General features: G+C 43.5%; 8 protein-coding genes across 11 annotated transcripts; 2 read left to right on the forward strand and 6 right to left on the reverse strand.

Moving 5' to 3' along the window:
- Window positions 1–70,316: 70,316 nt before the first annotated feature.
- FAXC (failed axon connections homolog, metaxin like GST domain containing) lies at window positions 70,317–101,261 on the reverse strand. The gene is made up of 6 exons (XM_056856294.1): window positions 101,020–101,261; window positions 86,418–86,553; window positions 84,471–84,667; window positions 75,094–75,311; window positions 73,626–73,742; window positions 70,317–70,631 (listed from the first exon to the last, which is right to left on the reverse strand). The coding sequence occupies exons 1-6, from the start codon at window positions 101,259–101,261 to the stop codon at window positions 70,345–70,347; spliced, it is 1,197 nt and encodes a 398-aa protein (XP_056712272.1). The 3' UTR covers window positions 70,317–70,344.
- Window positions 101,262–105,822: 4,561 nt separating this feature from the next.
- COQ3 (coenzyme Q3, methyltransferase) lies at window positions 105,823–115,124 on the reverse strand. Its single transcript, XM_056856194.1, has 7 exons — window positions 115,016–115,124; window positions 112,225–112,336; window positions 110,472–110,624; window positions 109,966–110,065; window positions 108,986–109,228; window positions 107,267–107,426; window positions 105,823–106,025 (listed from the first exon to the last, which is right to left on the reverse strand). Exons 1-7 carry the CDS (start codon window positions 115,122–115,124, stop codon window positions 105,823–105,825), a joined length of 1,080 nt encoding a protein of 359 aa, XP_056712172.1.
- Window positions 115,125–119,433: 4,309 nt separating this feature from the next.
- Window positions 119,434–133,781, reverse strand: PNISR (PNN interacting serine and arginine rich protein). Of its 2 annotated transcripts, XM_056856901.1 has the most exons (11): window positions 133,675–133,781; window positions 131,066–131,251; window positions 128,815–129,041; window positions 126,186–126,372; window positions 125,295–125,485; window positions 124,846–124,983; window positions 123,599–123,698; window positions 122,914–122,967; window positions 121,537–121,707; window positions 120,030–121,149; window positions 119,434–119,790 (listed from the first exon to the last, which is right to left on the reverse strand). In XM_056856901.1, exons 1-11 carry the CDS (start codon window positions 133,760–133,762, stop codon window positions 119,760–119,762), a joined length of 2,493 nt encoding a protein of 830 aa, XP_056712879.1. In that variant the 5' UTR covers window positions 133,763–133,781; the 3' UTR covers window positions 119,434–119,759. The 2 variants fall into 2 exon arrangements, 1 of the variants encoding a protein (XP_056712879.1); XR_008933673.1 differs by lacking the exons at window positions 119,434–119,790; window positions 120,030–121,149 and having other exon boundaries at window positions 122,914–123,065.
- A 16,611-nt stretch (window positions 133,782–150,392) lies between these two features.
- USP45 (ubiquitin specific peptidase 45) lies at window positions 150,393–208,039 on the reverse strand. Of its 3 annotated transcripts, XM_056856299.1 has the most exons (17): window positions 207,932–208,039; window positions 205,943–206,112; window positions 205,270–205,373; window positions 203,659–203,759; window positions 194,537–194,688; window positions 193,439–193,534; window positions 192,471–192,601; window positions 182,095–182,182; window positions 172,016–172,097; window positions 170,173–170,264; window positions 166,055–166,111; window positions 164,422–164,568; window positions 159,158–159,848; window positions 155,897–155,994; window positions 152,882–152,968; window positions 151,965–152,118; window positions 150,393–150,569 (listed from the first exon to the last, which is right to left on the reverse strand). In XM_056856299.1, exons 1-17 carry the CDS (start codon window positions 208,035–208,037, stop codon window positions 150,439–150,441), a joined length of 2,487 nt encoding a protein of 828 aa, XP_056712277.1. In that variant the 5' UTR covers window positions 208,038–208,039; the 3' UTR covers window positions 150,393–150,438. The 3 variants fall into 3 exon arrangements, with proteins under 3 accessions (XP_056712277.1, XP_056712278.1, XP_056712280.1); XM_056856300.1 differs by lacking the exons at window positions 150,393–150,569; window positions 151,965–152,118; window positions 152,882–152,968; ... (1 more) ...; window positions 164,422–164,568; window positions 170,173–170,264 and having other exon boundaries at window positions 159,726–159,848; XM_056856302.1 differs by lacking the exons at window positions 150,393–150,569; window positions 151,965–152,118; window positions 152,882–152,968; ... (1 more) ...; window positions 159,158–159,848; window positions 170,173–170,264 and having other exon boundaries at window positions 164,459–164,568.
- A 23,103-nt stretch (window positions 208,040–231,142) lies between these two features.
- TSTD3 (thiosulfate sulfurtransferase like domain containing 3) lies at window positions 231,143–234,554 on the forward strand. The gene is made up of 4 exons (XM_056856195.1): window positions 231,143–231,164; window positions 233,151–233,309; window positions 233,601–233,760; window positions 234,506–234,554. The coding sequence occupies exons 1-4, from the start codon at window positions 231,143–231,145 to the stop codon at window positions 234,552–234,554; spliced, it is 390 nt and encodes a 129-aa protein (XP_056712173.1).
- A 3,380-nt stretch (window positions 234,555–237,934) lies between these two features.
- On the reverse strand, window positions 237,935–474,395 carry CCNC (cyclin C). Its single transcript, XM_056856296.1, has 13 exons — window positions 474,390–474,395; window positions 258,208–258,260; window positions 255,167–255,273; window positions 249,685–249,769; window positions 249,436–249,505; window positions 247,974–248,025; window positions 247,249–247,304; window positions 245,355–245,390; window positions 243,004–243,095; window positions 242,053–242,120; window positions 241,579–241,658; window positions 238,976–239,094; window positions 237,935–238,115 (listed from the first exon to the last, which is right to left on the reverse strand). The coding sequence occupies exons 2-13, from the start codon at window positions 258,237–258,239 to the stop codon at window positions 238,061–238,063; spliced, it is 852 nt and encodes a 283-aa protein (XP_056712274.1). The 5' UTR covers window positions 258,240–258,260; window positions 474,390–474,395; the 3' UTR covers window positions 237,935–238,060.
- PRDM13 (PR/SET domain 13) lies at window positions 318,673–339,287 on the forward strand. The gene is made up of 4 exons (XM_056856295.1): window positions 318,673–318,816; window positions 322,221–322,352; window positions 322,461–322,581; window positions 337,759–339,287. The coding sequence occupies exons 1-4, from the start codon at window positions 318,673–318,675 to the stop codon at window positions 339,285–339,287; spliced, it is 1,926 nt and encodes a 641-aa protein (XP_056712273.1).
- A 20,227-nt stretch (window positions 474,396–494,622) lies between the features above and the next one.
- Window positions 494,623–504,075, reverse strand: MCHR2 (melanin concentrating hormone receptor 2). Its single transcript, XM_056856784.1, is given in 4 exon segments — window positions 494,623–495,070; window positions 497,755–497,958; window positions 498,707–498,919; window positions 503,894–504,075. Coding segments are annotated over 4 exon segments (1,047 nt in total).
- Window positions 504,076–576,716: the final 72,641 nt, after the last annotated feature.

The raw sequence follows: 576,716 nt of genomic DNA on the forward strand, positions 1-576,716 counted from the left end.
TGAGAAATGGGCTAACCTTCACAGAAAGTGAATTTAATCATGATGGGACTTGCATTTCTGTGGGTGAGTGGTTTATCTATGGCCTGCCTGACATCTGCCCCCATCCTCCCTTTGAGGCATGCTGCCTGGGACTGGAGATGTTAAACTTGCCCATTGGTTCTTTGAGCTTCAAGCTTTGGCAGCTCCTGTTTTTGCAAAGTACAGTGCACAGGGGCTCAACACCAAAGGGACTGGGTAGCATTTGGGATGATGATTATACATCTGTGAGCAAGCAGCCTCTCTCTGCTCCGAGAGAAAAGAAAACATATTCATCTCTGACCACGAAAAAACATTTTACTAAAATACAAAAACTGATGGAAACATCATTTTTATAGTAACACCACAGACACCCAGTATGAAAGGGGAAAATATTTTTGGGACCAATGCAATCGCTCTCCATCAACAGATAAAGCTGGATGTCATCAGCGTTCTGGTGACAACCCAGCCCAAAACTCCTGACAAGCTGGGCAAGGGGGCGCATAGAGATGTTAATCAACATGGGAGAGAAGATCACACCCTGTGGCATCCCGCACACCAGAGGGTGTCACTGCGATACCACCTCCCCAAGCTCCACCCTCTGTCCCTGATCCTGAAGGAAGGAGCACAGTCATTGACGGGCTGTGCCCCAAATCCCAATGTCAGCAAGACAGTGGTCTAAGAGATCATGACTGACCATGTCGAAGGCTGCTGATAAATCTAACAGTATCAGCAGCCCCGACCTGCCTCGATCCAGCTGTCGATGGAGATTGTCTGTGAGGGTGACCAGAGAAATCTCTGACCCATGGCCAGGGCAGAAACTTGTATGAAATAGGTCCAAAGCCGATGTGTCATCCAGGAAACCCTGCAAAATAATAATAATAATAACAACAATGCTTTTGAGCAATCAAACACTCATTCTGATGCCACCATCCAGATTTCCCCAAGTCTAAGGATTCATGGCTTTCTCAAATCTGGAAAGGTTGCTTACCACCTTAGCCTGTAGAGCGCCAACTCCTAATTCCACCTATAGATCTCTAGCTCCTCCAACCTCACCCTCCTGCCTAAAGATGGTAAAAAGAGAGACCAGGTCCCTGGGACTGGGAAATGAAAGGCTGCTTACCACCTTGGCCTGCAGATGACCAGCTTTTCTACATTTCTGTCTCCGTATTTTTGATCGTGTAATATTTTCCCCCCAAGTTCAATTACTGCCTGAGAGATTTTTTGCAGTTATGGAAAGAAACGTCTGAGGTGTGAGTGATGTAGGAGTGCCAACAACCTGGAGGGAAAAAAATGCTTTGCACCTTTAACAGAGGCTTCATATGTGGGAATATGCCACTGAAGCTTTTCATGGCACAGAGGTAAATAATATCTTCTGATCAGTAACATCCCATAAAGCCTCTGTTAAAGGGGCAGGGCCCTGACCTGGATGGCCCAGGCTAGCCTGATCTTGTCAGATCTCAGAAGCTAAGGAGTGTTGGCCCTGGTTAAGACTTGGATGGAGAACCACCAAGGAATACCAGCATTGCTATGCAGAGGAAGGCAATAGCACACCACCTCTGTCAGTCTCTTGCCTTGAAAACCCTATTGGGTTGCATAAATCAGCTGTGACTTGACAGTCCTTTACACACAAAGGGGCAGGACATTTCTCTCTCTCTCCAGGTTATTGGCAAACCTAAAGAGATGTAAGGAAGGGTCTGGGTGCCTGTTTGAGTTGCCTGATATAGGGATGTGATTAATGGATGTCTTGATGTCTTGGGATTTAGGGTGGTGATACTGTGATTTCAGATTGTTTATGGGTCTGGTGATCCAGGAGAAAGGCGGCATATAAATATTTGAAATAAAGGGCCAGGAATAATCCATGGTGGCAGGGCAGTTGTGGATTCTCAGCTGTTGACTAAAGATGCTGCCAAGTCTTTGAATATTTAGATGGCAATGAGCTGCTTCAGCATCCTGAATCACTCCAAGACAATCAAAAGGAACAACTGAAAGCAAAGTTCCACAGGCAGGTAAAATATTTAAGAGCTGCAGTGGTGGTGTGTGGAGGGGATGATCTGCAGACGTCGACAGCCCTGCAAAGCAAAACAGCTTCCTGTACACACACACACACACACACACACACACACAAAACCCACTCAAAATCACCTTTTACTCCTTCAATGCAGGAAAGAGGGTATAAAATAAGCAAGTGGAAATCTATATGGCGCTAAACAATGAAAACTCAGAGAATTCTTGCCGCTCTGTTTTGATTCTTTTCCTAACAATAATTACAATCTCAATCTTGATTAAAAACAGGCATAGACCAGCACAGCTCTTCACAATTTACCATTACAATAACCACACGTTGCATAGAATAGCCATGACAAAATTAGCCATTTTTAACTTCCTCAGTAACATCAAACAAGTTAGCCAGCAGTGGCATTCTGTAAAGAGAGAGGAGATGCCAAACCAAGAAGAAGAAGAAGAGGAGTTGGTTTTTACATGCCGACTTCCTCTACCACTTAAGGGAGACTCAAACCGGCTTACAATCACCTTCCCTTCCCCTCCCCACAACAGACATCCTGTGAGGTAGGTGGGGCTGAGAGAGCTCTAACAGAGTTGTAACTTGCCCAGGGTCACCAGGCAGGCTTCGTGTGTAGGAGTGGGAAAACAAATCCAGTTCACCAGATTAGCCTCCGCCGCTCATGTGGAGGAGTGGGGAATCAAACCTGGTTCTCTAGATCAGACTCCACCGCTCCAAACCGCCGCTCTTAACCACTACCCCATGCTGCATTGGGTGTCTTTGTTACAGCTGATGTCCCTTCACTTTCCCTCAGCACCCTGCCCAGCTGCTTGGGTCCCTTTTATTTTGCAAGGTGGCAGAAATTATGGATGCCACATTCTAAATGGAACACACAGCCGGGACTTTACCCTGTATCTCTTACAATAGCTATAGCCCAGTGAGAGGCAAAGACTGAAGGGTCACTTCACAACATTACAAAGCAACAAACATGGACTCTCAACAAGGAGGTCCACATTGTCTGGGAAGTACACCCTTTGATGCTCAGGTATTATTTATTAATTATATTTTGGACTGCTTTTTTCAGCGCAGGCTTCTGAGTTAATATTTATAAGAATATCAATGTGGCAAGAAAAGGAAATACTCTTAACGTTATACATCAGTGCTATTTGATGCCAGATAGATTAAGGAAAATGTCTCCTATTTCTGATAAATGCTGGAGATGTAAAAATATTCTGGTGCTTTCATTCTTGTTTGGTGGTATTGCCCAGTAATAAGAAAATTTGGGTGCAAGGTATTTATAGCAGTAAATAGGGTTATGCATATCAATAAATCTGAACCAAAAATAAACCCAAAATTGGCCATTTTGGCAATATTCAGGTTTGGTATTACCGAATACCAAAACCTGGGAATACAGCCAAAGCCAGACAGGCTTTTTTCGGCTTCGGCTTTCCCCAGGCTTTTCCCTATGGGAATTATTTAATGAGCTCTGGGGAAGGCATTTTTGGAGGCAGACTTCCCAAATGTTCAGGGTAGCTTCAAGGGACTCTCCTTGCATGAACCCCAAAGTTTGGTGAAGATTGAGTCAGGGGGTCTTATTTTAGGGGGTCTGGAAGGGGTCGCCCCCCTCTTCCATAGAGAAGCATTGTAAACTTTACCATACTTCTCTACGGAGAAGGGGGTGACTCTTCCAGACCCCATAAAATCAGACCACTTGTTCCAAACTTTACCAAACTTTGGGGTTATTGCAAGAAGAGTTCCTTGAAGCTATGCTGAGAATTTGGTGACTCTACCTCAAAAAATGCCCCCCCCCCCCGGGAGAATTTTAAAAAGACTTACTTTTCACAGTTTGTAATGGCCGCTTCCTCTCCGAAGAGTCGTGGGAAAACTCAGTTTCCCATGAATGCTTGCAATGGGCCTGTGCAAATGTTGCACACCTGGAAGATGTGCAACACTGAAAGGGTGCAATCCAGACCAAGAAAGAGAATGAGAGGAAAGGAGTACGCTCAGAGAGCAATAAAATTGTGGACTTCATTGCCAGTGGCTATAGAGACGGCCACTTGCATGGATGGCTTTAAAAAGAGATTAGAAACGTTTATGGAAGATAAGCCTGTCAATGGCAACTAGACAAGATGACTAGAGGGAAACCTCTAAATGCCAGTGCTAGGAGGCAACACCAAGGGGAGGATGTGGCCTTGGCCCTTGTTTCCAACTCCAGCTGGGAAAATATCTGGAGATTTGGGGGTGAAGACTGAGGGCAGGTGGAATTTGAGGAGAGGAGGAGCTCAGCAGGGATGAGACGCCATACAGCCCTTTCTCTGCAGCTGTCCTTTTCTCCAGGGGAACTGATCTCTGTAGTCTGGAGATCAGTTATAATTCTGGGAGAATTCCAGGCCAACTATTTTGTTGGCCCCCCAGGGCAACCAGTTGTCCACTGTGTGAAAGAGGATGTTAAACTAGATAGACCATTGGTCTAATCCGGCAGGGCTCCTCTTAGATGTTTATGAAATTTTCTTTTTCAAGCCCCTTTGAAACGAAATGACAGATTCACAAGATCCCCTTGGCTTCCATTTGTTTTAATGGTGCTTGCTCAGGAGCCCTTCCTGGTGGATTGTGCCCAAAATGTTTGCTTGTTACATGCTGTTAGCTAAAAAACTTTCTTCTACATTTATGCAGCCGTTGTCATTTCTCTAGAAGGTTATATACGATGAGCACTGAATGTCTTCTAGTTCTGCTTCTTTTCCTCTTTGTACCGGCTGCAGAGATTCATTCTGTCACAAGTGAAGCACATGCAGATGACAAACTACTGAATAAACACTTTAAAAAGCAGGTTCTGGGGCTTTAGTTCATACATATAAAATAGATGCTCGAAAGCAAGAATTCTCTATGATTCTTGCTGATGTCAGGAGATGGCAGAAATGACACTGATTCATATGAAACTGACCAAACTGGGTTAGCCAATGAAGAACACATGAAGCTGCCTTGCATTGAATCATACGAGGGTTGCCAGGTTCCCCATGTCTATTGGCATGGGGGGTAGGGTTGCCAGATCCAGGCTGAGAAACTCCTAGAAATTTGGGGATAGAGCCTGGGGAGGACAGAGACCTCAGTGGGGGACAATGCCATAGAGTCCACCCTCCAAAGCATCCATTTTCTCCAGAGGAACTGACCTCTGTAGTCTGGAGATGAGGAGGTGTAATTCCAGGGGATCCCCAGGTCCCACCTGGAGGCTGGCATTCCTAAATCAGACCCTTGGTCCATCATAGTCAGACTGGCAGTGAGGAGGTTGTGCACTGTGGTGTGTAACCTGGTGAGGCGAAGCTTCCTCTTTTCTGCTTTGGCCCTCTTCTCTTATCTTCTCCCCCACCCATCGCTTGTCTCCTCCCACCTGGCCTTTATACCTCAATGCTTTCTCTGACTTGCAGCCCAGCTCTTCCCAGGTGGCTTTCTTGAGGCTCTTAAAGCTTCCAGCACCCCCACAGCCATGCCCCCAGGATGGCCCTGAAGCAACAGCCCAAGCATGGGCAGCTCCCATGATGCTGAGGCCATGTCACAAATGCCTTCCCTCCCCCCAGCCACTGCTACTGGAACCAGCCACCTTCCACCCACACCTGTCAACCAGCTGATTGCCAGATCAGGCCAGGGTTGGCAGTCACTGATGGATTCCCATGGCCTCTCTGGTGTCTTGATGGCAATCAGCTCCCAGGTAAAGCCAGCCATTTGGTGCTGCCTCTGCAGGGATGCCACACGCAATCAATCCTTTCCTGCTTCACGCAAGATCTTTGGTCATTATGAACCCAATGTTCATAGCCAGAACATTATATATACTTCTGGACCCAACACTTTTGATTTCACTGGATTTCACTGGTACTGATTTCACTCTAGAGACAGTGAATATTTGTATCCCATCGTCTTACTTCAACTATCACACTTTTAGGTGCTTTCTCAGTGGATCAGGTGAGATACCCAAGTGTCACACCCATGTCCACAGAGCCTCAGACTCCCAGTATCTACTTCCATACTGGACTTGTGAGGACCCACATAGTCTCCTCACAGGCCCGTCCTCTAGTAGCTCTTCTTCCAGTTCCAACTCTCTCTGACCACCTTGTGGAGCCACATCCTCAGACAGGCGTGCCTCCCACCTTCATCATTCTCATGCCCCTGGTAAGTATTGGCGATTTCCCCAGCTTCCTCTTGCCTGGCTGCCTCTTCTTCCAGGGGCTTTCCTCTGCCTTCCACTTCCCTCATTGAGTTGGCATCCAGCTGTTGTTCCCCAATGTGGTGTAGTAGTTAAGAGTGGTGGTTTGGAGCTGTGGACACTAATCTGGAGAACTGGGTTTGATTCCCCACTCCTCCACATGAGCCGCGGAGGCTAATCTGGTGAACCGGGTTGGTTTCCCCACTCCTACACATGAACCTCTGCCATCCACTTCCCTCATTGAGTTGGCATCCATCTGTCCTTCCCCAACGTGGTGTAGTAGTTAAGAGTGGTGGTTTGGAGTGGTGGACTCTAATCTGGAGAACTGGGTTTGATTCCCCACTCCTCCACATAAGGGGCAGATGCTAATCTGGTGAACCAGGTTGGCTTCCCCACCCCTACACATGAAGCTAGCTGGGTGACCTTGGGCTAGTCACAGCTCTCTGAACTCTCTCAGCCCCACTTACCTCACAAGGTGTCTGTTGTGGGGAGGGGAAGGGAAGGTGATTGTAAGCCAGTTTGATTCTCCTTAAAAGGTAGAGGAAGTCGGCATATAAAAACCAACTCTTCTCCGTCTTCTCCTTCTCCCCCTTCCTGGATTGGAGCAAATCCTCCTTTTGAGTGCATGGGCCATGAGGGTATGCCCCGACCACCAGATGGTGTCATTGTGCCACTTGTTGCCAGGCCATGTTTGTATTTGGCCAAGCCAGTCAGAGCACCCCACCTCCTGGCTTCACACAAAGTAACAAATAATTTTGAATGACAGCATGTGGCTCTAATATACTGGTCCTACACCAAACATTCCAGGGATTTGATCCATTAGTCAAAATATCTTCATACCCTTGTGTGGGATGTGACTGATGCCAATCTGATTATACCACTTTTAGGTGGCTATGACAGATTCTCTCTGATTCTTCTTCCTTAATCATCTCTTACCTTGTCCTTTTTTTTCAATTAAAATGTATTTTTAACTAATTCCAAGTTTTCCTGCAGCTGTAGTTCACACTAGCTCTTCATGGAATGTTTCCATATTAACAATCTGTGGTAAACTGACCAGATGCCATCCCTTAATCCTTAATCCTCTCTGGTCTGTTCTGGGAACTGTGAAATCTTCCACTTTGGCTTGTTATGGAAGTATCTCTCTAGAATAATTTGGAACAAGACAATTCAAAAATATATATTTAGTAGTTACAAAATGAAAGGGAGGTCACTTCTTATATAGTAGTCTGTTTAAATTTAGTCTATTTACATTTCTTGTGCTATACATGGTTTGTGCGAAAATTTCCATATGTATATAAGTTGTTATTATCACCAAAGTCCCAAGTGGTCATTTTCTGCCTCTGCAAGGGCTGTTTTGTTGGTGCAGTGGGGAGCAATTTTTACTGATTCCTCCTGTCCCATATTAGATGCCACACTGTGCCCAGAGCTATTCCTGGGGTCCCCTGAACCCCAGTGGGAGCATGGTGGGGAGAATATTGTGAGGTGCAATGAGAAGGGAGAGGAGGGAAAGCATATTTCCACAAGCACGGTCTCTCTGTTGGAACCAATATCTCTGCCCCATGTTGATATCATATCAAACCAAGATTATCGTTTAAAATGGAAGGAAAACCCTACCCCAATAGTGATGTGTAAAGTTATGCCATGTTGCTTAAGGACTGTCTTCTCTCACACGAGCTTGCCCATCCACTCGGGTCATCTTCGGTGGCCCTGCTTCAGGTGCCCCCACCATCTGAGGCTAGCTGGGTGGCAACCCAAGAAAGGACTTTCCCAGCTGCGGCGCCAAAACTTTGGAACTAGGGGTGTGCATTCGGCTAAAGCTGAACCAAAAAAAACACAAAAAATACTTTTTTGGTTTTTGGGGGGAGAGTTTACGGGTAAAAAACGGTGGCAATAAAAGGGAGCTGAAAAAGGGGTTCCCGAATAATGCTGAATTTATTTGGCATTATTTGGGGTCATTCTGCCCAGTCGCCATTTTTTTTTTTTACCCCCTCCCTCACTAACCGGCTGACTTGGAGGGGATGAAAAACTGAAGGCTGGGCTCGCTGGGACCGAGTGCAGCCTTCAGTTCTTCCCTGCCCTGACCGAACTCCACGTGGAGATCAGCTGGGGGGTGCAGAACTGAGGACTGGGCTCACTCCGAGCCCGTCCTTCAGCTCTGCCCTCCATATTTTTCGGGTTTATTAACCTGAACATTTCGGATTTTTCAGGGAAAGCTAAAGTATTCGGCTTTTTTTTTTGATTTTTCAAAAAAGTCTGGGTCTATTAAACCCAAACCTAAAAAATACTGAAAAAAATAGTGTACACCCCTATTTGGAAATACCTCCCCATGAAGATTTGTCTTTCTCCCTCTATTGTTGTGTTCTGCCAAGAATTTTCAAGGGGGGGTTGGCATATCCCCAATCATTGTTATTGGCCCTCCTCCCTGATTTTTTGTTTTGTTTTCTTTTGTTATGTGTGCTTTATACCTTTGTATTTAATTATTTTATATATACTTTATTTTCAATGTTGTTTTAATGTTGAAATGTTTTGATTTTGTTTGATATTCACCACATTGGGGGTCCTATTTGGATAGAGTCTGAGCTCTCTTTCAGTGTTCAGTCTTCTGTTACATAAGAGGCACCTCTCCATGGGGATTTGTTACCAAGGAGGCCCCACACTTGTAGTCCTGTGCCCCAGGCACATTGGATGAGGAAAAATGGTCATCCCATTTTGAAGTACATACTCTACTATTAAAACATTTCAATATTTTCCATACACTTCAGGGGAAATACTATGACAACCCAGCCCTAGAGAGCCTCAGGGCACTGTGGTCAACTGCTTGTCTTGGATGCCTAGTAATTATTTTAACTCCACCTGGCTGATGCCTGTGAATTCTGGTCTCCCCTCCCAGAGACTGAAACTAATCTATTTCACCCCAAATGAAAGCAGGTATCCTGATTCACCTAGGAAAGAACGACATTAAGTCATTCCATTCCCAAACAAGTCCTTCATCTGCTTGTTTAAATTCAGTCAAGCTCCTCACGCCCAGCCAGCCTCTCAGCATCCCCCTTGTAGCTCTGTCAAAAACTGGATTTTTCCAGTCCCAATTTAAAACCACAACAGAAATTCTTAGAGTTTCAGGTTGCAGTTCCCCCATTGGCTTAATTTCAGAGGGAAAATGGGGACTTATCCTGGAGATTTGGGAGAGGAGGCTGAGGAGAGTGGGGTTTGGGGAGGGATCTCAGATGAGTATAATGCTATAGAATCCACCTTCCAAAGCAGCCATTTTCTCCAGGGAAACTGATTGATGTAGTCTGGAGATCAATTGTAATTCTGAAAGATCTCCAGACCCCTACCGGGGCAAACATAAAGTCAGGTGGTTTTTCACGGACAATTTAGAGGCTCATGCTATCTGGCAAACATTATTTTGTTTCACCAAACCTATGCTATTCTTTCTGGGTGTGCCACCCACTTTCCCACTGAGACTTCCTACACACTGGCAGCTTTCCGGGTTTGGCAATGCAGAAAAACCATTTTCTGTCTCCATGCATTTAAAAAAGAAGACAATTTTGTTATCAAGAGCTAAACCTGCTGTTGCTTGGGTACTTTTAAAGTGTTTCCAAAGCCTTAAAATACCTGTGTCTCATACTGCCCATGTGGTTTGAGCAGTTGAAGAGTTTTATAGCCTTTGGATTTGTAGTGCCCAAGGACAGAGCTGGGCCATAATCCAACAAATTTATCTCATTTTATCATAGGCTAGACTTCCTTCCAGTTTTAATAGAAAAATAGTGGCAGCCCACTCAGGCCTAAGACAGCCTCAATTTACTTATTCCAGCCCTTTTGTAAGTAATTAATCACGCCCACAGTCAAAAGTCTGAAGGAAGGAATGGAGTTACTTCCCAAGATTCCATGGACCTCATGAGAAATAGAACTGATGGAAGAGAAAGACTGTGATTATTTTTATGTCTCACTGTTTTTCCCCATTGTGGAAAGATATCACAAGATTTTAGATCACTAACACGGCTGTGTAATATGTGAGGTTTTTCTTAGTGTGTTAATTGATTCTATATTTATTCCAGCTTGACGTACAAAGAATACTTTGCCCTCCCTGGACTTAGAGCCCAACGTTATCCTAAAGGAGGCACTGGCTTAATAAACATATTTTGCTAAATGCCCTGTGTAGCAACAATGCAGGAATCTACAGCCACTGGAGATCTATAGAAAAATGGACGAATTAAACATAATGCAAATGAGTCTGCCCCGTAAATCATTGCATCTTTTGTATTGCTGTACATTTTCTTTTTCATATGGCTGTTATCCTTTTTTTGGACCAAAATGAGTTTTCATTTTGTGTGTGTGTGTGTGTGTGTGTGTGTGTACGCGCCTGCGCATGTGTATTTAAATTTGATCTTATTTAAATGAACCCCTTAGCAGGTTGGCTGAGTTTTCGAAAGCCAAGCCCAGCCTGCAGATGTCTGCCTGTTCAGCCACATGGCAGAACCAGGCTTTGGGAATCCCTGGAGTCTAACGCAGGACCAGGAACTTCTTGGTGCTGGTTCCAAAAAATCCATATCCCTTTCCAGTTCATTAGGAGCATCTATTGTCTGCCCTATTTATCTGCCATCACTGCTGTTTGTTAGCAAATGGAAAAAGAAATGCCAGGACTCCATTTCAAGCCTGCCCTCTGAATCCAGGAAAAGGGTTCCAGCCATTGAATGACAGATGGTCTTTGAATGATATACAGAACCTCTGCCCTTGGGCCTGCTTTGAAGGAGCTGTTTTGGATTGTTGCTCGTAAGAGTGGGAGGTTGTTGTGTGATGTGTGATTATTCCATAATAATTTTAATTATTTTGCCTGTTTTCAGACAATAGTCGCAGCCTTTTTTAATTTTTACACTCACTGACTTGTGACACAAGCATTTTTTTTTTTGTAAAGGCAGGGGGAGAGTGTTGTCTTTTATGTGAGAAAGGATTAAAAACCAAGTCCTGTATCCCTTCCCATTTTATAAATAATCCTTGTTCAAATAAATTGCTTCTGTCTGGGAAAGAGAGTTACAGGGCTTTCTCCTGGCATTTACAATGGAAAGTTAAAAATTAAAATTAAAAAGAACCTGGGAGGGGAGGTTATTGTGGGTCTTTTTTTATTTTGCATGTGCGTGTAAGATTGTCACAGTAGCAAGTCTCCGAAGAAGCTGCTCTTTAACTCTTCTTCCTCACTGCTGAGAATACGGCTCCGGGAGCCTCATTTACATGCATATGGGCATCTGATTGGATCTCTTCAAAGGTACAGTAGGAGTCAGTCAGATTGCATATGATGTGCATATAAATGAAGTTCCCCAAAGTGGAGCATGATGCTTCAGGAGACAGAGAAAATATGCTTGCTCTGGTTCATCCAAAGGTCCAACAGAAACTTGTGCTTATTTTTTTTTAACACACTTAGTGATAAGCAGAAAGGACATACTTAAAAAAAAATAAAGCCTGGCCTTCAGAATTTTAATTTTATATCTCATGCAAGTGATTGTCGAAAGCTCAGAACCTGAGTTAGTACCGCCTTGGCACTTCAAGACAAGACAACCTGATTTTCACATAGAGGTGTATTCTGCACACCCTGCCGCACGCATTGAGGATGCTAGCTTTAATTCCTTGACAGCACCATGCCATGTGCACGAGATAGCAATGCTGCTCTTTTGTGGGTAGCACCCAGATTCTGACAAACTGCGCAATCAGCACATATTATTTTATTGGTAGGATACGAGCGGCAATAAATCCTCGGCACAGAAGAAGCCATAAAGGCATTGCTATCTGGTTGCAGCTAACAAGAGCATGGGGCTTTTCATCGCTGCGCATTTTTTTAATTCCTGAAGTCCGAGGCAAGCTGGCAACTGGCATCTGGGAGCGGGCAAGGAAAACTGTCCGATCCAGCTCACTTCTGCCGCACCAGAAGCAGCAGGATTTGTACAATCACGTTCAGTCGCTTTCTGGAAGGCTGTTCGTTAGAGGTAGCGCATTGTTTTGCACTCAGAGAGTCTGTGTTCAGTCTCTCGCATCTCAGCTTACATGTATCTGAGGTAGCAGAGCTGGGGGGGAAAGATGTTGGAGAGCCTCTGTGAGAACAGAAAATAGTGGGCTAGGTGGAACAATAGTCGCAGTATGGGGTGAGTTTATCTGTTGTATTATTATGCGGTTCCACAGCTCCTACCACCATCTGCTTTATACTTAAGGCTCTACCCATATGTTATGTACTGATGAGCTCTCCATAGGCTTTTCCCCATTGTTTCGTATACCATAGTTTGTGGTTTTGAACTTTTCTCGGTATTGGGTGGGCAAGCACCCAGCTCCCAAAATATGGCAAGTTCTCGGATTCTTTTTTAATTTGGTGGCTATTTTTCCCATACATTGTACCAGGAAGCTAATGAGTTCAAGTGGAATTTTTCATTTATTATTTTACAAAACAAACAAACAAACCAAAATGCATCAGCTGTCTTGAAGGCTGATACCCCTTGGCTTTCCATGTCAGTTGAACACCATTTTCACCCATTGGTTGGGTTGAGACAAAGTCTTAAATTCCAAACTATCAACTAGAAGGGGAACACACTTACCCTGCAAGAAGCTGTCAGAGATTACAGAATATTTATAATTGCTTTGTCTGATCAACATATGTCATATAGACCTTAGGAACACAATAACCTGTGATCCCCAAAAAAGGTGGGTGGTACTTTGTTTCTACCATCCACACTAACTATAGATGGTTTTTTGATTGAACAGCCCAGAGAGGGGGCAACTAGCCTCCATGCAGAATCTTCAACAGAAGGGATGGGGGTTACAGTATGCGCACGTATGCGGCACCAGATTTTTCAAAGTCTAATGCTAAGAAGGAGGCGGCTCTAAATGTTAATTCCTTTATCCAGCACAGTCAGTGTTCAATGTTGCATATATATTTCTAAAATCTGCAGCTGCGTGGGGGAGAGAAGGGATTCCTATATTCAGCAGAACAGATAGATTAAAAGAAACTGCAGCAATTATGATGAGTATATTCTTAAAAACTGCAACTGTCTTGAAGCCGTTTCCAGTAGTTCAAAAAGCCTCTGACTATAGCGCAACTTCCCACCCCCCACAAAAAAAACTGAGCTTCCAACGTACCACATTTAAAATTAAACTTCAACATTTTCTACCTGCCAAGACCCGTATGTTTGGGTCTCCAGATCTTTCAGGAAACAACCAGCGATATTAACATTTAATGTCATTATTTATTTAAAGGCATAGAAAGGAGCACTCAGTGTGGCTGACAGCAGGATGCAGTGATATCTGACTTTTTGTTCTTGTTACACTAAAGAAATCAACTCAAAACAAGACAAACTGAGGTTTTTAATCTACTACATCCTCCCCCCCACACACATCTATCCTAGAACAGAAGTAAGGCATTTTTACTTCTCTTCTTTATGCTGTTGGTGAAGACATGACAACCCAACTGGCTCCTGTGCTAGATGAGGAAACTCCCAGCATGTTCTCAGTTGGTAGCAAGGACCTCCAGTGAGCCAGAAGAGCCCTCCACTTCAGTAGGCAAGTCAAAAGAGCAGGTGTCATAGCACCACCTAGGGACTGGGTGAGAACTAACGCTCTCAGTACTCCTTTGGAGATACTCTACTTTGGAACTCCAAAGTATACATAGGATTGCCAACCTCCAGGTACTAGCTGGAGATCTCCTGATCCAGCCTCCAGCCAAGAGAAATCAGTTCACCTGGAGAAAATAGCTGCTTTGGCAATTGGACTCTATGGCATTGAAGTCCCTCCCCTCCCCAAACCTCGCCCTCCTCAGGCTCCACCCCCAAAACCTCCCGCCGAAGGCGAAGAGGGACCCGGCAACCCTAGGTATACAGAATTCCTCTTAGCACGTCCCATTCACTCCCAAAAGCTAAAGAAACATGGTATCATTTGGGTTTTAATACTTCAGCCCTTATTTTCACCTTCTGAGAACACAAAGATAATTTCAGAAGAGTAGCCATGTCAGTCTGCTACAGCAAAAACAAACAAGAGTCTTGTGGCTCTCTTTAAAAAAAACCAACAAACTTTTATTCAAACATAAATTTTCATGCAGTAGATCTCACCTTTTCACATGCAGTGAGTGCAGACATTACTTACCATGCAGACATTTTATGTTTAAGGTATGAAAAACAAGTAACTGCCAGGATTAAGGGGACATGACATGCAAGAAACAAAGGGTGAAATTAGGGTTACCAATGTCCAGAGATCAGTTTTCCTGGAGGAAATGGCAGACTCAGAGGGAGGATCTTATGGCATCATATCCCTACTGAACTTTCTCCCCTCCTCATATTCCGCCCTCACCAGGGCACTGCCCCCAAATCTCCAGGAATTTCAAAAGATGGAGTTAGCAACCTTTGGTGAAATGCAATCATGTAAAATTCAAATCTAATCTCCACCCTTCCCATAAAGGTAAAGGTCCCCTGTGCAAGCACCTTATCATTACTGCCCCATGGGGTGAAGTCACATCCCAACGTTTACTAGGCAGACTTTTTTTATGGGGTGGTTTGCCAGTGCCTTCCCCAGTCATCTTCCCTTTACCCCCAGCAAGCTGGGTACTCATTTGACCAACCTTGGAAGGATGGAAGGCTGAGTCAACCTGGAGCCGGCTACCTGAAACCATCTTCCATTGGGATCGAACTCAGGTGGTGAGCAGAGCTTGGACTGCAGTACTGCAACTTACCACTCTGTGCCACGGGGCTCATCCCCCCTTCCCATACCTCCTATGTAAAATGTCTGCATGTAAACTGTAAGAACCCACTCACTGCATCTACTTAGGTTGCCAACTTCCAGGTACTAGCTGGAGATCTCCTGCTATTACAACTGATCTCCAGCTGATAGAGTTCAGTTCACCTGGAGAATCTGGCAGTTTGGCAGTATGACTCTATAGCATTGAAGTCCCTCCCCTCCCCAAACCCCGCCCTCCTCTGGCTCCACCCCAAAAACCTCCTGCTGGAGGCAAAGGGGGACCTGGCAACCCTAGCTCTACTACACAATACTTTATGCTGGGATAAATTTTTGTTGGTGTTTAAGCTGCCACAAGACCCCTTTTTATCAAGTACATGAAGGTCACACTGAGGGTAGCAGGAGCTTCAGGAAACAGGAAATAACATGACATCTTCATGATGAAGAGAAAAGTGGGAAGAAGTGTAACCACCTCTTTAAAAAGTCTCTTGCCTTGAAAACTCGATGGGATCACCTTACCTCGGCTGTGACTTGACAGCACTTTATGCACACACACATGTGACCAAATCATTGGTTGCAGGGCTTTTTTTAACCTATCAATTCAATTTGCCATGGCGTGTATGATTAAAGTATGTTGTCAAACCGCGCTCCTATCATGTAGGAACCAGCATGAAAAAGGGGTTCCACCTCCACAGCACAATCCCGTTAGGTCTTTAGCTAGCCTCTTTCATTTAGTGGGCTACCAAATTTCCAGGTGGAGCTCCAAAGAAATGAAAGGAAAATCAGTGATTTCTTGATAACGAACAGCAAATTCTATAATTCTGTCACCAAGTCCAATTTTCTAAGTGTGATTTACTGTCCGTATGGATTGTTGGCATCAGAAACATTCAAGTTGAATAAGAACAGTTATTTTTCGTCATTGTATTAATTCAGTTTTGTTATTGTTGTGCAGAAGGTTTTACCTGCTTCTAGTGAACACCCTTCTTAAATGAAAAACTTCCTTCTGACACACCTTCTCCCTTTCAAGCATCCTGCCATGATCACAGATTTATGCTAAGAGACAGAGGAAGGACTTCTCACTTAGTGGGAGTCATTCCCTGGGTTGGGAAAAACTGTATGCATTGGTTTGAATTATCAGGGACGAAACTGAGTGCTAATCGAGCCATGAATACAGAAAAGCAGTCTCCCAAGCTCAAATCAAGTCCCACCCCTTTAAATGCTGCTCTGTAATTGGCTTACTTCGCAGTGCTCCCCGTGAGAGAAGATTTCCTTCCCCCCCAAACCCAACTGCCACATAAAAAAGCATTTTAAGAACAAAAAACGGAGCTGCCTGAAAGAAGGGGGGGGTGAGAAATCCAAGCCTTGTTTTTAAAAAGCCTTTATTTTGCTCAGAAAGAGCTCCGAGGTAGCAGGAAGCACTTGAATCCCTGCCTCTTTACACACTGCTTTGTGATTGGCTGTGAGAGAAGCCAATCTTCTGTTTTCCCCTGTTTAACCATCAGCCTGATGCTTTGAGGAGGGGGTTGGAAAAGGGTGGGGCGTGATGGAGCGGGGAAGCTCAACCTGAGAACGGAGTATGCACGCTCTGTGACTCCAGAATGAGCCAGGATGAAAGGTTTAATTTGGGCCAGAAGAGGAATGGGAAAAGCTGGGTTTGTTTTGCATCGAAACAGAGTTGAGCTTCCAAGGAATGAGATGTCATGCATACTGAAAAATTTGATCCTTGCTGAAATGGAGAATAAAGGAGGTTAAAGCGACCATGCATAAAACACCAATGAGATTTTAATCAGAATTATATAGATCTGATAGTAATCTTCAAAAGTCTTGTATCACAGGCATTTGGATGAGCAGCGCTGGAAGGGTCAGATTTATGATTCTTAAGAACACAACCACTTCTGGAAGGGCATCAGCTGCCATTGATTTTTTAATCAAAAATGTTAATCTTCTAGAATCTAGACCACATCATCTAAATAAAAGCTGTAATGTCACAGATTAAAAGCCTACCTTTCAAAAACATTCTTAAGTGGAGAAAGTCAGTGCCCCAGGTATGTGCATACAGGATCTTACCTGGATTCAGCCCTGCATAACTTAGACCAGGATACTGGTGGAAAGTGCCTTCAAGTTGCAGCTGACTTATGGTGACCCCATAGGGTTTTTGAGATAAGAACACAGTTGAGTTGTCATTGCCTACTTCTGTATAGCAACTCTGGACTTCCTTGGTGGTCTCCCATCTATGTACGAACCATGGCCAACCCAGTTTAGCTTCTGAGATCTGAAGAGAGCAGGCAAGCCTGGGTAATCCAGGTCAGGACCTGATACCACATAATATATTAAGGTACAACATGATATACTGTGGCCTGAGACATTGTGGCAGATCTCGTAAGCTAAGCAGGGCCAGCACTTGGAAGGGGGACCACCAAGGAAGGCTCTGAAGAGGAAGGCACTGGCAAACCACCTCTGCTTCTCACCTGCCTAGAAAGCCCCTTGCTGGGGTCACCATAAGTCAGCTGTGACATAACGGCACTTAACACATGCACAAACAAAACATTGTGGGGTGAGCTGGTTTGTCTGAAGTTCCATCCTTTGGCCAGATCTGTGTGATGGTGCACAGAGTAAAATCCCTGCTTAATGTCCATCGGATTCCATTGAGGACTGTTGCCCTCATCTAGAACAAGAGTGCCCGAAAGAACTTTTTTTTACTGCAGTGCTAGCTAGCAATGTAATCTTAAACAGAGTTATATCCTTCTAAAACAATTGACTTCAATGGACTAAGGAGGAAATCTGCTTAGGGTTCAATCAAAATAAAAGACTTGAATGTACTGCGGGGTTAGCTTTTATGCGCATCTCAATTTATGTAACTGCTAATTAAATGTTTTGGCCCCAGTCAGTGAAGACAGCTGCTCAGTGATCCTACAGTCTCTCCCCTGAACCTAACACTCATGAAGCCAATCGTTTCTGAACAATCTGTTCAGTTCATCCACTCCACTATGATGGGGCTGTTGTTTTGGAGCCAATGACTGAAAGACAGCAAGAGGTGTGTCCGGAGGGTGTCTCGGAAGAACTTATAAAGCTGGAAGAAATTGTTCTGACAGGCTTTGGAGAAGCAAAGAAGACAGAACAGACAGCTCACTAGTTTAAAGAAAGGGCAGTGCGTTGGAAGCAGCATCAGGCAGGCAGGGTTTTAGTACAACTCTATCTCTGTGATTTTTTTAAAAAAATAGAAAAGTTGTTGGGTTCAATAAGAATTATATCATAGATCAATTTCAAGGTGGAAGGATTTCATAGAATCGTAGAGTTGGAAGGTACACCAAGGTCATCTACTCCAACCCCCTGCACAAGGAATTTCACAACTACCTCCCCCACACACACCCAGCAACCCCTACTCCATGCCCAGAAGATGGCCAAGATACCCCCCCTCCCATGAACTGCCTAAGGTCATAGAATCAGCATTGCTGACAGATGGCCATCTAGCCTCTGCTTAAAAATCTCCAGGGAAGGAGTACTTACCACCTCCCGAGGAAGCCTGTTCCACTGAGGAACCGCTCTAACTATTAGAAAATTCTTAGTAATGTCTAGATGGAAACTCTTTTGATTTAATTTTAACCCATTGGTTCCGGTCCGACCTTCTGGGGCAACAGAAAACAACTCGGCACCATCCTTTATATGACAGCCCTTCAAGTACTTGAAGATGATTATCATGTCCCCTCTCAGCCTTCTCCTCTTCAGGCTAAACATACCCAGCTACTTCAACCTTTCTTCCTAGGACTTGGTCTCCAGACCCGTCAGCATCTTTGTTGCCCTCCTCTGGGCCTGTTCCAGCTTGACTACATCTTTCAGATACAGAAAAATATGTTACACAAAGAGCGGCTGGTGTTTATGGAATTTGATACTGAAGAAGGAAAAAGAGTCTATTGCTTGTATAAAATTAGCAAACTGAAGCCCTGTAACTTCTCCAACATGTGGATGGTGGTCTCCCTTGGTTTATCTGCCACCTTTCCAGGTAAATCACAAGGACTGGCCAAGAGGAAGCTTCAACTGCTTCCAAGAAGTAGCTATAGTGGTACAATCACCATCAATCAGACAAGCATTTATAACTGTGGTTCTAGATAACATCTGTGACGTTCTACTGTTCTCCCATTCTTCCCTGTTACACTCCAGATCTGTTGTGTAGCAGCCCAATCTCTGTAGAATGTAGATGCTCTTGGCCCTGCGGCTTTGAAATCAGTACGTTTTACCTGCAAATTTTAGGCAGTGAGGCAAAAGCCTCCACAGTAACATTTAAAAGAATTGCTGGCACTATAATATAATTAAGAATTAGCACCGTTTTCAGCATCTGGTTTGAAAATTTAAGAGGGAAAGCTAGTGTTAGCTGAAACTTGGGTTCAGACAAGTTAATCCCTTGGTATTCGATGCAGAGTTAGCAGATTGGCTGCTTGGTGTATATGTTTGTTTGTTTATATCCTGCTTTTCTCCACACTGGTGATTCAAAGTGATACGTTTGATTCAGGGTGGCATTTCATTAGTTTTTGTTCTGATTTAAATTCAGGGTTTTTAATGTATTTTTATTGGCGGGGGGGGTTGTTCTGTTTGTGTTGTAAAATGCCTTGAGTTCTGGAAGGTAGAAAGGTGGCTAATAAATAATGAGTAAAAATAAACAGAAAGAACCTCAAAATATGATGTAAACAAACAAATATACAACAATTAAATACATCTCCAGCTCTTGGGCTCGTCTTGGATCCACTGGGCTGGCTCCCTCGGGGGAGAGGCTGTGGTCATGGGCTCTTGCCCCTTGGCTCCTGACAAAAGGCTCTCTCCTCTACCTACACCAAGGCTTAAACACCTGTAACAGAAAGGGGAGAAGAAGAAGAAGAAGAAGAAGAAGAAGAAGAAGAAGAAGAAGAAGAAGAAGAAGAAGAAGAAGAAGAAGAATTAAGAAACACAACAAATTTAAATAGGAGATTAAACCCGCACTTTTAGTAAATCAATGTATTATGATATTCTACAAGGGGGCAGTATCAGGCATATCAATGCGAAACAAATTGTAATTTTTTCTCCTGTTCCCTTTTCCTTTTTCTTTCTGTACCCTTATTTACTATCAAAATTAATAAAAAACATTTATTAAAAAAGAAGAAGAAGAAGAAGAGCTGGTTTTTATATTTCAATTTTCTCTACCTTTTAAGGAGTCTCAAACTGGCTTACAATCTCATTCCCTTCCTCTCCCCACAATAGACACCTTTTGGGGTAGGTGGGGCTGAGAGAGCTCTAAGAGAACTGTGACTAACCCAAGGTCACACAGCTGGCTTTATGTGTAGAGTGGGGAAACCAACTCGGTTCTCCAGATTAGAGTCCACCACTCTTAACCACTACACCATGCTCAGCAATTCAGCTAGCAATGACGTTGACAAGATTTCCCTCCTCTGCTTCATAGCAGTGTGGGGACAGAGGGATTGTTGACGTCGTACCCTGAAGAAAAAGCGCAGATTGATTTTGTATTTTTTTAAAAGCGCACAAAGGCATACCTCTGCTAGGGTTGGTGAATGGTGGGAGGTGATAGAGTCATAATCAAAACAGAATCACCTGTAGAACTGACATGAATTTCATTGGTCCCGCCTCCCTTCTGTGCCAAATTCACCTATCCTAAAACTGATGTACTGAACATGTCCTGTACTTTCCATAGCAGCCCTGTGATTTACTAGGAAAATGGAATTTGGCAGGTATGTATGCGTGAATTTCTTTTGACTCAATCAATCCCAGGTCAGAAATAAAATTACTGTCATTGAGTTGGAGATACACCTGTGTTTATTACTTGGCAGAATTAGCTTGCACAAGACTTCTTACCCTGTTTAATACTGATGCTAGTTCTAAAACACAGCATCAGTATAAAAAAAAAACCAAACCTATAGGATAAAATATTCAAAGGCACCTTAAGGTCTATTCTGATGAACCAGGCTAAGGGAACCTGAGTGGGTTTTTTTCTGATTCTGCCGCCTCTCAGGCATGATCCTGTGCCATTAATACAGACCAGAGGATATGTAAGGTTGGCAGTTTGAATGCTACAACTTGAAGTCTCTTCCACTGCCCATCTCTTATTTAGAGCCAGGAATATTTGGAAACTGGCTGAAATCCGATTTGCCCCCTCTTCATTTGGCACAGGCCTTGTTACACTTCCCCAGTCAATTCCTCAGAAATGTTCAATAACAGAGTAGCTTCAGGCTGCTGATTTCTAGAAACTATGCACAGAAAGATCCCTTTTTATCTAGGTGTATCAGGTGGGTAATGTCCCAGATGAAAGTGTGTTCAGACAAGCAGTGGATGCAAAGCATCTGAGCACATACTCGTGATGAACATATGGTTTGCAGAGAACAAAGACGCTTTCCAAGTTAGAGAGGTCTGAATGAATCGATGCATACTGTAACAGACAAAATACCATCGCCAAAATGTTACCAGCGCATCAAATGAATCACAGTGCTGTCCTAAACTGAGTTGTACCTTCTAAATCCATTGACTTCAATTCACTTACAATGTGTATCTCTGCTTAAGATGGCACTGCTAAACATGAAATCGCCAGCATGTATATAACAAAGCAATTGTTATGCTTTTATCATACATGTGTGCATTTGAAAAAATAACCCAAATCATGATGCATATTTGTATACACACAGCTTTTTTCCGAAACACAAATAGTAATGTCTACTAATCTCTAGTTAGTGTGTCTCTAGTTAAGCCCAGAAGATAAAGGTAATGATAACAGCATTTGTAGGGTTGCCAGATCCTTCTTTGAAACCGGCGGGAGGTTTTTGGGGCGGAGCCTGGGGAGGGCGGGGTTTGGGGAGGGGAGGGACTTCAATGTCATAAGAGTCCAATTGCCAAAGCTGCCATTTTATCCAGGTGAACTGATCTCTATTGGCTGGAGATCAGTTGTAATAGCAGAAGATCTCCAGCTAGTACCTGGAGTTGGCAACTTTAAGCATTTGAGAACTTGTGTTGTGTACTGGTTAACATACAGGCCTAGGGAAACTAGGATTCCAAACCCAGTAGTCTTAGGCTAGTCCTCAATCTTGAACCCTAACCTACCTCATATGCCCCAAAAACCTCCCACCGGTGGCAAATAGGGACCTGGCAACCCTAACTTTAGCCCTAATGCCAGATGCTGGAGGAGGTGGACAGTGACTTTTACAGGGTGTGAAAAGCATTCTGCAGATATTCCAACATCCAGGTCTTCATACAAACAGCAAGGTGGCTTGCAATGAAAATAGGTATCAAGCAAAGTAATTATGAGAGCTTGTCTTCCTACATGGCTTGCTTTTCTTACATGGATCTGCTAACATTAAGGGGCAGATGAAGCAACCAAGGAAGGAAGGAAGGAAGGAGTAAAGGATAAAAGGTAGGCTTTGCAACAGGGTTTATAAAGCTCAGCCAGTAAATGTTAACTGAGGACAGGAGGAAGCTCTAAGTAGGATTGCCAGGGGATGGGGGGAGGGTAGCCAGATCCAGGTTGGAAAACTCCTGGAGATTTGAGGGTAGAGCCAGAGGAGGACAGGGACCTCAGTAGGGTACAATGCCATAGAGTCCACTCTCCAAAACATCCATTTTCTCCAGGGCAACTAATCTCTGTAGTCTGGAGATGAGCTGTAATTCCAGGGGATCCCCAGGCCCTCCCTGGAGGCTGGCATCCTTAGCTCCAAGGCTGCCTTACCTCCTTCCCCAGCCATCATGCAGCTTTCTGATCCCCCTATATCTCAATAAGGAGCCCCGTGGCGCAGAGTGGTAAGCTGCAATACTGCAGTCCAAAGCTTTGCTCACGACCTGAGAGTTCGATCCCGACGGAAGTCGGGTCCAGGTAGCTGACTCAAGGTTGACTCAGCCTTCCATCCTTCCGAGGTTGGTCAAATGAGTACCCAGCTTGCTGGGGGTAAAGGGAAGATGACTGGGGAAGGCACTGGCAAACCACCCCGTAAACAAAGTCTGCCTAGAAAATGTCAGGATGTGACATCACCCCATGGGTCAAGAATGACCCGGTGCTTGCACAGGGGACCTTTACCTTTTATATATTTCAATAAGCCTTACCCTTCTCTTTTTTAAAAGCAGGAGAGGGCCTTGGTAAATGGCTATGCTTGCAGTAGCACTGAGCCCTGAACAGTACAGGAATCAGCCCGAAAGATGGACTGCCCTTGGCCATGCACCCGTGAGCTGGTTATTCCAGAAAGAGGTGGGGGTGTTTTTTTTAGTTAATTTTGTTTGGCATGCAACATGTTTAAATGATTATTCCGAAACCTGAAACCAAGTGTTCTGGCTTTCCTTGAACAGCCTCTGTTGCATTTTCCAAAAGCAAGGAACAGCCTCATTGTTTTATGCTTGGCTTCTAGTTTAATCCTAAGAACACTTTCCTGGAAGTAGAAGAAGAAGAAGAAGAAGAGTTGGTTTTTATATGCCGACTTTCTCTACCATTTAAGGAAGAATCAAACCAGCTTATATTCACCTTCCCTTCCCCTCCCCACAACAGACACCTTGTGAGGTAGGTGGGGCGGAGAGAGCTGTGACTAGCCCAAGGTCACCCAGCTGGCTTTGTGTGTAGGAGTGGGGAAACAAATCCAGTTCACCAGATTAGCCTCCGCCACTCACATGGAGGAGTGGGGGATCAAACCTGGTTCTCCAGATCAGGGTCCACCGCTCTTAACCACGACACCACATTAACTAGATCTGAGTAGACCTGCTTAGGATTGCTGTCTTACTATGCAGTCCTAAGAAGAGTTACACCCTTGTAAATCCACTGAAGCCTCTGCTTAGGACTGCATATTTAGTCACTTGCAGCAGGCAGTAGAACTGCTAACCACTCCTTTCAGATGTGTCCTTGTAGAGCAGGGGTGGGGAACCTTTTTTCCGCCAGGGGCCATTTGGATATTTATAACATCATTCGCCGCCCATACAAAATTATCAACTTAAAAATTAGCCAACCAAGCCCCAAGAAGGCAGCTGCCCAAGATCGATGACACACACACACCCCGGCATGGGCAAGCAGGCAGGCATCCAACCGGGAATACGTTTCTCCATGGCCTGGGTGGGAAAGGGTTAACACAGTTTCTTGGGCGGTCCTAGCAGCTCCATCGCTAATGACTCTTCTGCAAGGGGGGGGGAAGGTGCCTTTTCTCAGCAAAACAAACTCACATCCACCTTGAATAGAGGCTATTCCTGTCAGTGGGAGGAGGCGGATCGCCAGTCTTAGATCCTTCTGAGCTAGAGATCTGCCAGGACCCACGAAGGGCCAGACCAAATGGTTTCGTGGGCCTTAAACGGCCCCCGGGCCTGACGTTCCCCACTCGTGTTGTAGAGCACTAGGAACTAGAAGCAGACTAGCCCAAACCCACCTCACTTTCAGTTGAAAGAGAGGTGAACAGAGAGTACTGGCTTTGGAAGGATGACATCTAGCCCTGCTTCCCTTTCAAGGCACTGGATGCGAACGGTTGCCAGCTCTGGGCTGGACAATACCTGGAGATTTTGTGGGTGGAGCCTGAGGAAGGCAGGGTTTGTGGAGGGGAAGGACTTCAATGCAGTAAAATGCCATAGAGTTTATTTTCCAAAGCGGCCATTTCCCCCAGGTGAACTGATCTCTGCCACCTGGAGATCAGTTGTAATAAGAACATAAGAACATAAGAAAAGCCCTGCTGGCTCAGACCCAGGCCCATCAAGTCCAGCAGTCTGCTCACACAGTGGCCAACCAGGTGCCTCTAGGAAGCCCCCAAACAAGATGACTGCAGCAGCACCATCCTGCCTGTGTTCCACCGCACCCAAAATAATAGGCATGCTCCTCTAGTACTAGAGAGAATAGGTATGCAGCATGACCAGTATCCATTCTAACTAATAGAAATGAATACCCCTCTCCTCCATGAATATGTCCACTCCCCTCTTAAAGCCCTCCAAGCTGGCAGCCATCACCACATCCTGGGGCAGGGAGTTCCACAATTTATCTATGCGTTATGTGAAAAAATACTTCCTTTTATCTGTTTTGAATCTCTCGCCCTCCAGCTTTATTTATTTATTTTATAGCAGCAGCACTATCGCTCTCCCATGTAGATGATCAGACTTCCACTGGAATTTACATTGAATCATCACAGGAATTCAGGACAATGGTGGGTTAGAGCAGTTTCTCAGTGGAACAGGCTTCCTCGGGAGGTGGTCAGAGCTCCTTCCCTGGAGGTTTTTAAGAAGAGGTTAGATGGCCATCTGTCAGCAATGCTGATTCTATGACCTTAGGCAGATGATGAGAGGGAGGGCTTCTTGGCCATCTTCTGGGCATGAAGTATGGGTCACTGGAAGTGTTGTGGGGGGAGGCAGTTCGGAATTTCCTGCGTTGTGCAGGGGATTGGACTAGATGACCCTGGTGGTCCCTTCCAACTCTATGATTCTGTGATTCTAGGCTTTCCAGTAGCATTTGCAGTCCCAGATGTTATGTAGTGGCATACCTTTTATCATACCTTTACTTTAAAATAAAGCTGACAAACTTTTCCCCATTTTTATAGAGTGTCTGCTCCAAATGAACCAGAGAAGTGTTTGTGTGTGTAATCAAAGAGGTTCACACAACTGTAATTCTATTTAGATTGCTGTCAGTGACAGACAGAATATACTTAAAGATATTTTTTGTGCTTTCCGTTTGCTCATTCATGCAAATAAAGATAGCCCTTGAAGTACTGCCCTTGCAATCATCCAGCTTGCCTGGTGTAGTTATGGGGAGGAATGCAAAAGCAAAACCTGGCTGTCCTGGCAGAGGTAGGCCTTTACCTATAAAGTCTGAATAATTATTCAGATATATGATTACAATTGCACGGTTCTATTTCTAAAGACTTTTTGAAACAGACACCATGCAAGTGTAAAACACGGGTTTTACACAGCTATTGCTCCATTGTTCGGTAACGTTTACAGCTTTTTCTACCATTCCCCCACCCACACCCACACACGTATATGCACACAAAGGGCACTTTCACACAGCCCAAATAATGCACTTTCAATCCACTTTCACTGCACCTTAACGATCGTTTGCAAGTGGATTTTGCCAGTTCACACAGTAAAATCCACCTTCAAAGTGCATTGAAAGTGGGTTGAAAGTGCATTATTTGGGCTGTGTGAAAGTGCCCAAAGACACATCTGCTTCTGTTTAAGAAATATTTACACTTAGTTACTGTTGGGGAAGGGGTAATCAATCATATTAGGTCATTGTGTATTAGATGTGTTTGTATGGAGAAGATTAACATGTTATTTATAATCCAGCAAAGGGGTGGGCACTTTAAGGCCCACAGACTGTATCTGGCACTGGCCCACCCTGCAGAAAATCTGCTCTCCTTTTTCTTTATGCCAGTTGCTTAAGCGGACAGTGTAGCATAAGACTTTCTGCTGCTTTGTGGGTCAGAAAAGGAACATTAACGGTGCAGTCCTAAAGAATGTTGTGCATGTGTTAAGTGCCGTCAAGTCGCTTCCGACTCATGGCGACCCTATGAATCAGTGTCCTCCAAAACGTCCTAGCTTTAACAGCCTTGCTCAGGTCTTGCAAACTGAGGGCTGTGGCTTCCTTTATAGAGTCCATCCATCTCTTGTTGGGTTTTCCTCTTTTCCTGCTGCCTTCAACTTTTCCTAGCATGATTGTCTTTTCCAGTGACTCTTTGTCTTCTCGTACTGTGACCAAAGTACAACAGCCTCAGTTTAGTCGTTTTAGCTTCTAGGGTCATTTCAGGCTTGATTTGATCTATAACCCACTGATTTGCTTTTTTGGCAGTCCGCGGTATCCGTAACACGCTCCTCCAACACCACACTTCAGAGGAAAGAACGTTACTCCCTTCTAAACTAAACTCTGTTTAGGATTGCACAGATAGTTCCTTAAGGGAAGGTGCTGAGACTACCAGCAATGAGAGACAAGGTTTGGGTCAGAGTTTGGATGCAGAGTGTGAGATAGGGCTGCCAACCTCCAGGTGGTAGCTGGAGATCTCCTGGGATTACAACTGATCTCCAGATGACAGAGATGTTCACCTGGAGAAAATGGCCGCGTTGACAATATACCCCACTGAAGTCCCTTCCCTCGCCAGATCCCACCCTCCTCAGGCTCCACCCCTAATATCTCCAAGCATTTTCCAGCCGGGAGAGTGTGAGGAAGCATAGAGTACCACAGGGCCCTTTGCTTTTAGGGCTGCCAACCTCCAGATACTTAGTACTGCTGCACTGACTGTATCCTAAGTGGAACGTGGTGACTATCCTGTATTATTTACTGCAGTCAAAAATTATTTGAATCAAGTTTTCTTGACATTTGGGGACTGATGAAGAATTGAATTGAAGAAATTTGAAATGGCCGTATCCCCATGTCACCTTTAAAAGCAATGTTACTTCTGCTTTTTTATCTTCAAGATACATACATCAGTGACTATTGGACTTTGTAGACATAGGATCACGTTGTATAATTTGCTTCTGCAATGATGTGACTTACCACTTGTTGTGTCGCTCCTGTACTAATTTCCTAACTATTCAGTATCAGTACAGTGGTGTCTCTTTTTTCTAGTAACCTCCAGGTACTGTTATGTCTTCTGCCTTATTGTATCAATATTCAATCCCAATAAAACAGTTGGAAGTTGAAGGTTCAAAGCAGTTTGTTTTATTGGCCAATATGCAAAATGCTGGTGAAAATTGCCTAAAGCACAGAGCAATTTCCACGCACATCAAAGGATTGCAAGCATGTATATAGACTTTGATAATGGGTGGTCACAGAGACGTCATGCACAGTAAGATCCAACTGCCCAATGAATCCTTATAGACCACTGGTTCCCAACCAGGGGTCCGTGGACCCCCAGGGGTCCGCGAGAACTAAATTAAGGTCGGCGAAACAAAGTTATAAACCCATAATAAATTAATATTTTCAATTAAAAGTTCTCTATTATAAATATATATATTCAAATATTATTCTAAGCTTAATGTTTAACAGTTATGATTAAAGTTTATTTTCAAATTCTCAGAATTTTTATTTTGAACCTTGGGGTCCCTGCACCGAACAAAAAAGTCCTAGTGGTCCCTGGTCAAAAAAAGGTTGGGAACCACTGTTACAGACGTATAAGCAATTATTTGCATATCCAATAGAAAATGCTCTTCAAGGTGTTCCCTAATGGTTAATGAGGAAGCATAACTTTACATTTCAGGATGACACTTCTTGTCTTAAATCAAAGCTCCAGGCTTAATTAAGAAACCTGACTGTACCATCCAAACACACATCAGAAATAATGATCTCACCTGCAGCTGCCTTGCAAACTGTGTATTGGGTCAATTTGACCCAAGCCTTACACTAGTATGTCTCTTGACCAAAGAATACAGGTTACCCATAATGCAAAGTAATTCTAGACTTGTACATAAGAATATATATATATGTGGGTGTGTGTTATGCTATGTGAATATGCATATATGTGACAGCATATATGTTTTCTCCATAAACTAAGTTAATTAGGCACTACAGTACTAGCTGGAGATCTCCTGCTAATTCAACTGATCTCCAGCCGATAGAGATCAGTTCACCTGGAGATAAATGGCCGCTTGGGCAACTGAACTCTATGCCACTGAAGCCCCTCCCCTCCCCAAACCCCGCCCTCCTCAGGCTCCACCCCCAAAACCTCCCGTCGGTGGTGAAGAGGGACCCGGCAATCCTATTTGTTTTCCAGTGTGGTTTGCTTGGTCTGCATGCTGCGTCTGGCTCTGTTCCCAGGAGCAAAGAAAAATGTGGCCTAATATGGTGGGTGTGGCTGGTTGCAATTGGTATGGCACACTGTAAGCTTGGTAGTCCAAGGGCCCTGCTATGCATTATGGACACTATAGCTGCACTGCTCTCTTTGAATCATTGTTCCTTGGATGAGGATTCATGTGGTGCCTATGGAGCTGTATAGGCAGTTGGGAAAGACTAAGCCGATTAGATATAAACTGGATTCAGGAGGGTAGCCATGTTGGTCTGCAATAGAATAGCTAGATTCGAGTACTGTAGCTCTTTAGAGACCAACAAGATTTTCAGGAAAGAGAGCTTTGATTCTGGAAAGCTTATACGCCAATAATCTTATTGGTCTCTAAGGTGCTACAAGACTTGGATATAACCTGGAAGGTTGTGTTGCCTTACCCTGATCTTGTGTCTTCTGAGGACAAGCGAAGGCACTATTACCATGAAGCAAGGAAAGGCTACTCGATTATACATGAAATTAAGAAAAGTTCAGTGGCGGCCTACAAACTCAGTTTCAAGAAGCTGAATGTTAGCTTAAAGGACAACAAATGCAAATACGATTTGAGAAATGCCTTGCAAGAATTCACAGATCTGCTTGCATAATGGGTGGGGGAAATCCAGAGTTTAATTTTTGAACTGTGAAATTCCCCCGAAGCACTCAGAGTGTGTGTGTGTGTGGGGGGGGGGGAAATGAAGGGGGGAAAAAGAAATCATTTCGCTATTACTTCCTCCTCACAGCAGCGGGTAGCAATCCAGCATCCGGCACGGGGAAAGATTCGGTGCTCAGCACCGAACTCTTGAGCAGTGATGCATCTAAAGATATCATAATAATGAGTCGCAATGATGAGGCACTTGAAAGGCCTCCAAACATTGTCCCATTTTTCATTTAGTCACCCTTTAGCCTCCAATAATGACTGCTCTGAAAGAGACATGTCTGTAAGTATGGGCAAATTATTCACTTCCACTCAAGCGGCCGAAAGATAAGAGCAGTAAAAAGATTGGTACAGCGCTGGCTCTCTTAACGCAATGACAAGTAAACCTTCCAAGAAAATGAATGCGATAAGGACTGTAACGCAATTTGCCATTTCTGGAGCACGTTTACGATGCAAACTGTCATAATCGATAATTTTAAAAATCAGGTAGCACTGGAGGCTGTCAACATCTTACCCTCCCTGACATGGTAAAATGAAAGCAAAATCGGCATCGTTTCTAAATTGAGAGGTTTTGCAGCTGCAGCCTGTCCCGAAGTCATGTACTGCTTCCCAAAAGGGTAGACTGCATGTGGTTATACACTCTGCACATGCTCATGGGCTCTACTTGTGTTCCTTGCTAATCCCACTCCCACCCTCAAAGGACCTTAGGAAGGAGTAGCTGAGTTATCCCAGTTTATCCAGTAAGGCTAAGAGTACAGTAGGGTTGCCAGGTCCCTCTTCGCCACCGGCAGGAGGTTTTTGGGGTGGAGCCTGAGGAGGGCGGGATTTGGGGAGGGGAGGGACTTCAAAGCCATAGAGTCCAGTTGCCAAAGCAGCCAGTTTCTCCAGGTGAACTGATCTCTATCGGCTAGAGATCAGTTGTAATAGCAGGAGATCTCCAGCTAGTACCTGGAGGTTGGCAACCCTAGAGTACAGTGATGCACAAGCCCTCCCCCCCATAGCTTTGAGATCAGGAATCTGACTGCAGATGTCTCAAGACCAGTGCAATGATGTTAGCCACCCTGAGCCCAGCCTCAGCAGGGGATTGAGGGTGGGTTATAAATCCAAATAAATAAATAATCCACTTCACCATACTCATACTCTTTATATTCCATGGCAGAGTTGTGGCACTGAAAGCTAAAACTGAATTGCAAATTAATGTCTTTCCACCATAGAAGCCCTTAAGACAGTTTTACAAACACAGTATCACAAAACACTCAATAACAATAGAAAGAAGTTAAAGGAGAAGAAAGCGTAGTATAGTGATTGGACTGACAGATCTGGGAGTCCCAGGTTCAAATCCTACTCTGCCATGAAGCTTGCTGAATGATCTTGAGCCAGTCACACGCACTCAGCCAAACCAATCTCATAGTGTTTTTGGAAGGATAAAATGGCAGAAGGGGAGAACCATGTATATCCACCTAGAAACATACTATAATGAAATCAAAAATACATAAGAGGCGGTCAAAGCCAATAAAACCTGGTTGCTAACAAAAGCTGAGGCAAATAGGAAGGATTTAGCGGTATGTGTAAAGATAATAATGAAGGGGCCAGGTGAATTTGCCTGGAAAGGGAATTCCACAGTAGGGGCCCCTCCACAGAAAAGGCCAGCAGCTATCTGCCTAGGCTTGCCAACTTCCAGGTAGGGCCTGGAGATCTCTGTGACATTACATCCCACTGAGGTCCCTCCCCAAGCCCCACCCTCAAAATCTCCAGGAATTTCCCAACCCAGACTTGGCAACCATATATCTGTCTGACCTCCAAAGGCAGGGGCATCCAAAGAAAGCTCTCAGAAAAAGATCTTAACTGATGGGCAAGTTCATATGGGAAGGGAAAAGTCCTGTAGATATCTTGATACTAGACTATTTTGGGTTATAAAACTAGTACTTAAACTTGTATCAAGAAATAAACTAGAAACCAGTAGATTTTTTTAACACTGACCATTTTTATGTGTTTTTTATTGGGGATACTATCTTGGCTACCATCTATTGGAGCAGTTAACACTTTTTGGTAGGCAGCCCCAGGAAAATCACATTGTAGAATCAAAACTGGATATTACCAAATCATGGCTAGTATTGTGGAGTTAAAGAGCCCCGTGGCACAGAGTGGTAAGCTGCAATACCGCAGTCCAAAGCTCTGCTCACGACCTGAGTTCGGTCCCAACAGAAGTTGGTTTCAGGTAGCCGGCTCAAGGTCGACTCAGCCTTCCATCCTTCCGAGGTCGGTAAAATGAGTACCCAGCTTGCTGGGGGTAAAGGGAAGATGACTGGGGAAGGCACTGGCAAACCACCCTGTAAACAAAGTCTGCTTAGTAAACGTCGGGATGTGACGTCACCCCATGGGTCAGGAATGACCCGGTGCTTGCACAGGGGACCTTTACCTTTTATTGTGGAGTTAAGCACTGGTGAGCCCTGACTAAAATAAACTTTGAGGTTACAGATACCATTTGATTATCTCATCAGTCTTTAAATATTGGAAAGGCAGTCTTTGGCTTAGGGTTGCCAGTCCCTCTTCATAACTGATGTGAGGTTTTTGGGGCAGAGCCTGAGAAGGGCAGGGTTTGGGGAGGGGAGGGACTTCAATGCCATAGAGTCCAATTGCCAAAGCGGCCATTTTTCTCCTGGTGAACAGATCTCTATCGGCTGGAGATCAGTTGTAATAGCAGAAGATCTCCAGCTAGTACCTGGAGGTTGGCAACCCTACTTTGGCTCTTGGAACCTTTCTAGCCCTGTTCACATGTTACAGTGAACACATGTACATCCTGTCTGTATGTGTGAACATCTGTTTGTTAGAAGCAGCAATGATCATTCACTTTATGAATGAAACTGGGGACCAATACCTGGATAGATGGGGTTTGTGTCACATGCGGTGACTGTAACATGAGAATTACTCAACATATACCAACAACAAACAAGTGTGCACTGTACATGGATTGTATGTGTGTTCACTGTGACTAGTGAATAGGGCTTCTGTGTACAGCGTACACTTGATTTTCTTTATACATGCATTGTGCAATCCTCATGTAATGTTCAATGCATGTGATTTAAACCCCACTTTTATCCAGGTACTGGTCCCCTGTATTGGGTTGCCAGGTCCTACCTTGCCTCTGGCAGGAGCTTCTTTGGCACAGGGCTTAGGGGGAAGGATCCACACACCCATGTGAGCTTGCACATGTGCAGCGTGTTGACATCACTTCTGAGTTCACCCCGGAAGTGCCGGCATCATGTGGGACGCCCTAGCAATAGAGTTTTTGGAGGAAATTGCTAGAGCGTCCTGCACGATGCCGGCACTTCCAGGGTAAACCTGGAAGTGACATCACTAGAGTTGCCAGGTCCCTCTTCGCCACCGGCAGGAGGTTTTTGAGAAACATCTGAGGAGAGCAGGGTTTGGGGATGGGAGGGTCTTCAATGCCGTAGAGTCCAATGGCCAAAGCAGCCATTTTCTCCAGGTGAATAGATCTCTATCAGCTGGAGATCAGCTGTAATAGCAGGAGCTCTCCAGCTAGTAACTGGAGGTTGGTAACCCTAGTTATCGCACATGTGTGCACACTCACGCGCACGCACAGATCGGTCCCACACTTCCTGCTTCTACCCGCCAACCAGCTGAGTTGCGGCAGGCAGCCCACCATCACCGGGCATTTGGCAACCCTACCCCTGTGTCATTTGCAAAGTGAACACGTTGGCTCTTCCTTACAAACAGATGCATGCATATACAAGCTGGATGTGCATGCATTTATTGCAACACATGAACGGAGCGAGAGTTCCGGGGTAGTAGAATGGACTATACCACTTCTGACTGCAGGGGAAGGGTTACATTTTTCAAAATTCCTCTACTTCAATAATGCCCTGTCATTGGGAATCTAACAACGTATGCAAATGACTAGGCTAGAACCTGTCTCCCTGAGGTATGATATCTGTTTTATTTGCAGGGAGTTTTAGACATGGGGGAGCATTAAAACTCTGACCCTCCCCCCAACACATCTGCAGTCTGACCTGGTACAACCCATATCGCCTCTGGATACAATTCTGCTGCCCATGGAGACAAAGCCTGGGGGGGGGGGGGGACTGGATTGTGCCGACCTCTTTGTGAGCGGCCTCCCACCTTCCAGACTGCCTTTCTCGATGCGGTTTCCATGCATCCCCACGCTATTGCTCAGGTTGCTTTTCAGAATCTGAAAATCCAAGAAATATATTCACAGATGTTCCCTTGTTTATTTGTTGACTCTGTGTAATTTGTTTGCCCTAATTTGTTTTTGTCTGTCAAGGGACTTCCCTTTTTAATTTCCCTTTCTCTGTTTACCACTCTTTGTGGAGCAGCGGTCTGTTAAGCTGTGAGAGGCACATGCCAAATTAAAAAAAAAAAAGGCATTGCAGATTGTTTTAAGCATAGGCTGCCCCTTTGGGCCTAAAGGCCTTGCTTGAAGCCCGCACCTGCTCCTCCTCCAGAGACCCAGGGCTCCTGATCTTTATCCCCTGCCTTTAAGCTGCCTGATTCCTATTATCCAAAGTCAAACAGCGTTCTCTACATTCACGCCTCCAGCACTTGGCATGAAATTAATAAGCCTGGCTGATATATTTCCCTGGAAGCCTGCCACTCTTTAACAGTGGTGTTAGATTAAAAATTTTGGCATGGTTAATGAACAGGGAAAAGCCGGAGCCAAAAGTTTCATGCAGCAATGCAAAGATTTGGGAGGGGGGGTTATGAAAAGAATACCAACTTTGTTCGCATTTTCTGAATGCCATCCTAATTACAGAGCTAGACAACACACACAACAGAATAGACAGAGCTGGAAGAAAGGGCATGTTCTCATCCTGCCCTCGCATTTAGATTTTTATCGCCAGTTCTTTTCAATTGCGCACTATTCTGCTATATTATCTCAAAAAGCAATAATAGCTGTTTGTGCTCAGACAGGCCGGCACTCTCATAGTAGCAGCCGCAAAAAGGCGCGTGCCAGAAAACTTGGACTGGTGTTTGAATGGTAAGCAAGAACTTCCCCAAACTTTGTGAGCATTAAGATACTGGAGTCCACGAGCCAAAGGTGGAATTTGGCTGAGGTTGTGATCTGAAGCCCACACCAATGCATAGGGTTGCCAACCTCCAGGTAACAGCAGAAGATCTCCTGCTATTACAACTGATCTCCAGCCGATAGAGATCAGTTCACCTGGAGAAAATGGACGCTTTGGCCATTGGACTCTATGGCATTTAAGTCCCTCCCAAACCCCGCCCTCCTCAGGCTCCAAAGAGGGACCTGGCAACCCTATCAATGCAAGGATTTGCCACTGAAATCAAGAGAGCCTACTACCAACCCAATGCATATAGGCCTGGGAAACCATATTTGCATCCCAGTGAACTCAGAATGTAGGTTTTTTACAATAGCCTATTGATTCCCTATTTATTTAATGAATGAAGAAGCATTAAACTGAATATGTATCAAGGAAGATAAGGTTATATTTCTTTAAAGGAAGACAAATCCCATTAACCTTTGCTGGGAAGAGGTTGCCAACTTCCAGGTAGAAGAAGAAGAGTTGGTTTTTATATGCCGACTTTCTCTGCCACTTAAGGGAGAATCAAACCGGTTTACAATTACCTTCCCTTCCCCTCCCCACAACAGTCACCCTGTGAGGTAGGTGAGGCTGAGAGAGAATGACTTGCCCAAGGTCACCCAGCTGGCTTCGTGTGTAGGAGGGGGAAAACAAATCCAGCTGACCAGATTAGCCTCCCCAGCTCATGTGGAGGAGTGGGGAATCCCGGTTCTCCAGATCAGACTCCACCTCACCAAACCATCGTTCTTAACCACTACACCACACTCCAGGTAGTGCCTGGAGCTCTCCCAGAATTACAACCGCTCTCCATCAGCTCCTCTGTAGGAAATGGAGGGTGGACCTTGTGGCATTATAAACTGCTGAAGTCTCTCCCCTCCCCAGATTCTGCCTTCCCCAAATCTCCAGGCATTTCCCAGCATGGAGTTGGCAACCCTAGGGAAGAACCATGTTGCTGCCTCTGCTGCAAACACCCTTCCTCTTTCTTCAAGTCCAAAGGCTGGTTCATCTGCGCACTTCATGGCTGTAATCTCAGCTGATGACTGGCATGTATAAATAAGCCATTGTAGATCTAACTGAAAGCTAGAATGTGCATCTCACCACCAGATGTCACCTCCAAAACCTTTCATGGACAGTAGTTTACATGTACAACTGACTGTCCAGTCACTGAGTGATCTACATGCATATGTGAGCCTGCCCTCTGTTTAGCAGCTTCTTTTTCTCCTCAGCTGCCCTTCTCAAAACCCAGTTCTTTAGCAAAATTCAACGCTACTTGTTCTTTCATTGCCAGTCTTCTTATTCACAAGGCATATAGCTGTGTGTTCCTCCCCATTTTGTATTGTTCATCTGATGAGTCTCCTCAGAGTACTATGCAGGACTTAGCACTCTGTATACTATATACCAAGAGGGAAAGTTATATTTTTAATATGTTTAAAGTGTGTTTCTCTAAATTGTTTTGATTTTGTTTTTAAAACTTAATGCCTCCATCTGATCTTTTCCCAAGTCATGTCAGCAGTAGCAGCTAGTACTGATGGTACAGTTCATCTTGAATAGAGTTCCTGGGTTTGTCCATATCTAGCTAGGAAATTCACAAAGGAAAAATCAGGCGCTTCAGCGGCAAAAAGGTGGGGGAAAGTTAGCCCACTGTCAAGGTAACCAATAGAATATGCATGTGTGAACCTGCCCGTCATGCCCAGAAAGACAACGCGATTACCTTGAAGGCAACTGGGGATGCCATGAACTGCTGCATCCAGAAGGATATCTGCTTTACCAAAAACCTGGACCTGTTCCCTGAGCTACCTGTTGTAATAACATCTCCATACAAATAGAAAAGTCATTTGGGCTTATGGTAGCATGGCTTAAATCCAGTCAGAAACAGAGACGGGTTGATAGGTTTTAGATATAAGGAAAAAGAACATGATGATTCTCAGGGACATGAAACAAAAGCAAAAGCATTTATAGTTAAATCCTACCCGTTTAATAGTTATAATAAACAGATCTTTACTTTAGTGTTGGTTGGATGCTGGTTTTGTGGTCCAGACTTGCACACAGAAAAATCCATTCCGATTTCTGTCAGTTTTAGCCTGGACTGTTCACGGTCCAAGGTGAAACCCTCTTGTGTGAAACCAGGTCTTTTTTTCTTTTCATTTTTTGCCAGTAAGTCACAGCTGGCTTATAATGACCCTTGGTGGTGTTTTCAAGTCAAGAGCTGTTCAGAGGCCGTTTGCCATTGCCTGCCTCCATGTAGTGACCCTGGTGTTCCTTGGTGGTTTCCCATCCAAGTACTAACCAGGGCCAACCTTGCTTAGCTTCTGACATCTGACGAGACCAGGCCAGAGGCTACCCAGGTCAGGGTGGAGCCAGGTCTGCCTTTGTGGAAAATCTTATTTGCCACTGAGGATGATCAAAAATGAAGATAAAGAGTTATCCCACAGAATTTTTGTGGGGGCGGACGGAGCCTCATGTTTCCAGTGTAGTTGAGACACTTTCTTTTAAAGCTAGGAGGAATCTACAAGATTACTTACATTTATTTTGCTGGATCCCCAACTTTACTCAAGTCTTGGAGGAAGCAAGGACACGTTGTTTGTTTATAAATAAATAATAATTGCTGTTTCAACAAAAATCTCACATAAGTATTGTCTTCCTTGAAAGTCACATCTAGTATGCAAAATATAAAAACACAACAATCCCTCATGGCTATATCTATGTTAAAAAATAAACCTAGCATTTAGATCCACTAATGTCATTATAAAAATGAAGGCGCCTCTATCCCTTCTACAACAAATTGGAGCCAGTTTGGAAACTCTTTCGTCAACAAAAAAACCCATCAAACTGCTGTGTTGTGAAGGTACTAGCTCCTTCTGAAGAATTCCAGAATGCCTTTTTCGCCATTAAACATGTTTAAATCAATTACGTTTTGTAGCCTGTATATGTAGTTTAGGGGCATGAGGTTTTCTAGCAGCATTCCTCTCAATGCTTTGTAAGACCTTGTGAGGAACAATGTCTCTATCATACTTGCTGTCTGACGAAGCCAGGTGGCATGCCTCTGCTCTTAAAAGTAAACTGTTCTTATTTGTTCTTCATTGTCTTTTCTTGCCCCTCATTGTACCTCTTTACAAAGAGAGACAGGAAAAAAGAGAAAGGTACAGTTTAGCTCTAGGCCAGACACATAGAATCAAACTTTGGTTGTAGTAACCAAGAGACTGCTTCTAATATCATCAACATAACTAATTGTGAACGAGGTCATAGACTGTGGGTTAACAAATGTGCAAAACAGAGCTTAGGGACAGATGGGGGGGAATTTCTCTACAAACTTGAAGAAAGCCCCAGGTTTGCAGAAAAATCTAAAATCAAATAATTTTATTTAATTAATTAATTCAATTTTTATCCTGCCCATTCCCAACCGAAGTTCAGCTCAGGATGGCTATACATTGGGGTATTGCAACTCTCCCAAATAATATAAACACCACCAGTAGTTTTAAGAAAAGAATGCTAGGCAACCGCAACAATACTGTTGAGCCTGCCAAGCCTTGGTTTCTGTAAAGCAAACCCTAGAGGAGAGGGATCAGTTGTGGTCTTGGAGGCCAAAACAACCCTGGAAAAGATCGCATTCCCTTCCCCTGTCATGTCCCCTGATGGAGGAGGAATTGCTTGGAGCAGGCCTTGCAGAGACCACCAGAGACTCACTATCCCCAACACTGGGACTTGGCCATGCATACCTAGTGGCCATCACACAACTTGACCAGACTTTTCCTGGGGAGAAGCTGCCAGGGGGATGGAAGAAGAGAAAGCTGAAGACAGGGGGCAGATAAAGGGGAAAGAGGGAAGGAATCATTAAAATGGGAGATGCTATGAGAGATGCCAGGGAAGGGAAAGAGGAAATAGTGCAGGAGGGGGATATAAGAGAATATGTTATACCCCTTGCAAGTCCTTGGCTATTATAACTATGATATTATGTGTGGTTGAACACCTGAGGCTGAGTCTACCAATGTCAATAGTATCTACTCTGAATGGCAGAAGGTCTCAGGGCCAAGGTATACGATGTAATTTCTAATGAACTGGGCCCGGGTTCCCCAAACCTAACTCTTTTTCCTTACAGCTTCACAGCACCTGCAGGAAATGGCATTTTAAAAGTTTTCACAGGCTTGATTTGGCTTGGGTCTCTGGTGGGGAAGGCAGAAGCCTCCCCCATCAGAAGCCACATACACCTTTTGTAGCCCAAGTACGTGCAGCTGCAAAGCAGATGCTTTGCCACTGAGCCACCCCCCCCCCTCAATCCACTGGTAGCAGAACATATGTAGAAACAACTGTGTAGAAACAACCCACTGCTGCACACGGAAATCACTGTGCCTTTATCAATTTGTACTGTCCATTACATATTCAGTTTTGAAATGCCTGGAAAAGGTAGCAGCACTCCTCTGACAAAAAAAAAAAAAAAAAGGCACAGAAAAGGGGGTGGGGAGATACAGAAAACTGATTTTAAAAACTGAATCTTGAATACGTATTTAGAGGACATCTTTGCCTACAGCCAAGAGGATTTTTTTTCCCTGCCTTCAGGAAAAAATATCCTCCTTTACGTGGTTGTTCAGGAAATGTTTTCTCCCTTTCCTGCCCATTTATCTTCCCAAACCTTGAATGTGTTGCCTTCTACTTCCACCTCGACTTCCCTTTTCTCACCTTTTCCCCTGATCCCATTAAATGCAGATTTTTTTTGTCACTGTATTAAAGATACCTGAACGATCAAGCCAGAATTACCACAGCAGGCTATATTATTTGGAGATTCTGTTCTCTCATCTTTTCCCCCAATTTCCACTCACCATTGTTTAAAATTTATATTCTGTTTTTTGCCTTTTTTTACCAGATAAATGTATTGTATTATTTGAAGATGGGAATTATTAGATTTTATTTTTATTTTTTTTGGTTCTGCTTGTCATCGACTTCTTCAAATCTTACCCATTTTTTCAAGTTAACTTTGATAATTTGCAAGCTGATAGTAACAGCACAATGACAGTGAGGAAAACAGGAAAATATGAGCTCTATGCCATACGTGCAAATTCATGTATGCTTTAAAAAAACCATCTGAATCTTTCCCTTGACCACAGCCATACCTTCATCCACATCTCATGTGGGGAAATTTTAGCACCTATGGTGTGTCAATGGCAGGGAGGTAGAGAAAGTAACCCTCTTTAAATACCTAGATATTACCTTTAGCCACAATTTAACTTGGAAAACTCACATCTCTTTGGCTCAAAAAATTGCTAAAGTGGGTATAAACGCTTTCTATTCTAAAGGGGGATAGTATGTACCTGCTGTCGTTGAAGCCTTTAATGGTAAGATACTTCCACAAATCTTATTTGGTGCAGGAATTTGGATAAGGGAGTTTTCAGAATCCATTGATCACCTACTTTTAAGTTTCTCCGTCACATTGCTGATGTACCGTCCTGTGTCGCAGGAACGGCGCTGAGAATGGAATTCACCTAGCACTCATTAGAATCCAGGGCCTGGCTGCGTGCCTTTAATTTAAGGCTACAATCTCTTTTTCCAGCACCAAACATCCAAAGATGTCTTTTGCATTGGCTGAGGGTAGATACCAGCAAAAGTAACTGGAAGCTGAAGCTGGTGGACAGTCAGTTGGAATACCTGGGTCTCTCTCTTACCATAATTCAAGATAAGGATCATCATGAAGCACAGAGAGAAGTGAAGAGGAGGCTATTTCCGTTTGATAAAATTAGTACCAAACTTCGTACTCGGCATGTTTGTTCTATTTTGGCTCTTGAAATATCCCCTCCTGTTCACCTCCCATTATATCTAAAACACCTTATCGTCCTGAGCAGCCGTCATGCATTCATGTCGGGTAGATTGAATGCTCTACCTACAACAGAATTGACTGGGCACTATAGGGGAATTCCATTCTCTGATTACCTATGTAGCAGCTCTATTGGTAATGTTGGGACTATTGACCATGTGCTATTATTACGTATGCTTAGGGTTGCCAGCCTCCAGGTAGCTAAAAGAAGGGACCTGAATGCCCAAGCTGTCATAATTTTTTAAATCTTTTATTCACAGGCTGAAGAAGCCAATATTAATTGGTGAAAACGCCGCTCATCCAGAAGGCGTTCCCGTTTCATTCTGGCACCATTGCCACGTCTGAACGCCATGCATGCCTCGGCGTCAGTCATTGAACTGTTTTTTTTTTTACTTTGCACGCGAATAGTTGCCATTGGAGGCTAGTTAGCCCTGTGTGCTTGGACTGTTTTCTCCTCCCTTATTTTTTTGTTGGGAGTTCTTTGTATATAGACCTTGTCCCGTTTTGTTATTTGCACTACCCCACTTATTGCATATCTTATCACATTGTTTGCAAAGTATTCTTTGTTTGGTTGTTATAAATGCGGCATTGTTTGATTATCTTGGGATTATTGGCCGCGTACTGATTTTTCATAGCAATTCTGTTTGCAGCACTGGTGTTAATTTTTTAACCTCCAGGTAATAGCTGGAGATCTCCTGCTATTACAACTGATCTCCAGCCGATAAAGATCAGATCACCTGGAGAAAATGGCCCCTTTGGCCATTGGACTCTATGGCATTGACGTCCCTCCCCTCCCCAAATCCAGCCCTCCTCAGGCTCCACCCCCAAAACCTCCTGCCGGTGGCAAAGAGGGACCTGGCAACCCTATGTATGCATTGGGCCTCAGTAGGAGAACTGTAGATTGCCCCTATTCTGAGAAAGTATCAATTTTCTCCTGAGCCAAAGACAGTCTCTTTTCTGTTAGCTGATATTTGACAGGGAACTACAAGATCCGTATCTAATTTTTTGTCTGCAGTAATATCTTTAAAGCGCTGCATTGCTCAGAATTAAGAAATAATGATAACTTTTATTATTATGTTTGATGTCTATATTTTATATATTTTCTAATATGGTTGAACACTGTGTAACTAATTTTAACCTTACTGTACGGCTCAAGATCTCAGGTCAAGGGAGCTCTGTTAATAAAAGTATAGCACCTATAAGCCAAGCCAATTTAAAAAAATTAAGCAAAACATAATTACAGAGGAAACAAGAAAGAAAATTGCTTATAAACACCATATAACCATATAAAAACCAATTCTCAAACACATTGGCCACATAACCCAGCTGAATTTAAGCACTCTTAAGTCCCACTGATTCCAATGAGAGAATGAAACACATGCTTCATTTTCTCCCATTGGAATCAGCCGGGCTTAAAAGTACTTAACTTTGGCTTTGCCCTCAAGCCAGATACAGAGAAGCAGAGGAGCCAGCTTCATTCTGTCATACTCTGAGGATTTCTTCTCTGTTGGGCTGAACAATGACCCAGGGAAAATGGCGCCATCCCATGTACTGGTTCTGCTCCCTTTTATTGTTACATTGGGGAGAGGCTCCTGTTTTGTTCAACTGCTGAACATTGACCTTTTGGTAACAAAATGATTAATCTCCTTGGAGCCTACGAGTATTCAACATCTACCTTCAGTAAAAAAAAAAAAATAAACAAAACAAATCCACCACACGCACCTGATTCAAGCACACTCGCCTCTCCTTTGCTGCAACTTTGAGGGGCACACACACACGGAAGATGCCATGTGCCACCCCCTGGGCATCCCTGACACCCTGCCAGGATTCCAATTGGCTTCAGCTACAGGGGCAGATGCTTGGCAGCCTCTCTCGGCAGGGACTTTGATACTGAGTGGTGTCTGTCTATCAGCAAGAGGAGACAGGGCACGAGTCGTGCTGCGCCGCGAAAGCCAGGGTTATGATAGGTGTTCCAAACGCTTGGCTCTTAGCTCCTCAGCAGGAGCATTTCCAAGTAATTTAGCACCCATGCCCACAGCCTTTGAATCCACCACTCGCAAAATCTGCTGCTTTGGTTTTTAAACCATTCCCACAAAAAGGCTTTTTCTAACACAGAGTCGCTCCCCTGGCCTGTGCAAATCAAATAAGTTGCACGGCATTCAATCTGCACTCAAGATACATATATTACAAATGGACTTCAAATTAGCACTCTGTTGATTTAACTAGCAGCTGGCTTTGCAACATCTGTTCTGTAAACACACTGGAATGTCCAAATTCTTTTAATTTCGTAGCATTGATAGTCAGCGATTAATGCTATGTGTTGGGGGGGAGATATTAATTGTGGCGAAATGCTCTCTCTTTTTCTTTCTCCCCCCCCCCTCAAGCTACAAACATTTTCTAATTTAGGAAATGCAATAAAATAACTTTTTTTAAAAAACCTGCAGTGCTATATCTAGATCTGTATTTTATTCACATGACTATCTCCTTTCCAGAATGTAGATCTAGCATTTAGTCACTAGATAAATTCAGGTATGAACCCAGCCCAACTTTGAAGGGAGCAAATTGAGTTGGCAGTGTGGATAAGCCTGAAGCAAAGTACTTTACTATTGGTTACAGCTAGAATAAACTACTGTGGTTTGCAGAAGCACATGTAAGATGTTTCGTGTGCATTGGCAGTGCAGTCCTAAATACGACTACTCGGAAATAAATCCCACTGACTTAAGTAGTATTGGCTCCCTAGTAAGTGTGCTCAGGATTGCAGCTTAAATGATGTAAAGAAGTAATCACAGCAAGTAAGGCTGTTTTCAGTAGGTAATTTATGCATGAGCGGGCGGCGGCGGCGGCGGGTCCAGAGCGGCACCTGGGTGGGGCGGCGGCGCTGCTGCTGAGGCGGAGCGGGGCGGCGGGAGGCTTGCGGGAGGCTGGCGGCGGGCGGCTCTTTCGCTTGGACTTGCCACTGAGATGCACATTTCCCCCATCCAGATTCTCAAAACTGCATGGGGTGGGGGGTTTGTTGTCTATTTGTGAATGGGAGGTTTAGCCTTGGACTTGCCACTGAGATGCACATTTCCCCCATCCAGATTCTCAAAACTGCATGGGGGGGGGGGTTGTTGTCTATTTGTGAATGGAAGGTTTAGCCTTGGACTTGCCACTCAGATGCACATTTCCCCCATCCAGATTCTCAAAACTGCATGGGGGGGTTGTTTATTTGTGAATGGAAGGTTTAGCCTTGGACTTGCCACTCAGATGCACAACTCAACAATAAGCCCCCCTGCAGAGTTTTGAGAATGCAGATGGGGAAAATGGTGTTTGTCAGTCATTGCCATGATTTAATTTTATGGATGACAAAGGATAGCACAGTTAGTTCTGAAAATGAAATCCTTAATGTGTGGAATTCTCTGCCAAATAATTTTAAGTCAATGAAAGCACTTGGGATTGCTTTCCTTACTTTGTTTGGATCATCTTATGCTTGTGAGCATAAGATGGTAACGTATGAGTTGTTTTTTCTAAACTAAAACCTCAGTATTCAGGTTAAATTGCCGTGTTGGCACTTTACAATGAATAAGTGGGTTTTGGGTTGCAGTTTGGGCACTCGGTCTCTAAAAGGTTCGCCATCACTGCCCTATAGGATCTAAAGACATTTGGCGAGCATTGACCCTTAAATGTTAAATGTTTTGTCTTCCCTCAGCCATCTTTCTTTGGCGCTAAAGCACCGGATCCTTACCCTCAGATGGGTAAAAAAAATTTTTTTTTAATGTTGCCAGCTAAAACGGACCCCTCTGTTTAAGCTTTCTAGAGATGCCCTAGTGAAGCGATGTCATTGAAAACAGGAGGAGTTGTTTTCGTCGGAGTCCACTTTGCGTTTTTAGCCCCGAGCACTGCCTCCAGCCACTTGCACTTGCTTAAGAGGATCATTTGCTATCGATGTTTGCTTCGAGCATCAGCACAATGTGATGGTGTTGGAAAATAAACAAAGTTAATGGCCAGGCATGCGGCCAGCAGGGATTACTGGTAGCATTAATATTCCTTGTTTGTTCATGACTTTTCAGAATTCTGTCCTGAAACCTATTATTAGCAGGGATGATTTTCATATCCCAGACTTCTGAATCCACATAGGACCTCAGTGGTTAACAGGACCTCAGTCTGAAGGACAACATCAGATATTATATAAGGAGTCCCAGTAGAAGTCACGGCTGCCACTGGAAACTAAACTTCCCACTACTTCTGGTTGTCCACAAGCAAGGCATGCATTTTATTTTAAATTAAATTAGCAGCTTGTCTGAAACAATCTTTTCAGTTCTTGTTGCTTTAAGGACCTTGAGTCACATGCAGATAATAAACCCACACTAACGTGTAACCTGGCAAGCTGAACACATACAGGTTGGTGGTTCAGAAGTTTAGGATAAGGCAAAGCCATACATCATGCTTGAAAATGGGTGGTCACCGAAAATGGCAGCCCCATTTCACTGTCACCCTTTGTGCTTTTTCTCACAGAATACACTTTTTCCCCCTTCTCTGAAGACATTGGGGATACACACTTCCTGACTATTATAATGCACTAGATATATATGTTCCTCTCAGAGACTTGGTCTATGAGGTAACAGTACCATTTGCAATGGTTTCACCAAAACCTCATGTGCCCAGAATCAGTACAGTCGAATATAGGCACCAAGGGGTTTTATTGTCACATTTTACTTTTCTTGACACAAAGTAAGAGTGGTAAAAATGGCCTATCAGAGGTTATTAGCCAAAGTAACTAAAATGGAAGTTACCATCCTCTGATACAACTGGTGTCTCGTAACCAGATGATAGGACTAACAACAAGACTAGTGGATGGCTATTTTCATCATAGATAGATGATAGATAGATAGATAGATAGATAGATAGATAGATAGATAGATAGATAGATAGATAGATAGATAATTATTTGCGGCACTTAGCCAGTCAAAACATGATAAAGCGGAAAGATTGGACTAATAGATTCTTACAATCAAAGAATTACAGTCCGAGTCTTAAAACATTTTTAAAACATTTAAAAAAAGTATTACAGCTGGGACACATCGGTCAATTGCGCTGTTCTAAGGCGATTAATTTTCATTGCAGCTAAACAAAATTTCACAACCTGAAAAGTGGTTGAAGGATTACCCCCTTGTAGGAGCATCTCAAACCTTTCACCTGCCCTGTCAGGTCTCAATCTCGATAAGAGGAGCTCAATAAACTTCGAACAGGGTAATGAATAGAAATTGCAGTTCAGGAGGGCATGCTCAACAGTTTCTAAGTCCCCTGATTTGCAGGGGCAGAATCTCTCTTCCCAGGGTGTCTTCTTAGATCCCTTATCATCCCTTGTTTTTAGCTTCTAGGAAGTATTGGTCAGGCCACTGTTGGGGACAGATTGCTAGACTAGAAATACCTGGGGTCTGATTGACAATTCGGTCCTTGAGTTCTTATGGGAAATGCGCTACCACTGAGCCACAGCCCCTCTCTACAGTTTGCAGTCAATACAGGTTGCATATGAAACAGTTCATTATTGGGGCTCTTCCTGGAGTTCTCACCAATCACGCAAATAAATGTGATGCAACCATGCTGCTATTGCCTGAACAACTTCCAGCGTGTGTTTGTGTGTCAACCAGTATAGCTCCCTTTGTATTGTTGGTTGCAGAGCAGAAATCCTATCTGGATTCAAACCACCATAACACAGTGCCCCTCAGTTCCAGTGCTGAGAGGTGGCTCAGTAGGATACTATGGCTGATAGTATTGAAGGCCGCCGAGAGATTCAGCAGAACTAGCAGGACCACATTCCCCCATCTAGTTCTCGGTAGAGGTCATCAACCAAGGTGACCAGAGCAACCGCTGTTCCAAACTTCAGCCTGAAGCCAGATTGAAATGGGTCCAGAAAATCAGTCACTTCCAAGAGCCTCTGGAGCTAAGGAGCAGCCACCCACTCTAGCACCTTGTCTAAAAATGGAAGATTGGAGACTGGCCAGAAGTTCTCCAACATAGTAGGTCTTAGTATCAGCCAGGAGGGGCAAGAGTTAAGATCACAGGTGGTAGGTCTCACTAGGGGCTGTGCAAAAAAAATATATTTCTGGTAAATTTTGGGTTTGGGTTTATTGAAACCAATATTTTTCAAGAAACCTGAAATAAGCCGAATACCCATACCAGTAAATGGGTATGTTGTTATTCCAGGTTTCCTGAAAAAAATTCGGGTCCATTATAGAATGTATGGAATTGTTTTTTAGGAGCTGGGGGAGGGGTGTTTTTCAAGGTAGAGTCACCACATTTTCAGGGTTGCTGCAATGGACTCTCCTTGTATGAACCCCAAAGTCTGGTAAAGTTTGGGACAGAGGGTCCAATTTTATGGGGCTCCGAAGGGGTTGCCCCTCCTCCATAGAAAAGCATTGCAAACATTACAATGCTTTTCTATGGAGAATGGGGGCAACCCCTTTGGGGCCCCATAAAATTGGACCCCCTGTCCCATACTTTACCAAACTTTGGGGTTCATGCAAGGAGAGTCCCTTGCAGATACACTGTGAATTTAGTGACTCTACCTCAAAAAATGCTCCCCTGGGATAATTGTAAAAATATTTATTTTTCAATGTCTGAAATGGCCTCATCCACACCAAGAATCATGGGAAAACTAAATTTCCCATTAATGCTTGCAATGGGCCCACACAAAGAATGGTTTTGCATGGACCCATTGCATGCATTCATGGCAAACTGAGTTTTCCCTTAATTCTTGGGTGTGGATGTGGCCATTACAGACTATGCTAAAAGGTGTCCATATGTCAGACAAGCAGGTGCCAAAGATATATAATGGGAACTTGCATCCATGCCAGCCTCTAACCCAGAGCGGATCCGGGCAATTTTGTCTGCAAAGTAAGTAGCAAATTGGGAGACTTACTTTTCAGCAAGTTATGACCATCAAGAAGTAAGGTGCTCCAGATAAATCAGGAAAGTCTTCACCTGCTGGTGCAAGACAATGATTGAGTGGGACAGACAAATCTCCCTGGGGAAAGAATTTCATAATTCTGGTGCCACAGCTGGGAAGACCCTTTCTTGGGTGGCTACTGGAGGTCCAGACATGTCATTTGTCCCTACAAAGCAGTCAGGGAGGACACAGATTGGGATCATGGTACTGGCTCACCCCCTCAAGCTTTTCCCCAATTTGCACATGAGTGTGGATAGGCACACACCGCAGCTACTTTGTAGGATCACGTAATATGCCCAGAGTTCCAGTCATGGAACTCCAGCATAAATCTGTGGCTCAGCAAGAGGGGGGGTACAGGTAGATGGCACAAATGCCAAACCAGAGAGTCAGAGGGATATCTGAAAAAGAAATGCAGAAGCACTTCTTGAAGAAACAAGGCTGTGAGGGAGTAAAATAAGCATTTATCAGAGGAAAAGGTGAAAGTCAAGCAGTACAAATGACGAGAGAAAGTATCTGGACACAATGAACCGTTTTCTGTTACAGTGAAGGTGATACGATAGAGCCAGAAGTGCTTTGGGGATACACATTTGTGTATTTTTCCTTCACTATGGGAAACAGAGGAGATTTTGGAGCACTATAACAACCTTTTAAAAACCTGCTTCATTGGAGGTGACAGTGGAATCCAAAAGAAGTGCACATGTTGCCCTAATAACAGTATCATCCTCCTTGTAGCCCTTGGGGTGGGGTGGGGTGGGGTGGGATGGGGACGGTCTCTAGCCTGAAAGAAGGGGGGGAACAGATCGATTTGTGAAGATCATCTGTCCCAAAGACACCTCTCCTGTTGTGGTTTAGTGTCCAAGAGTTTCTGGGTTTGTCCAATAGCAGCTAGAACAGATAGTGGACACATTGACCCAGCCAATAGTCAGTAGAAATATAGAATCATAGAGTTGGAAGGGACCACCAGGGTCATCAAGTCCAACCCTCCGCACAATGCAGGAAATTCACAACTACCTCCCCCACCCCCCACCCCGCCACCCCTAGTGACCAGAAGATGGTCAAGATGCTTCTGTGTGGTTACCTTCTGTGTAAGGTAGAGTCAGTTAGTGGCTGGAGAACTAAATGTTGACCAGGGTTGAGACACCAATTTAGAATATCCCAAGAGAGTTAAAGGTGGGTTAAAGGCATTCAGGATGGAAAACCATGTTACACTGGGGAAATGAAAAAGGACAATTTAAAAGGGCTGCTTGCCACACAGCCCTAACTAAATCACTTGTTATTTTATTACAGCTATGCAGCCGCATTACTGATCTCTTTTCTATATTTTTCATGGGAAAACCCTTCCAACGGAGGGAGCACATATTCCCAAGGAACATGAAGGTTTTCCTAATGGGCCAAATAGCACACCCTCCCCCCCCCCCGCCCCTGACCATATCAGATCAGGAAAATCGTACTATGGTGATGAAGCCTGTTTTCTATATGTGCTGCAGCCCTGATCCAAATCAACACACATCAGAGTGTTATATGGGTTGGAGACCCCCGACACAACCTGTGTATTCCATAATGGAGCCTCAGCTGTACTCGTTCACGTAACCACTTGCTTTGCGGTAGTTAGAAAGAACTGGATGTAAGAGGATACAATAAGTGTGCTGGTGGGAAAATTAAATGCACTACAGGAATTTTTTAGCTCTTCATATCCTTTTGAGAGTGAGTCCTGACCTTGAACACTTCGTAGTAATTGTTTCTCTGCACGGGTTTCTGCTTTGGCCAGCAAACAGCACAAAGATGGGATTGGTAGCATTCATTTGCTTCTTACTGGCGATAAACGAAAGCAACAAAAATATGGGGGAAATGCACAAAATACCATACAGAGCTGAAAATCAGATCCCCTTTCTGCATCAGTGTCAATTTTTTTTCAACTCCTGACATGATAGAAGTTTAGTGGGAGAGTTGCCAACTGTTTAAAATACAGATACAATTCCACTGGAATTGTATAGCTAAACCAAATCTTCTACTGCCCTCCTGTGGTTCTATGTGTGACAGCACTTCTTTGGAGAGAGAGAAAGCAGCCTGTATTATTGTGTGATATGCATTATATATACCCTGTTCTAGATGGCCCGGGCTAGCCTGATCTTGTCCGATCTCAGAAGCTGAGCAGAGCTGGCCCTGGTTAGTTCTTATATGGGAGACCAGGGTCGCTACACAGAGGCAGGCAATGGAAAACCACCTCTGAATGCCTGTTCCCTTGAAACCGGGTAACCATACGTCAGCTATTACTTGACAGTAGTGTACACACACACACACTATATCCAGACAGTATTCTAAATTTACAGCCATAATATAAGGCATCTTCGTTTCCTCATGATCTCTGTCGCTAGTATTCACTAAGTAGTCCACACAGTAAATAATTTGATGGTTAGCTGTGGCTCATTTAACAGCACTGAAGGAAATTGTGGCATAAGGAGTGAATACAACTGTAAGTGAAAGAAAAGCCAAATGTGCATGCCTCCCACCCTCCATGGTAGAAATATAATAATAAATTCAGTAACTGTCTCTTTGCAAAAAAAAAAAAAAGAAAGAAAGAAAGAAGAAGAACCTGCTGCTGCTGAAGAAGAAAAAAGAGGAGAAGAAGAGTTGGTTTTTATACCCTGATTTTGTCTACCTTTGAGGAGTCTCAAACTGGCTTAGTCACCTTCCCTTCCTCTCCCCACAACTGACACCTTGTGAGGTAGGTGGCACTGAGAGAGTTCTGAGGGAACTGTGACTAGCCCAAAGTCACCCATCAGTAGGGTTGCCAACGTCCAGGTACTAGCTGGAGATCTCCTGCTATTACAACTGATCCAATAGAGATCCGTTCACTTGGAGAAAATGGCCACTTTGGCAATTTGGACTCTATGGCACTGAAGTCCCTCCCCTCCCCAAACCCCACCCTCCTAGGCTCTGCCCCAAAAACCTCCCGCAGGTGGCGAATAGGGACCTGGCAACCCTTCCTAGTAGGCGACATGTGGAGGAGTGGGGAATCAGCCCGGTTCACCGGATTAGAGTCCACCTCTCCTAACCACTACAGCATGCTGGTTCACACAATTTAAAGAACAACACTATCTTATGCAGGGCAGGCTGTGGCTGTTCACAGAGTTGAATACCTTCAGTCTCCTTGCTTTCCAGCTGGTGGGTAGCACCCAGACCTCCATGTTAGGTCTCTGTAAATTGTTCTAAGAAAAAGTAGAAAAGGAGGGAGAAGGAGGGAGAAGGAAGAAATAAAATGAAAAAGATGTACTGCTTATTTGGGTAAAACTTCCATTTCTGAAATACACTGGAGCTCTTGGATGCCCCTTGCCTTTCCACTCCCCCATGGGGGAAACCAAAGGAAATGGGCAGTACTGCATTTATTTGAATCTGGATCTCTCCCATTCATTCCATCTCCCAGAATTATATCTGATCTCAAAACTACAAAGATCCATTTCCATAGAGGAAATGGCTGCTTTGGAGAATGGACTCTATGGCATTATACTCTGCTGAGGACCCTCCCTGCCCCAAACCCCACCTTCGCCAGTCTCCACCCCCAAATTTCCATGAACATCCCAGTCGAGAGTTGGCCGATGGAGATAAGTTCACCTGGAGGAAATGGCCACTTTGTCAATTGGACTCTATGGCATTGAAGTCCCTCCCCTCCCCAAACCCTGCCCTCTTCAGGCTCCGCCCCAGAAACCTCCCACCAGTGGTGAAGATGGACCTGGCAACCCTACTCTGTAGGGATGATCTGACAGCAAAGATTTTTCTAACAAATCTGAAGCTCTCATATGTTTAACATATCACAGAAACTGCAACTCCTGCATCGTTTGCAGCTAGTGGATTGATCTCTGTCGGTCGTGAGCGGCATTGCCACAACACAGGGAAGGAAGTATGGGCTCCAGGCTGCTCTATTTCAACTCGAAGCAGTTCCAGTTGAGTGTAGTAGTCCAACAGTGTCCTCAAGTAGCTGAGGAGCTGTACAATAGCCCTGGTCTCTTAGTTCCCTTAAGCTTTAAATTGCATGATCACATACAGAGTTGAGCAAATCTGTAGCTTTAATACAGTCCCCTAGTTACTGACATTGCAGAGCTTAAAAGTGGATAATGAGGAAGGCTGCTGTAGCAGGGTGATAAACTGTCAACCGGGCAGTTCTTAAGCTGAAGTAGTTTATACTGGTCTGTATACTTCACAGCAAGGTTGACCTAAATATAGGGAAAGGCATCAACAGGCAGTAGCATTCTTCTGCAGCAGGCTGCAGTGCTATAGCAACTTCGGGCATGTTTTTAAAAGTATTTCACTTATTTTTTTAAAAAAAACAGACTTTTAAACATATGAGCTGCTTTATTGTGCATCATATTGTTAGTCCATGTAGGCTACTGCTATGTACTCATCGAGAGCCAGCGTTGTGTAGTGGTTAAGAGTGGTGGTTTGGAGTGGTGGACTCTGATCTGGAGAACCGGGTTTGATTCCCCACTCCTCCACATGAGTGGCGGAGGCTAATCTGGTGAACTGGATTGGTTTCCCCACTCCTACACATGAAGCCAGCTGGGTGACCTCGAGCAAGTCACTCTCTCCCAGCCCCACCTACTTCACAAGGTGTCTGTTGTGGGGAGGGGAAGGGAAGGTGAGTGTAAGCTGGTTTGAGTCTCCCTTAAGTGATAGAGAAAGTTGGCATATAAAAACCAACTCTTCTTCTTCATTGGTAGAGGATCTTCAATGTCTCAGACAAGGTCTACTCATTGGTAGAGGCTCTCCAAGGTCTCAGACAGAGGTGATATATAAAAGAAGTGGTGGGGGTAGAGGATCAGGGACAAGCAGAAGAGATCATTTCTTGGACCACACAGGATTTCGACCTACTAACCACTTGTCATGGGAAAGCTCCACACGTAAAGCAAAGGCATAGTACTTTCTAACAAGCATCCTAAGTATTTAAGGGGAGCTGAGATGGATCAGACCAGTCATCTAGCTAGTTCAGAACATGTTTCACACAGAAACCAATCTGGAGGGCTAACAAACAGGACTCAGAGGCCAAGTCTTCCCCTGATGTTGGCTCCTAGCATTGGAACTCAGAGGTTTGCTGCACCTGAAGATGGCGCTTTAGTTATCATGTCCAGTAGCCATTGATGGACCTATCCCCCCATGAATATGTCTTAATCTCCTTTTAAAGCTATCTACGCCCGTGGAGATACAGTCCATAATTTAATAACCCAATGGGTGAAGAAGTACTTCATTTGTCAGTCCTGAATTTATTGCCAAAGTCCACTGACACCTTATTTTATTGTCCACCAACTTCACTGGGTGTTCCCAAGTATTAGTGTTATAGGAAAGAGTGAAAAGGTTCATTTTATCCACATGCTCCACCCCACACATAATTTTATGTACCTCTATCATGCTGTCATCCCCCCCCCCCCAAGTTGTCTCTTTTCTAAACTGAAAAGTCCCAGCCTTTCCTCATTGGAATGGTGCTCCAACCCCTTAATCATCTTGGTTGCCCTCTTCTGGACGTTCTCCTGCTCTGTGGTACCTTTTTTAATGTACAGCAACCAGAACTGTGCACAATGTTCCAAATAGGGCCACATCATGGATCTATACAAGGGCTTTACGATATTGGCTGGTTTATTTTCAGTCTCTTTCCAAATAATCTCTGTCATGGAGTTTGCCTTTTCTTTCACTGTTGCCTCACACTGATTGACCCCACTTCCCAAACCCAATTAAACAACCTTGAGCCCTCTTCCATTATTCTTAGCTGGAGTATACAGGCAATCAGCCTACCTTAAGCAGTCTAGGTTTTTTTCAAAGTAAGTGCTTCAGACCCTGCAGGATACTCAGTTATAACAGCATGGAAGAAGCGCAGAGAGGGAGGGGCTGGGAGAAACAGTCGTTCAATTTGAAGCAGACTGGGGGTAACTAGGGTTGCCAACTGCCAGGTAGTGGCAGGAGATCTCCTGCTCATTCAACTGATCTCCAGCTGATAGAGATCAGTTCCCCTGGAGAAAAATGGCTGCTTTGGCAATTGGACTCTATGGCATTGAAGTCCCTCCCCTCCCCAAACCCCACCCTCCTCAGGCTCCACCCCCAAAACCTCCCACCGATGGCAGAGAGGGACCTGGCAACCCTAGTGGTAACTGAGATAGGCTGAGCAAAGCCAAATGAACCATACACACTATTGCCTATAATAATAAGAGCAGCAAATATGTCCTTAAAACCTTCCACATGGCAAATATGTCCTTAAAACCTTCCGTGTGGCACCACCCTCTCCCCTATACAAACTGTTTCTCAATGCAGGTAGCAAATTTCTTTTATTTCAGGTGGGGGGAGTTCTGTTTACCACTGATTTTCCTGACATACCTTTTCCAGCGTGGTGTAGTGGTTAACAGCGGTGGTTTGGAGTGGTGGACTCCGATCTGGAGAGCTGGGTTCGATTCCCCCCTCCTCCACATGAGCGGCAGACACTAATCTGGTGAACTGGATTTGGGTGACCTTGGGCTAGTCACACCTCTTCAAGCTCTCTCAGCCCCACCTACCTCACAGGTTGTCTGTTGTGGGGAGGGACGATTGTAAGCTGGTTTGGTAGAGGAAGTCGGCATATAGAAACCAACTCTTCTTCTTCTTATCTCAAGGGGAGAAGGGAGTTCAGGGGTAGTTCCCCACAGCAGGCCTGTTTCTGGGAAAGAATATGTTGGGTTTGGAAGTCATTTGGTGAGTAGCCTGAAAACTCTTTTCTGCTCTCTTTAAATCCACCGTCTCTCTGTAACCCATCTTGAGTCTCAACAAGAAAGATGGAAGATAAATGCAGTAGCTAAATGAGTAAGTAAATAAATACACTATATCACCTGTGCCCTATGGCTGAACATGTACAGAGGCTTCTTTGGAAGAAAGAGGTGAAACACTCGGTGTCTTCAGCCTTATTGTTGAAAAGCTGCTGGTGGCTTATGGTTTTTTAAGGTTTGTTAAACCGCTCTGTGTTGAGGTCAGCTGAAGTGGGAAGAATTTGGACGAGAAAGCACTCTGCATATTCCTAGAGGCCTGGGACCTCTGAGACAAATGTGCACAGTAATGTTGAGTCATTTTGTTGATTTTTTAAAAATATAACAGTTATATAAGAGGTTTAGAGGATTTCTCTCAATTCATTTCCTTTGATTTCAATAGGGAAGACATTTCTACCTGTAATTATTTGATTTTAGGGAGGTTTTTTTTTTAACTTTTATGCTCAAATTGTATCCCTTTTCCAAAATTTAGACAAATTCCAGGCCGATAGATTTGTGCACATTTTATAGGAAATACAGAGAGCAATTCTAAGTTGGTGTACTCAGAAGTAAGTCCTATTTTATTAAATAGGACTTGCTCCCGGGGAAGTGTTCTTAAGATTGTTGCCTAATATACTTACTGGCACTATAGACGGAGGGAGGAATGAATCGGCATATATGTGAGGTTTTCCTTCTTTCCTGGGATCCTCATATGGGGGGGTTGTTTTAAAATAAAACCAGGGTGTATAGGTAAGTGGAACTAGCCTCCACACCCTTCCATGCCTTACCTTTTAGCACCCTCTGGCTGGAAGTATTTTACCAGAAGCCAGTCTGGGAGAAAAACTCTTCAAGCCCCAGAGTGTCTCATGGGAAGAGGCTGTGATAGGGCTCCTCACCCCTTCTCTCCATTTTGTTTAAAAAATAACACCCCCTCCATGCGTGCCCTGCTTGCTTTACATGTGAACAGGAGTTTGCCTGTCTTTTTTTTTTCCTGGAAAAAAGCAACCAGCAGACATACCGAGAGATCCCAGTCCTCACTGCTGATCTTTCATGTTTCATTTCAGTTGGCTCATGCATATGTGTGCAAAAATGTATGACTTTTCCCCCCCCCCACCCCCACAGCCACCTGTAGTCTCCACAGGCTTGACTGCTTGCCAGCTAGGACAAGCAAAAGTGTTTGACACCCCCACACACACACACCATCCCGTGGTGCAGATATGCTTCCTATCAGCAAGGGGTGCAGAACCTGAGTCTGTTCCTCTGTTCCCCCTCATTCTGTGCCAGTGGGTACAAACAAACATTTGTCACAGCTTAGCCAGTGCAGCCCTGGAGAATGAAAAGGGGACCTGTGCATATACAGGGTGAAAATGCCCCCATAAAACCTATTGGGACCATGCAATGATTGGTGGCAAGTGGAAATGCTGCACCCAGAATTGCACGTTGGGAATTATCCTGTTCATGAAGAACATCAGCACACTCTTCTGGTCGGAGAATGTATCTATAAATTACATGTTTGCTGAGTTATTCTCTCTTGCTTGCCAAGGCTTGCACTGTTGAGGAAACTGATAGCTGATGCCAGAATAATGGTCAGATCTGAACATTTCCAATTAAAATGTATTTATATTTGTTATATTTACAAATAGATGTTAGTCAAGTGAGATCTCAATTTGTTCTCCAAATGCACGTCCCTAATAGGGACATGTAGGCAATAATCCAGGGGTTGTCCACTAACGGTATGACATTAAGCACTGGAAGGAGAGATGGGTGGCTTTTCTCCCTGTACATTTGTGGTAAAAGAAGGGACTGGCTTGCATTTTTGGTCCTTTTGTGTAATTGTTTCCAGCTCCCTTAACTGACACTTATAAGCATTTCTGGGTCCAAGTACATCTGCCGTAACAAAGTCATCACATTGTGCATTATTAATGAGGAATCATTTGTCTAAAATTATGTGGGGGAAACCAATTACTGCACATTGCATCATTAGCAATATTTTATACCAACTTTGGAAAATTCCATTTGACATCAGTTTCAACCAAATGCCTCTCCCCACATATAAAATCACTTTTTACCAAGCTTAAATCACTTTTTACCAACCTTAGAATGTCTTTATTTAATGCCCAGGCCTTACAAATCAAGACATAATTTGATATGGTACCTCCTCCTCCTCCTTCTGCCATCAAGTCACAGATGATTTATGGTGACCCCGTAGGGTTTTCAAGGCAAGATACCTCAGAGATGGTTTACTATTGCTTGCCTCTGCATCATGCCCCTGATATTCCTTAGAGGTTGCCCATCCAAAAACTAATCATGGCCAACCCTGCTAAGCTTCTGAGATCTGAAGAGATCCAGGTCAGGGCATTTTTTTTTACATCCTACATAAACTGTTTATTGTTGTTACAGCCAATGGCCAGCATAGAATTACAAATCCTACATAAACTATATTTCCCTTGCCTGAAAAAAAGTGCAACTATTTTTATACAGGCCATCTTTGGTAAGCCTTTGCTGTGGTGCATCCTGGTTCCCATTGTTATATATTCCTTTAATTTTCTTGTAGCATTTAGTCCAAAGTTTAAGATACATAGACAGGCATGTGAATGCACACACACACACCTTTAACATTCTGTTCATGGACAGCCTACCGTCCCCAGAAGTGTGTTTGCAGTTTTATCAGTCACATTTTGTGATTCCCAGTCCACAAAACATGAGTCTAGGAGGTGTTATATTGGGGAAACAAACACTCAATGGCTTAAACTTCAGCTGCCTCCTGGTGTAACTCACAAAACAGTGCGGAAAGATGACACCTAACTTTTGTAATATTGAGAATGAAAGAAGAGCAAATTAAAATTAATGGGCAGCTGTTATCTCAGAGTATTTATTGTTTCTTTTTTGACATAGTTTACTTCATTCACTTAGTCTGTCTACCCTCACTGAAGCTGTAAGTTGCTAATTCTGTGCTTCTGGGAACACTCCCATGTATTTATTGCCGTATGCACAGAATAAGAATTTTATATTTGTCCATCCAATAGTACATTAACAATTCCACCCTAAGCACAGTTACACTCTTCTACGCCCATTGTCTTCAATGGGCATAGAAGGGCATAAGTCTGCTTAGGGTGGCACTGTTTGCCATGTATGCTACCCCCAACCCATGGCCAAAACTAGATATGAGATAACTTTAAAACAAAATGAAATACACCAGGAGAACTATGCAACTCCAGTTGAAATTAAAGGGGGGAAGCCCTAGGCACAGCAGTATAGCACCTGCCTTGCATGCAGAAACCCCATGTTTAATCTCCTGCACCTCCAGCCAAAAGAATCCCAAGTGCTGGGAAACACCCTTTTCTGCTTGGGAAAGCCACTGCTTGGCAAAATATACAGTAGTGATCTGGATCATGGCCCAATGGTTTTTGTGTGTGTGTGTAAAGTGCTGTCGAGTCACAGCTAACTTATGGCAACCCAATAGCGTTTTCAAGGCAAGTGGTTTGCCATTGCCTTCCTCTGCATAATAACCCTGGTATACCTTGGTGGTCTCCAATCCAAGTACTAACCAGGGCCAACCCTGCGTAGCTTCTGAGATCTGACAAGATCAGGCTAGCCTAGGCCATCCAGGTCAGGGCTCCCAATGGTTACAGTCTGTTTAAAGGTACCTTAAGTGAATATATGAAATTATTCCAAAAGTGGAACAAGTATTGGACCCCTTCCCAAGAAAATACCATGAATCTTTTTGACCTGTATACACATCGACTATTATAGTCCTATTCCTGTTCACATTCAGCAGTTGTGAGTTCCAGGGGCTGTTATGTATTATTGTAGAGGATCTTTCTTTTATCTACATTGTGATGCATGAAGGGATTTTTGTAATTCTAGATGCTAGAGGTCAAAGAAAAAGGATTTACACACAAATATTTGATATCTGTTCATTATCATTTACACATCAATTACATACACCATTGAGACGAAATATACAGATTTCCACACATATATGTATATACATCGATCAACATAGTGCACAATTTAAATGTATGTCACACTCAAGTGCACAGGTTTAAATATGGCTTTATAAACTAGTCGTAATAACAGTGCTAAAAGAAACTGATGTCCCATGTAGGCTCACTGATTTAAAAAATGATTTTTTAAAAAAACCAACAGAATAGCACTGGTTTCCTTGTTAGCAATGTGCTGTTTCATTTAAACATTGCAAAGGAAGTAGTTAGGCAGTAGACGTCCATTCATCACCAACTAAACACGCTTTACCCACCCACCCCAATATTGTTGGGAGGGCAGGGTCCTTTGCGATTCCAAGTAATTTAAGAACACTAAAACCCTCATGTTGTCCTGAAAAAAACGTTTAGAGGCATGACAGCTGATTCTGAGGAGCGGGGGTAGAGAACACACTGTTTGGCGTGAAGATTGCAGGCCAGTGAAAAGTGCATCCTTTGGAAAGGGTTGTCGAGCACTAGCAGTCAAACAGCCACCAAACCCTGCTTACTTGAAATACAGCACTGGTACTGCTACAGCTGGTTTTACCAGTGAGTATGTGGTATGTCTCTGACCCACTAATTTGTAAAAAAAAATTGTTGAATTTGATATGGCAATAAATAATAAATTTGGTAATAATATGGTAATAAATAATAAATTTGATATGGTAATAAATTTGATATGGTAATAAATACGTCCTCTTAATAAACCCTTCTTCCATGGTTCCAAAGAGGTTGCCATGTTAGTATGTTAGGGCAAAAACGGACAGATATCTTGCGGCACCTTAAGGTATAATTTTATTCCAACGTAACCTTTCCTATACTAGAGCTCACTTCTTCAGCTGCACTGAGTGGATCTTCACTATATATGAATGACCTTTCCTTTTTTCTTGATTAGATTTTAATTTTACATAATTTCACTGTGTACTTCCTGCATTTCATGGCTCCTGGACCACGCTGCTTGTTTGTTTCGATACTACATAAAATGCTAACATAATGAAGATCCATTCATTGCATGGGCTCTACTCAAGGAACGAAGAAGAATTGGTTTTTATATGCCGACTTTCTCTACCACTTAAGGCAGAATCCAACCGGCTTACTATCACCTTCCCTTCCCCTCCCCACAGCAGACACCCTGTGAGGTGGGTGAGTCTGAGAGAGCATGACTTGCCCAAGAACATGTGTAGGAGTGGCTTCATGTGTAGGAGTGGGGAAACAAATCTAGTTCACTAGATTAGCCTCCGCTGCTCATGTGTATGAGTGGGGAGAATCAAACCCGGTTCTCCAGATCAGACTCTACCACTCCAAACCACCGCTCTTAACCACTACACCATGCTGGCTCTCCAGCTTTTGCTGGAATAAAATGATGTTGATTTTTAAGGTTTATCCCTTTTCCATAGAAACAAAGATTAGTGGATTGTCACAGTTCATGTCCTGTGTTGGCTTGATAAAGTGGACATTCACACAGGATGTTCTGCTGGGGCTACTTCAAGGGACTAGAAGAAGAAGAGTTGGTTTTTATACCCCAATTTTCTCTACCTTTAAGGATTCTCAACTGTCTTACAATCACCTTCCCTTCCTCTCCCCACAACTGACACCTTGTGAGGTAGTTGGGGCTGAGTTTGGAAAGAACTGTGACTAGTCCAAAGTCACCCAGCAGGTTTTATGTGGAGGAGTGGGGAATCAACCCCGGTTCTGATTAGAGCCCACCGCTCTTAACCACTACACCACACTGACTACCAGAATAGTACTGAGAACGTCTGAATATACCATGCCACAGCACCTCTACATTCCATATAATACCCTTCTAGTTCCTTACCATACCAAGATGGTAAACATTACCATACACTGGGCAGCAAGGATAGAGCCACCAGTTTCAAGTTGACTTTACACCATCATTTATAATTCAGAAAACAACACAAGGTGATATTTTTCTGTCATTCAATCATGATACAATGTCTCAGTGGCGCATTCATAATGTGCTAGATTTTATTTTTAACATGTCCTGAGAAACGCTGTGATCACTTTCTCTAGACTCTGCTTAAGTATAACTCCATCTCAGAACAAGTGAAGGGGCTGTGAGATTGTCAAGGAAGCTTCACTGCAGCACAATGGTAAAGTTGCTTTAAGGTGACATTTTCCTGCTAGAGATCCTATAAAACTCAACCTCCTTCTTTGTGTGTGGCAGAAAGAAAATGCGTAGTAGCAAATGGCAGGAGAAACAAACTACAGTCCATCCCATGTGCAGGTTTACTGCCTTTGGCCCTCTGATCTTGAAGGGATCTATGCGCAGAGGTAAGACAGTAAGCACTATATAGGTTGAGCAGTAAGGATATCTCACAGGAAATGCTTTCTGCATAGGAGAGTTCATGTTCTGGACACACATTCTGGACACACATCTTCCAGGCACCAAGTTGAAGAACACCAAGAAAGGCATATCACTGATGACAATACTAGCAAAGGAGCAAAGGAAAACCCTCCAGCATGAACAATAAACTAGAGCATTGCACACACTTCTACAGCTAAGACAACCACCAACACCCCACCCTCAAGTGTTAGCCGTTTCAAGTCTTCCTCCCTTACTACCCCAGTTTTGGATTTAATGCAACATGGTCGCTAACTTTTCTGGGCCTGAGAAAATAAGAGAAAAACCTGGCCTCCGGAAGGCAAAAAAAAAAAAAGGGGGGGGGGCAAAGAGCATAGATTTACCATTTAAAGCAAGGACTGAATGATTCTGTTTTTACAGAGGGTGGCTCACGGGCCAATCTTTGGAAAGTCTATTCCAGGACACCGCTACGTGTGATCCACCAGATTGAAGGCTGCTCACTAGCCTTGTGACGTGACCAGATAACTCCTCCGTGCTATATTCTCATTTCTGGAGTCCAAGCAAACTTAGAAACCAGCTAGCACCTCCGGATCAAAGTGGTGCCTCAACTGCTACCACATGGCCACTGTCGACACAAGTCCCCTTGATGACTGACTTCCATGTTGCCCAGGACAGCTTGTTCCCACTCACGTTAACCTTCCAGTGAAGGTGACAATATGGCCTTATTGAGAGCCAAATTATATGACCACTTGTGCTTATTTTCCATTTGTGGGAACACTAATGGCAACAGGGGCTCTGGTTGAATATTGAGGTGGTTGTGCTTATGGTGGAAAGCTAAACCGGCATATGTGGCGGCCTGTGATGACAGTCAGGCTGCTTTGGCAAAGGGGCACGAAAGAATGCCCCTGGTGTGGCAGCAGCATCAAGCAGCGTGGGAATGAGCAGGAACAGCATCTGCACAACCCTACATCACCTGGGTTGCCAACCTCCAGGTACTAGCTGGAGATCTCCTGCTATTACAACTGATCTTCTGCCAATCGAGATCAGTTCACTTGGGGGAAATGGCCACTTTGGCAATTGGACTCTATGGCATTGAAGTCCCTTCCCTCCCCAAACCCCGCCCTCCTCAGGCTCTGCCCCAAAAACCTGGTGGCAAAGAGGGACCTGGCAACCCCATGCATTGCTCATTTCGGCCACTACCACCCCTCCTTTGCAGCAGCAGACGCACAGTCAACAAAAAATGTGCAGAAGCCCAGCAACCCTTTTCTCCTACCTTGCCTCTGCTAGGAAAAAAGAAGCCCTTGAAAGGGTCAAAAGGGGAGGGGAGAAATGTAGAGCTTAGTTCCTCCCCCTATTTGCTATGGGGCGGAGCATCCATCTGGATGCTCTACCCACAGCCATCCTATAGTTCCTCTTTTGATCCAGCTCAAGGGGGAAAGCCCCAGGGAACTCACAAGCCATGCTTATTCTTTCATCTATGGGCATTCCCATTTAAATCAGGGGCTTGCTGAGTTATGTGAAGGGAAACCATCTGAGACCACCTCAACGTTCCTTCTGGGCCAACAAAAACAGGTAAAACAATTGGGGGGGGGGTCTGTAAGTGCAGGAGTACTGACTGACAAATTGACAAACAAAGTCTCTATTACATATAATATATATCCATGTTTTTTCCTCAAAAGGGAACTGCACCACACCTATATTTAGTCTGTTCTTTGAAAAGCTGTTTCCTCCCGATTGGGTTTACCAGATCGCCACCATTGCTGCCTTCTGAAGACAGCAACCCTGTTATGAGAAGCGAACTGCAGAAGAGCTGTAGTTTCCCCAGAGGAAGGCCGTGGATGTTTGTGATGCCTAGGGAAACCTGAAACTAGTTTGGCAGGAGACCTTCTTGCATCTGTTGAGCTGTGTTTGTTTCATTCTTCCGTGTGCAACGTTCTTTATCCTTTTTGCATTTCCTTTTTTTTTTTAATTGTAGCACAAGTGTTATAAAAGCCAACAGATCAGTTCTCATCACAAGTTACAATAAGACCTTAGTCTCTTATTTCAAGAGTCAGAGGAAAGCGGTATGGATTTCTACAAGTGAATAAATATATTTCGGCAGCATACTTCTGCAAAGTCTGGAAATAAATGTAAACTGTTCCCAGGTATACATGTGTACATGCATAACTCTCTCAATCTGCAATTGCTCTTCAGCTTAAACTCAAACAATTGAATAGATCTGACAGGAAAAGAGAAGGCGGTAACTTAACTTCTTCTTCCCAAATAACCTGAGTTGTTCCTAATAAACGAAAGGCATACTATGTAGTAAATACATTCACGCATTTCTTATGAAATAAACAGAAAAACCATGCAGCTTAAAAATACAATGGGCTACAGATATGCTGCTTTGGCATTTGCAGCCTCTTTGGATGCTTGCATTTGTTTTGATGAAGGTTGCTTTGCAGACAGACAGAAAGACAAGAAGCTGTGCTTGAAAGGTTCAAGTCAAGTTTCCAAGCAGCAATTTAAAAACAAACAACCAAAAAACCAAAGGGCTGTGTCTAAAGAACGATGAAGGGAGCACCCTTGTAAGATGTCTCAAGTGTGTTTTGACTCAGAAAAGCAACTCATTCATTCCTGATGATATATTAATGGCACTTTCACACATGCCAAAGAATGCACTTTCAGTCCACTTTCAAGATCCTTTGCAAGTGGATTTTGCCCTTTCACACAGTAAAATCCACCTTCAAAGTGCATTGAAAGTGGATTGAAAGTGCATTATTCGGCCTGAGTGAAAGTGCCCTAAGTGAATTGACTCTGTCCCTGCTACTGAAGCAGAGTGATTCCACGCAACAGTCCAAGAGGCTTGCTGAAAGGTATTTCAAAACACCATCCCTCCGGAGAGCCACCAGGAACAAAGCACAAGGCCAGGCCACCCCGAACTACTTCACACAAACTTTGTCTTCAGCCGGCTACCCTGTCCTTGGAAAGCCTCGTCACTTAGAGGGAAAAGATAAGAGGAACTAAGCCTTCCCGGCTCACTCATACTTAAGGCCTCTATCAGCATCAGTCCCCAGCTGGCAGGACAGCAGACCAGGCACCAAGGGCTTGAGCGAATCCTTGCGCAATGTGCAAATCACAAAACGGGGAGGGAGAGCAAACGCTTTCAAAAATAGAAATAACATTCACGGGGACCTTGATCAGCTGGAAAGCCGGACGAACAAAATGAAATTCAACAGAGACACGTGCAAAGTTCCTCATTTAGGACAAAAGAATAAAATGCACATCTGCAAGATGGGGAGGGCGCCTAGCCTGGAAGTGATACATGTGAAAAGGACCTTGGGACTGTAGTCAGTCAAAGCTAAGCAACATGCTGTGTTTGCAAAAAATGTTAACGTGGTTTTTGGATGCATAATGAAAGCATGCTGTCCAGGTCATGAGAAGTCATAGTTCCACTCTGTCTAGGGTGAAACAGACCTCGTCTGGAGCACTGAGTCTCATTCTGGGAATCAAACTAAGAGAAACAAAGACTAACTAGCAGAGGGGTCTGGTAAACACGACCTGGGAGAAAAGCTGGAAGGAACTGGGCATGTTTAGCCTAGAAAAAAAGAAGACCGGAGAGGACGGACATCATTGACTTCTTTTTCCTGCAGGTTTATTACATAGAAGAGGGCAAGAATAGATCTATCGAGCTTACGTTACGGGATGGCAGATCACAGGAGAAACTTCTTAATGGTGAGAGCAAAGAAGCAATGGAACCAACCACCCCAAGTGGAGAGGCTCTTTCCCTCAAGCAGAGAATGGACAGCCATCGATCAGGGATACTGTAGGGCTGGCCTATATAAGGATCTTGGGACTTTGTGGGCGTTTTCCCTGCTGCTCCTGCTTTCTTTTCGGGCCTGTTTGAAACCAGAAACACAAAAGCAGGGGCCTTGACAAACATTTAAGAGTGCTTGTAATTTCTGCTTGTAAATTATATCAGCTGAGTGTTGTGACCTGAAAGCCCATTGCCTGTGGTTTGGTTTTTATGACCTCAGGGGTTAAGTCCTCTTCTCATCCCACATTTCGAGTAAGATATGAGTTAGTTACTAGGAAATTCCAGGAGTGAAAAATCCCATAGACCGTCATTCTTCAGCACCTTGAACAGCACTGAACTCTGCAACATGAGTGCAAAGAAGACTATCAATCAGATCAACTGTACGGAGAGAAAGGCTACTCCAGGTGAGCTAGGGTGAAGCATAGTCTTTTCAGGCTGCAAGTATGTTGAAATGTACAGCCTCTCATAGGTGCTATTTACACAGCCCAAATAATGCACTTTCAATCCACTTTCACTGCACCTTAACGATAGTTTGCAAGTGGATTTTGCCAGTTCACACAGTAAAATCCACCTTCAAAGTGCATTGGAAGTGGATTGGAAGTGCATTATTTGGGCTGTGCAAATTCTAAAACAGATGGATGTCCTTTTAAATCTAATAGAAACACAATGCTGTGCGATGGCCAATTAGCAGAGGATAGGAGTCGCAATAATGGGTTTAAATTGCAGGCAGAAAGGTACCGGCTTGATATTAGGAGGGGGGGATTTACAGTAAGAGTTGTTCAACAGTGGAATCAGCTACCTAGGGAGGTGATGAGCTCCCCCTCACTGGCAGTCTTTAAGCAGAGGCTGGACAAGCACTTGCCAGGGATGCTCCAAGCTGATCCTGCATTAAGCAGGAGGTTGGACTAGATGGCCTGTATGGCCCCTTCCAACTCTGTGATTCTAAATCAAAATAACTAGGGATCATCAGATATCCTAGATGTAGCATCATTCATGGCTGTAGGTAGATTAGTTAAACTTAAACAACCTGGGACAGCACTGACATCCCAATAATCTTTCCATAGAAGCTTAAACAAAAAGAACAATGGTGGCTAAATGCATCTTCAATTGATAGATCTGGGTTCAAAAGTCCTGTCTCTGCCACAGGCTGCACGAATGGTTTAGAGTATTTACTGTTACTTAGCTTCCAACTTCCCATCTGTTCAAAGGAAACAACTGTAATTTCTTAGCTGCTTACTATGAAGAAAAATCAAGATTGCAAAATACTTCACAGGCAGAGTGCTATACAAATCGTTCAAGATACATGAAAAGGCTTAAGTTGCATTTTGCCAAGTAAAAAGAGTTTTGGCCAACTGCATCCCAAATTCACTTCAGGTGATGTGCATCTTCTGTTAGCAGGTACAAAGGAAATTTATGACCATTTCCAAATATGCTTTCAGTTCATATCATAATTACTATGGGCTTAGTTTGCCAACATGATCTTTGAAAGGCAGGGCGTTAGTCCCAACAATATTTGTGAGTTAATGGTATCATGAAAACCCTTTTCAAAATAATGCACGTCCCTAAAACCACCTGTAATCAGAAAGGTTTACATAATGCAACAGAACATCAGGGGATTTTTAAAAAAATCATACCCTGCCTTCTGATTCTAGATAGCATCCACTATTTTTGAGAAAACATGTGAACAGAAAAAATATGAACAGAATTTCAGAACTAGCTGTATATACAAAACCCTTACAGAAAATGTTGGGCCATCGAGAAGACACCAGGGCCTACAATTTATCCCCTCCAGTTCGGAAAGTCTTGTCTCCAGTTCTCAAAATATTCACATTCCTTTCCACAACCGTCACACTGTCTGTAGACATTCTTGAAATATTTAAATACTGTGCCTCAAAACTGAATTGGGACCTACAAACAAGAGTTTTACAATGGTGATCCTCTAAACGGCTTACTCCAGTTGACTACTAGAAACCAGTTAGTTACAGATCATGGCAGGCTGTTTTCATGGCAGCAGAACAAAGCAGCATGGGAGCAGGCAGGAATGGCGGCTACAGGTCCCCATTGCTGTGCCTCTTGCTGCTGCCTCCACTTCCCAATCCTCACTCCATCCCTTTTCACCGTCAAGTCTGCATAAAAGAGCAGATGCAATGGGGAGAGCACTGAGCCCCCCTAGGGTCTAGAAACTCTCCCCTTCCACTCAGTCTCCTTTTCACCTGAGCCGTGCTATAACACAACCAATTCCTGAGCCTTTGGCAGCTGGGGATGGCATGGCCGAGTTGCCACCACGACGCCTCCAAAACCGTTCCCCGGCCACAGAAAAGCTTTAAAAAGCCTTTTAACTGTGTTTTTTTTTAAATGGGGCATTTTGCCCCATTGAAAACAGCGAGGCTGGGCCAGTAAAAAGCTAGTGCAGCAACGCTGTTCTTGCCATTGACGTACCGGGGCGAAAGGGGACAGGAAGCTGCCTACTGGCAGCTCCGCCCATGGTATGCCCCTAGTACGCCCCCTGGGATGCCGGGGTGGGGCTTTGCACTGGTGGGACACTGGCTGAAGGCCCAGCTGGCATCACTGGGTGGCAGTGGCGCTGCTGCAGCAGAACTGGGAGAATGGCGTCTGGGTCCCCCCGCAGGTGTCCATGCCATCCTGGACGGCGTAAGTGGCATGGGCGCCGGTGCAGGGGGCACGAATGCCGGCGCAGCCCCTTCCTGGCCTCCTAAGGACTTTCACCCTGGAGGCTCAGAAATGGGCTGTAAAGGGGTAAAAGGGGGGAGAACGCTTATGCATTAGGTAGCTGGCCAGCACCCTTTTGAAAGTCATAAGCACTGCCCGCCCTGTGGTGGCTAAGCAGGGAGTATCCAGGCCCATGGAGGAAAATCACAGTCCTGTAAGGAAACTGGCAGAGGAGTTCAAATCACTAGCCATTCACAGAACAACTGGCAAAAAATTTTTACTAGTTCTGGCCAGGGTGAACACATAAACACATGAAGCTGCCTTATACTGAATCAGACCCTTGGTCCATCAAAGTCAATATTGTCTACTCAACTGGCAGCAGCTCTCCAGGGTCTCAGGCAGAGGTCTTTTGCATCACCTACTTGCCTAGTCCCTTTAACTGGAGATGCCGGGGATTGAGCCTGGGACCTTCTGCATGCCAAGCAGATGCTCTACCACTGAGCCACGGCCCCTCCCCAAAGGGTGGTCCAAAGGGATTTTAAAGCAATTAGTCAAAAGGGCCAGAATTCGTACTAGATAGAAGACGCCAGTTCCAGGTTCCCACTTAGGACACTCAAAACAAGTTAATTTTAACTAAATGCACATTCTTATGAATTTCATTAGGAAATCAGATGCTCTGTTACTACATCCCATTCCTTGGGGGGCTTTAGCTTGCAAAGGTCTGACAGGGATCAGCACAGGTTATGTGATCAGCACATGGATGTCCTAGGGAAAGGGACATTTCCTGTGCACTAAATTGGACACGAGTGCACCTGAGCAGAAACGCGGACAGTTACCATCTGGATACGCCTTTAGAACGGAAAGGTTTGGTTTGGTTTCTGGTTCAGCACAAACCCCCCGCCCCCCGAGCACTCTGCAAATGAAACCGTAAAAGACAAAATACTATCCCTCCACAACGACTCTTATCTGTGTAGAGTTGCAGCTGGGGAGGGGAGAGGAACAGCCTAATCATATTGGGTTGCTTGTGCGCACATCTGACATTGACGACTGATTGGTCAGTCAATGCTCAACCCGATGAAAATGTGATGTGAAGCAAACAAAAACAAAAGGTTAAAAAAAAAACCAAGTAAAAAGGCTTCCCCACCCATGCGCAATACAGCAACAGATATACTCTATAACAGGACTTAATGCCAAAGTCTGTCTTCAGAACCAGAGCATGTGCTCTGTATAATGTGAAATGAAAATGATTGTGCCTTTGAACATGTGCAGCATGCTTTCGCTCATCTCTGAGGTAATCCTGACAGGGCACAAATGTCCTTCCATTTAAAGATCAGAAGACCAGAAAGAGTTAACAGGTAAATGTGATATCTGGGACCTTTCCTTTTGCAAAGAAAAACCTTGCATTAGCCCACAGCTCGTTCATCCAAAAATTAACTTCATCAACATTTGCAGCAGCCAACCATGGTGTGGACTAGGAAATGAAACAAACATGCCAAGACTGCGGCTGTTTCCACACCAATAACTTGCTCTAGAGTAGCCTTGTGGTCATTCCACGAGGCTTGGAAACACGTTCCTTTTTTTTTTGTCCCCACATCTCCTCTTCACAAACGTTTCGTTCTGTCCGCACTTCCCCGATTTGTTTTCTTGGGGTGTGTGGAGTAAATTCTGACACACACCATTTTTAACTTTCACAAATAGCTTTTCCTCCACAGTGGAACTCCCACCCTCTTGTGAAGACTTCTGCCTCGGAGGGCCCCCGCCCACCCACTTCGCACCGCGAGGCCAGCCAGACGGCACTTCGGGGCTTTGAAGAGCTGCCCCACACAAGTCAATATGTAGGGTTATTCAAACGCTCCTTCGTTGCTTTGTTAGTCCCAATACATATTTTTTTTTAAATTGACGCTGAGAAACGGCTGCCAGGAGGAGAGGAGAGGAAAGGGATATGGGCTGCACAGTGGGCGGAGACATGAACCGTGTCTCCAGCATGTCCACACCTCAAGGGAAGTCTTCTTGGAAATGGAGAAAAGGAATACATCGACGTATAAGTGGTTGCACAAAACACAAAGATAAAACATTTGGAAACAGTATCCGATCCCAAACGGAGGGGAAATAGTGTGGACACAAAAAGAAAAAACGCTTCATTAAATGTTACAAATAATTAGTGTGGGAACAGCCTGTATCTACCTCTTACCCAAAAGACTTTGATGGAACACCCTACTAAGAGTTGGCCCAAACATCTTGTGTGGATTATTGTATTAGCCCATCATCCAGACAGGTAAGGTGTATGTGGGAGGACAATTTGTATATTGCAAGGATGCCAGGTTGCTGGAGGGGGGGAAAATCATTGTAGGATCCCTGTTAGTGAGGGCCACACCACACACTTTTACAGGCAACGAACATGTTTTGCTCTTATTCCCACATTGTTGCACTTTATTCGCCCTCAGAGGGCAACAAGGCAACCATTCATTTCTGCGAGACAAAGCAAAAGGTTGCATTCCATTGGGATGAGCTTAAGAGCCAAACTACACATTATGTTTAACATCTGGTCCCAACAGGGACTCCCAGCAGGATGCCAGCTGCCTCTGGCCAGGCAAATAATGCTTACTCCCCCCCCCCCCAGCTGTTTCAGGTCAGGAAAATGGCATGAGGGGGGAGCAGGAGCCCCTCCCCTCCCTGCACCATGGTCCCAATTCAAATCTGCCCCCTGTGGCATTTCTAAGTTGACTTGACGCAGAGAATTTATAGCGGCCACATGAATTTATAGCTGCCATATGGCCGCAAGTCCCCATGGAGATCATATGCAAAACATAGTATGTAGCATGGGCCTAAGCCTGCTCCCTGCACCCGGATCTCCCAGCAATCTGACCCGTGGAGAATCGAGTTTGAATCGATCCCCACTTCTTCATCTGCATATCCTAATTCTGGGTTCTTTTTCTTGGTCATACTATAATGGAATATTGGAGAAGACTTTTATGTAGAGAAAGAAGGTGAGGCTAAAAATGAAAGCTGGACACCGTCCCTTTTTTAAAACAGTACCGAAATAAATTAAATACTATCGAGTAAATATATCACAGGGAGAGACCAATCCTAGATTTTGAATGAAAACTCATTCTTTTCTTCTTCTTCTTGTATCTGTTGACTGTCTACAGGGCTATTTCTAGATGCTACTCCACACTTGGACACATGTCAAATGCCAGCACACCCAGCACACCAAAATGCAGGAAGCCATGGGGGAAATTTTATGATCTGAGTTCTAGCCCTCCATTGATCCATTCGAGCCAATCCTGTGATGTACGAGGGAGACAGAAACCGTAGCAACTCCCTTCCCTTTATTGTCTTCAGTCTGTTTCTGGGAAGAAGAGAGAATCAGCCCAAGCTAGCCCTCCTCAACATTGTGCTCCACTAGTACCTGTGATTCCAGAATGTCTTTTCTCTACATGAATCCCATCCCCACCCCCACCCATTACCTTCCTTGTCAACTTTTCACCATCTTGCTGAGCAGAATTAAGAACTGTTTATCTAGGATCCATCGGAATGCTTCAACAAAATGAAATGTTGCTGAAAGGGTCCAGATAACATATGGAAACTGCATCAAGCGCAATGGTCTCTTCCCAACCGACATGGGCCTCTTTGGAACATGGGGCAATTGGCATGATTCCCGGGAGGCGGTGGTATTTCCGAGACAAGGCAGAGAAGTGATTCTTCCGCACATCACTTGCATTGTTCGTGATCTGTGCAGTCATCCATGTCCACATCTGAATCAAAGAGGGAGTGTCCAGTGTAATCGGTGTCAGGCGTACGGGAAAAACTATTTTCGGTTCCTTCATCTTCAAATGTTCCTGTCCTTGAATAAAAACTGAAGTCCTGCAACGGGTGAGTCTTGCTTGCCTCGCTACTTTCTTCCGACTCATAAAGGGTGTTGTCATCGTCATGATGCCACTCCGGCCAGAATTTCCTCCTTATCCTCTCGCAGTACATAGCAAGGTTAATCAATTCTCCTGTGAAATACGCAAGGGGAAAGTGGTATTACGCAGCTACCCAATCACACCAACTGGAAAAGAAGAGCATGGAGACTTTTCATGGACCAAATGCAGTCTCTGTGATTTTTGCCAACCAGATGCTGGAGACAAAACAACATGCAATGCCTATCATCGCCATGTCCTACCTGAGAACTTTCCTGGAGCACCTGTTTGGAAACTGCATTGGTAGAAAGCTGAGTCAGATGGACTGTGGGTCTGATCCAGCAAAACAACTGGAAAATATTCTAACATTAAAGGGAAACAGCTGGCATACACTGGAGTAATTCTGCATGGGATTGCGCTGCAATCTGGGTATTCCCAACCTGCAGATGTTTGCCTGCTTATAAATAATGCACACTACTTGTGCAGCCCATATGTCACCAAGAACGCAGGCATCCGCCTTATACTAGCCCTGTACAGATGACTCCCCCACATGTTGACTCACTCTGTCTGCAGACCGCAACTGCATGAAGGAAGTGGTTGTATGTACACACCCCTCCCCGTGATCGGTGATGCTGCTTTGAGAATGTGGCTGATCATGGGGAGGGGGTGCGCACGAAGCCTCTGCCTCTGAGCCACTGCACTCTGAAGATGGCCAGGCAATTGTGCTGAGGCAGCGGGGGCGGGGGGGTGCCAACACACTCGCGCCTGCTCTCCTTCCCCACATGGTGATTCAACACACAGGGGGATCATCTGTACCGGGCTACTAAGTCAGGCCATGGTTTTATCAAGGTCAGTATTGTCTGACCATCCCACATGTTCTTTGTATACTTGCCAACAGCCAATACCAATGAAGCTGTACTGAACCGCTTGAATAAGCATCTTACTACCATTCATCACCCATGCCACTATTGCAGCTGCCCAATACAAAACCTTTTTCTTTTATTGAAAGGCCTGGTTTTACACGTAGTACCTATTCACCAACAGATACGCCGTCAATTTCTTCTGACAGGACAGTGTTGATATTTGCACTTTACAATTCTGTGGCTATATCAAAAGGCACCAATTTTTTATTGTACGGGTACAAGTACGGGTCACAGTTATGTATGTGCAAAATTATCATGGTGTTAATAAGAACATAAGAAAAGCCCTGCTGGATCAGACCAAGGCCCATCAAGTCCAGCAGTCTGCTCACACAGTGGCCAACCAGGTGCCTCTAGGAAGCCCCCAAACAAGACGACTGCAGCAGCATTATCCTGCCTGTGTTACACAGCACCCAAGATAATAGGCATGCTCCTCTGATCCTGGAGAGAATAGGTATGCATCATGACTAGTATCCATTTTAACTAGTAGCCATGAATACCCCTTTCCTCCACTTAACATGTCCACTCCCCTCTTAAAGCTTTCCCAGTTGGCAGCCACCACCACATTTTGGGGCAGGGAGTTCCACAATTTAACTCTGCGTTGCATGAAAAAATGGTTCCTTTTATCTGTTTTGAATCTCTCACCCTCCAGCTTCAGCAGATGACCCCACGTTCTAGTATTATGGGAGAGGGAGAAAAACTTCTCCCTGTCCACTCTCTCCAAACCATGCAGAATTTTATAGACCTCTATCATGTCTCCCCTCAGCCGCCTTCTGAGGGTTTTTAAAAAAACCTAACTGCTAAATAAACCAAGCGCACAGCTTAGAGGGAGAGAGGACCAAATTTGCCAGGGTCACATTTGAATGCATCGGACACAAAAACCTTGCAGAAGATATCTGAATTTAGTCAGCTACGTGATAAGAGAAATAAATGTAATAAAATACTCACTGCAAGAGCAAAAGAGGGACAACATGAGACAAAAACTTCAATAAAAGGTTATCAGGTACAAATATACCCTACATTTTGTTCAAACTTAAGATAGAGACATGGGACTGAGTTGTTTCAATTTGTACCACCAGGTGGCAGCATCGTTTGTAAGAAATTCATCACTCCCCTCCAGGACCCGTACAGGAAAATATTCCGAATAGGGATCATTTCTTTCTCACATCGTTAGCAAATTTCAGAAGGAGATGGCAAAAAGACCTCAGAGCAAAATACAGAAGAGGTCCCTCTCTCAAACCAGGGTCTGGCTGGTCACAAAACAAAGCAAGTCAATGGACTGGATCCAACAACTCTCTTTGGCTAAAGCGAAGAGTCTGCTGAGGGAAGCTTCCATCTAACAGAGGAAGGCTCTACATTTAGCAGAAGGGGGTTGGTGGATCTGACCATTAAGTTACATGGAGCCCATCTGCAACTTCACTCCTGTTCACAATGCAACTTCAAACTGCACCACCCCAAACCAGTACCTTAGCTGACTGCTGTGCTGAGTCCCGTGGATCCGCTGCAAATTGGATGAGCAGTCAGAATGTCTCTAGAACAGGACTAGGGTTGGGGTGAGGACACCGGGGCGGGGGCGTGCAATGTCAGTGATATTGCTGATGATGTTACATCACTTCTTGGGAAAACCCGGAAGTGACATAAGAATGTAAGAACCTAAGAAAAGCCATGCTGGATCAGACCAAGGTCCATAGAGTCCAGCAGTCTGTTCACACAGTGGCCAACCAGGTGCCTCTAGGAAGCCCCCAAACAAGATGACTGCAGCAGCACCATCCTGCCTGTGTTCCACAGCACCCAAGATAATAGGCATGCCCATCTGATCCTGGAGAGAATAGGTGTGCATCATGACTAGTAGCCATTTTAGTAGTAGCCATGGATAGCCCTCTCCTCCATGAACATGTCCACTCCCCTCTTAAAGCTCTAGGAATCGCCACCAATAACTTACCATAGATTTTCTTGCGATTCCTAGAACTCCCCAGAATTGGCATAGTGAGGTCAGCAACATTGCGCTTTTTCTCTCTCTTTCTCTCACCTCCACACAGAGCAGGGGCAGGAATAGAGGATGCCAGCAGGAGACCTCCCGTCATAGTGGGAGGCCTGGCAGCCCGAAGCAGAACCTGCCAACCCTTCTCCTCAGTGCCATTCACCAATGTGGGAAACAAGGTGTTCCTACCTTTAATGAGCCTTTCTGGCCTGGTTCCTGGTAACGTCCACATTGCCTGTGCCAGATGACCAAAGACTGTGGCATCTAAGGTAGAAAGCTTGGGTCCCATGATGTACTTTTTGTCACCTAAAAATAAAATGATGCCACAGACGTTTAGGTGCTTGCAAGTACTCCCCCCTTCCAGTCGCTCCTTGTATACAAGTTGACTGTTTTACCAGACTCATGTTGCTTAACACTATCAGAGTTATCTTCAAAACAAATCCTGCAGGCATCCCATTTGCCTTAGTGGGTAACAATGCCTCCAGGTAGCCTGGCATAGGCCCAGCCCAACAATGTCTTCCATCACCACCTCTTCACATTCCCCCAAGGAAGTGACTGCCTCTATGGGACCTAGTGGTACAGGTATGAACTGCTTCATATATGCGTATGGGAGGGGAAGGGGTTTCTTAGGGGAGGGCTTGTGTGTTCCCAGGACTCCTGGGAGATGCAATGTCTCACTGAGCCCTCTATGCACTGAGACACATTGTGACCACCCAGAGAAAAATAAAAGGGAAAATTGAAGGAAAATATGGAAGGGGGATTCCCATATTTTTCCAAAGATCTGGGCAGGGATTGTGAAATATTTTCTGTTTTGGAATGAGTGAAATGCTTTTTGAGCAAGGTATTACTCAAAATGTGTAATATGAAGATTAACTATACCTGTTTCTCTGATACCCTCGTGTGTTAGGGTTGCCAACCTTCAGGTGGTGGCTGGAGATCTCCCGCTATTACAACTCATCTCCAGACGACAGAGATCAGTTCCCCTGGAGAAAATGGCCGCTTTGGCAATTGGACTTTATGGCATTGAAGTCCCTTCCCTCTCCAACCCCCCCTCCTCAGGCTCCACCCCCAAAATCTCCAGGTGTTTCCCAACCCGGAGCTGGCAACCCTTGTGTGTGTGTTTTAAAGCATGATTGCCAGATTCCTCTTCACCACTGGTGGGAGGTTTTGGGGACAGAGTCTAAGGAGGGTGGGGAGGTTTGGGGAGGGACTTCAATGCCATAGAGTCCAATTGCCAAAGCGGCCATTTTCTCCAGGGGAACTGATCTCTATTGTCTGGAGTTCAGTTGTAACAGCAGGAGATCGCCAGTGACTACCTGGAGGTTGGCAACCCTATACCAGTCAGGTATGGTGGCCCACCAGGGGCTTAGTGCCCATCCCGTTTATGCTGCTCTTCATGGGACAGCAAAGGCAGAGGGTTTGTCAAGCACCTGACAAGCCAGCATATGTAACCCCAGATTGCCTTTAGTTTGGTGGATTGCAAATTATACGAGCCTGAGTTAAATCCGTGAACTCAAGCCAGCAGTAGGCTGTATAAGTGGACTGAAAGGGAAGAGATCATTTTGAAACAGCCTGACAGAATAATACCAGTCTATCAAAACCACGCAAAAAGTGATTGTACTTAATGTATAGCGTAATGAAATGCACTGTACATTACCCAGAAGACCTGCGAGGGAGCGCATGTCTTTCTCCATCAGCTTGTATATCTCTTCCTCGGAGAAGCGGCCAATGCCGTGGCCGTACATTTCCCGCTTCACAATCCCTCTTGTTATATGGCAGAGGATCCACTTCAGTAGGTCGCTGAAGGGACCGGTAAGAGACAGCATCTTCTGGGTCTCGTGGAGATTGTCCACCCATTGGCAGTATGCTAAGGTCCTAGAAACAGCAAGGAAACAGTTTGCAGCGGGCCAGAACAATACAAAATAATAACCACAGACAGAAATAATGGCCTGTTCAGACAACTGAGGTCCTCCTCCGGCCCAGCTGCTGATTTTACAACGACAAGCAAGTCCAAAAGGGAAAATGGTTCAAGGAAAGAAATGCTGTCTAGCTTGGGTGGGGACAACTGCGACAGATGTATTTTTCAGACTGTGCCACCTGTGTGAGACCAGCTAGTTTGTAGCAGGTCCTTTAGGCGAAGAATTCCCATATGGCTTGCAGATGTTAAGAGTCACTGGATCAGCATGTCTGGCATGCAGATCAAAACATTTCAACCCAAATGGAGAGCCAGCGTGGTGTAGTGGTTAAGAGTGGTGGTTTGGAGCGGTGGATTCTGATCTGGAGAACCGGGTTTGATTCCCCACTCCTCCACATGAGCGGCGGACGCTAATCTGGCGAACTGGATTGGTTTCCCCACTCCTACACACGAAGCCAGCTGGGTGACCTCGGGCTAGTCACACTCTCTCAGCCTCACCTACCTCACAGGGTGTCCGTTGAGGGGAGGGGAAGGTGATTGTAAGCTGGCTTGATTCTTCCTTAAGTGGTGGACAAAGTCGACATATAAAAACCAACTTTTCTTCTTCTTCAAAAGTCCCTTCACCTGGACTGCTAGATTTGAGTGCAGTGGCACCTTTTTTGGGATATACACTTTTCGAGAGCCAAAGCTCCCCTCATCTGTAGATGTCCCACTGTAGACCAACATGGCTCCCCTCTGAAACTAACTTCATCTGGACAAAAGACCAGTTCTATTGCTCTTTCTGGTACACTTTTATTCTGCCTGTCTTCCAAGGATCTCAGGGGGCATATTAGGCTCTCGCTTCCCCTATTTTATCCTCACAACAGCCCTGTGATGTAGATAAGGTTAAGAGAGAATGGCTGGCCCACGGTCACCCAGCAAGCTTCCACGGAAAGGTGCAGATTTAAATCTGGGCCTCCCAGATCCTAGCCTGACATTCTAACCACTGCGATACATTGCCTCTACACTCATTGCTCTGCTCTAACCTAGTTACTAATCTGAGAGCCATTTAAAAATGACAGAATTATTACATGATACAGTCCCTCCTGTAAAAAATAATCCCTGCATGCGGAAAACCAGCATGTCAGGAAGAGGAGTTTAGTTTAGACACATCTCTGACAGGCTACTTTCACCCCCTGCAGGAAAGCTGCAGTCTTGAGCCCTCTGTATGTTCAGTCACAATGTATAGATTATGAGAGCAGACACACATTATACTACTGTTTCAAAAATTCTGAACACAAAAAACAAAAGCAATACCTATTTTACCCTATTTTGTGGAAGAAAGTTGATTTACTTACACATTTATGAAATCAGTCACCACTGTAGCATGCACCTATCAGGATATGAACACAAGCCCAAAAGGCGATGCCAGATATAGTAGTTTTAATTAACAGTGTGGTTCGACTCCAATACCATTTTCGTTAAACAGTGGTGCCTCTCCCTCAAGCTCTGCTATGATTTACTGTCATTTGGGGAGCTAAGAAGACTAGACTGGCTAGTGATTCCTCAAGAGGGGTGTGTGAGAGAGAATTGCCTTCGTCTACACTGCCACAGCAACTTGATGAGTTACTGGAGTAATGTGGTGCTATCTGATGATGGCTTGTTGTGGTTCCAAAAGGCTGACTGGAGGAATGGTGCATGCATGGTCCTACCTTGCAGGAGAGGGTATGTCCTATATTGGTTACTAGGATCTGGGAGCCCCAGGTTTGAATCCCCACTCTGCCATGGAAGCTTCCTGGGTGACCTTGGGCCAGTCACACACTCTCAGCCTGACCTACCTCACAGGGTTGTCGTGAGGATTAAATGGGGGAAGAGGAGAATGATATAAGTCACTCTGGATCCCCATTGGGGAGAAAAGCAAGGTATAAGCAAATAAATAAATAGATGCCGTTTTGATCCCTTCCAACTCTCGCAGGATCATCACTATTACCTTCAGGATAGTGACTAGAGAAATTCTGAAGTCAGGGATCGCCTTGATGGTTAATATTAGAATACTGCCGGGTTTGAGCGTGAAAGTCTTGTTGAATAGGATTGTAACAGCACAATCCTATGCAGAGTTACTCCATCCTAAGCCCTTCCCTCCTAACAAGCCTACACTGGAGTTACCCTGCATAAGACGGCACTGTTAGTTACCTGACACAGCAACGCTCGAATAGTGCAAGAGGGTTGTATGCAGACGAAACCCGCGACGCTCTGGTCACCACAGTGTGCTAAAAACCACAGGTTTCCTTTCATGCTCCCACCCTTCACTGAGCTATTCAGGGAAGCAGAGTGAATTATAACTTCAAATGATACAAACACTCTCCTGTCTTGTTAGATCCAGTAGTTTTCCAGCAGCGCTGGGAATAAAATATTTATAATCCCAGGACATTTTCTAAGCGAGGTCAAGTCAGTTCATTCATCCCACAGACCCTCTCTGTCCACTCTTGTCTCTCTCCATCTCCTGCAAGTTTTTGAATTAAGTAGATTCAAAACATTTCCAATTTCTCCCCCAATGGCAGGGGGCCCAGAGTGGGTAAATAAAGCCTGCCATTCCTGTAACAGGAAGAAGCACAAACTGTTTCCCACAAATATGCTCAGTGCCTCTTTGCATGGCACCAAATGCACAAACTGCTCACTTTCAGCAGCTCGTCTGGTGATAGGGTTGCCAGGTCCCTCATCACCACCGGCAGGAGGTTTTGGGGGCAGAGCCTGAGGAGGGCGGGGTTTGGGGAGGGACCCTCAATGCCATAGAGTCCAATTGCCGAAGTGGTCATTTTCTCCAGGCGAACTGACCTCGATCCGTTGGAGATCAGTTGTAATAGCAGGGGGTCTCCAGCTAGTACCTGGAGGTTGCAGAAAATGGCGGCACGAAGGCTCAAAAATATCAAACCACACTGGAATTCAACAATAAATCATATAATAATGTCTAAGCATTCATTCATGCAATTCTCAAAGTATAAATCAGCATATAGTCAATCCCGACTATCATACAAATCAAAATATAAATCCAAAACAGCTCCGGAAAGGGGCGGGAGACTCCCGTCCCGAAATTGCAAATCAACAGTCTCAAAGTGATAATAGTCCAAACGTGTGGCACGTCCGGAGCTATTTTGGATTTATATTTTGATTTGTATGATAGTCGGGATTGACTGTATGCTGATTTATACTTTGAGAATTGCATGAATGAATGCTTAGACATTATTATATGATTTATTGTTGCATTCCAGCGTGGTTTGATATTTTTGAGCCTTCGTGCCGCCATTTTCTGCAACGCAGTTATTTCTGGCACAGGTGTTCCTCATTATTGTAGTGCCTGGAGGTTGGCAACCCCATCTGGCGAGGTGAGGGGCTGACCCAAGTTGCATGCTGAAGACAAATGCTCAGCAGCCCATTAGCCAAAGGCCTCCAACCTTTTTTAAGCCTGCAGACGCATCTGGAATCCTGACTTGGAGGGCGCAGCCACAAAATGGCGGCCAAAGGAAGTGGAACCAGACCCAACGTAAGTGCCACAGCTTGCCTTCATTCTTGTGCTGTGGTGGCAGCTGTTGCCAAAGCAATGTTCTTAAAAATTTGCACAGCGCATCAGATCTCCATTGGTCAGTCAGAAGCAAAATCCCCACCTGTCCACTTTCTAAAAATGGGGAGCCCTGGCCCTAAAGACTCAGTAAACAGAAGTCACTCAGTACCAGGCAAGAAATGGCCAACTTAAAAATAATAATAATAAAGAACGTGGCAAATATAGTTTGGGGGCGTCATCTGCAAAAGGCTGGTGCTGCCACCAATCTATGCAGGAAGCCTTGGTAACCCAGCATAGCAAACACAGGAGCCTCAGACCACAGCCGTGGAAACACAAGGGGCACCGCCAGTCCCTGGACTCGTGACAGGGCTTGTATGCTGCTGGAGAGAGAGAAGGAAAGAGGGTTGTGCCAGCATAGCACCCGATGCCTGTGGGCCAGGCCCTTCCTTACTAATAACCTACTCTTTAAATTGAACGAGAGACACATCAATAGAGGCACTTTGTGAGAGATGATGAGGAAGCAGCTGAAGGGAACGAGAAGAGGAGGAGGAGCCCGGCTGCCTCCTTCTCCCGTCCTTTAAATCTCTAAAAATATCACTTCTGGACACTGTTAGGGCTCGAGCAGCTGATTTGCACAGCACTGAAGCAAACGTCTTATTCATTTGTTTAGAATATTTCTATGCTGCCTCTTCAGAGTCCTGCTCGTGGCAGCTTACAACATCTTATTAATATGCAGCTTATTAACAAGCAGCTTATTAATATGGTCGACTGAACAATCACATGCCAATACATCAAAATTTCCAGGCACAATAGTTTTCCACCGCAGAATCACAGACTGCCCGTACATATAAAGGTGTAAGGTCAATAAAAGCAACCCCTGGTTAAAATTATCACATTAAAACTGATAAAATTGTAAAATATTCTAACAATCATTCTCTAATAAAGCTCTGCGTATTTTAATAGCAACAGCGCAGAACTTGGCAGTTTGGAGCGTAAGCTGAGGGTCTTCTTCTAATAGGGGCAGCTTACAACTAAAAACCACACAGTAAGAACAAGCCATTAAAAACAAATCCAAGGCATTAAAAAACAAGCCATGGGTATTTACACAGGTGAAGTATTTTTAGGAATAAGTCATCTCTTTATAGGATCTTGCGGTTTTCCATAATACTTAAGGTGACGTACACATGGGGCCTTGGATTTCTTACTCAGGCCCCTGATGATATTAAGATCCACTTAACTTCAGCAAGGTTGCTGTATCATCTGCCTTCAAACCACCTTCTGGAACCAAGAACAAAATAACTAAGGCATTTGCCCAAAACAGATACATTATAATTAATTAATTAATCTGTCCCAATCCCTTTCAATATGGGCTGGGTTTGAGGCAGAAATGGCTTCAGTGGTTCTTAAGGACAATCTCTCCAGATGGGCAAAGGGAACGCATCTCTATTGTTGTTTCTAGATATGTCCGCAGCTTTTGATACCACGAACCATGCAACACTACTGAGGCACCGGGAACGTGAGGTTGGTCTGGCGGGGAGAGGTGTTGAAATGGTTCTGGTCTTTTCCATCATACTTCTCACAAAAGGTTGAAGCGGGAGAAAACTGACACAGGTGGGGGGGGGGCAAAGCTCTGTGTGATCTCCCATGTTGTTTAATATCTATGTAGGGCCCCTTAATGAGATCATCTGAAGTTTTTGAGTAGGTAGTTATCAATATACTGAGGACACCCTGCTGTAGATTACTGCGAATAAAAGCAATGGGTGGTTGCTGTCTATGTCCTGGGCCAGTGTTTCAATGCGGTGAGCAAGTAGATGAGGGAGAACAAACAGAAGATGAATCCAGATAATAGAGACGTGATGCTGGATGGAAGGGCTACTGCTTGGTGCAGGTATCACTGAAAGACGGCAAAGAGTTTGGGAGTTTTTCTCGATTCTGGTCTCCTGTTGGAGAAACACTGTCACTGTGAAAAATACTTTCCCCCACCTACTTCTTGTTAGGAAGCTGGCTCCCTAACTGTAGGTGCCTGATTTATTCGTTGTTTTTTGCATATTTTATTGCATTATTCTCCCTGTTGAAGGCTCAAAACAGCTTACAAAAATACATTTTAAACCATATTTATTTTAAAAATATTTAAACCAGACAACAAGTAAATAGCCCTCGGTTGATGTCCACTAGACGTGATCCATCTGGCCAAGGCCATGGACTGTAATCCAAGAGATAAGAGCCCTTAGGCTCTTGACCTTCAGCTTGCACCCTTAGCCATTCCTAGGCTATACATACCTTCCGTCCAGACATTAGGAAGAATTTTCTAACAGTTAGAGTGGTTCCTCAGTGGAACAGGCTTCCTCAAGGGGGTGGTAAACTCTCCTTCCCAGGAGGTTTTTAAGAAGAGGTTAGATGGCCATCTGTCAGCAATGCTGATTCTTTGACCTTAAGAAGACGATGAGAGGGAGGGCATCTTGGTCATCTTCTGGGCATGAAGTAGGGGTCACTAGGGGTGTGGGGGGATGTAGTTGTGAATTTCCTGCATTGTATAGGGGGTTGGACTAAATGTCCCTGGTGGTCCCTTCCAACTCTATGATTCTATGATTCTAAGTAGGAGAGAGAGAAAATGGCACCATGTCACTTCAAGGAAATCACAGAAGTGATGTCACACCCATGCCAACACTCCACGATTCAGTGATTTCCAAAGGGGACTGACAGCACTTTGGGGTTTTCCCAGAAGTTGTGTCATGCTGATGGCAACCACCACCCATGTCCCTGGCTCCCTCCAGTCTCCAGCTGGTTGCCAGACTGGGCTTGGCAACCCTATACCTGCAGCAGGAGAGAGAGAAAAACATCCAGGCTAGGTGTTTCAAGCTGGCAGCCATCTTCCCTCAATTTCCCCTCCTGATCTAGCCACACTGGTCCATGCTTCAGTCACCTCGAGGCTAAATTCGTGTGACGAGTTCTGCATGAGGCTGCTCTCAAAAATTATTCAGAAACTGCAGCTGGTGCAAAATTTGCCAGCCTGTTGGTTATCTGCGACGAACAGATAGGACAATGTCACTCCTACTGTGAGATCCAGTTCAAGCTCCTCTGGAAGGGCGGGGGGGGGGCTGAGATGAGGGGCCATACTTCCCCAGCCTTCCTGGAGCCCATTTGGCTATTTCCTGCCCCTGAAACAATCGCCCACACATATTCATCGGGTAGCCTCCACCACTTCGCACTTTGAGATCTGAGGCACAGTCTGACAAGCCTACTTCTGCCTCTCTCTATCACACAGACATATGTCATTCAGTTAAACATGCAGCCTAGCTCACTAAAGAGATGGCCTACACAAAATCCCATTCTTTTTGCACCCAAATGATCTCGACATGACACAGCCTCTCTTAAAAATTAAATTCTAATTTTATTTGGGGACGACTGAATAAGAAGGGAAGGGGATGCAATTACTTGCAGGAGAAGAAAAACAACAGAAGGCTTTCATACACACAGGACAATGAAAAACAGATAAAATAATACAAAAAGCTAATGCAGCCAGAATCAACTGCTTCCGTAGTTTACAGGCTTACAGATCCTGAGCCATGTTGGCCTGACATGGGCCAGTCCATCAAGGAACCTCCCTCCCCCGCAACCTGCTTGCTCCTGGACAAGCAAATGTAACTCCCGCTTTGGGTTTTATTGTTTTTTGCTATAATTCTTACATGGATAGGTGCTCTTTCCCCATTCCAGATAGTACTAATCCAATCCAGTGATTCCTCTTGGAGCAGAAACCCTATCCCTTTCTGTGGGGCTTTGTTATTGGCTGGCCTGTTTCTGATCTTGCTAGAGAGGCTGCCCAAAGATACTACCTGGCTACTAATTAGTTTCCACGTCCAATTCAAAGTGTTGAGGCCCTCCTTTAAAACCCTTCTTGACCTGGAGCCCACATTCTTGAAAGACTGCCTTTCCTTCCATGTTCCCATGTGGCAGCGCCATTCTTCTTGACAAATAGGGTGGCCAGGCTGAACCTGGTAACCGGTGGAAGAGTTGGGAGTGGGACGTTGGGGACATGTGACATCAGTGACATTGCTGATGTCACTTTGTCACTACTGGGTACAACCCAGAAGTGACAAAGTATAGCTCTAGGAATCTGAGGAAACCCTATGGGTTACCTGGAAGTGACCTACTACAACAGATGCCAGTGCTGGTTTTTTTTTTTTTAATTGTCTCGCCACCACTCCAAGCAATGGCAGGCAGCAGTGATGAATGGCAGGAGGCATCCTGCCATAGCACGAGGCCTGGCAACACTATCAGCAAAGTCCACTGTCAGTACCCCCTTGTCTAAGGTACCTTTGTTAACAGTCCAGGCTTGAGTCTTTTCAGTGATTCCCACATGCCTCTGAAACAGCCTCCCAGAAGAGGCAAAGGGGACTCATACTCTCCTGGCTTTGCAGAATGGCTGAAAAACAGTTATTACAAAATAGGGAGAATATACTGCTGGTGGGAGGCATACGGTATTTTAAGATTGGTTTTTAATTATTCTATATCTGTTGTTTTTTTATTTGTTTCCAGATTTTCGTTACCCATCTTGTGTCCTGAGATGCTCAGGAGAAAACAGCATATAAATATTTTAAACAACTAACTATATTAATAGGTTTGATAGTATTCAGCAAGACCTAAACCGGAATTATACTTTCCCCACACCCACTGTGTGTAATGTGCTGTCAAGTCACACCTGATTTATGGCGATCCCAGCAAGGGGTTTTCAAGGCAAGTGAGAAGCAGAAGGGGTTTGCCATTCTGCTTCTCACTTGCCTTGAAAACCCCTTGCTGGGATCGCCATAAGTCGGGTGCGACTTGACATCGCCATAAGTCGGGTGTGACTTGACATTGCCATTGCCTTCCTCTGCAGAGTCTTCCTTGGTATTCTCCCTTCCAAGTACTGACCCTAACGTCTGAGATCTGACAAGATCAGGTTATACCATGGAGCCTTCCCTCCCCACCCACTACTGAAAACTACTTCAACATAACTAGAAATATTGTGCTATCACCAATTACATCTGTTGTGAACAGTTATGTTGTTTATAGTATACCTTTGAGTTTTGCTAAGAATGTTACAGATTATACCTTTTGAATTTCATGGCTAAAACCCAGTTTTCACATTTTTTTCTCCTCCTTTGTGTATGTATGATGGCTGAAGTTTCACCTCACGTGTCCAAGGGCACATCAAGGGCTTGCAAAAGCTATGGGTAAGCCATTTGGGTAAGTTCCACCCCCCAGTCTCCTGGGCTGGCTACCCTACACAATAATCAAAACATCTTTTTGTAGCAAGATAATACTAACCTCAAATTGTACTGCCCACAAGTATGGAAACAATGAATTCCAGGAAGGAAGGAAGGAAGGAAGGAAGGAAGGAAGGAAGGAAGGAAGGAAGGAAGGAAGGAAGGAAGGAAGGAAGGAAGGAAGGAAGGAAGGAAGGAAGGAAGGAAGGAAGGAAGGAAGGAAAGAAAGGGAGAGAGAGAGGGAGGGAGGGAGAGAGAGAGAGAGAGAGAGAGAGAGAGAGAGAGAGAGAGAGAGAGAGAGAGAGAGAGAGAGAACACTTTCCATGGCAACTTACCAGTAGAAGTGCTCCTCTACCATCTTCGTTACTGCTCTAGAAACTGCTCTTTCATGTGGGCCAAGGTGTTTGTTTAAATTCACTCCCAGCTTATCTTCCAAAAAATCAATAATGAACTCTGTGCCAGATACTTTTTTACGATTGTATTCAATCCACGGCATTTTTCCTTGAGGAGAAAGCTTTCCATCAAAATAGTTCTAAAAAAAAAAAAAAAAGAGGAAGGAAGGAAGGAAGGGAAAAAAATAAATAACTCACAAACCAAACCCACAATATAACTTGGGTTCAAATTCCTATTTGGCAACGTGTTGACTGATTGGCCTTGGTTTAAGGCCCACCCTCAGTTTGACCATTCTCTTCACTTTGGAATATAGCATTCCACCTCAAAGGATTGTTAGGGATGAAAGACAAAATGGTTGTCAAACACTTTTCAAGCTGCAAAGATCGTATGAGTAATTAACAACATGAAGTGTATAAGAAATGTTTCTGCGCATGCCCACTACACACAGAGACATACACATATGCTGGTACACTTCTTGGTACTCTTCCTGGAATCCTCTGATAGACTAGTCCAATTTACACACAGATTTGAAACTGCTGCTCAACTGCAAGAGGAGGCAGGCATACTTTCTCCTGCTCAGTTATTCACTCAGTCCTTTCATCAATTCCTTCCTTATCTGCAAAGGCTCTAGCTATGATGCACAGATAGTAATGGAGAGGGGCAGATGAAAAGACTGGGGCTGAAACAGCTGGGAAAAGCCATAGCCCCAAGCCTGTGTCCAGATCAGACCTTACAACTTAAGGGAAACGCAAACAATTCTCTTGGATAACCTTTCTCGGAGGAGTGCTATTTTGAAATGGAGGTAATTTCCAGTGAGCAATCATGTATGCACACATAATAAAATTGATTTTAGATAACTCTAAAGGCATTTGGGTTGGCTTTTAGACAACTCAAAAGACAAAATACTTTTGTCCACCACAAAATTAGTTCTGTGCTAAAGTTGCCAGGAACAGACCTCACAGACTGGGAGCTTTTGGGAACGGGGCATTGGAAAAGGGAGCATTGTGCAATGCGGCAACATCACTTGGGTGAAGATCCAGAAGTGATATCACCACATCAAGCAACACTCTAGAAATTCCCCAATCTGTATGGTAAAGACCACAGAGATTGGGGGAATTCCTAGACAGTCACGCAATATAGCAACATCACTACTGGTTCCCCAGCCTCCCACTCCCCCCCCCCCACATAACTCCATTGAGTGAGGGCAGGGGATGGGGAACACTGGAGGGGGTTGCTCACCACAAGCAAGCAAATGGCAACCCTATGGTCCACTAAAGTGGGTGGCAGCAGTTTGTAGGGTACTCAACTAGGAAAGCCAGCAATTTCCAGGAGCACGGGGGGGGGGAGGGGGCTTTTTGGAAGTGACATAACTCTAGACATTTTTTTAAAAATCTCTGTGGTAAAACCATAGAGATTTTTTAAAATCCTATAGTGTTATGATGTCACTAAATGTTCTGAAACAGAAAGTGACTTCCATGCCCTGTTTTCCACCTCCCATCCCCGCTCCTCCGCTGAGGGAGGATGGGGGACAGGGACCATCACCTGGAGGTCCTCTGCCATTACTGGGTAAGTGGCAACCCTATTCCCAACATGGCCTTAGCAAATGCTGGGAGATTTGGAGGGCGTTGTCTGGGGAGGTTAGAGTTTGGGGAGGAGGTGATGTCACTTCCAAGTAATGCTCTAGGCTGCTGCCCCTAGTCTCTATGGACTTTATCATAGAAGGGAAAATTCCTCGAACATCACTATTTGGAGGCCCATTCTCATGTTCCTCAGGGGAATAAATTGGCTGGAGGCTAGTAATTCTCTCCTCCCAGAGGGGAAATAGGAAGCCTATCAGTATGCCTCTAGGGAGTTCAAAGTACAACAGAATATAACATGCACCTTTTTACCTGGTAGGGTAAATCAGCCATCCTTAAATAAGTCTCCATTTTCAAACAGAAAGGAGATAAACTGGGAATGCCGTTGTTTGGCCTTGAAAATTGATGCAGTATGATAGCATCTTTCGAATCAACCTCTTGCTCTTTCCTATAAATAAACAAGCAAATGAGTTTCACAAAATGTGTTATATAGCATCAATACGTTAAAGGCACAGAGCGGGATGCAATTGCTGAGGCAGAATATTCAGCTGTTTGAAGAGGCTGCCTGCCATTTTTTTTTCATTAAGTCTGAAATCACTAAAAGCCCTTTGGACGGCAAGGACAAAAATACAGACAGGAAGCCAAGCTACTTGGGATATTAAAATATCTAAAAGGCTTCCACTATTAAATACACAGAGGCCATAGAGTTAAACTACTTTACATATTATACTACAGCATAACATGAAGAATTGTCATAGTGGCCAGAAATTGCTCAAGACAAAAGCTTTTATTCCTTTTTAGTCCGTGTCAAATGACAACAAATTCCCTGCAGCGCTCCAGATCGCATCAGAATACTATGGTTTTTTTAGATCAACCCAGTATGCATAAAGTGCAAGAGAAGATAATGTGTAGTTTCTCAAAAGATATGAGATGCTATGAGGCATAGATGGATTTACACACAAACTAAGCACATCACAGTTAAGGGCCTCAAAGCATGTAAAGGTAAAGGTCCCCTGTGCAAGCACCGGGTCATTCCTGACCCATGGGGTGACGTCACATCCCGACGTTTCCTAGGCAGACTTTTGTTTTATGGGGTGGTTTGCCAATGCCTTCCCCAGTCATCTTCCCTTTACCCCCGGCAAGCTGGGGGTAATTATGAGGGGCTGCTAAATAAAAATGATACTAAAAAGTAATAGAATAGTACACATTTTAGTAATGTTATGGGGTCTCGGGGTCTCTGCGTGTCTTAATCTGGCTCAGTCAGAAGATGAGAATGCTGAAAATCCCATGTTAATTTCTTTGAAGCAAGCTTCCAGTCCTTATGACAGCACAAACTGATTTCAGCATGAGGTTCTTCAGAGAGTATTTATTAATACTTTTGATACCTTGCTTTTCAAATGACAATAGTTTAGGTTTGCCATACCTCTGTCAGGGGAAGAGAATTCCCTGCCCCTGGCTCCCATTTTCCCCTGCTGCTATGAGCAGTGCAGGAGAAAAAAATTTTTAATGGCCATCAGGCTGACAGAGTGACATCCCTTCCAAGTAAAATCCGGAAGTGATGTCAGTCCACCATAGGTTTTATTACAGCGTTTTCAGAGATTCCTAGAGAGGTGTGACATTTCTCCTGGGGTTTCCGAGAAGCGATATCACGCCATTGTCGATGGCTGCTTCCCATGTCCCCATCCTCTTAGTCTCCTGCTGGTTGCTAGGCCCTGCTGGCAACCCTAGGATGATCTCCTAAAGCAGGGGTAGGGAACCTTTTTTCCGCCAAGGGCCATTTGGATATTTATAACATCATTCGCCGGCCATACAAAATTATCAACTTAAAAATTAGCCCCCAAGTAGGCAGCTGCCCGAGATGACCCCCTCCCTCGCGCGGGCAATCAGACAGGCATCCAACCGGTGGTGCACTTGCCCACCTGGTGGCACAGGATGGTCTGTTGCATCAGCCGGGCATAGCTGTCCAGCCACACGCCGGAGTTGCTCCTGCTCCGCATGGTCGGGTCTGGATTCTACAGCGGGCTCCTGTTACCTCCGCCTGCAGGGGTGAAATGAGGACACACTGGCTAAGAATCCACCCCCCCGGTGCATTTTGGCCCTGCCCCTTTTAACCTCTCCCAGCGTGGGCAAGCAGGCAGGCATCCAACCGGGAATACGTTTCTCCATGGCCTGGGTGGGAAAGGGTTAACACAGTTTCTTGGGCGGTCCTAGCACCTCCATAGCTAACGACTCTTCTGCAAGGGGGGGGGAAGGTGCCATTTCTCAGCAAAACAAACTCACATCCACCTTGAATAGAGGCTATTCCTGTCCGCGGGAGGTGGCGGCTCGCCAGTCTTAGATCCTTCTGAGCTAGAGATCTGCCAGGACCCACAAAGGGCCAGACCAAATGATTTCACGGGCCTTAAACAGCCCCCGGGCCTGACGTTCCCCACCCCTGTCCTAAAGAAACAAGAAGCATGAGCCTTGTCCTCAGGTTTACAAAGGTCATTTATGCATGGGTACTTTCATTGACGTTTGCCCTCAGTCTGTCTTGGTTGTTCCTTGGAGTTATGCATGAGTTTTTCATCCATTAGTGATGACCGCATCGCCAGTTCTCGCAAATCCCGAGACTTGCCGTTCCTCTAATAACCTGACTCATCGATCTCCCCAGAAATCAGCCCGGGTGAAATCACCATGCATAAGGCAAAGTGTGGGACATGGAAGCTTGGGGGAGTGGCATTTCTCTTACAGACAGCACTGCAGCCAATTACGAAGCAGAGTGTCAAGGGGCAGGGATTCAAATGCTTCCTGTTTCCTCAGAGTTCTTTCTGAGCAGAAGAAAGCTTTTTAGAAACGAAACTTGAATCCCCCCCCCGTTCCTTTTAGAGAGCTCCATTTTTTAAAATGCTTTTTTATGCGGCAATTGGGTTTGGGGGGGGGATTTTTCTCTCACAGTAAGCACTACAGCCAATTACAAAGCAGCATTTCAAGGGGCGGGGACTCAAATACTTTTTTATTTTAGCTTGGAGACTGCTGGTGTATATATTCCCAACAGGAAAGTGTGGGTCCAGCGAGCAATGAACCTTAGGTAAAATTTCCATGCATAAACGATAGGGTTGCCGAGCCCCTCTTCACCACCGGCAGGAGGTTTTTGGGATGAAGCCTGAGGAGGCCGGGGTTTGGGGAGGGACTTCAATGCTATACCGTCCAATAGCCAAAGCGGCCATTTTCCCCAGGTGAATTGATCTCTATTGGCTGGGGATCAGTTCTAATAGCAGGAGATCTCCAGCTAGTACCTGGAGGTTGGCAACCCTAATAAATGATCGAAATAAAAATTCAAGACACAAAAGGGAAAGGAAATGGCAGGGTTGGGAAACCTGTCTGACATTGGTTGTTTATGCATGGGAGTTGTACCTGAGGTTCGTTGCTTGCTGGACCCACCCTTTCTTATTGGGAATCTATGCACCAGCAGTCTCCAAGCTTGAATCAAGAAGCATTCGAGTCCCTGCCCCTTGAAATGCTGCTTTGTAATTGGCTGTAGTGCTTACTGTGCGAGAAAAGTCCCCGTCCCCCTGGAAACCCAATTGCCACATAAAAAAGCGTTTTAAAAAACGGAGCTCTTTAAAAGGAATTGGGGGGGGGCAAGCCTCATTTCTACAATCCTTTCTTTTGCTCAGAAAGAAGCAGGAAGTATTTTAATGCCCACCCCTTGACACACTGCTTTGTAATTGGCTGTAGTGCTCTCTGTGAGAGAAAGATCTCTCCCCCAGGCTTCTGTGTCCTGCACTTTGCCTTATGCATGGGGATTCACCCAGGCTGAGCTCGGGCTGGGTGGGTGGAAGAATCGAGTTAATAGAGGAATGGGAAGTCTTGGGATTTATGAGGGCTGGCAGCGGGGTCATCTCTAATGGACGAAAAACTCATGCATAACCCCAAGGAGCAACTGAAGCAGACCAGGGGCAAATGTGAGTGAAAGTACCCATGCATAAACAACCAGAGTCAGCATTTATATCATATTGGGCGACTAGTTGGTCTTCCCTTACCAGGGTAAGCTTCCTGGGAACGAGTGGGTACAGCCACACAGTGGCCCTTTGCCCTCTGACTGGTGGCACACTACAGAGAGTCCTTTCCCACACTTCAGCAGTATTAGAGCAACTGGAGTTGGAACAGAGTCCTTTCTGGCAAGAAGGGGGAACCTTATTCCTTTCATCTGCTTCTTCTCTCATTAGTGCCTGGAGTCCGGTTGGTATTCCCTTGCTGTGGTATTCCTCCAGGGAGAGATTTATTTTAGAATAAAGGTATGCAGAGTTGTATATATTTTACTATCCAAGTTCGGCAAGTAGGCAACGTTAGGCAAAAAATCCAGCATCTTCAGCATTTCAAAACGTTAAAAACGAAACAAAGCAGGATTCTGGCCTTTAGAGACGCAAAGATAGGTTTGAAAGTGTGTGCAAAATGCCTGGTAAGATCTTGGGAGTGCAAATATGGCTGCAGTGTTGCCTCTTCCTTACCCCCTCCCTGCCCCCGGCACGGGATCAGCTTCCTCCTTCTCCAGCAGCAGCAGAAGCACATCTAAGCTTCTAGCAGGCATTCACATTGTGAACAGGTTTCCTAGAGTGATTGTGCTAGAGAGGCAACATGTTGGACAAGATGACACCACCTTACAGCAACTGCTTTAGGAAACAAATAGACATGTGTCTACCCACTGCCAGCTGCTGCCCTTTGGCCTAAAGCTGCCACTTCATCCTACCTGAGAAGAGACACTAGGCAAGATTTCAGTAACCCCAGGATATCTTGACATTATTAACCAGTACAGCTCTTTGCCTCTAACCCATTTATACAAATATATGCAACTGGCTTAAATATGCAAAAATGATAAAGGTTGCGGAAAAATGGCTTTTGGCTTAGACATCTGGCTACCTTGGTTCAGAATTTTCTCTATGGAGGAGGGTCAGCCCCTTCAGGACCCCATAAAATTGGACCCCCTGACCCAATCTTCACCAAGCATCAGGGTTCATGCAAGGAGAGTCCCTTGAAGCTACCCTGAAATTTTGGGAACTATTCCTCCAAAAATGCCCCCACAGGAGCTTCGAAAAAATCCCCATAGATTATAATGGATCCGGAAATAAACCCGAAATACAGTAAACCTGGAAATAAAGCCGAAATACAAATTTAGCAATGTGGGTATTCGGCTTATTCTAGGAGGTTGATACAAGGAATCCTGAAAATCAGGAGTTTTACTTTTGGGGGATCTATTGTGATTCTCTGGGCCTCACAACTCAAAATGTCTTAGTCACAACAGTATTTATAGAGTGCTTTTCCTAACTGTTCAACATATGGTTTAGGGTTAGGGTTGCCAGCTCCAGGTTGGGAAATACCTGGAGATTTTGGGGGTGGAGTCTGAGGAGGACAGGGTTTGGAGAGGGGAGGGACTTCAATGCCATAGAGTCCAATTGCCAAAGTGGCCATTTTCTCCAGGGGAACTGATTTCTATCTCCTGGAGATCATTTGTAATAGCGGGAGATCTGCAGCTACCACCTGGAGGCTGGCAACCCTATTTAGGGTGTGCGGGTGTGGCTGAGTCCAAACAACAGAAGCTTTCTGAGGTCACACAATCGGTTCATAGCTAAAATGAGCTTCGAACCACAGCCTTAGTGGCTCACAGCTCGTACTCTTAACCACTTCACTCATACATACAATTCCTGTGTCATGCAAAGTGAAAGCACAGGTTGCCTTGTGGGGTAGAATGGCTACAGACTAATAAACATTACTCAGGTTGTGCAGGTTGTGCAAAGGGCAACACTGGAATGGAGGAGGTCCTCCAATTCTTTCACTTGTTTAGCACAAAGAAGAAAAATTCATGATCTAGAAGACCACAATTAGCCAGGAGTGTCAGTTCTCCTTCCACTTATTGCTTCGGCACCCACTTGCACCATCAACTTTGCACCAGGGGCTCTCCTACAAACATGCTTATTACCAGCTTGGATTGTGCACTTAACACATCTTCATCACCATATGTGGGGTTTAAATCACTGACACCCCCCTCAGCAGTCCCTGCATAAGGAACATTGCTTTCAAACTGGTTGAACTCATCATAACTTTCACTTCGCCATGGACTTGCTCAAAGGTATTTCCAGGATGCAAGGTCAAGATTCCAGAAAGCAACAATCCAGAAAGCAACAATGCCAGGGAACCGGGAGCAGAATTTGGCCTAAGGAATTGCTATCCATTCAAATAATTGCAGTTATGAAGTGTGAGAGTGAAACAATGATAGCCACTGACTACTTTTTCCTCCCAGGCACATTCCTCTTGACCAGAACTTGGCTTTATCTATCTGAACGACATGCTCTAAAGTCTCCTGTTTTGGTACCAGTTATCCGTTGAGTAAGTCCTGCTTGGTGAACAGCGATGCAGAGACCTAGGACACAATACATCGCCAAGTGCTGAACCCACTGAACTCTGAAAGTGAAGGCAAAGAAGAATCCTATCTCTACTACCCAAGAGGTCATGTGCCTCCATGTGGTGTCCAAGTACAAATTGAGCACATAAAGACCCAACACAGACCATGGCTGCAGTGCTCAATTTCCTATTAGTAACCACAGAAAGATAATTCCCTAGCTAATGATTTTCTAGATCATTGGCTAGCCACTGTTGTCACAAGAATCTTCTCCTATGATGACTCAGGTCAACCCCAAATAGTATTCTAGGAGCAATCCATCCTCTTTGGCTGGCACTCCATTTTGCATCAGCTACTACCCCACCTTGTTTTTTTACATTATGATTCTAGTGATTGATTTAGAAGATATTTTGTATGGATGCCCAAAGTTATCAGATATTATAGACAACAATCTGTTTACTCCTGCTTACCATAAATATAATTATTTAACTTTTCCAAATACCCTCTGGACATTCCTCTCATGCTGATGATTTAGATACATAACAGAAACTCTTTGCCTGGTGCCATCCCAAGAAAACTGGGAGTCTTCATTACCTAAGATGGGTTCATTAATGCTTACAAGCACACTGCAGCACCATATGCAATAGTTATTTTCAAATCCTGGCCTACAACAATCACCACCCTATAGTTTACCCAAACATGCATTGTCTTTCATATTCTTTTTCAGTTTCTTGTGGTATTCACAGCAAATCATACATACATCAGTGAAAGGCGACAAAGGGCTCTTTTTTTTTTTTTGGCTTGCCAAGATTTCCTGCCTATTTTATTTTAAAATATTCAATGTATTTATTTTGAAACTTAAACCAAAAAATAAAATAAAAATCAATGGCACACATTTTTATTTATGCATTTTCAGATGTGCAACCCTAACTCTAGTTTGAAATGCTGCCAGCAAGCAGCCTACCAAAACTTGGGGTGAGTCCATCCTGGATCCAAATTTGGCCATTGCTACTGCCAGCTTCATACCAGCCACTTCAGTTAGGACTTTACCAGTCTATCCTATCCAGGTTTATTTAAACAAGTCGCCACTGCTTAATACCGTATGAAGCAAGTGGGGAAAAAGACTCTCTCACAGCCAATAAGAGGCAGTCCCAAAAAATTCCTGCTTGGCCCTTGTGAGAGAGTTTGCTTGCACCTAAAGGGGGGGGGGGTCCTCTTCTGCCTCTTTTGCCCCAATATTGCAGCCTCCCACTGGCCTCAGAAATGGGGAACAAGAAGGCTGGACGGGCAGCATCCTTTGTAGGGTTGCCAGCTCTGGGTTGGGAAACACCTGGAGATTTTGGGGGCAGAGCCTGAGGAGGGCGGGGTTTGGGAAGGGAAGGGACTTCATTGCCATAGAGTCCCATTGCCAAAGTGCCATTTTCTCCAGGTGAACTGATCTCTATCGGCTGGAGATCAGTTGTAATAGCGGGAGATCTCCAGCTAGTACCTGGAGGTTTATTTAGAAATTGCGACTACTATGGCTCAAAATCAAAACTCATATCGCTTTGTGTGTACAATATTTTAAACTACGTGCATTTGCTGGATATATATAATAAAGCACTGTAGAATAAAACTACTGCCAATGAACTATTTCCTTTGTATTACTTTCATACAATGGTAGGAATATGATCAATGCAATACATCTTACATTGAGTCAAAAAGACAGATAAATCAGCAGCTTGTTACAAAATATATCATACAACATTAGCAAAAACGTGGTTAACATACACAAGGACACAAAAAGGTGGGACAAGTCTCCGGTAAAAGATCTTGTTCCTTCTTCAGCCACCTGTGTCCAATTCTGTGTCCTCTTCTTGAGTTGCAATGAATTACAATAATTTCATGAAAGTCATACAAAGGCAATAGTTCATTGGCAGTAGTTTTATTCTACAGTGCTTTATTATATATATCCAGCAAATGCACGTAGTTGAAAATATTGTACACACAAAGCGATATTAGTTTTGATTTTGAGCCACAGTGGTTGCAATTTCTAAATAAGCCCTTCCCTAAAGCAACTCTGTTATATATATTTTTTGCACAGTACCTGGAGGTTGGCAACCCTAATCCTTTGCTTTCTTCTCTCTCCCAAGTTCCCTGCCTCTCCCTCAACTGATTCCCCCTGTCCACTTTTATAGAACTTCCACTCCCCCCCCCACCCCGCTCTCCTGCAGCCAAAACAAAGGCTGGCCCTCCTATTTCTTTCCGGGCGTCACTCCTTCCTTCTTCCTCCCCCTCACCTCTTTCTCCCTGCTCTCGAACTCCCAGCCTGCAAGGCTCTGTCTGGCTGCACTGGGGGGGGGGGGGGTCAACGATGGCAGAGGTAGGTCCTTCCAGGTAGCAACTATCAGTCCAGAGGCAGGGCAGCTGGACCTCTGGACAGCTCTGAAGTGACCGGATAAATAAGGCTGCCGAGCCCCCAGTGGAGGCAGGGATATCCCTGACCCCAGTTCCCATTATCACCCCTGCTCCAATTGGCAGTGGGAGAAAAATAATTTTAAAAGCGGCATCATGTGCTTACCAGAGGTTCATGCAGGAAGTGACAAAGGGTAGCTCTAATAATCTCTAGAACGTCCAGGGTAGCTCTATGGTTTTTAACATGGAGTTTCTGGAGATTCCTAGATCTACCCTTTGTCACTTCATTATGAACTTCCAGTAAGCACACAAGGCTGCTTTTAAAAATTATTTTTTCTGCTGAAACACTGTGCTCCCCACAACCCTCCTGCCAGCTGCCAGACACTGCCTGGGAACCCTATAATCAAATACTGTATGCAACCTAATACACACATAGGTTGATGCCCAACTAAAATTGACAAATTGAGATCAAATGTCATGATATTTCGCATTTGTTTCTCGTCTATAAAAGACAGTTTTAGCTTTGACTTCAAGGTCTAACATTGTTTTAGGCCATATTTCAATTTTGGCATAACTACTGCTTCCCACTTTTGAAGTACGTATTTAGCTATTTCCAAGGATCATAACATCCAGAGCCTTTGTCCATTAGGGACATCAGGATCTTCTTGCAAATTGGTTGAGTTGTGTCATTGTGTAAGACACACATTCATATTGCCTTCTGTGTAGAAACACCTACTTCTCTTGTTTACAATGACTTTATTTAACAATAATGGGCAAATCATATGGCACAGGATCTCTGATTATGTGTCCCCTTCCATGGTTCGATCCATAAAGCAAACTATATCCCAATTTACATCCCAATCCCACTCATATCTTCATAGAAGCAAATCCCACTGAATTCAGTGCCACTTACTCTCAAGTAAGCACATGCAGGGTTGCAGCCACACAGTAAAGTCCTAAGCAGAGTTACACCCTTCTCAGTCCTTTGAAGTGTGCAAATTTGCTTAGGATTGCTCTATTATTCATTTAACATCTTCAAAACATACACGCTATGACTCAAATGGAAATAAAAAGAAGGATGATCACTTACAGAAACAATAGTTACAGGCTCAAAAACGGATTCTTACGACAACATTAAAATTCTGATACACTGTAAATAGACATAATGAACAAAGAGCTGTCACACTGTGTTAGATGAATATCCTAAATCTAAATCCAGGACCAACTCTATAATCAGCCAGTGTGGTGTAGTGCTCAAGAGCGGTGGTTTGGAGCGGTGGAGTCTGATCTGGAGAACCGGGTTTGATTCCCCACTCCTCCACATGAGCGGCGGAGGCTAATCTGGTGAACTGGATTTGTGTCCCCACTCCTACACATGAAGCCAGCTGGGCTAGTCACACTCTCAGCCTCACCTACCCCACAGGGTGTCTGTTGTGGGGAGGGGAAGGGAAGGTGATTGTAAGCCGGTTGGGTTCTGCCTTAAGTGGTAGAGAAAGTCGGCATATATAAACCACCTCCTCTTCTTCTTATCTAAGGCACGTTACTTGAGGCAACTTGAGTTTTGGGGAGGCAACCCCCTGCCCTGCCCTGTCTGCTGCTAGCCTCTTGGTGCCCAACAAGATGCCTACTTACTGCTACCAACTGTTGCCCACACCCAAGAACTGTAAGGAGATAATGAAATGTATACCTCCCCTTCCTCAGAATGCCTTTAAAAACAGCATGGCAAGCCACACGTTCCAGTTCCCGAACTCTTTGTGGGATTCTTTCTTTCTCCTCTCAACCCTCCAGCCACCATTTCTGTTGCCAGGGCAAGAGACGTAACAGTTCAGGAAGCTCTTCGGAGCATGCACAGCTTGCTGTGCTCTTCTTCAAAGAGGACTGGTGAAAATGAAAATTGGTCAACGTAATTCAATGGTGAGCAAGATGACAGCTGTTTGGTCTTACTCCAGACTGGTCATTCTTATCTAAGTTCGGTTGTTTATCCGTTGCTTTAGATCAGATGTTTCCGCATTTAGAATCTTAAACCACTAAGAAGTGTGTCTGATTCTCAGGACTACTGTGTGGTTAATCCATAATTTATACACAGAAAGGTTACAAGTTCCAAACAGCATCCTGATAATATCAATTCTTTGTCCATTTATGGCCCTGTTCTGGGCTTGACTTGCCTCTTGGAGTCGTGCCTGGTTTTTCTACGGGCATTAATGCACTCAGCCACAGTTACCTAAAGTGCTGCTGAAAGTGGTATAAGCTAGTGGGGGGGGGGGGAGAAACATATTTCCCATTTCAGCGGAGACAGATCTTTCTAAGCATGAGTCATCTTCTTTGTTCTCTATCCTAAGTCTGGGTCTATGGTTAAGCCAAGGACACAGAGTTGTGACACACCTTCCCCGAATGAGCGCAGCACTCTGGTAAGTGCTAGGGCTGCCAAACTCCAGGTGGTGGCTGGAGATCTCCTGCTATTACAACTGATCTCCAGCCGATAGAGATCGGTTCACTTTGGCAATTGGACTCTATGGCACTGAAGTCCCTCCCCAAACCCCACCCTCCTCAGGCTCCGCCCCAAAAACCTCCCACCGGTGGCGAAGAGGGACCTGGCAACCCTAGTAAGAGCACTTTGCTGGTAAGAGCAAACGAAGGTTCCCTGTTGTTGTTTTGTTTTTGCTTGTTCGTTTTCCTATTCCATTCAAGACCCTTTGGATTTTATCCCTAAGACTCAAGAAGCAATTTAGTGCCAGGAAACACACAGGCAGGCAGGGCTGGCATCAGCATACCTTGAGATAGGGCTTCTGCCAGGGCCGGGTTTCTGGCAGGGCTTGCTGACACTGATTTCTGCCTGCACACTAGGGTTGCCAGGTCCCTCTTCGCCACCGGTAGGTGGTTTGGGGGGCGGAGCCTGAGGAGGGCAGGGTTTGGGGAGGGGTGGGACTTCAATGCCATAGAGTCCAGTTGCCAACGCAACCATTTTGTCCAGGTGAATTCATCTCTATTGGCTGGAGATTAGTTGTAATAGCAGGAGATCTCCAGCTAGTATTCTCTCACACAAACATGTGAACAAGCTACGTAGCAGTCCATGTTATGTTCTGAAGAAGATTTATCAATCAAAACAGGAAGAATACCAGATCCCTGTATGACTGTAATGCCTTTGTCACAGATCAAGAGAACCAAAAACCAAGACTCAGAGCTAATTCACAATATATGGCTTAATATGAAGACCGACTTTACAAGAAATATATGGTCTCTAATCTTGGACTGTTTCATTTAGGAATCTTGTGATAGGGTCCTGGGTTGTTTATGCCAGTGTCTATATGTAATGTGTGTATTTGTACTTTCCAACAACAATGATTATTATTGCATATATGTGTTCTGGCTTTACTGCTGTTAATCTTCAGCTGTACTTTGTAGCAGCAGGCTAACTTGGATTTTGCTTAGTACGTGGAGGTTGGCAACCCTATGCACACCTCCTCTGCCACCTGCCCGTGCTCCCTTCCCTCACTCTCTTACCTGCAAGCATTCCACTCTTTGTGCTCCTGGCTACCTGGGCTGCCCCACACCACCAGGAGAAAATGTGTGGGTGGTACAAACAGTGGTCCTTATGATCACAGCAGGGGCACTCCCAAGCCACACGCCCATTGAGGAAAGGGCATGTAGGTGGCTGTGAGCATGGGAGGGGTTGTGAGCACAGGCAGATGTGGAAGGGGGCAGAAAGGGTGTGAATGGAGGTCCTGGTGGGGAAGGGACTGAGCACCGGGGCACTTCAAAAAGGCCAAAATGTCTGCTAGGGTCAGTCACCACGTTCACAGATGGAACATGCATGTCTGCTTTCCCTTTCCACGCTGCAAATGCAGAGCACTTAAAAAAATTAAATCTCACAATTCAGCTGTTTGGGAAGGACGATACTGCTGGATTCATTCTCTCCTGCCCCTTTTTCCCTACCACACAGGTGAGCAGTGGGATAATACAAATGGCTTGTAATCTTCGAATCTCCTTTAATGGTGAGAAAAGTAGAAGAGAAATGTTTTCATAAATTAAAAACTTTTTTTTAAATTAGCTTTTGAAAGCACTTTCTCATCTGTCCTGCACACGCCCATTGGATCATGGCAATTGTCTACCAAAGTTGGCACCCGAATTGCATTTCACATCAGGAATTAAGATGTATACCTTCGCTCCTTTTGACAATTTTAAAAACAAACTCAGGCCATGTATGCAAGTGAGGTTTTCCCCATCCAAATTCTCAAAACTCTGCACGGGGACTTATTGTTGAGTTTTGATCATTTTGATGGGGAAGATGTGCATCTAGGGGCCGAACCTCCCAAGCATAAATGGCCTCAGTGGATTTAGCCATGGGGATCCAGCTTGGACCTGGACCAGACAACTTCCAGGTTTAGCCAAGACACTGGATCAATAAATAAATGCATAAAAAGACATATGAGTGATTTGAAGGACAGCTTATTATATTCAATTCCCAAAGAATTGTGTTTGCTAACTGAGCATCTTTGGCCTTGCTTGTTGATTCATGACAACAGGAAGCAATTCCTCAGCTCTATCTCCCTTCTGGGTTTCTATCCCTTTGACGCTCCCATTACAGGGGTTCCTACAGACCAATTCTACAGGAACATCTACTTAACTTTTATTTAGTGTTGTGTATACCTGACACTGCACTGCAATAGCTTGGTGATGAACAACAAATGGCAAAAGGAACTCCTGGCTATAATCCCCAATAATGACTGGAACAGTACCGGACTGTAAGATATAAAGTACCAGATGTGCTGGCAGAGCTCTTCTATTCAGCTTTTGGCCTGCGACAACCATAAGTTGATCTTGCTCAGAACCAGAAAACTTGAAAACACTACTAGTTACATATTGTGAAGGGGCTGTGGCTCAGTGGTAGAGCATCTGCTTGGGATGCTGAAGGTCTCAGGTTCAATCCTCGGCATCTCCAGTTAAAGGGACAGAGGAAGTAGGTGATGTGAAAGACCTCAGCCTGAGACCCTGGAGAGCCGCTGCCGGTCTGAGTAGACAATACTGACTTTGATAGACCAAGGGTCTGATTCAGTAGAAGGCAGTTCCATGTGTTCATGCCATCAGAAAAGGCATATAATGAATGAAAATCAAACTGAGGAATTTTCAGTTTTGTTATTATACATATTTTATTTCCATTTTGAAGGCCAAGGAACGTCACTGCACATTCTCATTACTCTAAAAGCACATATTAGCATTTGTACAGCATAAATGCTTCTGTGTTTAGGGTCTAAGGGCCTATAACTCGTTAGCACTGCCGTTGGGCAACTCCCATTCATTCGATGGAACTTATACCAGAGAACTTCCCAGTGGTCTCTGCTCCAGCATTTTAGCATAATTTTCATATGCAGATTCAGAGTTATCCTGTCCACATTACCACCAAACCCCTGCAAGGCAGGCCACCGAAAGACTATGTCTGAAGAAAGACCCACCCATGTAGCAGTGGAAATGTTACACCAGAAAAGAACATCAATAACAGATGAGACCTTGCATTCATGGCTCATGACCAAGGCTGGTTTCTCCACCCCCATCTCTCCCCTGGACATCACAGACTCTTCTGCACACCACGCCTCATCCCATCACGCCTGCGATTCACATTTACGTACTGTTAACATTTACATACTAATGCTTGTCCGAATTCACTCTCCTCTACTTAAAGACAGCTGGATTCACATTCTAGCTGTATCTGAAGAAGTGAGCTGTGGCTCACGAAAGCTCAGACCCTGCCAGAAAATATTTGTGTTAGTCTTTAAGGTGCTGCTGGACTCTGGCCCTTTTCGACTAGATGAGTGTTGTGAATCTCAGGTTTACACTTCCACGGATAACCGAAGAGATGGTGAGGCTCCCTCCTGCCCAGTAAATCAGGCTTGCTGACCTGAAGGCCCTCACCCTTCATCCCTGGTTGGGTCTAAATCTCCCCCCCCCCCACCCGGGGATGAGACAAAAGCACTCTGCGTGTGATCAGAGGCATTCATCCCTGGCTCAGATCGAGGCCTGGGCTACGCCGGGGGGAATGAAGGCGAATCGGCCGGGCGGTCGCCACTCCATCGAGGCACGATGGCCGACCGCAACAAGGAGCGCACCCCCCCCCCAAAAAAAAACACAACCCCCCTCCCCGTTCCTCACCTGATGGCCAGGAGCTCGTGGAGCAGGTAGGCGGCGGCGGCCAGCAGGGCTCCCCCGGTCAGGTAGAGGGTCTTCTTCCACCACGAGTCCGAGCCCAGCCCGCTCATGGCCCCGCCGGAGTCCTGCAGCGGGAAGGCGACCACCTGCCCGGGCTCGTCGCCCCCCGCGCGCCACAGGCTCTGGTTGCGGCTCAGGTCCGCCACGCACGAGCGCGGAGAGGCGAAGCCCACCGCCCAGGGCATGCTGCGCGGCGCCCCCGGCCCGGCCCCGGCTCCCCGCACGCATGGGCGCGCGGGTGGATGGATGGATGGGGGAGAGCGGGCAGCTCAGCGGCGCAGGAGGAGGAGGAGGAGGAGGAGGAGACAAGGGAAGGGCAGACTCCTGGGCGAGCGCTGCAACATCCCCGCCTGCGTCCTGCGGCCGCCTCTCGCCTTTGCGCGGAGGGAGCCCGGGGGGGGGGTGATGTCATGGCTGCCCCTTTCCTGCCCCCATCCCCGCAAAAATCTGCCTTTCCTGACCCCCCCCCAAATATCTGCCTTTCCTGCCCCCCCCCCCAAAAAATATCTGCCTTTCCTGGCCCCCCAAAAGAAATCTGCCTTTCCTGGCCCCCCCAAAAAATCTGCCTTTCCTGGCCCCCCAAAAGAAATCTGCCTTTCCTGGCCCCCTCCAAAAATATCTGCCTTTCCTGCCCCCCCTCCAAAAATATCTGCCTTTCCTGCCCCCCCCAAAATATCTGCCTTTCCTGGCCCCCCAAAAGAAATCTGCCTTTCCTGCCCCCCTCCAAAAATATCTGCCTTTCCTGCCCCCCCCAAAAATATCTGCCTTTCCTGCCCCCCTCCAAAAAATATCTGCCTTTCCTGCCCCTCCCAAAAAATCTGCCTTTCCTGCCTCCCTCCAAAAATATCTGCCTTTCCTGGCCCCCCAAAAGAAATCTGCCTTTCCTGCCCCCCTCCAAAAATATCTGCCTTTCCTGCCCCCCCCCAAATATCTGCCTTTCCTGGCCCCCCAAAAGAAATCTGCCTTTCCTGCCCCCCTCCAAAAATATTTGGCTTTCCTGGCACCCCCCCCCCAAAAAAATATCTGCCTTTCCTGCCCCCCTCCAAAAAATATCTGCCTTTCCTGCCCCTCCCAAAAAATCTGCCTTTCCTGCCTCCCTCCAAAAATATCTGCCTTTCCTGGCCCCCCAAAAGAAATCTGCCTTTCCTGCCCCCCTCCAAAAATATCTGCCTTTCCTGCCCCCCCCCAAATATCTGCCTTTCCTGGCCCCCCAAAAGAAATCTGCCTTTCCTGCCCCCCTCCAGAAATATTTGGCTTTCCTGGCACCCCCCCAAAAAAAATATCTGCCTTTCCTGCCCCCCTCCAAAAAATATCTGCCTTTCCTGCCCCTCCCAAAAAATCTGCCTTTCCTGCCTCCCTCCAAAAATATCTGAGGTTTGATGAGGCCCTAAGGCCTTTGAAGGTCATGGGGCCCTTTATATGGCCGGCCGTCCTTTGTCAATGACAAATTGTCGCTGTTTTTTGTGTGTTGAATATATGCTATATGGTAATTTATGGACCTAAGAGGTATCTAAAGCCATTTGCACGTAACAAAAATATGTATTTTATCAAAGGGCAAGAGTCCAGTAGCACCTTAAAGACTAACAAAAATATTTTCTGGTAGGGTATGAGCTTTCGTGAGCCACAGCTCACTTCTTCAGATACAGCTAGAATGTGAATCCATCTGTCTTTAAGTAGAGGAAAGTGAATTCAGACAAGCATTAGTATGTAAATGTTAACAGTACGTAAATGTGAATCGCAGGCATGATGGGATTAGGAGTGGTATGCAGAAGAGTCTGTCATGTCCAGGGGAGAGATGGGTGTGGAGAAATCAACATTGGTAATGAGCCATGAATGCAAGCTCTTTATTCAGCCCAGGTAAATGCATTGACTTTATTTGAATATCAACTGTAATTCAGCAGTTTCTCTTTCCAATCTCCCTCGGAAATTCCTTTGTAAGAGAACTGCTACTACTGCAGACAGACTAACACGGCTACCCACTGTGAATTATTTTATCAAAGTAATTGTTGAACTGAAATACAATTAAGAAGTGTGTGTTCAGTGCCGTCAAGTTGCTTCCGACTCACGGCGACCCTATGAATGAAAGTCCTCCAAAATGTCCAAAAGATCTTTGACAGCCTTGCTCAGATCTTGCAAATTGAAGGCCATGGCTTCCTTTATTGAGTCTATATTAATAGTGAAATAATTATTAAGCTCTAACTTAAAATGATTTTTTATTCATAACAAACTTTAAAAATTTTTTGGGGGGGCCAAGAGAGTGGGGCCCTAAACTATAGCTTGTTTAGCTTATACGTAAATCCAGCACTGCCTGCAGCTTTCATTTTGAACCCTAGGCTGCGTCATGTGACTAGGCTTTGAGAGCCAGCATAATGGTTAAGAGTAGTGGTTCGGAGCGGTGGAGTCTGATCTGGAGAACCGGGTTTGATTTCCCACTCCTCCACATGAGCAGCGGAGGCTCATCTGGTGAACTGGATTTGTTTCCCGCTCCTACACACAAAGCCAGCTGGGTGACCTTGGGCTAATCACAGCTCTCTTAGAGCTCTCTCAGCCCCACCTACCTCACAGGGTGTCTGTTGTGGGGAGGGGAAGGTGATTGTAAGCCAGTTTGAGTCTCCCTTAAGTGGTAGAGAAAGTTGGCATATAAAAACCAACTCTTCTTCTTCTAGGTGAGGGACTGGACTTCACCACCAGGCTTTGGCTTTTCAAAATCGGTTTTCTCTCTCGTTAAAAAAAATCGTTACCGCCCACCGAATTTATATTGTCATCATGTGGTTTTGGAAGCAGAAGGGTAAGGAATACCATAGGAGTCCAGATCTTCCAGGGACCACTTTTGCAAAGGAGTGTGGCAGGCTGCCCAGCCTGGGAAAAGACCAAGGTTCAGGGATGGGGCATTGGCTTTGCATGCAAACAAAAGGATGTGAAAGATCTGAGATCTCGAAGTGGGGCAAAGTAGACCAGGGCTCACCAATGTTGTACCCATGAGCACCATGGTGCCTACCAACTAGGGCTGCCAACCTCCAGGTATTAGCTGGAGAGCTCCTGCTATTACAACTGATCTCCAACCGATAGAGATCAGTTCACCTGGAGAAAATGGCTGCTTTGGCAATTGGACTCTATGGCATCGAAGTCCCTCCCCTCCCCAAACCCTGCCCTCCTCAGGCTTCGCCCCCAAAACCTCCCGCCGGTGGTGAAGAGGGACTTGGCAACCCTACTACCAACACCTGTTCAGGCACCCAAGTGTTTTTAGGAAGTGGATGGGGCCAGGCAGGGCTTTTTCACCCAGTAAGGCTTCTGATTGGCTGTGCAGATTTTAAAAAATATTTGTTCGGCTGCACTAGCAGCTGCTGCCACCACAGCACAAGGAATTGCACTGTGTTACTGCCTAGGAAACGTCGGGATGTGACGTCACCCCATGGGTCAGGAATGACCCAGTGCTTGCACAGGGAACCTTTATCTTTTTTACTGAAATTGAGCTGTGGCAATCATTGTGCGGCTGGCCCCACCTCCTGTGGCAGCCATTTTGTTACTGCACCCACCATGCTATGTCAGAATTCCAAATGTGCCCACAGGCTCAAAAACGCTGAGGACCCCTGCAGTAGACACTATTGCCTTGATAAGACCAGTGGTGTGACAGTACAAGGCAGTACAAGGCAACGTCCTATGCTCAGTGGTGCAATGTACAGCCTAAATGCCATACCAAGGTCAACAGCCAGATTGGCAAGAGAAGGCTACAGTACCAACAACGTAGAGGCACGCATGTCTAGAATCTGTCTCAAAAATGTAAGGTAGGGAAATAATGTAATGAAGTAATGAAACATTACTGTTTCATCAGTCAAGGTTTTGCTCATGTCTCACCTCCCAGTTCAAATACCAGTACATTAAAGGAGGCAAATTCCAACTGTTTTTCAGTAGCCAAGATTTCTAAAGATACAACTTGTGTGTCACTAAGGCCCCAACTATACATTATGAGCAGCCCTTAGGACCAAGCAGGTAGGTGGACTCACTACCTCCCCCTGGCAGGGACAAGAGCAACTCCCAGAACGGCAGGCAGGCCATCTTAACGTCAGGGTAATCAGTTTTTGTGTCCAACCTTGTATTATTTTTGGGAAGAGGGATGTCATCGTATACTGGGGGAAAGCACACCCCTAGTACCTTATTTACATGACAATGGAAGGAGAATGTTAAAACAGCTCTGATTTCATCTGCACCACGAAGTATAATATGCAATTCTTACACTAACCCAAGCATCATTACCTATTAATGGTAAAGTGCAGAATTAACGCTACACAAGAAATAAAGATTTCTTCCCCGTCCAAGTTTAAAAAATAAAGAAGCTAGTGAATTTGGATCACGAGTGACACATGCTGATATAAATAATTGCATTTTATGCCAGAACTTCCAAAAAAGCTATTTCACAACATAAAGATTATTCTTTACAGACCTGGCAGCACACATTTTATTTAAAAGAACCAGTCCATGAACAGCCAGTCTCTTCTAATAACTTGCCCCAAATACCTGATCAGAAGGTACACAATTGACTTCTTATTCAAGATAAACCCAAATGAGCTTTGTTCATTTGTTACCGTAAAGAAAGAGCAATTCTTCTCCCACAAGATTGTTCTGTAACAGGCTGGCAGACACATTTTGACATCCAGCGCTATAAACACAAGGCTCTTCATTTCTTGATGGTTTATTATTACAGCTGTTTATGCAAATCTTCCTCTGACCCCCAACTTGCCACCAGTCTCATCTACCAGTTCCGATACCAGCTTCAGTTTGGAGCTGCCCTTTGTCTGTCTCCAGAGGTGGTTCGCTTGGACTTGACTGTTCCGGCGGGCTACATTTCACTGCATGGAGGGCATAGTTAACGCTAGTGCTTCCAGTCCAGCTCCAGGATCCAAGGAGAGGGTTGTACAACATTCCTTTCACTGTCTGGACTAAAAAACCATCTGCAAGAGGCGGGAGAGAAGCAACACTGACAAAGGGCTTAACTGTAATCATCTGCACCTGTGAAACTCCCTGCAACCTTGAATGGGCAGAATGGTCAGCTTGCCCCTTCCCAACTAGTAACTTGCTAGCACTACAGGTTGCTAGTCTGAAAGCCACCAAACCATTCAAGAACAGCACTTCCTGAGCAAAGCATATCATTCAAAACTGTCCACACTTTTAAGGTACAGAATCCTGTAGCCAGTATGTGGACCAGAGAGGGCTATAGGGACCATATCGCTCGTCTTGTTCTGTCTACACTGGCTCCCAATTTGTTTCCAGACCCAATTCAAAGTGCTGGTATTGACATTTAAAGCCCTAAACAGCTTGGGCAGCATGCCTTAAGGACCTCCTTCTCCCATATGAACCTACCCATCTACTCCAGTCACCTTTGAAGGCCTTGTTTCAGGTACCCCTGCCATCTGAGGCTAGATGAGCAGCAACCTGAGAAAGGGCCTTTTCAATTGTGGCACCAAAATGTTGGAACTCCCTCCCCAGCAAGATTAGTCTGTCTCCTTGTATTGCTGACTTCCACCAGCAGGTGATGATTTTGTTTGGCACCCCCCCCCCCCCGCCCCAGTAACTGTTATTGGCCTCCTCCCTAGTTTTAGGTGTTATGTTTATATGCTTTTATCCAGTGATTGTATATATACTTTATTTTCAATGCTGTTGTGGTGTTGCAATGTTTTGATGTTCACTGCCTTAGGTGGTATAGAAAAAAAAACTTACTAAATATAAAAGCTACTCAAAGATGCATTTCATGCTACAGAAATGTTTTAGCACAATATGTAGTATTGTTCCTAGGAAAGGCAGGAAGAGACAACGGTTCTGAAAGCAGCAAACAAAAGCAGAATCATGGGCATTAGAACACTCATGCCCTGCCACTCACTGGTAGCCAGACCAGAACATCTCTTTAGCTCACTAATTTCTTCACATTTCATATAAAGTCAAAATCTGGCAATAACTTGTTAAAGTTCTATTTTTTTTTCCTGGGAGAGGTTTACTGTATCCCTCCAGCAAACAATCGGCAATCCACTCAGGTCTTGTCCACACCATTCTGCTCTTTAAGGATCTCTCAAAATTTACCAGATAACTGTCAGCAAATGCATTTTCCTGACCACATCTCTATTATGTCAAGGTCATCGGCAGCCACACTTGATGGAGAGCTGTAGCTGCATTGCATCTCTTTGGATTTACTACTTACTTGATTCTAGGATCCGCTCCAGCTCTTCAGGAGCTATGAATTTCTCCCACTCATGTGTGCCTGCCGGAACAATGCTCAATACTTTCTCAGCAACCAAAATGGCCAAGATGTAAGACAACTGTGATTTGTTGATTGTAGTTATGAATATACTGCCTTCCGGCTAAATAAATAAAATACAATTTTGTCAGCAAGTCATTTATATAGAAAACAAAACTGGCAGTATTCTTTGTGAGAAAGCACTTTACATTTGCATGGATCTATGCAAAAATGTACCATTGTGAGAAACATAATGGCTTGAAAAACACTCTACAAAGAGCATTTCATACAACAAACTAAAACTGCTGTGCATTCAGGTTAACTGTTATGATTCTTCCAAACTGGTAGTCACAATCCTATAACAGTTCATTCCACTCTGACACTATTTTCATTTTGTGTTTATAATCCCTCAATATAACCTTATTACAAAGGCATACAAAGAAATGTTCTTGACAGCTGCCTAGCAACTCTGGAATTCCCTTTCCACGCTTTGTTTTGGGGGACATTTAGATCTTTTAATTTACATTGGTCCATGAACAAGGTGATGAAGGACAAAGTTTTTGCGGGTTCAAAATGTATCTAATTTGGTCTGTATGTAAGAGGGTTTATGATAATATACTGCTACCTGTCCTAAGCACTTGAGATTAAAAATATTTTTTGTATTTATCCATTTTATTTTCATTATATCATTAAACATTTGCTAGATCTATGTTTGGCATACCTCAGTTAACTTACCACCCAATATTTTACCACGATCAAATATTGTCAAATGTTTTATTAAGACAAGACTGCCACTGTATAAGAGGCAGTTTATCTTTTTATTTCATTATGATGAAAGGGCAGGGACAAGGACTGCTTGCCCCCTAGCAGGATAGGAAAGCTGCGGCCACTTATTTGCCATCTACTGCCATTGAAAGTCTCTCCAAACAGGAACATAAGCAATCATCAGCACTTTCCGTATCATTTTAAAAAGTCATTTCATTGCTGGAACAACAACAGTTAAATCACTTTATTTTTGTAAATAGCATAACCATCAAACCATTGATGATTACAATATTTTTGTTGTTCTAATGAAGTTCAACACTTTTAAAATAGTTTACTGTTCCTCAGTATTTGAACAGCCAATTGACAAACTTTTTTTGACTGTCAAATGCCCAACCCTAAACCTAGTCCTACCATTTATCCATTTCTGGACCAACAGTTCCTGCATTGAAAAGTGCACACATTTTTTAGTATGAAAATAACTATTCAGTCAATCAACAAGCTATGAAGAATTCATAAGAGTTTTTAAAATTTGGATAATTAGAACCTGAGGTAGATGATGACTCAACATTTCACCCGGTGTACACAGAAAGAATAAAACAGATAAATAGTACATGTTTCTTACAACTAGCAGCTTGATTCTCCAGTACATTTAAGTTTAGTGGCATATATCCAATCATCTATGGACTTTGCAGTGTGATTTTTCTGCTTCCCCTCCTGAAGTCTACCAAAGACTCTAAGGAAACAGCAGTGGGCAACTGGGGGGGAGGGGGCGTCTGCAATGGGAGCAGGGAATCTATGGGGATCATTAACTTTCCTTCCACAAATGGAAATGCCATTCTGTTGGAGAAACTGTGTAGATGGAAACAGGCCAGTACAATTGAACTATTTTGCTTTAAAGCTGTTTTCTTAGAAACTCACTTTTAACACTTCACCACAGCATCTGACAAACATTTCCACATCAGTCACATGTTCTACTACTTCAGAAGCTACAATGATGTCAAAGGGTTCCGAAGCTTCTTCCACAAGATCTTCTAGTGAACAGGATTTATACTGGATTCTCTTGGATAGGACCGGATCAAATGATTTATGCAGTTCTGCTGTTCTGATGTTGTCTTCCAAAGGATCAATGCCAGTAACTGAAGCTCCCAACCTACCTAGGGGCTAGTACCACAAACAAGTCATTTTAACCTCAACCAACTAAAAGTTTAGTTGAAGTGACCAAACAGCTCAAGACAAACTTCAGTATTTTTTCCCGACCCAAAAAGTCACCACGGATCGCCCAAATTTTATTGTCCAACTTCTCTTTTTAGATTGATCAAGTAGTTAAGACACAAAAACAATATTCGGCATATGGTGCTTAATACATTAGTTATCAGAAATTGTAGATCAGAAGTGTGATCTACAAAAAGTACGGTACGTCTGTCAACTGTAAAATTGTCACTTGGCAGCACAGGTCCTTAATTGTGAGACATCTTGCCTGAATGTTCTTTACTTAAAAAAAAAGAAAATTAAACCATGTGTTTTTAATTTTTACTTAAGATAGCTTACAATGTATGTTCATTTAAGATTCTTAATTTACCAATCAAATTTACCAATCAAAGCCCAGTAAAACCGGTGGAACAGAGACTTTCCATACAAAGTATGCCTTCAACCCAAATTTTAGCCTCTCACATAGTTTTTATTTTCAGTTGCAGTGGGTTAGTATCCTGAAAACAGTTATATAGTGTTCTCCCAGAGTAATTTTGGGGACTATTAAACACAATAATCTTGAAACTATAGATAAAATAATATTATTATGGAAAGGCATGAGAGAAGTAAATAAACATTATTCTTAATACCAGGGTCTAATTCAAATAAAGGTTAGAGACAGAATTCATCACCAAAATGGTAATCTTTACCTCAGTCAAGAGTCCACCACCACAGCCAACATCCAGGATCTTCATGCCGGACAGAGGGCTTCCCAGGGGATAATCATTTCTCATATTTAGAACAATGTCTCTTATACAAAATGCAAAAAAAGGCTTTCATTAAACCTAATTAGAGCTGTTAACTAATAATGGCTTTACCAAAACCTTTGCATATTGACTTTTCTTTTCAAAATATTGAATGAATTTCAAGAGCTTATGAAACACAAATGACTAATTGCTGTTAGGAAGGGGAAACAATTCTAATATTTCCTTTTTTACATTCCCTGTTGCACCAGAACCAATACAACCACACACACAAACAGTCTAACTTGCAATTCCACTGATCAAAACTGGTCTCCACTGGTGAACTCAAGCTGTACTTGTTTGTCAAAGTGTACGGCCCAGTAATGTTTGACTACATTTTTTTTTTTGGCTTCCTACTATTTTTAGATTTTTGGAAAGAGTAGGTAAAAACTGACAAGATTCTAAAAATTTACCGAATAAACGGAACTCTAATATCATTCATGGAATGAAGGGCTGAATATTCTCCATGCTCATCCCACCATTTGTGTGCCAAGAGCTGGAATTTCTTCATCTCCGTTGGATCCACTGTTGTGTGAGAAGTGCTGAATGGCTGGCCTGTGAAGGATCTAAACAACCAAAGCAGGTAGAAATACAATGGGAATCAACTAGCTGAGATTTCCAAGTACAAGGAGAATTTTTTTTTTTTCTGAAAAAGGGAAAACCAGCAAACCTAGTATTTCTTTGACACTATCACCATGCAGGGTAAGGTAGCTAAATTCAATGTACAGTGCTGTAACAGGGTCACACCCAAGACTACCTTACTCCATAGTCTGGGTATAACGTTAACTGATCGAGTTATAGGAGAAATGCTGCCATATTCAAAGCTTTTTTATATTAGGGAGAAAATAACACATTTCTAAAATTATTAATTTGGTAGATAAAATAAATAGGTTTCTTGATTTCCTTATAACACTAAACCTTGGGACACCCAATATACCGGACTGGCAGAAGTCACAGGACAAAAGAAATTACTTCTGTCTATAAGATACAACTAACTGAATTTTCTGATACAAAGAGTGACAGCAACCACTTAAAGCCGAACAGACAGAGGCATGGAGAATAGGTCTATTACTGGCTATTATGCACAATGACTAACCACACCATGTGTCAACAGTCAGTCCAAAACAATACCAATTAGTTGACAACAAACAGTAGAGTACCCTGCTCAAAGTTCTGCAGCAGGCTGATTGGACAACAGATCTATCTATACATATTAGTTACACTACATCCAATACGTGGATGTGACATATAGTCCACCACTGTGGCTAAACATCTTGCTGCCCTGTTGTATCTAAATTTTGCTTAATCTGCCTAATATTTATTTATTCATTATATTTGTAACTTGCCCTCCCCCTGTCGAAGCGGGGCTCAGGGCGGCTTCCAACATAATATATAAATGTGTTTTTTTTAATGAACACAAGAACTTGCAGCCCATTCTCAAGCCTTACTATGCCAATACACAAGATGCAAGCAAAAAAAGCATAACTGCTGCTACACCAATAGTTACACAGACACAGCACTGTACTTACATCACAGAGCCTTATAAGCACCAATATTAAAATCCTACAGGATATTAATCTGGCATCAGGGGTTGATATCATTGGATACTTGCCAAGGGCCCAAGAGGACCCACACTAATAGCCACTGCTGTCTAGGGTAGTGGTAAGATTAGTGCCTCAAGCCCCTACCCTCAGTGCGTGTAGCAGGAGCAGCCCCCCTCACCATACGGATGGAGGGCAGGCAGTGGTGCCTGGACTGCTAATTATTTGTTCACCTACCCAACCCAGGCAGCAACATTCGCCTTTTGCCTGATGAGGCTAGCAGGTGGCAGCAAGTGGCAAAATACCACCTGCCCTCCATTTGACAGATGAAGAGTACATCTAGTGTGTATGCGGGGGGGGGGGGGGGGAGTGGGCAAAGAAGGAATTTTGCCACGGACCTCCCACAATCTGAGACCATCCCCACTATAGTTTGTAGGTCACATGCTAAATAAGTAACAAGTTACATTGCTATGTTTCCCGCTTATTAGGAAATGTATGAGAGCTAAACCAGAACACCTATTTTGAGCTATGAATGCCCACAATATGGAAGCTGTGATGAACAAGACACATTTTTGTCATAAAAATATTGTTCAGTTACCAGTAATAACTTGTAAGCAGTACTTACATTTTGTTCCATACTTCAGCCAAGCTGGTATGCGTATTATATGTTAATTGAATTTTACGTTTCCTAAACAAGACTCCTTTATCTATTTGAAGAGGCAGAATACAGCGGTTACCTGAACAGAGATAGGTTAGAAGAGAAGAGGTGGATTTTAAGGAGTCTCAAACCGGCTTACAAGTGCCTTCCCTTCCTCTCTCTACAACAGACACTTTGTGAGGTAGGTGAGGCTGAGAGAGTTCGGAGAGAACTGTGACTACCTCAAGGTCACCCAGCAGGCTTTATGTGGAGGAGTAGGGAATCGAACCCAGTTCTCCAGATTGGAGTCCACTGCTCTTAACCACTATACCACGCTGGCTCCTGAATAAAAATACATTAAAACAATAAACTTTGTAACCAGCTTTTCAGACCACCAATTCCTGACGCTGTTATAGAACATCTCAGTTAACCATAGGTTAACACCAATCTTTGACAAAATGGGTGACGATAACCTCATCACCCCATCCACACTACTGGAATAGTCACAAAAATGTAACATACTGTAACAACAAACACAAAACTGTTTCCCTGGCGTGCTTTGCATATTTTTGTAATTTGGGCAATTTGACTTTGTTCTGGCTGCCCCACCCCCAAATTCAGGCCCATTTGTTGCAACAGGCTTTGGGCACCACTTCCATACTTGTAAAATGACCATGTCAGTGCACGACCATAGCCTCACACAAGCTCCAGTGGTATTTTTGAGATACATTGTCCATTCACTTTACATATATAATTGCAAAACCAAATTTGGTGCACGACAGCACAGGTATTACAAGCTTGGTCCCAATCCTGTCACAATAGTTTGTATGGGGGACGGGGGACGGCAGAGAAATATTAGTCTCCCTCCCCCCTAGTGAAAACGCTATCTGCAATAGGGGCCCAGACAACTTGTGTCAACTGTCAACACCTATCAAGAACAATTCATCAGCATTTTCAAGCATTACACTGCTTTATGTTTTTTTCTTCATCAACACAGCCATTTATTTATTTACATGATTTATACTCTGCCTTTCTCACTGGGACTCAAGGCAGATTACACAGAGTGAGTGAATACAATCCACAGGGTGGGACATTAAAAAACAATACAATAGGATTAGGGTTGTAGAACCAATCAAAAATCTAAAAACAGAGCTGAAACAAAAGTATTAACATGACATGCTAAATGATGCAAAAATTACATAGTTGCAGCAAGCTAAACAGTGATACAGACCACAGCCCCTAATAATTTATCCAAGTAACTTTGTAAATCATTTAGTACAGTGCAACTCTATTGCCTGTGTAGAAAAGCTCTTTTGAATAATTCAGTTTTGCACAGTTTGCAAAAAGCCAGGAGAGTGGGACCCTTCATGACCTCTTCAAGAAGGCCATTTCACAAGGTGAAATGGAGAAGGCATGAGTATATGCAGTTGTAAAACCAGCCCATTTGCAGGTCAGCACCTGCTGAAGGCCCTGCTGACATGAGCCAAGATGTCTTGGTGGTGTATGGGGGAGAGCAGGTCTTGCAGATTTGAGGGTCCAAAACCATGAAGGGCCTTGTATGTGCAACCAATACCTTAAATTGATGGGCAAGTGGCTGACCGGAGAATGGGAGTAATATACATGCACTGTCTAGCTCTCAATAATAGCTGAGCCACAGCATTCGGCACCATTTGGATGTTTCCAAATTGATTCTGAGGAGAGATCAATGTACAGTGCGTTACAGTAGCATAGTCTCAATGTTACTGCAGCATGGATCCAGGTGGCCAGATCAGCCTTATCTAGGTAAGGGGCCATCTCTCGGGCTAGGCTGCATTGGAAGACAGACTTTTTGGCAGCTGCATGAACTTGCTTCTTCTGCAATAACGCCGGGTCCCGCGAGTAATGCAACAGGTATAACTTTTTATGTCAGTTTAGAGCAGAACTTACTTGAACTTCGGCATGGCAGGCACTCTACTCACGCCAACAGTAGTGACCTACCACGTCGGCCCTTCCTTTCCTCTACAATCACTCTTTTGAATGGGCGAGGGAAAGGCCCATCCAGACCGACAGGAGAGCAGCGAGCAGCAATGTGGCATATGCAGGGCCGGTACCATAGAAAAAAAATACCTAACTATGTCCAAATCAATGGCAATGAACTCACATAGTATGGCTATTCAATACGCAATTTATTAACAAAATATGCAATTTATTAACAAACAAAATATGCAATTTATTAACAAACAAAATATGCAATTTATTAACAAATATGCAATGTATTAACAAACAATACTATTTGAAAACTAAAACACCCGTGAATCCCTGTGACTACTGTAACTACAATCATTAAAAATGCTGACATACAAAGGTATAGCAAAGTAGATGAAACAATATATCCAAAAATGCAGGGCCGGTGCCAGACATTTTTGCGCCCCAGGCAAGGCTAACTACTTGTGCACCCCCCATTGCTAACCGGTTTTCAAAAACAGACGTCTTGTAGAAAAAATAAAAGCACGCCACTTTTTATAAGGCGTTATAATTAATTATATTCCATAGCACTGTGGTGGTACTTATCTTACAACAAAAATATATATCAATAGTCAGTTGCGTTTTTCTCAAGAAACTAATCTGATAAAAACGGTGCCCCTGTGAGGTCTGTGCCCTAGGCGACCGCCTAGTTCGCCTCACGGTAGCACCGGCCCTGGGCATCCGCAACTCCCAACGGAGCTGAGAGCGGGAAGCCAGCAAGCAGCCAAAGACGAGCGGGCCGCAGCGCCACGGAGGACGCGCAAGGGCGACTCACCGCTCGCTCCCCACAGGCTCGAGGCGCGCCGACAGACCGCCCGGCTCGCCGCCATCCCATCGCGAGAAACCCAGAGCCGCCTGGCCCCGCTCAGCCAGCGGCCGCCCATCCCTCCTCCTCCTCACGGCCTACGGCGCGCAGTGTTGACGCGAGGCCCGCGACTCCTCCTGCCTCTCCTGATTGACCAATGAGACCCGACGTCTTCCGCCGCGCGCGGAGGCCAACCCCCCCACTTCCGGCCGTCAGCCTGTCGGTTGCCCATCCCTCCTCCTCCTCACGGCCTACGGCGCGCAGTGTTAACGCGAAGTCCGCGACGCCTCCTGCCTCTCCTGACTGACCAATGAGACCCGACGTCTTCCGCCGCGCGGGAAGACCAACCCCCCCACTTCCGGCAGTCAGCCTGTCGGTTGCCCATCCCCTCCTCCTCCTCACGGCCGACGGCGCGCAGTGTTGACGCGAGGTCCGCGACTCCTCCTGCCTCTCCTGACTGACCAATGAGACCCGACGTCTTCCGCCGCGTGCGGAGGCCAACCCCCCCACTTCCGGCAGTCAGCCTGTCGGTTGCCCTGCGAGGCTCGACGCTCGTGGCGCCACGCCTCTGGAGGACGGCCTGCCGGTTTTTCCTCGCGTCTTCCGTTCATCTCCGACTGCGCTGGTTGCCTGCCTGTTTGCTTGAGTTGGGAATTCGCCTCCTGAGCACAGTGACGCTCATTTCCCACGTTGGAGCTGGCTGTTGAAAGTGGCCCGAAACCTTCGCCCTGGGAGCGTCTCTGGTCCTTCAGTCCCACTCTTTCTTTCCTTCAGTCCCACTCTAGTTTTGTAATCCCAGACCTGTTGTGCTGTTCATGGGGTCACTAGTGTTATTTGGTCGCATTTTTTTTAAATGTATTTTGTAATGTTCCTTAGGTCCTCAATGAGAAAGCCAGCTGGCTATTCATCAACTAAATACTTTTTATATATATATATAATTTTTTAATTATTTTTATAACATAAAACAAAACAAATACAATAATAAAATTTAAAAAAGAAAATACAAGAGTATCTATATATACTTATTAATACATTCATGGTTACAAAATTATAAAGTTCAAAAATAAACCAAGATACTCCTTCGACCCTCCACCCACCTTAACAAGTGACCCATCACCCGACTTCCGAAGAAGCGTCTGAACAGTTTTAGAAATATCTATTAACAGTAAAATATAAAAATATTAAAACTAGTTTCTATAACTCACTAATTAAAATAGTAAAATCCATTTTTGCCAGTTTATCCCAATGTGTGGTGGCCTTTGCCCAAGTTTTTTTTTTTTAATTCCGTATGTTCTCCATGTAGGAACTCCATTAATTTTGCCATCCTCATATACATCCAGTTTCTCCAGTCACGAATTGAAGGTTTATTCCCTTGCTTCCAAACTTTAGCTAAATACTTTTAACACCCATCCTTTCGGCACACTTCCGTAAGTATTCTCTTCATCATGTGTGTGGAAACAAGAGCTCAGGCTTAGTCAAACTAGGGGGTTACCGCACTTTGTATTCCCAGCGATGTATTAAGAATTTGAAAACGTTATAAAAAACATCGCTTTAAAAGGGTTTTTGGATACCACGGCTTAAAAATGGTTGGAAGACGTCTTCACAGCTAAAGGGGCCAAACAAAGTGCGAACAGTATTTTTTATAACGTTTTCACTCTGAATACATCAGTGGGAATGCAAGTGTGGTAACCCCCAACCTTCATATAATAAGCACATTTTAATTTCCACCGCCACCCCCAGGTTTCAAACCAAGCCATGTCCTGTGCAATCCTATAGTCCAGTCTAAGCCCAAATGGCTCTATAGGATTGCATTGTTGACATGTGCAACCAGGAAACTGTGGCTAGACTAATAGCCACTTTTAAAACCTTTCTTCACAGCCAGTAATTTGTTTCAAATGCCTCTGCCCTCAAGCCTGGTGAGTAGTGCCTGTTGGTTACCATGTGTGTGTGTAAAGTACATCAAGTCACTGCCAACTCATGGCAACCCCGTAGGGTTTTCAAGGCCAGAGACATTCTGAGGTGGTTTGCCATTGCCTGCCTCTGCACAGCAACCTTGGACTTCCTTGGTGGTCTCCCAACCAAGTATAACCAGGGCCAACCCTGCTTGACTTCAGATATGAGATCAGGCTAACCTAGGCCATCCAGGGCAGGGCTCCTGGTTATTAGGAAACCTTTTATTCTTACATTCATTGATGCTGAGTTTTGTAAATAGCTTTGATGATATATTGATTCTTCACAATGAAGTTATAAAGGTTTACTGTTCTCAAACTTTCCTAATCCAAATACATGAAATATCTGTGAAAGTGTGTTGGGAAACAATATTCTCTTCTGTAGTTCTATGTTGCATTAGGAAGAAAAATCTTAACTCTGTATCTTGATTATCTGCTTTCTCTTGCTTGTCTTCTGCCAGTTTACTAAAACCACAGTCCTATGCACACTTATCTGGGAGCAGTCCCAGATCTGTTTCAAATTTCTGCAATTCCAGTCTTATGCATTGCTTATTAGATGTGCCATCCTAGTGATTTATATTGTGTACTAACTAGGTATTGAGTCTCAGTGAGAAACACAGACTATAAGTAATATAAACAAAAAATTGGGAAATAAGGGGGGAAATGGTTCTGGTGATACTCTTGGTCTGAGTAACAGACTAAATTATTTCCCCTCCCTCTGAAACATCTTTCAAGACCAGGAAAATGGTTCAGCAGGGGATGGCAACACACAAACACCTATGTATAACATACACAACCCTGAACTGGTTTCTGGAGGGAAATGTAACATTCCACCCCACCCTTTGAAGTTTGAATATGAGAATAAGGCAGTTTTCCACACTTAAAATTTTTACTTAAGAACTCATTCCTTTTAATAAATGGAGGCAGTGTCTCTTATAATATGTAATTATATAGTTACTAAATAATTGGAAGTTTGGTGTATTGACAAAGACATGACCAATTTAAGTGTGGGCAGCTTTGAGATGGTTCCCTTTTCTATTCAAAATACACGGAGAATGGGGACTCTAGCTTTGTAAAATAAATTTTTTAATGAATGCAAATGTCAACAGTTTAATTAGAATGGGTCCAATGTTCTCTTTGTGATATGAGTGCCAAATATACTACAAAGCAAAATCTATGAACCTGTTAAAGACCAAAAACGTATGCTCTGTTTATTGGCATACAGTTGTTACTCAGATCAGTGCACTTGTGTGAAAGTAAATGCAATGTCCACAGATACAGGAAGTGACAAAGCTGGCTGGCGAACTATATATACGGTATATATAAATTTTCATGCACAATCTTGTTTATTGAACAATTTTTTAAAATCCCAAATTTCGACTAATGCTGTAGATTATGGAAAGCTGTATTCCTCAGTAGTTAGTTTTAAAGAGAGTGAAAAAGTTCAAACACCTGAATCCAAGCATCTTCCTTTCTGAGGCCATTCTTCTAAGATCCATACTTCTCTAAAAACTCATGTATCAAGTTTATGCTCTTTAGAGTTCATTTTTTTCCTCCAATAGTAATTTAAGGGAAATCAAATTCTAGCGTATAGAATTCTGTTGTGGAGCTTGTTTCTATGCAGGTTTACTCAGAAGGAAGGCCATAAGGCTTACTTTCAAGTAAGCGTGCATAGGATTGCACAGCCTTAACTAGCATTTTTTAGCCCAAGGGAAAACACTGTTTAAATAACAAACCACCAAAAAGCCTTCCAACAGAATATCCCAATTGTCATTTTGAAGCTTCCTGCATAAGTCATAACATAAGTGCACACCTCTATTCGGAAGGGTCAAGTTGCCGTATCCTGTTTGGAATTCCTGGTTGTCATGAGCTCACTTTCTTTTTGTCTATCAGCCAGAAAGTCGTCTCTCTAAGCCAAGTTAATGTCAAAAAATCTTTTAAAAATGTAATTCAGTTCTAATAAGAGTTAGAAAACCTAGTTATATTTATTAAATTTGTGTATCACAAAGGTAATTTTAATGATGTCTAACGCAATAGGCATATCCCAAAAAAATGAAAGCCAAAATAAATTCTAGCTTTTCTAGCAGTATGAACCTTCCAGACTGTGATTCTGAAAATATTGAGGAATAGAGTTCCAAAGCTACAAACTCACATTACACATGTTTGGATACGTGCACTTCATTGCTATTTGTGCTTGGCTAGGTTTGCTCTACATTATGAATTATCCACATTTTATTCACACACAGTATATGATGTTTCAAGAGTTTAAAAATACCTACCAATTAATTCTCAACAATTCCTATGCCCAGGAACTGACCTTTACTTATCCAAGGATGAAACTTAAAACACTGCTAAAAGACACAAGTACTATAAATTATTTAACAAAACAAAAATGCCTTGCAAAAATTACGTAATTTAAAATAAATTAAAATGCAAGAATTTAAACAAAAATGAACTAAAGAATTTTATTGACATCACACAATACATTCAATAGCAATTAAGAACATTACAGCTGAAAGAGAATGGCATGTTTTATATTCTTAGTAAGCACTACCGTTTTTGAAAAATGTGTACAAAGAAATCCTAGCAAGTACTTAACTCTGAGCAGCATTTCCAGAAAATACAGCTATTTACAGATTTTTTTTTGTTTTTTTTAAAAAGAGGTTCCGCTTTCACCTACGTAGCCACATTTGTGCCTCTATAATGAGACAAGCCCTTAAAAACTCATGGAATTTTTTAATTTATCACTAGCGCCATATTATCCCTCAGCGCTTACGACGAGGAGGAGTCATTGACCTGAAAAATAAAGAGAAGGGGGGAAATTAAAGAGAAAAACAATAATCAAAATCATACACACACACACTTCAGTCTTAATCATTTTATTTTATTTTTTTTAAGAAAAATGCAATCCAAAATGCCCCCTCCCAAATAATTTAGAGGTTAGCTTAATTTGTAAAAATATATATGTTGCAGGCATGATGAATAGAAATATAAATAAATACATAAATCAAATAAGAAACTTAAAATAATACTACCTTGATCGTGATTTAGACTTGTGTTTGCGGCTTGCCTTCTTACCAGACCTTTGAGATTTCTCCACGGACCGTGACCGACTATGCTTCAATTTCTTAGGCTTCTTTGCTTTGATGCTGCCTGGCGACTCAGAACTGCTTCTTGTGCTAGATTCTGAACCTGAATGCTTTTTGCTATCTTTGGTAGAACTTCTCTTGGTCTCCTGCCTAGAATCATGCCTTACAATTTTTGCAGACACTGAATCGCTGTGGGAGAGAGTTCTTTCACTATCTCTTTTCCTTTTTAACCTTTCATCGTGGTTGCCCGCTTTACTGTCTTTTTCTTCTTTTCTCTGTTTTTCTTTACGTTTTTCCTGGTCCCTCTCCCTCTCCTTCTCCCTGTTCTTTTTCTTATCTTTTTCTATGCTTCTACTGCGCTCCTTTTTCCTCTCCTGAACTTTCATATCATGGCTGTGTTTGTGCCTGTTTCCACTGACACTTCTACTCTGGTCCTCACTTTTACGTCTATCTCTACTCCCACTGCGAGTGGAATGGCTAGCCGGTCTATCCTTTGAGTGACTATTGCTTCTACGCCTCTCCCAGTTTCTGTCATGGGAAGGACTACGATTCCGTCTCCTCTCTCCTCTCTCCACACTCCTATGCCTACTAGATCTTCGCCTTTCTCTTACCTTGCCCCTACTCCTGCTCCTCTCTCTCCTGTTTCGGTGTGAATAGCTCCTGCTTCTACTGCGCCTAACTTTATGTGAAAGTGATCTGCTGCGACTACGTCTCTTTTTTCTTTTGGGGGAGGAAGAATGTGAAGAGCTGCGGCTGCTGCCTGAGCTACTGCTATAGGATGAACTAGAGGCTGTGCTGCTACTGCTGCTGCTGCTGCTTCTGCTATTGGCGCTTGAGCTACCACTGCTTGAACTTTTGGACCTACTCCTGCCTGGTCTCTCTCTCTCTTTAACCTCTTTTTTGGGTTCAACATCTGGTGTTGTTTCTTTTGGAGACTTTTTCTTTTCACTGAACACCTCCTCGTCCTCCTCTTGCTTCACATCCTCTGGCGGCAAATTGCTGCTTTGCTCTTTACTAGCAAGTTCACTCATCTCTTTTGCCATCTTCTCATTCTGGAGTTTTTCTTCTGCAAATATACAAATAAGAAAAAAACACAAGTAGTAATTTTAAGTCAAGTGGATCTACAGATCCAAGGAATTGGTACTTAAACTAACAACATAAAACCTTATAACAATAAGGTCATTTTTTTTTTTTTACAATCTTTCCACAGGTTACTTGGAAGTCTGTGGGGCTTACTTCTGAGTAAACACTCATTACATCATGATGATGCTAATCTAGAAGATTTATTTCTACAGGGGGTAGAGGCAAGTATATTAGGAACGGAACCTAGTAAGGATTTTTAGTTTTAAAAAATCATGTATTCGTTTATGTAACCTTACCCCTCCCAAGCGTCCACAATTAAAGCAAACAATGTATTACACACATCTGCACCTGAAGCAAACATATGCCCTACCTTCTAACTGTTTTTCTAACAGTAGCTGCTGTTCTCTCTCTTTCCTCCAAAAAGCTTCCTGTTTTTGCCTGATTCTGTGTCGCAGTTCCTCATCATCAGTGTCGGATGACTCAGAGCCTCTGTCGCTTCTTTCATCGTCACTGTCTCCTGATCCATAACCACCCAGTCCACCTGCGTGCATAAAGCCTAGTCTATCACGAGGAAAGATTAATCCTGGTTCTTAACACTTCTGCAGGGCAAAGATGAAAGTATATTGCCCTTCTTTCACTTCTTCACTGAAGAAGCCATTTATTCTGGAGGAAGTGCCAATGCTGGTTGACTGGAGTGTTCAAGGCCCGCACATTTGAACTGTTGTTCAGTATCTGGTTTTACTTCTTCCGGAATAGCTTGCATGTTTTCCAGCAAGCAATTGCTACAATTACATATTTTCCTCTACATATATGGGTCAAAAAAGCTCCTTGCAGAGCCATTTCAAATGCTCACTATACATCCACGATAGCCTATACGCAGGAGCTCAGTGCCTAAGACCTGTCCCTGAGTAATCTACAAAGGTTTCAGCCGGCTTCAATATCTAGGATTTAAAAGTACCAAATGCCAATCAATTTTCTCTTGCTCAGAAAAGTCTGTACATTAAAACGTACAGATATGGAATAGGAATGGACTTCTCTTCCCCCAAAAGACAGATCTGAAAAAAGCAGACCAGTAGAAAGTAATCTTGAACATCTGATACAGAAGCATTTTTACTTTCTTTTCCAGGTCCTATTACTCTTTATATTTGTTTACAAAATACATTTAAACAAACAAGCTCATCACCAGTGGTCAAAATATTTATTTAGTATCACAAAATTAAACACAATTGTACCGTTGGTGTTACACTGACATGTTAACAATACTGTTTAAAATATTACATCTCCAAATCCAATTCTGAATTTCACATCCAGCATGCCACACTACTGTGGTTAAGTGCTGGCTATGAAAACTCAAAATGTTGGCATGTTTTTTTTGGTGATTTTTTAAAAAAGAAAACCAATACAAAATGGTAGATTGACAGAAAGTAACACAGCTGAATTCAAAACAGGAGAAATAATTCCTTAAAAGCCATCATATTTAGTTACCACATAACCTATCAGGCAAAAAAAAAAAAAGCAAGTTTACTTCAGAGGGCCAGCATACAATATGTTTACAGAAGGAAGAATGCTACTGCACAATTGCACAAGTTTCAGAAGGTGTGTTCTCCCTCTCTAAGAGACAAGGAAACTATGGGGCTTACCCAATGCATTGTGGGTGATTGTAATCTAGTTTCAATACAAATTAAGAAATACAAGTCAGAGCTATCTCCCCCTTAAAGCCCCTCTCAAAAATCAGCAACATACTTACCAAGACCAGTGAGGGAAGCCAACGCACTGGACTGTGCCAGCTGTTTTGCAGGAGCTTTGTATCACATCAACAACAGGAACAACATGTTAACACAAATAGCCACGATTTCATAGTCATGAGAGTCTATGGTATTGTTAAAGCTACTACTATTGCTGTTTTGTGGAGGAGAGAAAAAACATTAAAAGCGTATCATCCATTGAAAACCCCAGTCATTTTCTGGCCCTGAAGGTTTAGAAAATTAAACTGTGAATTAATAGTGGATAGCTTTAAAAAAAATAATTCTTTAGTTATAAATTTCTGCACTCAACAAATTACATAGCGCTATATGAAATAAAGTTACCTGCTTCTGTTAATACAATAGCTAACTAACAGTGAAAGCAAATTTATTTATTTAAGCTTGCCTTTTGCTCAACTATATTTGAACTAAAAGTGCTATCAGAAAACCATTTAACACAAAAATGTTACAATAATTTAAAATAAATGAATTTTATAGAGAAAATGGAATAATTGAAGTTAACTCACAATACACTGCACAGAACAACAGTATATGATTATTACATCTGAGTTGTTACAAATTCTCTCCCTTACATTCAGATCAATTTTAGATACAGAAACTATGGATTTAAAATGTTGTAAGACATGCAAAAAGGATATCTAATGAAATTAATAGAAATCATAAGCATACCTTTTATTGCTTTACGGTGGACGTCTTTAGCCACATAATAAATTTCTTCATTCGTGACATCTAGGAGAATTTCTGTCAGCAGCATTTTTGTCAGCAACATCTGGACAATTTTAAATATAAAACAGTTAAAATATTCCCAGCTAGTAGTTCTCTTTACTCCTTCAGGTAAGAAAAAAAAAAGGCAGAATGGCTCTGTTTTGCCCATATCTTTCATAACCTTACTGAAGCAAAGCATCACATTTATACTATATACCGTATTTTTCGCTCCATAACACACACTTTTTTCCTCCTCAAAAGTGAGGGAAAATGTCTGTGCATGTTATGGAGCGAATGTGCGCACAGAGCCGGCTGGGCACGCTGGAACAGCGAGCCGGCTTTCCCCCGCCCGCCTCCCAGCGCACAGAACCGGCTTGCGTCGTTCCAGCGCGAGCCGGCTTTCCCCGCCCCGACGGCCAGCTGGGGGTGGGGGCGTGTTATGGTCAGGTGCATGCTATGGAGCGAAAAATACGGTAATTTCTTATTTCACAAGAGTTCAACTGGCCTTACTAATTTAAACATCTGCATATTAGTCCATATATATAGCACAGAGTGGCAGCTATCAAAGCAGCTTGAGTTTCAGAAAAATAGGGGTAAAACACAGCCATTATGCTTTTTAACCTGAACAAGAAATGGGAACATACCAGACAACTTCCACTATCTGAGGTTTTTGTTTTGGCTGGCTACACATAAGACGTTGTTTTATTACAGAACGCATTAGATATCTGTTGTGTTTGTGTATTCTTAGGAACGGCTTGCTGCTAAACATAGTTGCTAACCTGAGCTATGTTCAGTATTTGCATCCCTCAGGCTTGTAATTTGTTGTTCGTCAGGGTGAATACCAAATGCCCCAAAGTGATCATCTGAGTGGCAAAATGCTCTAGAAGTCAAGATGCACATGTAGCCAAACCCTGGCTGTACATATATGTCAAAAGACTTGGGGCTGAATGCTGCAATGCGCAGCTCTCCATTTCCTTCTAGCCTTAAGAACTACTTCAAGCAGAATCAAGTCACAGAACCTCTTGCACAGCCTAACATAGTACCAAGCAATCCTTGCTACTATCTGCTTCAGGTTCTGAAATTCAAGGGGAACTTTAATTATCCCTCCCAAAAAAACCCCACACCCTCAAAAAAAAATTATGGAGAATGCAACCTGAAAATATCTTATACACAAATATAGCTAATAAATTTGTCCCAAAACTTATCCATACCAACTGATACTCTTTTTCTTCCTCTGTCATTTCTGGTTCACTTTGTTCCTCTTGTGGAGCTGGAGAGGGACTTCTACTAACTTTTCCGCTACTTGTAGCCTCTACATTATCAAGATCTTCATCTTCATCATCACTGTCCTATAAAAAAGGAAAGTTAAATACTTCCAAGATATCATATTCAGGTGTTCACATTTAAGCATTTTAGCAATTCAAACTGATATCAAAAACAGTGTATTTCTTCATTGTTTTCTATTAGTTTCTAATCCCTCCTTACCTGTCACTTCTTATGACCACGTTCAGAAAATTGCTAAGCAGACATGGTTAGCCTGCTACTTTCACAAATGACCCTGGCTGAAAGTAACTAATTTATCAGTGAACATACACCTATTATTAACTGGACACACTGATTTAATGTACTGTAACTATTTGGAAGAAATGTTTTTACTTACAAATTTACTTTTCTGGGGTAACTTTGGTCCACCCTCTTCTCCTGGCGCCACGTTTTCCTTCTTCTCTTTTTTAGACAGCTGAGAACGCTGCTGTTCCATTCTCTCTTTCTCTAGCTTCTTTTGCTTTTCCCGTTCCATCTTCTCTAGACCCTCACGAATCCACGCAGGTAGAGTTCGGCGTTTAACAGCATCTTAACCATCACAAAGAAAGGTGGTTAACAGATATCTACTTATGATAAGTATGGACACAGGTGACTCTAATCATGCACACTGGTTTATTTAGAGGATTTTTTTTAAAAAAAGAAGCCACTGTAGTTTTTTAATCCTACCTCTAGGCCAACATAGATGCTGTGGCAGCAAACATGAAGATCAGTCTGTAGTTGAATTCATATAAAATACCTGGATGGAATGGGGCAAGCAGAACACTTGCCCTGAAACTTCCATCCTGTCCCTCTTACTTTCCCCCCCTCAGGGGCTCCAAGCACAAGATGGTAGGGCAAAGCACAAAAAAATGACGAGTTCAACAACCTCCCATTTCCACTCTTGCACTTTAAATTCCCCACACTTTATATTTGACCAAATCCAGTTGCTAGTGTAAAAGTTAAGCAATTTCTTGAAACCTTGACATAGAATTTTGTATTAAACTGGCATATATGAGTGTGCAGCATGCACACTGCTAACCCTGTACAGCCCACAGATCAGCTGCAAGATCTGTAACATTTACCCAAGTCTACAGTCATATGCCCCTTTACACAGAAATCATAAATGGCTGCTCAAATCCAGGCAGAAGCCAGGATTTTAAACAGGACATATTTGCCCTTACTGTGCTGGACCTGGTTACAGGGACTGCTGCATCTCAAAGCACTACAAGTGAGCATGGTGAATACATACCAATTTGAGGAGGCTCCTGTTTCACAGGCAATGTGATAGGTGAACGCTGACGATCTCTGAATGCTGGCCTTTCCCTTCGGTTCTGAGGAGGTGCGGGAGGTGCTGGAGGTCCCGGAGGCCCTGGGGGTCCAGACTGCCAGTAAGGTGGATGAAACCCACCTTGGGGTGGACCAAAAGAAGCCCCATGCTGAAAGAGTAATGACGTTCATTTTCTTTCAAATTAGTGCTATCATTCCCTAACCCTAACAAACTGTCTGTCTGCAGAAAGTGCAGTAAAAGAACAGAAATCCAAGCACACAGAAAATCCATAACTTCTGGGCAGCGACTTGCATTTTGTACTGTGGAATTCAAAACCAAACTTTTTATCTGGAAGCACTAGCAACTCAAGAGCTACTTTAGGTATGCAAATGCCCAGGGGATTTCTTTACTTCCCTCTGAGCAGCAGAATCCTATGCCATACCGCTAACTGGTCCGTTGTGTTTGTAAAGCAGTACTGGGTCTGACTTTCAAGAACCACAAACTCAAACTATCCTTTGAAGTATGGGTCTGACAGCGTGATTTGTTGGATTCCAGCCTCTACTTTTAATCATTTCAAATAGTCAAGCCATATTAAACAACTTTGGTCTTTTTACTATGGTAATCTGGATGGGCAAAAGAGAGTATGAAAATAAGGTCTAGCAAACAGTCTTTTTGTAATATAAATGAACTGTCACCCTTCTAGTACAGAGTTGAGAGCAAGCCTAGGCAAATATATGAAAGTGAATTTTCACTCCCAAATGGTTTTCAAACAAATACATATTGAACACATTTGTATTAAAACAATGTGAGTGTAGCATATGGCCTCTGAAATCCAAATAAGCAGTCTGATAGCTTATTGCCAGCACTGAGTGTAAGAAAGGATGGAATAGAATAGCATCTCTTTTATTGACTGGGATAAGAATCACAGTATGTTAATACTTTCAAAGGATTAGATTGGTCAGCTGATTAATCATACAATTTTACTAAGCAGGCACTACCACAACCTCAATATAGGGGGCTTTTTGAAGATTTTTAAGTGGACTAGTTTTCTACAATTACATAAAAAGAAAAGGTACTAATCACTGTGAGAAATTAAGGATCATCTAATTCTTTTGTTTCAGTCCATTCTGGTGATCTAATATATATTAATTCCTGTTATTGTCACCATACCAGAACAGAAATGGCTTAAGAAGGAACAAGTTTGAGGTTCCACCAGTATGCTGGAATATCCAGATTTAAGAGATGTATTTTCAACTGGGTACTATACTATCAACTTGGTTCTTATTGTTAAAAAGAAAATCATTGCAGGTTCACTTTCAAGGCAGAACTAGTTTTAGTTAAAATTTAGAAGGGCAGGCCATCTTTTAAGTTTCTTTTTCATACTGTATGACATTTGGAAGAGGGCACTGCCATGTATGTGCAGCAGCATACGCAGCTATGTACCCATCCAACTCAGCCTGAATAATTCATAGGTATTTTTCCAGCTATGATTAAAGCTTCATTATCAACTACAAGGCTTGTATCCTTTTTAGAAAGTTAAAATTATACAAGGCCCAGAAAAGAGATAATTTACAGGTATAATAATTCTGTTGAGAGATTTAAAATTTAAAACAGGAAAGAAAAATAGAAAACCACATGAAGGCATCAGTCTTCTCCAGTGATGTTTATTGATCACTAACCAAAAGAAATTGTTCAAAAACCTGTACTATTTACATCTCTAACAAACATCAGACTCATTCCCTGAATAACAATAATATTCTGATATAAGTGATATTTCAGAAAAATTCAGGCATGTTTAAGTTCCTCTGAAATGAATGGACACAGAATTAACTGTTTGGATTGTACTTAACAGCTTCATAGAGAAGTTCATGTCTGCTCAGAAGCAAACATGGCTACTGTGTGTATTAGGGGTCCTCACTGGCTCTCTTCAACTGCAGACCCAAATGAAATGCAGACCCGTATCATCTCCTTCACTGAAGTAAAAGGGAATACTTTTCCAAACATGGAATCCTCCTGTCCAGCACAAATGGCTGAACTGGCATTACTGGCTAGAATTCTGCAGTTACTGATTTCACAAAGGCTCAAGCATGCATGTCTAGATGCAGGATTCTTGTAATACTTTATTCTCTATATACACTGTACATAACTTGTTTCTAAAAGTGAGATAGTGGGTATAAAGTCTTCTTTATTCACAGAAACAAACCATCTGGAGATGAAACAATCTACGGATCATCCAAGCTATCTTCCTCAATAGATATTTCCTTCTCACAGAGCATATTTGGTTGTGTGTTTAAGCATTTTGTCTTCAAGGTTTTAATGCTTTTGTCTGGTACATAAAGCTTATCATGCTGCATAATTAACTGATAACCAAGGGATGGTTTTAACTATTATACAAAAGTGTAATCAGTTGGAACAGCTAATTTTTTAAAAAAGGCTTGGTCTTACAATCCAACTATAAAGCATCTTCACGATGCATGTGCTTTGAAGAATGCAAACTGTATCTGAGCAAACAGACTTTGCTGTAGACTCTGCTGAAAATTGGCGTTCGAGGAACACCTCCACGAAAGGGACTCTGCCTGTTTACAACATTTAAGCAACAAATATGTTTCACCTGATAGTCAAACTGGTTCACAGGCCCCATTGCAAAGTTATCAGGTGGCGGTCCCCCAAAGTTGTGATTGTTCTGATTAAATATATGCCTATTGTCAGGAGCAAATTCCCCACTGTCCTGACTGTTGCTGTCTTCAGATGGAGGAACAATATCCATTGGGCCCGGAGCTGGAGGAATCCACGGTTGATCTGGAGGTGGATGAGGGGGCTGATGAGGCATGCTCCATTCTGTTGTGGATTCAAATACTGTGTTAATAAATCATTTTAGGAGTTTAAATTTTCTTCCTTGGTTAAAACTGCCAAAATCGAGTCTCTTTTTCAAACACAGGATATACAGAACCCGCATCAACATTTTTTCTGGATAGACTATCACTAGTATTCCTTCTCTGATCATCACATATTGTCTAAATAGACCAAAACATTCAGGAAGAGCCATTATTCTTTTGTACTGCATTATCTAAGGTTGTTCATTGTGGACTTGAAAAAGGGACATGACAAAACTAAGGTGGGGAAGAATGATGCTCCCAGTTAAAAAGGTAAAGGTCCCCTGTGCAAGCACCGGGTCATTCCTGACCCATGGAGTGACGTCACATCCCTACATTTTCTAGGCAGACTTTTTGTTTACGGGGTGGTTTGCCAGTGCCTTCCCCAGTTGTCTCCCCTTTACCCCCAGCAAGCTGGGTACTCATTTTACCGACCTCAGAAGGATGGAAGGCTGAGTCAACCTTGAGCCGGCTACCTGAAACCAACTTCCGTTGGGATTGAACTCAGGTCGTGAGCAGAGCTTTTTGACTGCAGTACTGCAGCTTTACCACTCTGCGCCACGGGGCTCCTGCTCCCAGTTACCCCGTACCTATATTCTTTTAAGGCCCTGTTTCCCCCTTATTAGCATGTCATGGCAACAAGAACTCAGGGAGGACTAATTGAAGAATTTCAGCTAAATTCTTTCCCTCTCATTAGCCCCAACCAGTCTAATTTGTGCCATGTCCTAACGTATCTAAGGTGGGAACCGGAAACATACTTCAAGGATATTTTGTCAGACGGCACTTTACACACACACACACACACACACACACACACACACACACACACACACACACACATATTGTGATATCACAATGCATGTGGTGTGAAACCTAAAAAGGTTTCCAGCAAAAGAAGGTAATTCCAGGCTAACAGTTTAGATCCCTTGGTAGAGATCAATGGCCCACCACCAAAAAAAGCAGTACTTATATCACTAGATTGGAGAAAGGAGGCTTAAAAAAAATAATAATAATAATTCTCACTCGAGAATGAACATTTTAGAACAGTGGAGCCATCCGGGATGCACGTTCACCTTATTCACTACAAAATTTCCCTCTCCTAGAGAAAGCTCTGAAAATCTGGTTTACAATTATGCTGCATGGGTCAACTTGCACTGGGGAAGAGCCAAATGTAGAGGGTGAAAATTTGCTAGCTCCCATAATGCTGCAACATAGGGAAAACAATCCCACAATGCAGTTTTGATACTATTTTTAAGATGTCTATAAGCTTGTTTTTCAGGATGAACATGGAAGCAAAGAAAAGTATATGTGCTGCTTTAAAAAAAAAGGCTGCACATTTGCTTCTTAAAGGCCGCTTGAGCTGGCATTAGTGTTGCTGGAAAGTGTGTGTGCGATGCATAAGAACATAAGAAAGGCCCTGCTGGATCAGACCAAGGCCCATCAAGTCCAGCAGTCTGTTCACACAGTGGCCAACCAGGTGCCTCTAGGAAGCCACTAACAAGACAACTGCAGCAGCACCATCCTGCCTGTGTTCCACCACACCCAAAATAATAGGCATGCTCCTCTGATACTAGAGAGAATGCAGGGTCCAAGGCCAGGCTCACTGCAGGCACACAACTCTAAATTCTACCTTTGTACTATAAATATTATTCACAGTTGGGCAATCAACACAATGCTATGAATTCAAGGCAACGTAATTCCCAGGAAAAAGCATTTCAATGGGGAAAAAAACTGTTGTTGACAGTGGACTCAAACCCAAGCAATGCTGGCTGATTATAATTATCCAGGGCAACATCGCAAAGATCCATAAGAGTCAAGAAGTAAACAGTGCTTGGATTCTATTCTGTACTTTATCAAAGAGAAACACTTTTGAAAGCCAACAGGACTGGAACCTTCTTGTCAGCACTCTTTTCAAAGGCTGTTCCTAGAATTACAAAGATATGGGCACGGAATTGTTAGATTCAAAAAGTGGAAGTATAAAGAACACACCTGGTTGCCACATTCTGTTGAAGTTCGGATCTCCCTGGAAATTACCGTGGTTGTTTGGACCAGGTTCCATTCCTGTCATCTCCTGGCCATTTGGCATAATTCCTTGCTGTTCCACTACACCTTGCTGCCCTGATGCTTCTCGCTGAGCAATCCATGCTTGAGCTAATGCAGCCCAGTCAATCTGGCCTAGAATTAAAATTAGATTTCAGCATACAGATTTTTATGGCAGAATTAGGAAGACACATCTGTTATGTCCATATAAATAGCTTCTTAATCATATGCAAGACAAACTAAAATGATTTTTAAGTTGTGTTCATGTCATTTAAATATTTTAACCAGGACATGATCTAATTCCTTATTTTCCTCTCTCATATAAATCAACTGCAATACTCATGGATCATATTCAGAAACACATTTACATAGCAGATATTATCCCACTAATAATTGTTAGAGTAGCACAATTACACAAAACATCCATTATTTAGAACACTTTTATGCTACCTCTCCAAGAACCTTCCCAAGGCAACTTCCAAAATAAAAATAATAAAAACATTAAAGATATGAATTGAAATAAAGATACTAGTTAAAATTATTCCATCACACTTCTTTTCAGTGTAACTCCATTTGTTATATATGGCAAGCTTTATCTGTCAGCTGTGTTTTGAAAGAATCTGACATATGCTGATGCTAATAGCAATGGCTTCAATTCTATACCACTTAAGAGTAAGACTCACTTAATTCAGTGGTACTTACTTCCAAGAAAAGAGTTATAGGATCAGGTTGTGTGTGTGTGTAAAGTGCCGTCAAGTCGCAGCCGACTTATGGCGACCCCTTTTGGGGTTTTCATGGCAAGAGACTAACAGAGGTGGTTTGCCAGTGCCTTCCTCTGCACAGCAACCCTGGTATTCCTTAGTGGTCTCCCATTCAAATACTAACCAGGGCCGACCCTGCTTAGCTTCTGAGATCTGACGAGATCAGGCTAGCCTGGGCCATCCAGGTCAGGGCATAGGATCAGGTTACACAGGTGTAATCCACTACCCAGGTTATTTGAAACCCTACTGAAGTTTATCAGATTTAAGCAACGTTATTTGTGAAAGATCTTAACCCAAAAAGCAATCTATGTCCCATGGTAATCCAATGCAACTCTCCTCACTGATTTTAATGTAACCAGATTGCATTCGAACCTTTCTCTTCCCCTTTCCTGAAATTCTATTTTTACAAGAGATGCTCACAATTAGGCTATCAAAATTAATAGGTCACAGAAGAATGACTACTCCAATGCTTTCTGTATTTACCTCTTCATGTTAATATTAACAAGTTTCTGTGTAGCACTTTTAGTGTGCGAAGGGCTGCGCATAAAGAAAAATAGCAGGTCTATTTATGATTTAAAATGTAGGTTGAGGATAAAGCAGGTCTGAAGGCACTTCAGCAGAGGGAAGATGTCTTTTAGCAGACACACTTCCCCCCCCCCCCAAGCTATCCACCACCTTTAATCTTCCCTTTTCACTCAATTGTATGTTATTAGCAAAGGAAGGCATTAATCATGTAAAACTTCTCATAATCAAGTATCAAAGAATGCCAAGATTTGCAAAAGCAGAGTATAAAGAACACTAAAATATATGGAAGTCAAGTTCTTTAGCTCAAACTGAGAACTCTGAACTGTACTACTCTACAACAGCATCATAGACTGCTATTCTAGTTCACTAATTCTTCGAGAATCACTAGATTTTTCCCCATGATGCCTGCTCATGTAGCAGGTTGCTTAAAAGGCTTCCTAATTAAAACAGTATTCCAATACTCCTAGGCTGCTTTATTGAACATACAGGGCTAAGGTAATGGGAAAGCACTGCTTGATTTGTGTATACTCCATGCCACCATGATTATTATTATTTCAGAGGGCAAATGGATGCCTGAGCCAGATGGAACAGACAAAAAGTTAGCCATTCCTACTTGCTAGTTTGCAGTGCTTTCCCTTTTTCTGCCCCATGTTTTCAGTATAGGTGTACTGGAATATGGATATATTTATTATTTATTAATTCAGCAGAAACATGGTTGGATACCAAAGAGCATTTCCACTGATGTAAGTATTTCTGTCAGTGCAGCATGACTTTCTCACCTATCCCTCACATGCTATAGCCCGAATTACCCCTTGAAACACTGTGGGAGGAGCACTTCAAGAGACATTTTGGGATGTAGCAGGAGGGAGGTGAGCAAGTCATGCTCTGCTGATGGAAATACTTTATCACCAGAAATGCTCTGTGAGATCCAAGCCTTTACTGCTTGCTCTGGAAAAGGCTCTTGGCCTTTTCTATTTTCTTTGCTATCTAAGGGACCACCTGAAAACACACTGTAGCAAAAGTATCATTACAATGGGGCATTTTAAATCATGATATAATGATCACAATGACAGATTTCCAACCTGCCTGTTGGTTTTTTAAAAAAGAGGGCCAAACACTGAGAGGAACATTTGTCTGATTTCTGACTATTCTTCTTTAATCCACGACACCCAGCCTTTTCATAGCTCATGACAGAACCTTTGTCCGATGTCTAAAATTCAGATAACTGTGCTAGCTTCCCTGCTGAATGAATTCTTGCAGCCATTTACTTACTTGGATCTTGCTGGTGCTGAAATGACTGCATCCACTGCTGCTGGTTCAAAGGCCACTGTTGCCATGGCTGCCCACCTTGATCCCACATCTTTAGTTCTTTATATATTCTGTATTTGATCAAAAATAACATTGCACAGCTGAGTCGAGGTTCATGTTTTGAGACATTCAACTGCACACAGTTGACATTTAGCCCCTTCAGAAGAGGCAAAGCAGAAAGAATTTCATAAAAATTATTTCAAAAAAAAGGTAGTGTTTCTGTTTTGCCCTCATTCCATGCAGAGTCCAGAAACACCAAGATGCCAGTAAGAGTTAAAATTACAGCTTTGCCATCAGATGTTACATGCCCCAAGTTTTTTTCTTTTCTCCCCCAGAAGTATACACTGTCAATGGCCTACTCAATTTTGAGTTTGAAGAACCATAGCTAGTATGCAGCCTCAATATCTACAATGACTCTCTGGGGAAAAAATACTAGAGAGAGGCAAAACATGAAGATATGCATTCACAGAATATATTTTGACTTATTATGTCTGAATATAGATAATGGTGCAAGCGGAACTTTTTTTAGTTTAAAGAACTCCTGGGCTGCCAGAGTACCCTAAAAACACAGAAGAAAAGTTCACAGAAGCATTAACGAGGATGGTGAGAACAAGATGCAATACCCACCATCCAGGCTCTCTCACTCATAAATCAAACAAAAATTTGCAACTAGTAACTCCCTACTTACCCTCAGTTTATAAATGCCTATTATTGGGTCTTGCATTACTTCTCAAAGATGCTCAAACTTTAATGAATCTCAATAAGAGCTGGGAGTAATATCACTCGTTACTGATGGACAGAAGGCACTATCAATTTATTGTATTTATTGATTTGATTTCTATCCCGCCCCTCTCCAGCCATAGATGGGCTCGGGCCAGCTCACAACATACTCAACAATTAAAACACAGTTTACAGTTAAAATTCTAGTACATAAAACACTATTGGCGCCCTTAAATGATTACAATAGTAGGAGGTTCCCCAACAGAGGGATGAGCAACAGAGTGGAAAGCATAGCCAATAAAATAAACCAGATCGATGGAAAAGGGGTGGGAGCCAGCTGGTTGGAAACCGTTGCTGCCCTCAACCATATGCCTGGCGGAACATCTCAGTCTTACAGGCCCTGCATTAGATCTCACAGAGTCCAGATCTCACTAGGGAGAGAGTTCCACCAGGACAGAGCCAAAAAGGCTCTGCCTTTGGTTGAGGACAGCCGGAGACTCTTTGGGCCAGGGATCACCAGTAAGTTGTCCCCAGCTGAACGTAGCACCCTTTGAGGGGTATATCAGGAGAGGTGGTCCCGCAGGTACAAGCCACTGGAGTATGACAACAGAGATTGTGATGAGACATGCAAAGTTATTACAAACAAGGTAGGTCCCAACACACACTAGAAACCGTTATCTCCAGCTAAAAGACAAGATTTAGCCAGGCCAGAGATGGACTAGTAAAAAACAACAACACCTGTTTCAAATCATCTGTTGTTCATGTCTGAATATGATAAAAAGTATCAAATGAATACTTTGACAGCTTTATCCGTTTCTGAGATGGCAGTTCTACTATTGTAAAATGAGTGTGGGCTCAACATGAAAAGCCTTGATTCAAAATGATAATCAAAAGTAAGATTCAAATAAGGCTTTAAAATGCATAAAACCCTCTCATGGAGAGAGAAACTAACAAACCACAAAATGCAACTTCCTTCCAATTCTATGCATAGCACTGTAAGAAACCGAGACTACTAAAGGAAATTAACATTTCCATATTCCAAGACAATGACTACAGATTGGATTTAAGAAACTGAGAGTATAAGAAATATAGTTGGCAGTGCTGCTCTGCAAACACTTCAGCAAGAGTTCTCAGTGCTATTACAGACAGGTACTGAAGCAACTCTTACACTTCCACTTGTGCAAGCAATTGAACAAACTTTACATTTAGTGCCACTTTCCTTATGCAATCCTCTAGCACAAAGTGTAAAACACTCCTTTCATGAGCAGAAAACACCTTCCACATGTGGAAGGACATCTTGGGATCCAATCTTATGCGATTTTATAGTTCATGTTTCAACTGAATGTATGGAACAGAACTGTGCACAAATGTGTTAGATGTGCCGACTTGTGTGACATAGCCCCAGCCTTAACGTGCTCCAAAAGCACTGCAAAACATTCCTGTTTAATTCTGGATGTCAAGGTCAGCCCAAACAAACAAGAGATAATTTTAGTTTCTAAACATTTTAACTGGATATTGTTTTCTAAAATTGCTGTTTTCTAATCTGAATGCTTGGGAAGGTGTGTGGCATACAACCTGAAAGCAAAGGAAGAACACAGATAATGGCTGGCACAAAGATGTCTGGATGGCTTTTAAAACAATACTACAATATGAATATTTTTCAAGGCTTCCAGTACATCCTGAAAAACTGATCAGATAGACAACAATAAAGCTGTCATGTAGTTCACAGAATGTCCAGCACGAAGACATCTCTGAGAGAGAACAAAATCTTGACAACAGGCAACTCAAGCCTTGTCACCAATGCCAAAAACAAAACAACCAAAAACCCTGGCAATTGAACTTAGTGTAAGGATGCACACAGTTTCAGACAGTGTTTACTAGGGGGAAATATTTATTTACATTGTAACACCAATGTGCATGTCTTTATAGAATTTCATAAGCAAAAAAAAGGGAGAGGAAAATAGGTCCCTGCCACTTAAGGAGTTTACAACTTAAAATATTCCATCTATTTCAGACTATTTCAATTGCTTTAAAAATTGCTTAGCGGCTTTAAAAAAATCATGCATTCTGTGCTTAAATATCATGTCTCATTTTGTGCATCAGCAAGTTTATATCAGCGAGCCACTTATATCTTCTCAACACCGCTGTAGTGAGCAAGTAAAAGACTGTATGATAAAATGGATGCAAAATCTTGGAGGAAGTATAAACATTTGTCAATGGGAGAATCTATGGACAAAAGAAATGAAGCATGACTTTGTGGATGGATTAATGGAATTCACTTACCAAAAAATGTAAACATTGTATCAATATACAGCCTCATGCTACATAATTAAAAACTAATCCTTTTTTCATGATGAATAACGTTTGGATTATAATGTATCTTAAATAGAAAACTAAATAGATTTTTTTCCTCAAAAAGCATTTTATTTTTAAAAATCCAATTTAAAAATCCAATTTAAAAAAAAAAATCAGTGATTTTTATTCACCCTGGCCCTTATACAAATCTACCATGAGACCACACATGGAATACTGTGTACAGTTCTGGTCACTGCACGTGAAAAAGGAAATTGTAGAGCTTGAAAAGGCGCAGAAAAGATCAAAATGATCAAGGGACTACAGCAGCTGCGCTATGAGTATCGGTTAAAATGCTCAGAAAAAAGGCGAGTAAGGGGAGACATTACAAAAGTCTGCCTGGCATGGAGAGGGTGGATAGGGAGATACTAGAACCCAAGGTCATCTGCCAAAGCTGAAGGGTAGGAGATTCAGGACAGACTAAAGGAAGTATTTCTTCACACAGTATAGTTAATTTGTGGAACTCACTGCCACAGGATGTGGTCACGGCTGCCAACTTGGAAGGCTTTAAAAGGGGAATAGACAAATTCATGAAAGACTGGGCTATCAATGGCTACTAATCCTGATGGCTATCTACTCCCTACCAGAGGTAGTATGGCTCTTTAAATCAGCTGCTGGAGAGCTCAGGCAGGATGCTGCTGCTGCAGCCTTCCTTTGTGTGGGCTTCCTAGAGGTAGCTGGTTGGCCATTCTATGAACAGAATGCTGGACCTTTAGTCCGATCTAGCATGGCTCTTTTTGTGTTCTTATTTTTTTTTCATGTAGTATTGTACTCAGCATATTGAGAATTAGCATAGAGCAGTGATGGTGAATCTTTTAGAGACCGAGTGCCCAAACTGCAACCCAAACCCCACTTATTTATTGCAAAGTGCCAACACAGCAATTTAACCTGAATACTGAGGTTTCCTCCCAGCTGGGTGGCGGGGAGTCCAGGGAAGGGGGGGGCGCTTTGGCAGCGCGGAGCGGCTGGGAGTCCAGGAAAGGGGGGTGCTTTGAACTGTTCCGCGCTGCCTGGAGTCCAGAAAAGGGGGGTGCTTTGAACTGCTCCGTGCTGCCTGCAGAGCGGAGGTTCAAAGCCCCCGCTGCCCAGCTGGGCGGCAGGAGTCCAGGGAAGGCAGACGCGACAGCTGCGCGTCCCCACTCGGCATGCCAAGTCCGGCACACGTGCCATAGGTTCGCCAACACGGCCACAGAGGCTAAAACGGTGAGCTGTGAACTTCCATGTTCAAATCACACAGCCATGAATTCATTAGGTTACCCTAGCAAGTGTTCTCTTTCCCTTTCAACTGTAACACAGAGATAATACCAATCTGTCTTTTAGTGCTGTTACTAAGGATTACTGAGAACATGTATGTAAAATCCTTTGGATTGAAATCTACCAACTTGAAATGCTGTTAATTCAGCCATGCCCTTTTCTTGCACACAAGCAAGTACTGATAAACTATGATGCCAAATGTAGACAGCTTCACTTTTTAGCAGCAAAGATATGTGACCTGGCCACCACTGCCCTGCCCTTTACTACCCTCACCTTCTAGACATTTGGAAATGTCTTGCTAAGCATCACTGTGCTTGCTAATGTAGCAACAAGTTCTAGCTATCAATTATGCTATTTTATTCTAGTATGGACATTTACACACATTCTATGGGCAAAAATCTCTGCGGATTGTTTTCAAATCTCTAATTACAAAACAGAAAATTAGCACTAAATCCTTAGATGTCAGCCAGCATGAAACTTTTAGACATTAGCTGCCCAAGAGTTTCTGCAGTTCTGCTTAACTGGAAAATGCATCCATTCCATCAAATCTAGGCTTCGTGCCTATACCTTCGCTCCACAGACCATTATGGAGCCTATCCTCTGATGTGGAGGGCACTTCCTACAGTGCTAAGCACTTCCCCCTGTGCAAGACCAATATTTTTTTAAGGAGCCCCGAGTGCCTAGCGCAAGAGGAATGTACTCTGCAGGACAGGACTGCCTTCACAACAGCCAAAGAGAACGGTACACAACATAAAGGTCTTAAGGATTTAAGCCCTTGTCTTTAATTTTATTGTTTATGCCTGAACACTCAACTAAAGTTTCAAGAAGCTCATTGGGAAGCCTTCAACACACTATTCCACTACACACTTGCTACGAACAGGATGAGGCGGGACTAATATAATAAATGGAATACCGGTTGCCTCAGAAAGAAACTCTTTAAATGCAGAGGTGAACTTTAGACACGCCAGCTAAAAGCAACATAAGAATAGCTGTGGAATACCAAGGGATGTCTTAAGGAGCAAACTTGTTAAACATCTGTTGTAAAAAATTATGAATCTAAGACAATTATCCAGGATCTTAATAGGTATGGTGCCTTGACATCCTTGGAAGAAGGGTGGGGCACAAATGTGATCATGCAAAATCTATACGCAATATCAGAAGCTACATGCACAACAGATTCCTCTACCCCAATATGGTGTAGTGGTTAAGAGTGTCGAACTAGTATCTGGAACACCCAGGTTCAAATCCCTACTTTGCCATGAAAGCTTGTTGGGCCAGTCATGCACTCTCAGACTAACCTACCTCACAGGGACACTGTAAGGATAAAATGGAGGAGAATGACATAAGCTGCTTTGGGTCCACACCAGGGAGAAAGGGGGGGTATAAATGAACAAAAATAATGAATAATAAAGCATAACCAACAAAGACTGATAGTTGCCCGACAAAATTCAATCATCTGCACCAGCTTAATCAGGCTAATCCGGGCGATTCAGGCTGCACCAGTTTATGAAAAGATCATTACTGAAAGAGCAATCCCCCTGACCTCAATGCATCTCTGCTAGTTATCCCAATACTGAAATATTTTTAAAGCAGGCTAGTGGCGCTGAAAGGCAAAGCGCCAACTTTCACAAACTAAAATCGAACTACTTCTCTTAGACCATGGTTGCATTCCTGTACATGCTTCCTGAGGAACAAAATCTAGTGCCCTCAGTTGGCACTAGTTTATATCAACTCTTTTACAACCTGGTTCAATGAACATTCATTGAACCAGGTTGTAAAAGAGTTGATATAAATTACTGGATGAGCCTGGCAACAAAGTTTTTGGGGGCATGGATGTATATAACAATATTAGAGAACTCCTGCCATACTTGAATACTGCTACTACTTCACGGAAATGCCGCGCTTTCAAACTCCAACGCACTGCATAAGCATTGCCTTTGTGGAATCCTGACAACCACCCCGTAAGGTAGATCAGTATTATCCCCACTTGCAAATGGGGGGGGGGGGCAGAAATAAAAGAAACGGAGGGACAGTGGCTTGCCGAGTTAAGTTCATGGCAAAGGCGAGAACTAAAGGCCCACACTCCGAGCTTTCACAACGAGACGGGATTCCGGGTTTACCCTGTCTCCAAGTAGTAGAAAGAGCAAGAGTCCAGTAGCACCTTAAAGACTAACAAAAATATTTTCTGGCAGGGTATGAGCTTTCGGGAGCCACAGCTCACTTCTTCAGATACAGCTAGAATGTGAATCCAGCTGTCTTTAAGTAGAGGAGAGTGAATTCAGACAAGCATTAGTATGTCAATGTGAACAGTATGTAAATGTGAATAGCAGGCGTGCTGGGATGAGGAGTGGTATGCAGAAGGGTCTGTGATGTCCAGGGGAGAGATGGGCGTGGAGAAATCAGCATTGGTCATGAGCCATGAATGCAAGGTCTTTATTCCGCCCAGGTAAATGCATTGACTTTAGTTTGAATATCAACTGCAATTCAGCAGTTTCTCTTTCCAATCTCCCTTTGAAATCTCCCTGTCGCCAAGGAACTACTAGCGGCCCGGCCTCAGGGTGCCCCCCCCCCCCAACATACCCTGGCTCCCAAAAAACAGCTACCCCCGGCGCGCATGAGCCTCCCAGACCCGGACGCATGCGCACGAGGGAGACCGTCACGGGCCCAATCTCAACCTGCTCCTCCGGTACCCGAAGCGAGGGCGATGGCGCATGCGCAAAGCGGGACTAGGGGCTCTCACGGGGGAAAGGGGGGGCCTCCTACCGCCTCGCGGATGCGCACGGCGAAGGCGCGTCCGTTGCCAGCCTGAGGGAGGCGGGAAAAGGAGCCGCCCCTCCTCGTCGTCTCCCCGGGAACGCAGCGGCCCCTCCCCCCACCCTCCTCGCGCTGCGGCGCGCGCCGGGTGCTCGAGCGACGGCGCGCCATAATGGGGCCTCCTGCGGAAAGGGGGGGAGAGCTCTGCCCCGCCATCAGCGGCCCTTCCCCCCCCCCCGCTCCTCCTGGGCCGAGGCCGCTGCGCCCTCCGTTACTCACCCCCGCCCGCACCTTCCCTCCGATCGGCGGCCCTTGCAGCGCTAGGGCTGCCTCCGTCTCCTCCTCCCCGCTTGGCTTTTCCGCGGACAAGACAAAATGGCGCTTGCTGGCGTTCACCCGGAACAGCAAGGTGCGTCACTCGGTTCGGGAGGAGGAGGCGGCTCCCGCCCGTCGTTACCCCGTCGGCCATTTTTGATCCTGGCAGAGGCTCTGAGGGAGAGATTTTTTTTGTTGTTGAAAGGGAGAGGGGTTCGTCGACATGGCGAGAGCCGGAACGGACAGGCCGCCTGAATATACCTGCTGCGGCGGCACGAAGATGCCCGCTCGCTGACCCCGAAACCTCCACGCGCCCGAGGTTGAGCGGCGCCATCTTTCGTTTGGGCTTTGGTGACGTTTCTGCCTCGGCGCCATTTTTAGGAAGGGCGCGGCGCCCTCGCCGACTCAGGCGCGTCAAAGAGAGCCCGTCACGTTCGGCGCATGCGCCGTTGCTGACCGTGCGAGGGATTCGTTCCTGGTGAACAAAGCCGTCGCAGGAGCCCATCCTAGGGGTGTTGAGCCAGAGCTCGGTCCCGCTGTGTTTAGCGGTGCTGATCAATAAAGGAGTGCGCTAATCCACAAGGAAGCGTGCATTGGATTGCAGCCTGGTGATCTTTTTTTTTTTTTAATAAATTTTTTTTATTAAGTTTTATAACATGCAAAAAAGAAAATTATAACAATAAAACAAAAAAAAAGAAAACTAAAATAACAATAAAAAAAACAGGAGTACCAATATATATTCGTTAATACAATTTTAAAGTATGGTTGTCAAATCTTATAAGATACCCCCTATCCCACCACCCATCACCCCATGTGACCCTTCGCCTGACTTCCGCAGAAGTGTCATATCAGTTTTAAACTTATTAATTGTTAATATAATGTATAGATATTAAAAAAGACTAATTTCTGTAGCTCACTAAGTAACTTAATAAAATCCGTTTTTGCCAGTTTATCCCAATATGTGGCGGCCTTTTTCCACATATTTTTAAATTTTTCCATATCCTTTCCATGAAGGAATTCTGTTAATTTGGCCATCCTCATATAAGTCCATAGTTTCTCTCTCCAATCATTTATTGAAGGTTTATTCTCAGCCTGGTGATCTTAGGCTGTCAGGTCCGCTGTGTTATTCAGGGCTTAAAATTAAACAGGAGTTCAGTGGCACCTTACCTTGTTTTTTTTTCTTCCCTTTTTCCTTTTATCCCTTAGAAGCTTCTTGATCAATGGATCTTGAGCAGCATAGATCTAGTGTTGGAGCACTGGTTCCCAACCGGGGGTCCATGGACCCCCAGGGGTCCGCGAGAACTAAATTAAGGTCCCCGAAATAAAGTTATAAACCCATAATAAATTAATATTTTCAATTAAAAGTTATTGATTATAAATATATATATTCAAATATTATTCTAAGTTTAATGTTTAACTAACAGTTATGATTAAAGTTTATTTTCAAATTCTCGGAATTTTTATCTTGAACCTTGGGGGCCTTGCACCGAACAAAAAAGTCCTAGTGGTCCCTGGTCAAAAAAAGGTTGGGAACCACTGTGTTGGAGGGATATAAGGATTGAAACAAATCTTGCCACTGACAAGGCAGCCTTGGGGTCCCTGTCGCTTAGTAAAAAAAGGCATTATGTCAGTCGCAGAGGCACTGGATTTGTATGTTAAAAGGGGGGAAATATAGTGCGATCGAAGCTCCTCGTGAAAGCGGCCTTCCAAAAGGGCATGGGCTAATGAGTCAATCGAGCCAGAAGAGCAAGGGCAGATCCTGTCTGAGTAGGGTATATTCAGAATTCTGCCCTGCATTACCATAGAAGGGTTAGCATTCAATCTAGCCAAGGAAAAAGCTCTACAGAGACGAGGGGTTGTCAGATAATATGTATAGGCAGGCAGACCACGCGGAGGGGGTATTCTGAAGAACTGGGATGAACAGACACGACGAGCACGAAAAGTAGTGCTGTTATAATTGAGCTCTTTAATGCGCTTTTTAATTTTGGTAAAAGCTTCAGTTTTCCCAAGATCTAATAACATATCCTGTGAGAAGCCCAACAACGACAGTTTCTCATCTAAGATTTTTTGTCATGAGGATTTAAAAAGTGGCACCTTACAGGCTAACACAATTCATTCCAAAATAAGCTTCTGTGGGCCCCTCGTTGGTATTCGGAAGGATGGTGATGGACCCCATGACAAACCCAGGATCCAGAACCAAGTCCCTGCAATGACCAAGTGCCAACTTTGCCTTCATAAACACTCCAAGCAATACGATCTCAGGTTCTAATAACAAGGACTCATGCCATCTTGAGTTCTTCTAGCTGATCATCCTCCATTGTCACTGACGTGGAAGCAGGCGGATTAACAGTTATCCAGGACACACCACCAGAACTCCTTGCTTTATAGAAAACAGTGTTGTTTAATTTACAGTGCACAGATAAAAGACAAACCGTCACGTACACTTCTCTCCACCAAGCTTCCCAACACAGAGTTATAATTACATAGGCTTGTCTACAAAACTCCACCTGAAACCAATAAGGCCACCTGCAGACCTGGCCACAGTATTACATCATCCTTACTGCTTCAAACCGGTTAGTTGCAGTTCACCCTAGAACCTGCAAGGCTATTGCTGCCTCTTGCATCATCCTAGATGCCTCTGATCTGACAGCTACCTGTCAGCTGTCTCTGTCAGATTATTATGGGCAACTTGTTACTCTGAGTGTCACATGTACCATCATTAGGGTTGCCAACCTCCAGGTACTAGCTGGACATCTCCTGCTATTACAACTGATCTCCAGCTGACAGAGTTCACCTGGAGAAAATGGCTGCTTTGGCAATTGGAGTCTGTGGCACTGAAGTCCCTCCCCTCCCCAAGCCCTGCCCTCCTCAGGCTCCACCCCAAAAACCTCCCGCTGGTGGCAAAGAGGGACCTGGCAACCCTAACCATCTTTCATCAACGAGGCCTTTCAGCTTTCTGCAGTGGACAAAGGAGTCAGTCCCTCCACAAAAGAATAAGTGGACACAAAACTGACATTAAAACTAAAATTATACAGAAACCAGTGCATGACCATTTTAATTATCCTGAATGTTCTATTGCTGATTGGAAGATCATCGTTTTAGAAAATAACTGCAGAGAGAGAATCCAAAGTACAGTGCTAGGACTCATTAAGAAGTTCACAACTCTCTCCCTGCACTCCATCTTTGAATTAAGAATTAAGATTTCTCACTCACCATCACTGCCTTTTATAGATATTTATGGCATGGATAGTTCCCTCGGCTGGAGGAGGCTTTATCTGTAATTCTAGGGTTGAATGCTATGAGGGAGACACCAAAGTAAACGTAATATTTCATTGCCAGATCCATAGTGCTCCTAGCTTCCCTGAATACTACTTCCCACTGCCTACAGCTCCTCTCTTCTAGCCAGCAGGGCTCCTTTATAATCTAATATCCTCTGTATTCCTTTTAAGAATCTCTCTCTAAATGACAGCAATCACCAGAAGTCTTCAAACTTCAGTTAGTAGAGATACATGCCAATATGTTCAGCTAACCTCTGTATGACTTCTTTAATGGGCTCAATTTATGTTTCACCATGTACTTTCCTAGATTAGATCTGATGTTAATTCTGTTCTACACATCTGTCAACAGGTGGGCACGGTCCTCTTAGGTAACCCAATCTCATCAGATCTTGGAAGTTTAAGCATAGGCTGAAAAGATCTTGATTACCCAACCTCTCACAAGGCTTAGTCTCCAATGCTAATTCCCCCAATCAAAATATCTAATTTGGGTAACCGGCTGGATTCAAGAACCATAGTTGGAATTGATTATGTGGTACAAGTTACCATCTTGGGGACATCAAGGAGCTGGAAAATATAGTGTAGCCTGTTTTGATATAGTAAAAGAATCATTGTGGTAAACTATGGAAGGCAGAAGATGATTCCCCCCTTTTATTAAAGTCAAAAACCACACACACCACAGTTCAAAGTCTAAGCCATTTTATGCTCCATGTACATAATTAAATTAGCCCATTTTCAGTTTCACCTTGCAATACCCCTTTCAAATAAAGGTAAACAGACACGTTTTCCTAAAATATGCACTAATACTTTATTTTGAAAATCAAAAATAGAAGATATTTTTATTTGAATCCATAATGGAAAATGGTTAAGCTTCATCTCTATTCTATTACATACATATTCCTATCGAAAATTATGCATACATTTTACACTACATGTAAAAACACAGTAATTAAATAGATTCATTGCATGTATTATTCTTCGCAACCCTTTTAAATAATTTAATCTGTCTACATATCAAATATAATCCAAGGTTACTAACACTGAAATAGAGTAGAAAACCTGTTATTCCAGTTCTTTTAGGATAATCTACCTCATGTTTGTATGTCATATGGAGGAAATAATGTTTGGTTTCCTTGCACCCAATTTTGAAATATATTTTTTTTAAAATTAATAAGAGCTCCCACTCACACTTGGAGGACATCCCTATGATAATCATGTAGAAATTAACAGGCTAATGTGTGTTCAAATTAACAGTTTGGGACAACATCATCTACTTTATGTGCAGATAATGTTTTGTTCAACCTTACTACCGTATGTAGCAGACACCCATCCTGGTCCTGCAAGGATGATCCACTGGACTAGGAAATTTCCCAATACTCCTGAATTCAAAAATCAGTGGTGTAGCTGTCGTTCCCTTTGATAGATTACAAGTATTCATGCAGCCCTGATACTTCGTTGTTAGGGGACAGAGACTACATCTAGGCTGCCTCTAACTTTTCCCACTACCAAGAGCGGACAACCAGGACAGTCCAAACTGACAATGCCATCTATCCATTGAGGGTCAATGGATACCTTAAGGACCACCTCTCCTGCTACAACTCCCCTGTGGTGCTTATGTTCTACTTCACAAGGACTTCTGGTGATGCCTGGCCCTTGGGTAGCTTGTTTAACTTCAACCAGAATAAGGGCTTCTTTGAGTGAGGCCCCTGTTGGAAAATCTGCCCTTCCTAATGGTGTCACTTGCCTACACATTAAGAGGGATGGGGGGTTTGACCACAGAGAGTCAGATAGATAGAAAGGACTCAGGAGGTATCTGTAGTCACACCTCACCCTCATTTCCTGCCCTTTGATGTTTAGAGCTATATTGTCAGGGACAATATCCTCTTCCCTCTCTCTTCCCTTTGGCCCATCATCGAAGCAAGACCTAGGAGCCGGGCGCTCTCTGCGCCCAGGCCTTCCCACCCCAAGATGGAGTGGAAGGCAGATGCCCCTTTACACCTAGAGAAATAGCAAGATAGATTAGGATAGAGAACCCTCGTTTGTCCTTTCCTATCCGAAGTGTATTTCAACCAATAAATGTACTTTAGTTTGATTAGAGCAAACGACTGCTCCTTTGTTTTCACACATACACGCACGTGTAGCTTCTGCTGCCGCTAAGCTTAAGGCATTCTGCTAAATGCAGGAATATCTTCACGCCAGACATTCCAGCATATGTTCTACTTCACAAGGACTTCTGGTGATGCCTGGCCCTTGGGTAGCTTGTTTAACTTCAACCAGAATAAGGGCTTCTTTGAGTGAGGCCCCAACCTGGTGGAATGCTCTGTCTGAATAGACTCATGCCCGATGGGACCTGTCTAAGTTCCTTAGGGACTGTAAGACGGAATTATTCATGCAGGCATTCCATTGAAGCACTCTTACTGGGCCTACTATCAGCTTCTTTGATGATCATGCCAAAGTGACAGCATATTAAAATTGTTTATAGAATATTTGTATTTTTATTTATGTTTTGTATTTATGTTGTTAACCGCCCCAAGCCTCTTATTACTGGGGAAGGAGTGGAATAAAAATCAAATGAAATAAATAAAGCTGAATTACTCAAGCTTAGAGCTTGGGAAGCCCTCATACCATGTTTGCCAAAACGTTAAAACTAGGAAGGAAAAACATGGATATTTCAGATAGCCATATTACACTGTAACCTGATTTTGGATGAAGCAAACTTTCAAGGATAGATGTGTCTTGATGGGGAGAGTGTCCTATGTATAAAACACTTAGCTACAGATGCTAACATCTTACTTTGCAGAGTACTGCTCCAGGCACATTTGTAGCCTCACCCCAATTAAATGAGATTTTAAGCTTTGCAATTCTCAAATCAAACCAGAAGTGGGGTGGTTCTGTTTCTCAGCTGCCAATGTAAATATCCTATTTGGCCTATTTAACGAGCCAGTGCTTTGCAGTGACAAGAATGGAAGAAAAGGTTGATTCACACTAACGTTTGTGAGCATGTAAAAAAAAAAGGTCAGGAGCCTGCCCGGTTCTGAAAGTCTCAATCTCCTTATGGTAAAGCTGGAAGCTGTGTCAGTTTGTTGTAGCAAAAGGGAGTCTGACATATTAAGATCAACACAATCATTCTAGCATAGACTTTCATGGGCCAGAGCCTGCCTGACCAAGGGTTCTACTTCATGCAAATAATGTTGCTAGCCCTAGACTACCTAGACTTTTCCTCTTTAGGGTGTCACAGGACTCTTTTTGTGTGTCTCTTGAAAAAAGCAAGGGTAAGAAAAAATATTGTCTTAAGAATACTTCTGCTGGGTCCAAATTTCAAGAAAGCTAAGAACTTAGGTTAGTACAGGGAATGAAAGGAAACAAGTATTCCTATTACAGGAAAAAGCAAAGCTTTGATAGATTAAGCTGATTAAACTTTAGCAACATGAGTTAAGCACTTTTAAATCCCACTACTTTTAATGGGAGAATTATGCACCTGCTTAACAGACTCACCTTAAAATGGATAAGACTCAGCTTTGGTGGATCAGAGTGTAACTGACAGGGTGGGTGTACACGATTGTGTAATTTTGAGACATCTGCATTTTGAGATGCTTGTGAGAACTCTGCCTTTACAATTTGACAAATAATCTCTTTGAATTACCCAGTCTACAGCTACTTCCGTGGCTGAATTAGCTTTACAATTTCACAAATAATCTCTTTGAATTACCCAGTCTTCAGCTACTTCTGTTTGCTGATGAGTGCATGCACACTGAACTCCTGAACTAATGGACGTCTAAGGTCAATTCAATAGACCACGCGGCTCTGTGTAACTCCCTTAACGTATCAGCTGCTCCCACTATTGGTACAGGGAAAAAAATCTGTGCACAGAAATCTAAGTGACACTCCCCACCCCCAAACTGGAATGTATGACTCACTGCATGTGAAGTGGGCCTGTAGTTCTTAAAAATTTAAGATACAATAAAATTTTGTTAGTCTTTAAGATGCCACAAGATTCCTCTTTATTTTTCCAGAATTATGAGCTTCTCAGATGGATACAATGTTTTAGAAGCTAAGAGGCGTGAGAATTTGTTTCTACCATGCAAGCAAGCCTTTTCTGCTGATGAGAAACAGGTCACTGATGTAAAGTTTGAATTAGTCTTAATTTTAAATTATCCAATTCAGTAGCATAAGAAATTAATTCAGCAAAACAATCAAAGGATTATTTTAAGTCACCACAAAGGTTAGCTGTTTTCTCAGGTGTTCATATGACAACACAATAATCTCTTACAGCACTTCAAACAGCACACACAATCCAACAGCAATCTCTCCTGTTGAAATTAACCCCACAGAAATGCATCGCTAATAGCACTGTTCCTCTTGCACATTTCCCATTTCTAACTCAGGAACATGATGTCAGGAGAGGTTCCTAGTGGATTGTATTCAGATTCCACCCTTGGATACATATGTACATGGAACATCTGCACACACCTCACCCCCTTTTAATGATTTCAAGGAAAATAAATCAGAGAGAGAGACAGAGAAGCCCATGATTTCATAAAAATTTACTTTTCCATTCCTTTGTAATGGTCACACAAAAAAACCCTCAAACTACATGTAAGGGTTTTCCGTCCCCCACCTTTACAATAAGCAGCACAGTTCCCTCTTAGAAACCTCCCCAAGATTTAACAGCAGCTTGTCATCTGTCACGGGATTTTTGTTGTTGTTGTTTTAAAGCGAAGCCAGTTCCATAGCCCTCTGTTTTGCAGAAAGTAAAGCAACAGAACTGATTCTTTATAAGAGGCAGTGGCTTGGCTCCAACAGAGAGGTTCCTTGACGGAGAGATCTCTGTCTGTAGAGTGCAACTTCCTCATCTCCCAGAATGCAGTTGCTGGGAGAGGAAATGGGCAGGTTGGGTTGCTGGCGAAGAGGGGAAGGTTAGAAAGTTACACTACACCGGAAGAAATCCTTCCATCCACAGAAACACTCCATTGGATTCAAACCACTGATTACAACTCCCATGCACACCTGATTTTTTTTTTACACTAAAGCAGTACATTGTTTAAAGCACAAGCCTGTATGCACTTTAGAGTACTTAGGAAAAAGAAGAATTATTTGAAGTCACCTAGCTTTCTGCAAAATTATTGAATGTTAAATAAACCAGCATCCTCGCCAATCTATTTCATAAATGACAGAGAATATTGTGCACAGGATTAGAAAGTTTGAATTGATTTGACGTATACTTTGAAGTCTTGCAGCTAAGTACAGTCCACCCAAGGCTAACACTTCAGGTTGTAGGTAGGGAAGTATTCCAACGTGCGATTCCCCAATATCAAAGACTCCCTGCACGTGGAAAGCTAACACATCAGGGGGAAAGGTTCTATTGTGGCTTTCTTTCTGATGTGCCAAGCCTTTCATATTCTGAAAACATTTGATGTGGTGGTATGTTCAAACATGAAGAATCCCACCTGCAGTCCTGAGAGGATTATGCCAAATGCTTTCTTTAAATGGATTATGGTAATACATCATAAAAGAAGATTGCAGCCATAACATTTTAGAAAACTCAAGTGCCAAATATGCAATGTAACTATGTTCATGATCTAACAAACAGTATTTTGTAGCAAGGAAAATCCAAGCTCTACTCAGTCTTTTTGAGATAATTTCTGCAACCGTGTTTCAATCAATTTTGGTTGTGCTGCCCTAAACTGAAATTTCACTGTTCTGTTTTCAGAGTACATTATTTCAAAGGAATTTTGACATGTAGGTACGGCTCCAAAGAAACGCTAGTTTGCTTTCCCTTGAATATAGGGACTTTTCAATTTATCCCTACTGGCAGCAGTCCCACACATTCTGTAAAAGCCCCTCTGAATGTCTGAGTCTTTACAGAGCAGCCCTGGATGAAACAAACAGTGGGTGCAAAGGCTGGCTGCCAGATAACATGGTGAGCCTGGCACGGGCATCTCTGGCCTGAAGCCACAGATGTTTTCAAATCATGATACATTTTATACTAGAGAGGAGGTAAATATGCAACATTTTAAGTAAGTCTAAAGGACAGTTATGTTTTCATTGTTGAACACAACTACAGTATTCTTTCATAAAAAAGCAAGTAAGCCTGTGAATGCAACACTCTTGATTCTGGGACCACTTGGACATGGGTATCACTGACATACACCCACTGTCCTACAGTTGCTCCTACAGATTCCTTTAAACCTGCAATGCAAAACAGACAATTGTGTTACTAATTAATTACAATCAACGGAAGAGAATACAATTCTTGCAAGCAAGAAGCTATACCAGGCCTATGAAATGAGTTTAGTTTTTTTTCTTGGCTCCACCCTGATGGAGAATTTACTGACAGGTGTGGAAACTGCCTTAGCATGACATTACAAAAAATCAAGTAAAGTGCTGATAGAAGTGATTTCCAAAGCTGCTTGTGGGCAAACTCATGTGCAACAGAAAGAGCAGAAGTTGCCCGGAAAAATGAAATCGCCATGTTTGAATACTTCTCATTCTATGCTCACAGCATAAAGACTAGAAGCCACCAAGGGTGAATGAAATATACTGTGTCAACTCTACATGTGAGTTTCCTGTACTTCTGAGATGTCACTAGGAACTTGCTCATGGCACGGTGGCATCTCTGCTAGAGGATGAGCTAGAACCTTCATACATACAGAAGGAGGGTGCATCTACACAGACATTTTCCCTCCATCTTGGCTTTGTGGGGGGGTGGGCATTCACTCAGCATTATCCTCTTGTTCACTTTCCAGATTTTGCCCATCCTGCTACATTCTCTCTCAAACCTGCTTTGGAACTATCTTTCTGGAGAGAATGCTGTCCAGTCATGTTAGTAAGCTGTCTGGACAGGAAGGGACACATTTTTGAAGGTCCTGCTCATGTGGGAACTATTTTCCTTCTATCACCCTCTTGCAACTGCAATTTCCCCCACCATACTAATGGAGGGCTTTAAAACAAACAAACTTGTAATTGGTATTACACAACCATGCAATAACATTCTAACTATCTATTGCCATAATGTACCGATTCCTCTTTAAAAAAAATAAAAGCTGGGAATTCAGAGGAGCTAGGACATCATGGCAAAAGATCATTTTAAATATTATAACACAATAGTGAAATAGCAATTTGAAAAAAGCCCTCAGAAAACCTCTCTGATGGTGCTGCCGGGGTGTGTGTGTGTGCAAAGAAAATAGTGCTTGTTTTAAAAACTGTGCACAAAACTCCCATGTGCCATGCATAATGCACACAGTTTTAAGGTATTGTACATACAATGAACACAACACATTTTTAGCACTTGCAACCATGGCTTGGGAAAATGGGAAATTATTGCAAATAGGAGAAAAAATGCCTTGATCCTGTGTAGTACTGGGAAAAGGTGGGTTAAGATACTGATACTGAAAACACACACAAAAAACCCTACAAATATCCATATGCAAGAGTTTACTGTATGAAGAGGTGCTAGAAATGAAGTGGAATCCTACACACAGAAGTAAATCCTGTTCTTTGAGTGCAATAGGATGAGAGAGCAAGTATGCTTAGAAATGCAGTCAGGTTTAACCTAGTAATATATACCTTTACTTTGGTACATACCTTGAACATTTTTATTGCTAGAAATGTGCTCCAAAAGCTTTTTGGATGGAGCTCTGACTTTCACGTATGCTGCATAGTGACCGCCTCGCATGGAACCGCTATGCTCCACTATTCCATAAAGAGCATAGACGACTTTCCCACTATCTGTTACGTTCTTATTAGAAAGTCAAAAACAACAAAAACAAAAATGGAGAAATAAACGGGGTGTTTTCACAATGAGTTCTACAAAGGTAATCATATTTAAAAACAGTGGCAGGTAAAACCATTGAGTTCTTTACTAACTTGATTCAATTAGATTGTTAGAAAAAGGAATTCTTTCTATCTCCAGTGATGTAGATTAGCAGCAGAGATACTATACTATTACAAAATCAATAGAATTTTCATGGTTTGGTGCAGTTATGCCCTTATGCATAATGCAGAAGTTTGCTGTGAAGCAAAACAAAAAAAAAAGTTTTAAGTCTGCACATTGAGCTTCTCACTTCAAGGCCATGGTGGCTATTAAAAGACTGTAAAAGGTCCAAATGACTGTAAAAGGTAACACCGTAAGCCCTCTTAAAAGCCCAGTCTTGCTGAGAGGTAAACAATGAATCTGAAAGAGGCTCCAAGGTTCTACCCATTTTGAGGACAGTGTGGTGTGGTGGTGACAGAACCTGGGAGGCCCAGGTTCAAATCCCCACTCTGCCATGGAAGTTTGCTGGGTGACCTTGGACAAGGCACATACTCTCAGCCTAACCTACATCACAGGGTTGTTGTAAGGATAAAAATGAAGGAGAGGAGAAGGATGCATGGGAAGGCCATTGAAGAGAGTGGAGTGTACAACTGAGAAAGAGCGGGACTCGTGTACACGGTGGAATCGACAGCAAATGTTGGTTAGAGGAGTGGAGAATGTAACTGAAGTTGAGTTCCAATATATGTACCTTGCAGGAAGCAGAAGAAAACGGTGCCAAGTCCAATATTAGTGGGAAATCCACATGCCGGTTAACTTTCCGTAGACTTACACCAGCCTTAAAAAGAGATTAAAGTTTCTTAGCAAGTGCCCTAAATATTTTATACAAAATTTCAAGGAAGCACATAGTCTCTGGAGTTCATGGGCTTATCAGAAAAAGTGCATTGCTGGATTCAGCTATGCATGAAGGAGAATGGCAGCACTGTGATGAGTAGGGTTGCCAACCTCCAGGGGGCTGCCAGAGATCTCCCACTACTACAACTGATCTCCAGGCGACAGATCAGTTCACCTAGAGAAAATGGCTGCTCTGGAAGGTGGACTCTATGGAATTATACCCAATTGAAATCCTTCCCATCCTCAGACCCTGCCTCCTCAGGCTCCTCCCCCAAAATCTCCAGGTATTTCCCAACCTGGAGCTGGCAACCCTAGTGGTGAGAGAAGCTGCACCCACTGGATTCTCTTTGGAACAATCATTAAAGGCATGATGGGTCCCTATTCTCTATTGTATTTGGCAGCATTACAATAGACTGAGGGGGAGAATTAACTGGATACTTTTTTTTAAATGCCACCATGATTGCAAAGCTTAAATACCCACCATCAAAAATGACTGAAGAATTGAAATACAAATGTGTGTTGCTGCTTATACATAATAAAACCAGGCTTCATGCTGTACTCTGAGAATTCTCCTCCTCGGTCAAAATGTGGCAGGATGGAGAACACATTTTCCTCAACAAGGTTGGATGTTTCAGTGAGGACAAATTCAACCTATGTCTAGCAACAGTTAAATAATGACAATTTCTAAAAGCTCAGATACTACTCTTTAACACGTATGGTATTCCCAATAAGTTGCTGGCAAGTTTTTTACCTCCATTTATGGTGTTCGTTGTTACATTTAAAACTTTCCAATGACCTGGAAGACATAACTTGCGGACTTTCCCCCTTCACATGAACCTGTGTACCAGCTGCACTTTTCTCAGCAGCTTCTACTTATGCTGCTGCTCCTTAGAGGAGCATTTGATATTTATCAGCCCATGCTTAGTTCCTCATGGCTCTATCTTTATGGAATGGCATGACAAAAGTGGGCCCCAGCTAAGGTTGCCAACTGCCAGGTAGTTCAATACAAATTACAACAATAGGCTCAATACTAATCAAACAGTATCAAGTGTATTCAAAGCAACAATCCACAGACAAGGACTATACACATAAACAATGGTGCTGAACAACAAAAGCGTACTATATACAATATTTACAACAAATAGTCACTACCAGATACATCCATCAAGCTATTCAGCTTACTGATAACTAATAGTGTCCGTAGGCTCAAAATAAAGCGCCTGGCTTCATCTGTTTCTTGAAATTCCCTTTAAAGGGTAATGCCAAATGTCTGGTGGGGACCACAACTGAATCCAAATTGTTCAGAACAGGAACAGGGGGAGGAACGCATATCCATGGTATTCATTGCGTTTCACCTAAGGCTTCATCAGCCTCAATTAGTTTCTCAAGTCGCCTAGTTTACATCAGTCAATTTTCAAAAGTACATACTCAGAAGAGCTAAGTTGGTTTTCCAAATGGCTGCTTTGGCAATTGAACTCTATGGCATTGAAGTCCCTCCCCTCCCCAAAGCCCGCCTGTATGGTTCTAGTCTCTCCTCAAGAGAGAGAGACCTAGACCTCCTTTATTTTGGGCCTGTAATTTCCCACTACTCAGGCTTTTCTCCTCCAGCCTGCAGGTTCGTTCCGGGCAGGGAAGAGCCACACCGGGACGAGCCTCACCCCTTTGTTTAAGAAATATAAACAAGTTTATTGGTTTCTGGGAGAGCAAAAAAGAAAATAAGCTCTTACACCGTTACAGGCAATTTAAAAGGAAAATAACAAACTCAAACCAACTAGCACTCTACTCTACTTACAACGCAGAGCTGGTCTTATTCCTTCTTACTATCAGTCACTGTAAAACAAACAGAATCCCGAACCAAGACCCCTCCCCCTGGAGCAACTTCCCTTTTTCAGTTAACTGCTATTCAGTTAATAGTTCTCAAAACTATCCCAGCTGTAATTCCTGGGGGGTGAAACTCTCAAGGCCGGATTGCTCAATGGCTTCTTCCTTACACTGCCCTCCTCAGGCTCCGCCCCCAAAACCTCCCGCTGGTTGAGAAGAGGGACCTGGCAACCCTAGCCCCAGCATTACTGGTTTCTAGACAGAGCACACATGAAGCTGCCTTATACTGAACCAGACCCTTGGTCTATCAAGGCCAGTACTGTCTACTCGGACTGGCAGTAGCTCTCCAGGGTCTCAGGCAGAGGGGCTTTCATATCACCTACTGCCTGCAAAAGCAGTTTTATCTGAGATCCCTTTCTGATGAACTGCATTGGTGTTTTTTCCTGCTGAATGAAATTACAGCTTTTATTTGTGGCTAGTCTATTATGGGTAGCTGCTACTGAAGCTATTATAATTTTTTAAAAGTTAACTTTTAAAAAAAAATGTAGTTGTGAATGTTACTGGCATATTTGCTTTAAGCCACTGAGAGAAAGGCAAAAAAGAAGAAGCCTATAAATAATTAATTAAATTGCACCAAAACATCCTCTCAGATTGCATTAAGTCATCTGAATACTTTTTCTACCTTCAGTTGTTCATAGGTCTTTTCAGAAAAATCTACAGACATCTATGCTAACACTACACCTTCTCTGCCACCATTTAGGGTATAGTACGTGCAACCAGGGGGGAGGGGGAGTAATTTGTCCTCACTAATGCTATCACACAGCCAAATCTATTCAGTTACACGGTGTCATGTTAAACAGGCCCTGAGATACTGCAATCATGTTATAATCTATTCACTTTTTTTTAAGTGGAAAAATGGGATGAGGGTTTTCCCTCCAACAGCCCTCCCCCACTCCAAAATGACAACTTTTGAAGGGGAAAATGAATCTTTACAAAAAAAAATTGCCACATCATCATTATTATCCAAAGCAACACTGTTATAAGAATTCACCTGGTGGAATCTTTTAAGATGGAGGACAAGAACGGCAGGAACTGAAGAAATAAGCAGCTGCTTCCGGGCATTTGTATACACGCCTTCCACCTTCTTCTCTAGAGAGAGTAAAATAGAACAGTTCAAACAAAACAGGAACGTAATTCCTACAGTACCCTTAGAGTGCAATCCTAAGCAAAGTTAAACTTTTCCAAGTCCATTGAAGTCAAAGGGCTTAGGCCAGTGATGGCGAACCTTTTAGAGACCGAGTGTCCAAACTGCAACCCAAAACCCACTTATTTATCGCAAAGTGCCAACACTGCAATTTAACCTGAATACGGTTGCTAACTCCAGGTCGGGAAATTCCTGGAGATCTGGGGGACAGTGGAGTTTGGGGAGGGATTTCAGCGGGGTATAATGCCATAGAGTCCACCCTCCAAACTGCCATTTTCTCCAGGGGAACTGATCTGTGTAGAGCGGCGGTCGGTTGTAATCCCGGGAGATTCCCAGGCCCCAACTGGAGGTTGGTAATTGTGTGTGTGTGTGTGTGTGTGTGTTAAGTGCCTATGAATCAAAGTCCTCCAAAAAGTCCTATCTTTGGCAATCGTACCAGCGGAGGAATCCCTGCAATGGCAGGAAAGCAAGGCGACGTCGCCGTGTTACCTCAAGATCGCCCACTTACTGCAGCCTCGGGGAAGTTGGCCAGGCCGCGCAAGCAGAAGCAGTTCTGGGTGAGAAGCGCGGGCGGAGGTTGCCCCGGCGGGACTCCTCCTCCGAGGGCAGGGCCGGGGGCGGTGCAGGCAGCTGGAGCCAGCTCCAGTCTCGCCACCGCTCGCACCGTGCGGGACAGACGCTGGCGGCACAAAGCAGGAGCGGTACGGCGGCTCCCACTCGAGGAGAGCCCGGACATGCCACCAGCCATCTCGGCCGGTCCTGGCGCCTGGGGGGCGGCCGCAGCAAGGTCGCCCTGCACCGCAGAGGGGGAGAGAGAGGGAAGCTCACAGGTGCCCCGGCGTTGGCGAGAGGACCCAGGCAACTCAATATTCTCCCCCCCACCCCTCCCCTCATGGCTCCCAAAAGAAGGAGAGGAGAGAGGCTGCCCAGTGCAACAGCCGGGGCTGTGGGCAGGGGTAGCCACCATGAGGCGGCAGGGGGAACCCTCCCGCCGCCTCTCCTGCTGCTGCTGCTGGGGCTGCTTTTCTGTGCTGGGGCAACGACGCGCGTGCCCAAAGAGAGTGCCCACTGAGTGCTGGGGCAATGGCACACATTCCATAGGTTCGCCACCACTGGCTTAGGCTGTTTCCACACAGATTATTTTCCCCAGGTTTAATGCTGTTGGGAAGTGGGGTTTGTTTTTCCTGCTTCCCTGCAGCATTGTAATACATTCATGCACCTCCCAGGCTTTCCCTAACTTTTCTCCAGCCTTTCTCAATCTGCTTTGCTGCAGTGTTTTGGGAAAGCCTGCAATGAAGCCTGGATGGCTGCTGTATGGGTAGGAAAGTTTGGATTTTTCTACCCACATACCAGCTATTTCCCCTAACCTGGTCCCTGGGGAGGCCATTTCCCCCCTGTAACACCGAGAAGTTTTTTTTAAATGTCAATTTCATATTATTATATTAATATATATTATATCAGTAAGTGCAACAGGTTCTGTGAATTCCAAGCTTTTTTAAAGTAAGTCTCTAGCTCTTTCCATTGTGGAGATAAAAGGGGAACTGCATATCTCTGCAACAGAAGGGGATACAGATGTACTTTAAAAAAAATGAAAGCCAGGAATTCACAGAACCTGTTAACACTTATTGTTGTAATGGTATATAATGATATGAAATCGATGATTTTAAAACAAAATCAGTGGCCCCAGAGAGGACCAATTAACATATTAACTGCTGGCTGCAGAATTGAATGGCCATAAGAACAGAGGGTGTGTTTTTTTATATATAAAGTACTGATTAATGGAAGAAAGGTCCATCAAAGGCTAGTCGGCCATGATCACCAAGCAGAACCTCTCTGAACACCAGATATTGAGGGCAAACAGTGCTTGGCTGGGAGTAGACAGATCTCAGTCTGATTCAGCAAGACAGCTCTTATGTACTAGATCCTACCATCATTTCTACTGGCACATGAAAGCGGAGGAGATGATCTCACTCAATTCCCCTCCTTACTGCAGCCCTGCATAGCTTTAAATCTATGCAGACCCACAACCCCAGGCACAGCATTTGAGGGGAGGGGTGATAGATGTCTTTCCTCCCTATTTTGTAGAAAATCTGGCAGGATTCAACCTTATTCTGGCAGGAATCAACCTTATTCTGTATTCTGGGTGGAAAATAATGACCCCACACACACTCTCAGCCTAAACTACTTCATATGGTTCTTGTGAAGAAAAAAATGAAAATTACAACAATGTCAGCCCCTTTGGATCCCCACCTGGGGGCGGGAGAGGCAGGTTATAAATAAAGTGAATAAAACATGTATTTTCATGAGATAACATGCAGCCAAAGGCAAATTGAATCACACAGCCACATTAGGATCACACCATTTCACTCTCTCTCTGCCTCTCTCACACACACAGTCAAACCAGTGCCACTGTCTTCCACAATGGGTTGATTTTGTTATATGAGAAAGAAGAACAAAACAGCAAATTAAAAATGTTAATCTGTTTTGGCCACCAGAGGGCATTCCTACAGTACAGATTGCTACAAAAGTCCCAAATATTGTATAATTTAGGAGCCCCCGAATACCTCAACCACAAAAAACAATTATGTGATCAGACTAAATTATATAACTGGGAATCTACGTGTGTTTCATTCATTGATAAGCTTTCTACTATGTCATACAGATCAATTTGTTTTAAAGATCTGGTCTTGTATTATTTGGAAAGCGTTTAGTGCATAAAATAGATGTGAAAGGCTAAAGAGAGTCAGAACTATGGAGAAATTGTAGGGAAGGCAAATGGCAGGTAGAAAGACAGAGGCATTGGGAGGTCCCTTGAAAAGTGATGAATAGTTCAGTTTGGTGGATGCCAAGTTATATGTCATTGTTAGTCATGGGTAGCTCAATCACACCGATTTTCAGACTCCCCTACTTGTATGGATTTGGGAGCAAATAATCTATTTTGGTCTGCTCAAGAATTCAGGCATCCCTAGAGAATTCAATTTCAAAAACAATTAGCCACGAAGTATGAAACACTGCTTTAAAACAAATAAAAATACAAATCACCCATGAGTGGATGAGAACCGTTCCATTTTAAGCCAAACATGCAATATTCAATCACCACTTTATTACCTGCGGAATTTGCTTTTTTCTGATGTTTCGGTCTCTGTTTTGTACAGTTTTCACATAGCAGTTTGTTGTTTCCCATCAACAGCTCCACAGATGTAAAGTGGTAGAGGCACGACTGAACCGAACATTCTTTAGAGCTTGTTATATAACTCTGAGAAAGAGTCTGGAAAGCGTTTTGAGGGCTTTGCAACAACGGGGAATTCTCCGCTGAAAAGGCCAAGTTGTTTGACAGATCGGATAGTTGATCTCTGTTGAGCAGCCCTTCGCCCTCATTGACAGTGTTGCCAAAGCTCAGTTTTGATAAGGAATTTATAAGTGCTTCTGTATAGTTTTCAGGTGATTTGGTGGGTTGCAACTTAACGCTTGCAGGCAAGTGTTTATGCCCACTGGTGTGCCAATTGGATGCACAACATGCTCTGGTGACAGTCGTTTGCTTAGGAGCGCTTTCGCTTTCAGAAGCCTCACTGTCTGCATCGATGCTACTTTCAGAACGGCTTGCTTCTCTTTCACTGCCTTCAGTCTGGCTTTCATTTGCTGTGTACTCCGTCACCATACTGCTATCTCCTGAGCATGGAACATTGGGGCCTCCTTCAGTTTTACTGCTTCTAGGTTTTTCATGCATAATAACAGGGCTTGTTTCTTCTTCACCAGAGGAGGATTTCTTGGCAAGTCTTCTTTCGTGGTTTACTTGGTTCTGTCAATTGCCGAATTAAAGATCCCAAAGTGGTATTAAAAGGAGAAAAAGAAACATCGTTTGAAGACCATACCTAGTCACTGCTATAAATACAGATATAGTCCCTACCATGAATACAGATGTGGTTAAAGCAAATATGCCCACATGTGCTCCTAACTGAAATCTTCAATCTTTTTGAGAATTTTCCTTCCCTCTACTAAGGACCAGTATGTTTAATTTTAAGATATAACAAGTGTCAATCCTGAATAATACATAAAACACTTTTAAAAATCAGAAGCATGGTTGTCAAAGAGAAAGCTTTTCACATATTCTTTCAGAACTGAGTTCTTCTCAGAAATTACAGCTTCCGTATGGCAGAGGATTGGGTTGGCACCACCGTTGGTGCAATATTCATGGGACTCATGATTGAAGAGGGGTTTATGAACACAGTAAATAATCTCCAGACTTTTAGTACTACAGGAGCATGTATCAAGAGCATGGATTAGAGAATGCCTGTTTAGGTCTCAAGTCTTCCAACAAACTACAACCAACTTCAAAATATCTAGGGCATCTCAAATACATACATTAATTTTGAGTTAGGATTCCAAAATATTTAGAATATTTGTTTGCATTAACAGCAATGCCAAAGGCTTAAAATTCCAACTAGCATTCCACATTCTAAATCTCCTATATTTTCAAAATACATAGATCACAGTGGCTTACAAACTGTCTCTACTTAAAAAATGTGCAGCAGCTGCTTCTTATCAAATTTCATTTTTCATGGATGGATTGTTTTTAAGGGAAGACAGCTCTGGCTAGTTTGGGTGTGGGTGATATGGGACTTTAAGGGACGATAAAAATTAAGACCTCTATAACCTAATTAGTTCTTGTTAGAACTCTACCAAACAGTTACAGTATTCCTTAATATCACAAAGTCTTATGTTGATTAACAAAACAATTAGTCCTGGCAACAAGACATTAAAAGCCTGCCTGCTTTCCAACAGAGTGTGAATTTTTTTCCCCAAATCCCTGTGGAAACATGAATCAGTGTGGCCAGATCAGTTGAGTCGAGGTAAGGAGAAAGTTGGCAAATCAGATGCAGCTGATAGAAGGCGCTCCTGGCCAACATGCTAACCAGCACCCCAAAGCTCTGAAAAAGTCATCGTCACTCCATCTATGACAAGTGTATTCAGTCCCCCTAGAATACCAGCCTTCCCAACCAGCATCACCTCACCTCTGGCATGTTTGGATTCAGCTTCAGTTTGTTCTGCTTTAGCCACCTGTCCACAGCCCCAAAACACTGGTTCAGAACCAAATGGGATTAATGAAATATAGAGCTCAGGATCCCAAAGCGCCAGACAATCTCAGGGCTATACCCTTAATACCAATTCTGTATTCAAGCCGGTTGATAAGAGTGGAGTGGCCAATGTGTCAAAGGCTGCTGAGAGATCCAACAGTACCAATAGGAAGATTGTCCCGTCGAACTTTAAACAAAGAATGCCCACCACAGCAACTAAAGCTGTCTCGGTACAATACCTGGGCCTGAAACAAGATAGAGGTCAAGGGCAGATGTGTCATCCAGGAACCCCTGGAGCTGCCCTGCCACCACATGCTCTATTAGCTTCCCTAGAAAAGGTAACTTGAAGACTGGCCTGTAATTGGCCACCTCATCCCTAACCAAAAAGGGTTTTTTAAGTGGAGATCTAATCACTGCCTCCTTCAAAGGGTTAGGGAGAGCCCACTCAGGAAGGAATTACCGATTTTCACTAATGTCTCCAGTACCTGTCACCGGCCAGATTTTAAAAGGCAGGGTAGGCATGGGATGGGTCCAGAGTATAGTGTGGCCCTCACACACTTCCAAGGACCCTATCAGCATCCATAGGTAGGATCAATATGAAACCAATCATAACAAAAGGACAAGCAGGCACTTCTGACACCTCAGGTACCAGATTTGCAGTCAACTTGGCCTCCAAGTAATGGATGAGATTTTGTCAGCAAAGAACATTGCAAAAACATGACGGCTGGAGGCCCGATTTTCATCACCAGGAGGGTCAGACTTAGCTGTTATCAACTATTTTAAACAACTGAGCTGGATGAGATTCTGCTGATGCAATAGCAGCAGAGAGGGGGGGGAACTTCCCTGCCATCACTGCCAACTCATGGGCCTGCAAATGATGTGCTGTGTCTGATTCATCCTGAGTTGCCTGCCAATGTCATCTTCCAGTCCGCCTCATATAGCTTAACTCCCTGGGAAACCAAGGAGCTGGATGGGGCCTCACAGAGTGTGGATGTGAAGGAGCAACTATTATGGCCCAGTCAATTCATCATTCCATGCAGCTCATCATTCCATGCAGCTACAAGGGCCTCTATAGTCACCAAGGAGGTTCTCAAAATCCCCCAGAGCCACCTGGAAACCAACAGGATCCATTAATCTCCAAAGGTGGACCATCTGAATCAGTAACGCCCTTGCCAGCAAGATTACAATGCCTTCAGAAGACAGTGATCTGACCAGCCCCCTAATCAGATCACCGGCAAGCTGCTCAATGCAGAAAAGTGGGTCCAGTGTATGTCCTTTTTCATGTGTTGGGCCCATTACAATCTGAGACAGACCCATGGTTGTCACGGCAGCCCTGAAGTCTTAAACTTGACCCAACAAGGCAGCCTCGGCATGGATGTTGAAATCCCCAAGGGCAATCAGCCTTGGGATCCTCAGCACCAAGTCCATTACCACCTCTGTCAGCTATCAGAGGCGCTGCTGGTAAGCTTGGCAGCCAGTACACTGACAGGATCCCTAATCTGTCCCTGGTGCCCAACACAAGGTATATACAAAGCCAGCCTCTACTCTCCTGTGTCCATTATTCACCGACTGGCTATCTTGCTCCTGCTTCTGACCTAGGACTTTCCCCACAGATGCTAAAATGGGATAGGGGGCTTTGAACTATTCATCCTACCATTTGCTCTTCCTGTGTCTACTTAACAACTTTAGTCACTATAGTAAATCTTTGCAGAACTGACAGTCACCAATTCAACCTCTGCCGTTTCTCTTTCTGGATTGCATTTTTAAAGCAACCAGACATCTACAGCCTTTCATTAATTCATGAACATAGGTGATTTTGGGCAACAGACATAAAGATTAGCCTGAAGAGGAGAAGACTGAGAGAGGACATGATAACCATCTTCAAGTACTTGAAGGGCTGTCATATAGAGGAGGGTGCCGAGTTGTTTTCTGTTGCCCCAGAAGGTCGGACCAGAACCAACGGGTTGAAATTAAATCAAAAGAGTTTCCATCTAGACAATAGGAAGAAATTTCTAAGTTAGAGTGGTTCCTCAGTGGAACAGGCTTCCTCGGGAGGTGGTAAGTGCTCCTTCCCTGGAGGTTTTTTAAAAGAGACTAGATGGCCATCTGTCAGCAATGCTGATTCTATGAACGTAGGCAGTTCATGAGAGGGAGGGAATCTTGGCCAACTTCTGGGCATGGAGCAGGGGTCACTGTGTGTGTGGGGGGAGGTAGTTGTGAAATTGCCGCATTGGGCAAAGGGTTGGACTAGATGACCCTGGTGGTCCCTTCCAACTCTATGATTCTAAGATTACAACATATATTAAAGGAAGTGACGGGGAGGGGGAAGAGAGAAAAACAGAACGATGGTGCAGAGGGGGAAATTACACTCCAATGGAAAGTCTAAATATTAATGCCATCTGAATGTGCTTTCTAGACTGCAAGCAGCACTATTTTTGAAGTTAATGGATTTATTTATTTTTTAAGTAGACAAGAAATGCTGCCAGACTCCCCCAGAGGCAGTACGTGTACTACTTAGCTGCTTAACAAGACATTCTTTCATCTTTAAGATGCTACGGGATATAGGTTATGACTTGAAATGTTACAAAAAGGCTTAAAGTACTAAAATTTCTTAGTAACGATCTAAACGCTTTATTATAAAATAATATACAGTACAAGCAAGAAGAGCCGCATCCCACGTGCTGTTAGCCTGGCCCTTTCTGCAGCATGCTGTGCCACCATCAGGAAGAACCATGTTAAGAGGCTGAACTGTGGTTCTCAAGCCCTTGGGCCACCGCAGGCTGAGCACATCTTGGAAGCCGTGTTCCAAGTCTCCAGGGAGACAGTATTGGCTGTATTTCTCCTGTAGCACACCCCTGCCAACTGATCCACCAAATGGCACTAATGCTGACTTGTCTGCTCTCTTGGCCAGCTCTGTGCTGCCTGCAATCGCAGCCAGAAGCAAACTTGGACAACAGGGAAGGAAAGGGAGAAGGAGGGCAGAGGGAAAGAAGCATAAATTAAAAGGGGGGGGGGGAAATCAGTATAATTTTTAAATCCATCTAATGAATTTATTCTTTCTCTACCCTAGCCCTTCACATGCAGCGTCAACTATTTTTAAAACCTAGCAATTTATCAAGAAAATATCACGAGCTCTGTAAAAACTATGTCCACATAAATCCCCCTCCAGTAACAGTGCCACAGAATAAAAGTCTCCAGATTACGTCTCCTAGCCAGTCCAGACTCCCACAAAGAAAAATGAATTTGTCTTAAGACAATTTGAAGAGACTAACCGGTTAGCTATGCAGCTATTCCTACCTTGTCTTTTGTTAATGTATGTTTCCTAGACTGTTTTAATTGCTGATTATTCAAAGTAGTAATAGTACAACAGCTGTACTGATCAACATCTGCTTCTTGTACAGGTTTACATTTACTTGTCCTTCCAAACGGAACAGGTTTTGAAATCTGGAAAATAAACATGGTTATTCAGAGTGCAACATACAAACATTTCCATTATAAATGGACCCCATATCAGGGCAATCTTGGTGTAAGTCTACTGGAGCATAGTATGGTTGGGGGTTTTTTTGGGTTTTTTTTAAAAACCTCTTCTAAAATAACCAGTCACCCATTAGTCATATACTCAAATTGTTGTCAAGCATTGTAACATTAATTTACAGTAACAGTAAAGAACAAAGAGAAATATGCCATTTTCAAAGACAACTATTTTCTGGAAACCGTTAGTGCTTCCCAGAAGCTTTAAAGAGCTACATACCAGTTCCTGTGGAGCCCCTCAAAGCAAAGGCAATGATCTCAGTGGTAGTCTTGACTCTGAACACTTGTGACCTCAAAAATTCCAGCACTTTGTATGTTATTTAAGCTCCTTACCAAAGGGAAATCAAGTTTTTCCAGGGGAAAAAGGCGGCACCTCAAAAGGCAAAGCGCCTTCCTTCGCCTATCAAGTCTACTGCCTCCATTTAACTCTTAGTCAGCCTAAAGGGGGACTGATATGCATGCAGGATGGCTGCAAAATTTCCCCTTGCAAAAACAGTACTCTTTTTACCCTCATTATGAAGGAACTGCGTGTAGCAGCACAGGATACTTATGTTTGCATTTATAACACTCACTGGGCACTCATGTGCACTATCCTCCGAATGTAGCTACCAACCCTATGTAAAATTCTACCAAACCAAAGACAACAAAAGACAAGACCCACTATGACGGCTGCCTGTGATTATTTGCATTTATGCTTCTTCCTGAATGCAATGTCTCTGCTCCTGTTATAGCACATTGCCAATAAGAGAAGGTATGCCTGGGGAAGGCAAAGGAGACATTTGGTCGTGGCTGTTCACCATTTATATCACACAAAATGAATTTGTGTATACATTGCCACACTTGCTTTATTCCAGGCAGGTGCAAAAATATCTTTCTACCAAATATGTATGTGGAAATATACGTTTCAACAGAAAGATCAATGCTTTGTTTGTAAACCAGACTCAGGGCACTTTCACACATGCTGAATAATGCACTTTCAATCCACTTTCAATGCACTTGGAAGCTGGATTTTACTGTGCAAACTGGCAAAATCCACTTGCAAACTATTGTTAAAGTGTATTGAAAATGGATTAAAAGTGCATTATTTGGCATGTATGAAAGTGCTCTCAGTCTAGTAAGATCAACCATACACTAACGCATGCTGCATAAGACTTAAAAAAACCATCATCCAGTACTCGATTGTATACTCCCTCAGACCAATGCAGATGATCAGAGCAAATTGCTAGCATTACCAAAGCTATCTATCAGAGGTGGAACTGGGGAGGGGCGGAGATTGACTGACAGTGTTATAGCTGACTACCTCAACCACCAGTCTGCTGAGAAGGCAAATGTCCTCAGACACAACATCATGCAATATAAGCAGAGGTTGTTGCTATTTATTAAGCAAGTTGTTTCTTACCCTCTCTTCTATTATAGGGAGTGAAAGATCAATAAAAGGTTCCTTCACTGTGGAAATCTTAAACAGAAAGAAAAACAAGTGTGTAAAAACTGTGTAAGCAGTTCTTTCCCCTCATTTATTGAAAGTTATTAATACTATCAAATTATAATTCAGAATACAGTTAATGTTTACTGCAATGAGAAATTTTACATCTTTTTTTGAGAAACTGTGCTATTTCATTTTGGATCAAAAACAACAACTTGTGGTGTAGTTGGTAGAGCGTCAGGCCAGGATCTGGGAGGCCCAGATCCAAATCCCTACTTTGCCAGAGAAACCTGCTGTGTGGCCTGGGGCCAGTCACATCCCCTTAGCTTAACCTGCCTCACAGGATTATTGCTGGGAGGATAAAATGGAAGAGGGGACAGCAATGTTGTAAGCTCCTGTGGATCCCCATGGGGGAGACAAGCAGGGTATAAACATCTAAATAAGTACGCCAAAAGTTAGAAGATGCTGATTTTCCTGACTTAGGAATATAATTGGTAGGCCCTGACAGTGCATTCCTGACCTTCGAGGGCGAAAGCTCTTAGGAGGCCAGGAAGTGGCCGCGCCGGCATTAGGGCACCCGCGGCAATGTCTGGGCTACTTACACCAGCGTTAGTGGCCCCAACACCAGCGGGGAGGCCCAGATGCTGGTCTCAGGGCTCTGCTATGGCAGCGCTGCCCTGGGATGCCTGCGGGGCATCCAGCACCAGCATTCCGGGGGGCATTCCAGCATCCCGGGGGGCTTCCCAGGGCGGGCCAGGGGAAGGAGCTGCCGTTAGGCAGCCTCCTGTCCCCTTTCGTCCTGGGTACGCCAGCAGCAAGAAGAGCGAGGCTGAGCCTGCTTTTTAGCCTCACTTTTCTCAGTAGGGCGAAAAGCCCCATTTTAAGAGAAAAAAGCCTTTCAAAGGCAATCTGCTGGTGGCCACAGTGGTGCCTCCTCCCCGCCGTCCCTGGCCGCTAGCAGCTCAGGAATGCTCTTCTCACAACCTGAGTTCGATCCCGACAAAAGTTGGTTTCAGGTAGCCGGCTCAAGGTTGACTCAGCCTTCCATCCTTCCGAGGTCGGTAAAATGAGTACCCAGCTTGATGGGTGAAAGGGAAGATGACTGGGGAAGGCCCTGGCAAACCACCCCGTAAACAAAAGTCTACCTACGAAACATCAGGATGTGACGTCACCCCATTCGTCAGGAATGACCCGGTGCTTGCACAGGGAACCTTTACCTTTTAATTTAAACATGGAGTTTCATTTAGGTTTTTGCTGTTTTGTATTGTATAATATACCCACCTGCCTGTGCACATTTGGCCCTCACTAATACAACATTTCAAGCTATGGGCCTTTGCTTGTTATAGAGAAAAGGCAATGTTTTGACCTAAACACACACACATATACAAACTGTAGATGGGCCTTGTTTCTTCTGAAATTAGCTGGGTTTGGGCAGATGATTATAAAATATTTCTAGATACTAAGGGGAGGGGGAGCAAAATCAAAAGTCCAACCATAGCCATGTAACTGTAGAGTTTGCCAGCAGGATTCCAGCCTTGCTTCTGTGGACCAGGGCTCTGCATGCCCAAAATACAAGCCAAATTTTGCAATTTTAGGCACTGGTTCCCAGTAGCTAGTTCCTGCCAATGCTGGCAAGGAATCTGACCTGGAAACTTGTTTACCAGGTCTGTAGCTGACAAATGCCTGACACCAGCATGGCCAGGACTGCAAGGATGAGGCCACAATGATATAGAACATCAATTGCTAATGTTTCTGGCACCCCCATACTAGCCATATGCATGGGTCTAACTGTGTGCCATGCTGCTGGCTCAATAACATGTTCTATGACATTTGGCCGACGTAACACTCAAGACACACCATGCTCATGAGGAAGTGTCTCCACTTGCCCCATCCCCACTGACACACACCCTGGATAGGCTTGGGGGACAAATGGCACAGTTCTCCAATTAGGTGTTATAGGAAAAACTGAGTCCTTCCTTAAAAGAGGAATTCATTCCAGGTGACAGAGACTGCAAGGAACATTGCCCACTTCCATTGGAGCAGATTTGCTGGCTGGGAAAGGCTCCAGTCTTTCATTCCATGTGGCAAGCTAGTACCATTCCCACGCCAACACATCTACCAATGAGTAAACATCCAAACATACCACCTGGCAAGCTGGGATGTTGATTCAGAAGTAATTCTTACAGTGTTCTTTGATGGTGCAAAATGTACATCCACAAAGAATGACGTAAGGATATTCCAGGAGGGGAAGGCATGGAAATGACAGACTGGCTCTCACTGGGCTAGAAAACAGAAAGGCAAAGTTTTTCACTGCTGCATATAAAACAAGCAACCTATTCCGAATTGTAGTTAAATGATTACTCTGGGAATAGACCATATAGCCAATATATGAAACAAGGCCCAGTGTGGTGGCTGGGAGAATCAAGAGGCCACTGCCCAGATGGCTACTATTTATTTTTCCAGTTTCTGGGATATGGCTTCAGGTATGTCTCTCCCCCTCCCCCACCCCCGATTAAGGGCCTCTGTTCCCTGCACTCTACTGCATGATTGCCGTTCAACTGATGGCCTGTGGCTCCAGGGACAGCTTAGATGCAAGTAACCAATATGTGCTACCAACTGTTCAATGGAAATTTGTTGCTCAGTATAACAGTGTTGCACTTACCTGTAACTGTTGTTCATCGAGTGGTCCTCTGTGCAGGCACACATAGGAACTGCGCATGCGCAGGCCAGCTGTGGACCTCCACTGGAAAGCTTCTCAAGTTAGCCCAGCAACAAGGAGTGCTCCCCTTCCCCTCTGCCACGCACCCAGAGCAAACGGCTCTCCCCGCCAAATCGTACACGTGCTTTCAGACAGGACTCCTCTTTATTCATTTGTTTTGCGGGTACCAATAAAGGAAAGGGGATGTCCACTCAGTCTTTATCCAGGTGGGTAGTTTCTGCCATCAAATTAGCTTATGCAGAGGCCAAGGTGCCTTGCCCACTCCCAATACATACTCACTCCACAAGGGCTCAAGCCTCTTCAGCAGCAGTTGCTTCCAAGATTGGCCTGCATGACATCTGCTGGGCAGTAATGAGGTCCACGCCATTGACATTTGTCCAGCACTACTCAATGGATATGGACAGAGGATCAGATACTGTGGTGGGGAAAGCAGTGCTTCAGTCAGTTCTACAATGACCAGCCTCACACCCACCTCCATGGTAAGTGAGCATGCTACTCTCCCGTGTGGGATTGCACAGAGGTCACGAAGATGAAAAACAGTGTTGCAACAATTGGAACTGTTGTTCATTGAGTGGCCCTCTGTGCAGGCACACATCCCTCCCTCCTTCCCCATTGTAGGCTGTGCCTGTTTCTCTTCTAGGTACCCCTCTGTGGCAGAGGAAGAGAACTGAGGGAAGAGTGCTCCCCTGCCCCTCTGTCACGTGCCCATTTGGCGGGGACAGCCTTTGGGCACACAGCAAATGGAGGGGGAGCACTCCTTGTTGCTGGGCTAACTTCAGAAGCTTTCCAGTAGAGATCTGCAGCTGGCCAGCACATGCTCAGTTCCTATGTGGGACTGTACAGAGGCTATGAAGATGAAATTAGTCTTTACCATAACCTGCTATTCTTTTGTTCTACTGTGCATCAAAGATAAGCAAGAAGCTAAGAAGAACACACAGACATGAAGACCCACAGACCTTTGATGATAACATGACAAGGCTGCAACAGCATTGAAGTAGTTTAATTTTTCACCAAGCAACAGAGACGAGCAACAGTGACAGCTAAGAGCAGATGCAGGGATGTACTATACTTACTCACACTTTGGGGAAATGATGTGTTAAGTTTATCATTGTTGTTTGAACAGTATTCAGATCTTCAGCCTACTCTTAGCCAGAGGAACTAGCAAGGAACTTTGGGGGGGAGGTATTTTAAAAACATTCATGACATTCTTCACTGAATGGAAGCAAAATTTAAGAATGAAATAAGCACTCAGAAACAATTAGTTTTCAGATATGTGAGAAATATGAATGAGACAGACAGTACAGATTTATCTCAAAACACAGTACATTCAAATCATTGATCTTTTCCATAACAAAATGAATTCCAGAATACCTACATTTTCACATTCTTCACACATGACAGTGCTAGTCAATTCACCAACAAAGATCCTATCTATGAAGTTCATCTTCACACCCTCTCTTCCATATGCTGAAAAAACATTGCCTTTTTTTAATGTGAACACATAAAAAATCCATTCTAAAAACAATACAGTTCATGCTAGGATTTCTTCTGAAAACATTCAATACATTGTAGGCAAATTGTAGTAGCTATAATACTGTCTCTATATAATGAAAGCATACTTTGCATTCATCGGTGATTGATAAAACTGAGCCATTCATGATTTGCCTTCTGTTTCCAGTAGACAGATAAAGATATACCTTTCAAATAAAAAGCATTAAAATGCATAATATTAATATATTCATCCATTTATTTTTATATAGTGCACATGTTACTGTGTAGACAGCATCAGCAGCTCTGCAGCATGATCCAATTTATTTTCCATAGGACTTATAGGGAGATTAGTCCAGACAAAAATCATTCTGGAGTATAATACATCTCTCACAGGGCTAATTTAAGGAATGGCCAGTGAAGTCAAGCTGGGAGGGCATGATCTCTCCCCCCGCCCCGCCCATCATGGTCTTGAAGGTCAAGGGACTCTCCAAGTGGAGGGGGTAAAAAATCACCCTCTCTTCCTCCACCAAGAGAACTGCTGTGTTGCCTCTGAAGTGGCAGCGTTGGATTCAACCCGACTTTTTTTTTTAGTAATTTGCAATAAAGCATCAAAGACAAATACCTGACTTTAAGGTTATGAAGCTATTGTTTGACTTCAGGAAGAACATTAATGCACAGATTTAAACATTTGAAACCAGCTCACGTATTAGTGTGTTTTCACACAGCAGGTTGTGAATACAACTGGTTTTACCTGAATTTACTTCCAAGTAATGTGTTTTAAGATTACAGCCTGATAGTGTGACTGAAGATTTCTCCTTTACAAATCTCCTGGGGGAAAAAACTTTTTAAAAACTTCAAAGTGCCATAATAGCTTGAGAAAAAGAGGAAGGAGGATAACTATAGACTGCAGCTATTGTTTAACTCTATGTCATTTCCATTCCTCTCCCCTACTTCATCTGGAGCAAAAACAAAAAAAGGCGTGCTTTTATTTTCTCATCTTCAGAAGTAGCTATAGGAGAGCCAGTTCCTTGTTCGCGCCTCCTGCCATCCCATTTTTGGTTGGTACCTTCAACACTCTGTGGTTAGCATGATTATCCCGCCCCCAACCGCCACACATATAAAGAGGGAGATCCTGAGGCTACCTAGCTGCATTGATGTACCTCTGACAGCAATCTTTGAATCAATGCAATTACAGAGTAGTTGGTACAATGATGCTTTGGCAATAAGTGCCTGAGGACTGAAACCAAAGATTACTCTTTTTTATTATAAAATTGAAAATAATGTTTTCAGATTTAGAAAACTTCCATTACAAAATGGTCCATTAAGGGTGCAATCCTAAACTAAAAAACCCACTGAATGCACTGAGTAAACAAACTATGGACGAATATGTACATTTTGCAAATCAGTATGGCACTGACAAGAAACAGCAAAAAATACATACCTGATGTATATTTTACTACATGTATAAATTTTACTACATGTATAAATTTTACTACATGTATAAATTAATCAGATTAATGGAGTATTTTGCATGTGCACTAGATGGCACTAGAAAATAGGCACGAGCCAGAGTATTCTAGCCCTTTGGAACTCAACTGTTACGCAGTTTTAGAGGAAATTAAAAATTCACAAATACACTATTTAATAATGGCAATTCACATGCAAACACAAACTTAAATCAGATTATACCCAAATAACTGTAAAAGCTTTGCTAAACAGCAACATACCTTTGACTTTTCTTTTTGTCTCCTCATCTGCTGTTTTAGTAGTTGGATTATTGAATGCTTTTAAAATTGCAGTTTGTATGCGCTGTAACAAATATTTAACAAGTATTTTACCTGATGAAGTACCCATAGTTACAAGCATCATTAAAAATTCAATCACACGTATAACAAGGAGAATAATCTGACAATCTCATTCAAATGCTGCTATCTCCTACAAATTTACAGCACTATACGAATTATAACCTTTAATTATTAACATTAGATGGCCCCTTCCACTACTCTCACCTTCAAAAAGACTGCCATCTGAGAAAACTGTATGTGTGTGTTAAGTGCCATCAAGTCGCTTCCAACTCATGGCAACTTTATGAATCATTGTCCTCCAAAACGTCCTATCATTAACAGCTTTGCTCAGATCTTGCAAACTGAGGGCTGTGGCTTCATTTATAGAGACAATCCATCTCATGTCAGGTCTTCCTCTTTTCCTGCTGCTTTCAACTTTTCCTAGCATGATTGTCTTTTCCAGTGACTCTTGTCTTCTCATAATGTGACTAAAGTATGATAGCCTTAGTTTAGTCATTTTAGTTTCAAGGGACAGTTCAGACTTGATTTGATCGAGAATTCACTGATTTGTCTTTTTGGTGGTCCACTAGTTATTACATTAAACAACTGTAGAATGATGACCTCCCTTTTCCCTAAAATACGGGGAATCCTCAAATGCCACCTAGATGAGAAGAACTCTGCTTTGAACTTTAGTGAGTGACTGGACTAATGGAAGCCTCTAGGTACCTGTGACAGAACTTCTGTTATAAGATACAGAATTATAAAGAGCTGACACAGTATAGGGTGTGATCTGTGAAATCCTAAACTCAAATCTAATCTCAACCATGACTTTGCTAGGTAGCCTAAGCAGAGCTACTCTCTCTATAAACCTCATCTCCCAATCTGCAGTGCTGGGAGAACACCACTGGACTTCCTTACAGGGTTATGGTTAGTGCGTTATGTCCAGGGCTTAGAACACTCTAAAACATGAGCATCAAACATGAATCCAGCCCCTTGAGGGATCTTATTCAGCCTGTGAGCCAGCCGAGGCTGCTGCCTCCCCCAGTCCGAGGGGTCAACGATCAAAGACTTCTGGACATGGAGTGGGGGTCACTGGGGATGTAGGGGGGAGGTAGTAGGGGGAAGTTAGTAGGGGGGTGTAGGGGGGAGGTAGTTGTGAGTTTCCTGCGTGCAAGGGGTTGGACTGGTGGGCCCTTCCAACTCTATGATTCTATGCTGGCCAATGGCTGTAACAATAAAAGTATGATTCTATGATTCTAACTAAAAGAAAATACTGTAAGAGTGTTATTGTTTTAAGCATGTTTGAATTTTAAGTAAAAATAATATTATTAATAGCTTTGCCTGTGTCTTCTATAAAGTTTGTATCTCCGGTATTAAATTTTATGGTGCGAATGGACCGGCCCGACCAAGTGACATTTATGTCATATCCGGCCCTCGTAACAAATGAGTTCGACACCCTTGCTCTAAAACCTAATTATAGGCTTATAATGGCAACTCAGAGCACTTTTTCTACCACTACAAAGGAACAGTGCCATCATGACTGGCTCTACAATGACGTGAGATGAGGAGAAATCCTCAGGCAGTGGATTTTTTTTTGGGGGGGGGGGAAGCACCACTGCTCCAGCCCCCAGGATCTAGAGCAGATAACACTCCTTACTGTCCCAAGCACAACAGGGCTTCCCAAGCTCTTGTCTCTCACCACAGAGCAGAAAGCCCTACTGGGCATGCGTGGTTTACTACCCCGCCTGGCAAATGTGCAGAGAAAGAGCGTCAGCTACTCCATCTCTCAGGCGGGGATGAAAAAGAGGTAGGAGTGGGGAGCTAGAGAGGTGGTAGCAAGGCTGCGGAAGCCTCAGACAGCACCCCTTGTCACCACCATCACTGTGTCAAGCTACGCTGCAGTGTATGTGCTTTGATGCATTTCATCCCATCTTTCCTAAATTGAGGTTTAACGTGGAAGCAAAGGTCTTGGCTAGAGGGATGCGTACATGGAGGCTGTTACAAAGGGCAGGGGAAGGAGAAAGGTAAGTAAAATCAAAGCTGATACGCAGGAGGAGGAAACAAAATTCAAGTCAGAAAAGAAAGAAAACTCCTTTTTAAAAGAAGAGGTGTGTATAGTACAGTTCTATGCAAAGTTACTCCAGTCTAAGCCCATTATTTTATGTATTTTATTTATTCTCCACTTTTTCCTGCAATGGGTCACCAAAGTGGCTCACAAAATCCTCCCCTTCTTCATTTTACCCTCACAACAAACCTGGGAAGTAGGTTATGCAGAGGGTAAGTGACTGGCCCAAGGTCATTCTGTAAGCTTCCACTGCAGTCAGAATTCGAACCAGGAGTCTCTCAGATCCTAGTCTGACACTCCAACCACTACATCACAGTGGCTCTCCCCTGGCTTAGACTGGAGTAGCTCTGCATAGGACTGCACTATTAGATGGCCATTTTACTTACAAAACCTAAGATGTAATTTATGAAAGATAAGAATGGTTGTCCTGACACTGCACATTGCCATTTCGATTTTAAAATTATAGTATTACCACCACCACCCCTGCTGTTTTCGGCTGGTCTTAATGGCAAGCTTTTTTAAAATAAGAATAAAAACTATGTGAAGGAAGCCAACAGTAGTTTGTGAACATAACTGAAGTTTTAGAGTTCTTGACATTTATCATATCACATTATTATAACATTATTTTCAGTAATTAAACTACACCACTGTAAAGTGCCAGTGCTAGAATCTATTATTCTATGATTCTATGAAATAAGTGGCAGAAAAGCCCATGTGTAGCAGGAGATTTACCGCTACTATCAATACAAGTCTGCATTGTTTTACTGCAAGATTTTATCATGGAAATGATGTATATACAAGTGAATTCCACGCACTGATCTCTATAAAGTTAGTTCTTGATCTCCTAACAAAATCTTTCAGTGTCACAGGGAAGATGCACTCATATTTATAGTGTAGAAACATTTACAAGAAGTCGTACTCTGCCCCTATGGTTTTATCTGGAAATGTCAACAGAGCAACAAGACTGAGCAGTAGTCTGTACTTCACAAGTATGTGGCCTGGCTAGTGAATTAACTCCCAATGCCTAAAGCCCCTCTTTATTCACCTTAAATCCAGCAACATAGTAAGAGGAGTAATCAATTGATCACTGAGCAAGTTGGATACCATAAATGGGTTTAAGGCCATAAACGGACTCCCTTTTTGTTGGGATTAGTGCACTGAACCATTTATTTAGGTCAAAGGAAGAGATGGTCTTTGAAGGGTCTGGGTGCGGCTAACAATGGCACAGACATTAATCAATTAGCAGCAGGGTTCGACTACTTCAAGCCCTGGTGTGAAGCATCTCCAGTGCACAATATTAGAAGGGGGACGACACAGCAGCCACTTTGACTGTCGCATCAACCATTTCCATTTTTAAAAAGGTTCACTTACACGCATTAATGTGACTTCGAATTGATGCAGTTATAATTAAATTCACCAAGGGTTAAAACAACTCCATTCCCGAACTTACAAGTGGACAATCAGAACAAGCAACAACTCAAAGGAGAGTTAGAGCACTCTTACAGAATGCAGATTTTGTAATTAAGCAGCACTACGCCCTCTTTGCCCTGACCTGGATGGCCCAGGCTAGCCTGATCTCGTCAGATCTCAGAAGCTAAGCAGGGTCAGCCCTGGTTAGTATTTGGATGGGAGACCACCAAGGAATACCAGGGTTGCTGTGCAGAGGAAGGCACTGGCAAACCACCAGTTAGTCTCTTGCCATGAAAACCCCAAAAAGGGGTCGCCATAAGTCAGCTGCAACTTGAAGGCACTTTACACTCACACACACACACACACACACACACACACACACTTTGGCCTTCAAAAAAACTTTAATTTATTATCATTATCACCATCATCATCTTTGGTTTATTATTTACATTTTAAAAGACCAGAGATCAAACATACTATCTCAGGATGGGGGGGTGTTATTTTATATTGTTACACAGAAAGCTTACTATATCAAGAGAGTCTGCGACAAAGGGGCTACTTTTAAACTTCGCAAAGCTGTGACCTTCACTCACAGCAAATATATTTAAAAGTCGCTTGAAAACGGCGAGGCCTCTAATCATATTTTAAAGGACTCTGGTGGCAGACACATCGCTGTAGGCCTCTTCCAATAATAATAATAAAAAAACCACATGGTGGTGACACTCCCAACAATAGCACGATTAACAGCTGTGGAGTTCCCATGACAATGTGGCTCCCGTTTGTTTCGGACCAGCACAACTGTCAGTCCTCACAAGATTGACCAGATCCACAGATCTGACATTCTCTGTTTGTCATACCGTTTATGGACCCGAAAAGAAAGAGACGCATGGGGGAGGGGGGGGGGACACAACAGCTTTTACTAGTAATGTCCCTTGCTGTGAAGCCTGAGGTGATAAATTCACAGTAATACACCATTACCACAAAACATGGATTTAATCATAGTCAAGGGTGGGATCAACCGTTGTTTCCCCATAGATGGAAATGGGACCATAGGAGGGGAGAGGGGGAAAAGACCACTCGATATATTCTCTTTTGCCACTTTATTAAGGGTGGAACACAGAATTATTGGCTTCAGATGAAACAACAAATATTAAAATAAACCTTCATCTGAGGGTAATTGCTTATGTTAATTTTAATGTATTAATTCATAAAATTCATTTGTTTTCTTATAAAACATTTTATAGTTTTCTTATTAAACTATCATTTTAATGTTATTCCCCCAAAAGGATTAATATACATTGCAATTAAAGTTACTTTATTTATAACCTGCCTTTTTCACTGAGACTCACTGAGACTCAAGACAGATTACAAAATATTTAAAAATGAAGACAGCATAAAACTGCAGATAAACAATGCTAATTGAACTAGGATTACTGAATTAGAAAACAGTGCAAACAAAAAACTGTCTAAAGCATGATATACTATAAAACAAAGCTTCTTAAACTGTGGGTTGCGACCCTATACGGGGTCGCGTAACTGAATGTGGGGGTTGTGAAAAATTTGGCAAAAGTATAAATTTCTTTATGATTTATTATCAGTAAATGTTTGATTGGTTTACCTATTTTATATACCTATATACTTGGGGTCGCATAAAAATTTCTTGGACGAAAAGGGGCTGCAAGTGGGAAAAGTTTAAGAAGCCCTGCTATAAAGAATGCATAAAGCAGATTACGAACATAGAAGACCATGCAGCAGAGGCACAATAATACATACATTAAAAATTAGAATAGACTACAATTCCATTCATTTATAAAGTGTCTCCTGAATTGTTCCATTATTCTAACCCCCTTCATAAAAAAGTCCTCCTGAGCATTTCTGTTTTGCACATTCTGTGGAATAATACAAGTACAGAAGCCTTCCTGACAAAGCGGAAGCCACAACCGAGAGGGCACACGTATGGGCAGTTGCCAATCTTACCCATTTACAGAGTGGCACTTTTAGAAGGCTTTGCTCAGATGAGTGAAGCTGTGGTAGTAGAGCACAGCAAATGAGGCAGTCCTGCAGGAATGTGAAGCCAAGGCCATTAAGGGCTTTGTAGGTGACACCCACTACCTTGAACTGAACCTGCTAACTGATTGGTAACTAATGGAACGGCTGCAGAATAGGTGTGATATACATGCTCCATCTAGCTCCTGATAGTAACTGAGTTGTGGTGTTCTGCCACCAACTGGAGCTCCTGAGCTGACTTTAAGCAGACCCATATCAGTATCATCTCAGTGGCAGTATAATGTAAAACACAGCAGGCATCATTCCTTTAAAAGAACTAACATCCACATTAATAAGAAAACATTCTAGGTAGTACAAATGGGGACCCACAGGACTCGCAGGGAGGGACAGGATCCCAGTGACCGCAGAGCCCCACTGCTGCACTATTCATTCACTCTCCCCCCTCTCTCCTACTCTGCCTGCCCACTATGCCAGCTCAAGCACTCGCCCCAGGAAAAGTCACAGGGTGGGGAATCTTGCTTGCCTGCCTGCTGTCTGCTGCTGCTCAACTCCCCCCCCCCCGCTCCATCTGCCTCTCCACAAACTTGAGCACGGACAATTTCCTCCTCCCTTTTTTTTTGCATTTTCTTTTTTTTTTAAGTTTTGTTTTTAAGTTTTCATATAATTCTGCAAACCTGGAGGGTCCCCATAAATTTCCCAAAATACCTCCTTTCTCTCTTCATGGCCCCAAGCTGTAGATTTAAGTACCAACAGATGGGACCACGCTGAGAATTAGATGTATTGATAGCTTTGTATCAGAGTCTAAGCATCTGTACTTTATGTATTTACTGATGGCCAAGACCCTTTGATGCAAGCAAAGCATATTGCATATGCGATATCTGAACAGGACTGTACATGTCCTGTTTCATTTGCATAGTTAATAGCTCAACAACTCTCAGAAGACAACCTAAGGAGGGAGCAGGGAACTTTCACACTGATTGATTTAAACATAGTATTTGCATTACTGATAATATGCCAGGGTGAGATAGAATCCCTCTGCACACAGAATGTGCACTGAAATTGACACACACACGGTAATACTGGTAGCAGTGCTCTGGCCCTGGCCACTATGATTTCTGCTTGCAAGCACAGAACTTACATATATAATATACATGCATTGGCTCCTTTCCTGTATTGGGAAACATTTGAAAAAGGAGAGTTCCCAATCACGTACACTTCTTATAAGCACAGATTCCACGCTCATGAGCAGGTGATTGCATTTAGGTAGGGGCACGGTGCCAATGAACTAGTGCGGGCTTTCTGCGGACGTTGATTTCAATGCATGTAATGGGATATGCAGAGAGCTATCATCCCTCTGCACTCCGGCATAGTTCTACAAGCCTTTAGTATTTGCATTCCACAATGACATTCAAGACTTTGTGACACTGACATTCCACAAAGTGTACAGAGAAAATAAGTGAACAGCCCAGCGAATAATCCAGCATTGTTGACGCTGAGCAAGTTCCTGCATAGAAAATCACTGAGAATTAAATCAGAAGAAGTCACCCAAGCGGAAGAATATTTTCTACTTTTACATGAACCCTCTGCTGTGAAGGATTCTCCCACGGAGAAAATCCTCTTCACCACGGACAATCCCCTCATCACCTCCATCTCCTCATTGAAACATGAACAGCAAGTTGCTTCTGCTAACTCAGGCCCCTACTGAAGCAGGGGGGCACAGCCAGAAGATGCTTTACAGCAGTGGTTCCCAAAGTGAGCAGTACCACCCCCTAGGGGGGGATTACCTAGGTGGGTGCTAAGAGGCAAGGAGCCAGCAGGAGGGTGCTAGAGGTGGGCCCCTTCAACTGTGTTGTTCACTAATTTACAACAGATCAAGCTATGGCACCATGCTGGCAAATTTGGTGAAAACTATCAGAATTTTTCCCAGACTTTGAAGAGCTGGTACCACTGGATCAAGCACATCAGTTTTGTTGAATAAATTTCAACTGAAAAGTTTTAATTTGATTTTGAATAGATGTGCAATTAATTGTTACTGTTTTGAAATTTTACTGTTATTATCTTCTTTTGTGCATCATGCAAACCCCTATTTGAATAACACTTTTTACAGAATAGGGTAGGGGCGCTGGGGTTGAGTTTGTGGAAACAAGGGGGTGGTGGCCTGAAAAGTTTGGGAACCATTGCTTTAGAGGGCACCTACTCACACTGTACCCATGACCTAATCAATCACAAGCAATGTGGGAAAGCAGACAGCTGAAACTTCCTTACCCATTGGGAAGAAAGATTAGGACCTGTCCTTTTGCTACTGTTGATCTCAACTTGTCATTTGATATAGCATAGTGTTTATGTGAACAGAGACACAAACTCCCTGGTGCAAACTGCTGTGCAGCCACAACCACATTACTGAACACATTAGACAAAGACAGAACACATTAGACAAAGACATTTCACCTTTTCAGCACTTCATCTGTACTATGGGGATAGCAATACTGGCCAACCATGCAGGGGTTATTGTAAGGAATATTATGGGCACAATTGTAACAGTTCACTAAGTAGGGCATCTATTATCGTGCTTAGCTCCAAAATGGACTCATACTCCCACTACTCAGGAGGTTTGATTTGGGGCAGATTTATACATTGAGGGATGGAGCCAAATATGCCCTTTGGTGAGCAGAAAGCAGTTCCACTTGTGCAAGGAGAAGTCCACAATTTCTGCACATTCCCCACTCAAAATGCCCTGGGACAGGATTGGATATTCCTCCCCGTGTATTCTAAGTGGGAAATCTGGGTTTATGGCAGTCTTTCAGAGAGTCATTACAGTGGTCCTATCATGTACCTTCAATAACCAATTGCAATGTATACGCTTGCAATGTATAAACTAAGAACAGCAGTTTAAGCATGCAAAAAGATCGGGATCTCTGGGTTGTTGTTCTGGGAGGAAGGAGGGAGGGGTTTTTCACTAGGTGAGAGCTGGGTTGTGTCAGTGTGTGTTTGTTTCTACTCAGGTCCAAGTGAGAGGTGGATCTGGATTGTGTATAGTGAGTATCAGCTGTGAGTGTGTCTTCACTTTGCAGTTTATTGGTTCCTTTGCCTGCTGGTGGGAAATGTGCTTGGAGGGACAGAATGGGGTGACAGATGGTGCCACGATTCATAGTGGGAGGAGCAGTGGGAGATGTGGTGGTGGGAGAAGAGCAGGCCAGGTAAAGGGCAACAGACATTTTCATACCACTGCCCTTTCTGGCTTTTCTTCCAGCCTAAGTGATGTTGGGTAACCATATCAACAACCTGCCATGCTATAAAATCCTGCTGCTTAATGCCAGGTCAATTACAGGAGAAACAGCAGCTATCCAGGATTAATCTTGAATGAAAGGGCTGACCTGGCATGTATCACTGAGACCAGGTTGGGAGAGGGTGGAGGTGTTAACCTCTCCCAAATGTGTCTCCTGGGGTATTCAATGTTATATCAGCATAGGTCTAACACAGGAGAGGTGGTATCGCAGTACTCTATAAGGACTCTATCCCACTAGCACAGTGCCCCACCCAGGACATTTCTGGGTTTGAGGTTGTGTACCTAATGTTGAGACTAAGTGACAGGATTGGGATTCTTTTAGCGTACCACCCACATCACTGCCTAACAGTCTCCCTGCCTGAGCTGACAGAGGTGGTCTCAAGGGTGGTGTTGTGGACCCCTAGGCTGGCTGCCTTGGGAGACTTCAACATTCATACCAAAGCTGTCTTGTCAGGAGCAGCTCAGGATTTCATGGCCTCCATAGCAACCAAGGCCCTGGCTCAGGTAATAACTGATCCTAGACATTGTGCAGGTCACACTTGATCTGAAATCTTGTTCTGGGGAGAATGAATGCTATATGAGTGTACAGTTCCTTTTTCATGGACAGATCACTATTTGCCCAGTTTTATACTTACGGGGATACCAACACTCTGCAGTGGTGGGGGATTAAAATGATCCACTCCAAAGCCAGATGGATCCAAGTGGTTTTATGATGGTTCTCGGGGATTTTCCTCTTGATGTGTTTGGTATTCCTGTTGTTGACCTCTGGAATGAGGCAATGACCCGGGCGGTTGACACAATTGCTCCCAGGGGCCTTCTCTCAAGTATTGGAGCCCAGACAGCTCAGTGGACACTGTGACTGTTTTGCTCAAAACTTTGCAGATAAAATCTCTCGCATCTGTTCCAACTTGGACTCTACATTAGCAAGTGACAGGGTCGGATGATACCAGGGTGCTGACCTGTCCAGTGGTGTGGGGTGCTTTTTAGTTTATTTAGTCTGAGGGTGTGGACAGGATCCTTGGACGTTTGAGGCCTAACACCTGTTGGTATGACCCTGGCCCTTCCTGGCTACTTAAATCTGCTGGTGGGGCTGGCTGGCTGGGTTGAAAGATGCTTAATGCCTCCTTGAGAGAGAGGGTGTGGTTGCCCCAGCCTTGAAACAGGTTACGGTGCATCCGCTTCAAACCTTGGACCCCAAAAATTAACTCTAAGAGGCTGCTGAAACAGCACATAACTGATATACAAACACCTCACCTTTGTTTCCTCTATTCTCACTGCATCCAGCAAATAATGAAGAACTTCTTGGCTGTCCTGTTGCTGAAATCCTTTAAATCGAGGCGCCCTACAGTGTCGGAGGAAAAAATGGTAAATCTCTGGAACAATAGTTTTCTGATCTAATAATCAAAATACAAATGTATGTATAATTGCTAAGAGATTCTGTCAAAACACCGGCAAAAAGAGGAATCACATCATGAAATAAGGATATGCAGGTGAAAGGGTGTGTCAATGCAGATAAGGCTGGTTTAGTTTTCAAAAAGGCTGCAATCTGAAATACAGCTGAGAGATGTAAAAAACGTAATCCTCAGGAGTGGTGGGCACCAGGGACAGGAAGCAGGCTTAAGCCCCATCACAATGGTGTCCTTGAGTACCACTGTATTTTCTCCCACATAAGGGTCTGGTTACCACTCTCTCCTATGGCACCAAATAGAGCAAAGTGCTTCTGGTCAATGGTGCAGGGGGACCATTGTTCATAAGATCATCTGTTCATAAGATCACTTTCAAGGTTTGAGATCCCTCTCTCTCCTCAGTAGGGTTGCCAGGTCCTACCTCTCCTCCGGCGGGAGACTTTTAAGGCACATCTCGGAATCGGGCGGCAATGCGTGGACACGCCGACGTGCATCACTTCCTGTTTACAACCGGAAGTCTCGCCTCTCGAGGGGCCTTATGCCACTCAAACTAAGAGTAAACCGGAAGTGACCTGAAGTGGCGTGTACGCGCGTGCACGTTTGCCCGCCGACCGTCAGCTGGTTGGCGGGCAAAGGGGCAAATTGCCGGGGCTTTGCCCGCCACCACCAGGCACCTGGCAACCCTACTCCTCAGTGATCTGATAAAGCACTGTTGTAGCTGCACCTGCTGCAATATTGGTGGTGAATCCAAAAGCAGCCGTAATACCGGGGTTCTCTATGCTCTCTACACCTTATCTGTATGCTGAAGTACACTGGCCTGTGGTGACTCCCGACCCAATTTCTAGCCCCGGAGCAGTAGTGACATCTAGTATTTTCCTCCTGATGCCAGAGGGAAGGGATACTATTCCTGGAAACTGTACTGGGAGGGGAACAGTATTTCCTACTGACCCTTAGGATGGGAGGTGAAGAATAACCCTTGGGACTCAGTAGTGGATGAAAGCAACACTAGACTACATACTGAGATGGAGTGGCTGTTTTTCTTCTCTACCATGACAGGATGTTAAGGAACAAGGCTGGCAATCTGGGCTAAGAAGCCCTTTTGCTAGTTACCTGGGCTTCCTGTATCATTAGAAGAATGGGAGGCAACAAGACTGAGGTCAACCACTTCTAGTGCCCTTGCTGACAATGTGAGAAGAAAGCTCATGCTGTTTTCTAACAGCAAGGACAGGCGGTTAGTGCAGCACCACTGGCAATAGAAGGGCCCACATGGTGGCCATTAAAACGTGCTTGTTTTGGCTCTTCCTGTCAGTCACAGCTAGGCAGGAAAGAGGCATTTTTTCCTGATCTGTTGGGGGTGAGGAGAGAGGTGTGACGGGAGTACTTAATCAACCATGTCCCATCTGCACTCTTCAGTGAACTGTAGCAGAAATTGGTCTAAGGCAGGGATGCCAAACATACAGCCCGTGGGCCGGATCTGTCCCCTTGAGGGATCTTATCTGGCCTGTGATCTGGACTCCCCCCCAGTCCCGATCTGGGCTGGCGAGCCTGCTGTGTGTTTGCCAGCCAAGGCAGCCACCACTGCCACCCCACTCGATCTGGACCGGCAAGAAATGGCCCGGCCTGACCAAGTGACATTTATGTCATATCCGGCCCTCGTAACAAATTAGTTCGACACCCCTGGTCTAAAGTGAAGATTTTTCATCCTCCGGTTTAATCTTAGAATCTGCCTCCTCCATGCTAACTGCCCTCTTTCTTTTGAGGAAAACCAATATATTAGGAACATATACATCACAAACCCAAATGAGATTAACGCTATGCAAGGGTAAAAAGACATTCTAAAATGTTTATAAAATTTTAACAATAGGTATGCCTCCCCATCCCTTAAACGCAATAGCTCCAAAGTGCAAAAGTATGATAGGTCAACCACCACACCAGCTAGCACGTCACAGTGGGAGATGCAGCAACTAAGCAGAGCCTTTAAACAGCCATGCAGAGACAGAGTGCTACATGTGCAAATCCATCTAGGAGACACTCCTTCAGATTCATAGCTGGCAGCGGTTACTACCCAGAGAGAAATTGGCACACCCCCATCAGTAAGGGAAAAGGAGTCACGTAGAAAACTGAGAAGGCTGAGGACTTCTGGAAGTCCCGGAACAAGAGGGTATGGGCTTGGAAGTCCACTTCCTTTACAAATGCATCAAGATTAAAAAACAACAACAACAATGGCAGCACACTGCATCTCTGTGTTTTATGCAAGACCACCCCCTGTAAAATGCACCCTGTATTGAATAAAATACCCACACATACACACCCTCCCCATCAACCCTCTCTCTCTCATTTTCAGACATGCCTAAATTCCAGGCTAAATGCTGGGTGCCAGTTATATTAGGAAAGTTTCTCAAATACAGATGATGGGCACTACATGATACTAATGCAATAAATAAACCATCTTTTATCTAATAGTCAAATGTGGCCTCATCTGAGGATACTTAAATCAGCAGGGGCCACACTGCCATAAAGCAGACACTTCTGCAAACTTGGGAGATACCTCAGGTTTGCAAAAAACTCAGAAAACATTAAAAATGCATTAAAGGTAAAGGTCTCCTGTGCAAGCACCGGGTCATTCCTGACCCATGGGGTGACGTCACATCCCAACGTTTCCAAGGCAGACTTTGTTTGCGGCGTGGTTTGCCAGTGCCTTCCCCAGTCATCTTCCCTTTACCCCCAGCAAGCTGGGTACTCATTTCACCGACCTCGGAAGGGTGGAAGGCTGAGTCAACCTTGAGCCGGCTACCTGAAATCGACTTCTGTCGGGATCGAACTCAGGTCGTGAGCAGAGCTTTTGACTGCAGTACTGCAGCTTAACACTCTGCGCCACGGGGCTCCTTAAAAATACATTAGGGTAGTTTAACCCCCCCCCGAAAAAAGAAGTGTGTTGCCTCTGCATGTGCAGACAAAGCACCTACCTCCTTTGTTACTGGCAGAAACTGGGAGCAGTGGTAACAATGGTGGGGGACCAGGCCCAGCAGCGGAGGTCAGGAGCCACTGTGAGCCCAGGGGTGGCTACTGCAGGGAAACCAGGGAGTCAGGCCAGAGCCAGTGATAGAGGCCATAAGGTGTGCCAGACCTGGCCATGGCAATGGTGGGGGAGGGAGCGGGAAGCCACACCTGGCCCAGATACAGAGGCCAGGAGCCGTGGTGGGCCCACAGGTGGAGACAATAGGAGAGCCAGGGAGCTAAACCAGGCACAGTGGCAGAGGCCAGGAACTGCGGCGGGCCTGGGGGAGGCAGTGGATGATCCTCAGACCCATGCTGGGCACAGACGCTGGGAGCCATGGCAGGCCCAGGTATAATGATTGGAGGGAGGGGGGAGGCTGGAATCCCGCACGAGTATCTTGGGTCATCACTTGTATATCCCAACAGCCAACTGAGCCAAATCTGAGGATACTTAAACCTAGAAAATGGACAGCGAACAGACAAGACAGACCTTTTCTACAAACCTGAAAAATGCCCTAGGTTTGCATAAAACTCTGAAATCTGAACAAAGGGGGGGTTAACCCCCACTCAAGATGATAAAAGAAGCACCTGATGCCCACCATGGTCATTGCTAGGCAACCACAGCATTCCAAGCTTGGTTTCTATCAGTAAACAGCAGGAGGAGGGGGCAGGGCTCTTCCCGGGGATGTTTTGGCCTTTGAGCGAGGCCTGGCAGTAACCACCGGGAGACCTGGCACCACCTAGATCTGGCTGCTTACTAATATTCAACATAGTAATGCAATGTTGCTATATTGCTATATTAAGCATAGGTAATTCACCAAGCACATGTGGTAAGTATATAGTCCATACAAAAACAAATACAAACAAACGTAGCAGTCCAATATTGTTGAAACCCTCGGTTGTTTCACAGGTGTTTAAAGGTAGAGTAGACAAAACAGTTCTTGTAGGTGTCTCACTTAATTGGCATATGAGTGTGGAGTAGTGGTTAGAGTTTCAGCCCAGGACCCTAAATCCCCATTCTGCTGTGGCAATTCACTGGGCGACCTTGGGCCAGTTACGCATCCTCAGCTTAATGTACCTCACGGGCAGGGGTGGATCGGCCATTGAGAAGCAGTGCCCAGCCAGTCCAAGGCAAAATGGGGGAGGCAGCACCTGGCTCAGCCCACCCAAGCCCTGTGTGAAACAAGGGAAGCAGTAGCCAGCCCGCCTGAGTGTGGGACGTCATATGGGCCCATCAAAGCCCCATGCAAGGCAAGGAAGCACCCAGCCAATTGGTTAAGCAGGCTGCCTCTTCCTTCCTTACTCTCTCCCTCCTCCCTTTGGGAGGGTGACTCTTCCTCTCTCCCTCCGTCCTTTGGGGGATGGGGCCAGGTCAAGCCGCGGGCGGGGGAGGCTGAAACATATTCAGTTTTGCCACTTGTAAAAGAGACAGTATCTTACAGTGGAAAATACCACGTTTTTCCAACCTGCCCTTAAAACCTGGAGTTACTACCCTATCTGAAGCTGAAAATGGAAGTTGCTTGTAAATACCAGCAAATGTCAAAGTCATAACTTCTCTGCACTGAGAAGACGAGTGGGGCATAGACACAACCGTTGTCAACCCTGCTCAGTACATGGAACTAAGTATAATTGACAGAACAGAGCTTAGGGAGAAAGTTAACAAAACCTACACAGTAAGGGAAAGAACTATTTCCTGCTTTGCTCAGTTCCATCCTTAAGAAAATCAGAAGAAAGGAGTCCAGTTTTCATGGGTAGCCTAAGGATGTTCTGACTGGTCAGTACAACAGAGGAGTTTTCAGTGTATGTCAGAAACTTGTCCTGCATTCAGTAATTTCATTTGTCATTTGTCCAGACAAGGCCTTTTCAGTCAAGACTAATGGCATTCATATTTACAGAAAACATTGTATGTAAGAAGAAAATATGAAGGACCTGAGAGAGGAAAAGAAAGAGGGAGAAGTATGGGTCAGTGAGTTCTAGAAACAAATTGTGTTCCATGCTATGGTCTCCCACATTGCCCGAAGTTCTCTGAAAGCCATACCTCCACCAGCCCACCACTGTTCACCAATAACTGTATTGCTTTCAGGGACTATTTTGACCAGTGGTTCATAACCTTTAGTCCACTGTTACCAATCATCATCATCGAATGCCACACTTTCCAAATTTGCTTATATAAATATTTATATTCTGCCTTCCCCACTGACTGAAGCAGCAGTTAACAGACAGTTTTTAAAAAGACAAGAAAACTTAGCCACACAACTTGCCTGCACAGTAATACTCTCCTTGTGAAATTAACTGCAAAATACCCACCTAGAGAATGGCATTAATTTCTTACGGAAGTTGGACAGCATGGGGTGCTGTCCACAGGTGGACATCAGAGGGGGGACAATTTAAATATATATGTGCTCACATGGGACAGTCCTTCCATTTTCTGTACTCGCTCAGAATTCTCAAGGGAAATTACTTTTGTGAAACCACCAGACCAAAAGCTTAAGCTTTGCGACCTAGTCTTCTAGTTTAGTTTTCTTCATGATACATAAACTTTCCAAATGGCACAATTGTAATATGAAGTTTGCTGTCATATGAACAACCCTACTGGAATTTACTGAGGTTGTATACACCCATGAGATGATTGTATCATCTCAGTTCCTACTGGTTTTAATCTGTCTATTTGACAACAAGCTAAATGGCTTTCTGTATTGGTATATCTAATTCTCAACATTGCCCCATCTGTGGATACTTAAATCTGTGGACTGGGGCCATATAGACACTAAAGAGATATTTCTGCAAAATTGTTCACCCATTGCAAGTGGTTGCAAGAGGAGGAGGAGAGGTTAGAGTGGAAGCTGCTGCTCTCCCCTCATCCACCGAGGGTTTAAAGCTGGAGGTGGACAGGGGAAGAAATGAGATCCATCACTGCCCCCCTACCACTCTCAGCCACTGATGCAGCAATACTGGAAGCTGGGTGGTGATTAGAAGCTGCAGTCAGGAGAAGTAGAAACGTAAGACCCTGCTGCCCCCCTCCACCTCTGAAGGGGTAACACTGCAGGCAGGCTGGCCAGGAAGGAGCTGCTCCTACCATGTGAGTTGGACAAGAGATAAGCCGGCATTACCCCACCACTTCTGTTAGTAGGGCAGTTGGAAGACCTGCTGCAGAATGGAGGGAGAGAGGCAGGGGCAATGGAGCAGGGTGGGCTGGTTAGCTGCGGATAAGCTCTCCCAAACAAGTGTTGCAGGCCCCCCACTTCTTCATTACAATCTGCCTAAATATTCTCATGGCCTGCTTTATGATAGAAACGCAATTGCTACATGCTGTAGAAATATAATTAAAACATTACTTAACATTTTAAAATGTACAGTGGCAAAAATAAGGTTCTTTCAAAAGATGTTCTTTAAAAAGCTGGCCATTTCAGTATGATCAACAGTCAATGTCATGTTTAAATAGTCATTAAAGGCCTTATGAACAATATACCCTAACAATGTTTGTTAACGCAAATAACAATAGTTAATTTATAAACTTTCAATGCAATTTGAAAAACTGTTAGGGAAGGGGGGTAATCCAAAGACAGTGTTACAAAAAAACCGCTGGCATTGGTGAGAGAGAGGAAGCTAGGGAAGACAGAAGCACAAATCCACATTGATATGGTCAGATTTGACAACTAAAAGATGTGCATTCTTGTATCCTTGAAAATATGCTTCAAGCAAGATCCATGGCAAAAGTGGAAGACTCTAAGATGGTTGGTTGAACTGACCGCTCACAGATGTGCTGACATATGGAAGCCAGTGCCAATGCGCTACAACCTGTTGTACAGTGTCAGCAGTATAAATGACAGAACAGGTTGAACTCCTGCTAATGGCCATAAGTAGTGAAGGACAACTGTGACAGCTATGTCAAAGCTATTCAAGTCTTTTATCTTAATGCTCATCTTAGTGGAAAATATTACAGTTTAAACAAGTATTTAATCATTGCGCAATTTTATTCATTGAAACCTAACTGATTTTAGTAACCTTGGCTTATTTTTGTTGTATAAACATAGTGATTAATCCCATCATGACATGGACAATAATTTATGCTTTGGAAAACATCAAATACAAGAAAAACTAAATATAAAAATAATTCCTAATTTATCTTCCTTGTGTAGTTTCAAGTCTTGTTGAACAATTAATCAATTAAGAAATCTTTAATCAAGGCCTCTGAAACTGCCAAATTGGCATACTACCAAAACATCACTGCGACTTTTTGAAGGAAATGTTAAATGGTAGTTTAACAAAAGGTACCTTTAAGAGTTAAAAGAAAAGGCCATCTTTTCATTTCCTATCACGCCAGAATCAAAACAGTCCAAAACATTATGCATATCCTTAGCTAAGACTCGTCAACTAAAATTCATCCACACTAGTTTTAAAAAGTTCTCCCCCATATAAACCTTTAGCAGATTATTCAGTTAATTAAAGCTTAGGCTGCACATATCTAGGCTTTGGTCCAGAAATGCACAGCCGTGAAGTGGGCCATGGCCTGCCCCCATGAGCTAAACCAAACCTTGCAATTTCACCTCTGCATGCCCAGGATTCTGGGCATGTTCTATTGTGAACACTCAGATCAAATACAAAACTGACTAGGTCTGCTACAGCTAACCATTATCCTGCACCAATGGAGCATGTGCCACCTGGCAGTTGTAGGGAACCTGTCTTTCACAGACGTCTGCATGCTATTATCAATATTGTCTTTGAAGAATCCCTAAAAAGACTCCAGGGTTCTTTGGAACATAGCTTTGACACAGGGTCCCTTTTATACTGATAAGGGATTGCTCTTCTGTAGTCATCTCGCAGGGGAATTATAGTCACATTTAGACTGCTATATCTCCATTAAAATCATAAAATGCCTCAACCACATACAGAAACACAGTTTTCTAAAAAGTAAGTTGGACTGAACTACCTTCCTCCTGGCACTCATTAGTACTGCAACTGATCTCTTCACCATTACCCAATCTCCTCTTCTCTTTCAATTCCATAATGTGTTCTTCATTTTGATGCAATATTTTTTAATCACCTTATTTTACTGTTGCGCACAAAAGAACTGAAAGCAATACGCCCACAGTACAACACACCCAGGTGCATAAACAGCGGTTTGCCAGTCCACACTGGACAGGCAAGCACAAAGATTCCATTCTAAGCCAAAAATAAATCACCACAAGTCAACTCTGAGAAAAAGACATAGGGACAAAATGCACTTGACTGACTCAGTTTGCCAGTTTAATATCTGGATTCTTTGTAAAACCATGTTGGCAAACGATGGCAATTCTAAACACACTATATGCTGCCTTGAGCCATCTGGAGGAAAGATAAAAATATGACAGATAATGTAGAAACTGCCACTGTGTATACTGTATTCCATATAACTGCAATGCCAATACCTTGCACTTGTTTCTTATTAAAACTGCTGACTGACAGAAATTAGATTATTTTTAAATTATGCAAAATTAATTTACCTTTTAGTAAAATTCCAGTGTCATTTTACTAGAGTAATGCTGCAGAGGATGAGTATCTTGCTGGATAGAAACTGAGTTCCAAGAATAAACCCTTCCCCATCTCCCCTGTGGGGCTTTCAACCATGGGCTTTTCCCCATTCTCATTTTCCTCACTTGCGTGTTCCTGTTGCTTTTGGGGGGGTGTTTCTGTTCTTCATGTGTTTTACTCCCTCTAGTGGACAATTTGATATTACATTGGTTTATATCCAGCATTTCTCCCTGCAGATTTAAACTGCAGGATTTTATTCCAAACATAATGCAATGTAATATTGAAAGCACACACATACCCTCCCGCCAAAACAATAGGAACACGCAAGTGAGGAAAATGAGAATGTGGGAAAGCCTTATGTGTGTGGAGGGGATTCAATATCTGAATTACTTTCATTTATGCAAAAGACTGAACAAGCATCAGTCTCCACTGTAAATGGCAGAGATAACCGCATACAGCTGCCTTATACAGTCAATCACACCAGTGTTGTCTATTCAGACTTGCAGCAGTTCTCTCAATTTGTAAGAAAGTATCATTCCAGTCCAACTACCCAAGAATATTTAATGAGAAATGCCAGGGATTAAACTGGGACTGTCTGCATGCCAGGCATTACCACTGGACGTTGACCCCTTCCCAAGGCAATGAATACTTTATACATTGAAGAAACTAGAGATCACCAACAAAATCTTGGCAGATGAATTCTGTGGTTTTTAAACTTAAATCACAAATATTTTTAGTGCTTCAAACTAAATAATCATCAGTGACTTTCTACTGTCCTATGAACCAGAAGTATGTTGGTAATTCAGTTCTGAATTGGACAACATATAGGTAACTGAAGTGCACAGTCTTATCTAATCCCAAATAATGATTAAGGTTTACTTGGAAAAATCATGAATATTAATTCCTTATCACTCAAACCACAGATGGTTATATTCTTTTATACAAAATATTTCTCCAGATGAATATTTTCATCAAATATATATCTCAATGGATCTTCTGTGATTATGAAAAGATTATTCTCTTTTCTTTCCTACATGAATTACCTACTCTTTTTGGAAGTCAATCCTTTTCTATGATAAAAACTCAAAGAAAGAGAGATACATCATCAACTACCACCATATTATTGCCTAAACTCTTACCCAGCAATATTAAAGAACAAGATTAAAAATATTTTTCCTATGATCATTACCAAGCAGAACAGAAGCGCCACTTTCCTAATTATCTGAAAATCTACTTAATGATAAGGACTACTGCCATAATACCTGGCTTCACAATTTCTTCCACTAATAAAATTACTCAGCCCTAACAGAGGAATTATTTATGACCTCTTAGTACATAAACATTGCGTGAGGTAGTAAGTCTCTAGATAAGTTAAAAGTCTGTATCCCTAACATTGAGAATAGTGGAAAACAAACAGAAGGGCCCTGTAGCTATGCATACAATCTGTCTTAGCAAAACGTCTGACAGCTGCAACACTAACAAAATTAACAGTGGATGAATTAGTACCAGACGCTAAACAGTTGCTACGGAAAGAATGATCAATTTCCCCCCTAATAACCAAACTATTAAGGAGAGGAAAACCCCTCAAAATCAAAATACTTAGCTCTTGCTACAGAATACTTCTCAGGAACATTTTATTTCACATGTATTATTTCATATTTCGTGTTTAAGACACCATCCATGGGAAACATGTTACTGACATAAAGTTACTCTTACTTTTGACAGAGCTGGCTGAAAAGAACTTTAGGAGAAAGAGGACCCTTTCCAGATTCTTTCATGCTGTGAAGGAACAGGAACATAGCTGAAGTCAATGATCCAGGGCTTGAGAGGCTGACTACCAAAGGGTCCTATGGAATCAAAAAAACATTTCAGAAACTTCAGAAGCAGAGAACAATACTTGCTCTTCATTTAAAATTTAAATAGTTGATGCAATTTCTAAAACAAACAAAAACCTTCATCCCATCAACCAAAACATTTAGGACTTTTTGCAGTTTTATCTGCAAAAGAGGGGGAATCACATTTTTATCTTTTAGAGAGTATATTCTGTACTCAAGCAGAAAATCAGGTGGCAAATGTTTTGTAAGTAGTTGGAATGATATTTAGCAATTTAACAGCACAAAAAAGACCAAAATGTAAAGAAAGAATATACAAAATATAAACAAAAAGTAATTAAAATTAAAGAAATAAGCAAGAGTTTAGCTATAGCTTTTAATTTAGCAGATCAGTCCAGGATCAGAATTTGTATTCAAGAGAATTGGGCTCTCTAAGCTTATCTATAAAAGGTTATTACTCCTCAAGTGAAAAGGTCTGACTTCTAAAACTTTTATAAACCCAGAGGTTTTATGGGGTACAGAAAGGACACATGTGGATCCAGTACCTTTGTGTACTGAAATTGGAAATGAGAGACAAAGACATTAATTTCTTCTACAGTAACAGAACTAAGGTCAGATTTCTATTTTAATTCAGCAGTCAAAGAACAGCCATATGGCCATTTGATCTTTGATTTTATAGAGCAGTATGCCTACAAACTTAGGGGCACTGATTCCTGTACACATTTTTTAAAAAGATATAGAAAATGTATATTCATTATGATTGCTTTTCAGTATATAGAAAAAAATTTACTCAAAGAAGATATCTTTGACTGAGTATTTCACACAAATTTGCAAGTTTCACTAAATGCTTACCAGTTGGGACAGTGGATTTTGACCTATTTTCAACTTTGTCCCCTTTTCCTTCATTTCACACATTAGCTCATTTAACATGTGTGTCTGTGCCAAGTTCTAGAGAAAACAGGAAAAAATGCAATTCATTGCATATAAATGAATATAATAATGAATTCTTATCAAAAGGGAATGTGTACTATAGAAAGCATAGTAGTCATCAACAAAGAGAAGACATGATTAAAATCTAGAGAGCGCCTTTAAACCTGCTATAAATGCTGCACATGTCCAAGCAAAACATTTGACTGATTCTCTCAATGCGGTTGTTCATGTCACATTACCAAGGGCTTCTGAAATTTCCTTTACTTTCTAAATAGCCAAGAACATTTTTAAAAAGGTAAAATCAACCTGTGCTCACAGAATTAACAGGTGTGTGAATCCTGCATGAAAGGGAGAGTTTTCTTTTCAGCATGAAGTAGGACTGAATAAAAGGAGGACGTGCAACTGTATGCACCTACGTCATCTGTGTTTTATCAATCACAGTTATATAACACTACTGTCCAATAAAACAGTATTTCTCCAAATAAATTCACATCACATAATTTTTCCAAAAGCACTAAGTAGTTCTTTCATTCCTAGTATTAATATGTGAATTGCATGGTATATTATAAAGACACAGGTGTTTCTTGGTTAAAACTTAAAATTCAGAATAATGTGACTTTCAAAGAAGTCTGCTATGACTAGTTATGAAGACTCCAGCTCTTGATGCTCCTGCAAAAAGCTTGAACACCCTAGTAAGGCAGGAAATGAACTGAACCCATGGGTGACTCCCACCCAGGAGACAGGAAGTTCTGGTCTTGTCTCCTTGATGGACATATGGCAATCACCCAGCACAAGATGTCCTCCCCCTCAGAACAAGAACCATCTCTAAGAATGAGGATACTGCTATACTTTAAATGCTACAAAATGCAGGAAAATGTGTGCACCTTATCAAGTAAAAAGCTTAGGAACAGCCAGAAGTACAAAGGAAGAACACAGCCCTGCTAAACGAATGAAGCCACGTGAGCTTTATTCTTTAGACAGTTATACTTGGGAACAGAGACTCAAGTTTTAATGTCTTACCTGTATAACAGCATTAAAGAAGCAAGTGTTTCCTAAGTTATTAATTCCTTTAACTGGAACTGACGCCCAACTGGAACTGATGCTTCTTCCCTTTAATTCATCATTTGTGTCATTGTTGTCTTCATTTAACCGTATAATTTTTGATGATGAACCTGTAATAACACACATATACATGCCTATCAGCAGCATCAACACAGTGGCTAAAAGGTTGATGCTTACGAGTACTTAAAATACAAAATTAATTACAGGTGCTAAACAATGAAACACAATTTAAAATGACAATGAGTTTGTATGATTTGTGTGACCATATACCCATCACATTTTTCTTTAGTGGGGCCATGGCTTTGCATGCAGATGGTCCCAGATTTAATCCACGCCCTCTCCAGTTAGGAAATAATCCGATAGTAGGTGATGTGACAGATGTGTACACAAAATCCCAGTGAACTGCTGCCAATCAGAGCAGATAATACTACAATTGATGGTATAGTATACATGGTTCTCCACTCCAATGTTTCCTTCACAACAATTCTTGAATTAGGTTGGACTGAGTGACGGGACTATTTCCAATCAATGAGTTTCATGGCTGAACAAGGTTTGAACTCAGGTCTGCCTAGTCCTAATCTAACTTTTTAGTTGCTATACCATACTGGCCATATTCCTTTGTGAATTTGCAAGCAGTTAGTATGATGATGAAAATTCCTAAATAATATCTCACTATTGTGAGCAGGACCTTCGGCAGGTGCCAATAACAGCAGTCTGCACACATGCCTTCTCCGTTGTGGCCCCCACCTTGTGGAATGGCCGCCTAAGGAGGTCTAAAAGGCTCCCACCCACCTGGCTTTCTGCAAATTACGCAAAACTGAATTATTCAAGAGGGCTTTTCTATGCAGGGTAGCACTGTATGAATGGCTTCACAAAGTCTTGGATAACTTATTGGGGATTGGGGTCTGTACTACTGTGTACAGACAGTTTGCTGTGGGTTGGATCCTGTTATGTAATTCTGCATCATTGAATGTGCCATGTTAACAGGCATGCTTTGCTTCAGTTCTGTTTTTAAGACTTCTGGTTGGTTCTATAACCCAATCCAATTTCATTGTTTACTGAATGTCCCATCTTGTTGATTGTATTGACTCAGTCTACGTAATTTGCCTTGAGTTCTAGCGAGAAAGGTGGACTATAAATAACAATAAATTAATAAAATCAATCGTGATCTAAGCATATTCATCCCTTACACTGTATATGACTATGTTCTCTCTTGTAAGGAAATTAAGTTTAGAGAATTCAGAAAACTGTGAGTTTAGGTTTGTTTGCTTTTCTTAGTCACGAGAACCCTATGCCTCACTACAAACGGCTATTTAAACTGAGGGAATTTTCAAAAGCAATTTGTGGTATGGCATGGGGTTCAGCACCCTGACCTGGATAGCCCAGGCTAGCTCGATCTCGTCAGATCTCGGAAGCTAAGCGAGGTCAGCCCTGGTTAGTATTTGGACGGAAGACCACCAAGAAGTCCAAGATTGCTACGCAGAGGAAGGCAATGGCAAATCACCCTTGAACATCTCTTGCCTTGAAAACCCTATGGGGCCGCCATAAGTCAGCTACACACATGCGGGGTTCAGAAAGCTACATGGCTTCAGCAGCGCTTTTATGAAACATGTAAATAAGACTATATCCCAAGCTTTTAGAAAGGCAGATTTATAACAAAAACATTCCACTGGTGGAAGCAATGAGATTTATAATCTTCTGCCCTCCTTTCAAGCAAAAGTACAAATTGGTCTGTAGCACATCTTCAACAGCTCAATGGAAACCATGTTTTCTTTGATGACATCCTTGTAGTGCTCTCTGCCTACGCTACACATTTTGCTATTGGGCAGAAAGTTGGTCTGCAACCAGATGCGAAGAAGCCTGTTTTAAACCTTCAAAATCCATATATGTTTAATAAATGGTCACACAATATGCTACCAGTACAGTGTCCTTGCAGTTTCCTATTTGACTTAGTGCTTAAATAGAAATGGGGCAGTGAAGTTAGACAGCCATTAACTTGTAGCCTAGAGGTAACAAAAAGACTTGAGACGCACTATTTAGCCTAGATTTCTACTAGCAACTTTCATATTGTTGTAACAGCTGCACTAAATATGAACATTACTGACATCTAGAGCATTTCAAGTATTGATTAACAATGCATGTCAATGTGAACAAGTTATGGACTTAATGGATGCCAAGAGCTGCATGTATTTGTCCTAATGAGTTACATACCGAAGACTCATTAAGTATTCCTAATAACTAAACAGACCTATTTACATTAACGGAACATTGATGCCAAAATATTTCCCTGTGCATTAGTCATTGAATCCTTTAGCCTCCAAGACTGAGGGGGAAGGGGGAAAGACTATACTTTAATTTTGAAAGAAAATTAATATTTTGAGGTACCCGTTACAACTGATTTCAAATTGTTGAAATAATTTTCCGACCTCCCAGACAAGGCTCATTTTTTAAAAAATTGCCTGGATTTGCAATTATATTTTCACGCACACAAGCCCTCCCCCCTTCAGGTTCCAAACTCTACAGTTCACAAAGAACAATCCCAAAGCCACTAACATGGGCCAGTGAAACCAAAAAGGACTTGCCAGGAAATTCAGGGTTTAAGGCACATTTTATTTATGTATTTCATATTGCACTAGTTTATGTATACATAAAAAGCCAAGTGCAACTGTCCAATTTATGTAGAAAGGTCATTTATGAAATGCAACCCAAGCTTTTTGTCAATATGTGTACTTTCCCTAATCAAAATTAATCTCTATGTAGGAAGAATGCCACAGCACAAAGTGTCCTTAACAATGAAGTCTGCCAAGCACCGCTGATACCTAACTTCCATTCTTTTAAAATAAATTTTATTAAGCCTTAACATACCCAAGTGTAATCACAGAAAAGATGATACACTATATCAATGCTGTAAGCAAATAAAGTCCTATCATCATAGTATTTCTTTAGGTGATTAGAATTTATATAGCATTAATTTACAAAGTACTGTTACATGTTACATTAACATCTTGGTGGAAGGCTCACTAAATTTCTTTCCGTCAGAACAGAACTTGGGAAGTGACAAATGAACACAGCTACCTGACACAAGTAATTTCCATACAGAGCACCTATAAAAATCCCCCTCGCTGACACCATTTCTAGCTTACAAGTCTCCAACATCTCTAACACATAAGACTTGGAGGTTACCTACAGAATTAAGCCAGCAAGGACAGAAGAAAGCTTAGAAACTAAATCACAGTTTTATTCCACCTGCATAAGATCAGATATACAGGTTATCCCCCTATTTTATATTCGTAACCACACCATGAAAGGGACACCCTCGCTGAAGCACTGGGGGGGTGTCCCTTTCTTGCTTACAGACAGCCGGCTAACCTAAAACAACTTCTCACCCATGATGATAAACTACTTAACAAGAACATGGACTCTGGCACCAAGGCCTGCAACAAACCAAGGTGCCAACTTTGCCCTCATATAGATTCTAGGAACACCATCTCTGGACCCACCAATGTCAGCCATACTATCTCAGGTTCATATTCCTTCTCATCTTCTAATGTGATTTATGCCATCACATGCCAGCAATGCCCTTCCACAATCTACATTGGACAAACAGGTCAGTCTCTTAGACAAAGATTAAATGGACATAAGTCTGACATCAGAAACCACAATATTCAAAAACCAGTGGGAGAACATTTCAACCTTCCAGGACATTCTGTTGCAGATTTAAGAGTAGCAGTTCTCTTACAAAGGAATTTTAAAGGGAGATTGGAAAGAGAAACTGCTGAATTACAGTTGATATTCAAACTAAAGTCAATGCATTTACCTGGGCTGAATAAAGACCTTGCATTCATGGCCCATTACCAATGCTGATTTCTCCACACCCATCTCTCCCCTGGACATCACAGACTCTTCTGCATATCACACCTAATCCCATCAAGCCTGCTATTCACATTTACATACTGTTCCTCTACTTAAAGACCGATGGATTCACATCCTAGCTGTATCTGAAGAAGTGAGCTGTGGCTCACGAAAGCTCATACCCTACCAGAAAATATTTTTGTTAGTCTTTAAGGTGCTACTGGACTCTTGCCCTTTTTGACTACTGCAAACAGACTAACACGGCTACCCACTGTGAATTATCTTCATGAAATAAGGTTAGGCTGAACAATAGTGACTGGCCTAGGTTACCCAACGAGTTGCATGGTTGAGCAGAGATTTGAACCTAGGTCTTGCTGGTCCAGGACCAGTATCTATCCTCTGCATCACACTGAAAAAGGTAAATTACAGTAGAGAGCATTTCCCCAAAAAATATTTATATGACATCTAAATGGAACACACATTGGTTACATTTTTTTAAAAAGCCAAAACGGTGTATTTAATTTACATATTGGTCTACGGCAGTTGTTGCATTTATCCATCGGCATTCAACAACATCTGGGGCAACATCTTAAAGTAAACAATGCTCACAAGGCCATCTGGACAAAACTGCAGGCAAAAATTAGAGCAGTAGCATATGGAAAAGCAGATTTTTCTCTCCCCTTCAGCAGTGAAGGATGACAAATGTCAAACCTAGATCTGTCCACGCTTCACTGTGCTACGCTTTGCAGCACCACCTGGCTCTCCTTGCACAGCCACCAAATATGGACAGCACTGCCACAGCGGACCATATCCGCAGGGCAAACTCAATAAAAGCATTTCATTTCATGGTTAAATGACAGCTTCACACAAGTAGCAAGGTTCTGTTTACTGAATCTCAAATGTGAATCATCCAGGGGAGAAAAAAAACAAAGGCAACAACCCCCCCACCCACTCCCACTCACACACAAAAACAATGAACAGAACGGCTTTGCTGCTAGACTTGAATGCTCATGAAATTATAAAACGCAGGAAGCCATAAAGAAACATCTGAATGTGACACTAGTTGAACAGTTATCAAGAGATTAGAAAATTAACAAAGCGTTTACTGCCAGTTCTTACTTTCTGATCCACAACAAAGAAGTGCTTGGAGGACAAACCATTAAAGCTGCAAGCCTTCGCGCATCACTACTTGGGAGTAAGCCCCACTGAATTCAGTAAGATTTATTTTCAAGTCATTTAAGGATCAGACATGTTAAGGTGATCTCCAAAATGAAAACTGAAGTGACTTGTTTGTGGACTGGAATGTTTTCAATAGACACAGTATTTATATATTCGCTAGGAACTAGATCTCTGAGGAACACTTAAAGCTAGTAGGCCCAAACTTAACAGCTCTCCACACGGACTTTTAAAATAAACATTCAATATTTTTTTTCATATGCTATTTTTAATTAACACACTGAAATTGAGGCCTTCCCAAATTACACTAGTATAACAAGTAAGTCCATCCCAGTGTTACTTCCTAAGAGAGGCAGTACAGCTATTGCTCGACAGCCTCTGCATATCTGCACTATACTGCCAACTGTGAGGTATCACAGGGATGTCCTCCCACTATGCAACTTTTCCTCCTTTCAAGAAGCAACATACTTCTTGTGCTGCTTCCACAGCTTGTTACATCAAAGAGGCAATAAAATGGAATCCTAACTATGTATCCCAACAGAAGGGTTTTTTATTATTCTATCCATTGCCTTTAGGGCTCTTTGCATTCGAGGTCAAGATTAAGCAAATAGAAAATATCTTCTAGAGAACTAGTTGAACTGTTTAAAAACTGGAGTTACAAAGGGGGTCTCATCCCAGCCACCTGAGATATATAGGTTGACTCCTTTGCAATGCTTTTTGCTGATAAAAACACTTGCATCCACTGCAACTTCGATGCCACAGCTTGTCTGGTTCAGTCTTAAAATGCTATTGGGAGTGCAGTCTGCTCCTAGCTGTATGGGTGATTTTCAATCAGTGAGGCCCAATGAAATGCAGACTTCGCTTAGAGGCGTATATCCCAGCATGCCCAGGCTCTACCTTACCCTTCCTGGCTGACAGTATCATGCCAGGCTGGGTTAGTCAAGCGGGTATGGGAGGTAAACAAACACTTCTCTGTGGGAGGGGGTAATTCTGACCACTTTGAAAGAGACAGCCATAGCACTTCCTGAAGAAGGTGCCTGAGACCCCACTGACCTAAATTACTATGGCCAACTAAGTTCTTGGGTAAGGTGTTTGAGCAGGCAGTAGCTACACAGTTCCAGGTGAACGAGATGGATTAGTGAGACCCATTTCAATCTGGATCTAGTCCTGTGTTTGAAATGGAAACAGCTTTGGTTGCCTTAACTGAGTCTTTGTCCGGAAAGAAAAAAGAGAAGTGCATCCCTAATGATTCTCCTGAACCTCTTGGCAGCTTTTATGCATCGAAATCTAACTTCAATATACTGTTTACAAATTATTGTGTTCAAAATTCCAAGTTAAGCTCAAGCTCTTGGCAGCTTTGACATTGACTATTGTTTCCTTCCAGAGAGACTGGCCTTGACATTGACTGTTGTTTCCTTCCAGAGAGAGGTTGGGAGGACTACTGCTAGACCATGTGACATTCATGCTATAGGATCCCACAGCGTTCCACTGTGTTTAACAGCTATATGAAATAGCTGGGAGAGATCATCTCTTCTGGATCCTAGCCTACAATTGAGGAGTCAGGTCTCTTCTGCAACATGTAGCACCTTTTATCCGTTTGGCTGATTCACCAGCTACAGTTGTTCCTTGAATAGTGTGATCTGGTCACATACAAACACTCTGTTCTGTTCTAGAAGGCATTTGGTAAAAGGTAAGCAGGTTTCAGCTGTTTTTAAACTTACATCTTTTGGTGTTTTGTTAGCTGCCTTGAGCTTGTGGAGATAAGGTAGAATCTAAGTATTTTAAATAAGTAAAAGATAAATAAATCCAAGTTAGCTTACTGTAATGTGCTCTATGTGGGGCTGCCTTTGAAAACTGATCGGAAACTTCTATTGGTTCAAAATCTGGTGCCAGGCCCAAGCATTCCTTTTCATCCGGGCTTTCAGCCTGAGAACTGTTTTAAAGACACCATTCCATGCTGCTAAATGTTTTATGACGTTTTTATGCTGTGGCTGGGGTTTTATGGGTCTTTTTTTTATTATTGTTTTTTATTATTCTATTCATTATACTTTGTGATCTGCCTCAAGCCGGTCTCTGGAGAGGCAGCATATACATTTTCCAAATCATTAAATAAATGTGTTCACTGTGTGTACTAGTGATTATGCCTGCAGTATTAATATGATGGTAGCCTGTTCATGTGGGCTACCAACATGCCAATGCCCACAAAAAATGTATTTAAGTACTTTTCTTGTTAGATCTTAATTGTAGAATTAGCTTCTTTGTATCACACACACACACACACACACACACACACACACACAGAGTAAAACCTGGGACCCTTGCGCTTTATGGACTGTTTTATTCCAAAAAGAAAAAGAAAGCAACTGCTATTCTCCACGCCATTATCTAAAAGAAAAATCAAGAGAGAATATAATCTTTGCATCCAGTGACCAATACACCGTCATCTCTAATTTCTTTGATGCCCATAACACCAACAGATACTCTTAACAGCAGCATCTCAGCACAGTTCATATGGACCACTAACTGTACTAGGTCTGTGTGAAACTCACAAGTGTACCATCATGACAATAACACACCTGCTTTCCAGGCAGGGACATCATCATAGCCTGCCTTAAAAACAAAAACAAAAAAAACCCCTCAGTTTCTGAGCAGTTATTCTCTACAAAATATTTTGATTTTGTACCAAACATCAACTACACAGACTGTACTTAAAAAGAAAAAGAAAAAATAAGTTGGGGGGGGGAAGCAGGAGGATGAAAAGAATGCATTGCTGGGCATGGTAAGGCACAGGATCAGATGTGAAATCCACACAGCTGCACACATTCTTTGGAATCTACATTTGGGCTCATTTCAGTCACTTAATTCCCCTGGTCAGTCATGTAGTAGTAATATAATTTGCACATTGTTGTAGCTGAAATTGAATGTTTTGAACTGCTGAATGAAAAAGCAGACATGCTTCTGCCATGCTGGACCTCCACCTTAGCACTGATGACAAGTATGTTATTTCATTTGTTCTTTTAAAATACATTAACTAGGTAACCTATGCTACCTTCCCCGACATATTTGCTTTCTCTTCATGTGAATGTTCGATTCAACTGAACTGGACAAACCATACCACAACTCTCATCTCATATTCTTCTTGGGCACACTGTATTTTTCAAAGATTTCCATGTAACATTTTGATTAGAAAGCCATTTTTTTAGAGGACACACAATTTTAAAGCAAGACTTAAATTACAATTTCTGTTATGCATCAGGGGAGGAAAAACCTATTCATAAACAACCCCTAGCATAATAAAGGGACAAAAGTACAATTGCTAAATCACAAGTTTATTTAGTCAACTATAGTAAAATGACAATAAATGTTGCTGGAAATCTATTTGTAAAGGACAGAATAAGTATTGTAAGACTGTCCAGTATAATCCTGTGTCCTTGGTGGAAAAAAGTGTGTACTCTCCCTAAACACACACCACAATCATAATTAGGAATTTAGATGCCACATGAAGTTTTCATTAAGTTGTCAATTTCCCCAGTTTTTATCATCAATTGTATTGGGTGGACTACAGAAGCTCTATGCATGCTGATCAAGTGTACTGCATATGTAAACCTATAATAGATCATATTACAGGTGGAAAAAACAATACTCATTCAGATAGTTCTTCCACATGCATTAAAGTACCTAAAGTACATACCCTTTACTACACAACAATCTCACTAAACCCTCACATACGTAGATTTAGAGGTCAGAAGATACAGCTTACATGAAGATTTGACATCTAGCCCTTTTTAAAACAAATTAACTCTTGAATAAGTTTACAGTCATTGTTGACCCAACCCCCAATTCCTTTACCAGCTAAAGGTATTTTCTTCCTAGTTCTGAAGATGGAAGATGGGTCAATAGTTTGTGTTGAGAGTTGTTCTTATGCCAGAAACACACTGAAAACCCCTAAAGGGCCTCGAAAACCACCCAAGGCTTATGTTGGACTGCACAGATTCAGAAACACAAAGGCAGAATATCAACTTCTGAGCCACATAAAATTTGTAGTATCTTACTTGTTTCATTTCTGGTACCGTGTCTTTGGAGGAAGTCAACTATTTGTGCCAAAGCCTTCTTGTTGCAGTGTGTCGACAGCTGTTCATTACATTCATAGCACCTTAAAAAAATTAAATACTGTAGCAACTAAACTCAAGATATTGATTAAAATAGTATGAATGTATCTCCTGTCCAAAGGCACTGAAATCTGTCACTCAGGAGGTTACACAAGTACTGTCTTTATATAAAGTGCATTTTACAACCACAAAATATAGCAAAATAAAATTCTTCTATTTCTATTTTGCCTCCCCTCTCTACCTAAAAGTAGGAGCCCCGTGGCGCAGAGAGGTAAGCTGCAGTACTGCAGTCCAAGCTCTGCTCACGACCTGAGTTCGATCCCAACAGAAGTCGGTTTCAGGTAGCCGGCTCAAGGTTGACTCAGCCTTCCATCCTTCCGCGGTCAGTCAAATGAGGACCCAGCTTGCTGGGGGTAAAGGGTAGATGACTGGGGAAGGCACTGGCAAACCACCCCTCAAACAAAGTCTGCCTAGTAAACGTCGGGATGTGACGTCATCCCATGGGTCAGGAATGACCCGGTGCTTGCACAGGGGACCTTTACCTTTTTTACTCTACCTAAAAAAAATTAAAATTAGTCCTCTAATGCTGATGGAACTTTGGCTTTCAAGCATGATATGGGCATATTTTTGGACAGTTGTCTGCTTAGCAAAAACACACGGAATATCGTAACACACGGAATGGCTGAGAGAATGCACTAGTGCAAATGAGGACCTGTACACCTGCAGCTGAATTGTGATCTACATCTGGAAACCTCTACCTCCCCTATTAGACACGAACAGTATAAACGAACAGCTTCTTTGAGCCATTAATGATCATAAAATGCCATACGAGGATATGGGGGAGAGGAGGACAGTGCCCTTTCCCACTTCCAGCCCTACCAGTGTCATACAACTGGTCGTGCAGGGGACAGGTGCCTTATGGCAGCCACTAGGGGATACGTCAGAAGTGGAGCCAAGGTTGGATCCCAGAGCCACTACGTGAGGGCTGATGCTAGACATTTTGTGTGAGAACCACTATGTTAAGGAAACAATGCCATGTATTTAATAAAGTTAATTGTTAGACATCACATCAGCAAATGTTACATTCATTCCAGGACTTCTAGGTTTATCAATGATGCAAGAAACAAGTTTCTTAATCCAATTCATATTTTATTTTTAATTACCCTTTTCAAATTCCAAGACGTATGGCCTCATATCATGACCTGGTTGGTCCAAGCTAGGCCAATCTAGTCAGATCTCAGAAGCTAAGCAGGATCAGCCCTAGTACTTGGATGGGGAACCACTTGGATGAAGAAATCCAGAGTTCCTACACAGAGGCAGGCAATGGCAAACCACCTCTGTTTGTCTCTTGCCTTGAAGACCCTATGAAGTCACCATAAGTCAGCTGCAACTTGAAGGCACTTTCCACCACCACCACCACCACCATTGTGTAAGCATACCAGAAAAGGTATAACATATATTTTCCGTGTAATATGCAAGGAATAAATTATATGTATAAATTTTACATGTATAGACATGACTTATGCAGCTCCCCCTCAACACACACAATCTTACCATACGATCCATGTACTGAGATTGATTACAATGCAATGAGGTTCTGTCCGGGTAGTCTGGAAATGTTTCAGAGAATGCTGAGCTTCTGAGTTTTGACTGCAGCCCTAAAGTTCATTAATTAAAAAAAAACATTAAATTATCACTGCTATCCTTCAATAAAATCGGTAAATTGTTTTATTCAGAAGTGCAAAATCAATTGTGTTTATAAAAGGATGCTTCAAGAGGAAAAAATGATGTTAACAAGCAATATTGGTCATTTGATTTACACTCTCATACAAATGTGGGGATCTCACCACCCTACAAAGGTACAAACGTGTTCTTTGAGCCATCCTATAAAGTCAACATAGCCCTCCCTAACTGGCCCATCCCTATGACAAGCCACAGCCCTACTTGATTTTCCTTGGTCAGGTTATTCAGTCCAAGGCACTACCCTTCAGTACTTCCCTAGAACTATTTAGCAGTTTATTGTTCCCCAGGTCCCCACTAACTAATTTATTCCCACTCTTCCTGGGAATAGCCAGAACGAAGATCCACATCCGACCCAGAAATGTAACCCCTAGGACATATTTGATTCCTACTTGTACATTCAGAAGCTCCAGCAAAGGGGATATGTTGTATGTAACCATAAGTGAAATATATTTGATCTGCAAACTCACATACTGAATATATTTACCTGAGCTCCACATTTGAGACAAAGCCATATGTCTGTAGGCATTACTGGCTCACCATCACATATTCTCCTTTCCTTTAGGCACTCTGAACATACAGACCAGACGTTCTGAGCTACCACTTTCTTCACATGATGCACATCAACTGCTTGGCTTACATGCTGGCATGTCAGACCTAAAGATAAGAAATAATAAGGGCAGAATACTCAACATTTTAATATTTTGTGATTTTGCTTGTTCTTTTAAGAGAGAAGGGCTCAAATATAGTTCATAGCTGGGATGCCTTCACCAATCCACCAGAAGGGCTATGCATCATTTTTATTAAATTTCTTAATTTGGCCTCTATCGAAGTTTGTAATAGTAAATTGGAATGTATTTCTGTCATCTGGGGGCTGAAGGGAAACACTGCAGTGCAACTCACACCACATCAAAGAGAGGACCTCCTTGCTTGAGTAAAGATAGATGGCAGTGCGCTCACCCCCCCTCACCCACACATACATTCAAAGGTAACAACAGTGTCTCAGTTCATTACATTCAGCATTCCACAAACACTAACCCGGAAGGATACATCAACCCATCAATCTCTGATTTTGATGTATTCATTTCACTATGTCCCCCCAATTAAACCCAAACAAATGGTGAAGCTCATTATTCCATTTGGGCCATAAACTTCATCAAAGAAGTAATCGATACCCCCAATTTCCACCTCTTTGTTATCTTTGTGTTCAACCAATGAGGTTTGAAACTTTTTACTCCATCCCAATCTGCTTTAAGAAGCATCTTATCTCTTCTGTCTTCACACATTTTTGGGTATAAAGTTAGCCCCAAGAATCTCAGATTTCAGGTGTTCCTGCTGTTTGGGTCCCATCTCTCTATAATGGGCTCCAGCTACTGGCTCCAAACTCCTGGGTGAGAAAGTGTCTTTGGGGAAGGTGTGTGTGTGTCTTTGCATCTGCTCTGCCATACGAATGCAAGTAAAGACTGCACCCCTCTTTCCACCCTGCTTTCACCAATGTGGCTTCCTCCTTTCACCAACATACCTCACTGGACTTAATCATGGGACCAGGCTAGTATATCTTTCTCTCTCTCCCCTTCTCCTCCCCCCTCCCACTTCTCTTTAGACTCTCTTTAAGTTCATACTCTTTGCTTAGGATTTAGCAGAAGTCAGAGCATCTCTTTAGTGTGTGCATGCATGCTTCAAACTGTGTTCAATTTACGAGTTCCCTTTGCTATTATTCTTTTTCTTAATAAATCCTTAACTTTAAATCAATATCCGTTTATTCTGAGAAGCTGCACACTGTTATGAGACATCAGATCAAGTAGCAATATGGTCTCAATAACATTTGCCCTAAGAACTGGTGTGTATAGGCGTCTGATCCCCCTTAGAGGGAGGATGCTCCTTTGGTCAAGGTAAATGGGCCATTTGGATAACACAATTGCCCTTTCTCTCTACCACCCATTTTTAAAGCATTGTCACTGCTATTCTAACTCCTTCCCTCCAGTTCTGCCAGTAATGAAATGCAGTTCTACTTCCCAAAACAAGAGAACTCTAATGACAAAATGACTTCATAAGTCATCAGGCCATAAACTAACTGCAATCTCTATTATTACATTTTCCAATTAAATTGGAAACTCCCATAGGTTTTTGCTTTCTTGGCTAATCAGAACCATATGGACTCTCCTTTCTTTTCCTTTCCTTGATGAATAATAGGTGACTCACTCCATCCTCAGGCATGTGGTACTGGCAGAAAATCTACCTGAAATCACTGCCAGCATCGGCTTTCTACCTGGGTACATACAAGAACAACCATGATCAGGCTTTTTGCAAACAACATTAATAGGAGTCACTCATAGCATACAAAAAGCCCTTCTTTGTGCATGGTGATGCCTCTACACCACCTGCTCATCACAAGCATACATATGCAGCTGCCACATATCCAGAGAGTTGTTGGTTGTCTCTGACCATGTCAGAATCTGCAACGTCACTTTATTACCTTTTCCTGCAATATCATCTGAGGAGTCTTCATCCTGAGGCTGATTTGACTTTTTGTGTCTCTTGGTTTTTTCAGTTATAGCCTTTGATGGATCTTTCACCCGCATCTGTTATTACTGGGAAAGAAAGAAACAGAAATATGTATTACTATACATCATAATAGAACATCAACAAAGGTTTAGCAGCAATAAACAACTCTTAAGTTTTTCACTAAATGGACACACAGATGACATACACAGCCCCATGCCAACCCAAATAAATCACTGTCCTGCTGACTGTTATTACAACTAGTTCTTTTAAGCCACTTTCATGCGGCAACAGACAGCCATCCCATGATGTAACATGAGTGACGCCTCCCACAACTAGTAGAAACAGTAGCTATACTAAAACAAAGCATGTTTTGAACATAACTCTTGCCACCAAAGCAATGCTTCAGTTAAGTCCCTCCCAGAATTCCTTACAACTAGCCAGTTGGTAATTATTATTCAGGTAAATGACAAGCCCCTCTGCCCACTGACTATTATTTCTTACATTTTCACAGGAGCTGCATACAGATGTGTTTTATAACTACCTGTGGCATTTTGGGAGTCCAGAACTAGATCAACTGTCACCCAATTAAAGGCAAGACTACAGTCGTCATCGTGACTAGCAACTGGACAAAGTCATCAATCAGTGCATCAGATGTTTCAGCACAAGGACAGTTCTGAAAGCCTTTCAAGCACACAGCCACTTAATACCTCCTAGAGCAGTAAATGAACCAGAACTGCAGACTGGTAGTGGCCTCCACGCTTCCTCCTTTGCAATCTGTCACTTGCAATTCTCAAAAATGTCACAGGCACTCTATTCTATTCCAGATGCATGTCGGACTCTTGATTGGGACCTCACATTAAATCTTATTGGGAGCTTCCAGAAGGCAGTGCTATGAACATTTGCTCTTTCCTATGGGAATTATCCCCCAGGGATCTATCAAGATCCCAATTGTTTCAGATAGACAAAAAGAAGTATTGGATAGGTCAAACTCACAAGATAATCCTCATAGGGTAATGCAATAGTCTCCCAGCACTACCTTTTGGAACCTCCCAAAAAATGCAGGTGCAGAATTACTGAAACTCAGTTTTCCCCAGTAGATGGCCCAGAAGGATATCATGGATAACAGTATTTAAAGCTGCTGAAAGCTATAGAAGAATTAACAGCATCATACCCCTCCTGTTCTTCTTTCACCAAAGGTTATCAACCAGAGCAAGTAAAGCAATCTGTTTTAATCCCTGGTTGGAAACAAGGTGGATTTTGAGCTGTAACAAGAGGAGGGAAGGAAGACACATCCTGCAGGCAGAAATCCTCCATCTATGGAAACGTCGATGAATCCAAGCTTGTAAATTGAGAGGACCTTAATATCACCTCTATGATCAGCTCAAGCAAGAACAATCTTAAGCAAAATGCCAACATTCAGTTCAGACTACATCCCAAAAAAGAAGAGCTGGTTTTTATACCCCACTTTTCTCTACCATAAGGAGTCTCAAAACGGCTTACAATCATCTTCCCTTTCTCTCCCCACAGCAGGCACCTTGTGAGAGAGGTGGGGCTGAGAGAGTTCTGAGGGAACTGTGACTTGCCCAAGGTCACCCGGGAGGCTTCCTGTGGAAGAGTGGGGAATCAAACTTGGCTCTCCAGATTAGAGTCCACTGCTCTTGACCACTACACCATGCTAGGGAGGATGGCAAAGGAGATCACTTCCTTATGGATCACAACGCCTCCATTTCCCCTTTTACTTATTTTGTTACAACGCAGATACAAAAGCAGCAAAGAACTCGGAAGCCTTAAATTTACTCTCACCTCAGCAGAGGCTTATTTTGAAACCTAATTATGACAAACAAGGGGTTAATCTTCAGCAGAAGCTGAGAGACCAAGGGCGAAAACGCATGGTTGCTTTATCCTCCTTTAATCCCTGTTTTAGCCAGGATCGAATGCACATTAGGTGAAACGCATGCGTTCAATCCTGGCTGAAACAGGTATTAAAGGAGGATAAAGCGACCATGCGTTTTCACCCCAAGAGTGAGCAGAGCCAAAAAGTTGACACTCTGAGCTCCGAGAGACCGAGGAGATTCAGAGGTTGGTAACTGGCGTTGAGAGGAAGCTGTGAACAACTCTGTGAATCTAAGGGTTCGGTGTGGCCAAAGCTAGTGGAAAACACAACCTGTGGAGTGACAGGCTTGAGATTGGGCCCTTTCTCAGGTCACAAAGGGGAATCAGTCTCTGGGACAGAGCTATTCCAGCTGCAGGGCGGCGTGAAGGATTACTGCCACTGGTGTGCAGTAGTTCAGTGAGAACTGGAAAATCCCCATACTTCTGCCGTTCTCTGGGAATAGAGATTGAAAGTCTCTTCCTCCCTGATAGCTAGGCTGGGGACAGAGTCTGTGAAAATGAATCTGTGTGAGTTCTGAGGAACAGAACTAAGCTTGTAACCTAAGAACTGAAGAAGCTTAACTTGAGAAACATCTAAGCTAAAGACATCCTGTGTAACATCTAAGCGTAGGCTGCTACCGCACTAGGTATTCCCAGCGATGTATTAAGAGCTAAAGGGGTCAAACAAAGTGCGAACAGTATTTTTTATAACAGTTTCAAACTCTTAATACATCGGTGGGAATACACAGAAAGTGCGAACAGTATTTTTTATAACATTTTCAAACTCTTAATACATCGCTGGGAATACCTAGTGCGGTAACAGCTAAATCTAAACTAAGCTCTCTCTCTCTGAAGCGAATCTTGTAGATAGATGATGGATATAGATGGATATGGTTTTGTGCTTTCCCTCCAATTCAGCCTTGCCTCACAATCCTTCTTGTGAATACTATTTAATAAATTTCCCTGTTTACTTTACCCTCTGGCAAAATAACAAGTAAGGCAATCCCTCTCTCTCTCCCTCAGCACCAAATACTGATTCCTGGGAGCTGGGAGATAATAAGAAGGAGTGGGGTCATCATATAAGTAGGGTTGCCAGGTCCCTCTTTGCCACCGGCGGGAGGTTTTGGGGAGGAGCCTGAGGAAGGAGGGGCTTGGGGAGGGGAGGGATTTCAGTGCCGTAGAGTCCAATTGCCAAAGCGCCCATTTTCTCCAGGTGAACTGATCTCTATCGGCTAGAGATCAGTTGTAATAGCAGAAGATCTTCTGGAGGTTGGCAACCCTACATATAAGTCATTGTTTTATTTTAATCAATACACCTACTGTCTTATGAACAGCAACATGCCAAACCGGGGAGAAAGGTTTTTCTCATCTGTAGTTTATAGAGTACAGAGAACAGATAGCTGTCTGCATGTCAGTTCCAGCGAATACGGGTGTTGTTGTTTTTTAAGGAAGGCAAATTAGTAAATTTAAAGAAGACATTAGAGGCAAGTTTGTATACAAACACTACTCATGTTAAACAGCCTCCTCATCTAAGAAGAATAAAACAGTTGCCACTCACTCATGCACGTTTACCTCCATGAATGTGAAAACATATGATTTCCCAAGTATACGTTAAGTGCTTTGCTTACATTAATCAATTCAACAGTGACTCTTACAACAGTGTCCCTTCCCTTTTTTTTTGCATCTCACAGCTTTTCAGACATCATGAGACATTTGCCCATAGAAAGAAGGGCTCTATTTTCATAACTGAAGCTACAGTATACCTTCTCAAACAAATTATGGTATTCAAAGGAAAGCCTAAATTCTGATCTCCAGAATATCAGTGCAAACAAAGGTAAACTGAAACATGAAAAACTATTGTTTAGCATTACACACATACCCCTTATAGTTGGCACTTGCTTGATGTCAAATTTTGTGGTGGAATAACTGGATGGAGCCCAGAACTTTATCACACACCCCAGTCCTCTTTGGCAGTTTCAACATGATGTGATAAATATGGGTTCCATTGCAAGCTCAGTGTTTGAGGAAGCAGTCCCCATAAAATCTGCATAATCATGGTGCTGCAGCCACAGGTAGGACCTTATATGCCGTTCCTTTTATGGCCTAAGGTCATTTATATTCTTTGCCAATGTTCAGATTCATCCTCCCTCCAAACATTCAACAATTAAAAGTTATGTTGAAAGGTTAAAAAAAAAAAACCTTGTTAGTTGGCTGCATTTTTAAGACCCAATTGAGACAGTCAGAGAGGAGATAATAGGTTAGGATATACAGCTCTGGTACAGCCTAAGGGGAAACATGCAGCAGTTGACAAGAAAGCAAGATGTCAGGCTGACTGAATGATTAGCACGGTTTGCCAGGAAGCCAGCGACTAACTGCTGGGAGTGCATGTAATATCATATCAATTTTAATTATTTATTTGGCTACACAGCAGTCTGTCCCAGATTGTTCTTCATGACACATGTCAATCCCAACTAAGGACAAGTTGCTCTACTCTGGACACTACCAGCAAAACCTCAAGAGACAGATGGTGCGCTGCTGGACAACTTAGGGGGAAACAAATCTACGGAATACCAGTTTCACAATATTTCCTGAAGAAATCTGACAAAATATTTACAAGTCAAGTACATTAGAGAACAACTTCTCAAGTCAACATACAGTGAGCTTTGTATACTCGTGAGCAGCAATGCTGCCTCCATTTGGAAGCTGGAAAGAACTTTGGAGAAGGAATAAGTTATAGCAGCTGCTAAATTATAGAAACCAGTGTCCTCGTTTTCATATATCTGCCAGTTACTTTGCACAGAAATAACTGAAATGTCATAGTAGGCAAATTACCTATTCAGTTTAAGCAAGACATACAAAAGGCATATAAGGTGAAGTGTATGGATTCTGGAAATTCTGACAAAAATTCAAATATTTGATTAATTTAAATAATTGCTAGGCAGAATAGTGATAATTATATTTCTAACGGCCAAGCAATGGGAGCGATGTCTCACTTTCAAGCCCTGCTTGGAGCATGCAACTGGTCAGCCACTACCAGATAAGATGGGCCTTGGTTTAAACTACTAAAGTGATTTATGTATTCTTAACATCAAATTATCTAGAAACAAATGAAAAGTGCTAATAACTCAAACAAATGCTCTATTAATCTGTTCCTTATCTTTTGGAGTGACAATTACCAAACACTCAGAGAAAATGTATTTAGGCTACCAAATGATATAACAGGAAACTTTATAGGGAATAGATACTAATAGAGGGAATAGATACTAACACTCCATCATCCTTTAACTACTGTTTATGTAAAGAATTTTTTTCCTGTCATGTTGCAGCCAACTAATGATGAGCCCATAGGGTTTTCAAGGCAAGAGATGTTCAGAGGTGGTTTTCCATTGTCTGCCTCTGCATAGCAACCCTGGTATTCCTTGGTGGCCTCCCACCCAAATACTGGCCAGGGCCAACCTTGCTTAGCTTCTGAGATCTGATGAGATCAGGCTAGCTTGGGCTATCCAGGTCAGCGCATGAAACCTACAAGGATTAGGAAAGATAACACAAGATTCCCACTTGTTGTTTTTAGCTGTCAATTTAACTTTTTCTTTAAATTGCCCTCTAGCTCTTGTACATTTAAATGCTATTTACCATAAGACTTAAATATTAATTTATAATCTTTCTTCAAGTGTATTTCTGAAATATTTCTCTCCAGAAGTTGCAGTAAAAATGAACAAAGGTGTAACTCTGCTTAGGATAGCTCTGTAATTATCCTGTATATTTAATGTGGCAAGTATACTGTGAGAGATTAGTAGGCAGAACATGTATTTTGAAATTGAAATAAACTTGAAGGTTAGAGACATGTAAAAAGCTAGACTTTCCCTCTCTTTTAATGAACATCTGCATACATATGAGCAGTATGATGTGCATGAATACAATTAATGAGTAATTATTCTAAATTACTTAATTTAAAGCATAATTCTAAATAAAAAGGTAAAGGTCCCCTGTGCAAGCACCGGGTCATTCTTGACCCACGGGGTGATGTCACATCCCGGCATTTTCTAGGCAGACTTTGTTTACGGGGTGGTTTGCCAGTGCCTTCCCCAGTCATCTTCCCTTTACCCCCAGCAAGCTGGGTACTCATTTTACCTACCTCGGAAGGATGGAAGGCTGAGTGAACCTTGAGCTGGCTGCCTGAAACCAACTTCCGTTGGGATCGAACTCATGTAGTGAGCAGAGCTTTGGACTGCAGTACTGCAGTTTACCACTCTGCGCCACGGGGCTCTTTTTCTAATTCTAAATAAACACTATTTAAAACAAACATTGTAAATAAAATATAACTGAAAAAGCAGAGATTATTGTGGGCTTATCCCCAAATCAGAATGCTTTGGAAATGTGTGTACAGTACAGGAAGTAACTGGTGGTCATGATAATTAAATATCATATATGTATCTCAGGGAACTGATCACTATTTACTAACAGCTGCAAGAATCACAACTGTAATGCTGAAAGCACAAATACCCCTAAAATCTCTCATTTGAAAAGATACAGGATATGTGGGAATAGAAATGTGAACAAAGCATGAAAGAGTTAAATGCTAGAGAATCAATGGAACTTTTTGCCATACAGTAAACATACACAGGATTAGACTGCAAAAGACAATTGTAGTGATGCTTTCTATTCTGTTTTGGCTATAGATGTTTTTGAACTAGGCCTAATGAAGAACAGCTAGGGCAAGAAGTTGCTCAGGAATGCAAAGCAAAGTAAACTGCACATTCAAAAATTACCAACTTTTATAATGTGAAATCACTGAACTGAAAATAGCTGAAAGACAAATAACAGTCTAGATTTGTTTGCAAAAGCAAGCTTTAAGTAGCAGATTTTAGGGTTCTTAAACCTAGCACCCAAATTGTGGGTGAAATGCTAAATTCGCCCATAAAATTCATTTTTCTTTCTGCAAAGTGTTGTCCTGCGCTACTGCTCCTGGCAATTTCAATTTTTTAAGATACATTTCATTCCTAATCAGATTCTGTCTGATAACTAGTGGTTTTATTTTATCTGACAGTTTACATAAACCTAAATCAACAGAAGGAAGTCCAAAGCAGCCCAATTTTACCAATTTCAACAGCAGCCACCCCAGAAAAGCCAGTGCTGTCTAGTATTTAACAGTTTCAGATTAGGGTCTGGGAGAGCCAGGTTCAAATCCCAACTCTACCATGGTGCTTACTGGGTGATTTTGGGCCAGTTACACACTGCTTTACTACTAAATTACTACTCTGCTGTATCAAAGCTGCTCTTTTTTCATTTCCTGGGACCCAGAGCTACTTTCTGCAACAAGCCCCAGATTTATCTGGGATTAAGTGCCACGGTGTTCATTCGGCCTTACTTTGGAGAGCATGCATACTCACTTGAGAGCCCAACCCAATTCAATTTTTCAATTTATTACAGTCATTGACCAGCAAAGCAAACACTGAGAGCGCAACTCAACACAGCGAGATGTCCCGTCAAGTAAATATGCATCAATCTGGTCGTCCTGAGAATGAAGGGTTTCCAGTTCCTTCCTTAGGGTTGCCCACCTCCAGGTACTAGCTGGAGAGCTCCTGCTATTACAACTGATCTCCAGCCGATAGAGATCAGTTCACATGGAGAAAATGGCTGCTTTGGCTGAAGCCCCTCCCCTCCTAGGGTTGCCAGGTCCCTCTTCACCACCGGCGGGAGATTTTTGGAGCAGAGCCTGAGGAGGGCAGGGTTTGGGTAGGGGAGGGACTTCAATGCCATAGAGTTCAATTGCCAAAGCGGCCATTTTTCTCCAGGTGATCTGATCTCTATCGGCTGGAGATCAGTTGAATTAGCAGACCTCCTGCTACTACCTGGCAGTTGGCAACCCTATCCCCTCCCCAAACCCCACTCTGCTTAGGCTCCGCCCCAAATCCTCCTGCCAGTGGCAAAGAGGGACCTGGCAAGCCTCTTGTTCGGGCGCTAATTATGTGCTCCCCGATTCCCATAGAATCTGATTCAAGAATGGGGGGGGGGGAGGTTGGTTTGAGCTTACAGCCAGTTTTATTGATCAATACACCATAACTGAGTGAAAGCAGGATCTGAAGCCAACGGAGCTAGGATCCAGTCTCACACCGAGGCGGGGCAACCGCAAAAGATTATATAGACTTTTCACATTCCAACAGAAGATACTTTTTCTTAACAGGCGATCCTACCTATACCAGAGCGCATGCGTGTATGCTCTTTGCAACATTTATGAATAGAGGCTACTCTATTGAGTTCAGAGCGTTCCCTTGAAAGCAAAAGCTTTATTGCAAAGGGGAGGGGGGAGGCACTCCCGGGTCGCTCCTTGCGCAAAGGGGGAGACTTTTCCAGCCCTTGGAATGTGTGTATTGCAAAGGGGAGGGGGGAGAAGCGGCTTCTGCCAGCTAACAGCTTTTGCATGCATGCTTGCCTGTATGTCTGAATGTGATGCAGGTATGATTGTGTGTGTGTTAAGTGCCGTCAAGTTGCTTCCGACTCATGGCGACCCTATGAATGAAAGTCCTCCGAAATGTCGTATCTTTGACAGCCTTGCTCAGATCTTGCAAATTGAAGGCCGTGGCTTCCTTTATTGAGTCCGTCCATCTTTTGTTGGTTCTTCCTCTTTTCCTGCTGCCCTCAACTTTTCCTAGCATGACTGTCTTTTCCAGTGACTCTTGTCATCTCATGGCGTGACCAAAATACGACGCGGCCAGGTCATCCCACGCCCCCCCCCCCCGCCCAGCAGCAGAACGGGAGGCAGCCTCACCTCCCAACGCCGCCCCCCCCCGCCAACTTCCGGCTTGGGCCTTGACGCGAGAAGGCCGCCTCAGGCCTCGTCGGCCAGCGCCTCAGCGGCCCCGGGAGGCGGGGCCTTCCGCAGGCCGCGGCTGAGGCGGCTCCGCAAGGCCCGCGCGAGGCCCTCCCCGTCCCCCCCCCACAAGAGCGACCGCAGGCTCCGCCAAAACAAGCAGGCCCAGACACCCCCCCCCCCAGGCGGAGGCCCGGCCCGGCCTCCCGCCTCCGCACTCACCGGGGGCCGCCGCGAGCCGGCAGGAGGAGGAGGAGGAGGAGGAGCGGGAAGCGGCGGAGGAAACCCGGCCGCGGCTCGCGGGGCCGCTCCCTGGGCCGGCCCGGCCCGCCTCCCTCGCCCCCCCCCCGCCCGCGCCGCCTGTTTGGAGGCCGGGAAGGGCCAGCGCCGGCCTCTGGGTCGACGCCGGCTGCAGAGGGAGCCCCGTGGCGACTTTTGGGGACGGGGGGGGGGCAGGGGTCGCGGCAGGGGTCGGCCTGGGAGCGCGGGACGCGGCCTCGAACGCGCCTTCCGGCCTGCCCGCTGCAAAGACAACGACTCCGCTGCGTGGTAGGAAAGGGCAGGAGTCCAGCAGCACCTTCAAGCCGTGTTAGTCTGTCTGCAGTAGTAGAAAAGGGCGAGAGTCCAGCAGCACCTTCGAGAGGAACAAAAATATTTTCTGGTAGGGTGTGAGCTTCCGGGAGGCAGCGCAGGCTCACGAAAGCTCCTACCCTGCCAGAAAATATTTGTGTTCGTCTTGAAGGTGCTCCTGGACTCTCGCCCTTTTCTACTACTGCAGACAGACTAACACGGCGACCCACTGGGAATTATCTCCATTGCATTGTGTGTGTGTTAAGTGCCGTCAAGTCGCTTCCGACTCATGGCGACCCTATGGAGGAAAGTCCTCCCAAATGTCCTGTCTTTGACAGCCTTGCTCGGGTCTTGCAGATTGAAGGCTGTGGCTTCCTTTATCGAGTCCGTCCATCTCTTGTTCGGTCTTCCTCTTTTCCTGCTTCCCTCCACTTTTCTTAGCATGACTGTCTTTTCCAGTGACTCCGGTCTTCTCATAATGTGACCAAAATAGGACAGCCTCAGTTTAGTCATTTTAGCTTCTAGGGTCAGTTCAGGCTTGATTTGATCTATAACCCACTGATTATTTTTTATTTTTGACAAGCCATGGTATCCGTAACTTTGTGTGTGTGAAGTGCCGTCAAGTCCCTTCTGACTCATGGCAACCCTATGAAGGAAAGTCCTCCCAAATGTCCTGTCTTTGACAGCCTTGCTCGGGTCTTGCAGATTGAAGGCCGTGGCTTCCTTTATCGAGTCCGTCCATCTCTTGTTAGGTCTTCCTCTTTTCCTGCTACCCTCAACTTTTCCGAACATGATTGTCTTTTCCAGTGACTCTTGTCTTCTCATGATGTGACCAAAATATGATAACCTCAGTTTAGTCATTTTAGCTTCTAGGGTCAGTTCAGGCTTGATTTGATCTATAACCCACTGATTTGTTTTTTTGGCAGTCCACGATATCCGTAACACTCTCCTCCAACACCACATTTCAAAGGAATCTATTTTCCATTGCATTGTAGCCTACTGTTTTCCTTCCCCCCCCCTTTGAACTGCGTGTGAGCGCCGAGCTAGGATTCATAGTCTCATAGAGTTGGAAGGGACCACCGGGGTCATCTAGTCCCACCCCTGCACCATGCAGGAAATTCACAACTACCTTCCCCTACATATACACACACACACACACCCAGTGACCCCCTACTCCATGCCCAGAAGATGGCCAAGACTGCATAATAGGCATTGGTGGTATAGCGACAATAGGGTTGTCAGCCGCCAGGTACTAGCTGGAGATCGCCTGCTATTACAACTGATCTCCAGCCGGTAGAGATCAGTTCACCTGGAGAAAATGGCCACTTTGGCAATTGGACTCTATGGCATTGAAGTCCCTCCCCTTCCAAAACCCCACCCTTCTCAGGCTCCGCCCCAAAAACCTCCTGCCGGTGGCAAAGAGGGACCTGGCAACCCTAAGCAACAAGCTGGTGGTAACGAGGACTGCTTAGACGATCAGTTTAAAATGCCCCCAATTAGTTGGGCAGTGGATTGTTAATGTTTTTTAAAAAATGTTTTAAATTAATACTGATATGTATAACGATGGTGTAACTTAGTGTATGATTGAACTGCGAATTAGGAATTTCTTAAACTCACTAGGTGGCCTCAGGTAAAGCCTCTTTCAGCCCAGATTGCAATATGGGGACACTAACTACAAAATTATTAAATTGACAACAAGGCAATGAGCCCCATGGCGCAGAGTGGTAAGCTGCAGTACTGCAAGCCACGCTCTGCTTACGACCTGAGTTCGATCCCAATGGAAGTTGGTTTCAGGTAGCCGGCTCGAGGTTGACTCAGCCTTCCATCCTTCCGAGGTCGGTCAAATGAGGACCCAGCTTGCTGGGGGTAAAGGGAAGATGACTGGGGAAGGCACTGGCAAACCACCCCACAAACAACGTCAGGATGTGATGTCACACCATGGGTCAGGAATGACCTGGTGCTTGCACAGGGGACCTTTCCCTTTTTAATATATGTGAAGAGCTCTGAACATCTGAAAGCTCTATAAAAATGCTTATTGTTTTAAAACTGCATATTACAATTGCCATCTTAGAAAAGACACTTCCTTCAGTTTTATGAAGAGTGGCATGCCTTTCCCCAAATAGTTCCTACAGTGGCACATGAGTACATCCTCTTTTTCAAAGGTTCTATGGAACTGTTTTCCAATATGCGTATTTAACTAGTGAATTAATCAATTAGGATGCATGTAACTAAGTTCCTCAGCTTTCTTTAATTGACTAAAAACATTTATTTCTATGCCATGTATATTTTGGGGGCTAGAAGTCTGGAACTCAGAGAGATACACCTGTCCTCTTCTGTGATCTTCTTCCACCAGCAGGTGAAGACTTGTTGTTGTTGGAGTTCCCTCAGTGATCCCTCCATCCTCAATGTTTTAATTGTTGTTTTTATGTTTTTGTATGTATATTTTAGCTCTGGTTTTAATTGTTTTCATGATGTGTTTTCGTTGGTTTTAACCACCTTGGTGCCTCTTATGTTGACAGAAAGACAGGGTATAAATTTTGTCAAATAAATAAAAAAGACTCTAGGATGTTTATTTTCTGGGTAGTTTACAGTCCGGGTTTCCCCTCATATGCTTGTTTTCCATGTGCAGAAAATGTTTTTTTGTGGGGAGTATTTGATCATGAGAGCCCAGATACAGGTTTACCATCTCAGTGGGAATGAGGCCCGTAGAACTGCACCCTGAAGAGATGTACCAACATTAATTTCACTATCTCGATGTTCCATCGATTTATCGCATTACAAACAAACTCATTAAAAGAATGCAAAACTGTCCAGTTTAACAACAACAAAAAATCACTGACCAGTTAATGGGATTTACTTCTGAATAAGCATGGTTAGGATTGGGCTGCAAAGATTAATGTAGATTAGAGAATGCTGAACTCTAAAAACTATTCTCTGTGCCATTCTTCAGACTTAGAACATGTATAATAACAATAACGTCATTATGACCGTGATTATGAGCATGTGCAGAGTGTCTTTCCTCATAACACTGAATAGTTGCACGTGCAGGACTGGAGATAAATGTCTTATAAATCTGATATATTGGTGGGTTAATGAGAATTTCACCCTAAGGCCTTTGGTAGGAACATGGTTTTGAACAGTGGTTTGCAGCTTCACAGAGCCCTTACAATACTGACTTGCATGATGAAGGACTTCTGTATGTCTGCCATGAAACCCTTGCAAACTGCAATCTGTGGAGGATGTTGGGAATTGGACGCACACTGAATTCAGGATGTCAGGCCGAGCACGTATTTCTTGTTGCTATATATTGCAGGGGAAGAAAAATGATATCACAGCTCCCTAGGTTGCCTACTCTAAATCTCCAGGGAAAAAATAATGTCTTCTCACTGTGATGTTTTAAAAGCTTGACACACAGTTGTGGCACTAGTTACATATCTTTATCCATGTTGCCATCATACTCTGTATGCCACATAAACAGATCACAAGGTGGTTACCTTGTTGAAGGTTACTCATATTGGCTAGTTCTATCTTCACATACAAGAAAAATGGGTACCATGCTAGTGAATCTATCAAATATCACCTTTCATGTTCATTGCTGGATTTTTATTTTTCATTATACTATCATCACAAGGCTATTTTGAAACTATCTGTTTGGATACCATATGGAAAGGCTGTCAGCCAGCAACTAGTGAACTAATTTGTGTGCCGACTTAAATTCATCACAGTTTTCTTTCCTAATTTTCATTCAAGCCAAAGGAAAAGCAGACTTCAAAATGTCCCTATGACAGTACTCCTCTTGTTTTAGTAATTGTTTTTATTTTGTTCTCATACACACCAACTCTCACTATCTCTGTAGAGACATAACTTGTTATGACACCGTCGCTACTAATTATGACGGATCCCTTGTTTTCTATAAAAGGTCAGAAATATACGGCTCGAGAGGCTCTTTGATGTATAACGTTAAAAAGGTTTTATTTGTCTCTTTTGGGGGATTTAAAAGTTAGGATAGCAACACTTCATAACGGATGTGGCTTTATAACAATAACAGAATTGAGGGACTTGAGGTGGTTATGTTCAGGTGACATCTTGTAATTCCAAATGAATCAAGGTGGTTCACATGTAAGCATTTAAACTTTTATTTTCTACTGAAAGTGATTTGGCAGTCACTGGTTTGTTGCTTAAGCTTTTTCTCCACAGTTGTTCTTTAATTGGAGGAGTTAGTAAGTAAAGTAAAAAATATGCTCCACGGAGCGGAGCTCAGTCACAATGCTGCTCTCAGTTCGACCGGAACCGGAAGTATCTGTGTTGGAGGAGTTAGAAACATTAACACACTTCCCCAGTTTCTTCTGTTAATAGACCTGGGATCACTCCTTTCAACAGAGCTATTTCCCATTAAACTCTTAGGGATCACTCTATCCTTCCTGATCCAAAACCCAAATGTGTTCTTTTTCATTCCAGAGGAGAATCTTCCACCAGACACTGCTATCTCCAAGCTCTGTCTGTTAAACTTCTCTGTTAGTCAACTGTCAGAACTCTCCAACTGCCATTCCCAGAATTCTGTTCAAACTCCTTCTCAAACACGGGGTTCTATGACGGGGAAAACTCTTTAGAATGCACATGTCCATCACAGTCCCCTTTACCTAAAGCCTTTAAAAGCTGTGGTAAATAAGAAAAGATGGGAGCAGGACGGTATTTCCCCCAAACTATGGAGCTATTGTCTCTGATTCAAATTTCTTTTTGCCCTCTGATACAAAGAATGCCTCTCTTCACTGAAGTGAATAGGAAGATCTTGCATACATGGGAACTCTATGTGCATACAGTGTCTATTATGCATACTATAATTGGCCCAGATGGATCAGGGCAATTATCTAAGAAAAATGAACGCATGGTCTGTTGTGGTCTAGTGAAATCAGTGTACAACAGCCTGTGCTACTGGAAGCAAATTAACCTAGTTTATGTTGGAGCTGGGGATGTGGAATGGTATACTATAGCCCGCTTGTCAGATCTCGAAAGCAAAATTGGGTTGGTATTGGAAGGAAGACCTCCAAGGAAGTCTCTGCAGAGGAAAGCAATGGCAAACTACTGCTTAATCACTTGCCTTGAAAACCCCACAAGGGGTTGCTATAAATCACCTGCGACTTGATGGCACCACACACGCATACACATTGGAGCTGAGTTCCAGTCACAATTAAAGATTGTAATCCCAATCCATGTGGTCCAGTGTTGTACTGTTCTCGTTCCATTTACCATCCTGGGGACTGTTCTGGAGATAAGTCAGTTTGCTTTAACCTTTAAATATATTACCTTCTGTTTCTTCAGCTAGTGCTCAGATAACAGTTTATGAAGTGCCATACTGCAGCTAGCTATCATATGACATGACTGGTTTGTACCAGTGATAGCTCTTGCATGTGGAAATGCAAAGCCACCATATGCTACTAGGCTGGCTGTTAAAGGCCTTTCACAATATTTTGATGCATTTATATTTAAGAGAATGCACATGCTATTATATATACAGGATGGGGACTTTGAAAAATGGCACTCAGGACTACTAGGTAGACAACCCGCTGATAATCATGATTGAACAAATAAAAAAAAGCCCTCCACTGTGTTGTTTTATATTAATGTGATCTGAAACATTTCTGTATAAGATATTTTGTCATACCGCTACTGGCTGAGTCACCAGTCTGTAGTTTCAGCTGGTAGCACAAGATTTGCCATGTGGGAGTCCAAGTATAGCAGTGATCTTTGTTCCCTGGGCTAGCCAAAGGGTAAATATAGAATCTTACTCTTGTTAGGATCAATCTGTTTAAAAACCACAGTAATATTTGAAATTCTTTTATAAAATGAAGGGGGGGATTTAAAGATGCAAAGATTATTATTTTTTAAAAAATTGATTTCCTAGGAACACCAGAACAGATTATAGTCATTCTCTATTTCTAGCATCCTCCAAAATTATCGGATTAATGACATTCCTACACAAAAGCATGTGACAGAGAGAATACAATGTTAAAACTGTAAAAGAAATGTTTTCATCTTCTTAATGTAGCAAGGTTTCTGGAATTAGTAAAATATATAACTGCGCTCTATGTAATTGCAGTTACAGATGAAAGAGGAGGAAGGGTCTATGGGTTTAATATGGGGTTTTTTGGCAGGTGCGGCTTTTCTCATCCTTTGAGCTCTGCCATGGCAAGAGACACCTGCTGAAATTCCTTTTTCTACACAATTAGCATGAGTTAAAAACCAGTATAATTTAGTTTGAATGCCCTTTGAGTAGCATGATCCCTGGGTTTTGATAACTTATGGTGTGCTGTTGCTCTTAGACATTTTATAGTTATGTTGTTTTGTCTGTTTTGTTTTAAACCAGCTTTTTTATAAATGTTTTTATAGTCAGGCAGCCTATAAATGTTCTTTACTGTTTTTGGATATTACCATAAGCAAGAGAACATCGGGTACTGTTCCTAAGCAGTAGGGCTACCAACTCTGGGTAGGGAAATTCCTTGAGATTTGGGGGCAAAGCCTGAGGAGGGTGGAGTTTGGGGAGAGGAAGGAGCTCAGCAGGATATGATTCCATAGAGTCCAAACTCCAAATCTGCCATTTTCTCCAGGGGAAATCTCTGTAGTCTGGAGATCAGTTGTAATTTCAGGAAAACTCCAGGCCCCACCTGGAGGTTGGAAACTCTACTAAGCAGTTACTTAACTGGTGTCTTACATTTTACCTACACAGCGTTTCTTTTTTTTTTATATATATATAAATTTTATTGGGTTTTATGATAGAAATTTTCCATTGCATTAAACAACATCTATAACAATATCGAATTTCAATTCTAACCTAAAGTTGTTATAATTCCATATCATATAATAAAAAAGAGAAAAGATAAAAGAAAAAAAAGAAATGGAAAATTTTTTGACTTCCCCATCACCTCTATCTGCCTCTTAATAAAAAGTTCCTCCCGTCATAGGTAATCTAATCTTGATAAAATATCAATACCATATATAAAAAACCGTAATCTGTTAGTAAATATAATTATGCTTATTCAATATAAAAAAAATCAAAAATAATCCTCTGGATCAGATTAGAAAATATTCTTCCATTCTTCCCAATTTTAACTCATATTCACAATAATGCATCCACGCCCCCCATTCCCCCAAAAACCGAACGTCATTTTCTTCATTTAGAATAGCTGTGAGTTTTGCCATTTCTGCCACTTCAAACATTTTAACAATCCAGTCTTTTTTCTCTGGAGTTTCTAGCCCTTTCCATTTCGCTGCATAAAGCAGTCTCGCAGCTGTTGTGGCATATATCAAAAAAGTTCTTTGTGTTGCTAAGTCGTCTGGAATCATACTCAATAACATCATTTCTGGTGTTTTGGATATATTCTTTTGTAGTATTAATCTCAGTTCGTTATAAATCATGTCCCAGAAGTCTTTGGCTTTGTCACAGGTCCACCACATGTGATAAAAGGAACCAATTTCTTTGTTACATTTCCAACAAGTAGGGGACATCGTTTTATAAATCTTTGCAATTTTCTTGGGTGTTAGATACCATCTATACATCATTTTATAGATGTTTTCTCGCACTGACTGTGCTTTTATTCCTTTTGAATCTTTAGACCATAATCTTTCCCATTTATTTAAATCAATATCATGTCCCACATTTTGAGCCCAATCGATCATAGTTGGTTTAATCGTGTCCTTCTCACAGTATATTGTTAAAAGGAGATTATACATTTTAGAAATCAGCTTTGTATTATTGTCTAGTAGAATCCTTTGAAAAGGAGATTTTTCTTTAGAGAAACCTTTTTTTGCATCTTGTACAAAAACTGATTTGATTTGGTAATATTGAAGCCATTGTAAATCATCCTTAAGCAGTTGAAAGTCTTTTAGTGAGCATTTCTTTCCTTCCCAATTAGTTAGATCTTGATAAGTAATAAATTTGTCTGGTCTAAGTGGGCGCAAAGTTAGCATTTCTTGGGGCGATATCCACATCGGTGTTTCTGGTTCCAAAATGTGTTTATATCTCATCCAAATACGAAGTAGAGAGGACCTGATTATATGATTACGGAATGTTGCTTGTAATTTAATTTTATCATACCACAAATAACCATGCCATCCACTTAAGTTATTATAACCTTCCAAGTCTAGCAAACGTACATTTGACAAATTCATCCAGTCTTTTAGCCATACTAAAGCTACCGCTTCAGCATAGAGTTGAAAGTTAGGCAGTGCTAAACCTCCTCTAGTTTTTAGATCCACCAAGTATTTATAAGCAGTCCTTGGTTTTTTTCCTTGCCAGATGAAGTTTGAAATGTCTTTCCTCCAAGTTTCAAAATATTTTGTTTGTGATATTATTGGTAAATTTTGGAATAAGAAGAGCATCCTCGGTAAGACATTCATTTGGATCGTTGAGATACGTCCCATTAATGACAATTTTTTGTTTGACCATATAATCATATCAGTTTTAATCTTACCCCATAACTTGAGGTAATTGTTGGTTAACAGATCTTTATTCTTTGCAGTGATCCAAATTCCCAGGTATTTAACTTTGTTAGCTTTCTCCCAGCCAGTATATGATATAAATTCCTGTTGTTGTATTTCCGATAAATTTTTAAATATTATCTTTGTTTTTTCTTGATTCACTTTAAAGCCTGATACTTTTCCAAAATCATCCAAAGTCTCCTGAAGTATATTCATTGACTGTGTTGGGTTTTCCAAAATTAGCAGTAGGTCATCCGCGAATGCTCTCAACTTAAATTCATGTTTTTTAATTCTTAGCCCGCGGATGTCCTCCATACTTCTTAGTTTCACACATAGCGGTTCCAACACCAACAAAAATAAAAGTGGAGACAAGGGACATCCCTGTCTAGTCCCTTTCGTGATTTGGCAGTTATCTGACATTGATTCATTAACCAAAATTTTAGCTTGTTGGGAGGTATAAATAGCCGATATACCTTTCTGAAAACGATCTCCAAAATTCAATTTATCCAAAATCCGTTTCAAAAAGTTCCAAGAGACCATATCAAAGGCTTTTTCTGCATCCAAAAATACAAAAGCCGCAGTTTGTTGAATATTATGGTCATAATATTCCAGTGAATCTAGTAAAATTCTTACATTGTCTTTTATTTGCCTTCCTGGTATAAAACCTGCTTGGTCCTCATGTATAAGATCCTTAATAAATTGCTTTATCCTACATGCCAAAACCGAAGCAAAAATTTTGTAATCCACATTTAAGAGCGATATAGGTCTGTAATTAGATGTTTTTTCTGGATCTCTTCCTTCTTTGGGTATCAGTGATATAAATGCGTGTGACCAAGTCTCCGGGGATGTTCCCTCGTCCAAAATTGCATTGTAAAGTGAACCAAAAAATCCAACTAAATTGTCACTAAAAGTTCTATAAAATAGTGCAGTAATTCCATCTGGTCCAGGTGTTTTATCCGTTTTTTGTCTCAGTATTGCTTCTTGTATTTCTTCCCTTGTTACTGGAGCTTCAATACATTCTCTCTGGGTCATTGACAAAGCTTTCATCTGTATTGAGTTTAGAAATTTGTCTATTTTCTGTTTTGAAGTATTTTCTTTCTGATATAACTTAGAGTAAAATGAAACAAATTCTTTCTGAATTTCTGAAGTTGAGTAAACTGGTCCTTTAGCAGTTTGGATTTTTGTTATAATCTTCTTTTGAAATGAGTCCTTCAGTTGTGTTGCTAAAAATTTTCCTGGTTTATTTGCATATTCAAAATACTTTTGTTTAGCAAGTTTCAGATTTTTATTCATTTCCTCCATTATTACCAAATTTAATTGGTGTTTAGATGCAGAAATCTGTATTTGAATTTCTCTTCTCTCCTCTTCCTGTGTTACCATTACCAATTTCTGCTCCAAATTTTGTAAATTCCAAAGTATGTTGTTTGTAAATTGCAATTGAGTCTTCTTCCAGGCCGAGTGTTTCTGTATCATAAAACCTCTCAGAACAGCTTTGAATGCGTCCCAAACTGTATTTAAAGAAGTTTCCCCATTAAGGTTAATTTCAAAAAAGTCTTTCATTAAAACCTGTAATTCCTTTTGTATCTTGTTGTCTTTTAAAAGTTTATCGTTCATTCGCCATCTAAATGCTTGTTTATTGTTCCAATCAAAGGTAACAGGATTGTGATCAGAAAAAGTTCTAGGTAAAATATGAATTTTACGTAGTTGCGTGAAAATTGATTTACTGGCCCATATCATATCAATTCTGGAGTGTGAATCGTGTCTTGCTGAATAAAAGGTGTATTCTTTAGCTGTTGTATTCATTGTTCTCCAAATGTCTTGTAATTCTAATTCTGAAGCCATGGCAAAGAAGGTTTTAGGCAAGCATCCATCATTGATATCTTTTGCTTTTGATTTTTTGTCCAGAGATGGGAGAATAATTCCATTGAAGTCGCCCATCAATAAAATTTGGTCTTGTGCGTACTGGGTTATCAGGTCATGTAATTTTTCATAGAAGGATTTTTTCCCTTCATTGGGTGCATAGATTCCAACCACTATTGTCCTTTGTCCCAATATTTTAGTTCTGATAATTACAATTCTTCCTTCATTGTCTTTATATACTAGTTCTGGACAGAGACTGGGGTGGGCATAGATTACCACTCCCTTTGTTTTAGTTTTAGCAGAAGCAATAAATGCTTGTCCAAGCATCTGTTTCTCCAAGTATTTTTTATGCTTTGAAGCTACATGGGTTTCTTGTAGGCAAATTAGGGAGTATTTATATTTCTGTAGATATTTGAAGATTCTGGCCCTTTTAGTTTTCTCATTCAGTCCATTTACATTCCAAGAAATTGCTTTTGCCATAATGTAGTATTTTTTAACAAAATAAAAAGTCTATAATTTAGTACCACCTTCTGCACCCTGTACCTCTTCTTCTTCCTCTTCTTCTTCCTCCTTCTCTCCAGGTAATTCTTTAAGGTCCATTTTATATTTTCTCAAAAATTTCCCCACATCTGCTTGGGATAGAATTGTCGTTTTCACTTCCTTATAGGTGAAAGCCAAACCTTGTGGCATAATCCAACGATATTTGATGCCATTAGCTTTCAGTATAGACACAAAGTCTTTGTAGTTATTCCTCTGTGAAAGTAGATGCCTTGGAATATCCTTCAGTAGTATAAGAGAGGAGTCTCCTGCTGACACTGGATTTTCATAATGAATCTTCATAATCTTGTCTTTAACTCTGGTGTCATAGAACACTATCATCAAATCTCTTGGCTTAGATCTTCTCATTCTAGCAGGTAGTGGTATCCTGTATATTCTATTAATGGCTTGTTTTAATTCTTGTTCATCTATCTGAAATAAGTAGGCCAAATTTGGTATTGCAGATTCTTTATTATCTCCCATCATATCTGGAAAATTGCGTATACGAAGGTTGGTCTCTTTCACTCTCATCTCCATCATTGCCATTTGATTTTTTGCCGCCATCTGATCCGCTTGTATTGTTTCAATCTGTTTTTCTTGGCTTGTTAATTTTTTTCTTTGTGTCCTTGTGCTCATCCATTACTTTCTTAATTGATACATCCATCGCTTGCATATCTGTCTTCATAACAATCATTTGAGTTTTTACTTCTTTCAAGTCTCCAGTGACCACATCCAACTTCTGATTAATAGCTTGGGTTGCTTGGCCAAGATTTGTCATCATAGAAGTCAACTGTGCCATCTGTGCAGACATCTGTTCAAACTGTTTATTTGTTGCCTCAGTTTGTTTAGTTAGCATATCCTGTAACTTTTTTTCCATGGTCGAGGTTTGTAAAGAGTCCCTTAGTTTAGTATAGGCAGGGCTATGTAGTGAGCCAGAGCGGGGTCGAGACATTTACATTCAAAAAAAGCTGGTAAAATACATGTCCACCGACAGGGCCTTTAAGGTGCTGGTTAAAAGATGATAGTTCAAAGATCAGCCTAGTAATTTTTTCGGGTTGAAAAGAGTCGAAATTGGCTTTAAAATTGCATTTTAAAGTTTTAAAATACCAGTGAGTTTTTTCGGTCGCTCTAGATCGGATTAATCAGGAAGTAAACAGGAAGTTACTAGTGCTGCAGACCTTCTATCGCCTCTTCTCGATGGTTATTCCTTCAGGAATGATTTGAAAGTAACTCGAGTGCGACGGATATTCAGTCCCGCGGCTACTTCCTGTTGTTTTAGTTCCAATGATAGAGAGGGTGTTATAGAGAGTCTTCCGTTCCAGGCACTCCCTTACTGCAAACGTGGCAGGAATTCGCCGGAAAATCAGGAAGAGAAATCACCCTCCCCTTCCTTCGGACCTCTCATTGGTGATTATTCTTGTCAGTCTAAAAGGTATCCTTCCGACTCTTTGTTATGGTTTAGGCTGATCGATCCGATAAGGCTCCTGTCGCTAATCCCGATGACTAACTCAGATCAAACTTTTTCAGTTCGGATTATGGAGGGGTGGGGGTCCCAGAAATATTCTTATCAGCCTCCTGTCTGTTCAAATTTCTAGTAAGTAGACGAAGAGTTCTTTTGTACTCACTTGGGTGTCAAGAGGTGAGGTTCTTTTCTTTATGTAGTCCTTATGTTGGTATTAAGGCGGTGGAGGGTAGAGCTTGCTGCCAAAGTTGCGTTTTGGCGATGTCCTTCCCTAGTGCCCTCGCAGGACCGGCGTCTAGGACTCCGAGGGGCTTAAAAAAGCCCCCTCAGAGTACCTAGGAGGTCAAACCGCGTTTGCGGGCTGCAGGGAGTTCCTGCTTTCCAACCCACTTGCAAGGGTCGGATTGGGGTATCTATGTACCCCAAAAATAACGCAAACTTGGATTTCTCCCAGGACAACCTGGGGAAATGGAGTGCTCTCTCCAACGGCACCACCGGAAGTCCCTACACAGCGTTTCTATGGAGGGAATAACATGCAGCCCACATCTAGATTGGATCATGTGGCTGTCATACATGAGTCTGTGTTTCACCAGTCTTTTTCTATGCTTTTATATTTTAAGAAACTCATATCTAATTCTTAACCTGGCCTCATCTATGGATGCTTAAATATTAGGGTTGCCAACCTCCAGGTAATAGCTGGAGATCTTCATTTCAATACATTAGGAAAGTTCTCGTGGTGTGATCTTAGCGAACAATAGACAAGCAATTCTGGATTGAACCAGCTCTGCAGCTGAGAGGAGCGAATGTCCCTTGCTTTGCAACATTAAGGCGGTTAGTGTGTGTATGTGCTTATGCTGACATTGCTTGAATAACAAGCAGGAAGAGAAAATGAAGGAAAGCAAAGCTTCCTGGGGTATCTGCCCTCTGTTCATATACACAGGGGCATTCCACAGTGCCATAGGTAAAATACCATTTAGGTGGTCACTTCATGACCTTTGTTACTGCCTGGACAGCTGTTGAGCCCTCACCTACTACTTTTATTGGATACAGTGATACTATAATAAACTGGGCAACGGTAGCCAACTTTTGCCTCTGCTCTAGTGGGATTCGTAAACGGCTAATTGAAAACCGTTCCCCATGGAAGATCTTTCCTCCTCTTCAAATCATCCTTCCCAGAATCATCAACTTTTATTATTTAAAACTCAACTTTGATTTTATTCAGAGCTGATATTGTATCGAAATAAAACTTGATTGATTGATTGATTGATTGATTGATTGATTGATTGATTGAACTGGGCAACTAACTCCCTGTCATGGTTTACCTGTCAGGGATGAGGCAAATCCCTTAGCAGGCACGCCTAAGAGACAGGCAGTAACCAAGACTATTATAGGTTGGGAAGCCTAAACTGGAGTGGGAGGAGAGACGCGATGCCTGCTTTGGGGAAGGAAACATGTGGCCTTCCCCTCGACTTCTGGGTTGCGCAGCCCTCCCTTTAATGATCGTGCGACCAGCAGGGACTGCCAGAATGGTAAATGGGTTGGCTTGGAGCAAAGGTAGTAGCTGCCTTTTACTGCAGTGACTGCCGGCCGGCAAGATGCCTCTTTGTAAATCAGGCTGTAAGTGCGCTGGGGAATGGAAAGTTCAGGGGGGGCGGGCGCTATGTTTTTGATCACACAATTTAGACTGAATCATTGGTCTGTCGAGATGACTGGTGTCTAATCTGAATGGCCACAGCTATCCTGGCTCTCAGGTAGAGGTACCAAGGTTGGGTAGAAAGAATATATATACAGATACTAAAAATTTAATTTATTATTGGGCTCTACTAGGTTGATACCAGCACACATAGTATATGAGAGACATATACTAACCAGTATTACAACTAGAACCAATCTGACCAGGTGTTTGAGTAACTGGTAATAGATTTTATAACCTATACACATGCCTGGTTGGGTTTGAACTGTTTGTGTGTGTGTGTATGTATGTATGTATGTATTTATTTCTATAAATGTGTGCAGGCTGAACATGTGTTTTAATTAACCACTGATGAAGGCCCAATAGGCCGAAACGCGTTTGGTGTGTGGTTACAGAGATCAACCCTAGGAAATGCCATTGTGCTATTTTAATGTTTTAGAATATTAACCTTTACTTAGCGCTTCTAATAAATTATATTTTTAGTATTTATCTACATTTCCCCCCCACCCATCCTTGGGTACCCAGCTTCTGTTTTCAGGTTGGGTTTTATTCCCCTCTTTTTTCTTCCTCTCAGGTAGAGGTAACCAAAGATGATGATGATTGAACCTGGGACCTTCAGCGTGCAAGCAGAAATTCTGTCATTCATTGATCTATATCACCTCTCCTTGGTGAAGAGGACTTCTAGTCTCCAGATCAAGCCTTTAATTTTGAGGAATTGGTTTGGGGAGGGGCTGTGGCAGAGTGGTAGAGCATCTGCTTCGCTGGGGAGGGGCTGTGGCTGAGTGGTAGAGCATCTGCGTTGCATGCAGACAATCCCAGCTTCAATCCCCGGTGTTGCCAGCTAGAAGGATCAGGTGGTAAGTGATGGGAAATACCTCTACCTAGGACCCAAGAGAGCCACTGCCAGACAGTACTGATTGTGATGGATGAATGGTCTGATTCAGTACCAGGCAGCTTCATGTGACTTGGTATATTTCAGTCCCAAACCTTACTAAAAGTGACCTCCATTTTTAAAATGGGATGACACCCAGGTTGGGGAGTTAGGATTAGGGTATTAAGGCAACTGGTTTTGCTTTGTAACCAATAGATAATATGTACCCAACCAAACTAAAAAGGAGTCCTGAGGTACATTAGACAGACTTTTCTATCCCAGTTTATCACCCTTCCATGGATCTGAAGGGTATGCATGGATCTGAAGGGTATCCCCTCCTCCATTGTATTCTCACAGCGATCCTGTGAGGTAGGTAAGGCTGAGAAAGAAAATGACTGGCCCAAGTGTGCTTCGTAGGCTTTTGAACTCATGTATCCCTGGTCCGCGTTGGGCATTCTAAACACTATACCACACTAGCTCTTATTTCTCATGAACTAGACAGAGGTCTCAAAAGCTGGAGCTACAATAAATATTTTGAGGGCAGCAGGAAAAGAGGAAGACCCAACAAGAGATGGATTGACTCAATAAAGGAAGCCACAGCCCTCAATTTGCAAGATCTGAGCACGGCTGTCAAAGTTAGGACATTTTGGAGGTCATTGATTCATAGGGTCACCATGAGTCAGAAACGACTTGACAGAACTTAACACACACGCACACACAATAAATCTTTAAGATACTAGTGTTCATTTTGGTCACCAGATGTAAAGAAAGACTGGGCTCATGTACACTGAATAAGTATGTGGAAAAGGATATTTTCATACATGAGAGACAGTGTATTCTGAACTCACATATACTTAGTTGCAGATGTGATTCTTAAACTTTAGTTGCTGTGACACCACCATGATAACTGCAGATTCAGTTATGTCCTCTACATTCCAGTGGCGCTAACTAGTACCCATATTTTTTTAAAAAAAACCCTAATGGCCACACTTGAGAAACTTTAATTTAGACGCAAATGCTACTTGTGCATATATTACAGGTGAAATTGTTTGCCACTTTTGCACTGCTGAGAACCATAATGTGTCATATGGAGAATTCAAAGACTTAGTGGAATCCAAGGCTATTCAGCTCATCGATATTACAGAGAAATGGGAAATTGGAGAACATGGAAAAATCCCAGGGTCCATCCACATTCCATGTAAGTTAACACTTGCTGTTCCAGAGTGAGGGAAACAGAAGACTAGTTAGTTCTGTGAAACAAGATTATACATAACAGGAGTAGATTAGCCAATATTGTCTGGATTTGTATTGCCATGTGTCTTTTCTGCTACAATACTAGCTAGTGCAGTGAGTACAAGAAAATAATGCCAATTACACACGTTGAATAGCAAAAGCATTATATAAATATTGTGATTATTCTCCTCTTATTTCATGATGTCTGACTTATCTCACAGTAAACAATAATGAGTTGAATCACTTGTTCTTGCAGTGGCCCAGGTTGTCGAAGCCCTGCAGATGAACCCGGAACATTTAAAAAAGATATACAATCAAGATATGCCTTCTAAATCAGACCATTTAATTTTTGTCTGTATGGCAGGTGTGAGAAGCAAGCAAGCTCTAGCTGCCACAAAGTCTTTAGGTTATGACAGGTAGGCAAAGACCAATGAGATTTTTGGGATATAGCTTTTGAGAGGCAAGCAAAGCTCCCGTCATCGGAATGGATATCCCTGAGTCCTTATATCCCAGTAAGAAGGTAGGAGGGGAAGGGACTCAGCATGCAAAGGTATAATGCACATTGTAATTATCTTGAGGATAAATGCTTAGGGGCAGAAAAATAGGAGCTGTAGTTAGTTAAGAATCCTATGTCTCTATTCAGCCCTGGGGACGACATTTTCTGAATTTATTTTATTATTTTATTCAATTTATACCACACTCTCATTTCCTGGTCAGGGCCAGGCTCAGAGTGGCTAACAACTTTAAAAGAACCAATACATAAGTTCCAACAATCAATAAAAATTATAAACATTTAAAAACAATTATTAAAAAGCCATTAAGTCTGATTGTACGATTCAGCGCTGGTGATAAAACACTAGGCCATAGAAAGTTGGGGGGGGGGCAATTAGGAAACCCCCCGATCATAATCAATGAGATGGAAACAAACAAAAAAAGGGGAAGGGAGGCCAGCCATGATATAAACCATTGCTACCTTCAACCATAGGCCTGGTGGAACATCTTTGATCTTACAAGCCCTGCGGAACTGCATCACGTCCCACTGGCCCTGGTCTCACTAGAGAGGGTTTCACCAGGCCAGGTCCAGGCTCAAAAAAGCCTTGGCCCTGGTTGGGGACAGCCGGACGCTCTTCAGAAATTAATTTGTGTACTTTTATTGCTCAGCACTATATTGGTGGCTTCAAAGAATGGGCAGAACGCAAGTCTTCAGTGAAAACACGACATCAGGAATAATCAACTGTACAGCAACCTGAAAAACTGCACAAGGCTAAGGCTTGTACTATCTAATATTTACAAATCTACAGAGATTTGGATTTGTTCTATGTAGCAGAATGTTGGTTTCATACTCAGTCTGACTTCCCAATATTATTAAAAGTTTCTTCAAAGAAAGTCAAAAGTTTGCATTTCATTAAACATCTCAACCAAGGGGGCCATTTGGCCCAGCCTCACATTCATGGAGGCCCTCAAACTTAGAATATTAATGTTTTCTGCAAATGAGGTTATACCTACAGTTGCTGAGATAGATTGACAGGAATGAAAGAAGACGGCATTAATCACATAACTTTAAACTTGTGTCCCATTACTAAGCCACACAGCCTGTAGTGCACACAATGAATTAATCTCCTCCGTTGACAGAATTTTTAATATAGGGGAGGGACTGTGGCTCAGTGATAGAGCATCTGCTTTGCATGCAGAAGGTCCCAGGTTCAATCCCCGGCATCTCCAGTTAAAGGGACTAGGCAAGTAGGTGATGTGAAAGACCTCTACCCGAGACCCTGGAGAGCTGCTGCCGGTCTGAGTAGACAATACTGACTTTGATGGACCAAGGGTCTGATTCAGTATAAGGCGTTTAATATACCAGGAGCTTCAAAAAACAGGAGTGGCCCGGGACTGTCTGGACCTCTGAAAGGCCCTGACCTCAACCATAACAGATTTGCAATGGATCATTAAGGAGGCTTATCAACATTATGAATTTCTGTAGTTTAGCTTATCCCTTAATCGCTAAATTTGATTTGAAATACAATCAAACCATCCAAAGGTAGCCTCTACGTTGATGAGTCATTTCCCCAACTATTCTTGAAATGGAACTCATTGTCAAAAGCCTATTCACATGTTACAGTTGAATGCAGACGCATCCTGCCTGTTCATTCATGCATCTGTAAGAAAGAGCCAACATGTGTTTACTTTTCAAATGAATCCAAGGACCAGTACCAGGAGGAAGCTTGCTGGATGACCATGGGCCAGTCACACACTTTCAGCCTAACATACCTCACAGGGTTGTTGTGAGGATACAATGGAAGAGAGGAGATGTAAACCACTTCAGGTCCCCAAGGGTGAGAAAGACAGGGTATAAATGAAGTAAAATTAAAAAGTAAATATAGGGCTTGTATCATACATTCCGCTGTGTGTTGATTGTAACATGAGAATTACACAAAGATCTAGTGTACACTGTACACAGATTGCTTGTGCAATTAGTGTAACTTGTGAAGATGTTTAAAGTGATAGAAGTAACCAGAGTTTTATGTTCTTTTCTCACCCTGTTGCCCTGCTTCTTTTTGTTGAATGGCAACTTTTCATGGCCTACGGTTCAATGAGTGCTACACCTTGGTAACATTCCAGCACAAGGATTGCGGATCTTCCCTATTTTACCCCTTCCTCCAGCAGCCATTAACAACTCCTGGACCCTCTGGATGGACTGCAGGGGTGTGCATGAAACTGCATCCGCTTCTGTCAGTGGAGCTGAAGGAAGCAGGAAGTTTTCCTCTTCCCACTGCAACTTCCTGATGTGGCTCCCTTGACTTAGGAAATAGTTTCCCAGGGTTAGAAATGAGTTCTAGGCAGAGACAGGGAGGGGGTGAGGATGATACCAGGAAAACGGGAAATCTACAACTGTTAGCATCTTCCACTGATGAGTTGCTGGATTCAAGCCGTAATCTGCACAAAGCCTACTTAAACTACAATCAGCCACACGTCTTGTCCACCGTGAGTCACACTCTAATCCTAGATGCGATCCATTTCTAAATAAACAACACCTGTTACCTGATGTGTAACATTTGTTATTTTTGCAATGAATGATTTAAGCTTTACATTATGCAATAAATGAACTAGACAACATTGTCAGTTTGCATTTGATTTTATTCCTACCCAACTAGTCATATTACAAATAAAGTTGAAATCCTCAGGGGAACAAAAGTAATTTCATATACTAAGAGGACAAGGTGTCTTCCAACTAATTATGTCCGCAAGGGTGTGGGACAAGATCATAGGAAACAGAATAAAGGGAAGTATGAAAAAAGCCAGAACACATCACTTCTTGGCAGAAGTCGTTCGTAACAGTCAGTATCCAAACGCACTTTATAAAAATAACTTCAACAGTTAAGTGCAAAGAATCCAAGCATTTGCATACAAAAAACACTTTGGTTACACTTAATTGAATGACAGGTCAAGTAGTGGCAGACATTACTGCCTTTTTAATCAAGTTTTAGAACAAGCACCATGTGACAAGGCTTTTCAAAACTACGTTCCTTTTTCATTCCAGTAAACCACATTTCATTACCTTCTGCGTAGAAAAAAGACTTCAGACAAATCTAGTAATTTATTTTTATTTGACCTTGTTTCAGGATAATATCAAACACACTTATTTCATTATGAACCGCACAGTCACTCAAATTCAAGGGCTTTGGACCAAATCCTGTTTTCAGTGGGATGTTTGCCTGAGTAAGGATCACAGGATATGGCCCTCTGCTTAAAAAGAAACTATCCAGTGACCCTATCAAGTTGGACTCTTCTTGCAGTAACTTTTAATAAATATTGTATTGTGGAGCTGGATCTAGAGTCTCATATGAATACCTGCTGCCTTCACAAGAAGCCTCTGATGTAACAGAATAACAATGAAGGCAGATCAACCTCTAGCACCTTACACAGCCACCAGCAAGATCTCAGGATTTCAGTCTTCTTGAATAACTTGATTGAATTGCAAGATCTGACTTAGTTTGTCCAAGGACTGAAGCATTAGAAAAAGGTTGAAATGTTTTTCCCTACACCAGCTACAATTTGTGTTAATACATATTGCACTTTTTTGGGTATGCCAGACTTCAAGTTCCACTAGCAAAGATTATAGGTACTAAGAGCACCTTCCTTTAAATTCAAAAGAGGAATGCACAATACCTTTCTTAGACTTTAAGAAGGTATTTTTCTAGGCATTTACTGAAGGAGATAATAGTGGGTGCCATCTCCTTAGAAAAAAATTGCATTCTCCCTCTGGTACAATATCCACTGGTATTTATATACCTATGACATTAAGATTTCACATACAACATTTCAGGCCACATCTTGTGTTTAAAGTAGCATTAGGGCAGTAAACACAGTTACACTTGCCCAGCTCCTCATTCACACGTTTTCTTCAATTCTTCATCTTTTATCCCCACAGAACAAGTACTGAACTCTGTCCATTCTAAAGTGAATTGAGTTATTTTTTTTCTAGCCTTTTTCAAAGCTTTTGAGTTGTTTGGAGACTGAGAATTTCGTTAAGTGTATTTGTGCCACAATTCCAATGGGTGTGTGTCTAAAGAAACATTTTCAATATGTTTTGACGGAAACATTCTTCACGTTCTTTCTGAAAACACACGACTGAAACCTTCTGTCCACAGCTTCCACATAGGAAAAGATCCCAGTGTGCCTTAATCCAAAGTGGTCCACAGTGAATATCTTTGGAATGTCTTAAGATTGGCTGTAGCTAGAATTCTGACTTCCATTTGGACCCTGGTCCCCTTCACTGTTTGGAGTAAAGCAGACATCCACACATGAGTTAACTTATTGTACTTGAAAACCCTTCTTCCTTTGGGAAGCAGAGGCCCTTACACAGGGCTCCTAGGGCAATCTCCCATCTAGGCAATGGCCAGGAAGTGGCTTGTGGAGCTTCAACAATGAACAGCATCAGTGGCCTCAGATCATGCTGCAGCATCAGTGACTCAGCTCTCAAAACAAGAACTAGAGTTCTGGGAGCATAGATCACAAAACCATATCTGAATGCAACAGGTGACTAGCCAGTCTTTTGCTGCGGAAATCTGGAAAACACAGTTTTCAGCCTCCCGCAAGATGACAGACGTTGCTGTGGCCCAAAAGATATCATCTTGCAGTTTCCAACTTGAAGTTTACTATGAACACTTGTTAAAGGCAGCTGAGAATGCCTCCACAAGCGAAACATGGATTAGGCAAGTGATTCGGGTGAACCAATTCAAACTGAAAATCAAGAGGTAATCCTTCCAATTCTGAAAGAGGCTTAAAAATCCTGATGAAAAGGAAATGAAAGCCCTCATTGTTTTTACTTCTATGCTTCTACCAACTTGCTGGTACCTGCTCTTTCTGCACCAAGGGGTGATTGCTTGCCCATTAATTTGTTCCTCTTATTGAAACTGAAAAGCACAGCCAGTTTCAATGTAGAATTTAACCCACACAATAGGAACATGCCAAATTTATAAACCGAGTTGTAAAGGACCATAATTCAGCTGGGATGATTGCATGCACAATTTCATACCAATTCACCCTTCATAGATAAACCCATGTAAACCACACTGCCATGTGCCACTAGCCTACACGAGAAAGTAGAGACAGGAACATTTTGGGGACACCTACCTGTTTGGAGGTGGTTTTGGTTTAGGCATCTTACTTAGAATAGTAGCCATTTCTTTCCTTTCATCAAAGTTTTTCCATTGTTCATACAGCTTCAAGATAACCCTGATTATTTCTAAAATCTAATCAAAAACATATGGCACTCAAGTGAATACACATGTTTCTTTCTGCATCTTCAATAGTCATATATTTCATACAGGTTGAGTTGACATGCAGCTATTCTGTGTCGAATGAGCTTACCCTTGAAATTATCTACTGTAGCACTATTTTGCTCCCTTTTAATAATAAAAAGAGTCAAACCTGAACTTGTGCTAAACCACCTCTAGTCAGTTTCTTGAGATTTTTAGGCACTTCAGGTTTTTTTCATTTGGCTATTCTATTCAGCATGAATGCAACAACCCATGACATGAACTGTAATCTTGAGGTGACACCCAAGGACACGGTAGGGAAAAAGGCAGCATATTGTCTCCCCCAGCAGAAATGGGCTTTTATGTATGTATTCCTAACTGTATGGGAGGGAAATGGTGTGAGATTTGCCAGCCCCATTCAGCACATGCTAAACTCTTTTTAAAAAAAAAAAAACTATGATACTACTGACTGGCTGTTTGGGAGGGAAGGAAGGGGGCTGGATTCAGTCTCGCTTAGAAAAAAATCTCTAAAGTGGTTAATTTACACTGAATTCCAGGGGAAATGTTCCATGCATATACATCTCCTTTCTAGTGACTACAGTGTGAATGGAGGAAGCCAAGTGAAACGACCAGGGTGTCGTCTTTGGCTTGTGACCTCCATCTTCAATTTCCAATCAGGATCGTTTCAACCAGTGTTTTTTTCATGCACATTGGATTTGTATTAGACCGATTATATACATGAAGAACTTATGGAGTATTCTATGTGGTTTTAAATGGCATCTGTAACGTTATCCTTAGTAGTATTTTTATAGAGTTGTGCATTGACATTTTGGGACTGCATTATAAAATTGTTCTTTAGGATACTTAGTGGCCTCGTGGTGCTGTTATTTCTTTTCTGTAAGTTTTGCAGCATCGGTTGTGTATTACCTGGCAGCTGCAAGCATGTGTATTATCAGATTCTTCTCTCAGATGAGACCCATTTCTTCTAGAAATGTCCCCAATACGACTAATAGTGGTGTTTTGTTGCTTCTTAAATACTACTGACTCCTTCCCCCACAATATACTGTCCCCAGGAGGAGTTTATATCTGGGCTCTTCCATGATATGTGGGGCAGTGTTCTCACTCTGGCAGCTCTTCCAATATCTGTTACTAAACGAAAAACTTTTCACTTTCAGAAGTACAATGTGCCAACTACACATAGCTTCAAACATTAGTGGGTTTAATTAGTCCTATTTGTGACATTTCTAACCCACCTGTCTCTCATACAAGACCCCAAATAGCTAACAAAGAAACAAAAATAGACCAACTAGTGATTATATTTGACATCTCTTCTGTTTTGATGTGCTTTTGGACATCTCTACCAACATGTAGATTCCATTGCTTTTCTGCTCAAATTGTCCCCTCATCCACACTTTTCCACATGTATTTTGTCCATTATTGGTGGAAAAATCGGAGTGTGGACTATGAAGAAGAAGAGTTGGTTTTTATATGCCAACTTTCTCTACCACTTAAGGAAGAATCAAACCGGCTTACAATCACCTTCCATTCCCCTCCCCAAAACAGACACCCTGTGAGGTAGGTGGGGCTGAGAGAGCTGTGACTAGCCCAAGGTCATCCAGCTGGCTTCATGTGTAGGAGTGGGGAAACCAACCCAGTTCACCAGATTAGAGTCCACCGCTCCAAACCACCACTCTTAACCACTACACCACGCTAGCTCTCAAGAGGAAGAAATGGATTAAACAGCTCTTCTCACTCTCCTAGACTTCCACTTGCAGCTTTCCATGGCAGCTTTTGGTTTGAAAAAATTGGGGGAAATGTGCACTACTGGGAAGAAACATCCATGTTACAGATATTTGAGAAGTTTTAGTTTAAACTAAAAGAACCCTGTTGAGAAAGAAAAGAAGAGATTGCTTCAGATCTCATTTCATTGTCTGCACATCTTGCATTACTGTATATTGTATTTCCTCAGGATGCTCCAATTCCAAACAGTTATAAACAGAAGGGACATTTGCAAGAACTCACAGGGGAAGAGAAATCCCATTCCCCCCATTGGTCCCCACTTGGTTCCCTGGATAATTATGGGTTTTCCTTCTCCAACTCTCTAAACTGCCTTTCTCCTAACTCTCCCCTAAGCCAATCACTTTTGAAAACGTTTGGCAGAAATGGGCATTATGACATCTGTGCATGTGTAGAAATTGCTAATTCCTGGGGGGAGGGGGGGCTAATCCCTTATATATGTTTTCTGCAAACCTGGGAATTGCCCAAGGTTCACAAAAAACATATAGCCCTTTCTAATTTCTAGCTAAAGGGTTTTGTATAAGCTTCTAGCTTCACATTCTCAACAAAAGATACCAGCTCACTTCAGCTTATGTATTGTTCCATGCCCTAGATCTGATATAATACCATTCTGTATGCAACTGTAAATTTTCAGCACCTTTCTAAATCTGTAGCCAATGTAGCAAATCAAATTTAAACTACCTTCTCCATATCAACAGAGAGCTCAGCGAACCACTGTCTAGCATCCTTCTGTTGAACAACACAAGCCACGTGTAAACAAGCTGCAAAATAAACAAATGTAGATTATACAGGATGTAACATTCACAGAATGTGAGGGTAATGCACCAGTGGTGGCAAAGGACATTTGCAGAACATGTTCTCTGTACTACTGTCTCCCTCTTAAGAACTGGATTTTTCCATTAAACCATTCTAGATATTCTCTTAACCTGTCAACCCCTTTTAAAAGATGTACATTTTGAGTTTCCCACTTCCTTAACAAAGATTTTTTTTGGACCGTATGTCTGCACTATCAAAAGCATATCGGTTTAAAACTGAGAATGAAATGACTGAGGTTGATATAGAAACATTGGAATTTCTACAAAGATGGTCACTGATGGAACTCTACATCAAACTGTTCCATTCAAAGAACAATATGCACCTGAATGTGTTACGTACCTAGAGCTATCATGAAAGGAGGGTACAGCAGACAAAGATCAGTTCTATATGTGTCATTCACTATCCTCCTGCACAAACAAAAGCAACAGATCAGCATGCTCTCATTCATGACTCCACATCACAGAGTCAGTAGTATGATAATGGAAACACAGTGTGGCGTATCTGAACAGAGGGGACTTTCTACCTCTGTATCATTTCTACATCTGTCTATTTAAAATGCTGCAAGGTCTTGTAAAATAAGTGGGTTGCATTCAGAAATGTTCCATGATCATCTTCCACACAGAGAGGAAAGGAATGGGGTCTCGGACTATATACTTAGCTTGGATATGGGGAAGAGAGGAGACCAATGTGATTTTAATAGCAAGGAACAACTTTAGCTTAATGCATTTCCCAGCAAGTACAAATCCCAAAATCAAAGTCTTTAGATTAATTTATGCTGCATGGGCAAACTGGGGAAAGTTTTATAGTTGCTTTGTCTGCAAAAATTAGTCTGGCATTCAAATGAATCACTCTTTCATAAGAACATAAGGCCCTGCTGGATCAGACCAAGGCCCATCAAGTCCAGCAGTCTGTTCACACAGTGGCCAACCAGGTGCCTCTAGGAAGCCACAAACAAGATTGCAGCAGCACCATCCTGCCTGTGTTCCACAACACCTAATAGAATAGGCATGCTCCTCTGATACTAGAGAGAATAGGTATGCAGCATGACTAGTATCCATTTTAACTAATAGCCATGAATACCCCTTTCCTCCATGAATATGTCCACTCCCCACTTAAAGCCTTCCAAGTTCGCAGCCATCACCACATCCTGGGGCAGGGAGTTCCACAATTTAACTATGTGTTGTGTGAAAAAATACTTCCTTTTATCTGTTTTGAATCTGTCACCCTCCAGCTTCAACAGATGACCTCGCGTCTTAGTATTATGGGAGAGGGTAATGTTCTCTTTATTACCATGCAAGGGGAAGCAGCACGTCTTCTTGGCCCATATCTTGCACATATTGGAGTAGAGGTCGGTAGGGATGATACACTATCAAACAGCAGTCCTAGAAAGATCATAATGCAAAGCCTACTGTAATTGATGTGCATCAGAAACATGTCACTTCAAACTGGTGAGTGGCTCTTCCCCTCCTTTTCACGTTTCTTTCAAAATATCAGCATCTCAGCACCTTTATTCTGTCAAAAAGAGGGCAGCGCTCTCCCTAGGATTCATAGACTGAAAGGCAATCTGTCAACATCTGTCCCTCTCACTCCAGAGACTCAAAGAGAGACATCTGCAACATGCAGAAACCTTTTTTGCCTACAAACCTTTAATTCCTCTCTGGGAATAAACACTGCCAGAGAACAGTCTTGCTATTAAACAACACCATACATAAGAAGTTTGCCAAAATAACTGACGCTAGTTGGAAATTCCAACAAGTTCTTTATTCTCCTCTTGACAAAAAAAAATACTAGATTATTCCCAGAAGGACCATAGGAGAGAGGTCCTCAGTGAGTTAGGAACAGGGTCACACAGCACAGAGGAGTACCGTAGTCTGTGTTGCAATCCATAGTGGCATGCATCTTATCATGAATGCCTTGTCAGCATTAACACGATTTCCCAAGGAAATATGACTTAGCTACACAAGCCAGGTGCTTGTTGACTTGATGCCAAGGTTGGCTTGATGCCAAGTCCTCCACAGCTTACAGCAGGGGTCCCTACATGGTACCTGTGGGTGCCGTGGCACCCGCCAACACCTTTTCTGGTGCCTGTCAAGTGTTGTTAAGAAAGTGGGTGAGACCGGGCGGGGGGGGGGGGGGCTCCTGACTAGCCAGTGAAGATGTTACTGGTTGTGCTAATTAAAATAACATTGTTTTGGCAGCAGCCGCTACCACAGTGTTGGTTTTACTCTCTCTTTCCCACTATATTTTCTAAAAATTACTTCTCTCATACCATGTTTGTATGCAGGGTTGCCAGGTCCCTCTTTGCCACCGGTAGGAGGTTTTTGGGGCAGAGCCTAAGGAGGGTGGGGTTTGGGGAGGGGAGGGACTTCAATGCCATAGAGTCCAATTGCCAAAGCGGCCATTTTCTCCAGGTGAACTGATTTCTATCGGCTGGATATCAGTTGCAATAGCAGGAGATCTCCAGCTAGTACCTGGAGATGGCAACAGTATGTGTATGTATGTGGCTCTACAGCAGCCATTTTGTAGTCAGGCCATTGCTGACTTGGTACTTGCATCTTGGTAAGCTGAGAACACAATACAACTTCATGCCAACATTTCTGGCTCTCGATTTAGTCTGTGTAGGGAACAGTGCCCAAGACAAATTGTGGCTGTGTCTCCTGCCACTGTTGCCTCCTAGAATATATCCCATGGCAGCCTGGAAATAGGCAGTGCTGTCCACATCTCATTGGAATGATATCTTAGATAAGGTCTACACTCTGGCTTTTGTTCTAGAGGTAGCTGGAACTTTTTTAGAGAGGTACTACCCATGTTGCAACGTTACTCACATAAACAGCATGCAGAGGAATACTGTCACCTGCAAGCTTGCCAATTAAAACAGCATGCTGGAACACATTTTTGCAACTAGATCTGTTGGCAGATGGGTACTCCAGTCTACCATTTTAAGCAGCAAGCAGATCCTGACAGAGAAGAGTCACAGCCAACCATTTGGCACTTTTCTCGTCAGTAGATCTACTTTGGTGTAAGTTTATCTATCTGCTGTTTCTCATCAGAGGCTGGTGATTCTCCACAATTAATTCTGGTGACATTTATTGCAGAAGCAATTTACATATGTAGGCTTCACATGCCAAGCAGCAGTACTGAAACTCTTCTCTCAGTCTTGGAAAGTCATTCACTTGTGTAGATACAGTCCCATTCCATGACTTTTGCATTCGCTTTAAAGATCTTTATGCAGGGTTTGACAACTCAGAACACACAGATTTATGCTTCAAGTGATTTGGTATTTCTCCCAGAGATTGCTCCTCATGCCAGGAGGTACTACAGAGATAATCATAGGGGCAGGTGGAGAGAAAGAATGAAACACCAAGACTACAGAAACATAGACAAGGATATGCAGAAGGCCCCAAGTTCTATCCCTGCATTGCCAATTAAATGACCTCAGGCAGAAAGAGCAGGGAATGACTTTCTTCATCTGAGACCACACAGCACCACTACTAGTCAGAGCAGACAGAACTGAACAAGAAGGAATGATGGTGAGACTTCATATATGCTTTGCAAGCTCATCATGTCCCATTTTGCATACACAGCAAGCAATGTATTTTGGCTACATAAAATCAAAACAATAAGGCGATCAGTGAACTTACCATTAATTCTAAAAGATAGAATTCACATTCTAGTATCTGCAAGAAAAATAAAACAATGAGAACTATCAGATTAATCTCAACAGGAAGAGGAAGGACACCCACACCCTAAGCACATTAATCTGGACGCAAGTTCTACTGAAACTCAGGGGACTTGACTTCTGACCAAGTATGCTTAACATCACTGTGCTTCAAGATGAAATAAGAATCATAAATAATCTATTTTAGACATTTACTATTAGATGATAACTGGGTATCCACACAGTGTGAGCAAACCCATTCCACAATGCTTTGGGTTAAGAAAATGCTGACGTTTATGAGCGATGAAAGTCGAGCAAGTCTCAGAAAACAAAAACCAGCTTTGCCGCTGATGTCCAAAGGCATCTTCCACTACTGCCCCATGACTATGCCTTTTGTTTGGGTTTGGTATGAGGAAGGATGTGGGTTTCTGTCTATCACTTCTTTGCTAACAATGAGGCAAAGTGTGGCTCTCAGTTTTATTTCCCATTTAGAATTCCATTTGGCTGTGACTTTGTTTATAGCAGGCGAGTGGAGCGACCATCCTACAGCTCAGAATTCCCACCACCCTCTGCTTCCTCCATATCCTTCTTCAAAGGGGTGAGGAAAACATTAAAAAAATAAATTGGCATGCTTTTGTCTGCCTTGAAAATTGAAATGCTGGAATGAAAGTTAGTGTGTACATTCAAGTATCTCAACTTGAACCCTGCAAGAGATCAAGACAGACTAATGGATCATTGAAAGGCCTCTCAAACACTGGTTCACTCCTATGGCCTCAGATCCTCTTAAAGACAGTATTAGGGCTGCAGTACTGGGAAATATTCTTCAGCACCTTGCAAGATGGAATACCAAAGGTAACATATCCAACCTGGAAGGCTACATGACATGTAACTATCAAGTTAGCCACACTGGACAACTGTGGCCAATCTGATATCTTTATGCAAATGGCATGCACATTCTCATTATGCATTGAAACTATCGTACTGCACTTATTCTATAACCATCTAATTCTGAAATTGTTATGCTAAAACTATACATGCCCAGCATTCAGTCTCAGAAATTGCAACAACCGAAGCCTGTGAGGGAAGGAACCCCTTTTCCAATTAAAAACCTGCAGATATGGGAACTTACTATTCACTCATATTTAGTGACAGGCTTCACCTTATTAACACTTTACATTAAAGTAATAAAATATACACGATACAAACCATCTGTTATAAGAGCAGCAGTTTTTCAAAGTGATTTAAATAAGAAACAGCTTGCATGTGTAAGTTATCAGAATACTTTGTCACTTCAAGTCAAATTTTATGCCATCTAGACATTTTTAGGGGCTTGGATAGTGGCCTGCTGAAAGAAAAAAGCACTACTGTGCAACTACTATGGTTAAAATAAGCAGACTGTTTCCTTCAGTCTAATAAAACAGTTCACAGTAATCTGCAAATTTAATAGTTTGTTTGAAACATATGCATAGCACCTAACACATAAACGTATTCTTATACATAAATGTGAACAGGATGCGGGATGGCTTAGTACAGATACTTAAAATACTCCAAAGATATAAATCTAGCATTTGGCTAGGAGTTATACTTTTATACTTCTCTCCAGAGAGTTCACATAACATTTCTTTCAGTAGAGTCCTAAGCAGAGTTACACCTAAGCCCATGGACTCCAACGGACTTACACAGGTGATTTAAATCCCATTTTGCAGGAATCAAGTTACACGGGGGGGGGGGGGAGAAGCAGAGCTTTCTTCTAAAAGAATGTTTGAGATGGCACTGCTAATTGACTAATTATGAGCAACCGTGTTAAGATAAGCCATATTTCTACAAACAGCCTGTCTATGTAGTTGAGAAGGTTTGTTTCCGTACAGCAAACTTACATGATTCATCCTATAAGGAAATTCCTTTGGAAAGGCATACGAAAACCTAGTTTTCACTGCAGTGAAGAAAAATCAAAAGATTTAAAATAAATGATAAAACAAAAAAAACATGCTTATTTCTGTCTCAATACACACCCCATACAAGAGCTTACCTAATCACTGGGGGACAGAAACAATACTTATCTATGTGGAGAGAGAAAACTCTTATGGGCAGATGTATGCAATGTTCTCTCTCTAATTCTGGATCAGATATTGTCAGTAGTGTTTTATATTTAAAAGTACAAGGTATAAAAGTACTTTTATATTTAAAAGTACAAGGTATCTTTTGTAGCATACAGATTAGACTAAAAATCCAACTGAAATAAGCATGCAGAAACATTAATGAATAGAATTACAATAGCCAAAACAAAAAAAATGCACTTCTCCCCCTCCTTCACTGAATTTTAAAGTAAATTTCAGAAGAATCTAGTACCGTGGAAACATTCATCAGCCTATGGAAATTAAGTGAACTTAAAAGTATCAGTTCTATTAAGAATAATACATTCATTGACATCTCTTCTGTGATTGAAAGCTAACTCCATTGGGGAAATGTACATTAAGGACACTTGCATTCCCTAAATTGACAATAAATAATAGCATTGCTAACAAGCATTATCTGATGACAGCTTCCGATGAAAGAAACAAACCATTTCAGCGGCGAAATTCCACACAGAATTTACACTTACATACAGAAGTAGCAGCAGATATCAACCTTGTGTTTGAGACCACACCAAATTCCTAAAGGAAGAAACAGAAGTCACAGGGGAAAGCACAAAGCACCACTGCCATACTGTGACAGTGATAGGTGAAAGTCTCCTGAAATAAATGTGGGCCAAAGGGTCCCATTTTCCATGCGAAGCTGCTAGCGCCATGGGAAAAGCCAAGCAAATCCATGTTCAGCTCCACTCCGGCCCAAGGTGAGTGGTATAAACAGGATCTTCCCCAATCCCTTGCTAGCCCATAGTTACTGATGCACTGCAGCTATAGTTTTCTCCCCAGGCAAGATTTCTATTTTTTCTTTCCTTCCAGCAGACTCCTTGTCACTTGCAATACTACTAGACAAAGGCCATTTTGATGGCAGACTGCTGTCACCAAAGGGCAAACCAAGCAACCTGCACTAGAAACTCTGCTTGCTCAAACGACAGAGGCCATCAACATACTTTTATATATGGCCAGCAAAATGACCATGCTTATAAAGGCTGGGGGAAGTGTACCCCTGGTGGAGGGACGTAACTGCACTTTGTAAAATCCCAACATCCATTGGGACTAAGAGACACTAGTAGTTTGGTCAACCTGATGACAGATTAAAATAAGAACAACAAAACGTCATTTCGGGGCCTCTTCTTTTTCCAGAAGAAAACCTTCCCCAAAGTTAAATTACTTTTCTTTAAGATCCTCATACAACGAATTCTGAACATGGTCCTAGAATGCGGATCAAGAAATCTACAAAAGGGGGCCATGTGCACAAAAGAGGAATTTTCCACAAACCTGTGGAAATACCCAGGTTTGCTGGAGAATCTTAAAAAAGGGGGTTTACAACAACTTCCAATCCAGGGAGAAGCACTGTCTGCGGTTGTGCAGAGAGCATACAGGAACCACATCTTGGGGTGCTACAGTGGCCAGGAGTGAAGGAGGCTGGTGGTAGAGGGGGGAGAAGCTAGGCAGGGAGAGAGGGCAGGCAAGCAAGGATGGGGGGGAGAGAGGGGAGAAAGACAGAAAGGTTGCTGCCAGTGTTGCCACTGCCAGGTAGCATAAATACTGGCAGGTAGCACACAGTAACTGGAAAAAAGCAGCAGCAGAGGAGCTTTCTTCATCCACCTGCAGGTGGGCAGGAGGAAGGGGAGCAGGAGAAGGCGACCCTGCTGCTTTCCCCTTTATTTCTCCAGTGCCTGTCCCCATACAGGAGATAAAGGGAGGAAGCAGCAGCAGCAGTAGCGCTTCTTCCTTCCCCACCTGCTGTACAATCCCTTGCCAGAGAGAAAGTGTGGGCAAGCCAGGGCAGCTTCAAAAGGGAGAAGGCAGCAGCAGCAACTCCGCCCCCCCCCCCCCAGCAACAACCAGACAAGTTTTTCACAGGTCCCATTTGATAAGGTTTATTTCCTCTTTCCACCTTAATAACAGACTTTATAACACAGGACCACTTCTTACCTCTACTTTGGATGCCAAAAACACACACGTGGGAGCCATCAATACTGGATCTATACTTTTTAGGGAGTATCTGAAAAGTTACAATATATAAATGTTACCCAAGTAGAAGAGTAAGGGATCAAGAGCACTACAGGCTTCTCCAACAAAGTTATAGTCATGAACCTAAAAGGTTTGTTTCTTGGAAATAAGGACATGGTTGTGGACTTAAAAACTTAGCAAGCCTCCTACTGGCATAGCACATGGTCTTACCTGGCATAGAACCTCTTGAAGTAGACAGTAGCTGTGGCAATAACTTGTTGTCTTAGTTTCAGATGTTCACCTAAGGCCTGGATAACTTACAAACAAGAAGAAAGAAACAACGTATTAAAACTTGAGTACAGTTTTGAAAGTCTTGAACTTTTATCAGAAGTACTGGTGGCTTTGCCCAAAAAATAAAAAATAAATAAAAAGAAACAATGACAGAATCCAGCAAGTAATAACAACATTCTCCTAGACCATGGCCTAGGGGTCTTCGGCAACCCCACTAGCAACCTGACTTCTTTAAAACTACTCTAGTTTTTACGTGCTAGCAGCTACACAGCTTATTTTCTAATGTTTGGAAATCAAACTGGAATTGAAGGACGCTAAATTGTGGCACCTGGACCTCAAAGAACAGTTGATTACTAAGGTTGCAATCTAAGAACACTTTCCTGGGAGTAAATCCCGTGAAATATGAGACTCATTACTGAGTAGACCAATTTAGGATTGATCCCTAAATATAGCTTATCAAGGAACAGCCTAAGCCATAATATTTGTATAAGATGTAGCACCTACTACTTAGATACTCCATGATAATTCAGCTCTCTCTCATCCTCCACAGTACCCACACTCCTTTAGGTTGGACACTATTACATTTTGAGTCTGCAGTAAAATATCAGCAATTCACATCACATTCTTTTTGGCTTTATTAATATTTATAGTGATTATTATTTAACTGATTCTTGGTGCTTGTTATACCTTACTTTGCAATCTTTCTATCAGCTTTATATTTTTCAATAGACTGAAACAAGTGCTGACCGAAAGTCTCACACCAAGTTCAATGAGACTTACTTCCAAGGAGATTTATGTCTACATACAGATGCAGATACATACAGATGCAGATACATACAGATGCAGAGGACTGCAGCCTTTATATGCAAAGCATTGTCCAGGTTTAGCTCATTTCTTCCCACAAGAACTCTGCAAAGTCAACAACACACCAGTTTTCCCAATGTGTGAAACTAAGACCAAGACATGGTGTTTCCCCCATGATAAACCAATGGTTTTGCTGATCCAAGTACAGCATAGTACTAGCTAGACCAAGTTAGTTTAAATTCAGTCATATAGTTCTCATGCCCAGCTCATAAACATAATTCCTTCAAGTCACTTAAATCTCAAAGCTCAGAACAAAGAAGCATCTGGTAGATGTGTGCGCAACACCTCAAAACCAGAAAGAGAAAGAAAACACTTCGGCTTCATGCATAACCTACGGGAAAATTGTATTCACCCTAGATAAGTCCCAGTAACTGCAATGGCACTATTCCAGAGTAAATGGTTTAAGAAATACAGTGAGCTTGACTGAATAAAATCCAGGCATCCCAATTTATGTCGAAACATAGCCTCCAATGTTATGTATCACAAAATGGATGTTATCTGTCCAATTAATTACACTGCCAGTATCAACATGGTCACTGGATTTGGCAGAGGCAGCAGGTGTTTGAAGAATGACATATTTAGTCTAGGGAAAGGGAGCAAGGCGAGAGAGACCAGAGGAAGTCGTCAGCTGCTTCATTACTAGCCTTGCCTGCCAGTTGGCCAAGAAACAACCCTGGTGTCAGCTGTGCAGGTAGCTCTTGTTTGGCCTTCCAGGCAAAGGAGAAGTGCCAAGCATGTCAGAAGCATCCGTCTGGGACACTGAGCAGAGGTGGAAGTACAGAATGAAACATAAGGTGATCACTTGGTATTTTTCCTGAATTCCCTCATCCATTTTTAATTTGAATATGGCACTGCTATGTTGCTACCCTGCCATTTTCAAACAGTGCTACAAGTTATGCCATTTTATTTTACACATCCATGCACATTTTTTTAAAATAAGGCTGGCAGCCAAACAAGGAATCTGCACACAGGATAAATGGCTAAAGACACAATTGTTACTATGTGATGAACCTGAGGCCACAATGTAATACCATCAGTGTATGATGAAACAAGTAGAGATCTCCTTTTCACCCCATCTTAATTTCACAAAGAGCTGCAGTAGTAGTGTAGATGATATGAATGTAAATGGAGAACCAGGACATCTCCACCACCTCCCCCCATACACATCTTGGGTAGCAGCCAGACAGGTCTTTGCACAAATCTGCCCCCTTATTATAGCCCCATCCCACATGGCTTTTGCCCATGACAGTCCCATGATCCCCAGGCCTAGGCTTTTGGGAGATCAAAGGTGTCCCTCTCTTCTCCTTTTTACCAGGGAACAGCTGGTTGGAGCCAACCCCTCATCTCAGCACAAACCCATTGCACAGCCTAATAGTCCAATCCCATGCAAAATTATAGAAGAGTTGGTTTATATATGCTGACTTTCTCTACCACTTAAGGAGGAATCAAACCAGCTTACAATCACCTTCCCTTCCCCTCCCCACAACAGACACCCGGTGAGGAAGGTGGGGCTGACTAGCCCAAGGTCACCCAGCTGACTTCATGTGTAGTAGTGGGGAAACAAATCCAGTTCACCAGATTAGTCTCTGCCACTCACGTGGAGGAGTGGGGAATCAAACCCGGTTCTCCAGATCAGAATCCACCGCTCCAAACCACCACTCTTAACCACTACACCATGCTGGCTCTCATACCCTTATACTCTTCTGAGCCTACTTATTTCAATGGACTTAGAAGGATGTAACTCTTAGGACTGTGTTGTAAGAGCCACAGCATATTCACTCTGTTACATAGGTCTGTTCATTGTCATGTGCTAAGGTTAATCTTACATGCATGCTTTTCCATGTATTATTGTTAGCAGTCATGGATCTCTCTTCTTCCTTAGCATAACCTCCCAGAGATGGGATATGAGAGAAGTATTAGATCCACATCATATATTATCATTTGTTCTTTGCTGACTGTTGTTTCTGCTAGGAGTGTGGAATTTGGTCTCCAACCACGATGTCCTAAAGACAGAGTATCTTACTGATGCTGCCCTCTGTTGTCGCAATATACTTCATAACAAAAGTAGAACAGAAATTAAACAGCTCACTTTCCTAAAGCTATGGAGTTACCCCCATCCAATTCAGAATTCATGCTATTGGCTGAGTCCCCCTCCACGACCACAATACTAAATCTATCAGTCCATAAAACATGAGGAAAGGGGAAAAAATCCAGAGCAAGAAAAATGGAAATAACTGAGGAAAAATCCATTAAAATTGGTGGTTGGCATGATGTGCATGCTTTTTTATTTATAATTTCATTTACATATACTGGTGTTTTCTGTATAATTATGATAATAATTATGGCATTACTTCCAACAGGCACATGAAACCTAACGTCTCTTTTACTGTTCTTTAATTCAGTGCATTAACCACTAAAACATGAGGCTGTGTAAAGAATTATCAGTCCCTTCAATTATCATTTGATACACGTACCAGTCTTCTAACTCAAGAGAAATCAGAAGTTTATTCCAGGTCTTGATGGAAACCTTGTACCCCAGCCCATAATCACTCAATGTTATCTTGTAAGAACTTTATTTAAAATTACTCTAGTTATCCCTGAACAGATTAAATAAGCAAGAATCACAATTATACAGAAAACATTAAAATCTGTAAATGAGATTATTACATTTAAGTGATCCCGTCTCCTATCTAACCTGCATTTAAATATGAAGTAAAATTTCTAAAATTCTTACCAAACCTTTTAAGAAAAGAAAATATTCTCCCTGCAACCCAGATTTGAGAGATGCGGGGGGTTAGGGTATGGCTATCTTATATAGACATAATTATGTCACCCTCACCTGACTTTATTAAACCACCTAATTTGTTTTCTCTAGAGGTGTGATGTTAGACACTTCGGAGCATTCAAAACAATAACTGTTGCAAACTCTGTTCCATTTGTGCTAGGATTTATTCTAGGCATAAAGCCATTGATTCATATGTTGTTCTTCTCAAGGATAAAATGTTTAAGTTAGCTAGAGCAGTGGGGGGAAATGAACGCTCGCAGCTTTACACAAATCCTAAAACCAAACTCTCAGGCATACTGTGTCCCAAACAATGGCTTAAGAGTTAAAATCCACAACACTACCACCAAAGCTTCAGTGTCAAAACTTAAGTGATCAGCATTTAGGATACCCCAACAAAAATGAAGTAGCAACAGCAGAGAAGGAACAATACATCCAACGAGGAAGAAGAGCCAAAACAAAACCATACAAACAACCAATCATGTCAGAAAGCTCCTAAGAGAATTGATACACAATGGATGAACATGTAAATAACTCTTAGGCAAGCCACTATACTACCTCACCATCTACAATATGGGGACAATAGTTTCAATCGACTTAAAATGTTGTTTTAAGAATCCACATCATACAATATGAATATTCAAAATGTGATATATGTCACTCATCATTATACAAGCAGTGGATTATGTGCTGTACAAAACAAGCCGAACATCACATACGCATTCATCACTTCGTGACTACAATATTGTTAAGTCATTCTGGTTAATAAACCAAAAAAGCAGCATTTTAGCCACTTTTACAACTGGTTCAAGCTGAGCAAAGCTAATTTATACCAAAAAAACCCTTTGTGATCAGATTTTGCAAAATGCTTGTATTTGTAAATACAAGCAAGAGATCTGAGAAAAGGACCTTGACTGCTGAAGCAAGAGCTGAGAATTCTGCTGACTTTTCCAAAAGCCTTGAAATAATAATAATATATGTTCTCCTCTGCTGCAAGAGATAACTTAAACCATTACACTCAATCTATTCACTTCAAATTCAGTTCAATTGATTCCAATGACATTTATGTCTATGTAAGGGGTCGTTCAGACTGCAGCCTTAATTTGATTTGAAAAGCTGGATCCTTTAGACCTTGAGACTCATCTATTTTTGCTCCTGAACAAATCCTACCTTTTCAACTTACTGCTCTTTGCTTATAGACTTATGCACCTGAATCAAAGTTTATAGGTCTAGCACCTAAAGATCAACATACAACAATGCACTGTTGCCAGTGGCAAAACCCATGTTTTGTATGAACACATGTGGCTGCCTTATACTGAATCAGACCCTCGGTCCATCAAAGTCAGTATTGTCTACTCAGACCGGCAGCGGCTCTCCAGGGTCTCAGGAGGAGGTCTTTCACATCACCTACCCGCCTAGTCCCTTTAACTGGAGATGCCGGGGACTGAACCTGGGACCTTCTGCATGCCAAGCAGATGCGCTACCACTGAGCCACAGCCCCTCCCCAAGAAGAATAAAAAAGCCCACCGTAAGGGTCTAGGACATATGCACAGATTAAGAGGTCCTATGATATCCCTAACAATGAGTATTTTTTCAAAGTTATTATTCTGTACTGGAAGGAATGTTAAGACTTCAAGGAAGGTTATGTTCAGGGGTTCCAGTACTGCAATGGTTCATTCATTAAGTGCCTAATAGTCATATGCCTTCTAAGAAATTAGCACAAATTTACATAACATTACAAATCAGAAAGGCAAGTTAAATTGTAAACTATTTTACCATTTGTAAAAAATATCTGAAGCTTCCAATATTCTTCTTCTGCTAAAAATTTTAAGTCCTTCTGGCGTTCCTTCAACAGATCTTGTTTATCCAAAATCCATTGTAAGCTATTTGGAGGGGGGTGGAGTGTAAGGAGACACAGAAAGAAGGCGAGAGAGGGGGAGAAAGAGAGAAACAGCTTTAAAAGATATTATACAATACATGAACTGTAATAAGGATGCTACAAGGAACAGCATTTTTTCACCTTCCATTATATACCCTATACAAGAACTACAGAACTATCCCAGATATTCTGAGATATGAAACACACAAGTCCTAATCAGACAAGTCCCAAACACCTGTACAAATACCAAGATTGTTTTATCAATACAGCATCATGGTTTCTAATGAGTATAGTTACTGGGTATTGCCCATTCTAAGCATTTGTTTCCTAGCACAGCAAATCTCAGCATCTGGGTATTAGGTATGTATTTAGGACACAAACATCACTGCTACAGAACACAGCAATAGTCATTAGATTAGCTGACTTTAGAAGGGGACCTGTCAGATTCAGGGAGGACAGGTCAAATAGGTAATAGCTACACCGATTAAATGGTACCTGCATGTTCAGAGCTTGCTACCCTCTGAATACACACTTGTAGACCTTCCAAAAGCATCTGGTTGGTCACTGTTGAGACAGGGTGTTTAACTAGATCACTGGTTCCCAACCGGGGGTCCGCGGACCCCCAGGGGTCTGCGAGAACTAAATTAAGGTCCACGAAACAAAGTTATAAACCCATAATAAAATAATATTTTCAATTTAAAGTTCTCTATTATAAAAAATATATTCAAATATTATTCTAAGTTTAATGTTTAACTAACAGTTATGATTAAAGTTTATTTTCAAATTCTTGGAATTTTTATTTTGAACCTTGGGGTCCCTGCACCGAACAAAAAAGTCCTAGTGGTCCCTGGTCAAAAAAAGGTTGAGAACCACTGAACTAGATGGACCATTAGTCTGATCCAGTACAGCTGTTTATTTGTACTTGTTTCCCAGATCTTTAAAATCAGTCAGCATAATACTCTTAACTCTGAAGTACACCGTATATTTTCTACACACAGAGCCAAGTTATTTTTTTGCTACAATCAGAAACAGGCCACCTTTCCCCTTCAGTGAAGTCATAATAAGCAGAATACATTTTGAGAGCTGTTCTGACCGGACCTGTTAAAGCCTCCAACCCCAACAGCCGTTCAACCCATGCTCCAAACACCCTCATTCACTCTATGGGCCATTTATTCATGGAAGGTTTTGCATTGGATTGGTCAGTCTCTAGATGCACACTTCCCCCATCTGAATTGTCAAAACTCTGCACGGGGGGCTGATTGTTGAGTTTTGAGAATCCAGATGGGGGAAAATGTGCATCTAGAGAGTGGCAAATCCAAGGCAAAACCTTCCGTGCATAAATGCCTATAATCTGCCCCGTGGCCTATAGGCCATTTATTCATGGAAGGTTTTGCCTTGGATTTGCCACTCTCTAGGTGCACATTTTCCCCCATCTGAATTGTCAAAACTCTGCACGGGGGGCTTATTGTTGAGTTTTGAGAATCCAGATGGGGGGAAATGTGCATCTAGAGAGTGGCAAATCCAAGGCAAAACCTCCCGTGCATAAATGCCTATAATCTGCCCCAGGGCCTGTGGCCATTTATTCATGGAAGGTTTTGCCACTCTACAGATGCACATTTTCCCCATCTGAATTCTCAAAACTCTGCATGGGGGCTGATTGTTGAGTTTTGAGAATCCAGATGGGGGGAAATGTGCATCTAGAGAGTGGCAAATCCAAGGCAAAACCTCCCATGCATAAATGCCTATAATCTGCCCCGTGGCCTATGGCCATTTATTCATGGAAGGTTTTGCATTGGATTGGCCGCTCTCTAGATGCACATTTTCCCCATCTGAAAAACTCATTTTCCCCATCTGAAAACCCCATCTCAAAACTCTGCATGGGGGCTGATTGTTGAGTTTTGAGAATCCAGATGGGGGAAAATGTGCATCTAGAGAGTGGCAAATCCAAGGCAAAACCTTCCGTGCATAAATGCCTATAATCTGCCCCGTGGCCTATAGGCCATTTATTCATGGAAGGTTTTGCCTTGGATTTGCCACTCTCTAGGTGCACATTTTCCCCCATCTGAATTGTCAAAACTCTGCACGGGGGGCTTATTGTTGAGTTTTGAGAATCCAGATGGGGGGAAATGTGCATCTAGAGAGTGGCAAATCCAAGGCAAAACCTCCCGTGCATAAATGCCTATAATCTGCCCCAGGGCCTGTGGCCATTTATTCATGGAAGGTTTTGCCACTCTACAGATGCACATTTTCCCCATCTGAATTCTCAAAACTCTGCATGGGGGCTGATTGTTGAGTTTTGAGAATCCAGATGGGGGGAAATGTGCATCTAGAGAGTGGCAAATCCAAGGCAAAACCTCCCATGCATAAATGCCTATAATCTGCCCCGTGGCCTATGGCCATTTATTCATGGAAGGTTTTGCATTGGATTGGCCGCTCTCTAGATGCACATTTTCCCCATCTGAAAAACTCATTTTCCCCATCTGAAAACCCCATCTCAAAACTCTGCATGGGGGCTGATTGTTGAGTTTTGAGAATCCAGATGGGGGAAAATGTGCATCTAGAGAGTGGCAAATCCAAGGCAAAACCTCCCGTGCATAAATGCCTATAATCTGCCCCGTGGCCTATAGGCCATTTATTCATGGAAGGTTTTGCCTTGGATTGGCCACTCTCTAGGTGCACATTTTCCCCCATCTGGATTCTCAAAACTCTGCATGGGGGCTTATGGTTGAGTTTTGAGAATATGGATGGGGGGAAAAGTGCATCTAAAGAGTGGCCAATCCAAGGCAAAACCTTCCATGAATAAATTAGGAAACAATCTGCACCTGCCCCCTTTACACCATCCCCCCCCTTGCCCCTACCGATTGAGCCACACCATCTCCTCTTCCCATACCCCCCCCCCCACCCGAGCCGGAGAGAAAGAGCCGGGAAAACCACTCACTAGTGCGAGCTCTGCCAAAAATTCCCGGCCATGTAGAGAAGTCGAGGAAGCCGCTCCTCCTTTCCTGCTCGCTCGGGCGGGATGCGGCAGCCCCAGTCCTCAACGCGGCGGCCTCCTCTTTCCGCCCTCCGGGAAACCGCTTGCGAAGCAGGAAGGGGGGGGGGTCTGCAAAAGCGGCGGCACTCCTCGCGGCAGCGACCTGCGCCGCGGTCTTGTGTGTGTCCCCCGTCAGACCGCCGGCTGGCCTCCACTGCCTCGCGAATCAGTTCCCGTGCACACAAGTTCCGCCTCCTTCCTGGCCCCCTAGGCTCAATGGCCTGATCATTTAATTCCCAGTGGGTGGCCGGGTTAGTCTGTCTGCAGTAGTAGGAAAGGGCAAGAGCCCAGGAGCACCTTCAAGACGAACAAAAACATTTTTCTGGCAGGGTATTGTGAGGTTCTTATATATATATATATATATATATATATATATATATATATATATATATATATATATATATATATATATATATATATATTTGCTTTTGTATAATTAAACCAAAAATAATCACAAATAAAACCATAATACAATACCCCCCCCAAAAAAACATAAAAAACACAAAATCACACAAAGAGCACTATTACATCCAGTACAAATACAATGTATATTATTGGTTCTTGTAGGTTATCCGGGCTGTGTAACCGTGGTCTTGGTATTTTCTTTCCTGACGTTTCGCCAGCAGCTGTGGCAGGCATCTTCAGAGGAGTAACACTGAAGGGCAGTGTCTCTCAGTGTCAAGTGTGTAGGAAGAGTAATATATAGTCAGAAAGGGGTTGGGTTTGAGCTGAGTATTGTCCTGCAAAAGTAATGTGCTAATCATTGTCCTGTAAGTATCACGATAATGTGCTAATGAGGGTGTGGTATGTTAATATGGAACCATTGTATCCTGAAGTGATCTGTTAATGTGTGTAATCCAAAGCTAATCTGCATGGCTATTGTTGAATGTTGTCTTTGTTAGTCTGGAGGTTTTCAGAACAGGAAGCCAAGCCTGTTTGTATATTATCCTTCGTAAAATATATAGTGCCCAAATCTCCACCACCCACCTTTGTGCCCTCCACCCTTGGACTTCCGGAGTGGTGTTATGACAGCATTTAAAAATCTATTATAATATTTGTTTATTAAAAACACATTAATCTATAATTCATTAATTATAACTGTAAAATCCATTTTTGCCTATTTATCCCAATATGCAGCGGCCTTTAGCCATATATCTTTAAATTCATCCATATCTTTACCATGTAAAGAATCTGTAAGTTTGGCCAGCCGCATATACATCCATAGCTTTTCTCTCCAATCTTTAATTGAAGGTTTATTTATTTGCTTCCAATTCTTAGCAATTATAATTCTAGCTGCAGCAAAACTATATTGGCATATGACTCTATCACCTTTATCTAAATTCTTTTTAGGAATACCCAATAGACAAAAGGCAGGGTCTTTTTTCATTTTTGAGTTAATCAAATTATTAGTTTCCTTTAAAACTAATCTCCAAAATCTCTTAATTTTTTTACAACTCCACCAAACATGCATAAATGTACCTGTATTGTGAGGTTCTTCAGCTACCCTCGGCAATCCCGATAAGTCACTTGCTCAGGCAGGTAAATCGGAAGCAGGTAAACATTTATTGAGGAGCACGTAGGAACACAGCATGAGCAATGCACGAGTTCAAAGCTGCTAATGGCGAACCAAGCTACAAAGCATAACTTTAAGCACAGAGTCATCCCAGGCGCAATAACACGCTGCCTGGGAATTTAGTGATAATGAAGCCTAGCAGGGAGGAGGGCGGGAGGAAGCCATAATACAGAAGGTGCCTACGAGAAGCTCAAGGCCAGAGCAGAGGAAGGGGGAAGGAGTGGGGCAGCTTGACCTGTTCAGAGAAACAAAACGAAAGGATACCATTTGCACAGGAATTGGCCTAACTAATGTCAAGAGCCTGTACACATGTACAGAAATAAGCATGACCCATGGCATGACACTTGACACTTGAACGAAACCCGGGAGGCTTTCAGACAGGACTCGGACAGGTATGAGCTTTCGAAGGTATCTGAAGAAGCGAGCTGTGGCTCACGAAAGCTCACACCCTGCCAGAAAATATTTTTGTTCGTCTTTAAGGTGCTACCGGACTCTTGCTCTTTTCTACTACTGATCATTTAAGGCCTTCCTGCAAAAACAAAAATATTTTGTTAGGAAACGTGCCTTCATTTCTCATTTGTTACTTAAAACCCAGATGTGTTCTGTTGCAGTAAAACAGGGGTTCGGGGGGGGGGAGAGAGAGACCCAAGATCGTTATCAAGAAAACAGTTTATTTGCAGATGCTGACTCAGAGGCCCTAATGGGCAGAAATCTGAGTCCCGATTATACTGGGGAAGAGATATTTATCCAAATTCAAGTTATGACGATCCATCAACAAGTTATGCATATCTGAGTGTATTGCAGACAGAAAGGCGACTCAGTACAGTTGACGTTTCATCCAGTTTCTCCTATCATTGTTCATCGTTCACTCTGACACTCCATGACTCTTAACCCACTTACTTAAAGCACACAGACAGCAAGCCTGTATCTAGGTAGACATTCCTTCCCCCAGCTTCCCTAGCAGTCGGATGCCAATTATTACCGGGAGATCTTTTGGGCCACTGTTACAGTATCAAAAAGCCAAACCACCTCCTTCCTGGCCCCCTAGACTCAATGGCCTGATCATTGAAGGCCTTCCTGCAAAAACAAAAATATTTTGTTAGGAAACGTGCCTTCATTTCTCATTTGTTGCTTAAAAGCCAGATGTGTTCCCTCCAGGATGAGCTTCTGTGTGGCAACTAGGGTTGCCAGGCGGGAGGCTTTTGGGGAGGGGCCTGAGGAGGGCAGGGTCTGAGGAGGGGAGGGGCTTCAATTAGGGTTGCCAACCTCCAGGTAGTCAGCACAGGAGCGAGAACAATTTAAACAAAGTGCAAAAATATTTATAAGCTACTGCATGAATATAAAGGCAACACAAGGCAGAATGTACGCAAAAGACCTACAAAAGCCATCCATAAATGTTCATATGTACAATGAGAGTAATAATGAGAGGATCCTTACCCTTCGTGGGACGTGCACTAGTTCTTTACCCGTTGAGGGATATACAATGTAACCTACAATTTGAAAATGAAATATGTAGAAATATATGAAGGATGCTCATTGAAGGACTGAAGAAGAATCACTAAATAGCTAAGAATTTGAAACAGACGTATCCTCCATAAACTGGTGGCTTCTATCTTACTACATGATATTTGCCTTCAAAAGAAGAATTTGTATTTTGTACTCATATCTGAGACAACTTTGAAAAATTACTCTCATTGTACATATGAACATTTATGGATGGCTTTTGTAGGTCTTTTGTGTACATTCTGTCTTGTGTTGCCTTTATATTCATGTAGTAGCTTATAAATATTTTTGCACTTTGTTTAAATTGTTCTCGCTCCTGTACTGATTTCCAGATCTCCAGATACTTGTGGTGTCTATTTTTTCTCCCAACCTCCAGGTAGTAGCTGGCAATCTCCTGCTGATTACAACTGATCTCCAGCCGATAAGAGTTCACCTGGAGAAAATGGCCGCTTCAGCAATTGGACTCTATGGCATTGAAGTCCCTCCCCTTCCCAAACCCCACCTTCCTCAGGCTCCACCCCCAAAACCTCCCGCCGGTGGCGAAGAGGGACCTGGCAACCCTAGCTTCAATGCCATAGAGTTCAATTGCCAAAGCAGCCATTTTCTCCAGGGGAACTGATCTCTATCAGCTGGAGATCAGTTGTAATAGCAGATCTCCAGCTAGTACCTGGAGGTTGGCAACCCTAGTGGCAACTATATCTCATTTCCCCAGCACTCCAGCTGCCAGATTGTATTTGCTTTGGACCTTGGAGTGTAGCGCCCCCTGAACGTGGGGATGTGTGATTTGTTGTGGTGCAAGCCTTCTTTTGGGGATCAGAGGTTTTCAATTGTCCTATTTGTCATTGGATTCACAAATAAGGAACTAGGAAGTGCAAATAAAGAACTGGGAACCAACTTTAGCCTCCTGTCTCACAGATGAGTTTTTTTTTTAAGGCGAGGTGTAAATATAGATATATCTTCTTCATTGCTCTTGCATTTGATTGAGGAAAATGTTGGCTACAAAGGTTTGTGTTACAATCAATGTACAATCAATGCTGTGATCGTTTCAAATGTTTTTTATGCAAGGGCTCCACACATGAGTGTTGCTTGAGATATCATCACTCACCCATGCTTGCACAATTGATGGGGGTGCAGAGCAAGAGTGCTGATCTATTGATGCGTCTGAGACTTTCCAGTAACAATTTGGGCACCATTCTTGTTTTTAATATTCTTTTGCAGCTGGGTGCTTCTCCCTTTCCTGTGCCCAACTAGCCATCTTTAAAGACAATGCATGAATCAACAGTGTGAGGACTGTTTTCCTCATAGGCAGATTAAGTTTTCCTGCCTTTATTTCTCATTGCATGTGAATGGAATTCCATGCAAATCTATCTAGATACCATATTCTTATCCTGTAGCTCTTCCCAAGGTGCTACTAGACTCAAATCTAACTGTTCTACAGCAGACCAACACAGCTACCTTCTGAAGGTTCATTCATGTCTTTGTCTTCATTCATTGGCACAAAATTCAAAAACCAGTGGTCTGTATTGCATTTATACCAGAGACAAGTTTGTTTTTTCTGCATCATTGAATTTCTTCTTCCCCTTCCTCAAAAGGTAGTAGCTTTTGAGGCAGTTATTAATGGTTACATGTTCTTTGGGGTGGTGGGGAAAGAGCATGGGAGGCGATTGGGGTTCTTTTAACAATTGTTTGCAAATGAGAACACTGAGAGTCTATTTGGCAGAGGTGTCCAACTCAGACCGTTACATGAGGCTTAATGGATATTGACTGGAGCTAAGTGGGCCACCCAGTGGTATCTCCTGGTTCTGTAATGGTCCATAACTGGTGACTGAAACACAAGCCTCTGCACGACGACAATTAAAACACAAGCCCCGGGGATGCTGTGGAGAAATTTCCCACATTGTTTTGCACCCACTCTCTCCTTTACAAATGGGTCTGCATGTTCTCCCTAGTTCCCATTTATTCTGAATGCAGGCCAAAGCCATTCATATCCAAAGAACTTACATGGGACGTGGGGCTGCAATCCTATGCACTCTTAGGTTGTTTAGGTCCATCCCTTTGATCTCCCCACACCAGTCCGGCATTAGATCATTCTTTCTGTGCAGTATATAACGTGGTTGTTATTGCCTCTCTTCTCACCCTCTTTGGGAACTTGGCCTCTGCTAGGGTTGTCAACTCCAGGCTGGGAAATTACTGGAGATTTGGGGGTGGATCCTGGGAGGGCAGATTTGGGTAGGGAAGGACCTCAGCCATGTATAATGTCAGAGTCCACCCTCCAAAGCAACCATTTTCTCCAGGGAAACGGATTTCTGTTGTTAGGTGATCAGTTGTAATTTCGGAAGATCTCCAGGCCCCACCTGGAAGTTGGCAATCCTATCTCTGACCGATGAGAAATGTTACCAGGTGGGGACGAGGTCTCTTTGATATTGGCAGGCTGATCCCGAGACGTCAGCTACATTCTGGGCTAAGCCAGCAACCAAAATCCAGCCACCCATCTATCCTCCTTTTCAATATAACTAATCAGACTAACTACATACTTCTTCCCCACCATTTCTGTGACTTTTCTAAAGTTCCTTCCTCCCTGAATCTATCCAGTTTAATCCTATGGGATTACTTGGAAGTAAGACACATTGCACTCAGTAGGGTGCCGTGGGTATGTGTGCATGGGATCGCAGCCACGCTGCCCAATCCAAAGCCCCTTCCTGCCTGAATCTATCCAGTCTAATCCTATGGGATTACTTGGAAGTAAGACCCATTATATTCAATAGGGTGCCGTGGGTAACTGTGCATGGGATCGCAGCTATGCAGCCCAATCCTAGACAGGTTCCTTCCAAATCCCCTTGACCTGAATGGGGTGTACTCCCACAGGGTTGCCAGGTCCCTCTTCTCCACCGGCGGGAGGTTTTGGGGGCGGGCCAAGGAGGGTGGGATTTGGGGAGGGGAGGGACTTCAATGCCATAGAGTCCAATGGCCCAAGCATCCATTTTCTCCAGGGGAACCGACCTCTTTTGGCTTGAGATCAGTTGCAACAGCAGATCTCCAGCTAATACCTGGAGGTAAAATAAATAACAACAAGCACTGATGGCACACAACTTATAGAATGAATAGGTAAAATCCCATACAATAAATTGCAAACTATTTTGTAATGCCCGAGATACTGTAAAGTGTACAGAAAGCGTGGTGTTACACTAAATGTAAATGTTTAGTGTAACTAAATGTAACATTTAGTGTAACTAAATGTAGGAGCCGCCTCGCCACTTAGCGTAACACCACGCTTTTTGTACACTTTACAGTATCTCGGGCATTACAAAATATTTTGCAATTTATTGTATGGGATTTTACCTCTTCATTCTATAAGTTGTGCGCCATCAGTGCTTGTTGTTATTTATTTCACTTCCTACTTTAGCACGAGGTTTGTTTTTGAATATTAATGCCTGGAGGTGGGCAGCCCTACCAAGCAAACGCGTGCAAGACAGCAGCCTGAACGCCTCCTTGGCCCATCGGGTTCCCTCCCCTCCCATGCCGACGCTGCTGAGAAGCCACACCGCTGGGAGCGGCGCTGGGAGCTGGCCACGCCCACAGGAAGAGGGAGGCGGAGGAGAGGCGTGAGGCGCCGCAAACGCACGGCGGCTTTGGGGGGAAGCGGAGATCGACGGGCGGGAGGACCGGCTCGGACACCCCACGGCTCCTGGCGGACCCGCAAAGCCGGCCTAGGGGCGGGGCTCAAGGAGCTCGACCATAGTTAAAAGGGCACCGACCAAAGCGGGTCTTCTCCCAGCGCCGGCGAGCAGCGCGAGGACGGGCGTTCCCTTTTAATTCAGGGCTGCTACTCCTGCAATGGGGACACACAAGCCAACCTCGACTGGCCCCCGGATCATAGAATCTTAGAGTTGGAAGGGACCACCAGGGTCATCTAGTCCAACCCGCTGCGCAATGCAGGAAATTCACAACTACCTCCCCCCCCACACACCCCCAGTGGCCCCTACTCCATGCCCAGAAGATGGCCAAGACGCCCTCCCTCTCATGAACTGCCTAAGGTCATAGAATCAGCATTGCTGACAGATGGCCATCTAGCCTCTGCTTAAAAACCTCCGGGGAAGGAGCACTCACCACCTCCTTTTTTATATATTTTTTATTGTTTTCTAATTTAATCACATATATTTCCATCATTCATTTAATATAATTATACAATACGTATGATATATATCGAATCAATATAAATGTTCTATCTAGATCAGTGGTTCCCAAAGTGGGCAGTACCACCCCCTGGGGGACGGTGGGATTACCTGGAGGGCACTAAGGGGCAAGAGGGCAGCAGGGGGACGCTAGAGGTGGACCCCTTCAACTGTTGTTGGATACGGTAGGGGGCACTGGGGTTGAGTTTGTGGAACCAAGGGGGCGGTGGCCCAAAAGGTTGGGAACCATTGAGATAGATAGATAGATAGATAGATAGATAGATAGATAGATAGATAGATAGATAGAGCACTTAGCACCTCCTGAGTAGTCGAATTGAAGCTCTAGGCTGCAGTTCTAAGGAACTTTCCTGAAGTAACCCCCATTTAATAAACCGGGGTTTACTTTCAAAGATACCTGCTTAGGATTGCTACCTACAGTCAGGGCCAGTCATTTTTGCGCCCCAGGCAAGGCTAACTAATTGTGCCCCCCATTGCTAACCAATATTCAAAAACAGATGTCTTGTAGAAAAAATAAAAGCACAGCACTTTTTTTTATAAGACGTTATAATTAATTATATTCCATAGCACTGTTGTGGTACTTATCTTAAAACAAAAAATATAAATTGCCAGTTGCATTTTTTTTTCAAGAAACTACTCTGTTTAAAACTGTGCCACTCAGGCCAGCTCTGTGCTCCTCTGAGGTCTGCACCCTAGGCGACCGCCTAGTCCTCCTAATGGTAGCACCGGACCTGCTTACAGAAAACGTTTGAAAGATTTTCTTCTGGCATTGCAGCTACTTTGAAGATGAACAAATACCACCACCACCCCAGTTCCATTAAAAGAAATTCCTGAAAACTGGGACATTTCCCTCAAATAATATACCTTCAGTTTTAATGTACCCCTGTAATCTTATTTTAAGATCTTAAGTATAGCCTTTGGAATGCGGTTTTCCTTTGAGTTAAATATAAGAGGAATCCTAAGCAGATCTAATCAGAATCCTACTGCAAGTCTGCAGTTAATTCCCAGGAAACTGTTTTTAGGATTACACAGTATATTTAGAATCCAAGTGTAAGAAATTACTGGAGCAATCCTAAACAGAAGCAAATCACATTGAGTTCAATAAGACTTACTCCTAGGAAAGTGTGCATAGCATTGCAGCCTGAGGGAGAGAGAAAAGCATACTTAAATACAGAATGTGTGTGCGTGCATGTAATACATGTGCCACATTAATTGATTATCTGTTACAAGAAGTTACAAATTATGTGTGTATTTTTCAAACAAGTATATACTACATGGACCTATATATGTATTTATTATACATTTTCTTTTATATGTGTGTGTGTATGCATTAGGACCACCGACATGTCATCTATTTCTCTCTATAAACATACAGACAACCCTTCTCCTCTCTGTCACAGTATCCTTCATTGTTTACTCTCTTTTCTTCACACGTCTTTATAACTAACCATTTGGCTCAGTTCTATCCTGAGACAGTGTATTTCAGATTCTTCTAACACAAGTAGACAGTGCTTACTTAGGTAGGTGAGGCTGAGAAAGCTCTAAGAGAGCTGTGACTAACCCAAGGTCACCCAACCGGCTTTATGTGCAGTGTGGGGAAACCAACCCAGTTCACCAGATTAGAATCCACTGCTCATGTGGAGGAGTGGGGAAACAAACCCGGTCCTCCAGATTAGAGTCCACTGCTCTTAACCACTACATCACGCTGGCTCTTGATCACCACTTGCCCACATCCAAGAAGCCCCTCTATTTGTTTGCTTCATGCAGAGAGAAGACAAGGGGACTGGCACCGGCTGTGAGTTGTTGTGGCACCTGCACCAACGGTCTCCCTCCAGCCAACACAAACAGAGAGGGCATGCTTGGTTAGAGAGGGCGTGCAGAAAAGTCCACCTCTGCTATACTATGTCCCTAGAAATTACTGGCAAAGCCCAGTAGGAACAAGAGTTGGGGCCCACCATGACCCTTTCCATGGTGATGGTCCACAAATGGCCTCTTGCAGCTTCTCAATGCTTTCATAGTATTTCCACTGTGCAAAGTTCTTCAAAGGCTATAGTGTTGGTCTTCACAACAGCTTGTTTGGATGGTTTATGCTGGGAAACAGAAGATGAGAGAATAATTTGCTCCCAGGCCTTTCCGGTGAAATATTCTTGAGGAAAACTAGAATTCGGGCCTCCTAGTTCTGAAATACCCTGACCTGGAAGGTCCAGGATAGCCCAGTCTCATCAGATCTAAGTAGGGTCAGCCTTGGAAGAGAGACCACCAAAGAATTCCAGGGTCGCTAGGCAGAGGCAGGCCACCTCTGAACATCTCTTGCCTTGAAAACATTATAAGGTTGCCCTAAATTAGCTGCGATTTGCCAGCACTCCACTTTTAAAGCAGGGAAACAACTGGGGGTAAACTGGTTATAATTCTGCAGTGATTTAGAGCAGTGGCAATGAAATTCTAGCCAAGTTTATTTGGAGGCAACACATTAATGACAGTGGGATTAATTCTAGAGGATGGTGCTGAGTTTTCTGTTGCCCCAGGTCGGACCAGAACTAAGGGTTGAAATTAAATCAAAAGAGTTTCCGTCTGGACATTAGGAAGAATTTTCTAACAGTTCGAGCGGCTCCTCAGTGGAACAGGCTTCCTCAGGAGGTGGTAAGCTCTCCTTCCCTGGAGGTTTTTTAAGCAGAGGCTAGATGGCCATCTGTCAGCAATGCTGATTCTATGACCTTAGGCAGATCGTGAGAGGGAGGGCATCTTGGCCATCTTCTGGGCATGCAGTAGGGGTCACTGGGGTGTGGGGGGGAGGTAGTTGTGAATTTCCTGCATTGTGCAGCGGGTTGGACTAGATGACCCTGGTGGTCCCTTCCAACTCAGTGATTCTGAGGAAACATCCTTAGAATTGGGCTACATCCTGATCAGGGAGGTGAGGGAACAGGCTGGACGTTTTAGGACATTCTAAACCCATGATTCTTTCATCTGCCACATTCGTGTGTAAATGCCATCCATTCGAAGTCATTGGCAACACTGCTATTTATTTAAAAGGAGCCACGGTGGTCGTACTTTAAACAGGAGATAGCACGAACAGACTCCCCCTGGAAAGTCCCCGCTGCATCCTGGAAGAACCTGGCAGTTCCGAGCCCAACTACTAGGCTAGGCAGCCTGGAGAGGGGGACTTTGACATAAGAAAATACGTTTTTTTTCCGACTCGTGCGCACGCAACTGGGCCTGTGGAACAAACAGCACAAGACGAGAAGAAGGTGAGCCTGGAAGGCAGATGTCAACCTCGGAGATTCTCCCTTTCAAAGAACTCACAACGCCTGACTGGAATGAAGACAGGCCGGCCCGGAGCACGTTTATTCAGCATAAGTCGCATTTATTTCAACTGCAAGGAAGCCTTCTTCGAAGCATTCAGACAAAAACACAATGGGGCTGCTTGTGCGTAGGGGTTCAAGGGGGGGGGATAAGCTCCGAGACGAGGGAGGGGTATATACAGGGATCCCACTAATATTACTAAATATGTGAAGTTGAAGGCAGCAGGAAAAGAGGAAGACCCAACAAGAGATGGAGTGACTCTATAAAGGAAGCCGCGGCCCTCAGTTTGCAAGACCTGAGCAAGGCTGTTAAAGACTGGATGTTTTGGAAAACGTTGGCCATTTATGCCTGGGAGGTTTTGCCTTGGATTTGCCGCTCTCTAGATGCACATTTTCCCCCATCTGAATTCTCAAAACTCTACATGGGGGCTTATTTTTTAGTTTTGAGAATTCGGATGGGGAAAAATGTGCATCTAGAGAGAGGCAAATCCAAGGCAAAATCTCCCAAGCATAAATGGCCATTGATTCATGGGGTCGCCATCGGAAGCGACTTGACAGCACTTAACACACATATGTGATGGATAGCATTGACTGATGAAAACTAAATCAAACAGTACATGCTTAGGGAGCTTAGACTGGGCTTAGTCTGGAGTAACTCTCTTTAGGAATGCACTGAAACCATCTAAAGGCAATCAGACGCCACTAGGCAGGAAATTCAGCTGGCTATTGGAAAAGGTGCCCAGGTGGCCCCCGCGTTGTGGCAAAAGCAACCGAGACCCCCTGTTGTCATCTGAACAACTACCAAGCCTTAATCTCCGGTGGGGCGTTAGACTCCGCTGCCTCCGAGGAAGATTCTGGCCATTTATGCATGGGAGGTTTTGCCTTGGACTTGCCACTCTTTAGGTGCATATTTTCCCCATCCAAATTCTCAGAACTCAACCATAAGGCCCCATGCAGAGTTTTGAGAATTCGGAAGGGCAAAATGTGCATCTTGGGAGGAGCAAATCCAAGGCAAAACCTCCCGTGCATAAATGGCCAGAGTCTTGCGCGGCACTGGGTGCAGGCATTGAAGAATACGCCGATGCTCTGCAGGTATTTGCCTGGCTCCGAGATAGGGGGAAACAGCCAGGAAACGGAGGCCATTTACGCACGGGAGGTTTTGCCTTGGATTCGCCTCTCTCTAAATGCACATTTCCCTCATCCGAATGCTCAAAACTCAACAATAAGCCCCCATGCAGAGTTTTGAGAATTCAGATGGGGAAAATGTGCATCTAGAGAGGGGCGGCCCTGACCTGGATGGCCCAGGCTAGCCTGACCTCGTCAGATCTCAGAAGCTAAGCAGGGTCAGCCCTGGTTAGTATTTGGATGGGAGACCACCAAGGAATACCAGGGTTGCTGTGCAGAGGAAGGCACTGGCAAACCACCTCTGTTAGTCTCTTGCCATGAAAACCCCAAAAGGGGTCGCCATAAGTCGGCTGCGACTTGAAGGCACTTTACACACACAGAGAGAGGGGCGAATCCAAGGCAAAACCTCCCAGGCACAAATGGCCCGGGAGCTGCCCTGCCACAATCGTGATGCTGTGTGTGTGTGTGTGTGGGGGGGGTTGATTTGGTGCCTCCCCAGTCCCGACCCCCCCCTCAGCGAGACCACCAGGGTCATCTAGTCCACCCCCCTGCACACTTCTGGGTGCGCGCAGCGACCGCGCCCGGCGATCCAGTCCCTGCGGTGCGCGAGCGCGCCTGCACGGCTGTCAAAACCAGGCAGGGCGAGCTTGGACGCGAGGGAGCCCCGTCGCTGGCTGCCTGGCGCCGACGGCTCCCGCTCCCGCCCGGACCTGGCCGCTGCTCGGAGCGACGCGCCGACAGACGACGAAGGCATCGCGGCCCAGAACCTGCAGGTGAAATTAGGCTCCCTCGGATCTCGAGCAGAAGGGCGCTGTCACGTCGGGCTGCTCCGAAGAGGACAAGCATGTTGAGTGGGATCACCAGCGCCTCCCTGGGAAGGACGCGCGGAGAGACGTGTCCACGGGCGCCCAGGCATCTGGGGACGGTCCGATGGCTCGCTGGAGAGGGGGGGGGGAAGCCGGGACCCTGTTAATCCGGAGCAGCCAAATAAAGCGGGAGCCCGAGGAGCCCTTGGACACGAACCCAACGCAGCTTTCGAATGCGTTTGGCTAGTCTGTAAAGTTTCATTCAGCTAGCTAGCTGGGGATGCAAGCAGAGGGCCATTGATGCCTGGGACGTTTTGGCTTGGATTTGCTGCTCTCCAGATGTGCATTTTCCCCATCCGAATTCTCAAAACTTAACAATAAGCCCCCGTGCAGATTTTTTGAGACTTCGGATGGGCATCTAGAGAGCAGCAAATCCAAGGCAAGGAGGAGATAGATTCGAATTAAACAGACATTAAATATCTTTCAATACCAGTGGCCATTTATGCATGGGAGGTTTTGCCCTGTATTTCCCCCTCTCTAGATGCACGTTTTCCCCACCCGAATTATCAAAACTCTGCATGGGGGCTTATTGCTGAGTTCTGAGAATTTAGATGGGGGAAATGTGCATCTAAAGAGCGGCAAATCCAAGGCCAGGAGGAGACAGATTCGAATTAAACAGACAAATATCTTTCAGTGCCAGTGGCCGTTTATGCATGGGAGGTTTTGCCCTGTATTTCCCCCTCTCTAGATGCACGTTTCCCCCACCCGAATTATCAAAACTCTGCATGGGGGCTTATGGTTGAGTTCTGAGAATTTAGATGGGGAAAATGTGCATCTAAAGAGCGGCAAATCCAAAGCAAAACCTCCCATGCATAAAGTGTATCTTTTGGCACAAAGGGTGCGTCTATTTCCCCGCTACTTTAAAATCCCCTGGTTGGGGTGACGTTTCTCGACTTTCTCACATGGTTTTATTCGAGCTGATTCCATTGTGTTGTGCTTATGCGTAGGTATGTCTCTCTCTCCGCCCCCCCCCCCCAGTCTTCTATACCTCGTCTCTTGCAGATGTGACAATAAAAATCAGCCTTTGCAGACATCCCATTTAATTCCCTTCCCCGGGAAACCGACGTGCAGTCCCAAATCCCTTGATTTTCGTCAAGCTCCCCGCCCGCCTCCCCCCCCCCCAAAAAAAACATGCAGCGAATGTGAGACATTTCAAGCAGGAGATCCGGGTCTGCAAAGAAGAAGCCTAAGTGGATCTGAAAAGCCCTCGCAGCTTCGGCTCTGTCACTTCTCATGGAGCCTTTTGTTCTGATCCCACTAAGTTAGGTAATGTGACAGACGTCTGAGATGTTTCCAGTAATGGTGGCCTTTTAGGCTATATTTTGCGAGCGGGCGGGGCGGCAGGGGGGAAGCGGATGGGGAGGGCGGCTGTTCCTGACCCTGTGTGTCAAACCAGCAGAGAACCTGAAAGAAAACGAGAGAGAGAGAGAGAGAGAGAGAGAGAGAGAGAGAGAGAGAGAGAGAGAGAGAGAGAGAGAGAGAGAGAGAGAGAGAGAGAGAGAGAGAGAGAACGTGCGCTGATGTCCCCAAGCAAGGCGCCCCCCTATTCAGAGCTCATTTTTTAAACCTGACCAGCATAAGCGCTGGGGCCCAGTGGATTTCCGTGGGATTTGTTTCATAGAATCATAGAGCTGGAAGGGACCACCAGGGCCATCAAGTCCAACCCCCTGCACAATGCAGGAAATTCACAACCACCTCCCCCCCCACACCCCCAGTGACCAGAAGATGGCCAAGATGCCCTCCCTCTCATCATCTGCCTAAGGTCAAAGAATCAGCATTGCTGACAGATGGCCATCTAACCTCTTCTTAAAAACCTCCAGGGAAGGAGAGCTTACCACCTCCCGAGGAAGCCTGTTCCACTGAGGAACCGCTCTAACTGTTAGAAAATTGTTTAAAAGGGCAGATTGCAGTCCTGGCCTCAGCATATTTACTCTGGGGCCATTTATGGATGGGAGGCTTTGCCTTGGATCGGCCACTATTTAGATGCGCATTTCCCCCATCCAAATTCTCAAAACTCAACAGTAAGCCCCCATGCAGAGTTTTGAGCATTTGGATGGGGGAAATGTGAACCTAGCAGCAAATCCAAGGCAAAACCTCCCATGCGTAAATGCCCTGGCCCTTATTCTCAACGAAAATGCCTAGGATGGCATCCTCAGCCTCTCCCAGCTGATCGTTCTCCCTTCGTTTGGGTGGCATCTCATTCTGGGCGACATCTCTTCGAAGTCTCATCGAAGCACCTGCTCCGGCAAGCATTCGGGATGGGGCGCTACACAAACGCTGAGTGGAAGCCTCTGTGTTTAACAGAGGGATCGGGAATTATTCCAGGGGTCTATGGAAAGGGTTAGGAATCGGGGAAGGGGAAGTCTCCTAATCTCTAATCTCATTAACCCTTCAGTGGCTCACGACCCCACTACCTGCTCCAACCTGAAGAGGAATAAAACCTGGAGAAGCTTAAAGAGCTCCAGGAAAAGAGGATAAGTAGTTAAGAAGTCATAAGACTTGATCCATAGATGCTGAGGGTATCTTCTGAAACAAGTAGAACTGATGAAGTCGCTGTTTGCCACTCTTCTTTCTATTCCACACACCCAAGTACTAACAATACAATATTTAAGAGTTATGCCCTTCTGAGAGGCAATATGGTGCGTGGTTAAGAGTGGCAGGCTCTAATCTGGAGAACTAGGTTTGATTCCCCACTCGTCCACATGAGCGGAGGAGGCTAATCTGGTAAACTGGATTGGTTCCCCCACTCCTACACGTGAAGCCAGCTGGGTGACCCTGGGTTAGTCACAGTTCTCTTAGAGCTCTCTCAGCCCCACCAGGTGTCTGTTGTGGGGAGGGGAAGGGAAGGTGATTGAAAGCTGATTTGATTCTTCCTTGAGTGGTAGAGAAAGTCGGCATATAAAAACCAACTCCTCCTCCTCCTCTTATTGACTTCAATGGACTTAGAGGAGCTGAAGTTCGATTCGAATGGCTGGAGAGTCCACATCCTGATGCCTGTTAAGCCCATTGGCTTCAACGGATTTAGGAGGTGTGATTGTGGTTAGGATTGTTCCTGTGTACTCTGGATCCATTCAAATCGATGGGAGCTTTGCTGCCTACAGGCAGATGTGACACCCAGTGGTCTTTTGTTTCCTAGTGCCTTCTGACTGGCAACCTCGTATAGCTGGCTTTTTAAAGGTGGCTCGTTGCTGGAATCCTCCACTGGACGCTGTGAACTTGCTAATAACTACATTCTGAACATACCGCTTTGGATTTGAAAGCGTTTTAAGAATCAGAGTCAGACTAGATACACTGAACTGCCAGGTGAAATCCTATTACTGTGATGGAAGAAGAAGAAGAGTTGGTTTTTATATGCCGTCTTCCTCTACCACTTAAAAGAGACTCAAACCGGCTTACAATCGCCTTCCCCTCCACACAACAGATACCCTGTGAGGTAGGTGGGGCTGAGAGAGCTCTAGGAGTTAGTGACTAGCCCAAGGTCACCCAGCTGGCTTTGTGTGTAGGAGTGGGGAAACAAATCCAGTTCACCAGGTTAGCCTCCGCGGCTCATGTGCAGGAGAGGGGAATCAAACCCGGTTGTCCAGATCAGACTCCACCGCTTCAAACCACCGCTCTTAACCACTACACCACACTGACTAACCTGCCTTACAAGGGCAGGGATATAATTTGCAACACTTTCCTAAGAGTAAGCCCTAGTGAATAACATTGGGATTACTTAGTGAATAAAATGGAACTTACTTAGGATTGACTCCGTCTTCTAGCAACATCCACACATCCCTTGGGGGCGTGAATTATAAATACCGAACACGACACCAAAACTGAACTTTCGGCTATGCGATCCCATGTAGAGTCCAGCCTGCTAAATCTATTGAAGTCAATGGCTTAGAAGGGTTTTAATTTCCTTAGGAACTAGCTGTACATCTCACTGATGGAGAAGATTGCTTCAAGCACTTGAAATAAAGTTGAGAAGTGCTGAACATTGGCTGGATTGTGTCAAATGTTTTTAAGAGCAGCCCCCCAGCCCCACAGGTTTCTTGGAAGTAATTCCCGAATATTTGTGAAGCCTTGATGGCTAATTATCCACAGCTGTTCACATTTCAAGACAGTATTTTAATAATCTTTCTGTGTGTGTGTGTGTGTGTGTGTGTGTGTGTGTGTGTTTAACATAGCCAACCTCCACCTCCCAGGTTCCTGGGCAGGTGGTAGATTATGCATTTAAATAAATGTGTGCATACCTGTATAAACCTAGGCATTTGACTGCTAAAAGGAGTGATTCAGGTACAGAGAAGTCAGTAATTCAAAGTTGGCCAGGGTATTGTCTCTTTAATCCAAATCCACCAGGGGACTCGGTTGTCACGGTTTCTTCTGTGCCTTCAACACACGACAGGTAGAAATTCAAGAGGCGAAAGGTTCCCCTTTTCTTTATTGTTGGGACCTCCAGGTCCTGGATCGCTGCACCTACTAAATGTCTGCCTGGCTTGCATCCCCAGTTGTTCTGCCAGAAAACAAGGTTGGTTGGAACCTGGAGCCGCCACCTGCTTTGTCTCCAGAAGGCCCCAAGTTCAGTCCCGGGCCTGGGCCAGAGAAGAGGTGATGCGAAAGACCTGGGTCCTGGAGAGCCACTCCGAACTGTTCCATGTGTTGGAATACAGCCTTTGCGGTGTCACTTAACACCAGATCCAGAGGGGCTCTTACCACAGACTTAAATAGATAGACAGGACAGGGGGCGGAAGGGACATCTGATACCTATATTTCCTGCTTCCTATGCTTTGATGTTGTAGACAGATATATCTCAGGACTTTCGCTCTCACTCTCACTCCACACTTCTCTTTGTTCTCACTCTCACCAGCATCCTTTGATGCTGGAAAAGCTAGAGGCCGCACTCTCCTGTGTGCAGAGCTTTCTACACCCACACAATGGCATGGAAAGCAGAGATACCTTTTCATACCTAGCAACCCAGAAAGTTAGAATAGCTTAGGGGACTTGTATTGTCTCTATCAAAAGTGTATTTCCATAATAAATGAGTTTAGTTTGATTAGAAAGAAGCCTGTTGCTTTCTTTTTGTTCTAACACATGGAATCCTCCGCTGTTTGCTAAGCCTAGCACACTTTGCTAATTAATCGGAAATATCAGGTCCAAGAGATGTTTCCAACACCATGAAGCTCAAATGACTAAACTGAGGCTATGGTACTTTGGTCACATTATTTGAAGACAAGAGTCACTGGAAAAGACAATCATGCTAGGAAAAGTTGAAGGCAGCAGGAAAAGAGGAAGACCCAACAAGAGATGGAGTGACTCTATAAAGGAAGCCACGGCCCTCAGCTTGCAAGACACGAGCAAGGCTGTTAACGATAGGACGTTTTGGAGCACGTTGATTCATAGGGTCCCCATGAGTTGAAGCGACTTGATGGCACTTCATACACACAACTGTACTGTTGGGGGAGGGGGATATAGATGAAACCAGACTGTTGCAATGAAAGTCTTGACAGGAGCCTTCCATTCTCTTCTGATCAGATATCAATGGGTGCAACCAAAGAGCAACCAAAATGATCAGTGGGGCTAGAGCAACTGCCCTATGAGGAGTGGTTAAAATGCTTAGGGCTGTTTATCTGGGAAAGAAGGCGGCTAAGGGGAGACATGATAGAAGTCTATAAAATTATGCATGGTATGGAGAGAGTGGACAGGAAAAACCTTTCTCCCGCTCTCATAATGCTAGAATGCGGGGTCATCTGCTGAAGCTGGAGGGTGAGAGATTCAAAACAGATAAAAGGAAGTATTTCTTCACACAACACAGGTAAATTGTGGAACTCCCTGCCCCAGGATGTGGTGATGGCTGCCAATTCGGAAGGCTTTAAGAGGGGAGGGGACATATTCATGGAGGAGAGGGGTATTCATGGTTATTAGTTAGAATGGCTACTAGTCATGCTGCATACCTATTCTCTCTAGTATCAGAGGAGCATGCCTAATATATTAGGTGCTGTGGAACACAGGCAGGATGGTGCTGCTGCAGTCGTCTTGTTTGGGGGCTTCCTAGAGGCACCTGGTTGGCCACTGTGTGAACAGACTGCTGGACTTGACTAACCTTGGTCTGATCCAGCCTGGCCTTTCTCATGTTCTTATAATGAAATTGCACTGAGCAGGTATACATCGGACGATGCATGCAGTTGGCGCCGCCCGACCCCACGAGCAGCCTTTCTCCCTCGGCGTGTTTCCCCTCATCAGCACCGCATCTGACGCCCTCCGTTTCTCTTTCCTTTAGGAGCGGCAAAGCCTAAATCTACAAAGACACTCGAAGGAAGGGGGATGCGGAAGCTGACTGGTGCTGAGGCTGGAAAGAGAGGGGGGCTTTCTTTGGGATGGGAGGGATGAGTCACCCTCGGAGTGCCTTGGGTCGGAGCTGCGTCTCCCGCTTGCCGAACCTGTTTGGTCACGTTTAGGGAATTAAGCGCATCTTCTAAGCGCATCTTCCCCACCTGAGCGGCTTCCTCTCGCTTCTGCTCTGCTTCCTGATTGCCCAGTGCACCTGGCATCTCGCGCTCTGTGCCCCCGTTTCCACCCAGGTACACCTGGCCAATCTTGAAAGGAGCCGACGTCTAGCCTTCCCCAAACAGTACTAGTAACTAGTACTGTAGACCCAAACAGGACACAGGGTCTTATTCCAAGACACTGAAAGACTGGACAATTCTACCAACTATTTTGTTAGATTGCACAGAGAAGCCATTGAAATTCATAAACATCAGCACAACTTTAACAGAAAAGAAGAGAGTTTAAGAATGAATAAGGCTTGGCTTCCTGTCCTGAAAACCTCCAGACTAACAAAGACTACAGTCTACAATAGCCATGCGGATTAGCTTTGGATCCCACATGTTAACAGATCACTTCAGGATACAATGGTTCCACATTAACATACCGCACCCTCATTAGCACATTATCTTGATACTTACAGGACAATGATTTGCACATTACCTTTAATACTTTGCAGGACAATGACTCAGCTCAAACCCAACCCCTTTCTGACTATATATTACTCTTCCTACACACTTGACACTGAGAGACACTGTCCTTCAGTGTTACTCCTCTGAAGATGCCGGCCACAGCTGCTGGCGAAACGTCAAGAAAGAAAATACCAAGACCACGGTCACACAGCCCGGATAACCTACAAGAACCGATGAACTCTGACCGTGAAAGCCTTTGACAGTACTAGTAACATTTATGCATGGGAGGTTTTGCCTTGGATTTGATGCTCTCTAGATGCACATTTTCCCCATCTGGATTCTCAAAACTCTGCATGGGGGCTTATGGTTGAGTTTGGGGAACTTGGATGGGGAAAATGTGCATCTAGAGAGGGGCAAATCCAAGGCAAAACCTCCCGTGCACAAGAGGTTCAGGAGAGGTTTCCGCCTCGGAGACGCTGCTTGAGAGAAAAGGAGGACCAGAAAATTGAAAAGAGGGTGAAGGTGGGGAGGAGGTGGGAGGGTGGAATTAGCTTGCAAAGAGCTCACGCTTGATGGACTCTTTCTACCAGCCGAGCTGACTTTAGGAGGCTGAAGTTGGTTTCCTATTCCCAGTTCGTTCCCTATTCCCAGTTCCTTATTCACATTTCCTAGTTCCTGAATGATTTTGAGGACAATTCAAAAGCTCTGCAGCCCAAAATATGGATTGGACCACCACATATCAGACACCCTCACATTCAGGGGACTGTGCCCTTCGAGGTGGTGCATTCTGGGTCCTGGTCCAAAGTCCGGTTCTTGTGCCAGTGGCTCCCAAGTGGGGTGCCCCCGCCACCAATACACATACAGACACAGCACCCACCCCAAAATGATCTTTGGACCACCCCAAGTGACACATCCCCACACTCCAGAGACCGTCCCCTCCCAGAAGACATACAGCGGTGTATAAGAGACAATACTCCGATTGATGCAGCCCAGAATTGCATTGGCCTTCTTAGCCGCCATATCACACTGTTGACTCATGTTCAGTTTGTGGTACACTAAGACTCCCAGATCTCTTTCATATGTACTGTTGCCAAGCCCACTTTAACAGACCCTTTATTTACTAGGTGGTGTTATTAGATGTAAATAAAAATGAAAGCTTCAGCTGCCCCTCTCCACACATAAAGCCCCCTTTTAAAGGGACAGGACATTATTCTCCAGGTCTGTTGGCAACCGTTCTTACTAGGGAGTAAGTCTAATGCAGATCAATAAAACTTAGTGTGCATTAGATCAGACTGCACGGTTGAGATTTAAGCGCAGTAAAACAAGCTACCAACGACTTGGATTTACAATAAAAGCAGCATAAGAACAAGTGCTCCCACATACCAAAGTTTTTGGATCACATGAAGAATGAGCTTTAGAGTGTGGGAGGCTTCCGAGTTGTAGAATAATTCATATGGATTGTGTGGACAGTCCTCATTTTCCAGAAAGTCTCTAGGATGCTAACAGGTGGTTACGTTCATTTTTTAATTTTTTTTATTTTTTGCTGTCAAATCACAGCTGACTTATGTCAACCCAGTAGGGTTTTCAAGGCAAGAGACATTCAGAGGTGGTTTGTCATTGCCTGCCTCCACGTCATGCCCCTGATATTCCTTGGAGGTCTCCCATCCTAATACTTATCAGGGTTGAGGCTGAGAGTGTGTGACTGGCCCAAGGTCACCCAGCAAGCTTCCATGGCGCGAGTGGGGATTTGAACCTGGGTTTTCCAGATCCTAGTCCAACACCTTAACCACTACACCACACTGTCTCTTGGTGACCTTCATAATGAATAAATAATTTCATGTGATGGTGTCGCTGATCTCTTTTTGTGCTAGCTCAGCTCCAAAGAAAGGTGAATGACATTGTCTTTTTGACTGATGCTAGGTAGGAGAAGCTCGATCTTTTTAAACTACCACTTTATAAATAAAAGCATAATGTGCTTTCAAGTTGAGATTCTTGGGATCAAAGTGCTACAAAATGTAATCCAGTTGTACAAACACAACGATGTGTAGGTGTGTACCTGCTGATTATAACTGACTTGATTTCATAGAAAGTCTCACAGATCATCAACCTTTCCTTTGTTCTGTGTACTCAAACTTAGGTATTTTTTACCCCCAAATAAGCTTTTTTTGTGTCCAATACTTAATCCCAAAGTAAAGGACTGAAGGACTGTACCCTACAAGATTTACAGTGCCATCCTAAACTGAGTTATGCTCTTTTAAATCCATTGAAGTTAATGAGCTTAAAAGAGTGTAACTCTGTTTAGGATACCACTGTTATTCTCCAGTGGTCATCAACAGATATCTAATCTTTAAAATAAAAAGCATCTAATGCTTAGGTCATTTATGTACCATTTAGAAAACTGCAATTGGGTATATGCCTCGTCCAAGACCGTGGCTATTACAAAATTCTGGAAATGGCACACATGTATGCATCACTTTCAAAGGATGAATTTTCCCCCAGTAATTACAATATTTCCAAATTCACTAGAAAGCTGAAAATTGAAACACACACAGTTGCAGACACAGGATTATAAACAAAATAAGAAAGGAGACCTTTTAGAAACATGTACCAGTCAAAGCAAGGAGTGTGAAGGATGCCACGTAAGTGAGGCCTGGACTTTAGTACAGATTGTACTAGTCCGCACTTGGCACTGGGATGGGGGAGGAAGCACCGTAAAGCCATTTGATTTGCAAGGGTTGTTAATGGTGTTTAAACCGCAGGCTTGGGGAATAGGAGTTGTAGGGCTTTGTGTGTTTTAATCTTGGAATTGTAAGCTGCCTTGAGCCATGGGGAATGATGGTGTATATGTGTGCATAGTCACTAACTGATCAAAATTGTTATGGGACTTCCCTAACGTACAGAAGATAAAACTGGTTCTTATCAAGGCCCACACATCCCATCTATCAAAAATGCCAGATGATATGTGATTGTATTGCTCTCCCTCAAAACCTGGGACATGCATTGTGCCAAGTTGCAACAGCTTCCAGCATCAACCAAGTCTGAACTACAAATGCCATGAACTTTGCAGTGAGCACGTTTGATAGGTAAGGATGTGTCCAACAGCCCAAACACCTATGAGCTAAACATGCAATCTGTTTGCCTTGAATGACAGCTGCACAGTAGCTGTGAGGGATGGAATTTGACTTCCTTGCTCTGCAAAGGCTTTTGCGTCTGTCTAGTAGGTAAGATGATTCCATCTAGCCTCATGGATGGTTCAGTCACGTAATCAGATGCTGTAAGGGGAGGAATTACATCTCCCATAGTCTGTAAAAATGCACATATGTGAAATAACATTGATAAGACAGACATTTAGTATAAAACCATTAAATCACAGTGCTGCTTGGTGATTGCATATTCCCTTACAATATTCAGTCTTTGCAGGGCGCAGCCCTAAGACTCCAAGACACTGAGATTTGTATATTCGTTTGTTCCAAGTTAAAAGTGAAATCCTGTATTTCCCAGCCAATAAACAATCACTGTATTAATTAAAACTTCAATTTAAAAAATAATCTGATCACTTCAGATCTGATTAAACATTAAGTAGATACACAGACCACTGTCATACCCCATAGATATCAATCCTATATAAACATACATATGTCATTCCTATTCTACCTAAGCTGTCTTTTAGGGTAAGGAGGTTAAATTTCCAAGCTTCTTACTCAGAACTTTGCCCCAAAAATGGGGAAACAAATTTCACTGAACTCCAAATCTGAGAAATTCAGAGGTTGTAAGGTGTTGCCATATTATATAGAAGCTATTACATAGGCCAACACATGACTTTACCATATCTTCTGATTCATTTTACCTCTCAAGGTATGATCTAAGACACTTGTGAGTATCCCAAAGAATAACTGCTGCAAACTCTGTTCTATTTGTTCTTGGATTTATTCTGGGCAGAAAGCCGTGCATTCATAAATTATTCTTCAGGGCTGAAAACTGTAAGTTACCCTGAACAGTGGGGAAAAAATGCATGTCTGCAGATTTGTACAAAAACCTAAAAGCAAACTCTCAGGCCTGCTGTGTCAAAACACTCTCTACAGTTATATCTGCAAAGGATTCAAATGGCCAGATTGGCCAAGTCAAAGTAGGGAGTCATCTTCAGGGCAAAATGAAGATGGAAGGATGTATTTTTTTTCTGCAGCTCCATTAACATGCTTCTTGAGTAATAATACCAGGTCCAGTCCCCATGGTTCTTAACTGAGACAGTGAGTGCCATCTAGACCCTGTCAAATGTGGGAAGCACAATGTCCTTCAAGACATCAGCATTCTCAACCAGCCTCACCTCCATTTTGTCAGGATTCAGGTGCAACTTGTTTAACCTTAGCCATTTAACCACAGCAGTCAGGAAGTGCCTCAGAACTTCTCTACAGCAGTGGTTTGTGACCTTTTAAATCCCCTTTTAACCTCCAATAATTTCACAGACCCCCCCACATGATAGTAGTCATACTATTAGGATCTATTGATTGAGCAAAAATACGTAATGACAAAAAGCTACTATGAATTCAATAATGTTTTAAAACGGATTTGTATTATATTAATCACAAAACCAACGGCATATATTTGAAAACTAGTAAGATGTATGTGCAAGACATATCTATTCAGTTGATAAAAGGTATGTTTACATATTTATTATACGGTGTCATTGAATGAGATGGCTGGTGCCGTTTTGCAGCTTTAAGAGACTGGAAGTCTGATTGAAGGGTCGACAGTACAGACCAATGACTTCACTCAGTATAATAAAGCCCCATCTGTTTGTTTGTATAGTATGGAGTTACTTGTGTAGCTGTCTTGAATGCCCTGTTTGCTAACAGATAGCAGCTAGTTTGTAGCCATGGGAATTCATTCGGATGTCCAATGAGATTTCAGTTCTTGACAGAACAATGGGGGTGATGGAAATAGGGCGATGCTTATTTATTTTGATTTCAAACCTACTTTTCAGTGGTAAGTTGGCTCCCAAAAGAGCTCATAAGTATGGGAATCGAACACAAATAATGATTAAAGTGCAATACAAAATATTCCTTGTGGAGAGAACTCTCAGTTGTCAAGGGATGCCTATCTGCTCCTTCTCCTCTCCCCCTGCTGCTGCCAAGGCCTTAGCAATGCTACTTGGGTTTGTTTATTTTGTTTACAAAATGTATACCCTGCCTTTCTGCTGTCTTCAGAGCCACCAAGGCAGCTAACAGATTAAAAAACATACGTAATAAAAACCAAACCAAAAACACAACATAAAAACAACTAAAAACCAATGCTAAAACAAGCATAGAAAAACATAAAAACAGCAATTAAAACATAGGGAATGAAGGAGGGGATCACTGAGGGAACCCCAGATGAAACAAAAAAGTCTGCAAAAGTTGGGGGAAGTGGGATTTCACCTCCAGAAGATGTTATCATATCTCTGGGCTCATTTGTCGAGCTGCAAAACAAATGAGAAGTCAAGTGGCTCCTTAACAAATAACACATTTTTGTTCAGCATATGCTTCCATTAGTCAGAGCTCACTTTCGATGCATGAACTGTCTGGGGGTGAACCTTCCTCTCCTGCACTCCTCAGAAGTTTATTTATTGCATGATCAATATGAATATCTTGCCTTCCCAGTCAATAATCACTCAATATTTTTGTTAAAAACTATTTATTAGTAATATCACTAATTGGAACATTAGATAAAAGAGGATTAAAGATACATAAATTATGCTGGCATAGATCATCACAGGAAATGAAAATGAGTGACATTCCTAATCTATCCAAATTGTGTTAACATTCCCAGATCTCCTAACAACAGTATTTGTGGAAAGGAGCAACTTCAAGGAATTCAAGATACAAGAATTTTGTAAGTGATAATGGGGTGAGATTGAGAACCATATCCATATATACCTTTGCACATGTGAAAAATACATGTTGTTCTAGTTCTCACTAAACTGAAGGATGATTTTCCTCTGGGCATACAATGGATACCGCTGCTAAGTAGAAGTTATTGTTTGCATTGTTCCTTTCTCAGATTTACACTGGCAGGTGACTAGATATTCATAAACCACTTCAACAAACAGTAGATCTGGTTCCTGCTGGATAAATAACTATTTCTCAAGTGACTATTTCTTTGTGTGTGCTGGAACTGTGAGAACGTTTTGTTGTTTTTACAAGCAGATATAAGCAGACTTCAAGCCTACTGATGCTAGGAGTAAATTTGAACCTATAAACACTATATACATTCTATTTAGCAGACTTTATTGACATTAAATTCCAATATACCATGGCAAACATGGTGACAGGCAAGAGGATGGAAGTCCCTAACCTCACTGTCCTATATAGCTGCCCACCTGCAGGGTCATCTTCTTTCTATCTTTGCATAGTAAACATTGGTGCTTTATGCATGGGTACTTTTCCTGTTAAAACCTGATTCTTCTATCTCTCCTGAGGTCATCCCGGGTGAAATAGTCCTCATCTCCATGAATAAGCCGATGCGCGTGACAGGGGAGCTAGGGGGGGTGGGTTTTGACGTTTTTCTCACAGTAAGCACTACAGCCATTTACAAAGCATTGTTTCAAGGGGCAGGGACACAAATGCTTCCTGATTTTTGTCTCCCACCCAAAGTTATTTCTGAGCAGACACGTGTCTCGCATAAGAAAGGGTTTTAAAACAACGCTTGGGTTTCTCCCCTTTCATTTCTTTTAAAGAGCTCCATTTTGAGGAATGGTTTTTAAAAGGACACTTGGGTTTCCACCAGGGGGTGGGGGAGAGGGGAACTGGACGTTTTCCTCACAGTAAGCTATACAGCCAATTACAAAGCAGCGTTTTCATGGGGCGGGGACTCAGACGCTTTCGGATTTGAGCTGATAATTTTGCTGGTGCATAGCAATTTTTGGATTTGCAACAGAAAAACGTGGGTCGAGTGAGCTTCAAACCCCAGGCAAAACTCCCATGCATAAAAAAAAACCATTGCCTATATTCCAACACAACCAACCCATTTATTTTCTGGGCCTTGCTCTGGGGAGATCTGGAAGCTAGGTGACTGCAGGTAGTGGTGACTCTACGAGTACCCATTCTTCAAAGATTATCCTTACAAAGGTCTTAGAGACCACCATGAGTAACCCTTGAGGATTCCCCATGGGTTTTCAGTCTGAGAAACACTATTCTGTTCTAAATGATTAAAAAATTGACAGAATTTCCAAGTTTGAAGAAGATCCTTGGATGGAGTTACAGCAGGTACATTCAATGACATTATAGGACACTATCAGTGCATTCCTAAGGATGGTTGCGCCAGTCTGAGCCCATTAATTTCAGTGAGCTTAGACTTGAGTAATTCTGCATAGGATTGCCCTGTGGTCTTTGCATGCGGTAAACTAGCTCAGCAGGGAGAAGTGTAAGCTTAAAATTTTACCCGATTCATGCAGAGAGATTTTTATTTGAGGAGTACTAGAAACAACTGTAATCCCTCCCCCTCCACCTGCCGTCTAAAGGGGCACAATCCAGAATTTCAGCACATTCTGCACAGTAAAATATAAGCAGCCCCTATGTATTCTGGGGTACAAGGTTATGCTTGTAAAATGGGCAAAGGCCTAAAACACCCTGCTGGGATTCAGTAACAGTGACTGTAGCCCGGATGTTGCAGATCTTGCCACTGTACTTCTGATTTAATCTTCGGTTCAAAAGGCAAGCATGCCAATTGAGGGGACATTTCTGTTTCTGCTGGAGTTTCTTGCGGGTTGAGGCTATTCCTGAGTGCCAGTAATTTTGATCTTTATGCGAAATGAGGGCCACGCAGCCCACAACTTGGTTTGTCCCCTCCCCCCGGCACAATGCAGCCAATGATGACAGCTTCAGGTGTTTCGTGATGAAAATGTTTCCACTGGCAAGTTCTCTCAGGAGACAGACGGGGTTCATTATGTCCAGAATATGCATAATCAATTCCACGGTTTCATGCGCAGAGGTAAAGACCCGAAGGAAATCTACTCTCTCATACAAAGCCGGCCTTCGCAGCTCGATCCTGTGGGTGTATACTTGGAAGGAAATCCCGCTGAGTTCAGTGAGACGCACTCCCAAATTCGTGTGTGTGGGATTGCACCTGCAGAGGCCACCCAATGAGTGTTTTCTAGTAAATCTCATTGAGTCCCCTAGGCTTTACTTCTTTAGGATTGTAGCCGTAGTGTTTTGGTGGGCACCCTTTGGGAATGAAATCACGATACCGTCTGGGTTCTTCCCTATCCAGGAAGAAGGAAAAATGTTTTTATCTGGGTGAATTACTGCCAAGGTAGAACACCCAACATTGCCATGTTAATCAATCCTCCAAATCCCATATCAGTGACTTTGTTGTATCACAAACAGAAAAGAGTAGAATGGGCATTTTAAAGAACAACAGCCTAAAAGCGGCATCTTAAACAGTCACACCCTTCTGAGCACATTGACTTCAGTGGATTTAGGAGTTGTTAACACTGTTTACAATCAAAGATTGCAGCAACTATTGGACCATAGCATTAATTTCTCATGCAAGTAAAGTGATGCTCAAAATCTTACAGCAAAGGCTGTTACCATATATGGAACGAGAAATGCCTGATGTTCAAGCTGGTTTCAGAAAAGGAAGAGGCACTAGAGATCATATTGCAAATATACGCTGGTTACTGGAGCATACGAGAGAATTTCCGAAGAAAATCAGCTTGTGTTTCATAGATTACAGCAAAGCTTTTGACTGTGTGGATCATGAAAAGCTATGGCTGGTTTTAAAGGAAATGGGTGTGCCACTACATCTGATCGTTTTAATGCGCAACCTGTACTCTGGACAGGAGGCCACAGTTAGAACAGAATATGGAGAAACGGAATGGTTTCCAATTGGCAAAGGTGTCAGACAAGGATGTATTTTATCTCCCTATCTCTTCAATCTATATGCAGAACATATAATTAGGAAAGCTGGATTAGATTTAGATGAAGGTGGAGTGAAAATTGGAGGGAGGAACATTAATAATCTGAGATATGCTGATGACATTACATTATTGGCAGAAAATAGTGAAGATTTGAAACGACTACTGCTGAAAGTTAAAAGAGAAAGTGCCAAAGCAGGACTACAGCTGAACATCAAGAAAACAAAAGTAATGACTACAGGAGAATTACACAACTTTAAGGTTGACAATGAGGAAATTGAAATTGTTCAAGACTTTCTATTCCTTGGCTCCACCATCAACCAAAAGGGAGACTGCAGCCAAGAAATCAGAAGGAGATTGAGACTGGGAAGGGCAGCCATGAAGGAGCTAGAAAAGATTTTGAAGTGTAAGGATGTGTCACTGGCCACCAAGACTAGATTGATTCATGCCATCGTATTCCCTATTACTATGTATGGGTGTGAAAGCTGGACAGTGGAGAAAGCTGATAGGAAGAAAATAGATTCCTTTGAAATGTGGTGTTGGAGGAGAGTGTTATGGATTCTGTGGACTGCCAAAAAAACAAATCAGTGGGTTATAGATCAAATCAAGTCTGAACTGACCCTAGAAGCTAAAATGACTAAACTGAGGCTATCATATTTTAGTCACGTCATGAGACGACAAGAGTCACTGGAAAAGACAGTCATGCTAGGAAAAGTTGAGGGCAGCAGGAAAAAAGGTGGATTGACTCAATAAAGGAAGCCAATAAAGGAGACCCAACAAGAGATGGATTGACTCAATAAAGGAAGCCACACCCTTCAATTTGCAAGATCTGGGCAAGGCTGTCAAAGATAGGACATTTTGGAGGACTTTCATTCATAGGATCGCCATGTGTGGGAAGCGACTTGACTGCACTTAACACACACACACAACACTGTTTAGGATTGCACTGTTATTGTGACTTATGCTTTCAGAGCCTGGTGCAGGTTTTATCCAGAGGACGCCGAAATAGTAGTCACAAGTGATCTGTGAGGCTGCTTATTTCGTCAGTTTCAAAAGGAGCGTTAGTCAATTTCAGAACTCGGCCGATCCCAACTTGTCCTGACCCTTCTCTGCTGTGGCTGTAAAATGGCCGCAGATGAAAGAATCCTGCTGTGGGACTGGTGGGGGCTGGTGACCTATTTCAAAAAAACACGCTATAGCCAATTACAAAGCAGCGTTTTCAGGGGGAGGAACTCCCACATGGTTCAAAAGCTCTGCATTTTCGCTGGGGGTGCATAATTGATCACAAGCCACTCCTGGAATTTCTTTGGGGGGAAAGCCCCCATGCATAGAGTTTTGAGAATTCACATGAGAAAACTGCATATAGAGAGCAGCAAACCCAACTGTGAGGGTCTCTGTTTATGTGTCTCTGCTTCCCATCACCTGCTATCAGTGAACTCGTAAAAGCAGTTCACACCTTCTGGTCTCAGGCGCCAGGCCTGATTGCCCCAAGTATCTTCCCCCCCGCTGTTCTTCCTGTCAGTACTCCCTCAGGCCGATGCGGCCTTGGAAGTGTGATAGCTTCACCAGACTTCCTGGGACTCGTCTGATGTTTTGTATTATGCCAAGCTTGTAACTTCCCATAACAATAAGTGTGAACCCCAGTGCCCCAGTGCCCTGGAGTCAATATATTCTGTAAACCCGATTAGCCCCTCACTTGCAACTTGCTACCTGTGCCTGTCTCATCTCCTGATGTCTTCAATAAATCCTTTGTTTCTTTATCAACGTCTGAACATTTGATTTGGAGAAGTAAACTCAGAGAGAGGGGATCTCTCACATTAAGTTGCAAGTCTTTGCCTCTCGAACTGCTGCTGTACCTTTTGGGACAGAATGTCAGGCGACGAGGAAAACACCCCTACTACCCCTGACGCACCGGACGGACCGGTGGTACCGGAGAAACCGGACCCCAAGGAGGAGGGTGCCAAGCCAAAGAAGCCTAGGGATCCCATCCCCGACCAAGGCCGGGACGGACGTCCCCGAGGACTTTTTAACAATTGGCTGGACTCCCCCAAGGGTTGGTCTCTCTCCCGAACCGCGGCGAAGGATCGCCGTTTGGCCTTCCCCAGCACGGGACTTGAGGGGGACCCGGCGCGCAAGGAGGCCCTGATGGAAGAGGAACGCAGGCAGTGGCTGGAGGATCGCCAAGCCATGCAGGAGCAGATGGAGTCCATGCGGCTTGTGATGGGTGAGATGGCAGCGGCCCTGGACGCGCTGAAAGTGCAACCGCCTGCCGGCAACCCCCCGGACGGAACACCGGCAGCCCCTCCCGCGCCTCCTAGCCTCCCGTCCCGTCGGGACCTGAAAGTCACGTATGACGGTTCAGGGGACCAGTTGACCTTCTTCATGGTCCAAGTGGACATTTTTATGCGGGAACAAGGCCGAACCTTCACTTCCGAGGAGTCCCGGGTGCAGTACGTGGCTTCCTTACTGCAAGGGGAGGCGGCCGCCTGGATGGTGTTGCAGTATGAACTCCGCTCACCGGTGCTGCGGACCCTGGACGAGTTTATGGTGGCACTCCGAAACCGCTTTGAGGACCCGACTCTGGGTGAGTGGGCTAAAGCCTCCCTGATGCAACTGCGCCAAGGGACCAAGTCGGTGGCGCAGTATGCAAGTGAGTTCCAGTCGCTGGCCAGCCGAATCCTGGACTGGAGTGAGGCCACTTTGGTACAGTGTTTCAGGGAGGGCCTCAACCCGGACCTCCAACATTGGGCTTTTATGCAAGGGAACCCCCCGGATGTGGAAGGTTGGGTTCGCCACGCTGCCGACATCGAGAATCGCAAACAACTCCTGACCTTGTCCAAACAACGCGTTGGACGAGACCCGAGACCCCGCAGTGACCGGGGCCGAGACTTCCGACCAGGAGGGAGCGGGGGTCCCTCGGCCGCTGAACGGCGCAAGCGTTTTGAGACTGGTGTCTGCCTGACCTGCGGGGGAAAGGGACACTTTGCGTCGCAATGCCCCTCTCGTTCCGGTCGTCCCAACCCCCCTCGCCAAGCCCCGACCGAACCGCAGAAGGCGACCGCTGAGGACCAGCCCCGCCGCAGGAGCGGACCATCGGGCCGGCGTTCCGGCGCACCCTCCGCCCTCCATGCGCGCCCCCAGGATGTGATCTCCACCTCTACAGGCCCAACGGGGTCCCGGATTACAAATACTACTTTTGATTCGGACGGGTCCCCGAACGCCACCACTCCGTCCCCCTCTTCCAGCGAGGAGGAAGAGTGGGAACGGCCGGCAAAAAACGCCGTCGGTCTGCTGTAGAGGGGGCTCCGCAGCAGACCGCCCCTGTCGTTGTGCAAGGAGCTCCACCGATGGTAAGCGCCCAAGAGGACAATGTGTATGTGCGTGTTCACCTGTCCCTACCCAAAGGGGGTCCCAGTTTAGAATTTCCCGCCTTGGTTGACTCGGGATGTGCCCGCACCATGATTAGTGAGGAAGCAGCCAAGAAACTGGGGGTCCGGCGCAAGCGGCTTCCGGGACCCCTCCGCTTTTCCCAGATGGACGGGAGCGATTTTAAACGGGGCCCAGTGACCCACCGAACTGTAGCCGTAATTATGTCTGTGGGAGAACATTGGGAACGCTTGTATTTTACCATCGCCCCTATTGTAACCCCAGTGGTGTTAGGGATGAACTGGCTACGGGGGCACAACCCCTCCATCGACTGGGTTAAACGGGTGCTCTCGTTTCCCGAAAGCCCCTGTGGGTTGCATGACAAGGAACGGGTACTCAGGACTCCGGCCGCCGCATTGGTAGGGTCCCCCACCCCAACCTCCGTTCCTCATCAACTACCCACAGAATACTCGCAGTTTGCGGATGTCTTTGATGTTAGAGAATGTGACGAACTACCTCCCCACAGAGAGACGGACTGTGCCATCGAAATTGTGGGGGAAGGCAAGCTGTCTAAAGGGAAGGTCTATCCCATGAGTCCTAGTGAGAAGGCGGTGTTACGGGACTATCTGGATGCCAACTTGGCGAGGGGTTTCATACGCCCTTCCAAAGCTCCTTATTCGGCCCCAGCCTTCTTTGTGAAGAAAAAAACGGGAGATCTAAGACTGTGTATTGACTTTCGTAGACTAAACGCGGTCACCCAGTCTAACGCTTACCCTCTTCCTCTTATTCCCGACCTTCTAGCACAATTGAAGGAGGGCCGAATCTTCACCAAACTGGACTTGGTGGAAGCATACCACCGCATTCGCATTAAAGAAGGAGACGAACCCAAAACGGCCTTTTCCAGCTGTTTTGGAATGTTTGAATACCTAGTCATGCCGTTCGGACTTTCGGGGGCTCCCAGTGTGTTTATGCAATTGATTAATGAGGTTTTACATGATTTGCTGTTTCGGGGGGTGGTGGTATTTCTCGATGACATCCTTATCTACTCTGAAACCATGGAAGAACATGTGCGCCTAGTGCGAGAAGTGCTCCAGCGGCTGCGGGAGCACAAACTATATGCTAAGGTATCCAAATGTGAATTCCACCAACCATCCATTACATTTCTTGGGTACGTGATTTCCCACCAAGGGTTAGAAATGGACCCCGCAAAGGTCCAGGCGGTGCGAGATTGGGAACCCCCCACTACCCGCCGCCAGCTTCAGCAGTTTTTGGGATTCGCTAACTTTTACCGAAACTTCATTCCCAACTTTGCCCAAGTTGCGCTTCCTCTCACTGCCCTGTTGCGTACCAAGGACAAGGGGGCTAGCGCCGTGCTTCCCTCAGCCCGTTTGCAATGGTCCCCCCAGTGCCAGCAGGCTTTTGAACGTTTAAAGCTACTTTTTTCATCCGAACCCGTTTTGGCTCACCCGGATTGCACCAAGCCTTTCGTGGTGCAGGTAGATGCCTCGGATGTGGCCATGGGCGGGGCCCTATTGCAGAGGGATGAAGGGGGGCGGTTGAGACCATGCGCCTACTTCTCCAAAAAGTTTTCCCAGTCCGAAATCAACTGGGCTATTTGGGAGAAGGAGGCGGCGGCGGTCAAACACGCCCTCACCATATGGAGACACTTCTTAGAAGGTGCCGAACTGCCGTTTGAAGTGTGTACCGATCACAAAAATCTCGAGGCTCTCAAGGGAGCTAGAAAGCTCAACGCCAAACAAATTCGGTGGGCCCAATTTTTCGCCAAATTCCGGTTCACTCTCAAACATGTCCCGGGCAAGGAAAATGCCCTAGCCGACGCTTTGTCACGACTTCCCCAGTATCGCAACGATTTCGATCGCCCTGTCGACTCCCTGTTCACTCCCGAGCAGCGTGGGGAGGTCCCCAGCTTAGCCGTCACTACCCGGTCCCAAGCCCATCGACCAGAGACCCCCCCTATGCTCAAAGGTATCCCGGAAGCCTTCCAACAGCGGCTCCGGGACGCTTCCTTACAGGAGGAGGAGCACCATCTCCTCCCTACTGGCCTGGAACGAACCAACACTTGGTGGATGCAAGGGGGAAAACTGTATGTCCCATCCTCCCTTCGCAAAGAGGTATTGGGACTTGTACATGGTGCCAGGTTGGCAGGTCATTTTGGGTTCATAAAAACACTTCACCTGGTACGGAGGCAGTTCTGGTGGCCCGGTATGAGAGCCGATGTGGAGCTGTATGTGCGCAGCTGCCCCACTTGCGCCACAGCTAAGAAACGGATGGGAAAACCCCCAGGGCTTCTCAAACCGCTGGAGAACCCCTCCCGCCCCTGGGAAGTCATAGCCATGGATTTTATCACCGACCTACCTCCTAGTCGGGGAAAAACGGTTCTCTGGGTAATCACGGACCTTTTTTCCAAACAGGTCCATTTTGTTCCATGTGCAGGTCTTCCTTCAGCCCAGGGTTTGGCTAAACTATTTGTTACACATGTCCTCAGGCTACACTCGGTCCCGAGGAAGGTCCTCTCCGACCGGGGGGTCCAGTTTGTTGCCAAATTCTGGCGAGCCTTCCTAAAGCTCATGGGGGTGGAGGAACAGGGTTTGTCTTCCGCCTATCACCCCCAGACGGATGGTCAAACGGAACGAGTAAACGCGGTGGTAGAATGTTATTTGCGTTGCTATGTAAATTTCCACCAGGATGACTGGGTCGACCTGCTGCCATTCGCCGAATATGCGTACAACAATGCGCCTCATTCCTCTACCGGCTTTAGTCCCTTCCAAGTAATATACGGGACGGAATTCGGTCCTTTCGGTTCCGCCCCCGTCACGCCAGAGCTCCAAACCACCCCTGATCTTCAGGAGTGGATTCAGGCAGTTAAATCTACCTGGCCATGGCTGCTCAAAAATCTTGAGAAGGCAAAAAGCAAGTACAAGGAACAGGCAGACAAACACCGGTCTCCGGGATGGGAGCTAAAGGTGGGGGAGCAAGTGTATCTGTCCACCAAAAACCTCCGCTCTCTTCGTCCCTGCAAAAAACTGAGCGACCGTTATGTGGGACCCTTCCCCATTACCAGAGTAATCAATGAGGTTACCGTGGAACTGAAACTCCCAAAGACCCTCAAGGGAGTCCATCCCGTGTTTCATATTAGTCTCCTCAAACCTTATGTGGCAGCTCCCCAGTTCCACCCCCCTCCCGACCATGAGATTCCTACTGTGGTAGGAGGGGATACCCATCTGGAAATATCCAAGGTCTTAGATTCCAAATGGAAGAAGGGGAAACTGTTTTACTTTGTTCGTTGGAAAAACCTTGGGTCCGCTCACGACGAGTGGGTGGCCGCACCCCACATGGCGGCCCCTCGCTTGGTCCGAGAATTCCACCTCGCTTATCCCGATAAGCCTCGCCCTCTCGAGGACCCCGGAGGGGGGCCTTAAGGGGGGCAGAATGTGAGGGTCTCTGTTTATGTGTCTCTGCTTCCCATCACCTGCTATCAGTGAACTCGTAAAAGCAGTTCACACCTTCTGGTCTCAGGCGCCAGGCCTGATTGCCCCAAGTATCTTCCCCCCCCGCTGTTCTTCCTGTCAGTACTCCCTCAGGCCGATGCGGCCTTGGAAGTGTGATAGCTTCACCAGACTTCCTGGGACTCGTCTGATGTTTTGTATTATGCCAAGCTTGTAACTTCCCATAACAATAAGTGTGAACCCCAGTGCCCCAGTGCCCTGGAGTCAATATATTCTGTAAACCCGATTAGCCCCTCACTTGCAACTTGCTACCTGTGCCTGTCTCATCTCCTGATGTCTTCAATAAATCCTTTGTTTCTTTATCAACGTCTGAACATTTGATTTGGAGAAGTAAACTCAGAGAGAGGGGATCTCTCACACCAACACAAAGTTCCCATACATAAAAAGCCTAGATCACATTTCCTCTGACTCTCTAATTTAGAAAGGTTTGTGCTACAGTGGATTGTCAGTCTTTAAAAGGAGCCCCCAGAGTCCTTGCTGTCACTCCTCCAGAATGCCCTATCAGTTCTCTTCTTGGTGCGGAAGCAATTTTAGCTTCTGCACCTGAAGTATGGCTGACTGGCAAGAAAGTTTCATCAGCCGTTGTCTCTCTCCCCCTGGCAATTTGTATAAGAGTACCATTCTGTGTGTGTGTAAAGTGCTGTCAAGTTGCAGCCGACTTATGGCGACCCCAGCAAGGGGCTTTCAAGGCAAGTGAGAAGCAGAGGTGGTTTGCCATTGTCCTTCTCTGCAGAGACTTCCATGGTGGTTGCCTTTCCAAGTACCAACACTGTTTAGCTTCCAAGATCTGACGAGATTGGGCTATACCATGCGTCCTACCCTCCCAAGAATACCATTCTAGATAAATATTATTTATAAATGTAAATAGTACTGTTTACTAAGAAGTTATGTATTTTCTTAGAAATAAATATATTTTTGTTGGATATTAAGCCCCATAGATCGTGTGATTATGGTCAGGTGGCAGTCATTCAGTGCACACAAATAAACAGACAGAGTCTTTCCTTCTTTTAGAATCAAAACTTTATCTAAAAGGAGAGGGTAACCTGGAATAAAACAAATACAATCCTTACTACCAAATCTAGTTTCCTATAAACTTGCTAGATTTCTCTAGCAGGAATCTAAAAGCTTAACGGCGACCCTCTCTGCTCCTGGGAGAGCAGAGATGATCCATACTGTTTCTGTAAAAATCCAAAGGTGTGTGACTGACTGCCTGGGGCAGCTTCTCTTCCTGTCTTAAACAAAGGAGAGCAATTAACACATTGAGCCTACATGACTTGGAATATGTAGTCAATGGTGAGCTACTGGCCATTTGCTTAAGGTCGCAATGAAATGACATCATATTCTTGAGTCTATCGAAACATCAACTTAAACAAAGTTAACTCTTAGCTTTCCTGACAGAGACGAAACTCGCTTCCTGTACCCAACAATTTTCATAGAAGAAAGCTTCATTGACCTGGGTGGCTCAAGCTAGCCTGATCTCATCAGATCTCAGAAGCTAAGCAGGGTCTGGCCTGGTTAGTACTTGGATGGGAGACCAGAAAAGAATACCAGGGTCACTATGCAGAGGCAGTCAATGGCAAACCACCTCTATTAGTCCCTTGCCTTGAAAACCCCACTGGGTTGCCAAAAGTCAGCTGTGACTTGATGGCACTTACATACACACGCCTCATTGATTTCAAGTAGGATTTACTTAGGAACCATACTTGAAGGATTGGAACGGAAGAGCGGGGAAAATGATGATGATGATGATGATGATGCAGTCATGATTCGAGCTAGCATGGTATAGTGGTTAACAGCGGTGGACTCTAATCTGGGTGACCTAGGGCCAGTCACAGTTCTCTCAGAACTCTCTCAGCCCACCCGTAGGCAGACAATGGGGGTTACCGCACTTTGTATTCCCAGCGATGTATTAAGAGTTTGAAAATGTTATAAAAACATCGCTTTAAAAGGGTTTTTGGATACCATGGCTTATAAATGGTTGGAAGACATCTTCACAGCTAAAGGGGCCAAACAAAGTGCGAACAGTATTTTTTATAACGTTTTCAAACTTTTAATACATCTCTGGGAATACAAGTGCATGACCCCCAATGGCAAACCACCTCTCTGAACCTCTCTTGCCTTGAAAATACTACAGGGCTGCCATACGTCAGCTGACGGCACATATACACACAGTCAGGATTTGCATCCTTCTCTGGGATGTGGTGTGCACCACGTGATTTGGGCAAGGGAGAATACAGGGGGGATTTATCTTAATTGACTTAAAAATGAGAAAAGCTGGGATCTCATAAGAATCACTAATGAAAAAATCTGGGCTGTAAACCCAGTTAAGAACAGATAACATGATAGAAGTTTATAAACTTATAGCTGATGTGGGGGGGGGGGAAATGAACAGAGAGAACTGTTTATCCTGAAATATTAGAACTCGGAGTCACCTAATGAAGTTAATGGAAATACAGTACTTCTTGAAATAAGTATTAATCAGCCTGCGGAACTCACTGTGACAGGATATACAGATGTTGTGGATCAGAGACATGGATGCCTCTTTGTTAGCAATCTGAATTCACGCAGCTGCGGAACCAGAAGCCAATAAATCAGAATGTCCCTCCACCCTGGCAGAGTTGAAGGGAAACCAGGGAAGGGACCTGACCCTGTCCTTAGGCCAGAGCAAGCAACCCTTCATCTAAGGTGTGTGCCATTACAGGGACTCTGGTTGTGCCAGTGGAGGAGCAATGTTGAAACAGAGACTAACAGTGCATTCCTATGGAGAGTTACTCCAGTCTTAGCCCATCACTGGAGTAACTCTCCTTAGGAATGCACTGTAAGTATAATTGACTGTCATATCATCCTCGAACAGTTTTCTTAATCTCTGTACTTATCAGGGTGGGAACCTTTTGGGTTTTTGTTGTTGTTGTTGTTCTTTGTTTGGGAGGGGATTGCTTTCTGAAAACAAGGCGATACTCAACAAAGGAGAACCAACATCTGTTTAACCAGCTTCAAACCCGGACTGTCCTGAACCTCGCAATCTGTCCCAGACTCCCCTGAACCTGGCCCCACTGCACCAGATCAAGTCTCTGGAAAGCAGGAGTGGTGCGAAGGAAGCTTTGACTTGTCAAAACCCATTCCTCTCCTGACAGAGCGGAGGGACGCGTAGCAGGAATAAAGCAAGGCAGGCGATTCTCCCGACCTGGCCTGTTTCACCATGAGCGAATTTTTGGCTGAGTGCCAGGAACAATTCACCTGGGATTGGGCCTGGCTGGTTGGTTTTGGGGTAGAATCCTAGAATCACAGAGTTGGAAGGGGCCATTCAGACCATCTAGTCCAACTCCCTGCTCAATGCAGGATCAGCCTAGAGCATCCCTGACAAGTGTTTGTTCAGCCTCTGATTAAAGACTGCCTGTGAGGCAGTCTTTAAGCAGTGAGGAATGAGTTCCTTATCCCTTTTCCTAGCAATGGTAGTTCTGGGTTGGGAAATTATTCATTTATTTAGTATATTCCACTTTTCTACCCAATTGGGATCCAAAGCAGCTAACAACACAGGGAAGGGGAAAATACAGCAACAACCAAGAACAGAAGGGGAAGTTTCTCATTGGTAAGAGGGTCTCCTCTGTCCACCAACTGATCTTCTCCCCTGCTCCAGCCCTGAGGCCAGGAGCCAAAGGCCCTTCAGCTCTTACCCAAGTGCTTGCACCTAGCGATATGCCCAGACCTGTGTGCAGAGAGGAAAGCAAACTCAGCCAGATGTTACTTGGCTGTAGTAACGAGTAAGGTCTTCGCCAGGTCCTCCTCTGCCAGGGGGTTGCTCGGCTTAGCTCCTCCTGTTTTGCCTGGTGGCTCATTCTTTGGAGGCAGTTTGTGAACAATAGGGTGTATTCGGAATGGCACTCCCTCCTTAGAACAGTGAAATAGTAGCGTGCACAACAACGCCTCAGGATTCCACTGCTTCATTCTAATATATGTCCAGACCAGGCTTAAACACATGGCGTCGCTTCATCACATCTATAAAATCTATAAAATGGAGTGGACATGTTCATGGAAGAGAGGGGTATTCATGGCTACTAGTCAAAATGGATACTAGTCATGATGCATACCTATTCTCTCCAGGATCAGAGGAGCATGCCTATCATATTAGGTGCTTTGGAACACAGGCAGGAGAATGCTGCTGCAGTTGTCTTGTTTGTGGGCTTCCTAGAGGCACCTGGTTGGCCCCTGTGTGAACAGACTGCTCGGCTTGATGGACCTTGGTCTGATCCAGCGTGGTCTTTCTTGTGTTCTTATGTAAGGGTTTACCTTGCTCTGTGCTGGCACTCAGGGCCACCTGGATGAAAATTGCTGCACAAAAGCCAGGATTTACATGCACAAAGTTGTTTTTAGTTTCTTCTGTCCTAATTAAACAGAGGCAGGCACAGATTCACAGCTGTGGGCTGAAAAACATTGGATGTTTGCATATACACATACCCACCAAACAATGCAGCAGCTTGTACGTTAACCCTAACAAGAAGTAGGTGATGCTGACTGCAGTCCTAGACCTGCTTAATAGGCAATGGATTAAGTGATAATGAAAATGCAGTCAGACCCTCCTTTGAGCAACTGTGCAGAAATACTATCGCAGGCTCTGATTTTTTTTGGGGTCGTAGAAGACCAGGAGTTCCAGATGTTTGGAGTGCTTCCTTCAAAAGCCTCTCTTAGCCCTTCTTGGTGATCTAGGCTGGCAAGGCAAAGACTTTGAAAAGGCTCAGAGTCCCTGGGCTACAACCCAGGCAAGGTGGCTAGACATGTTTAGTTTCCTTGCAAAAGGCCTGCAGCCCTTGTGGATACTGAGTTGGCACACAAGCTCAGCATTCATAGCTCCTTTGCATGGCTGATCCTGAGCCCCTCTTTGCCTCACAGCTGGCATGAATGAGGTGATCAAATGAGGCCAAGTGGGACTGTGATCACTATCAAGTTGGGTTGTCTGTGTGTGTGTGTGTGGGGGGGGAGGCATGCATTTTCAGATGCCCCTTAAAAAAAAGTATCATGATAAATTAAAAACAAATAGTACACCAGTGATTAATTTTCCTGCTCCCTGGCATGCTAGTTTTCTGTTTCTCAGTGGAGGGGAGAGAGAGCATTCAAAATATCACCCCCTTCCTGAAGCTGTATAGTTCATTCTACCACCTCAGCATCTTCATTTCCACTTCATTCTTCTGTGTTTATAAAGCAGGTATGAGTAACTTGATTAACACATGACATGGTACCACAAGTGACATTAAAACCTGGGATCTGTAATGAATCAGAAGGGCTTTCATTTAGACAGGGAAGACACCCATCTCCCACTTGTTAAGGGCATGACCCAACCAATATGGGACCTTTTGTCCCATCGATTACAGTGGGAGAGATTTAAGAATGCCTTTAATTCTTTATTTGAAATCATTGGTGTTTAAAAGTGCTTAATTTTGGCTAAACTTCTTCCCCCTTTACTTAAGCAATAATTTAAATGTAATCATATTGCATAATAATTTCTCTGCTGATACGACATAGTAATGGCAGGTATAATTTATTTTACTGACAGAGTGGAATCTCCATTTTGGCAAAGCTTTGACATACACCCCCCCACACACACACACACTATTACTGCCTTCCTATTTTGCCAGCCATTATTGAGCAGGGCAGGGTGATGGCTGAGGTTTGTTAGAAGTCAATGACTGGACAAATTTATGGAAAAAGACTAAGAGTGCCCTGAAGCATGGAAGGGGTTCAAGGAAGACTTTCCAGATAAAGACAGTCTCGTCAAAGTCTCCAAGAGGGCAATTAGACCAGCATCTTCAGCTAAGCTAATAGGGGAACAGAGTGTGAAAGTAAATAGAAAATGACAAGGGGGTGGGAAGCTGAACTGGAGACTCTGTAGATCTGGCCTTAAATAGGGAGGTTTCTTTCTCAACAACAAACCTGGCTTTGCACTGAGTGTCAATGAGCAGTGAGACTCTGGCCAACTTTTCACGGTAGATTTTGCTTCTCTCTTGCCGTGGAGCAAAAAAACCCATCGATTAAAAAAAAAATTCATGGCCGCGGATCATCCCCATCAATCCTGAAGCTGTTTCGGTTTTTTATGGGAACAAAGCAGGCAGTATTCTACAACGATTTGGTCTACCCCTTTGCTGGAGCCCTCCCCTTCTGATAAACTCATTGTTTAGGTCCGCCCCCAACTCCGCCCCAGCTCCAGCCAGCAGATTACCTTGTGTGGTTCACCTCTGTGGACACGGCCGCAGCGCAGAAAAACAAGCACCAGTCCCTCTTGTTTCCTTATATAATTTTTCTATTTACCATGCTCCGTTTCCCCCCAACCCCATACTTGGCAATGCTTCCCCCCTTTCCCAGACTTTGACAGACAGTCATCATTGTGCCCCCCACCCAGTACATCTCCGGCTGTCCAGTGCCAGGAACTTTCATCCAAGAGGGCAAATCTTGGTGGCGAGCGCTCAGGAGACCAAACAGCTCGAATCCACTTTCATGCAACCAAATGTATGGGGAGTTTTGCCTTGGATTTGCCACTCTCTGGATGCAAACTCTCCCTTCCCTTCCCTTTGCAGTATGCCGATCCGCACACTTTCCCAAGATTTCCATAGTTCCTTTGTTCTGTTCTTTTACCAGGTTGGTGATGCACAGGATGCATGTGGGGGGTGGTGGTGAGAGGAGGGAGACCCAGAGCAGACTGGCCGCCCCTCCTCAGAAGGGTGACAGGAGTTTTGCCTTGGATTTGACACTCTCAGGATGCACATTTTCCCCATCCGAATTCTCAAAACTCAACAATTAGCCCCCAAATGGCCAAACACTCTCCGTTCGCTTCGCAGCATGCTGATCCATCCTGCTTTGGAGGGAGGCTGTCCCCTGGGCACGATCCCCTAAACATACCCCCCCCACAAGCAAAGCCGCAGCACTCACTCTCTGAAGAACAAAGAGTGTGATCTGCAGCAGCTATGCACTGCCCGACAGTCCTATGAAGAGGAAACGCACACATCTCCGGCCGGAAGACTTCTGCGGATGCGGAATGGCGGCCTGCAATACTTGCCGGAGCACAAAACTCCCCTTGTCTAATCACTGTTCATGTGCCGGGGTAGGAGGAGAAATTTGGCTGCATGGGCGGGGAGAATACATCTGACCCCAGGGAGTTTTTCATGGAGATCTGCGCCAAAAACCACATAGCAAAAGGAAAGAACAGACCAAAACAGGTTTGACTTGATGCAGGGATGAAGCGGTTTTTTCCCACAAATTCAAAGCAGTCATGAAAAATAAAAAATTAGCAGCGTTGCAAAACAAAAGTGAAACCGTTTCAAACCTCCGTGAAAAAATGACCTCTGACAAGTGATTCTGCACATGTTTTCTACCTTCTGACTTTTGCATTCCAAATAAGGCTTGTGCTTACAGAAAAAAATATTTGGTGTGCCCCTAAAAAACACAGCGTGTGAAGGGTCAGGGTAAACAACCCCCAAATACAGGCAGCAAACCTGGACTGAGAACCCTTGATGTGCACAGAATTCACAGCGCCATCCTTAGCAGAGTTACACCCTTCTGAGCCCATTGAAGTCTAGGAGTTTGGAAGAGTATCACTGTGCTGAGGATTGCGCTGTCAGATGCCTTTATTGTAAGACTCAGTCTCTCTGCTTCTGGCCCAGAAACATGTGTGCCCCATCCTGGCCCCTTCTGGCAGCCTGTTTGGTTCAGTGACTACGCAGCTACTGGCTTCCCACCCACAGCTGCACCAGATCCCTCTCCAAGAGGGAGAAAAACCCACAGCACAGAAGCCAGCGCTCCGACAAGCAAAGTTCAGCGAAGAAGCAGTTTTGACACAGAATTTACTGGCATGCCATGGAAACTGGCTGCCACCAAACTCTGACCTCTTTTCTGCCAGTCTTTCCACCCACAAGCATGTCGAAAACGAAATCTCAGGGCTTGGGGCGAGCCCTGTGGGGAGACTGCGAGGTCTTTGAGCCTAGAACCAAAAGAATGCGCGCTACCTTTGTGGTCAGTGACAAGGATGACAACTGCCGTGATGAATGAGGAAGACCACCATAACAATAGGCAGGCAACACAGCGTGCTCAAACTGAGCTCATATGCACGGGAAGCATCTTGTTACCAGCAAAGGTTGTCTCTGCTACAGAAGCAATTACAAACAACCAGACCAAAAAAACTTTTCTTCAAGAGCCTTTCCTTTCACATCAGAGTTGTCGCTACACTTTTAGTAGAAACTACCTAGCGAGTGAATGAGGCTGTGGCTTCTGAGAAGTCTATGGGGTCACGTCACAGGTCTTGTCAGTTTAATTCATTTTTGGAGGGGGCACTGCAATGGGCGAGTTAGTATTTACATCCCCCCAAAATGTAACCCTTTTTTTGGCTGTAAAAGGGCCAGGTTAGGGACCACAGTATTTTAGGTGCCCCATTCAAACCCTGAAAGACTTGAACAAGTAACATTTTATTGAAAGGGGAGGGAAACAGTAAAGGCAGACTGGGAATTTGAAACAAAACAGTGTGAAAAGCAATTATATTAACCAGTCCCAAAGTCAGTGGGCCAAGGGAAAGGGGTCTCTTTAGTCTCCGGGTTCGGACTCACAAACTGCAGACAGGTTCCATTTATACGCATTTCACTCGGGGGGAATGTTAACGGCTTAAATTTCAAAACAGAAAATGAAAACACTTCTTCCCCCAGGCGTGTACAGGACAACCAGCGTAATTTTAAAAATACTTCAAAATGAGATAGTACAGGTACTAAAATGTGACAATAAAGTGTTTACTTATTGAGCTAAGTCCATACATGAAATTAAAAAAACTGGAAAAACTAGACTTTTCAACTGTGATTCTGTTCAGTTTCCTGTAAACATGTATTTTATTGTCCAACAAAGAACAATTGAGGTGACTGTTTTACCACTGTTATCATTCTAAGTTCTGGACACTATTGATGCTGTGGCTTGCTGAACTGTTCTTGTTGGAAGTCTTTTTAAAGGTGGGGTGCTGATGGAATTGCTGATTATGAACTCTGCACTGACACTTTTTCTGCTTAACAGGTTGATGACCGTGCTTTTACAACAATGTTGCTATTCGGCCTTCATAATACTTTCTCTCTTTTGATAGAAATTGGGGCGGTATAAATGCAAGATGTCTAGAAAATTATTAGTTTACATCAAGGGATACAAATGCTTTAAATAATAAGGAGCCAGGTGTTTGTTTGTTTTTAAATCCTTTTTCTGCACCTTGAGGTGCTGCCTGATTCTGTGCACATTATTTCAGACTCATTCCCTAGTAACTGTGCTTATGACCGCACCCTTAAAGCAAATGTACTGACCATTGGCATCGCTCTGTATTATATGATCTGCTCGTTGGTAATTTCGCTGGTCCCAATGTAACAGCAAACTAATATTTCATGACTATATATATCATATAATTCAGCAGCAAAAGCTGGAATTGTGGACTGAGTTTTATGCTAACTGACCAATCTAACTTGTATATGCAACACAATTCTACGTTCTTGCTAGGGCAGCTACTGCTTCATTCCTTCTTGTGCTACTCTGAAGGGCCAGTTGAAAGTATTTGGTTGCCCCAGGCAGGGCCCACTCTGCTACTCCAACTGCTGCTGGCTGGGTGTGAGTCCATGCGCATCTGGAGCTTGGATTGGAGCCATTCACCAATGGAACAGGTCCAGGAGGTCTAGCACACCTCACTTCCTTTGCTGTCAATGGCCAGGAGCAAGCCGAGCTCCTCCTCACTGCTGAGGTGGCTTGGGCGGGGAACCAGGCCTGCTCCTCAGGTGTTCTCCTCTGCTGAGTTACTGGAGTTTGTACTTGAGCCCCTTTGAATTGCCCCTGTTTGTGGTCCCGCACTCTTATTTGGAGTGGGAGCAGATGGCTGTTGACATTGAGGACAGCTTGTGCGAGCTAGCCTTGGAAGGAGGGCAACAAGGGAAGTGGGGGGAAGGTCAGGGGTTGTGAATGGGAGCATCTCAGGCAGTTGATATGTTTCCCCAGCATTCCAGCTGGGGCTCTGATCCTGATTTCACGCATAGGACACTGATGAATGCTGCTGTTCCCACTGCTAGGTGCTCCCAATTCCTGCTCACTTGGCATCTGTACATGGCCTTGTCTGTTTCAGCTAGTTCTAGACAGCCAGTGCGGTAGAGTTGTTTGGAGCGGTGGACTCTGATCTGGAGAACCAGGCTTGATTCCCCACTCCTCCACATGAGCGGCCGAGGCTAATCTGGTGAACTGGATTTGTTTCCCTACTCCTCCACATGAAGCCAGCTGGGTGACCTTGGACTAGTCACAGCTCTTAGAGCTGTCTCATCCCCACCTACCTCACAGGGTGTCTGTTGTGGGGAGGGGAGGGGAAGGTGATTGGTTTTTTTATTTTTTAATATATTTTTTATTGCATTGGAGGTCATTTTACATCTCCATACCTTTATAATTACACTTTACACTTTCCTTCTTCCAATACAAATTTCTCCCTTCCCCCCCCCCTTTCTCTCCCCCCACGGACCAATCCATAATATCATATTTTCATATTTTCAGCCATGAGCATAGCCTTTTTAGTTTTACTAAAGTCTCTTCGTTGGCTTCTCCTCTTTTCACCCAATTAATGTATGGGTTCCACTTAGTCTTCAGTTCCATTTCTTCTGTTTCTCCCATCGTCTGTTGTTTTAAGTATCCCAATACATCTGTTTGCACATATTCGAACACATAATTATTCCACCTGTCCATAGTCCACTTTGTTTTATCTTTCCATCCAAAAGCTATAATTGCGTGAGCTGCTAATATCATCGCTTTAAACATCTCTTGTTCACCCTTTTCTACCTTCTCACACCCCATTATTCCCATAAACATCAGGTCTACAGTTACTTGAAGTCTAATCTTAAACAATTCTTTAATTTTACTAAGTATTTTGTTCCAAAATTCTATTACCCTTGGGCACTCCCACCACAAATGTGAGAACCACCCCTCTTTTGCGTTACAATGCCAACAATTTTGTCTCATTCCTTTGATCATATGTGCTATTTTGGCCGGTGTTCTGTACCACTTCAGCATTATTTTCCTTTCCAACTCTTTATATCTATCCATCTTCAACATTTTAATACCCTTCATCATTTTATTCACCATTTGTGTTGATATTGTGGTTTCTTTTGCCCATTTTGCCTGTATTATTCTAATCATAAATTCTTTATCTCTTATCATCATTCTGTATATTTTCCCTGCTAATCCTTTTCTAATATATGCTTCACTCTTTATTAACTCTTCCAATTCATTGTCCTCTCTTTTCATACATTCTCCCCATCTTCCTTGTTTTACTGCTTCATATAGTCCCCTCAGTCCCAGCCAATGTCTTTGGCCCACTTCATCTAATACTCTCTGAAAAGGTTTCAAATTTCCTTGGTGATCTAATATGTCCTTCACTCTATAATAACCCTTATTTTTCATTTTTAGCCCTAAGTTACCATCTATGACACTTTCTTTCACGCAGACTATTGGGGTCCATCTTGATTGTTTGTTCATCCACTTCATTTTCCATTTCTTCCAAACACTCAATACTGCCCGTCTCGGGCCCTTGGTTAATCGTAAAGCTTTTTGAATTTTCTGTAAATATTCCATATTTCCCCATACCTTGATTTAATTCATTGTCTACTCTTATCCATTTCTTATTTTCAGCTCCCTCAATCTCCATCAATGCTTTTAAATGAAATGCTTCATAATACTGTTGTAATTGTGGGAGACCCCATCCCAATTCTTCCTGAGGCACATAAATAATTTTCTTCATTACTCTTGCCTTCTTTCCTCCATATACCCATTTCCTAATAGCTTCATCCCATGCACCCACTTGCCGTGAATCTAGTTCCACCGGGAGAGTCTGAAACAAGTGCATCATTTTTGATATTATAAACGTTTTGGCTGCCCTAATTTTATTTAATATACTCAAGCTTTTATTCTTCCATTCCTCCATCTTCTTACTCATCTTTTCCCATATCTCCTTATAATTAATATTTACTATTCTTTCTGTATTCTTTGGTAACTGTACTCCCAAATATTTAATTTTTTTAACGTCTGTTTTCATTCCTGTATATTTCCTAACTTCCTCTTTTTCCTTTTTCGTTCCATTGAACCACATAATTTCCGATTTTTTTATGTTTACTCCCAGCCCTGAAATATTCTTGAAATCTCGCAAAATAATAATTAGCTCTTTAAGACCTGCCAATGGTTGTTCCATTATCAATAATATATCATCAGCGAACAGATTAATTTTCACCTCCTCTTTTCCTATCTTATATCCCTGTATTCTTACACTGTTACGAATTCTATCAGCCAATGGTTCCATTGCCAATGCAAACAGCATAGGTGACAATGGACACCCTTGTTTGACCCCTCTTTGTATAGGGATCTCTGGGGAAGGTGATTGTAAGCCGGTTTGACTCTTCCTTAAGTGGTGGAGAAAGTCAGCATATAAAAACCAACTCTTCTTCTTCTTCTTTAATGGTCTATTTATACTAGTTCGTGCACTGGGTGACCCTTCTGACTGCAGAGGATGGCAGCACCGAGGTTATTTGCATGCTTATGTACTCAGTGATTCTTTTCCTGTAGTGAAGTATGCGCACAGGGGCAAAAGTCCCAGTGGGCCAATGGCCTGCCCTCCCTGCCAGAGCCACTACAGCCCCAATACATGGGTGGCCCCATCCAGGGATGGGGAAGAAGGAGCCTTCTCTTCTTTGGGGGCGGGGCTGGGGATGTGATGGGGATTAAGCCCTTTTCCTGTGCCATTTTTTCCTCCTAGTCCCCCCTGTATGCACACCATGCATTCCTCTGTCATGTACAACATATTGGGTGATTCTATGCAGACCCCGTTTTGTGATTTCAACCCCCCTTTCAAAATAGAGAAAAGCTTGAATGAATGTCCTCTGTGCATGAATGGATGTTTGAATAGAGCACTCTTATTACAAGTCCTACAAGGAAAGTTTGAAGGAGCTTGGTATGTTTAGCATGGAGAGGAGACAACTGAGAGGTGATATGATAACCATCTTCAAGTACTTGAAGGGCTGTCATATAGAGGATGGTGCAGAGTTATCTTCTGTTGCCCCAGAAGGTAGGACCAGAACCAACAGCTTGAAAATAAATCAAAAGAGTTTCCGGCTAAACATTAGGAAGAACTTCGGGACAATTAGAGCAGTTCTTCAGTGAAAAAGGCTTCCTCAGGAGGTGGTGGGCTCTCCTCCTTTGGAGTTTTTTAAGCAGAGGCTAGATGACCATCTGACAGCAATGCTGATTCTGTGAACTTAGGCAGATCATGAGAGGGAGGCCAGGAAGGTTTACATCAGTGTTTGATTCTTGTGGCCCTTTCTTACATGCCCAGGGAAATGCCAATCACCACTTTGGGGTCAGAAAGCAATTTTCCTCCAGGCCACATTGGCCAGGGATCCTGGAAGTTTTTTTTTTCCCCATTTTGTTTTTTGGCCCTCTTCTGGGCATGGAGTAGGCGTCACTGGGGTGTGGGGGAAAGGTAGTTGTGAATTTCCTGCATTGTGCAGGGGGTTGGACTAGATGACCCTGGTGGTCCCTTCCAACTCCATGATTCCTTGTTTATGTATGTGTATAATGAAAGCAGTTGTGTGGACCTGTTCTTTCCCCACCAAAAGCAGATAGTTGGCTGGGTAAGCATGAGACCTGCAATTGAGGTCATCATTCTAGACGTTTCTTGATAATGGAACAGACTAGGTTGTGGCCCAAGGAATATATTTCTGGCTCAGATTTTAATTTCACTCATTTTGCCTTTTTAGAAAGACTGTGCATTAATGCCTGTGCTTATAGTGCAATCCTAAGAGGAGGATTCTGAGGACATTTGCTTCTTACACTCCTAAATTAACAGTCCCACCCCTCCAGCAATATTGAACTCAATGTAAATATTGGGTTGACTGAGACCCACTTATTTGTAAATGTGAAATGTGAGCATCATTTTTTTCTCTTCTGTTAAGGCAAGAAGGAATTTAATGTTTCTGGAGAATGTCCCTGTATTGTTTTATACAGCACTGTCATCAACTTCTCTACACCAGGCATAATAATAATAAAAAAACTTCAAGGAAGTTTTAGGGGCTCTGGAAAGTTTGAGTTAAAATAGATGGGTTATACTTCAGGACTTTATTTCATATTCTGAATTGGCAAGCATCCCCTTACTTGCTCAGTAAAAATGTTCAGGATCGTGATGGTAATCACTGTTTTGAGCTGCCTTCATTTCCTTTGTTTTCTATATTTTTGATCATATTTGATTTTGCTTGGTGGGGGAGAAAAAGGAAAAGAAAATGAATTAGGGGCAAATTGATTCCCAAGGGAGAGCTAAGCCCTGGCTTGCTATCTTGCCTGCTGAAATCAGTGGGACAGGAAGTGCTTTGCTTTGACAGAATTATGCCCTTAGCTTAGGCTGGAAAAATAGTCTCTTGTGACAACTGATGAAAGAACAACTTCCTACAAACTAAGACAATGACTTTGTGTGTGTGTGTGTGTAAAGTGCAGTCAACTCGTAGCCAACTTGTGGTGACTCCTTATGGGGTTTTCAGGGCAAGAGACTAACAGAGGTGGTTTGCCAGTGCCTTCCTCTGCATAGCTACCCTGGTATTTTTGGGTAGTCTCCTTGGTGGCTGATCCTGCTTAGCTTCCAAGATCTGACTACATCAGGCTATACCATGCTGCCTTCTCTCTCTCTCTCTGTATGTGTGTGTGTGTGTGTGTGTGATAGCCAACCTTTTAAAAGAGTTCAATTGGATCAACGTGTCCATCTAATCTGGCATCCTCTTTCCAGCAGTGGTCAGCCAGAGGCTTCCTAGAAGCATGGCAGAAAAGCTCTAGCGCTGCCTCCCTGGCTGCTTGAGCCCAGCATCTGGTATTCAGTTATAAACCATTCATCTGGTTTATCTAGTATAACACCAGTAATCCCACATGTGGTATTCCAAGATACCGGGAGAGTCCACTTAACCCTATGACCAATAATGACCGATTAGCCTATCCTCCATAAATGTGGCCTCTCTTTTTACTCTGTGGTCTAAGCCTGTGACCACCAATGCTTCTACAGAGGAATTAAGTGTTGTTAGAGGAAGTTCTCATTTGCTTTCCTCAACTGTCCATCAGTTCCCTTAGAGTAGAGGTTCCCAAACCTTTTGAGTCATGGAGCACTTTTCAGAAGATAAATTCATCACGGAGCACTAATTTTCACCTAGCGATGAAGTCTGATCTGGAGAACCGGATTTGATTCCCCAAGGTGAACTGGATTTATTTCCCCACTCCTTCACATGAAGCCTGCTGGGTGACCTTGGGCAAGTCACACACTCTCAGTCTCACCCACCTCACCTCTGTTGTGGGGAGGGGAAGAGAAGGTGATTGTAAGCAGGTTTGAGTCTCCCTTAAGTGGCAGAGAAAGTCAGCAACTCAGCATATAAAAACCAATTCTTCTTCTTCTTCTTCTTCATCTTCTTCCTTTCTTCCTTCCTTCCTTCCTTCCTTCCTTCCTTCCTTTCACAATGACAGTAGTATTTTTCTTTTCAGTCTCTTCACGGAGCACTAAGAGATGTTTCATGGAGCACCAAGTGCTCCTTGGAGCAGGGGTTGGAAAGCTCTGCCTTAGATGAATTGCAGCAGGGGTGGAAAAGTCTTTTGATCTCTCCACCCCTCATGCCATTCATAACGGTCTAAGTGCCCATCACAATAACAACATCAAATAACAAGAAGTCTGCATGTCATAATAGTAATCTTGGCTGTTTCCCAACAGGAGTTTGATTAATTTAGCTTTGTCCATCAGGATCTAATTAGGTCAGGGAATTGCTTGTGCAGTTTTTAACCCCCCCCCCCCCCAATTCAGAAGCTGTCCTGAACATTTGTTGGCCTGGCAAGTCCCACAGCCGGGGAGAGAGAGAGAGAGGGAGCCGGCAAGCCAGAGAGAGACATTAACCTTCTCCTTTGGCAGGGTCCCCCCTCTTTTATGTTCTCCGTTTCTCCGGGCCAGCTTTGTAAATCTCCTCTCGAGGAGGTGTGTCCAGGCGGGTGGAAGGCTGGAGACAATGGGACCTGAGAATTTCTGTCACTCTCCGCATATGGTCCGAAGTGCTTTAATCCCAATTAGGGGCGGCTGACACACGGTCCCATTCATCCCCCTCGGCTCTTGAATACATTTGCCTAGAAATGAACTTCGCCCATAGAGACGCCGCTAAATGTGCCCAGCAGCAAGGAAAATCGAATTGAGGCCGGGGCTCCTCGCAAGGCGAGGGCGGCAGAAAAGGTATGAATTTATAAGGTACACCGAAACATCGCCATTCACCCCCAAGTCGGGTGACTTTTCTTTGCACCCTGTCAACCGAAAGAGCCAGGAGAGAGCCGCGGGCCAAGGGAGGGGCGGGAGGCGACCCTCGACAGCTTTTGAATACGCGATGTGGCAAGCGGCCCGTCCTCCCCTTTTGAAAGCCGCCGATTGTGCGCCTTGAAATGCGCTCGCCTCCCGTCCGCATTCCAGCGGGGCGGCCGTCTTGAGCGCGTCCGCGCAACGGGGCCGGCGGGGGGCGGGGGGGGGAAGGAGGGAAAGGAGGAGGAGGAGCAGGAGAAGAAGAAGAAGAAAAGGAGGAGGAGAAAAAGAAGAGGAGGAGGAGAAGAAGAAAAGGAGGAGGAGAAAAAGAAAAGGAGAAGGAGAAGGAGGAGGAGAAGAAGAAGAAGAGGAGGAGGAGGAGAAGAAGAAAAAAAAAGAAAAGGAAGAGGAGAAAAAGAAGAGGAGAAGGAGGAGGAAGAGAAGAGGAAGACGAAGAGGAGGAGGAGGAGGAGAAGAAGAAAAAAGAAAAGGAGGAGGAGAAGGAGGAGGAAGAGAAGAGGAAGACGAAGAAAAAAAGGAGGAGGAGAAAAAGAAGAGGAGGAAGAGAAGGAGGCGGAGAAAAGGAGGAGGAGAAAAAGAAGAGGAGAACGAGGAGGAGGAGGAGAAGAAGAAGAGGAGGAGAAGAAGAAGAAGAAGAAGAAAAGGAGGAGGAGGAGAAAAGGAGGAGGAGAAAAAGAAGAGGAGAAGGAGGAGGAAGAGAAGAGGAAGATGAAGAAGAAAAGGAGGAGGAGGAAGAGAAGAAGAAGAAAAGGAAGAGGAGGAGGAGAAGAAAATTTGATTTGAATGGATCGATTTGAATGGATCCAGAGCACACAGGAACAGCCGAACCCTGACCACAATCATACCTTCTAAATCCTTTAAAGTCAATGGGCTTAACAGGCATCAGGACTGCGCCTTCTAAATGTGGACTCTCCAGCCATTCGAATCGATGGGAACTTCAGCGCCTCTAAGTACATAGAAGTCAAGGAGGAGGAGGAGGAGAAAAGATGTTTTTTATATACCGACTCTCTCTACCAACTTAAAGACGATCACCTTCCCTTCTCCCCACAACAGACACCCTGTGAGGTTGGTGGGGCGGAGAGAGCTCTAAGAGAACTGTGACTAGCCCAAGGTCACCCAGCTGGCCTTATGTGTAGGAGAGGGGAAACTAATCCGGTCCACCAGATTAGCCTCCGCCATCGAGGAGTGGGGAATCAAACCGGGTTCTCCGGATCAGAGTCCACCGCTCCAAACCACCCCTCTTAACCTCGGCTCCTCGCTGGTGTTTTTGCGTGTTTTATTATTATTATTTTTTAAAGGTGGGCTTTCCCACTGGTGTTCCGCAAGCCCTCTTCCAGCAAGGAAGGCGGCGATGCAGCCCGCAGCCCGGCCGGTGTCATCTGCCGGGGTTCCCATCGGAGCCTCATTACTATTCAAAGGCTGCTCCGCTATCCCACCCGCATCTCGTCTGCCCCGCGCAGCTGGTCGGTCCGGGGCGCCTCGCCCAGCCCACCAAACCCGCTTCCCGCCTCGCGCTTTCTGCGCTTGGAAACCAAACACTTTGGGGCCGTTTTGCCTTGGATTTGCTGCTCTCTGGACCCACATTTCCCCCCTCCGAATTCTCAAACCTCTGCATGGGGGCTTATTGTAGAGTTTGGAGAATTCGGATGGGGGAAATGTGCATCTATTGAGCGGCAAATCCAAGGCTAAACCTCCCATGCATAAACGGCCAATGGGTCTTCTCGGGAACCGGCACGTAGCGCCCCCCCACCCCACTTGTTTGCCTGGCCAGGGTCATGTAATGTAAAAAGACGGGGGCATCTGACCAAGCGCCCCCCCCCCAGCCCCAGCGAAGGCTTACCCTGCGAGATTCTCTTTGGAATGGGAGAACTCCGCCCAACGGTCTGCCGGTGACCAAGAGTGCCTGTAAGCATATGCAGAGTGCACGTGCTTGCTCTCGGTTAGCCTGAGCCCTCCTCCCCTGAGAAAAGGAACGGAGCCATCCGATCCGGCGGCCTGCTTTGATAGGTGAACCACTGCTCTGGTTTTCCTCTTGGGAAGTGCCCGAAGTGGGCATGAGAGAGAATATGCCCCCCCAGCGTGTGCAGAGTGCCTTCCTTTGATCAGTTAGTAGCCCCGCCTGCTCCTGAGATGAAGGGCAAGATTTCTTGCTGAAGAATGCCTTGCCTTCGGGCCTGGCACCCAACCCCATCAAAGGGTCAGTCTATGACAATTTAGAAGTAAAATAGGTGTTTCATCCTCCTCACACCCCGGTGGAAACCAAAAGAGAGGGGTGTCTGGGGAGGGGAGAAACTGGCCTGCCCCAATTGCGCTGGGATAAGTCGGGCTCCTGAATGAACAGGCGGCATTTTAAGAACATAAGAACGCAATAAAGGCCCTGCTGGATCAGACCAAGGTCCATCAAGTCCAGCAGTCTGTTCACACAGTGGCCAACCAGGTACCTCTAGGAAGCCCACAAACAAGATGACTGCAGCAGCACCGTCCTGCCTGTGTTCCACCGCACCCAATATAATAGGCATGCTCCTCTGATACTAGAGAGAATAGGTATGCAGCATGACTAGTATCCATTCTAACTAATAGCCATGAATACCCCTTTCCTCCATGAATATGTCCACTCCCCTCTTAAAGCCCTCCAAGCTGGCAGCCATCACCACATCCTGGGGCAGGGAGTTCCACAATTTAACTATGCGTTGTGTGAAAAAATACTTCCTTTTATCTGTTTTGAATCTGTCACCCTCCAGCTTCAGCAGATGACCCCGCGTTCTAGTATTATGGGAGAGGGAGAAAAGCTTCTCACTATGCACTCTTTCCAAACCATGCATAATTTTATAGACCTCTATCATGTCTCCCCTTAGCCGCCTTCTTTCCTTTCTTTCCCCTTCTTTCTTCGGTTCCCCCCCTCCTTTTTGTCCGGGCAGCCACTGTGTTTCTCCCCCCCCCCCCCGCATAATGGAGCTGGCCCTGTCTACAGGCATTCATGCTGGTTTGAATGTAATGTTGAACCTTCCCGGGGCCCGAGCGGTTGGAGCGGCTGAATGGAGCTCCCTGGTGGGACATTGCTCGGCGCAACTGTGCCTCGGTGGACGCCTGTTGTTCCTGAACATTCATGCCTCATTACGGGGCAACTTGTTCGAGCCAAGAGAGCGCCAGCCCCGCAGCCAAAGCCTTCCCTCGGGGGCGCTGGCAGTTCAGCGCTGGCCAGAGACGGGGAGGGAGGGGAGAGAGGGAAGCTGGCTAGTAAAACACACACACACACACACACACACACACACACACACACACACACACACACACACACGAGAAAGCTCTTTTGCTTGCTGGGCAAAAGCGATCCCCCCCCCTTTGAAGGGCTCTTTCCAGCGACCCAGTTGAAGCCTCTCAAAAGAGGCTAGTGGGACGTTTTGAGCCCCAACATTGTCTCGGAATAAAGCTGGAAGCATGTAATTAATGTGTCCTTTTAAATAAGGGACAATAAAGACGTTCAAGCTATTTAATTTCATTTAATTTTCCATCCCATTTGCTTCCAAGGCGCCTTTTTCTTAACCCCCCCTTTCTTTTTTTCTTTCTTTCTTTCTTTTTTATATAAACACCCAGGCCTTTCATGGCGTGGTTTGCTCCAGTGGGCACGTTAGATCGGTTTCAGCCTTCCTTTTGAGGGGTGTGTGTGTGTGGGGGGGGGGGAGAGAATGAAAATCAAAGCCTCCGTGCCTCCTTCCCTTTTCGGCGGGCGAGGTCTTCCAAGCAACCGAGCCTCGGGGAGAGACCTCCAGCCCGAAAGCCGAGGCGGGAAAGGCGGCCTCCTGGCTGGTCTACATCTCTTCCCTCCTTCCGAGCTGATGAGATGGGAGGCTTTGCCTTGGATTTGCCGCTCTCTAAATGCACATTTTCCCCAGCCAAAATCTCAAAACTCAACAAGAAGCCCCCATGCAGAGTTTTGAGAATGCAGATGGGGAAAAATGTGCACCTAGAGAGGGGCAAACCCAAGGCAAAACCTCCCATGCGTTTTGCCTTGGATTTGCCGCCGGGGACCGAAAGGTTCGCGTGTCCTTCACGCTCCTTGACTGGATGGCCAGGCGCCCCGGAGGAGCGGCCGGGTACCTTTTGGCCTTCGACCAGGCGGGCCAGAGGTCAGACAGACTCGTCCTGGGCCGGGATTTATTGCCCTCTGCTCCTTGTTCAGCCCATTCAGGACACTGGTCGCAGGCTTTCGGAACCCCTGCGGCATGTTAGTGTGTGTGAGTAAGAAAGAGTGAAAACGCATGGGGGGGTTTGCCTTGGATTTGCCACTCTCTAGAGCACTGGTTCCCAACCAGGGGTCCGTGGACCCCCAGGGGTCCGTGAGAACTAAATTAAGATCCGCGAAACAAAGTTATAAAACCATAATAAAGTAATATTTTCAATTAAAAGTTCTCTATTATAAAAAATATATTCAAATATTATTCTAAGTTTAATGTTTAACTAACAGTTATGATTAAAGTTTATTTTCATATTCTCATAATTTTTATTTTGAACCTTGGGGTCCCTGCACCAAACAAAAAAGTCCTAGTGGTCCCTGGTCAAAAAAAGGTTGGGAACCACTGCTCTAGAGGCACATTTTCCCCCTCTGGATTCTCCAAACTCTGCATGGGGGCTTATTTTTAAATTCTGAGAATTTGGCTGGGGAAAATGTGAATTTAGAGAGCGGCAAATCCAAGGCAAAACCTCCCATGCGTTTTTGCCCTGAGTGATTTTACAGGAAATAATCCAAACTGATCCCATTCGGAGAGCGAAGCTAGTTGTCCCACGCAGATCCACAGGCTTTCTGGACCCCTGCAGCATGTTAGTGTGTGTGAGTAAGAGAGACTGAGTGATTTTACAGGAAATAGTCCAGACTGATCCCATTCGGAGAGTGAAGCTAGCTGTCTAGTCCCACGTAGATCCACTGGAGGGAGGGGCGATTTGTGATCTCGGAGCAGTCCGAAAGAAAAGAGGCGCTTGCTACACCTGCTTTCGTATTTCACTATGGCCATTTATTCATGGAAGGTTTTGCATTGGATTTGCCACTCTTTAGATGCACTTTCCCCCATCCATATTCTCAAAACTCAACAATAAGCCGCCATGCAGAGTTTTGAGAATTCAGATGGGGAAAATGTGCATCTAGAGAGTGACAAATCCAATGCAAAACCTTCCATGAATAAGGTTCATGGGCCCTAATAAGAGTGGGGCCCTAAGCTATAGCTTGTTTAGTTTATACGTAAATCCGCCACTGTCTAACCTACTGCACAAAGTTGTTATGAAGATCAAATGGAGGAGGGAGGAATGTTGAACGTCGCTCTGAGCTTCTTCGGAAAACGCGGAAAGAAAGTTGCAAGCGAAAAAGAAGCAACCGAGCAGATTTCTCGGGTGCCTTTCGCAGCACGTGCCTTTCCCGGTCCTCCACGCATCCGGCGAAGGAAGATCTAATGCTCGGGATTTAATGCCACAAGAAAGCTGTTCGTTGGTAAGGTGATCTCGGTTCGAAGCAATGAATGCACTAATACAAAAGGTCAGGAGGAGAAAAAACAAATCCTAACAGCCCGACCCGCCAGCCTCTCAAGACGGAACACACAAGCTGATTTAAAACACGCGCGCACCCCATCTATGCAATGTTAGTAGAGCTTATTGTGTTGAAGATCAGTGTGTCAAGATCCCAAACAAGGGCGTTTGGAGCTAATTTCCCATCGAAGCCAATTGCCTTTGCTTCCAGGCAAATGGAGCCCGGGTCGGTATTTCGGATTGCCTCGGAATCGCCGCATGAAAGCCAGCTCCAGCTTCCGAGCGCTGCCAGGGGCCGAGAGGGGTGAAACGGAGAGCGGGGGATAAAACCTGCCCCGATCGAGCTCCTTGTTAACATTCCCATTAACTGCAAAGAGTTACAACCAGGCTTAGCACCGGCCCAGCCAAAAATCGCTTAAGAAGACTGAACTTTACAATAGTCTTGCAGCTCAAGTCTGTACGAGTGCTTCCTAGGAGGCCGGGAGGGGTATCAATCCGTCTTGTGTTGCTTTTGGTTAGTATTAATACAAGGAAGCTTCATATTCGGCTTGAAAAGCGGCTTGAATTCGCTCCGGCTTTACCGCTAGATTAGTGGTAAGTATGACCCGAGTCACTGGAAAAGACAGTCATGCTAGGAAAAGTTGACGGCAGCAGGAAAAGAGGAAGACCCAACAAGAGATGGATGGACTCAATAAAGGAAGCCACAGCCCTCAGTTTGCCAGACCTGAGCAAGGCTGTCAAAGATAGGACATTTTGGAGGACTTTGATTCATAGGGTCGCCATGAGTCGGAAGCGACTTGACGGCTCTTAACACACACACACACACACACACACACACACACACACACACACACACACACACACACACACACACACACACACACACACACGAGAGACCGGGTGCTTGCACAGGGGACTACCTTTACCTTTATGGATAATATAAGAAAGCTTAGGGTTGCCAAGTGGCCTGGAGAGAAAATGTCCTTTCATGGGGCTTTAATGTGTGGAAATGGGCCGCTGAAACTTTTCGTCGCCGGCTGGGTGTGCGGATTTGCTTACGAGGCCAACAGGCGTCTCTCTCACTACCAGCTTGCCTGACTACCTCTTTGAAGGCGAAGAAGTTCTGCAGAAGTAGGGAACAGAAGAGTGTCTCCAGATACGCTTACTTGAGAGTAGGCAGAATTTAAGGGGCGGCCTACAGAGCCTTTGGTCCTCTCAAGACGAGATGGCCTCTTGCAAGCATCTGGTTCTTTCACCCTGAAGGCCAGAATGAAGCTTTGACTTCTGAAGCTTTGCACCTGGAACGCCAGAGAATCGCCTTCACAGATTCCTGGCACCTCTCACATTTGGGGGGGGGGCTGAGATTCTTAAACATGCTTAGATGTAGGTCAGTTCTGTTTGAAATCAGCGGTGCCCTTTATTTTTTCAGAGCAGCAGCGCACCAGAAGAATTAAAACAAACAAAATTCCATCTGGTCCTCAGCGCATGAGACTATATGCCACTATATGCCAGACTCCGGAGTGGGAAATCCAAAGCACAGCATCGCACAGCACAAGTTGTTCTTTAAAGCAAACCCACCCGCGCATTGCACGGGCAGGGGGAACCCGTTCCTAATTGGGGTGGGGGGGAAGTCCTTCAAAGGACCTGTGCTTTTTGACACCCTGGCTTCTTCTGTCCGTCCCATCCTAACCACGAAGCAAGCCCCATCCATTTCCATAGGATGTCAAGAAACGCGCCCACCCACCGTGGGGATATTTACCCCGAAGCCAATTCCCGAAAGAGGCTCGCTCAGAACTTCCAACTAAATTTGGAAGCAGGTCTGGTTTTTCCCTGGTCCTTTCTTTCAAATCAAAGCCTTCAGAATATGGTTCAGTCCTTGGTGTTGCCTCTGCCATGTTTTAGGACAGCCCAGGAATAAACCTGTCAAAATATTCAATATTATTTCTCCTAATTCCTCATCATTCCACCTCTTCGGTATCTTTAGTTTCATTTTTATAATAATTTATCTTAAATACAGTGCGACTCCATGAAATGCCCTTTGCTCGCTCGCTCGCTCGCTCGCTCTATCTATCTATCTATCTATCTATCTATCTATCTATCTATCTATCTATCTATCTATCTATCTATCTATCTATCAAAAAACCGGCATAACAGCCTGGATCAGAGAATGGATCATTACTTCTGAAAGTAGAAGGAATCCGGCCTGGGATCCCTGAGAATGAACTTCCTCCGCTCCCTCCAGTCAAAGTGATTTTTTTTCTTTTTTTTTTTTGCAATAAGCTAAATAAAACAATTTCCAAGTGCCCGGTTCGGTGTTTTCAAAGTATAGCGAGGTCCTCTGGTTTTGCGCCAAAAGAAGAAAGCCGGAGTGAAAGAACAAAGCCGGTGTCAACACATTTCTGGTCTCAAACCAGCCCACTGAATTGAGAATATGGCAGCGGTTTTTTTTTTTTAAAGAGTAGATATTTTCTGGTGTTTTCCCATCAAGTACCTGCCCAATTTCTGTATGGCACACGCCAGGAATCAATAGAAGTTAACAAGTCCTCCAAACATCCCTCCCCCATCTCTTTGTTGAATCGCCTTTACAATCGAGCCAAAGGGAAGAGAATTAAAAATCTTTGAAGTCTCCCGGAGTACAAAAGGCGCAGCCAAGGAGACTTAAAACACTCCCTTCTTTTCCAAAACGGGTTTGTCGAGGCACAATCGGAGGAAGTAAAATTTATGGAGAAATTATACAGTGGATTTGTCACTTAAAATATCGTAACTGTCTGGGGGACAATCCCCCATGCTGAGGATTAATGGTCCCTCCAGACCTTTGATTCACCAGGGCCTTTTCTTTGCCCTTGACAAATTGGATTTTTAGGAATGGGAAGGTCGCCTGGGCCATTGTTGGCCGCCCCATTCAAAAAAGCCCTCGATTATGCGCTGGGGGGGTGGGGGGAAGGGGGGGGCTCGGGAAAAGCTGCATGTGACCCTCTCGGACGGGCTCTCCGGCAGCTGCTGCGAGAGCCCCACTCTCTCACCGCCCCAGCCCGCAGCACCCGCGTGCCAAGGGGGAGCCCTTGAAAAAGGCGGCGCGCACCCCCCGGCCGCGTCACTGCGCGGGCGGAGATTGCGCCGGGGCGGCCCGGCCCTCCCTCTCCCGCTCCGCCACTCCGAGCCGGGGCGAGTCCGGGGCCGCCTGCCTCCCTCCCTCCCTCCCTCCTCCGCCCGGGCTCGACCCACAGGCGGCGATGCAACCCGGCCGGGCCCCGCCGGCCGTCGGCGTGGCGGCGGAGAGCTGCATCCCGGCCGGCCTGCGCCTGGGTCCGCTGCCGGGCGCCTGCAAACTGGGCAAGTACCTGTCCGATCGCAGGGAGCCGGGACCCAAGAAAAAGGTACTGCTCCCGCGCCGTGGGGGCAAGCATTTCTGGGGGAGGGGGACGGAGGAAATGCCGTCGGGGAAGGAACAGGGTGGTGGTGGGGATGGGGGAGAGACTCCGGTCAATTATGCACGGGAAGTTTGGCCTTGGATTTGCCCCTCTCTAGGTGCACTTTCCCCCCCATCCGGATCCTCAAAAGTCTGCCTGGGGGCTCGTTTTCGAGTCCTGAGAATTTCGACGGGGAAAACAGGCACCTACAGAGGGGCAAATCCGAGGCAAAGCTTCCCGTGCGCAAACGGTCTCCGAACCCTTGCCGGGGAGCACAGCTACTTTGGACCCCCCCCCCAACCCGTCCAATCGCTGTAGCGGGAGAGCGACGGGGGTTCAGGGGTGGCGTGTCCACACGAGACGAGAAAGAGGCTCTTCCGCAGCCTTCGGAAGGCTCGTTTGCTGAGAGCGGCGGTAGGGCTTTCGGTTGGAAGGAAAGGCGGGAGGAGAGCGGAGATCCGCCGGCTGCTGGCTCCTCCTTCTCCCAACCCAGAGCTGGGATCCGGGATGCAAGTTTGGGTTTCCAATCAATAGTCTCGTTCTCAGGCTAATTTCCACCCAAATTGCCACAATATCGGTGAATGCCGGATTTCAATCGATTCTGTGTATCTTTTTGCCAGGTCACTGAAATCAGTGCCTTCCTCTCTTCCATCCTGACGGTATTACGGATGCCCTATTTTGCATTCTTCTTGATTCATTTGTAGTCTTTTTTTGGGGGTGGGGGGTGGGTGGGAAATGAAGAAACCAAAGGGCAATGGAATCTAAAAGTTCCTAGCAATAGAAAGTGAACTTCACACATGCTGAATAATGCACTTTCAATCCACTTTCAATGCACTTTGAAGCACATGTGTGAACTGGCAAAATCCACGATTGTTAAAGTGTACTGAAAGCGGAATGAAAGTGCATTATTTGGCATGTGTGAAAGGGCCCCTAGATACAGGTGTTGTTGTTTTTTTCAAACGGCAAACCCTAATGCGACAGGAAAACTAGCCACCATCCATCCAAGCGAGCTTTCCAAGGAGGTAGGCTATTGCCCCAAATTAGGCTATTGCCCCAAAGCCAAGCAAGAGCTTTGTGATAGCAAAAAAGATTGGCCTTTAGTGGAACGGAGCACACTTCAGTCGATGCAGGAAATCGTCTCTCGGTGGGCAGGCACAGCAACACGGGCACTGAAGACCAACGTCTGAAACCCCTGGGGTCAAAAGGCCACGGACTACAAGGGAGATCTGTAACTCTGCCCTGTTTCTAAAAATAAGAGATTGGGGGGGGGGGGGCGACGAAAAATTCCGCCGGATTCGCAGGGTCTTCCTCGACACGTCTATTTACAACCCTGCTCAGGTCTATTGAGTCTTTGGCCATTGATGCATGGGAGGTTTTGCCTTGGATTTAGATGCACTCTTTAGATGCACATTTTCCCCATCTAAATTTTTAAAACTTAACAATAAGCCCCCAAGGCAGAATTTTGAGAACTCGGATGGGAAAAATGTGCATCTAGAGAGCGGCAAATCCAAGGCCAAACCTCCCAGGCGTAAATGGCCCGGGTGATCCTCCCGGGCGCTCCGCTTCTGGAACGACCCCCTCTCTAAACGATCTGCGCTATTTACGCAGAGAGGGTTGCTTCTCTCTCTCTCTCTCTCTCTCCCCCCCCCCTTTATCAAGAAGATTTCAGTTCAGACGAAAAATGTGCCAAACCAGCCTGGACCGGCATAATAACCCTTTGGCTCCTCCGCTGAGCGCTTCAATCGACGCAGAGGGAGAGGCCAACGGGTCTTGGGGTTCAGCGCCCAGCAACTGTTTCCCTCTTTTCTTCCTGAGCCCAGAGGCTCCTCCGGCGTTCCGCTCGGGCGCTGAATGCCCTTTAATTGCTTTTAAACGCTCTGCCAGCCCGTTCAAATTTATTTCTCATCTGCCTCCGTTGGGGACTCCCTTCAGGCTGCCTTTTGTTGCGACGCCTGCTACTGCCTGGGTCGTTCGGCGGAGTCGCCTCTCCCGGGCTCTTCCTGCGAGCGGCCCAGCCGGTTGCAAAGGACGAGAGGGAACTGAGCGGCTCGGCAGAAGTCTCCGGCTCCTTTCTTCGTCCTTTCCCCGACCTCCTTCCGAAAGGAGGCTGATCGGGGTCTCAGTGGCCCGGCAAGGGTTGGGAGAGAGGAAATGTGGAGGCTTCAGAGGGGGAAAGATCCTTCGACCCGATTCAAATGATCCATTTTAAGGGGGTATAATCGTAAAAGTTGCTTAAAGCAACAGCCCCAAGATACTGGGGAAGAACGGCCCAGGCAAAGGGAAAAGAAAGGGGCTTGGCGCAGGTGCTTGGCAGTCATTGGGACTGTTTTATTTCAACGGATCTGTGGCGTTTGTGTTTTATTGAGCTCGGGCTAATGCCTTTATCAGCACCCTTTTGGGGTGGGAAAAAGGACGGTGCATCTCAGGCTGTAATCCTATGCGCGCTTGCTTGGGAGTAAGGTGCACTGTGCTTAATTAGATGTACTCTGGAGTAAACAGAAACGGACTGCCGGTTATTCCACCGCCGCAATGTATAAAGCCATGAAGCCCGATCAGCCGCTCTGGTTTATACCCAGTGACAGCGAGGGCGATTCGGACTTGAATTGCGTTTTGATTGGGAAAAAATGAAGCGGGAGCGGGGGGGGGGACTTAGACGGGGCTGGGATCCGACTGCCAGCTAGGTCCGCTTCAACCCAAGCGTATGATCTGCGTGTGCTCAGAAGGACCAGGTTGGAAGAAAGCCATAGTCCGAAGAGTAATTATTTAGAAGGACGCTGAAATGAAATGAACTGGGGAGGGGGGCGGGAGAGTACGAATGTAGTTAGATCAGGGTGCCAACCGGTTTAAAAACCGAGAGCCTGGGCACGTTTACTTAGGAGCAAGGCTGGCTTCCGAGTAAACATGTCCATTATGAAACAAACCCACCCTCCAAGTTCTTTATAAACTATAATTTCGCATTGTGAATACCGCCCCCCCCCAAACTACCGTCTCAAGAGACGACCTAATCCGTTTGCTCTTTCCCAGAGAGCTGCGCGATCCGTTTCCTCCCGGGATGCCGACCTAACTCACGAGGAATCGAAGCTGGCTTTTCAAAAAAAGGGGTCCTTTTATCGGGACCATTTAAGCGAGACAAACCTGCGTCTCGTTGGCCATTGATGCCTGGGACGTTTTGCCTTGGGTTTGCCGCTCTCTAGATGCACATTTCCCCCCCATCCCCATTCTCCAAACTCTGCTCACTGTTGCGTGTTGAAATTTTGGAAGAGCAAAACGTGCATCCAGAGAGCGGCAAACCCCAAGCCAACCCTCCCGCGCATCCGTGGCCGTCGCGTTGCTCCGTCCAGGATGACAGCCGCCGCCCTCCTGTGTTGCAGGTCCGGATGGTGAGAGGGGAGCTGCTCGACGAAGCCGGGAGCCCTGCCGGGGAGTGGCTGGGGTTGGTCCGGGCGGCCAGGCACGCCCAAGAACAGACCCTGGAAGCCGTCGCCGACCTACCGGGCGGACAGGTAGGGAAAGCCTCTCCCGTCTCTCCGGCTGGCTCCGGGCGGCGCGTCCTCTTGGCTCGGCCCTCGGCTCGCCCGGCCTCCTAACGTGGCCTCTCCCCTCCGCCTTAGGTCTTCTACCGGACGCTGCGGGACGTGCAGCCGGGGGAGGAGCTGACGGTGTGGTACTCCAACGCCCTGGCCCAGTGGCTCGACATCCCCACGACGGCGACGCCGACCCACGACGAGAAAGGTGGGTGCAGCACCTTGGCCAGCGACGGGGGCAAAACGCCGCCTGGCCGCCTTCCCCCCACCCCAGTTATTAGGGCACTTTGGCCATTTGTGCCGGGGAGGTTTTGCTTTGGATTTGCCTCTCTCTAGACGCGCGTTTTCCCCATCGGAATTCTCCAAACTCTGCCTAGGGGCTTATTGTTGAGTTTTGAGAATTTGGATGGGGAAAACGTGCATCTAGAGCAATGGTTCCCAACCTTTTTTTGGGCCATGCCCCACCTAAGCATCTCTAAAATCCTGATGCCCCCCCCCTGACATTGTCACCAGCTGACTGCCGTGTAGATTTTGATTTTTAAAATGTGTATGTCACAATATATATTTATATACTGTATATGAGGCCCCTAAAACCATAAGAAATGCAAAAAAAAAAATCACTGTTAATAACTCATTCTCTAATTGCCCCCCCAAAAATCAAATTGCTCCCCGTGGGAGCCATGTTGGGAACCACTGATCTAGAGAGCAGAAAATCCAAGGCAAAACCTCCCATGCATAAATGGCTTTTCCCACAGCCCAAATAATGCGCTTTCAATCCACTTTCAGTGTGCCTTAAGGATCGTTTGCAAGTGGATTTTGCCAGTTCACACAGTAAAATCCACCTTCCAACCGCATTGAAAGTGGATTGAAAGTGCATTATTTGGGCTGTGTGAAAGTGCTTGACCGACCAGAGCCAGTCCGCTCTGTTCAGAACGACGGGAGTTTGCGATGCCAGTCGGAACAGGGTTGTGACCCTAGCTCAGCTCAGGAGTCAGTTCAGTTGGGTTCACTTGGAGTTCCTCACCGGTAAGTTGTGATAGCCATCGTGGGGATGTTTGATAGACATATAGGACTCAAGAGCGTTTACTGCTGTTGTTGTGGATTGCAACATCTGGTTCTTATAGCCTGGGATTGAAACGTAGGCCATTTACACATGGGAGGTTTTGCCTTGGATTTGCTGCTTTCTAGATGCACGTTTTCCCCATCTGAATTCTCAAAACTCTCCATGGGGGTTTTCGGATGGGGGAAATGTGCATCTACAGAACAGCAAATCCAAGGCAAAACCTCCCATGCATAAATGGCCACAGTAAAGGTGTCAGCAAGTCTGACAAAAGGACAACTTGGAAATCAGTTAAAATTAATAATGATGATGATGATGGGGGAGAAAATCTGCTTCGAATGGAGCGCTAGTCAATGAAACTTGCACCCTCTTCCCCCTTTAAACGTTTAAATGCTAAAGTGTTTAAGAGGCTCACCGTACATGCGTTACTTGAGAGTAAGCCCTACTGAACACGAGGCTTTCAGCAGTAACGATGCTCGATCGGTTTGTAGGTTTTATTGAAATTAGTGAGGAGCCCTTCGAAGGAGTTCCAGTGAGGTCAAAGGTGCCTACTCCCAAGTAAGGCGGGTAGAGTTTGGGTTGAAGTGAAAGAAGACCTAATCCCTTAGTCAAGCTCTGTGGAGGTACCATAACTGTCTTCAGTTCTTCGGTTAAAGAGGAAGGGAGAAGAGCGCAGCGACTCCAAGGCTTAAAACCGGATGGATGGAGCTGAAGCACACTGATAGCAGTTTACAAGAACATCAGTTTCAGTCAGCAAATGCAGTAATAAGGGTGTGAAATTGACCTATCCATTATACCTGTTGTTCTCCTTGTAGTGCATATGTGTTTCTAAAGCATCGATTGTCATGTGCCTTTACCATCGTGAGAGCTGATTCCCTTTGGATAGCCCTCCGCCCGCACATCCCCCCTACCCACGATTGTCTTTTTGAATCCATTGTTACTGTTAAGGCCGTTAACCCAAAGTAACTCGGAGTGCATGTGTATATATCTATATATGCAACAGATGCTTTATAATAGCAGATGTTCTTATTATTTCTTACTTTTTATTGTTGGAAGCGGCCACCTGTAATCTTTAAAGCAGGACAAAATAAATGGTGACCACTGTTTAAAGAAAAGGAGCCCAGCACAGCAAGAAAGTCTTTGGGGTTCCTGAATTAACAGTTCACTGGATCTTTCTTCCGGTTTCAAAGTGCTGGGAGCAGATCTCCCCTCCCTCTCCCTCACAAAAACACGGATAAATAATTTGTGTTAGAAATTGATTTCTTTCCCTTTGGGGGGGGGGAGAAACCTGGCAGGGCTTTCCTGCCCGTTTTATTCTCATCTTCTCTCTGGATCCGAACCTTTTGTTATTTCGTTCCCAAGTTACATGTTCCATTAAGTTCCGCTTGCTGGTGCTCACCTGCCTGCTGACCCGAAGGCTTTCAATGGCCATTTATGCCTGGGAGGTTTTGCCTTGGATTTGCCACTCTCTAGATGCATGTTTTCCCCATCTCTATTCTCAAAACTCTGCATGGGGGCTTACTGTTGAGTTCTGAGAATATGGATGGGAAAAAATATGCATCTAAAGAGTGGCAAATCCAAGGCAAAACCTCCCATGCATAAATGGCCACAGTTCGCAAGTGAAGAAAATGGAATGACAAATCCCTTCCATTCATTGCCTTCTGGACCTCCATATTTATCAGCGACGTCCTAAACAGAGTTACATCCTCCAAAGCCTCGACTTCCCTGGACTTGTAAGGGTGTAACTCTGCTGAAGATAGATCGCAATGGGTAGCTGTGTTCGTCTGTCACTAGCGGTAGAAAAGAGCTAGAGTCCCAGTAGCACCTTAAAGACTTAACAAAATTTCTGGCAGGGTATGAGCTTTCTGGGGAGGGGCCATGGCTCAGTGGTAGAGCCTCTGCTTGGCATGCAGACGGTCCCAGGTTCAACCCCGGCATTTCCAGTTAAAGGGACTAGGCAAGTAGGTGATGTGAAAGACCTCTATGAGACCCTGGAGAGCCGCTGCCCGTCTGAGTAGACAATACTGACTTTGATGGACCAAGGGTCTGGTTCGGTATAAGGCAGCTTCATGTGTGTTTATGTGGTCTGCTGAAGATAATGCTGTTAGTAACCACACTTGTGGCTTCCTATCAGTTAGGAGGTGGCCACTGAAGATAAACTGGCAAATGGGGAAAGTGAACATAAAGTGGAAAAATGGGGGAAAGAGCTAAGTCCCTCTTCCCCTAGGGGCAAGGTTAATCATCGTCCCTCAACAATATACACATTTACAGCCTTAGCTGAAATACACATGAACGCATAAATACTTCAGTTTAGGCTGTAAATATGTATGTTGTGCAGAACGACAATGAACCTTGCAGCTAGGGGAAGGGGGACTTAACTGCATCTTTTCCCCATCCTGAAGTGCCCTCCTCCGGGTTTACTTATACCTTGTTAGGGGGAAATGTACTGTATAGTGTGTGTGTGTGTGTGTGTGTGTGTGTGAAGTGCCCCAAGTGGCTTCCAACTCCTGGAGACCCTATGAATCAATGTCCTCCAAAATGTCCTATCCTTAGCTGCCTTGCTCAGGTCTTGCAAACTGAGGGCCGTGGCTTCCTTTATGGAGTCAACCCATCTCATTTACTGATTGTATTCCCATACAGTTCTTAACGTTGGAACCCACAATGCGGCTGATGATAATTGAGCTGCAGTGTTAGGGGCCAGCGGGCACGCAGTTAGAACCAAACACATGTACTCGGAAGTATTTTTCATTGAGTCCTTTGTTGTTGTTGTTTGTTTGCCGTCGTCCCAGTTGACAAATGGCCATTGCCTGCCTCTGTATAGAGGCCCTGGACTTTCTTGGTGTTTCCCATCCAAATGTCAACCAGAGCCGATCCTGCTTAGCTTTGGAGATCCGGCTGGCCTGGGCTATCCAGGTCAGGGCACTATTGATTCTAGAGAAGCATATTTCGAACCCTGGAAAGGGAGAGGATGCTCTCAGCAGTACCACCCCCTTGAGGGGCGGTGGGATTACCAAGGGGGGCACTAAGAGGCAAGGGGGCAGCAGCGGGGCACTAGAGGTGGGCCCCTTCAACTGTGTTGTTGGATAGGGTAGGGGCACTGGGGTTGAGTTTGTGGAACCAAGGGGGAGGAGGGCGGTGGCCCGAAAAGTTTGGGAACCACTGCGATGAGTCCATTTGTGGTGTAGTGGTTAAGAGTGAGTTTTGGAACAGTGGACTCAGATCTGGAGAACCGGGTTTGATTCCCAGCTCCTTCACATGAGCGGCAGAGGCTAATCTGGTGAACTGGATTTGTTCCCCACTCTTACACACGAAGCCAGCTGGGTGGCCTTGGGCTAGTCACACTCTCAGCCCCACCTACCTCACGGGGTTTCTGTTGTGGGGTAGGGAAAGTGATTGTAAGCCAGTTTGAGTCTCCCTTAAGTGGTAGAGAAAGTTGGCATATAAAAACCAGTTCTTCTTCCTCATTGCACTGGGCTAACAGATCTAAGATCTCTTAGTTGCCATGTGTGAGACCAAACTATGCCGGTTTAGCTAAATAATATGACGATAAAGATAGGTTTATAGGGACGTGTGGATTCACGTGGACTGTGGACCGGGATTCTCAGGTGTAATGGGGTTCCAACTTACTTGTTCCTGGAATCTGGTGTGTGAGTCTGGGGAGGTTGCGATGCTTTTCATCACAATCTCCTACTCCCTGCAGTAAAAGCTGGGTAGAATTCCTTTGAATCTTAGACCCGCCAGCTTCATGAAGTGCCTTTAATGTGAATGTGGACACAGGTGTGATGAATGCATGCACGGGGGAATCTGGCTCAGTAATTTCATTGATTTGACTCAAGAGTTCACAAGGTCTCTGAGATGTCAGGTGGCCAGCATTTTGTGCCATCTGTGGCTTAAAGACTGGCCTAGCGCCGGCTATTTCAAGCAGTATAGGAGAAGCAGTATAGGTTCTATTTGCATGAGGGGCAGCAGTAAGATTAAGGATTGAGATGAGCTTTTGACACGGGTTACCTTGCAGAGGTGTGAGGTTTATAGATCAGGGATAGAGACCACAACCACTTGAGCTGAAGTAAGTGGGCTTAAGGAGGTGTGTTCCGCTAAGGCTAAATCATCACAAGTACCCCTCTTTGAACTGATTTGTCTTCCTAGACCCCCAATATGTCGTGCCTTGATATGTAGAGACCCTGGCCTTGTTTGTGGGAGGCCCCCATGTGCGGCTTTCCTTGTCCACACAGGGAACAGCCAGTTTACCAGGAGACAGAGTATTTCTGTATTTGCTGTCCGCCTGCCACCATCATTCGAAACCGCCCGGATAACGCGCATTTCATCTGTCCCGTTAGACCTGTCTTCTTTTGGATGATTTCTCAAGATTAGGACCTGGGCTGTGGGTGAGACTGAAAGTCAATCTCTGCAGCCCACATCAGTTTGCGGGGCCTTTGAATCCAAAAACTGGGTGAGACGTTTGTGCTTGTTGCAGGGACGCCTCAGAATAAGGTTACAAGGAAGGCAGAGCATTGCAGCTGCTGTTTTTGGCTTTAGGTATTCCAAATGTCAGAGACGGTAAGCAAGGAAGGGTTCGGTCCAGCCCACGGAAGCTGGTTTAGCCGTCAGGGAAAAAGTTGGTTGAAACGTGTTGGTGCACCGATTCGTGGAGATTGCAAGTAATTTAAAGAATACTAGGGAGATGCGTGAATTCTTGCTTGCTTGCTTGCTTTTCCTGCTGTCATTTTGAGGAGGGCAGTGGCTCTGAAGGGAGGGGGAACCCAAACATTGTAGGTGTTCAGTCCCAGGTCTTCCTAGTTGGTATATATAGAAAGTAGTCTGGTGGCTGGCTGTGATGAGGAGGGGAGGCATAAGGGTGATGGGGGTGTCGGGAGAAAGAAGTTTCCTTTCTCCTTTCTAGCCCAAGTATTATAGTACACCAAATGCCAAGGTAGCCCAAACCCACTGAAATCAGAGTCACTTCCCAAACAATCTCATATAGTTCCGGGTTCCAAGAGTTCAATATTTCCCTAGAATACCACATTTTAACCTTTCCCCAGGAGGCTCAGGCATTTGGAAGCACGTTTTTTCCCCCTTCTGGTTCTTCACCCCCACCCAGTTGAGTGCTTAGATTCCAGCATGGATAATAAAATCCTTTAGATGTCCGAGGAGTGTAAGACACATGTCACAAAAACAGTGCTGGGACCGAGCCTAGTTCATGATCTGAATGAGTTATTTTTTCAGCATCTCATCCCCACATGGTTTCAGTTTCTATTAAACACCACAAGAAACTACAAGGCCATACCCGTTCTCAACGTGCTTCGACTAGGGCAACAGGAAGCTGGTTAAATCATTCCAGATTTTAAAGCGAAGGATTTCGACGCCTGTCAATCCAGCACTTCAGTTGCAGATTAAATATGCGCAAATCTCGAAGACCTCAGAGGGCCTTGCTGACATAGTGCGAACTGGAACGGGGGTTGCCAGCTTCTTTCCGCCGAAGAGGCTCCTGTAACCTCAACAGCTGTTTGGCCGGCAGACACCAGCCAGGTGAACTTTTTCCCAAGGCTACGTTTGCTTCGGGCGTTGTTTTGTTTTTGTTTTTTAATCGCAGCTGCTTCTGGTCACAGAAGCCCCTCTTGAAACAAAGAAGCCCACTTAAAACCGACAAGCAGCGACTTCTTCACGGGGAGCGGGCCTGGGAACCCGTGGGGGGGGGAATCTCCAGGGCGAATCGTCAGCTCTAACCGGCGCGCCACACTTCCTCCAGGTCACTTCGGTGGGACCGGCGCCCCATCCGACAAGGGTTTCCCCAGGGAAATTCGCCCGGCGCCCCATCCGACAAGGGTTTCCCCAGGGAAATTCGCCCCGTTGACCTAAACGGACCGAATACACGCTCCTCTGGGATGAGGATCGCCTTAAATCGGGTTGGGGAAAGGTTGCTGCTTTTGGTGCGAGGTGACAGAATGCTGATTCTGTGACCTTAGGCAGATGATGAGAGGGAGGGCATCTTGGCCATCTTCTGGTCACTAGGGGTGTGGAGGGGGGAGGTAGTTGTGAATTTCCTGCATTGTGCAGGGGATTGGACTAGATGATCCTGGTGGTCCCTTCCAACTCTATGATTCCACGATAGGTCATTTATGCAGGGAAGGGTTTGCCTTGGATTTGCCGTTCTCTAGATGCGCATCTTTGACATCCAAATTCTCTAAACTCTGCACGGGGACTTATTGTTGAGCTTTGAGAATTGTGTGTGTGTGTTAAGTGCCGTCAAGTCGCTTCAGACTCATGGCGACCCTATGAATGAAAGTCCTCCAAAATGTCCTGTCTTTGACAGCCTTGCTCAGATCTTGAAAATTGAGGGCTTTGGCTTCCTTTATTGAGTCCGTCCATCTCTTGTTGGGTCTTCCTCTTTTCCTGCTGCCCTCCACTTTTCCTAGCATGACTGTCTTTTCCAGTGACTCTTGTCGTCTCATGATGTGACCAAAATACGATAGACTCAGTTTAGTCATTTAGCTTCTAGGGTCAGGCTTGATTTGATCTGTAACCCACTGATTTTTTTTTTGGGGGGGGGGCAGTCCACGGTATCCGTAACACTCTCCTCCAACACCACATTTCAAAGGAGTCTATTTTCTTCCTGTCAGCTTTGAGAATTGGGATGGGGAAAATGTACATCTAAAGAGCGGCCAATCCAAGGCAAAACCTCCCCTGCATAAATGGTGTTAGGGAAGCCGGCTGAAAGTGAACAGTCGCACAAGGCTGAGACGCGCTCCCTCCTTTCTCTCCTTCTTTTCACCCTCCTGCAGCGATCCACCCCACCCCCTTCACCTCCCGGCACGGGGATTGAGTTATCACGCCAGAGGCCACCGACTTCAAGGCAAGCCAATCAGGACTACAAGCGAGAAACCCTCCAGTACTTAACAGGGCGAACCACACACACACACACACACACACACACACACACACACACACACACACACACACACACACACAGACAGACAGACAGTTGGGATGTGGGCTTTCATTATTCACGATGCACTAAAGTGCTCCGAAGGAAGGGAGGGGGGAGCGGACCAGGGACTGAAAGGGCTTATTTTGTCCGCTGAATGAATGAACGGGTTCACACTGGTTGATGCCTGCCCTCCGCCTCTTTCCAAAAGAGCGTTTGGCTCGCTGATTCGAGCAGAAGGAGCTCTCTCGGCTCTCCTCGGCTCTCAGCTTCCCCCGGCAGCTTTTCCTGCAGGTCAGCGTCACACTGCTGGCTGCCAAACCCAAAGCCGTCCCTTTCTGTTAAGCCTATAACTTCTGTTAAGCCACCGACGACAACAGAACCCTGTGCTGCTCAGTACAGCCTATATGCGCATAAAAGCAGGATGTCTGGAAATTGCTCCGCATCCCCCTGCTAGTTATGTACAGGGAAACGCAGCGTGGCTTCTGCATTTTGACACACTCGGTGGCGTGGAGTCTATATTTCGACAGCCCCGACCTCCCAGTATTGAAGATTTTGAAGAGTGCAGAACAGGGATTGTAGTAGCCTCTCTCTCCGCCCATCGCCTACGAAGATAACTTTCGGCTTCCAATTTGACTGGATCCTGTCTTCATATTTGACGTTCAGTGAACCCAGTTAGCGCCTCTCAGCCATTTGCAGCCGCTGTTTCACAACGCGACATCTTTGGAGACACTTCGGGGCGAAAACGCGCGGGAGGTTTTGCCTGGGATTCGCCCCTCTCTAGATGCGCATTTTCCCCATCGGAATCCTCAAAACTCTGCATGGGGGCTTATTTTGGAGTTTTGGGAATTTGGCTGGGGAAAATGTGCATTTAGAGAGCGGCAAACCCAAGGAAAAACCTCCCGTGCGTTTTGGCCCTTGGTGTGAAATGCCTTAACTGCCCGGCGCTGGTTTGTTCTCTAATACACCCCTCCCAACGTTGTTCTGTAAGGTCCCGACGAGTGTTTTCTTCTCGATAAAGGAGGGCAAGAAGGGAAAGTGCGCAGCGCCGTCGTTGGCTGCCAAATGGGAGGCCATTTCGGTTTGTTCCGCCTTAGGGGATGTTAAACGTTTAAGGGGCGAGAGGCACAAAGGGCATTGTCTTGTGAATGGCCCCATTACTTATGGCCCTATAGGTATAGGATATTGTCTGGCCTGGTAATGAGGGGCTCATGAGCATTCGATGGGCTTTTGTTCCGCCGGCTCAGCCCTGCGACATACGCGCCACCTATTCTGCAAACGTCAACAGATGGGCCGCCGGACACGGGACTTCAGGCAACAGCTGCTCGCCTTTGCCTCCTCCTGGAGCCTAGAGACGGGCCCGCTTCGGGCTTCGGCGCCTACTCCGCTTCCGTGGCCCTTATGCACACCGCTGTCCAAGTGCTTAGCAGGCAGGAGGGGCTTCAGACCCAAACGGACCCTTCAGGGGGCGAAAACGCACGGGAGGTTTTGCCTTGGATTGGCCCCTCTCTAGATGCACATTTCCCCCATCCGAATTCTGCAAACTCTGCCTGGGGGCTTATTGTTGGGTTTTGAGAATCTGGATGGGGAAAAGGTGCATTTAGAGAGAGGCAAATCCAAGGCCAAACCTCCCCTGCGTTTTCGCCCATAGCTTTTTCTTTTTTCGGTTTTAGATTTAACGGGCAGCCAAAAGCAGCTTTACAAACATAACCGTCAGTGGCAACAGAGATAGTTGTTGGGTGTGTGTGTGTGTCAAATGTCTTTTTCCCCAAAGGCCCATCTCATCAGGCACCCGGGAAACAGTTTAAGTAGGAAGCCAGGCTTAAATTATTGTCTGAGGCAGAAGCCAAGTCAAGAGGCCGAGTCAGGCAACTGTTTGAATGATCCTGTGAATTTGGCCGTCCCAGTTCACTCTCTTCATCGGGGTAGCCAGATTCAGACGAAGAGGGGGCCACTGTCCCCTGGAGAGCTGGGCTTCTATCAGCAATCTCAGCTGATGGAAGTAGCAACGAAAAGGATATGGATGATGGCTGAGATTACATTCATAGCCTTTTCGTTTCTACTTCATTAGTCCAAAAACTGCTGCTTAGGTCCTTCGTTCCCAAGCACATTGCTTGTTCGCACAGGGAAATGTGTAGCGGGGGAAGTCGTTTCTCGGTTTGCTTTATCTCTTTTCTTTATTACAAGTACAGGTGCGTGCTTATTTAAACCCGTTTTACTTTGCCGTAAGCTAGGTCTCCATCCAGAACTCATAAAAATCACCTCATTCTAATGCTGAAAAAATATATTCTGAGTCGTTATATGAAACAACAAAGCATGTTATGGCACTGTACTGACTAGCAAATGTGTGGCGATAAAGGTTTCCCAGAGCCCCAGCCCATGGCGCTAGGGATTTGCTTTGGGGCCACAATTTTTTGTTGTGCTGGCTGTCTCCACCTCACAGTGCAATCTTATGCAGAGTTCCTCCAGTCTAAATGCAGAAATGGATGTGTTTAGAAAAGGATTAACTGTCCATAGGATTGCCCCCCGACTCTACAACAACTTGCGCATTCGCAGGGGAGGTTTTGCCTTGGATTTGCCGCTCTCTAAATGCACGTTTCCCCCAGCCAAATTCTCAACACTCAAAAATAAACCCCCATGCAGAGTTTTGAGAGTGGGGAAAATGTGCATCTAGAGAGTGGCAAATCCAAGGCAAAATCTATCTTCTATATTCGCGCTTTCACTGATTTGAGTCAGAAGTTAGCACGACAACCGCCTTGAAAGGGGGGGGGGATCAGTTTGTTGATACCCTCACCCCAATTGTGAACAGCAACAATAAGGACAAAGGCTGAAACGCGCAGATCAGCTTTCAGTGATCTTGAGTGTTCTTTTCGAAGCAAAACCGAGAAGTTCTTCTCCCGGAAAACGTTTAACTGTTGGTTGCAAAAACGCATGGTCAATTTATCCTCCTTTCATCCCTGTTTCATCCAGCATTCAGCCAGGATCGAACGCATGCGTTTCGCTTAATTGCATTCGATCCTGGCTAAAACAGGGATTAAAGGAGGATAAAGCGACCATGCATTTTTGCCCAACGTTAGCGCGACTCGTTCCTCTGGCGCTGAACTGACTGGACGCGCCACTCACTCTGGTTTTGAGAGGCGGTCGATCGAATCGCGACCCTCCACACATTCACCGGGCGGACACTTTCGCGGCGGGGGCCAAAGACCTCTCTGCAGCCAAGCCAAGCCCTGCCAGACTTCACTGCTTTCAGCACAACGCCTTGGAAATCCAGGCAGAGGCTCCCCAGGTTTGGCCCGATGGCACGCAGCATCGCAAAACTCTCAGGCCATTTATGCATGGGAGGTTTTGCCTTGGGTTTGCCGCTCTCTAGCCACACATTTTCCCCACCCGAATTCTCAAAACATTAAAAAAATAAGCCCCCAATGCGAGTTTTGAGATTTTGGATGGGAGAAATATGCATCTAGAGCACTGGTTCCCAACCAGGGGTCCATGGACCCCCAGGGGTCCGCGAGAACTAAATTAAGGTCCGCGAAACAAAGTTATAAACCCATAATAAATTAATATTTTCAATTAAAAGTTCTCTATTATAAAATATATATATTCAAATATAATTCTAAGTTTAATGTTTAACTAACAGTTATGATTAAAGTTTATTTTCAAATTCCCGGAATTTTTATTTTGAACCTTGGGGTCCCTGCACCGAACAAAAAAGTCCTAGTGGTCCCTGGTCAAAAAAAGGTTGGGAACCACTGATCTAGAGAGCGGCAAATCCAAGGCAAACCTCCCATGCAAAACCTCCCTCTTTTCTTTCTTGCTATTATCTTGCAGCCATGTCTCGTTTTTAAAGTGGTTTCCGTTCATTCCTCCTCTCTGTCCTTTCGTCCGGCTGACTCCTGCTTGCCAAATGGGGAGGGGCTCCTGGGATGAGGGCCGAACGTTTCGCGGATGGTCGCCTCGGCCTGGGTGTTGTGACACCGGAAAAGAGGCCAGAAATTCTGGCCTCAAGAATGACTGCCTTGTAATCCAGTACGTTCCGGAGAATCTGCACAGGGGGCTGCGTCGGGCTCTGACTCAAGCCATAGCTTCAGGGGAAGGGAGGGCCACCATTTATTCTTCCTAATATTTCTCGGCTTCACTTCCTGCATTAGGGGATCGTTCAAGCAAAGCAGTTTCTGCCCCAGCTTCTTCAAGAGGCGGATGGAATTGCAGGGCGAGCGGTCGACTGCCACGCCTGCCACGAGCAGAGGAATCAGGGGAGGGCTACCCCTCAGATAGACTGCGTTGCATTTATATTGTTCAACTAAATTGGGCTTCAAGTCCCTACTGGAGCGATGACAAATATTGGGAAAGAACGCATGGGCGCTTTAGCCTCCTTTATTTCGTGTTTCAGCCAGGATTCAGCCAGGATCAAATGCACGTTCGGCGAAACGCATGCATTCGATCCATGCGTATTTATTTAAAAGATTTATATCCCGCTCCTCCCTGACTGAGGTCGAGCTCCCAGCGGCTTACATTCCACACAATCACAATCATATAGAAGTCATATAGATAGTTACAAGAATACGTTTAAAATTACCACTAAAACTCCAATAAAACCCACAATTTATACCTTATCAGATCCAGAGGTGATAGTGGAAGCCTATAAAAACCCTTAGTCAGGAGAAAACAAGGCAGGTGGGGAAGATTAGCCAGGCGTAGAACACAGAAAACAGGACCAGGGAGGCTAGTTTCGATGGCTACCCTCAACCACAGGCCTGGTGGAACATCTGTCTTGTGGGCCCTGCGGAACTGAGCTACACCCCACAGTGCCCTGGTCTCATTTGGCCGTTCCGCCACACAGGGGGATACTTTATCGGACAGCTGGATAATTTATCAGGCCAGGGACCGCCAGCAAGTCCTCATTTGATGAGTAGCGCCAGTGCTGGATTTACGTATAAGCTAAACAAGCTATAGCTTAGGGCCCCACTCTCTTGGGCCCCCCAATTTTTTTTAAAGGAAAACAAAAAAACGGGATGTACATTTCCAAAATGTAAGATAAAAAACAAATAAAATAAAACCTACATACAGCAACAGTGTTTTGTGTTGTGTAGGCTCCTATGATGTAAGTAATGGGCCCCGCCTGCTAGCCTGCTCCCTAAAATTACCATATAGCATATATTCAACACAAAAAGCAGCAACAATTTGTTGTTGACAAAGGACAGCTGGACATAAAGGGCCCCATTACCTTCAATATCTTAGGGCCTCATCAAACCTAAATCAGGCCCTGAGTAGCACTCTCTGAGAGGTGTAGCTGGAGAGGCAGTCCTGCAGACACGAAGGTCCAAAATATACTCTGCTCACGTTGGCACAACAAACCTCCAAGGTAGAGTTTCACAGAGACTGTTACTTGGCCAAAGAGGGGAGGTGGTTTCACTTTTGCATGATCTCATCAGGCAGTGGCTCCAACCAGGTCTTGAATCTCTCCCCGCCCCCCATCTTCTTCTATGCACTACATCATGGAGAAATTACAAGGGGCTACTTTGACTATCTGATAGGCCTGATAGAAACGTTCACTCTTATGCACGGGAGGTTTTGCCTTGGATTTGCTGCTCTCTAGATGCATATTTTCCCCATCCAAATGCTCAAAACTAAAAAAAAATAAGCCTCCATGCAGAGTTTTGAGAATTCAGATGGGGAAACTGTGCATCTAGAGGGAGGCAAATCCAAGGCAAAACCTCCCGTGCATTAGATTGTGGTTTATTATATTTCTGATTAAACTGATTCTCAAAACTCTGCACGGGGGGGGGCTTATTTTTGGAGTTTTGAGAATTTGGATGGGGGAAATGTGCATCTAGAGAGGGGCAAATCCAAGGCAAAACTTCCAGTGCATAAATGGCCCATGTGAGGGAAGGTGGGTGCAGGGAGCTGATGTGCGTGAAGCCACCGGTGGGACCTCTGGTCCTTCCTTCTCTGTTTTGGAAGAATATGCAAGTGTAATCAAAATTACTTTGATTGCCACGCCTGTCAGGGGCAGAGGGATCAGGGGAGGGCTACCCCTCAGACAGACTGCCTTGCATTGATATAGATTGTTCACCTAAATTGGTCTTCAGTTCCTACTGGACCAATGACAAATAGTATGTATGTATGTATGTATGTACGTACATACATACATACATACGCAGGAAGCTGATGTGTCTGAAGCCACTGGTGTGACCTCTGTTTTGGAAGAATATTGCAAGTGTAATCAAAATTACTTTATTCAGTTCAGTGACTCATGTTTAAATATTTGTTAATCTATATGTTTAAATATTTGTTTATATAGATGTTTAAATATTTGAAGGGATGTCATGTTGATGAGAGAACTAGCTTGTTCTCTGTTGCTCCAGAGACTAGGACACGGAGTAATGGATTTAAACTAAGAGAAAAGCGATTCCACCTAAACATGAGGAAGAACTTTCTGACGGTGAGGGCGGTTCCACGGTGGAATGCGCTGCCTCTGGGGTGGGGGTGGGTGGAGTCCCCGTCCTTGGAGGTCTTTAAGCAAAGGTTGGATGGCCATCTGTCGGGAGTGCTTTAATTGTGGGATCCTGCATGGCAGGGGGTTGGACTGGATGGCCCTTGTGGACTCTTCCAACCTTGTGATGTTGTGACTCAAAAACTATCCCAACCAGCTTTCCCTCCCTGCCTAAGGGTGACTTAAGCATTATCTACACTGTGTGTGTGTAAAGTGCCGTCAAGTCACAGCCGACTTATGGCGACCCCTTTTGGGGTTTTCATGGCAAGAGACTTAACAGAGGTGGTTTGCCAGTGCCTTCCTCTGCACAGCAACCCTGGTATTCCTTGGTGGTCTCCCATCCAAATACTAACCAGGGCTGACCCTGCTTAGCTTCTGAGATCTGACCAGATCAGGCTAGCCTGGGCCATCCAGGTGAGGGCATTATCTACATTAGCAGCTGTGAATTGGCAGAACTGAGAGATGGAGCTATCCTGCACATCTTGTAAACATGCAGCACTGATACAAATTGATAACGTTTACAGCTGTAAGGATGAGGAGGGGGCAGCGCCAAGAGCCACCGGGGGCGGTGAGTCCCGCCCCGTTGCCTCCGCCTTGGCTAGATGGCCAACAACCGTCTCAGGACCAGATCTGCGGTTTCAAACCTCCAGCCTGGGTGGGACGTCGGAGGCGGCTGGAGCTCAGGCCAGGTGGGTTGGCTTGGCAGCAGGTATACCTGGGTCTGGTAGCACAGATTTCTGGAGGTGAGGGGTAGGTTTAAAGGTGCCGGCCTAAGTCCTTAGGGACCAAGCTAATGTGAAACCTGTCTTTGGGTACCTGGTGGGGACTGAACTGAGGGGAAATGTGTGAACGGTTGCCTGCAACATGAGTGCTGAACCTGACCCTCTGTTGCTTTGCGTGTCTTTTGCAGGCGAGGAGCGCTACATCTGCTGGTACTGCTGGCGGACCTTCAAGTACCCCAACAGCCTGAAGGGCCACGTCCACTTCCACTGCGCGCTCAACCACGGCCGCTGCTTCCTGGGGGCCGAGCCCGTCCGCCCCTCCGAGCTGTTCAGCGCCTCCCCCAGGCCGGCCCCCTTCCGCCCCCCCTGCCCCGGAGGGGCCCGGGACAGCATCAAGCGGGAGTCGGCCGGCTCGCCCCCCCCGGCCCGGGCGGGCGGAGCCGGGCGCAAGGCGGCCAAGGAGGAGCCGGAGCGCGCCCTGGACATGAGCGTCCCGTCGGGGCGGGGGCTGCCGGCCTTCTACCCCGGGGCCAAGTCGGCCTTCAAGCCCGCCGTCCTGGAGGGCAAGGGGGGCGGCGGCTTCAGCAAGCTCCTGGGCGGCCTCAAGCCCGGCCGCCCGGGCGGCCAAGCCCCGCTGGGCGCCGCCTGCAGCCCCCAGCCCCCGACGGCGCCCCACCATCCCCATCCCCCCCACCCGCAGCCCCCCAAATGCGGAGGCCCCGCGGCCGCCGTCGGGGGGCTGGCCTACCCGGGCGGCCTGCGGGGCTTCCCGCTGCTCTCGCACGTCGAGGAGACGTCGGCCTTCAAGCACGTGGAGCGGGGCCTGCCCGCCGGCCTCTCGCCGCCCGCCGGCCGCTACCCGCCGCTGCCCCTGGAGCGCTTCGCCGCCCTGCCGCCGCCCTTCGACGGCCTGAAGCCCTACGCCGCCCCGGGCGAGGGCCCCCTGCCGCCCTTCCTGCCCTTCACCCTCTACAACGGCGAGCTGCTCTACAGCGCCCCCTACTACCCGCTCAAGCTCCACTTCGGCGGCCTCCTCAAGTACCCCGAGGCGGTGTCGTACTTCCACGGGGCGGCCGCCGCCCTCCACCCGGCCGAGCTGGGCTCGCTGGCCGGCCTCGACCGCGAGCTCGCCCTGCACACCCAGCAGCTGGCCGAGCTGGCGGCCGACAAGGGCCGCGCCCGCCTGGAGGGCCTGCCGCCCCCGCCGCCCCCCCCGACGGCCGGCCCGCCCCACGGCAAGCCCAAGAGCGGCCACCTGTGCCTCTACTGCGGCAAGCTCTACTCGCGCAAGTACGGCCTCAAGATCCACATGCGGACTCACACCGGCTACAAGCCGCTCAAGTGCAAGGTGTGCCTGCGCCCCTTCGGGGACCCCAGCAACCTCAACAAGCACATCCGCCTCCACGCCGAGGGCAACACCCCCTACCGCTGCGAGTTCTGCGGCAAGGTGCTGGTCCGCCGCCGCGACCTGGAGCGCCACGTCAAGTCCCGCCACCCCGGGCACAGCCTGCCCAAGGGCGAGGAGGGCGGCGGCGGCGGCGGCCAGGGGGGCCCCGACGCCGCCGCCGCCGCCCGCCCGCCCGCCCCGGAGCCAAAGACTGACAACGAGAGCGACGTGGACGTCTGCTTCACCGACGAGCAGAGCGACCAGGACACGGGCGGGGGCAGCAGCGGCAGCAGCAGCAGCGGCGGCGGAGGCGCCAAGGAGCAGCAGTGAGGGGGGCCAACGCCGAGAAGGACATGCCGCGCGCCTACGCGAAGATGCGCCCTTGCGACCTCCTTGGGGGTCGGTGGGCGTAGCTCCGCTTGGAAAGGCGAGGGGCCCGCAGGGACTGGGGGCGGGGGGGGCCCCCGGGAGAGCCTCCTTAAACACAGCGGGGGCCGCTTCTCCACAAAGGGGCTGTGGCTCAGCGGCAAAGCATCTGCTTGGCATGCGGAAGGTCCCAGGTTGGCATCTCCAGTGAAAAGGACTAAGCAAGTGGGCGATGTGAAAGACCTCCGCCTTTGACCCTGGATGCTGACTTGGATGGACCAAGGGGCTGGTTCAGGATAAGGCAGCTTCATGGGCGCTTAGGATTGCTTAGGGAGGCCCGGTTCAGGCGCCCCGACCCATTTGTTAAATTCCAAAGGCGCAGATTCCCTTTGGGTTCTAGCCAGAAAATGATGGAAGGAGGCGGGTCCCTCTAAGGTGGAGTTCAAGCAGAAATACTTCTCGGCGCATGACTTGGTAGTAAATTTCAGTGGGGCTTCTTTTGGCAGGTTGCCCATTGATGCGTAATCCTGAACGTGTTAGGTAGGCTGCAGTGCTAGGGACGCTTGCTGCAGAGCCTGCCCCAATAAAACAAGCGACGTTTACTTCCGAGTGTAGCCCAACATTGTCCGGCCTGTCCCATGAATGAAAAGGATGCCGACTGAGATGGCAGCCCTGCGTGGAAGCAGGGACGACTTGGCTTCCTAAGGCCATTTATGCATGGGAGGTTTTGCCCCGGATTTGCCACTCTCTAGATGCGCGCTTTCCCCATCCAAATTCTCTTGTTGGGTTTTGAGAATTTGGATGGGGAGAAATGTGCGTCTAGGGAGCGGCAAACCCAAGGCAAAACCTCCCAGGCATAAATGGCCCTTATGATCGAGGAGTCAAGTCAGCCGATTTCATTCCAAGCCGGCGCGCTCCGGCGAAAAGGCGGTGGGTCAACGCGCTTCTGGGGTCCCGCAGGGCTGTGCGCTTCGCTTCGGTTTCCAGCGCGCCCAGAGAAGCATGGGGGGGGGGGGGGTTTGAGCATTTTAGCAGCCAGTCCGTTTTTCTGTCTTTGCACCTTGCTACGGTGGCAACCGTGCCTTGCGGGTAGGTTGGGGGGTGGATAGGAAGTACTTTGTCTCCCTGGCCGCTCCCCCTCCAAGCTCTGGTTAAGAAAGACGAGCCTCGCTTTTTGCAGCCAGATGGAGATCGCAAGTGGCATCTCTGCGTTTCCAGCACACTTCAGTACGCAATCGGGTCTAAACATTCAAAAGCCTCTTGAACCACAAATCGGCCTCGATCCTCAACACATGTAGGTTGTAGATCCTCAACACAACACATGTAGATCCTCAACACATCCTCAACTCAGCAGGTCCCGCTGAGTTGAATGGGGTCTCTTTACATGGAAGGAGGAAGTAATCGCAGAAATGCAACCGACTTCCACATCGGGCTGCAAACCCTTCCTGTCCATACCGACAGGGGAGCAAACGTCGTCGAAGGCCATTTATGCACGGGAGGTTCTGCCTTGGATTTGCTGCTCTTTTGATGCACATTTTCCCCATCCGAATTCTCAAAGCTCAAAACTCAGCCCCCATGCAGAGTTTTGAGAATTCAGATGGGGAAAATGTACATCTAGAGAGGGGCAAATCCAAGGCAAAACCTCCCGTGCATAAATGGCCGGAGGTCAGTGGGATATATTTGCTAGTTGAGCAAGCCTAAGGCCCTGCAGCACCATGGAAGGGAAGCAGGGGATGCCGCGACAGAAACCCCCATTTGAAATTTATTTATAGCAGAATATTATTTGACCAACACATGTAAAATAAATATTGAAGCATGAATCATAAAAAGCACGCTCTATATCATTTTCAGAGATCCTTTTTTTTGTTTTGTAGGCTACATATGTGGTGTATGCTTGTTTTATAATGAATGATGTACAGTGGATACAGTCTTTTGATCTTGGTTGCAGTTTGTCGAGATTTTTTTTAAAAATAAAGTTACTGACAAACTGCCCTCTGTCTGGTTCTCTTAAGGGCTTTCAGGTCGCTTTCTTTGTGGCCCGGCCGCTTGGGATTCTCCGGTCCAAATCGCACCAACAGCAGTTCCGTTAGAGTGAGCCATTTGCTCGCCAAGGATGGTGACTAATTCGCTGCGACAGAGAAGTACGTGCAGTTGAATTAAACCGGATTTAAGGAGCCTAAGGGCACTTTCACACATGCTGAATAATGCACTTTCAATCCACTGTCAATGCTCTTTAGCGATTGTTTGCAAGTGGATTTTGCCCTTTCACACACTAAAATTCAGCTGCAAAGAGCATTGGAAGTGGATTGAAACTGCATTATTCAGCATGTGTGAAAGCACCCTAAATGTGCAGCGCGTACTTGCCCCTGCAGCCTTCCTGAGTCCCAGGGACTTTGACTGACCCCTGTCTACTCGAATTAGACAAGTCCCAGAGATTTCAACGGGTCTGCCCACAGAACCTCCCTTCCTACCACCCCGGGGTGGGTGTGTGGCAACTTTGAAACTACCCAAACCGGGAAACGTTAGTGGCCAGAAAAGTTAATTTTCTGGGGGTGATAGTGGTCGTGGTGTGGGGTAGCCAGGGGCAAAATCGCTTTTGACCAGCCTTTCGACCGCCCCTGACATGGAAAGTAGTACCATCCTAGTTCTATTGACATAGGGTTCTTTCACACATCCTGAATAATGCACTTTCAATCCACTTTCAATGCACTTTAACAATCATTTGCAAGTGGATTTTCCTGTTTCACACAGCAAAATCCAGCTGCAAAGTGCATTGAAAGTGGATTGAAAGTGCATTATTCAGGATGTGTTCAGAGCACCCTTGGAGACCAGCTACATTAATTTCAGTGGCGTTAATTGCTCATGTCTTTAGGATACCTGTTGTGTACACTGAACAATGTTTTTCTTTCTAACTGTGACTCTGGCCGCAAGCTACTACCGAGAAACTCCCCCTGCGCTAAGCACACTGAAATTCAGGGGAGGCTGAAAGGAATGGGGGGCTGTGCCTTTCTTCGTCCAGATTCGTTTTGAACCAGCATATATTTATCTCCCCCACCCCCATCTAAAAGAGGTCCGTCTAGTTAATCTCTAATAACAACAGCGCTTATGCCCACAGACTGTACAACGTACAATACACAATGGAGAGCCAGCGTGGTGCAGTGGTTAAGAGCGGTGGTTTGGAGTGGTGGACTCTGATCTGGAGAACCGGGTTTGATTCCCCACTCCTCCACTTGAGCAGCGGAGGCTAATCTGGAGAACTGGATTTGTTTCCCCACTCCTCTACATGAACCCAGCTGGGTGACCTTGGGCTAGTCGCACTCTCTCAGCACCACCTACCTCACCGGGTGTCTGTTGTGGGAAAGGGAAGGTGATTGTAAGCAGGTTTGAGTCTCCCTTAAGTGGTAGAGAAAGTCGGCATATAAAAACCAACTCTTCTTCTTCAAACCTCAGTATTACTCAGAAATAAATTCAGTTTTGTTTAATCAAATTTACTTCAAGGTACAATTTACTTCAAGATACAATTTACTTGCTTTGAGCCTCTCTTTTTTAAGCGGCTGCATAAGGAACCAAGGAATCATCTTCCTTTTTTTGTTTATTCCTTTGAATATTTATACACCGCTTTTCTCCCCAGCGGGGACCCTGAGTTCAACATAGTTCTCCCTCTTCCACTTTATCCTCTTGAAGTAGTTTAAACCCTGGCAGGTAGTTCAAACCCGAAGTCACCCAGAGAGCTTCCATGGCAGAGTTGGAGAGCAGGCTACGCACATTTACCCGGGAGTCAACTGACCCAGCGGGACATACTTCCTCGTAAAACTTGCATAGGCCTGCACCGGTTCGAGAAAACCCATTTGGACATATTGTGACTGGAAATCTCAACCTGTCTGTCATTATCAGGCATCTGTCCCTAGCATACCATAAGCAAACTCATCCAGGCAGGTAGCTCTGAAGCAGTAATACTTTATTAGGAGCAAAAAGACAGATCAAAGGACTGACTGCCTACAGGCAGGTGAGGCTAGTAATGGTGAACACAGGCAGGTTACATGCTTAAGACACTACGGACTGAAAAGGTAAACATTGCTAGGCAACCCCGAGATAAGCAGTTCCCAGGAAGACAGACTAAACATTATCGCAGCTGCAGAAAACAGGATGAGCAAAACTGTACACAGATGTTCATAGGCATGAGAACCAAGGACTTGACGTGTGGCCAGAACCTGGCCTAACTCATGTCAAGAGCCTTTGCTCCAGCTAAAAGGCAAAGGCCTGACACTGTCATTTCTCACTGGTCAGATTTCCATGGATTCCTGCAAGCCAAATAGTTCCACTGCCCCTGACAAGTAAATCTCACAACCTAAATATTGACAGGATTTCCAAGTGGTTCCCATGGATTTCAATGGTTTGTTCTTTCAGCTTTGAGTTTAATTGCTCTCCGACCCTGACCACACTCCCTTGGAATCTGGTCCAAGGCAAGATGCGGGAAAAGATCCACCCCTTTATCCCGCCTACCACAGTTCCCGAGAAATACACACCTTTGGAAATCACTCATCTAACATTTACCAGAAATTGTTTCGAAAAGAGTGGGCCAAGATTAAAGGGGAGGGCATGGTTAAATCCAGCTACTTCTCCTTAAGCAGGTTGAGGATCGGGACTTTGAGCCAGGGAAAAGTTGAAACAATCTAGGAACGTAGGGAGTTAAGGTTGCCCGTTCTCTCCAGCCAGCTCTTCTAACCACCCCTCACAGTTACCATTTCTGAAATCTCTGTGACTAGTTAGCCATCAGCAGGCCAAAACGGGATTTCACCTTCGGTGATCCCAAGCAATGGACCAGGGTCCGTCTGAGGCTTGCAGTATGATGAGAAAGGACATTGCCTGCTCCATTCAAACCTGAAGCCGTGTTTAAATTGATTCAAGCTTTTACTTGGAAATACCGGGCACCGAGTAACTTTCAGATTAAGCTGCAATGCTATGAATGGATATGCCTTTGAAATGAAGGGCCAGTGTGCAATTTACTATTGAGGAACTATGAATGGGACTGTAAACGTGTTTAAGATCCAGTCTGAAATGGGTTTATATTCCAGAATATTCTGTTTGCTCAACCCCCCTCCCCACCCGCAATGGAAGCACACACATCCACTCTGATACCATATTGCTTTCTAACAGATCCTTTGCCCTCGACGTTCCAGTTGGGATAATAGTCACGTTTTCGCTAACCCGATTTAAATAAAATGTGGATTTTCTAAAAGGCAAAACAATGAAAGGGGGAAAGAACATAATTTATCATCTTGATTATTTGCTTCAGCATTTCCCTGTGGTGAGATGCTTGTACTTGTGGCTTTCAGCTGGGAATGGAAACGTGCATGTCAATCTGACATTCTTTAACGTCTCGTGCCCCCCCCCATGCAAAATCCTTTTTTTTTTTTTTGGTGACACTTCTGATTTTAATTCATGTGAGGTTCTTTCTTTCTTTCTTTCTTTCTTTCTTTCTTTCTTTCTTTCTTTCTTTCTTTCTTTCTTTCTTTCTTTCTTTCTTTCTTTCTTTCTTTCTTTCTTTCTTTCTTTCTTTCTTTGCCTTGCCTTGCCTTGCCTTGCCTTGCCTTGCCTTGCCTTGCCTTCTCTTCTCTTCTCTTCTCTTCTCTTCTCTTCTCTTCTCTTCTCTTCTCTTCTCTTCTCTTCTCTTCTCTTCTCTTCTCTTCTCTTCCCTCCCCTCCCCTCCCCTCCCCTCCCCTCCCCTCCCATCTTATTCTCACTTTGGTGTTAGTCCTTGGCTTGATTACAGTGGGATAATCACTCAACTGATTTTAAACTCAGGTACCCCCAACCCACACGCTTAGGTTGTTGCCCAGTCTGTCTATGATATTCGTGATACAATAAATTCTGCAAGGAACCACAGTTAATCCACAAAGAGTTTTATATTGGGAAGGACTAAATCATCACATAACTTTATGTATTACCTATTACCTATTTTTGTCTGTGTGATGAGTATGCACATTATATATGCACATCGATACACATTAATAGTGTTTGCTTAAGACAGTGGAGGACTTCTCCTAGCTGTGGTTCAAGTCGAATGTTTTAATTTGAAGCTCTCTGGATGAAGCTAAAGATTCTATGGATAAATGGAGAAAGTAAATCCATTTGCTTCTGAGAGCCATGATTAAGATTGTGCCACCAGAGAAACAAACCAGCCAGGGTTCCCAAGAAAGCTTGACTGAGCTGGATGTTCTCTCTTCTCCACAAGCAAGCTCTTCTGCCAAGTGACCTTTCTATGAAAAACTGCTAGATTGAGAAATGAAACGGAGAGTCGTTCCCAGGACAAACCCAGTTGACTCAAATAAGAGAAACACACCAAGCAGCCTCATTGGACTATGAAAGTCAGTATCGCCCACTCTGACTGGCAGTGGCTCTCCAGTGTCTCACAACATGTACTACCAGACCTTAAAACGAGGGGGGGGGGTCACGACGACTGGAGACGGCTGAGAATAGGGACATCAGCAGCAATCCTAATGATATCTACTTGGAAGGCAAAGGCCATTTATGCATGGGAGGTTTTGCCTTGGATTCGCCGCTCTCTAGATGCACATTTCCCCCATCCAAATTCTCAGAACTCAAATATTAGCCCCCATGCAGAGTTCTGAGAATTCAGATGGGGAAAATGTACTTTTAGAGAGCGGCAAATCCAAGGCAAATAGGAAGAAAATAGGTGCCTTTGAAATGTGGTGTTGGAGGAGAGCGTCGGGTACTGTGGACTGCCAAAAAAAAAAAAAACAAATCAGTGGGTTATAGATCAAATCAAGCCTGAACTGACCCTAGAAGCTAAAATGACTAAACTGAGGCTACCATATTTTGGTCACATCATGAGACGACAAGCGTCACTGGAAAAGACAGTCATGCTAGGAAAAGTTGAGGGCAGCAGGAAAAGAGGAAGACCCAACAAGAGATGGATGGACTCAATAAAGCAAGCCACAGCCCTCAATTTGCAAGATCTGAGCAAGGCTGTCAAAGACAGGCCATTTTGGAGGACTTTGATTCATAGGGTCGCCATGAGTCGGAAGCAACTTGACGGCACTTAACACACACGCGCACACACACAGAGTGGCAAATCCAAGGCAAAACGTCCCATGCCAAAGTGGGGTTTAGGCGCCTACCATCATATTAAAAGGAAGGTGGGGAGAGGGGAAAACCTGGGAAACAACAGCACCCCTCCGCTGGGAGAAGCGCCCCTCGGTGAAGGGAAACAGTGGCCCAGGCAGGGATCCTTGCCCTGGGGCTGCTAGGGCCCCGGCTTCAGCCCCAACATGCCAGGATGAATCAGGCAGGCTGGAAGGAGGACAAAAGGTCCAATTTTTTGTTGCTGTCAAGTCACAGCTGACTTATGGTGACCCCTGGTTAGGGTTACCAGCCTCCAGGGTCTAACAAAAATAAACATCTCTGTACTGTTACCATAGGTTAGGAAATTAGTACAAGAATATGCTAGGATATCTGCAAAAACAGTTTTTATTGGAAAACCAAACAAACAACAACAGCAAGTGCTATAAACAGAAGTGACAATTCACTTCAGTGAAGTGCTATGTACATAAATTGCCATAAGCATATACAGCAATCTAGGCGTATATTTTTTTGTATCCTAAACGCAGGTAGATGTTCAATGGATGTTCATGTTGCTGAAGGACAAGGTGGAATGCTGGGATACGATCGTTTCGGAGTCTTCTTCAGTCCCACATCTACACAAAAGTACACAATACACAATGTTCTAAACTATCCATACAATAATCAATTACTAGTATACATTGTATTACAAAAAAAAGTTTTTTTTGTTACTCACATTTCACCATAAATGTATGTATTCACTTCAATGAAAATTAACAAGTTCCTCATACGGATACATGGTCTTGCCGTTGTAATAGCTCCCTGCTATTACAACTGATCTCCAGCCGATAGAGATCAGTTCTCCTGGAGAAAATGGCCGCTTTGGCAATTGGACTCTCATAGAATAGAATCATAGAATCATGGAGTTGGAAGGGACCACCAGGGTTATCTAGTCCAACCCCTTGCACAATGCAGGAAATTCACAACTACCTCCCCCACACACCCCCAGTGTCCAGAGGTTGGCCAAGATGCCCCCCTCCCATGAACTGCCCAAGTTCATAGAATCAGCATTGCTGACAGATGGCCATCTAGCCTCTGCTTAAAAACCTCCAGGGAAGGAGAGCTTACCACCTCCCGAGGACTCTATGGCATTGAAGTCCCTCCTCTTCCCAAATGCTGCCCTCCTCAGGCTCCACCCTCAAAACCTCTCGCTGGTGGCGAAGAGGGACCTGGCAACCCTACCCCTGGTGGGGTTTTCAAGGCAAGAGACGTTCAGAGGTGGTTTGCCATTGCCTGCCTCTGCTTCACGCCCTGGTATTTCTTGGAGGTCTCCCATCCAAATACTTGCTGGGGTTGAGGTGGAGAATGTGTGCCTGGCCCAAGGCCACCCAGCAAGTTTCCATGGCAGAGTGGGGATTCGAACCTAGGTTTTCCAGATCATAGTACGACACCTTAACCGCTACACCATGCTGGCTCTTGCAGAAGGTCTACGTCAGGGGTGGGGAACCTGTTTTCCGCCAAGGGCCATTTGGATATTTATAACATCATTCACTGGCTGTACAAAATTATCAACTTAAAAATTAGCCAACCAAGCCCCAAGCAGGCATCTGCCCCAGATGACACCCCCCCCCAGTGTGGGCAAGCAGGCAGGCATCCAACCAGTGGCACACTTGCCCACCTGGTGGCACAGGATGGTCTGGTGCACCAGCTGGGCATAGCCGTCCAACCACACGCCGCAGTTATTCCTGCTCTGCATGGTCAGGGTCAGATTCTACAGCCGGCTCCTGCTATCTCCACCTGCAGAGATGGAATGAGGACACACTGGCTAAGAACGCCCCCCCTGCACGTGCATTCTGGCCCTGCCCCCTTTAACCCCTCCATTGTTGCCACTTCTGCCCCCAGCCCACTTGTAGTACACAGGGAATACATTTCTCCATGGCCCAGCTGGGAAAGGGTTAACACAGTTTCTTGGGCGGTCCTAGCAGCTCCACAGCTAAGGACTCTTCTATGCCTGCTTGCCTGCCTGCTTGCGTGTGTGTGTGTGTATGGGGTCATCTGGGGCAGCTGCCTGCTTGGGGCTTGGTCGGCTAATTTTTAAGTTGATAATTTTGCATGGCCCGTGAATGATGTTATAAATATCCAAATGGACCTTGGCAGAAAAAAGGTCCCCCGCCCTTGGGTTAACAGGTCCCAGGAATCTAATTATTGCTGACCTCTTTTAAAACTGCTGGATTTTGCCTACTCTTCTTCAAGTCTCTGTGCTCTACACTTTTTGGGCCAAGGGTGGTGGCTGCTCTTCCTGGTTATGGCTTGCCACCGCCTTGCAACATGCTCCTTGTTCTTCCCAGAAATTTGTGTTGCAAAATTGGTAAGGGACTGTGCAGAGTGATTTTCTCCTTGACAGTTGATTAGGAATCTCTTTTGAGGTCTGTCATAGACTTATGAGTGACCTGGGGCAGGGGGTGGGTGGAGGCTCATAATTCTCAGACTGTGGGCTCAAGCCTACTTAAGCAAAGTGGGAATCATGTAGGCAGGAGTCTGTAACTTACTGATAAGCCTCAAATACAAAATTCACTTTGAGAAGTAGAAGAAGAAGAAAAAGAAGAAGAGTTGGTTTTTATATGCTGACTTTCTCTACCACTTAAGGAAGAATCAAACTGGCTTACAATCACCTTAACTCCCCCTCCTCACAACAGACACCCTGTGAGGTAGGTGGGGCTGAAGCTCTAAAGAGTTGTGACTAGCCCAAGGTCACCCAGCTGGCTTCATGTAGAGGGGAAACAAATCCAGTTCACCATATTAGCCTCATGTGGAGGAGTGGGGAATCAAACCCAGTTCTCCAAATCAGAGTCCACCGCTCCAAACCACCGTTCTTAACCACTACACCACGCTGGCTCTCATAAAATGAATGACTGCACACAACTGATCTAGGGCCATCTTTCATGGTAGAAGGATATTGATTCCATGGAGGAAATAGCAAGTGCTGAATGTGTAGAGGTGTTCGATACATCATTTGTATAGAACATATGCTTCTCTTTGCTTGGTGTGGTCCAGAGAATGGTTTGACGGCGCACAGCAATTTTACAGCTGAATCTTAGCAGGCCTGGCTCTGTGGGGCCTGGAACATCTGAGATGGAGCTCCTTGACTGGCCACTTTGTCAGACCAATGGTTTGACTCCATATAAAGCAGCTACATGTGAGCCAGCTGAGGCTTGCCAGGACATGGATCTCTGTGTGCGGTTCACACGTGATGATATACACATTGGTGATATTTGTGTAGGCAAAGCATCAGGTGTGAAGCTGTTCTGATCCTAAGCATAGTTACTTAGTTCCCAGCAGAAAAAGCTCCCAAATTAACATGCCTAGAAACAGGGCAATTTGAACTTCTGAATTCCACTGAGGAATCTGCTCCCTATTTCCACAAATGGTGGACAGTTGAAAAGCTTTTGCCGGAGCCAGAGATGGTTTTGGTGCACCTTTGCAAGCACATCAGTGAAGTGCGCAGCAAGCACTGGCGATGCTCCTATTATTCTTAAATAAAAAGATGGCTGCAATCTGTTCCATTAAACACAGATTAAACATTGCCTTTGGGCAAGATGCTAATTGCGGTGCTCAGCTGGCCAAAGTTGGATCTCCCCCCGCCCGCCCCCCGCCACTGCCCCATGGGGAAGCAGTTTCTTTTTAAACACAGTTTTGTTCAGACTTGTATTTTGAACTTGTAAAATAAGTAGCATGGAAATTTGCCAAAGTTAGTCATTAGATGCAATCATATTTTATTATTTTAAAGGATCTACTTGTAAAGATGTCATTTTATACTATGGAATTTCATTTAGACTGTCAGTTAAGAACAATCCATAAATACCAATGAGGAAAAAATAAAACAACAAGGTTAGGTTTATTTAATTAGTCAGGTTTACTTAATGTTACTGAAGTTAATTATAATTAAGTAGTGAATGCTGTTCTGTAGCCAATTTCCTACTTCATGTTGCCAATATTTACTATTTGTAGCAAAAGAAGGTAGTAATCTTTATTAACCTTACTTGGAATCAAGTCGCATTGAAGGCAATGGGACCTATTTTAGAATAGAAACGGTAAAAATCAGGCTGACTCTTGTTTTATTGACAAGCATTATTTTAATTTTAAGCAGTGCGACCAAGAAATATATCTGAAGGGTTTGCCAGAAAGCCCCAGGCCAAAACATCGTCAGTGACGATCTATCAGCTTTAGGTCAGAAAGCAGTGATGATGATGGATTAAATATATATATATTTCTGCTTCTTTCTTTTAAGATATATATATATAAATATACATTGAGGATGATGTCAAAGTTGAGCCAGAGCAGTTCCTGTGTTATCACCTTAAGGTAAAGAAGACCATATCAGGATCAGGTTCAGCTGTGCTTGACTTCACTGGACTGTAGCAGATAAAATCTGGGAGCAAGAAAACGCTTTCAGGTATGTTTAAAGTCAATCCAATATGATATGGTTTCTTATATCATGTCGGATTTTATTTTCTTGTTTGAGGTTTCAAAGGCACAGTAGGAAACAAATTCCTGGCATTGGGGAGACATAGGAAAGGAATCTTAGCAGCAGATTTATGGAGGCATATATGGGGCATCTATTTAAATGTAGTATTTTGAAATAAAGCAACAACACTCATTTTTTAAAAAAAGTATTATTTAAAACAAACAGAACGTCAATTCTGTGTATTGTTTGAAATAAATAGTGCAATGCTTCAAGATTATCTGGAACAGGTTAATTGAACATATTTGCTCCTTCAAAAGTGTTATTGTAAAGGGCTTTGTTTCCCTTCTCTTGTACTTCAAACAGAAAATCCAAGTCATTTGGTGTCTGAGGTAGAAAAATTTATATAGTAGTAAAGTACAATTTTAAAAAGCAACAGTTTGCTGTCCTTTAAGGACACCCCCAGATCGTCTCCTTGAGGCATGCCATCTCACCTACCTAAAGGTAGGAAGAGCTCTGGATTTGCAGTAATTGCTCCTGAGCACAGATTCATGACACTAATTAATCTGAATGCTTTGTTCTGCCAAATGTGAAAATAATTGGTTAAATGGAGCCTATCTTTACATTTTAGTGCCTATCATTAATCCATTTACAGTGTCATCCTAAAGAGAGTTGCCCCAGTCTAAGCCCATTCTGTACTGGCCATTTGATTTCTAGCAAGCCCTCTTGCAATATCAGGAGCAAGATACAAAAGGTTAGGGGGGAAAAGCCCTTCATGTGGCACCAAATAATTGGATGTAAGCTTGTGAAAGCATCCCCAGTTTTAATAGCGTTAGCAACGGATCCTATTGAAAACCTAGGAAGCTGTTCACAACCTCTTTAATAAAAAAGGATTTCACCAACAGAAGGTATGTAATGGTTGAGGAACATTGGTTTTGTTGCACATTTTTTATCCACCTGAGTTTCTCTGCAAATATATGTAGAGGACTCATCTCCGGATGTACCCCCCCCCCACAATGCCTCTTCTGCTGAAATGAACAAAGAAGCTCACAGCACTATAGCTCATGGCTATAGTGTAGTCATGGCGTGTTATGATTTAAAAAAAGGTAAAGGTACCCTGTGCAAGCACCTAGTCATTCCTGACCCATGGGGTGATGTCACAACCCGATGTTTACCAGGCAGACTTTGTTTACGGGGTGGTTTGCCAGTGCCTTCCCCAGTCATCTTCCCTTTACCCCCAGCAAGCTGGGTACTCATTTTACCGACCTTGGAAGGATGGAAGGCTGAGTCAACCTTGAGCCGGCTACCTGAAACCAACTTCTGTTGGGATCGAACTCAGGTCGTGAGCAGAGCTTGGACTGCAGTACTGCAGCTTACCACTCTGCACCACGGGGCTCTTACGTTATGACTAGAGATGTAAAAAAAATTTCCCCATCCCCCCGGAAAAAAACTGATATTGGGGGGAAATTGAAATATATGCAATACTTATTTATCCTATCAAACCTAAACAATTTTTACTGCTTTAATAACATAAAATACATTGTTCATAATTTACTTAGCATATAAAATCACATTTGACATATGTATGGAATTAAAAAGTTATAAATGCCTTAGTTCCTTATAAGGAAATTTGCCAATATACCCATTACTTGAGAGAAAACTGCAAGCTGATGCACCCTATGCTGTTTTAGCACATGGACGTTATTTTTTGCTGCCTGGTCAAAGAGAGCTCAGTTTTCAATGAAACTTCTAGAATGTTCCTCTGAAGCTTGGTGCAGTTTCTGCCCCACTTATTTCTGATCTCCCCCCCACCCAGCAAGGTAGGCCAATAAGCTACTTGTTACCCAGTCTGTGGGTATATGTGTCATAGTGGTTTGAGAGAGAGGTGAAAGGGTCAGCCACAAGATCAACCACAACTCAAATCAAAAGGACAACAGAAGGTATGCAACAGTTGGAAGGCAATGAAAGCCCTGCATGCTCCCCTCACGAAGATGAACTATCCTTCTAGGTATAGAAATGCATCTTGGATTTAAGAGCTGTGCGTGTCTACAGCAGCCTGCTTAGTCTCTAAAAGCCTTTCACTCATTCTAAAGGAGAAAATATTTCCAGGCCTTCACATCTCTACTCATGACCCATACATTACGTTATGACCCAGAACTCATCTTCTCGTAATCTCCTGTATCACATTGTTGCAACCCTTTTGGGTACTTTTTTGGGTAATTTATCAGCACATCCCCCAGGCTTCTACAGTCCACCAGCATAGTTCCTAATTATTTAAGAACTACTGGCCTAAAGCAGCTTCTTATATGAGAGCATCCTAGACCATTTGTACATCCACTTATTGAAATTTGGCTTTCTATGTACTATGGCTATGTTGTTTATCAGGCTATCTATGCTGTTTATCGGAGAATTTCGTAGAAAAGTGCTAGTCTTTTACATAGATGAGAAATTATACATCTTTAGAAAAGGGAAAATACAATTAGCTGAATGGAACAAGCATATCTTTTATCTGTAAAATGGCATCCTGTTTTCTGCAGCAGATGGTGCTCTATTGTGATTATATGTCAGTTTGATTTTTCTCTGTGCAGAAGGTTGTATGATGGGAAACAAGGCATATGCCATGTAAATATTGTATAGCAAAGCAATCCTTGGGAAGGGTGCCTATTTTGCTTTCTTTTGTGATCTACAGCTATTTTTTTTCTTGGACATTTCTTCTGCACTAGGACATCTCTTTTCAGTGCATTTAGAGTTCATTATAACATTTAATAGCCCTTCTAAAAATGCCAATGTTGGAATCAATCATAATGATCCCCTCCTGTCCTTAGCTACTATTAAGCTACAAAGTCTGTGAAAGGTAATATAAGTGTAGTCTTGTTAACTGATGTACTTTAATTTAAGGGGTGCATATGGTCCAGTCACTAGTATCCAGAGCATCTCAAATTCTTCTGCCAATGTGCTGATGAGATCTGAAGTTACTGTCTCTAGAGGTAAGGGAGTCACAAATCTTACCATGCTTATTTCTCTGGAACAGCTCAGGATGTAACCTTACTTCCTAATGCAATGCTATCACTGTCTCGCTCAGTTCAGAGCAAAGCAACAGAAACGCCTATTGACATCTATAGTCAAGTCATATAATGGGGGTTGACCAGGGTAAGACTCTTAGGCTGCTCAAGTGAGACACTTGCCAGTTCAAAGGAACAAACAGAAACAGACTTTGGTCCATAAAATGGAAGGAGGAGCCCAGTTTCATCCGCCACCATTGTCAGGGCTAGGAGGACAAAATTTCATGGTCTCAGGAAGTACCTTGTGGAACTCTTGGTGTACGTCACTGCTAGTGGTGTAATGCAGCCTCGCGCTGCTTTTCTCCTCCTCCTGTCTCCCATTCACATATGGGAAACTAGGGGCGAAAACGCATGGTCGTGTTAAGTGCCGTCAAGTCGCTTCCAACTCATGGCGACCCTATGAATCATTGTCTTCCAAAGTGTCCTATCCGTAACAGCCTTGCTCAGATCTTGCAAATTGAGGGCCATGGCTTCCTTTATAAAATCAATCCATCTCTTGTTGGGTCTTCCTCTTTTCCTGCTTCCTTCAACTTTTCCTAGCATGATTGTCTTTTCTAGTGACTCTTCTCTTCTCATAATATGTCCAAAGTACAACAGCCTCAGTTTAGTCATTTTATCTTCTAGGGTCAGTTCAGGCTTGATTTGATCTAAAACCCACTGATTTGTTTTTTGTTTTTTTTGGGTGGTCCAGGGTATCCATTACACTTTTCTCCAACACCACATTTCAAAGGAATCTACTTTCTTCCTATCAGCTTTCTTCATTGTCCAGCTCTCACACCCATACATAGTAATAGGGAATACGATGGCATGAATTAACCTGATCTTAGTTGCCAGTGACACATCCTTACACTTTTCTAGCTCCTTCATGGCTGCCCTTCCCAGTCTCAATCTCCTTCTGATTTCTTGGCTGCAGTCTCCCTTTTGGTTGATGATGGAACCAAGGAATAGAAAGTCTTCAACAATGGTCGCTTTAGCCTCCTTTATTCCCTGTTTCAGCCAGGATTCAACCAAGATCGAACGCATGCGTTTCACCGAATGTGCGTTCGATCCTGGCTGAATCCTGGCTGAAACAGGGAATAAAGGAGGCTAAAGCGACCATGTGTTTTCACCCTAGGAGAAGGAGCAGATAAGATATGATGCAACTACACCCTCTATAGGTGGGGAACCTTTTTTCCATCAAGGGCCATTTGGATATTTATAACATCATTCGTGGGCCATACAAAATTATCAACTTAAAAATTAGCCAACCAATACGTTTCTCCATGGCCCAGGTGGGAAAGGGTTAACACAGTTTCTTGGGTGGTCCTAGCAGCTCCATAGCTAACGACTCTTCTGTAAGGGGGAAAATGTTCCTTTTCTTGGCAAAACAAACACATCTGCCTTGAATAGAGGCTATTCCTGTCTGCGGGAGGGTGCGGATCACCAGTCTTAGATCCTTCTGAGCTAGAGATCTGCCAGGACCCATGAAGGGCCAGACCAAATGATTTTGCAGGCTTATTGTGACTGATACAATAATGGGGTCATTTGTGTCTTCTGGGCCCCTTTCAAACTGCCCTAATAATCCGTTTGAGCAGCCAGTTGCTAATGGATTTTTGTGTCGTTTCAGACACAACCGTTTTGGCTCCTGGCTGCTAACTGATTTTGAAAACCTTTTTAGACAAAGCCTCTTGCATCCGGTTGGCATTGCAGGGCTCTGCTATTTTTGATGAAAACTGCTTTCTCCTGTTTTTGGTTCTTCCTCGTGCTTCTGAATTGCTGCAGTGTGCTGTTTGAAGTGTCTGGAGTGCTTCCGAAAAGACCACTATGTTTTTTCCTGTCTTTTTCTGCGGTACATTCTTTTCCAACTTTTTTTTGACGCTCTAAGATCTGTGCTATAGTGCTATAGCACAAATCTTATAACGTCCCCCCCAAAAGCTAAAAAAGAACACACCGCAGAAAAAGATTGGGGGGGGGGGAATAGCGACACTGTTTGAAACAGCCAGAACACTTCAGAGTGCTTTAGAGATGGCTCATAGATAGATTGAAACAAGCAGTATAAAATACCCGTCCCGGTGTTGCTTTACTTAAATTCGGGACAATAACGGATGACATCTGGTTTAGAATGGTAATCTGAAAGGGGACAATGATACAACAAATATTTCTGAAGAGAAACCATCATTTCTGAGACCAAAGGTGGCTTAGCCTAAGACCCACATCACCCTAGAGTCAGTGCGCCTGCCCTTAAACCCGGTTCCTCCCATTGAGTTCAGTATTTGTTGCACTATATTTTCTTGTGGGGATTTTTTTTTTAAAAAGGACTTGCTCACTGAAGCCATACAGCTATTCAGTGAATACAAGGTTAAGAAAACTACTTGAAAACATAGCCACTTGAACAGTCCTCTCAACCACGCACAGAATACTCCATCAATATTTACCTGAAGGCGTCTGGGCATTGTTTTATCAGCAGAAACATTTAGAGACACGCCACCGGCATTTGAGCTCTTAAAGACTGTACACACTTCTTGTTGTCTTTCTCAAGGCCCAGCATAGATTGGTGCTCAACTGCCTTTTTGTTCTAGTATTCCTTCTGTCTCCTCTGACTATTTTAATTGCTATCTGCTATCCATTTCAGCTTGCTTCACTTCTATTTAACTTTTTTAATGTATTGTTGTATTGCCAGCTTCCTTGATTTCAAAAACAAAAGACTGGTGGAACCAAGGAAAATGATGAAATTATTCTTGCGCCACAAAGACAGAAGTGGGGCATAGATATGACCTCTGTTTGTGTGATGTTCTATGTCAATGTAATGCTTTGCTTTGCTATTTTGGGTTTTTGGGGCAGACTAACACATAGAGTAGTGTGGCACTAAATTATTTAGGGTGGCTGAAACAAAATCAGACTGTGAAGAGATCCAAAAGGATCTTTGGGGAAGGGCCATGGCTCAGTGGTAGAGCCTTTGCTTGGCATGCAGAAGGTCCCAGGTTCAATCCCCAGCATCTCCAGTTAAAGGGTCTAGGCAAGTAGGTGACATGAAAGACCTCAGCTTGAGACCATGGAGAGCTGCTGCAAGTCTGAGTAGACAATAGTTACTTTGATGGATCAAGGTCTGATTCAGTATAAGGCAGCTTCATGTGTGTTCATTTGTGATCTTTTCAAACTGGAGGAGTGGGCACTAAAATGGCTAATGAGATTCGATGTGAGCAAGTGTAAAGTGATACATATTGGGGGGAAAATCTCAACTTCACATCTACACTGATGGGATCTGTGCTGGCAGTGACAGACCAAGAAATGGATCTTGGGATGGTAGTGGATAGCTTGATGAAGAGTTTAACCTAGTTTGCGGCTGCTGTGAAAAAGGCAAATTCCATGCTGGCCATAATTAGATAAGGAATAGAGAATAAAACTGCTGGTATCATACTGCCCTTGTACAAATCTATGGTGAGACCACACTTGGAATATTGAGTATAGTTCTGGTCACCACACCTTAAAAAGGATATTGCAGGGCTTGAGAAGGTGCAGAAAAGATGATCAGTGGGGCTAGAGCAACTGCCTTATGAGGAGCAATTGAAATGCTTAGGGCTGTTTAGCTTAGAAAGGAGGCTGTTAAGGGGAGATATGATAGAGGTGTATAAAATTATAAAATTATGCATGGTATGCAGAGAGTGGACAGGGAGAACCTTCTCTCCCTCTTTCATAATACTAGAATGCCGGGTCATCTGCTGAAGCTGGAGGGCGAGAGATTCCAAACAGATAGAAGGAAGTATTTCTTCACACAACACATAGTTAAATTGTGGAACTCCCTGCTCTAAGATGTGGTGATGGCTGTCAACATGGAAGGATTTAAGAGGAGAGTGGACATGTTCATGGAGGATAGGGCTATCCATGGCTACTAGTCCAAATGGATACCTATCCTCTCCAGTATCAGAGCAGCATGCCTATCCTATTAGGTGCTGTGGAACACAAACAGAATAATGCTGCTGCAGTCATCTTGCTTGTGGGCTTCCTAGAAGCACCTGGTTGGCCACTGTGTAAACAGACTGCTGGCTTGATGGGCCTTGGTCTGATCCAGCATGGATCCAGCTTTTCTTATGTTCTTATGTGTGATGTATTCTAATGTCAGGATGATCCAACCAGAAGGCTTGGATTTAAATATGGCAGTAGCTTTCACTGAAATAAATCGGACTCCCCAGTTCAGGTTCTAATTCTCTAAGCTCTAAGGGGATTAACCAGATTGATTTCTCCCTCCCTTTATTTCACTAGCACTCACTGCTTTCAGCATTCCATGTTCCTGGAGCATATTTAGGGCTGAAGTCAAACAACATTTCTATAGGTCCAGAGGCTTCGGCCCATGGGGTCCCATTTTCCCACCTTCCACTGCAGCCCCAAATGTCTCCCCAAATCCTGTTCCTGGGAATCAGTAGTCAGAAACCAAGCCCAAGTCTTCACCACAGTGTTTCACTAGGGTCCCCACATTTTCCTTATTGCTCATTTACAAGGTCATATTTTCCCGCTGCGTCCATGGGATGTAGAAATCTCTTATCTATGCATGGCCTAGTTTTGCTGCTCTTTGCTATTCAATCAAGTAAGAGGCTGGGGTCCCACAAAGAATAATGGGGGTTTAAACAATTTGGACATTCCATTCCATTTCTCCAATCTCCCCCACCAAGATTCTCTAAGCTCTCAGGGGCTTGATCAGGCTGATTTCTCATTCCTGCTGTTTCATTTCACAGGCACTCAGCTACCCTCAACATCCCATACCTTCTGGCGCATTTTCAGCTCTCATCAGTTTAGGTTTCCCCCCTCTTTTGGTTAATTTACAGTGTCATATATTTTCTGTGTACCTGGAGACAACCTTTGGGAGACCCCCTGCTTGAATGTGGGTGGCCCCAATGTGTGCATCATCCAAAGAGGGGGATTTTACCATCCATGCACATATCACTATTAAATAGATTCAATGAAATTCATTTCAACCAAGCACATATTCCTTTTGCCTATGCCCAGATTTGACTGCTCTACTGACATCTAAGGTTATACTGACTGGAGTTAATGTATTTATGATGAGGAAGGTAGTAATATATTGGTCTGTACTCAGTGAAGATCTATGAGTGATGCTGAGATTACTTTCATGTGCTATGGTATTAGTCTAGGAATGATGCAATGTGGAGGTATTGTTTTGTGTATATAAGCAAAAAGGATTTCTTTCTTTCTGCTGTGGTTGCAACAAGTTGGGGCAGTTAATAGTATAGTTCTTAAAACAGGTTATATAAGTTAACAGTGAATGTACAAAAACAGTTTAATATTGATATTTGCTTGTAAATGCTGACAATTTTAGACAAATGTTGTATGTTCTAAATCTCTGAGTGAATGTTGAGTCACATACCCAAACAACTGTTATTCGTTCTCCTCCCTGGGTTTGTTGTTGTGGGTTTATGTGTTTATATGTTTTATTGAATTATTTTATATAATTTTAAATACTATTTTAAAGTTTAAATGCTTTAATGCTATCATGGTGTGGGTGGTATCCTGTGTGTGAGAGAGGATCCACCTAGCGGCAAGCCAGTAAAAGCCTGCTTGTACCTGAAGGCATTAAAGAAAATTCTAACCATACTCTGAAACCGTAACTTGCTTAAATTTACTTGCCACAGTCAGATTTCTCCTTTGACTACCTGGAAACCTTTGCTGCTGATCTGTTTTTTGAAACCAATCTGTAAATGAATAAATCTTCTTTGTTATCTATATATAACACCTGCCTCAGTGCTCTCTGTGTTCTACTTGCTCAACTCAAAACTTACCTCATGTATGTGGGTCCACTGAATTGTTAGAAAAGTCCTATCACACATGTACAATACAATAAAATACATAATTATTTTTGAGGAGGTTTTGTTAATTTTCTCCTTGCCTTAAACAGGATGACAGCATTTGAGAACCGCCGTTGTGAGGACTGGGAATAGAAGAGATGGGATACAACTATTGATTCGGGAAGTTCCTCATTATCTACAATAAAATTTCCATACAATAAGTGGCTGAGAAATGTAGCTATGATACAGTTCTTGCTTTAAACTCAAACCCAGTGTGGGTAATCCAATGTGCAAGCAACTTCTACATGTGGGTTTTCCACAGGATTAGGGGTCACTCATGTAAAAGAGTACTGCATTTATGATTTCTGTGGCTGGATCTCAACATTTAGCACCTAGGCTGTGTGGTCAGACCCCATTACGGGATTTGAGCCATATATACAGTGTTTAGGGGAACTAGATTCAGATACTCCTTTTTCTCTCAGTTGGACAGTACCAAGCATCTGCTGGACAGGTGTACCTGGACAGAGCTTCTTGCACATTACTGTATGTTGGATTTCAAACCAGGACATGCGTGGTGTAGTGGTATAGTGATTTCAGACCAGGACAGCATGGTGTAGTGGTTAAGAGTGGTGGTTTGGAGTGGTGGACTCTAATCTGGAGAACCAGGTTTGATTCCTTACTCCTCCACATGAGGGGCGGAGGCTAATCTGGCGAACTGGATTTGTTTCCCCACTCCTACACACGAAGCCAGCTGGGTGACCTTGGGCAAGTCACAGTTCTCTTAGAGCTCTCTCAGCCCCACTTACCTCACAGGGTGTCTGTTGTGGGGAGGGGAAGGGAAGGTGATTGTAAGCCGGTTTGAGTCTCCCTTAAGTGATAGAGAAGGTGGGCATATAAAAACCAATTCTTCTTCTTCTATATACACATAGGTTGTCCTTGCACAATCAACCAGCAAGTCAGTTATCATTTTAAAAAATATTGTTTCCTATGAAGTTTACTTGTTCAGTATCTGATTTTTGGAAAACCACTTTCCTTGAAAATATGCGTGCAAGATTGCATCTAGTTACATGACCTACCAGGTCTTGTGGCCAGTAGCAGGTCCTGAATACAGTTCATACCAGCTGTTGAAGACTAGTCTAGTACTCTCTCAGGGAAACAAAGACATGCAAATAAGGTGCACTTTGCGGCCTGGCAAAGATGAAACAATATTCACTTGTAAATGAGTTTCTGTGTTTGATCTATAGATAAAGACAAGTATTCTATTGAAGGAGCTCTGATACACATTTGCATTTCTAAATGCATCTTAGGAACTAAATATTCTGTAACATTTGATAATGCAAAGCTGAACTTTATTTGTTAAAACAACACTCATTATTATTCATAACTTTCTCAGTAATTGACTGAAAGTTGATAAAGGACTGCTTCTTGACATTATCAAATTTGTAACAATTATTAACAATTACAGCATTTCAAATAACACCCCACATTGTAGCAGTATTAAAAAGGGAAAGGTAGTCCCCTGTGCAAGCACCCGGTCATTACTGACCCATGGGGTGATGTCACATCACAACGTTTACTAGGCAGACTATATTTATGGGGTAAGGTTGCCAACCTCCAGGCAGTAGCTGGAGATCTCCTGCTATTACAACTGATCTCCAGCCGATAGAGATCAGTTCACCTGGAGAAAATGGTCACTTTGGCAATTGGACTCTGGCATTGAAGTCCCTCCCCTCCCCAAACCCCACCGTTCTCAGGCTCCACCCCAAAAACCTCCCACAGGTGGTGAAGAGGGACCAGGTAACCCTATTACGGGGTGGTTTGCCATTGCCTTCCTCAGTTATCTACACTTTACTTCCTGCAAGCTGGGAACTTATTTTGCAGACCTCAGAAGGATTGAAGGCTGAGTCAACCTTGAGCCGGCTACCTGAAACTGACTTCCATTGAGATCAAACTCAAGGCATGAGCAGAGCTTTGACTGCAGTACCACAGCTTACCACTTTATGCAAATAGAGGTGGGAGGGAGGAGGGATGGAAGTCTTTCTAAGGCCACCCATGTGAGTTTATAGGAGCAGTCTGTTTTGAAAAAAGGACTTCCCACCTCATTTGCTAAGCTATGCAAGTGTTGGAACATGCCTAACTGTAAAACAAGTTTGCCTTTTATTACATTCATTTGATTTAAAAATACATGTCATAGATTACCCTGATAACAACCAGAATCCATACAACATCGTTTGTGGGGTGACTGCCAACATTATCCTCATTTCACTGGGAAACTGCAGGGAAACAGAACACGTGGAAGCTGCTTCTCCGTCTGGGCAGCTGCAGGGCAACAGGGAAACTACAGGAAAACGTCCCTGTGTAGAACAGGTCAAAATATTTCATCTGAACTTCCTCCATGTGTTTTTCAGGTGATACTTTCCATTTAGCTTCAAAAAATACATGTTGCATGAGGTTATTATGCTCATGAGGTTATTATGCTAATTGTTTTAAAATATGTTTGGACATCCATGTTAGGTTACAACATGAATGTGGTAGCACCTTTCAGACTAACTTTTGATGCAGGCTACGTTTTTGTAAGGATGTAATCTGCTTCAGAAACAAAAGTTAATGAGCTTAACCTAGGCTAGATCCTGCCTAGGTTAAATGCTTTATAAAAGGCAGAACGAGAGAGTCTGTTCCAAAAGGAGCCAGCAGGAAACATCATGAGACAATTTACTTTCAGCATTTTAAAAGGACAGTGCCTTTACTACAAATTAGATGGGCAAGGAAGGGGTGCGTAATACCAAATAGGTCACTCCATCTGTACTTCTCAGTTTGCTAAGTTCAGCTTAGTCACGTCCCATTTCATGCACACTGTTTTTCACCAAGCCTTTGATATGGGGGAAGAAGTTGGAAACGACCAATTTTGAGTTTGTGAGAGCCAAGCAGTACATTAGAAAGAGCCTTCTAATGCTTAAGAGAAAGGAAAGCAATCTTGAAGCTTACCATCAGTTGGCTTATTAAAGGCTGGGAGTGTCTTTCAACTATGTGGAATGCCAAGAGTTCCCTTTTATTTCTTACAGGGAAAACAAAATCCTTGTTTATCAGTGTAGGTTACTGATAATTAAACCAACATCATCAATTAAAGCCTGGGCTAAGGAGGTGGTAGACTGCTAAGGTGGTAGAATGAATTGTCTCACTTCAGACTAAGGCGGGGGATGGCATACCTTAATAACTGTAATGGAGGGAAAAAACCCACAGCTTGCAATGATGCAACGTTAGAACATTTCTCATTGATGTGCTGGGGTCCCCCTCCCCTGATTTTTAGGGAACTTTTGATATAAGGGTACACTCAAACTGTGACCCCCTCACCTGCTGCCTGAAGTAGGACAGCCCGTTGCCCCACCTCAGAATTCTCCCACTGCATGTGTAGACCAGATCTATGTAACTGTTGAAGAGGGGGCGGAGAGCATTAGTAAAAACTAAAGTTCCTAGTTGTGATTAAAGGTGGGTCCTGAGTACTGATGCAAGTGAAGATTACACTGGTATATGATCCATCACCGGGGACAAATGTTTATGACATGATATCCATCACGTGAACTGAAATCATAAATCTACCCAAAGGGTTTGCTAGGGGCCTGAGCTTCAGTGGGATCAGGGTGTAGATTTTGGAGGCGGTAGATACAGATTCAGGAGGGAAGGTGGCGTGGTATAGCCCAATCTTGTCTGATCTCGGAAGCTAAGCAGGGTCAGTACTTGGAAGGGAGGCTGCCAATGAAAACGCTGCAGAGGAAGGTAGTGGCAAACCACCTCTGCTTGACCACTTGCCTTGAAAGCCCCTTGCTGGGGTCACCATAAGTCGGCTGCGACTTGATGACACTTTACACACACACACACAGATGGATCCACACGCCATTCTCCCATTTTGATTCTGCACCAGTTCATTACAGGCTAGGGCTACCAACCTGAAGATGGGGCATGGAGTTCTCCCAGAATCACAACTAATCTCCACACTACAAAGATCATTTTCCCTGGAGGAAATGGCAGCTTCAGGTACTAGATTAGGGTGTCACATACATGCCTTGCCAAGAGTTGTTTTTTGAACTTCTAAGAAAAGGTACTTGCTTTTCCAGGCAACCCACTTTGTTTCACTTTCTCTGTTTCTGGTTAGTCTGCCCGTACTGAATGGAGAGTGTGGGAAACAGCCGTCTGGGTGTGCCCTAGGGCTGCAATATAGAAACTGTTCTTCCATCTGTTCATCTGCTTTTTATTCCTAAATCTTTTTCCCCCCTATTTTACTGTTCATTGATTTCTCATGTTTGAAATCTTAATTATATTTCTAACTTTATACCATCTGAATATGTCATTATTTGCAGATTTTTGTTCCCTTGTTACCCTCTCTCTTTACCATCTTCTTTTTTCTCTTTGTTTTTAGATTGTAAGCTGCATTGGCAGAGGGATTTCCATACACCGTTTAAAAAGTGCTTTGTGGGTGCAGTATGCAGCCAATGCGAAGCATTTTAATTTCAGATAGGTTATATCCTAAATGCACAGGTGTTATACTAAGCAACCAGGGCCACAACTCAGAAGTAACTCAGAGCCAGGGGCAAAACATACGGAACAATCCTAAGCATGACAACTCTGAAGTAAGTTCCATTGCATTCAGTGGGTTTTACACCCAGGAAAATGTTCTTAAGACTGTGGCCATAATCCTGGGCCCCCACTCCTGCAGTAGGGTTGCCAGGTCTCTCTTCACAACCGGCAGGAGGTTTTTGGGGTGGAGCCTGAGGAGGATGGGGTTCGGGGAGGGGAGGGACTTCAATACCATAGAGTCCAATTGCCAAAGCTATCATTTTCTCCAGGTGAACTGATCTCTATCGGCTGGCGATCAGTTGTAATAGCAGGAGACCTCCAGCTAGTACCTGGAGGTTGGCAACCCTATCCTGCAGGTCCACAATGCGATCAATAGATAACATAGCATGTTTAAGGACATGGAATATCAACACAATAAATGTGTCATATTTATTTATTTAAATGTTTGTATCCGGATTTTCTCTCCAAAGGGGCCCAAAGTGACTCACAAGAGAAAAATTATAATAAAATATAATATACCATACAAAATTACTCCAGACTGTGTGTTAGGATGGTTCAGGGTTAAGGAGCTGGCTCATTTAAGGGTGCTGCTTTGAGCTAAGGGCCAAGAGCCAAACGTCTCAAACCTCTGCCCAAGTGCAAGCCTTAGAATACCTGAAACAGGAAAGGAAAAACAAATAATCAGCAAGATGTTAATGTAGCATGAGTATTTAATGATAATATATTCATCAGTAACTATGAATGCTGATTTACTAGATAGGTTTCCTATTTGACTAAGAGCGCATTCTTGAGTGGGGGGCAAAAGACGTTTGGAGGCAGCATGACCCCACGTGAGCGTAAGTGCCCACTTATGGCATAAGGGGCACTTACACTGGCACGGGAGGCATTCTCATCAGTGCCTGGGTTCTGCTGAGCTGCGCTGGGCTCCCTCACCAGCACAGCCTCTTCGAAACTAAATCCCGGAAGAGAATGGTGGTGCTGGCATGGGGGGGGGGGAATTCCCGGGTGTTCCCAGGGGCAGAGCTGACTTTAGTCAGCTTGCTAACCTCTTCCAGCCTGGGAAAACCCCTCGCTGCTGCGGCGGGTCTACGGCACCTTTTTTGGCGTCGCAGCCCTGCTGTTTTCAATGGGGGCATTCCCCCCCATTTTCACCTTTTTTATTTTAAAAAAGGTTTTTTAAAAATTTTCCACAGCAGCTGGGAAGCCTCTGAGGAGCCGGTGTGGCTGCACCTCTCCTGGCCACTGCAGATCCCACCCCCGGGAATGAGCTGTATATAAGTCACTGCCCTGGTGGGTATGATCCAAGCTTGTTTGTCCACTAAACTTATGCAACAGGAACCAATACATGGAGGGTCCTCAGCCTCAGAAACAGAAACACATTTCCTTCCTTCCTTCCTTCCTTCCTTCCTTCCTTCCTTCCTTCCTTCCTTCCTTCCTTCCTTCCTTCCTTCCTTCCTTCCTTCCTTCCTTCCTTCCTTCCTTCGTCCTCCCTCCCTCTTTCTTTCTTTCTTTCTTTCTTTCTTTCTTTCTTTCTTTCTTTCTTTCTTTCTTTCTTTCTTTCTTTCTTTCTTTCTTTCTTTCTTTCTTTCTTTCTTTCTTTCTCTAAGCTCCTTATTTACTTCCTTATTTATTGACAACTCAGTGCTATGAATCTGAATTCGTCATTAGTTGTCAAGAAATAGCAGCAATTTTCACTTATTGACGAGTGGTTTTCTTCTGGGAAAGAGCAACTGGGGTGGCTAACAGCAGTTCTTCCTATTTCAGGATTTGTGATTCAATATCTTTATGCCTGTTCTTCCAATCTGGCGTCACTGTAGGCTTTTTATCATAGATGGGACTTTGAGAAAGATTGATAGCATGATACAATGCATCAATGACAATAGGGCTAATTTTCCATGTTTTTTAAAATCCCAAAATATAGAAATTGATCCTATTTTTCTATTGAAAAAAAGTTCAGATTGCAGTTCAAAAACATATTCCATTCATTTTCCGTGAACTGAAAGACCAGCTCCTTAGGGAAACTTTCCACATTTGCATCTTTGGGATCATTTCAGAAACTGTAAGCCCATTTGTTTTTAAATAATGTTGCTGAAAAATACCAGGAATTATATAATGACTGCAGAAACCATATTTTAAATAAACGAAGAGAAAAAATTATTATTTTTCAAAAAAATTGTAAGTCTCCAATTTGTAGGTAATTACTAGCTATAAAAGAACCTTCCCGGTATGCATAATGACCACCTTTTGTCCTTGTATGAAAAGTCGAGGTGTTTTCATTCAAGGTTTTGTTCTCATCAGCTTATTCCTGGCTGGTTGGAAAAGACAGAGGCAGCTGTTTTTATGACACCTCTCCCCGTCCTTCTTCAACCGACCAAACATATTCACATGAAAACCAGCTGGGTGTCTTCCAAGTCTGTTAAACCCAGCCCTGGCAAAGAAGCATTGGGGTCAAGGTTATTATTTTTTTTTAAAGCTATTGGAGTACAAAAAAAAAGTTTAAACAAAATCAAATAAGATTCTGATGATCTGTGATTATAAGAATTTTAAAATTTAAAAGCCTGCATGCCCTGCTTTCCTACTCATGTTAGCTTTGTTGGAGATTCTATTAAATGGCTTGTCCTTTTATGCTGTACACTTAAAGGTGAAATATGGTTTTCAGCACATTACCCTGCTAACCTACGTGCTACATTTTAAAATATAGTCTGCCAAAACCCAGCCATTTGTCTTTCAGTCAGTCTTTCCCTAAACTATAATGCAAAGGAAGGTTATTCTTCTATTATAAAGTTATCCGTTCATGCTGCCTCGTCAGACTTGTGTTGACGGTATTAAAATCTTTCAAAATGTGTTTTTTTTTCTTGGCTCACAATAATTTCTGAATAGTATTTGTAGAATTTACATATTACTAGACCTCTCTAACATCTTACCTTTAATGTCACGTGTAACAGAAGTTTTCAGTTCTTCAAGCTTTCTTTGTGAATTGGTCATAGGCTGTTTAGATGGGAAGTTTGTTTTGTTTTCATATTAATTATCCAATTGTATAGTTATTGTAATTAATAATGAAAGGAACACGCAAAGCTTCTTCATAGTCAGTGCTGTCCCGCTCCAGGTCAGCCACTATCCTGGCCTTTCTTCCTCCCCCATTTCTTTCTTCCTTTGGCAACTTCCCCCACTCACACTTTCCCTTGCTAGTTCCCTTTCCCCATTAGAGCCTCCATGGTTTCCCTTCTCCCGTCTCACCAAAGGCTTCTGAGTAAACTGTACTGACAGTGATAAGAGGATGGGTTCCCTCATGAATAGAGTTGCCAACCTCCAGGTAGTAGATGGAGATCTCTTGCTATTACAACTGATCTCCAGTCGACAGAAATCAGTTCCCCTGGAGCAAATGGGTGCTTTGGCAATTGGACGCTATGGCATTGAAGTCCCTCCCCCAACCCCGCTCTCCTCAGGCTCCACCCCAAAAATCTCCAGGTATTTCTCAACCCAGAACTTGCAACCCTACTCATGAATGAGAAACTGATTAAGCAACAGGACACAGACAATAAACCTAAGTAAATGGACGATTCTTGTAATGGAGAGAAATTCAGTAGGGTGCAGTGATCAGAACTGGCAACATTGCTATTTAATTTGTTCATAAGTCATATAGAGTGAGGGTGGTAAGCAGTGAATTGGTCATGTTTACAAATGACATCAGAGTGATCAGGATGGTGAGAACCGCAGAGGACTGTGAAGAGCTCCAAAAGGATCTCACCAAACTGTGTGAGTGGACAACAGTGTGGGAGATGAGGTTTAAGTATAAAGTGATGGTCATTGGGTGTGAAATGGTACTGATTGAACAGGAAAGAGATCTTGGAGTCATGGAGGACAGCTTGAAGAAAATGTAGACTCAGTGTCTGGCAGTGGTGAAAAAGACATATGTTATGCTAGGGATTACTAGCAAAGGAACTGAAAACAAAATGTCCTGTGCTGTAATGCCCTTGTACATGATGCAGTCACATTTGGAATACTGGGTACAATTCTCATTGGTGTATCCAAAAAAGGAATTATGCGCTGGAAAGGGTGCAGACAATAGGGCAACCAAAACGAGCAAGGAGTTGAAGCACCTTCCCTACAAAGATAGGCTCAGGAGTTTGGGACTCAGGAGTTTAGTGAAAAAATGATTGGGGGTGCTGGTGATAGAAGTTTATAAATTATGCATGGAATGAATAAAGTGGATAGAAAGAACTTTATCTCCCTTTCCTACAACAACCACATCATGAAGATTGGCAGGAGAATCAGGACTGATAAAAGGAAGTACTTTTTCACTCAATGAATAATTAGCTTGCATAATTCACTGCCACAGGATACACTGAAGGACATTAGTTTTGAATACTTTTAATGGGAGATCAGCCAGATTCATGGAGAATAGGCCCATCAGTAGCTATAAGCTACATCAATTGAATAGAACCTCACCATTCAGAGGCACTAGTCCTGTAAATACCTGTGCTGGGAGGAAATAATGTGTGTGTGGGGGGGTGTTTGTGGACTCTGTGCTATGTTTAGGCTTTCCGTGGGCCCTTGATGGGCCATTTTGTTAGCTTTTTATGCTGTTATATCTAATCCCCCTCTCTTAATTATTTTCATTACCAAATATGGAGTTGGAATCAGGTCACTAATGTCTGATGATTATTATAGGCCCTTATTATCCTACACAGTAATTTCATTTGTCAGTGTGGGCTTGACAAACAAAACAACACTGTCTTATATTTCTATGAAACAATGTACCCCTTGTTAGTTCCTTTTGGGGGGGTGGCTGAGAAGAATACTTGCCTTTTCTTTGCTGCCTCTTGAAGTCTCATGTCCCCTCACACACCTATTTTTGAAATGGAACCTGATACACAATTCCCCCCTTGCGATAATATCTCCATAATATGTTTTCTGCTTCTAAAGTACACATCTTCTTAACAATTATAAAATAATGACTCATTAACATTACCAAAGGTTTAGTAGTGCTTTAAATGGAGAAATCTAGTAAACGCTAGACTGGTCCCAGTCTGAGACTGCAGAGTCAGTCTGTCCTGGAGGGGGTTGCACTCCCCTGAAGGAGAAAGTTCGTAGCTTTGGGGCACTAATGAATCCTGGTCTATGGGTTCATGCCACCTCTGTGGCATGTAGCACCTTTTATCAGCTCTGGCTGGTTCTCCAGCTATGGCTGTTCCTTGAAAAGCATGCTCTGGCCACAGTGATCCGTGCGCTGATCTTATCTAGAGTTGATTCCTGTAACGTGCTTTACTGTGGGTTGCCTTTGAAAATGCTTCAGAAACTTCAATTGGTCTAAAATGTGGTGGGCAGGCTACTGTGAGGGTCTGGTTACAGGGATCATATCACTCCTTTGCTGGAAGATCTTCACTGGTTATCCATCTGTTTCAGGGCACAGTTCAAAGTCCTGATATTTACCTTTAAGTCCCTAAATGGCTTGGGGCCAGGGTATATGAAAGACCATCTCCTTCCATACTATCCAGCTCACCATTTAAAATCTGCCTGTCAAGCCCTGATCTCTGTGTCCTCTTCTTCAGAGGTGAGGTGGGTGGCAACTAGAGACAGGGCATTTTATGTGGTGGTACTTCACCTTTGAAATACCCTCCCCCTTGAGGCTTGCCTGGTGTCTGGTATATTTTCTTTTAGGCTCCAGGCTAAAACACATCTTTTTACCCAGGCTTTAAAGTAGAGATTTTATCTAATCAGCATTTTAATGGTCTGCTTCTGTTTTATAGATGTTTTTTATGCTGTTTATGTCCAATGGCTTGTTCTTAATAGCTTGTTTTTTAATATTGTGACATGGTGTTAATTGTAAGCCGGCTTGAGCAGGATTCTGAAGATGTGGCACAGATATATCCTAAATAAATAAGTAAACGAGACATCTCATAAGTAATGCAGCAGAACTGGGATTGCAGAAATCTGAACAAATCATGTATTGCATATGACATGTTAAATAAGTAGTAAACAGTATGACAAAAGTGAAAATACAATGCATAGAGAACAAGACAATGCATATAGCAACAGATAACACATACCATACACATTAGTAAAGTCCACAGTCCCATTCCTTTCATTGAAACATGAATTTCCTGAACCACTGTGCTATAGCATAGCCTTATGGCCCTTATAAAAATGCCCTCCTGAACAATTCTGTTTTACATAGTTTGCAGACTGCCAGCAGCCTGACCTCCTCAGGCAGGGAATGCTACAAGGTAAGGGCCATGAAAGAGAATGGTAATCTTTGTATTTAAAAATGAACAGGCGGAGGAAGCATTAAGGAAGCACCCCATCAGCAACACAAGCGACTTAGAATGCCCCTAAATCATATTTCCTCCAAAAATCCTTATACAGGCTATGCAAACCAGTTCCATATTGCTGTCTGCAACTAGGGTTGTGCATATTGATAAACCCAAGCCAAAAATAAACCCAATGTTAGCCATTTCGGCAATATTCAGGTTTTGGTTTTACCGAATACCAAAACCTGCGAATAAAGCCAATCACCGAATCAGCTGAATAGGTATTCGGCTTTTTCCAGCTTCGGCTTTCCCCAGGCTTCTCCCTATGGGGATTTTTAAAATGAGCTCTGGGGGAGGCATTTATGGAGGTAGAGTTCCCAAATTTTCAGGGTAGTTTCAAGGGACTCTCCTTGCATGAACCCTGAAGTTTGGTGAAGATTGGGTAAGGAGGTCTGATTTTATGGGGTCCGGAAGGAGTTGCCACCCTCCTCTATAGAGAAGCACTGTAAACTTTACCATACTTTACCATGCAGGCCTATAGCAAGCATTCATGGGACTCTTTGGAGAGGAAGCGGCCATTACAGACTGTGAAAAGTAAATCTTTTAAATATTCTCCCGGGGGGGGGGGTATTTTTTGAGGTAATGTCACCAAATTTGCAGTGTAGCTTCAAGGCTTGCACAAAACCCAGTTTGGTAAAGTTTAAGACAGGGGGTCCAATTTTATGGGGTCCATGAAAGGTCACCCACTCCTCCATAGAGAAGTTTACAATGCTTCTCTATGGAGGAGGGGGATGACCCCTTCCAGACCCTATAAAATTGGACCCCCTGACCCAATCACCACCAAATGTTGGGGCTCATGCAAGGGGAGTCCCTTGAAGCTACCCTGACAATTTGGGAACTCTACCTCCAAAGATGCCCCTACAGGAGCTTTAAAAAAAATCCCCATAGACTATAATGGACCCAATTTTTTTTTTGGTAAACCCAGACATAAAGCCGAAATACAAATTTACTGGTATGGGTATTCGGCTTATTCTGGGTTTACTGAAAAAAATCGGGCCCAATAAACCTGAACCCGAAATTTACCAATATATTTTTTTTGCACAACCCTAGTGGACACTAGAGCAAGTTCATTCTAGTTTCCACTTGTAACGGACAGGAGGCTGGTCCCGCCCCTGACAGGAAAAACATCCATTCAGCTGAGCTTATAGGAGTGCTGCTGCAGCATCCAATCACCTTTGAGAAGGGAGATGGAATGATGGAGGAAAGAATAGCAGGAGTTTGTTCAGGTCTACCTTGGGGAGAGAGCAGGGATAGCCGGTGAGCAGGCGTGGCGTAGAGGTTAAGAGCAATGGTTTGGAGTGGTGGGCTCTGATCTGGGGAACCGGGTTTGATTCCCCACTCCTCCACATGAGCGGCAGAGGCTAATCTGGTGAACTGGATTGGTCTCTTCACTCCTATACATGAAGCCAGCTGGGTGACCCTGGGCTGGTCACAGCTCTTAGAGCTCTCTCAGCCCCACCTACTTCACAGGGTGTCTGTTGTGGGGAGGGGAAGGGAAGGTGATTGTGAGCCGGTTTGATTCTTCCTTAAGTGGTAGAGAAAGTCTGCATATAAAAACCAACTCTTCTTCTTCTTCTAGCTCAGGTCTGGCTCAGCAAAAAAGCAGACAGAGTGAAGGGTAGCTCTGCCTTGTAGTGTAGCAGAGTGGTTGGCCCTATCTCTGGGAGAGAATAGAATACCCAATTGACAGGCCTGTCTCTGGTAATGAGCAGAGTACCATTGTACCATTTACAGCGCATTCCTGACTGGAATGCCTGCGCCGGGCTTAGGAGGCAACGCAGCGGCCTGGCCGAAACCTCCGCCCGGAACACAAAAAATGTGCAACCCTCATAGGGGCGTTCCCGAGCCGAAACAGCTCAGGAGGCTGCCTAATGGCGGCCCCGCCCCTGGCCGGCACCATAACGCCCCGGGAACGCCTTCCGGGTCGCTGTCTCAGCCTTTGCTGACATCTGGACGCTGGTGGCAGGCTCTGCCGGCATTTGGGTATGGCGCTACTGCGCCAGCGGCCGGAGACTGGCATCCGGCTCGGCATGCCGGCGCTGGGGCCACAAACACTGGTGTGCGCCTCCCGCACACTGGTGCTGTGGGCTCTTTGGGTGCTGTTGCCGGCGCGGCTCAGGATTGGGCAGTTAGTCTGACTCTTGGGAAAGGGCAGGCTGGTGTGGGTAGAATCTTATCTGTGTGGGAGGATCCAACCTAGTGGCTAGTCAGGAAAAAGGCTGTTTGTTCCTGAAAGCATTAAAGAAAATTCTAAGCCAATTTTTTTTTTTACCATCAAGCTAACCTACAGTGACCCTGTAGCGATTTCAAGGCAAGAAATCATGACCCTGGTATTCCTTGGAGGTCTCTCACCCAAATACTAGCCAGGGTTAGAGCTGAGAGTGTGTGACTGGCCCAAAGTCACCCGCCAAGCTTGTGGCGCCAATGGGGATTGAACCTGGGTTTCCCAGGCCCTCATCCAACACCTTAATACCAAATTTAAATGTATGTGCCTCAGCCAGGTTTTTCCTTTGTCTACCTGGAGACCTGTGCTGCTGATCTTTTCCTTGAAACCAACCTATAAATAAATTAATCTTCTTTGTTTTTTATGTACTAATCCTGCCTCGGTGATCTCCATAATCTCCTTGCACACCACAAAACTTACCTCACAGCATTGAACCCATTCCTATACACCTGGTAATTGAAGGCAAGGTTTATAGTTTAAAACAAACCTGGTTCCAAAAATCATAGGAGATCGTGTGGGTCCCCTCTGTAGGTAGAAAAGGACTGTCACACCACCCAGGCAGGTAAAAGTGACTTGAACTATATTCCAAGGTAGTTGACCACTGAAAAAAAGGCTGGGTTGATCTGCTGCACTTATTGCCATTCATTAGGTTTCATTGTCCACAACCAAGCCTATTGAGAGCGAGGACTACTTTGCATAACAGGTCAGCCTGGCTGTGTCAGCATTATACATATGGGAAGAGTTTAAATCACTTGATGTCTTCCATTTATCCTATAGAAACAGCTCACTCTTGACTGTGAATCCAAGAGAAGGGTAAAGATAATAAACAGAATTTCAAGATAAAGCATACAGGTAAAAGGACTGACTACCTGGTTTGTAATAAGTGGTTTTCCATTTAACGTGTTGGCATTATTCCAAGGACATCTTTTCAAAGATGAAGCAGGGGCTGATGAAGTTTTGAAGAACTTGGGCTGTATGTTTTCAATTACACATTTAATTAACAAGCTTGAGCACAGTGAGGCACTTGAAATCATATTAAAACAATTGTTGCATATTAAGTCAGCTTGTCAATGCAGTTGTGTAGTGAAAAGCCTGAAAATATCATCAAATTGCTGAGCAATTAAAATAAGTTTTAATTTTCATTCAAGGTTTTCTTTTGCTTGAGGGAAATTCTAATCTTTAAAAGAACTTTCTAGTGACATGAAAGAAAAGAATTCATTTGCGGAGTATAAAAAAAACCTTATAATTCATCCCTAGCAGAGCAGCCAAAAAGTTTTGACCTACGTTCTTAAGTACTGCACTTGACTGTGACAGTTTTGCATGGAAAAAACCTCAGCTGCCACAATTATGCTGGCTGATGTGATTAGGATTTTGTCCTATCACTTTTAAAGAGACAAGCAAACCAAATATATGGAACAATATGCATGATGAGAGAGAGGGAGCTCGGGACACATCAAGAAAATCCTTCCACAAACTTCTCTAGGGCTTTATGTTTGGGGGTGAGGAAGATTTTATGCCTGTCTGATGCACTGAAGGAAACTGTGTTGGCGAAGCCAAGGGGCCTCTGTGCTGGGCTTGGATCTGGGTTCAAATTCCTGCTCAGGTCTTGCTTGGTGGTTGTAGAGATGCTGCTGCTGATCAGCAAGATAAAAGGAAAATAATAGGAAACCACTTTTTGAGGCTGTTGAAGGAATGGCTATGTATGCTGCCATTATGGCTATTCTGGAAAGCATACCCACACTGATAATGCTGCATAAATAAATAATACCATAACAGCTATTAAACAGCTATTAAAATAAATGTTTTGCAGCAATTTCTTTTTAAATGTTCCTATCTGAATTGCATACGGCACCTTATGTATTTATTTTCTCTTTATCACTTGTTTCCTCTAAGGTTCTCTTGCCCATATTTTATCCCTATGACAGGTGGTAGCTGGAGATCTTCTGGAGCTGGTAACCCTCCACCCATTGCCCTCCACCATTGCAATTTCAGGATGTGAGACAAGGTTCTGTGTTTTAAGATTAGGTCTACACCAGGAATGCTCATCCATGATGGTGACAGGACAATCCCTTCCCCAGACAAATCATTTCACTGCCCCTTCAGAACTACAAGATGATATTCATGCCACAGGAGTCCAAAGCTCTGCTCGACCTGAGTTCAAGCCCAACGGAAGTTGGTTTCGTTTAGCCAGCTCAAGGTTGACTCAGCCTTCCATCCTTCTGAGGTCGGAAAATTAGTACCCAGCTTGCTGGGGGTAAAGGGAAGATGACTGGGGAAGGCACTGGCAAACCACCCTGTAAAACAAAGTCTGCCTAGTAAACGTCGGGATGTGACGTCACTCCATGGGTCAGGAATGACCTGGTGCTTGCGCAGGGGACCTTTACCTTTTTAATAGGGCTATGCTATAACGGAATGGTTAAGGAAGGCATTATATGAAGAGAAAGGGACAATATGATACCACTGTGTTTAGGATGTATTATCTGCTGAGTGTATTATCCAGCTGTCTCTGCACTGTTTGATTGAGGAGATTGAGACTGGGAAGGGCAGCCATGAAGGAGCTAGAAAATATTTTGAAGTGTAAGGATGTGTCACTGGCCACCAAGACTAGATTAATTCATGCCATCGTATTCCCTATTACTATGTATGGGTGTGAAAGCTGGACAGTGAAGAAAGCTGATAGGAAGAAAATAGATTCCTTTGAAATGTGGTGTTGGAGGAGAGGGTTACGGATACCGTGGACTGCCAAAAAAACAAATCAGTGGGTTATAGATCAAATCAAGCCTGAACTCACTCTAGAAGCTAAAATGACTAAACTGCGGCTATTGTATTTTGGTCACGTCATGAGACGACAAGAGTCACTGGAAAAGACAGTCATGCTAGGAAAAGTTGAGGGCAGCAGGAAAAGAGGAAGACCCAACAAGAGATGGATTGACTCAATAAAGGAAGCCACAGCCTTCAGTTTGCAAGATCTGAGCAAGGCTGTCAAAGATAGGACATTTTGGAGGACTTTCCTCCATAGGGTCGCCATGAGTCGGAAGCGACTTGACAGCACAACACACACACTCTGCACTGTTTCCCACTGATATAATACTATTTTTCTGTGTTGTATCTACACTCTGTATAATGTCTAACATGCTATGCTTATTCATATTTCTGTAATCCTAACCCTAGTACATTGCTTATTAGATGTCTCATCATATTGATGGTATCACCTTACACCGTGTAACCCCTTTGTGTAATCTACTTTGACTCTCAATGAAAGAGGAGGACTATAAATATAGTAAATAAATAAATAAATACATACATACATACATAGACAGTTTTCTGCCTTTTTAATGCTCCCCAAGGTGGATCTCTCCTTGGTGGTATATAAAGAAAAACATTAAATGTTACATTTATGGGATGTTGTTCAATGGAATGGGAGGACAATGATCACAGTTGTTTCAGTTTTTCCAGATTAGGGATTTAGAGTGATTCCAGTCTAAGCCCCCCTGAAATCTACAGGTTTAGACTACAGTAACCTTGTACAGGACTGCACTGTTGCATTTCGAACTGGAAAGTGTATTATGTAGTCAGCTTGTTCTTTCCTTTTTGTTATGAATGATATTGTTTTGGCTTAAATATAAAAACTATTGAAGTCTAACCTAGGCCATTTACGCACGGGAGGTTTTGCCTTGGATTCGCCACTCTCTAGATGGACATTTCCCCCATCTGAATTCTCAAAACTCAATTATAAGCCCCCATGCAGAGTTTGGAGAATTTGTATGGGGAAAATGTGCATTTAGGGAGTGGCAAATCCAAGCCAAAACCTCCCGTGAGTAAATGGCCCTAGTTTAGGATAAACAGAGGAATATTCCATCTGTTGTATGAATATCATGGAGGGAAACTGAGACAGCAAAAATTAAGAATTGTTTCAGGGATGTTAGTGGAAAGCTACTATTACCTGTTAGATGAGGACAATACTGTACTCATTCCAAACTGTATAAATGACGCATTGATCCATTATTTCTTCTGTTACTAATCTTGGGATGTAATAGCTAAATTTACTCCCCATATTATTATTCTGGAAGTCAATAACCCATGGAAAAGTTGATTTGTTAAATACCTCTTCTAATAAAGACAGGATACAACTGGCAGAACAACCTTGTTATCAGTTCATGGGCACTGGTAGATAGTAATTGTGGGTAATGATGTGAAAGGCCTCTGCCTGAGACCCTGGAGAGCCGCTGCCGGTCAGTGTAGACCGTACTGACTTTGATGGACCTTTATGGTCTGATTCAGTATAAAGCACCTTCATGTGTTCATGCTTTTGTCTCATGGCATTCCTTACAGACTGAGCAGACAGACTACCATGGTGCATTCTCCTTTCTGATCTTTCTTTTCCCTCTCTCCAAGGACAGAAATTAAAGCTTGTTAGGCAGAAGCTCAATGGAAGCTCAATTTTCTTAAGTGTTTTCCTCTTATTGGAAGTGCCAGGTGTGTTGTGGTAACTATAACAGCTACTATTACATTCAGTTTCAAACTTGCATGGAATCCTAAAAGTTTTTTTTTTTTTTTAAAGATTGCTGCCCTTGCTTTAGATTACTTTGCTTTTTCCAGGCATTTAACGTTGTGGTGCCATTTCATAGTACTTCTTGGTATTGCAACTAAACATACAGCAGTGGGTTTATGCTTGTTAGATGCAACACAGAGAAGTGGTGTAGCTCAGTAGCTAAGAGACTGAGCTATGAATCAGGAATGCCCCTAGTTAAAATTTCACCTCTGCCATGAATTTACTAGGCAAGCCAGTCTATCTTTTTAATGGTTGTTTTTGTGTATGCGTATCGTATCATGTTGAGGTGTGTTTTAAATTGGTTTAAATTGTGTTTAAATGTGTTTTTGTTTGGTTTGGTTTTAATGGTTTTAAAGATGTTTTAATTATGTATGTTTTTAATTTGTTAGCTATCTTGATGGCCCTGATGAGGGTCAAAAGGCAGGGTATAAATTCTGTAAATAAAATAAAATGGAACATCTCAGCCTCACAACTGCCGTCTGCACTGACCAACCTTACAGGGTTGTTGTAAGGATTATGATAATAGATGTGAAGGACCTCTGAACACTTAACACATTATTATTATGAAATGTGTTCCGTGTTACTGTAATTCAGTGGCTTTCAGACTGTCTTCTGGGAACCCCTGAGATTTCTTGAAACTCTATCGGCAGTTTGTCAGTGAAAAGACATTACTGAGGTTTAGGGTTGCCAACCTCCAGGTATTGGTTGGAGAGCGCCCGCTATTACGACTGATCTCCAGCCAATAGAGATCAGTTCCCCTGGAGGAAATGGCTGCTCTGGCAATTGGGGTCTATGGCATTGAAGCCCCTCCCCTCCCCAAATCCCGCCCTCCTCAAGCTCCACCCCTAAAACCTCCCAGTGGCAAAGAGGGACCTGGTATCCCTACTGAGGTTGTATCTTTACTGATAGTAGATCCTGGTCCCCACTATCAGTCTTTCCCTGCAATTTGCATTCAGTGTTCTGTTCTAAGATGCATTCTTGGTTAATGTGGGGCGAGGCGCAGCCATCTTAATAAAACCCCAAGTAGCGTGAATGTATGCTGCAGAATGTGCATGAGTTGCACAGGAATTCAGCGTCAGATAATTAGGGGTTCCGATCCTCTGTAAAATGTCTAAGTGGGAAATGTTCCTGTCCCTTGAGCCTGTTGCTGTGACTATATCACTGTGGACAGTTAAGAAATAACAAATTGATGTAAGCATGGCAGGATTCAGGCCCCGTGCGCACACGGCATCTAAACAAGCCAGGCCATTTTGATCTTTTATAAGCAAAATACGAAAACAGAACCCAGTGCACGATGTGTGAAAAGGGGCGTGCGGAGCTCCTAAGTGGACCAAACGTGCATCGCTTTAAACCAACATGCTCGCAACTTGTTTTAATTCAAACAATCTGCGGCAAATGGCCCCGCAGTGAAGTAGATATTTCCTCCTTAAGTGGCTTTCCCTTTTCACTTCACGAACGTCTAGTTGGATATTCATAAGGAAGAGAAAAGATCGGAGGACCTGTGGCCCAGGCCTATTATGTGTGATTCCATCTGTTTGTGATGAACCAGAAAGAGCTGCATGTTAGGTCCTCTGCCTTATGGCGATCCCTGGTCTGCAGTTGCTGTTTTCCCACACTTCCTTAAGCCTCTCTGCGCATGGACCCACACAAAGCAGATGCCGGTGCCACAGCAGGCCTGGCAGCATCATCCAGAGTGCAACATATTTTTATATAGCCAGATCCTCAGGACTTGCTGCCGGCAATACCAACCATGCAAACACACAAAGCTGCTTATGGTTGACATCAGGCAACCAGAAACTGGTTTTTGGATTGTTTAAGAAGAACGTGCAGGATCATCAGTTATAGGCTGTAATGTTTTGCTCGAACCTTTTCCCCCAGGAAATCTTTAAAAAAATAAAAATACAGATCTAGGATGTTTAGTTCCTCCCCTTACAAAATGCTACCACTGAAAGTGTGATTTAAAAAGGGGAAATCAGCGTTGGGGGAGAAGGGCTTTTAAATCCTTTCTCTAGGGCCACCCCCTACCCTGACAATTAACATCCTTGAGCAGATTTTACTCCTCTGGTGAAAACTTTCATTTAAAAATTAGAGCCTGAAGAATTGGTGCTTGAGAGGTTGATATTTTTCTCCTAAAAAAACCACCGAATAACATTTAAAAAACTAGAAATAGTTGTCACAAATTTGCTGAGCACCATGTTGGTTAAACTCAGAAGGGATTTGGGAGTGGAGAGACTTGGGTTCACACCCCTACTCACTAATAAAGCTCATGGTGTAAACGGCTGCCCTCTCTGTTAGTCTAACCTACCTCACAGGGTTGTTGTGAAGAAAAATTGGACTCCTTGGAGGTAGGGGATATAATTGTGAGCAAGGAGAACTAGAGGTGTTTACAAGCACTATAGAATGCTGGAAGGGGAGATTTTGGGAAGGGGGTAGGATGGGATTTCCAAGTTGTCCCTCCCTCCTATGATTCCTTGAAAGCTCCCACTTGCAGTGCTTACTTTTAAAATTACATTAGGGGTTAAACATAATTTTACCACTCCAGGGCAAAACCTGTCATCTAGCCCTTTAGCTGAAGTAGCAGTCACTGCTGCGGCTGTAATAATTGAATCAAAAACTTCTCGGTTATCTTTTAGCTTACGTTAATTTATTTCATTAGATTTGTCAAACAATTTGATTCCTCTTTTAGTGCTGTCTTGACTTCTTTCATCACGATCCATCAATGGCTGTTAGCCATGGTGACTATTTTCTAGGGTGCCAGAGGGAAGGAAAAGAACTCAGACATCGAAAGGCCGCTTTGGCAATTGGGCCCTAGGGCAATGAAGTCCCTCCCCTTTCCAAAACCCACCCTCCTCGGGCTCCGTCCCAAAAACATCCTGCCAGTGGCGAAGAGGGACCTGGCAACCCTAACCACACCACTAAGTTCTTCTAAAGAAGAGAAAATAAACTTTTTTAAAATTTTGTGTTGCGAAAGGAATGTGTTGATGGGAATCACTTCAAAAGAAGGGGAGAGGGAAATCGTAGGAATTACCTCATATTTTTATTCTACCTCCCTCGGCTTCTCTGTAATAGCAGCATGTAATCCAACACCGTTACTAGTTAACAATGCCTTACTGACCACCTGCAACCCATGCCACACCTAAAATCAACTCAGTCACTGCTACTGGAAGGTGTGATGGGGTGGGTGGGGAGCTGAGAAAGCACCTAGCGACCACATAGAAGTGGGTTGGTGGCAGAAGGGGCACTAAAAAAAGCTTGCTGGTGGCAAGTGGCAGTCCCACAGGGGCTGCCCCAGCCCCACTGCCATTACTGAGGAGCATGTAATGGTCAGCAAGGGTCTGCTTGCCCTGCCAGCCTTTTCCCACCCCACCCCTGTGCAGGAGGGAGGCAGTGGAATGGTAGACAGCTGGAAGGCTCCACTACTGCTGCAGCTCACCTGGTTGCCTGTCTTCCCCTCCCTGCCCCACCCTGTGATGGAAGGAGGGAGCAGGAGGAAAAACAGGTGCATGTCCTCTTCTCCACTACTGGCCACCAGCTCTTCCACCACCGCTTTGGCTTACCTGGCTACCTCCCTTCCCAACCCTGCCCCTGAGAAGGAGGCAGGGAGCGGGAGAGACATCAGGCAATACTCTTTCTCAGTGTGTTTTCAGAATTACCCCTCTTCTCCACACAGTTGACCTTCTTCTGGGTAGGAGTACGGATCCACCTCCCACATAGGGTTGCCAGCTCTGGGTTGGGAAATACCTGGAGATTTGGGGGTTTGGGGAGGGGAGGGACTTCAATGCCATAGAGTCTCCAAGCAGCCATTTTCTTCAGATGAACTGACCTCTCTCGGCTGGAAATTAGTTGTAATAGCGGGAGATCTCCAGCCACCACCTGGAGGTTATACAAAAAATCAGCACATATGACCAGAATACCAATGCAAGTGTATTACATATAATTCAATACATTCAATATGCATAAATTGGAGATTACAGTTCCATATACACATAGTCATGTTAACTTTACTGTGCCGGTTTTGTAAAGTTCCAAGGCTATCAAAACAGATAATGCACCATGTTGTCAACATGAAGACACTGGATTCCAGCTGTTCAACATAAGATGGGCTTCCGGTACAATGCCATTTCGCTTATTGCTTCGTCAATCTTGGAATTCATGTTGTGCCAGCAAAACTGGTGCTTGTTCCAGTTTCAGAGGAATGGGCCTCTCTATTTTTTACAGATGGCTGATTGCGTCATAAGCAAAATAGGATTGTACCGGAAGCCCATCTTATGCTGAACAGTTGGAATCCAGTGTCTTCATGATTGACATGGTGCATTATCTGTTTTGATAGCCTTGGAACTTTACAAAACCGGCATAGTAAAGTTAACATGACTATGTGTATATGGAACTGTAATCTACAATTTATGCATATTGAATGTTATTGAATTATATGTAATACACTTGCATTGGTATTCTGGTCATACATGCTGATTTTTTGTATAACGTTCAACAGCAGCACAAGCTTTTCAATTTGATTCTTTAACCACCTGGAGGTTGGCAACCCTACTTCCACAGCAGCCAGAGATGTCCACAGGCCTAAAAAGGTTGGGGACCCCTGCTTCCTGTTGAACTGGTGCTTACCAAAAGATGATCCTTACCCCTATGGTACTCAAAGTAGGCTAGTCCTTTTCCCCAGCCAATAAAACCAACAAACAAAGCTGGAGGAGTGCTTCTTTTGATCTCAAAACTGAACAGAAGTATGATTCCTGTAGACCACTGCTAAATAGAATCCAATGTGACATTTTATTTTTGACCATTCTTACTTGTAGAACCGGGAAGACTTTAATCATAGACATGAATGAAGTATTTTATACATGTAAGTCCTATTTGCATGTACAAGTTTGATAGATTTTCAAACAGGCACTGTTAATATTTACTAGTTGATCTATGTTGCCTTTGAGAAATATATACTATCAAAAAATTTTGTGCTTGAAGCACAGACCTGAGAAGACCACCATCTGAGATGTTCTTGCCTTTTGATAATTAATGAGGTATTATTAAATCTAAGGGCTAGTAAAGGGCTGGGCTCACAGTGCTCGCAATTTATTCGCTACCTGAAGTTTTTCATTGTGAAATGAACACTCAGAAATAAGTATCTGTTCAGGCTAAGTGCTATTGAGTAAAGTCCGTTAAACTTAGAGTGCATTTTCTGAAAGCTGGAGTTAATTACACACTGGTCAGCCTTCCTTGACTTTTCTGACAGTAACTAACTTAGTTGGAACACAATAATGAAATTATAGCATGCTTTGAGCTCATCTTCGTTTCATTGCTGTGATTTTAAATTGCTTAATTATTAGGGGTTGCCAACCTCCAGGTACTAGGCTGGAGATCTCCTGCTTTTACAACTGATCTCCAGCCGATAGAGATCAGTTCACCTGGAGGAAACGGCTGCTTTGGCACTTGGACTCTATGGTGTTGAAGTCCCTCCCCTCCTCAACCCCCCCCCTCCTCAGGCTCTGCCAAAAACCTCCCACTGGTAGCGAAGAGGGACCTGGCAACCCTATTAATTATGTTTATTTCTTTGTATTAGAAATCTTTTGGCCTTATTGTTTTACAAGAACTAGAAACAAATATGAAATTTTAGTTCTGTTTTGAACACTGTGATTCTTGATGTGCAGCAGCTCCAAAGCAAACCTGCTAGGAATTAATACTGAAAGCAGTGGTAGCTGGTGGTTACAGGAAGGCCTCCTCTTTGCCTGGTTGCGTAGCCTTCACTACTGCCAGGCCTGCCTCTTGGATTATTCTCCTCCTGAAACGAGCATGTACTGGTTAGTATGTTGGACTATGGCTTGGGAGACCGGGTTCAAATTACCACTTGTCACAAAACTGACTGGGTGACCTTGGCCGAGTCATTCTCTCTCGCCCTAATTTACCTGCAGCTTGGGAAGTTTGTAGATCCATTCCCAGATAAAGGATGCTTTCTCTGAGATCAGGGCCTCCCAGAATATTTGTTAAGGGATCCTGCATCTATCAGAACAAGGAAACCATTAATGTTTCCCTGAGCAAATGGTGGAAGGGCAGGTCAACAATGGACTAACAAGATAAAATAAGAAGAGGACTAGACACCATTCCATTTCCCTAAAGCTTCTATTATGACTTTCCTTTGTGAACAACAAGTGTGGCTGTTGAGCTTCCACTTCTCATGCTGCTGTAAAATGAACAGGAGCTCCGCCTAGGGTTGCCAGGTCCCTCTTTGCCACCGGCGGGAGGTTTTTGAGGTGCAGCCTGAAAAGGGCGGGGTTTGGGGAGGGGAGGGACTTCAATACCATAAAGTCCAATTGGCAAAGTGACCATTTTTTCCAGGGGAACTGATCGCTATCGGCTGGAGATCAGTTGTAATAGCAGGAGACCTCCAGCTCACACCTGGAGGTTGGCAACCCTAGCTCCACCAGAAAAAGCGAGTAGTAACTCCAATGGTAAGCATGGCAGCTCAATAAGAAGTCCTGCCTGAAGCCACTGTCACTTCTTAAGCTTCCTCTCTCCTCATTTCCCATTTGTATTTTAAATACAGCACACCAAGCTGTGCACGTCTAGTAGGGCTTTCTGAGTTTTGTGAGAGTTGAAGAAGCCCTATTGGGCACGCACTATGTATAAAAATGCCTGGGGAACAAAGAATGAAGGAATGTTAGTTGCTCTGTCTCCTGAGTGCAGTACAGATTGCTGCCCCACCCCCCCCATCCAACAACCTCATTTGGCCATGATGATAAACTATTTTTTCTTGGCAAGGAATACATTTTGCTTGAATTTTGTCCATGCTGAATTTGCACGAGGGCTCTCCCATGAGCTCGGAACACTTCCCGAATATGAACAAAGTTGAATAGCAGTGATGTTGCTTAGCACCCACATGTCGGGTGTGCACTGTGTTCTGTTATCTCAGTGGCTGATGTGGGAATGAATATGTGTTCACTCATGTTTACCATCACTGATGTTAAGCAAAAAGGCAGGAGAGAAGCAGGCATGCTGAGCTTGTAGAAATGCCTCTAGGGACCAATGTGAACTGATGATATCATTACTCAGTGACATCTCTGGGAATATCTGCACAAATGCAGAGTGGCACCACCTTTGCACTTGGTGATGACAATGATGCTGTAGTGCAGGGCACTCTTTTGCAGGGCTGTGAAGGTTTACAGCAACTTTTAGGGCAGCCTCTTCCTGGAATGGTTCAGGTTTCCATTATGGCTCTGCAGTGGTGGGGAGTTCTGTGAAGTCATTACTTCTAGCCCACTTCTACAGCTGTCCATTTACCTGCCGAATTTCATTTACCCCGGTGAATGCCCCCTCTGCTATCCAGCAAGAACAGGGCAAGAAAGCATGTGTGATGCCTCTGGAAGAATGGATGGGGTTAGAATTAATATAGGATGCAAAGCACCAGGAAGGTCTCCTACGTAAATCCAACAGAAATGAATAATATACTGTTGGAAGGTGCCATTTGGACCAGGCCATAATTTGATCAGCAGTTCCAAATGCTGACAACAACCAGCAAAACCAACATTTTCACTTTCTGCTGTCATTTCTAGTATCAGTGGATTGGAGAGACCTTTCTTGATTCTGTATAAGCAGCAGCTCAGATACTACACCTCAGCATGGTGTAGTGGTTAAGAGTGATGGACTCTAATTTGGAGAACTAGGTTTGATTCTCCACTCCTCTACATGAGTGGTGAACACTAATCTGGTGAACCAGGTTTGTTTCCCCACTCCTCCACATGAGCGATTGACTCTTGATTGATTTTTGTCCTTTTATGTCTGCTTTAAGTCTTCTTGTTTCAAACTTAGTTCATTCCTTCCAAGTCATGCTGACACTCTTTGCCTAAGATACTTCATACAGCCCAGACTTGATTACTATAATGTTACTTTATCTGGCCTTCATATTTCTTCTTGAACTGGTACCGTCTGTCTTAAATTCTGCAGCTCTTTCAGCTGACCTTCTCTCCCTTTTTACCATTATATTGGCTTCCTAGAGATCTCAAAATTGGTTAGCCTATAAATATCTTCATTCTCTACACTATCTTTTTACGCACTCTTTACATCCCCCCTTACGTTCCAAGAATATTTTGCTTTTTGACCAACTCTAAACTCTGCATGTTATCCTTCACTGACAGTTACTACTGAGGCCATCAGAAAAAGAGGAGGCAGCAGTCTGGCACCTTTTTGTCATGTCTGGATCCTGCTCAAGTTGAGGACATCTTCTCTTTCTGCATTTTGTCCTTGCAATAGGTCTTGTGCTGTTGGCCCATGTGGGAGCCAGTCTTGGGCTGAAAAGTGGGACAAAAATGCAACAAATAATAAATAATTATTTGCATCCTTGTTCTTTCTTGTCCAAGGAATAGGGTTGTGCAAAAAAAATAAAACTTCGGTGAATTTCAGGTTTGGGTTTTTTCAGCTTAATTTTTTCTGATAAACCTGAAAAAGCCAAATAACCCTACTGGTAAAAATTCGGGCCCATTACAGTCAATGGGGAATTTTTAAAGCTCTTGGAGAAGCGTTTTTTTGGGTAGAGTCCCCAAATTTGCAGCATGGCTGCAAGGGACTCTCCTTAGATGGTCACCAATATTTGGCGAACTTTGAGACAGGGGGTCCAATTTTATGGGCCCACAAAGGGGTCACCCCCATCCCCCAGGCATTTGCAAGCTGAACTGTCCATCAGGTTCAAAAGTTCAGCTTTGCCAAGGACTGGCAGAAAGAGGTGATTGCAGGCTGGCACCTCAAAGTCTGGGGTCTGCCTTCGTTTCTGGGTCACGTTGCATGATGTCCATGCAAATGAGTTTCCAAACGGAGAATAAGGGCTTAAATGCAAGAAAAATAAGGCACGGAAAACATTCTTTTTGGTGGCAAATGACATCCTGTGAGCAGTCCTTTATTGTGGTCATGCAAAATCTGATTCAAAGAGATGGTCACCGTGCGAGGAAACAAAGCCTCTTCTCGGGGCGACCTTGAGTTTCAGAGCAGGTTTTCGGTCTGTGTGTGTGAGATTGGAGCCAGCCAAAGTCTTGACCATGGGGGCTGTCTGAAGGAGATTGCTCATCCACATGGATGAAGATATCTCCCTCGGAGGCCTGGTGGTGTCAGCAACTGTTGAAGCTCGCTCTTTTTATTTGGAGGGTATATCCCTCGGGATGGGACTGGGTGAGCCCCATCTTTTAATTTCTCTTCTGCTTGCAGACTAGTCCTGTTGGGTGAGATACCTGGAAAGTTGGTCAGACCAAGTTGGCTCCAATTACACGATCTCCATCTCAAAAGGGCCCCAACTATAGGGCCCTAACAAAACCAGTCCACAAAAAAAAGGGGGGGGGGGGAGAAAGCACAGAGCCATGCCTCTGAGCAAAAGCGAATAGCTGATCCTGAAAAACTGAATATTTATTCGGCTTTTTCAGAAATCACCTATTTGGTTTCAGCTCTATCCCCAGGTTTTGGCGTACAGTAAACCCCAAACCCGAAATTTACAAAAATGGCTAATTCTGGATTTATTTTTGGTTCGGGTTTATCGCTATGCACAACCCTACCAAGGAATAAGGATGGGGATATACAGTGGTGCTCTTGTATGATTCAGTGGAGCATAGGAGATTGCAATCACTCTCTTCGCTGGGAAATAAAATGCGACTCAGTTGCTATGAAGTCTGTGCCTGTCTGAGATACACTACTACTCTTTTAATAACGCCAGCGCTTTATTCTGCTGTTTCAGGAATTATGGTCTGGAGGAGCAGGTGGTACTGTTCTTAGAGAAAAACTAATAGTAAGATTAACTTATTCTTCCCCAAAATGCACAAAATCACAGACTTCTGTAGTGTTACATGGTAATGCTGAGCTGTTCAATGTAATTTTTTAAAAATGTATGCACTGGCCGACCATATGAACATGTTCTCATTCCCTACTCAGGCTTTTGAGCAATTTGCAGTCTTTTGTTGGAACATAAAGGCTCTCTGAGCCTCCTACTTGAGTGCAGAGTTTACCAGCTGCTATCCACTACTAGGCCTCATTAGAGGCCTGCTGTTCTGCTGAGAACCAAACCACATGCTACACCCTCTGTTGTTTGTCTATTAGCCTGTTGCTGCTCCTTAAATTACAAGCTACAAAAGGTTGTTCTATTTCTCCACAGAGAACAACTATTCTTATTCCCACTTCAAGAGGCTCTTCATCATGATCTCTCTAACTAATTAAGGTTCGCATGCAGGCCACAGGTTGCTACAGAGAATATGTCCCCATCGTTGATATATTTTCTCCCCCTCTTCCTTCTTCCTCTAAAGGTTTAAAGCCGGTATAACTCATGTTCACTGGTGTCTAATAAAAATAAATACAGATGTGCATTGGTGTGTATTATTCTAGAAATACAGATGTGTATTATTCTAGAAAGACCATCTTTAAAATGTTATCTGATACTGGCTTGAATGATAATTTATATAAATAAGGACAATATTTCCTGTCTTCTGCATCATTTGGTTGTTCTTTTGATAACCATAATATCTGGTTACTAAAGGGTGTACTATATGCGTTTCAATAGAAGCAGAAATTATGTGAGCTCTTCACTGAGATAACCAAGCAAATGGGACCACTGTTTTTCTGTCAGTGGTACAAACCTCATACCTGCCCAAACTGAAAAGAGTAAAGAGGGAAGTCCTGTTCGCATGCAACAATAAACACACACATGTCTGGCACGAGTGCATCTTTTTGTGCAAAACAGCCAACATGCATTCACTTTGCAAATGAAGCTGGGGACCAATACTTGGATAAATGCAGAGTTTAGCACATGTTCAGCTGTATATGCATTGAACGAAACATTAGAATTATTCGACACAAGTATGAAAAAAATTCAAATGTACACTGTACATGGTTTGTATGAGCGTTCACTCTAACTTGTTAATAGGATTTAGATAGGCCCTTATCCTGTCTCTGAAGTTCCAGTACCCTCATCACTGCAACTGCGAAATCCAGGTGAGGAAATTCCTGGAAATTTGAAGGCAGGGCCTGGGGAGGGTCCTCAGCAGGGTATAATGCCATAGAGTCCACCCTCCAAAGCAGCCATTTTCTCCAGGGGAACTGATCGATGTAGTCTACCACTACATGCCGGAGTGATTGCATCTTCTGTCCAGAGCCTCCTAGGTGCTCTCAGAGGTCAAAATTATCAGCAGAGGTCACCCATACCTTGTGATGGACAGGTTAGGATCAGGCCTCTCCCTAAGAGTGACCAATTGTAGCTGACAAAATGTTAGTGGGAAACAATTGGAAAACAGTAGTTAGGAGAGCAGTTGGGAGTTGGCAGCTAGACAGCTGAAAGTGAAAAGAGTATGTCTGATTGGGTGAAGCTGAGGCAAAGATCTGCTTAAAGCTAGCTGACTAAAGAGTCACATAAGTTCCAAAATGCTGGAATAGGGGAACAGTTCAAAAGTTCAATGGAAGTGAAATGTTGTAACCTCTACCTTACTTTCTTCAGTGTTATGATCAAACCCTAAATAAAAGTTAACTTCTTGTTTAACCCTGTGGGCTGAGTGTCTCAGGGAAAGAAACACACACACTAATGAAGATCTTGGTCGACACATGGTTTTTTTTGTGTGTGTGCCGCCAAGTCTCAGATGACTTAAGGCTACATCATAGGGTTTTCAAGGCAAGAGACATTCAGAGATGGTTTGCTACTGCCTGCCTCATAAGAACATAAGAAAAGCCCTGCTGGATCAGACCAAGGCCCTTCAAGTCCAGCAGTCTGTTCACACAGTGGCCAACCAGGTGCCTCTAGGAAGCCCCCAAACAAGACTGCTGCAGCAGCATTATCCTGCCTGTGTTCCACAGCACCTAAGATAATAGGCATGCTCCTCTGATCCTGGAGAGAATAGGTATGCATCATGACTAGTATCCATTTTAACTAGTAGCCATGAATACCCCTTTCCTCCATGAACATGTCCACTCCCCTCTTAAAGCCTTCCAAGTTGGCAGCCATCACCACATTTTGGGGCAGGGAGTTCCACAATTTAACTATGCATTGTGTGAAAAAAAATTGCTTCCTTTTATCTGTTTTGAATCTCTCACCCTCCAGCTTCAGCAGATGCCCCTGCGTTCTAGTATTATGGGAGAGGGAGAAAAACCTCTCCCTGTCCACTCTCTCCAAACCATGCATAATTTTATAGACCTCTATCATGTCTCCCCTCAGCCGCCTTCCTCATCACAACACTGGTATTCCTTGGAGGTCTCTCATTGAAATACTAGCCAGGAATTATCCTGCTTAACCTCTGGGATCTGATGAGATCAGGCTAGCCTGGAGCTATCCATATCAGAACTTGTTTAGGATATAAATAAATGGTAGCAATGTGTGAATGGAACAGTGTTTTAGTCCCCAACCCATCAACTCAGTGAAGCATTTGAGTAAGGGCCTATTAAAGAGGGCTGGGCTACCCTATCTGCTGATGACTCTGTAAGTGAGAGAGAGGACCTGAGAGAGGAAATGGTCATAGAATCATAAAACCATAGAAAGTTAGAGATGGAAGGGACCTCCAGGGTCATCTAGTCCAATCCCCTGCACAATGCAGGCAATTCACAACCACCTGACCCCCAAACTCCCAGTAACCCCTGCTGGAAGATGGCAAAAAACAACAACAACAATGCCAGGATACCTGGCCAGTCTAGCCTGGAGGAAAATTGCTTCCTGACCCCAAAGTGGTGATTGGCGTTACCCTGGGCATGTAAGAAAGGGCCACGAGAACCAAGCACTGATGCAACCCTTCCTGTCTTCCCTCTCATGATCTGCCTAAGTTCACATCAGTCTAAGCACATGGCTCTCTAGAGATTTAAAAGACACAAGAAAGGTAGGGAGTATGATGGCCTGTCCTACTTGTAACCTTGAACCTGAGAGAGAGGGGCATAGAGCGTGGTAAGCAGTCTGTGTGATTGGAAAGGGGCATCACATAATTTAGGATAATTTGACTAATTATTTCATGAACTTATTTCCTGGTTCCTCTGTGGCATTGTGGGTGAATTTCAGGATCCCAAACCCTATCTATTGCAAATATTTTACCTCCATCATAGGTATGCTAAAACGAAGTCAGGGCTTAATTTGAGCTGGCGTTTAACCTCGGAACCTATTTTGAATGCCAGTATTCAGCTCTGAAAATTGTGAAATTAGTCAAGATGAGATCACATCTCTTCAAATACAGACTGCAGGAACTATGGTTAGCTCCTGAAGGGATTAGACAGCAGGTCAGGTCAGAAAGTGCAACTTCTAGAGGGTCTTTGACCTGTCCCCTTTATTTTAAGAATTTAAGTGCTTGTTGAGATTTACCTAACTGGAGGCTCTTAGAATGTGAAGTCTCAACCAATTCGTCCAATAAATTCGATAAATAAACACACACATACTGTTCTTTGCCCTTGGTGAGCTTTTTTCTTTCACTTGTCCACATGGGAGGAAAAATCTCAAGTGGTACCAATGATGTTGGTACATCATTAATAGTTGTTTTTTTGCCTACAGCACAAATGTCAGGAGAGTTACATTAACTAATCAGTTAAAAGATTTACACCAGGGAAGAAATTGACACTTTAGGTGATCTTCGGCACTGAAGTGCAACATTTGTCGATGGTGATTTAAAGTCCAAGTAAAGGAAGGATTTGACCATGTGAGATTTCTGTTTTAAGATCTTCCCATGCTCAGCTGTGTGGTAGTAGAGGCAATTAATATTCAACAAAAGGATGCTGATTACATACAGATATACCAGGAATAAATGATTCTGAAATCTGTTTTCATAATTGCTGGGCAAAATTAAACGTAGCAGCCACCAGACACCAGCTGACTGAGTACCCGCCTTAAAATTAAAATGCATGTAGACTTATATTAATATTGTTGTTCCTTACTCCACTGTTCCAGGCAAAATACAGTCATTTATCAAAGATCTCAGTATTTCTTTCATGATTAAAAAAGTGCAGAATGACAAAGGTAGTCCATGTTAGAGACATGCATCTGAAAAAAAAAAGGTATTTTTCTGATTCAGATTTTGTAAAGGGCATATGCCCTGACCTGGATGGCCCAGGCTAGTCTGATCTCATCAGATCTCAGAAGCTAAGCAGGGTCAGCCCTGGTTAGTATTTGGATGGGAGACCACCAAGGAATACCAGGGTTGCTGTGCAGAGGAAGGCACTGGCAAACCACCTCTGTTAGTCTCTTGCCATGAAAACCTCAGAAGGGGTCGCCATAAGTCGGCTGCGACTTGACGGCACTTTACACACACACAAAGGCCATATATGAGAGGGAAGTTGGCATGGTACAGCCTGATCTTGTCAGATTTTGGAAGCTAAGCAGGGTCAGAGGGCACCAAGGAAAGACTCTGCAGAGGAAAGTAATGGCAAAATATTTTTGCTTCTCACTTGCCTTGAAAGCCCGTTGCTGGGGTCACCCTAAATTGGCTGAGAGTTGGGTGTACTCTACACTCACATAGAGGGCATAAATACCAGTAATCCTTGTTATTCTGGCCCCCAATACTATTTTGGTATTTCGATTTGGATTTTATCTGGAATTCTGAAAATTTTCAGGTTCATTATTCATTATTATTCAGTATGGGAATTTTTTTCAGGAAGCTAATGTCACTGTTTTTCAAGCAAATGACACAAAAACCCCAGGGAACCCAGTCCTGTCTGTCCACTAAAGAACTGTCAAGTTTCAAGTAGATTGGATCAAGGGGTCTAATTTTATGTGTCCCAGTGCCCTCAGTCATCTTGCCTCCATCATTTCCTATGGGGGGAAAATCCCATGCTTTCTCCAAGGCAAAGAAGCCAATAGCCAAACACATAAGAGCAAGTAACCACTGGCCAAAAGCCTCACAACAGAAGCAACAAGCCCAACAGAACCAACATCAAGTCAGAGAATGCTAGCAGAACCATCCTAGAATCCTAGCCAAACCAACCTGGCAAGCCAATACCAAACACACATGAGGTCACTGACACAGCCTCACCATAAAAGTGAAGAAATACAGTCCTGTTGTGAGAGATCCCCTCTCTCTGAGTTTACTTCTCCAAATCAAATGTTCAGACGTTGATAAAGAAACAAAAGATTTATTGAAGACATCAGGAGATGAGACAGGCACAGGTAGCGAGTTGCAAGTGAGGGGCTAATCGGGTTTACAGAATATATTGACTCCAGGGCCCTGGGGCACTGGGGTTCACACTTATTGTTATGGGAAGTTACAAGCTTGGCATAATACAAAACATTAGACGAGTCCCAGGAAGTCTGGTGAGGCTATCGTACTTCCAAGGCCGCCGTGGCCTGAGGGAGTACTGACAGGAAGGACAGCGGGGGGGAAGATACATGGGGCGATCAGGCCTGGCGCCTGAGACCAGAAGGTGTGAACTGCTTTTACGAGTCCACTGATAAGCAAATGATGGAAAGCAGAGACATATAGACAGAGACCCTCACATTCTGCCCCCCTTAAGGCCTCCCTCCGGGGTCTTCGAGAGGGCGAGGCTTATTGGGATAAGCGAGGTGAAATTCCCGGACTAAGCGAGGGGCCGCCATGTGGGGTGCGGCCACCCACTCATCGTGAGCGGGCCCAAGGTTTTTCCAGCGAACAAAGTAGTACAGTTTCCCCTTCTTCCATTTGGAATCTAAAACCTTGGATATTTCCAGATGGGTATCCCCTCCTACCACAGTAGGAATCTCATGTTCGGGAGGGGGGTGGAACTGGGGAGCAGCCACATACGGTTTGAGGAGACTTATATGAAAGACGGGATGGACTCCCTGAAGAGTCTTTGGGAGTTTCAGTTCCACTGTGACCTCATTGATTACTCTGGTAATGGGGAAAGGTCCCACATAACGGTCGCTCAGTTTTTTGCAAGGGCGAAGTGAGCGGAGGTTTTTGGTGGACAGATAAACTTGCTCCCCCACCTTTAATTCCCATCCCGGAGACCGGTGTTTGTCCGCCTGTTCCTTGTACTTGCTTTTTGCCTTCTCAAGATTTTTGAGTAGCCACGGCCAGGTTGATTTAACTACCTGAACCCACTCCTGAAGATCAGGGGTGGCTTGGAGCTCTGGCGTGACGGGGGCGGAACCGAAAGGACCGAATTCCGTCCCGTATATTACTTGGAAGGGACTAAAGCCGGTAGAGGAATGAGGCGCATTGTTGTATGCATATTCGGCGAATGGCAGCAGGTCGACCCAGTCGTCCTGGTGGAAATTCACATAGCAACGCAAATAACATTCTACCACTGCGTTTACTCGTTCCGTTTGACCATCTGTCTGGGGGTGATAGGCGGAGGACAGGCCCTGTTCCTCCACCCCCATGAGTTTTAGAAAGGCTCGCCAGAATTTGGCAACGAACTGGACCCCCCGGTCGGAGAGTACCTTCCTCGGGACCGAGTGTAGCCTGAGGACATGGGTGACGAATAATTTGGCCAAGCCCTGGGCTGAAGGAAGACCTGCACATGGAACGAAATGGACCTGCTTGGAAAAAAGGTCCGTGATTACCCAGAGAACCGTTTTTCCTCGGCTAGGAGGTAGGTCGGTGATGAAATCCATGGCTATAACTTCCCAGGGTCGGGAGGGGTTCTCAAGCGGTTTGAGAAGCCCTGGGGGTTTTCCCATCCGTTTCTTGGCTGTGGCGCAAGTGGGGCAGCTGCGCACATACAATTCCACATCAGCTCTCATACCGGGCCACCAGAACTGCCTCCGTACCAGGTGAAGCGTTTTTATGAAACCAAAATGACCTGCCAACCTGGCACCATGTACCAGTCCCAAGACTTCTTTGCGAAGGGAGGATGGGACGTATAGTTTCCCCCCTTGCACCCACCAAGTGTTGGTCCGTTCCAAGCCCGTGGGGAGGAGGTGATGTTCCTCCTCCTGTAAGGAGGCGTCCCGGAGCCGTTGCTGGAAGGCTTCCGGGATGCCTTTGAGCAAAGGGGGGGCTTCTGGTCGTTGGGCTTGGGACCGGGTAGTGACGGCTAAGCTTGGGACCTCCCCCCGCTGCTCGGGAGTGAACAGGGAGTCCACAGGGCGATCGAAATCGTTGCGATACTGGGGAAGTCGTGACAGAGCGTCGGCTAGGGCATTTTCCTTGCCAGGGACATGTTTGAGGGTGAACCGGAATTTGGCGAAGAATTGGGCCCATCGAATTTGTTTGGCGTTGAGCTTTCTCGCTCCCTTGAGAGCCTCAAGATTCTTGTGGTCGGTACACACTTCAAACGGCAGTTCGGCCCCCTCTAGGAAGTGTCTCCATATGGTGAGGGCATGTTTGACCGCTGCCGCCTCCTTCTCCCAAATCGCCCAGTTGATTTCGGACTGGGAAAACTTTTTGGAGAAGTAGGCGCATGGTCTCAACCGCCCCCCTTCATCCCTCTGCAATAGGGCCCCGCCCATGGCCACATCCGAGGCGTCTACCTGCACCACGAAAGGCTTGGTGCAATCTGGGTGAGCCAAAACGGGTTCGGATGAAAAAAGCTGTTTTAAACGGTCAAAAGCTTGTTGGCACTGGGGGGACCACTGCAAACGGGCTGAGGGTAGCGCGGCGCTATCCCCCTTGTCCTTGGTACGCAATAGGGCAGTTAGGGGCAGTGCGACCTGGGCAAAGTTAGGAATGAAGTTCCGGTAAAAGTTGGCAAACCCTAAAAACTGCTGAAGTTGGCGGCGAGTAGTGGGAGGTTCCCATTCCAGCACCGCCTGGACCTTTGCGGGGTCCATTTCTAACCCTTGGTGGGAGATTACGTACCCAAGGAAAGTAATGGAAGGTTGGTGGAACTCACATTTGGATACCTTAGCATACAGTCTGTGCTCCCGCAGCCGCTGGAGCACTTCTCGCACTAGGCGCACATGTTCTTCCATAGATTCAGAATAAATGAGGATGTCATCGAGAAATACCACCACCCCCCGAAACAGCAAATCATGCAAAACCTCATTAATCAATTGCATAAACACACTGGGAGCCCCCGAAAGTCCGAACGGCATGACCAGGTACTCAAACATTCCAAAACAGCTGGAAAAGGCTGTTTTGAATTCGTCCCCTTCTTTAATGCGAATACGGTGGTATGCTTCCACTAAGTCCAGTTTGGTGAAGATTCGGCCCTCCTTTAATTGTGCTAGAAGGTCGGGAATAAGAGGGAGAGGGTAAGCGTTAGACTGGGTAACGGCATTTAGCCTACGGAAGTCAATACACAGTCTTAAATCTCCTGTCTTTTTCTTCACAAAGAAGGCCGGGGCCGAATAAGGAGCCTTGGAAGGGCGTATGAAACCTCTCGCCAGGTTGGCATCCAGATAGTCCCGTAACACCGCCTTTTCACTAGGGCTCATGGGGTAGACCTTCCCCTTCGATAGTTTGCCTTCCCCCACTATTTCTATGGCACAGTCCGTTTCTCTGTGGGGGGGTAATTCGTCACATTCCCTAACGTCAAAAACATCCGCAAACTGCGAGTATTCGGAGGGCAGTTGAGGTGGAGCGGTGGTTTGGGGGGAAGGTCCTACCACCGCAGCGGCCGAAGTCCGGACAACCCGCTCCTTATCATGTAACCCACAGGGGTTTTCTGGAAACGAGAGTACCCGTTTAACCCAGTCGATGGAAGGGTTGTGTCCCCGCAGCCAGTTCATCCCTAACACCACCGGGGCTACAATAGGGGCAATGGTAAAATACAGGCGTTCCCAATGCTCTCCCACAGACATGATCACGGCCGCAGTTCGGTGGGTTACCGGGCCCCGTTTAAAATCACTCCCGTCCATTTGGGAAAAGCGGAGCGGTCCCGGGAGTCGCTTGCGCCGGACCCCCAGTTTCTTGGCCATTTCCTCGCTAATCATGGTGCGGGCACACCCCGAGTCAACCAAGGCTGGGAATTCTAAACTGGGACCCCCTTTCGGTAGGGATAGGTGAACACGCACATACACATTGTCCTCTTGGGCGCTTACCATCGGTGGAGCTCCTTGCACAACGACAGGTGCGGTCTGCTGCGGAGCCCCCTCTACAGCAGACCGACGGCGTTTTTTGCCGGCTGTTCCCACTCCTCCTCCTCGCTGGAAGAGGGGGAAGGAGTGGTGGTGGTCGGGGAGCCGTCCGAATCAAAAGTGGAATTTGTAATCCGGGACCCCGTTGGGCCGGTAGAAGTGGAGACCCCATCCTGGGGCCGCGCATGGAGAGCGGAGGGTGCGCCGGAGCGTCGGCCCGGTGGTCCGCTCCTGCGGCGGGGCTGGTCCTCGGCGGTGGCCTTCTGCGGTTCGGTTGGGGCTTGGCGTGGGGGGTTAGGACGGCCCGCTCGAGAGGGGCATTGCGACGCAAAGTGTCCCTTACCTCCGCAGGTCAGGCAGACCCCAGTCTCAAAACGCTTGCGGCGTTCCGCGGCTGAGGGTACCCCGCTGCCCCCCGGGCGGAAGTCTCGGCCCCGATCGCTTCGGGGCCTTGGGTCTCGTCCGAGACGTTGTTTGGACAAGGTCAGGAGTTGTTTGCGGTTCTCTATGTCGGCAGCGTGACGAACCCAACCTTCCACGTCTGGGGGGTTCCCTTGCATGAAGGCCCAATGTTGGAGGTCTGGGTTGAGTCCCTCCCTGAAACACTGTACCAAGGTGGCTTCACTCCAGTCCAGGATTCGGCTGGCTAGGGACTGGAACTCACTTGCATACTGCGCCACCGACTTAGTCCCTTGGCGCAGTTGCATCAAGGAGGCTTTGGCCCGCTCACCCAGAGTTGGGTCCTCAAAGCGGTTGCGGAGCGCTACCATAAACTCATCCAGCGTTCGCAGCACCGGCGAGCGAAGTTCATACTGCAACACCATCCAGGCGGCCGCCTCCCCTTGCAGTAAGGAAGCCACGTACTGCACTCGGGACTCCTCGGAGGTGAAGGTGCGGCCCTGTTCTCGCATAAAAATGTCTACTTGGACCATGAAAAAGGTCAACTGGTCCCCTGAACCGTCATACGTGACTTTCAGGTCCCGGCGGGACGGGAGGCTAGGGGGCGCGGGAGGGGCTCCCGGTGTTCCGTCCGGAGGGTTGCCAGCAGGCGGCTGCACTTTCAGCGCGTCCAGAGCCGCTGCCATCTCACCCATCACCCGCTGCATGGTCTCCATCTGCTCCTGCATGGCCTGGCGATCCCCCTGCCACTGCCTGCGTTCCTCTTCCATCAGGGCCTCCTTGCGCGCCGGGTCCCCTTCAAGTCCCGTGCTGGGAAAGGCCAAACGGCGATCCTTCGCCGCGGTTCTGGAGAGAGACCAACCCTTGGGGGAGTCCAGCCAATTGTTAAAAAGCCCTCGGGGACGTCCGTCCTGGCCTTGGTCAGGGATGGGATCCATAGGCTTCTTTGGCTTGGCACCCTCCTCCTTGGGGTCCGGTTTCTTCGGTACCACCGGTTCGTCCGGTGCGTCAGGGGTAGTTGGGGTATTTTCCTCATCGCCTGGCATTCTGTCCCAAAAGGTACAGCAGCAGTTCGAGAGGCAAAGACTTGCAACTCAATGTGAGAGATCCCCTCTCTCTGAGTTTACTTCTCCAAATCAAATGTTCAGACGTTGATAAAGAAACAAAAGATTTATTGAAGACATCAGGAGATGAGACAGGCACAGGTAGCGAGTTGCAAGTGAGGGGCTAATCGGGTTTACAGAATATATTGACTCCAGGGCCCTGGGGCACTGGGGTTCACACTTATTGTTATGGGAAGTTACAAGCTTGGCATAATACAAAACATTAGACGAGTCCCAGGAAGTCTGGTGAGGCTATCGTACTTCCAAGGCCGCCGTGGCCTGAGGGAGTACTGACAGGAAGGACAGCGGGGGGGAAGATACATGGGGCGATCAGGCCTGGCGCCTGAGACCAGAAGGTGTGAACTGCTTTTACGAGTCCACTGATAAGCAAATGATGGAAAGCAGAGACATATAGACAGAGACCCTCACACCTGTCCCCAAATATTTCTGTATGTTCCCAAGTATTTCCAGAATGATTGAGGACCCATGGTTATCCCAAAAAGTCCTGAATACCATCCAAAAACCTGGATAGAGATTGAGATAGAGGTATTGTACTTTTCAGATATATATTTGGACCAGAAATATCCACACACATTCCTACTCTGCACACATAGCTATAAGGCCATTTCCAATGACCATATAAACATGAAAACATGTTAAAGCAAATTAAGCCAGCCAATTAAGCAAGGGGCAAGACCAGCAGAAGGTTCAAATAGCTGCAGATACTTGTTGACACAGTGAGGGTGCCTTCATCATTCAGTAGCTGAGGCACACTGAAGCCAACTACTTGAAGTCAGAAGTCCTGCGTTTTATTCCTGGGTAGGCTCAACAGGTGACTGTGCCAAGTATGGGTGGTAATAATGGCAGACAAGCCATTAGAAGTTGTATGTGTTGCTCTGAATGATCTTCTTAATGTGGTGGGCTGATTCTTGGTGAAACTGTGTACTGCGAAACCAATGCATTGTGTCACACAGAATAGTTCAAAATGTAGATGTTTGGGTGAAAGTTAAAATGTATCAGTATCTGGTTTGGATTCCAGTAGATCAGATAAAGCAGGGGTGAGGAACGTCAGGCCGGGGGGGGCATATAAAGCCTGCAAAATAATTTGGTATGGCCCTTCGTGAGTCCTGGCAGATCAGTAGCTCAGAAGGATCGAAGACTGGTGATTCACCCCCTCCCACAGACAGGAATAGCCTCTATTCAAGGCGGATGTGAGTTTGTTTTGCCGAGAAAAGGAACCTTTCCCCCTCCCCTTGCAAAAGAGTCATTAGGTATGGAGCTGTTAGGACCGCCCAAGAAACAGTGTTAACCCTTTCCCACCCGGGCCTTGGAGAAACATATTCCATCTGTACTACAAGAGGGCTGAAGGTGGAAGTGGCAACAATGGAAGGGTTAAATGGGGCAGGGCCAGAATGCGCACTGGGGGCAAGTTCTTAGCCATTGTGTCCTCATTTCATCCCTGCAGGCAGAAGTAGCAGGAGCCGGCTGTAGAATCTGGCCCTGACCATGCGGAGCAGGAGCAACTCCGGCGTGCGGCTGGACGGCTATGCCCGGCTGGTGCAACAGACCATCCTGTTCCACCAGGTGGGCAAGTGTGCCACTGGTTGGATGCCTGCCTGCCCACATGGGGGGGTGTCATCTGGGGCAGCTGCCTGCTTGGGGCTTGGTTGGCTAATTTTTAAGATGATAATTTTGCATGGCCCAAGAATGATGTTAAAAATATCCAAATGGTCCTTGGCCATTATAAATATAAATATCCAAATGGCCCTGAGATAAAGATACACCAGCGTGGTGTAGTGGTTAAGAGAAGTGGACTCTAATCTGGAGAACCAGGTTTGATTCCCCTCTCCTCCACATGAGTGGCAGACTCCAATCTGGTGAACCGGGTTGGTTTCCCCACTCCTTCTCATGAAGCCTGCTGGGTGCCCTTTGGTTAGTCACAGTTCTCTGAACTCTCTCAGCCCCACCTACTGGTGTCTGTTGTGGGGAGAAGGGAAGGTCACTTTGAGACTCCTAAAAGGTAGAGAAAATTGGGGTATAAAAACAAACACTTCTTCTTCTCCTTAATCTGAACATCATAGTTGAATGGACTATAGCAAAACATTTATGTCTATTTTTATTGGTTGCTTAAGTGATGCCAGGCAGATTTAAATGGGCTAGCAAAAGGCAAAGATGTTAATTTATTTGGGCAACTGTGCCAGACAGGATGAATCAGGGGAGATGATAAGGTCAGCTTCCAGGAGATCACAAAGATCTGTTGTACAAGGCACAGTGAAAGTTATCTCAGATGAGTTAGATGATTAGGCAACTGCCATTCCTATATGTGCAAACAAGAGATATCTTGAGAGGCCAAAACCCATGCTTGGAAATTTAGGCTTGTAATTTAGGACAACATATTTAATTTTTTTCTGTAAATGAAACCATACTGCTCGAACTTTCCAACTTTACGGTCTCTGCTTCACATGTTTTGTCTGAGAGGTTAACCAAAGTGTATGCCTTTCTTTTTTGGTTTCCTGGTCCTTGATATAAATAGCTGCAAATGTCTGACTTGACTTGGCAACAAGTACTAAGCCACGTGGAGCAAACTACTGTGAAAATACATGTATGTATGTATGTATGTATGTATGTATAACTATTTTTCTTTTCCGCTTGTATATTTTGTGGTTGGTTGCATATGTACTGCTTGTATATGTATTTTGATTAATGATAAAATAATAATAGTAGTAATAATAATATATAAATAGTTGCAATGGAATACAGAATAATATGATACATAAATGGTGCATACATAGGAATGCTTTGGAAGACAAGGGTGGGGGCAAAGCTGCAGATTTTTAAAACTGTAACTAGAAACATACATACATATAAATCTGCTTCCCATTATTCTGTCATACTGTAGAATACCCAACAATGGGACCATGCAGTTCAGATTATTAAAGTACTGTTTGGATGACCAGGACAAGGAGCAGATTTAGCTTCCTCCCCAAACAAATCCCATACTGCACTTGTTTATTTTTTCTCTTGTAAGGGACCCCCCCCTCCACCAAAACCAGTATTTGACAATAAATTTCCTTTTAAGTTATGACAAATCATCCTTAGGAAAAAGTTACACTTAAAACATGAAAAGTATAAAACTGCAGAGCTAAGACTATCTGGGCAAACCGCAGTTCTATATTTCTCCTCCAACGTACTGGAAAGCGGCAATTTTCTGTGTTTTTGCTGTTGTCATTTTACAGTTGACTCACTCATTGTTCGGGTTCCTGTTCATTGCTAGTTGCTTTATTTCATAGATTTCAACATGGGTCTTCAATTAATGCCAGTTATGATGGCAGGTTTTGTTTGTGTGAGTGTGTCAGCGTGTGATAAACACACCTGTCCACTAGGAATTGGGCTGAGGCTCCCAAATTGCTTGAGATAGATCAGCAAACAGCTGTCAGTCACTGTAATTTGGTTTTCTTGATTTGGAAAGGGACCTTATTCATGGGCTATGGTGTTTGTCCACTAATACGCTCAAGCACATTATGCTGTACACAATGTAGATGATGAATGCTTGTTGATTGGCACAATTCTGTACTGTGATAAAGATGAGGCCTTCCGCCATTGTGCCCCTTTTTTCTTTTACAAAATATAACATTGGGGGGGGGGGACATCCCTGGGAAACAGGTGACACAAATTCTGTGTACTGGATGAGCAAGTATGTGGATACACTAGCAGTGCAGCAAGCCAGAATTTTCTATGACCATTCTGGCTAACTAATCAGCTTTGAATCTCTGCTGATTTTCATTCTTGTTAGTCTTCTTTTCTGTTACTATACCACAATAATAACCTGCTGAAACATAGCTTGCCTCTGTGCATACACTGGAAATGAACAATTCCCACACCATCAGTTATTATCTTCTAGGGCTGGCAAAGTGTATTCATGGTGTATCTCTGGGAGATGGGGCAGAAGTATTGCATTGCTGTGAGTTTAACAAGAGAAAGTGGGGGAGGGATGGAAGATTTCATTTGAGATCAGATCAACCTTTGCTTTGTATAATCTTGCAGGCACCTGCAGGACCCTCAGAATTAGATTCGGCTTTTTAGTCATTCTCCTTGACACTGTTTTCACAATTGAAGTCACTTCCTAGAGCTGCTGTTAGCGACAATAAAGGGGAAAGCAAGTACAATATGTGCCACTGAAATGAATAGGAGAGGTACAACTGCACAGTCTTCTTCTTGCACATTTTCAGTATATTTCAGTGAGGACTGTATTGGAAAACCTACTAGAGCACTGTAGCCATTGTCAGTGTATAATGTTTACAAAATGTATAGTACCACCAGAGTACTAGGTATCACCTTTGACCATAAGCAATAATGAAGTGTCATCAGAGTGGGGAGGCTCAAAGCGCAAAAAGTGAGACCAGGTCTCCAACTGCATTTTTCTAAGGTGTGTGTGTGTGGGGGGTGTCTCGAAGTGGATCAGGCCCTTGGTAGAAGGTGAGGGCTGTTTCACCATTTCATGTGCTATTTTCCTTGTGGAAATCAAGTACCCTAAAATGATATTTAACTGTTCTGGTAGAGGGGGGAAAAGCAATCTTAACTTCTTTACTACCATGTTGAGGCTAATAACAGCTGAGGGTTATTTCTATAGGCAAATGACATTTCAGGGGGGGGGGAGGTGTAAACCTCCCATTCTTCATGCCACTATCCAGATCCAAATCGTTCCACGTGGCTTTCATGAAACCCAACAGGATCATGTTCTCATGTTTTGTTGAGTTGTGCCGTCAAATATTTTTCAAAGGGACAGTTTATCACATGTGAAGGGAAACATCCCTTTCTATAAATTTGAGGTATGACTCATAGCCAGTTCTTACGAGAAACAGAATTTATACAGAGTTTACAACCCCAGTTTCCAGCACTGCATAGATAGTAGCTTCAAAATCCAGAGTCCCAAATACTATGAGGTCTGTAAAATCGATTGACAAAACAGAATTTACAACCAAAGGACATGCAATTTATAATATTTTCAGGATTCCTTTTATACTTCACATTTTTATTTATATTTCCTTTTAAAATAAAACATAACGTCTGATTTGCCTTTTTGGCTACTTCGTCAGTTTGGTGCATGTTTTTGTTAAACCGAACAATAATTTCTACGTCTTTCTCCTGAGTGTTTACAGTTAATTTACAACCCATCAATGTGTACGAGCAGTTCACATTGTTCTTTCCTTTCATTGTGCACTAGCTTGCCTTTGTCTAAACTGAATCTAATCAGCCAATTTCACCTCCTATAGCCTACTCAACTAGCTTTATTAGTTCCTTCTATGGATGTTTTCAATCAACCCCTATCCACCCCCCCAAAAAAAATTCTGCCAGAGGATGGGGCTTATAAAGCTTTTAAAGCCTATCTATTGTGTCAAAAAGTAAACCAGCGTTTTTAGAACCTGGACTAGGAAAGGTTATGTTGCTTTTACATTTTTGGTGGAGATCTCATTCTTTCATATTCTGCTTTCTAGTTTGTTATTGCAGTTCATATTAACCCTTTCCTATATATATGAGGGAAGGTGGCATGGCATAGCCCGATCTAGTCAGATCTCGGAAGCTAAGCAGGGTCAGTACTTGGAAGGGGGACCGCCAAGGAAGGCTCTGCAGAGAAAGGCAATGGCAAACCACCTCTGCTTCCCACTTGTCTTGAAAGCACCTTGCTGGGTTTGCCATAAGTCAGCTGCGACTTGACAGCACTTCACACACACATGTATAACTTTTATTGTTATGTCACAGAATCATGAACATGGGGACTTGCCTGGCAAGGTGGAACTTGCCTGGCATTCAGACTTATCACAAGATGCTTGATTAAAACAGGTGTGCTACTACTTTCCTCCAGCAGCACCATACCTGGCTTTCTGGCCCCTATGAAGTGACCCAAGCCCTTGCTAGAACTCAGCTGCTATTTTTGAGAGGGGAGGAATATGGCTAGTAATACACTGATCGCTGTGTTTGGCATACTGTCCACTGAGTCATCACTTCCACTTAAAAACAAAGATTTTCAAAAGTGTCCTGGTGTGATAGCATTTCAACACATAATCAAGTGATTTTGTTGGTGTTTAACAATTTGGTCCCGGCTTCTATAATTTCCCACTGTCCTACTGTCCACAGGGCTAATTCCCTTTTTAATTTTCTCGTGTTGGATTCCCTCAACTTGACATAAGCAGTAACACTTAGTCTTTAATTGCAAATGCATTTGCTCTGTTGCTTATCAGCTCTATCGAAGTGTTTAATGCTGACTGACATGACGTAGGACTGCAGAACTGCTCAATGACCAGTGAGATCCATAGATGCAGTCTACATGGCCACAATGGGGGAATAATTGTGCGTTGCTCCACCTTTCCTGCTTTTCCCCACACAGTTCCTGATGGCCCTCTGATCCCGAGAAGCAGCTTTTCAGGGGCTGCAGGGGCTGCAGCTGGCAACTGGGAAAAACCTCTTCCATAAGCTCATGGCTTTGTATGTATGTTTGTTTGTTTGTATGTATGTATGTATGTATGTATGTATGTATGTATGTATTTATTTATTTATTTATTTTTCAAATTTATAACCCGCCCTCATCCCCAGCGAGCCAGGCTCAGGGCGGATAACAATAATTAAAACATAAGTACATCCAATATATAAATCCAGTACCTCCTTAAAACCATAATCATTAAAACCATTAAAACCCTACTCAGATGGCCGTAACTAACCCTAGGTGCCACAGCAACAAATGTCAGCAGATCAGCCCCCCAGATTTCAAGATGGGGGCGGGATGGGGAAGCCAGTAAAGATGGATCTTCTTGCGGCTGTCCTCAGTTATAGGCCTGGCGGAATAGCTCCATTTTACAGGCCCTGCGGAACTCCTTAAGGTCCCGCAGGGCCCTGATGTTACCAGGAAGACTGTTCCACCAATTTATTTATTTATTGTCTGCCTTTTCCACTGAGACTACAACTCAGTGCTTAGTATTGATACAGTGTTTTACAGTGTCATTCTAAGCAAAGCATTTAAATGCTTTGCATACATCTCAATACTTCGAATTATCATCCATGTGTTACTGTTGGGGGACTGAGCCAAGAGGCTTACACGAGACAAACGAGTGAATTTATGGCAGGTGTAAGAGTTGAACTCAAGAGTTGAGATGTGACGCCACCCCATGGGTCAGGAATGACCCGGTGCTTGCAGCAGGGGACCTTTACTTTTTAAGAGTTGAACTAGGGACTTTCTGATTCACTGCTAAAGTTTTTAGTCCCATTCACTTAAACAGTTAGAAAACTCTCTTAATCATACCAGTCCAAGAACACAAGAGCCCTGATGGATTTGGCCAGTGGACTCCATTTAGTCCATCATCCTGTTTCAGGCAGTGGCCACCCAGTTGCACTGGAGCACCAAGAAATAGCCCAGAGAGGCTACGGTTATCCCCTGATGTGGCTTTCTATCACTGGTATTCAGAGGTTTCCTGTCTCTGGGTGTGGAGGTTTCCTTTCCTCATCATGGTTAGTAGCAAGTGATAGACCTATCTTCCATCAATCAGTCTAATCCTTCTTTAAAGCCATGTATGCTAGTGGCCACCACTATCTCCTCTGGGAGTGAATTCCACAGTTTAATTACTCATTAATTACATTAACTTAATTGAGTAACTGAGCTAAAAACTAGAGAGTGAGAGTGAGTGCATCTCTGTAAGAGAGAGAGAGTCCCATGCTGAATTTATTGCCTGTCAACTTCATTGGGTGCTCCTGAGTTCTAGTATTATGCAACAGAGATCAATTAAATAATCTATATTAAAGGCAATGCTGCAATCAGGTTCTATAGAGCATTGTAAACTTTACCATGCATCTCTATGGAGGAGGGGGGGCAACCCCTTCGGGACCCCAGAAAATCAGACCCCCTCACCCAATCTTCACCAAACTTCGGGGTTCATGCAAGGAGAGTCCATTGAAGCTACCCTGAAAATTTGGGAACTCTACTTCCAAAAATGCCTCCCCCAGAGCTCATTACATAAATTCCCACAGGGAAAAGCCTGGGGAAAGCCAAAGCCGACAAAAGCCGAATACCTGTTCGGCTGATTGGCAACGGCTATCCGGCTTTGGTTTATTCGCAGGTTTTGGTATTCGATAAAACTGAAACTTGAATATTGCCGAAACGGCTAATTTCGGGTTTATTTTCGGTTCAGGTGTATTGATATGCACAACCCTAGCAGCATCCCTAATGTGTCAGGGACAGGTTTTTTTGGAAGAGGACATGGCATTCTGCAACTGTGTGTAACGCCCTTCTAGGTTCAATACAATCTGGCATCCCTGTTCTATAGAAATAGCCCAACCAACTTGTGAGCAGGCATGATGCCAAACTAGCAGATGGGTTGAGCAAAGGCAGCCAAGAATACATGCACTTTTTTTGGGGGGGGGTATTTTATTTTAAAAAGTGATAATTAATGACAAAAAAGTATAGGATACAATATAACATCATTTGATATTTTTAACAAGTTCTATCCCTATTTGAGTCTAATTCAACTCTCTGTCATCTGTACTATTTAATCATTTATAATAACCTGTAAATTAGCTATATAAAAGTTATTTACATAACAACTTAGTATACATTATAATATTATATCCAAAGAAAAATAAAATAAAAGCAAAATAAAATATAGAATATACCCACCACCCCCATCTCCTGTGAATCACCCCCTCCTCCAGTGGTTGACCTCCGGTGAAAGCTCTCATAGACTAAAATTATTCTGTTTTTTTTTACCCTTTTCGTTTATTTATTTTATTTACAATCCTTTCAACATATTTTTAAAGTCAATTTTTGCTGTTTTCCCCCAATATAAAAACACCTTTTGCCACTGTTCTCTGAATAGTTCTATGTCTTTGCCCTTTAGACTATTAGTAATTTTGGCCATTTGTATGTAATCTAATAATTTGTCTCTCCATTCTTTCTTGTGTAATTTTTTGTCTTCCTTCCAGTGTTTAGCTATAGTTACTCTGGCTGCTGCAAAACTATATTCGCAGACTGTTTTGTCTTCTTTACTTAAGTTTTTAGGTGACAGTCCTAATAAACAGTACTCTGGATTCCTGTTTATTTTACCTTGTATAAAATTTGCGGTTTCTATTATAATTGCTTTCCAAAATTTCTTAACCTTTACACAGGTCCACCATAAGTGATAAAAAGTTCCTTTTTGTTCTTTGCATCTCCAACATTTATCTGATATTTTTCTATCCATCTTAGCCAGTAGTTCTGGAGTCACATACCATCTGTAGAACATTTTATGCATATTTTCTTTTATACTACTAGCAACTGTGAACTTTGACCAAAGTTCCTTTGACCAAAAATCTACACTAGAAAAGCTATTAGAAACAGAAAATAAAGGCCAAATCTCCAAATTATATAAACTCATATTAGAATATAATTTGGAAGAAGAAAGGGTTAAATCAGTTATGATAGCATGGGCAAGAGATCTAGGCCATAATATAGAAATGGATGACTGGGAATACATGCACTTGTATGACCAGCAAATGTGCTAACTGGAGACAGGATGCTGAGGAAGAAGAAAGAATAATGACATGAAATTTTGTATTTGCAAGGAGGCAGAAGAAAAAGGCATGGAAAGCCAACTCAGGAAAAAGGACCAAGCAAGGGATGAATATGGCATACCCATAAAGCGGGTGTGTATTACTGCACTTTCACACATGCCGAATAATGCACTTTCAGTCCATTTTCAATGCACTTTAACAATCATTTGCAAGTGGATTTTTCCGTTTCACACAGTAAAACCCAGCTGCAGTGCATTGAAAGTGCATTATTTGGCATGTGTGAAAATACCCTTATTCATTTTTTAAGCAGGAGCAGGGATGCAACTGTAAGGACCAAAGTAGCATGTGGATGCAAGAGTCTGTAACCTCTGCCTGTGGCTTCTTTTGATGCATCCTTCCAAGGAACTTTTCTCCAAGCCAAGCTCATTTCCACTTCTACTATGTGGTTGGGAGACAAGGGCCAGGAGAGGCACATTGTGGAGGTAAAAGGTAGTTGGGAGGAGGATGCAGCATCCCTCACCTACATGCTTCTTGGGCCTTTTCAGATACTGATGGACTTCACCAGCCCTTTCTGGGATTTCCACTGCTGGAGTGTGTGCATGACAGGGAAAATATACCCCTTGCTCTAAAGGTGAGCCGGGTGAGTTCATTGTCTCTGGCAGGCAACTGTTATTCCATCTACCCTATTCTTGGTAGAGAGAACTGAGCAGAAGATTCATGGAGGGTTAACTTTTCAAAATCTTTATAAATGTTTCTGTTATCCCATGCAGCTCCAAAGGTTACAAGGGGGAAGTAGGGCTTCAGGCTCCCCTCCTGAGCCATTTTTGCCATCCCTAGGAATGAACACGTGGAATTAGAGAAGGAGCCAAATGGGCCCTCCCTCCATGGCTGTTTCCACTGGCGAATATGGCCTGGGAGGGAAGACTGAAGCCCCTTCTTCCCTCTCTCAGCATTTGGACCCATGCAGGGCAATGAAGATACTTTTAAAGGATGTTAAAGGTTAGTCTGCATTCTAATGTTTGATTATGAGTCAGGTTGGACACCCATGCCCCACATTTCAAATATAACATGTATTTTGGTCTCAAGTATTATCTTAGATGCTTATGTGACATGCCCTAGTTCCTGAAATAGAGTTTTTGATCAGCTTAGATCCTCTCCAAAATTGTCTTTTTTAACAGCAAAGGCGATATTCAACTATCACACCTGCCCACCCACATGTAAAAACAGTGCAATCCTAAGCAGAACTATACTCTTTTATGTCTATTGAATTCAATGGTTTTAGAAGGGTGTAACTCTGTTTGGGATTGCACTGTAATCCATTCCACAGCCCATCTCTCATGAAATGAACTTGTTTTTAGAAGTCTAGAATTCCTGTTATTTATTATGACTGTGAGCATGGCAGGGTTCTTCAAACTGACTGATAAGGGATACTTTGAAGCAGGGATGGCCAACCTCATGAGTATGGGAGCCAGATCGTCCTAGCCATGATGTCACTGCTCTGTCTTCATGCAAGTTGGTTGGAGAGGGTCTAGGCCTACCTGGAAATATTATAGTCCCATCTAATGAATTTTTTAAAAGATGAATCTAGAACTTGGTATATTTTTTGATAAGAACCGTTTGGTCAGGTCAACAAGTGGACTCACATCTATTTGAACCAGTCTGAACATTCAGACTGTTTACAAAGAGCAACTCCATAGGGTTTCAGTCCGTTTGGCTGAGGACGAGCTTTGAATAAACAGGCATCAGATAAAGAGAATGGATTAACTATACTTGAAGTGGTGTATGAGTTTCCTTTAGAGTGTTCTCAGATGATTGGGGGCAGGTATCATTGGGCAAATCATTTCAAATTCACATCCCTAAATTTAAGTGGGATGTGGAATCATATAGTATGGCCTGATCTCATCAGATCTTGGAAGCTAAGCAGGCTTGGAACTTGGATGGGAGACCACCAAGGAAGACCTTGCAGAGGAAGGCAATGGCTAACCACCTCTACTTCTCACTTGCTTTGAAAACCCTATGGGGTTGCCATAGATTGGCTGCGACTAGACAACACTTTATACACACACACACGCACACACACACACACAAATGTAGGCACCCTTCATGGGTTATGTTCATCCCATATTAACTTAGACAGGAAAAGCATTAATTAGCTGCAGAAGAAGCTTGCTTAAGGTTTCAGAGCAACTTCTTGACAGATCCATTAATAGAAACGAACTCCTCTGACTCCATGTCCTGTGCTTTACATGTACAACCAGCAAAAGGAGTAATCTATTAGTACAAGAGTTCATAATAAGTTGATCTTCTTTATTTAGTGCCTTTGGCAACAAGGACAGGGAGTTACATTGGTAACAATGATTTTAAGCCCATATGATGTACAAGCCCTTGTATAGACCAGCTAAACTCGGATAGGAGAAGCTGAAAATGAGGGCCTGACCAATTTGCCACCATAAAGGGACACTAAAAATTCAATTTCTATTTAAGGTCTGCTAGTAACTTGTCAGGATTATTCAGCTGAACTTGTAATAGTGCAGTGTTGGCATTTGCAGGGCTACATAACATAGCTATATTGGAGAAAAAGTGGAGTATGATTCCCCCCCCCCTCCATGGAGCCAAATGCAGCCAAATGCATTCTGAAGTTTTGCTCTGAACATGCTAGTGAACAAAATCTCTCTAGGAAAACAAATTGGGGTACCTCTTAAACAAATGTTAAGGGATAAAAGGATCGGGAAGAGGAATTTGATACAAAAAGATTAAAAGATGTAGAAAATGTAGCTGCACTTGAATGGAAACAGTGGTTTCCATATCCTCCCCCCTTTCCTTGCCTCCTTCTCTCCTTCTCAGACTTTCACCAGCTTGTCTTTTGTCTGCCTCCAGCTTTTATCTTCAGCTATATTTATTATTTATTTACTTCATTTTTACCCCACCATTCTCCACAGTGGAGACCAAAGCAGCTTAAATTATTCTCCTCTAGGGCTGTGCATATTGATAAACCCAAACCACCCACCCCGGGAAAAAAGCCATTTTGGTAAATTTTGGGTTCAGGTCTGAGGAGAAAGTAAAATCCGAATTTAAATTCCCTGAAAAAACTGGGTAATTATTTGGCTTTTCCGAGTTTGGCTTTCCCCAGGGTTTGTGAAGTTTCTGGAGGGGCATTTTCTGAGTTATAGCCCCCAAACTTGCAGCGTAGGTACAAGGGACTCTCCTTGCCTGAACCCCCAAGTTTGGTGAAGATTGGATCTGGGGGTCCAGAATTATGGGATCTGGAATGGGTCGCTCCCATCCTTCTCTATAGAAAATAAATAGTGAAGTAGCCATGGTCAGAATCTCTATTGTGAACTTTGCTATGTATCTCTATGGAGGAGCCCTGCAAACTTTCCCACAATGGTGGGAAAGTTCGCAGGGCTCCTCCATAGAGATACATAGCGAAATTTACAATAGAGATTCTGACCATGGCCACTTCACTATTTATTCTCTATGGAGGAGGATGGGGGCAACTCCTTCCAGAACCCTTAACTCCGGACCCCCAGACCCAATCTTCACCAAACTTGGGGGTTCAGGCAAGAAGAGTTCTTGTAGCTACCTGCAAATTTGGGGGCTCTACCTGCAAAAATGCCCCCCAGGAGCCACAAAAAGTCCCTATGGACTCTAATGGCCGAATTTTTTCAGGAAATCCAAAAATAAGACGAATTCCCATATGGGAATTTTTACTGAAAAAATTTGGCCCCAATAAACCGGAACCCGAGATTTACCGATTTTTTTTTTTGCACAGCCCTTTTCTCCTTTCCTCCTTTTTATCCCCACAACAACCAAGTGAGGTAGGTTAGGGTTTCTTGCTTATAGCATAGGGTTGCCAACCTCCATGTAGGAGCTGGAGATCTCCTGCTATCACAACTGATCTCCAGGCAATAGAGAAAATGGCTGCTTTGGCAATTGGACTCTATGGCATTGAAGTTCCTCCCCTCCCCAAACCCTGCCCTCTTCAGGCTCCGCCCAAAAAATCTCTCACTGGTAGCAACCCTATTATAGCAGGATACGTCCCAGGATCGGTCCCAGTTCTCTGCAGCCTCTTTACAGGCTGGCAGGACAAAAATTGGGTGGTGTTGCTGGCATTGTGCCAACATGCAACACCACTTCTAGCGCAAAACTAGAAGTGATGTCATTGAGCCAGGATGATGCTTTAGGATTCACCCAAAACTCTATGGTACAACCATTGAGTTTTGGGTGAATCCTACAGTGCTGCCCCAATACTATGACATCACTTCTGGCTTTGTATTGGATGTGGCATGTTGCATGTTGGCATGATGCTGATGTGACTGTTCCCACTGACCAGCATCTTCCTTCAACCTAGGAAAGGCATTATGTAATCGGAGGCACAGGGACACAGATTCAAGCTCTTGTTATAGCTTAATATAAATATCAGGTTCCAGAATAAATGTCACATATATTTGTGGGGAAAGATAACCCTTTCCAGTAGGGTTGCCAATTTTCAGAATTACAACTGATTTCTGTACTACAGAGATCAGTTCCCCTGGAGAAAAGGGCAGCTTCAGAGGGTGAATTCTATGGAATCACATCCCTGCTGGAGTCCCTCTTCTTCCCAAATTCTGCCCTTGCCAGGCTCCACCCCCAAATTCATGGAATTTGTACCTCAGCCTTGATTTTCAAGACAGTGATTTGGATCTACTGGAGATTTTCATGGACAGAAGGGGTTACATCCACAGATGTCATTTCCCCACCTCTCCTCCCCACTGCAGCTGTGATCTCACTTCCAGGTACATGACTGGAAGCAACACAACGACATTGTGTTCTGCTGGTTTTTCTCTCCCTCTATTTTGCTCCTGTTGTTCTGTTGAGCAGCAAAGGGAGCCTGCAGACAGGAGGTTAGAAGATTCTGGAAAATGTATGTATTTATTTATTTACATTATGAATGCCTTTAAGTTGTCAAAATTATTTTCTGGGCTGTTGAAGCATTTTTTAAAACTTTTGCTTTTATAATATGGAGTTCACTGTTATACCAATCATCAGAAATCAAACCAAGAAGTCACTTTCTGAGTTAAAGATATTGGTCATGGTTGCTGTAGTTATCTACTAGTTTGGAGGATAAGCTACTTATATCTTTCTGGAGGAGGACAGCGATGGTGGCATTTTTTGCACCCTATTCAGAGACCCGAAATCCTTCCTCTGCTTAGTTGCTCTAATATTTGATTTCTTTATCAGAAATGATATATTGCATCCAATGAAGTACACTGGTGTACATGGAAGCTTGTAATAAACCAGCCAGGGTTGCTTTGCATGTGAACCTACCAGGGGTTTACTATGTGGAGGTTTAATATGTATATGTTCCCCAGCATCATACAAAGACTTGTTCACATATATGTGTAGTTAGAAGCACCAAAAATACCAAAATCCACATACTTCAATATTGTAAATGTAGTCCTAAACCACCTTTGGCCTCTAAGGCCTCTTGGTGTTCTTTGTTGTCCTCTGCAAATTATTAATTACTCTTTTAAAAATTCCTTAATTCTTCTTTATTTCATTGGTAGCTGCCATGAAAACGTATGATGCGTTTTAACATTTTCAATTGTGGGATTTAATATCCAGGTCTTGATCATCTTGACTTTTTTTACAAAAATGAAATACAATTCATTTCCTCTATTCTAAATAGGCTTGAAATTACTAGACCTTGTAGTAATTACTTTAATGATGTTCTTTTATTATGGGAGCATGCAATTATTAGTCTAATAAAAAACTTTGAGGGAGGCATAGTGGCCAGGATGAAATCTCATTAGGAGTCATGGGATAAATAAAGCCTACTTTTCTTATAATGTGCTATAAAATTATGTTCTCTGGAGCAATGTTTTTAAAATATAGGAAGAGTGTGGTAGCAATGACTTTGCTAACCAATGAGGTGAAAGTGTACAGGTAGGAACATATGTCCCATCAGTTAAGTATTTTGTTGACAGAAGTAAAATTGCATTATAATGCATCCCTATAAAGAAATAAATATGCCCAAGAAACCAATGCAAAGGGAAAAAAAATTGCCTCGCTGCTCTCCACAAGGTCTTTCAACCACTTTCCCCAGTGTCATCTTATTTATTTTTCTTTCATTTATTTCATTTCCCCTCAAAGGGGACCCAAAGCAGCTTATATTGTTTCTCTCCCATTTCATCCTCACAACAACCCCACAAGCAGGGTTGCCAACCTCCAGGTGGGGCCTGGAGATTTCCTACCATTACAACTGAACTCTAGAAAGCAGAGATCAGTTCCGCTGGAGAAAATGGCTGCTTTGGAGGGTGAATTAAATGGCATTATACTCTACAGGGTCCCCTCCCCCAACCCCACCATCCCCAGGCTCCACCCTGAAATAGCAAGGAATTTCTTACCTGGGAGTTAACAACCTTACCTGAGAGGTAGTTTGGGTTGAGAGTGTGTGACTGGCTCAAGGTCATCCAACAATCTTCCATGGCTGAGTGGGGATTTGAACCTGGAATCTTCCAGATTCTACTCCAACACTCTAAACACTACACTACACCAGCCCTCTCTTTGATTTCTTATTGAAACCAAAGCTGCAATATCAGACCAAGAGGGATGAGAATTACAAATCCGTGGTGTGAGCTTTAAACAATGGAAACTGTCAACTACAACTCCAGATCAATAGGCAATCTGTATCTTAATCTGAAACACATTTCCTTGTATCAATTTTTTAACTCACTGTTCACCTAAGGAGCATACATTTATCTTCACAGCAGCCCTGTGAGGCAGGTTAGACTGCAAGAGTGACTGACCCACAGTCACCCAATGAACTTCATAGCAGAGTGGGGATTTGAACTCAGGTCTTCCCTGTCCAAATGGGCCTTGCTCACCTCTTCACCAATCTGAATCTCTTCATTGATTGATTTCAGTGAACTGTTCTTAATGTACCGTAAAACTGAAAATGCTACTTTGGGTATGCCTGAGAGTAGGGATGTGCATATCAATATATCTGAACTGAAAATAAACTCGAAATTAGCAGCTTTGGCAATATTTAGATTTCGGGTCGACTGAAAACCAAAATCTGGGAATCTGCCTGAAGCTGAATAGGCATTTCCTGAAAAAGCCAAATAGATATTCAGGCTTTTTCGGGTTTCAGCTATTTGCCTTTGCTCAGATGCACAGCTCTGTGCTTTCTCCCATTTTTCTATCTTTGACTGGTTTAGTTAGGACCCCACTGTTGGGGCCCTTTTGAGGTAGGGGCCATGTAATTGGAGCCAGCTTGGTCTGACCAAACTAGTCTGGAAGGGTCATTTTAAAAGTTGGGGTTCACCCAGGCCGGTCTGGAGGGATATACCCCCCAACTAAAAAACTAATTTGCATGGACATCATGCTATACACCCAAGATATGAACGGAGCCCTCAGACTTTGAGGCACCAGCCTGCCAGTTGGCTCTTTCCACCAGTCCTCAGCAATGCTGAACTTCGGAACCTGAAAACCGATGGACAGCTTGGCTCACAAATGTCTGGAGGATGGGGGCGACCCCTTTGCAGGCCCATAAAATTGGAGCCTCTGTCCCAACATTCACCAGACTTTGCTGTCTGCCTAATGAGAGTCCCTTGCAGCTACACTGCCTAAGGAGAGTCCCTTGAAAATTTGGTGATTCTACCTCCAAAAATCCCCATAGTTTTTTTCAATAACCCCCCAAAATAAAGCCAAAACACCCCTTTACCGGTATGGGTATTCGGCTTATTCTGGGTTTACTGGAAAAATCAAGCCCAATAAACCCAAACCCGAAATTTACCAAAAATATTTTTTTGCACAGCCCCACCTGAGAGGCACCTTGGGTTTTTGGCTTTACTTTGAACAGCAGAGACCTCCCCATGCCTCATCAGAAATGACCTGTCCCTTATTTCTAAAAGATGGTTGCCATGTGGCTGCTGTTTGAAAGGCAGAAGGCCAAAGGTGCCTTGGGCAAAAGTGGCTTCAGTCTGTTCAGTTCAGGCTTTCTTTGTTCTCAGTAGGAATTAATTCAGTTTATATGCAAGACAAGCCATTTAATCCAGCACAGATGATTTATGTCAGTGAGGTAATGACTGGAATCCTCAAACTATTCCTGAATTAGGCTAAAGTCATATGCATATTTTAGAGTGATCAACCTTCTCACATGTCCATCATTCAGTCGAGAAATGTGATGTAAACTTGTTCTAAATTATGTATCTGATTTTTCATATGTGCACACCAACAACAGGAGAGGAGCTGAAAAACACTTGAATGGTCACTTGTGAAATTGGTGTTAGTCCCCTGACCCACAGGGAACCTTTCCATAGTAAGTGGTTAAAAGCTTCTAACTATGCGTTCTTGGAAGTGAGATCTGTCAGAAGTACATGCATCTCAGTAAACATGTTTAAGATTGGAACATATGATGGTTTAGCTCACTGTCTTAAGTGGCTTGTGAATCAGTCTAAATCATAGTATAGTTAAGAAAATGCATATGTATACATATGGATACTGAAGTGATTTGAAAGGCAAAAACCTATTATAGAACTAAAGAGCACAGTATTACATAGACAGTATTACATAGACAGTCAGATTGTATTATAATACGAGAATATCAGCTTTTAGCATTCCCAGGCTATAAAGATTTACGATTAGTAAGAAAAAATACATACCACAATACTCCTGTTGGCTGCATTTAAACAATGCACACCAATGGTAGGCTTTTGAGATGGATTTGTACATATTCAAATATATATATATATATATATATATATATATATATATATATATATATATATACATACACACACACACACACACACACACACACACACACACACACACATTCCACGTGCACGCTTGCACACACAAACCCAGGCACATAACGAGAACATTATTTTTCATGTGCTTATTTTCTTGGCACTTGCAGTTTCATTCTATATGCGATAGCCAAGGCATTTGCATCTACTATCTGCATAATGAGTCCAATATAAAATGACTGCAGCTCATGCAAAAGACAGGGTGGCATGTTTTCAGTTTTAATGGGGACACTCTGAAAACTTCCAATCTTTCTTGACATTTCTTATAGCAAAATAAATGTGGCCGATGTTGGAGTGTCTATTATGAAAATAAGAGAAGAGCAAGTCAATTATATTTCAATGACTGAATAGCCAGGGGTCCTCATTAAAATGATCAGAAGGGCTGCAGTGCTGCTTTCCTGTATGTAGTCACTGATTAAGTTGTATAAGAATGACATGGCCCTTTTAGGAGGAAAACAGAGGAGGCCTTGGTATCGAGCCAGCCAGCCAGAAATTGTTGACACTTACGAAAGTGAGATGTGCGCTCCATCAAGAAAGGGAAGTTACTACTTATGGGGTCATGGACTCCTGATGTATTTAAAAATAGTTATGGCTCTTTTTTTTTCATTGGAGACCGACCTCAAAAGCTTTGCATTTGCACTGGGGTGAATGAAAAATGCCTGTGGTTTGGTGGTGATATGGTATGTTTTCCTTTTCACTGGCTCCAATGACATACACAAACTATAATGGGGAGGAGAAAAAAATACTTTAAATGTGTAATGTTTGTATATTTGGACCTTAAAGCAATATTCTAGTTATCAGTTTATTACTGTTCATTTCAAAATGCAAATTTGCCCACTTACTATTTGTCCACTTACTATAATTCTAGGGGGGAAAGCCCTGTGATTTTGTTCCCACAAGAGAATTAATAGTGTACTCGTAAAGGATTACTTTGGTCTCTGGATAGTCTGCAGTATAAGGAAATATAGCATTATACATAGTCATGAATCAAGCCCCCTCTAAAGATTTTTTGAAGACTGGTGAACAACGATTAAATCTTAATACAAACACCCATAATCTTGATAATGTTTGCTCATGTTTAAATAGTTATAGTTATACCTGGTAATACTGCATTTTTAGGGCATGTCAATGGACATTGTGTTCTTTATATATTTCCTGTATTTCAAGACTGCTTTTCTAGTTGACCACAAAGAGGTGAACATCATCCAAAAAGCTCTTTGGGGTGAAGGGTTGAGGAGAGGAGGAGAAAACCATCTTTGGAGGAAGAGCAGGCTAAAATTGTGATAGATATCTTGTAGCGCCATAAAAGAACACATGGAGATAATGAGTAAGGCCTTCAACAATCTCTGATGAAAACATATAAGTTGGTAATAATTATCAATGGATGGGGGGGGGGAAGACAAAAGTAAAGTACAGACATGATGATTGAAGTGTCATAAAAAGGCAATTAGCAATAACAGTATATTAGATTTTTAGATTATGGGATAGAACTTAGGATATTATATGTGTTAAGTGCACCCTGGCAAAATATGTGATTGTATTGTATGGTGTCGTGTTGTGTATGTGATAGTGTAATGTATTGTATGTTTATATAGTTTTAAAAATTTTTTAAAAATTGGGGGGGAAAAGAACACATGGAGGTATTAATGTTTGGGAAACTGACACCAGAAAATAAAATTCTCTGAAACCTGAGATGCACTAGTTTCCCCCGTTAGGCCACTCAGTTTTTAAGGAGAAATTTAAAACCTAATTCAAATTTATAGTTTGAATGCAAAATTTTAAATGCTTTAGATTTGCTGGCATTTCTGGGGTGTTTTGATGTTGACTGACTCAAATATGAAATCTTAGAAGCAGTGACCTGTTAAATACTACTTACCATTGCATGCTATTTATCAAATTGTGTAAGATAAAGATAGCCTTAACGTGTCCGTTATTTTTTTTAAAATGATTTAATACTAAATACTATTGCATGCCAATCAACAATTACGTTTTCTAAACCATTTCCATTAACCCTGAGTTCTTTGGAAGATTACAGAGAGATGGTCAAGGGAAGGAAGAGCTGCAAGATACTACTAATCAAATACCAGGGGAATGTTGTCTGTTTCCTAAGACACACTCTTAACTCACAGTGGGCAGAACTGAGGCCCAACCCTGTCCTCACATTATCTGAATATGCAGGTCCAAAATCCTTTGCAATTTGCAGAATTTCTGGGGCAAAAATACTGAGACAACTTGGCAAATATCACCATGAAAAATGTTCTCAGCAAGAAGGAAGTTTGAAAACCACTGTGATACATCATTGTCAGGTTGGCTGTCCTGAGCCCCGTCCCCCAGAGCCCCTTAAAGGGTCTCCCCTTTTAGTCATGCAGGGAGCCCACCTGCACAACCTGCACTATGTTCCCCAGCCAATGCCTAAATACCAGCAGCCAGTTGGGACAGTTATGCTCTTCTTAACAGTTCAAACAAGCATACACAGTAAGTATATTATTTGCGGGGCTAAGGTAGATCGCTCTAGAGCAGAATTCCATAAATGATGTTGTTTTCAGTGGTTTATATCAATGTTAATCCTTCCAGATTTTATTTTCCTGTACATATTTCTTTTTGTTTAGAATGTGCTACTCTGTGGATGATGTTCTGTGAAGGCCTACGGCCACATACCAATAAATCTTTTACTCAGTATATTATGGGGAAGGCGAAAAACCCGGGGCCTATCAGCCATTTAGTGGATGTGACATCACCCCATGGGTCAGGAATGACCAGGGGACCTTTACCTTTTAAAAGTCCTTTCTAGCCCTGTTAACCAGTGACCCAAGAGAGTTGCTGAATGTCAAGCACCTCTTTGGCCTGCTCCTTTCAATCTGAGCTGCGTATCAGAGACCGGCCCGAAGCCCTCAGGTCTGCGTGTCCCACCCATCTAGGATTGCCAGGTTCCTCTTTGCCACCAACGGGAGATTGTTTGGGCAGAGCCTAAGGAGGGTGGGGTTTGGAGAGGGGAGGGACTTCAATGCCATAGAGTCCAATTGCCAAAGTGGCCATTTTCTTCAGCTGAATTGATCTCTATCGGCTGGAGATCAGTTTTAATAGCAGGAGATCTCTAGCTAGTACCTGGAGGTTGGAGAGAAAAATACACCTATGCTATTAACAAGTGGTTATCAAAAAAGAATAGCACACAGCTCTCTATATATTCAAATTGCAAAAGTTACATTATCTACATAACGAACAATAATGTGTTAAAGTGAATACCACCCAAACTGTGATTAAACAAAAAACATGTAAATATAGACAGACAAAATCTTCTTTCTATGAGCATCATAAGCTTTCCTCATAAATACATAGCTTCAAAGTTTGACAATTTTAGAACATTGCATGTATGTTCTTTCATCATGCCGACAAGGCTAAAGGCAGAATTGAGTTCGTTTCACATAAAGTCTTCTCCACCAGCAGGGAACACAAGGAATGGCTTCCGGATTGTTTTGCACATTTTCGCCGCTAGGGGCTTCGTCAGCAATTTCACAGCACAATGGCTCCCAAATGCCCCGTAGGGCTAGACATGTTGGCTCAACCTCTCGGGGCTGGCAACCCTACACCCATCCCGTGATGTGCTGACCTCTACAGACAGTCTGCAAGAAGCTGCTTGAGAGCTGACTGGCCAGTGATCCACCCCAAAAACCTCCCGCTGGTGGCAAAGAGGAACCTGGCAACCCTACCTCTGAAGGTGTGGTTCATTTCCCCCACCTCACACTGTTACATAGGAAAAGAGCAGTGGCACTGCAACCTGTCTCCTACGTCTGCCTTCTTCTCCTGTCAGCAGCCTCCTCCAATTTCCCCTTCCTTCCTTTTTTTTATAGCCCCAGCTTCACACCTCAAGTTCAGCTCTGTCCTCTTCTCCCTCTCCCATAATACTCCCATAATACTTCAGGTCATCTCCTGAAGCTGGAGGGTGAGAGATTCAAAACAGATAAAAGGAAGTATCTCTTCATGCAACGCATAGTTAAATTGTGGAACTCCCTGCCCCAAAATGTGGTGATGGCTGCCAACTCGGAAGGCTTTAAGAGGGGAGTGGACATGTTCATGGAGGAGAGGGGTATTCATGGCTACTAGTTAAAATGGCTACTAGTCATGATGCATACCTATTCTCTCCAGGATCAGAGGAGCATGCCTATTATCTTAGGTGCTGTGGAACACAGGCAGGATGGTGCTGCTGCACTCGTCTTGTTTGGGGGCTTTCTAGAGGCACCTGGTTGGCCACTGTGTGAGCAGACTGCTGGACTTGATGGGCCTTGGTCTGATCCAGCAGGGCTTTTCTTATGTTCTCCTCTGTCCTTGCCCTGCCTCAAAACACCTGGGCCCACAGAGCCATTGTTCTTTTGCCCAGGCCTGCTTATTTCTGCCACACCCTTTGAGCTTCCCTGAGTCAGATTGCAAAGGCTGCCCTTGTTCCCAACCTGCTCCGCCCCTGCGAGTCTTGCTGCTGGGTCTAAGGGCTTGTCCTGCCCTGCCAGGCAGTTTGTTTCCGGGCAAACTGTTACAGTGACATTGGGCAAGTCAGACACATCCCACAAGGTTCTTATAAAACTAAAGACACTGGAACTAACTCCAAGGAAGGAGCACAAATAGAAGGAGCTAGTGTGATATAGTAGCTGACGTTTTGGAACAGGGCTGGAAAGACCAGGAATTATACATCTGCTCTTCCATGAGACACCCTGGGTCAGTCATTATGTTTCATCCTAACCCACCTTACAGGGTTGGTGTGAACATGAAACAGAAGATAAAAATGTGTGGCACTTCACTCTTCTTAAAAGAAGGGTAGATAAAATTGGGATAGATGAGCAAGTTTTAAGTAAACAAAATAAGTTACTCAGTGTATACTGCCTTTTTAGAGGCAGAAGAGACCATTTTGGAGCACACACACAAAATTGGCATCTGAAAGATTAACCAATATATGATGACCTAAGTTTTTATTAGTCAGGAATCTGGCTAATGACTGAAATACATACAGAAAATGATCCTGGTTAAAAAAGGTAAAGGTCCCCTGTGCAAGCACCGGGTCATTCCTGACCCATGGGGTGACGTCACATCCCGACGTTTTCTAGGCCGACTTTGTTTGCGGAGTGGTTTGCCAGTGCCTTCCCCAGTCATCTTCCCTTTACCCTCAGCAAGCTGGCTCCTCATTTGATTGACTTCGGAAGGATGGAAGGCTGAGTCAACCTTGAGCCGGCTACCTGAAACCAGCTTCCGTCGGGATCGAACTCAGGTTGTGGGCAGAGCCTGGACGGTAATAGTGCTGGTTGGATTGTTTCTACAGAAAATACCTGGATACAGAAAATACCTTCTGTTGGGATCGAACTCAGGTCGTGAGCAGAGCTTGGACTGCAGTACTGCAGCTTACCACTCTGCGCCAAGGGGCTCTTATTCTTCATACATTCACTTTAATAATTGTCATCGTTCTCTGCATTGAATAATTGGTGCTGCTGTGGCTGCTTGTGCTTCAGTGACTCTCAGAGCTTTAAAATCAATACCTCAAATATATTTCTGAAGCCATTGATTTTTAACATAGCATGTAGCCTATACAGCTAGGCCACAATGTACTTATACACATTGTTAAAAATGAAACTTTGTAAGATACAGGGGTAGATCCTATCTAGCACGAGTAGGGGGGTAATCATGGAAGTAAATTATGTGCGTTCTCCTCACTCTATAGCTGCTCTATTCTTTGAAATAATTCCCCCAGGGGTCAGTGGACCCCTGGAAAAAGCATGGGGGTCAAGGGGAAGTCTGCAGTAGTAGGGAAGAGTCAGCAAAAATTGTTTCCTATTTTTCACTTGTGGAAATGTCTGCAACCAGTGGCAAAAACAGGATCCACTCCATTATCCACAGCAGTGCATAAATGGAAATTTTATTAAACCATATTTATTTATTTATTTATTTATTTCATTCCATTTATAGCCCTTCCTTCCCCGGCAAAGCCAGGCTCAGGGGGGCTTCCAATACATTATAGTCAATCAAGCAACACATACAGTAATAATAATAAGATCACTCTTAGTTAAATAATAAAATCACTTCAATTAAAGTTCTCGGATTTTGTTCCTTCTTCATAACAGTATGGCACCCCCAATGTTGTTTGAATGTGAATTGCAGGAGAGATAAGAATGGGAGCCTCAAAAATGAACGACCAGGGCCATATTTATTTATTAGTTGATCCAACAAGGAAAGGAAAAAAGGAAGGGGAAAGGGGGAGGAAAGGGAGAAAGGGAAAGAGAGAAGGGAGGGAAAGGGAAGAAGGGAAAAGGGGAAAAGGTGAAAAAAGGTATTTTAAGCTATAGTCCATAAGCCTTTTGCATCCGAACAAACAACATTCCTCAACAGGAGGGGCTGTGACTCAGTGGTTGAGTGCTTTGCATATGGAAGGTCCCAGGTTCAATCCCCTGCCTCTCTAGTTTAAAAAGTATCAAGTAATAGGTGGTGCGAAATACTTTTATCTGAGAGCAGCTGTCAGTCAGAGTTAGGGCTGTCGATTTGGTTCGGCCCGAACTGAAAAACAGCCAAATTTCCCCTGATTCGGCGGTTTTTAGTTCAGGACGAACCGAACTCAAAAATGGCGGGAAACCGGGGGAGCCGAATTCAGCGAGTTCGGGAGTTCATGAATAAATTTGGCAAATTCAGGGCGTCAGTAAGCAGCATAACCGTCAGTAAGCAGCATTCTCCTCCCCCGGCCAATCGGTGGCCAAGCTGGGTGGTCTTCTGGCCAATCAGTCAGGATTGAGTACTGGAGGAATCAGCTGCTGCGCGGCCCGGCCGGGGAGAGAGAGAGAGTGAGAGAAATCCTCGTGGGGTGTGTGTGCTTGTGCACATTCGCTCCTTTCTGTGGCTGCAGGGGGTGCATTTTTTGGGGTAGAGACCCCAAACTTTCAGAGGAGCTTCAGATGAGCCTTCTTAAGAGACCCCCAAGTTTTGTAAACATTGGGTCAGGGCCCCCCGAGATATGGGCTCCACCCCTTTTCCCTCCCCCCTTTCCATTTCCATGGCTGCAGGGGGCGCTTTTTTGGGGGTGCAGCCCCCAAACCTTCAGCATAGCTTCAGATGAGCCTTCTTAAGAGACTCCCCAAGTTTTGTAAAGATGGGTTCAGTGGAGGCAGAAATATGGGCTCCCCCCTTTTCTCTTTCGGTGGCTGCAGGGGGTGCATTTTTTGGGGTGCAGCCCCCAAACATTCAGCATAGCTTCAGACAAGCCTTCTTAAGAGACCCTCCAAGTTTTGTAAACATTGGGTCAGGGGGTCCCGAGATATGGGCTTTCCCCTTTTCCCTATTGGGATGAATGGATCACCCGATCTTGTATGCATCTCCAGAGCGGCAAATCCAAGGCAAACCTCCCGTACTTAAATAGAATCATATTGGATTACCGGGTCCTGCCAGCCCCTCCTGTTGGAACAGAAGACAGCCACAGTAAGACCCCTTTGGGGGCTTTAATCTATAATTTTTCTCCTGTGTGTGTGTGTGGGGAGGGAGCAGTTTCTGTGGGTGGGGGGGGGAAGCCAAAGGGGGGTTTCGCCTGTTCTGCCTGGGGTGTGTGTGCCCCCTCGAGTCTCTCTCTCCCTGTTTTGAGGGGGGGCTTCAGTTGTGTCTCCTCAGGTTTTCCCTCATTCATACGGTAATTAGGTCTATTTTGATGCTTGCTAAAACTGGTTTTCAAATGGTGACTTAAAGAATGCATTTTCCTGGTCCTGAGTCCCATGCAAAAGGGGAAATTCCACCCCCTCCTGCTCATTATGCATAGCTAGCTGCCTCTGTCCCTTTCCATGGTTTGCAAACTCCCAGGTGTCAGGTGTTGCTTTGCATGTTTGCAAAGGTGTTGCTTTGCAGTTGTGTTGCTTTGCAGTGTTGCTTTGCAGTTGTGTTGCTTTGCAAACTTCTTAGCACCTGCCCCGCCCTTTGCATGTTTGCAAAGGTGTTGCTTTGCAGTTGTGTTGCTTTGCAGTGTTGCTTTGCAGTTGTGTTGTTTTGCAAACTTCTTCACACCTGCCCTGCCCTTGCTCTCATCAGCTGTTTGTTGGGGCTGGGAGCTTTGTGCCTGGGTGGCAAGCTCTGCTCAGAGATGCACATTAAGGGTGGGGGGGACGCCTTTCGGGGCCCATATCTCAGCCCCCCCTGACCCAATCTTTACAAAACTTGAGGGGTCTTGCAAGAAGGGTCCTTTGAAGCTCCACTGAAAGTTTGGGACCTCTACCCCCCAAAAAGCCCCCCCTGGAGCCACGGAAGGGAATGGTTGTGTTTTTAATGGCTTTATTTTCCCGAACTTTGAATTCAAGCCGAATTGCACGGACCCGAAGCGGGGGAGTTTGGACTTCGGCATATCCCGAATCCAGACGGGCCGAATTCAGCCGAATTTGAACTATACCGAATTTTTTTTCAACAGCCCTAGTCAGAGTAGACCTTGATGGACCAATGGGTTAAGCTTAGTGTGTATGCATGTTAATAAACTTTTATCTTGGGAAAACTAAGACTGACTTCATGAATTTTAAAATGATATCATTAGGCAATCTTCCTCTGATTTAATTAATATGTACTACTACAATGCATGTCCCTACAGCTAGTCTGAGAGAGGGCAATACTACAGGTGCCTATCCAAGATTGTGATCCCTCTGCCTGGTTAATAGGCTTGGATGCAAACCCATAAGTATCCTTCTTACCTGCTTCACTGCCATACTGTTCCACTCTGTTCGCCAATGAAATAATCATCTGGGTAAATCTTTGTCAGGTTCATAAATGTATTGTCAGTTTCTTCAAACAAACAAACAAACAAACTGGTGCTCAAACTTTTCCCCTTTTGAAACGAATAACTCCCTCTCTTCCTTAGAGCACCGATATTAGCAAGAACAACAGGGAAAATGGATAGATGGTTAGTTTCCCCCGACCATGTTAGTTTCCTTGGCAGCAGTGAAGGAAGGATGAAAAAAGAAATTGGAATCCCAAAACTGAGACAAACTTGGTCCATTTCGGAAAACTGGCCACACTTTGCCCCACCTTTCTGTGTAGGGCAGCCGGCGCTAAAATGTCAACAAGTCATTCCTTAATGTGTAACTCTCTACAAAAAATACTTGATCGTAGACTAAAAATGCTCTCTAGATACAATACATCAGGGCAAAATGACACATAAAACACAGGGAACAACTCTGATTTTTAATCCACTTTCCTGCATTTTTACCCACGGAATTAAAAACAAACAAACATTTAAGCTGCCTTTCTGACTTTTGCACACCAATAGTTCATATGTCATTTCCCCATGGACCTCCATGTGTACATTAGCCCCAGGATGTCTGGAAGGAAAAAAGGAAGTGGCTTGGTGGCAGAGCATCCGCTTTGCATGTTCAGTAGCAGAGTGTCTGCTTTGTGTGCAGGTTCAACCCCTGGCATTTCCAACTAAAAGGATCAGATGGTAAGTGATGGGAAAGGCCTCGACCAGTCTGAGTAGATAACACTGACCCTGATGGACTCCTGGTCTGATTCAGCATAAGGCAGCTCCATGTGATGAGAGGCTGCTGCTGATCTGAACTGGTCTTTTTGTTATTTCACATAGCCTCAGACATAATGCAAGCCTTAAGATGTCCATGGGGAGGAGCCTGCTCCATGAGCCTATCAGCCCAAACGAGTTTGCTTTTTAAAGCCAACTTTGGAGTAGATTCTATAAATTAATGAGGGCTAAAAATGCAGATGCTGCTGAAAAGTTACCCTGAGTCTAAATGCAAGCTACCTTCATTATAATAATTGAAGGGAAAAAACCCTATTGTTGTTGAACAATTCACTGAATCTGACCTAATGTCAACAACGAACTCTGTTTTAACCAGCCTTTCAACCTGTGTATCATCAGAATAATTGGTCTTTTAGATGATTTGACTAACTGACAGCTAAGCCACTAATAATTATCTGTGGCAGCATTTAGATTTTGGGCGGTTTACATTAGAACACCACACTAATGAATGTTAAGCAACAACTGCATTTGAATGCTTACATTATCATTTAAACAATCCTTTGTGGGAGGTATGACCCAACTCCCATTGCTACGCTGAAGCATCTCTTTAATTAAAGGGATAAAAAAGCAGCATGTCTCACTAGTTCCCCTTTATGCTTGCACAGTTCATTATCTGTGTAATATAAAAATTTGGTCAATTTGTTGAAGTACCATTTCAACTTTCTGACAAGCTTTCAGTTTTATTTAGGAGTCAGAATTCAGCATAATGCTTATTTAATAACTTATGCTTTCTGGGAACTTCATGCACAACCATCACCCATAGTTGACCAGCGTTGTTACGGTGACCTTCTTAATGCTTAATATAATGCTTATATTTCCATACACAAACCATATAAGGAAAGCCAGCACATTAGTTACAAATCTACAGCAGCTACCTTCTGTAAAGGACTCCCAGTGGAATGCATGTTGGAGAACGTGAAATACAGAGGTAAGTTATAAGCATTGATATTTGATGTAGCCACTGTGGCTTTTCCCAAATCTGCCTTTGGAACTGGTATTTATTTATGCTTCTAGTAGTGATGGCATTATAATCATGTAAAATATTTGTTGAGAATTGAAAGGTCAATTAATCTCCTTCTGCCTTCAAAACTGGTTTTAAGAGAAGAGGCATGCGTGCAAACACACACACACGTTTCAGATAATATCAGCTTTGAAAGTGTGGCTGCTTTGAACAACCTGCACTTGCCAGCTAAAATTATGTTTATTATATTCATTTTAGTATTTGTTGTGTTTGATGTGGTATTGCATATTCTGTTCTGCAAAACAAAGTGAAAGATCAAATTTCACAAGGATCTACCATGCTTTCTACTTTCTGCAGAAATAAGTAGTAAGCACAGGCTGTCAACTGCATATTTAAAAATGTTTACTATCTTGTCTTGCAGGATATTATCAGGAACAGTATTAAAATGTCTTATATTATCACTTATAAAAATAGATTTTATGTTGGGAAAAGAATTTCATCAGTACAATGGGATAATTGCAAACACTGAAGAGTACCAGTTGAATATATATAATTTTATTGTGGAATCTTCATATACAGGTAAAGGGGAAATTCACATTAAAGGAATAAATGAAGGTCCTTTGTAATCAAGGTAAGTTCCAAGTAAGCAATTTAATTCTATTTCTAGATTTCCTTTGAACTCAAGGTAGTTCAATTTAAACTGGTGAATTGGCAGCATTATAAGCAAAAGGGATTTCATTTTGGGCTGTTTGATTTATACTAGTAATGAATATTATGAAACATTTGTATAAAAAGACCAGCTCATGCAGTACTTCAGTTTTTGGGGTGATTAAAAATAATTTAAAAAGTTATTATTAGGTATTAAAGTAGGCTTTAATATACATTGTAACTACCCAAACAAAAAATGTTTTGCCAGTGTTACGTTTTGGGTGCAATTGTAGAAATTTGGGCTATGAATTAGAGATTGAGTGAGGAATAAACATTTCCACTGATTTAACAGGGTTTGATATAATTTTAGCTTTCCCCTGACTAGAAACATTAACTGGCAGAGATAAAGTTGTAATAAAAGTATTTTGGATGCCACTTTTGGCAGAGAAAGAGGACTACAGAATTTCCTGTCATCATAGGGTCATCGTTGGTGGCTGTCTACATACGGTTTTCTATTGCCTTGCTATCAGTGCTGAGAAAACAGATTTTGAATTGCAACCCCCTGAAAAATCAGTTTGACCACAATGGTAGCTGGAAAAAATCATGATGCATACCACCAAGAATAATTCACCACATAAAACTCTTGGGTGGGGGCACTTGAACCTGTGTTTTCCCGCTGAGGTCAGTGGAAACATGATAAAGATTACCATGTGTTTTGCGTTACTTATTTACCTCTCATGTATCTCTGGCTTACTATAGGATGAACATAATGAAATATATGGTTGATTTCTGGGTTCAAAGACTGGTAGAAGGGAAAGATGTTAGAGAAATACGCATGAAATAAGGGAGAAATAGTCTCTTCTCAAACCACAAAAATGATCAGCATGATCACCCTTCAAAACATGAAACCACAGGAACAGAACATGAAGAACTACCCCTCTGGCTGCAATGTGGGTGTTCACGCATACCTGTGTACACAATACCCCTTGGGAATCTCTACTGATTTTCTTTGGCATATCTTTCCTTTCTCTTTTCTTTTTCTTCCTAAAACATGTATTTAAATATATTTTCAAGGATTTCCTTATTTTATGTACATTCTTGGTTACTGAATGTATTTTATGGTGCTTTCTAAAGTGCCATGAGAACCAGCTGTAGCAGGGCTGGTTCTTCCACAATTAAATTATTTTTCTTTGTAATTAGCCATTGAAAACATAAAATCACACGGGGCAACAGAAATCCTTTGCAAGGCTAAACATTTCATTATGGCACACACTTTTTTAGATGAGAGATCAATCCATCAGATGCAGGCAGTGTTTGTCTGAATTGGTCCTAAAGTGAAATTGTCGTTTCCCATTTCTAAGCAGAACCTTCGTGTATTTAAAATAAGAACATAGCAACCCATTCATCCAGTTCTTCAAAGATTAAAGATTCATCCTCTTGACTTCAGTCAAAGTGGGAGTCATGTACATATAGACCAAATTCACTGCAATTGCTAATGTATTCCTTTGTATTTGGCGGGGGATTCTTGTGCTGGAAGTATGTCAACAGAGCAGCTTTCTTTTCTTTTCTTCATTTATATCTTGAATTTCTCCCTTTTGGGGACTCATAGAGGCTTATGTAGTTCTCTTCTCCTTCATTTTCTAAGAACAGTCAATCTAAATGACTAGCAAATTAGGGAATCCACTCTGCAGGAAGCATAAGAAGATTGCAGTTCACTGGTATAATTTACAAGTTGACTAAGTTCCCCTGTGGAGGAAGAGTAATGATGGAAACTTCTTGGGATATTTGGGGTTATATCCAACTAACTGTGAGTGGTTCTCTGCTAACATTTCCCACTGCAGCCTACCATTTCCCACTGCAGCCTACCATTCCCCTCAGATGCTTCTCTCAGGTTCAGAGGACTTCCAGAAATATCTTCAGTAGGTGGGCAAAAATTGGCGCTCCATGCCAGCAGAAGTGTCCTCCCTCCAGTAGGAAGCAACCATTGTATGCAACCCTTGGAAGCCAGCTTGCATGGCTCTTCTTGTCTTCCCCTTCTTTTCATGCAGCTGTGTGATGTGGCTCTCATTGTGGGCGAACAGGAAAGTGCAATGCAAACTGTCTTTGCAATTATTTTGATGCTGATTCTTGCTTTTTTTGAGATGTATTTAATCATAAGAAACAGCAAAGGAATAGACATGACACTGTAACTGGGTCAAGAACTGCAGTCTCATTAACTTAAAAAAGATTTACGACCAGTGCTGGCATTTAACTACAACAACAAATTCAGATCCTCCAGTGCGGGTGCTTGTGCTACTGTAGATGAAGTGGCCTAGGCAATACTGTCTACCTCTTCCTACATGTGGATGAGTCTGTTCTAGCTCAGGATATATTGTACCTCACCCATACAATTTATCCTAGCCTTCACATTCAAGCTGACTTAAGAAAGACCTATTGGAACCACCAATTCCTGAGCTACCGGAGTGGCCCCTAGTCTCCCTGGCCAGTCTCTCTGGCCCCCAGTCTCCCTAGCACATAGGATGTTTTAGAAGGGGAAGGCACCAGGAGAGGATGGGATCCCCCCTGCATTTCTTAAGGAACATGAGGATTGGTGGGCCCCCTTCCTGACAGCCTTGTTTACATACACTGATGCTACCGGCCCCATTCCTAAAGACGGGGGATGGTGGTGGTGGTTACATTTTATAAGAAAGGGAGGAGAGATAAGCAGCAAACTGCAGGCAGATTAGCTTATTAAGCATTATCGGCAAGTTATATGCCAGGCATATGCTTGATAAGTAAGTTGCGTGGTTAGATCAGGAGAAGGTTATTGTGCAGGCCCAGGTGGGTTTTAGAGAAGGTAGAGGTACAATTGAGCATTGTCTAATTCTTCAACACCTAATAGAAAAATATAGTGCTAAGAATTTGACCTCGTTATATGCCACCTTTGTAGACTTCAAGGCAGCTTTTGATTTGATCTCAAGGTCCCGGTTATGGGCCAAACTGGAAGCTTCTTCCATGGACAGGAGGCTCCTTTTTCCTATATGCACTCTGCATGCATAGACGGCAATAAGAGTAAGGTACAACTGAAATGGGCACCTTACAGAACCAACTGAAACATTTAAAGGAGCCAGGCAAGGCTGTCCCCTAGCACCTATGCTTTTTATATACTACATCAACAGTCTGGCTTGTTGCCTGAATTCAGTTGCCTTTCATCCTCCTAAACTGGCTCTTCAAAATATTCCAATCCTCCTTTACGCGGATGATGTTGTTATTCTACCTGCTTAGCTGATTATTGTATTAGGGAATTTCTCACATTAAATGATAGGAAAACTAAGGTGATGGCCTTAGGCAGACACAGAAGGAAAGGAGCCCTGTTTATAGACAGGAAAAGAATTGAACAGGTAAAGGCCATTAGATACCTGGGGGTGACTGTTCAGGCAAACAAACTACAATCAGAACATCATAAACAGGTTGCAAACCTTGCCAAAAGATCGTCACACAATATTCTAAATTTTTCGCACCAGGGGAGCCTATTTTGTTCCAGCTGCCCTTAGACTGTTTCAGGCTAAATCAATTAATCAGATGTTATATGGGACTCTTTTGGGGTCACCTTCATCTAGTTATTTACTGATGGAGCGAGTTCAATATAAGTTCCTCAGGGCAGTACTCAAAGTTCCACCTTGTGTATCAAATTTGTGGGTGCGCCTAGAAACAAGTATGTTAAAGATGGAGTCTAGGATTGGCCTCTCCTTCTCTGGTTGAAGGTGCATGGGGTAACAGAGGGGCTCCTGCCATTACTTCTCCGTGATAATTTTAAATCTAGGTGGTAGAAGCAGACTGAACAGAGAATTAGAGGCCTTGGCTTCTCCTCCCCCTCCCTGTTGGAACTGAATAGAGATCAAGCAAGGTACATAATTAGACAAAGGTTTTTTGATATGGAATGTCAAAATGAGCTCACGAATTCCCCAGCTTTTTTGGCTCCTGTTAGAAATAGATGTATTCAAGCTCCAGCAGAGTACCCATCATTCTTAGAGCTGAACAAGTAAAGGCGATCCATTAAACTAGTGAGATGCTCCACTTTACCATTGGCGATTTTACAAAATAGATATAAGAAGCTTCCGAGAATGGAATGGGTGTGTCCTTGTAAGTCGGGGGAATTGGAGTCTATTTAGCATGTTTTGGTCAGGTGCTCTTTTTATGAGGAAGCTTGTTGTAAGTTAATCATTCCCCTGCTCAGCCAATTTACAGTCAATTCAGAGGAAGAGAGAATTAAGAGTCTTCTCTGGGAAGGGAATGTCCAGATAGTAAAACAGGTAGCTAAATTTTGTGCACTTGCAAATAAAGTTCACTGTCTAAAGTTGGGTTATGGCAATTAGATTAAATTATATTTGGTCAATTTGAGTTTATTATAAATTATTCAGAAATTTTAATCAGATATGTTTTTGCTAAATTGTTTGTAATTTTTTATCTTTGTATAAACGATACAAGTGTTTTACTGGTGTATGCTGAATTAATAAATCTGAATCTGCGCTACTAAGTGGTGTGAAGGTATGGTGAACTGACATCCCGGTGGATTCTGTTACAGTTGCCCTGGATGCAGAATTCTGGAAGACTGATCTAAAGAAAGCCACTTTCACAGGGCAAACAGTGGTTCCAGCAGTTTATCTATGTTACCTGTTTTAAATGCCTCTACCCACACTGACTCTCCTGGTTGAAGCTTGTTTTAAGATACAGTAGATGGTAACAAGAACATACTACACCATGGGGGTCACCTATAATCTGGTAGAATGGAGCAGGAGAAGAAAACCCTTTATACCAGCAGCCAATTTTGAGCAAAAAAAAAAAAAAGGGGGGGGGAATGATAACATTCATACCTGGTCCCAGAAATAACAACCAGAATATCCCCATGCTGCACTGGGAGGAGGGAGGGTGTCTGAGCCACAGCCGAAAAGTGGCACAGTGGAGTTCTGGGTTTAAATAATCCACCTGTGCTGGTCTCCTCATTGGCTGTCAAGAATAAGACTCATCTCATTGCCTGACCTTCCCAGTCAGCTGAGTGTATATAGGCTATCTCTGCAATATCTGCTCTGTAGGCTGACAGGCTGAGGTGTTTTGTATTGTACTGTCTTCACAGTTCAACAAAGGCAGTGGGAGGGTGAGAGAGTGAATAAATAATGTCAGAGATAGAGACACTGTCTAACCAGCAGTTATAGTGATCTTGTTGCCAAACAGGATTGTGCTGCTAAATATCTATGCACAGCATTTCTGCTAATCATTTTACTGTCTATTTATTGTTTCTGTAATCTGCACTGTGGGATGTGGAAAGGTATAGTATAGTCCAATCTCATCAGATCTCAGAAACTAAGCAGGGGTGGTACTTGGATGGGAGACTACCAAGGAAGAATTTGCAGAGGAAGACAATGGCACATCATCTCTGCTTCTCACTTCCCCTGAAAACCCTATGGTTGTGACTTGATGGCACTTTACATACACAATCTGCCTTGCAATTAGCTATTGCTACTGTGTGATAGAGCTGTGTGTGGGAGAGTGCTTGGGAATTCTATACTAGCCCTGCCTGATGTCTTGGTTTGACAATTGCAAAGTTTTCAATGCTTTTCTATGGAGGGGGGGTGACCTCTTCGGGGGCCCATAAAATTGTTCCCCTGTGCCAAACTTTATCATAACTGGAAGCAAGCACTTCCTGAGCCTTTGGAATGATTGCAGCAGTGGTAGAGGTAGAGGTAGCCTGACACCACACCCTTACAACTATCAATAGCCACATGGAAGCAGTGCACTCCAAGTTAGCTGTTTCTTCTGAGAAGCACCCTGACTCACAATATGGTTTAAAAAGCAAGAATTTTATTAAGGAAAGGCAAGCAATGGAGCCTGGGGTGTTGGGGAAGATATATGGAGGGGCAGACGTGCACCATGCAGATTTCAGACTAACGATGTTCAATTCATTCTATATTTAAATATTTGGATGCCGCTTTTCTCTCCAGAAGGACCAAAAGAGGCTCACAACAGGAAAAACAAACTAAACCAACATAAATAAACCAGTATGCCCACGGGATATTAGGGACCCTCTCTGCAGATGCTGCCACCAAGACATGGCATTCCAACATTTCCCATGGATTTATTTTCCATTTTTTTATTACGCTGACCCCGCCACTCTTCCCAAATCAGCTTATTTGTGATTTTACAGTAGGCTTGCCAGGCCCGGTCTCCAAACAGCAGGAGACTGGGTGGGGTGGGAAGTTTTTGTTGATTGCTAGAGATGCCTTCTCTAGAAATCACCAAAATCTCTATGGTTTTACCATAGGGTTTCTGGTGATTCCCCAGAGAGGTGTCACTTCCAGGTTTTGCCATAGAGTTTACCCTCCAAAACAGCCATTATCTCCAGGGGAACTGATCTGTGTAGTGTAGAGATAGGTTATAATTCTGGGAAGTCTCCAGGCCCCAACTCGAGGTTTGCAACCCTTTTCTTAATGAGTATGAAATCTTTTAAAAATCAGTTTGCCTTCATAAGCCATAGTGGGTTAAAAAAAGCCGGTATGAAAGGGAACTAAGTGAAAAAGCCATTTATGGATTCAGAGGTTCACGGAAAGCATAGCAATGATATGCCCCAAGGCAAAGCAAATGCTATCGCACAAAGGGGAATCACAAGAAACAATTGCAAAATATCTTTTAGATTTAATATCAAATTTGTATAACCAATTACTTTTTAGCTATTATAGTTGACGATATAGTAAATGATACAAGTATAATGCAATAGCTATCAAGTTTCGCAATGTTGTTAATTTGTTTGTGGGGTGAGAGTAATTATATATAGCTTCTGTTTTGTTTAAAGAGTGGCCATTTTTGCATGGTAATTAGCAGTGTGTTCCAGGCTGAAATGCCCTGCATGTTTTTTTGAATTTTTCACGCTGAACCGTCATTCCGGAAGGGACTGCGGAGCTGGCGCATACCTGCTTTGCATTAATTAAGAACCCCTATAATGCAACCTTTTGTATTTGCTCCACTGAAGCCCAGAAGAATCCCCTGAAGGAACCATGCAAAACAATAGCGGCACATTAGCTATGCACATGCTAATGGCTATGCAAACAGGAAAGAAGGAGCAGGCAAGTGGGGGGGGGTGGAATTTCTCCTTTTGCGCTGGGACCATGAATAGGCATTTTTAAAGTCGCATTTAAAAAAAGAGCTGTGAGTGAGCATCAAAATTGACCATGCAAAAATGGCCATTTATTTACTTTTAAGATTTCAAGATTAATGCTAGATAGTATAAAATGATGCATCTCTGCTCATAGGGTTGTGGATGAAGATCTTGTTTCAGGCATGGAGCACTGATTATGTATATGGAGTGTGTGTCATATGTTGTATGTGTTGTTTTATGTTATTTGGGAAAATTAATTAAAAAAAGGAATGCTTAATGATAAGTTTGTGTATGGGTGATACTTAATTTCATGATGCATTCTTAGATGTATACATTTAATTTTCCAATAAAAATTGTTTTAACCCCCCCCCCAATTGCAAAATATTATAAACTCCAACGGGAGACCAGTTGAGATGGTCAGTGCCTCATGAGAACAATTGGCTTTCCAGTCTTAAACTCACTGGCCCTGACTGAGAGATCCTTGTACACTGCAAAGCACATGTGACGAACACAGCCAAGTCCATCCACTTTTACCTGTTTTGGCAATTTTCCTTGTGTTGTGGATTTCCACAGCAAAAATATATTCGTGCCCACTCATGCCACTCCAACGTTTCACAGGATACATTATCTCCCTGCTGGATTGTCAGTTGACACTTTCAGCTTTGAAGACACCAATTGTCTGTTTGGAGTAGGGCTGCCAACCTCCAGGTACTAGCTATTACAACTGATCTCCAGCGATAGAGATCAGTTCACCTGGAGAAAATGGCCACTATGGCAATTGGGCTCTATGGCATTAAGTCCCTCCCCTCCCCAAACCCCACCCTCCTCAGGCCCCACCCCCAAAACCTCCCACTGGTGATGGAAGGACTTAGTTTGGAGGTAGAAGTGAATTATTGTAATCAATCTGCCCACCCTTGTAATGACTGGTCAGAGCAGTGGTAGCAAGTGGAGGAAGTGTAGCAGTGGAAGAAGAAGAGTTGGTTTTTATATGCCGACTTTCTCTGCCACTTAAAGGAAAATCAAACCGGCTTACAATCACCTTTCCTTCCCCTCCCCACAACAGACACCCTGTGAGGTAGGTGGGGCTGAGAGAGTGTGAGTAGCCCAAGGTCACCCAGCTGGCTTCATGTGGAGGAGTGGGGAAACAAATCCAGTTCACCAGATTAGCCTCCGCCGCCCGTCGGGGAGGGGCCTTGGCTCAGTGGTAGAGCATCTGCTTGGCATGCAGAAGGTCCCAGGTTCAATCCCCGGCATCTCCAGTTAAAGGGACTAGGCAAGTAGGTGCTGTGAATAGACCTCTGCCTGAAACCCTGGAGAGCAGCTGCCGGTCTGAGTAGACAATACTGACTTTGATGGACCAAGGGTCTGTTTCGGTATAAGGCAGCTTCATGTGTGCTCATGTGGAGGGGTAGGGAATCAAACCCGGTTCTCCAGATCAGACTCCACCGTTCCAAACCACCGCTCTTAACTACTACACCATGCTGGCTCTCCACGCTGGAGAAAAATACATGTGGATCTGATCCAGCAAAGAGCACTGTGCTCACAATCCCAGCTAGTGGATGTGGCAGAAAAAAAATTGCTTATGCTGAACCCAGTTTTATAGGGTGGTCTAGAGACAGACATTTGTTCCCATACTGAGACTGCTAGACAAGGGCAATTTTCTTGGAAACAAATCCTTGAAAGTAATGGGATTTAACCACTAGAAGCAAATGTAGGCAGATCTTAAATATCCCCCCTAAAACAAAAGTTGCTTCTCTTATTAAAACACTTTAGTAATTTGAAGCTTCAGTTTTTCCATGCAGACGCCTTGCATCAAATGTCATCCTGACAAACTCAATTGACCATAATAGTCAAAATTGCTGGTCATTAATTTACTTTCATTTTTTGCGTGTGAAAATCTGAACCTGCAAAAGTGCCATTATCAGTTATAGTCCATTTGAACTGACCTAATTAACTTTAGCAATGTGTGACCAACCAACATTGCGGGGAAAAGAAACGTGGGTACATGCTGTGGACATAATTGGATATGATGTAAATACCAGAGTCAGCCTGATAACATGCTGTTGATTGAAAAGACTCTTCAGGTAAAGAACTATATTTTTATTAGACTTACCTGTCAGACATTTTGGGGGAAAAATACAATAAGAATTCCTCTTACAATGACAAAAAAATTATCTTGTTTAGGAAAATGGAGAATAGGCTGAAGAATAAGAGAAAGAAAACCAATTAAAACTGAATCCATAGGAAGAAGTCATGCTAGATCTTGTCCGTAAACTTTTAAATATGACCCACCAGTGCAAGGTAACAGATTTGTGTTCATCTAACAGCAATCGTTTCAGCTCAACACAACAAAACCAGAGTTACAGAACAGGACGTTTTCTATCAGACTGACTCTAAATTTTAATTTTAGTGTTGACTTTTCCTCAGTACAGGAGCCATATGACTTTCTTGTTTAAACTGATGGGCAGTAGATGCAGTACAGGAAAGAAAGCACTTCTTTAGATAATGTGAAATGACTTTGGAACTCACTGCTGCAGGATACGGTGATAGCAGCTGACCTTAAAAGCGGATTTGACAAATTGATGGCAGCTAGAGGCACCATTATATTCAATTCTGGACATGAGTCCAGATGTGGATCATTAAACTCATACATTAAGGCCATGTACCCAAACGGGAGTTCTTTCTACAAACTTTGGAGAAACCCCTAGGAATTCAGAAAAAAAATCTTAAAATTTATAATGGGTGTGGTTTTTTTTTTTAAATGCAGAAATCTCACAGGAGTTCCTCATAAGAAGTCAGCCTAGGCAACTCTGGTAATCCAAAATGATTGCTACACCTTCACTTCATCACTGGAAGCCAATTGGGAAATGAAGGTGCGGTTAGACAGGCAAGATACGGAAAGGAAGAAAAGGAAGATGGGGATGGATGGGAGGGTGGAAAGAAAAATAGTGCAGAATGGGAGAAATGAGGACTGGAAGAAATCAAGAGAGCAGAACAACAGAAACACTGAAAGTAGAAAGGGGGGAGTGGCAGATGAGATGAGACATATAGGTGGGTGGGAAGGAGCCAGAAAAAGGAACAAACCTGTGGGGACAGCAATGGGAAGAGAAGGAGGGGAAACGGAGATAGGTGGGGAGGATAATCAGCTGGGGGGGGGGAGATGAGGTTCTCCCATGAAACCTTGTGGGGCCACACTTGTTAATATCAATTAACTATGAAATCTGAATGGGACTTCCATGAGCTGGAGGCAGTTTGATTGCCAGTTACTGAGGGCAGGTAGCAGCCATGGTAGGCTTTGGCCTTTGTACACTTGGTGAGTGTCTTGCTGATGGTCATCCACTGTGGTATACAGGATTTTGGACTAGGTTGTTCTAATACAGAAGGGCTCTTCTTACGTTCTTATTTGACAGATGTGCTTGCTGTTATCCATAAAGTAATACTTCATTATTTTATTTATGCTAATATACATTATTTGCATGCACAGTAAATAAGCTTATTTAAACAGGCAAGGACAATTCTGAAAAGAAATGAAAAATCTCATATCCTGAACAGGATGCAGTTATCAGAGCTGGGTGACCTCTTCGAAAATAGAAAAGAAAAAGTATGTTATTTGCAAGGCATTATTCACAAGAGGCAAAAGAAAGGCCATTCTTCCTACTCCTACTGTAATATCAACAGCGTTCTTAAAGTGTCAGGAGATAAGTGCATTTTAAAAAGCTTGTACATGTGTTCCTGTACTAAAATGTAGGTGGCAGTATCTTACCACAGACTGCCTTTCTTCTACAAGAACTATATCCCAGTCTGCTAATTGAGACTCTTAAGGAAAAATCTTAACTTTAACTTCTTAACATTGAGGAGCCCTGCTGTAAACTATTGATGTTGCAGAATTTTTTTATAACCTGTTTTGAAATACAAATTTCCACAGCTCATAACACTTGGCTGGATTACAAACCACTCATTATTTCCCCAAGAAGTTCTTTTCCAGCTTAGAATGCAGCTGAGCTTTGGAGCATATACAGGAGCCCTGGTATATGTAGTTTTCCAGGGTGCCTGAATTTTCAGCAGTGGTGTTAGTTGCCTTGAAAACCACATATCCAGGAATTCTTGTTCTCGAAACACAACTGTGAGCATGCTCAGCAGCTTCACAGGTGGGTGAAGCCTTGGAATGTGTAACTGCCACGGTGCCTGGCATCCTTACTTAGGTGTCCTGGAAAGCTACATTTCCCAGAGTTTCTAACACCTGGGATGCTGCTATAGAATGGGGCCAAAAACCTTTCCTGATTAGTACGATTCTGATTTTGGAAAAGAAGAAGAAGAGTTGATTCACTGCTTAAACTGCTCCATTTGTGGAGGGTGTGCTGACTCTCACTTTCATCCATTGCTGCCTCATGGAGGTAACAGGCCTATCTCCAGCACCGTGTATGATTCTTGCATATGCAAATCCAGAAGATACAGAAGAAAAGAGTTGGTTTTTATATGCCGATTTCCTCTACCTTTTAAGGAGAATCAAACTGGCTTACAATCACCTTCCTCTCCCCAGGGCTGGATTAACCATTAAGCCAAATAAGCACTTTCTTAGGGCATCAAGGGAAGGGAGGCACCGCAGAAATTTTCCATTGCCGGATTTACCATGGGCCATATGGTGCAAAACTGCAAATGGTGCAGCTGAACCAGGGGCCACAAAAAGTAGGAGAAAACTTGTCAAATGTAAATAAAGTGGAAGTATACAAAAATAAACATTATTTTCCATCTTACTGTAAGTTGTGTTTCATTTTGAAAAATAAAATTTTGTTTGATGGTTTATTATTGTTTACATTTTGAATTACCTGTATATGGGGGCACCAACATCTTTTAAGGGCTTAAGGCCTCTAAAGGTCTTAATCTGGCCCTGCCTCTCCCCACAAGAGACACCTTGTGAGGAAGGTGAGGCTGAAAAAGTTCGGAGAGAACTGTGACTAGCCCAAGGTCACCCAGCAGGCTGCATGTGGAAGAGTGGGGAATCAAACCTGGTTCTCCAGATTAGAGTCCACTGCTCTTAACCACTACACCACACTGGCTTGTAACAACTTGTCTTAGCGGAGCCCGTTCTGAATTAAGGGAAGGGAGTTTGTGCATGACTACTGTTGATGGAGCATAAAACATCTTCACTGTTGAGTAAACAACTTTCGCAGGCAAGAGGAGAAGTTGAGGAGGAGGCCATAGTGCAGTGGCAGAATGTATGGGAAAGATCCCAAGTTCAGTCCCTCCTTGACACCTTTGCTTGAAAATACCTCATGTAAGGGCAGGGAAGAGCTGCTTTGAGAGCTGCTTCACTTGGAGGAGATGCTACTAGGTCAGGTAGCCGGGCAGCTTAATGTAAGGCAGCTTCATAGGTACTAGTAATACCAGCTGGAAAATCATTCTAGAAAAAATCAGTGGCTATCTAGAGCAACACTGTACATTTCTGCCATGGTTTCTTATGGGTTAATAGCAAAGCGGAACAAAATTATGACCTGTACAATTTCGTTCCTGTTATAAATTACGACAGGATTGGTTGTGTTCTCTTAACTAAATATAGTTTCCACAGAGCTGATAATACATAGCCTGAGCCATGAATGCTGCAAAAAAGGTTTCCCCTCCCCAGACAACTAATTATAACATCAAGTGGGAAGGTGCTCACAATAGACTGAATGAGAAAAACTAATCCAATAATTATATAAAAGAGTAGGTGTTAGCTTCTGGTCTGTTCCAGTGGTGGTGGTAGCCGAGGGAAGCTTCAAAGTAACAATAAATATCCAGCCATTCAAGACATTTTATCCGCCTATTCATATTTCACAGCATTACAAAAATCCAGTAGATTTAGTCTGCTTTTCAATTATACCTGCCACTTACGCACGTACCGCAAAGCCTTTGGTACAGTTGTTGTGGTCAACAAAAGACAATGAATAGGTTTTGAAAAAGCTGTGGATGAAATACTGTTACAATAGGCGTATGTAATCAGAGGTAATCACCTTCAACTAGAAACCTGAAGCTATCAAATGAACAGGAACACATGGCAGCTTTGAAGTCCATTTTTATGCAAAGATCAGATAGCTCTGCCAAATTTTATCCTTCACAGGTTTGAAGTGTAAATGTACATCAATGCACTGTCAAAAAAATGGCTTGCTATCCCCTTCTCTGCTCTTGCATAATTAAAAACAACAACAATTGGTTCCGGTTTGGGGGCACTAATGAATTTCACTGACTTTTTTTTTTAACCAGGAGAATTATGGCAAAATCCTAAGCATGTATATTCAGAAAGAAATTCCACTGAATTCAATATGACTTACTCCCTAATATCTATGTTTAGGGTTGCAGCCTTAAGCAGAGAAACACTAAGCACACCTATTAGGGGCAGTCCCATTGAGTTCTGAAGGAATGAGTAAATGTGCGCAGGAAGAGTTTTGGAAACCATTTCAGAGTGTTTCTGATGGATTACTACTTTGGCATTATTTTGAATGGAAAATTATATTGGGTTTAGCAGGACATTCTAGACTGAAATTAGAAAACAAAACGATGTTATTTCTTATGGTATGCAGTGAACACCCAAATTCTAACTTTGCTGTTCTCGAACCACTGGTTTGCAAGCAGTTTTCCTATTGCCAGAGATGGAATGAGACGTTCTGGGAGAGCTCTGCAAACTTTTCCAGACAAGGTCAAAGCCCTGGCTGTATGTGTGGCAATTGGACATCATGGCTGTATACACATACAGTGTATATTGTAGTTACATTTGTCAGAAGAACAGGTCCTATATGCTGCCACAGTGTGTACATTCTCTATTATTTTTTCTGAGTATATTTTACTTGACAATATTTTAATACATTTATATTTGAAGCTAATGTTTTTGATGGAATATATTTGTGCAAGGGTGCTTTTTGTTTTTTTTGGATGCTCTACTTTGTAAATAATTGCAAGGAGTCTGAACCCCAAGGTAACTAGGCAAAATGGCTTCCTTGAGAGAGAGAGCTGATGACTTCATTCTGTCTCCTCTGTTTGCAGGACCTTCAGGTGGAATGCCCCATCCATCTCAGTGAGCTCCACAGAAAACCTTTCTATCTAGTAGCTGAACTCCTCTTCCAACTCAAAGGTCTTTTATGCATGGGTTGGATCTCCCTGCTTGGACCTGGGTTCATTGCATATTAAAGTAACCCGGGTTGGGGGAAACTGTATGCATTGGCTTGAATGATCAGGGACGAAACTGTGTGCTAATTGAACCATGAATACAGAAAAACAGACTCCCATGCTCAAATCAAGTCCCACCCCTTTAAATGTTGCTCTGTAATTGGCATACTTTGCAGTGCTCCCCGTGAGAGAAGATTTCCTTTCCCCCAAACCCAACTGCCACATAAAAAAGCATTTTAAGAACAAAAACCAAAAAATGGAGCTACCTGAAAGAAGGGGGAGGGAGAAATCTAAGCCTTGATTAAAAAAAGTCTTTCTTTTGCTCAGAAAGAGCTCTGAGGTAGCAGGAAGCAGGAAGCACTTTAATCCCTGCCTCTTTACCCACTGCTTTGTGATTGGCTGTGAGAGAAGCCAATCTTCTGTTTTCCCCTGTTTAACCATTGGCATGCTGCTTTGAGGAGGGGGTTGGAAAAGGGTGGGGCATGATGGCGTGGGGAAGCTCAACCTGAGAACCGAGTATGCACGCTCTGTGACTCCAGAATGAGCCAGGATGAACAGTTTAATTTGGGCCAGAAGAGGAATGGGAAAAGCCGGGTTTGTTTTGCGTTGAAACAACGTTGAGCTTCCAAGGATTGAAATATAGTGCATACTGAAAAATTTGATCCTGGCTGAAATGGGGAATAAAGGAGGTTAAAGCAACCATGCATAAAACACCAAAGATTAGGGGATGGTTTGGCTTTCCCCAATGCCTCCCATGGTTTCTTGCCACATAGTCAATTACCAACTGTCCTCTGTGTGTCAATTCAGGCTAATTTTAATCATGCCAGTGATACACAAATGAATTAAGAAAGTTCAGTTATTATAAATTCTACACTAGATGGCAACCTATAAATTCCTTGAGAAAATGGATACTGAGTACTGAACTGGGTTTTGTTTTGTTTTGCTGTCAAGTCACAGTTGACTTATGGCGACCCCATAGGGTTTTCAATGCAAGAGACCTTTGGAAGTGGTTTGTCCAGTGGCAGACCTACATTTTTGGGACCCTGAAGCTTTAACTGTTATGGGGGCCCCTTCGCAACCAGCAACAATAGGGCCACATCCAACAAGGTCCAAAGGGCCCGGCTGCCCTTGCAAGGAACTCGAGGCCCAAATGGTGGAGAACAGGGTGGTGGGGTGGAGTCCTTGAAAATGGGCCATACAATGAGCCCCTTCTCACCAGCAATGAGGTTGGAGTAACCGCTGTTATCTTATTCGATGGGGTTGCTCTATGGCAGATGTATTGGTTCATTCTCTAATAGACAGGTAGAAGGCCATCAGAGGGGGCTCGTTAGGATAAAGAGGTGAAAATCTGATTTTTGGTGTTAAAATGCATCCTGAATTGAGAATTCAGATGTCTTTTTATGGTTCCAATTGGCTCTAGCCTAAGGGCTGAGCTATAGAACTATTAAGCTGTGCACCAACAAAGGATTCGAAGATCCAGCTGCCAAAATATAGGCTATGAATAGATTCTGGTGAGCTCAGCAAACCCATACAGCTGGGGGTTTGGGTGCTGCAAGCCCCCAAGAAAATTTTGAAATTTGACCAACTACAGGGATATTTTGAGGCCACATGAAAAGGGTATTCGAGCCTTATTTTGATAACAAACACTTAAAAAAACTCCATTAATTTTGTTGAAAAATGCACTTATATAACAAACAGTTGCTCCCTCTGGGATTAGGAGCCCTAAGCTTAAAGCTTCATTAGTTTCATAGCAGATCCGCCACTGGGTTTGTCATTGCCTGCCTCCACATCACCCCAGTATTCCTTGGAGGTCTCACATCCAAATACTGGCCAGGGTCAGGGCTGAGAGTGTGTGACAGGCCTAAGGTCACCCAGCAAGTTTCCATGGTGCGAGTAAGGATTCGAACATGGGTTTCCCAGGTCCTACTCTGACACCTTAACCACTACACCATGCTGGCTGTCCTGACAGAACATATTAGGTTTGGTACCTGCTGGTATTTCATTTCAGCACATGTATTTACAGGCTTGAGTTCAAGCAGGCAAGTATATAATCTTGAATTTATTTGAAACATTTCTGGCTAACAAGAGTCAACATGAAATGTTACTGCTAATGAGTTTCAAAAGGATTCCATTATTCCCATTCTACAATTTTAGAAGATAACAATGAAATGTACTGAGATAGAAAAATCTTAGATAATAATATAATATAAATAGAAAGCTGGACTAGATAAAACCAGCTGAACACTAGTCTGTCCTCAAGACCTAACGGGGAAGTAATAACAGGCTTTTGAATATGTTGCAATTTCTTTTGGCAGATATGCCTTGGACAATTCCATACCCACTGAAGAACCATTAGAACTGATCGGTCATTTAATCTATTTCTGAAACTGCATCTCCAAGGGGGAATTTGAAATATCTAGATAAGATATTATTTCTGGTTTACCTATAGCTGGTAAAAACTGGAAAATTGTCCAACGGGCACCATGAACTATGGTGAAATTCCAGATAACTTCATTATGCCTGTATGTGTTCATGTGTATGAAGCAAATATTCTGAAAGTAGATTAAAATATCCGCTGGAGGTTTCATTCTCCCAGATGAGCAGTCTCTGATTTTATTATATTAATTCCATACTTGTCCTTGCTGGTAGGGCATAAAAATTCAACAGGACACAGTGTTTGTGTGTACGTGCGCATGGAGATATCTAGGTTTCTCACAGAGCATGAAATAATGATGCTTAGAAATCCGATCTCATAAAAACAACCCAATGGTTTAGTACAAACCAGAGACTTGGTTTTCAGGAAAAGGCAAATCAATCTGAAGTAGCTTTATTTTTGCAGCATTCACCATGACTTTTCATTAAGATGAGTTTGTTTTATATTTCAAATGAGTTTTATTTTATTGTCAAAAGACTGCTTAAAATTTTGTCAAAAGAAGCAAAATGGTCATGATCTAGACAAAGCACGATTTTTTAGATTTTAGTTATTAATATGGAAAAGCCATTAAAATATTAATATCGATTATAAGGTAGAATTAAAATATACAGTATCTAAAACTATAGGATATATAATTCTTAAATAGATAAATTAGGTTAAAACTTCAGATTAAAATAACATTTTCCATTTTAGGTTAGATTGCCAAGCCCCGCTTTATCTGACGAATCTTGTATATTGTAGCACAGAATTTAGCTACTTGTTTCATCGCCTGGGCTGACCCTTCCCATAGGAGATTCCTCAACCTCCCTTCCTCAGAGCTGTCCTTTGTTAGATTAGGGAGAGGGGAAATTAGCCTAAGTCTTGCTTCCTCATAAAAAGAGCATCTGAAGAAAACATGCGCAACAGACTCGACTTCACCCGACTTACAGAGACACTCCCATTCTGATCTAGATAACCTTTTGAATGTGGCTTCTAGAATCGCTGAAGGTAGGACAGCACTTCTGGCCAATGAAGAAGCCCTTCTTTCTTTCTTTGTTTCCAGGAATGACAGGTATTCTGCTGGCGCTAACACATATCTGTTGCTGATTGGGGCCAAAAATGTCGGAGAGCTCACAAGCTCATTTTGGCATTCAATATCAAAGAGCCTCTGCCTAACTAATTGCTTTGCTTGGTCACCGTTGTGCTCTAACAGAAAGTGGGTGGAGAATCCCAGACTTTTGACTCTCCTCTCAGTCTGTTGCCACCATCTGGATTCAAAATCATCACCAATGAGTAATGGCAGAAGGCCTTCAGTTGCCCCCAGCATTTTCAGCCAAAGATAAATGGAGAGACCAATCCTAGCCTCCACCTTTAACATCCCGGTCTCCAAACGCACCCAGGAATTCAATATGCATGATGGTACTTGGAGTATTGCTCTGAGAAATTTAGCTTGGACCCGTTCCAGTGGGGCATAACTGGACACAGAGGAACCCAGTAAGGTTTCGTACAACATCTGAGTGATAGATTTTGCCTGAAACAATCTAAGGGCAGCTGGAATAAAGCAGGCTGAGGCTCCCCTTGTACGAATTTTTTTTTACTATATTATGGGACGATCTTTCAGCTACATTCGTGGCCTGCCTATGATGTTCTTTTTTAGACCATTCGATTGAAAAGTCACACCTAGGTATTTGATGGACTGTACCTGTTCAATTCTTTCCCCTTTTATATACCAGGCCTAAGAACTATCAATTCCCATTAATTTTAGTGAGAAAGTTAAACTCATGAACAAACACCACAGAATGAAGAAGACACAAGAGAAGAGTATGGGTTAAAATAGGTTTTATCAAAATTCTGACCTGCTGTTAACTTATTAAACATCTCATTAGTATCCTGCCCATTCAAGGTGAAATGGAAATGAAATGGCACCTTAAAGACTCACAAAGTTTATTCGAGCATAAGCTTTCGTGCTTTGTCTTTCATCACCTGCAGACAACCTGTGCTGACATGCGATTGGTCACACCAGCTTTCTCCTATGCTAAGGTTCAGTTGATGCTGCCCAGCACTAAGACAATCTTGTCCCAGACCCCTCTAGCCATAACAGGTGATAAACTTCATCATTAAACATCTCAGGGTGCTCACCTAATTTCACTACTTATATCACAGTGACCCAAGATATTCCTGCCACAGGAGGGAGATAGTCCACCTTATCTCTCTGCTCCCATGTGCCAACATTAAAGACATACAGCTCAACATGCAGATCAGTCAAGACTGCACGTCACATGCCTAAGTAGAGATATGGACCCCATACAGGTGCAGTATCAAGAAACAGATGCCCAGATGGTGGTTAAATGTTCCCCCATCTGTAGGGTTGCCAACCTCCAGGTAGCGTCTGGGGATCTCCTGCTATTACAACTGATCTCAAGCCGATAGAGATCAGTTCACCTGGAGAAAATGGCCGCTTTGGCAATTGGACTCTATGGCATTGAAGTCCTTCCCCTTCCCAAACCCTGCCCTCCTCAGGCTCTGCCCCAGAAATCTCCCACCAATGGTGAAGAGGGACCTGGCAACCCTACCCATCTACTACCACAATCCTCTGAAAGTCCTGATTCAATGTTACCTTGCTGCAGCACCTCCTGCTATATTTGACGCATATCTGAATCAAAGAATGGTGATTCCCAGGGACCATTTCCTAATTTCCTGCTATCCCAGACCTGCATCCTGAGAGGAATGCTGGCGTATTAACAAGGTTGTTCTCACCAGAGTGGTTGACCAAGTCTTGCAGGTGCAGGCCAACCATAAGGAGCTGGCTGAGGAAAGGAAGCAGCTGACTGCAGGACATCACATGATTCCCATACCATTCAGTCCTGACAATCGAACCAATGCCCAACTGGGAACCATAACTGGAGCAGAATACCTACCTATATGTATCATGCAAATGAATACTTTTGCGAAAGAGAAGTAGATTAACAAAACCCTGCACAACATTTAAATTTGAACATAAACGTTATAGGCACCTGATTCATTCTTGGTGCTCCTCACACCAACTGGACCCAACTCAAACATCCAGAAAGCAAAATGATAACATGTGGCCAGCTCTGTGGGCCCTCTGGATGAACTGGACCTTTGGAATTGTATCCCCAAGTCTGCTGTTGTCAGCCCTATCCCTCAGTCCAAAAGACGATGAATTAATCAAAAGTGAAATTCTGTAGAGACTGAAGGGGATTTCTCGTTTCTTTCCAACATTTAAGAAACCATAAGGAATTACTACATCAGAGGTGAAATCGGATGAGCTGAAGCATTCCGAATAAAACTGTGAGACTTTGTCCTGGGAGTAATCCTTGTAGAGATGTTCGTTTGTTAACAAACGTGTATATTGTCGACAAGGGAATCATGCAGCAGAAAGGGACCGTTGTCAGCATAAATGGTATTTATTGGAGAGAAGGGCTGCCATTGAGAGAAAAATGAGGAGAAAAGATTTCATCCAATAGGAAAAAAATGACAGTCAGTCCTTTGAGTCATGTCAGTACAGGGGCCAGATGTTTGTCAGAATGTTATGTGTAGTAGTATATAAGATACATTTTCCACCACATTAGAAATGTAATGAAGGGCACAGATAAAGTACCTCACGGTAGGCAACAAAATGGTTACAAGCCTATGTCTGTTGGCTAGGGTTGCCAGGTCCCTCTTTGCCACTAGCAGGAGGTTTTTGGGGTGGGGCCTACGGAAGGCGGGGTTTGATGAGGGGAGGGACCGCAATGTCATAGAGTCCAATTGCCAAAGCGGCCATTTTCTCCAGGTGAACTGTTCTCTATCAATTGGAGATCAGATGTAATAGCAGGTATCTGATCTCCAGCTAGAGGTTGGCATCTGGAGGTTGGCAACCCCACTGTTGGCCCAGATCCATGTGCACATAATTTCTCCCCACAGATCAAGGGTGCATAGAGCATTGAAACTTCCCAGTTTGAATACACAATTTTTACTGATGTGTAAATCCATTAAAATGTTTGATGTTATGGCTTGTCACAACTCTGTGACTTTTTTAAATATAATTTTTTATTGTTTTCTAGTTACAGCATATTCATCAATCAATCAATCCAATGTCATACATTTGTCATATAAACATTACCTTTTCAATCATTATATATAATCCTAACAATATTGACTTCCCCTCCCCCCTCCTCTATCTTTTTATATACCTGTTCTTCCCTTTGTATTTAGTTTCTAATCCATTATAGTAATATAGATTTAAATTTAAATAAAATTTCAATTATCTTAAAATATAAAATTTAAATAAAATTCAATAAATCCTTCCTCCACATGTCAAAGTATTTTGCTTGTGTAATTATTGGTAGGTTCTGAAATAAAAAACAACAGTCTTGGCAATATGTCCATTTGAACTACTGAAATACGTCCCAGAAAGGAAATGTTTTTATTAGACCACGTTATCATATCTTTTTTGATTACTCCCCACAGGTTAACATAATTATTGACAATTAAATCTTTACTTTTATTTGTAATCCAAGTACCTAAATACTTTGCTTTGTTTGTTTTCTCCCATCCTGAAATATCTACAAAGTCTTTTTGTTCTCCCCTTGAGAGATTTTTAAACAATATCTGAGTCTTATCTTGATTGATCTTAAATCCAAAACCTCACCATATTGCTTCAATAAATCCAACAGAGAATTTATAGATTGGTTCGGGTCGTTCAAGATGAGTAGAAAGCCATCTGCAAAGGCTCTCATTTTAAATTCATGTTTGTTTATCTTAAGGCCATGGATTGCATCTGTATCCCGTATCTTACAACATAAAGTTTCTAGGACTAGAATAAAAAGCAGAGGATAGAGCGGACAACCTTGTCTAGTTCCTTTTTGTATTTCACAATTATCGAAAATTGATTCATTCACTAATATTTTAGCTTTCTGAGTTGTATATATAGCATCAATTCCAGTCCGAAATCTGTCACCAAAGTTCATTTTTCCAAAACTTTTTTCATATATTCCCATGAAACCATATATAAAAGCCTTCTCCGCATCTAAGAAAATGAAAGCAGCTTTATGTTGGTTGTTATGTTCATAATATTCCATTGCATCTAATAAGACCCTCAAATTCTTTGATCTGTCTTCTGGGGATAAAACCCGCCTGATCTTCATGAATCAAGGTTGTAATAAATCGCTTAAGTCGGTTCGATAATATAGAGGCATATATTTTATAATCTACATTCAATAGAGAAATAGGTCTATAATTAGTTACTCTTTCTGAATCTCTCCCAGTTTTGTGAATTAACGATATAAAAGCATGTGACCATGTCTCAGGAGAAAGTCCCGTATCTAATATGGTGTTACATACCATCGTAAATGGGCTCTTCAAATCGTCTTTAAACAATTTAAAAAATAAAGCTGTAATTCCATCTGAGCCAGGTGTTTTATCCATTTTTTGTCTTACTATTGCTTCTTCTAATTCTGTTGTCGTTATTGGGGCATCTATGGACTTTTGTTGTTCAGAGGTTAGTTTAGTAATGTTTACCTTTTTCAGATATTTATCCATCTTCTTCTCAGAAATAAGATATTTCTGGTACAATTTAGTATAAAAAGATACAAATTCTTTCTGTACATCAGTTGTTGTATGTACTGGTCCCTTTTCGGTCTGTATTGTATTAATTATCTTCTTCTGCATAGAGTTTCTTAATTGGCTGGCCAAAAGTTTACCTGGACGGTTTGCATGTTCAAAATATTTTTGCTTCGCATATTTCATATTTTTATTGATTTCTTCCATGACCACCAAATTAAGTTGATGTTTAGCAACTTTGATCTTTAATAAAATATCTTTTCTCTGAGGTTCTTTAGATTCTAAAATCAGTTGTTGTTCTAAGTTTTGTAGTTCCCAGAGTATATCATTTGTTTGCTGTAGTTGTTTTTTCCTCCATGCAGTATTTTTCTGAATCAAAAATCCTCTCAATACTGCCTTAAAAGCATCCCAAATGGTATTAGTTGGTTTCTCCATTCATATTAATCTCAAAAAAGTATTTGATAAGAGTATGTAATTCTTTTTTTATTTTATCGTCTCTCAAAAGTCTGTCATTTAATCTCCATCTGAATGCTTGTCTGCTATTCCATTCAAAGGAAACCGGATTATGATCAGAAAAAGTTCTTGGTATTACATGTACTTTGCGTAGTTGAGTAAAAATAGACTTGCTCGCCCATATCATTTCTATACTTGAATGTGATTCATGTCTTGCGGAGAAAAAAGTATATTCTCTAGATGACAGATTCATCGTCCTCCAAATGCCTTGTATTTTAAACTCCTCAATAAGTTGAAAGAATGTTTTAGGAAGGCATCCTTCCTTGTCATCTTTGGCTTTTGATTTTTTGTCAATCGAACAGTCTATAACTCTATTAAAATCACCCATTATCAAAATCTGTTCTTCAGCATATTGCAATTAGATATCGTGAAGTTGTTTATAGAATTGTGCTTTTCCATCATTAGGTGCGTAGATCCCTACTACCAATGTCTTTTGGCCTAGTATTTTAGCTCTAATCATAAGTATTCTGCCCTCCCCATCTTTATATACAAGTTCAGGAGCAAATGAGGCTTGTGCCTCCTTTGGTTTTTGTATTAGTATTGTGCCTCCTTTGGTTTTTGTATTAGATGAGGAGACGAAGGTTTGCCCCAAAGAGTTTCTTTTTAAGTACTTTTTATCTTTCTTGGAGATATGAGTTTCCTGCAGACATATTGAAGAATATTTTTGTTTTTGTAAAAATTTAAAAATTCTTCCTCTTTTCCCCTTTTTATTTAAACCACTTACATTCCACGAAATTACTTTAGCCAGGTTGTCAGGGTGTTAAAAAACATAACTTTTATAATCCACCTGTTGCTCCTTTTATTGAATCATCTGCTTCCTCTTCTTGAGCTTGATCTTGTCCCTGATCTGGTATAAGGCCTGTGAGTTCCTTCCTGTACTTTCTCAAAAATTTCCCAACATCTTCCATCGTGGTGATAACACATTTTACTTCTTTATAGGTGAATACAAGTCCTTGTGGTTAACAGCCATCTGTATCTTATTCCACTTTTCCTCAATGTAATTGTGAAGTCTTTAAAGATATTTCTTTTGGCCATCAAATGCCCTGGAATGTCCTTAAGAAGTATTAATGGGTTGCCTTCCAGAACAATTGGATTTTTGTAATGTAGTTGCATTATTGTATCTTTCATTCTGACATAATAAAAGGAAATCATAACATCTCTTGCCTTTGCCCTCTTCAATCTAGGAGGCAGAGGCATCCTGTATATTCTGTTGACAGCATGATCTAACTCTTGTTCTTCTATGTGGAATAAGGTAGCCAAGGTTTTCACCAATGATTCTCTTGTATCACCACAGTCTTCAGGAAGGTTTTGCAGGAGTAAATTAGGCTCCCTCACTTTCAGATCCATCATAGCCAATTGATCTTTTGTGGTTTCTTCCTGTAATTGCATTGTTTCCAGTGACTCTGTGACTTAATCCAAAAAATGTGTTGTGTAAAAGTAAAATTCACCAATATCTGAAACTTGCCAAAATGGCCAATTTGTCATGCAAATGTTAATGGAAAACTTGAATATGCAAATGTTAATGGAAAACGTGAATATGAAATTCAGGCTTCCATTCCATTCAATTCAATTGCACTTAAAAAGCCTTCTTAAGCAGAAAAGCTTTACAGTGGTTCCCAAACAGAGATGCTCAGAAGAAAGGTGAGCATATACATATTCTAAAAAAATAAATGAATAATTAAAAACCAGGAAGGCTCAGTGGGCTATACCAAGATGAGGGAGGTGGGGAAGTCTGTAGTGCTTTGGATCTATCTCATTCATATCAGATTAAATATGTTTTAAATGGCTGAATGGGCGCTCTATCTTCAGCAAAAGCTTGCAACCTGATGTCTTCTATCACCTCTGTACTATATTTGTTGTGGTGCATTATGCAAGGGCCTTAAACTTCCTGACATGTACTTCCAGATTCTAGATTCGCGACCAGTAGCACCTTAGAGACCAGCACGATTTTGGGGGGGGGGTATATTATAGGGTGGCCAACTCCAGACTAGAAAATTTCTGGAGATTTGGGACCAGAGCCTAGGGAAGGAAGGGTTTGGACAAGGGAGGGCCTTCAATGGGGTATAATGCAATAGAGTCCACCCTCCAGAGCAGCTGTAATCTTCAGGTGAACTGATCTCTGTAGCCTGAAGATCAATTAAAATTCCAGGGGATCTCCAGGCCCCATCTGGAGATTGGCAACTCTATAGTATCAGCTTTCAAGAATCAAAGCTCCCTTCCTCAGAAACCCTGAAATATTGTTTGTCTGTAAGGTGCTACTGGACTTAAATCTAGCTGTTCTACTGCAGACCAAATGGCCTTAGGGTTGCCAGGTCCCCTCTGCCACCAGTGGGGGATGGGGGGTAGAGTTGCCAGACCCAGGTTGAGAAATTCCTGGCGATCTGGGGATGGAGCTTGGACAGGAGCCTCAGTGGGGTTCAATGCCATAGAGTCCACCCTCCAAAGCAGCCAATGTGGTGTAGTGGTGAAGAGCGGTGGTTTGGAGCGGTGGAGTCTGATCTGGAGAACCGGGTTTCATTCCCCACTCCTCCACAAGAGTGGCGGAGGCTAATCTGGTGAACTGGATTTGTTTCCCCACTCCTACCTTGGGCTAGTCACAGCTCTCTTAGAGCTCTCTCAGCCCCACCTACCTCACAGGGTGTCTGTTGTGGGGAGGGGAAGGAAAGGTGATTGTAAGCCGGTTTGATTCTCCCTTAAGTGGTAGAGAAAGTTGGCATATAAAAACCAGCTCCTCCTCCTCCTCCTCCTCCTCCTCCTCCTCTTCTTCTTCTTCTTCTTCTTCTTCTTCTTCTTCTTCTTCTTCTTCTTCTTCTTCTTCTTCTTCTTCTATTTCCTGCAGGGGAACTGATCTCTGTAGTCTGGAGATGAGCTGTAATTCTGGGGGATCCCCAGATCTCACCTGGAGGCTGGCATCCCTATGCCCTCTGAAACTATCTTCCAGATTCTATACTTACTCATTTCCTGTTTACTGCCACATAAACCAGTGCCACAGTCTTATTGCCCTTGTTGGTTACCGACACACAGGATACCAGTTTTGCTGTCACATATTGACTACTTTTTACACATACGGGGGTATTCTTCACAGAGATTTGCTGCTGTTTCGATGCTGATTTGCCTCGGAGGCAAATTTTGGTTATTCACTGCAGATCCGTGTTTTCCCCCACTGAGCAAAATAAGCCAGGTTAAAAGAGAGGCAATCCAAACCACTTCTGAGCCGTACTTTCCAGTAGAAGAGCGTTTTGTTGCTCGGATGCCCATGAAAAAATGTTTGCTTCGCTCCCCGGGACGTCTCCTTTCTCCTCCCCCAAGAACGGTGATTGGCTTGGGGAGTTGCCACTCTAACAGCATCGCACCGGCAGGAGGGAGACCCAGAGCAGACTGGCTGCCCCTCTTCAGAAGGGTGATGGGGGTTTTGGCTTGGATTTGCCGCTCTCAGGATGCCCTCCCCAACACACACACACATAGGATCGCACCGGCTGGAGGGAGACCCAGAGCAGACTGGCTGCCTCTCTTCGGAAGGGTGACGGGAGTTTTGGCTTGGATGTGCTGCTCTCAGGATGCCCCCCCCCAAAACACATACACACAGGATCATGGGAAGAGTGGGCGGGATTAGGCGGATTTGGAGCGGTGAGTCATGAGCGGCAGCAGACGTAAGCAGCGCAGAGAAGTGCGCTGTTTCTCCCATGAAAAATTGAAAATGCCTCAGGATGGGGGAGAATCTGGCCTGCCATGAAAAAACTGTTTAAATCGGTTTATTGTTTGCTCCGATTCGAAACCGAAGCAAAACCCACCGTGAAAAATACCCCACAGGCAATTTCTTAAAGTGACTGCAGCTACCTATTGCAAACGAGGCTCATCATATTTAAGCAGTTAAATAGATGCTGAAAAGATATTTACACGTCACAAGAAAAGCAGAGAAATGGGTCCCTGTGACTTAAGTAGTAAGATGAAAGCAGGCCTTGCTCTTCAGGGAGGCTAGAGTGCCCTGTGGTAATCATTTTCATAACACATCAGGGCCAATTCCCTGCAAAAAGCACAGACACTCTTCACATTTCCAAACTCTTTACTAGGCAAATATAGGAAACTTTATGCCTATTATATCAGCAGTCAGAGATTGTTAGAACTGCAGCTGGATGGGATGATAAAATTATGTGGATAAATAAAGCACTGTTCAGTAAAGCTAGAATTAAATGACTGGTAAACACATTCATGCTAATGAAGCATACTTTTGATTCATTTCAGGCTGCAACGTTTATTTATTTTATTGAGTATTTTTATTACACTTTTCTCCCTGATGAAGTCCCAAAGTGGCTTACAAAAATATACTTTAAATAAGTTTAAAACCACTCTGTTTGCTGTCTTGCCTGAGAATGACCTTGGATGGTTTAAAGATGCCTACCGCCTTGCCTGTGACCCAGACCTTGGACTGATTAACGACGACCCTTGCTGCCTAGCCTGTGACACGTAAGAGACCCTGGCCTGACTTCTTGGACTGCTTCCTAGACTTTGCCTTACCACTGCTGACCCCACTGTTTCTGTGCAGCCTCCCAGGCTGCAGAAGCCTCGGCTTCTGTACCCTCCACCGCTTCCTGCCATGCCCGCTCTCAGCTCCCTCTGCACCGTTCTGCAGTAGCAGCCCCGCCAGCCTGCCTGGCCAGTAAACCTTCCCTCTTTTCTTAAATTCTCTCCCTCTTTTCTACACTTTTCTCCTCCTTCAATTTGCTCTCTTCCTTTCATGATTTGCCTTCATCTGTCTCCCCCTCTTCTAATTCCCCCCTTTATTTTTCAATCTTTGTCTCAGCTCCTCATCCCTAGTTGGCAACTTAGAATGTACTAAATGGTAATGTAGCAGCCTCTCCCATTATCTCCCCCAAAGAGCACTCCACTCATCTGGGACCAACCTGTTGGTGATCCCTGGCCCAAGACAGATCTGGCTGTCCTCAACCAGAGCCAGTGCTTTTTTGCCCCTGGCAATAGCCTGGTGGAAGTCTCTCTCAAGTGAGACCCAGGACCTGTGGGATCTGACTCAGTTCTGCAGGGCCTGTAAGATGGAGATGATCCACCACGCCTATGGTTGAGGGTAGCAATGGTGGTACATCAGTTGGCCTGCTTGCTGGACCCACTTAGGAAATGATCCTCTGCTTGTTATTTCTGTGCTGTCCCATTGTACTACCCCATCTGACTATTGCTGCTGCTGTGTATCTTGTTAAGGGAGATTTGAAGGCACCATCTTTTAAGTATGTTAGATATGTTCTTAATTTTCAGATTTAGAGATATATTGGTTATATTGTTGTATGTTTGTTATTACATGGAATATTAGCCACTCTAAGTCCAATTCCTTTGGGAAGAATGGGATAAAAATCAAACAAATAAACAAATAAGTATTATGAAAAGAAGAAGCAAAAGAAGCAGAAGAAGAAGCAGCAGCTCCAAAGCAGCTTTTTTTAGGTTCAGCTTTCTTGGGTTTGGCTTTCCCCAGGCTTTTCCCTATGGGAATTTTTTTGGGAGATCTGGTGCAGGGGCATTTTTCAAGGCAGAGTTACCAAATGTTCAGGGTAACTGCAAGGGACTCTCCTTGCAAAATCAATCCCAATGATCTCAGTACTTTTCATCCAGTACTGCTACATAATCAATTTTCCCTTGCTTTTGAGCTAGGGAAAAGCGTGAGCGTAAACGTATAGATTTGTTATTGATTTACTAACTAAAGATTTATTGTGAACATTTTGGGGAACTACAGCCTACTTCATCAGATGTAAGAAGTGTGTCCTATATTGGTACATATATGTATGTGTGTACAAATATAAAATTACAACACTAGACACATGATTCGGATCAGGGTCATACAGGGAAGCAGGTGGGATCCCTGCAGTATTAGAAACAGGTGCCTGGGTATGAAGCTACATATCTGTTCTATTTCAGTATAACAGGGCACATTAAGTCCTCACAGGGTCTTTGTGGAGATGAAATGGAGGAAGTGAGAACTATGTATGCCACTCTGAGCTTCTTGCAGGAAGGTATGATAAATATGCAAGATCCAGTATGATAAATCCCTACTCCGTCATAAATGTTACAGAGTGCCTTGCACCAGTCTCTCGCTCTCTCAAACTGATCTACCTCACAGGGTTGTTGTGGAGATAAAATGGTGAGGGAAGATCCATGTACACCACCCTAAGCTCCTTGGAAGAAGTGTGAGATTAAAATATATACACAGATAAACATTTGAGGAATACTTAATGGCTGTCATTGTGTTGGTTTGTACAGTCAAAGTAGATGAAACAAATAAAACAAGTATAGTATAGTTTGTAGAGTGTCACAGTGAGTGATGATGACATCACTTCTGGTTGAAGAAGTAGCTATGTTCCTATTTTTGTTTTGCTGCTCACCGGAGGGAAAGAGGGCAACAGAGGGTGGGGGCCGGAGCTGCCTCACCCTTGGTGGGCACCAGGCAACTCTGTTGCAAAACGATTCAACTCCTTGGCTTTAACAGAATGGTAAGGGTCAGAATGTATCCTTTTAATAACTCAGCCAGAAAATTTCAGTTGATAGTATAGTTTATGCTAAATAGTTTACTTTAATTAAATTAGAAAAGACCTTTCTCATTCAGTGAAATTGTAGAATGCATGCATGATTTTTCTTCACAAGTGATGGAAAATATGGTTAATTAATTTGTTGAAAAGTCTTCTTTTGTTATATTCAATAAGTGTATTAGTTTTGAGACATTCATATGTGCCAGACTAGGTTCATGTTCACCTCCTATCAACATTTTTTCAAAGGAAGTATAACATTTCTGTGGAAAATGTCTCCTACATATTCAATGAAAAACCAAGTGATTTCAAGTTCCATTACGCTTGATGAATCTATTCATATAGCTTGGGGAGGGCAGAAGCCTCAGCAGGGTATAATACCATATGGTCCACTCTCCAATCAGCCATTCTGAGAACCTATGCAATCTATACATGATCTACATATAGATCTGAGATCTATATGCAATTTTTTAAAACAAAAACTGGGATTCTGCCTGCTCTCAAAGGGAGAATTTTAATTGCCTCTAAACTGGGGACACTTTTACTTTCTTCTGCCTGAAACTTAGAGGAAACTTGGGGGAAGAATCCTTGGGATATAATCATCCCTATTGGTAGGGGATAATTTACACTCATAAATGCTTTGTTCTTTCTACACCACTGGAAACAACTATTGTATTTATTTCTTAATATGACTAACATTAAATTCAATACCAAAGAACTCAAGACAAGGTTTAATCATCACGAAAGAACTGAATCAGATTATTTTTTGCACATGCCTATCAAAGTCCTCACCCCTATAATCCTTCCTTGACTGAACACTTCCTTCCTGCCAGCAGCTGACAACCTCTCATGTTCCTGGTCGAATGTGAAATAGTGCCTCAGTCCTTCATGGCTCCTTTCTTCTTCAACTCTGCCCCTCAACCAGCCACGGTTTCCTTGAAATCTCTGTTTCTGATGCTGTTATCTACTTTGTCTGTTTATTAGTCTCCTTAGAACTAATATTTTCAATATTCACTCATAACATACAGTCCTTTCTACCTTTCAAACAGCTCTGAACTGGATGGCCCAGAGGAGCCTGATCATGTCAGATTTTGGAAGCTAAGAAGGGCAGCACAGGTTAGTACTTAGATGGGAAACCATCGGGGAAGTCTGGGGTTGCTACACAGAGAAAGGCAATGGACAACCACTAGGGCTGTGCATATTGGGTTTACCAAAAAAGGCCTTTTCAGCTTATTTGAAGTTTAATTTCAGCTGAATATTAAAACTGGGAATCAAGCCTAAAATGGATAGCTGATCACCCAAAAACGTTGAATAGGTTTTAAGCTTTTTTTGGGTTTGGCTTTCCCCAGGCTTTCCCCTATCGGAATTTTTTGGGGAGATCTATGGGGGGGAATTTTTAAAGGTAGAGTTACCAAATTTTAGGGTAACTGCAAGGGACTCTCCTTGCATGAACCCCAAAGGTTGGTAAAGTTTGGGACAGGGCCCCCAATTTTATGGCCCCCCAAAGGGATCACCCCCATTCTCCATACGAAAGGATTGTAAAAAAAAAATCCCAATAAACCCAAACCTGAAATTTACCAGAAAAAAAAAATTTTTTTTTGCACAGCCCTACCAACCACATTTGTTCATCTCTTGCCTTGAAAACCGTATGGGGTCATCATCAGTTGGCTGCGACTTGATGGCACTATCCACTACTAGAAGAAGCAGAAGCAGAAGAAGAGTTGGTTTTTATATGCCAACTTTCTCTACCACTTAAGGAAGAATCAAACCGGCTTACAATCACCTTCCCTCCCCCTCCCCACAACAGACACCCTGTGAGGTAGGTGGGGCTGAGAGAGTGTGACTAGCCCAAGCCCACCCAGCTGGCTTCATGTGTAGGAGTGGGGAAACCAATCCAGTTCACCAGATTAGCCTCCACAGCTCATGTGGAGGAGTGGGGAATCAAACCCGGTTCTCCAGATCAGATTCTACTGCTCCAAACCACCACTCTTAACCACTACACCATGCTGGCTACCCTTAAACCAGGTCTACACAACCTCTTATTCAAAAAGCCTAACGCAACCAACTAGTCATTAATTGTAACCTGCTAGATTGTTGGTCTTCCTTTTGCTGGCAGGCAGTTATCAAAACTAAAACATTATCAAAACAAAAGTCCAGTAAGCTGCACTTTAGTAGCTGGGTAATAATTTATACAAACCTGCCTTAAATGTTTTGAAGTTTCTTTTCAGGATCCCTTCTGGCCCGAGTTTCCCATCTACTGTACATGCATTCTGACAGCTTCCTGGATAGACCGCAATGTTTGTGAGTTGGGTGGTTTTTACAAGCTCAGTCACTTTGCCTTGAGGCTTTGCTGCTACGTGGGCAATACAAAATAAACTAACAGCAATTCCCTCTTCTTGGAAACTGGCTTAAAAACTAGCCGATAGTGCCACCTGCTGCTTGGCTTCATTCCCAAAGTTTAACAATTCCACGGTGGTTCAGATACAGCATGCTTCTAAGCACACTGCGATGCTTCAGACCATGGATACGCCAAGATATTTTCTGTTATCTACTAGGTAGTCCAAAACACTCTTTGTTTATATGATGCATTTCTTTCCTTTCTCCAAAGAGCTCAGATATCCTCCAACATTTAGCAGCTGAAAACAGAGACACGTTTGTAATAAACTTTTTTTGTATACTTTTTTAATATACTTATATACTAACAACCCATTCCTGAGGTTTCTGGGCGAAACCTCTTAGGAAGCGGCATGGCCCCGCCGCCAGCGTAAGTGCGTGTAATCGTGTGATTACATGCACTTATGCTGGCGGGGAGGCCAGTCCTGCTGGCGGCCAAGCACTGCGGGACTGCGCCTCACCCCTCCGCCGGTGCAGCCTATCTGTGGCACAGGCCATGGCGTAGAGAGGCTGCGCTGGCGCAGGGGGGTGTTCCGGGGGCAGGCCGGGGGGAGGAGCTGCCGGGTAGGCGGCTTCCTATCCCGTTTCGGCCTTGCCACTGCCGGCGGGAATGGCGGCTTTTGAGCAGGCACAGCCTCGCTGTTTTCCCGTTGAAAACTAGAAAAACCTTGAAAAGGCTTTTTTCTTTTCCGTGGTGTGCGTGAATCGCCTTGGCACACCGTCAGCTCAGGAATGGGCTGTAAGGATCACAGCCCAAGGGCCTCCCTTCACAAGTGTTACATATTGCTGAAGGTTCTGTTCCACTTGCTGTAGTCTTTCACTTTTCTACAGCCTAGCCTTCAAAAGCCGAGAGGGTGCTTGTACTTGGCGTTAAAAATATGAGAGGGAAAAAAACAATCGACTGTCAGAATGCATTTGTTGAAAACATGTGTGAAGAGAAAGGGATTATGGCAACAGACTTATACACATTCAGTGGAAGCTTGGGACAAAGCAATTGCACATGCAGGGCTCTCCATCCAGAGAAAGCCCTCAGCTCTGTAAAGACTTTCTATTGAATGTGTTTAGTTTGGGAATGGGAACACCATCAGAAACCTTCTCCTGCCCATGTGTGTTTTGCATATGCTTCAAGCGATCAATATGTCAGCAGATCAAAATCTACCCCAGCAGAACTATGATTACCTTCCCAGAACTGCTAGAGACTGGGGGAGTGGGCTGAATCCTGAAGAATGACAACTCTGGCAACTTACAGCTAACAACGTTTTAAATAAACCATCACCAAATGGCTAAAAGGGCAGTCTCTGGTCTAGGGTTGCCATCCCCCTGGTGGATAGACTATAACCCAATGAGCAGCACGAGGGCTCAATCTTATCAGTCTTCCAGTACAATGTTTATTCAAAAATCATAAACATACATTCTCAAATTCCTAACATACTTCCTAACACTAAACTAATCTAACTTATTCAATAAACTATTCAATACCAATATAGAATCATTATTTAAAGGTGTACATTCACCACAAAGTGTTCAAGGTGTAAATTCACCATATTCAGACACAGGAAACAAAAATTCCTGTTAGTACAATATAGGCAGAGTACATTGTCAACAAGAGTACGTGCCCTCTAGATCTTGGCAGCGTTTCGTGAATATCTTCTTCAGCTTGTTGATTAGCCTGGAGATCTCCTGGAATTACAACTGATCTCCCAACAACAGAGAACAATGCCTTTGGAGAAAATGGCTGCTTTGAAGGGTGGATTCTATGGCATTATACCCCACTGAGGTCCCTGCCCTCCCCAACCATGCCCTTCCCAGGCTCCACTACCAAATCTCCAGGGATTTCCCAACCTGGAGCTGGAAACCATACTCTGTTCAATGCGGTTTCTCTGTTCAGTAGGGCCCCTGGAACACAAGCTCCAAGGATATAGACATTCCTGTGAATACCGTTAAGGTGACACATACAAAATTTAATGCTCAAGACTGGAACCTGTCTTTGTCACCTTGAAAGCCAAAGCTTCAGCATTACCAGCAGATAATGCCTGCTGGAAATAGTGTTTTGTTGAAGCATTGGCTTAACTGTCAAGGCTACATTCCCAGCAGAATTTGAACCAGTGCTCTTTGCATTTAAGACCTTATAGTACAGTCCTTCTGTTACTGACATGTGTCAACAGCTGTATAGTTCTGACCAATTTTTACTGGGTTAGTATCATTTCTTAGATGTTCATATTTGTCCACAGTTAGAAACTGATTTCATCTTGTTCCCAACACACTACTCAACATTCCATATATTCACTTTATTCCCCTGTATTATCTGCTTTGAGCCTAGCTGAACCAGAGCCTCTGTTTGACCACAGGACAAGAAGAGTTGGTTTTTATACTCCACTTTTCTCTACCATAAGGAGTCTCAAAGCGGCTTACAATCGCCTCCCCCTCTCCCCAACAGGCACCTTGTGAGGTAGGTGGGGCTGAGGGAGCTCTGAGAGAACAGTGTCTAGCCTAAGGTCACCCAGAAGGCTTCATGTGGAAGAGTGGGGAATCAAACTCGGTTCTCCAGATTAGAGTCCACAGCTCTTGACCACTACACCATGCTGGTTCAAAAACCAAAAGACAGGAGACCAAAAGTAGGTGTCAATTTTATGATCTGCAAAAATCTGGTCTACATTTTTATGCTGTAATGGGGTTTTAATATCTTTTAATTTTTTTATTATCTTTATTTTGTAAGCTACCACAGGCAGGTTCCTGGACAGGTGGCATATTTCCCCCCCTAAATAAATAAAATAATAAATAAAAATGAGGATGTTACCTGAAGTAGGGCTGTTGAATTAAAAAAATTCGGTATAGTTCGGATTCGGCTGAATTCGGCCTGTTTAGATTCGGGATATGCCGAAGTCCGAACTCTCCCACTTCGGGTCCATGCAATTCGGCGGGAATTCAAAGTTCGGGAAAAAAATTAGGCTGAATAAAGCCTTTAAAAACACAACTGCGCCTTTCCGCGGCTCTGGGGGGGCATTTTGGGGGGTAGAGGTCCCAAACTTTCAGCAGAGCTTCAAAGGACGTTTCTTGAAAGACCCCCCAAGTTTTGTAAAGATTGGGTCAGGGGGGGCTGAGATATGGGCCCCGAAAGGGGTCCACCCAACCTTAATGAGCATGTCTGAGCAGAGCTTGCTGCCCACGCACAAAGCTCCCAGCCCCGACAAACAGCTGAGAGGTTTGAAAAGAATTGCAACAGTAATGCAAAGCAACTCGACTGCATAGCAACACAACCTTGTAAGCAACACCTTTGCAACTGTGCAAAGCAACACCTGACACCTGGGAGTTTGCAAACCATGGAAAAGGACAGAGGCAGCTAGCTATGCATAATGAGCAGGAGGGGTGGAATTTCCCCTTTTGCATCGGACCCGGGACCAGGCAAATGCATTCTTTAAGTCACCATTTGAAAACCAGTTTTGAGCAAGCATCCAAATAGACCTAACCGCTCTTATGAATGAGGGAAAACCTGAAGACACACAACTGAAACCCCCCCTCAAACCAGGGAGAGAGAGACTCGAGGGGGAACACGCACCCCAGGCAGAACCGGCAAAAGCCCCCTTTGGCTTCCCCCCCACCCACAGAAACTGCTCCCTCCCCCCCACACACAGACTCTGCTTCCCCCCCACACACACACACACAGGAGAAAAAGTATAGATTAAAGCCCCCAAAGGGGTCTTACTGTGGCTGTCTTCTGTTTCATCAGGAGGGGTGGGAGGAAAACTGGGTAATCCAAGAAGATTCCATTTAAGCAGGGGACGTTTTGCTCTGGAGATGCATACAAGATCAGCTGATCCATGGAAAGGGGAAAGCCCATATCTCGGGACCCCCTGACACAATGTTTACAAAACTTGGGTGGTCTCTTAAGAAGGCTTGTCTGAAGCTCCTCTCAAAGTTTGGGATCTGCACCCCCAAAAATGCACCCCTGCAGCCACGGAAAGAGAAAAGGGGGGAGCCGATATTTCTGCCCCCACTGAACCCATCTTTACAAAACTTGGGTGGTATCTTAAGAAGGATTGTCTGAAGCTATGCTGAAAGTTTGGGGGCTGTATCCCCAAAAAAGCGCCCCCTGCAGCCACATAAATGGAAAAAGGGGGGAGGGAAAAGGGGTGGAGCCCATATCTCGAGACCCCCTGACCCAATGTTTACAAAACTTGGGGGGTATCTTAAGAAGGTTCATCTGAAGCTCCACTGAAAGTTTGGGGTCTGTACCCCCAAAAATGCACCCCCTGCAGCCATGGAAAGAAAAAAGGGGGGAGACCATATCTCGGGACTCCCTGACCCAATGTTTACAAAACTTGGGTGGTCTCTTAAGAAGGCTTGTCTGAATCTCTGCTGAAAGTTTGGGGTCTGTACCCCAAAAAATACGCCCCCTGCAGCCACAGAATGGAGCGAATGTGCACAAGCACCCCCCCCCCCCACACACAAGGATTTCCCCCTCTCTCTCTCTCTCTCTCTCTCCCCGGCTGGGCCGCACATCAGCTGATTCCTCCAGTACTCAATCCTGACTGATTGGCCAGAAGAAGACCCAGCTTGGCCACCGATTGGCCGGGGGAGGAGAATGCTGCTTACTGACGATTATGCTGCTTACTGACGGCCTCGAATTGGCCGGATTTATTCGTGAACTCCCGAACTTGCTGAATTCCCTGCCATTTTTGAGTTCAGTTCGTCTCGAACTAAAAACCACCGAATCAGGGGAAATTCAGCTGTTTTTCAGTTCGGGCCGAACCGAATCAACAGCCCTAACCTGAAGCACTCTATCTGTTTCAAAATCATGAACAATGGAAGCCAGAGATGCAAAGTGCCGTCTCTTCTTATTGAAACAAGCCTTCCCTGTCACACCCCAAGTAATTCTCTGTTCCGACCCATCATTATCATGGTCTGGAAATGGCAGAGGGTGTGTGACTACTAATCCCAGGCCCCATCTGGCAGGTGTCCATGACTGTTGTACAGTCACATTCCACAAAGCACACTAGATAGGAATGAACATCCCAGTGGCTGATATTACTCAAGAAAGGAAGGTTGGTAAAAAAAATGACTCTAACTGCCCATTCCTGAGCCGAAAGGACGAAAGTCCTTAGAAGGCCAGGAAAGAACTTGCTTGAGCGGTTGGGCCCTCTACGCTGGCACCCATGCCACTTACACTGTCCAGGGGGACCCAGACGCCATTTTCCTGGCCCTGCTGTGGCAGTGCCTCCAAGGGACGCTGGCTGGGCCTCCCGCTGGCGCCCAGATGGCGCACTTCCATGCACTGTCCTCCCGGGGGCGTTCCCAGAGCGTTCCGTGGGGTGGAGCTGCCAGTAGGCAGCTTCCTGACCCCTTTCAGGCTGGGAACGCCCCCTCCGAAACAGCACTACTGTGTCAGCTTTTTGCTGGTGCAGCCTCACTGTTTTCAATGGTGCCAAATTCCCCATATTCTGAAAAACACACATTTAAAAGGCTTTTTCAAGCCTTTAAAGTGGCAGGGAACAGCTTTGGAGGCACTGCAGCAGCACCTCAGGTACGCCGTCCCCTGCTGCCAAAAAGCTCAGGAATGGGCTGTGAATCACTAATAGCAGCAGCAGCAGCAGCAGCAAAAAAAAAGAAGCGAAGGCTTTGGAGAGGCAGCAACTTCTCGAGTTGCCTGAAAACTCTTCAGTCTGAAAAAATGTTGCACCGGAACATTTCAGCATAGCCATAGTAAAGAGCATTTTGTTTTGTCACCTCTGCAGACTAGGTTTACTTCCAGATGACCAGTCTGGGAAACTTTTTGCCAGTGGAAAGAGTCTGGCTTCTCCTTGCAGGCTGTTGATGGGTCTCAAGTGACTATCAGAGGTATGTGTTGAAAGTAAGGCTTGAAAAATGTTTTGTGGGCTGGTGACTTTTGTGGACTGATTTTTGAGGCTGGACAAATATAGCCTACTTTTGTATCAACAGAACATTCATTGATATTCATTGTGACAAAAATATATTCAGATGGTAGAGACGCCGAGCAGCTTGCAACTCCAGATGGTTGATGAAGCCTGACAACAGTCAGCTTCACCCTATAGTGCATCTTGCTGAGACCGTCTCAACCTAACAGCTGTACAAGAACACAATGACAGAAGGGAGAACTTGACATATTTATAAACAAACATTACAATATTTCCTACGCTCTGGGGCACAAAGAATCATCTCTACGTCTAAAGCTGTGCTCCTTAACACCAAGTCAGGAACTAACATGCAAGAACTACCTTGGAGAATATAACATTAAGAACATAAGAAAGGCCACACTGGATCAGTCCAAGGTCCATCAAGTCCAGCAGTCTGTTCACACAGTGGTTAACCAGGTACCTCTAGGAAGCCCACAAACAAGATGACTGCAGCAGCATTCTCCGGCCTGTGTTCCAAAGCACCTAATATAATAGGCATGTTCTTCTGATCCTGGAGAGAATAGGTATGCATCATGACTAGTATCCATTTTTACCAGTAGCTATGAATAGCCCTCTCCTCCATGAACATGTCCACTTTCCTCTTAAAGCCTTCCAAGTTGGCAGCCATCATCACATCCTGGGACAGGAAGTTTAACACAATTTAACACTGGAAGCATCCTATCTCTAAGATGGTCTGGTTTTGTTCTAGTAGATTTTGAGGTCTGTCCTAAACTGGGCTACTCAGAATCCCACTCAGGTCTATTCAACAGGAGTTACTCCCAGAAAAATGTTCTTACGATTGCATAGTACATACTGATTTCAGGTGTATGCCATAAAGAAGTTGGTGCTGATTGGCACATTCCTATTACTAATCCATTGGACAAATGGTCTTTTCATGATTGCCCACCATACATGCATGTTTTAAAAGAACAGAAGCAGAGCTGCCTTCAATGATATAGTTTTCCAACATGGAAACCACTCCCAGGTACAGAGGCATGAAAGCAATGTGTAGGATATTAAGACTGATGATAGCACATGTTTCACTTAGGGTTGCCAACTGTCTGGAGAAAAAAAATCGGCCTGTCCCTTTAATAGGATGTTCCTTACCAAGTGGCATTCTTTACATCCATGCCACATAGCTGCCCGTCTCTATACATTATTCTCCTCTAAAAGGGACAGGCCATTTTTCTCCAGGCCTCTTGGCAACCTTACAAATACACAGCAAGCAATGCATGAATCTAAGATACGGACAGCATGAAACTATAGCAGATACTTCAAAAGAAGGTGACAGGTCGCCTAGATTCTACAACTGGTAATCAGCAGATTAACAGATTAATCTAAATCTCCTTCCAAAACCTGAGATATGATTTTTACCAAGTCTTAAAACTATTCCCAGACTGTACCATTTCAGGTGGTATGCAGGCGTTTGCATGCTTGAGTATTCCTTCATAAGTCTGGCTTGCACTGCAGTGCTATGGGAATTCTACAGCTTCCACTGCTAGAGGGGCAAGGCATCAAGTGGAGGTGACAAAGAGGAGCACTAGTGGTGAAGGAGAACATCAGCTGAATAAACAAGAGTGCTCAGAAGCAGCTGGTGATGTCCTCATCTGTGCCCATACTGATGACTACAGGATAGCCAGTGGCTGAATGGCAACATACTGCTGTACGAGTAGTCTGGTATGTCCATCACTACCACCTCACCCTGTCAGGTAAGAGCGCCTTCAGTTGTATTCAGTGTGTCCAAGCACACATAGTACCTCTGCTTTCACATGAAGAAGAAGATCTTCATATAGAACATTACCATATCACAGAGATGGGTTTATGTTGGCCTCTCTCTCAAGAGAATTATTTATGCAGAGAGGTTGATTAGGTTTTTTTTTTTTAGAGAGAAAACTTCCAAACCTGCAAAGCCCCATGTAACAGGAGATGCTTTAATTCAATAAATGGTTGAGTGTAAATCATAAAGCTTGCCTCTTTTTCAAATGAAATACGAGGCTTCTATCACACCAGGGACTTTGGCTGTTAGTCTTTTTGCACACCAGCCAGCCAAGCATGGAGTTTGGGTGGGGTATTTATACCACCTCCATCTTATCAAAGCGGCCATTTACTACAAACTAGTCCACTCACCTACCCTTCTGAATTATGTGTGATTAACTGGTCTATTGATTAACCTGGGCAGGATTTCAAACTGGTCAGGAAGATATCAAACTGGCCAGGAAGATATTATTTTCTTACCTGGTCCACATTCTTTATGAATTTGGGTTGGATTATTAAAAGGTATGGTCTTTGGTTACACCAGGGGTCGGCAAACTCATTAGTCAAAAGAGCCAAATATCAACAGTACAACGATTGAGATTTCTTTTGAGAGCCAAATTATTTAAACTATATAGGTAGGTACACTATTTATTAACTTAATAAACTTTAATTAAAGTTTTAAGTCTTAATTAAACTATAGGTACACTGAATAAAACTTGATATCATAGTTAATGTGTGTGTGTGTGTAAAGTGCCGTCAAGTCGCAGCCGACTTATGGCGACCCCTTTTTGGGGTTTTCATGGCAACAGACCAACAGAGGTGGTTTGCCAGTGCCTTCCTCTGCACAGCAACCCTGGTATTCCTTGGTGGTCTCCCATCCAAATACTAACCAGGGCTGACCCTGCTTAGCTTCTGAGATCTGACGAGATCAGGCTAGCCTGGGCCATCCAGGTCAGGGCATCATACTTAACAGTGATCTTATTTATTGATAAAAATTAAATTGTAAGTCCCTGCCATTTCCCCCTCCCCGTCCGGAGTCCTCGTCTGGAGGCGTGGTCTACCGCCATAAGAGCCTATTGGTGGACCCGGCCTCCTGCTGAGTCCCACTGGGAGGCCAGGTCTACCCATTGGCTTTCTTGACAGTAAACCTTGTCTCCGGAGGCCCATAGAAGCCAATTGGTAGACCTGGCCTCTGAAGGGGGACTTTCCCCCCCTCCTCGGAGTCCAGGTCTACCACCAAGAAAGCCTGTGGGTAGACATGGCCTCCCAATGGGACTCAGCCGGAGGCCAGGTCTACCAAAGGAAGCCCGCCCTGCCCAACAGCTGATAGGTGGGGGGGGCAGGAACCTCCGAGCCGCCCACCCAGCAATCATGTGGCTAGAGGGGAGGCTTTAGCCTCCCAACCATTGAGGGGAAGGGAAAGGGGTCTCGGCCATTCTCCACGGCGGGGGGGGGGGGAACAGCGCACCCACTCTCTCTCTCTCTCAGGCTCGCCGGCTCCTCAGCCCGGCTGCCGGCGCGAGCGGGTGCAAGAGCAGGGGCTCTGAACTAAGTTCGGAGAGCCGCACTCAATGGCCCAAAGAGCCACATGCGGCTCTAGAGCCGCAGTTTTGAGACCCCTGGGTTACACTGTCACTAGGGTTGGCAGGAATAGTACAGGTTGCTATAGTGTTGGTAAGATTATTTGAAGAGCACTCTGAGGCATCCATGGATGAAGGGCCCTTCACAAGCTAGCCCATTGTTGGCTGGAATGGCTGGATGGGTTGGGGAAGGGACACCTTTGCTGCTGAGGAGCCTCAGCCAAGACTTTAGTTGCTTGGGTGGTATGTGTGGGCAAGATAGGCTTACCAACCTCCAGATAGGGCCTGGAGATCTTCCAAAATTACAACTGCTCTCCAGACTACAGGGATCCATCCCCCTGGAGAAAATGGTAGCTTTGGAGGGCAGACACTATGGCATCACATCCCTGTAGAGCTCCCTCCCTTCCCCAAACTCCACCCTTCCCAGGCTCCACCACCAAATTTCCAGGAATTTCCCAACCTAGAGGTGGCAATCCTAGGGTGAAAGGGAGAAGACCAACTCTAGGTCTTTTTGGTTAACTCATCTGCTTTAGAGCCTTTTCAGTATAGCTTCAGCCAAAACTATGGGACAGAGGCTGCTGTGCTTGCTTTAATTGATGACCTCAATCTGAGCGCAGTGAAAGGCCATGTCTCTTTGATGCTATTATTGGACTTATCTGCAGCCTTTGATACAGTAGATCATACCATCTTATTGAAGCACTTGGAAGCAGAAGTAGGTATCAGGGGATGCCTGCTAAATTGGTTCAAATCATGAATCGGGCTCAAAGGGTTGATGTTGGAGACCAGTTGTCATCATGGTTGGTTCCAACTCTAATTCCTGTTGCATTGTTCATTGAATGTCCCTCCCTATCAATTGCATTGACTCACTCTGTGTAATCTGCCTTGTGTCCAAGTGAGAAAGGCGGACTGTTAATAACATACATAAATGAAAATAGTTTGGATGTGCATCCTGGGATAAACAAAGCCAATGATAATACTGTCCAAGCCTGGAGCCAGGTTGGATTTGCCTGCAGCAACTTGCATTTAAAGCAGGCAGTGCTTGATTGGTGCTTCAATCTGTAGAACTGCCAATAATAATAATTTAAAAACCAGTTTAACCAACAGACCGATCTCTTGTATCTTCACTAATGCAATGTTGCTTTTCCTACAATTGATGGTGCTTTGTTTATAATTCGATAACTATGTGCATGTTCTTTTGGCTTGTTCAACAATGCTGTCATTCTGTACAGCATCCATTTTGGCCTGGTTTCTGTTCAGAAATAAGCTGACATCGTGTCAGGAAGATGAACATTAAGAGTCACATGGATCCAGAAAACTTCATCTTTGACAGTCCTTCAGAACAGCTAGCCTGGAAGGCAAGAATTTGCTTCCTTTTACAAGTCAAAACAGTGGTTGCAGGCTGGTGCTGTATAATCTATGCCATCTTTCAGTGTTACTGAGGGGAGAGATGAGCAAGGTCACTGAGGAGGGAGACTTGAGGTCGAAAGGAAAGGAGCAGGTTTCTCTGGGGGTCCAGCAAAATGACACCAGGGGCTATTAACAGTTTGCCTGTTCTAACCAGGCATTTTGTATGTCTTCTTCTGAATGTGATGAGGATCCCAGAGGGAAGCTTTGTCTGAGGGCCTGTAAGAGCTTTTGAGAACCCCGGTTATAAGAACAATTATACAAATGTGATGGCTACATTTGAAAAGAAAGTTTGATGAGAGTATCTGTCTACTAGAGACATCAAAATCTCAGAGAATCAGTGGTATCCTGCATATGACATGGCACAGAACATATTAAGGATAAAGTACTCCCAGAGAAAAATGAAAGAGACCAGGAACTGTAAATCTAAAAGAAGTGTCCAGTAAGCAAATGCACAGACTGAATATATGGGAAACATTCTACACACACAATAAATAAATAGAAATCTTAAAAGGCAGCATGTACAGTGTTTATATGCTCCTGATGCACACCAAAAGGGGGTTATACAACTAATGTCACAAGCGCAGGAAGAAGCAGAGCATTCTGCAACAGCCTGTCATACTAAGATAGTAAGAAAAATAACTTGTGGAAGTCCAGAGTTACTTTTTCAGGTATCTATTGTTCATGTTAGCAGAATCAGTCTGGAGGAAAGCACAAGACCACTGACTTTTGAACTGATTCAGAGGCTAACATAACTCTTAATACCAAAGGGAACATATTCTAGCCTTGAACCATCTACTATGCTGAGACTTGGATACATTATTGTAAATAGTATGGGGCAATTCCCTACACAAACATTACACAAGGGCAAACTCTTCTATTTCAATTTGTATGTGATGATTAGAGGAATGAATGCAGATAACCTACTTAGCCACAATGAAGGTACCAAGATCAGACGTCAGAAACATAGATCAAGTTGGAGAATGTGTTTGGAGGTCTTAGACTCCTAAAAAGAGGATCCATTGATATTATTTTGAAGGGTATAGCTGAACCATATGGTTTGCATTCAATTCAGAGGATTCCTGTTCTAACAGACTACTAAGTTGAAACTGAATGGAAGAAAGAGCCATAACTGAGAAAATAATAGCACCAACTGCATGATGCTCATGATATAGAAAAATGGGGAAATTACATTTAAGAAAACTGTATAAAGCAGTTGTAAGAGAAATGGCTTATATTGAAGTATTTCCACCCATTCACTGCCAAGGTAGTAACTGCAGCTGTATTCTTTATCTGTGCACACAGAACAGGAGCCTGAGAATTATTTGAAAATATATCAGAGTCCATAACTCAAATCTTTCAAAATATCACCAATTCAGTCAAGGTGCTAGCAGAACTGAAGAAAGCCTTTCAAAAAGAGGATCTTTAAAAATATCCCAGCTAGGCAAAATAGCAACAATAAAAAAGAAACCTCTTCCTATTATTTCAAATAGACCATGTCTATTTGTACCTCGAGACTGGAAAATAACAGCCAAGTGTTTTTGACAGGTACATTTGTATAGGCAAAAAGTCCAGAATTAAGAGTAAACTTTGCCAAAGATCCAGATATTCTAGTTTATTCTACATGGGAGAAGGAGTACAGCCGTTGAAAGGCTGTGTTCCGAATTCCCACATCTGCAAGGCAGTGGTCTAGAAGATCATAATCGACCATGTCAAAGGCTGCTGGAAGATCTAATAGGATCAGCAGCCCTGGTACACCTTGATCCATCTATCAATGGAGATCATCTGTGAGGGTGACCAGAACCGTCTCCGACCTGTGGCCCGGGCGGAAGCTGGACTGGAATGGGTCAAAGGCCATTGGGTCCTCCAAGAATGCCTGAAGCTGTTCAGCCACCACTCTCTCAATCACCTTACCCAGGCAGGATAGATTAGATACTGGACTGTAGTTGGCCAGATAATTTGGATCTAAAGATGTTTTTTTAAAAGAGTGGATGACCACTGCCTCTTTCAAACCCCCTGGGAAGACCCCTGTACTAAGAGACAGGTTAATGAACTCAACCAGGGGTCTTGCACCTCATCTCCACTGGCCTTGACCAGCCAGGATGGGCATGGATCCAAGAGGCAAGTGTTGGGCCTCACAGCCTTCAGGACCCTGTCAACCTTGGCCTGGGTCTGGGAGAACCAACCAAAGTGGTCAATGATGATATAGTCTCAAAGTAACAGCAGAGAGCCGTCAGCATAAGAAGGAGCTTCCAGGATTGGACCCCAACTCTCACTTAGGGATAAACTGTCAGATAGAAAAGCCTTTGGGGCTCTCACCAGGGGACAGACCACTAACAGGCAAGCACAACTCCCCAGACACAGTTCCAATTGGCAGTACAGCTCTAAGCCCTGCCCGATCAAGATGGAGGTTGCATGGTTGCAGCACCAAATGCCAAGCACTCCCTGGATCAACAGGTGAACTCTCTTGCAGTCTAAGAAGTGTGACGGCCAACTTTTCGGGGGGCTCCAGCTCAACTCCAACTCAGGTACTGCCGGTATTACCAGTCAATTTATTTCTAATTTAGGGGAAAACACCAGAAGGAGGGCAGGAGCTCGTTGCTCCTACTGCGGTGCCATCTTTATCTATTAGTCCATTGGGTGTCTGGAAGGGCAGGAGGGGGGCTGATGGTAAGTGGTCCCCCCACAGCGGTATGCTGTATAATGATGGAAACAATGTCTGGCACAAGCAGCCCCTATAACTGACCTACTTTTCACCTTGCTTGCCACTAACATTGCACCACTAACCTACTTTCCAGCCAATGGCTTCGCATTGTCTTTTTGTGGTTAGCAGCTCTTTTAGAAACATGCTACAATGCTCTTGCTAACCTCTTGTTTTCCCATTAAAATCTGTTTGATTTCAAGATGAGGTATTCCTGATTCTGAACACTTGAGGCTTCTCAGGACAAGATTCATCAAGGTCATCAGGGCTATATTAACATATACTGACACTTGATACTATGAAGGCTTTAAAAGGGGGTTAGACAGATACATAGAGGATAGGGATATCAATGGCTAATAGCATGGTTGCCAGCTGGTGGCTGGCACCTGGTGGGGGGCACGGACATGGATGGCACCGGCATTGTACATTTTGACAGCCCTTCCGGGGAGAAACTGGAAGTGACATCACTTCCAGGTTTCTCCCAGAAATGACATCACACCACACTTGACCCAGACAATTTAAAATATTTCTTTCTTGCTGCCCAAAGGAGCAGCAACGAAAAGAGAGGGTTGTTGGTGGGAGACCTGGCAACCTTGGTTACTAGCCATGGCGACTAAAAGGAACCTCCATATACACAGGCAGCAACACTCTGAATACCCTTGCTAGTAGGCAGCGTTATGGGAAGGCTTCTATGCTTGTTTGTTTGGCCCTCCAGAAGAATTGCTTGGCCACTGTGTGAGACCTTAGGCTGGACTAGATAGACCACTGGTCTCATTCAGCAGACTTTTCTTATGTTCTCAAGTGATTATCTCATATCTTTACAAGATTCTGTGCTGTCCCCCCAAGATTTATGCACACACACACAAATGAGGTCACCGGGCAACCCTACTTTAACTGTATGTTTCTTTATGTTGTTGTGGCAATAATGAAAAAATCTTTCAGAAAGTAAATAAGAAGTAAATTAACAAATAAAATAGATACGATAACACTGTAGTTAATGTAAGAAAAACCCAGCACAGAAAAACAGCACTTGCTAAAATGGCCTTGGCAGTGAAATATTATTGTATTATGACAGATTTTTAAAGACACAGACATCTAATTGCATAGCTGCCTACTTATAATTATGCTTTCGAGCAAGAATTCTTAGGTTAATTTCTAGTGCTCTCTATCGCTTGTGTTGTTTTAAAGCCAATATGTCACTGTCAGATATACTGGGAACACCAGGAAGTCTGAGACAAAATTATATCCTTAGCAGACAGTTTTCTAAGCTAAAGTGGTACCATTTTGCTAACTGGGGAAAGAGCACTGGTAGAACTATTCTATCTTGAGTTGCATCTATTGAGTAGGATAATAGTTTCCTTACATGGGTTGAGAACAGAATTATGTTGTCATAAAAAAAATTACTCTTGCATAGCAAGGACATCAGCAGCAGAAAGGACAAAAAGTAGGCAGAGCGGGGGCATAGGAAGGAAGTAGACAGATGCAGCTGAAGTTTGGATGACTCCTGTGCTCAACCAGGGCTCATTCCTAGCCCCTGCAAAACTATAACATTGTGCCTCCAAGTGGGCTAGTGTAAGTAGGAGGCAGTGGTACAACACTGAAATCAATGGTATCAGATAACTGATGCCATTATACTTGTCCTCCTCTCTCTCTGCCCCCCAAAGTCCACTAATAGACAACAGTCCTACAACACCACATCATAAGGGTATGTAAGACTCAGCCAAGAGACTCTGATATCCCATATCAAGTTACATGGCATGAGTGAGGGCTACTTCATTCTGCCTATAGAACCTATAGCACACACGCAGAAACTTGGTGAGAAGGACACTCCTTAAAGGACACTTTGCACAAAGATGAATGGTCTGAGGCTCACAATAAAACAGGAAGGAATAGTGCTGATACTTGTCTTCTCTGAACTCTTACTATCCCTGGATTTCAGATACAAATACCTTGCAGGAACCCCAATTCTGTTGCAAAGAAAAGGCACCCCATACTGGTAAACCAGGAAGTGGGAGACCATGCCAAATAGAGGTACTCACAAACACAAACACCCTTTTTCATAAAGTTTGAATATTCAAACACCGATGGTCTCACTGTTTCTCCACCTTCTTTCTGCTATATGGGAAAAGAACACACAGTCTGAACAATTTTTCCTTATTTCATATGTAGTAGCAGTGTTTCCCATACAGAGCCATTGTGTCAATATGTAGGTTGCAGAGAAGTGGAGCCTATGAGGGGAAACCCCCCCCCCCCACACACACACCAATACTCATGACTTTTTCTTCCCTGCTGGATCAGAAAAAAGCACATCCCAATTCTAAGACCACCAGTGAGACTTACAGTAGCATTGACCAGTATAACGGTTACAGGTAGAGAACCTCAGCTGTCTTCCCAGTGGGAAGAAGGGTACAATAGGTGTACATCTTTGAATCATCCCGCTCTGGTTAATGGAGATAATAACCCAAGCAGTCTTGCTGCCATGACTTGGAAGCTGGAGAAGGGGCAGTTGGGAAATAAAGGACATTTAAAGCAAACTTTCATTGCTACACAGTAGAAGGTTATCTTCCTCCCATTGAAAATACCTCTCTAGGATATCCAGATTAGGTATTTTGCAAAACAAAGGTCACAGCCAGTTGTGTTGGTCCATTAAACATTCAAAATAAATAAATAATAAATCTCTTATTAGTACCAACCCAAATTCCAGAAAATGGTGAAAAAGTAGCACAGAACAATTCTGCTATGACTATTGATTCAGCCACCAGGTGGAGTATTTCACTCACTTACTGCTTGTAGCAAAGTAGTCAGTGTCATAAATCACTGAAAAATACCATTCAGTGATACATCATGATTGAATACCTGTGCAATTGTGGACTGCCAACAAGAAAAGTTGAAAAAGTGGCTGAGTAAGGTGAATATTTTCTATTCACTTACAGTTATAAAAGCATAAGAAGGCATAAAAGCAGAAGTGAGTCAGACAAGTCAAGAAGAAGAAGAATTGGTTTTTATACCCTGATTTTCTCTACCTTTAAGGGGTCTCAAACCAGCTCACAGCTCTCCTTGAACTCTCTCAGCCCCACCTACCACACAAGGCATCTGTTGTGGGGAGAAGAAGGGAAGGTGATTGTAAGCCAGTTTGAGACTCCTTAAAGGTAGAGAAAATTGGGGTATAAAAACCAACTCTTCTCGTACTGCTATGTTAAAAAGGGTTTTCAAATAAATTTCACCAATTTAGCGTTGCCATCCTCCAAGTGGGGTGTGTGTTCTAGCAAAAACAACCTATAATAATCTTAATTAAGTTTCAATATCAAAGTTGCAAGTTCTGTGGTTATTACCCTCCTGGATAAACCTGGGCGGGGGAGTGGGGCCTGGAGGTCTCCCAGAATTACAACTAATCTCCAGACTACAGAGATCAGCTCTCTTGGAAGAAATGGTGGCTTCAGGGGGTAGAATCTGTGAAAGGGAAATTCTACAGTGACATCACATCCCCACTGAGCTCCCTCCCTTCCCCAAATTCTGACTCTGCCCTCTCCAGGCAACTTCCCCAAACCTCCAGGAATTTCCCAAGTCAGAGTTGGTACCCCTATTCAGCATATGGAATAATGTATTTCTGGTAATATTGTAGGACTATAGCTTTGCAGTTTTTATTATAAATCAGCTACGAATAACTGAAACCACACGACTCGCAGTTCACTCAGCAATTACTGGACACGCTTTCCCCTACATGCACTGACTCTGCTAGGCTTCTCTAAGAGCTAGACTAAGAGCTCAGGAAGGTGACAGAAACCAAGGCCTGAGGAAGGCTCAACTAGTCACTGGGCCCCACTTGAGCCACTCAGCTAAGTGATGCTAGGTTAGGGTTGCCAGGTCTCTCTTCGCCACCGGCAGGAGGTTTTTGGGATGGAGCCTGAGGAGGTGGGGTTTGGGGAAGGGAGGAGCTTCAGTGCCAGAGTCAAATTGTCAAAGTGGCCATTTTCTCCAGGTGAACTGATCTCTATCAGCTGGAGATCAGTTGTAATAGCAGGAGATCGCCAGCTACTGCCTGGAGGTTGTTAACAAAGCCAAATATAATGTAGCTGTATTTTTTCACAGTATGTGGCAATATTACCACCCTCAACAATTATATATACTACAACAAAGAGATGTATAATTATACATGGTGAAATATCCAAGCAGGTAAATCACAACAATTTCCTCTAACAGGTAAGTATTGAAGTACAGTTCACAAGAAATGTTCTTTTAAGATGCTCTTTCCTCATACAGCAGCGAGATGTGCATTGAAGGAGAAAACGATCGTTTCGGGGCATGAAGCCCAATTCTTCCTCAGTTCTTCAAAAATACAATGCTTGCAGTTATACATCATCATCCACAGTATCTGGTTTCAAACGAATAACCATTTCTGGAATAAAGTGCATTATGCTTCCCCCACAGGGGTAAGACGCTGAGTTCCTTCCACTCTAGGTAAGGACTCAAGTGAACGCCACTTGAGTCCTTACTTAGAGTGGAAGGAACTCCTGTGGGGGAAGCATAATGCACTTTATTCCAGAAATGGTTATTCGTTTGAAACCAGATACTGTGGATGATGATGTATAACTGCAAGCATTGTATTTTTGAAGAACTGAGGAAGAATTGGGCTTCATGCCCCGAAACGATTGTTTTCTCCTTCAATGCACATCTCGCTGCTGTATGAGGAAAGAGCATCTTAAAAGAACACTTCTTGTGAACTGTACTTCAATACTTACCTGTTAGAGGAAATTGTTGTGATTTACCTGCTTGGATATTTCACCATGTATAATTATACATCTCTTTGTTGTAGTATATATAATTGTTGAGGGTGGTAATATTGCCACATACTGTGAAAAAATACAGCTACATTATATTTGGCTTTGTTAACAGCTATATTCCTGTACTAATTTCCTCATCCTCTTGATACGGGTACAGAGGTGTCTTTATTTTCCTTCACTGCCTGGAGGTTGGCAACCCTATGCTAGGTCTGAGAGAGAGAGAAAGAGCTGTCTGTCTTTGCAGCCAGTGCTACAAATGCTGCCCCAAATCCAGCTCTGCTTACTGACCCTTCTGGCAAACATCAGATACACCTACAGGTAGCAGAATGCCATAAAAATCTACAGTTAGAGCCCACGCTTGCAGTGGTGTCTGGGCCACCTGCACCACCGAGAGTGGCCCGGACACCAGCATTGGGGTGCTGGTGCCTGCCTCCCTGCACTGCCGTGGCAGCATGGCCCTGGGAAGCCGGCTCGGCCTCCCGCCGGTGTCCTGACGGCGTACTGCCATGTGCCGTCGTCCCAGGAGGAAATTCCTGGGGCGTTCTGGGAGCAGAGCCACCTTTAGACAGCCTCTTAACCCCTTTCAGGCCAGGAATGCCCCCCTTGCCCTTACTTCGCCTTACGCCATCCTTTTAGGTGGCGTAGCCCCGTGGAACGCTATGGAGCAACTCCACGGGGCTTGCAAGTAAGGGCATCTTTCTACCTTCGGGGGTTGGGGCTGAATCCTCCTTTGGAGGTGGCGCAGCCGCACTGTGGCGCAGCCGCACTGTGCACCCTCCCTTCAGGAATGGGCTGCCAGTCTGTATAATAATTGGAAATTTGAAATATGGGGGGAGGGAAGGAAGGTTTTTCTAAATACTGAGGGTGTCTCTGTGGATGAAGTTCAAAAACATATGTTCTCTCTTCCAAAGTTCCAGGAACACTCAGAACATTTAATAGGATTGCTGCCAAACTGGGGGAAATGGAAGAGTGACTAACCATAAAGAACAAGCCTCCCCGTTTCATCCTAAAGCAGCTTGTGCTTGTCACCCAATAAAACTCCTCATTTATCACTTGAAAGGGAACGGTAATTAAAAACATGACAGATGGGAAGCCTCATTAGGGACCACTTAGTCCTAATTGAGGGAGGTTTGTGTAAATTGCATATTCAGTCCTTTCATGCCTTGTCTAAACTATTAATGCCCTGGCTTGTTTCTGCTGATCAAAATTAAATTCTAGGAAATAATAATTAAAAAAAAGAATCTCTGCAGGTGCATCTGGAACGACATGTTTGTGGGTTCTTCTGTCAAGGAAATGAAACAGGTCAAATTTGTTTAGGAAAATAATTACACAAACCATTACAAAACGCTTTGCAGTTTTCCAGTTGGTACTTGTGAACAAAACTACTGTTATTTTCTCTTCAAAGATATTGCAGACTTGTAATTTCAGTCAATGAACATGGAGCTCCTTCTAGTCAAGGCATATGCCAGCTCCAATTTCCAGCATGTCCAATTTAAAGGATCAGATAGATAGTAGGCACATCATATGCTAAACTTTTCGGAAGTTTTCTTGTAGATCATAATCAAGTATACATTTCTTTAAAACGGTTGTGGGAGGCCAGCAGCAGGTTCTGCCCAGGGAACACAACTAAGTTTCCCTTGAATAACAACCACTGAGTTTACCTCCATCGCTGAGTTGTCTGATCAAGCATCATATCAGAGGCTGAAACTGAATTGGCAACTTCTGGCAAGTTGTGTGTGTTAAGTGCCATCAAGTCGCTTCTGACTCATGGCGACCCTATGAATCAATGTCCTCCAAAATGTCTTGTCTTTTTGACAGCCTTGCACAGATCTTGCAAATTGAGGGCTGTGGCTTCCTTTTTTGAGTCAATCCGTCTCTTGTTGGGTCTTCCTCTTTTCCTGCTGCCTTCAACTTTTCCTAGTTTTTTCTAGTGACTCTTGTCTTCTCATAATGTGACCAAACTGACTAGCTTCAGTTTAGTCATTTTAGCTTCTAGGGTCAGTTCAGGCTTGATTTGATCTAAAACCCACTGATATGTTTTTTTCGGCAGTCCACGGTATCTGTAACACTCTCCTCCAACACCACATTTCAAAGGAATCTACTTTCTTCCTATCAGCTTTCTTCAATGTCCAGCTTTCCCATACATAGTAATAGGGAATACGACGGCATGAATTAACAATCTTGATGGCCAGTGACACATCCTTACACTTCAGAATCTTTTCTAGCTACTTCATGGCTGCCTGTGGCTGGCAAGTTAAAGGCCTTTAATTAAGTAATTACATTTAAAACATTCTAATGCCACCTTTCCATCCAATCAGTGTCCCTAAGGCAGAAGACAATATACATATGAAATATGTTGCATGTATGTGTACACGTATCAATATACAGAGACCTAAAATATATGCTAACGTGCATCCTTTCACACTCCATTTCCTTCCTACATTTATTCTTCATGTACATGTTCTATAAAAATCTAGACTCTTATATTTGTGTAAGGGATCATAGGTTTTTATATCTTATGTGAAGGGCGATGCATGCTTTTGGAGTCTATTAAATGTAAAGTAGTAGATACTAAAAAGAGAAAGAAAAAAATGAGTTAACAGTGGCACATGTGGAGTACAGACAACTGACATTCCTAGGATCTGATATTACTCATCCTCTAATCTGGGATTTGCTTTGCTGTGCTTTCAGAAACCACTGATAAAAATGGCAAGAATGCCTTCAATTCAGTTCTGAAGTTTTATAGAACTATATAAAAGCCACACAAAGTATATCTCTACTGCTAACATACTAGCAGATGTTTGACATATTAAAGAACTGATCTTTTCCATATTTTTAGCATCCCTTACTGCTGCTGCTTCATCAGTTTTATGACTGAATGCTGATTTATCTCGTTCCCGCACCCTTCTGCGTATTAAGAACTGCTGTTTCCTTTAGAATCTGTTTTTGCATCCAGAAGCTGTTACCACCCCAGCCCCAACCCTCTCAAACACGTGAATATGTGTTCAGATTGACATGGGGAATTAGATTGTGTGTTTGTGTGGGGAGTGTAAAAGCAGGATCTTTTATCTAAAGAGGTGGCTGTGGCACATGTGGGGGTTTTCAAGAGGAAAAGAATGACAGGGACTGATTTAAATTTTTTTAAAGGAATGTATGGAGTTGATGATGAAGTTGGTACAAGAGTGGAGGGTGACTTATCCTAAGCAAATATTTGCTAATACTAATAAGGGAACTTTCCACACATACTGAATAATGCACTTTCAGTCCACTTTCAATGCACTTTAATGACTGTTTGCAAGTGGATTTTGCTGTTTTACCCAGTAAAATCCAGCTGTAAAGTGCATTGAAAGTGGATTGAAAGTGCATTATTTGGCATGTGTGAAAGCAGCCTAAGTCAAAGCACAGACAAATAGCACATTCCGTATCCAAACTAACAATGCAACAACAACAACCAAAAATCGACCAGAGCTACTCCAGTTTGGAACAGGAGTTACCTTGAAGCTAAAGATATAAATGTGGGGGAAATGAGGAAATAGGGCAGAGAAGAAGTGGGATCTGTTGGGACAGAGGTGTCCAGTCTTCCAGATGTGTGCACCTAAATAGCAGAAAGTACCTTCAGCCTTTCCTTTCAGAAACACAGCTGGGGAGGAAAGCCCTCGGGATTTAAACAAGTAGAGCATGCATGTGTTCCATATGATCAATGTAACATGCAGAGCAGCTAGGCCTTTTGGGTCCCCCTTTCCCCCGATATATTTCCATCTCACAGCTGGCTGGTACCACAAGAGGCTTCTGTTCTTTAACTCCGTTTGTCTGGACAGTTCTGCAATTTGTGTGAGTTGTTTGGTCAGGGTCTATATCTTTTTCTCTGGAAGAACAAAAATAAACAACATACTTGAACCATACGGAGAGAAGAACCTGTCCACAAGGTGAGGCAACGGGTATCATATCTCAGCTAGCATTCATTACAGATGTCCTGATGGTTGCAGTGGTGACTTTGGTTTCCAGTTTCTCCAAAACTTGGCAGCTCAAACAGTAACTGATTCATCTCAGAATCTGATGAAGTTCAAGTTTTGAAAGAACAGCCGTTCGGCAGCCATCTTCAGCTAAATGGATAAGAAATTACAAAGCTTTTTGTTGCCAAGAAAGCCATCCATAGAACATGGGAAAGAGCACTTGGCTGGTTATAGAATTACTCCATTAGCTACAGAAGTCAAATGTATGGGAAATTCTGCCATGTTAGTTTGTGTGGGGGTTTTTTGTGTGTGAAAAAAAATTACATCACCGTGGGAAACAAAGTCATCTAGGATCTCTGGGTTTATTCTGTACTCATGTTTTCTGGGCATATTACCAATGTAGTCAGAAACAATCTGGATTTAATTTTTGGAAAGTTGTCTAGATTTATATCATTTACCATTAGTTCATTAGTTCTAACAGTGCATTTCCAAGAAGAGTTAAAAAGGTAAAGGTCTGCTGTGCAAGCACAGGGTCATTCCTGACCCATGGGGTGACATCACATCCCGACATTTACTAGGCAGACTTTGTTTATGGGGTGGTTTGCCAGTGCCTTCCCCAGTCATCTTCCCTTTACCCCCAGCAAGCTGGGTACTCATTTTACCGACCTCGGAAAGATGGAAGGCTGAGTCAACCTTGAGCTGGCTACCTGAAATCAACTTCCATTGGGATCGAACTCAGGTCGTGAGCAGAGCTTGGACTGCAGCACTGCAGCTTACCACTCTGCGCCACGGGGCTTCTGAGGGGAGTTACTCCAGTCTAAACCCATTGAAATGAATGCACTGTTATCCACTTTAGTGGTTTCAGTTACCATGGAACATTCTGTTCTAGGTATGTATAGACATTAATGAATTGGAAATATGACTTCAAAGTATTCATCTCAGTTTATTACACAAGCATAAAAATTAAATTTGTATGTCTATGTGTGAAACAGAGATTGATACATCCAGATTAGATTACCGTAATTTGCTTTAGATGGAGCTGCCTATAAGGTTGTTTGAAAACTTAATTTTGTGCAAAATGAAGCTCAACATTTGTTGAGAACTGGAAGGACATATCACTGCTATACTGAAAGATCTGTGCTGGTTATCTATTTATTTCCAGGTACAATTCAAAGCATTGGTTCCTACATTTAAAGCCCTAAACAACTTATTACTAGAGTACCTGAAGGACCACCTCCTCCCATACTAATGTGCCTACCACTTGAGTTCTGTTTCATGTACCCTCACCCATGGTGGTAGATTGCAACCAGTGACAAAGCTTTTTCAGTGGTGGTGCCCTGCCTGTGGAGTAATTTCCCCAAGGAAGTTTACTTGGTATTTTCGAGGTACCAGCTAAAGATGATTTTATTTGCCTTTTTAGTCAAGCTTCCCCCCTTTGCCATTTTACCATTTATTTGGGTAACATCATCTGCTTTTTATCCCTCTATATTTGATCTGTATTGCCATGTAGTATTAGTGTCAGACTAGGATCTGAGAGACCCCTGGAGCTTGTGGTGTGGCTGACCAGTCCCACTGTCTATGGCTTCTGCTTGAATCATGTTAGCTGTGGCTCTGTAAAGGCCTTGGGAGAGGGGTATCCCATTTTCCAGTTTCTTCAGACCAGACAAACTAACAACAGGGGGTTACAGAGATATCACTGTAATTGCTCGCTCACAAATAACAGCCAACTCATGCTACTAATAGTCCCACTTCAACCAGGAGGCCAATTTTCCAATTATTACCACTACTAGCATCAACTCACGTTCCAGGCCAGTTAAAGATTCCCAACACTGCCTCAGCAAATTTAGGGGGATTTGGGGGCAGTGCCTGGGGAGGGTGGAGTTTAGGGAGGATGCAATGTCACGTCCAGGTGACGCTCTAAGCTGCCTCCCGTAGTCGCTAATGTTTTTTACCATGAAGACTAGGGGAAATTCCTTGAGCACCACATTGTAGCAGGTGAACCATTACCTGCATCCCTGTAAGGAAAGCATTCCTTTTAAAACACACATGGAAACAAAGGGTCTCTTTGCCTGTTTCAAAGCAATGCATTAACCACTAAATCACAGGGCCGTACTGAGATGGCTATTCATTCCAATACCCAGTCTCTATAGATTACAGTGCTCGGTCTTAACAGAAGTTAGAATTTTGTTTATTCCAGGTGTCAAGTGAAAACCTTGTGTCCTGGCCAAAGATCACTCATGTTTATCTTTTAAGATTTTTATTTAAAAGCACTCTAATTATTTTTGAAATGAGTAAATATGAAAGAACCACCACATATAAAATATATTTGTGTATGTATATTAAATCAGAAACAGAAATACAAATATATCCTTCCTTATTCCTTATCCTAAGTAAAGATTAAAAGATAAAATACAATTTCTGAGAATCTCTCCAAAGTGCTTTCAGAAAAACTAGTCTCATTCAACCCACATCTGAGAGATTCAGAGGTGTTTTGGGTTTGGCTATTTTATATAGGTCCTGTTATATGAAACACTCTTGACCATACCAAAACCTTCCAGTTCATCATTTCTGATGGTATGAGCTGAGGGCTTCTCTGAACTTAGAAGAAAGTTCCCATAGAAATACATGCATCAGAACTGTAAACTATTAGATCAACTTGTTCAGAGATTTTTCTGGGCATCAATCCATCTATTCAAAGTTCTCTCTTTCAAGGATGGGACATTGAATACAAAGCTGAGAAAGTAGAATTGGTACATGTTTTGCAGATTTAAAAACTAAAGCCAATGATATGGGCTGCTGTTTGTTAAACCAATGCCTCTAATGGGCAAAAGTCTGCGACAATGTGGAGTCCAATTTTTCTCTTACTCCTCAGTTCCTTGGGGGTGGGAAATTGGGGCTGGTAATTCCCTGCCCTGGGTGGGTAAATTGGCTGCATCCAGGCACATGTCCTTTGCTAGATCCTTTATTCACAGCTTCAGACTACAGCACCCTTTCTGCAGTGTCAAGTAGGGTTGCCAGCGTTGGAAAATATGCCCTTCTTTACGGTGTCACTTGCCTCCACATTCAGAGGGGGGAAGTGACCAGAGAGTCAGATAGAGAGACAGGACAGAGAGGGTTGTCTCTAGTTACACCTCACCCTCATTTCATGTCCCCTTTGACGTTTAGAGTTATATTGTCAGGGAAACTTCCCTTCTCTCTCTCTTCCCTTTGCCCCTCATCCAAGCAAGACGGTAGGAGCCGTGCGATCTGCGCACAGACCTCCCTCCCCCCCAATGGGAGGAAGGAAGATGGAACCTTTCTATCTAGAGAATTAGCAAGATAGATTAGGATAGCGGACTTGTATTGTCTCTTTCCTATCCAAAGTGTATTTCACCAATAAATGAGTTCAGTTTGATTAGAAACAAAAGCTGCTTCCCTTTTGATTTCTCACTTTCATGCACATGTGGGCTTTTGCTGCTTGCTAAACTTAAAAAGCCCTCTGCTAACAGATCAGAAAATATCAGAACCAAGTGATATTTTTCAACAGCCAGGTCCCTCTTCACCACTGGCTAGAAGATCTTGGGGCAGAGCCTGAGGAGAGCTCGGTTTGGGACGGGGAGGGACTTCAATGCCATAGAGTCCATTGCCAAAGCAGCCATTTTTTCTCCAGGGAACTGATTTATATCACCTGGAGATCAGTTGTAATAGCGGGAGATCTCCAGCAGTACCTGGAGATTGGCAACCCTAGTGTCTAGCCTCTTGGTGGCTGGCCTATCCGTGTCTCAGGAGGTGCTGCCTGCTGTGCTCATGGGCAGGGAGACTGCCTCCCAGGTCCCAATGAGGTAGTAGTTCCTCCAGAATGCAGGGACTCCAGGCCTTACTGGCTACACACCTTCTTAGCTCCTGCCTGAAATGGTCAGCTGAGGAGGGCAAGGTTTGGGGCAGGGAGGGACTTCAATGCCATAGAGTCCAATTGCCAAAGCAGCCATTTTCTCCAGCTGAACTGATCTCTATCAGCTGGAGATCAGCGGAAATAGCAGGAGAGCTCCAGCTAATATTTGGAGGTTGGCAATCCTAGGTGTGATGGTTCCTAGTGACAAATCCAGAATTGTTGTGGTGTAATGCGTGAAACAGATCTAAATACAGGTTGATGATTCATGAGCACTTCTGAAAACTGGTGACTACTAATATGATTACTATGACTACTATGATATGATTAATCACTGAAGAGCCAGCATGGTGTAGTGGTTAAGAGCGGTGGTTTGGAGCGGTGGAGTCTGATCTGGAGAACCGGGTTTGATTCCTCACTCCTCCACATGAGCAGCAAACACTAATCTGGTGAACTGGATTTGTTTCCCCACTCTTACACAAAAAGCCAGCTAAGTGACCTTGGGCAAGTCACAGCTCTCTTAGAGCTGTCTCAGCCCCACCTACCTCACAGGGTGTCTGTTGTGGGAAGGGGAAGGGAAGGTATTTGTAAGCCAGTTTGAGTCTCCCTTAAGTGGTAGAGAAAGTCGGCATATAAAAACTAACTCTTCTTCTTCTAATCAGATGAATGAATGCAAAAAAAGTTAATGACCCAAAATATTAAATTATGCATGGTATTGAACTAAACAGTAGTCCGCCCTTTATAATCAACATGTGGGGATGGCTTGAAAGTGAACCGGGGTGGAGCTACTTTTTATGAACATATAAATGTGGACTTATGGGCAGGGTATTTGCAGGGGTAAGCAGATAGGTAAAAGTGTTTTACTTGTCCCTGTACACTACAATTAACTTATTGAAACATTTCCTGCTGTTTTTAAAACTGTTTCCCCAAAACTAGATCCTGAAATTGGAAGATGTTTAGCTGCACAGTTAAACAATTGGGGGGGGGGGGCTTTTCAGAGGCGAATCAGAAAGAGTGGGATGGACAGCCCAGATCTCTTTCCAAACATGGGTTTGTCCAGAGGACATCTCATTCTTCCTCCTGAAATACATTCAGGGAAAAGCAAGAAAGATGTGATATCATTGGAACTGGTATCCTAAAGAAGCCTTTGAACATTTTCCATTTTCTTTGAAATGGTATATCACCAGAAACTTTCTTCAGGCCTCGAAAAGCTGGATGCAATGTCAAGTTTGATCTTTATGTAATTGTGTGTTGCCTAAAGGGATCTGTCCCTTGAGCAAAGCTTCCAGATTCTGCTGACCTAGTGAATGAGAAATCCGGCTAAATAATCCAATTGCCAATCATTTCTCAGTTGGTGGTTATTTTGAGTGACTTTTATGTAACTTGGTTTGGTATTGGATATAGGCTGATGAGTCTATTTCTTTTCAATAGACTTACACTGAAGTACTCTTAGAATATCTTGGAGTAGGCTGACCTGTGTCAAACTGGCGAGTAAATATAGCCTTGCTTTGAGTAGGAAGATGGACTGAATCAGTAGTCTTCAATTTATTATCTTTGAACCCAATCTGCAACAGGGGTTTGACTTTCTGCTTTGCTCTCTCTCTTTACCCCTTTCTCCTTAACTCTCTTGATACCACCTATTTCGTTCTACTTTCCCCCCTCTTTCCCTTTCTCTTTGAACAAGTACGTATTTTCCCTAGTCCAGTTGAATTGTTTGTTGGATGTCTCATGCTATTTGGCTAAATTGTTTTGCACTGTGTCATCCGTCCAACTTGAGTCTCAGTGAGAAAGGTGGGCTATAAAAAAACAAACAAACAAACAAACAAATAAAAAGCAAACACAAGACGAAAGGAAATGGTGCTTGTGTTTAGGGTAACCACGTTTGGGGTCCCAACTTGTGAGTTAAAACACAATGGATTGTGGTCCCTTTCACTATTATTTATTTATTTATTTATTTATTTATTTATTGTTATAACAACTACACACCAAATCACTCATTCATTTAGATATATTTTAGCCATCTGTTAGGTATATTTTGAATTTCATGAACCCTCATTGTTTCTTTGCCTTGCAAACCTAAATGGAAGTGTGACATTCCAGGATCAGTCTAGTAAAGAACAGCCTTTGAGTGAAGAACTCTGTATTTTTTAAAGTTCATGGAATGTCCCACTCTTGATAAAGTGAAATTGTGTCTCCTTATTACCTTTGTTCTTGGCAGCTTCACCTTCACTAAAGTATCCTAAACAAAAGGCACGGTCAAGTGAAAATTAAGTATTTCCATGACTCATTGATTTTAGTGACAGAGATAAGTACATGCTTTCACACGGAAGTCAATGGAACATCATCAGTACTGAAGACCCTTCCCTCCCCAAACCCTGTCTTCCTCAGGCTTCGCCCCCAAAACCTCCCGCTGGTTGCAAAGAGGGACCTGGCAACCCTATGCTCAGCAGATGGTGGAATTTTGGGAACCGGCCCCTGTCTCTCACTGGAGGGTCGGCAACCAGCTCTGTAGACATAGCACTGTACCATCAACTGCCAGCCACTGACCCGGCTCGTACACCAGCCCAGAGACCAAGCCCTGCACCCTGGCAGTAGAGCAGGGGTGGGGAACCTCTGGCCCGTGGGCCGTTTAAGGCCCGCAACATCATTTGTTGCGGCCCATGGACTCTCCCGTGGAAGCCACTGCCATTGCCGCCGCAGGGTCATGCACGCGCGTGAGTGCGGGAAGCCAGGAAGGCTTCCCCCAATCGCACTGGGCTGCTTGCGTGGCCTGGTGAGTGCTTGTGTGTGTGGAGGAGGGGGGAAAGCCAGGAAGGCGTGTGTGTGTGGGGGAAGCCTCCCTCCCTCTCTCTCTTTCCTTCCTTCCTTCCCTCCTCTGCATAGCCTCTCCTAGGGTTTCCAACCTCCAGGTGGTGGCTGGAGATCTGGCAACCCTAGCCTCTCCCCCCGGGAGATCTACACCTGGTATGGCCCCCGAATGATGTTCTAAATTTGCAAATGGCCCTTGGCAGGAAAAAGGTTCCCCAGCCCTGCAGTAGAGGATGAAATGTGACCACAGGCCTGCAAAATGCCGAGACGAACCACTGAAGGCTCCACAGCACCAGGTAGGTTCTCACATAATTTGGGTTTCCCTGTTGTGGACGATGCCCAGGAACATCAAATCTCAAATACTCCCAAACATAATCCTAGTAAATCTAAAATTCTAAGTTCTAAATTGGAGCTAAAAACCAGTAGAAAGGTGGAGCTGCAATTTGCAGCGGCCTACCTCGGCGCCATCTTAATTTCTGCGTGAGTATGTAAGATATAAAATGAGCTATTAAAATCTCTGGTAACTGAAGAATGAAACCATTCAAAGTTCACTGAATCTCAGTGGGAAAGCCACGATCCATTTTGACTCTTAGCTTGGATTAATCATGAAAGCCTCATTTCCCATTTTCCCCTAGATATATTTAAAGCATTATCCAAAAGGTCAAATGTCTACAGGACTTTGAATGGAACATAACGTACTAAGTCATCTTGTGACAGAAATCTTTAGCATGCTCACTTGGAGTATAATAATTTTTGATAGGAGCAGGTCAGTGGAAGAGGCATTAAATTGGCAAGGGACTGGTAGCATTGGCTGTACATCAAATGCAGCATTAGTATGGCATGATTTGGCTACTATGCCTGTGCTGAAATATACATTGGCGAATGAAATAAAGAAAAGGCAGAAAGCATCTCTAGACGAAACAATTAGGGGGGACATTCAGTTGCACTTTTATAAAACAAATCAGCTTGGTAAACTGAGAAAGCAGGTGGACACAATCCACCAATAATGTATAATGATAATAAGGAGACCCTTGTACATGAGCAACTGTCCTATGGGGAGCGGTTAAGATGCTTAGGGCTGTTTAGCTTGGAAAGAAGGCGGCTAAGGGGTGACATGATAGAGGTCTATAAAATTATGCATGGTTTGGAGAGAGTGGACAGGGAGAAATTTTTCTCCCTCTCCCATAACACTAGAATGCAAGGTCATCTGTTGAAGCTGGAGGGTGAGAGATTCAAAACAGATAAAAGGAAGTATTTTTTCACACAACACATAGTTAAATTGTGGAACTCCCTGCCCCGGGATGTGGTGATGGCTGCCAACCTGGAAGGCTTTAAGAGGGGAGTGGACATATTCATGGAGGAAAGGGGTATTCATGGCTATTAGTTAAAATGGATACTAGTCATGCTGCATGCCTATTCTCTCTAGTATCAGAGGAGCATGCTTATTATATTAGGTGCTGTGGAACACAGGCAGGATGGTGCTGCTGCAGTCATCTTGTTAGTGGGTTCCTAGAGGTACCTGGTTGGCCACTGTGTGAACAGATTGCTGGACTTCATGGGCCTTGGTCTGATCCAGTAGGTCCTTTCTTGTGTTCTTATGTTCTTATGAGTCAGTCTATTCACATCTAAAGAAATGGGAAGTGAACTCCTGCCTTGTCCAGCACCATACTTCACTGTACTCTAGCTCTTGAAGCTAGAGTTAGGCTCCAAATACTGGAAGAAAATGTTTAATGTGCTAGAATATGGCAGGGGGCAGGGTTTAAATTTCCTTGCCTGCACACTTCTGTTTTGTTTAACAATAGGGTGCTTTTTCAGTGTGAACAGGAGGTTTTGCACTGTGGCTAATAAAAAGAGAAGGAAGGGGATTTGTATCAAGCAAAGAGTGCAACTGCTTTTCTAGGAAATAAAGATGCTGAGAAAGCTCAAGAATTTGATCCATACATTTATTTCAAGTTCACAAAGCAAGGGGAGACCACTTCATAGAGCTCTTGCATTTATCTGGGTTGGTAAAGGTAAAGGTCCCCTGTGCAAGCACCGGGTCATTCCTGACCCAAGGGGTGACGTCACATCCTGACGTTTTCTAGGCAGACTTTGTTTGCGGGTGGTTTGCCAGTGCCTTCCCCAGTCATCTCCCCTTTACCCCCAGCAAGCTGGGTACGATTTGTATCAAGCAAAGAGTGCAACTGCTTTTCTAGGAAATAAAGATGCTGAGAATAAAGAATAAAGAATTTGATCCATACATATATTTCACGTTCACAAAGCAAGGGGAGACCACTTCATAGAGCTCTTGCATTTATCTAAGTTGACCATGCCTTTTATTGGAGTGAGGGAGGATTTTCCAACATCCTCTAATATGCTCTGTAGAAGTCTGCCTGCCTACCTTCCAGAGTATATAAGCAAAACATTTCCCAGTCTACACTGACGGTTCACTGCCTGTCATAGGAGAGGGGAATATAAAATAGAATAGCAAGGGCGGGGGACCAAGAAAAAATCCACCTCCCAAGTAGAGATAATTCATTGGTGGGTAGCAAGTGTAGGACTACACAGAAATAGCTATTTCTGCCTGTTTGCAGGAAAATCTGCCAACTTTTCTCACTGAAGTTGTGCTTCTCAGTTAGATCATTGGCTTTCTCCCCTCTCTGCCCCTTTAGTTTCCCTTTCTTAGCCTTGTGCAATTTCTTGGCCTTTGTGCAAATGAGAGCCAGCGTGGTGTAGTGGTTAAGAGCGGTGGTTTGGAGCGGTGGAGTCTGATCTGGAGAACCAGGTTTGATTTCCCACTCCTCCACATGAGCGGTGGAGGCTAATCTGGTGCATTGAGCCAGGCGCACCTGTACGGCGTGCCCCAGAAAACCTCCTGCCGATCACCCAATGGGACCTGGTAAGCCCCACCCTCCTCAGGCTCTGCCCCCAAAACCTCCTGCCAGTTGCAAAGAGGGATCTGACAACCCTACCTTTTACTGAGGGCCCCAAAGCCTGAAACTCTGGATGCTAAGTTAAAAAAGCATTTGGTGATATATTTCATTTCAATTTGGTTTCAAACCATGCCAATGGCTTTGCTAACTGGACATGACTCCCAAACACCATGGGCCTCTCATCTATGCATTTGTGGAGTTGCAGTTCCAGAGAACCTAATGCATTATATTCTATCCTCTTTATATAGAGCCCAGAACTATATTTCTTACAGTGATTCTAAATGACCTAAATCTCTTTTTAGATTCTGAGACTCTGCTCTTTTTCCTCTCAGACACCGATCCAGTTGTCTCCTATAGAGTATCACTCTTTGCCTTAGCAGCCAATAAAATTTGGGCTAAAGCTGTATTTAATCAGGGCATTTCATGCATTTAATGACTAGCATTTTTGGTCAGATTGTTTTAATGTTAATATTTATGACTAGGTTTTATATGACAGATTGTAATGGCCTTCGGTTGCAAACAATAAACTTTATTGTATCGTATATTTCAATTGGGCTTGCTAATACTGATATAGGCAACATGATCTAGGTGACACATAATTAGCACTTTTGAGAATGTCCAAGTGTTAAATTGCTGAGAGATATGTGCAGTTTTAGCTGGTGTCTATTAGGACTATCGTGTGTCTACCAAGATCATTTGTACATAATTTTTATTATTTCTGTATTTAATGTTTCTTTTATGTACTTACTGGTTGTAGACTGTAATAAACAACTAATTAGCACTTTTGTATGTTACTGATGCAGACTAGTTGGTTTTTTTTTTTAAAGATGTTGTATAGTACAAAAAGACATCTAGAAATGGTTATTAGTTTGCTAATAATCCTGGCTAATAATTTCTGCTATGAAACACACACCTGCAAAGTACATTTTTGCTAGGAGGAATATTTTTAATTAAATCTTTTCCAAGTTAATTATAATACATTAACTGATTGTTAAAATATAGGCTTGTCCATCTATTTCCACCAATTAACCTATAACATTTAACTGCAGCTGACCTATAGAAAGAGTCTGATGCATTCATGTTTGATTGCATAAAATCAAGGAATGCTAGCCCTCCCCTTTTCCCCACCACTTCTTTGGCTGCTCTAGAAAAACAACAACCCAAAGTAAACCCAGATTGCTGCGGTTTATTGACCACTTAAAGCTTTAAAAATAAAGAAATGATAGGGAGACTAGAGCTTAGTTCTTACAGGTTACTTGCCAGGTGACCATACCTTGTTCAAGCATCCTCAATCACATTCAAAAGGTGAGCTTCTGATTGAAATGTCAAAGGGAGCTTTGACTCTCAAAAGCTTATTCCCCCAAAATCTTGTTGGTCTCTAAGGTATTATTGGACTCAAACCTATCTGCTTGTGAGGAGGATCTTAACTGGCAGAATGGGAAGACTTGGTCTTTCAAGTACTCCAGACACAGGCCATTTAGTGCCTTACAGAGAACTACAAACACTTGAATTGCAATGAGTAGATCTTTCAGCTCAAGTATGATATGGCCCCTCAGAATCCAACCCTACAGTAGCTTAGCTGTTGTATTTTAGACCAGCTGAAGTCTCCAGACGCAAGAAATGGGATTTAAAAATGCAAGAAATCTGGCCTTAATTGTACACTAATCCTTGCTCTGCTCCTCAGATGCCACTGCTTTTCTTCAATTTCTGTTCTGAGTTATGGCATTTACAAAATCCATAAGAATAATTCCTTTTTCTCTTCCCCACCTCTCACTTTGGCTGTGGTCATGCATCCATCTCACCCCTTCTCCCCTCTCTCTTTCCTGGCAGCTCTTCGCCTTGTCATTACTATAACACACCTTGTTTTGTTCTCCCAGCAAAGGCACAAGTCAGCTTTCTACGCACAGTCGTGGTAGTGATAATGGCATAAGACTGCCTGAATACAAGCCCTTGGCAAAATAGCTGCTAACCTAGGAAGAATAGATATTTCCAGGGACAAGAACCAACTTGTTCTTCATATGAGGGGCTGCTGAGAGCTGACAGATGGCCAAGAATTTGCTGAAGCAGGACACAAGTAATCAGGTTGATAAGTCACCAACCTCTACTAGCTAAGGGCTATGAGGCTCTGCCATGCCCTACAAATAGACCAGTGATAAAAAAATACTTTGGTTTTGCTGAGGAGATGCTTGAGAACGACTCTGGTGGGAATCAAACATGAATTGCTCATATTGAACAGTACTGAGGGCATTGGGAATCAAAATCTGAAAGGTATTTACTCTCCTGCACCCACAGAATCATTAGTTGGAACATGACTGAATGAAATATAACAGAGTGATAAGGAACGTTTTTTAAAGATTTCTTTATGACTAACCACATGAATAGCAAAGTCAGGAAAGTGATGACTCAGTGCACACTTGCACTATCTCTCTCTTCTTTTTTTGGGAAATCCTATTGTCGTCTTAAATGGGGAATGTGCTTTTAAGCCACTCTATCTCAGGCACCTGCAATGGCTTTGAGGGCCAGAGGGGAGAGGGAGCAAACTGAGGCCCTTTCTGCCTGAATGCCAGTATTGGGGCATGCACACCTTAAGATCAGAGAATAACGAAGCATGCCTTATTTTCAGTTTTATTTATTAAAACACTTATATACTGTTTTTACAGGAAAAGATGTCCAAGGTGTCAAACCACACACACACACACACACACACACACACACACACACACTTCAGTAAAATGTTGCAATATAAAATATCAAGATCAGGTTAAAATGTACATAATACAACACCAAAATATATAAATACAGCTACCGTTTTTGTTATCTGGCACTTTAACATCCAGAAATCTCGGTTAACCAGCATGCCTGAGACTGGCAGCTCAGCCAGTGAGCAACAGCAGCAGCACCAAAGAAGTCTGGGTGGGTCCTGGGCACGGCCACCACCAGGAGAAACTGCAACAGAGATGATGCCAAGTGAGTTTCCTTGGTAGGGTAGGGAATTCAATGGTTGCTGTAACACAATGGAAAGGTTTTTATTGAGTCTGCACCTGCCTTCATTCAGTTGGTAGGGTCATCTAGAATAGAGTTTCCATGAATGATCTTATGGAACTGGCAGGGAAATAGGGGGTGAATGGTTCTCATCCCCATCACAAGCCACTGTAGTGTGAAACAAGCTCTCCTGCATGAACACTCTTCAGTCCTTGAGGAGGCTGGACAGGAAGAGGGGTTCAGAAAGCTATCTCCAGGGACAATCATACCTGCTCTAGACTTGAGCCCAGTGCTTTCTGGCTGGAGCAGAGAAGCAATATCTGTCCCTGTAGATAGCTAGAGGATGACCAAGAGTTCCTTGTCTTGAGTGTGTCACTTCCTGGCTTTGAGATGCTACTACAGCAACTGCACCCGGAGCCAGCTCCAAGAGCCAAGATTGGTGGTAGAGAGATGCGCAAAAGAAGGAATGAGTAAAAGAAGGAAGACACTTCTCCTCTATGGGTGACTCCCTTCTTTACACTGTAGGAATGTTTTTGCTGATCTCCAATTGTTATTTACAAATGGTTCTGTAATGTAAATGTAAATGCACATGAACAAAAGTCTAAAGTCTATGTGACGTCTATACTGGAAACCTCAGAGAAGCGTCTGTTGCAAACCTCAGAGGAAATTCAAAATGAAATGCATTGGTTTTTAAAATGCAGTTAAGTCTGGATGCCAGCTGCGGAATGCATGAGGGGATCCGGACTGCTGCACAGCTGGAAACCAGGATTGATTCATTCCTGCTTCAGAGAAAGCAGGTACCATGGCTTCTATGTATACAAGGCCATTATTATCTTTCTGACATGTTTGACAACATCTCCTTTCTTCTCCCTTTATTTGTCAAAGTAGCTTACAATGATAAAATGAAAACATGATAAAACCACAATTTAAAATTAAATTAAAACCAATCAATGGAACCTAACAGATTGGATAAAATCTACTTATCACAGCATGGCAAATATCTGTGCCTTTAGCAGAGCAAACTGGTCATCCTTTCAAAAACTTGATTTCAGGGTGTTTTCAATATGGTTAGCATCACGCTCTGTCACCTTTGTCTTGAAATGCAAGCATTCCTGTAGACGCTTCTGAAAGTTTCCACTAAGCATTATGTAGAGGAAAGGGTTAATGCTGCCACTGGTGTAGCTCAGGCAGATGGAGAAGTAGTAGCTGATGTAGAAGGTTGATGTTGGCTGAGCTATCTGAAGATTCACAAGCTGTATCACATGGTACGGAGCAGCACTTAGGACAAACACCCCGACCAACACTAGCACCTTTTTGGTTAGCCTCATTACCCTTTGCCTTGGAATGTTTGCATTATAGCTGCAACAAAGAACAAATATATATATATATATATATATATATATATATATATATATATATATATATATATATATATATATATATATATATATATATATATATATATATACACATATGTGACATCTAGTGAAAGGAGATAAAAATGAAGGCCAAAGCTGATGGTGCAAAATAGGTAAAAATTTATCACTCAGATAAAATTCCCTACATGTTTTCCCCAAGAAACCTCTTCAGGGGAATGTGTTAGTTTTGCAGTGGTTTTCCCCCCTGAAGAAGCCTCTTGGGCAAAACATGTAGGGAATTTTATCTGAGTGATAAAATATTTTTTAACCTATTTTGCACCATTGGACTTGGACTTATTTTTTCTCTCCTGTGACTGGTGCGGCCCTTTTATTTCTCCTTATATTTAGTGAAAGGCAAAAAGAAAAGTGTAGGCCATCAAGACAAACACTCAACATTTTCTGAAGTTTATGTGATACATTGCACTGGTAATGTCACCACATTTCTTAATTTTCTGATTCAGATTATTAATAGAACATATATCTTACAAGCATTTGTGGAATGTACCATATATTGGGATATATTTGTTACTGCACAGTATGTTCAGTATAATATGTTCTGGCAGATGTCATGTTAATGTGGTGGTGGGGAACAGAGAGAATATCTGCTGCCTAAGAGATCAGGGATATGATAGGTATGAAGATGCATGTAATTAACTATTGTTCAAAGGGCTTTTTTAACACAGAAAGTTGGAAGAGGGAGGATGAAATAGAGAAGTGACAAGTTAATAAATAATAATTGCTGGACCAGTTATATAGTTGCAAGCGATTTTTCAAGCATGTGTGGGAATTGCATTATAACTTGGCTGTTAATTATGAATATTCATGTGCTAAAGGTGAGCATACATAATCAGTAAATTCAGAATCTTAAAGGCTTGCCTTCAATATGATGTGCATGTTAGGACTAAGAAATTGTTTTGTGAGCCCAGACAAAACTCCTCCCACACCTACACAATTGGTGGCCATGATGGTCAAGGCGTCGGCAGGAAAGTCTCCCCCCTTTCCGGTCCTGACAGAACAGTGCTGCAGCAGGATTCCCAGAGGCCAAGAAATCCAAGAAATGTGGTTTCCCTAGGGTACCCAGTGTCCATGCAAAGGACCTCCATACTTTGACCTCCATACAGATGACTTTGGATGTGTTCAGATCCTGTCACACTTTTGGCTAGCCATTGGAACCACAATGAGATCTAAATTTGTTTGCATAGGCCATTCCAAAATGAAGGGGAGGGTGAATTTCTCATCACCACCCGCATTCGGTGAACGCTTCCTCTATTTTGATTAGATCTGAAAATAGCCTGTAAATTATTATTGATTCTAAACTAACCCCTATTGAAAGACTAGTATATCCTACCATAAATATAAAAGTTATATTATTTAGAATGTATGGCTGTTGGTGTTTGATTAAAATAAGCCATTCTCAGCAAAGTCATAAAAACATCACCAGAACAAGAAGAAAACAAAGCAAAGCTAGAATAGAACTAAGTTTCAACCAAATGCACTAACAGATCTGTCTGCAGAGCACTCCACAAACATAGTAAAAAGGGTAAAGGTCCCCTGTGCAAGCACCAGGTCATTCCTGACCCATGGGGTGACGTCACATCCTGACGTTTACTAGGCAGACTTTGTTTACAGGGTGGTTTGCCAGTGCCTTCCCCAGTCATCTTCCCTTTGCCCTCAGCAAGTTGGGTACTCATTTTACCGAAAACCAACTTCTGTGGGGATCGAACTCAGGTCGTGAGCAGAGTTTGGACTGCAGTACTGCAGCTTACCACTCTCCACCATAGTGCCATAGTTGAAAAGGCCCACTCTGTGGTCCTAAGACACTTCATTTCTAATACAGAAGGGACTAAGAAAAGCCTGAGGTGAACATTTGGGTACACAAATGATACATGCAGGTAGGGTTGTCAACCTCCAGGTGGTGGCTGGAGATCTCCTGCTATTACGGCTCCTCCCCCAGCCCGGCACTGGAATGCCCCAGGAACGCCTTCTGGAATGCCAGGACACCTCCTGGGAAGCTGGCACAGGCTTTTATGTCAGTGGGACGCCGGCAGAAGGCCCCGTCATTGTCCCGGAACGGCGCTGCCACGGCAGTGCCCGGCAACTGGTGCCCAGGCTTTCCTGCAGGCGTTGGAGCCACTAACGCCAGCATAAATTGGCTGGATGCCGGCGCGAGGGCCCCAAATGCTGGCGCAGTGCCTTCCTGGCCTCCTAAGGGCTTTTGCCCTTCAGGCTCAGGAATGCGCTGGAAGTGACACACAGCCAACCTAGAGGCCAACGGATGCAAAAGATCAAAGGCATAAATAAGGACCCTGGTGGCTGTACGTAGATTTACAAAGATCTTTATTTATTTAGTAAATATTTATATCCTGACTTTCCTCGTGGTTCAAAAACATCAACATTTTAAACCAAAAAAATTAAATCCCAAATAACCTCCTCTCCTCCCAAAACATTACCTGCAGTTTATACTTCCTTAAGAGCCTGGCAAATAAAATAAAATGGCCTTGCATTGCCTTCTGCATTTTTAAGGAAGATGGTGCCCCCCTCATCTCCTTAGAGCCCACTAGACATACTGGGAGCTATTGGGAGCAGAAAAAGCATAGGCTCTGCTCAATGCCAGACAAGCTACCTTTGGGGAACACCTGATAGGTGGCAGCCACTGGACAATATTTGGTGCACAGGATGTGTATAGGAGAAGGTGGGAGGATATAGGAACACGTATGGGATGAACACGTATGTGGTCTACACAGAGACTTAGAGGCTTACCAAAGTACCTCTTCAGGTGATGTAAGGTCAAAAGCACAACTTTCCAAACCATCTTTGAATAAAATGACTTTTGAGTATGTCCATACAGGAGACACAGGAATAAGAGAAACTATTCAAAGGCATAAGTTGACTCTAATTGTCTTTGACCTGGTTCTCAAACTGGTGAGGCGAAATGATTGGACAAAAGCTAAAACAGACAACACACCAGTAGCATGATTGGTCATTGGTCAATACAATTAAAAGGTTTATACAGTATACCCTTTTAAGATGATCTACACATTCAACCATTCCAACAGTAACATTAAAATATGTGCTATTTTGAAATTTAGATAAATGGGAAGATGCTAAAGATTTGTGCTGTCATTTCAATTAAGTTATTATTTGTTTTAGTTGGAAACCACTTATTATTTTATCAAGCCAATCTTAAGACATTCTTTATTTCTTTAAAAAATGTATATTGATAATCAATGGATGATAGAATAAGAGAGTTCCAGCATTACTCTTGAGGCTGTATTTCAGGACACAAAAAACACTATTTTTTTAATGACATCTTACATGAAGAAGGCTATCCCCCCCACATCAAATTATTAGAAAAACATCTGACATACAAGAGTAAGAAGGTGTAAATCTCCTGTTTCCTAGTATTATTTTTGATGCATTTGACAAACTAGGCCATATTTGGCTCTCAACATGGTGGCAGTTAAAGGATTCAATTAACACAACTGCACAGAGCAGTTAGGGAAAGTTCCCCATTTCCTGCGTAAGGTCCAGGACCACTATGCTGAGGCCAACTGTAGCAGTCTTTTGGTATGCCTGTCCTAGATTTGGATTCCTTTTTCTTTACATGGAGCTTTCTCTGAAGCCCTGGAAACTCATTCCTGCCACCGTCTCCATTTTCATTCCCTGTTCTACTGTTGCCACATCTTTTAATTTAAAGTTGTACCTGTCCAAACTCATGACTGTCATAATTGCACTGCATGCAAACTGGTTGCACATGTCCAATGATGTAATGATGGTGCAGAGGAGACTGCCAAACACCCACTCTCCTCCTCATGCCCACTGGTGGATAAGGAAAGGCATGCCGATGTTATGAACTAAATCAGCCACAGCCAGATTGCAGATATAAACATCTGGAATGGTTTTCTTCCTTGATCTGAAATAAACAGGAAACAGGATAAACAACAATTAATAATGGTAATAGTTCCACTATCAATATCTTAACGTACCACTGACAATGTTCTTTGAAGTATGTTTTGCATTCATGAATTTTTCTGGAGAACATACATATCAATCCCAAGGATAGGTCTCTCTTCTCAGGATATTTAAACAGAAATACTGTACTGGAACACCAATGTAATTGACAAATTAAACCTACTCTGATGCATATACATGTACATTGTGCATCAGACAATGTGTATTTTATTCTTTAGGAACATCTAGAAGTTGGATCCTACAAACCATACAGAAAAAGCACCTGCAAATGTGGATCTTTTCCAACTTCCCCTGACAATCTCTGAGACCTCTGAAAAGTGGATTGTGTGGCAGTGGAGAGGATCACAGGTGTCTGTCTCATGGTGCAATGATGAAGGGGAACTGGACAAAATTGCAAAGGAAGAGTGAGAACCGGAAATTCTCCTCCACATGGCAGACTACGGTGCCATTTGGCACTTCATTTCTGAGGTTCTCATGTCTTCCAGCATCAACGTTTTAGAGATGATCTCAGTAGACTACTATAGGAAGGAAGAGGCAGGAAAAATCTGTGTCCATGAATGCCACTGCATTCATGTTTCACAGGATCCAACCCTACACCATCAGTTATCTCATTGGTTCTATATGCTGAATGACTATTGAAGTTAAATTGATTAGTGGTAGGTTCTGGAATCTGGACTGCCAAGAGAAAATACTTTAACCCATAACCCATAACAATTAACTTTTGAAATTCTTTACCACAAGACAGATGGTTTTGAAAAGGGATTAGAAAAATAAATGGGGTACAGGTCAATCAAGGGCTATTTACTCATTGCAGATAAATAAAATGTCCATGGCAAAACAAGCAGAATATTCCTGGAGAAATGTTGAAAGATCAAAGGTCAGGAGAGGCATACTATTTGAATGTCCTGCTTATGAGAATTCAAGTGACATTTGGCTGGTTATTGTTAGAAACAGAATGCTGAATTTTATGCATCTTGCTGATTGACCCACTAAGGTAATTTTTTATGTTTGGTTATAATCAATTCAATGATCCTTTGTGCCAGATATGTATAACAAAGGCCAAAATTCTACTGCTTAAGAAAATGCCTTTTAAAATCATTTCTTGATAATATTGCTATAGTTTTTATGAAGGACAAGAAAGAAAATTATTATGAATGATCTTTAAGGACTTTTTTTGCAGCATAGAGAATATTAGGCAGTGTTTGTAGAAAGGCGGTAATATAGTTTTAGCAAAAGGAAAGCTACCAAGTGTCTCTACTGGGTATCACTAGAGATGCTTTACCAGAGCCTATATGTGAGAATGCTAGATTTTAATACAAACTTTTAACAGATATTTTATCCCATCTTCTTGCTGACCTATTTTAATTCTTATATGGTTTTTATAACCCTCATCAAAACTGATTTATGTTGCTTTATTATGGGTATGCTGTTGGCTTTTGCAGGCCACTGGTTTGGAATAGTTTTAGTTGCTAGGTGTAAGTCTGATTGGGATATATTTAAAATATTGATGTTTTGTCTGCTTTTGTGTTGTGAGCTGCCTCACACAATTTTTCTTTTAAATATTTTGAAAAGGGAGTCCCAAGAATAGCAACTGGGTCAGGGGTGACTGGCATATGCCAAAATTCGGCTTTAGGTACAATGATGAAAACTGCTACAGCCAATCAGACTTCTATAATTGATAGTTCCAGGTATATGCTTGGCTGAGGAGCCTTCTGGGTGAAGACACCATCTGTAGCATTATGACCCACCCCTTCTCAGCCCTTTTTAACAATAGTTACAAAACAAGTGTATTAAAAAAACCTACAAATTATTGCTTGAGGAAACAATCAGAAGTAGCTAGATGTTTGATACTCCTTTCGTACATAATGAATTCGCTTCTCTCTTATTGGACTGAAAATCTGTTGAAAACCCCACTACACAAAGCCATTATTTTGCTGGCACTGCTGACAGCAGCATTTGGAGAAAGGGCTTCTCATGCAATTGTTCTGTCCTCTTGTGTTTTGCACACAAATAGCCTGTAGCCTGGTTTACTTTGGGGGACTATGACCCTCAGATCCTCAGAAAACCCAAGCCCAATGACTGATTTTCCCGTCACAATTAAACAGGCTCCCAAAAGCTTTCAATCAACAGCTCTTGTGAGGACAGAAGACATTCAGTTGTTTCCACACTCCCCAATGGACTGAATGAGCTTTTGAGGTATAGTCTGACAGATCAGAGTGAAGCTGGGAAAGCAGAAGATATTGCTGGGCTTATAAGAGGAAACAAAATCCCTGTGAAAATTAATGCTAAATTTAACCAACAATTGTTACACATTGTTTTCAAAGCAGTTGAACCAGGAGTGAACAAATGTCCTTGGTGTAAAAATCTTAAACCCACAAGGTATGATTCAGCAAAACAAAAGCACTTTAACCTCACACTTATTTTAGTAGAAGAAAGAAGAAAATTAAGGATGCATTTAATTTCCCCATTGAAATTACTGAGAGCTAAGAATGATTCAGCTTTGGGCAGATTGTTTCAATAAGAATTGGGCCTATTCTACATCAGTCAACTGTGGCGTAATCATCTTCTAGTCTACACACAATTATATGGTAATTCCAGTTGTCAGTAATAGTCTTCAGTTCTCTTTCCCCGCTACACTGCCACTTTCTCAGGAAGTCTAGTGGTTTTTGATTAAAGCACATTCATGTAAAAATATTTTGCCTCTGTGAGTTTTCTTTCCCATCTAAATTCCTTAAAGGATCGCCATGACAGGCAAAGCAGCCTCTGGCAAAACAAATGCCTGAGAATTACTGGCTCCTACTTTCCTATCAGCACCAGGACAAGAGATTTCTTTTTACCCAGGGTTTTAACTAACCCTCTTTCCACCCACACATGGTAATAAGGTGATTCTAGGATGACCTCCTGTTCCTTGGTATGAGAGGTGCCAGGATAAGGCAGCAGACTACACTAAAGTTGTGTATTCAGCTTTGGCATTGCCCCTCCCACCAGGCACATATTCCACTGGGAAATGAGAAATTGACCCAGCATATCCCTGTCTTGTGGGCCTTCTGTTGGGCTGTGGGCCTTGCCAGGTGCCCAGCCATTCTGTTTCCTGCTGCTACCCCTGCCAAAGAATGAGCATAACAGATTGCATATGCCTTAAGAGGAGCTTTTAGGATTTTGATTCCATGCTTCTGATGAAGGGAGCTTTGACTCCCAAAAGCTCACCCCCCAAAAAATCTTGTTGGTCTCTGGACTCGAATCTGATTCCATACTTTGCTTTCTAGTTTATTTAGTCATTCGTTTATACCTGTGCTGGCGAACCTATGGCACGCGTGCCGAGCCCTCTCTGTGGGCACACATGGACCCGTCGCGTCTGCCTAGGGCTGTGCCATGTTGCCGTGGTGAGGGCGCTGAGGGTGGTGCTCCTTCTCCCCAAGCCCATGCTCCCAAAGCCTGCACTGGCGCCCTCCCTCTTCTTGCACCAGGGCAAGCCCCTCCCTCTCTCTCAGCTGAGCTGCAGACGCAGCTCAGCTGTTTGTCGGGGCCCCGCCCGTCTTCAGTTTGGACCAGGAGGCTGTGGCCGAGCACCTTGCCACGCCCCCCTCTCAGCTGAGCTGCGGGGCAGCTCAGCTGTTTGTCGAGGGCCCCGCCCGTCTTCAGTTTGTCTTGGCCCCCGCCCGTCTAAAAAAGCATTTAGAAAATTCTACAACATTTGCAGACAATCCTACAAGCCATCAGGAAATCTACAAGGAATTTTCTAGCATTGTAGCAGCTGCAAAGGTGAATTTTAGTAACAGATTTTTAAAGTTCCGTAAGATGGAGACAACCCTGTGTTTTCTTACTTCTCCAGATAAAGCCAAATTTGAAGAACTTGATCTTTCCTGCCTACACTGGTTAGATTTAGAAAATCTGGAAATGGAGCTAATAGAATTTCAAGAAAGCTCTATCTGGAAAAATAAATTCTATGACCTGCATGAAACACTTGAGAAGATAGAAGGGACGCCAAAGGACAGCACAGTTAGTTCTGAAAATGAAATCCTTAAAGTGTGGAATTCTCTGCCAAATAATTTTAAGTCAATGAAAGCACTTGGGATTGCTTTCCTCACTTTGTTTGGATCATCTTATGCTTGTGAGCAGCTGTTTTCAGCTTTGAATTATATCAAATCTGACACCAGAAACAGGCTAACAGATGACCTGAGTGCTGCATGTGTTGCTCTCAAACTTACAAAGTATGAGCCAAGGGTAGACAAATTATCAGCATACACAAAACAGCAAAAATCACATTAATTGTTCAAAAAATTTGACGATGTCCTCAAAGATGTCACAAAAATGGTGAATTACATCATGGCTCGTGCTCTGAATTGTCGACAGTTTCAATCACTTCTTGAGGAGGTTCAGGCACAGTATAATTGTTTACTTATGAACAATAATGTCCGGTGGCTGAGCAGAGGACGAGTCCTGGAGAGATGCATGCCAAATACAAACTTTTACCTTTCAATAAAAAGTTGTTTGTATCATTTAAAGCTCTGTTATTGTGTTTTTCTTTTAACGCAAAATATGTGAATGTATAAGTTGTTTTTTCTAAACTAAAACCTCAGAATTCAGGTTAAATTGCCCTATTGGCACTTGGCGATAAATAAGTGGGTTTTGGGTTGCAGTTTGGGCACTCGGTCTCTAAAAGGTTCGCCATCACTGGTTTATACCATGCCTTTCCTCCAGTGAGAACCCAAAGCAATTTATATTGTCTCTCCTCAATTTGATTCTCACAACAAACTTGTGATTGAGGGTAGGCTGTGAGTATGTGACTGGCCCAAGTTTTCCCAACAAGTTTTCATGGCAGAGTGGGGATCTGAACCTAGGTCTTCTACACTGACACTCTAACCACTAGACTGCATTTGCTCCCTACAATATATTTTTATGTCATAAGCCGTACCCTATTACAGTGAGCATAACAAGGACATTGCCTACTAATCCTGTTGAACAGATGAGCCCAATTAGAGAAGGAAGGATGATGGTCTCTGCTTCACCAATGGCTTGATAGTAATGCTCTCCACTGCTGGATGTGTTAGGCATGTTAAAGGTACTATTCCAACAAGAAGGCTGGATTTGATTCATTCTTCATAAATGTTTTTCAATCTGGAACAGCAAAAGAAAATTAATTATTCTGATTATTTTAATGCTTTCTTCATCAAGCACATTATCTCACCATAAATTATTATTAGGAATAGATTTCACAATAAAACATGTAGACAAACGTATTTACGGATGAGTAGACATCAAACTTGCTTCTGGAAAATATACTGCCATAAAATGTGCACAGTGTCATGGCTATAACAAGGATTATAGGGGAGCAGTTGTTGGTTTTGAATAAAAATATTATGGGGGATGCTTCTTCCGGCCTGATCACTCAGTTGAGCATGTCAAATAGGGTTGCCAACCTCCAGGTGGGGTCTGGAGATCTCCCAGAATTACAACTGATTTCCAGATGAACAGCTCTGCTGAAGAAAAGGGCTATTTTGGAGGATGGACTGTATGGCATTATACACTGCCAAACTCCCTCCTTTCCCCAAACCATGGATTCTTGTAAGTTGTGTCTGTAAAGTGCTGTCAAGTCGCAGCCGACTTATGGCGACTCTTTTTTGGGGTTTTCATGGCAAGAGACTAACAGAAGTGGTTTGCCAGTGCCTTCCTCTGCACAGCAACCCTGGTATCCCTTGGTGGTCTCCCATGCAAAGACTAACCAGGGCTGACCCTGCTTAGCTTCTGAGATCTGATGAGATCAGGCTAGCCTGGGCCATCCAGGTCAGGGCTCTTGTAAGTTAGTCAGTGTTAAATATATTAATAGCTATGTTTCAATAAAGCATATTGAGAGCACACCTAAAACTGAATTAGGCCTGACAGGAGTCACTCAGAGCCGCAGCAATGTCACAACTGGTATCTGAGGACAATGCTTCTGGGCATTGAAAACCTAGTGGCTCCTGCACCCCCACCCCACCCCAGGTAGCATCGGACAAGGAATTTAATCCTAAAGTGGTTTCAAATTTTGAGTATCTCTTTTTGAACAATTTGAATAAGTCCACACAGTATACTTCATCTGTTTTAGTCATAAGTACAAGAACATAAGAAAGGCCATGCTGGATCAGACTAAGCTCCATCAAGTCCAGCAGTCTGTTCACACAGTGGCCAACCAGTCCCCCTTTCCCCAGTTCTGTGAGGAGGGGTAAAAAGATCAAACAGAATTTTCAGCAGCTTTCCAATGCACAGTGACGAGTGTTCTTGGTCCTGTAGATGCACATTGTCTCTACCCAATTTCTCAAAACTCACCAGTAAGCCCCCATGCAGAGTTCTGAGCATTTGGATGGGGAAAATGTGCATCTACAGAGCGGCAAATCCAAGGCCAAACCTCCCAGGCATAAGGCTGAACTGCAAAGGAAGTCGCTCCCAGCCGTCCAGCGGGACTCGCAGAAGATCCTGCCTTCTCCTACCTTCATCAGAAGACGAATGCCGGCGTCCGAGAGGAGCTGCGCATCCCACCGGAGCCGAGACGACAACGGGACGCCCTACAAGCCCCTGGGCTCTGCCCGCCGCCCTCCTGGGCTTGGCAGACCAAGAGGGTTTCCCCATCTCCGAACCTGCTTAGACGGCTCTCCTCCCCTTTCTCCAGGCTTGCAAAACGCGACCCGTCTTTGCAAAGCGCAGGCAGAAATGATATAATGGCCAATGGGGCAGGCTTTCCCTTCTTTCCGTGCGACAGCCTGCGAAGGCGCACTCGGGTGTGTTACACCTGATTTACGTATAAGCTAAACAAGCTATAGCTTAGGGCCCCACTCTCTTGGGCCCCCCAAAAAAATTTAAAGGAAAAAAAAACTGATTGTACCTTTCCAAAATGTAAGATAAAAAACAAATAAGATAAACCCTACATACAGCAACAGTGTTTTGTGTTGTGTAGGCTCCTATGAAGTGTTGTGTTGCGTAGGCTCCTATGAAGTGTATCCTTTTGAAGTGTAAGGATGTGTCACCGGCCACCAAGACTCGATTAATTCATGCCATCGTATTCCCTATTACTCTGTATGGGTGTGAAAGCTGGACAGTGAAGAAAGCTGATAGGAAGAAAATAGATTCCTTTGAAATGTGGTGTTGGAGGGGAGGGTTACGGATTCCATGGACTGCCAAAAAAAAAAACCAAATCAGTGGGTTATAGATCAAATCAAGCCTGAACTGACCCTAGAAGCTAAAATGAATAAACTGAGGCTATCGTATTTTGGTCACGTCATGAGACCACAGGAGTCACTGGAAAAGACAGTCATACTAGGAAACGTTGAGGGCAGCAGGAAAAGAGGAAGACCCAACAAGAGATGGATTGACTCAATAAAGGAAGCCACAGCCTTCAGTTTGCAAGATCTGAGCAAGGCTGTCAAAGATAGGACAGTCTGGAGGACTTTCATTCATAGGGTCGCCATGAGTCGGAAGCGACTTGACAGCACTTAACACACACACACACACACACACACACACACACAGGCTCCTATGATGTAAGTAATGGGCCCCGCCTGCTATACTTCTTCATTGTATTTCAGTTCAACAATTACTTTGATAAAATACATATTTTGTTATGTTCAAATGGCTTTAGATACCTATTAGGTCCATAAATTACCATCTAGAATATATTCAACACAAAAAACAGCGACAATTTGTTGTTGACAAAGGACAGCTGGACATATAAAGGGCCCCATTACCTTCAATAGCTTAGGGCCTCATCAAACCTAAATCCGGCCCTGCGTGTGTATGTTTTAAGTGCCATCAAGTCACTTCTGACTTATGGCCACTCTATGAATTAACGACCTATCGTTAATAACCTTACAAATTGAGGGCTGTGGCTTCCTTTATTGAGTCAATCCATCTCATACAGGGTCTTCCTCTTTTCCTGCTGCCTTTCACCTTCCCCAGCATTATTGTCTTTTCCAGTGACTCATCTTCTCATAATGTGACCAAATTACAATAGCCTGAGTTCAGTCATGTTAGCTTCTAAGGAAAGTTCGGGCTTGATTTGATCTAGAACTCACTGATTTGTCTTTTTGGCTCCATTAGCAGATTCAACTGTGTTTGGTAGAAAGGCAGGAAGGGCACCTAGATGTCCCCAATAGAGTCTATTGGCACTGTCAGCATGTATACAGGGTGCCAATGTATCCAGGGGCCTAGAAGTGTGTATAAGTTGCTAATTAAGCATGCATATTAGATGCCCAGATATCTCAAGGGGACATACACCTGGTACCCTTTTTCTTTCCCATTCTTTCTCATTCAGGGTCCAGTCTAGGAATTCAGATAAGATTGCCTCTATTGGATCAGGAAGAATAGTTTTTACTGGAAGTAGATGAGGTGGCATGTGTATGTGAGACACCCTTTAGGTTTCCTTGTAAAAGAATATAGCAGTAATAGTAAATTCTTCACAGATAAAGCCATTAACATATTTGGGGTGGCTGGTCTGCATTTCAAATGTTGACACCCCCCCACTAGAGGAGTAACAATATATCTAATCCAAACACTTTATAATTATGGGAATATGTAAACCAGTAAGAGATTGGGTTTCCATAATTATGGGAGCAAGCCAAAGTAGGTAGTCAGCCCTGTTTTCTTCATTAGGGTTTATTCTCATGAAAGTGCTTTTAGGAGTGCAGCCCCTGCATCCTATATTTCATTATTTTAGTTTTAACAATGTGTTTTGGCTTGGTTGTGATAGTTTTTAAATAAGTGTTTTCACTCTGTTAGCCTCCTTGGTGGCACTGACAAGGGCAGAAAGGCAGGGTATAAATTTAGTAAATAAACAACTAAAACATTAGTATATGTAGTACTTGTAGCCAGATAGAGATCTATTTACTTTGAAGTAAATCATAGTGAACCCAGTGGGAACTACTTCTTGCTAAGTGTGCTTCTGATGGTTCCCTTAAATCTGAGAAACAAGGCTGCATTTAGTAACACTAAATTATAATCTGTTTCCGTTTCCCTGGATGCCTCTTTAGAGGGAGGTGTGTAAAACTATTGCTGAAGCTAACTTAATCATTTTACATGGGTAGCATACATTTAAGATAATTAAATAATCTTCCAATTTATCTTCAAACACCACCCCTAGAAATAATCCAGTGGAGGAAACCAAGAATCCATGGCATGCAATTACAATCTATAACTAGTACAGCTATGTGAGATAATAAGAACTTGTTGTTCTGCTCCAGTGTTACATGTTTTTTTCTTGAGGTTTAGGAACTGTCTGGTTCCTGATCTCAAACCTGTACAGAAACCTTTGTTACCAGAGCATAGCTATTTTTTAATAATTGTGAAGAAACATAGAGATAAAGTTTTAAAGGTTGTTGTGATGAGGGAGGGGGAAATAACTGCATTTATAATTATGGTGTGGTAAATGTCTAATAAAGGTGATGATGATGATGAATAACTGCATTTATCCAACAATCTCATACAACAGCACGTTTATTTTCTGCATTCAATTCAATCTGGATGTAATGCATATGCGGAGTTGAAAGTCTCCACATGCTAATATGGAAGACAACCCAAAATACAGCCATTTCACTACATTTGAATCCCATGCAGTTTTACAGATATTTCTAAACTCATATCCAACCAGTTTAGCGAGTTACAAAATACCCTATTCTGAGACAGTGAATTCAGTTTAAGATTTATATCAGTGGTAACAATCACCTAAATAAAACATCTTCCATCCCTTCATCACTTACACATTGAGCACTGTCAACACATCAAATAGTATTAATATCCAGTCTGACTTTTCTTCCTTTTTAAACAGAGCAACATAGGCAGCAAAATCAATATGAGATGTTTTGCAAAAAATAAATTAGCTTGATTTCCCACTTTTTGCTGTGATGTAATGATTTGGTCCATACCTAGAACCTCTGATAAACATATGGAGTTCTCCCTCCCTCACGGTCTTTTCCTCTTTATCTCAGTGGAGGAGACAGAACTGTGCTCGTTCTTTTTGTGCAGTTAAAGCTTCCTCCCTCCATTGATGTTTCTGTGTACCAGAGATATAGATTCACTCAAAAAAGTGTACTTGGGCTCGGGATTGGGGCAGTCCAATGATTTCAAAAAAGCCCAACGAATCCATAGTAGCGTACTAAGATTTGGGGCACTGACATTTAAAAGCCTTATTGCATAACTGATTGTTTAACTGTTTTGCATTATGGTTTGTTGCTATAGTGTTGGTTTTTTAAAAATGTAAACCATCTTGGGCCTCTTTGGGGAGTAGGGTTTCCAGCCTCCAGGTAGGGTTTGGAGTTAAAACTGATCTTCCAACTACAGCAGAAATGGCAGCTTTGGAGGGTAGACTTTATGGCATGATATCTCTGCTGTGCTCCCTCCTCTCCCCAAATTCTCCCTTCCCCAGGCACTGCCCCCAAATCTCCAGGCATTTTCCAAGTTAGTTGGCAATCTATTTGGGAGAGAAAGGCTGAATATAAACGTTATAATCTATATACTATTTCCTGAATGTGTCCTCTATCTGCGGATATCTAAATCCACAGAACTTGGCCATACTTTCACTAAATATATGTTTCTGCAAATTTGGGGGACCACTTAGGTTTGCAGAAAAATCTGGTATTTTTTAAAAAAACATTTAGGGTTTAAATTTCCCCCCAAATTTCCCCTCAGTTGGTGCAGTCTGGGAGCCATGGCAGACCCAAAGAGAAATTGCAGGGGGAGATGGGATTCCCCCTCCTGTGAGTCGCAGGACTGAACTGTGAAAAAAATCCTCACTGCCTCCCCACCAAGCCAGCAAGCCCAGTGTTCACCTGTTGGATGGTAGGTGGGAAGACCAGCAAGGATGGGAGTGAGAGGAGTGCCAAGTGTGGGGAGTAGGTAGGGAGAGATGCAAAGGTGGGGGATGAGTGGAGTACCAAGGGTGTGGGGTAGATAGGGACAGCTAGGAAGGTGAGAGTGGGTGGAGTGCCAAGGGTGGGCAGTAGATGGGGAAAGCAACAAAGGTGGGGGGCAAAAGAGATGAGGGTAGGTTGACAGGTAAGAGGAATGGGAGAAAGGGGAAATAGAGCTGTCTTCTATTTTGACAGAAAAGGGAAGAGGTAGGTTGATGGAGAGGGGGCGGGCAAAAGGTAGAGAAGGGTAGGTTGACTGATAAGTGAAGATGAGAAATGGGGGAAATAGGGGTAAGTTGACAGAGAAGTGAGAAGATTGTTAGAGAAGGGGGAAGAGAGAAGCAAGCAAGGGGGGGGGAAGGAATGCACCCTTTCTGCAAACTTCTTGCAGGTTCCCACTTGTAAATTAATTAATCTTGTAGTTTGTTTAATTTAAAGTGTTGGAAAGGATGATTGTCATTTCCTTGGTCTTCTCTGTCTACTGTAGTTGTGATAATTTACTTGTAATTATGTTCTGGAATGTCCTGCTATCCTCAACTGCTTTGAAAGTGGAGAAGTAGCAATTCACCTGAAAAGTATCATTTATTTCATCATCCTTTGAAGGAGTTAAGGGCCATATAGAGTGATTCTATTTTATCCTTGTAAACTACTTTCTGTACAGATTGGGCAGAGACACATTAAACTACCCAGAGTTTTGCATGGCTTTGAGGGAATGTGCATCTAGATATTCCTGGCTTTTCAAATGTTCTACACACTGTACCAGACCAGATTGTGTCTTGCTAGTGTGGGGCAATTCGCAATATGATCCTTGAGAGGTCAATCTCATAAAATATCATCAGCTAGGATTCGGACTATTCCCTACAAGTAGATTCTTGTTAACTTTGCTCAATAAATTATTTTGTTATAAAGCGGTACCATGGTTCATATACTAAATGCGCTCATGGAATCTCCTTCTGCTACAAACAGCATAAAACAATGAAGCAAATCTTAGTGACTCAAGTCTCTTTTCCTGTTATTTGGCAGGTAACATTCTGATGGCTTGTTAAGTAAATGATTGAGAAATTTTCAAGTGATTAACCTTTATAATGTTCCATAGTTAATGTGCTCTCTCTGGCAGTTACAACAGCATTCAAGATGTATGCAAATGGAATAGTTGAAGTAACCAGGCATTGTTATATGCCTTGATTATGCACAATTGACAGAGAATGATGTGCAAAATACTAAGGGTAAAATACTAGGGGGTATACAAAAAAATCTAAATTTCCATGTCGATGATCTTTTTTCAGGGCCACCTATGCATTGTCAGCATCCTATGAAGCACTGGAGACTTAGTTTATTTATTAAATTTTCATCTTACCCTTTGTCCAAGGAGTTCAGACAGTGTCCACGGTTCTCACCTCCTCCATTTATCCTTACAACAACCTAGGGTTGCAGGTCCCTCTTCACCATCAGTTGGAGGTTTTGGGGGTGGAGCCTGAGGAGGGCAGGGTTTGGAGAGGGGAGGGACTTTAATGCCATAGAGTCCAATTGCCAAAGCGGCCATTTTCTCCAGGTGAACTGCCTCTTCTTAAAATTGCACTGTAAAATTCTTACTTTCAGAGCAGCCATAGTCAGGCATGAACTGGTATATAAGTGAGTTTTCCCCTCCCGTTCTGGTACCCTTAAGGAAAAGGTGGAGCAGTGGTCTTTTTTTTAAATGGAACATATGACATGAGTGAGGGGAACTAAATACCACCCCTTATGTCACATTGCCTTGCTGCTCACCATTTCTTTTGGCTGGTTGATCCACCAAGCTAACTTGACATGTCAGACACTGACCAGGCTAAAATATGCTTTGAATAGTGGAATACACTTGGTAGCCCTGATATCCAATACGTATGTGTCAAGTAACCCAGTGCAAAATACACAGGTGATCTTAATTGTCATAAAATCTGATTGTTTGACTTACCATTCTTTGTTTTTTCTCCTAAACTTCCCAAACTTTCAATGTTTCCTCTACCAGTAGTATAACAAAACCCAGCAAGTATTAACAATGACTCAATAGCATTATCAAGTCAGTTGTGCAGTGCCTGAAGAATATTTATTTGAATCATTATGCATATTGGATTGTCAAGTAAGCCCAATCTATCTGTTTTGCCCCTTCTGAATTGCTTTCCTTTTGTGCTCAGTAATGACTGACAGCCATGCAAAGGCTAAATGTTCCAGAAGAGCAAAAGCTGATGAAAGAATGTTTTGCATGCAAAAAGAAAAGGGAAAAAACCCTCAAAGCAAAGTACAGTTGCAAAAAAGTAGACTCTGTGTTCAAAGCGTAGGAAAAGAATGAGCGGTGTAGACTTTGCACAGAATGACAATTTGAGGCTTACCTAGTTCCTGAGCTACTGTATGAGTGGGGATTGAAAGGTTGTTACACACAAACAGAAGGGGAGGGGCAGTGGCTCAGTGGTACTGAGCATCTGCTTGGCATGCAGAAGGTCCCAGGTTCAATCCCTGGTGCCGGCATCTCCAGTTAAAGGGGCTAGGCAGGTAGGTGATGTGAAAGACCTTAGCCTGAGTCCCAGGAGAGCAGCTGCCAGTCTGAGTAGACAATACTGACTTTGATGGACCAAGGGTCTGATTCAGTATAAGGCAGCTTCATGTGTTCAAGACTGCAATGAAAATCCTTGTAAAAACTCATACTTCAGATACAACCTAAATTATATATGGTGTCTGAAACATATATAGAGTTCTATTGAAAAGTAGGGGTATACATTTGGATTGATCAAATATCCCTCAATTTGTTAATATCGTCATTATACTAAAACGTTTTTTTAAAAGTAGAATTGGAGAAAATTTGGGTTTCTTTGTCATTCTGGCACCTGGCTGAGTCACAGTGTTCATGGAGGTCAGAGAAACAGAACAGGGGAACGATAATATACATTGACAGGCAAATTTTCAAATAAGCAGATTTGCTACTGAAAAGAATTGTGTCTGTTCTTTTTTTATTGCATGCCTGGATTCTTGGCATTGGATGTAGCTCCAGTGGGCTTCTCTGGTGCTTCTTGCTAGGCAGTGAGGAAAACATTTTTGATTGCACACATAACCTGGACCACAGGCAGCATTGCAGATGGAGAATGGGCAGGGGCAGCAGATGGGGCTACGTGGGGCAAAAGCTACTCTTTGTTCTTCCCCGGATGCTCAATAATGTGCGCAGAATAACATGGTTCTGAGAATGCATTGGAGCTGCAATTTTAAAAGAGAGACTGGCAGGGGATACATTTTGAAAGCTTTTCCAAGAGTGATTTATAGCTGGAATTCATTTACCATCTACTTGTTTATTTAGAAAATGTATATGACTCCTCAATGAAGACCTCCTCAAGGAAGCTTACAAGTGAGGTGGCAATCCTAAGAACACTTTCCTGAGAGTACGTCTCACTGAATAAAATGGATTTTACTTTAGTAGACCTGCTTAGGGTTTCTTCCTAAGAATACATTTTCGGCTTTTTCTTTCTTCTTTGTTTTGGGATTGCCTGCCCTGGACACCAGTGAGACAGCAGCTGGCCATCTCTCCCAAAAACTTTTGAAATGGCTTGGAAACAAAGGGCCTTTGGAACTGTTTAAGTTGCGGATGTACAGAATGGCACTTGTCTTAGGTATATTCTCTCATTTTTCTGATTTTTGCCCCTTTCCGTTCAAATATTATGTGGGCTTTTATTGCCATTAAAGTTAATTGGCTTTTACTGTTGAAGTACAGTTGTGTGCCTTGATGTTCCTTTGGCCTACTCCACATCATGTGATAGAGGGTTCTTTTCATGTGACATTAAGGGAGTAGTTCCTAGTGGGGTGGTGGGATTACCTCGGGGGTGCAAAGAGGCAAGGGGATGGTAGGGGGCTCTGGAGGTGAGCCCCTTCAACCACACATTTCACTTATTTATGATTGACCTGGCTAGAACCTAGAGATTCTGTCAAAACAAACACCTATGCTGAAATAGAAATAGCTAGAGGAAACAGCAGCACGAGGCTCTCAATTCAAAATACCATAAGCTGTGGAAAATTGAATAATTTGTTAATTTATCATATGTAACCCATTAGTAATATTGTCGAAGGCTTTCACGGTCAGAGTTCATTGGTTCTCGTAGGTTATCCGGGCTGTGTAACCGTGGTCTTGGTATTTTCTTTCCTGACGTTTCGCCAGCAACTGTGGCCGGCATCTTCAGAGGAGTAACACTGAAGGACAGTGTCTCTCAGTGCCAAGTGTGTAGGAAGAGTAATATATAGTCAGAAAGGGGTTGGGTTTGAGCTGAATCACTGTCCTGCAAAAAGTATCCAAGGTAATGTGCTAACCATTGTCCTGTAAGTATCATGGAAAAGGAAATTGAGGGTAAACTCCCATTTCTTGATACCCTTGTAATCCGTAAAACAAACTTTCAGTTAGGTCACAAGGTCTACCGGAAACCAACTCACACAGATCGCTACTTACACAAAAACTCCAACCACCACCCCAGACAGAAAAGAGGAATAATCAAAACATTAATGGACCGTGCAAGACGGATCTGTGAACCACAGTTTCTCAAGGAAGAAACTAATCATCTAAATCACGCACTGCTAGCAAACGGCTATTCCAAGAATGAAATCAGAAGGGCCATTAAACCAAACAAAAATCAGAAAACTCAGGAAAATCAGTCTCCCATAGGAAAGGTATTCTTGCCATTTATTAAAGGAGTCACTGATAGGATGGAGAAACTTTTGAAAAAACATAACCTACAAACAGTGTTTAAACCCACCAAGAAAATACAACAAATGCTATGATAATCAAAAGACAAAAGAGACCCCCTCACCTCTGCAGGAGTATATCATATACCTTGCAGCTGTGGAGAAGTTTACATCGGGACCACAAAACGCAGTATACAAACAAGGATAAAAGAACATGAAAGATACTGCAGACTTGGCCAACCTGAGAAATCAGCAGTGGCTGAACATGGACTGACACAAACAGGACACAGGGTCTTATTCCAAGACACTGAAAGACTGGACAATTCTACCAACTATTTTGTCAGATTGCACAGAGAAGCCATTGAAATTCATAAACATCAGCACAACTTTAACAGAAAAGAAGAGAGTTTAAGAATGAATAAGACTTGGCTTCCTGTCTTGAAAACCTCCAGACTAACAAAGACTACAGTCAACAATAGCCATGCAGATTAGCTTTGGATTTCACACATTAACAGATCACATTAACAGGATACAATGGTTCCATATTAACATACCACACCCTCATTAGCACATTATCTTGATACTTACAGGACAATGGTTAGCACATTACCTTGGATACTTTTTGCAGGACAATGATTCAGCTCAAACCCAACCCCTTTCTGACTATATATTACTCTTCCTACACACTTGACACTGAGAGACACTGTCATTCAGTGTTACTCCTCTGAAGATGCCGGCCACAGCTGCTGGCGAAACGTCAGGAAAGAAAATACCAAGACCACGGTTACACAGCCCAGATAACCTATGAGAACCAATAACCCATTAGTATTCGTTCTTTTATTAATCTTTTTGTCAACCTTCTTGGTTACCCAGCATACAGAGTTTGAGTCAGCTTGTCCAGTTTATGAATCTTTGTTTCTTGCTTATGTGCATTGTATAAAAGAAGAATGTTTGGCTCAAGAGTTGTTATTTGGAAGGCAACTAAGAACAGATACTAAAGGGCAGTCAATATTTTGTTTGGTTGAGTAGTTCTTCAAAGACAAAGAAATTCTCCTTACTATCATACTTGCTTGTACAACTGATGGAGCACCATCTATGACTGGTCACTACTGTGGGTGTGTTGCTTACATGATAAAAGCAGTGCCAAATGTCTTTACCATTCACTGTGTCATTCATTGCCAACACCTGGTTGCAAAAAACCTCAGTGATCTCCTGCACAAGTCATTACACATTGTTATTGCTACAGTGAATTAAAGTCCATATTGTCAATGATCAATTATTCCGGGGGCTTATTTTGAGAAAGATGAAGAGTTTGAATGTTTGCTGCTTCATACTGAAGTTCATTGGCTATGAAAAGGCAATTGTGTGAGATGCTTTTATGACCTTTTTACACGGCTGTGGAGTTTTTTGAAAACACGAATGCTTTGCTCAGTGATGAACTCAGAGATCAAGCATGACATTGCTTATTTATCAGAACTATTTGCAAAGTTCAATGAAATGAATTTGCAGTTGCAAGGAAATTAGGACAAACATTAGGTTTATTTCAAAGTTAATTCTATTCAAACGCAATATAGGCTGCCGGAGCTATATCAATTTCTGAGCCTGTCTTAGAAGAGAAAGATGGGATACAAGTTTTTTTTGTTACCATTTGGATAAGCTGCATGAAGATACATCTGAACGATTTGAGGATCTTCTTTTGATGGACATTTTGATGGACATCCAGATTGGGTGATAAATCCATAATCGGATACTGAGGAAGTTGGGATATTGGAGGAAGAACTAACTTTGAATATCCCATGCCTTTGAGCTGAGAACCAAAGTTTAAGAAATCATACAATGAGTTTTGGTTACAGAAGGAAATTTCTGATTGCTATCCTGCACTAAGGACCGTGATTAAGAAGCTCCTTGTTGCATTTCCAGCATTGTATTTGGTGAAATGTGGTTTTAGTGTTGTCGTCCAACTACTCTCTAATCAAATAAATTGACTCCAGATTACCGAATGTGGTGATTTAAGACTCTTGCTGAGTGACTTTAAAACAGACATTGGGAAACTGGTATCACTCCATTGAGTAAAAGCAAGAAAACATGGAACTCAGAGGAAAAACTGCATTCTGTAAGCCCTTTCTAAATGTCTACAGATCACTCTAGACATCTTCAGACTTTCTTCCCTTCTACTTAAAAATATGCTCACGAAACATTGCCTGATTAAAATCCTATCACAAAACTATGGCTTGCATTCTGTGAAAACATTTCTGTACACAGACGAGGGGGTGATTTGTGCACATTCTTGGCTCCTGCTGCAAACTTCTGACTCCCCCTCATGTTGTCACTGGGGGTCCCCTGGGGATAATTGTGGACTGCAATAGAAGGGGGAGGCAAGGAAGTCCCTCTCCACTGATGAACTCCACTCTATCAGTGGAGATTGACCATCCAAGCCTATGTCTTTTTGCATCAAAATCTACTTCATGAGCCATTCGAGTCCTGGCAATATGGTAACTGGTTAGAATCTCTCTGTGAAGGGAGGTTTCTGAGTTATCCTCATTTCATGGGTCTGAGTGACCTGGCAGTCTCCTAATTAAAGGAGCCTTGTCTGCAAGTGCGGGAAGAGGATAAGTTTATTTTCTTGAGCTTCTGTCTCTGGTCTGTTGAAAACAACTGACGGAATGAGGGAAAGCGACGAGAAGAAGAAGAAGAGTTGGCTTTTATATGCCGACTTTCTCTACCATTTAAGGGAGACTCAAACTGGCTTACAATCACCTTCCCTCCCCCTCCCCACAGCAGACCCCCCTGTGAGGTAGGTGAAGCTGAGAGAATGTGACTTGCCCAAGGTCACCCAGCTGGCTTCGTGTGTAGGAGTGGGGAAACAAATCCAGTTTACCAGATTCAAACCCTGAATCAAACCCGGTTCTCCAGATCGGATTCCACCACTCCAAACCACCGCTCTTAACCTCTGCACCACGATGGCAAGTCTGGTCTGCCTGCCTGGTGTGTTTCAGTTTGTCTCTTTCTTTTTTTCATACTTTTTTTTTTTTGGTCTATGTAATAATTGTAAATGAAACTTACTTTAAACAATTATTAATTTTAGGCTTTAAGTTAGCTAAAGCTACAGAGATAATGCAATAGAGGCACGGAGGTGATTTTATAAACCAGCCGGCTGATAAAATGCAAAACTCCAATGGAACTGTATAACTATTCGACAGTTATAATTGGCCTTAATTTGAAGCAGTTTTGGAATTCTTTTTCACTTTTAAATATTCTCTTGTCTACTTCTTATCTACTACTTGTTAGAGATGTTAGTGTAGGAGTGAGATGGATGTGATTCTTAAACCTGCTAGTCAACAAAACTATGAGACTCTAATGGAGCAATACAGAGCTATACAATTATCAGTTAGTCATAAATTGGCTTACCTGGATACAGTTTTGGATTATATTTTTATCTGTAACGGTTTTCTTATCTACTCCTTGTGGAAATCCAAAAGAAGTTCATTGGAGTCTGTTTGGAGATTATTTGGAGGTAGATCAAAACGAATAAACAAAGAGCCCATTCCTGGGGTGGGGGAGACAGCGGAAGCTGGGTTGGTGCAGCTGAGAAGCTTCCTCAGAGGCTTCTTGGCCACTGCAGAAGGGGGGGGGAAGCCTTTTTTCCCAAAATAAAAACAGAAAAAAAGCTTTTTCCCCCCATAGGGGAAAGCGGGCCTGCGCCACCTAAAAAGGTCATCCCGGACCGGGAAGCATTCCCAGGGTGAAAGGGGTTCGGATGCTGCTTAAAGGCAGCTCTGCCCCCCAGATGCTGGCCAGGAATTTGTGCTGGGAGAACGCCAGCGGAAGCCCCTGCCAGCGCTCCAGCCGCGTGCTGCAGCATGGTGTCCTCAGCCGGCAGGGATGCCTTTTGTTACTTAGGCCTGAGAGAAGGGGGCGTTCATTTATTTATATAACTTTGGATTCCCACCCCCACCTGCCAAAAAAACCCACAACAACACCCCACAGGCGTACATGCTCTTTAAGCCAGAGAAGTTGGTAAGAAAGATCTTGTATCTTTTGTGTTATAAAATGAACAGATAATAAACCCTCGACACCAAGCTGTCTTGAAATATTGAATGGTGCTTTGGTGCTCTGTTCAGCCAGGCATGACGTAGGACTTCTTGAAATCTGCTCTAACTACCCTGTGGACTAGACTGGGCCTCAGCTGGTTTGGAAGGAGACAAACTTGGCCTTGGGGTGATCTTAGGCTTGACAGCACTGCTAAGCATATGTTTTCAGCAGCAGATGGTCGAGACGTAAATTATTTTTATAGTAGAAGAATAATGCTGCAGCTGCCTTCCTCCCTGTTCGATGGAAACCAGTAGTTGTGATTTTCTTTGAAAAGTTCACTTTTATTATGGATAGCTGGAGAATGCATGTTTCATAACGGATGTAGAAGGCCTTAAAATAATATGACATAAGCATGTTTCAAAGGTTACTTAATCAAGGCACGGTCATATAGCTCAGGGTCCCCAGCTAATATGGGTTTTTATCAGCCTGGCTGATGTTGAGCTGCAATGCCATGGGTTAAGCCTAGGGTTGCAAAATTCCGGGTAGGGCCTGGAGATATCCCAGAATAACAACTACAGAGACCAGCTTCCCTAGAGAAAATGGCTGCTTTGGAGAGTAAATTCTATGGCATTATACCAAGCTGAGGTCCCTCCCCTCCCCAAACCTTGACAACTCTAGTTAAATGGGTCATTTGAAAAACAACAACACAAAATTGAACTGAATTTCAGCATGGTCTAGCATTTGTACTTGACAGTCTTGTAGCTTTCCCACACATTTTCAATAGCGTTGCCAGGTCCCTCTTTGCCCCCGGTGGGAGATTTTTGGGGCGGAGCCTGAGGAGAGGGGTTTGGGGAAGGGAGGGACTTCAAAGCCATAGAGCCCAATGGCCAAAGCGGCCATTTTTTCTCCAGGTGAACTGATCTCTATTGGCTGGAGATCAGTTGTAATAGCAGGAGATCTCCAGCTAGTACCTGGAGGTTGGCAACCCTAATTATCATGTACATGCCTTGTATCTCAATTTGATTTCTAAATGTGTGTTTAAGATTGTTAAGTGGGTATAGGATTACTGTTTCCCTGCAATTTTCATGTTCCCAAACCCCGCCCGCCTCAGACTCTGCCCCAAAAACCTCCCACCGGTGGCAAAGAGGGACCTGACAACCCTATGGGACTGCTCTCTCTCTATACTCCACAACAACTCCACTCATGTCAGCATGGTGATCTGTAAAATCTGGAAAAAAACACAACAGTCCTGTGGAACCTTAAAGACTAACACATTTTGATAGCATACGGGCCTGCCTAAATCTCCAGGACTGGACCTGGCAACCCGGTATGCAAGCGCACTGACTGCTTTCCAGCCGTGCGCCTGCCCCAAACGCTACTGGGCGGTCGTGGCGCGGCTCATTTGAAACTGACACAGCCGCTCTCGCCAGCCCGGGCGACCAGCCACTAGAAGCCAGATGCAAAGGGCTGTCTCTTGTGAGCCTGAGAGGAGCCATGTTCCTGTAAACCTCTGTTCTAGCAGCAGCCATTTCGCAGAGAGCTGACAGCCACGTACTCAATGCGAGCTGCTTCCCCCGCTCCCAACTTCCTCCGTTGCTCAATGGGTCATTAGCAGTGATCCTGATATCCAGATGAGTCATCCCTCCTGTCCAGCTGCAGCGACCCCAGGACATTTGCACAGATCGCACCCATTGTTCCTGAATGCAAATCACATCAGCAGAGAGATTCCAGACCATCACGGGTTGTGAAAGCCATTGGCATTAGAATAGATTTCCAAATTCTCACTACCCTGCCCTGGTAGACACAGCTTAATCCCTTTGTCACCTTTTTGTCACCTGGGAACCTGGGAGGGGTAAAACCCCTCTTCCCGCCCCCAGAAAATAGTATAACTGGGATGCCCCTGGCCCATTCTAGTCACCTTAGGTCTTTCCTGGCACCTTTGCCGTTACTCTGTTGGTTTGGTTTCGCGAGCCTTACCACGCTCCCTCCCGCCTTGCTGGTCAAGTCTACAGGAACCCCTACCCCCATCTCGGTCTTCCTTTTCAATCTGTTTATAGTCTGCGTGAGATTGGACAACACCTCATCTAGATACGGTAAATATTGGATCAACGATAACCTGCCACATTGGCAAATGTCTCTGTACTACTCTCTTTAATTTACTAGTCTCTTGTATGCTTGTACTGCACCATTTGAATGCTTGAATACATAAACACTGTTTAATTTGGAATCCTAGTCTCTGTCTTTATTCAAACGTCTCATTAAACGGATTCTGGTATAGTTGAGTGCGAGACCGCTATAGAAATACATAGTTACCGATTGCTCAGCTAATTTCCCCATATAAAGGAGCATTTCGGCTAACAATTTACTGTAGCATACATTTTACAGAGTACCACAGGACTCTTTTCTTTTCTGAAACAGATTAATATGGCTACCTCATATGTGGTAACTTTACATAGCTAGAAAACAACAACAAATGACTTAAAAATCCTCCTTTCCTTTAAGGTCAGATATTACACACTTAACTTGACAGTTAAACAGTATTGAACAGTTCACTGTTGCAATATTGTTCAATATCTGACAAAATCTTGAACAGATATTTAGGATTTCATAATGTTTGACAACTTACAATATTTGGTTTTTGACCCGTGACAAGACCCAAACTAGTATGACACTTTCAAAGTATGACACTTTCAAATATTAAAAACACATCAAATGTTACAATTTGAGACCAGTCTTTTAAAATATTTGAATTCAAAATTTACAGAATTTGAAATCTGAAAACTCTACAATGCGGTTATAGATATGCTCCCATCCTAAAATAAACTGGTCTCAGTTTGGTGATTTTGATCACCTCTCTCGTGATATTTCTTGTTCAGAGAAAAGTAATTTCTTTCATAACATCCCAACCTTCCTTCCTTCCTTCCTTCCTTCCTTCCTTCCTTCCTTCCTTCCTTCCTTCCTTCCTTCCTTCCTTCCTTCCTTCCTTCCTTATCATTTGTAGTTGGTAGTACTGCTTTTCAGTTATTCTAGAGAGAAAAAGTCTCTTTCTGTGTGCAAATCAGAAGCCAATTTTTGCCAGTTCGTCTTTTAAAAGATCATTGCTATGACATTCTTTGACCCAACGCTTGCTCACTGGCAAGATCTTTATTTTTGTTTGCATATTTATCACATAACCCATTCTTTCTCATTTCCCCCCACAACTCTTTTCCGTAGGTCCAGATAAAGGAAGGTAAATATATCACTGTTTCTTGCTTCTTGGAAGTAAGTTGTCTTTTACTAGTATACCCACCATTTATTTTACCTTAAATAATTTAAAAGTCATTTTTATATTGATGGAATGACAGAAGCTGCTGTCAATTATAGTTAGCTGAACAACAGCATCTGCCATACTAGTGTGGCTCAGACTATCATCAATATTTTTAATGCCTGCAAACACCTAATCTGGTGTCCAGCTAAGCCTTTTTAGAAAGTGGGCAGGGCCAGGTGGGGCTTTTGTCTGGCGGGGCTTCTGATTGACTGTGCAGACTTTTAAAAGGTTCCTTTGGCAGCAGCTGCCACAACAGCCTAAGGATCTTTACTGCATGAGTGAAGGTAAGCTGCATGTGTGCAAGAAAATATTTTTAAACAGTATGCCCATTTTAATGTGAATTCTATTAAACAGACCTTCTACCTGAAATGCTGAAGAGTTAGCTAGTGTTATGTATGACCTCGCTCCCTGACATTTTGTGGTTGGCAGTTGACTCTAGGGCTGTTGAAAAAAAATTCGGTAAAGTTCGGCTTCGGCAAAATTCGGCCCTTTTAAATTCGGGACGTGCTGAAGTCTGAACTCCCCCACTTCGGATTCGTGAAATTCGGTGTGAGATCCGGAGTTCGGGGGAAAATTTGGCCCCCCGCGGGCCTTCACGGGGCTTCCATGAAGGCGCGCGGGGGGCTCTTTAAACAGATCTGCGCCTCCCAGCTGAGGACGCAGATCTGTTTAAAGAGCTCCCCGTGCGCCTTCATGGAAGCCCCGTGAAGGCGCGCGGCGGGAACCCTGAATCTGCTGAATTTATTTGCCGAACAGCCCAAAGTCGGGGAATTCGGCTCCCCCGTTTCCCGCCTTTTTTTGAGTTTGGTTTGACCCGAACTAAAAACCACCGAATCCGGGGAAATTCGGCTGTTTTTTGGTTCGGAACGAACTGAATCGACAGCCCTAGTTGACTCCACCTCCTGCAGCAGCCATTTTGTGGTTGGCTCCACCTATTGCAGCAGCCATTTTGGCTTGGCTCTGCCTGCTGCAGCAGCCGTTTGGTGCTTGTGCCCACCAGGCTGTGTCAGAATTCCAAAGATGTCTGCAGGCTTTAGAAGGTTGGGGGACCCCAGGGTTACAGTGTTGGGTTGGGGTGACCTGGGTTCAAACCCCCAATCAGCTGTGATGCTCACTGGGCGACCTTGGGTAGTTATTCTTTTTTAGTTTAGTCTACCTCATTGGGATATTGTGGGAAAAAAATGTAGAAGGGAATAACTTTATAAGCATGCTAAGTTCCTTGGAGGAAGAGATGAACATGTGACAGGCAAGTATTGTTTAAGTATCAGGAAAAATTACATAGGAGATCCAACATCTGGATTCCCAACATGTGTTTTTAAAGGCTTCAAAGCCCGAGAGCCAGCATGGTGTAGTGGTTAAGAGCGGTGGTTTGGAGCGGTGGAGTCTGATGTGGAGAACCGGGTTTGATTCCCCGCCCCTCCACATGAGCGGCGGAGGCTAATCTGGTGAACTGGATATGTTTCCCCATTCCAACACACGAAGCCAGCTGGGTGACCTTGGGTTAGTCACAGCTCTGTTAGAGCTCTCTCAGCCCCACCCACCTCACAGGGTGTCTGTTGTGGGGAGGGGAAGGGAAGGTGACTGTAAACCAGTTTGAGTCTCCCTTAAGTGGTAGAGAAAGTTGGCATATAAAAACCAACTCCTCCTCCTCCTTCTTCCTCCTCCTCCTTCTCCACCTAAGAGAAATCACCCATCCCCTTTGAGAGTTGTCATTAAAGATGGGCATACAGTATATACTGTATCTGCCTTCCTAGGTCCCCTACTGCTAAAAGCATCTTCAGGTGGTGATTTCAGTTGGAGATATTAAAACATTTGTGCCCTCCCCCACTTCAATTAGCTCCCCTCTAGCTGCTTTGAAACATTAAAAAGCCGCTAGGAGATCTCTAATTTTTAAACCTGTTCTATTGTTTTGTTGATTGTATATATTATTCTGCTCTGATTATCTTGTTTTAAATTGTATAATCCGCTTTAATCATACAATTCTGATGGGAAGAAGAAGAAGAGATGGTTTTTATATGCCGACTTTCTCTACCACTTAAGGCAGAATCAAACCAGCTAACAATCACCTTCCCTTCCCCTCCCCACAACAGACACCCTGTGAGGTGGGTGAGGCTGAGAGATCATGACTCGCCCAAGGTCACCCAGCTGGCTTCATGTGTAGGAGTGGGGAAACCAATCCAATTCACCAGAGTAGCCTCCGCCGCTCATGTGGAGGAGTGGGGAATAAAACCCGCCACTCCAGATCAAACTCCACTGCTCCAAACCACCGCTCTTAACCACTACACCACACTGGCTCTCCATAGAGGGCCAAATGCCCATAGGAGCCGGCGTAATCCCACGCTGGCATTAGTGCCATTTTTCTCCATGATAAGGGGCACTAGGGCTGTCAAAAAAAAAATTCGGTACAGTTCGGATTCGGACGAATTTGACCCTTGTGGGTTCGGTACGTGCCGAAGTCCGAACTCCCCCGCTTCGGATCCCCGGTAATTCGGGGGGATCCGGAGTGGAGAGGCGCGGGCTGCCCTTTAAACTGACCTGTGCCTCCCAGTTGGGAGGCGCAGATCAGTTTAAATGACAGCCCGCCCCCCTTCAGCGGGCTCCCCTGAAGGGGGGCGGGCTGTCCTTTAAACTGATCTGCGCCTCCCGGCCAGGAGCCGCATATCGGTTTAAATGACAGCCCGCCCCCCTTCAGCGGGCTCCCCTGAAGGGGGGCGGGCTGTCCTTTAAACTGTCCTTTAAAATTTCAGAAGGGTCTAATGCCACAGAAGCTACCATCCAACCCACAGTTTTTGGTATAGTTAATATACCCCGTGGCGCAGAGTGGTAAGCTGCAGTACTGCAGTCCAAGCTCTGCTCACGACCTGAGTTTGATCCCAACGGAAGGTGGTTTCAGGTAGCTGGCTCGAGGTTGACACAGCCTTCCATCCTTCCGAGGTCGGTAAAATGAGTACCCAGCACGCTGGGGGTAAAGGGAAGATGACTGGGGAAGGCACTGGCAAACCACCCTGTAAACAAAGTCTGCCTAGGAAACGTTGGGATGTGACCTCACCCCATGGGTCAGGAATGACCCAGTGCTTGCACAGGGGACTTTTACCTTTTTAATGATCTCAGCAGCATCAACTGGCTCCTCATACCAGTGGGTAGGATTTCCAATGAAATGGAATCAGTCCTCTTGAATTAAAAGGTATATCAGGGTAAGGGGGAACAGGATGAGGGATTTATTTTATGTTTCAATCTACAACAATTCTAAATGTGTTTTTAATTAATGGTGCAACCAGAGTCTCCAAAAGTCTTTTAAGCAGATCTTCTGGTGCCTACTTGTAGTTGCAGTGCCACCTAGTGTAGATTTATTTTCTGTATTCCTGAAAGAGATACAGAGCTGTCTGGAGGCATACACACAAACAACCTCATGAGTTACATACAAAATGTTTCTATTTTATTTCAGAAGTGACATAAATAGACCATATCATGGGAATAGGCTTGCAGTGTGGACTGAGCATTTCCTGATAAAGTGTACACCTGCACTCATGTCTAGCAGCACCAAAAAGAAAAGAAAAAAAAGAAAAGAAAAGAAATCCAACAGATACACAACATCTGGATGCATATTAGGGAACAAAGAAGTCACTCATTGTAGTAACTATGCGAGACAATTACAGTCACATGACAGCATCTAAAATGAGAATTACATTTAGTAAGTAACAATACTCATTATGTGACAGCCAACATGGTGCAGCAGTTAGAATGTTGGAATTGGATAAGTGAGACCCAGGTTAAAATCCCTATTATGACATAGAAAGTTTCTGGGTAACCATGGACCTAGGGTTGTGCATATCGATAAACCTGAACACAAAAATAAACCTGAAATTAGCTGTTTTGGCAATATTCGGGTTTCAGTTTTACTGAACATCAAAACCTCGGGATCTCCTTGAAGCTGAATAAGGGTTTGGCTATTCGCCTTTGCTCAGATGCATGGCTCTGTGCTTTCTCCCATTTTTCTATCTGTTTTTGACTGGTTTTGTTAGGGCTCCATAGTTGGGGCCCTTTTGAGGTAAAGGTAAAGGTCCCCTGTGCAAGCACCGGGTCATTCCTGACCCATGGGGTGACTTCACATCCCGATGTTTTCTAGGGAGACTTTGTTTGCGACGTGGTTTGCCAGTGCCTTCCCCAGTCATCTACCCTTTACTCATTTTACCGATTTCGGAAGGATAGGGGTTGTGTAATCAGAGCCAAATTGGTCTGACCAACCATTCAGTAGCTTGATCTGGATCAAACATAAGGGTTTTCTAAAAGATGGGGCTCACCAAGTCCCATCCGGAGGTATATACCCTCCAACTAAAAAGAATCGGTTTCAACAGCTGCTCACACCACCAGGCCTCCAAAGGAGACTCCCTCACCCACGCAGATGAGCAATCTCCTTCAGACAGCCCCTGTGGTCAAGACTTCAGCTGGCTCTCATATCACCCCTATAATGGATTCAATTTTTCAGTAAACTGGGTAATAAGCCAACTATCGATATTTACCTGTATAGGTATTTGGCTTATTCTGGGTTTACCGGAAAAAAGTGGGCCCAATAAACCCAAACCCTAAATTTACCAAGTTGTGTTTGTTTGTTTTTTTGCACAACCCTACTCGGACCAGTCATAAACCCTTAGCCTAACCTACCTCACAGTGTTCTTGTGAGGATAGAATGGATGAGTGGGAAATGTTGTAAGCCACTTTGGGTCTCCACTGGGGAGAAAAATGGAGTATACATTAAATAAATAGTCTGAGATTTTATACATTCCCAGAATTCTTCTTGTGTTGTCAACATTCACGTGTGAATATCAGCATAACATACTGTGTACATTCACTGTAATATCTCTATGTAATGTTTCAATGGTTTTATAATATTCTGTTAACAGTATTGGTTTGGTGTTAAATTCTTTTAAAATCTACTAGGGAGAATTCTTTCATGAATATTCATTTTTGTCAGATTGAACACTTTATAATAGGAATTGCAATAGATCCACTAAAAAACAACAACACCCCTACAGTTTATTTCAGCAAAACAGTGTCACTGCAAAGAAGCTGAATGCCTTGGAGAAATCTAATAGATTTCTGTAGAGCAGAAAAATGATGTTGGACTTCGCCAGTCTTTGCTTCCCAATATCCAAAGCTATTAGTCTATCAATCAGTGCTATGCTTTATCTTCTGCAGTAAAATTAAATATGGGTTCTGTGCTGTTGGTCTTTGTAGTAGCATGGGAAATTGTGGCTAAACTTTGAAAACCTAGGATATGGACGTGAACTGGCTAGCTATACTCAATTTTGTGCTTCAAAAAAGAACTCCCAGTCTGCAAAGAGTCTAGTTAAGCATTTGGCTGTGAACTGTGGAGATTCCCCCCCCCCCATCCATCACTACACAAGTCAGTTTGGAGTATATTCTCAAGTGAGTGTAGCCCTCCAGAGTTCAGGTCAACCCATAGCACAATAATCTGAGACTCTTGCTTTTCTTTACTCTGTCATTTCCATTATATCTAATGAAAAACAAGGATATCATCCACCAAAGGTATGGACTTTAAAGTCCCATTTGTTTATTCAGAAGTAAAACTCCATTTTATCCAGTGCAGTTAACTCCCAAGTAAGTGTGCAAAAGATTGCAGTGTTAACCGTGCACTTAAATCTCATCTATTGCTATTAATGGGTCATACAAAGTGTCTAATTTTAGCTGGATCGAGCCCTACATTTGTAATGTAGTGTTTGTGTTCATGAACATGTACCATATATACTCGCGTATAAGCCAAGTTTTTCAGCCCAAAAAAAGGGTTGAAAAATCCCCTCTGCTTATACGCGGGTCAATACGGTAGGTGGAGGGAGGGGGGGAACTTACCGCCGCCTCCTCCGCCTCCTCCAGCGCGCTTCCCCGGCCCAGGAGCTGCCTGCAGGAGCAGCCTGCGCGCCGGGGGGGGGCCGCCTCCGCCTCCAGCACGCTTCCCCCAGGCCAGGAGCAGCCTGCGCGGCCTCCTGCACGCCGGGGGGGCCGTCGCCACCAGGTGATCGCCGCCTCTCCCGGTAAGTAGGGGGTTCAGGGGCTCTTCCCCCTCCCCCCTAGGGTTGGGTCTGGAGGGCCCGGGAGACCGGGCGGGAGGGCAACCTGGGGGTTGTATAAGCCAACCCTCGGCTTATACGCTGGTGCCTAATTTTCCCCCATTTTGGGGGTGAAATTAGGCACCTCGCGGGTCGGCTTATACACAAGTATATACGGTATGTTGTCTATATAATTTAATAATTCCTCTTATCTGAGGGAATGAGATGAATCCATAATTTATAAAATGCACACTGAAGGCTCTTATAGCCTCAATTTCTCTCAGAAGCCATCCAGGGAAGGAAGTGTTTAATCCTTCTATCTCTACTTGGTTTTGCTGTTTAAAACCAGCATCTGACTCTGCTATTAACATTTTAGAAGGGGAAGTGTCTTTTCTCCCTTGCCTTTTTCACATTTATCGCTTACCCCAGATATTCCTCATGGTAGATCTTTGAGGTTTGGAATCAAATTCCAAGGTTTTTATCAGCACACCTCCCTTTGCTATGTTGCTATCTGTTTTCCTAGATTAGTGTTATCCTATACACACTTTCTCCTAAACACATTTTTCTGGTGGGGAGCATCACTCCCCCTCACTTCCCCCTGATTTTTTTTTTGAGTTTTGTGCATGTGCTCCAGAAATGGTGGCAAAGTTTGCACAAAACGGATGCTCCACAATCTTCTTAGTGGTGTGTTTCAAGCACTCAGTCATTTTTCCTGTAGGAAGCAATTTTCCTCCAGGCCAGATAGGCCAGGGACCCTGGCGGGCTTCCCTCCCATCTTCTAGGCATGGAGTAGGGTTCACTGGGATGGGGTGGGGGGAGGGAGTTATGCATTTCCTGCATTGTACAAGGTGTTGGACTAGATGACTCTGGTGGTTCCTTCCAACTCTAGCCCCCTGTCCTAGTTTGAAAGTCTCTAGAGCTGCTATCTGCCCTGAATGGGGGGAAACCTGCTGCCCAAAGGGCAACGAAAACATCCATTTGAGGCTGCCTCAATCTGAAGCCTCAGTCTGAATCAGCCCACTGCTCCTTTTTACTATCAAAAATGTCCAGGAAATCTGTTCACAGATCTCAGTGTTACCTACTCACCATGAGCAGAAGCTATTGTTTGTTGCTGTGACACGTACATTTTCAAAGGTGCTTTGCATGGTCAGAACCAGAACCAGAATTGTTCTTCAAGGTGTTAGACATCTGCTATCTAAGATGCCAGGGACTGATTGAACCTCCTTATGCAAGCTAAACACAACTTTTATCATTGTGTCCCCCATCCCCACCACCCTTTTCAGATTGTCCTAGCATGATCTGGGTAGTGTGAAAATCAGAGAATTTGAGGAATCTGTGAAATAGCCTGTTGGCAGGAATAGAATGAAAATATATTCCTGTAATACAGAAATAATTTAAAGTGGTACATTGGTATAACATTTCTGATTTGAAACCTTGCATTAATTTATTAGACTGCTCTAAATGTATTAGAAACATATTTGTTGCACTCAGTACAGCAAATTAAACTGGAAGGCGAAACTGCTGCTCCACAGGACAACCACTGGATGTCATTGTTGCTTTATTGAACTACATTAGTAGTGGAAAAACGACTGGAAAGACCCAGGTCTTCTCTAGGGAAAGAAAACAAAAAGGTAGAAATCATACCTCCTCGGGCATTTGGTACATTTTAAATTTTGCCTGACATTTTTAAAAGTTTGCTTTATATCTCTCTCTGTGTGTATGTGTGTGTGTGTGTGTGTGTGTATTATTCAATGAAAAGAAAAAACAGCCTAACATAAAGAGCTTCAGAATTATAGGGGAGCGGAAGAGGTAAATATTGCCTCTTCGGGAGAGATGAATGGAAGCACATTGATTTCCTGCTACCTCCCACCTTAACAATTGAGAGTCAAGCCCCATCAGCTGAGAAATATGAAAGATTCACAGCAATACTCCCGTGGATTAGGGTTATATATGTTTTCAATACCCGTATCAAGAATGGTAGCTGTATGAAAGGTATAGAAGTGACCTGTAATAAACGTAGTAAGTGAGCACAGAAGGTTGTACGGGAGCATCTAAACCCCCCCACCCCCAATAATGAGAACTGCCAAAGAAACACAGTAAAACACCAAGTTTGCAAAATTGCAAGACATGACCGATGAAGACGGTGAAAATGCAGCTTGAGGTTAAAATGGGTGGCTGGTTTGCAGGTCTTCCATTTGAGCTGTGAAATGAAAACAGGAAAACAAAAGCAAAAGGAAAGGGTAACAGTGACAGGAATTATTAGGAGGAAAACCCCTTTCTCTAGAGAACGTTAAGTCCTGCGCTCTAGTTTCCATGGCTACAGCAGCCACTAGGTAGCCCTAGAAAATTTCACGCCACTTCACAAAAAATGATTGAAAACAAAGTAACCTTGGCTTGCTTGAAAAGCTTGCTTTTTAGAATTTGTAATTTATAGAGAGCTTTCAAGTGTGCCTTTATCAAATGCTTGTATTTACAAAAAAAAATCTCCAATGTACCATGAAATCATAGCTTACTTCTTAGCTATGATAAAGGTATTTGTAGAAGGCCACAGGAAATATTTATTATCTGCCGCTGAAGGCCTTAAAGGAGGTTTCACAAGCCTACACAGAAGCAGAATAGCATGGATAGCAATTCTGGTAATTGATGCTTTGCTTTCAGTCATTGGAGGAAAGGCAGAAGGCAGAACGAGAAAGCTCCTTAACTGCCCTGTTTCTAGGGCTGGATATATGGATCAGTTTTGTGAGCGCCAATCAGGGATGGCCCTACCTTTGGAGGATTACAGTTGGCACCCAAGTTTGATACTGATAAGATTTATGGTAAATGTGGATATATAACGATAGGGCTTTTGTTTTTACTCGCATAGCTTTTTCAGAACTGCACATCGCACTGTGTCTGATGGCTTCTGAATGCCATAGAGACAGATTCATACAGACAATTCCAGCTGAATGACTGGGGTAGTCTGTAGCAGCAAAATAAAACAGGAGGACTCCAATGGCACCTTAAAGATTAAGAACATTTATTCCTTCATGAGCTGGAGCTCATTTTATCAGATGCATTTCTGGAATTACAGTACCTACCTAATATACTCAAGAAACAGAGTGACAAAGCCAGAATGGTACCCAGGGATAACCTGTTTCAAGATAGGCCCAAATGCAACAACAGAATACCACTGGTGGTCACATGCAACTCATATGTCAAACCAGTTCAACACATCATTAATGACCTACAATTTGTGCTGGGTATTGATATTCCTTTCTCATAGGGACCAGTAGATAGACCTTGTCCATAGACAGCCCCCTAATTAAACAACTTCTCATTTGCAATAATAATAAACTACCTGACATGGTCATAGCTCTGGGACCTGGCCTACAATAAACTAGGATGCCAACTTTGTCCAGATACACACACTAAGGACATAATCACCAGGCCTAAAAACACTAGTTGTACCATCTCAGGTTCATTTACTTTCCCATTTTCTAGTGTTACATACTCCATCAATTGTTAACAATGCTTTCTACTTTCTATATCAGACAAACAGACTAATTCCTGTACCAAAGAATAAATGAACATAAATCTGATTACTTGTTTTTAATGACTTTTCTAAATATTAATATTTATTATGTTAATCGTAAGCCATCTTGAGCAGGACTCTGGAGAGGTATAGAAATTTCCAAAAGGAATAAATAAATAACAGTGTGATCTTAACCACAGTTATACCCTTCAAAGTCAATTCAAGTCAACGGACTTAGAAGGGTGCAACTCTGCTCAAGACTGCACTGCTACTCTCATTAAGAAAATCTACAGAGAATTTGAGCAGGGATTCTACTTGTTTCAATGGGATTTATATAAGCAAAGGACCCAGGGAATTCCATCCACATCCTATGAGTCATGCTTGACCCAGTATTATTGCTGGAGAACAAGTTAAGGAAGCTACAAAAAACACCTCCTCCCATCTTCATTTAGCCCAGAAGACGGCTCCCTACCTTGGCCTGGCTGATCTGACCATGTGGATCCATGCCACAGTGACCTTGAGATTAGACTACTGTAATGCATTCTACATAGGTCTGCCCTTGAAGTCAACTTAGAAAGTCCAGTTGGTTCAGGGTGAATTTTGGTTACTATTGAGAGCTTGGCAGAGTATGTGTATTATTATACCCACTCTGCAGTAACTCCACTGGCTATCTATCAGTTACTAGGTTCAATTCAAGGTTGGTTACCTACAAAGCCCTTAATGGCTTTGGATCCTCATTGCTGCAGGACCAGCTCTCTTATTATCCTCTACAATGGCAGCTTCGCTCTTCTGAGCAAAGCTGTCTGAATGTGCTACCCTGAAAATGGGGAAGACTAACAGCTGCTTGTACATTCTCTGTGATGCCTCCCTCTTTGTGGAATGGTCTGCCTGGGAAGTTCAGAAAGGCCCCCACACTACTATAATTCCACCAACTGTAAAACAGAATTGCTCAGGAGGGCATTGCTACAAGGGGAATAATGGAATGGAGGCATTTTTTAAAAAGGAACAGGATTGTAGTGTATTCCAACGTTTATGAATTATCTTGCTCTTACTATAGTGTTTTCTATTTTTGTAATTCCTTCTTTTTGCATTGTTTCTGACATATCATGTCTGATACTTTTGCACTGTTTTTAGCTTTTGTGATCGTAGTCACATTTTGCATTGTTTGTTAGATGGCTCATGTCTGAAATTGTGTAATCTGCCTTAAATTCAACAAGAAAGGTACATGATAAATAAAGTAAATAAATAAAATTAGTGATGGCTGTTAACCAAATTCATTGTGAATAGGTCCCTCATAGGGTTGTATGCTTCAAAAAAAATAATTTAAATTTTGTTCCAGTATTTTAGAAAGTGTGTGATTGCTGTTATCCCAAAATTTTGTGAGTGTTAATATAATTTTGGGAATTCATTTTTTGGAAACTTTTTCAGGAATGTCAGGTATTGGTAGACATGGCCTTCACTTTTTTCAATAGGCAGTAGACCTGGCCTCCAGACTTTGGAGGCCAGGTATACCATCACTGTTTTCAATAGGTAGATGTGGAGTCTGGAGTACAGAGGCCAGGTCTTCTGCCAAATGAAAACAGTAGTATTAGACCTGGTGTCCAGAGTTCAAATGCCAGGTCTATCCCTCATTGAAAACAGTGAAGCCTGAAGGGAATTTAAAGGGCATCAACAATTTGGCAGCCCAGCCTCAGTGCACAGTCTCAATTTCTCATTGATGGGCTAAGTGCTGCCAAATTGACAGTGCTGCTGCATCCCTTTAAAAGGCCTTTAAAGTTCATCCTTCCACTGCTGTCACTGGGTGGTAAAACTGATCTCTGCTCCCAAGGCCAGGTCTACCACCCATTGAAAATAGAGGTGGTGGGCACATAATGCAAGACTAGGGTTGCCTATCTCCAAGTACTAGCTGGAGATCTCCCGCTATTACAACTGATCTCCAGCTGAGATCTCCCCTGAAGAAAATGGTTTCTTTGACAATTGAACTCTATGGCATTGAAGACTGTCCCTTTCCCAAACCCCGCCCCCTCAGGCTCCACCCCCAAAATCTCCAGGCATTTCCCAATCCAGAGCAGGCATGCAACCCTATGCAGGACCCTATTTGATGACCTTGGAAGCCATATTGGTTCATGCCGGAAAAGTTGTCTCAGTTTGAAACATACAATTTCCTTCTAAAAGAATATCTGATTTTCTTTCTGAGTTTCTCCCAGAGGTACAAGTGAATATGACTCTGTGGAACTTCAGTGAGATTATTTCTGGGAGAGAGATGAGCAGCATCTGTGTAGCTTGGCATCCTATCTTAGATTTTATGCAAGTCGCCATGTTTAACCTGTAGTTAAGAGCCAAACAAATTATCTTATGTAGATGACTCGTTCAGCTCCAGAGGTAGATTTTTTTTTAATGTAACTGTCCTTTCAAGGATGAGCTTAAAGGACATGCTTTCTTGATTGTGAAAAAGCAGGCATTTCCCAAGCTAATAGATATAGAGGGATGTGAGATTTTGGTGCACAGCCTTTGAAGCCACTAGTATGAGATTTGCAGCAGACATAAAGAAAATTCTCAAGATGATCATTTTGGAGAGAAACATCCATATGTTTTTCATTTGTGCTTAAACTGGGGATGGTTCCAGTTTGTGCCATGTGTAATTTTCAGCGTGCCATTGCTTCATTTGAATTTTTTACCGTTGCCTTTCAATACATCAATATTTATGCTGAAATGGCTACCACTGGAGCTTTTTAAAATTTTGCACTGTAATTTCCATAGCACTTTAGGTTCTTCATCAGCACTTCAATATCCCATGTTATCACACAAGTGCTCTTCGTAAATGTATTGTATTTAAATGTGTGTAAATGTGTTTGCCCCTTTCATACCGTTGAAATTACAGACATAATCTAACAAAAAATAATAGAAAATAATTCATGTGCAAAAACCTTTTGCTAAGACAGGAGAAACCAGTTACAACTGAAGCTCATAGTCACTGTGGCTGGCAATATCTTTTGAAAATAGGGTTGCCAACCTCCAGGTAATAGCTGGAGATCTGCTATTACAACTGATCTCTAGTTCGCCTGGAGAAAATGGGCGCTTTGGCAATTGGACTCTATGGCATTGAAGTCCCTCCCCTCCCCTCCCCAAACCCTACCCTCATCAGGCTCCGCCCCAAAAAACTGGCACCAGTGGCGAAGAAGGACCTGGCAACCCTATCTGAAAATCATGTCATGTGATATTATGCAACCACTAAAGTATTATGCTGAACCATAGTATGTTACATCACTGATTTTATTGTCCAGTCACATTTGTCAATATCAAATTAATATATAACCCCACCCCCCAAACAGCTGGTATCAGATTTTGAAATAGTGCACATGAAAAAATACCAGCAATGAGCTCTGGTCTATAAATATTTTGAGAGCAGGATTATCACCCAATTATATTATTGTTGATATACTGTTTTAATGAGTCAAACAATTAAATCTGCATAAATTTGCATATGAATAAGATAATACTGTTGAATAAAATGTATGCTTTCTTCGGCTGGATACTGACTTGAATATGTAGATATGCCCCACCTTTGCAACCTCTCAGCAAAGGCACTGTCAAGGGTTAGGATACCCTCATGGGCAAAAAGCCACATTGCAAGGGGACCTAAAGGGCTGTTATTTAGAAGGGCTGTCACTTAGAGGAGGGCAGGGAGCTGTTTCTGTTGGCAGCAGAGGATAGGACTCGCAATAATGAATTTAAATTATGGGCAGAAAGCCTGGATATTAGGATTTTTTTTTTTTTTTTTTTTTACAGTAAGAGTTGTTAGACAGTAGAATCAGCAACCTAAGGAGGTGGTGAGCTCCCCCTCATTGGCAGTCTTTAAGCAGAGACTGGACAAGCACTTGTCAGGGATGCTCTAGGCTGATCCTGCATTAGGCAGGGGTTGGACTAGATAGCATTTAAGGCCCCTTCCAGCTCTATGATGCTATAATTCTATAAAGTGGGGAGAGGAAATATGGTAAAATCACCCTGCTCCTTCCTCTTCCAGACAGGGGTCCTCGTGCACCACTGTGAGTGCAAGGAAGGGTGATTCCTCAATGCCTCCTAACTGCAGCCCCCACACCGCATGGATTTTCATACAGGAGAATCACTTGATTCAGGGCACTGTTTGTTTAAGGGTTAGAGTGTGGCTGTTAAGGGATGGGAAGGCAAAGAAGATCCATACCGTCTTTAAGTGTAGTTTGCTCTTTTGTGTGAGAGAAATGGATTGCCTCTTCTAAGAGGGTGGCCTGCCACAATTTTTGAAAGGACCTATATTTAAACTAATTTCTTTTTTTTAAAAAAAAACTCAGTTAATGGGATTAGCTTTTTTTAACTAATCAAAAACTTTTAAAATGATTATATTAACCAGCTAAATGCTCCAGTCCTATTTCAGAGTGATTACAATGTTTCTCTGAGATAGTTTACAAAAAAGCACAGACAAATACAAATAGTATTTAACTGACACTCGGAATCCCTGAGCTTCAATCCTAGCTCCATCTATCTGAAACAAAAAGCAACACAGTGTTAAATAATTGCTTAATATTTGAAGCATTTACATTCACATTTACATCTCATTGTTACTCATCAGTGGATTCCTTCTCATACGTTCCCTCAATAGTTCATTGCAGTGAAGCAAAAATACTTTTGTCATTACCTGAAAACAGAAAGTGACAGGCTTGGGCAAACGTCCTTTAGAGGCAATTTCTATCGGATAATTGTAAAATTATTGTGAAGAGTTGCACAAACATGTAGGATTTTGCTTTTGTGAGCTTTTCAGTAGAGTACTTTCTGTGAACTTTTTTGTCTTGTTTCCCCAATGAAAAATAGTCTATTCTAAATCATATCTGGAGAAAGAGATTGATAGAAGGCATTGCCTAGATTTAGGCCAAAGATGTTCATATTTCAGGATGGTTGGACAGAAATCTAGGGCATGATGGCTGTATTTACCTTGTCCTTGTCTTCAAGGAAATGTGGGTCACCATAAAACTACTATAATTCATAATGTTTGTAAGACCTACAAGAGGATGGCATATAATGAAATCGTATAAATCTCTGCTCTCGAAATTGCATGGACTCTAGTCTTCCTGAATGTCAGTGCTATTAGTAAACCATAAAATTGTTGTAACTTGAAATAAATATTCCAGTAACTAGCAGAAATATGAACTAAACGTGTCTCCATATAAATCTAATGGGTCCAACATTATTTAAAATCATAGTAATGAAATACTCTGACTTGTCTGAATTCTTTGTCTTTTTCCTATGTATCCCAGGAGAATGAATACTGTTTGCAGTTCTGGTCACTGTATCTCAAAAAGGACACTGCAGAGCTAGAAAAAGTACAGAAGAGGGCAACCAAGATGATTAAGGTGTTGGAGCACCATTCCTATGAGGAAAGACTAAAGAGTCTGGAAATTTTCAGTTTAGACAAGAGTAGGGCTGTTGAATTAAAAAAAATTCGGTATAGTTCGGATTCGGCTGAATTTGGCTTGTTTAGATTCGGGATATGCCGAAGTCCGAACTCCCCCGCTTCGGGTCCGTGCAATTCGGCGGGAATTCAAAGTTTGGGGGGGAAAATCGGCCGAATAAAGCCATTAAAAACACAACCGTGCCTTTCCGCGGCTCTGAGGGGGCATTTTTGGGGGTAGAGGTCCCAAACTTTCAGCGGAGCTTCAAAGGACGTTTCTTGAAAGACCCCCCAAGTTTTGTAAAGATTGGGTCAGGGGGGGCTGAGATATGGGCCCCGAAAGGGGTCCCCCCACCCTTAATGTGCATCTCTGAGCAGAGCTTGCCGCCCATGCACAAAGCTCCCAGCCCCGACAAACAGCTGATACGTTTGCAAAGCATTGCAACACCACTACAAAGCGACACAACCTTGTAAGCAACACCTTTGCAACTGTGCAAAGCAACACCTGACACCTGGGAGTTTGCAAACCATGGAAAGGGATAGAGGCAACTAGCTATGCATAATGAGCAGGAGGGGTGGAATTTCCCCTTTTGCATTTCTTTAAGTCACCATTTGAAAACCAGTTTTGAGCAAGCATCCAAATAGACCTAACCGCTCTTATGAATGAGGGAAAACCTGAAGACATACAACTGAAACTTCCCCTCAAACCAGGGAGAGAGAGACTCGAGGGGGAACATACCCCCAGGCAGAACCGGCAGAAGCCCCCTTTGGCTTCCCCCCTCCCACAGAAATTGCTCCCTCCCCACACACACACAGACTCTGCTTCCCCCCCACACACACACAGGAGAAAAATTATAGATTAAAGCCCCCAAAGGGGTCTTACTGTTGCTGTCTTCTGTTCCATCAGGAGGGGCTGGGGAGGACTTGTAATCCAAGACGATTCCAATTAGGCACTGGACGTTTTGCTCTGGAGATGCACAGGATCAGCTGATCCATTCATCCCAATAGGGAAAAGGGGAAAGCCCATATCTCGGGACCCCCTGACTCAATCTTTACAAAACTTGGGTGGTCTCTTAAGAAGCCTTGTCTGAAGCTCCGCTCAAAGTTTGGGATCTGTATCCCCAAAAATGCGCCCCCTACAGCCACGGAAAGAGAAAAAGGGGGGAGCCAATATTTCTGCCCCCTCTGAACCCATCTTTACAAAACTTGGGTGGTATCTTAAGAAGGATTGTCTGAAGCTATGCTGAAATTCTGGGGGCTGTATCCCCAAAAAAGCACCCCCTGCAGCCACGGAAATGGAAAAGGGGGAAGGAAAAGGGGTGGAGCCCATATCTCGAGACCCCCTGACCCAATGTTTATAAAACTTGGGAGGTATCTTAAGAAGGCTCATCTGAAGCTCCACTGAAAGTTTGGGTTCTGTACCCCCAAAAATGCACCCCCTGCAGCCATGGAAAGAAAAAAGGGGAGAGCGCAAAACTCAGGACCCCCTGACCCAATGTTTACAAAACCTGGGTGCTCTTAAGAAGGCTTGTCTGAATCTCTGCTGAAAGTTTGGGGTCTGTACCCCAAAAATACGCCCCCTGCAGCCACAGAAAGGAGTGAATGTGCACAAGCACCCCCCCCACACACACACACACGAGGATTTCCCTCTCTCTCTCTCTCCCCGGCCGGGCCGCACATCAGCTGATTCCTCCAGTACTCAATCCTGACTGATTGGCCAGAAGAAGACCCAGCTTGGCCACCGATTGGCTGCGGGAGGAGAATGCTGCTTACTGACGGTTATGCTGCTTACTGACGGCACGAATTGGCCGGATTTATTTCGTGAACTCCCGAACTCGCTGAATTCGGCTCCCCGGTTGCCCGCCATTTTTGAGTTCGGTTCGTCCTGAACTAAAAACCACCGAATCAGGGGAAATTCGGCTGTTTTTCAGTTCGGGCCGAACCGAATCAAATGCCTTAGACAAGAGATGGCTAAAGGGGGACATGGTAGAGGTATACACAATTATTACAGAGATGATTTTTTATCGTTCTCCCAAAAGACTACAAACGGAGGGCATCCAAAATGGGAAGTAGATTCAGGACAGGCAAAAGGAAATACTTATTTACACAAATGAGTAAAATGTGGACTTCATTGCCAGAGGATGTAGTGATGGCCACAAGCACAGACAGCTTTTAAATGGATTAGAGAAATTCACAGAGAATAGTTCTATCAGTGGCCACCAGCAATGGTGAGTAAAGGGAACCTCCATATTCAGAGACAGAAAATTTCTGAATAACAATGCCTGGAATGCCAGTTGCCAGGAGGTAACATCAGCAGACCCAACAAGAGATGGACTGACTCAATAAAGGAAGCCACAGACCTCAATTTGCCAGATCTGAGCAAGGCTGTCAAAGATAGGACATTTTGGAGGACTTTCATTCATAGGGAAGCCATGAGTCGGAAGCGACTTGATGGCACTTAACACACACACACAACATCAGCAGAAGGTCTCAGCCTCTATGCCCTGTTGTAGGCCCTCTAGAGGAGTGTGAGACAGGATGCTGGACTAGATGGACTAGATGGACCACAGGGCTTCTTCTTATGTTCTATATATAACAATTTGCAGACAGTTTTGCCATTTATCTGACCTACTTGTGACTTCAGTTGACCATATGCCCCACTTATACACTGGATAAATGAGGCTGATGAACAGTTTTTGTCTAACAATCTACCAGCCATTCAGTCGACCTACCTACCTAGCTATTTGCAGTCACTAGTGTACTATAGTTTATTTTAAGGCATTTATTTCTAACCATCATTATGTATCCTTCAAAATGTATCCAGTCTACATGCCTGGATGCATTTCATGAATCAAATATCTAATGCTTTGTCCTCATTTTAAAATGCAAAGTAGGACACTGCATGAACAGGAAGACACAGTGGAGTTATTATTTCAGAATTTGTGGCTGTAAATGATCAGAGGCAGAAACTCTTATGGGCATTTCCTTTTACCAAAGTTTAACTTTCTTTCATTATTCCTGCTTGTTTTTAACATGCCTCATAAATGATCATCGGAGCACAGAATTATCCTTTTCCTTCTGGCAGTGATATGTGTATTTATTTATTTATTATTTTATTTATTTAACTTTTTATCCTACATTCAATCTCCAGCCAGAGCTGGGCTCAGGGCAGCTAACAAGTAAGTGCTCAATACAACACAGTATAAAACCACAAACCTATAATCAATAAATGAAACAGTTAAAACAATCCCCACAATTAATCAGTTATGATTACAATTTCAACAGATGGCACTGGGGTTGCCAACCTCCAGATACTGGGTGGAGAGTAGGGAGGCCAGCACTGATGACAACCATTGCTGTTCTCAACTGTAGGCCTGGTGGAATAACAGGCCCTGCAGAACTCTTTAAGATCCCACAGGACCCTGGTCTCACTGGAAATGGAGTTCCACCAGGCCAGGGCTGAAAAAGACAGGGCCCTGGTTGAGGACAGCTGGACACTCTTTGGGCCAAGGACCACCAGCAAGTTGTTGTTAGCCGAGTGTAACACTCTTTGGGGCGAACCAGGAGAGGCGGTCCTGCAGATACAATGGTCCCAGACCACATAAGGCTTTAAAGGTTAAAACCAGCACCTTGAACCAGATCCAGTGTTCCAGCTGGATACAGTGTAGTTGATGTAGCACTGGCTGAACCCTCTCTGCGGTATTTTGTACCAGCTGAAGTTTCTGAATCAGTCTCGAGGGCAGCCCTACATAGAGCAAGTTACAGTAATCTCAAATTGCGGCGACCCTATAGGGTTTCCAAGGTAAGAGATTATCAGAGGTGGTTTGCCATTGCCTAGCTCTGTATAGCGACCCTGGTATTGGTGGTCTCCTATCCTACTACTAACCAGGGCCAATCCTGCTTAGCCTCTGAGATGTGATGAGTTCGGGTTAGCCTAGGCCATCCAGGTCAGGGAGGCAGTGATATAGCCAGTATTAAATAGGGCAATCATCCCCTTTTTACTCACAGCAGCACACCATAGGTAGCTCTAGAGAATAGGTTCCTCTGGAATTGAAGGGGTTAAGGTAAGAAAATGAGCATCCTATCTCTCTCCCCCACCTCTAAAACTAATGCACGCAAGGCCCAGTTATCACATGCTACAAAATGAGATGGTGGAATTTGGACATGGCAGAATGGCTTGTAGTACATCAGACTGAAGATGGAAGGCTCATGTTTTTAATTGTCTTCATGTAAAATTCCCTACAGAAAAATAAACATTTCAGGAAGAAACGTTCTATTTTATTTCATTCCATGCTGTACTACCTTTCCACTTACAGGGAATGATAAAGTGGAGTAGTTTTGAAACACATAACTCCTCCCCTGAAGCCCATTCTACCATCTCCTCATGGGGTTGCCAACACTTGGAAAATTGCTGGGGATTTGGGTGTGGTGCCTGGGGAAGGCGGAGTTTGGAAAGTAGAGGGAGCTTAGTGGAGATATGATAGCATGTCTTGGGAGGTCACATCCTTGTGATGTTTGACCTGGAGGTCAAAGATCACCCCTTCCAACTGTGTCTTCTAAGATTACGTCTGCCGTCAAAATTCAATTTTAAAATTTTAATTTCCTGACTCATTTCACTTCCCCATTTCTACCACCTTACATCACTTGTAGGCTTCATTTTCATGTATTGTGTATGTCACACTAACCCTTTAACCTAAATATTTTTGCTGGTGTAACTGGTTGCTGTGTTGCACTCAAACTTAAAAAAAAAACTGAACGACAGTGTCTCTCAGTGTCAAGAGTGTAGGAAGAGTAATATATAGTCAGAAGGGGGTTGGGTTTGAGCTGAGTCATTGTCCTGCAAAGTATTAAAGGTAATGTGCAAATCATTGTCCTGTAAGTATCAAGATAATGTGCTAATGAGGGTGTGGTATGTTAATGCGGAACCATTGTATCCTGAAGTGATCTGTTAACATGTGGGATCCAAGGCTAATCTGCATGGCTATTGTGGACTGTAGTCTTTGTTAGTCTGGAGGTTTTCAGGACAGGAAGCCAAGCCTTATTCATTCTTTTTTTTTTTATAATAATTTTATTGATTTTTTGTAATACAAATTTTCCATGATAATAAACAACAATAAAGGTAGTACGAAATTCAGAATTCTAACTCAGTGTTGTTATAGTTTCTTAAATTCATAACAAACAAACAAAATTAAAGGAAAATTTATGACTTCCCCATCACCTCTTTCCGCCTCTTAATAAAATATTCATCCCATCGTAATTGGTCTGATCTTAACTATTCATAGACTCATTTAACTTTCTTAAAACATCTTCTATTAATATAACTGATTATAGCTCTTAATATTAATTGTGTCCTCTAGATCAGATTAATAAGTATTCTTCCATTTTTCCCAGTTTTAATTCATATTCACAATATTTCATCCAATCCTCCCATTCCCCTAAAAATTGAACATTGTCTTTTTCGTTTAAAATGGCTGTAAGTTTTGCCATTTCCACCAATTCAAACATTTTCCCAATCCAGTCTTTTTTCCCGGGAGTTTCTGCCCCTTTCCATTTTGCTGCGTAAAGCAGTCTAGCAGCTGTTGTAGCATAGATCAAAAAAGTTCTTTGTGTTAGCAAATCATCAGGTATCATACTTAGTAGCATCATTTCTGGTGTTTTGGGTATGTTTTTTTGTACTATTAGTCTCAATTCATTATAGATCATATCCCAAAAATCTTTAGCTTTATCACAAGTCCACCACATGTGGTAAAAGGAACCAATTTCCTTATTACATTTCCAACATTTAGGGGATGTCACTTTATATATCTTTGCAATCTTCTTAGGTGTTAAATGCCATCTATACATCATTTTATAGATGTTTTCTCGGACTGATTGTGCATTTATTCCTTTCAAGTCTTTTGACCATAGTCTTTCCCATTTATTTAAAGCGATATCATGTCCCATGTTTTGAGCCCAGTCGATCATAGTTGGTTTGATTGTCTCCTGCTCACAGTATATTGTTAAAAGTAGATTATACATTTTAGAAATCAATTTCAGATTGTTCTCTAGTAACATCTTGTGAAAAGGGGACTTTTCTTTAGAGAATCCATTTTTCGTATCTTGTACAAAAACTGATTTGATCTGACAGTATTGCAACCATTGTAAATCATCTTTAAGAAATTGAAATTCCTTTAATGAACATTTTTTCCCCTCCCAGTTAAAAGCCTTATTCATTCTTAAACTCTCTTCTTTTCTGTTAAAGTTGTGCTAATGTTTATGAATTTCAATGGCTTCTCTGTGCAATCTGAAGTTGTCCTTCAATGTTACTCCTCTGAAGATGCCTGCCACAGCTGCTGGCGAAACGTCAGGAAAGAAAATACCAAGACCACGGTTACACAGCTCGGAAAACCTACAAGAACCAATGAACTCTGACCATGAAAGCTTTCGACAATATTTTTTTTAAAAAAACTTCTCAAAATATTTTCCAGGTTTTTCTCAGTATTAAGCAGACAAAATCCACTCTGAAGACTCATAGGAGGACATCAGGCAACAGCAATCTCATCATTCCAAGGCATCTCCAAGATACTACCCCTTGACTAGGGTTGCCAACCTCCAGGTAGTAGCTGGAGATCTCCTGCTATTACAACTGATCTCCAGCCGATAGAGATCAGCTCCCCTGGAGAAAATGGCCACTTTGGCAATTGGACTCTATGGCATTGAAGTCCCTCCCCTCGCCAAACCCCACCCTCCTCAGGCTGTGCCTCCCAAATCTCCAGGTATTTCCCAACCTGGAGCTGGCAACCCTATGCTTGACATTCATTCATCTGGAAATATCAGAATATCTAAGAACATAAGAACAAAAGAAAGGCCCTGCTGGATCAGACCAAGGCCCATCAAGTCCAGCAGTCTGCTCACGTAGTGATCAACCAGGTGCCTCTAGGAAGCCCCCAAACAAGACGACTGCAGCAGCACCATCCTCCCCATGTTCCACTGCACCCAAAATAATAGGCATGCTCCTCTGATACTAGAGAGATCAGGTATCTGTTTGCAAAGTATGCACTCTACCATGGAAATATGTCTCTTTCTGTATTGTGTATGCAGAATTAATACTTCTTTGAAGTGAAAGGTGCAACCCTTTCAGACAGGGAAGCTTCAAGTACAACAGACAGCACATGGACTTCTGGTTTAAACCATTTTGGTTTAACAGCTAGACATACAAATGGTTAGACATACCGATGGCATTTCCACGGGTTTAAACACGAAATTGCTACAACCACACAGAAAGAGACCAGGCTCTGATTTTAACAGCAAAAGGGGCCCAGACCACCACCACCTCTTTCTACATGACTGTGCAGCTCCATGTCTAAGCAAAAGGAAGTGCTGTGATCACATCTTTGGTTAGTAGCCATTTTGAACAGAGACATAGATATGAATTTAGAGAGTTTCCTCAGACCTACCGCACATATTGCTGTTTCTGCAAAGTGATCCATATAGTCCAGGATGGCTTTATGTCATGGTGAAATACTGCATGTGGTTTGGTAATGCATCTTAAAAGACAACAAAAAGCCAGATGGCTGTTAATCCAGCCTAATCGTTAGTGAGAAACCTAAAATATGGACCTCAAGAAAGCAAACAAAATCCATTTGTGTCATTTTTGCCTAATGTGAGGTAGAACCAAATAAATAAAAACATGTTATTAATGTAATATTTTCCCCAGAAGGGTTTGGTGCATATAATACTGAGTGCATCTGATGTAAACAGGGATGGATGCAAAGCAGATGTAATTTTGACTGCTGACTGTAAATGCAAGCTTTTAAAGAACTATGTTCAGAGCTTTCTTTCTTTCTTTCTTTTTTGCCTGAAGATACATTGGAAAACAAAATCTGCAGACGTATAAGAATCATTGTCTAACTTCAGGTTCTCTTCAGGACCAGATTTGTGGCTGTTTGTAATCCGGCTCACATTCCTTTCTGTTACTTACAAAATTGTAGAAAAATCATGTAATTAATCGTGGTAAAAACCAATTACACTGTAATACCGTTTCTTGAGAAACAGCATAGCATTTATTCATGTTCATTCAGATTGTGTACAGAATCATAGATGTATTACTTCAGTGAAGATTAGGATCTGTAAATCCAGGTTTCAAATCTCCCTTTCAGCTGTGAGGGTCACCGGGTGACTTTGGGACAGCCTAACCTTCCTGTCACAGTTGCTGTGAGGGAAAAAAATTGCATATATTTTTAGTTCATTTATACTCTGCCTTTCTCTTCAATGGAGGGAAGGTAGCATGATATAGCCTGATCTGGTCAGATCTTGGACGCTAAGCAGAGTCAATACTTGGCTGAGGTGAAAGTATAGGGTTGCCAGGTCTTCTGCTAAGGTGGAAGACCTCCGTCCACCAACTCCTGCTTTTCACCAGCCAGAAACTCTGTTTTTTTACCATTCCGAGGCATGACATCACTTCCAGGTTTTCTTTGGAAGTGGCATAACACCGTTGTGCTGACAGCAAAATAGCACCTGTGATCCTGGCCCTCATGTCCCCAGGGTGATCAGTGGCAGAGCTCTAAACCTTTTGGGTTGGAATCCAGCATTGAGCAGACTGAGGTTCTCAGGCAAGGATCCTTATTAAAAACAAGTATGCATCCGAAGCAAGTCACACATGTACACACACTCATGCTCACCAAAAGCTCAGGTTGGCCACTTCTGGTTGTGCAAGGTGCCTGCTTGAGCAAGAAAACTCCAATGAAGAAGGCAGATGCACAGGCTGCTCAAGCAGGAGACCTCCATTAATGATGGAAAGTAGAACTCTCCTGTTCTGTCTTTGGCCCACTCTTTTGCAGGGGTGGTGATGTCTTGGTGTCGCCAGCCCTTTGCTACTGCTTCTTCACCTTTTTAGTTCTTTCCCTTTAGCCTCCATTATGTAGATGAAACCAACTCTTACTGGGTACCAGATGTTCCCTTACTGACATCCTTGTTGACCTTTGCCAGGCTCCATCCATCTCTGCTTCAGGGTTGCTTTCCTTTATCTTGAAATACAGAAGGGGGTGAAGGAAGAGGTAGGCTACAAAGAGAGGTTAAACTAGCACTTCACCTGAGCCATACAAGATAGGGCATTCAGAACCAGGAGTAGGGACAACCTTGATCTTCAGCCTTTATCATACTTCTGCTACACACACTCAAATTCTTGCTTTTGTTTATATTTTTTTCTATTTTCCCCCAATATCCCTTTTCCAGTTTCTGTATCCTATAAACTAATAAAAACTTTATTAAAAAAAATTATCACAAGCACCCACTTTTTCTAATCATGGCTTACAAAACTAAATTGATGTCCAAGTACGTGATGTTAGTTTTCAAGCTTTACTTCCCTAGCTTCCAGACACAATTATTGAACTAGTACTGGTGCATGACAGTACAATCATGAAAGTTTTCTTTGGAGAGAACCCTATTAAATAAACCTGAGTAAGATTTGCAGTGTTTATTAATTTACTACATTTATATCTCACTTTTCTCCCCAATGGATATCTAAAGTGGCTTACAATGTTCTCAGCTTCTCCATTGTACTGTCACACCTTCATCATTCATTCATTACAATCAAAGGTCAGCCAACACCAATGTAAGGGCATGAGGTAAACACAGATAAAGACATATAGAAACAGTAAAAATTCTTAACCTCATTAATTTCTAATTTAAATAATACAAAGTCGTTAATAAAAGGATTGGAACGTCTGCAAGGTAGGTATGAGACTGGCCCAAGGTCACCAAGCAAGATTCCATGGTAGACTGAGGATTCAAACTTGGGTCTTCCAGATCCTAGTCTGATGCTGATATTGATAGTCTGAACCACTACACCACAGTTGTTCTGTTCAGACCTTCTTAGGATGGCATGGCATGGTAACTCACCTGGTTTCCTAATCCTCCCCCCCACAACAACACTTTGTTTCTGAGGCTGTGAAAGTTCATTGCTGAGACTCTCCAGTGCTTGCAGAATTGTGGCTTCCTCACAGACTATTCCAAATATATTCCATAGCTAGCTCCCTCCACTCCTGTTTTGCAAGTTATGATAAAGATACTTGCACACTTTAAAAACCTTTTTGAAATGTGTTGCTTGCAAAAATTCAATAGGTGGCAGCACATTCTCAGAATTCAAGATTGTACTACATTTTCCTAATTTTAATGTGGAAAAGTAAATAAGAAAATAATAAGTAAAAAAGTACATAAGGAAAAGTAAATAATAAGAAAAAGTAAATAATAAAAAAATACAGTCTGCTCGCCAGATGTTTCTCTATCAGCTTCAAATATTTCTTCTTTTTCTTCCTTTTATTTTTTATTCAATGGAAATATCCTATTTCAGTTTAAAAAAACAGTATCAGTGCATTAAGTTAAGAAACAAAGACATATCTCAGTTGTTTTCTTCCTTTTATTTTCAATGTTGAAGATCTTGGCTTCATTCCTACACACATACAACCTGGGATTAAGTCCCACTGAACACTATGGGATTTCTAAATAAGCATGCATAGGATCAAGCTACATACTCTTTATCTCACAGACTTGCTGTATACTTTGTCTTTGTATAAAATACCAGTATTGGCTAGTATGCCCTGACCTGGATAGCCTAGGCTAGCCTGATCTCGTCAAATCTCGGAACCTAAGCAGGGTTGACCCGGCAAGTATTTGGATGGGAGACCTCCAAGGAATATCAGGGTTGTGACACGGCAATGGCAAACCACCTCCAAATGTCTCTTGCTTTTAAAACCCCACTAGGGGTCACTATAAGTCAGAAGTATAGTATAGTATAGTATAGTATAGTATAGTATAGTATAGTATAGTATAGTATTAGTATTAGTATAGTATAGTATGCTATACTATATGTAGATGTATGTGTATAGTATAGTAGGCTAGAATGAGGGATACAGTCTAATCAGGTTATTCATAGTTCCGTGATCCCACTTTCCAATAGTTAGCTTTTTATAATATATATCATATGTCATATCGTAATAATGCATGCTATTAATTGGGGTTCTCAATCACGCACACAAATGTCGCTAGCTGGGGTTGCAATTTGTTTGCAAATTGTGATACTGAAAAAAAACCACTTTTTATTTTATAATTTTTTATTTTTGAAAAATAATTCAAAAAGAAAAAGAACAGGGGAGGGGGGAAATGAAAAAAAATTCTGTTGTTTCTGGAATGTTCTCTACCCCCATTTTCATTCCATTATCTGCATGCGCGCGCACACACATCTCTGCGTATATAATTTTTTTTAAAGATCATGTTCGGCAGAGTGGGAGCTGTGCAACTTGTCCTTTTATTTTAGCCTGGCCCATTTTGCCTAGGGAGCTTAATGTTTGTTGGGTCACTCACGATTCAAAAGATGTTGCCAACATTGTTTCCACTCCCCCATCCATTTGCCCAACATACCCAAGAGGGGGGAAAAACTCACTAACTAGGTGCTTTCTTTGATTATCTCATTACTGCTGGGGAGGATGGAGTAGCTACAGGGTATGTTCCTCTAGTGTTCTGGTTTTTGGGATGCCAACCTCCAGGTACTAGCTGGAGATCTCCTGCTATTTCAACGGGTCTCCAGCTGATATAGATCAGTTCACCTGGAGAAAATGGCCACTTTGGCAATTGGGCTCTATGGCATTGAAGTCCCTCCCCTCCCCAAACCCCGCCCTCCTCAGGCTCCACCCCAAAAACCTCCCTCCGGTGGCGAAGAGGGACCTGGCAACCCTATCTGGTTTGCCCATGTTGCTGGCCTATCTGACTTCCAAACTGGTTTGTGTAGGTTTCATTTAATTGGAATTATGAATTCTTACGATGCCATTAGTTCCAAGCATGCAGTAGCATGATAAATGCCACTGATTATTTGATGTCAGCAGTAGGAGGGGAAGACCCAATATGAAAGGGACTGACTTAATAAAGCAATCTATGGCCTTCAGTGTGCAAGTCCTGAGCAAGCGAGTTAATGACAGGATATTTTGGAGGTCATTAATTCATGTGTGTGTGTTAAGTGCTGTCAAGTCGCTTCTGACTTATAGTGACCCTGTCAATCAGTGTCCTCCAAAACATCCTATCATTAACAGCCTTGCTCAGGTCCCACAGACTGAGGGCTGGGGCTTCCTTTACAACAGGTGTGTGGAACGTCAGGCCCGGGGGCTGTTTAAAGCCTGCGAAATCATTTGGTCTGGCCCTTCGTGGGTCCTGGGAGATCTCTAGCTCAGAAGGATCTAAAACTCATGTCCACCCTCTGCCACCAGGTGGGGTGAGTGTGCCACCGGTTGGATACCTACCTGCTTGCCCGTGCCGGGGGGGTGGGCATCTGGGACAGCTGCCTGCTTGGCGCTTAGTTGGCTAATTTTTAAGTTGATAGTTTTGTATGGCCCGCAAATGATGTTATAAATATCCAAATGGCCCTTGGCGGGGAAAAGGTTCCCCACTCCTGCTTTATAAGGTCAATTCATCTCATGTTGGTTCTTCTTTTCCTGCTACCTTCAACTTTTCCTAACATTATTGCCTTTTCCATTGACTCTTGTTGTCTTCTCATAATGTGAGTAGCCTCAGTTTAGTGACTCATTTTAGCTGCTAGGGACAGTTCAGGCTTGATTTGATTGAGACCCCACTTTTGGCTGTCCAAGCAGCTGTGGTTTTGGCTGTCCAAGCAGCACATACACTCCAATGCAGCTGATTTCAAGTGGGGATGACTTGCCCCTGATAACCCTGGTACATATGAAATCCAAGAAAGCAAGAACATTGTGAGCTTGTATCAGCAGTGGCTATTCAGCCAGCTGCCATGATGAAAGCTACCACTACATAGATGCAAAAAAAAAATAAAAAAATAAAAAAGGTTAAATGCTGTTTTTAATTGTGATCAAATATTTGAGGTGATCATTATGTGTTCAATTTGACGCAAAGTGGATACTACAAACAAGGCCAGTTTGTGCATTTTTGTGACGTTGTCACTATCTCTTGCTATTAATCAGGTCAGGTTACATTGTTTGTAGATTCCATACTAACAAAACGTTTTAATCTTCACTTGAGATTCTGCTTTGTCTGATTGCACCTGTAGCAGTAATCCATTAACAAAACCCTATATCTGGAATATCTCCTTCCCAGAGTCTATTCCCCTCACACCAGTTTAGGCAAATCTGAACCCTCGGGTTCCTAGAGTCAAACATAGCTACTGAACATGCAGGTTACCAACAACAGACTCAATTCCTTTCTTCAGAACAGAGAGAATTCTTCAGCTCTACCCACTCCCTTTCTCTGAGCTTCTCTCAAAGATTAACTCTTAGTTCGTCACAACACCTTTTGCAGGTGAGGTACATATGTGCTTTCAGTGTAACATATGATCAGGCTGTTTAGCATTCTCGTCTCTCTGCTGTATATATAGTATTTACTCTAATGCAAGGCTATTTTTCCTGGTATGCGAGAGGGAGAGAGAGGGAGAGATGTAGTGGTTAAGAGCTGCGGACTCTTGCCTTGAACACTCTATGGGGTTGCCATAAATCAGCTATGACTTGAAAGCACTTTCCACTACCACCGTGCTATAAAATGACATGATTGTCTTATATTTGCCTACAAGTTACAGATATGACTAGTAAAAAAAAAAGTCTTACTTTCAGTGTTGACTTCCTTCCAACTCAACATGGTCTTATAAAAAGTTTTGTGCTTTTATTTTTTTCTACAAGACATCTGTTTTTGAAAATTGGTTAGCAATGGGGGGGGGGGTATAACGTAGTTAGCCTTGCCTAGGGCGCAAAAATGAGTGGCACCGGCCCTGCTTCCAATTCTATGATTCTATGGCCAACCAGTTGCACCTAGGAAGCCCGCACACTTCCTTAGCTTTATTTAATGTGTTTTCTTTATTTATCTTTAAACAATTGGAAACCTATTGACTTTCTCTCTAGACACTGGGTGATACTAGCTTTCCTAGCCTAGTGCTGTTGTCTCAATAGCATAAGAACACTGGCCGATTCTCCAGCCTCTTCTATTACTGAGTTAAGGAACACGTTCACAAATGCCTTCCATCTGACCCTGTAAAACTGAAGTGCCCTACAAAGCACTGCCCTAGGCAACCACCTAGTGCCACCTAGAGCCTATTAACTTACATATTTTACTTTCTCTCTCTCTCTTTTAATTCTGCAAACTGGCTCGGTTCCACATTGCCAACAGGTACATACCATTTTTTAAATTGCTGGTTGTAATGCTCTGCTCAAACATTTGGATTAAATCTCTTGCTAAATACTGTGAAGGCAAAGGAATTTCTGTTAGTTTTTGTTGGGAGTTTTCTTCACTGGTAGCCTAGGATTGCACACCAAACACCATTCAGCTCATTCCATTCTTCATGCTTAACTAAAACAACGAGACAAAAACATTATCCAATTATAGTCTTCGTGCATTATAAAACTTTGCTATTTCATTTTCTAGAACAGTTTCAGAGAATGCAACAAACATATAGATAATGTTATGTATATACATGGTATGTTCTTTGGAACACAAATATTAATATATGGTATTCACAAATTAGAAAAGAATGGGCCAGTGTGTTTTGGGGAGGAGCTATATCATTAGGGTTGTTTTTAATGTGCATTTTAACAGGTAGTACTGAGTGAAGAATTCGTATGAAAACTATGTTTAGGATATGCTGAAGATACTGTTTATCCATGCATAGAGACAAGTCACCAACAACTCCTGACCTCACTAGAACTGAGAAACTACATAACCCAGTTGCCAGCTACAGGTCACCTACCTTAGTAAGTGTCCCTTGGTTTCACATATCGGCTGCTTCTGGAACACATAGGGTTGCCGTGTCCCTCTTTGCAACTGGCAGGAGGTTTTTGGGGTGGAGCCTGAGGAAGGCGGGGTTTGGGGAGGGGAGGGACTTCAATGCCATAGAGTCCAATTGCCAAAGCAGCCGTTTTCTCCAGGTGAACTGATCTCTATTGACTGGAGATCAGTTGTAATAGCAGGAGATCTCCAGCTAGTACCTGGTGGTTGGCAGCCCTAGGAACACAGAAGGTTCCAGGTTCAATCCCCAGCACCACCAGTTAAGAAAGGATCAAATAGTAGGTCATGTGAAAGATCTCCTGAGACCCTGGAGAGCTGCTGCCAGTTGGAGCAAACAATACTGATAGACCACTAGTCTGCCTCAGTATAAGGCAGCTTCATGTGTTCATGTGTCAAGGTAGCCCTAACAGCTTCTGGAGATGTGGCTCATGAAAGCTCATACCCTACCAGAAAATATTTTTGTTAGTCTCTAAGGTGCTACTGGACTCTTGCCCTTTTTGACTACTGCAAACAGACTAACACGGCTACCCACTGTGAATTAGCTTCTGGAGGGTAGCCACAGATATGTGGCAGTTGTAAGTGCTTAAACAAGCCACAAAAGTATGGTTAATTGCATCATGTCACCTGAATTGTGGCGTCCATCATTCCCAGGTATCCAGGGATAAGAGCAAATTGTATTGGTCTAGTCTCTTGTGGTGGTGGTGGTGGTGGTGTGGGGGGGGGAATTGAAGCAGAAAATGGGAGGTATTACTTTGGCCACTTTCTTAGCACTGTACCAAATTACTTTCTCCCCTGCAGGTACTCTTGGAATTTGCTGGAACCAGAGGGGGCTATTGCAGTGCTACATTTTGCTGTTTGGTTCAAATGATTTATGAATCAAACCCACAGTCTATAGAAGTTTTAAAAATACATTTTTAACCTCTTACAGCACTTCTTCCATGCTGCCTTGCTTATAGTCATGTTAAGTGCTTCTGAAATAAATGTAGATAGCCTAATTTGACTGATTAGCTGCATACATAGACCACATTACACTCGGGAAAACATCTGTATTTGTTTTGTGTCAAGAAATTTGAATTTTGCCATGAATTTTTTCCTCAGGTTTAAAGGGAGGCAGACTATGTGATATCTAAAGTCTGAGCTTTTGTCAGATAGGAGCCTGACAGCTTTGCAGTCAAAATCCAGGTTTCATCACTTACATTCATGTTACTGAACATTTGTCCAACATGACCATACTTTTGCATCTAAATCTGATGTTTGCTAATAGGCTAAACAAACTGGGGGCCTCAAGGAATCATGGGGATGATAACCAGTCAAGAAAAGTTCCTTATCCTAATGCAACAGTGTGAGATTGCTCAGGACTGGAGCGCATGAAGCATGATTGGTGTTTAAGGACTGTTTAAATTAAAAAGAAAGATGGTTTTTTCCCTTAAAAAAACGCCATTTATTTATGACTGATTTATGTGACTGATTTTACTGCCTGTTTAAACAATTGCCTGATGAGCAGTGTAGTAGTAGAACAAAGATGGTGCGAGACATCAGACACCACTGGGCTGCGTGAAAATGTGGATACGTAAACAGCTGCTTGAGCTGTATTGCATTGTTAGGAATGGATATGATGAAGCAGTCTGCTGAACAAGCACAAATGGGTCAACAAACAGATGAACAGTCCATCAAAAACTGTTCATGACAAACAGGATATGAGCCAAACGGTTGGTTGTTTCAGCATCCCTAAGTTAAAGAGTCTGGGGAGGAAGGAGATACAATCACAAAGCTGTTTTTTCCCATTCTTATTACTCCTGCCATCTGTACACTTTCAGCTTCAAAGTAGTAAGAGGCCTTAAAGCTTATGACATCTTAGACAGCTTCAACGAGAAATTAAGGTTGAGGGATAAATGCCTTACTTACAACAGGCATTCTCGAATCCTGTTTCACATCCCATCAATAATACTATTAGGGATTCAAGCAGGTCAGTTTCTCCTGCTCCCTGTCTTCACAACTGCATCTTAGCTACCCTCAACGTTTTATACTTCCTGTTGGCAACGGACATGTTCAGTTCTCATCAGGCCATTTTGTCTTTTCTCCCCTAATGTTTATAGGTGCCTAGAGAGTCCAGTAAGTATGCATAAACCCTTAGCTCATCCATGGATGCAGTTTCACTTCCCTACTCTTAGGCATCAAAGCATGCAGTTTTGTAGTAGAGGGAGTGATTTAAGCCCATTTTTCATTTTTGCGATTCTACATTTCATCAATAATAATATAATAATGTTATATGGGGGGCCGCTTATTAACACAGCAAATTACTCCAGGTTGGAGAAAATCCAATCCAAATTCCTGAGGGCTGTACTACAAGTCCCTCCCAGTGTATCTAATGCTGCAATTCGAATGGAGACAGGGGAAGTAACGATTGAAGCAAGGATGTGGATTGTCTCGATCTCCTATTGGCTCAAAATAGCTTCACGTCCCAAAGGACTTGGTAACTTAATTTTATATGACACTTTTGTTTCCCCCTGGTTGAAAAATCTGATGAAAAAACTAGGCTACTATGGTCTCTCACAATATCTGCTCCTATCAATGGACTATCCACAGGCCAGAGCCCTGATCAGGCAAAGAGTTCTGGACGTGGAAAGGCAGCATGACTTAAGTAGAATCAAAAACATGTGCTACAATTGCAGCACTCTTACCAACGTGGTCCCGATGTCTTACCTTTCCCACTTAGATAGTCCAGAATACAGGAGGGCTTTCACCCTGATGCGTTGTAACGCACTCCCTTCAGCCGTCTTGGAAGGGAGATACAAAAAGATACCATATGCAGGACGATTATGCCCCTGCGCTGATAGGAGTACTGAGACCCTCGAGCACGTTGTGTTTGAATGCAAAATCTACAACAAGATACGAGAAGCCATTCTTTCTGTATTATCGGACCTCCCAGGGCGATCCAGAGCCTTTAGTCTTTCTAACATGCTCTCAGACAAAGATATGGAGATAACTTTTAAAGTGGCCAAATTTGGGTGGCAAGCTATGAGGACCAGGCGTGCATGGGTCGAACTTAATAGTTGAGCGATTTTATATTTATATTTATACTAATTCCAAACATGTAATATTTTTAATTAAGCGCTTAACGGCTTTTATGAGTGAGAGATTGTAAGAGGTTATAGGGGCTCACACTTGATGCACTTTTATATGTGTTATGTTATGTATGTATATCTGGTATGTTTTTATGCTGGTCTTGGACCGTATTAAACTCTCTTTGTCTTTGTCTTTGTGCTAATAATAGTAACAACTCCTGTGGATTATAATTTTAGGGGTTTTTTTTTGCTTTCAAGTCACAGCTGGCTTATGGCACCCCTGTAGGGTTTTGAAGGCAACAGACGTTCAGAGATGGTTTGCCATTGCCTGTCTCCATGCCATGACCCTGGTATAACTGTTTGGTCTCCTAACCAAATGCTAACCAGGGATGACCATGCTTTAGCTTCTGAGATCTGTCGAGATCGGGCTAGCCTGGGTTATCCAGATAAGGACAGTTAGTTTTAGTATTTCCAAAAAAGTGACTGCAAATTATTAATTAACAAAAGCCCTCAATGTTCTCTACATATATATTTTTTCTTGGTAGCCCTTGACATTTCCCAGTCATAAGAGTATAAAGACAATTTATAGTCAATTCAATTCCTATTTGTTTCTGTTCTGATGGCCTGTGTTTCATGTTACAGATTCTTTGTCTTGGTTGTTATATGTTCTAAACTGGGAATACAAATGCATGAGTGAGAGTACTTTTTTGTGTCTTTGTATCTCTTTTGGGGGGGAAAAACTACATGATTTTAAATGCCAGTTGCCTCATATTAAAATTAGTAGAAACCCAGTCAAATTTAATTACTCTAAAGCTTAACAAAAGTCTAGCTTAATTATAAGTACTCTGAGTGCCATTAAAGTAAACAAATGCTGTTGTGTGACATTGCCTTCAATCCCAACAATCTCTCTCTTTGGAATGCATACATGCCACACAAAGATATTTATGTCCTCATAAATGTTTACTTTTAAATTATGCTCATTCAATATGTACTTATTAATAGGAAACTGGGAAACTGTTCGCATGAGAAACTAACACACAAGCACTTTATCACTGCTCTCAGAGGGACTCATCATGAGCAACATTTGTCATATTTTTAAAGGAAACCACAAGAGTTATTTTGCCACACTCAAGTGGTTCAAGTGATTCTTGATTGTATCAGTTATTCAAATGGACACAAAGATCCTAGAAGATAAACAGTATGAGAAAAGATTTTGTGAAATGGCTATGATGATGATGGTCACAGTACTATTAGTTGCAGTACTAACGATAAAAGAAGATAAGAGGAAGAGTATGATGACTGTATTCCAGCAGAAAGGAGGAAGAGTAGTAGAACAGTCGTTTAACCTGTCTAATATGTATTACTTGAAAGAGGGACTGAGAATATACCACTTGTGATAGCCAATAGCTACCATTTTAGAAATCTGCCAGTATCATGGTTTAGCCAGGATTTATTAACAGCCCATTCCTGAGAATCAGGCCGAAAGTCGATAGGAGGTGGCATGACCTCACAGCCGGTGTAAATCCGTGTAATCACACGATTAGACGCATTCACACCAGCGGCGAGGCCAGTCCCACCGGCTGCCGGGCACCACGGGACTGTGCCTTCCCCCTCCACCTGCCTGGCCTCTCCATGGCACTAGCAATGGCGTGGAGAGGCCGTGCCGGCGCAGGGGGGCATTCCGGGGGAGAGCCAGGGGGAGGAACTGCTGTTTAGTCAGCTTCCTACCCACATTCGGCCACTTGTGCCGGCGGCTGGAACAGCATTGCTGCGCCTGCTATTTAGCAGGTGCAGCCTCGCTGTTTTCAATGAAGCGAAAAGCCCCAGTTAAACAAACAAACAAACAAACAAAAAAAGCAGCGAAATGGCTTTTTTTTTTGGTTTAACGGCATCAAGGAAATGGCTTAGGAAGAGCCGCTGCTGCACCTCTTCCCCGCCATCCCCGTACGCCTCAGCTCAGGAATGGGCTGTAACTGTTCCTATAATTTTCCTGCAGCTACTGAGGATGGTACGTAAAGCAGAGACTATAAAGTTTCAACCAAGGAGAGAGATTGTATACCTACATTACAGACTCCAACTAATTTAATAGTCATTCACTTCCCGCAAGGAATTTATTGACTTCATTTATAACCCATCTTTCTTTCCAATGGGAACCCAAAGCAGCTTACATCCTTCTCCTCCCTTCCATTTTATCCTCACTGTGATGTAGTTTTGGTTGAGATTGTGTGACTGGCCCAAGGTCACTCAGCAAGCTTCCATGGCAACTTGTTGATTTTAAACCTGGGTCTCCCAGATCCTAGTCCAACTCTGGAACCACTACATCACAATGGAATCTTGAGAACTGTTCATGAATGTAGAGGACCTCAAAGAGAATTCCTTGCACCGTCATTAAACTAATATGCATTTGTATACACACACTAAAAGTTCAACACTAGAGAAGATTCACAGTGCAATTATATGCAGAGTTACTTTAGTCTAAGTCCATATATTTCAACAGGTTTAGAATGGAGTAATTCAGCATAGGATTATACTGTTAGAATCTAACTCAGGGGTCCTCAAACTATGGCCCCCGGGCCGAATCCGGCCCCTCAGGGTCCTGAACCCGGCCCCCGGCCTAAAGTATTCACCGGGGAAGCCATAATTCTTCTTAAGCCTGCCCCACTGTTCTTTCTCTTCTCTCATTGACTGGGAAAGACGCCCATCACCGTCCCACTCGGCAGCCGGCAACTACCAACCACCTTTCATCCTGTTTCCCTCCCTTTGCTTCATTCGTCCAAGTTAGCATTCTACCCCGCCTTTTCGTGGCGTTGCTGGCCAATCAAAACACCTGTCGACGTTAAAGGGCCTCAACACCCCCTCTTCTCTACCCAAGCAGTTACCTCGAATTGAATTTTTTTCTTGGTCGCCGCGCGCCACAGCCCCCTCCTCTCCCTTCGCAACAATGCCTTTTAGAGAGAAAAGGTGGGGCCATGATCGCCGCACCCCCTTTCTCGGAGGCGCACTGTTGCTGCTGCCTCAGATGCATGCCGCTTTGTGCCCGGCAGCGAGCTGTTGCTTTTCATGCCGTTTTGTGCACAGTCACGTTCTTCGCGCAGCTTCACTCATCACACGCACGAGGAGGTGGCGGTTCTGGATAACCAGTAAGATTTGGAAATCCCCCCTCCTCCTAACCGTCCCTTTCCCTGCAGCGGTCGTTCGAGGCTGGGCAATTGAAGGAGGGGGGCGCGCGACGAGAGCGGGAAGGGTCTCCCAAGGCAGGAGGAAGGAAATGAGAGAAATGAGGACTTAAAAAAACAAAACTAGGTTAATTTCTGTGAACAAGAATTCAGTGACATCTCTATTTTTCTCTCATTTGCTTAGGTGTCTCATAATCTCTTGCCACACAATAGTGTGATGAGTTTTATCTGTTGTCTTTAGGACTCGTAATGTTAAGATAGGGTGATGCTTTTTAGTGCAGGTATAGCTCACTGCCCATATGCCAAATTTTAGGCCCTGGGGCTAATTCTTAAGCTCCTTATACATGAGTATGACTTGGCCATCTTTCTCAAAGGGAACAAGACTTTTAATGGCTGGAGCACGTGCTGAGCATAATTCATATTCCTCCCTGCATTCAGAGCACTATATTGCCAAACCTGTTGGTGTTTCACTTTTTGCCCTGTTGCATCATGCATCTTTTCCAGTCCCAAGAATGTTAGCATCTATCATTTCTTTATTCCATATATGGAGTAAAGCATTCCATATATGGAACCGGATATTGACCATCTCATTAGCCAAAAGCAGCCCCATACTTCCCATTGAAATATTATAAGTTTATGTTGATTAAAATTGTTCTTCATTTTAAATATTGCATTGTTTCTCTTATTTTTTTGTGCACTACAAATAAAATATGTGCAGTGTGAAGAGGAATTTGTTCATATTTTTTTCAAGCTATAGTCCGGCCCCCAACAGTGTTTGAGGGACAGTGAACTGGCCCCCTGTTTAAAAAGTTTGAGGACCCCTGATCTAACTGATCATTGTTCATTTTCAAGGGAACCTTTGGCATATATTTCTTAAGGATGCTTACTGCGTTGTACTGTAAAGCAGGGGATCCAGTTACCAACTCTTTGGGACTATTTCCTTCTCTCAAACGCTGTGACTCTAAGGGGGGAAACTGTTTACATGATGTTCTACATATTTGAAACAGTCTTGCCATATTTCACAATGGCAGTACATAGTCATTTAGCAACTTCAGTGGGAATTCAGCTGGAAGGAATGTGGAAAACTAGGATTACTGCTGTGTTAACAAAGGCATGTGCTCAGCTCCACATGGCATTGGGTCTTCAACCTGGAATGATAGCCTGTCATAATTTTTTGGGCTCAACACAGCAGATGCAGCCCCGTCAATTTTGTTATCTGTTACAGAAATAATTCTTTTTGTTTGGTGAAGAAATGGCAGCTGTTTTCCTTGCTGGAAGTAAGGCAATAGCTTTAATGTGATCCAAGCAGAAAGTAAGAATGATCACATGCTATAAGGAGAAAAGAAAGCCCAAGTAACTATTCTATCTAACCAGAGATAAACTCCTTCTGAATAGCATGTAGGGTTGCTGGGCAGTGCTTGGCAGCTGGCAGAAAGGCTGTGGATGGAGATATGGGGGGAAGGAGCAATGCTGGTGGTGGCATCATATCACTTACAATAAAAAAAATGGGACATAGGTAGTTCTAGGAATTGCCAGAAACTCTGTCACAAAATCATAGATTTTATGGTGATTCCTAGAGTTATCCTTTTTAACTTCTGGTATTTTACCAGAAGTGACAATGATACCACGGCTGGGATCACTTACAAAAAATTTCCCTAACCCCACTGGGCTCTGACAGCTCTTAATCTGCTCTTTATCTGACTCTTAACCAGTTGCAATACCATATTGTCCTACCATTCCCAAATAAAGATGCCACACACCATAAATGGGTTCAGATGGGATTTATTTATTAAACTGATAAGAGCCTTATTTCTACATAGTCTTCAGTGTGGACACTCTACAGAATTAATGGGCAATCCCATTCTGGCTCCAAGCACAGGGTGCCCTTAATCCGACAATTGGTTTTCCTAGCCTGCATACCAAGGTATGCCAAGAGGAGCTCCACTATCCTCCTCCCATGCTGGCAAATATTAGAGTTCGGACTAGTGAAACCACAGACCCAAGTGGCCTACACTTGTGTGACCCCCAATGTTTGGAGCATTCTCCTTTGCATGTCAAGAGCACACCCACATGTGCATACCAAGGTCCAGAATTTTGGTAGCACCTCGCTATGAGAAAGAGGAGGTTAAAAAAAATACAGCAGGCAGAAAACAGGATCAGAGTCTAAATCTTTATTTAGAGAAACAGATCTAGAAAAGCAGGAGACATTCAGAGAGCTACAGGCTTGCACACACACATACACACAGCAAACCTTAACCTAGACAACCTAACACCTCAGTAATAAAAGCACATAATAAAAGGGGCCAAACAAAATCTTACAAGCCTATTTGATGTTGTGAGGGAATCCAGGGGGATCTGAGGTGGAAGAAGAGCAAAGAAGTAAGAAGTGGGGCAGAGATCAAGCCTGGCTGCAGGAGAATGGCTGCTGCTGAAAATTTCTGGGGTTTGGGGGGTATATTTCTACTGTAAAAATGTTGGAAGATAAGCAGCAAGTGAGCTTCAAAACTGGGATTGATTTGGAGCAAGAAACGTTTGAGCCTTACTGGCAAATTTGATTCTAACTGCTGGGGAGGGGGATGTAGGTAAAAAAGTGACACATCAAAGTCTGGGGTGATCAATAGGAATGGACTGGTCACTGGCTGGCCTAGAGGGTGGACAATAGAGCTGTTGAAAAAAAATTCGGTTTGATTTGGATTCGGCTGAATTTGGCCCATTTTTATTTGGGAAGTGCCAAATTCCGAACTCCCCCTATTCGGATTCGGCGAATTTGCCTTGAAATTCGGCATTCACGAATAAATTCGGCTATTTAAAGCCATTAAAAACACATTTGCACATTTCCGCGGCTCTGGGGAAGGCATTTTTGGAGGTTGCGGTCCCACACTTTCAGGGTAGCTTGGAAGGACCCTACTTGCAAGAACCCCCAAGTTCGGTGAAGATTGGGTCAGGGGGTCCCGAGTTATGGGGTCTGGAAGGGGTCCCCCCATCCACCCATTGAAATGAATGGGAGCTGGCAATCCTTAATGTGCATCTAGAGAGCGGCAAATCCGAGGCAAAACCTCTCGTTTCTCATTGGCTATTTATGCATGGGAGGTTTTGCTTTGGATTTGCTGCTCTCTAGATGCACATTTTCCCCATCTGAATTCTCAAAACTCTGCAGGGGGGTTATTGTTGAGATTTGGAAATTTGGATGGGGGAAATGTGCATCTAGGGAGCGGCAAATCCAAGGCAAAACCTCCCATTGTTTCTCGTTGGCTATTTATGCACAGGAGGTTTTTTCTGCTTTCTTGATGCACATTTTCCCCAGCCAAATTCTCAAAACTCTAGAGGGGGGCTTATTGTTGAGATTTGAGAATTTGGATGGGGAAAATGTTCATCTAGAGAGCAGCAAATCCAAGGCAAAACCTCCCATTGTTGCGAACTGATAAAAGGCAGCGTTGTTTACAATTCACTCCGCTTTACCTAGGGAGCAAAGCCCCACTGCGGCTCTTACTTCTGAGAAAGCAGGCCGGAGGATCAGGACTGCTCGCCCTTTCCTCTACATTTCGCTTCCTCCTGTCACCACTTCCTCAACCCCGGGGGCACCCAAAAACAACAAAGACCGGGGCGGTTGAGGGAGGAGACAATGTGGCTGAGCTGTCACTGTCAGGGGAAAGGAGAAATCCTGAGCAGGGACACCCACGGGGGGGCCAGGGAGGGGGGAATAAGCAGGATGCTGCATTGTACGGCACACAACACCACTGGCGCATACACACATGCACGCCCGCTACACGCCATTCTCTCCCCCCCCATTGCGCAAAAGAAGGCAAAAGCTCAGATTCTATGGACACAGCCCACAGAGACAATCAACCCCCCCAAGCAGAACAGCCCCCCCCCGTGACAAGAAGATGCAAATTCCAAATGAAGGAGAATGGGGCAGCCAGAGAGAGAGACTCACCAACCCACACTGACCTCCAGGCGAAAGTGGCAACCAGTGAAAACAGCAAAAAAACACTAGTGCCCAGGCAATCAACCCTCCCAAGCAGAACAACCCCCCCCGCGACAAGAAGACGCAAATTCCAAACGAAGGAGAACAACAGGTCAGCCAGAGAGAGAGACTCCCCGACCCACACTGACCTCCTGACAAAGGTGGAAACCAGTGAAAACCGCAAAAAAAAAAAAAAAAAACTAGCACAGACGCAATCAACCCCCTCAGCAGAACAGCCCCCCTTTGGCTTCCCCCCCACAGAATCTCCCCCCCACACACACACACAGGAAAAAAGTTATAGAGAAAAGCCCCAAAATGGGTCAAACTGTGGATGTCTTCTCTTCCAGCAGAAGCAGGGGTCAGGAGGAGTAATCTAATTTGATTCCAGCAAGCAGCAGCAGGTCAGTTCAGCTCAGAATCTCTCACGATCAGTACAGGAGCAGCACAGGAGCAACAGCAATGGAAGGAATACAGACTCACACACACAGACTCTCTGGCCATTTATGCACGAGAGGTTTTGCCTTGGATTTGCTGCTCTCTAGATGCAAATTTTCCCCATCCAGATTCTCAAAACTCTGCATGGGAGCTTATTGTTAAGATTTGAGAATTTGGATGGGGAAAATGTGCATCTAGAGAGCGGCAAATACAAAGCAAAACCGCCCATGCATAAATGGCCTCTATTTCTCCCCCCCCCCCCGGGCCGCAAAGCAACCCGGGACCATGCACACGCACACACACACCCTGCATGGGGAGCTCTCTCTCACACACACAGACACACACTCTCTCCCCCCCGGGCCACACAGCAACCCGGGACCATGCACACGACGCCTCCCCCCCGCACGGGGATCTCTCTCACACAATGACACTCTCTCTTTCTCTCCCCGGGCCACTATGCGGGCAGGGCTCACACACTCATCCGCAACTGATTGGCCAGAAGAAGACCCAGCTTGGCCACTTATTGGCCACAGGAGAATGCTGATTCAGGGTCGCCGAATTTGTACAAATTTATCTGGCGTCCACTTGAACTTGCCAAGTTCGGCTTGTCATTTTCCCACCTTTTTTGACTTCGGTTCTATCTGAACTAGAAACAATCGAATTGGGCTAAATTTGGCTGTTTTTCAGTTCGGATAGAATTGAATAGACAGCCCTAGTGGACAAAGGTGTGAACTGATTACTGTATTCTGGGGGAACAATAGATTTTAACTAGAGATTAGGGCTGTGCATATTGATAAACCCAAACTGAAAATAAACCCAAAATTAGCCATTTCAAAAGCTGGGAATCTACTTGAAGCCAAATAGGCAATTTACGAAAAGCTGAATACATATTCGGCTTTTAGGGTTTCGGCTATTCACCTTTGCTCAGATGCACAGCTCTATGCTTTCTCTCATTTTTCTCTCTTTTTATGACAGGTTTTGTTAGGGCTCCATAGTTGGGCCATGTAATCAGAGCTAACTTGGTTTGGTCAAACTAGTCTGGAAGGGTCATTTTAAGAGACGGGGCTCACCCAGTCCTTTCCGGAGGGATATACCCTCCAACTAAAAAATTCCAGCTTCTACAGCTGCTTATCAGGTTTCTGAAGAAGACTCCTCACCCGCATGGATGAGCAATCTTCTTCACAAGAGCTGCCTTGGTCATGACTTTGGCTGGCTCCAATATAAACCCCCCCATGAAAACCTGCTTTCAAACTGAAGGTTGCCCCAAATAATGGCTTTGTTTCCCCGCAGTGTGACCATCTCTTGAAATCAGATTTTTGATGACTATAATAAAGGACAGTTCACAGGATGTCATTTGCCACCAAAAGAAATGTTTTCCGTGCCTTATTTTTCTTGTGTTTAAGCAATTTTTCTCAGTTTGGAAGAAAATTTGCATGGATATCATGCTATGCGCTCCAGATATGAACGGGGGCCCAGACTTTGAGGTGACAGGCTGCCAATTGGCTCTTTCCGCTAGTCCTCAGCAATGCTGAACTTCTGAACCTGAAAACCGATTGACAGCTCGACTCGCAAATGCCTGGAGGATGGGGGCAACCCCTTTGTGGGCCCATAAAATTAGACCCCGTCCCAAACTTCCCCAAACTTTGGTGTCCATCTAGGGAGAGTCCTTTGCAGCTATCCTGCAAATTTGGTGACTCTACCTCCAAAAATGCCCCCCACGGGAGCTTCAGGAAAAAATCTCCTTAGACTAGTGAGCCCGAAGTTTTTTGGGAAACTTGGAAATAAAGCCAAAATACTCCTTTACAAGTATGTGTATTCAGTTTATTTCAGGTTTACTGAAAAAGAATTGTGTCCAATAAACCCGAAATTTACTGATTTTTTTTTTTTGGCACAACCCTACTTGGGATGACTGCTGATTAGACCCTTCTGTGTATTATCATAGCTAATCATTGAGACATTGCCTGCATTTTTGAGTGGGGAAGGGACTAATTCCATTATCTCCCAGGTAGACCTATTCAGTTTGCAAAACCTGAGCAAGGCTGCTGATGCTAAGATGTTTTGGAGGCCATTGATTCATTGGGTTGCCATGAGTCGGAAGCGACTTGACAGCACTTAATGCACACAGACCTATTCAGGCTGTCTCTCTTTTGTTCTGCTGGGAAATGCCTTCAGGCTGCTTGGCCCTGAGATTCCTGCTTGGTCCTGAGATTATTTTCTGGTTCTGATCCAAAACTTCCCATATGTTTCAATGCATTCAGGCTGCCATTTGGTCTAGCAGGAAGCCCATCGTTGGGAACTGTCCTGGGTTTGTCTTGTCTTCATCAGCACCAACACAGATGTTTCTTCCCATTTATTGTGCTGGAGGCCCCCAGACATACAAGATAGTTTTGGCACTGCAATTTAAGCCATTTGCACTTATTTCTCATTTATTTCAAGAACAGGCCCAGAACTCTCTTCAATGCAACATCTTTTGGGCCATTTCCATCCCCACAGGGGTGGTGAACTCCCTCCCTTCCTTAAACCTTATCCTCCCCAAGCACTGCCTCCAACATCCAGCAATTTCTCAAGCCAGAGTTGGTGACCCTACGCTACTAGTGCTGCAAAATGTGATTAGGGTTTCATTTAGTTCTTTATTATTTCCTTTATTCATTACTTTGCCACTCCAAATCTCTAGTTGGTCCTAAGTAAACATGTTTCCCTATGGTTGCTTTTGGATTTTTCTACTGGACCAACATTACTATCTGCAATTTTTCTATATGTATTTCGTAAGTAATACCTTGATTCATTTGTTCCTGTACAATTCCTATACAAAGCTACTACTAATTTAGTTACAGCAGTTTTCCTTCCTTCCTTCCTTCCTTCCTTCTTATATATATTATGGATGTATAATTGTATGTCTTGTTCCTTCCATGAATTTCTAGTGCATACCAGAGGTTTTGCCATCTGCATCCATTCATTTTAATATGATGATGGGAAAAGCTCCATGTAAGGAAAGAAAACATTAGGTCAAGACCCAGAGTGAAGAATCTGTATATATCTCTTCCAAATTTTAAATGCAAATATCCAGCAAGTTTCCAAATGTGTATATTTCTTGATAAGCAGTTTAAAATTTACAAAGAATCAGAATCTGATATTGCTCCAGATATCTGATATGCCGTGGCCTTGAGCAAAGTGGAAGAACCAATGGAAATGGTATTCAGGAATAAAAATAATAGCTCTGTCAGCAAGATGAATGGAAGGAAGAAATGAAGTTTAACATAAATGGAGATCAAGAAAGAGCAAAGGGGTCACCCAAAGGGGAAATTTTATAGAGCATGTAATTCAAATCCAGTTATTGTAGCCCAAGGAAAACAGTGAGGTGTCTTTATTAAACACTGGGATAAGTAAATCAGAGCATATTCTACTAACCTGTTTGTTTATCTCCCTGCTAGGTCAGAGAGGAGATTTGAGTGAGAAAATACAGGCCTGGAATCATCTAAAAGCACAATCTAAAAACACAGTGTTGAATTTTCTCCCAGTAATGTTTATGTGGGTGTGTGCGTGTTTATCACAGCCTCCAAAGCATGCAGAATTTAGGAAAGGCATGAAAAGAAGATCTGCTCAGTAAATATTTACTTGCAGAAGTTCAGGAACTCTTTTGTTCTGGAATGACCTCTAGAAGTAGAGCTCTGTTATTCCTGGATAGCCTGAATCTCTTGTCAATTATGCTTCGATCTTTTCTACATCCTTCCTGCATTGTTAGATTTGAAATTCTTGAGTAACCTGAAAGACTTATTGATATCTGATTTAAAGAAGTCTCTTAAGACTTTTAAAAATGGAAGGTGATCCTCTAATCCAAGCTTCAGATGCGTGAAGATCCACATGTTCCCATACTGAGTTGCTGTTACAATTACGAATTTGAAGGGATGGGGATTACAAATATACGGTAAGACCAAATAGTTTAGAGAAACCTTCACAACATGTACAAGTCAAAGCATGTGTAATACCATAGAAATACCATACAGAAAAAAATGAATTAAATTCTTAGTAAATATCAATACGGTTCAAATATGAGACTGTGAATTGCAGATCAAAAACCTGCAAAACAGATCTGAAGACTTTGATTATACTAAAAATGGGAAGGTAAACATCCAGATATATAAATATCTGTTCAAACTGCAAATTCTAGATGTCCACAAATAAGGATTCCTGGATTTATATCCAATTCATAGTTGAACAAATGTTCAAAGATACACTCATGATTCTCTGAATGGCTGCCATTTAGCCAGGTTGGTAGGTGAGCGGCATTGCTGCGCCTAGGTAGTACAAATCCTGCAAAAACAGAATTTGGAATGCTGTAAATGATGCAAATGCCCTAACCTGGATGGCCCAGGTTAGCCTGATCTCTTCAGATCTCAGAAGCTAAGCAGGGTCGGCCCTGGTTAGTATTTGGATGGGAGACCACCAAGGAATACCAGGGTTGCTGTGCAGAGGAAGGCACTGGCAAACCACCTCTGTTAGTCTCTTGCCATGAAAACCCCAAAAGGGGTCGCCATAAGTTGGCTGCGACTTGACGGCACTTTACACCCACACAAATGATGCAAATAAAGAGAAACTGAGCAGATATTCTTGTTTTACATAATTTAATTTATATTGTCTATCACTTTAAATAATTCTGATTTTGCTTATCATGGGGAATGGAATGTGTTGTGCAAGGCACTGGTGCTCTGTGAAGATGTACACACACTTTGAATAATTTTTTTAAGCTGCAGGGGCTAGAAATTTGCAGGTGGTTTTAAAATGGAAGAATGATTTAAACCATCACCCACACTGTGTATTTCTGCAGAATCTGAGATTTTTTATTGAATCAAAACATACCCTAAAGCCTGTTTCACCAATATTCCTTATTAGTTATATTAACAAACCAAAGAAATCTTCTCTTTGTTCAATCAAGATGACTTTTCAACTTGACTATTTGTGAAAAGATGTCAGAATGCATCCTAGGATTTTATTATCCCTTGATTTCATGGAATTATGTACATCAGATTATATAGATGGAGTTTGTAATTCAATTCATAGCTACCTTCTCTAGGCTAGCAAAACTTTACAGCACAGTCAAGCTGGTTCAGCATCTTTAAGCCCTATTAATTGTACTGGATGCGATACAAAAATATGCTTAGCTGCCCATTGTCATCAGCAGGATTTAAAAGTATTTAACTTTGACTGGACCATTGCTGTAGTTTGTACAGTTAGCAAACACAGCGAACAGTCTTGACATTAGAAATGATGACTGTGGGCTAACCTGTCTGTACTGTTGTTTCTTTACAAGCATATTTTATTGTGTTTGCAAATCTTCATGATGTCTGTGCAAAAAGAAAGAAGAAAAGAAAAGAAAGGCAAACTCTCTGGTCCCACTAGCCTTATATAAATGAACTGGACCTTTCACCTTTTAACCTTCCAAGGTAGAGCATATCTAAGGGGAAAGGCTGAACTAATTTTAGATAAAGCACCCTTTAGTGTGGGGAGCATGAAAAAGAGAAAAGATTTCCATTCTGTTCTGCACTATTAATCAGATAATAATGGTTTTCTACTTCCTTGTTTAACCAAAGGAAATGATAAACTATGAACAAATGCATGTTAAATATGGTAAACTACACTGCTCCTGCTGTAAAGATTTGCCTCTAAATTAGTTTTCATATAAAAACATTTTTAAAAGCCCAACATGTTCATTTGAATATTTACTAATGGGAGATTACTACCGTGCTGCTGGATGCATATAATCAGTAAAGTATTTCAGACTTTAATGTTAAATCACCGTTGAGGATATTTTGACTTGGTTGGCCTGAGAGTTTGCTTTTATGTTCTTGTTAACATGCGTTTTTTCACTGTTTCATGTAACTTACAGTTTTCAGCCTTGAAAGATAATTTTTGAGTAAATGATTTTATGTCTAGAATAAACCCAAGAACAAAAAGAACAGAGTTTGCAACAAATATTCCTTGGGATGGAGGTCGGGTTGCCAAACTCCAGGTGGTATGTAGGAAAAAGGCACCTCTATGCTAATACCTGAGGTTTGGAAATCAGATGCGAAAAGATTTAAACAAAGTGCAAAATTTTATAATGCTACACAATAACACAAAACACAACAAATTGATCAAAAATATTTCTGGCAGTCATATTTGAAGTGAGAATAAGCTGTTTTTGTAAGTATAAACTCTCATGCTATGAAATTTGTTGTCTTTAGAAGTTTAGGATTTATATCTAAATGATTGGAATGAAAAAGGTTTTAAGAATAATTTTATATTATTAAGGGGGACTGAAGAAGAGATTAATATAAGAAATCGAAATGGCCATATCCCCATCGGTCTATATCTTCACTTTGTGGAAACCTTCGTGGGACCATTGTTGACTGTATGCACTTACCTGTCAAGGGATTGCTGAACACTTACCTCTTGAAGGGCTGTATAACTTTCGGACTATATATGTTGGTCTTGGACTGCTTGTTGGTGATGAACATGTTTATGTCGCTTGTATCACATTTGTATATATAATTGGTTGTGTTTTGTGTTATTGTGTAGCATTATAAAATTTTGCACTTTGTTTAAATCTTTTCGCATCTATGCTGATTTCCAAACTCCAGGTGGTGGCAGGAGATCTCCTGCTATTCCAACTGATCTCCAGCTGATAGAGATCAGTTCACCTGGAGAAAATGGCCACTTTGGCTATTGGACTCTAGGGCATTGAATTCCCTCCCCTCCCCAAACCCTCCCCTCCTCAGGCTCTGCCCCCAAAACCTCCCACTGGTGGCAAGAGGGACCTGGGAATCCTAGATGGAGGTTTCTTACATCATGAATTTAGAGAGCATGAACCAAAAGATTTAGTAAAGTCATGTGTTGGGCGATGTAATAGCTTCTATGTAAGGTGGTCACATCCTGTAACCTCTAAATCTCTCAGACCTTGGATTCACCGAAATTTGCTTTTCCCATTTTGGCAAAGCTTTGAGAAATTTAACCTTTTTTCTAAAAGTCTTCTTAGGCAGAATAGGAATTAGACACATGCTTATATAGGATTGATTTCCATGGGGTATGCCAGTGTTCTGCCCATCTATTAATATTTTAATCAGATCTAGAGTGATCAGATTATTTTTAAATTAATCAGATTAGTTTTAATTAATATTTTGATTGTTTATATTCTTGGATATACAGGGTTACACTTTGAACCTGGAATAAACACATATACAAGCTTCAATATCTTCCTTAGAGATTTAAGGCTGGGCTCTGCAAAGACTGAATGTTGTAAATGGACATTCAGTCATCAAGCAGTAATGTGATTTAGTGGTTAATGGGGTTGCTTTAATTCAAAGCTGTTTTAATCCCCATGCAGCAGTTTAAAGTAATCTCACTTCACAGGTGGCTCCCAGCAACATCACAATAGTGTTGGACTAGACTTAGAAGAGTCAGGTTCAAATCACCACTCAATCATGAAGATCGCCGGTTGACTTTGGGCCAGTCACCCTTTCTCATTCTAGCCTATTTCACAGGTCTAGTTATTCTGAGGATAAAATGGGGGAGAGAACCATGTATGCCATCTGGAGCTCCTTCAGGGAAGGGTAGGATAAGAAAGACCATTAGATCATTTGTAGAATGATCTAAACACAGAGTAACCAAGAACAAGAAATGAGCTTTGGGTCACTAGAGCTATAGCTATTGAAAAATGCGATCAGAACAGAAGCTTGTTGTCTTAACATGAAACATAATAATTGGGGCATTCTTGAGCTAGTCTTAAATGTTAGATGGGAGCCTTTCAATGCATGTGATACAATATGAAATTCAAAGGCTTGTCAGTATTACATAAAATTGTTTGATTGTCATGTGTCCCCTGAAGGAACCCTGGGAAATTTGGGAGGGGGTGAGAATAAGGAAGAGCTATTAAAGATCCCTAGTGTCCTACTGAGCTATAATTCTCTGGATTCCTTGGGAATAAACCATGTCAGTTAAAATTAAGTATTCATCCCTCATTACACCCAAATCAGATAAAATTGTGCAAGAGTGAGTCAGCAGCTACATCTTTCCCATCATTGTACAACAAGCTCCATCTGCCAAAATGCTGTTTTTAAAAGGAACAAGAGTCCCATCCTTGTTTTTATTTAATCTCCTTCTGCTGAAGACTAAGAAACTAAATGGATGCTATGTAGTAGTGGATCGGGTAAGACTTCACACCAAACCGTACATTGTGGTAAACATAACATAAAACCCAAACCATGTTCTGAACTTCCAAGTATACAACAGGTAAACTATGCTTTTATTTTCGAACCAGCTTTGAAAGCTGGTTCCTGTATCAATGGCTCAGCAGCTTTTGAGAGAGGAACTAGGTCTGTAACTGAGGTCTGTCAATATCTGTATAATGCCAGCCATTAGTGCAACTCACATTCAAACCATGGTTTGTCAGCTGACTGCAACCTATGGATTATCAATTTCCATACAGTGCCAAATGATAAGTATCTGTCTTCAGACATCAAAGAAGGTGGGGGCTAGGGAAAGATAAACAAAATGCCTACATATATAGAGGTATAGGTGCACAAGGTTATCTCTGCACAAATGGAAATGGTGATGTTTCAGCCTTCATTTTCATACAGAGAGCCCCATGCAAATTCATCTGTATATGCACATAGGCCTTTGCATACATGAAAATGAACTTGTAGCAGTCCTTTTTCCTCCATCTAAAGAGAGCTAATGAAACTTCCTTACCAGTCATTGTGATTTCTGAACTGATCCAGATGAGAGCACGGCTTTTATATTCTGCCCTCATTCATTCAATTTTCTTTTGTCATTCCTGAAAAAACTAGATTTTGAACACAGTCTTAAATTTTACAATCAGGATAAAAAATTATCAGAAATTTCTATGAGCATTCTTTTTTCTCAATAGATATATTTGTTCTCATTGATAGGTTTGCCAATACAAAAATGTACAGTCTCTAAGCTTTGCTTTGCTAGAGATGAATTGTAGGATACAAAATTTTCACATGATGCCCTTTTCTTGTTGTGGTTGCTGGCAGAGACAGGACATACCTAGTAAAGATGGCCTATGGTTGAATGCTTTTTTTTGGGGGGGGGAAACTCCTGTACAATAAATACACAAAGTAAAAGGAACATTACTCCCTTAATATTTTTTTCAGCCTGTTAATGTAGTATTGCTCTAGGCAATCTTTTGATCTTCCTTATTATATAGCCCTGTTTTATCCCCTAAGGTTGACAGATGTGCCTATATATTACTTGCCAAGGGAGAAACTAGGCTCACTATTGCAGCCTGTGACTTAATAGAAACAGCTGTGATGGCAGGAAGCTACTTGCCAATTCTGCTGGTGAGCAGCTCATTGCTGGGAGTCATCAAGAAGAAAGACAAGGAAGCAACCTCAGGAAACAGATGAAGCATGTGGATAGATAGATAGATAGATATAATATATAATATAAAGTAATTTTCAGAATCCTGAAAAGTATTTTTTTTCACATGCCCAAGTTGGAAGTACCATTTTCAACCCTGCAAGCCCGTCTCTGGCAAAGATGTTAGAGACTGATAAACCTGGCATTACAGGAGAAATCCTGGGAGGTATACTTGGAAGTAAGTCCAATTTTATTCAGTGGCGTTACTTCCAGGAAAGTGCTCTTAGGATTGCAACCTATGTGGCTCATTACAGATGAGTATTTTGCTATCCCTCCCCCCCCCACAAAAAAAACATACAAAAAAGAAGCTGGACTGTATTCACAAAATGCCAGAATGTTTGAATACCTATACCAAACTCTAGGTATTCAAATGATCAAGTTGCTAATAGACATGTCCCCCCAATCCCCAAACTTAAGGTGCTGCACAAAGGCAACGGGTTTAACTGTGATTTTATTTATTAACAGCTGATCTGAGCCTTTAAAAGGACTCACCCATCAGTACAGGCACCCTACTTAACAGGCTGCCATAGTCATGCAAGTGTTATGGGCAAACCCACCCTGTCTCCAAGCATCTTAGTGGCCTAAATCTACCTTTAATTTACCTTAGCCTGCATTCAATGGTATGGTGAGAAGAGCTGTAACTCCATTCCCCTCCCACCACCCTAGCTTAGTCTAGAGTAGTGTGGCAGGTCCTTACTCTCCCACTCTGGTAGGCAATCTCCTGCTGTGGAGCTTCATCTACTGTTGCTACTTGATAGGGAAAAGGAGGAGCAAAAGCATTGCACAGTGCTCTGGGGATTTCCTTGTTTTCTTTGGCTTTTACCACAGAGTTTCAGAAAAACCCTAGAGCGTTGTGCAACACAGTGACACCACTTTGCAGCACAAGCTACACCAATTTGCCAGGTCTCCAATCCCCAGGTCAGATAATTCATTATATCAGCATACAGTATCCAAAACACTTTGCAACTAGAGTGAAAAATCCCATCCATTCTAGTCTCGGCTCGCAAATAGAAAATCCTGGATTTCTAATAGTTGATTATTCACTTGGCTCATTAATGCCCTGGAGCTAGTTTGTTCTAGAGTTGTAAGACAGCCCCAAAGAACATTCCTTATGTCTAAACCTACCATATGGGTAACATACCCTTGAGTGTTCTTAAAGATTGTTACTAAACTTAGGAAAGGAGTAGGGTTGCCAGATCCCTCTTCGCCACCGGCGCAAGGTTTTTGGGGTGGAGCCTGAGGAAGGCAGGGTGTGGGGATGGGAGGGACTTCAATGCCATAGAGTCCAATTGCAAAGCAGCCATTTTCTCCAGGGGAACTGATCTCTATCAGCTGGAGATCAGTTGTAACAGCAGGAGATCTCCAGCTAGTATCAACCCTAGGTTGCCAACCCTAGAAAGGAGGCAGCCTTTTTGGTAAATTGGCATTAACTATTATGGTGTTATAGGTCAGAGCAGCTTCTTAGGGGACTGGAAAATATTTGGATAGCTAGAAGGAGCCATTACCTAAATAATAAGATAAATAAGGTCAGGAAATGAAAAAGAATTTAATAAATTAATTGTACAGCAGGTATGTCATGCTATATCTAACAAGCAGAAATTGTTAAACAAAATGCCATTATATACAAGAGAAATAAATCAAGTACTTTGTTAAATATAGTAGCAGCAAGTCATCACAATAGCTTACACCCCCAAAAGAAAGAAAAATGATCTGTAAATCAAGAGTTTCTGCTGAAATGAAAAACTGATGGTTCGTTCTAATCCATATGAGTTGTTCTGCCTCCAGAATAATCACACCCTTCCCTGAACTTTAGCTGGCTATTACTTGTTAGGCAAGCAAATCGCCTTGGATCATCTGCATTTAGTGTCAGAAAAACATATATATCAAGATCAAAGCTAATCAGCATACATCTGGTTATTATTTGTAAGGACTTAACTGTAAGTTTTTAATGATTAATTTATCTGGCATCTAATGCCTTAATAGATCATGAGAAACATCAAGGGAGGAATGTGGTAGTGCATTTTTAAAGTCTCTTTCTACGTATCTGAATGATAATAGGCATGAAAGCGATCATTAGTCTTTTTAGATGATGGCTCCTTTAGGAATCTCCTATGTGTTACCATTTAGGAGGAAGGTCAGACAACCCCCCTCCCCCCTGGGAGTCCCCTGCAGGATACAACGAACACAACCTTAAACTGTATGGAAATGGCTAAATTATCTTTAGGGAGACCTTGGTCTTCCCCATCAATCAGGTCCTTCTGAACCAGTAAAAAAGATAAGCATCCTGCTGGCAAGAGTGTTACTATCCATATGTTTGTCATGACTGTCAGTACAAATTCATCAATAAAAAGAAAGCCGTCTTACTTGCCTAAAGAAAACACAATGATGTCTATCAATAGACACAAGAGCATGTGTGCGATTTATTTTAACAAGAGCTACACAGACTTGGGGTGTGTGTGTGTGGCAAACCCAGCCCAGCCTCTGCATGCATCTAATAAAGTTAAAAATTGCAGGAAACATAATGGTGCATGCGGCAGCAGCAAGGGGATTGCATCCCCGCATTAAATGTGTTATATAAAAGTTTTCCACTTAACAAGAAAATGAGAGTACAAAAATACATTACTGGGAAAGAACAGGGAGGGGAGAATAGACCCTTTAGCTTACTGGAAATGTTCTCAGTGGCAACTGGCCTGAAGATCCACTGGTAGCCAGGAACCCAGTGGCGGACCTACATTTTTTGGGCCCTGAAGCTTGAACTGTTACGGGGGGCCTTTCGCAACCAGCAACAATAGGGCAACATCCAACAAGGTCCAAAGAACCTTGCTGCCCTTGCAAGGACCTCGAGGCCCAAATGGTGGAGAACAGGGTGGTGGGGTGGAGTCCTTGAAAATGGGTCATACAGTGATGAAATTAAACTATAGAACTATTAAGCCCTGCACCAGCGAAGGATTCGAGGATCCAGCTGCCAAAATGTAGGCTACGAATAGATTCTGGCGAGCTCAGAGAGCCCTTACAGCTGGGGGTTTGGGCTCTGCAAGCCCCCGAGAAAATTTTGAAATTTGACCAATTACAGCAAGGGTGGGGAACGTCAGGCCCAGGGGCCGTTTAAGGCCTGCAAAATCATTTGGTCTGGCCCTTCATGGGTCCTGGCAGATCTCTAGCTCAGAAGAATCTAAGACTGGTAATTCACCCCCTCCCGCAGACAGGAATAGCCTTTATTCAAGGCGGATGTGAGTTTGTTTTGCTGAGAAAACGAAACTTTCCCCTTGCAGAAGAGTCATTAGCTATTGAGCTGCTAGGACGGGGGGGGGGGGTGCCCGGCTGGTGGAACAGACCATCCTGTGCCACCAGGGGGGCGAGTATGCCACTGATTGGATGCCTGCCTGCTTGCCCGTGCATGGGGGGGGGGGGTCATCTGGGCAGCTACCCGCTTGGGGCTTGGTTGGCAAATTTTTAAGGTGATGGTTTTGTATGGCCCGCGAATGATGTTATAAATATCCAAATGGCCCTTGGCGGAAAAAAGGTTCCCAACCCCTGAATTACAGGGACATTTTGAGGCCATATGAAATGGGCATTAGAGCATATTCTAAAGTCAATATTAAGTACTTCAACCCATTGGCTTATGATTCTGTCACTAAAAATCTCCATCGATTTTTCTGAGAAATTCACTCATTAAAAAAAAGTTGCTTCAGGGGGCCCCTCTGGGATTAGGGGCCCTGAAGCTTAAGCTTCATTAGTTTCACAGTAGATCCGCCTCGGCAGGAACCAGCCAAGCCCAGAAGTACTGGCAGGTCTACGGGGGCACATGGCTCAGCTCTGACCAGCAGCAGATGTCTGTTGCCTATCATGCTCTCCTGTGCTGTTGCCTGAGTCTGAGATCCGGGGGGGGGGCACTCAGCCCAGGTTTCTCCTGGGCCATTTTAAAGGCTCAGTTCACCCCTTGGGAACAATAACCAAGTGATTAATGTTTTGGGATTTTGTAATTTTTAATGGTTTATCAACATCATTCTTACTTAGGACACCAGCATCCACCATCAAGTTAACAAAGGTCTTTTCTGCATGGCTGTTTCACTCGCCCATCACCCCTTTGATGCATGCCGTTTCCGACTGTCAGAAGTCACCTCTCTCCCCCCCTGTGTTTCCCTGCGTTTCGCCCGTGTTTTCAAATTCTAGATAAAACAGGTCTCTGAAAACACAGCAAAAAGTGGGGAAACGCAGGGGGAGTGCAGCAACCTCTGACCGTTGGAAACAGCATGCATAATCAAAACAAAGACCTGAAGTCATCGAAGGGGTGACGGCGAGTGAAACAGCCATGCAGAAAAAAGCCTAAGTGATAAACCTCTATGGACCAAACTACTTGGAGAAAACTTTCCTACATGAGAGTAGCCTGATTGTTTGCATCCTCCTGACAAAGATTGTCTCCTGCATCAGTCAGGATGGTGCATATGTCAGGGTGGTGTTTTCTCCGTAGCATTTTATTTGCCAAATAGTTAACTGTCATGAATTCAGGCGCATAAATGAAAAAGGGCCCTATAAAAACGTAAGCAGGAATGTTGTCACCTATAGAGTTAAACATGCACCTGCTTCTGCCGTTCATTTGCTAATCAAGGTACATGAATTAATCCACCATGAAGAACTTTATTCATGTTCCTGTGGTGTGGAAATTGAAACAAAAACACTTAAAAATTAATTACCTTTTCCAAAAGAGTGATTTTGGTTTATCAGCTGTACCGAGGGCATTAATTCACACATCATAAAGCTTCTGTGAAGTGGTCATGAAATATGAGTTAGGAAAAAGGGGTTCTTAGGATGTGGGAAGCAAATTAACTGTGCGCCGCTTCAATCAACACACTCTTATGCAACTGAAACAGAGACTATCCCCACTAAAAGTAGCTTGTTGCTCTTGGGCAGCTCCGAAAAAGACTTGAAGCCCTGTGATCCTTTCCATGCAAAACCTACATCCAGCTGTAACTTATAAAGCATAAATGCACCTGTAGTCTATTTCATGGACTCAG

This window comes from Euleptes europaea, chromosome 10, assembly GCF_029931775.1.
Source record: "Euleptes europaea isolate rEulEur1 chromosome 10, rEulEur1.hap1, whole genome shotgun sequence".
Taxonomy (NCBI): domain Eukaryota; kingdom Metazoa; phylum Chordata; class Lepidosauria; order Squamata; family Sphaerodactylidae; genus Euleptes; species Euleptes europaea.

Excerpts from the sequence above, each read along its gene's own strand:
- PRDM13 (XM_056856295.1), top strand. The coding sequence starts at position 318,673 with ATGCAACCCGGCCGGGCCCCGCCGGCCGTCGGCGTGGCGGCGGAGAGC. Across the intron at positions 318,817-322,220 it reads AGCCGGGACCCAAGAAAAAG|GTCCGGATGGTGAGAGGGGA; the intron begins GTACTGCTCCCG and ends CCTGTGTTGCAG. Across the intron at positions 322,582-337,758 it reads GCCGACCCACGACGAGAAAG|GCGAGGAGCGCTACATCTGC; the intron begins GTGGGTGCAGCA and ends TGTCTTTTGCAG.
- USP45 (XM_056856299.1), bottom strand. The coding sequence starts at position 208,037 with ATGCGGGTGAAAGATCCATCAAAGGCTATAACTGAAAAAACCAAGAGA. Across the intron at positions 206,113-207,931 it reads AGATGATATTGCAGGAAAAG|GTCTGACATGCCAGCATGTA; the intron begins GTAATAAAGTGA and ends TCTTATCTTTAG. Across the intron at positions 164,569-166,054 it reads TCCCTATAATAGAAGAGAGG|ATTTCAAAACCTGTTCCGTT; the intron begins GTAAGAAACAAC and ends TTTATTTTCCAG.
- CCNC (XM_056856296.1), bottom strand. The coding sequence starts at position 258,239 with ATGGCCGGGAATTTTTGGCAGAGCTCGCACTA. Across the intron at positions 248,026-249,435 it reads TTTTGGCATCCAAAGTAGAG|GAATTTGGTGTGGTCTCAAA; the intron begins GTAAGAAGTGGT and ends TTCTTCCTTTAG. Across the intron at positions 238,116-238,975 it reads CCAAAACCACCTCCAAACAG|TGAAGGGGACCAGGGTCCAA; the intron begins GTAGGTGTCCCC and ends TACTCCAAACAG.
- PNISR (XM_056856901.1), bottom strand. The coding sequence starts at position 133,762 with ATGTGGGATCAAGGTGGGCAGCCATGGCAACAGTGGCCTTTGAACCAG. Across the intron at positions 129,042-131,065 it reads CAACAGAATGTGGCAACCAG|AATGGAGCATGCCTCATCAG; the intron begins GTGTGTTCTTTA and ends AATCCACAACAG. Across the intron at positions 125,486-126,185 it reads ACAGGAGCCTCCTCAAATTG|ATGCTGTTAAACGCCGAACT; the intron begins GTATGTATTCAC and ends GTGATGGTTAAG.
- COQ3 (XM_056856194.1), bottom strand. The coding sequence starts at position 115,124 with ATGGGCGGCCGCTGGCTGAGCGGGGCCAGGCGGCTCTGGGTTTCTCGC. Across the intron at positions 110,066-110,471 it reads ATTAGAGTTCCGTTTATTCG|AGACATTGTTCTAAATATGA; the intron begins GTAAATTTTTAG and ends ATTTTGTATAAG. Across the intron at positions 107,427-108,985 it reads GCTGTGGTGAAGTGTTAAAA|CCGGAAGGCAGTATATTCAT; the intron begins GTGAGTTTCTAA and ends TTATTTATTTAG.
- FAXC (XM_056856294.1), bottom strand. The coding sequence starts at position 101,261 with ATGCCCTGGGCGGTGGGCTTCGCCTCTCCGCGCTCGTGCGTGGCGGAC. Across the intron at positions 73,743-75,093 it reads CTCCCTCGCAGGTCTTCTGG|GTGACAAAAAGTACATCATG; the intron begins GTAATGTACAGT and ends TTTTATTTTTAG. Across the intron at positions 70,632-73,625 it reads GCCAGAAAGGCTCATTAAAG|GAGAATTGATTAACCTTGCT; the intron begins GTAGGAACACCT and ends CGTATTTCACAG.
- TSTD3 (XM_056856195.1), top strand. The coding sequence starts at position 231,143 with ATGCCTCTTTGTAAATCAGGCT. Across the intron at positions 231,165-233,150 it reads GCCTCTTTGTAAATCAGGCT|GTGAAATTGTTTGCCACTTT; the intron begins GTAAGTGCGCTG and ends CATATATTACAG. Across the intron at positions 233,761-234,505 it reads AAGTCTTTAGGTTATGACAG|CACTATATTGGTGGCTTCAA; the intron begins GTAGGCAAAGAC and ends TTTATTGCTCAG.